The 478116-nt window shown below is 43.8% G+C and overlaps 7 protein-coding genes across 17 annotated transcripts; 4 read left to right on the forward strand and 3 right to left on the reverse strand.

The window, feature by feature from the left end:
* Positions 1-27042: 27042 nt before the first annotated feature.
* LOC147111980 (mitochondrial ornithine transporter 1-like) lies at positions 27043-79269 on the forward strand. Of its 5 annotated transcripts, none has more exons than XM_085999424.1 (8): positions 27043-27350; positions 39548-39729; positions 55412-55537; positions 62270-62528; positions 66463-66603; positions 68984-69156; positions 74075-74233; positions 78556-79269. In XM_085999424.1, exons 3-8 carry the CDS (start codon positions 55468-55470, stop codon positions 78675-78677), a joined length of 924 nt encoding a protein of 307 aa, XP_085855550.1. In that variant the 5' UTR covers positions 27043-27350; positions 39548-39729; positions 55412-55467; the 3' UTR covers positions 78678-79269. The 5 variants fall into 5 exon arrangements, with proteins under 5 accessions (XP_085855550.1, XP_085855551.1, XP_085855553.1 ...); XM_085999425.1 differs by having other exon boundaries at positions 39551-39729; XM_085999427.1 differs by having other exon boundaries at positions 27043-27186; positions 39551-39729.
* A 942-nt stretch (positions 79270-80211) lies between these two features.
* tpte (transmembrane phosphatase with tensin homology) lies at positions 80212-191998 on the reverse strand. Of its 3 annotated transcripts, none has more exons than XM_085999419.1 (20): positions 191738-191998; positions 191402-191559; positions 160648-160739; positions 157729-157806; positions 149671-149718; positions 147122-147283; positions 145280-145399; positions 142051-142150; positions 138810-138873; positions 138378-138442; positions 113836-113896; positions 105681-105762; positions 105478-105566; positions 100492-100553; positions 97927-98007; positions 97348-97453; positions 89057-89154; positions 82275-82370; positions 82130-82189; positions 80212-80795 (listed from the first exon to the last, which is right to left on the reverse strand). In XM_085999419.1, the coding sequence occupies exons 2-20, from the start codon at positions 191501-191503 to the stop codon at positions 80775-80777; spliced, it is 1587 nt and encodes a 528-aa protein (XP_085855545.1). In that variant the 5' UTR covers positions 191504-191559; positions 191738-191998; the 3' UTR covers positions 80212-80774. The 3 variants fall into 3 exon arrangements, with proteins under 3 accessions (XP_085855545.1, XP_085855544.1, XP_085855546.1); XM_085999418.1 differs by having other exon boundaries at positions 82119-82189; positions 191738-191997; XM_085999420.1 differs by lacking the exon at positions 145280-145399 and having other exon boundaries at positions 82119-82189.
* Positions 191673-236736, forward strand: fgl1b (fibrinogen like 1B). 3 transcript variants are annotated; one of them, XM_085999422.1, is made up of 9 exons: positions 191673-191812; positions 215943-216071; positions 217570-217648; positions 220075-220279; positions 227576-227735; positions 228819-228916; positions 229046-229134; positions 229246-229436; positions 233213-236736. In XM_085999422.1, the coding sequence occupies exons 3-9, from the start codon at positions 217589-217591 to the stop codon at positions 233400-233402; spliced, it is 993 nt and encodes a 330-aa protein (XP_085855548.1). In that variant the 5' UTR covers positions 191673-191812; positions 215943-216071; positions 217570-217588; the 3' UTR covers positions 233403-236736. The 3 variants fall into 3 exon arrangements, with proteins under 3 accessions (XP_085855548.1, XP_085855547.1, XP_085855549.1); XM_085999421.1 differs by lacking the exon at positions 191673-191812 and adding an exon at positions 203481-203777; XM_085999423.1 differs by lacking the exons at positions 191673-191812; positions 215943-216071 and adding an exon at positions 203481-203777.
* A 1147-nt stretch (positions 236737-237883) lies between these two features.
* thsd1 (thrombospondin, type I, domain containing 1) lies at positions 237884-260216 on the reverse strand. The gene is made up of 5 exons (XM_085999417.1): positions 259968-260216; positions 257801-257977; positions 252459-253415; positions 247859-248017; positions 237884-240116 (listed from the first exon to the last, which is right to left on the reverse strand). Exons 2-5 carry the CDS (start codon positions 257868-257870, stop codon positions 238576-238578), a joined length of 2727 nt encoding a protein of 908 aa, XP_085855543.1. The 5' UTR covers positions 257871-257977; positions 259968-260216; the 3' UTR covers positions 237884-238575.
* Positions 260217-277886: 17670 nt separating this feature from the next.
* Positions 277887-378536, reverse strand: vps36 (vacuolar protein sorting 36 homolog). Of its 3 annotated transcripts, none has more exons than XM_085999432.1 (14): positions 378475-378536; positions 345209-345277; positions 343003-343073; positions 326299-326413; positions 318362-318451; positions 315073-315159; positions 304705-304737; positions 302898-302975; positions 291587-291721; positions 288021-288086; positions 287169-287233; positions 281022-281106; positions 280348-280424; positions 277887-280261 (listed from the first exon to the last, which is right to left on the reverse strand). In XM_085999432.1, exons 1-14 carry the CDS (start codon positions 378502-378504, stop codon positions 280168-280170), a joined length of 1095 nt encoding a protein of 364 aa, XP_085855558.1. In that variant the 5' UTR covers positions 378505-378536; the 3' UTR covers positions 277887-280167. The 3 variants fall into 3 exon arrangements, with proteins under 3 accessions (XP_085855558.1, XP_085855557.1, XP_085855559.1); XM_085999431.1 differs by lacking the exon at positions 378475-378536 and adding an exon at positions 356335-356602; XM_085999433.1 differs by lacking the exons at positions 288021-288086; positions 378475-378536 and adding an exon at positions 356335-356610.
* A 240-nt stretch (positions 378537-378776) lies between these two features.
* Positions 378777-393423, forward strand: LOC147111985 (cytoskeleton-associated protein 2-like). The gene is made up of 9 exons (XM_085999430.1): positions 378777-378978; positions 379486-379576; positions 382546-382612; positions 383770-384719; positions 385294-385492; positions 386130-386300; positions 389929-390001; positions 391278-391836; positions 392123-393423. The coding sequence occupies exons 1-9, from the start codon at positions 378918-378920 to the stop codon at positions 392364-392366; spliced, it is 2415 nt and encodes an 804-aa protein (XP_085855556.1). The 5' UTR covers positions 378777-378917; the 3' UTR covers positions 392367-393423.
* A 15424-nt stretch (positions 393424-408847) lies between these two features.
* On the forward strand, positions 408848-454918 carry nek3 (NIMA related kinase 3). The gene is made up of 16 exons (XM_085999434.1): positions 408848-408936; positions 414955-415085; positions 416109-416202; positions 423653-423750; positions 425889-425972; positions 427789-427856; positions 428005-428091; positions 429299-429353; positions 430097-430297; positions 430487-430565; positions 430681-430739; positions 432563-432674; positions 435480-435635; positions 435739-435873; positions 446424-446544; positions 452195-454918. The coding sequence occupies exons 2-16, from the start codon at positions 414969-414971 to the stop codon at positions 452262-452264; spliced, it is 1536 nt and encodes a 511-aa protein (XP_085855560.1). The 5' UTR covers positions 408848-408936; positions 414955-414968; the 3' UTR covers positions 452265-454918.
* The last annotated feature ends 23198 nt before the right edge of the window (positions 454919-478116 follow it).

Raw genomic sequence — 478116 nt, forward strand, 5'->3', positions numbered from 1 at the left:
TTATGCACATGATGACCATTCTGTGGCTGATGACATCTGTCCCCATATGAGTGACTGCTGTATGCCATGTGGCTGTATGAGATGTAATCCTGTCACCAGGTTGCTGAGATGTTCCCCTCTCTCTGTCTCCCACCTCCAGCTGCTCGGCCACTCCTGAGACTTTCAACGCAGCCTCCTCTGCTGTTGTGAGGGTGGCAAATGATGGAGGCCCACCTCCAGTTCATTCCCTCTCCCTCTTATTGTGGGCTCTCTTCTGCAAGGAGTGAAAGAGAAGGTTGAGTGAGAGTGATGGAATGAGTGTAAGGAATGGATGAGTTACATCTTTCGAGGGAGACGATGATGGATTGGGGTGGCAATGCCAAATGGGCTCCTTGTGTGATTGCATTAGGATGAGTGTGAGGGGTGGCTAGTAAGATGGGGATGTGATGATGTCAATAGAGAGGGATGAGTGGACGTGCAAGGTAAGTTGGTGTGAGTAAGGAAGTGCAGGAGTAGGGTTGGGAAGGCAGAGTGATGGGGATGTGATGAGTGGGGCTTTGTACTCACCTTTCTTGATCTAATGAGATCGATGAAATGTTTGCGGCACAGCACCCAGGTCCTCCTGAACACATCCCTGCTGTTGACCTCCTCTGCAATTTGGAGCCAGGCTCTTTTTGTCTCCTGGGGAGTTTTTTTCCGCACATTGGAAGGGAAGAGGACCTCGCTGCGTGCTCTGACTCCCTCCACAATGATATGGAGGGAGTAATCGGAGAACCTGGGTGCAGCCCTCTACCTCTGTGCAGCCATCTCTCCAACTGTTTGGAGCAATGAAAACCTCTTGTGTGCTGCCTGCACACTCCTAGATGAACCTTCAAATGCAATGTGGCCATGGCCCCTTTAAGTATACCGGCTGAAAACGTGTCATGGATGGCGTCATCAGACCTGCACCATTTTAATTGGGCCGGTAACACGCAGGGCGGGCTTAATAGGGCCCATTATCAAAAAGTCATTTTCTGCAGCGGGATGGAAGCAGCAATGGGATCACGACCCGCCACGCCGACCACTCGCACCCGACCCACCCAGCTACAGGAAATTCCGACCTATGTTTCTAAGCATAGTTCCCAACTGCCACACTAAACTTAAGTTCAGTCACCTGGTTTGCAGAATGTTCAGAAGGTCTGTTGGACACTTTGGAAACCTACTTGATCTTAATTTAAATGTTTAGAAGTAGAGATTCTCTTCCTCACTCTCAAAACATTTAAATGTTCCACTTTTGGGGAGACAGCATTGTGCATGCATATATCCAGAGATGTGCAGGGCTCGCTCTCAAATGCAGCACTTAAAGTTCCAGTCAGGCTAGTTTTGTGTTAGTGTGATGCAATTTCATTTTCATGTGGATTCTGCAAATGCAAAGTCAGAGCCTGGCCTTAGCCTGGAGCAAATTAAAGAGGCCTGCCTGCCTGGAATCTCAACTGCAAGCTGAGGTGTAAATGCACCCTTAATCAGTTAAGCTCATTCTTCAAAAGATTAATTTTCTTCTTTGATTTTTCTAATATTGATGTAATTAATTTATATTATTTTATGGTCTGTTTTCTATACCCATCTGCTTGCTTTAACTAATTTAATTTTCCCCCACTGCCCTTTTTATCATTTCAGCAAGGACATTGTGAGTTAGGTAAAGGTGTAGATGTGCAAAAACAGCACAGACTGGTAGCCCCTTCAATATTCCATCCCATTTTTTAATGGCCTGACGAGCATGAACTCTGAAAAACAAGATTTTAAAATAAGTTTACTAATGGTGCATTCACTCCCCACAGATTTAGTGTCAGTATAAAGTCAGGACACATTGCAGCAACTCTAAACTTGGAATATAAATTGAGTGTGATGAACCAAACTGACTCCAAAGCAAATTGGAATCAGACTACCTCTTCCACAGACTCTCACTCCATTTTGATCCAGGTTGAGCCCTCTTCTTTCGTATGGTAGTAGCAAAGCAAATCCGATGTCAATGTCTAAGTCAGATATCCAGGTCAAAGCTTCCGGTGTAACAGCGTGGATATCTTGTAGGCTGCCTGCGAATTTCCTCTGAGGGACGTGCTCAATGATGTGCTGATCAGGAGCTCCACAGTCACATGATGGGGATGCTTTAACCTTCCATCTATGGAGAAGGTGGCAGCATTTACCATGACCGGTTCTAAGGCTGTTGATGGTTGTCCACTGATTGTGGGGAAGGTTTGATCCTTCAGGTTGTACTGTGGGGTCCTCTATAAGGATTTCGTATGTCGCAGTTCTTCAAAGCATTTCGCCATCGGTCATCAAGGCTGAGGGGAGATCGATGAAGGGCTTCAGCGATGGTCCAAAATGGCCTTCTAGATTTGAGACGGGTTGGTGGTAGGTTGTTTAGGTCGGCCTGGATGGGCATGTCTTTGCTGGTGTAGTGATTGAGCCCTGACACTGGATTCAGGCTGTATTTACGTTATAACTGCAGCATCAGTGCAAAGCAAATTTGCTTCGCTCCTAAATGCAACAGGTAAAGTTCCAGCTGTAGTTCAAATGCACCCTAAATCATTTACGTTTTTATTAATGCCAACACTCAAATGGTTAATTGGAAAACAAGATCAACAAAACAGTAATGTTTCACTGTCCTCTGGTAATCGCTTTGCAATAGATACACTACCTCAAACAATCTCTTCTCTTAGGTTTGATTATCAGTTTGTTTGCACATCTTTCAATTTTAAACAGATATTAACAGCTGTAAAATGTGGTAAAAATAACATGTTTTTCTCTTAAGTTTATCAAAGTAATTGCCTCTGACTGATTAAGTAACCTTGTAGTGCACAGCTGCTTATACATATTTTATTTGGCTTAAAATAATAAAGACAATGAATACCATAGATTCATAAAAAGCAAAGAATAACCTTAACTGAACAAATACATTTAGAACGATAGCAAAATACTGCAGATGCTGGAAATCCGAAATAACAACAGAAAATGCTGGAAAAACTCAGCAGGCCAGGTAACATCCGTGGAGAGAAATTAGAGTGACGTTTCGGGTCTAACCCTTTTTCAAACTGGAAAGGAGATAAAATAGATCGAAGGCAGGGCTGCGATAGAACAAAAGAAGTAAAGGAAGTAAAAGAGACATTAAGAGGTATTCAAAACCAGGCGAGATGGTAATAAGACAGTGGAGACAAAAGACAGCAAGACGACATTTAGAATATCATTTTTAATATTTATAATTTAAATCTGCTCCTTTCAATGGTTAATGGCCAGTTTGTCCTTTCATGGAATTATCTGAGTGAGCTAGACAACCACAAATAACACTTCCAAAAGGTTAGACTTCCTGCCTAAGCAAGCAAAAATATTCCAGGAGACCAATGTATAATTCAGCCCAATATGTTGCATTGTTATTGTCATAATAGAACTGGAATTATAGTGCTCCATAAAGTATTTGGTAATTTATGCTCCAAGCTGACTCCAACCTACCTACGTCAACTTTATCTCACCACAGGACCTCTGACTTTAACTTTGGACTCCCTCCTATTGTGTCCTCTCTATTCCCCGTTTATTACAAGGACATATCTGTCCTAATCTTGCTATGTAACCACACCTATGTAACTTGAGTTTCTCTGTGTCCATTTGCATGTGCATTTTGGCTGCCGCTCCGGACCCGATCCCATCACTTCTATTTCCCCTTTATTCTTCCCTATTTTTCTTCTTTTCTCTTTACCCCTCCTAGGCCCCTCTCTCCTGTTGCCATGCCTCATTTCATTTCTCCCTCTCCGGTACTCTGCCCTCCCAAATCTCTACCCCCACCCTTCTGCACGCCTTGACCTTCCTACTCACCTGCCGCCATTCAAGGCTTGATTCCCTCTTAGGTAAGCCTATAACTTCCCTCTGTGCCTCTCTTGGCATCTTCTGAATGTCCAATCAAGGCACTTGCCCCTGCCTTCTTATGAGCAGCAACTCCAACTGCCCCAAAATGGGGGCTAATCCTGCCAATCTCCTTCCTGTCCCATTTACCCCTCCCAATGCTGAGTCCTCCCCTGTGGACTCTGGCAACGGAGCAGCTATCACCTCCCCTCTCTGCATCTTCCTCCAGAAGATCGTTCACTTGTGAACGAGGCCCTTGCCATCCATGAGTTTATTGTGGATGATTGCATCGACATCATGGCCTTGACGATAACTTGGGTGACAGTTGATGACACTTTTCCCCTTAATGAAGCCTCCCCTCCTGGCTATACTTTCCACCGCTTGCCATGTTCAAGCTGCCGCGGTGGCAATGTGGCTCTTATCACCAAATCACACCTTTGTCTGCTCCTCTACTCCTCTGGCACTTTCTCCTCCTTTGAGCATCTCACCTTGTTCCACCACTCCTGTCTCTCATTTAAAATCTTCATTATCTACTGCCCAGTCAGGTACCACGGCAGATTTCTCACTGAGATATCGTCACTACTTTCCCCCCTCAGCCTCTGCACCGAGTGAGTTCTCATCCTCGGTGATTTCAACCTCCATCTCAACTCATCTTGCTTTCTCTCCTCTGAGTTCACTGCCCTCCTATCCTCCCTTAATCTCTCCTTCCTATAAACTCCCCAACCCATATTCACAGCCACACCCTCAACCTTGTCATTTCACATGGCCTCTTTAGTCCCATCGTGTCAATCACAGATAAGGCCATCTCTAATTACTTCCTTGTATCGCTCTCCACCCACATCCCCCTTCCACCTCCCAAACTCACTTCCTTCTGTGTCCGCCCCTGGAATAAACTCTTCCCCCAATTCACTTACAACTGCACTTTCAAATTCCCAACTGCCTAGCCTTTGGCCCTCCATTCACCACGACATTTCTGCAGCTACCAATCTGCTCAATTACACCCTCACCTCCAACTTTGATGCCTTTGTCCCCATTAAAACCATTACACTCTCACACTGGTCGTTCCCACTGGTATGGCCCTCATCTCCGCTTTCTTAAGTCCAAGGGATGCAGACTTGAATGTTTATAGTGGACAACTGGTTTAACCATTCATTGCCTGATCTGATTGGACCACATAAAGCACTATCAGGTCCTGCTCTCCTATGCCAAAACTGTGCACTATTCCAGAATCATCCTTGAATGCAAAGATAACCCCCAGCTTCTTTTCTCAACTACAAACTGTCTTCTTAAACCCCTCTCCCCTGCCTGCTCCACTCTCATCTCCAACAACAAGTGTGAGGAGCTCATGGACTTCTTTGTCACTAAGATTAAGACTATCCGTTCAGCTGCCTCTGCCACTTACCTCCCTTCCCCTAGCCCACCGGGCCCAACTTCCCCTAAGGTTCCCCCATGCCCTAGCCCTGAAATCGCATCTTTCTCTAATTTCTCCCCATCTCCCTTCATGCCCTCTCCAAGCTCATCTTGCCCATGAGACCCACCTCCTGCTCCCTCGATCCTATTCCTACCAAACTGTTGACCACCCATCTTCCCTTCCTGGCCCCCATGTTTGCTGATATTGTTAACAGTTCCCTCTCCTCAGGTACTGTGCCACTCCCCTTCAAATGTGCCATCATCACCCCTCTCCTAAAAAAAAACACCCTTGACCCCTCTGTCCTTGCAAACTACTGCCCCATCTCCAACCTCCCTTTCTTCTCCAAAGTCGTTGAACGTGTTGTCGCCTCCCAAAATCCGTGCCCACCTTTGTAACGATCAATAACGTGTCATTCTATAGTGGACACTAGGTGGAGCCATAGAGCTGTATATAGCTGTATGTATAAGACTACACTACCCATGAGGCACTAGGCTACCCACAAGGCAGCAGTCAAGATGGAAGCCTCCACAGATACAGTACCTAGTCCACATGTGCTCAATAAAGTAACTAGCAAAAGCTAGCTGTGTTCATAATAAGAATGTTTAGTTATTAATGAACATAACATGGTACCAGGGTGGTGAAGATCTGCTGAAAATTGTGAAAAGCAACATGGAGAATTTGAAGCCACCAGAGCGTTTGAATCTCGAGGGAAATGTCGACTACAATTGGTGGATTTTTAAACAACAATTCGAACTCTACATTGCAGCCATCGAATTCGGTACGAAGCCAGATGCAAGGAAGATAGCGTTGCTGCTTACGGTTGCAGGCCCACAGGCGATAGAGGTATTTAATACATTTGTATTTAATCCAGTGGAGAACAGAGAAAAATTAGAAGATGTGCTAAAAAAATTTGATGTACATTGCTCTCCCAAAAAGAATGAGACCTATGAAAGATACATCTTCCGTTCTCGGACACAGCAACAAAATGAGACTTTTGATAGCTTTATAACTGATCTGAAACTGAAAGCACAGACATGTAGTTTCTCTGAGCTCAAAGCATCCATGATTCGTGACCAGATTGTGTTTGGTATTCATGATAAAAAAGTCAGGGAACGTCTGTTGAGAGAAACCGAACTAAATTTGGAAAATGCGGTGAAAATATGCCAAGCCAGCGAGCTAGCTCGAAAGCACGCGAAGACTTTCAGTGAAATCAATAATGATGCGAATGTAATGAGTGATAATGCTGTTGTCGGTGCTGTGTCCTACAAGGGGAAGAAATGTGGGCAGAACAGAAATGAAAAGCAATCGGAGGATGACATTTTTAATTGTAAGCGCTGTGGTTACAAACACCAGTTAAGACAATGCCCAGCGTTTGGAAAAATGTGCACAAAGTGTAATGGAAAAAATCACTTTGCCAAACAATGCTTTTCAAAAGTAAAAATGATGAAAGGGCAATGAGTTAATGTGATTGAGGACACTGATTTAAGTGAGACATTTTTTGTAGGAATGGTGTCATGTGAGGATATCAAAAAAGATACAGAAAATGTGCAGCCCTCAGAAATAGACAATGCTGAACATAAAGTTAATGCAGTAAAAGAGGACAAATGGATGATCCCACTGCAGATAAATGGAGCATTAGTTACATTGAAACTGGACACTGGGGCAAAAGCAAACTTAATCAGTATGAGTGACATTAACAATATGAAAGAAAAGCCCAAAGTACAGAAATAGTCAGTACTACTGAAGGACTATAATGGACAGAAAATAGATAGCTTAGGTGTATGCAGACTTAAAGTGACAGTCAAAGACAAAGTGCATCATCTCATGTTTTCTGTTGTGGCTGAAAGACTTGATTCGATACTAGGTGACAAAGCTTGTGAAGACTTAGAACTGGTCAAGAGAGTCTACTGTATAAACTGTGCCATAAGCAGACCAGATGACTCAGGTGATGAAGCAGAGAGCCCATCAAGGATGAAAAGGCCAAAGGGTATCCATGTCTTCAAAAAGCCTAGTTTCTCCAAGAAGAAAGAAAAAGACTTTAAGGTCAAAGAGAAGCCAAAGGAAGAAAAGCACAAAGAGGAAAAACACAAGGAGAAAAAGTCCAAAGATATAACCGCAGCAGATGTTGTTAAGCAGTGGAAAGAGAAAAAGAAAAAGAAGAAGCCTGCACCAGAGCAGGAAGCAGTTCCGGTGGATACTCCTTCTTCCCTCAGCCCAATCTTTGGTGTTCCATTAGCCGAGGCTGCTGAGAGGACTATGCTGTATGATGGGATCCAGCTGCCAGCAGTTTTTCGAGAGTGCATTGACTACATTGAGAGTTATGGCATGAAGAGTGAAGGAAACACTGAAACCCTCTCCAAGTAAAGATCGCAAGGAGACCTCGATCTATACAAGAGCAGATTGTTGACAATGCCGCAACTGCATCTTGTCATTCACCGCCAGAACAATCTCATGAAGACACATCAGACTTACCCGTGTTGAGAAGATCCACACGTGAAGTAAAAGAGCCTGATAGACTTAATCTTTGAGTACAATGTAAAGCTTTGAAAATGTGTTGACTGTTTTGAAAATGTTTATGTTTATAGAGCACTAACAAAAGTGTTACTGATATTATCTTTATTGTTTTCTTGAAAGTTGATTGATATTGATTTTGTTAAACCTCAAAGAAAGGGGATGTAACGATCAATAACATGTCATTCTATAGTGGACACTAGGTGGAGCCGTATATAGCTGTATGTATAAGACTACACTACCCATGAGGCACTAGGCTACCCACAAGGCAGCAGTCAAGATGGAAGCCTCCACAGATACAGTACCTAGTCCACATGTGCTCAATAAAGTAACTAGCAAAAGCTAGCTGTGTTCATAATAAGAATGTTTAGTTATTAATGAACATAACACTTTCCCGCAACTCCAAGTTTGAATCCCTCCAATTAGGTTTCTGTCCTTTCCACAGTACTGGCTCTTATCAAAGTCACAAGTGAGATCCTACGTGACTGGCCATGGTAAACTATCCCTCCTCATCCTGCTCTTCCTGTCTGCAGCCTTTGACACGGTTGACTACATCATCCTGCTCCAACACCTCTCCACCATCGTCCAGCTGGGTGGAACTGCCCTCGCCTGGTTCCATTCTTATCAAGCCAGAAGTAGCCAGAGAATCACCTGCAATGGCTTCTCTTCCTGCTCACGCACCATTACCTCTGTAGTCCCCCAAGGATCTATCCTTGTTCCCCTCCGATTTCTCATATCCATGTTGTTCCTTGGCGAAATCATCCGAAAACGCGACGCCAGGTTCCACATTTGCACTGATGACACCCAGCTCTACCTCACCACTACCTCTCTCGACCACTCCACTGTTTCTGATTTTCACATTGCTTGTCCGACGTCCGTTACCGGATAAGCAGAAATTTCCTCCAACTAAATATTGGGATAACTGAAGCCATTGTCTTTGGTCCCCAGCATGAACTCCGTTCCCGAGCCACCAACTCCGTCCCTCTCCCTGGCAACTGTCTGAGGCTGAACCAGACTGTTTGCAACCTTGGTGTCGTATTTGACCGAGATGAGCTTCCCACCACATATCCGCTCCATCACCAAGACCGCCTATTTCCACCTTCGTAACATCACCCGACTCCACCCCTGCCTCAGCTCATCTGCTGCTAAAACCCTCATCCATGCCTTTGTTACCTCTAGACTTATCTATTCCAATGCATTCCTGACCGGCCTCCCATCCTCCACCCTCCATAAACTTGAGCTCACCGGAAACTCTGCTGCCTGCATCCTAAATAACACCAAGTCCCGTTCACTCATCACCCCTGTGCTCGCTGACCTACTTTGGCTCCCAGTCCCACAATGCCTCGATTTTAAAATTCACATCCTTGTTTTCAAATCCCTCCATGGCCTCGCCCCTCCCTATCTCTGTAACCTCCTCCAGCCCCACAACCCTCCAAGATCTCTGCGCTCCTCCAATTCTGACCTCATGCGCATCCCCAATTTCAATCGCTCCACCATTGGCAGTCGTGCCTTCAGCTGCCTGGGCCCTAAGCTCTGGAATTCCCTCCCTGAACCTTTCTGCCTCTCTACCTCTCTCTCCTCCTTTAAGATACTCTTTAAAACTTAGCTGTTGATCATCTGTCCTAATATTTTCTTACATGGCTTGGTGCCAAATTTTGTCTGATAACGCTGCTGTGAAGCACCTTGGGACATTGTACTATGTTAAAGGCACTATACAAATGTAAGTTGTTGTTGTTTAAGTGTAATAGGAACATATTTGTACATTTAAGTGAATAGAAACATGAAAGTGATAGAAAAATAGCACTTTTCCAGAGTGTATTATATATTTAAAATACAACTTCAAACATTAGTTTCCAGTGCTATGTCTGACTGCATTTTCTAAAGATAGTGCCAAGAAAAGACAATCTACTGAGCCCCATATTGAGCCGTACAGACCAGGAACTCCCAGGTTGAGTAATTGATGTATGCTGTTAGCTGATCTTAGCTGGTACGGCTTCACAATTTGCAATGATACTTGCTCTGGGCTTGGAAGGGAAAAATTGAGTCTGGATTTGTATTCCTTGCTGAAAACTGCAGGTATGTAGATTGCAGGTCAGGGCATGGTGAGGTTTGGTTTCGATATCTTCTCACAATCAAATAGCCTCTGGCACTGAGGCCAATTTTAACTCACTCTGCCCGGTGTAAACCAGCCGGTAGTGGACTCAAAATTGCAGCGCTGCCCTTACTGCCCCTTTTACACTCTCGAACTACCTGCCACTGCCGAAGAGTTAATGAAGATGGTGCTGCTGCTAGCGTTGAGGGATCGGTGACCAGGGGAGTAGGGAGGGTGGAGGGTGGGGGGACAGATTGGAGGCTGCGGATTGGGGGTTAGGGGAAGAGAGATCAGAGGCCAAGGGGAGAGATCAGAGGCTCTGGGGTGGGTGGGGGGGGGGGAGAGAAAGATCAGATCCTGTGGGGGGGGGGGGGGGGTGGGTGCAGAGATGTGGGGGTGGGAGGGAGGGAAGAGTGGGGCGGTTGCGCGTTCTTTACATGTGAAGTCAGGAGGAGCGTGCTTGCTCCTTCCGGCCCCACATTCAGGTAAATATATTTCAAAAACTTACCTTGAGGTCCCAAGGTCTGCTTATCCTGAGTGCAGCCCATGCTTGCGCCAGATGCTGCCAATATTGCGGATATTTGCATATGCAAAGGGCCTAATGGCAGTTTCAGGCATAGGCACTGCTCAACAATTTTTTTTGTCCTTTCCCAATATGACGGGTGACTCACTTCTGATTAGAGATGTGTGCGCGCTTTTTGCCGTCCACATTGGGGGCTCAGTAGGCCCATTAGCGCCTGAATAACGGGGCTGCGGGCTAAATTTTTAGACCCAAGTCATCAGATGCTAAGGTCAGACTAATTCTGCAACCTTCCAGGAACTCCTGGGATTGTCCGGTTTCTGACTCCACTAGGATCTTATTAGCTATGGAAAACTGATTGATTGGCCAGAGATATGCTGGCATGAGCTAGTGCTTTCCGAAGTGGAATCGTAGAAATTTATGGCGCAGGAGGCCATTCGGCCCGTTGTGTCTGTGCCGGCCGAAAAAGAGCTATGCGGCCTAATCCCACTTTCCTTAACCAGAAAATAATGATGTAATAGGTAACCAGGCACATTTGGATTAACCGGCAAATAAGCATATGGAGGAGTCGAGTAAATTGTGGCAAGAGAAATGAGAAGGCCAATAGATTTGTAGAACTCAAATTCACATGTACACTTTCCTGGATTGAAAGTTTCCAATATTTTGGGTCAGTCTTTACGAAGGAAGACACAAAAAACCTCCCTGGGATATCGGGAAAAATAGGGACATTGGCAAAGGAGGAACTGACGCAAATCAATATCTCTAAGGATATGGTGTTAAGGAAGCTAAAGGGATTGAAGGTGGACAAATCCCCAGGGCCTGATAACATGCATCCTAGGGTACTGAAGGAGGTGGCCCTAGAGATAGCGGATGCACTAAGGATGATTTTTCAGAATTCATTAGACTCGGGAACAGTGCCGATGGATTGGAGGGTAGCTAACGTTACCCCACTATTCAAAAAGGGGGGTAGGGAAAAAGCAGGTAATTACAGACCTGTAAGCCTTACATCAGTTGTGGGCAAAATGCTGGAGTCCATCATTAAGGATGAAATAGCGGAGCACTTAGCAAATGGGGACAGGATAGGACAGAGTCAACATGGATTTACAAAGGGTAAATCGTGCTTGACTAATCTATTGGAATTTTTTGAGGGAGTAACTGGTAGAATAGATGGGGGAGAGCCAGTAGATGTGGTGTACCTGGACTTCCAAAAGGCCTTCGATAAGGTCCCACATAAAAGATTAGCATGGAAAATTGAGGCTCATGGGATAAAGGGGAAAGTTTTGGCGTGGATAGGGAACTGGCTGTCAGATAGAAAACAGAGAGTTGGAATAAACGGCTCATTTTCTGAATGGCAGGCAGTAACAAGTGGGGTACCACAGGGATCTGTCCTGGGCCCCCAGCTGTTCACAATTTACATTAATGACCTGGATCAGGGAGTCGGATGCAGCACTTCCAAATTTGCAGACGACACTAAACTAGGAGGTGGGGTGGGCTCAGAGGAAGAGACCAGGAAGCTCCAGAGCGATTTGGACAGACTGGGCGATTGGGCGGATAAATGGCAGATGCACTATAATGTGGACAAGTGCGAAGTTATCCACCTTGGGTGCAGGAACGGGAGGGCAAATTATTATTTAAATGGCAATAGATTGGGAGAGGGGGAAGTACAGAGAGACCTGGGTGTTCTTGTACACCAGTCACTGAAGGCGAGCATGCAGGTGCAACAGGCGGTCAAGAAGGCAAACGGTATGCTGGCCTTCATAGCAAAAGGGTTAGAATACAGGAACAGGGATACCTTGCTGCAGCTGTACAGGGCACTGGTGAGACCACACCTCGAGTACTGTGTACAGTTTTGGTCGCCTCATCTGAGGAAGGATGTTCTTGCCATGGAGGGGGTGCAGCGGCGATTCACCAGGCTGATACCAGGAATGGCGGGAATGACCTATGAGGAGAGACTATGTAGTTTAGGGATGTACACACTGGAGTTTAGAAGATTGAGAGGGGACCTCATAGAAGTGTATAAAATTCTGACAGGTCTAGACAGACTGGATGCAGAAGGAATGTTTCCCTTGGCGGGTGAGAACAGAACTAGAGGACATAATTTAAGGATAAGGGCTAAACCATTTAGGACAGAGATGAGGGGGAATTTCTTCACTCAGAGAGTGGTGAACCTGTGGAACTCATTGCCACAGAGGGCAGTGTACGCCAGCTCATTAAATATGTTTAAGAGGGAATTAGATATATTTCTACGGGCAAAAGGGGTTAAGGGTTACGGAGAGAAGGCGGGGACGGGATACTGAATTAAAGGATCAGCCATGATCTCATTAAATGGCGGAGCAGGCACGAAGGGCCGAATGGCCTACTCCTGCTCCTATCTTCTATGTATCTATGTATTAGGAAAAACATCAAATAGAACACAATAGCAAAATACAGCGGATGCTGGAAATCCGAAATAACAACAGAAAATACTGGAAAAACTCAGCAGGCCAGGCAACATCCGTGGAGAGAGAAAAGGAGTCAACGTTTCAGGTCGAAGACCCTTCGTCAGGACTGAGAAAAAAGCAGGAAATGAAACAGATTAAGAAGCAAGTTTGGGGGCTGGGAAATGGGGGAGGGGATGAAAGAACAAAAGGGAAGGTCTGGGAGGGGTGAGGAGACATTAAGAGATATTCAAGGCGAGACGAAATGGTAATAGGACAAGTAAAGAGACAAAGGATGGCTCTAGATGAAGTGTGAAATGCGCTGGCAGAGTGAAAGACAGCTGCCATGTGGGAGAGAGAAAAAAAGGAAAAGGCACAAACCAAAAGTGTGGATAAAAAATATAATAGGGGCTGAGGTTATGATCTGAAATTGTTGAACTCGATATTGAGTCCGGAAGGCTGTAAAGTGCCTAATCAGAAGATGGGGTGCTGTTCCTTGAGCTTACGCTTGAGCTTCCGTGGAACAATGCAGGAGGCCAAGGACGGTGAGGTCTGAGTGGGAATGGAACAGTGAATTGAAATGACAGGCTCGGGGTCACCCTTATGGACTGAGCGGAGGTGTTCCGCAAAACGGTCACCCAATCTGCATTTGGTCTCCCCAATGTAGAGGAGACCACATCGTGAGCAGCGGATGCAGTATACTAGATTGCAAGAAGTACAAGTAAATTGCTGTTTCACCTGGAAGGGGTGTTTGGGGCCCTGGACAGTGGGAAGAGGGGAGGTATAAGTGTGGGTGTTGCATCTCCTGCGCTTGCACGGGAAGGTGCCGGGCGAAGGGGAAGGGGTGCTGGGGGTGATAGAAGAGTGGACTAGGGTGTCTCGGAGGGAGCGGTCCCTACGGAATGCTGAAAGCGGGGGGGAGGGGAAGATGCGTTTGGTGGTGGTATTAAGTTGGAGGTGGTGGAAATGGCGGAGGATGATCCGTTGAATGTGGAGGCTGGTGGGGTGAAGGGTGAGGACAAGGGGAACCCTATCGTGGTTCCGGGAGGGAGGGGCAGGGGTGAGGGCAGATGTGCGGGAGATAGAACGGACACGGTCGAGGGCTGTGCCAACCACGGTAGAGGGAAATCCTCGGTTGAGGAAAAAGGAAGACACGTCGGAAGCACTGGTGTGGAAGGTGGCATCGTCGGAGCAGATACGGCGGAGATGGAGAAACTGGGAGAATGGAATAGAGTCCTTACAGGAGGCGGGATGGGAGGAAGTGTAGTTCAGGTAGCTGTGGGAGTCACTGGGCTTGTAGTGAATGTTAGTCAATAACCTATCCTCAGAGATGGAGTCGGAGAAGTCGAGGAAGGGAAGGGAAGAGTCGGAGATGGACCAAGTGAAGGTGAGGGAAGGGTGGAAATTGGAGGCAAAGTGAATGAAATTGTCTAGTTCAGGGCGAGAGCAGGAAACGGCACCGATACAGTCATCAATGTACCGGAAAAAGAGGTGAGGGAGGGGACCCGAGTAGGACTGGAACAAAGAGTGTTGAACATGTTCCACGAAAAGGCAGGCATAGCTAGGACCCATGCGGGTACCCATAGCAACACCTTTAATTTGGAGGAAATGAGTGGAGTCAAAGGAGAAGTTGTTCAATGTGAGAACAAGTTCAGCCAGGCGGAGGAGGGTGGTGGTGGATGGGAACTGGTTGGGCCTCTGTTCAAGGAAGAAGCAGAGCACCCTCAGGCAATCCTGGTGGGGGATGGAGGTGTAGAGGGATTGTACGTCCATGGTGAAAAGGAGGCGGTTGGGGCCAGGAAGCTGGAAACTGTTAAAGTTGCGGAGGGCATCAGAAGAGTCACGGATGTAGGTGGGAAGAGATTGGACAAGAGGACGAAAGATAGAGTCGAGATAGGAAGAGATAAGTTCCGTGGGGCAAGAACAGGCTGATACGATGGGTCTACCAGGGCAGTCCTGTTTGTAGATCTTGGGAAGGAGGTAGAAGCGGGCTGTGTGGGGTTGGGGAGCTATGAGGTTGGCGGCCGTGGGGGGAAGATCTCCAGAGGAGATGAGGTCAGTGACAGTCTTGGAAACGGTGGTTTGATGTTCAGTAGTGGGGTCATGGTCCAGGTGAAGGTAGGAGGAGGTGTCAGAGAGTTGGCGTTCAGCTTTCGCTAGGTACAGGTCGGTTCGCCAAACAACTACAGCACTGTAGGAATTGACGAATTCCTAACTAATAACTGAGTTCAACTCGAGATCAATCAAACAGGTCTTTAATGTAAGACTAAACGAGTTCAAACAGTTTGATGAGATCGATACAGGAGAGCCACGAAAACAGGTCTTAACAAGATGGAGATTCCACGAGGACTCTTGTGCAGTCACGTGGTTTGCGACGTGATTTCATCGCGTTTGCCCGCGTTTTCCTGCGCTCTTAAAGGGGCCACACCCCGTGCATACAAACACTATATACAAAACAAAGTAATGTCTAACACAATGGTACAGGCTTAGGCTGGTGTTAGAACATCGTTAAAGGGGATTATGTACAGTTGCCCAGAGTCATTCAGTGGCTCCGCCACATGCGCCCCCCCAGAATTCGCTTTAACGGACAAAGTCAAACGGTGAGGGGGTCTGATGAGCCTGTCGGAACGACTCCCGTACTCCTGAGGCGGAGGCTGCTGGGCGGCTGGCGGGCGGTTGCGCTCGGTCTGCCATAACGGCGATGGGTGGCCGACCTCGTCTCGGCAGTTGTGCTGTCTCGACGGGGCGGTCAAGGTCCAGATGTGCCGGCTTTAATCGATCGACTGAAATGTGGTCCGGTTTACCACCGACATCTACCTTGAAGGTTTTGTCCCCTGCCTCCAACACGCGGAAGGGACCAGTATATGGGGCCTTGAATGGATCCCTATGAGCATCGTGGCGAATAAAGACGTATTCTGCTTTGTGAAGCTCCATTGGAACGTGCGAACTCTGCAGCCCGTGGTGCGAAGTGGGCACCGGCGCGAAACATCTGGCCGCCTCTTGGTGACTAGTAAGCTGGTCAGACGCGGACCAAGGCTTCGTCGATTCTGGTAGGAAATCCCCTGGGACTCGCAGCGGTTGACCGTACACCAGCTCCGCGGATGAAGAGTGAAGGTCTTCTTTGGGGGCCGTGCGAAGGCCCAACAGGACCCACGGTAGCTTGTCTGCCCATCCAGCATCCTGGAGGCTGGCCCTCAGGGCGGCTTTCAGTGACCGGTGGAAATGTTCACAGAGACCATTCGCCTGTGGGTGGTAGGCTGTGGTGCGGTGTAATTTGACACCAAGTCCTTGGGCCACTGCATTCCAGAGTTCAGAGGAAAACTGTGGTCCCCTGTCTGAAGAAATATCAGCGGGCACTCCGAAACGGGTGACCCAGGTGGAAATGAACGCCCTGGCCATGTCCGCCGAGGTAGTGGATGATAGGGGAACCGCCTCTGGCCATCTGGTGGTGTGATCAACCATGGTCAGGATGTGTGAAAAACCATGGGAGGGTGGGAGTGGACCCACCAGGTCCACATTGACATGGTCAAACCGTCGCTCCGGTACTGTGAAGGTGGCCAACGGAGCTTTGATGTGACGCTGTACTTTGGCTTTTTGGCAGACCACGCAGGTGTTGGTCCAGTCGTGGACATCCTTGTGCATGCTGTGCCATACGAATTTCACTGACATCAGCTTCTGAGAGGCCTTCATTCCTGGGTGTGACAACCCATGTATGGCGTTGAACACTTTGCGGCGCCAGACGGCCGGTACGACAGGGCGAGGGTCCCGTATGGAGACGTCACACAAGAGCGTGGTACCTGCCGCATGGAACTTGACGTCGGCCAACTGGAGGCCAGTGATGGTGGTTCTGTAGGCCTGGATTTCTGGGTCCAAGGCTTGATCCGCTGCCATGAGGGCGTACTCGATGCCTAAATGAACCGTATTGACGGTTGCGCGGGAGAGGCAGTCGGCCACCAGGTTGTCCTTACCGGCCATGTGCTGTATATCCGTGGTGAACTCGGATATGTAGGTCAGTTGACGTTGCTGTCGGGATGACCACGGTTCGGCGGTCTTGGCCATGGCGAAGGTGAGCGGCTTATGGTCCACGAAGGCGGTGAAGGGACGTCCTTCCAGGAGGAAGCGAAAATGGCGGATGGCCAGAAAAAGAGTGAGCAACTCCCAGTCGAACGTGCTATACGCTCTCTCGTTCCGCCGTAGTTGACGGCTGAAGAACGCCAACGGCTGCCACGTTCCATTCACCCACTGCTCTTGCACGGCGCCGATTGCGTAGTCTGATGCGTCGGTGGTGAGGGCGATGGTGGCTTCTGGCAGCGGGTGCGCCAGCATAGTCGCATTGGCCAAGGCGCTTTTGGTGTCGGCGAACGCCCGGGCCATGTCAACCGTCCAGTCTACCGTATCTTTGCCAGTCTTGCCCTTGAGGGCCTCGTACAGGGGCTGCATGAGTAGTGCTGCCTTAGGCACGAAACGGTGGTAAAAGTTTACCATGCCTAGGAATTCCTGCAGGGCCTTAATGGTTTGCGGGCATGGAAAGGACGTCACCGCCTCTACCTTCGCTTGTAAAGGAACCGCTCCCTCCGAAGTGATGCGATGCCCCAGGAAATCAATTTGTTGCAGGCCAAACTGACACTTGGCCGGGTTGATAATCAGGCCGTGTTGGCTGAGACGTCGAAAAAGGGTGCGAAGGTGACAGATGTGTTCTTCTTTAGTGCGACTGGCAATGAGAATATCGTCCAGGTAGATGAAGAGGAACTTGAGGTCCCGCAGCACGGAGTCCATCAGGCATTGGAAAGCCTGGGCGGCGTTCTTTAACCCAAATGGCATTCTTAAAAACTCGAAGGCCGAATGGGGTGATGACTGCAGTCTTCTGGACGTCTTGGGGATGAACGGGGACCTGGTGGTAGCCCCGGACGAGGTCGACCTTCGAGAAGACAGTGTTCCCTGCCAAATGGGCGGAGAAATCCTGGATGTGGGGGATCGGGTACCGATCAGGAGTGGTGGCGTCGATAGTCGCCGCATGGCCGCCATCCACCGCCAGGCTTCGGGACGATGTGGAGGGGTGAAGACCAGGGACTATTCGACCGGCGAATAATCCCATACCATTCCATGGTCGCGAACTCCGCTTTTGCGACCACCAGCTTGCCAGGTTCCAGGCGCCGGACCCACGCGTAGACCGGGGGGCCGTTGGTGGTGATGTGGTGTTCCACGCCATGTTTCGTGGCTGTGGAGGAGAACGTGGGTCTTGTCAGGTCGGGGAATTCGCCGAGCAGGCAAGCGAACTCATCTGGAGCCAGTGTAGAAGTGCCTTACTTCTTAGCTCTGGGTAATGACTCAATACACACTTGGATTCGTCAGACGGACAGGCCTTTTATTTTCTCTTGCAAGGGGAATCAGCACCTCTACTCAAGGGGTGAGGCTACTATTCCAATGATACAGCGTAAGCGTTCCATATTTATACAGTGTAACAAACAAGTTAGATTGACATTCCTTTGTTCCTCAATCAGGATACATTTTAGATTAATCATTAGGTCTTATGACATATTGACAGAAGGATCCTGGACACATAAGTCAACGGTTAAGATATAACAGGATATGAATCGTGTAACCGGAGGTCCTCCTTAATCTTAATCATGTATCTGGAGACTAGGTCTAACAAGTTATTAGGTCACTGGGTACTTCAACCGGAACCCATTGTTTCATTTCTACATTCTCATTAGGTGGGCAGACATCTGTTCTTGGCTGTAATCTAAGTACGTGCAATAGCTCTAGTTACACATCGACTCTTGACCGGTGTCAAGTCTGAAAACTTTTACCCAGCAAGCACCTGAAATTAACCCCTTATAATATGTAGATTTCCTCATTCCCCCCTTTTGTCCTTTCTAAGGACAATCTATTTCGCTAAGTTTAAGAAATTCTACATCAAAGGTCTCATCCTTAATATCCTCATATTCAGACATCATTGGTACTGGAGGAGTTGATGTTAATAAGGAAAGGACTTTTGTACACAATAATTTTAAACAACCAATCAATAAACTAATTAAAATTATTATCATCACAATTGCGATTAAGGCTTCCAAAATTTGCTTTCCTAGTGCTCCTCCCCATCCTGAAATCCAATCCCACATGGACCACGGTTCAGGTTGACATAGTTTCTCTACAGCCTCCTTTATGTGGTTTACCAGGTTGGTGATATTTTCTGAGCTATCTGGGATATAGGTGCAACATTCAGTTTTTATGATTGCACGTGTGCCCCCTTCTTTTGCCAACAAATAGTCCAGAGCCATGCGGTTTTGTAAAGCAACAGTGCGCAAAGCCACCATTTCTGCGTTTACATCACTAAGAGCATCAGCAGTATCATTGGCTATTTGTTCCAACACTGCTGCCATGTTTATAGATTCTCTTGCTAACTTCCCTGTTCCATACCAGGGAAATGCTATAGCAAAGAACCTTTCAGTTTCTGTAATGGCTCGTTTTACTCGTGTCCCAGGGTGGCTATCCAAAGATGAAATATGATGTATATAGGGCACTACATATCCCAAATAACATGACCCAGTCCAATTTTGTGGTAACCAAGGGTATGCTCTATGCCCACAGATGAAATAGGTGTTATTATAGGCTTCAAATTTGTTCCATATCTGGTGCATCATTCCTATTCCTTGTTCTCCTTTCCAGATTTTTTTTTACTAGTCAAATTTTGTACTGTGGACAGGTTCCACCATCCCCAATAGGGCCATTCGACTGCGCCCGGTGGTTTAGTAGTAGTTTTAGTCAAAGTGTAGTTACATTTGCACTTACTCCATCTATCTTCTTCTACTACCTTATCCTGCCTAATCCTAAGACTCAGGGGTTGATACGGGGGTACCTGCATAGTGTGATCCTGAAGCTGAACCTTCATAGTCTCGTTATAGCATATAATATAAAAGAAATCACTGTTTAAAAGTACACATTCTTCTATGCATGGTTTGCCCTTCAGGGGATCTGATAAATCAATATGGCAGTTTCAATTATTGTTGACAAAAAGAACAGTCTTGTTAAAGTCCAAATCCAGTTCATCTTGGCAGTGTATTGTCTTTAACTGATGCCTTCTTACAATGGGACGCATGTATCCATGTTGGTCGCTCCTTTACTTTCACAGCGGTGTTTGTGGTCAGGAGTACTTGGAAGGGTCCCTCAAATCTGGGTTGAAGGCCATTTTTTCGCTTGAAGATTTTTATGTAGACGTTATCTCCTGGCTCGAAAGTATGGCACTTTCTTTCAGCGGGATCGACCTGGGCTTCCTTCACCTGTTGATGGAAACTAGAAATGCATTTGGTTAGTGCAATGCAATAACTCAACATATCTGCCTCCATTTTATGAATGTCCATTTGTTTAGCTGTTAAAGGTGCCGAAAAGGGCAATCTTTGTGGTCTTCCCATGATGATCTCGTGAGACGACAATCCTGTAGTTCTGTTGGTAGCAGACCGCATAGTCATTAAAGCTATGGGCAACAAATCAACCCATTTAAGTCCAGTTTTTTTACACAGTTTGGCAAGCTTATTTTTCAGCATCCCGTTGTATCTTTCCACTAGTCCAGCCGACTGTGGATGATAACTACAATGGAGGTGCTGGTTAATCTGTAAGGCTTTGCATAGTTCCTTAATCACTGTTCCCGTAAAATGGGACCCATTGTCACTTGACAGTTTTGCTGGTATCCCAAAGCGAGGTACAATGTCCTTCAATAAACATTTAGCAACAGTAGTGGCGTCACTCTTTCTACAAGGAAACGCTTCAATCCATCTTGAAAACATATCAACAATAACTAATACATATTTAAAGCTCATACACACAGGTAGTTCAATAAAATCCATTTGCAAGTGTACAAAAGGACCCATGGGGTTTGGGTGGGATGCGGGCTGTACCTTCTTTATTTTCCCTGCATTCATGGTCTGGCAGATAGTACAATTTTCACATATTTGTTTTGCCAACTTTGAGATTCCTGGTGCATACCAGGTCTTGAGGATACAGTCCGCCATCCCCCCTTTGCCCGCATGGGTGAATTTATGAACACATCGGGCAATTGGTGATAGTAATGATTTGGGTGCCACCATGCAGCCGTCATGATGAACCCATAAGCCGTCAGTGTTTTTAAAACAATGATTAACAACCCATTCCTTTACTTCATCAGAACTGGCCCTATCTTGATGGGTCAGCACATCATCTAAGGACGGGGGCTGCGGTATCTCTGGCTTTTCCCTAACAGGGAAGGCTGAAACTTGTTGTTCAGTACTTGATATAGCTACTGACTTAGCAGCGCTATCTGCAGCAGCGTTTCCAAGCGCAACCTTGTCCAAATGCCCCGTGTGCGCTTGGCACTTAATAATTGCAATCTGTTTATGTCTCTGAATAGCTAGTAAAAGATTTTGCATTCCTTGTGCATTTTTAATCTAGGTTCCCGAGGAAGTCAGGTAACCGCGAATTTTCCAAATTTGTCATGCTCATGTCTGGTTATTTCTGAATAGTTCAATATCCATTGTCTACAATAGCCAGTCATTCCTAGAAAATGCTTCATTTCTCTTTTAGTTTTTGGCAACGATATGCTGCAAACGACCTTTATTCTATCCGGCGTTAACTCCCTGTTTTAACAATGATTCCATCACTGGCTCAATTCCTTTTTCTGCTTTCTTTGACAATGGATACTGTGACCTTTTGGGTAATGGTGCAGCTGGATTAATTGTAACTTTATAGGGCTGTGCAGTCTAATAGTTAGGAGGTATTTTAAATTTAAAAACGGCTGATAATCTTGTCCTGTTTTGTCATAGCAGGCCGTGCAGTGCAATTTTGAATGCCATTTCCCTAGTTTCAGGGATTCCTGGTATTGTTTTATGGAGCTTGTAACGAATCCCCACGCTCCTAACAGACTGACAAGTTTGGGACTCAAACTTGGGTCGGCAATTTCCCATGCGTAAAGAACAGGGTGTTTTATTTCTGTTACTGGGTACGCATATGCCTTATCTACTTGGATTTCTACCGTTACTCCTGATGGGGAGCAAATGATTGTAGCATTCATTTTGCACAGCAAGTCTCTTCCACATAAATTCATAGAGACATCTCCTGATAACAGAAAGGAGTGTTCTTCCTCAAATTCTTCTACTTTTACTGTGAGGGGATTCGATTGATTCAAGCGTTGTAGTATTCCAGCCAATCCAGCTATCGGGGTCTTTTTCCCATTAATAGGCATTCCTTCAGAATATCCTTTCCCTAACACCGAAAAGGTTGCTCCTGTATCTACTAAAATGACATAGGTCTCCCAGCTATTTGCATTTTAATTTCAGGTTCGCTGCGTGAATTTAAAGAAACAATGGGCATTTGGTGGTCTGTGGCGCCTGGGGCTGCTGGTGTCAGTCAGTAATTCTGATCTCTATTTCTCCTAAATCCCTGTCCGTTTGTAGGGTAACCTCCTGACTGGTCCGAAAAAGGGTTATGGACAGTGAAATTAGGACCTTTATTCTCTAACGGAGGTCCATTATTGGAGGTTTGGTTCTGACGATTTTTCGCAGGGCATTGGTTTGCCCAATGTCCGGGTTGTCCGCAATTATAACAATTACCAGATCGTCCATACCCTCTTACTCTACCGCGTCTTCCTCTATATTCCCCTCAATTCATCCTTCTATAGTTACCTTGTTATCCTACCATAATAGAGGAGAAAGGTATTTCTTCGGGGTAATCTTTTTTTTTCTGACTCAACAAACATAGAGGCAGTCTTTTTATCTGGCTGTTCTCTATTTCTCTCTTGTCCGTTAAACATTCCTCGAGGCAAGTAATTCTTTCTATGTTAAATGAACCATCTGAGGGAAAGGGTCTAGTCTTATTTACAGTCCATTTGGACCAATTTGGTAGGTGATCAATGGATAATTGACCACAGTTCTTTAACATAAAGGCTGCTGGCGTGCCTTTCTCGGGTGGCTTACTGGTGCTAGCACCCATTTCAGCAGCTTAAATGGTTCACTTAAAACAATCTAAACTCCTGTGACAATCCGTGATCTGCATTGTACGCCCCTACAGATCAGATTAATAAACTATCAAAATTACAGTCACATCCAATCTTCTTGGTCTTTACTTCAAATCAGTGTCACAAAGTCCTTGACCATTTGTCACTCCGAGTGCCTTTAGAGTTTCGGCACCTACTTTATGGTCCCGGCCTTCACGTGGGGCATTTGCCCTCTTAATAACCGGCCTGAGGCTAGGCGACTGAAACTCAGCACTTCCCGACTGAATTTAGTCAACTGACTGCAACAAGGTTTTTTTTAAATATTTACAACACATTAAGACATATCCTTATGCTTTAAAACTCGAGGGTTCTCAACCCTCGTGGAAGGTATTTCTAACTGGGGAAAATACTGAATCCACAATAGCTTAGTGGATCATGTAAAAGACATCACTATTTTCTCAACCATACATTCCGCCGCAGGACTCACTTCCCCGGCTTGGGTCTTTTCCAACCCCTTCTGCATTTTTTTTTCCCAGCTTAAATATTTTAGTTAAAACATACAACAATTTCGTAACACTCTATGATCTGCGTGGGACGCCTCTACAGATCAGACATGACTAAACATTAATACATATAACAATAAACAATAAACAATACACTTGTTAAACAACAACCAAAGTGTTACTAAATCCCCAACCTATGCAGCCTTACTGGACGAAGTTGATTGATAATAACAAGTAGTTAAATACTCACTCTCATAAACATTAATCATTGACACTGTGTTTCAGACAATCGCCCACTCTTCTTCCCTCTACCTTACTCCCTTTAGCCAAATTTTTTAGCAAAAAGGGCCTTCAATTTGTCCCAACTAACTTCACCCACTCTCTCTCCTTCTACCCTACTCCCTTTATGGAACCTTGCTAGTTCAATTTCCAGTAAATCGCAAGCTCCTTAGTTAATCAAATTCCTGACTTAACCTTCTCTCTCTGGTACCTTTATACAGTCCTTTTCTGCACGATCCTGTTCGCGGGGCGTTAGCGCCTCATGGCTGATCCTCTGTTCCGTTTCTGAAAGGGAAGCAGTCACAACGGCAGTTTAACCTCTGAACCTTGTGAGTCAATTACCCGATGGCAGTACTGTCCAATGGAATAAACAGACTATGCGCAGCTATGCTTCTGGCAGGGAAAGTCCCAAAAATGTGGCAAAACACCACCTTCGGCCGATGGGATTTTCCCAACCGAGCAACATACTCGGCGTCTGTTAACTCACCAATTGGTACAGCAAGCCATCTCGGTGGAACCTCCAAATTGTAGAAGTGCCTTACTTCTTAGCTCTGGGTAATGACTCAATACACACTTGGATTCGTCAGACGGACAGGCCTTTTATTTTCTCTTGCAAGGGGAATCAGCACCTCTACTCAAGGGGTGAGGCTACTATTCCAATGATACAGCGTAAGCGTTCCATATTTATACAGTGTAACAAACAAGTTAGATTGACATTCCTTTGTTCCTCAATCAGGATACATTTTAGATTAATCATTAGGTCTTATGACATATTGACAGAAGGATCCTGGACACATAAGTCAACGGTTAAGATATAACAGGATATGAATCGTGTAACCGGAGGTCCTCCTTAATCTTAATCATGTATCTGGAGACTAGGTCTAACAAGTTATTAGGTCACTGGGTACTTCAACCGGAACCCATTGTTTCATTTCTACATTCTCATTAGGTGGGCAGACATCTGTTCTTGGCTGTAATCTAAGTACGTGCAATAGCTCTAGTTACACATCGACTCTTGACCGGTGTCAAGTCTGAAAACTTTTACCCAGCAAGCACCTGAAATTAACCCCTTATAATATGTAGATTTCCTCGGCCAGAAAAGCACAGGCGACGGTGCGCGACGTAGTGTTACTGCGGTAACAAGGGATAGAATGAAAAGTTGCCACGTTGATCAACCGCCGGTTCCTCACGTCAACCAGGAGGCTGTTGGTGCACAAGAAATCCGCGCTGAGAATGGGTTGCGAAACCTTGGCCGTCACAAACTCCCAGTAAAAACATTGGCCCCCGAAACACAACTGCACCCGCCATCTGCCGAAGGTCCGAATTGCTCCGCCATTGGCCGCTTCAAGGGCGAGGCCGTGAATCCCGGTCTGCACATCGAGGGCGGACGCGGGTAATATGCTGCACTGCGCCCCGGTGTCGCACAGAAAATTACAACGGGAGAGAGTATCGGTGATAAACAGCAACTTGCCTGCGTTGCCGATCGCCATCGCAGCCGCGGGGCGCCCGTTAGACCCGTTCCTCGGTGGTCGTAGTTGTTTTTTTGGGGGGAAGTTGCAGGGAGGGCGGCAACGTCTCGCTTTCGTGCCGAACTGCGCGTGGTAGAAACACAGCCCAGCAAGCTGACGAGCTGGGGCGGCATCTGTGGGGGATGGGCGCCTCATGGCGGCGCAGTACTGCTGAGTAACCGCGAAAATTTTGTACGCCTCTGCCGCGAGTGCTGCGCAGTCCTCAACTTCGGATCTGGCCAGGGCGGCTTGCACCTGTTCCAGTAGCTGGCTGAGGAATATTTCATGGACTAGGAAGCATTCCAGTTCGGAGCCAAGGAGTGTGAGCATTTGGCTCATTAACTCCGAAGGCTTGGAATCCCCGAGCCCGGGCATAGCGAGCAATCAACGGGCGCGCTCTGCTTTAGTGAGCCCGAAAACTTGCAGCAACCGCGCCTTGAGGGTTTCATACTTGCGCTCCGTTGGAGGGCTCTCGAGGAGGCTGACGATCCGCGAGGCGGGAGAGCTGTCGATGCGGAGACCACATAGAGATATTTGGTTTGATCCGCAGCGATGCCCCTCAGGGCGAATTGGGCCTCGACCTGAATGAACCACGAGGTCGCTTGCTGCTCCCAGAACTGCGGTAGCTTCAGCGAAAACGGGGTCACCAATGTAGGAATTGACGAATTCCTAACTAATAACTGAGGTCGACTCAGGAGATCAATCAAACAGGTCTTTAATGTAAGACTAAACGAGTTCAAACAGTTTGATGAGATCGATACAGGAGAGCCACGAAAACAGGTCTTAACAAGATGGAGATTCCACGAGGACTCTTGTGCAGTAACGTGGTTTGCGACGTGACGTCATCGCGTTTTCCCGCGCTCTTAAAGGGGTCACGCCCCGTGCATACAAAAACTATACACAAAACAAAGTAATGTCTAACACAATGGTACAGGCTTAGGCTGGTGTTAGAACATCATTAAAGGGGATTATGTACAGTTGCCCAGTCATTCAGTGGCTCCGCCACAGCACCACCCTTGTCAGCAGGTTTAATGACAAAATGTCAGGGTTGGATCTGAGAGAATGGAGAATAGAACAGATGTTTTGTACCATGTCCAATCACCAAGCTAGACAAGTGCCCCCTCTGTGCTTTTGTGAAAAAGATGGCAATTATGGTCGGTCCCTATATTAATATTATTATTATCTTAACACGCAAACAGCAGTTTCCCAATTCTTTGCAATTGAAGGCTGGTGATAGGCTGGTTACCGAGGAACCGCCTCCTCAGCTAGGTGACAGCGAGTGACCTTGGCAAAACATGTTCTGGGTACACACTCTTTTCACTTCAATTCTTAAATTAAATCTAAGCAAAAAGAAAATAAATAAATAACCAGAAGCAAAGACTTCTAAAGCAGCTCGAAGGAGACATATCTGTAAGTGGAGTCCTATCATCTTCGACCCATTCATTTATTTTATTTACAAAAAGCAATATAACCCAGAGCTTGACGCTGATCGTCTATAATTATCTCGCTTCCTTAAGGTTACATGAGCCCGGCGTGGAATCTCAGCCTGGACAACTTCCCGGCCTCACGCCAGGCCATTTCCCATTGATAAATCACAAACCCTCTCAATTCGTTGTGCGGCCACAATAGTGCACCTTTTTTTAAGTTCTAAAAGGCTTATAAATGCACCACCACGTGCTCTTCCCGAAATTTGCAAAGGCGGTCGAATTTGAGATTAATACACCAAATAATCTGTTCAACCAAAAAATAGGCATTTTTTTTCTCAAAAAAACCCCGTAAAATGCAACTTCGTTTTTTATTGCATTTATAAAGTGCAATTCATCCTAGATCAACCATACAATTTTAGCACTATTTTCATTCTTCTTGTGCAACTGATATGAGGGTGGGTGAGGGGGGCATCAGCCTAATTATTGGTCCCAGAGGCAGCCGACACCCAGTCTCTCTGAACCCTGAAAATGTTTTGTTTTAATTTATTTGACGGTGTGTGATGTCAGCACGGAGGGGGTGGGAGAAGAGCCGGAAGTTTGCAGACAGAGCGTTGCTCTGATGCAACCTTTGGGATTTTTTCATGGAGTTGGTGGACGTTCCGACAAAAAAAATAGGAGCAAGTAGAGCGGAGCGGAGGGGAGGTCAGTGACGGGTTGCTGCTGCTGCAGTAGTTATTGGAACAAAGGGCATTCTGTCTATGTGAGCTGGACACGTGTGTGTGAATCAGCGCCTTCTCCTCGGAGCTGACTGGCTGCAGAAATGATGTTCTGACGGCTGCATTGCCAGAGGGTCCAAGAAAGTGGTGGTAATGATTTTCTGTTGCAAATTATTTCTTTTCTAAATGGTTGCCCACTTATTTTTAAACGTGAACTTTCATACTCATTACTTGCAGTGGAATCTGTAATTTGAGCTGTGGACGTTGTAAAATGTGTGATCTGTTGCCAAACTGTAGGGGGGTAAATACTAAAATTATTAAAGGAGTGCTGGTATCACTTCATTTCTTGGAAAGAATAAGTGCTTTGGGATGTTAAGGGTGCTATAAAATGCAAGTTGTTTCTGAAGTTTTAATTTTAATTTTTGAAAACAGTTTAACCTCTGCTAATTTGAACACAAAGCAAACTTGTGTTGTAGTGCAAACTTTTGTCATGTACTTTTTGGGAGTTTGATTTATTTTGCTAAGCTAAGAACCTATCTTTGAAGTATGTAATAGTTTGCTCCTCTTCCACACTATCAAAGCACAGAGGGCAGTTAGCCTGGAACACCAGCACTTACAAGTAACCAGTGGAAGATGCACAGGAGTAGCCCAGGATGACTTTGCCTTTGATTTTAATTCTGGAGGAAGGCGGCCCAGACACTCGCTGTCATTGTCTTCTGGTTGCTGCCTTATTCTCCTTGCCTCTACATGTTGCTGTTCCTCCTCCTCCTCCTCCATATGGAGGCATTCTGAGTATATTTTGGGGTGACGGGTAGAAAAATGTAGGGGTGGAGTGAAACTAGCACTGTAGTGGGGGTGGGGGTGGTGGTATGGGATCCAAGTGCCAGTTTCAATGAGTTTGGGGACTCTTCAAAGCTTTCTCACTCCTTGCTTTTGCCTGAATCAGGTGCTTGGGGGGAGCAGCTGTGCCTGCAGAGACAGAGACTGTCCACAGTAAACTAGGCAAATTTAATGGGCAAAATGACAGAGGATCAGTGGGAGGTGTTCCAAAAATAATTTAATGTGATACAGAGCCAGTGTATACCCCTGAGGGGCAAGAGATCTACTTGCCCAAAAAAACAGCCATGGATGACTACAGAGGTAAGAGATAACATCAAACTCAAAGAAAAAGCAGACAAAAATGCAAAAAATAGCACAGATCCTGGCGAATGGGAAAGATACAAAGAACAGCAAAGGCTGACAAAACTGATAGTAAGAACTACAATAAAGGAAGTATGAAAAGAAACTTGCAAGGGATATTAATAAACACAAAACATTTTTACAATTATATTAGGAAAAAGAGGGTAGTCAGTATCAATATTGGCCCATTGAAAACTGATAACGGTGAGATTGTCAATGATAAGGAAATGGCGGACATGTTGAATAATTACTTTGCGTCAGTATTTACAGTAGAGGAAGAGGCTAGCATGCCGCAAATCCCAAGGAAACTAATATTGAATCAGGGACAGGGCCTCAACAGAATTATCGTAAGCAAAATAACTAATGAAGAAAATAATGGCACTAAAGTGTGACAAATTCCTAGGACCAGGTGGTTTCCATCCCAGGATTTTAAAGGAAGTAGGTGAGCACATTGCAGATGCCCTAACTATAATCTTTCAAAGTTCGCTTGATTCAGAAACCGTTCCTTTAGATTGGAAAATTGCGCACGTCACTCCGCTATTTAAGAATGGTGAGAGGGAAACCAGGGAATTTTAGACCAGTTAGCCTAACATCTGTTGTTGGCAAATTACTAGAGTCTATAATTAAGGAGAGGGTGATTGAACACCTTGAAAATTTTCAGCTGATTTGGCAGGGGCTTGGGCACAATGATGTAGCATTAGAAAGGAGAAACAAGGTGCACAAAGGATTGGGAGAGACAGAGAACACCAGAGTAAGAAATAGTATGGTATTAGGTGGGGTCAGACTAAGAGAATACACAAAGGTCTAAGATAGGTTTACAGTGCATGTGTGTGAATGCACAAAGTGTGGTAAATAAGGTTGGTGAGCTGCAGGTGCAAATAGACATGGGAATATTGAGACCTGGCTCAAAAAAGGGAAGGATTGGGTACTAAATATACCTGGATAGAAGGTGTTCAGCAAAGATAGGGAAGGAAAGAAAGGAGGTGGGGTGGCAGCATTGATTTAAGGAGAATGTTAGAGTGCTGGAGAGAGAGGATGTCCTGGAGGGGTCAAGGACAGAATCTATTTGGTTAGAGTTGAGAAACAATAGAGGTGCCATTACATGACTAGGTGTATTCTACAGGCTGCCAACTAGTGGGAAGGATACAGAGGAGCAAATTTGCAGGAGAATTACAGAGAGGTGTAAGAACTATAGAGTAGAGATGAGGGGGTTGACATATGAGGAAAGGTTGAGTAGGTTGGGACTCTACTCATTGGCGTTCAGAAGAATGAGAGGCGATCTTATCGAAACATATAAGATTGTGAGGGGGCTTGATCGGGTGGATGCGGGGAGGATGTTTCCACTGATGGGTGAGACTAGAACTAGGGGGCATAATCTAAGAATAAGGGGCTGCCCTTTCAAAACTGAGATGAGGAGAAACTTCTTCACTCAGAGGGTAGTAAATCTATGGAATTTGCTACCCCAGGGAGCTGTGGAAGCTGCAACATTAAATAAATTTAAAATGGAGATAGACAGTTTCCTAGCAGATAAGGGAATTGGGGGTTACGGGGAGAGGGCAGGGAAGTGGACGTGAGTCTAGATTCGGATCAGCCATGATCCTATGGGGCTGTATGGCCTACTCCTGCTCCTACTTCTTATGTTCTTATTAGTATGGGGGACTTCAACTATCCTACTGTAGACTGGGATAGTAATAGTGTAAAGGACAGAGAGGGGGAAGAATTTCTGAAGTGTGTTCAGGAGAACTTTCTTGATCAGTATGTTTCCGGCCCAACGAGGAAGGTGGCATTGCTGGATCTGGTTCTGGGGAATGAGGTGGGTCAAGTAGAGCAAGTGTCAGTAGAGGAACATTTAGGAAACAGTGATCACAGTATCATAAGGTTTAGCAAAAGCAAAATACTGCAATGCTGGAAATTGAAATAAAAACAGAAAATGCTGGGAATACTCAGGTCAGGCAGCATCTGTGGAGAGAGAAACAGAGTTAACGGTTCAGGTCGATGATCCTTCTTCGTCAGAACAGATCATAAGGTTTAGACTAGCTATGGAAAAGGACAGGGAGCAATCTAGAGTAAAAATACTTAATTGGAGGAAAGCCAATTTCAGTGGGTTGAGAATGGATCTGGCCCGGGTAAATTGGAATCAAAGATTGGCAGGCAAAACTGTAATCGAACAATGGGCTGCCTTTAAAGAGGAGATAGTTCTGGTACAGTCGAGATACATTCCCACGAGGGAGAAAGGTAGGGCAACCAAAGCCAGAGTTCCCTGGATGACAAAAGATAGAGTAAGATGAAGCAGAAAAAGGGGGCGTATGACAGATGTCAGGTTGAGAATACACGTGGGTACCAGGCTGAATATAGAAAGTTCAGAGGGGAAGTGAAAAAGGAAATAAGAGGGGCAAAGAGAGAGTATGAGAATAGATTGGCAGCTAACATAAAAGGGAATCCAAAAATCTTCTATAGGTATATAAATAGTAAATGGGTAGTAAGAAGAGGGGTGGAGCCAGTTAGGGACCAAAATGGAGACATACGCATGGAGGCAGAGGGCATGGCTGCGGTACTAAATGAGTACTTTGCATCTGTCTTCACCAAGGAAGGAGATGCTGCCAAAGTCATGGTGAAAAAGGAGGTAGTTGAGATACTGGATGGGATAAAAATTGATGAGGCACTAGAATTGCTGGCTGTAAAGTAGATTAGTCACCAGGACCGGATGGGATGCATCCTAGGATGCTGAGGGAAGCAAAGGTGGAAATTGCAGAGGTACTGGCCATAATCTTCCAATCCTCCTTTAGATATGGGTGTCCTCTTTTGGTTAGAACCACTTAACTGTAAATTAAATAGAATTTAAAATAAAACGAATCAAATTAAAATTACATTGCCCGGGGTGATGATGCACTCCAGTCCCCGTGGCGCCCACTGGTCTCGGAAGGCCTCAAGTGTGCCAGCGGACACCGTGTGCTCCATCTCCAGGGCCACCCGTGCACGAACATAGCCGCGGAAGAGAGGCAGGCAATCGGGCCGGACGACCCCCTCGACTGCCCGCTGCCTGGACCTGTTAATGGCCACTTTGGCCAGGCCCAGGAGCAGTCCTACGAGGAGGTCCTCCGACCCGCCCACTCCCCTCCGCACTGGGTTTAGATATGGGGGTGGTGCCAGAGGACTGGAGAATTGCAAATGTTACACCCTTGTTCAAAAAAAAGGGTGTAAAGATAAACCCAGCAACTACAGGCCAGTCAGTTTAACCTCGGTAGCGGGGAAGCTTTTAGAAACGATAATCCGGGACACATTTAACAGGCACTTGGACAAGTATGGATTAATTAAGGAAAGCCAGCACGGATTTGTTAAAGGCAAATCGTGTTCAACAAACTTGATTGAGTTTTTTGATGAGGTTGATAAAGGCAATGGGTTGATGTGTGGTGTACATGGACTTCCAAAAGGTGTTTGATAAAGTGCCAGCAAAGTTGAAGCCCATGGAATAAAGGGGACAGTGGCAGCATGGATACAGAATTGGCTAAGTGACAGGAAACAGAGAGGAGTGGTGAATGGTTGGTTGTTTTTTCAGACTGAGGAGAGGCAATATAAACTAAAAGGGTACAATTCTAAAGGGGGTGCTTTTTTCGGACTGAAGAAAGGCAATATAAACTAAAGGGTACAATATAAAGTGGGTGCATGAACAGAGAGACCTGGGGGTATATGTGCACAAATCGTTGAAGGTGGCAGGGCAGGTTGAGAAAGCAGTTTAAAAAAAAACATACGGGCTCCTGGGCTTCATAAATAGAGGCATAGAGTACAAAAGCAAAGAAGTTATGATGAACCTTTATAAAACACTGGTTTAACCTCAACTGGAGTATTGTGTCCAATTCTGGGCACCGCACTTTAGGAAGGATGTGAAGGCCTTCGAGAGGGTGCAGAAAAGATTTACGAGAATGGTTCCAGGGATGAGGGACTTCAGTTATGTGGATAGACTGGAGACGCTGGGGTTGTTCTCCTTGGAGCAGAGAAGGTTGAGAGGAGATTTGATAGAGGTGTTCAAAATCATGAGTGGTCTAGCCAGAGTAGATAGAGAGAAACTGTTCCCATTGGCGGAAGGGTCGAGAACCACAGGACACAGATTTAAGGTGATTGGCAGAAGAACCAAAGGCGACATGAAAAAACATTTTACGCAGCGAGTGGTTTGGATCTGGAATGCACTGCCTGAAAGTGTGGTGGAGGCAGATTCAATCGTGGCTTTCAAAATGAAATTGGCTAAGTACCTGAAGGAAAAAAAATTGCACGACTACAGGGAAAGGGCGGGGAAGTGGGACTAGCTGAAGTGCTCTTGTAGAGAGCCGGCACGGGCTCGACAGGCTGAATGGCCTCCTTCTGTGCTGTAACTATTCTATGATTCTGTGATTCAGAGCGAGTCAGCATGGATTTGTAAAAGGTAGGTCATGCCTGACGAACCTGATTGAATTTTTTGAAGAGGTGACTAAAGTAATGGACAGGTGAATGGCTATGGATGTTATTTATATGGACTTCCAGAAGGCATTTGATAAAGTCCCTCATAAAAGGCTTGTTAGCTAAGGTTGAAGCCTATGGAATTGAAGGCAAATTATTGACCTGGTTAGGAAATTGGCTGAGCGGCAGGAGACAGAGAGCAGGGATAATGCGCAGGTACTCTTAATTGGCAGAATGTGACTAGTGGTGTCCCGCAGGGATCTGTGTTGGGGCGCCAACTATTTACTATTTATTAACGACTTAGATGATGGGATAGAAAGCCACATACCCAAACTTACTGATGTCTCAAAGATAGGCGGCAGTGTAGATGAAAGCATAAAATTACAAAGGGATATTGATAGATTAAGTGAATGGGCAAAACTGTGGCAAATGGATTTCAATGCAGGCAAATATGAAGTCATCCACTTTGGACCTAAAAAGGATAGAACAGAGTACTTTCTAAATGGTGAAAAGCTAAAAACAGTGGATGGCCGAAGAGACTTGGGGGTCCAGGTACATAGATCATTAAAATGTCATGAACAGGTACAGAAAATAATCGAAAAGGCTAATGGAATGCTGGCCTTTTTATCTAGAGGACTAGAGTACAAGGGGTTAGAAGTTATGCTGCAGCTGTACAAAGCCCTGGTTCGACCACACCTGGAGTACTGTGAGCAGTTCTGGGCACCACACCTTAGGAAGGATATATTGGCCTTGGAGGGAATGCGGCATAGGTTTACCAGACTGATACCCGGACTTCAAGGGTTAGGTTACGAGGAGCGATTACACAAATTAGGATTGTATTCCCTGGAATTTAGAAGGTTAAGGGGTGAGCTGATTGACGTTCAAGATATTAAGGGGAACAGATAGTGTAGATAGAGGGAAACTATTTCCACCGGTTGGGGATTCTAGGACTAGGGGGCATAGTCTGAAAATTAGAGCCAGACCTTTCAGGAGTGAAATTAGGAAACACTTCTAAACACAAAGGCCTAGAAATTCAGTGGGCTGCGCCACCAGTTAGCGCCCAAAGAGGGCACTCAGTGGCTTTAGCGCCACCGGCCACACCTCCCGCGATATTTAGCGGGGCGCTAATGGCGGCGTTAGCCTGTAGCGCTGCGCCGCCACCGATGACGTCATCGGTGTGCGCAGCGCCCCGCTCCCGCCCCGCTCCCGCCCCGAAGACCATATTTGGTCGCGCCCGCCTCTTTAACGCCGGTCGCAAATCGCGACCGGTTCACAGGGCCTACCTGTGGCGGTAGTGGCGCTAGTTAAGGTGGAGGTGCGGGGCGGCCGCCTGCCAGCACCTCCGTCCCCGGCCTCCTAAACCGCCCCCCCCCCCGGGGCATTGCCGGCTGTTTCCCGAGAGCCCAGCACTTCTCCTTGGTGCCGGGCTCGTTTGCCGGCACTCGCGCTGTTGCAGGCACCTCCCCCTTAACAGTGGGAGGAAGGCCTGTAGTACCGCAGCCTGCCATGCCGCAGCGTGTGGCGCTGCGGCCCTTAGCGCGCCGATGTTCAGGGTGAGCGCCCCAAGCGGGGCGCGGGGAGCCTCGAGTAGCGGCCCGCTTCCGTTTGGGGCGCAGAAACTGAATATCGGGATGGCGCAAGTGGCTCCGCACGCAGCGGTAATTCCGGCACCCAGGCGAGCTTGGCGCCCCAAACGGCGCCCAACTGAATTTTTAGCCCAAAGGGTGGTAGAAGTTTGGAACTCTCTTCCACAAACTGCAGTTGATGCGAGATCAATTGTTAAATTTAACTCTGAAATTGATAGATTTTTGTTAACCAAAGGTATTAAGGAACATGGGCCAAAGGCGGGTATATAGAGTTAGGTCACCGATCAACCTATGATGGTTTTGCTGGTACTGGTTGATAGAGGAGTGTTGAACACCACCAACAATGCAGCGCTCTCTCTATTGCACTGAAGTATGAACTAAGATAAAGACCTGAAGTTCCTCGCTTATAAAAAAAAATATGAAGGAAACTCATTTTAGTGCAGTCAGCAGCTTGTTCCATTAATGTGCTAGCCATTATTTTCCCCTTTATCTTTATCTTTATGGCAGTTTGACAATTTGCCCGCCCATCTGGTGGCAGTGTTCAACACTCCTCTATCAACCAGTACCAGCAAAACCGATAATCTGGTAATTTTCTCATTTACTATTTGGGGCCTTGCTGTGTGCAAACTGGGTGCTGTGTTTGCCTGCAGTGCAACAGTCACTATACTTCAAAAGTAATGAATTAGCTGTGAAGTGCTGTAGGATATCCTAAGGATATGATGGACACTATATAAATGTAAATCTATCTTTTATAGCTGCAGAGTTTGTTTTCCTGAAATGGAGAGCACACTCTTCCCCACTAAGACTGTTGTCCCATGTGTGGTGATTCCACCATGGACTTCACTCTGCCGCCACTACCTGTGATCTCCCACTTTAAAGAATATACTAAATTCCTTCCTATACTTCCCTGGGAAAGAAATCAAGCAGTGCTATTAATATTTTTATTACCCTCGATCCGCTTTCTCAATGGAACCCTGGTTGCTCCTTTCATTGAGGTGTTGCAAGGTATGCTGGGAAGAAACTTCAATCTGTTGGAATTTCTTTCACGAATTCAATGCTATTATAGATTGACATTGTAAACTGTGGCACATGGGGATTCTTCTGACAACTAAGAAGTGGCCCTCAAAGCCTCGTTGGAAAAGTGTAATATCCCCATCGACACCTAGGAATCCCTGGCCCAAGACCGCACAAAGTGGAGGAGAAGCATCCGAGAAGGTGCCGAACACCTCGAGTCTCTTTGCCGGGAGCAAGCGCAGGCAGCGCAAGGAGCGCACGTCAACCCAAGCACCCCACCCACCCGCCCCTTCAACCACCGTCTGCCCCCTCTGTGACGGAGACTGTAGGTCCCGCATTGGACTCATCAGTCACCTGCAAACTCATTTTTAATGTGGAAGCAAGTCATCCTCGGTTCCGAGGGACTGCCTAAGAAGATGATGATGAAGTGGCTAGGCTGCCAGCAATGTTTTTAATTGTGATATGCGAGTGTAATTTGGAGTTGCATTAATGAATCTGAAATATAGCTTCCGTGCTATCATGAGCTGCAAGCTAACCACTTTTACAAGGCATGATAGTGGGTAAACAGAGTATCCTCACGGTTTAACTATTAAGAGTTTAAACAAAAGGTGCTGTAGGGAGTCTTGTGCTAAGCAACAAAGGTTACCTAGCAACCACCCTGCAATCAAGAGCAGGGCTCAATAACTGATTAGGATGGTCCCAGCATTCACAGTCAAGACAACAAACACATGTTGCGGAGATGTGCAAGAAGCCAGAATTGGAGGAGCGCAGAGATCTCGGAGGGTTGTAGGCACTGTTGCCTTTAAGCTGCGCAGTTCTCTGGACCTCCCGCGCAGCTGGCTCACTGGATTTTCAATAGAAACAAACACGCATGTGCACCCAAAAAAATATTAACAGGAACATTGGTTGTAGGGTTGGAGGAGGTTACTGAGAGGGAGTGACGAGGCCATGGAGGGATTTGAAAACCAAGTTGAGAATTTTAAAATTGAGGTGTAGCTGGACTGGGTGCCTATGTAGGTCAGCGAGCACAGGGGTGATGGATGAACGGATACGGGCAGCAGAGTTTTGGATAAGCTCAAGTTATGTAGGATGGGAGGCCAGTCAGGACAGTATTGGAATAGTCAAGTCTAGAGGTAACAAAGGCATGGATGAAGTTGGAGGTTGAAATCGCTGAGGATGAGAAGTCGTTCGGTGCTGAGGGAAGAAAGCAGTGAAGATATCTCAATGAGAAATTTGGCATGGTATTTGGGTGGGCAGTAGAGAACGAGCATTTTAAATGAGGGGTGGTGGTGGTGGTGGAACAAGGCGAGATGCTCAGAGGAGTAGGGGGACAGACCAAGGTGTGATTTGGCGATAAGCGCCACACCGCCACCGTGGCAGTTTGGGCAGGGCAAGTGGTGGAAGGTAGAGCCAGGAGGGGAGGTTTCATTAAGGGAGAAGGTGTCATCACCCCTCAACCAGGTTTCTGTCAACGCCATGATGTTGATGCAATCTTCCCCATTAAGCTCATGGATTGCAAGGGCCTTGTTCACAAGTGAACGGACATTCTGGAGGGAATTGCAGAAGGGCGGTGATAGCTGATCCACTGGAAGAGTCCACACGGTCAGCATTGGGAGGGGCGATGGGAGGGGCGAGTGGGTCGGGAAGGAAGGTTGTAAAGATTATCCCCCGGCGGGCAGGAAGGTCGGCGAGCGTGGGGGCAGTGCTTTGCTGCTCCATAAGGAGGAAGCAACAAGTGCCACGCTTGGGCCCTTCGGAGGATGTCGAGAGGCACGGAGGGAGTCAAGCCTGGGACAGCAGCAGGTGAGTCGGAAGGCCGAGGGGTGCTGAAGGGTTGGAGTAGGGATTTGGGTGGACAGAGTACCCAAGAGGGGAGAAATGAAAGGAGGCACGATGACAGATGAGAGAGTGGTCTAGGAAGGGTAAAGTGGAGGTGGAAAAAAAGGGGAAATAGAGTGATGGGTTTGGAGCGGCAGCCGAAACACGTGCACAATTGGACACGGAAACTCAAGTTACATAGCAAGATTAGGATAGATATGTCCTGGAAATTTCTTTACTCCAAGAGTGGTTAAAATGTGGAATCTGCTACCACATGGCGTGGTTGAGACGAATAGCATAGATACATTTAAGGGGAAGCTAGACAAGTACATAAGGGAAAAAGGAATAGAATAATAGATTGATAGGGTTAGATGGAGTAGGGTTGGAGGAGGCTCGTGTGGTGCACCGGCAAATACCAGTTGGGCCTGTACATGTAATGTCTCCTTTTGCTTGGGGCTACTGAGGCAAGTTGCTATCACCCCACTGACTGAAATGAATACTCGCCCCGCCCGTAGCGAGTACACAAGCCCCCTTACTACAAGTTCTGGACGATGAGGATTACTGAGGACAGATTGGAACACGGACAGTATTTTCGGGCTCACCCGTACAGTGTTTATTAAGGTTGACCAAACCACTCCACTCGCATACAGTACGAGCGGTGTGAACACAACAGTACAGTTTAAAACAGTACAACCCTGACTTGTCCAACAAGCCCCTGCCGTGCTGACTTACCACGGCCTAAAAACACCCTCTCGTGAACTAAACTATCACAGGACCCTTCCAATGCTAAACCCCCTCTGGTTTGGTAGGAACATACAGGCACCCCCTCACGCAGCTAAGTGATCTTGTGGGTGTGTAGGCTTGGCAATGCTCACCTAGATTGCCCTTGATCTTGCTTGCAGCTTCCTCCCGTACGTCTCGGTTACCTGGGTCCGTACCGGCCTTGCGGCATGCGAGTCCCAGTCTGAGTCGAAGTCTGTCTCGGTTGGAAGAGCAAAGCTCAGCTCCTCTTGACGTTCCATTGTGGGGAGGGCAGGAGAGAGAGAGAGAGAGCTATCCAAAACAGCTCTCTGATATACCCCTCCAATACACAGACCGCTGTCTGTGGTTTTAATGGACACATGGCCTCAGGGAAATGGTTTCCAGGCCTCCTCCCATGTTTTGATGGTTTAGATCTCGTTTCGATCTCCCAGCCGATTTAACTTGACGAGCTCATCTTCTTTAGAAACAATGTCGCCAGCCTCGTTATTCATGACTTGGGAGTGGGCCTCTCGGGCCATTGTTCCTAAGGACAGTTCGTTACCATATGAATGCAACCTGGTTACGTCAGCCACCTTCAGCTTGAGTGTTTTTGCACAGCTTACCCCCCACCCCCCAAACAGCCTGTCCAGTTTTTAATAAGGGTATATGTTCATAATCTAAAAATCCATGGAGTCTGTGCTGACTGCTACACAGGTATTGAAGCCGAGACCTACTTGCGTTAAATTGCTCACCACCACACCAGCTAATCTATTTACTCAGTAAACCTTGGGCGTCCTCTTACCACCACCACCAGTACTACAATATATTTTTTAAAATATCTGTATCCACAGACATTAGAAACATACATAGAAACATAGAAGATAGGAGCAGGAGTAGGCCATTCGGCCCTTCGAGCCTGCTCCGCCATTCAACGAGATCATGGCTGATCATCCAAACCCTAGCACCCGGTCCCTACACCGACAGCCATCCCACCCAAGCCGTAACCCCGTAACCCCACGTATTTAATCCCCCCTAACACTAAGGGCCAATTTTTATCATGGCCAATCAACCTAACCCGCACATCTTTGGACTGTGGGAGGAAACCGGAGCACCTGGAGGAAACCCACGCAAACACGGGGAGAATGTGCAAACTCCACACAGACAGTCACCCGAGGCCGGATTTGAACCCGGGTCCCTGGCGCTGTGAGGCAACAGTGCTAACCACTATGCCACCGTGCTGCCCAAAAATAATAGTTCTATAACACTGATGAAATTTCTAAGAGCCATCTGTATGAACCGCCACCACACTAGGTATGAAAAATACTGAAATAGATGAGCATGAAAGAATAAAAGTCAGTTGTGTCACTGGCCCGAAATTTCTTTAATCATAACATTTTAAAAAAGCATATACCAGCAGAATTCAGCGTAAACGGGCACAAGGAAATGGCACAACTTCTAATACTAATAGCTTAAAAAAAAATTGGAAGTTCTAATCCAAAGCTTTGGAGGAATACTGAAAGATCCTTTTGAAGCCATTTCACCCATATGCTTCCTTGTATTTATTTTCCTTTTTTTCAGCAGGATAATATAAGATTTGGGAGCAAAGCTGGACGCTAAAATAGCAACCACGCCCACAGCTACGGTGTGTTTACCAGGAGAGTTTCTTAAACTGAAATATAAATTATCCTTGCACACAAGATGAACATTATTTGAAATTATTTGGAAGTTGTCAAGCTGGAGTGCAACCACAAAGCTCACAGGTATAGAAATCCAATGTAACTGAGTACATAAGGCTATTACCGACCCTAAATGGCATTTCAAAACTGTCTTTTAAAATAATCTTCAAAGGATAAGGTGGTGATGTTCTTAGCCAAACAGAAGGGTCACTGACCTGAAACGTTAACTCTGTTTCTCTCTCCATGGAAGCTGCCTGGCCTGCTGAGTGTTTCCAGCATTTTCTGTTGTTATTTCAGATTTCCAGTATCCGCAGTATTTTGCTATTGTATTAGTGCATGTTAAGCATTGCACAAGTGTAAGGACACAAATAGACATTGTTGCATGGGTCCAAAGCACTTCATCATGTTGTTGGGAAGAGTGGCACTAAATGCCATCATAACAGCTGAACAAGTACAAAGACTTAAAATAATATCAAATGCTGAGTTATGTAATATGCAAGACTAGACTGAAGGTTCTCCAGTGACTGCAATTGAGCACAGAAAACTCAGGATTAATGCAAATACTGTATAAGAAATCTTAACTCTGAGTTAGCTTTAACAATAAGAGTATTCCTGTAAACGTAGAATAAAGCAAGTACGCTAGAAAGAACAAACTTGCATTCATATAGCGCCTTTCATGAGCTTGGGACGTCCTGAAGAGTTTTACAGCCTATGAAGTGCTTTTGCAGTGTAGTCACTGTTGTAATCTAATGTAGGGAAATGCAGCTTCCTCTTCTTCTTGGGCAGTCCCTCAGAACCGAGGATAACTTGCTTCCACATTAAAAATGAGTTCACAGGTAACTGATTAGTCCAATGCGGGACCTACAGTCTCTGTCACAGGTGGGGCAGACGGTGGTTGAAGGGGCGGGTGGGTGGGGTGCTTGGGTTGACGTGCGCTGCCTGCGCTTGGCTTCCGCTTGCTCCCGGCGAAGAGACTCAGTGTTCGGCGCCTTCCCGGATGCTTCTCCTCCACTTTGTGCAGTCTTGGGCCAGGGATTCCCAGGTGTCGGTGGGAGGAGGCTTTGAGGGTGTCCTTGAAACGTTTCCTCTGCCCACCTGGGGCTCTCTTGCCGTGCCGGAGCTCCGAGTAGAGCGCTTATTTTGGGAGTCATGTATCGGGCATGCGGACAATGTGACCCGTCCATCGGAGCTGATTGAGCGTGGTCAGAACTTCGATGCTGGGGATGTTGGCCTGAGCAAGAACACTGACGTTGGTGCGCCTATCCTGCCAATAGATTGGCAGGATCTTCCGGAGGCAGCGTTGGTGGTACCTCTCCAGTGCTTTGAGGTGCCTGCTGTACATGGTCCATGTCTCTGAGGCATACAGCAGGGCGGGTATCACTGCTGCCCTGTAGACCATGAGCTTAGTGCCGGGTTTGAGGTCCTGGTCTTCAAACACTCTCTTCCTCAGGCGACCGAAGGCTGCACTGGCCCACTGATGGCGGTGTTGGACTTCGTCGTCTGCCCTTGTTGACAGTGGGCTCCCGAGGTATGGAAAGTGGTCCATGTTGTTCAAGGCCTTGTCGTGGATTTTGATAATCGGGGGGCAGCACTGTGTGGTGGGAGCAGGTTGGCAGAGGACCTTTGTCTTACGGATGTTTAGTGTAAGGCCCATGCTCTCGTACACTTCGGTGAAGGTGTTGACAATGGTTTAGCGTTCGACCTCCGAGTGAGCGCAGACGCAAGCATCGTCTGCATACTGTAATTCGACGACAGAGGATGGGACGACCTTGGATCTGGACTGGAGGTGACGGAGGTTGAACAGTTTCCCGTTTGTTCTGTAAATTAGCTCCACTCCAGTGGGGAGCTTGCTGAGGGTGAGATGGAGCATTGCAGCAAGGAAGATCGAGAAGAGCTTTGGTGCGATGACGCAGCCTTGCTTGACCCCGGTTCGTACGTGAATTGGGTCTGTGGTGGAACCGTTGGTCAGGATCACGGCTTGCATGTCGTCGTGAAGGAGGCGGAGGATAGTGACAAACTTTTGAGGGCAGCCAAATTTGAGGAGGACACTCCATAATCCCTCACGGTTGACAGTGTCGAAGGCCTTTGTAAGATCAAAGAAGGCCATGTACAGTGGTTGGTGCTGTTCCCTGCATTTCTCTTGTAATTGACGTGCGGTGAAGATCATGTCCATTGTGCCCCTTAGTGGGCGGAATCCGCATTACGACTCTGGGAGGAGCTCTTTGGCCACTGGGAGGAGCTCTTTGGCCACTGGGAGAAGGCGATTGAGGCAGCAGCCAATTTGTGAACAGCAATGAGATAATGACTGGATAATCTGTTTCTAGTGATGTTGGTTGCATGATGGAAATATTGGCCAGGACACGGAGAATTCCCTCTGCTCATCTTCTACATCCACCTGAAAAAGCAGCCAGGACTTCTGTTTAACGTCTCATCCAAAAGATGGCACATAGGAACATAAGGACAGGAGTAGGCCATTCAGCCCCTCAAGCCTGTTCTGCAATTCAATGGGATCATGGCTGATCTGCAACCTAACTCCATATATCCGCCTTTGGCCCATATCCCTTAATACATAGATACATAGAAGATAGGAGCAGGAGTAGGCCATTCGGCCCTTCGTGCCTGCTCCGCCATTCGATGAGATCATGGCTGATCCTTTAATTCAGTATCCCGTCCCCGCCTTCTCTCCGTAACCCTTAACCCCTTTTGCCCGTAGAAATATATCTAATTCCCTCTTAAATATATTTAATGAGCTGGCGTACACTGCCCTCTGTGGCAATGAGTTCCACAGGTTCACCACTCTCTGAGTGAAGAAATTCCCCCTCATCTCTGTCCTAAATGGTTTAGCCCTTATCCTTAAATTATGTCCTCTAGTTCTGTTCTCACCCGCCAAGGGAAACATTCCTTCTGCATCCAGTCTGTCTAGACCTGTCAGAATTTTATACACTTCTATGAGGTCCCCTCTCAATCTTCTAAACTCCAGTGTGTACATCCCTAAACTACATAGTCTCTCCTCATAGGTCATTCCCGCCATTCCTGGTATCAGCCTGGTGAATCGCCGCTGCACCCCCTCCATGGCAAGAACATCCTTCCTCAGATGAGGCGACCAAAACTGTACACAGTACTCGAGGTGTGGTCTCACCAGTGCCCTGTACAGCTGCAGCAAGGTATCCCTGTTCCTGTATTCTAACCCTTTTGCTATGAAGGCCAGCATACCGTTTGCCTTCTTGACCGCCTGTTGCACCTGCATGCTCGCCTTCAGTGACTGGTGTACAAGAACACCCAGGTCTCTCTGTACTTCCCCCTCTCCCAATCTATTGCCATTTAAATAATAATTTGCCCTCCCGTTCCTGCACCCAAGGTGGATAACTTCGCACTTGTCCACATTATAGTGCATCTGCCATTTATCCGCCCAATCGCCCAGTCTGTCCAAATCGCTCTGGAGCTTCCTGGTCTCTTCCTCTGAGCCCACCCCCCCTCCTAGTTTAGTGTCGTCTGCAAATTTGGAAATGCTGCATCCGACTCCCTGATCCAGGTCATTAATGTAAATTGTGAACAGCTGGGGGCCCAGGACAGATCCCTGTGGTACCCCACTTGTTACTGCCTGCCATTCAGAAAATGAGCCGTTTATTCCAACTCTCTGTTTTCTATCTGACAGCCAGTTCCCTATCCACGCCAAAACTTTCCCCTTTATCCCATGAGCCTCAATTTTCCATGCTAATCTTTTATGTGGGACCTTATCGAAGGCCTTTTGGAAGTCCAGGTACACCACATCTACTGGCTCTCCCCCATCTATTCTACCAGTTACTCCCTCAAAAAATTCCAATAGATTAGTCAAGCACGATTTACCCTTTGTAAATCCATGTTGACTCTGTCCTATCCTGTCCCCATTTGCTAAGTGCTCCGCTATTTCATCCTTAATGATGGACTCCAGCATTTTGCCCACAACTGATGTAAGGCTTACAGGTCTGTAATTACCTGCTTTTTCCCTACCCCCCTTTTTGAATAGTGGGGTAACGTTAGCTACCCTCCAATCCATCGGCACTGTTCCCGAGTCTAATGAATTCTGAAAAATCATCGTTAGTGCATCCGCTATCTCTAGGGCCACCTCCTTCAGTACCCTAGGATGCATGTTATCAGGCCCTGGGGATTTGTCCACCTTCAATCCCTTTAGCTTCCTTAACACCATATCCTTAGAGATATTGATTTGCGTCAGTTCCTCCTTTGCCAATGTCCCTATTTTTCCCGATATCCCAGGGAGGTTTTTTGTGTCTTCCTTCGTAAAGACTGACCCAAAGTATGCATTTAGTTGATCTGCCATTTCCTTATTTCCCATTATATATTCCCCCGTATCTGACTGCAATGGACCAACTTTGGTTTTCACCAGTCTTTTCCTTTTGATATATTTATAAAAGCTTTTGGAGTTAGTTTTTATATTTTCCGCCAGCTTGTTTTCGTAAGCTATTTTGCCCCTCTTGATCATGCCCTTTGCCCTCCTTTGCTCTATCTTAAACTGTTCCCAATCTTCCGCTCTGGCGCTTTTTTTGGCTATTTTATACGCCCTATCTTTGGATTTTATGCTGTCTCTAATTTCCCCTGTTATCCACGGTTGAGTCACCTTTTTAGATTTCCTTTTATGCCAGATTGGTATAAACAATTTTTGCAATTTTGTCATTCTATCTTTAAATGTTTGCCATTGTTTATCTACCTCCAGTCCTCCCAGGAACGTTGTCCAATCAGACCTACTCAGTTCCCGTCTCATGGCATCATAATTCCCCTTGTTTAAATTCAGGACCTTAGTCTCTGAGTCAATTTCTTCGCTCTCCATTTCGAGTGAGAAATCGATCATGTTATGATCGCTCTGACCCAAGGGTCCCCGTACAACAAGATTACTGATTAGTCCCTTCTCATTGCACAGTACCCAGTCCAATATAGCCTGTTCCCGAGTTGGTTCCTCGACATATTGATCCAGATAACCATCCCTTAAACACTCAAGGAATTCCTCCTCCTCATTATTTTTACTGATTAGGCTAGTCCAATCTATATGTAAGTTAAAGTCACCTATGATGACAGCTGTGCTCTTATTGCACGCTTCTCTAATTTCCCTCGTGATGCCCTCCCTAACCTCTATTTTACTATTTGGAGGCCTATATACCACTCCTATTAATGTTTTTCGCCCCTCGCTATTTCTTAGCTCCACCCATATAGATTCTGTATTAACTGAGTTAATATCCTTCTTTTCAATTGCATTTATCCCCTCTTTTACTAGCAATGCTACCCCTCCTCCCTTTCTTTTTTGTCGATCCTTCCTAAATACTGAATACCCCTGTATGTTAAGCTCCCAGCCCTGCTCACCCTGCAACCATGTTTCCGTAATCCCAATTAGATCATAATTATTAACCTCTATTTCCACAGCTAATTCATCTACCTTGTTCCTGATGCTTCTCGCATTAAGGTATAAAACCCTCAGGCTTTTTTTATGCTCACATTTTTTATGAATTAGTTTGGCCCTTTGTTTTTTGTTCCTCACCCTTTTACCATTTATTTCTGTCTGCCTTTCACTTTCCTCTATTTCACTACATAGGTTTCTAGCCCCCTGCCATACTAGTTTAAATGCTCCCGAACTGCTTTATCAAAAATTACCCCGAGAACATCAGTTCCATCTCTGCACAGGTGTAGACCGTCCCTTTTGTATAGGTCACACCTACCACAAAACTGGTTCCAATGCCTCAAAAATTTAAAACCCTCCCTCTTACACCACTGCTCAAGCCACGTATTTAGCCTAACTATCCTGTTCTCTGTACTCTTACTAGCACGTGGCACTGGTAGTAATCCAGAGATTACTACCTTCGAGGTCCTACTTTTTAGCTTGGCTCCTAACTCCCTAAATTCTACTTGTAGGACCTCTTCCCTTTTTTTAGCTACGTCGTTGGTACCAACATGTATCACGACAACTGGCTGTTCCCCCTCCCCCTCCAGAATGTTCTGCACCCGCGCCGAGACATCCTTGACCCTTGCACCAGGGAGGCAACATACCATCCTGGAGTCTCGGTCGCGACCACAGAAACCCCTATCTATTCCCCTTACAATCGAATCCCCTATTACTATAGCCCTGCCACTCTTTTTCCCTCCCTTCTTTGCAACAGAGCCAGTCATGGTGCCATGAGCCTGGCTGCTGGTGCCTTCCCCCGATGCGTCACCCCCCCCGACAACAGTACCTAAGACGGTGAACCTGTTGCTAAGGGAGACAACCCCAGGGGATTTCTGCACTACCTTCCTGCCCTTGCTCTGCCTTTTGGTCACCCATGTACTGTCTACGCTGGCCTTAACCTGCGGTGTGACCAACTCACTAAATGTGCTATCCACACCCCTCTCAGAATCGTGGATGCTCCAAAGTGAGTCCATCTGCAGCTCAAGGGCCGTCATGCGGTCCCACATGAGCTGCAGCTGGACACACTTCCCGCACACATAGTCGTCAGGGACACAGGAAGCGTCCCTGATTTCCCACATGTTACAGGAGGAGCATGACACAGGTCCGAGCTCTACTGCCATGACTTAACCCTTATATTACTTTTTAATACCTTTGGTTAACAAAAAGCTTTCAATCTCCGATTTACAATTAACAATTGATCCAGCATCAATTGTCGTTGTGGAAGAGAGTTCCAAACTTTTACCACCCTTTGTGTGTAGAAGTGTTTCCTAATTTCACTCCCTGAAAGGTCTGGCTCGCATTTTTAGACTATACCCCCTAGTCCTAGAATCCCCAACCAGCGGAAATAGTTTCTCTCTATCTACCCTATCTGTTCTCCTTAATATCTTGAAAACTTCGATCAAATCACCCCTTAGCCTTCTAAATTCTAGGGAATACAACCCTAATTTGTGTAATCTCTCCTCGTAACGTAACCCTTGAAGTCCAGGTATCATTCTGGTAAACCTACGCTGCACTCCCTCCAAGGCCAATATATCCTTCCTAATGTGTGATGTCCAGAACTGCTCACAGTACTCCAGGTGCGGTCTAACCAGGGTTTTATATAGCGGTGGCATAACTTCTACCCTCTTGTATTCTAGTCCTCTAGATATAAAGGCCAGCATTCCATTAGCCTTTTAAATTATTTTCTGTACCTGATCATGACATTTTAATGATCGATGTACCTGGGACCTCTGACAGTGCAGCACTCCCTCAGTACGACACTGGAGTGTCAACCTAGAATATGTGCTCAAGTCTCTTGAGCAGGACTTGAACCCACAATCTTCTGACTCCTAGACAAGAGTGCAACCACTGAGCCAAGGCTGACACCTTATCGTCATGGAGGCTCCAAGCAATCACCAGAGTAATCTCATCATGCCTCCAAAGGAAATAAATTCAATTTCCTTTAATGTACATTTGTCTCATTGCCCACTAAACCAATATTTCAATGGACATGAAATATAATCTGGTGAATCAAAAAGGAAGTCAATGTAAGTTCATAGAAAATTAAATCTAGATAAATCCCACTGGAAGTAAATTTATGCTAAATGATTGCTCATTACTCTGGTTCCTCTTGTCAGCAGCATAGAAAACGTAGCAAGGACATTTTCAATGTCCGCTTTGCAAGCAGATTCGCAAAGGTTTCTTCATTTTCAACTCCACACCGGTGAGCTGTGCCTAGTATTTTGGGCATATATTTACAGCCGTTCAAAACAGGCATAAATGCATGAAACTCGCGTTCCCATGTCTTCTGAATGGGGGCCAGTTAATAATAATAAGAGGGTTTTGGTGGAGGTTCACTGAATTGGTGAAAAGGACCGAGGAAATTCAGGTGTATCGTACAAATGAATTTCCTCCACCATTTACACTGAAAATGAACTTAACTTTCTACTTCTGCTGGTTATCCAGAAACTCTGATTTCATATACAGGAAACTTTGTGCTATCCGGCACCGACGGGACCGAGCTGTTGCCGTTCCCTCAAAACTGCCGGACACTCCAGCGCTAATGTTGAAAGATACAGAAGCTTCTGAGCTCCGTATCTGTCAACAAACCCTGTTGCTTAGCAACAGCTGCTAAACAGTCCAAGTGTCTCTGTAGCTTAGCAACAGCTTCAGCAGACCTTGCAGAGCTTGACTGTTGAGGGAAAAAAACCTAACGAAAACAGCACCTGATTTTTGCCGGTGGCTCGAGCATTCCGGACAGTTAGCCTCCGGATAACACACAGTTTCCTGTAGAAACATTGAAACATAGAAGATAGGAGCAGGAGTAGGCCATTCGGCCCCTCGAGCCTGTTCCGCCATTCAATGCGATCATGGCTGATCATCCAAATTCAGTACCCTGTCCCTGCTTTCTCCCCATACCCCTTGATCCCTTTAGCCGTAAGAAATATATCCAACTCCTTCTTGAATATATTTAATGAATTGGCCTCTACTGCCTTCTGTGGTAGAGAATTCCACAGGTTTACCACTCTCTGGGTGAAGAAATTCCTCCCCATCTCAGTCCTAAATGGCCTACCCCCTTATCCTTAGACTGTGACCCCTGGTTCTGGACTCCCCGACCATTGGGAACATCCTTCCTGCACCTAGTCTGTCCAGTCCTGTCAGAATTTTATAAGTTTCAATGAGATCCCCTCTCATTCTTCTAAACTCCAGCGAGTATAAGCCCAATCGACCCAATCTCTCCTCATGCGTCATTCCTGCCATCCCAGGTATCAGCCTGGTGAATCTTCGCTGAACTCCTTCCATGGCAAGAACATCCTTCCTCAGATAAGGCAACCAAAACTGCACACAATACTCAAGGTGTGGTCTCACCAAGGCCCTGTACAACTGCAGCAAGACATCCTTGTTCCTGTACTTAAACCCTCTCGCTACGAAGGCCAAAATACCATTCGCTTTCTTAACCGCCTGCTGCACCTGCATGCTTACCTTCAGCGACTGGTGCACAAGGACACCCAGGTCTCGTTGCACTTCCCCTTCTCCCAATCTATTGCCATTCAGATAATAATCTGCCTTCCTGTTTTTGCCACCAAAGTGGATAACCTTGCATTTATCCACGTTATACTGCATCTGCCATGCTTCTGCCCAATCACCCAACCTGCCCAAATCATCCTGGAGTTTCTCGGCATCATCCTGGAGTTTCTCGGCATCCTCCTCACAGCACACACGCCCACCCAGCTTTGTGTCGTCTGCAAACTTGGAGATATTACATCTAGTTCCCTCATCCAGATCATTACTATATATTGTGACTAGCTGGGGTCCTAGCACCGATCCCTGCGGTACCCCACTAGTCACTGCCTGCCACTCAGAAAAAGACCCGTTTATTCCAACTCTTAGCTTTCTGTCTGCCAACCAGTTCTCTATCCAAGTCAATACCTTGCCCCCAATCCCATGTGCCTTAACTTTACACGCTAATCTCTTATGCGGGACCAATCCATGGGTACTGTTCCAGATTCCATCGAATGTTGGAAGATGATCAGCAATGCATCTACTATTTCTAGGGCCACTTCCTTAAGTACCCTAGGATGTAGATTATCAGGCCCTGGGGATTTATCGGCCTTCAATACCGTCAATTTCCCTAACACCATTTCTCTACAAATACTGATTTCTTTCAGTTCCTCCCTTTCATCGGACCCTATGTTCCCTGACATCTCTGGGAGGTTATTTGTGTCCTCCTTTGTGAAGACAGAACCAAAGTATGTATTTAATTGGTCAGCCATTTCTTTGTTCTCCATTATAAATTCCCCTGATTCTGACTGCAAGGGACCTACGCTTGACTTCACCAATCCTTTTCTCTTCACATATATATAAAAGCTTTTACAATCAGTTTTTATGTTCTCTGCAAGCTTACTCTCATATTCTATTTTCCCCTTTGTCCTCCTTTGAATCCTAAACTGCTCCCAATCCTCAGGTTTACTGCTTTTTCTGGCCAATTTATATGTCCTTTCCTTGGATCTTATGCTATCCCTAATTTCCCTTGTTAGCCACGGTTGAGTCACCTTTTTTTTATTTTTATGCCAAACTGGGATGAACAAATTCTGCAGTTCATCCATGCGATCTTTGAATGTTTGCCATTGCCTATCCACCGTCAACCCTTTGTGTGACATTCCCCAATCAATCCTACCCAACTCGCGCCTCAGACCATTGTAGTTTCCTTTATTTAAATTGAGGACCCTAGTCTCTGAGTCAACTACTTCATTCTCCATCTTAATGAAGAATTCGATCATATTATGATCGCTCCGACCCAAGGGGCCTTGTACAACAAGATTGCTAATTACAGGAAACTTTGTGCTATCCGGCACCGACGGGACCGAGCTGCTGCTGTTCCCTCAAAACTGCCGTACACTCCAGAGCTAATGTTGAAACATACGGAGATTTTCTCCGTATGAATCAACAAACCTGTTGCTTAGCAACAGCCTCTAAACAGTCGGCAAGCATCTCTGTAGCGTCTCTAGCTGAAGCTGTTGCTTAGCTACAGACGTTGCAGAGCTTGACTGTTCAAAAAAAGCAAAGAAAAGAAACGAAAAGAATAAAAAACGGCTCCTGATTTTTGCCGGTGGCTCGAGCTTGCCGGAGGGTTCGCCTCCGGATAACACAAAGTTTCCTGTATTCCTTTCTCATTACATAATACCCAATCTAAGATGGCCTGATCTCTTGTTGGTTCCTCGACATATTTGTCCAGGAAACCATCCCGTAAACACTCCAGGAATTCCTCCTCCACAGTATTGTTACTAATTTGGTTAGCCCAATCTATATGTAGATTAAAGTCACCCATGATGACTGCTGTGCCCTTATTGCACGCTTCTCTAATTTCTCTCTTAATGCCATCCCCGACCTCCACATTACTGTTTGGAGGTCTATATACCACTCCCACTAATGTTTTCTGCCCCTTGGTATTTCTCAGTTCTATCCATACAGATTCCACATCATCAGAGCTAATATCCTTCCTTACAATTGTGTTAATCCCTTCTTTAACCAGCAATGCTACCCCACCTCCCTTTCCTTTTTGCCTATCTTTCCTGAATATTGAATACCCCTGGATGTTGAGTTCCCAGCCTTGGCCACCCTGGAGCCATGTTTCTGTAATCCCAATCAAATCATATTCGTTTACCTCTGTGCAGCTAATTCATCCACCTTATTACGAGTGCTCAACTGACAGTGTCAGCCATGGCGCAGTTGGTAGCACTCTCCTCCTGAGTCAGAAGGTTGTGGGTTCAAGTCCCACTCCAGATACTTGAGCACATAAAAAATCCAGGCTGGCACTCCAGTGCAGTACTGAGGGGGTGCTGCACTGTCGGAGGTACCGTCTTTCGGATGAGATGTTAAACCGAGGCCCCATCTGCTCTTTCAGGTGGACGTAAAAGATCCCAAGGCATTATTTGGAAGAAGTGCAGGGGAGTTATCCCCGGTGTCCTGGCCAATATTTATCCCTCAATCAGCATCACATTGTCATTATCACATTGTTGGTTGTAGGACCTTGCTGTGCGCAAATTGGCTGCCGTGTTTCCTACATTACAACAGTGACTACACTTCAAAAGTACTTCATTGGCTGTAAGGCGCTTTGGGACATCCTGAGGCCGTGAAAGGTGCTATATAAATGCAACTTTTCTTTTTTCTAAAGCTCATGGTTCCCTTGTTCTTGAGAACATATTACTAGTCTGCTGGAGAATGTTCCACAATGTAGCATCTATAGTTAGAGCTAAAAAAAATTCACAATTCTTTATATCTAATGTACTGATCCTGGTCTTCTAGGCTTGCAGTAGCTATACATGTTAGCTGCAACCTTCCTGTGAAACCTTGCATGCCATTTGCTAGCACTGACCTGAATTATCCCTACTGCATCTCAAGTATATCCACCATCTTATAGAAAGATTACTTGGGAAGAGTTATTACTAAGATTACAACAACAATTTGTATTTATATAGCACCTTTAACGTAATAAAACGTCCCAAGGTGCTTCACAGGAGTGTTATCAAAAAAAGTTTTTTGACACCGAGCCATATAAAGAGATGCTGGGGCAGATGACCAAAAGCTTGGTGGAAGAGGTAGGTTTTAAGGAGAGTCTTAAAGGAGGAAAGAGAAGTGAACAGAACAGAACAGAAACCCCACAGTGCAGATAGAGGCCATTTCGGCCCATCGAGCCTGCACCGACACATATCCCACCCAATCCCTGTAACCCCTACACCAACACATATCCCCATTTAATCCCCCTAACACTAAGGGTCAATTTATCATAGCCAATCAACCTAACCCGCACATCTTTGGACTGTGGGAGGAAACCGGAGCACCCGGAGGAAACCCACGCAAACACTGGGAGAATGTGCAAACTCCACACAGACAGTCGCCCGAGGCCGGATTCGAACCCGGGTCTCTGGCGCTGTGAGGCAACAGTGCTAACCACTATGCCACCGTGTAGCCATGGAGAGGCACAGAGATTTAGGGAGGGAATTCCAGAGCTTAAGACCTAGGCAGCTGAAGGCACAACCGCCAATGGTGGAGCATTTAAAATTGAGGATGTTCAAAAGGCTAGAATAGGTGCAGCACAGAGGTCTAGGGGATTATAGAGTTGGAGGAGATCAGAGATGTGGAGGGACGAGGCCATGGAGGGATTTGAAAACAAGGATGTGAATTTTAAAATCAAGGCGTTGCTTAACTGGGAGCCAATGTAAGTCAGCAAGCACAAGGGAGGTGCGTGAGCGGGACTTGGTGCAAGTTAGCACACGGGCGGCAGAGTTTTGGATGACCTCAAGTTTCTGGAGAGTGGAACTAGGGAGGCCGGCCAAGATTGCGTTGGAATAGTCAAGTCTAGAGGTGATCAAGGCGTGGATGAGGGTTTCGGCAGCAGATATGGTAATGTTGGAGACGAGCAATATTATGAAGGTGGAAATGGGCGGTCTTAGTGATAGAACGGATATGATGTAGGAAATATATTAAACTTGATAAAAGTGGACAGTCTTCCTTTAGTGAAAGTAAACCCCATGTAACATACCTCCCAACCTCCTTTTCTGAAGTGGTGAATGCTAACTCACCCATATTTCTGGGCTGCTGATGTAACATTAGTTCCCAGTACTTTATCTGCTTTTGTAAATATCTGTGAACATAGTTGCACAGAAAAACAGATCAAAGTCCTTTTTGTTTAGTTTCAATTATAAATGTTGTTAAATTCTTTAAAGAATACACATCACCGGCAATATACAAATTTTGAAAAATCAAACGGTTACAAAGGATGATCCATTTTAAAGGGGAACTTGTGTAAGCACAAGTACTAAGAATGGTAAGTATGCATCCCTAGATAAATCCTGAATAACTGGCTTAAATATTACCTTTTACAGGCTCTTATCATGCTGTCCTCATTCATGTATTCAGTACAATGGACATGAGGTGACCTAGGTCAAGGGCAGTGCATCTACTTTGAAACATTGTCGTCAACAGAATTGATCTGTTTAGATACTAGCCGTGGGTTGCAGCTGTGTATTTGTTGTAGCAAGTACTTGAAAGAAACTGAAAACAGCATGTGATAATGTAAATGCAATAAGTCTGAATTTATGCTACAAAACATTTTAAATATACTGCCAACGAAATCGGGCGGGAAAGTGGAGTTGAGGTCGATGATCAGCCATGATCTTATTGAATGGTGGAGCAGGCTCGAGGGGCCGTATGGCCTACTCCTGCTTATGAAACCAATTTTAATGGAAATTTTAACATGCTGATTCTCCCTCCTTGATACATTAATGACACACTGGCCCAGAAATTCGGGCCGGAGGCTTCCCGCGGGTGCAAGCCTCCGACCTGCACTTACCTAGCGCGCCGGCCGTTGAGCTGTGGGCCCACGTGGGATTCCGATACTGAGCCTGCCCCAACTGCTGGCGCGCAGTGTTTGCGTATCCCAGGGGCGCAGTTAGTTCGATGCGTCCCCTGGGATCACGTGGGCCATGGAGAGCCAATGGTAGCAGGGAATGAGCTGTCAAAACTATAAATACTATAAGCCCCAAAACATCACTAAAACTTCAAATAAATTTTTAAAAACATCACATTTTTAAAATAACTATAAACTACATAAAATAACTATTTTAAACAATAATTTAAATTTTTGAAAAAATTAATTACATTTTCTAACGGGGCTAAAAATAAACTTACCTTTCTTAAAATATTTAAAAATAATAAACCTGTGGAAAAAATGTTTTAATTTTAATTAAGTCACCACTTACCTTGTTAAAAACAGGCCTTGTGCCTGTTTTTTATATGAGTAACTCCTGGAGACTTACATTTTTTTTCCAGGTTTCTCCGGGAGGGTAAGTTCCATGCGCACGCGCTGCCTCTCTGGCGCACGCGTTCGACCTGTGAACCCCTTCCTTTAAGGGAACGGAAGTTCCGGTTTCCCGCGCATGCGCAGTGCATGCACGAAACCGGCACTTCCGTTGGGCCTACGGGTGAGTACCCCGTGCGTACTCACCTGTGGAGACCCGAATTTCTGGGCCACTAACTTTAGTTAGGTGGATGTATCTTCCACCTTGTGTATATAATGGCCCATAATTTGCGGTCAGCAAAAGTGTTCGTCGCTGGCCCCGAAGTAAGCTTCGCACAAAGATCTCGCAATTTCTGTGTCGAGGAGTTTGGGTTTTCCGACGCGTAGTTCAACTCAACGGAGTGTAGTGGGGATCCCCTAGTGCGAGCTGCTGTGACATCAACAAGCTTTCTAAGCAACCAATCAAAACGCAGAATTCTCACAGACGGCAAACAAGGAAGTGAGTAAGCTCTTAAAATTCTAACTTTTAAAAATCTTAGAGCAAAACAAAGATTGGGGCTCTCGATTGGGGGAAAGGCGAACCTGAAATACAGATGAACAAACTTAAAAAAAAAAATTTTTCTTTTTTTAAAGTTTTAATTTTTATTAAAATGGATAAATTTGACACTGCACAAAATTTTAAAACATTTTTTCAGGGAGTTAACCTTTGTTTAGCAGTCAATACGCTGTTAAAACCCCAGTTACACCTAATCTCTTTGTGTCTAACTGTTAGTGGTGAATTTAACAGCGTAATTACTGCAGAAAAACCAAAGTTTTCATCAGTTTCCCTGATTTGAGAGATTGCACTGATTGCCGGCTCGGGGGAGGGTGGGGGGCGGTGGGGCACACAGCGCGTCCTGTGGCGAGCAGTGAATGACAGACCGCAACTTCAGGATATCCCCGTGCACATGCGCCAAATCCCGAAGTTGTGGTCAGTTTCAAAGGAATGATGGGGAACGCCGCCAGTTCACCGTCATCCGGACCGCAAATTCCGGGCCAATGTAATAGCCTAGACAACTTCTGCACCTTACAGGAATCCTGGCCTTCACTGTTTCATAGCACGAGAGAGCCTTTGAAGAACCCTACATACATTGTTGGAGGCAATTATCCAATGTAATAAGATGAATAGCAAATTATCACTTACATTTTGTTCGGAAGGTGGAAATAATCACTAACTACTGTTGACCAAGTTGGGCTCAAATCCTGTGAATCGACCAAGGAAATTCTAGCTTATCCTAAGCTTGTGCGTACCAAACTAGCCGACAGAACTATACCCCATCTCCCATTTTATAGCCTTTACATTTTATTCAGTAAATGTCTTTAGGTACACGTGTTTTTGTTTCTGTGGTTGATGCCTGAAAAAGTTCCTGTGGCGAAGGTTGGGTTGCACCGTGTCAATGTGACCCCTGAACAGGAAAGCAAACAGGCTGTTGGCTTATTGTGCTGTTACTTCAAACAGTCGTCCATGACGAGCTTCATGATCATTTCCACTTTCTTATTTGTCTTTTCTTTTTCCCTAGAACATCACCCTTGGCTTTATTGAGTGAATAAACCATTTACTAGATCAAAGACCAACATGTCTCTGGAAAAGAAAGGACTGCAGCCGGCTGTGCAAGGTGCTATCGATCTCACTGCAGGGGCTACAGGTAATGGAGCATTTTGTCACTTTAAAAAAAACCACACGCAGGTATATTTTGTTTCCTACAACAGTGACTACACTTCAGAAGTACTTAATTGGCTGTACAGCAATTTGGGAAGTCCAGTGGTTGTAAAAGGTGCTACATAAATGCAGGTCTTTCTCCTAGTTTAGATACTGGCCGTGGAACCTTCTGTTAGACTTTACCAATGTTGTTCTTTAAAAGAGACACATCTGTAGCCGCTTCTGCTTTTCCTCCCCATCTTGGAGACGGGGTCGGGGGTGAGGTTGGGTGGGGGCGGGTGTCGGGGAATTATCTTGCCTCTGCTCAACACCTCTCCACAGCAACAAAGCACATGGCGGATCATAGCCACAAACCCACGTCCTCCCACTCCATGATTCCTGCATATTGTGCTGCGCATAATTTATGCAATTATTTTACTTTTTTTGAGAGTGACGCTAGGAACATTTTAAAAATGTTTTTTTTTCTCTTTTTCTGGGCTGCTGGTGCCAAGCACCTGCGAGTTTGGATGAGGGTTGAGAGCAGTCCATGCAATTACTTTTTCTCCCAAATGTTTTCCCCTCTGCTTGTTAGGAAGCCCCTTCTGACACCAACATGGTTCAAACAGGAACTCAATGGTGTGGGGGATCAAGCCAGTTGCGGATTATCAACAACATCTATCGAAGCACAACTGTTCAGTTGTGGAAAGACAACAGCAGAGATTTCTTGTCTGTTTTGTCCTACAGTTCATTAACAGACCACTAGGTTTCCACAAAAAACAGGACAAATCCAATCTGGCCAATTATCGCCCCGGCAGTCTACTCTCAATCATCAGCAAAGTGATGGAGGTGTCATCGACAGTGCTATCAAGCAGCACTTACTCACCAATAACCTGCTCACCGATGCTCAGTTTGGGTACCACCAGGAACAATTGGCTCCCGACCTCATTACAGCCTTGGTCCAAACATGGACAAAAGAGCTGAATTTGTCCAGAGGTGAGGTGACAGTGACTGCCCTTGACATCAAGGCAGTATTTGACAGAGTGTGGCATCAAGGAGCCCCAGTAAAACTGAAATCAATAGGAATCGGTTGGGGGGAGAGGCGGTGGGGGAAAACTCTTCACTGGCTGGAGTCATACCTAGCACAAAGGAAGGTGGATGTTGGGAGGCCAATCATCTCAGCCCCAGGATATCGCTGCAGGAGTTCCTCAGGGCAGTGTCCTAGGCCCAACCATCTTCAGCTGCTTCATCAATTACCTTCTCTCCATCATAAGGTCAGAAGTGGTGATGTTTGCTGATGATTGCACAGTGTTCAGTTCCATTCGCAACTCCTCAGATAATGAAGCTGTCCGTGCCCGCATGCAGCAAGACCTGGACGACATTCGGGCTTGGGCTGATAAGTGGCAAGTAACATTCGCGCCACACAAGTGCCAGGCAATGACTATCTGCAACAAGAGAGAGTCTAACCACCGCCCCTTGACATTCAATATTACCATTGCCGAATCCCCCGCCATCAACCAAAAACTTAACTGGACCAGCCACATAGATACTGTGGCTACAACAGCACGTCAGAGGCTGGGTATTCTGTGGCCAGTGCTCACCTTCTGACTCCCCAGACCCTTTCCACCATCTACAAGGCACAAGTCAGGGGTGTAATGGAATACTCTCCACTTGCCTGGATAAGTGCAACTTTAACAACACGAGAAGCTCAACACCATCCAGGACAAAGCAGCCTGTTTGATTGGCACCCTATCTACGAATTTAAACATTCACTCCCTCCACCACCGGCGCACTGTGGCTGCAGTGTGTACCATCTACAAGATGCACTGCAGCAACTCGCCAAGGCTTCTCTGACAGCACCTCCCAAACCCGCGACCTCTACTACCTAGAAGGACGAGGGCAGCAGGCGCATGGGAACACCACCACCTCCAAGTTCCCCTCCAAATCACACATCATCCTGACTTGGAAGTATATCGCCGATCCTTCATCGTCGCTGGGTCAAAATCCTGGAACTCCCTACCTAACAGCACTGTTGGGAGTACCTTCACCACACGGACTGCAGCAGTTCAAGAAGGAGGCTCACCATCACCTTCTCAAGGGCAATTAGGGATGGGCAATAAATGCTGGCCTTGCCAGCGACGCCTACATCACATGGGATACAGAGGGGAGCTGAAAGAGGGGGTGATGTGCTGCCAATTATAGAGAAAAAAACAAGTCAGCTTGGTAGACAGGGCAAATATACAAGGGCAAGGCTGGATGGCATCTATTTTAATGCAAGGAGTCTTGCAAATAAGGTGGATGAACTGAAGGTGTTGATAAACACATGGGAGTATGATATTGTTGCTATCATGGAGACATGGTTGAGGGAGGGGCAAGACTGGCAGCTCAATATTCCGGGGTACAGAATCTTCAGGCGAGACGGGGGGGGGGTATAAGAGGAGGGGGTGTAGCAATATTAATTAAGGAGTCAATTACTGCAGTAAGGAGGGATGACATATTAGCAGGTTCCTCTAATGAGGCCATATGGGTGGAGCTTAAAAACAAGAAGGGGGCAAGCACTTTGCTGGGAGTGTACTATAGGCCTCCAAACAGTCAGGGGGAGATAGAGGAACAGATATGTAGGCAAATCTCAGAGAAATGTGCAAATAATAGGGTAATAATAATGGGGGATTTCAACTTCCCCAATATTAACTGGGATAGTCAGAGTGTGAAAGGCACAGAGGGTGTAGAATTCTTAAAGTGCATCCAGGAGAGCTTTTTGAGCCAGCATGTAGAAGGTCCTACAAGAGAGGGGGCGGTACTGGACCTAATTCTAGGGAATGTGGCCGGCCAAGTGGAAGAAGTGCTAGTAGGTGAGCACTTTGGTGACAGTGACCATAATATGGTGAGATTTAAGGTGGCCATGGAAAAGGACAGGGATGGGCCGGAAATAAAGGTTCTAAATTGGGGGAAGGCCGATTTTAATAGGATAAGGCAGGATCTGGCCAAAATGGACTGGGATCAGCTACTGGTAGGAAAATCCGCATCGGAGCAATGGGAGGCTTTCAGAAGGGAGATTGAGATCATACAATGGCAACATGTTCCCGTAAAGGTCAAGGGTGGTTCCAAAAACCACAGGGAACCGTGGATGTCAGGGGATATACGAGAATGGATTAGAAAAAAAAGGAGGGCTTTTGGCAGATACAAAAGGCTAAAGACGGAGGAAGCCCTAGAGGAGTACAAAAAGTGCAGGGGGATACTTAAAAAAGAAATTAGGAGATCAAGGAGGGGCCATGAAATAACACTGGCGAGCAAAATAAAGGAAAATCCTAAGATGTTTTATAAGTATATTAAGGGTAAGAGGATAACTAGGAAAAAAATAGGGCCCATTAGGGACAAAAGTGGCAATCTGTGTGTGGAGCCGGAAGATGTAGGAGGGGTTCTAAATGAATTTTTTGCATCTGTTTTCACTATGGAGAGGGACGATGTAGACATAGAAATAGGGCGGGGGGACTGTGATATGCTCGAACACATTAACATCGAGAGGGAGGAGGTATTGGCGGTTTTAGCAGGCCTAAAAATGGATAAATCCCCAGGCCCGGACGAAATGTATCCCAGGCTGCTGTGTGAGGCAAAGGAAGAGATTGCGGGGGCTCTAACACACATATTCAGAACCTCTCTGGCCACAGGGGATGTGCCAGAGGACTGGAGAACCGCTAATGTAGTTCCATTATTCAAGAAGGGGAGTAGGGAAAAACCGGGGAACTACAGGCCAGTGAGCCTAACATCAGTGGTGGGAAAATTATTGGAAAAAATTCTGAGGGACAAAATCAGTCTCCACTTGGAGAGGCAAGGATTAATCAGGGATAGTCAACATGGCTTTGTCAAGGGAAGATCATGTCTGACTAATTTGATTGAATTTTTTGAGGGGGTGACTAGGTGTGTGGATGAGGGTAACGCAGTGGATGTGGTATACATGGATTTCAGTAAGGCCTTCGAAAAAATCCCGCACAGGAGACTGGTCAAGAAGGTAAGAGCCCATGGAATCCAGGGTGCCTTGGCACGTTGGATACAAAACTGGCTTAGTGGCAGAAGGCAGAGAGTGATGGTCGAAGGTTGTTTTTGTGACTGGAAGCCTGTGGCCAGTGGGGTACCACAGGGATCGGTGCTGGGTCCCTTGCTGTTTGTGGTCTATATTAATGACTTGGATATGAATGTAAAAGGTATGATCAGTAAGTTCGCGGATGATACAAAAATTGGTAGGGTGGTAAATAGCAAGGAGGGTAGTCTCAGTCTGCAGGACGATATCGATGGGTTGGTCAGATGGGCGGAACAGTGGCAAATGGAATTTAACCCGGAAAAGTGCGAGGTGATGCACTTTGGGGGGACTAACAAGGCAAGGGAATACACAATGAATGGTAAGACCCTAGGCAAGACAGAGGGTCAGAAGGATCTGGGTGTGCAAGTACACAGATCCCTGAAGGCGGCGGAACAGGTGGATAAGGTGGTAAAAAAGGCATATCGGATACTTGCCTTCATTAGCCGAGGCATAGAATATAAGAGCAAGGAGGTTATGATGGAGCTGTATAAAACACTGGTTATGCCACAGCTGGAATACTGTGTGCAGTTCTGGTCGCCACACTACAGGAAGGATGTGATAGCTTTGGAGAGGGTGCAGAGGAGATTCACCAGGATGCTACCAGGGCTGGAACGCTTCAGCTATGAAGAGAGACTGGGCAGATTGGGTTTGTTTTCCTTGGAGCAGAGGAGGCTGAGGGGGGACATGATTGAGGTGTACAAAATTATGAGGGGCATAGATAGGATGGATACTAAGGAGCTTTTTCCCTTAGTAGAAGGGTCAATAACTAGGGGGCACAGATTCAAGGTAAAGGGCGGGAGGTTTAGAGGGGATTTGAGAGAGAACTTTTTCACCCAGAGGGTGGTTGGAGTCTGGAACTCACTGCCCGGAAGGGTTGTGGAGGCTGGAACCCTCACAACATTCAAGACGCATTTGGATGAGCACTTGAAATGCCATAGCATACAAGGCTACGGACCAAATGCTGGAATATGGGATTAGATTAGACAGGGCGTGATGGCCGGCGCGGACACGATGGGCCGAAGGGCCTCTATCCGTGCTGTATAACTCTATGACATGAACGAATTTTTACAAAAAGGTGCTAATTTTGAGTGGTACTGGGTACAAGCTACAAAATGTACTTTTGAATCATCACCTCCAAGTTGGCAGTGATAGAATCTCTTTCCTCCCACAGTTTTCCTACTTCTTGACAATCTTCAGGCCTTTAAAACCCAGGCTTGATGTCACATAATCATTATTCCTGATTTACATCATTTTCTGCTTTATTAGGTACATCGGAACAGGAGTAGGTCAATCAGTCCCTCGAGCTTCTTCCGCCATAGATCATGGCTGTTGTGTACTTCAATTCCATTTACCAGTCTTTGCTCCCCATCCCTTTGTACCCTACACCTAAACCACAACTGAAGCATAACTTCACTTTTGTATTTCAACTGCCTTGAGATAAAGGCCAACAATCCATTAACCTCTTTGATTACTTTTTGTACCTGTGCACTTATTTTCAGCCTTCTGGTATTACGCACAATATTTAAAAAAAAGAAATGTACTAGCTGGAAACTGAAGCTGCTATTACACTTGCATTGCCACACCCATGAACAAGGAGCATCAATGGCGCTACCCGACTTGCATTTGGAAGGTTGTGCTTATCCTGTTGCTGTGGCACTCCAATGTCCTCTGAAATGAGGATTGTCCTTGTGCACGCACAGGTGCAGGCATACAGTGACGATATTGGAGGAAAGCATATGCGATGTATGACATATTTTCATCCTAACTATACATCACTCGCTGGTCTTGGGAGATTGGACTCCTGCCGATTTCTTGGCACTGCAGTGTCACGATATGCATCTGTTTCAGGGGCATGTGATTGCTCCAGTTGTTCTACTGCAGCTGGCAGAGTGTTGCTCGTACATCAGATCACCTGGAGATAGTTGGGGTGCACTGATCTTGTATTTGGCAGCGTTATATAATCCATTTGGAACAAATTCAGTGCAAATTCTATAATATATACCATAAAATGCGCACACAAACTAAAGGTGACCCAAACTACAGGAAACTTTGGTTTATCCGGAGGTTATATGTCCGGAATACTCGATTTAACGGCAAAAATCAGGAGCCGTTTTCTATAAGTTTTTTTAGTTCTCGTTGCTTTTTTTTCCCCCAGTCAGGCACTGCAAGGTCTGTAGCTATAGCAACAGCTTCAGCTAGAGACGCTTGCAGCTGCAGCCGACTGTTTAGAAGCTGTTGCTAAGCAACAGTGTTTGTTGTCAGATACGGAGATGAAAACCTCCCGTATGCTTCAACATTAACTTTGTATGTCCGGCAGTTTTGATAGATCGGCAACAGCTTGGTCCCGTCTGTGCCGGATATCACAAAGTTTCCTGTAGTAATTTGGCTTTTAACAATTCACTAACTGGATTTGGCCCACTTGCATTTCAGTTATACACTTTTTTTCCTCCTACCATTAGGAACCATGTTTGCGATCCCATATTAATTATTAATTAAGCTCCCTGCTAAAAGCTTTCCAACCATTATATTTGTGGGCTGGTGTCTGCAGTTAAAGTCAAAAGATGTGGCTGTTTGATGAGGAAAATGAATGGAATGGAACAGTGTAACAATAGATTCCCAAATATTGAGGTTGTTTATTAAGTTTATGCACATTGTGATTTGCAGGTGGAGTTGCTTGTGTTTATACGGGGCAACCCTTCGATACTGTAAAAGTGAAGATGCAGACCTTTCCTCACATGTACAGAAATGTGGTGGACTGTGTTTTTAAGACATATAAAGAACGTGGCGTTCGGGGATTCTACCAAGGCACCACTCCTGCCCTAATGGCTCACATATCAGAGAATGCTGTGCTGTTCCTGTCCTATGGGTTTTGCCAAAGAGTGGTGAGAAATCTGTCTGGATTGGACAGCAAAGCTGACCTCAGGTGATTGCTATGTAATTAATATTGGAATTCTGTCGCTTGATGACTAGCAGCTCAGTCTTGTGTTTAATGAATTATTACTGGATTTTAGACTGGGAATTTACTTAAAATCCAAACCAGACTCTAGCAAATCGGAAGAGAAAACTGATGCCTGAGAATGAGTAAATAATGAATAAGGGGTACATGGGAGGAAATACAAAGTGATAAAATGAGGTGATGTGGTTTCCGCACTGCATAATGGAGTAACTGGATATAGGTTTGATTCTACTATTCAACTGAGTTTCCAGGCTCCCCTTTGTCATTGTGATGAGCCACTGAGAAGAGCTAGGTTCCTCCCCACGGCAAAAAAAGAGAAATTGGAGGGCAAGAGTTCACTCACTGAAGGCAGTCCAAAGCAGTAGGCTGGAGAGCAATTTGCCCACTCGCCCTCTCGACTGCAGGTGTTGTAAGGCCCTAGCAGACATAGAAACATAGAAGATAGGAGCAGGAGTAGGCCATTCGGCCCCTCAAGCCTGCTCCGCCATTCAATGCGATCATGGCTGATCATCTAAATTCAGTACCCTGTCCCTGCTTTCTCCCCATACCCCTTGATCCCCTTAGCCTTAAGAAGTATATCTAACTCCTTTAGACCAGAAGGGTTACAGACCCTCAAATAAAATTGAAATAAATCCAGCCAAAATTCCAGTTGAGGGCTTCAAATATTAACATATAAGCAAAACACCCAGTAGTTCTATCATCTGAACCCAAAAATTCTATTACAGTTGTGAAGAATAAGAGGTTTTATTTTTAGTCAGATGTAGTGTCAATTTTGAGTTTTTCTGGTATTGTTGCATACATTATGTCTACAACATCAGTTAGCTAATGGCAACTTCTAGAATGCCCCTTGTCGGTGCAGAATGACATCCACACTGAAGGGTGGATGATTCATGTGACCTGATCACTTCAAACTCGAGCACTTGAAAATCAGATAGGTTAAAAATAATCCTCACGTACAAATCGGCATATATTAGTCCGGAACTTGCGGTCCTGATGAGGGCGAACTGGCAGCGTTCACCGTCATTTCGCCTTTGAAACTGACCGCAATTTCAGGATTTAGCGCCTGTGCAGCCTAATGCAGAAATCCTGAAGTTGCGGACTGTCATTCACTGCTCCACCACAGGTTGCGCTGTGGACCGCCCACCCCCACCCCCACCCCCACCCAGAGCCAGCAATCAGTGAAATCCATGATATAGGAACAGGAGGAGGCCATTTAGCCCCTCGAGCCTGTTCCGCCAATCATTGAAATCATGGCTGATCTGCGACCTAACTCCGTATACCCACCTTTGCCCCAAATCCCTTAATACCTTTTGGTTAACAAAAATCTATCAATCTCAGATTTAAAATTAACAATTGATCTAGCATTAATTGCCGTTTGCGTAAGAGAGTTCCAAACTTCTACCGTGTGTAGAAGTGTTTCCTAATTTCACTCCTGAAAGGTCTGGCTCTAATTTTTAGACTATGCCCCCTAGTCCTAGAATCCCCAAGCAGCGTAAATAGTTTCTCTCTATCTACCCTATCTGTTCCCCTTAATATCTTGGATCAAATCACCCCATAACCTTCTAAATTCCAGGGAATACAACCCTAGTTTGTTTAATCTCTCCTTGTAATTTAACCCTTGAAGTCCGGGTATCATTCTGGTAAACCTACACTGGACTCCCTCCAAGGCCAATATATCCTTCCTAAGGTGTGGTACCCAGAACTGCTCACAGTACTCCAGGTGTGGTTAAACCAGGGTTTTGTATAGCTGCAGCATAACTTCTAACCCCTTGTACTCTAGTCCTCTAGATATAAAGGCCAGCATTCCATTAGCCTTTTTGATTATTTTCTGTACCTGTTCATTAGCTTTTAATGATCTATGTACCTGGGCCCCCAAGTCTCTTTGGACCTCCACTGTTTATAGCTTTTCACCATTTAGAAAGTACCCTGTTCTTTTTAGGTCCAAAGTGGATGACCTCCCATTTGCCTACATTGAAATCCATTTGCCACAGTTTTGTCCATTCACTTAATCTATCAATATCTCTTTGTAATTTTATGCTTTCATCTACAATGCCGCCTATCTTTGTCATCGGCAAATTTCGATATGTGGCTTTCTATCCCATCATCTAGGTCATTAATAAATACAGTGAATAGTTGAGGCCCCAACACAGATCCTTGCGGGAAACCATTAGTCATATCCTGCCAATTGGAGTACCTGACGAAAACTTCCCCTTTATCAAACAAATATCACTGTTGGAAACCCCATAAAGCATTAGACCCATTCAAATGAGGTGTAACTGGGTTTTTAAAGGCGATCTGAGTAATAACTACTGATAAACAACTGTTCTTGCCCTGAAAAACTAATTTTATATTGGTGGAATGTCCAATTTCTCCATTAAGTTTAAAAATTATTAGATTTTAAAAATTTTTAAAAATTGTTTTTTTTTAAAGTTTGTTCATGGTATTTCAGCTTCTCCCATAACCCAATGTGCACGTCCCAATCTTTTATTTCCCTCTCTGTAATTTTTTTAAAAAGTGATTGATTGATTATCGGTGCTTTCTGTTTCCTGGTTCCCTGTCTGAGAATTCTGCAATGTGATTGGCTGCTTAGACAGCTTGTTGACATCACAGCAGCTCGCACTTGGGGATTCCCACTATACTACATTGATTTCAACCACTTTGGAAAAGCCGAACTTCTCACCCACAGAGATGGCGAGATCTTTGTGGGAAGCTTACTTCGGGGGCCAGTGGCTAACGTCTTTACTTCGCTGCTGACTGCAAATTACGGGTCATTAGCTAAAGAACTTCCTGCTAATGTACTACAAATTATTTCTTGATAAACTTGCATTTGTGGTGTTTTTTTTTCTTCCGTTCAGTATGAAGTCTTGTCTGTGAGCTCTGCCACTCGCACCAGCATGAAAGTGCAACCAATTAAACATAACCATTGAATAAAATCAATCTAGAGGCCTCATAATTACTCCCAGGTATCCATTATTCTAGATTTTAATTTGTTGATTTAATACTCGTGTCCAAAAGACATCCTTGCTATCGATATTTAAGTTCATGTATATTTTGAGATGGCAGAAATATTATCTTGACAGTGTATAATGACATATCTTTGCAAATTCCCCAAAGTATTTCTAACAGAATCTGTGTAAAACATGATGTGTTATTGTATAGTTCAGTCTCAATCAAGTAATAGCAGCTGTCCTTCATTCTGCCAGGGCCATTCACACTTCATCTAGAGCCATCCTTTGTTCCTTGAATATCTCTTAATGTCTCTTAATCTCTCCTGCTTTCTATCCTATCACTGACCTTCCCTTTTGTTCTTTCATCCCCCCCCCCTTTTCCCAGCCCCCACTTGCTTTAAAATCTATCCCTTTTCCTGCTTTTTTTTCCCCGTTCTGACGAAGGGTCTGCGAACTGAAACGTTAACTCCGTTTCTCTCTCCACGGATGCTGCCTGACCTGCTGAGTTTTCCCAGCGTTTTCTGTTATTTCGGATTTCCAGCATCCGCAGTATTTTGCTATCGTCGAAGTAATAACTGTTAATAGTTTAAGAAAATATATTTTCATATGTTCTTATAAGTAGATGTCAGCAGTATCGTCATGTTGTGTAGGAGTATTCCATTAGTAAAGGTTTTCTGAAATTGAGTGATGGTCTTTGTTACAGCCTTTCAGACTTAAATGGAGAAAATAAGAATATTGGCCATCTGTGAAATAACAGTTAAAGATGAAGGGGGGAGGCTTCTGGATAAGTAAATTGTATGATTGTACATGGTTGGCAGAGTTTGCATTCCAAAAGCATCCCCTCTGAGGGGTGGGGGGGGAAACACTGGAGCCCTGCACTTGTCCAACTGTTGAAGACATTTTCTGACCATCTGCCCCATATCCTTTCACTATTCGTATATCTGCCATTTCAGTGATATACAGAAAGCAGCTGCTGGCTCATTTGCATCAGTGTTTGCCTCATTGGCCATCTGCCCCACAGAGCTGGTCAAATGTCGCCTCCAAGCAATGCATGAAATGAAATCCTCAGGAAAGCTAGCAAAAGAACATCCCAGGTACGTCCGTTTTCTTAATCTATCGCATTTTTAGAAAGGTTATTTCACTCTTAAAGTACAGTCACATGTGGGAAGTCCTGTCTTTTATATCTAGATTAACGTTGCACTAGAGAGCACGTGTCTCCACTTCCCGCCCCCTCAAAGTGAGTGAGTGGGGCAAATGTATCTTTGTTTGTTTGTTCATGCCATTATCTAACGGCTGTTGTAGCTTTGTATTCCATAGCGTACATAAGAAAACCCAACTTAGATTTAGATTGAGAGGGAGTTCATGTCACAGATTTTATTTAAATTTTCAGATGGGTGTGGTATGTGTTGAGGCTGCAACATGATGTACCTTGGAGTGATAGGATAGGGATATGTGTCCATTAGTCACCCAACAGTAAGCTGATGATTTCAGTGACACTATCGTATGAGCTGTGGGGTGTAGGTCAGGCTTCAGAAGAGCACCAGAAAGAGGTGGAAAATTAATGAGTGCGTGCAGCTTAGCCTCTCCTCCTTCTAGTGAGTGGCTAGAGAATAGCACTGGCAGAACCCAGGGAGCAGGTTACCTGCTTGCCCTATTGTTTGGGCATGGTGCATGGTGTAGCAAGATGAAAGACATGGAGAGGGGGGGAAAAAACTACCAGAAATTATAAATGAGAAGAAATTGGCTCCTTTCCAGCATTTTCTCCACGTAGCAAGTGAGAAGATTTTTTTTTCTTACGGGCTGAGGAAAGACACCAAGTAGAAACCTGACCCTTTTCCCCATAGTGAGAAGTCCATTTGAGTCACCTCATTCTGTTTGGTTACAAAGCAATGTTTGCAGATGTTAACCTGCATAAAGTTTTAGCAGTGGAATGGTTCATTGCACAAGGAGACCTAAAGAGGGTGGGGAGAGAGAGAGAGAAATATTTTTCTTTGTGTAGTCTCCTGTTGGGATTCTTATGCTCAAATCTAAGTTGGGTTTTTCCCTTCTATAAAGTATATTTTATTCAGTAATATGAAACCTGCATTGGGTGCAGATAGTGCAGGGGCGATTTACCAAATCGTGCTCCAGGCAGGGAGCCATACCCACTGAAGGTGCGTATCAGGAAATCGTAGGACGCTTGCTCACTGATTTCCATCCATTAATTTTAATGGAATAAAATCGGCCCTTGCATGCCAACAGCACACCACTACAAGCTGGTTGCAAGGCAAAATGAAAATGTTTAAGAATGGCCTGCCCTGTATATTGAATACTCTCATTAGTAACACAATGCAACACAGCTGGATTGTGGATGTTGATTTCTCCCCCCCCCCCCCCCCCCCCCCCCCCCGTGAACTTCTTAATTAAACCAAGAGGGGTTGGTGAGGAACTCTGCAGGTATACTTGTGTGTACCAATGTAGCACACCCATGCTGTGGTCAAATGCTAACATTGAGCAGCTATCTTGCATTGCTGTCTGCTCGCAGTGGAATTGATGACTCCACACCATAGATTGAGAAGAAAGAGTTTGCTTCAGAGATTAACACTTAGTAAGGAGTGTATCTTTTTTTTTGGACTGTAACTAGTTGTGTACATTCCTGCTGTTTCTCCACAGGGACACTTTTATGGTTAAAAACATGTTTTTATGTGAAATGTCCAAAAGGAATGCATGATATATGAACTTATGTTTAATTAGACACCAAAGCAGTAAGAATTCCTATGATCACTATGCTTAGTGACACGTTTTTAAGGTTTCATTAGAAGTTGCAAATGGAGAAAATCTTCAGAAATAAATTTATGATCTTGCTACAGAAGAATTCTCACCCCCAGATTCTGTATAGAAGTCTGTACAGCATGGTTTTCTTTTTAAGTTGTTGCAGGTTTTGGTAAGTCAGTCTCTCAAAATACTGACTTAGAGATGTGAGCCAACCTATTAAAAATGCTCAGACACATGTCAATGGGCTAGCGATCTTGAAACTTGGCACCTTTTCATAGAGTTGCCATTACCAAACACTAATTTCATTAGAAAAAGGAGAATTAGCTTTGCATGTAGTGAATTTTGGAACTTTTTGTCAGTACTATTGATTTTCCATAGTGCTCTACCATGGGCTGATGAGAAATGAGATTGAGTTGGGACTCCGTCAGAAAAAGGTAGCAAATGAAATGCTACAAGAGGGGAAGGCACATATGGGGGTGCGCTGATCTTCCTTCTCAGAAACTTGCTTAAGAGGGAGGTCTGGGAGCAGGCTGCCTATTCATTGAAAAGTAGTGCAGGTGCCGGAGGGGAATTAAAACACTTTCATTATACATAGATTTTGCTGTGTGACATTCTTCAATAAAACTGTGTACAAATGCTGCTGTAGGTGTTGGTGACAGGACACTATCAACTGTAATCTGGATAGTAATTTCAATTTGTGCACCTTTTTCTCCTTTTTAGTACAGTTTGGGCAGTGATCAAGCATGTTCTGAAAACTGATGGCCCGAGTGGCTTGTACCAAGGCCTGTCGAGCACTTTAATGAGGGAAATGCCTGGCTACTTCTTTTTCTTTGGTGGCTATGAATTCAGCCGCAGCCTTTTTACTGGTGCAGGCCAGTCCAAAGATGACCTAGGTAAGTACCTGAAGCAAATGGGAGATGGTGTTTATTACAACAGAATGGAATTGAAAGCTAGAAGCAGATTGAAACCAAACGGTAGCTGTTCTTGACTGCGTTCGCTTGTTGAAACAGGAATTTCAAAGTGACCAATTCACAAAAGTAGTAAGTCATTATTCTGAAACCAAAAGGCTGAAATCAAAATTTTAACATGATCATACCAATTAGTTTCTAGTATTGAGTCTGATGGTTCATAAATTTGGAAGGAGGAGCATCATTCTTCATTTGCATCCATTGTAGGATAAGTCCACCTCCTCAATCATGAAAATTTCAAGGGGGAATATCCTTTTTTGAGCTTTCTTGGAAGAGGTGACTTGGATGGTGTGTCCATTTACTGGACTTGACTGTTTTAGAATCAGATAGAGTCCTAGTGACCCAGAAATAGGCTAGTTCTAATCCTTCAAAAATCAAGAACCTTTTTTTTTGTGGGACCAATTTGGTTTATCAATAATTGAGGGGGTGGGGTGGAGGGGACATGTTCTTACATTCTCTACAATAAACACTCTTGGATCAGGTACTGGTTTCAGAGGTGATGACCTCGCCTCAACATTTAGTGAGAGCACAAACTGCAACAGCCACCTCCCTGATACATCCTCACAGTACAAACAGATTTCCTTTTTTTTCAGATGAGGGGTGTTCCAAAGTTTGTCCTGTTGGTGGAATATTCCAACAGGAAGCTCCCATGTTTTTGTTCCAGGACTGTAGAGGCCAATATCCTTGGCAAGTGCTTCGTCTCATAGATTTACCAGTTCCTGTATGTATTCCCTCCATTTCCACTCCTTTCCAGAATCCTGCAGAAAGTATAGGCAGATAAATCTCAAATATTCAAATAACAGATTTTAAGAGTCTAGAAAACCAAGCTGTTGGATATTACGAAAATGTGTATGGTCTAACTACCCCACACCTTGTACAAACTCGCAAACCTAGAAAATTAGCGGGAGCTGACACTGGTCCCAAAAACCTGACCATTTAAAGCTGGCCTTGATTATAAGCCTATGACACATGAAAACAAGTTATAAAGCGGTTATGAATCCTTAAGCTGCAGCTATTCCCAACATTCCTTCGCTTGAATTGAAGAAAAGTATATGAAAGCTTGAAGGAGGGAATTGAAATGTTTACGGTATAAAATTGGTTCACCCTGGAAATTAATTTTTTTCATTAAAAATAATGCACTTTTATACTTCATGATTAAAGTAACACTTGGATTTTCAGCAATCATTTTTCCAAAAGTTACCTACAGTCACCCCATTCAACCACTTCTCTTCCCCTCCCCAGAAAAACTGTTCCTCATTTAACTCTTTACTCTGTCAGAGACACACTTCCTCCACCTTTCCCTGTTTATACTGATTATGTTCATCCTCTTCCTCCTTCAATTCAACCTGGTATTCTTGCACTTCTCACCCACCCACTCCTTCACCCTGTTCAAGCTGACACTCTTCCTCCTCTCCCATCCAGTTCATGCTAGCACTCTTCCTCATCTGCCCTAATTTGTGCAAGTACTCCTTCCCCACTCCCTCGGTTAATGCTGGCACTCCTTACCCCACCTGAAAAGCACTGCTCCCAGTTTCTGCCCTCTTCATTGTCATCCATTTTCCCACCTCCTGCTTCTGTCAGAGTGCTGTTGCTAATAAAAATTATCCTGGCTGCTGCATACTGTAGTCGGGAACTTCTTTTCTTGCACGATTTCCTGCCGACAGTCTGCGGCAGTTGGAATAGTTTTCATAACCAACAGGACTCCCGAAGCAGTGCTGAGGGGAAAGGGCTGAATTTTGTCAGCAAATATGGATGTGGACTGAAGCCCCAAAATGCTGATTGTTGGCACGAATGCTTATATTTCAACTGGAGAGTTGAAAATCTCAGCCATGTGATTAGCAATTGAGCCTAGCTGTTGAATTATAAAGGCCTTCTACTTAAGTAGTAGAGGTCTTAATGGCCTTAAAGTATTCACAAAGCCTAAAAATTCAAAATTGAAGGAATTTGTTCTTTAATATTTGGATTAAAAAGCACATTGGGGTACATCTTGACTTTAGCATAAAATGGATGATAGCAAATCAGCAGCCCATTTTACATCTCTCTCCCAATTTGAAGTCAAATAAGTCAAGATCTACCCCACTGATCCTACCAAGCTCCTGAGTTTTCTTGATTCTTTCCTGATCCCTAAAGGTGGAAAAGTAGAAAGACAATAGTAATCCAACCTTGCAACTAACCGTTTTAATCCAAATGATTTGGATTCATAGATGACTTGTCCATGGTCCCCACAGTCTTATTATGTAGAGCTCTTAATGGGTTTTTTTTGTATTCATTATCTTTATAACCCTACATCCTTTTATTTATCCATTTTTAAAAGGGCCATTTAATTGACATAGCATTACTTTTTGGGAAGAGGTGATTGGGAAATTCTAATCTTAAGTCTTGCTCAAGATTTTTTTTATAAACTCATGCTCTCTAGTACCCTGTCTGAACAAATATGATGCAAATCTGGAAAATGTAGATTTATATAGGCTATTTAAACAGGCTGAAAATCATCCGGGGTTGGGGGGGGGGGGGGGGGGGGGTGGGGATGGGGGTGACATCCCAGTGTAAGTGCCAGCATGTGTCTGCCAGGAACCTCCACTGCTGACCACAGTAGACTTTCTGTCTCAGGTGAGTTTCCCTATTTCATGATGCTGGCAGGCACCTGCTTGTCCTCAGACACTGCAAAACTCAATGTAAGGTGCCTCACTTTCCTTCCCCCCCCACCCCCCCCAAAAAAAAAACCTGCAGTTGCTGGCTCATTTTGCATTTACATTTTAAAAATTCCTTACCTATTTTAGTTTGGGGATCCAGGCCATCATCCTGATCTAGACCCGGAGGTGCGGCCCACATATTGCATTTGTCAGCTTGGTACACCTGATCCCATGAGGCTTACCATTGCCTGGTCCTTGAGCGGGCTGGGGATCCAGGAACTCTTGCAGTTGGGAGTCCCCCACCCCCAAATTTGCCCCCTTCTCTGCTGGCAGGTGGAGCCTCTATCCCATACAAAACCTCATGGAATCCCTGACATTAGGCTGGGCTAGTGTAGCCCAGGATTTCTATCTGCACAGTCATTTCTCCAATGAATACAAAGTTCTCGATGGTGAGTCTTTTTGTAGGCTGTGTCCAAAGAACATCCTGGGACCGTCCTAAACTTTGTACACCTAGTATTTTTTTTCTTGAAGATAGGCTGCCCAAAATTGCCTAATTCTAAAAGTTTGTGAAGGCCAAAAGTAGTCTTCTACTTTCCCCTTCTGCAGGGCACCATGACAATACACCCCTACTTTTAAATGGGTGGGGGCTGAAAAATAATCCCAACAGACTCCCTTTAACAGCAACTGAATGTTGAACATGGTACATCAGTTAGATATTTGGCCTCAAATTTTCTCACTTAGAAAACATCATCTTTGCTGCATTACTAACCTAATAATCAGCTCCTGCCACCATTTTGAAATGGGGTGGGGGGGGTGGAGTCAATTAATATAGAATAGTAGTGCTTTGTAAAAGAAAGATACTAATTACCTCCTTTTGTAGGGTTGTCTTCAATCTTCAAATGGAAGCACCATATCAATCTTAACCAATTTAGAAAAAAACATTGTGTGTGTATATTATATATTCTACCATTTTCACATTTTGTGTGTGAGTATTTCATGCCTTCAACTGGGAAAATATACTAACTACTGGGGAAGTGCCCTTTACACAGTACATGGGGGCAGGCTAGATGGGTGGCTTCCCACCATAATTTCAAGCAACAATCTGTAAAGGATGGCGGTTGTTGGTGATGGCTTGGCTTGCTCAAGCTGCACCTATAAAATGCTCTCTCCGTTAACTAACTCTGGGGTTCTTGCCCTTTTACCATTCTTCTTTCTGAAGTAGAATTTTTATTCTCACTGAATATCCCCCATCACAAATTTTTTCTTGTGTATTTTCACTGGTTACAAATTTTCAGTCAAGACAGCAAGTGAGGGAAACTGTGGACTCCAGCAGTGTCTGGACACCAATGCTATTGCCTGAAGTATATACAAGGCATGTCTTTCCAAAGGTAGACAGCAGAGAGCTTGGATTGCACCTAACTGTGGCCAGCTGCAAACTGCTGCAGTGCATCAGCGGTATGGGAAACAAGTTGTCGAGGACTAGCTGCTGATGGGATTAAAAAGTTGTAGTAACCCAAGTAAAAGAATACCTTGAATCAAATCACACTTGTCAATGGCTTAAATTATTGAAGGGAATGAAGAGCAGGAAAACATTGAAGGACCTGTACTGCTCTCATAACTTTCTGAATGTTGCAATGGTTATAAAGTAATGGCTCACTTGTGCATTATGATCAAACACCCTCAGGCTTTGCTATTGTTTAGATTAGAAAAATGTGGGACATCTTCAGGATCAGGGAATGGAGAAAAAAACTACTTCTGATTTCTACCATTATGGAAGGGAGTAGTTTTTTAAGAATTAATTTGTGGGATGTAGGTTTCGCTGGCAAGGGCAGCATTTATTGCCCATTCCTAGTTGTTGAGAAAATGATGGTGGGCCACCTTCTATGGCTTATCCTGTCCTTCCTATGGAGAAGTGCCTTGCCACACTCTGTAGTTAGCTCTATGGACCAGGTCCAAGATAGAGCAGTTGGTGTACAAAGATGTGTACAATTTTGTAACATTCCATTCTACTAAAATGGATCCATTTGGCGTAGTTTTTTAAATCTTTTCTCAATTTAATTTTCTCTCGGCTTTCAAATGTCTATCTTTACATATTACTAATTTGTGTAAAAATGATACGAGGGTAATCCGTATAGCTGAATACATGAAGTGGATGAAGACTTGTTCTGGTTAGTGCTATGAGTTAACCACCTGTAATTCTATTTGGAAAGGTCCTATTCCCTTGATGGTGAGTGGTGGTTTTGGAGGTGCCTGCTTGTGGATTGCTGTTTATCCAATCGACTGTGTGAAATCTCGTATACAGGTCCTCTCAATGGCAGGCCAGCAGGCTGGTTTCTTTAGCACTTTCCGAAAAATTCTTAGGAAAGAAGGTAAGACTGGTCTTATTAGTACAAATAATGTGAGGTTAATGGTATTTCCCCCCTACCCCCAAGCTGTTTTATGACTTGCAATAGTTATTGTATCAGTCACAACAGATATGGGTGGCTAAATGTTTCCTGTTTATGGGCCACTTGCTTATTGTGCAAAATAGTTAATTATAAAAACATTTTCTACAGTTGGGAATCTGCTTAGAATGGCTCAAGATTTTGTGCCCTTTTCACAGTTTTGATGATTTGGTACTCTTCTCTCCTTTCAATTTCACGTGGGGACACAGTCACTTCAAGGCAGAAGTAGTAACAATATTGGGCAGGAAACAGCAGGGAGTGTAAACAGCTATGGAGGTGCTCCATGCATGGGACCTGGTCTAGGCCACACTGGCTGCAGCTGACACTAGACCCATAGGGACAGTTGATCTAGCCAGGTTCTAATCTGTGCAAAACCAGTCTCTTACCCCTACAACCTCCTTGGTTAGTTGGATGCAACTATTCTAGCTTGAACTTTACATTTTGGTTGTCTTAAGATTACTTTGTGCATAAGTATTCAATGACTCCAATCATTAAGCTTTTCACCCATTGATATTGCATTATATGGAGTTGAGTGGATGCATTGCTAGTTTCTTCCCTCCTTTCTCTGGCTTTTCAAAAAAAACTAAATTTCAGGGGTGGAGGTTTGAAAGAGTGTACCACATGGTAGGATGAGTAAAGTGCAATATATCTGCATACCAGAATGAAGAGTTTGCCGAGGATCCAGAGTAGCTGCCGAAGGAAACTGTTGTGGTAAATAGTATGTGGTCCACAGCACTATTGGGAGGCTGGTGTGTGTGAGTTGGAGGTGAAAAAGGCATGTTGCCTCTGGTGGGGAGGATGGCAAAAGTAGACAAGACCATTGGGAGGAGGGTAAGTGGTTGTAATATGGAAACCAATTGTTGGGCAGACTAAGGAATTAGGAAAGCTAAAATGTCTCAGCTAATATTCTTCGGAGTACTACCAAGCTTTGGTCGCCGGGGGGGTGCAGAGAGAAATAGAAAAACCTATTCTTGGAGCTTGGCTGGGGAGTCTAGAACCAGGGGGGTCACAGTCTCAGAATAAGGGGTCGGCAATTTAGGACTGAGATGAGGAGACATTTCTTTACTGAGGGTGGTGAATCTTTGGAATTCTCTACCCCAGAGGGCTGTGGAGGCTCAGTCGTTGGGTATATTCAAGACAGAGATCGATAGATTTTTGAATATTAAAGGAATCAAGGGATATGGGGATCGTGCAAGAAAGTGGAGATGAGGTAGAAGATCAGCCATGATCTTATTGAATGGCGGAGCAGGCTCGACAGGCCTACTCCTACTTATGTTATCTTTAAGCAGATGAGGTGGCCTTTATAGTGAAGAAAAATGAGGCAAGGGTACCAAGTGAAAATACAATAGTCAGGATTAGAAAGTCTAAATGAATACATATGCATTCAGAATAAAAATAGGGGAAGAGGTGGTGGTGACTTGAGTTATGGCAAACTGGAGGAGAACTCAAGAGCAGCAGAATCTCCCCAGCAAGTCACCACCAGGAAACTAGAAGCACACATTCATATTGGAAGGTATGATTTCACAACTTTGACAAATTTGGCATAAGCCAGAACAGGATTAGGAACTAAATAGTCTTGGCTATGAAGTTTAGAAGTGATAGAAACCAGAGAGAAGAATGTAGCATTAGAAGCAATAGGATTGGATAGTGTTTAGGTTAAATTGCTACATTGAACAGAGCTCTGTAATGGTAGGGTGTCCATTATAGATCACCAAATAGTGAGGGAAGAGAGTTGCAGAGAATTGAGAAATTTGTAGAAATACTTAATAATGAATAACTTATGGTCCTAAGTTCAACTGGGATGACCTGGGAGGTCAAAATGGGAAGAGTGCACAGGATACCTTAAAGGCTGTAAAAATGTTACAGGTCTAACAAAGTTCTAGATCTGGTTCTAAAGAAATGAACAGACAAGAAGGGACCTTGAAGGAGCAGTGGTAACAATAAGCTTAAATTACAGTAAAGAGGAAAGACAAAAGTATTAGACAGATAATGTTAAAAGGATGAAAAAGAATTGCTCAAAAAAAGTTACCCCGATAAATGGAAGCTAGACAGGGTACAGACTAATCATTCCAACTTGGAGTAAAGGGTTTGCATCAAAGTCTAAATTCCCAGATCAATATAAAGATATTGGGCCAGAGACTGACTAGAATAAGGTGTTATAAATGCTGTTCTAAGCATATCAAAATCAAGAGGATAAATAGAGGGTTGGTTAACAAAGACAAAGATTGTAATAAGAGACTATTTCAGCTCTTCATAAAATGTGGGTGAAGGAAGGACTGCAACAGTACCAACATATGATGATGAGATAGTGGAACAAAGAAAATGGTATTAAAAAGGGTTAGTGGACTTTAAATTGGATTACTGTGGAAAATGTGATGAAAGGAGGTACAAATGAGAATTCCACAAAATTGAAGGTAGGAGTAAATGGCAAGATTTAGCCTTGGTGATGAATATTGGAACCTTATTGCCCATAGCCAAAGTGTTTTGAACAAAAGGCAGAGAGAGATCAATTTGCTAATACCAAACTAGAAGCCATAACAAATTCCAGAATGTAGGACTCCAAAAAGACAGGTTAGTGAATTCAGCTACACAAGACAGTGAGTACACAATCAAGGTGGTAAATGATTAATCTGTACAAGACATAGGTTAAACCACAGTTGGAGTATAGTGTGCAATTTTGGGTATTGACAGAGTCATGGAGAAGGTACAAATGTAGATTCACTAGGTAAAGGCTATGCTTACTGGAGCAGTGAAGGTTGTTTGGTGGGGGGGAAAGAAAGAGGTGTGGCAGAGAAGGAAAGGATCTAGAATTATTCAAAAATTGTAAATGTTCACAATCAGTAACTAGTGTGTAAATTTTAGGATTAGGACTAGAAGCATAAACTGGAAGGTTGAGAAGTTTCACGAGTCATCAGGGTATACAAGTGGCAAAGTGTGCAGAGAAGTAGGACAATTCTGATGTGGAATCAGCAGTTGCACAGATAGAAGTAAGTGCAGAAGGACATCATGATTCTACTGCCTTGCCAAGCAAGATCCTAGATTAGAATTGTATACATTATGATAATGTAGTAAATTGCCATTGTTATAGCCTTTAAGTCAAGAACATTGATGTACTCAGTTAAATTGAGCTGGATTAGCAGAGAAATGAAATGGCTGTCTGCAAGGGTTGGTGCAAACTTGATTATACATCTGTATTAAGATGCTGCTAAATGTTTTTAAATCAGTACTATCAAGACCATAAATGCTTCAGGAGCATAGTTAGTAACTTCACCGAGCTAAACTCCAGTCCAAAAATCAGATGATGCTTTAGATAGGCCTGCAGCTTTTAATAAATGCTGTCTACCCTATTCATATCAAAACAAATTCTTGAATCTGGTATAATACTTCAAGTGCTGGGATAGTGTTTCATGTTGGAGTAGATCAGTCAAGATCAAGTGCTATGCTTTAGAAAATGCTGATTAAAAGGGACTAATTCTTGAAACATGTATCCTTAGGACCAAGTAGTTGCTGGATCAACACCTAACAGATGATCTAGCCATTTATTTCATTGCTGTTTGTGAGAGCTTGCTGTGTACAAATTGGCTGCTTTGTTTCCTACATTTGAAAGGCACTATGTAAGTGGCAGTCTTAAGATTTCAGTTATTCCAACATAAGTACAGGTAGACTATCCTTTATCCGAAAACCTCGGGACCAGCCGTGTTTCGGTTTTCGGAAAATTTCGGATTTCGGAAGGTATTTTATAAGACTGGGAAATTTGTCGGGGGTGGGTCAGCGGGGGTCAGGGTCGTGCGCACGACTTACGCTGACCCTCTGCTCAGCGTAAGTCGTGCGCACGACTTACGCTGAACGAAAAAACCTTCGGTTTTTAGAGGGTTTCGGTTTTCGGAAGTTCGGATAAAAGGTAGTCTACCTGTATTGAACACATTTTCCCCTGTTTGCTAGGCACTTCAGCATAAATGGAAATTATTAAATGGAAACCTCAAGAATCCATGCTTACAATTTAATGATTCAAGTTGTGACTTTACATTTTCAAAAACAAATGATTTTAAATATTGTGTATAGTAAAAGGAGAAGTTGGGAAAACAAAATTTCTAATTCAAAAGTTAAGTGAAAAGCTAAACACTATGGGGCAACAACTTGTTGCACTTTCAACAGTACAGATCTCCACCTAAATTATATGCGTCAGCATTGAAATGGTCCTAAAGTTTCATTTTTCCATTGTAATGTGTATTTTTCTTTACCCTCAGGTTTTAAAGCAATATATTCTGGATTAACACCAACAATGATACGTGCATTTCCTGCCAATGGTGCATTATTTTTGGCCTACGAACTGAGTAGAAGAGAGATGATGAAACACATGAGTGACTGAAGTGTATTCTTGGAACGATTGAGGCCTTACCCGTGGAAGTTCAATTGTGCTGTATTCTGAAAGTGTCAAATTTTAGGACCGATTTGGAATTTAAAACTGGATATCTGGTACTGTACTTGGAAGTGGCAGTGCATAAAGTAGGTACATAATGTAGGAAATTCTTTGTAGTGAGTGGTTCTTTCAAAAGCAGCTAAAATGGATGTAATTTAACTAAAGCAATATCATAATTGTTGTCAAGATTGTGATGTTTTGTAAAGATTAATAAAGTGTTCTCAATTTCCAAGAGAAATAAGTCAAAGCCTTTTTGCTTGTTTACAAGTCCTAGGTTGTGAACTCAAACCTAATCAAGGGGGCAGGAGAGAAAGGACAGTAGTAGCTTAGCTCAAGGTATTTCTGGAGTTCCACTACCACAAATCAAGCTGGAAGAGCAACAATGCTAACTTTCTTTTTATGAAAAGGGATGTAAAGAGTGGAGTAATGAGAGGAAGTTACTTTGCCTATTTCGGTGCGCTTGGCCAGCTCGTAGAAGCTGCCTTTCTTCCCTGCCCCCATTTTCAAAATGAATGCTATTAAAGCAGAAGGATCTACATGCTATTGGTGCCTTTGTTTACTTTATATTTAAACTAGTTGCATTCAGGACACTGCACACCCTTGCTATCCACACCACATTTAAAGTATTACCACATCGCAGAGCGGGGCTCCAATGACACTAGCAGTCCAGTTTTCTCTGGATGTTGTGTACTATTGGAGAAGGCATCAGGTGCAAATTGGTGTTTCTACTGCAAAGCTCTAATTTGTGTAGTTATGGCAAGCAAGATGCCCAATACAGTTTGGCATTGAAAAGCACAACTACGTCACTTCATTTCAAAAAAAGTGCACATACCTATTATACTTGTCCTACTTCCCAAATGTTGCATCTACTTATATGTAGGAAAAGAGCAGGAACTGGATCCTTTTACCCTTCTGTAAACATTACCAAGTTATAGTATCACAAGTCAATTCTATTAACAGGAAAACATGTCAAACACACTATTTTCTACTGGTAACAATGGCTAGGAGGAATCCCAAAATAGGAAATCAGTATTTTGCTATTTATTGAAGAAATTTTCAAGAACTCTACATATAAATGGATTCAGTGATAGATGCATTTGATAACTGCTGACATTTAATAATTGAACAAACATTACTAAACATGTAGTTCAAGTATGGGTGGTAGTGTTTAAATTTCATATCAAACATGAAATGTGTACAAGTTCCATTGGAAGTGATCTAGGTTTGAGGTTTTGTAACATACAGAAAAGCCACTTCATTTTAAGCAGATATAAACAGATCACTCAAGTATTAATAGGATAATTACATTAATGCCTGTGCTGTGTGTGGCTGGAGTCTTTCACCTGAAGAAAACAGTATCTAGGTGTTTCAGTGGCACAATTCAATACTGCACAACTATGGTTAAATACATTATCAGGCTACTGAAGTATCACTGAAAGGACAAATCATTGCAACAGATCATAGTGTTTCAAAGATCAGGGGGCAGGGTGGAAATTGTGTTTTATTAACCTTGTTGTAACATTGCTGATCACTCATGTTCCTTCTGGGAGAAAAAAATGCTACTGAACAGGTAAAAATCAGTTTTTACAAAAGTAAAAAAATAGCCAAGTCTAATCCAGTCCTGGGAAAACTGATAATCACCTCCTTTCTGATGAGGTAAATACAACACTGGCAACTCTTTAAAAAGGAACAATGGGCTGGAAAGGGGTTGAGGTGAAGAGGAGGGTGGTCTGCAGAACCAGAACAATGACTATTTGACCATTTCCAACAGTTTTTTCTTTAGTTACAAAAGTCTGAAGTTTTTAACATGAATATCTTGCAGCAAGTAGAAGTTCCCACAATATTTCCCCCCCCCCCCCCCCATTGAAGGCAGTACCAGACTCCCAATACAATATTTACATAACAAACTGCCTGGAATCATTCTATACCCATTCTGTTCCTGAGGTGGTACTAGATTAACTGGAATCAGGATCATCAAAATTCACCTCCACTGCAAATTTTTCACTGTAAATTTTCCAGGTTTTTGGCTTGTGTGGGTTGTCAAGTTCATCCCGAGACAAGTAGAGCCTAGACAAAAGTTTTAAAAAAAACATTTAAAGGGAAAAATAACTGATTATGTAGCAGTTATGTCAAAGCTACCTGGAGAACTTACAAAAATGTGAGTAGAAAGTACTTTGCAGTCAATTCTGTCGTAACTGGCTGCAGAGTAGATCCAGTACAGATCAACTCCAGGGTTTAATTCCTGTCTCACTTCATCTTATGCTTTTTGGGACTATATTAGGCACCTTTTTTTTGATGTGTTCACACTTTGAAATGCAATCCAGAAATAATCAATTCTGTTAGCAATTCATCTTTCAAATTTCACTTATCACATTTCCATAGCATTGTCTCAATTGATTTGTCCAAAGATGTGTTTAAATTTGCAAAAAGGAACCTATAGTTTTACAAATTCCCCATCTGCAAAGTTTTAAGACAGGCAAAAAAAAAAGCTAATGTACTTCAATTTTAAATATACCGTAATCTTATTTCATTCAAACCAATAGCAACTACCTACCAAAGTCAACACCACAGAACAGAATACTGCACACCTGTATCATGGTCATTTTCATAATGTTACCTCGGATCGATACTGTAATGCTACACAAGTCTCCAACACGTGAAATTTGGATGGGAATATTGTGGCAGCAGTGGCCTAGAGCTTGGTTTGATCTCTCTGGTATGAGAGGGGGCAGATTATGAAGGCAGTATTACCACAACAATAGAGCATTTGCAACCCTTCTTCAAAGAATTTTTTAAATTTTTTTATTCATTGATGGGATGTGGGCGTCGCTGGCTGGCTAGGCCTGCATTTAGTGCCCATCCCTAATTGCCCTCGAGAAGATGGTGGTGAGCCACCTTCTTGGACCGCTGTAGTCCATATGGTGTAGGTACATGTGCCAAGATGCCAATGTAGTTCAATTTCCTCATTCTTCTCCTTTCCCCCCCCGTTGGAAGATACCAGATCCAGTTGGCCAGCATACCTAGATCAAGTTGTTAATTAATATTGAATAGTGCTAGAATTTTATTGGTAATCCAGAACTTTCAGGTCTTCCTGAAGACCAGTGAGAAAAGACTCCTGCCATCTTTTAACTAGTAGCAGTAGAGAGAGAGAGAGAGAGCGCGAGCTGTTGAGTGCAAGTGCAAGTGCAAATCTGAACAGCATAATCATCGGTAAGGAGTTTACCAGATTTCAGGCTTGATGTTTTAAAGAAGTTTCAGAAATGATAAACGGGATGCACCATTAACCACTACACATTCGACCCATTGAGAAGCAGTGGTTAACTTCCGTCTCTCCTGCCCTCTTCAACTTATCCTTAAAACTATTCTTAACCAACTATAATTCGACTGTACCTATTATTTACAATGAAAGATGTGTTGAACCAAAAGTAGAATGGACAGTCGTCATAACCTTTAGGAAGGCCCTGGATTGGAGAAAGAAGAAAAAGGTTTTGTAAGTCTTTTTAAAGTGTTTACTCTTCTAAGATTTAAAAAAATAAACAAACTTACCCCACTAGACTCAAATCTGACTTTAACATCACCGCTCACTTCAGGACCATTCTCCAAGCTAATTATAGCAGAGTTACTCCCAGCATCAAAGAACAGCTGTACCAAAAAAAAAATGTATATGGGTATCTGGAAAAGCTAGTCACTGAAATGTGTTCATAACAGAGGTGATGCAATACAAATGGTGCTAAACACTGAAAAGTGAAATTACAATTTGGGATAGTTGGCTTTCTTCATGTAAAACCTGCAGTAGAAGTTTAATAAAGCTTCATCATATGGCATAGAACAGGGTTAAGAGATGAACAAGAGGCACAGAAATAATGTCGCAGTTAGGGAGGGAGTATATTACACACAAATTAGAGAGAGACAGGAATCAGTGATGGATGAACATGAGAAACAATTTAGTTTAACTGAAGAAAAACTGCTGGAGGGGAAACATGAAAAGCTATTTGATTCATTAAACTGTTGAATACTTCAGCAGGTGGTCCATGCGTAAATGGCATTTCAACCCTTTCTCTGTGGTTTCAATGCATCTTCCACCAAGTTACAACAGCCATTCGGGAAAACCCCTGCAGAAATTCAATACCAAAGATGGCATGTGACGCACACTACACGTAGTAAGTCAGACCAACCATGCCTCCCACATGCAGTGGAACAAGAGAAGCCTACTCCCTCCTCCCACTTCAACAGAGGGAACTCTTCTCACCCCTACTTTTTTTTCCCCTCTCTTCCTCCATACTTGTGTCACCCCTCAACCAGACCCCCAAGGTGGGTCTCTTGAAAATAGGTATTTCTGCCTGCTCATCCCAATCCTGCAACAGCCCCTTTCTCCCATTTATTTTTCTCATTCCCTGGGCTATAGTGCTGCTGAAATAAACATGGTCCTGCACATTCTACTGTGACCTTTAGGGTTTTTGACTTCCCTCAGCTTCTTGTTGCTTTCCTCATTTTCATCTGACCTCCCCTTTTCCATTTCCTGCAACAGTTGCATATTATATACTGCTATTTTGGACACGAGTGGTAAAGGAGCTCTCAATAGCTCTGGTCAATCTCCCCCCCCCCCCCCCAAATAAAAGCTACCTTCATCCCCAATCAGCATATGAAGAGCTGGTGCTCAAGATGAGAAACATCATTGAGAAACTGAACATTTCTCTCTTCGCCCCTTCCTCTCACCACCCCCCCCCTCCACCCTCACCCCACCACACACACTCTGCTTCAATGTGCCCTAATCCCAGCATCAGGAAAATATCCCTACAACCCACAGTTACTTTTTTTTTGTAGTTTCTGAATGAGAATACCAATTCAAATTATGGGACTTTTAGATTTATGGACCTTAGAATTATTTTGAAACAGAACAAAATAAACGTTGGACTCTACACTACACTACCCCACAGCTTGGATCCCTGAACTGAAAGGACAGTCCCCAAAATCCTCATTTAAATTAAATACAATATGTTGCAGATTAGGATATTTATTCATTGAATAATTTTCCCCTTTTGCTCTTAATTTTAGGGTAAACCCCATTCCCTCTCTGCTGTGGGATAGGATAGGGTATCAACTGCATTTAGCCCTTTACCAATACTACGCTCATCTGGCTAGGATGTGCACACATGTAGCTTAATGACATTGCTTCCAGTTTTCCCCTGTAGCAAAGCATCGCAGGATTCAAATTCATAAATTCTATACATCTTTGTGTGAATTTGTAAAGTGGCCGAGGCACTGGAATGCCCACGTTGGAAGCCATGGCTGCCATAATTGTCAATAGTTCCTTTGTCTTAGCTTAAGCAGGTAAAGCACTACAGTATATACACACCTATTGGTAGCATGGTACAGGCAAAGCATAATGTACATATTTTTGTGAGCATTGTATGTTAAATGACAAATTTAAGTTGGTCCTGTTTAAAAGGGATTGTTTAGGGTAATGAAGCAGATACAGATGCATAAACTGTCTAGGGCCTCAATCCAAGTCAAGTCTCGTTTGGCCAGGTTTAATGCTGGTTAAAATAGATCCTTTTCCCCACTGTAGGAAGTAATTCAAAGTGATCAGTGTTGATTAATTGAAGGATACTTTATCTTCCCTTATAATGGCTTGGACATCAAGACACAAGCAGGCTGACGGTCAATGTTCTTCAGTTTCTTATTTTGCTGTGCCACTAAGAATTAGGGGCTTATGGAAGTTCTTTTCTCAAAACTTTTCAATCACAGATTTATGTTCAAAAGTTACTGAGAGAACAAAGATTTCAGAGGTTTTATTGTTATGAAGCATTGGTGTTAAGTATGTGTTTGTCATGTTTGTCATGTTCATACAGACCCCAGCATCTGCAATATTTGACCCCTTGTGACCCCACCTCATTGTTCTTTGATGTAATGTTTCCCTGACTGACCTGTTTGGACACCATTCACACCTTTGACTGCTGTGATTATCTCTCTGCCGAGGTGCGATAAATGGCAGTTGGAAAGGTTACCTGTAAACATCTGACATGATTCTCTGACTATATAAGCTGTGTCTTTATGCATTTCTCCACTTCACCTGAAGAAGGAGCAGCGCTGCGAAAGCTTGTGATTTCAAATAAAGCTGTTGGACTATAACCTGGTGTTGTGTGATTCCTTATGTTTATTTGAGGTTTCTAACAGTCATCTGATGATTCGTTCTTTTAATAAACACGATGAGACCATATAACTCAGGCTGAAAACTATCAGTGTGATGTTCCACCAGAACTACTTAGCTCCATACTTTGTCACAGTCTTGATCCAGGCATGGACACAAGAGCTGAATGTCAGAGCAGAGGCAAGAGTAGCTACCCTGAATATTAAGAGCCCTAGCAAAACTTGGTTAATGGGGGGTCAAAGCAAAAACCCTTCAGTGTTTGGAGTCATATCTGAAACTCAGGAAGATAGTGGTGATTATCAGAGGCCAAATTAGATTAGGAAAGGAAGTAGGTGAGCACATTCCAAAGGCCCTAACTATAATCTTACAAAGTTCTCTCGTTCCTTTAGCTTGGAAAATTGTGCATGTCACTCCGCTATTTAAAAATGGAGAGGGGCAAACCAGGAAATTAGACCAGTTAGCCGAACATCTGTTGTCAGGAAATTACTAGAGTCTATAATTAGAAACATAGAAGATAGGAGCAGGAGTAGGCCATTCGGCCCTTCGAGCCTGCTCCGCCATTCAACGAGATCATGGCTGATCATCCAAACCCTAGCACCCGGTCCCTACACCGACAGCCATCCCACCCAAGCCCTAGCCCTGTAACCCCGCGTATTTAATCCCCCCTAACACTAAGGGTCAATTTTTTTATCATGGCCAATCAACCTAACCCGCACATCTTTGGACTGTGGGAGGAAACCCACGCAAACACGGGGAGAATGTGCAAACTCCACACAGATAGTCACCTGAGGCCGGATTTGAACCCGGGTCCCTGGCGCTGTGAGGCAACAGTGCTAACCACTATGCCACCGTGCTGCCCTTTGTCACAGCCTTGATCCAGGCATGGACACAAGAGCTGAATGTCAGAGCAGAGGCAAGAGTAGCTACCCTGAATATTAAGACAAAGTAGGGATAGGGTGACTGAACACCTCAAATTTTCAGCTGATCAGAGAAAGCCAAGTTGGATTTGTGAAAGGTAGGTCATGCCTGACAAACCTGATTGACCGAAGTAGTGGACAGGGGAATATCTATGGATGTTATTTATATGGAAGTAATGGCCAGGGGAATATCTATGGATGTTATTTATATGGACTTCCATAAGGCATTAGATAAAGTCCCACATGAGACTATTAACTCTGGTAGAAGCCCACGGAATTGAGGGCAAATTATTGACTTGGTTAGGAAATTGGCTGAGCGGCAGGAGACAGGCAGTACGGATAATGGGCAGGTGCTCAAATTGGCAGGAAGTGACAAGTGGTGTCCTGCAGGGATCGGTGTTGGGGCCTCAACTAGTCACAGTATTTATTAACTACTTAGATGATGGCATAGAAAGTCATATATCCAAATTTGCCGATGACACAAAGATAGGCGGCATTGTAGATGAAAGCATAAAATTACAAAGGGATTTTGATAGATTAAGTGAATTGGCAAAACTGTAGCAAATGGATTTCAATGTAAGCAAATGTGAGGTCATCTACTTTGGACCTATAAAGGATAGAACAGGGTACTTTCTAAATGGTGAAAAGCTAAAAAGTGGATGTCCAAAGAGACTTGGGGGTCCAGGTACATAGATCATTAAAAATGTCATGAACAGTACAGAAAATAATCAAAAAGGCTAATGGAATGCTGGCCTTTATATCTAGAGGACTAGAATACAAGGGGTTAGAAGTTATGCTGCAGCTGTACAAAGCCTTGGTTAGACCACACCTGGAGTACTGTGAGCAGTTCTGGGCACCACACCTTAGAAAGGATATACTGGCCTTGGAAGCAGTACAGCACAGGTTTACCAAAATGATAACTTAACCCTTGAGGTCTGGTTAAGAGAAGAGATTACACAAATATCAGGGTTGTATTCCCTAGAATTTAGAAGGTTAAGGGGTGATCTGATCGAAGTTTTCAAGATATTAAGGGGAACAGATAGGGTAGATAGAGAGAATCTATTTTTGCTGGATGGGGATTCTAGGACTAGGGGGCATAGTCTAAAAATTAAAGCCAGACCTTTCAGGAGTGAAATTGGAAAACACTTTTACACACAAAAGGTGGTAGAAGTTTGGAACACTCTTCCCACAAATGGCAATTGATGCTAGATCAATTGTTAATTTTAAATCCAAAATTGATATGGGCCAAAAGTGGGTATTTTGATTTAGGTCACAGATCAGCAGGATCTCACTGAATGGTGGAACAGGCATGAGGGGCTCAATGGCCTACATTCCTATAGCAGGATAGCATTGCAGGAGTTCTTCAAGGGAGCGTGTTCAGCCCAACAACCATTGTCAGCTGCTTTATGAATGACCATCCCTCCATCATAAGACCGGAAGTGAGGGGTATTTGGTGAATATTCTACAGTGTGCAACTCTCTTTGCAACTCTAATAATACAGTAGTTTATGCCAACCTACAACAGGACTGCAGCACCACCCAAGCTTGAGCAACATGTGGGAAGTAATAATCATCTCCAATAAGAAAAGTCCCAACCACCTTCCCGGACCTTTAATGGCACCAGCATTGCCAAGTCTCCCATCAACATCCTGGAGGGAGGCCACCATTTATCAGAAGCTTAACTGGACCAGCCACATCAACACCAAGTGGCCACAACAGTGAGGCAGAGACTGGATAGTGAGAGAAGAGTGGCTCACTATCTGACCCCCTCAAAGCATCTCCAGCATCTACAAGGCTCAAGTCAGGAGTGTGATGCAATAGTTACCAATCGCCTAGATGGGTGCAGCTGCAACAACACTCAGCACAATCTAGGACAGAGCAGCTTGCTTGATCAGAACCTTACCACTGTGGCTGCAGTATATACTGCAGTAACTAACCACTCATCAAGCTTATAATATGTAGTACTGTGCCCAGTTTTGGTCCCCCACATTGTGGGTGATATAGTGGTCTTGGAAAAGGTCCAGAGGAGAGCTACAAGAATGATTCCTAGCTTAAAGAACCTCAGCTACCCATAAGCTCAAAGACCTTGGTCTATTTACTTTGGAGCAGTGTCGACTTAGAGGTGACCTGATAGAGGTCAACAAAATAATTAAAGGGCTGGATAGCATCCCTATTGATAGATTATTCCAGTTTAACAGATTGGGAAAGACCAGAGGACACAAGTTTAAACTAAGAGTAGGAATAGACTGGATGTTAGGCGGTTCTTCTTTTCCCAGAGAATCGAGAGCCCCTGGAATGCGTTGCTGGCTGGTATGGTAGGTGCTGACTCTCTGTTCACCTTCAAGAGGGAGCTGGACCGGTTCTTGACTGGGGCACAGATTCCATCACATAGAAGGTAAGTGACTTTATAGGGAACACTTGGTCCATGTGATCTCCTGGACTGGTTTCAATCACCCGAGGGGAATTTTACAGAGTATTTTTTACCTTATTAGCCCTGGGTTTTTTCCCTTTTAAGCCTCTCCCAGGAGATTACACAGCTGCAGGGGTGGGTGTGAGGGGAGAGGGAAGAAGTGTCTAACCATGATGGTCTGGCCATCATGTTGTGGGGTAGGCTTGAAAGCCCAACTGATCTTTTCCTGCCCGTCAATTTTGTATGTGATGGCAATAGCACCTACCAACCTCATGACCTCTACCACCAAGAAGCACAAGAGCAGCCCTGTTGGAACGCCATCTCCAAGTCACACACCATCCCCTCCTGGACATATGCCACCATTCCTTCATTGCTATTGGGTCTTAATCTTGGAATTCCCTACCCAAGACCACCATGGAGCACCATCAACGCAAGGACTGCAGTGGTTCAAAAGGGCAGCCCACTACCACCTTCTCAGGATGTGGGTGGAGCTGGCAAAGTCAGTTTTGCCAATCCCTAGTGCCCCGAACAAAAAAAATTGTGGGCTTGCCAATGGAAGCTAACTCCACGTTGAACACAAGAGAAAGTAGTGGGAAGACATCCAAATTGTACCACCATAATTTTCCCAATTTACACTGGTTGTCATGTTCAGTATATTAGATCAAATTTATGAGCACAAATGCAAGACAAACATTTATGGTAAAGTCGAACTAACGGGTGCTTTAATTCAACTTGAACTCCTCTGGCAAGAAACAAGATAAAACATTTTAATGTAATAAATGTGCTACTTGGAATGCAACCAATACCATTAACAAACTTTCCTGATTTTTGCTAGTTACTGTATGCATTACCTTACAGTTTTCTTGTGTTGCACAAACACACTGAAATACGAGCACCTTCTTCACAATAATTTCAACTTTCAGGTCACTGCCATTGTTTCTACCAACTCCTGCATGGAACAAAGTCAACAGATTATTAATTTGGAAGAATCCATATATAAATGTTAATTGTTTCAGGTTTGATAATTCTCTCAATGAAAACGGTCGTGCATAATTACATATTAAATTTGAGATTATTTGCACTACTGGTTTATAAAATCTTATAGCCATCTGTAGAAGGAAAATAAAAACTCTCGAAAGAACATTAAAGCTAGGAGACCCAATTAACCTCCAAAAGAGTATTCAGTATTTCTGACAATTATTTCAGCATCCAGATTGCCAAAATACAAACTTGCTCAATCTGTGCAAATTTAATAATTATGAAAATTTGAAAGACGTGAATTGGGGCCACAGTTGTGCCCCACTGGTGGTTCCAAGCACCAACTACCTAAAGGCTAATTGACCAAAATGAAGTTACTTGTGAATTTGTAGATCAGAAAATGAAGGAATATTAAACGGCCATTTGGCCACCCAGCACAATGCATTGGAAGAGAGTTGAGATAATGAGTTTGCCACTCTTATTCTACCAAGTCGTATATCACTACTGAATAGATTTGACATTTGACCAGCTCGCTACTTGAAGTGCCCAAAATTCCCACTCTCATGGAATATTAAGACTATTAATATTTCAGTGCAGCACCGAGGCCCGGTGGACCCAAAAGATCCCATGACACTATTTTGAAGAGGAGGAGCAGGATAGTTATCGCCAGTGTCCTGGCCAATATTTATCCCTCTGCCATCATTAAATAAGCAGATTATCTGGTCATCACTACACTGCTGTTTATGGGAGCTTGCTGTGTGATCAGCTGCTGCCTTTTCTATATTACACCAGTGACTACACTTCAAAAGTACTTCATTGGCTGTAAAGTGCTTCGGGATGTCCCAAGGTAGCAAAAGGCACTATAAATACAAGTCTTTCTTTTCTTTTATTAGAATCGTTTGAATTTCAAATACTTAGATTTTAAATGGTTCAAATGATGCCTACAAGGCAGCAAGATAATCTGCATAATTACAAGATCTGCTGCCTTTACCCAATATTGCAGAACTAAGTCAACCAGCAAAGAGATACAGCAAATAAAAACCTGTAGATAACACCCACCCCCACCACTCCTTCTGAATGTTTCAAAGCACTTCATAACCAATGGATTACTTTTTGAAGTTTAGTCATTTGTTACATAAGCAACCACTGCAGCCAATTTGCACACAAGTCCCACAAACAACAAATGAGATATATGGGCAGTTATTCAATTTTGATGCCGTTGGTTAAGGATAAATGTTGGCAAGGACGCTGGGAGAACTCCTGGCTCTTTTTCAGAGACTGCACTATATGAATCTTTTAAATCTACTGGAACAGAAAAACAAGTTCTCAGTTGAACATCTCATCCAGAAGACAATACAGCACTCCCTCAATGCGACATTGAAGCTTCAACAAAAATGTGTGTTCAAGTCCTGGGTTGTAGCTTGAACTCAGCCTTTTGACTAAGACAGGAAAGCTACCACTGAGGCAAACACCCCATAATCAAGATGTACTTGCTACACAAGGAAAGATGGGATAGCGCCATCCATTGGAGAAGATGAAGAGAAGGGCAACAGGAATGATCCTAAATGTAAAAGGGATGAGCAAAGAAGAAAGGTGAAAGAAGCTTAAACTATGGATTATATTCTGTGCAGTATCAGAAGTCAGAATTTTACATTCAGCACTTGCATTTATATGGCACCTCGTGACATCTCCTAAGTGTCCCTAAGCACTCCACATACGACAAGTGACTTTGAAAGTGCAGTCTGTTTTGTAGGTGAATGCGGCAACCATTTTGCACACGCAAGGTCCCCCAATTAGTTTATTTGTTTTATATTAAAAAGCACCGAGGCCCGACCAGTTCCAGGGAGCAGTGAGGCTTACCAACTCAGCAGCGGGGAGAGAGGTAAAAAGTAATCAGAGTGTGACGTCACCAGGGAGCAGTTAAGTGATTGGTTGGTGAGTACTTCTCTTTTTTAAACTTTAACTCTGTGGTTTATAGTTGCTAAGGTCTTTTCTGGTGTAGTGGGGACTGTTGGTAAACCATACAAGCGCCTTAGAGTTTCTCTTTAATTGGTGATAGTGAATTAATTTAAATTAATTAAAGGGTAAGTCATGCCAGGAGAGCCTAGCCCTGTGTTATGCTCCTCTTGCTCTATGTGGGAATTCAGGGACACTGCCGGTGTCCCTGATGACCACGTGTGCCAGAAATGCATCCAGCTGCGGCTACTAGCAGACCGCATTGCGGCGCTGGAGCTGCGGATGGATGGGCTTTGGAGCATTCACGATGCTGAGAGATTCGTGGATAACACGTTTGATGAGGTGGTCACACCGCAGGTAAGGGCTGCACAGGCAGAAGGGAAATGGGTGACCATCAGGCAGAGCAGTAGAGGCAGGCAAGTAGTGCAGGGGACCCCTGTGGCCATCCCCCTCAAACAGGTATACCGATTTGGATACTGTTGAGGGGGATGACTTACCAGAGAAAGGCAGCAGCAGCCAACTTCCCAGCACATGGGGTGCTTCTGCTGCTCAGGAAGGGAGGAAAAAGAGTGGGAGAGCAATAGTGGTAGGGGATTCTATCGTAAGGGGAACAGATAGGTGTTTCTGTGGCCGTAGACGTGACTCCAGGATGGTTTGTTGCCTCCCTGGTGCCAGGGTCAAGGATGTCACTGAACGGCTGCAGGACATTCTGAAGGGGGAGGGTGAACAGTCCGAGGTCGTGGTTCACATTGGGACCAATGACATGGGTAGGAAGAGGGATGAGGGCCTGCAGCAAGAATTTAGGGAGCTAGGTAGCAGATTAAAGAGCAGGACCTCAAAAGGTTGTAATCTCTGGATTACTCACGGTGCCACGTGCTAGTGAGTATAGGAATAGGAGGATAGAGCAGATGAATGCGTGGCTAAAGAGTTGGTGCAGGAGGGAGGGCTTTAGTTTCCTGGATCACTGGGCCTGCTTCTGGGGAAGGTGGGACTTGTACAAGTCGGACGGGTTGCACCTGAACCAGAGCGGGACAAATATCCTTGCGGGGAGGTTTGCTAGCACTGTTCTGGGGGTTGGGGGGGGGGGGGGGGGGGGGGTTTAAAACTAAAATGGCAGGGGGTTGGGAACCTGAGCAGGGAGACAGAGGAAAGGGAAACAGGGATAAAAGCAAAAGATAGGAAGGAGAAAAACAAAAGTGGCAGCCAGAGAAATCAACGGTTTAATTCAAACGTGGCCACAGTAAATAATAATTCTAATAGGTCTAAGAGCATTAAAAAAACAAGCCTGAAGGCTTTGGGGGAGAAATTGGTTGAGTAGCGCCACCTGTTAGCGCCTAAAGAGGCAGTCAGTGGCTGTAGCGCCACTGGCTGCGTCTCCCGCGATATTCAGTAGGGGCGCTAATGGTGGCGTTAGGCTTTTGCGCTGCACCGCCACCGATGAAGTCATCGGTGTGCGCAGCGCCCCATTCGTGTCCCGTTCGCGATATTTGGTAGCGAACGCCGCAGTTGCACCACTCGCTACCCGCGCCCGGTTCACGGGGCCTTACTGTGCCGGCAGCAGCGCAAGTTAAGGTGGAGGTGCAGGGCGGCTGCTTTTTTGGCAGCCGCCTGCCAGCACCTCCGTCCCCGGCCTCCTAGCCGCCCCCTCCCCCGCGGCATTGCCGGCTGTTTCCTGAGAGCCCGGTACTTCTCCTTGGTGCCGGGCTCATTTGCCGGCACTCGATCGGGGATCGCGCTGTTGCAGGCACCTCCCCCTTAACAGTGGGAGGAAGGCCTGCAGTACCGCAGCGTGCCGTGCCGCAGCATGTGGCGCTGCGGCACGTTGCGCTGCGATAATCAGTTTCAGCGCCCTAAGAGGGACGCGGAGCGCCTCGAGCCTCGCCCCGTGTCCCTCGAGCGGCACTGAAACTGAATTACTCCGATCGCTGCGCTAAATCCTGTGCTCAGGCGACTTTTGTGCCACTTTGGCGCCCCAACCCAATTTCTAGGCCTTTGTGTCTTAATGCGAGGAGCATTTGTAATAAGGTGGACGAATTGGCTGCGCAAATAGAGGTAAATGAATATGATTTGGTTGGGATTACGGAAACGTGGCTCAAGGATGGCCAAGACTGGGAACTCAACATCCAGGGGTATTCAATATTCAGGAAAGATAGGCAAAAAGGAAAGGGAGGTGGGGTAGCATTACTGGTTAAAGAAGGGATTAATACAAATGTAATGAAGGATATTAGCTCTGATGATGTGGAATCTGTATGGGTAGAACTGAGAAATACCAAGGGGAAAAAAAATTAGTGGGAGTGATATATAGACCTCCCAACAGTAAGGCGGAGGTTGGGGGATGGCATGAAAAGGGAAATTAAAGAAGCGTGCAATAAGGGCACAGCAGTCATCAGGGGTGACTTTAATCTACATATAGATTGGGCCAACCAAATTAGTAACAATACTGTGGAGGAGGAATTCCTGGAGTGTTTACGGGATGGTTTCCTGGACCAATATGTCGAGGAACCAACCAGAGAGCAGGCCACCTTAGACTGGATATTATGTAACGAGAAAGGATTAATTAGCAATCTTGTTGTACGAAGCCCCTTGGGTCGGAGCGATCATAATATGATCGAATTCTTCATTAAGATGGAGAATGAAGTAGTTGACTCAGAGACTAGGGTCCTCAATTTAAATAAAGGAAACTACGATGGTCTGAGGCACGAGTTGGGTAGGATTGATTGGGGAATGGCACTCAAAGGGTTGACGGTAGATAGGCAATGGCAAACATTCAAAGACCGAATGGATGAACTACAGAATTTGTTCATCCCAGTTTGGCATAAAAATAAAACAAAAAAGGTGACTCAACCGTGGCTAACAAGGGAAATTAGGGATAGCATAAGATCCAAGGAGGCGACATATAAATTGGCCAGAAAAAGCAATAATCCTGAGGATTGGGAGCAGTTTAGGATTCAACAAAGGAGGACAAAGGGATTAATTAAGAAAGGGAAAATAGAATATGAGAGTAAGCTATCAGGGAACATAAAAACTGACTGTAAAAGCTTTTATAGATATGTGAAGAGAAAAAGATTGGTGAAGTCAAGCGTAGGTCCCCTGCAGTCAGAATCAGGGGAATTTATAATGGGGAACAAAGAAATGGCAGACCAACTAAATTCATACTTTGGTTCTGTCTTCACAAAGGAGGACACAAATAACCTCCCAGAGATGCCGGGGAACATAGGGCCTGATGAAAGGGTGGAACTGAAAGAAATCAGTATTTGTAGGGAAATGGTGTTAGGAAAATTGATGGGACTGAAGGCCGATAAATCCCCAGGGCCTGATAATCTACATCTCAGGGTACTTAAGGAAGTGGCCCTAGAAATAGACTCTGGAACAGTACCCATGGATTGGAGGGTAGCTAATGTTACCCCACTATTCAAAAAAGGTGGTAGAGAAAAAGCGGGGAATTATAGACCGGTAAGCCTGACATCGGTAGTGGGGAAAATGCTAGAATCTATTATAAAAGATGTAATAGCAGAGCACTTGGTAAGCAGTGACAGGATCAGACAAAGTCAACATGGATTTACAAAAGGTAAATCATGCTTGACTAATCTACTGGAATTTTTTGAGGATGTAACTGGTAAAATAGATAAGGGAGAACCAGTGGATGTGGTGTATTTGGACTTTCAGAAGGCTTTCGATAAGGTCCCACATAAGAGATTAGCGTGCAAAATTAAGGCACATGGGATTGGGGGCAAGGTATTGACTTGGATAGAGAACTGGTTGGCAGACAGAAAGCAAAGAGTTGGAATAAACGGGTCGTTTTCCGAGTGGCAGGCAGTGACTAGTGGGGTACCGCAAGGATCGGTCCTAGGACCCCAGCTGTTCACAATATATATTAATGATCTGGACGAGGGAATTGGATGTAATATCTCCAAATTTGCAGATGACACAAAGCTGGGTAGGAGGGTAAGCTGTGAGGAGGATGTCGTGAAACTCCAGTATGATTTGGACAGGTTGGGTGATTCGGCAGAAACATGGCAAATGCACTATAATGTGGATAAATGTGAGGTTATCCACTTTGGTGGCAAAAACAGGAAGGCAGATTATTATTTGAATGGCAATAGATTGGGAGAAGGGGAAGTGCAAAGAGACCTGGGTGTTCTTGTGCACCAGTCGCTGAAGGTAAGCATGTAGGTGCAGCAGGCGGTTAAGAAGGCAAATGGTATGTTGGCCTTCGTAGCAAGAGGGTTCAAGTACAGGAACAAGGATGTCTTGCTACAGTTGTACAGGGCCTTGGTGAGACCACACCTTGAGTATTGTGTGCAGTTTTGGTCGCCTTACCTGAGGAAGGACGTTCTTGCCATGGAAGGAGTGCAGCGAGGATTCACCAGGCTGATACCTGGGATGGCAGGAATGACGTATGAGGAGAGGTTGTGTCGATTGGGCTTATACTCACTGGAGTTTAGAAGATTGAGAGGGGATCTCATCTAAACCTATAAAATTCTGTCAGGCCTGGACAGACTAGATGCAGGAAGGATGTTTGAGATGGCCGGGGAGTCCAGAACCAGGGGTCATAGTCTAAGGATAAGGGGTAAGCCATTTAGGACTGAAATGAGGAGGAATTTCTTCACCCAGAGAGTGGTGAACCTGTGGAATTCTCTGCCACAGAGGGCGGTGGAGGCCAGTTCATTAAATATATTCAAAAAAAGTTGGATATATTTCTTAAGGCTAAAGGGATCAAGGGATATGGGGAGAAGGCAGGGACAGGGTACTGAATTTGGATGATCAGCCATGATCTCATTGAATGGCGGAGCAGGCTCGAAGGGCCGAATGGCCTACTCCTGCTCCTATCTTCTATGTTTCTATATTCTCTAGTTACTGGGAGAACAACTTCAAATGGTGCCCATGGCAATAGTTTGATGTCGCATCCAAAGATCAGCATCTTCAACAAGGCAGTACTCCATCATGAGCTACAAGGAAGACTGGTGTAAACAATTATGTCATTATCTGTGTTTGGGGTTAAAGCCTAGTTTTAGGGTATCCCTATATCTATTATTCTTGATAACTAAATACTATGATGTGTAATGTTAAATAGCTTTAAATTTAGATTTTTTTTTAAATCAGCTTTTTTTCCCCTGAAATAATCATCTGTGCTGGTTGATTCATTTGAGAATGCGACAGTAAGCTAATTTAATACTTTTTAATTACATAAAGTTTCATGTGAAGCTCTGCTCGAGACATTAGATAGTTTGAATATTGATGTTCACAGCAATAGATTTTTTTTACAACTTAAATTGGGATTAGCAAGTCTCTGGGTCCTACTGTATTAAACTCGAATTTTGTACTATTTGTGTCTTCTTTTTTATGAAGACGTTTAGACTACGGTGTTAGGTGTCTCAGCCGTGGTTCAGTTGGTAGTACACTCACCTCGGAGTCAGAAGATTGTGGGTTCAGGTCTCACTCCTTCAGCACAAAAGTTTAGGCTGACACTCCAGTGCAGTGCTGAGGGAGTGCTGCACTGTTGGAGGTGCCGTCTTTCGGATGAGACATTAAACAGAGGCTCCGTCTGGTCTCTCAGTTGGACTTACAAGATTCCGTGGCACTATTTCGAAGAGGAGCAGGGGCGTTCTCCCCTGTGTCTTTGCCAATATTTATCCCTCAATCACCAAAACAGATTATCTGGTCATGATCTCATTGTTCTGGGAGCTTGCTGCGCGCAAATTGGCTGCCGCGTTTCCTACATTACAAGAGTGACTGAATTTCAAAAGCACTTAATTGGCTGTAAAGTGCTTTGGGACATCCGGCGGTTGTGAAAGGTGCTATATAAATGCAAGTCTTTCTTTTACTGGAGACATGACAAGTGTCAGCTCAAGGGGTTCTCAAATTGATCAGCAGGCGCAGGTCATTTTTGTTCTGCCCAAAAAAAGTGCTCAGATTTAAAAAAAAAAAAAAAAAAAATTTTTTTTTTTTTATATAAAGTGTTCAGATAAAGCACTTAATAAAAGTACCATAACCTTGCACACAGCAGAGTTTAGTTACATATAAAGGATACAGAATATCCAAAAATTGTGCCTTAACTCTATCCATAGGCAATGTTTAAATAACAGAGTGCCTAGATCATGTGCTCAAGTTCTGAGCCCATAACTTGTGTTTTAGAGGCAAGGATGCGATTAACCAAGCCCAGTAAAAAGTTCTGCTAAACAAAAGTTTATGGGATAAATTAGCTCACCATGAATCGAATAGATTCTAATGCTTTTCATTTTTAGTTTCTTCTGTGGTGGGGGTTGCCGTTTGTACTCGTTTTTCATTACTTCATAATAGCCAACATATCTACTCTGTAAGGCAAGATAAAAAGCATTTCAAATTCTACTCAGATGCATTGTTTATAACAACTTGCTGAACAGTACAATTCCCCCTATTTTGTAAAGAAAAACATTGCTCACGGAACAAGCAGCAGATTTAAGAGGCCACATTAGAGTAATGTGTCCATACATACAACAGTACAGCAATTAAAGCATTCCACAAATCAGGGCTTCACAAATTTCAGTAACTTAATGTAGATGAATCTAAACTTGGTTATAACCACCCTGAACATTCAATATTGAGAATACATGGGAAGATGCAGTTAACTGCAACTCTGGTATGTAAATTAATATATAGCTATCAGGAGAAAGGCTTTTTTGTGGCGGTTAGTTTATAAAACTCAACTAAATGTAAAAATTCCAGACATTTTAGTGCATTAGGCATCGAGTAACACCCATTCTGTCCAAAACAAATGGTTGGTACAAGTCTAATCATTTAATATTACCTGGGAGGGAGTTTCCACTCCTTGAAATTTTGAGCTGACACTGGTGTCCGTTCTCCTTTCTCCAAAGTAGTCTAAACTTTCCTATCAGGAGAAAAAGACAAAAATATTACTATTTGATTCCAGTTCTTTAATACAATTACAGCTCAGATACCAAGCTCAAAATCAATTTTTTACATCAATATTCAATCTATTTAAATAAAGCGACACCTTAACCTCTGGGGGCGATTTTTGCCAGCCCTGGGGAGGTGGGACTGCCAGGAAAATGGCAGAATCTGGGGCGGGTACCCATCCCGCCTCTGTGCCATCTTCCCAGGAGGCGGGTACCCGACCCGCGCCGGTCCAGTCTCCGAGGCGGGAAGGGGATTAGTGTCAATTAACTGCCTGTTAACAGGCAGTTTTTTTTGGATAATCCCTATTTTGAGCCCTGTAGTGCGGGCTTCCCGACGGTTCCGAACCTCGCCAGGGTCAGCGAGGTGGGCAGTCGGTCTGCGGGGGTCGGAGGGGCCGAGATGTCCAGTGTGCAGGTGAGTGATGGGTGCATGTGTGCAGAGGTAAGTGTGTGAGGTGTGTGTATATAGGGGTCGATTTTCCTGAAGCTGTCGGGAAGGCGGCAGGACTACAACTTTCGGGTTTTAGACCCGCCTACTTCGACGTCCGGCCAATCCGCACAATTTTCCCTTGATTGACCTTGTTGAGCCCGCCCAGCGGGCTCAGCAGGCCAATTAAGGGCCACCCGGCAACAGGTGACGTCAGTCTGCAATTTCATCTGTCAAGAGTTCGTGACAGATGAAATATCAGTGTTTCATAGCTGTTTGAAGCTGTGAAACTGATAGTCTGAGTTCTAACATGAGTCCTTCTGCACAGACTCAGTTAGAACTCTCAGCAGCACTCAAAGCTGAAGGCTGTCACTTTTCACAGATCGCAGCCGTTCAGCTTTAAGTGCCGGCTGAGTGGTGGGCACCCGACGGCTACAGGAAGAAAGGCTGTTAAGGTAAGTACAGGTAAGTAAAAGTTCTTTACACACTTTAGACACACCAAACACACTTACCTTTGCACTCATGCACCCATCACTCACCTGAGCACCGACATCGCGACCCCGCCAACTCCTTCAACCCGCCTGCTCTAACCTGGCGTGGTTTGGAGCCATCGGGAATCCCACACGAAACCCCTCAAAATAGGGATTAGGCTAAAAACTGCCCATTAACAGGCAGTTAATTGGCACTAATCCCTTCCCGCCTGGTTTCGGCGGGTCCCAGTGCGGGGCGGGTACCCGCCGCCCCTGAAATTTGCGTGGGGCGGGGTGGTGTCGGGACCCCCGAATTCAGGATTCCCCCCCCCCCCCCAACACACGCCTGAAACCCCGCCTGACGGCGCCAGGAAAAATCGACCCCATAGTGTTTTATTGGCTCAGAAATTCGGGTCTCCACTGCGCATGCGCAGGAAACTGGCACTTCCATTCCTCTGAAAGCAGGGGTTCAGAGGTCGAACGCGTGCGCGGGGGAGGCTGCGCGTGCGCATCAAACTTAGGTGTGTTTTTTTATTTTTTTATATGCAGGTTTTTCCATGAGGGTAAGTCTGCAGAATTTAGAAATGTAAAAAGCAGGCATAAGGCCTGCTTTTTACAAGGTAGGTGAATTAATTAAAATTAAAACATTTTTTCCACAGGTTTATTATTTTTAAATACTTTAAAGCAAGGTAAGTTTATTTTTAGCCCCATTAGAATATAAAATTATTTTTTTCAAAAATTTAAATTATTGTTTAAAAGTTATTTCATGTATAGTTTATTTAAAAAATGTGATTAAAAATTTTTTTTTTGAAGGTTTAGTGCTATTTTGGGGCCGTAGTATTTATAAGTCTTGACAGCACTTCCTGTCAAGACTTATGAATGGAGCATTCCCTGCTCCGATTGGCTCCCCATGTCCCACGTGATCCCAGGGAACGCATCGAACTAACTGCGCCCCTGGGATACGCAAGCACTGCGCGCCGGCAGCTGGGCCAGGCCCCGGATTGGAATTCCACGGGGCCCTACAGCTCAACGGCCGGCGCGCAAGGTAAGTGCAGATCGGGGGCTTGCACCCGTGGAAAGCCCCCGACCCGAATTTCTGGGCCATTAAGTTTTACTTACCTTTACTTCTTCCTGCAGGCTTCCTCCCTTCAGGTCTTGGGAGTCCCTCAGCTCACCGGCACAGAAAGCAGAATGGCCGCTGAACTGTCAAAAGCTGCAGCCTTCTGCTTTCTTCTCAGGAAGGCTTTCTAATTGAGTCTTGAGTAAAGACACAACGTAGAAGACAGATTGTCAGTGTTTGACAGCTTCACAGAGCTGTCAAACGATGACATTTCATCTGTCAAAAGCTCGACAGATGAAACATCACTCGCTGACGTCACCTGTAACCTGCTGGGCAGGCTTAACAAGGTCAATCAAGGAAAAATAGCGTGGGTTGGCCACAAGTCAATGGAGGCGGGACTAAAACCTGACACGTGGGAGTCCTGCCTCCAAAAGCTCCCCATTGAGAAAATCCAGCCCAATGTTTCACATAAAACTCTGCAAAATCAAAGTCAGTTTACCTTTGCATTCTCAAATTGATCACTGTCAATCAGCCAGGTACAGACCATTGTTCCAGTTCTGCCTAAAAAAAAAGCTCAGATAAATCCAAAGTTTAAAGGTAACCTTACATACAGTAGAATTGAGAGAACAATGGATATGGGGATACCCCAAAACTGTACCATAACCCCAACTACAGATAAACCTGCAGTTTTCCCCACACCAGTTATTCTTATGACAGAGGGAGAATGCCAGTTAGAACCACCCAAAAATCGAGACAGCCTAACCCTTTAACCTAGAGTGTTAGTGGATTAACTTGACCCAAATACAAACTAAAGGCTCCAAGATCATGCGTTAATCAACTGTCCTTTCCCACCAACACCCCCCCCACCCAACACCCCAGTTCCTACAAGTTACAGCCCTGTAACCAAAAAGCCATGGGAGTATTATTTGTTGTGGTTTTTTTTTGCCAAAACAGCCATCACAATGGTCCAGCAGCCATTAATGTGTCCAGATTAATGTTTTGATGTTTTGTAATCATTGCAAGGTTATGGCCCAGAGCCACAAGATCTTGAAAACCTAGATCAAAAAGATCCCAATAGTCATTCACACAGATATTAATTTCCAGAGTGCTCAGTGTTACATTTTAAATTTCCAATGACTAACGTGGAACAACGGGAGCAGTTTTGCACTCCCAGCAGAGGTGCGTGCTCATAGGGAGCGCAAATTCCAGGCAGGACGATGACCGTGTAAACCCAATTCTCCAATGCAAGTATGATTCCTTGCTGGGAATGCAGAATTACCCCATATAATCTCCCTTTCCAATGAGTGGCCACAGTATTCAGACCCTTAACCTGGAGTGTTTATTCAGCACAGTTATCACCAGATGGACAGAAATTAGTGGAGGGAGGTTTGTATTCTCACATAGTCACATATTAATACATAAAAGGTAGCCAATTACGTAGGAATATAAAGTTACAGAAGGGATACTCAAATCGTCCTTTTTCTAGCCTTAATTACACAAAGTCCTCGATGCTCACTTGTGTTTCAAAACAGGATTAGGAAGCTTTCTAGGTCAACGATCCCATGTCAGAAGTCAGCGTTAGGTGGTGACTGCATAATACAGGGCAATTTGCTCAACTGCTACATAATTTTTTCCCTCTAAATTTTGATCTCTAAATTTCTAACCCTCTTGTATAGATACAAGAACTTTCCTTCATTAAACTCCCCCCACCCCCCACAAAATGCCTATAAAAAGTCTCAAGAGGAGGTGGGTATTGGAGTGCCAATACATATAATAATGGACTTTAGATGCTATTATTCTTTAGTGTTTTACAAGCTAAGGTTCAAAAAGGAGACACATTTTAATTGAGAGTGTTAAATTTTAGTGAAACTGTAATAACTCCTATGGTCTCCTCATTCTCTCATGTCCTCCTCCCTCTCCCCAAGTATTGTAGTGAATTGTGTGTGACTATCTAGCCCATGTTTTGTTTCCTGTACCTAGTCTCTCTCTAGGAATTCTTGTGCTGTAAACTTACTTTTGGCTTTGCTCCTCCGATAGTTAAATTCAGTTTAGGAATCAATATCCATCAAAGGTCACTGAACACTTGTGAGCCAGAACTTCAGTATTATACAGCATTCAACTTTGAGGCCATTGATAAATCATTAATGTATAATAAACAAATATTTTACTTCACTACACACGGTTTAACTATGTGCATTTAATACTACTACTAGTGGCATTAGATTCTCCTTTTTGGAAATTTACCTCAATCCATGACCAGTTGGGTAGAAATGATCAAGTCAAGATTTTGATTTAAAGGCCTGTTATTTGTTGAAACAACAAAACACATCAGTTTTGAAATTTTCATAATGATTCAAATTCACAAAAAATGTGCTGAAAGTAGATGTTACCTGGTCTTTTCAAATTTTGAAGAGGTCAAGGGAAGTTCTATAAAGTCCTGCATCTAACACACTTGTCACAATGGAGTCATGCCCAGTGTAATGCCTAGAATTACTTTTCAGGCCTCCCCTCAGTTTCTTTAAGTGACACTGCAGGTAAGTTTTTCCTCTCTTTTGCCAGGTTCTAACTAACCTATTTGACTTGCTTTATTTTTCCTTCAATCAGCCATCTCCACAGGCCTCGCTGTCCTTCCCATTAAAAGGACCTTGGGTCATGTCATTCAATCACCCTCCTGTCCTTGATATATTATTTGGCACCCGTTTGGATTGTCACCCACCCTGCTCCCACCTCAAGCCAATGTAGCTGCTGACCCACCTGCAAGTTAGATCTCCGGTCGTAGGCCTTCCCTAACCATTCCAAGGCTACCCATCATCCTTTCTTCCTTCTACCCATAAGCTTCTCATTGCAATACAGCACGAAACGGTCAGTCTAGATTATGTACTCAAATTTCTGAAGTGCAGCTTAAGCCCAAGACCTTCTGACATTACACACAAGTAATGTGTGTCACCGAGTCCCTACAATCCAGAGTGCACCTGGATTGGCCAAGGTCTCTAGTTAAACAATAGCATGACCCACAGATTACGACAGAACCCTTGTTTCATGTACAAACAGAAGGTCATAGGTTCAAACCCCACTTCAGGAGACTTGCACACATAATCTAGACTGACACTTCCCGGAGTGTCTGTGGAGTCCTCTTTTAGACGAGATGTAAAATCGAGGTCCCATCTGCCCTCAGGTGGGTGTAAACCATTCGAAAAGGAGCACTGCTGTTTGTGGAACCTTGCTGTGCCAAATTGGCTGCTGTCTGTCTACATTACAACAGTGACAGCACTTCAAAAATACTTAATTGGCCATGAAGCACTTTGGGACATCCGGAGGACATGAAAGGCACCAGATACATTCAACAGTTCTGACAAAGGGTCAACGACCTGAAACGTTAACTCGGTCTCTCTCCACAGATGCTGCCTGACCTGCTGAGTATCTCCCGCAGTTTCTGTTTTTGTTTGATAAAATTCAAGTACTTTCCTTCCCCACTATGGTAATCTTTCTTCTTTAATGAAAGGCAAACTGAAAAGCACTTTGAGAGATGGGGCACAATTGTAAACCACTGAAATCCATCAGTTTCCCACCACTCCTCGTCCCTTGCAAAATAAAATTAATGCAATGCTACAGACACCTTTGGGCAAAAAGCCCACTTTCAGTTAACTAAACCCGAGCTAAATGGCCCCATCTATTCTGCTGCAGGCTGCCCGGGCTGGTTGGGGAGGGAATTGAATTGTCCAAGGGCGAGCTTCCATGGGAAAATTAGAATTTTCATATTTAAAAAAAGTGATTCATTCTCAGTGTGTGCTTTTGTATTTCATTAGTGATCTAAAAAAGGAAAAACAAAATGGCATTTGGATTTTTAACTGACCAAACCAGACCATTTCCCCTGAAAGCGACCCCCCCCCATATTCAAGCTCCACAACCCCAGTTCAGAGACTCTATCGCCACTAAATCCAGTTCACAGACACTCCCCCACCTCTTCAGGGATTCCCTCAATCTACAATCCTCCCATTTCATACTAACTGTTGTCCACCCCCCCACCCCAATTCAATCTGGCACTCTTCTCCCCCAATCCAAAACAAGTGGCATTACTTTCTACAATTCATTCAAACTGGCACTCCATCAATTAATGCTGGCACTTTCCTTCCTCTCTCACCCCAAAGCACTGCTATCGATCCCCCCACCTTTTCTCTCCCAATCTTATGAGTATTGTGCGAAAAAAAACCTTGCATTTATATAGTGCCTTTCATAAACTCAGGATGTTCCAAAGCCCTTTACAGCCAAATAAGTACTTTTGAAGAGTCGTCAAATAGAAGTCATTCTGGCTGCTGCAGACTAAACATGAATTCCTATTTCCACCTCAGTTTGTAGTGGCCAGAATCACCTCAATTTACAGCATCTTTCAAGGAATGATGCACAGGGTAGAGGGCCCCAGTCTATTTATTAGCAAAATGTTGACAGGTGAAACAGACTCCCAAAATGCTGCCCATTTGCAAATGCACCAAAAAACACCCCCCCCCCCCATCCCTTTTCAATAAAAGATACAAAATAGTAAATATTAGAGAACTTCCACAGAAATTCACCCCCATCTCTCCAGGATGCAGAGTGATGGAACTCCATTCATGTTAATTAGATCTGGCCATTTAGGAGCGAGATCAGGAAGTACAATTTTCACAGACAGTGGAAATCTCAGCCAAAAAGGGTCTGGATGCTGGATCAATTGAATTTTTTTAAATTTTATTTAAAAAAAAAAAAAATTTTTTAAAGACCGAGATTGATAAATTCTCATTCAACAATTTCAGACCATAACTTCTACCCCTATTTTTCCCACATGGCAGCTGATGATGATTCTGCCATTCCCATTTACACTTCATCTAGACTCATCTTTTGTTTCTTTACTTGTCCCATTACCATCTCCTTTTGCCTTGCATCAACATCCCTTTTGTCTTTTAATCTCTCCTGCCTTCCACCCTATCACAGACCTTCCCTTTTGCTTTCCTTCCCTTCCCATGCACTTGCTTAAAATCTGTTACATCTCTAAGTTTTTCCCCAGTTCTGACAAAAGGTCATCGACCTGAAACGTTAACCGTTTCTCCACAGATGCTGCCTGACCTGCTGAGTATTTCCAGCATTTTCTGTTCTTGTTTCATCTTCTCCATAACATCAATTACAGATCATATGCTCTCAAAAGCAGCCCTATTAATTCAATAGGTGCAATATTTCAGATCAGCCTGGGAGCAGATCTGGAGATCTTCCAGAAGATCTGAAGAAAGCAACTGGAGACCAAATGAGATCTTCTTTGACTGGATTAAAACAGCAATTATTGGATTCCCCCCAACCCAGATATAAAAGGAAGGGCATTGTGCAGAAAGCAGTCTCCCTAGATCTTATTTCCCCTTTAATAAGGAGATTAATCCATTAACTTTTGAATTTGATAACCTATAAAAGGGTCTGAATTATATGTGTAAAAATGTCAACTATTAAACCAAAAGTCTCCTACCTTTACCACCTTTGCAATGAATTGCTATAACATTTTTCTCATCAGCTGCCATCCAATCCCGAACATTAGCTGTAAATTTCAGCATGTCCCTGATGTATAAAACGTTAAAACTTTTAAAACTCATACCTGACAGCAATGCAAGGTTGTTAAAGCTTTCTTTAAAAACAAAAACTTTCACTTTAAATAGACAAAGAAACACTTACTCCAGAGCAGGCACATTGTGGTCATCAATGAAAACTCTTTCCACTCTGTAATGGAAGTATCTGGGGTTGTAACCCTTTTCACCTACCACAGAAACAGAAGCTCTTAAAAATCAGATATTGAAAAAATCATTAAATGAATAAGCCGGCATTAATCCACTACTATAGGTGGGCAATTGAACTTTTAGAAGTCACTCGGCAAATTTTATTCTCCTTAATTTCTTGTTGCACTCTTGTGGTGCAAAAACCAATATATTAAGTTGAGGAGTATCATTTCTCACCACCACATCTCTTGAATACAATTATTCCTGGGCTTTAAGAGATAAGAACAAATGTAGGAGCAGTTATTCAAGATGACACCTAACTTTTAATGTTCATTTTTAAAAGAATTTGTTCTAAAAAAAAACTATGCTGGGTCTTGAGCAAAGTGACTGGAAAAATTGCAAAAGTGCCTTCAAGAACTAGAGCAAAAAAAAACCTGGGGAAATACAGGAGGAGGAGGAATATTTACTGCCAGCAAGCAATGGTGTTGGAAGAACACTGCAGTCACTTAAATCATCTGCAGCATGCATGACACAAGTAACCCATTTAAAATACCTGGAATTACCAGCTGTGATTGTCTGCTCCTTTGTAAATGGCAACTGTGTGAACAATAGCACAAACACAATTTTGCAGCACAAACCACGTCAAGAAATACGGGTTAGCGAACTAGAACTCACAAATCATGTCAGGAAACAAAGGTTAGTGAACTGGAATTCAATAGGAGGTGGCCAGTTTCCCCCCCCCCCCCAAATAACACTACTCATGCTCTGGCAACTTTAGTGATGCCAATGCTGGGGTATGGTAGCATAGTGGTTATGTTAGTATTAATACTATTAATATAGATACTAATAATCCAGTAGGCCTGGACTAAGGAGTTCAAATCCCACCATGGTAGCAGGGAATTTAAAATCAGTTAATTAAATAAATTTGGAATAAAAAACTAGTGTCAATAACGGTGACCATGAAACCCATCTAGTTCACCAATGTCCTTTAGGGAAGGAAATCTGCCGTCCTTACCCAGTCTGGTCTATAGGTGACTCCAGACCCACAGCAATGTGGTTGACTCTTAATTGACCTCGGAAATGGCCCAGCAAACCACTCAGTTGTACAAGGGCAATAACTGCTGGCCTTGGCAGCGACACCGACATCCCATGAATGAATAAAAATAAAATTCAATTTTTCCATTTTATTTGTACCTGCAAGAGTGGTTTATTAGAAGCTATGCAGAGCGTGACGACAGCAGAGCTGTTCTACTGCAAGTTATTCAAAACATTACTTGCATCTTCTTTAAATTTTGGATGGTCAAGGAGTTTAAAAGTGGACTTCAGTCTGCAGACTCTTTGGGGGGGAAGCTAGGGGGTAGCAGTAGTAGGAAGATTTGCGGTTGCTAAAACCCATGTAGCCTTTGGCGGACTAAAATTAGTAGCCTCTTAAGAGGGTGGGGGTATTTGAACTAAAAACTCCAGAAAGTTTCCTAACTGATGGTAGGAACAGTTGAATTTCCAAATGTAAATGCAAGTTTTCAGACGGAGGAAGTAGGCAAAGTCAACATTTGTAATGAAAGACCCATCAGGAGACATCTTAAAAAAGGGAGTTATTGGCCCAGAAATTCAGGTCCCAACGTGTGAGTACGCACGGGGTACTCACCCGTAGGCCCAATGAAAGTGCCGGTTTCGTGCATGCATGGGAAACCGGCACTTCTGTTCCCCTGAAAGAAGGGGTTCAGAGGTGGAACGCGTGCGCCGGAGAGGCAGCGCGTGCACATCGAATGTACGTTTTTTTTTTTTGCAGCTTTCTCCGGGGCCTGCTTTTAACAAGTGGTGAATTAATTAAAATTAAAACATTTTTTCCCCACAGGTTTATTATTTTTAAATACTTTAAAAGAAAGGTAAGTTTATTTTTAGCCCCGTTAGAAAATGTGATTAATTTTTTCAAAAATTTAAATTATTGTTTAAAATAGTTATTTCATGTAATTTATAGTTATTTTAAAAATGTGATTTAAAATTTTTTTTTTGAAGATTTAGTGATGTATTGGGGCTTATAGTATTTATAGGTTTGACAGCTCTTCCTGTCAAACTTATGAATGAAGCATTTCCTGCTACCATTGGCTCTCCATGGCCCACGTGATCCCAAGGGACGCATCGAACTAACTGCGCCCCTGGGATACGCAAGCACTGCGTGCCGGCAGTTGGAGGAGGCCCAGGATCGCAATCCCACAGCTCAACGGCCGGCGCGCTAGGTAAGTGCAGGTTGGGGGCTTGCACCTGCGGGAAGCCCCCGACCCGAATTTCTGGGCCATTGTCTAAAGGTTAACACCTGGGATATGAAAATCTTCTTCTGGTTTAAAAAGGTGCTGCCAGAATGATTCAGCTTTAATTCAGTGTTCAAGTTCAGGGTCCAGTTAGGAACTTTTCAGTTGCTGTAATTGACACATGCCTCCTACAGAATCACCGCCACCCACCCCCCCCCCAACAAAACTTCAGGAAGTCTGCCGTCTGTGTCCTTTAGAAATCTCGCAGTTTATCAGACAGAAATATATTGCAAAAAGTTTTGAACCCTAGTGGATTGATTCAATCTTTATTGTTTCATAAGTATTTGCATCAGTATCGTGCTGCAATTGTGTCTGTAGAGTTAGAAATATGGTTATTAATTTTCAGTCTGAACGTCAAGATCTGACAGCATGGCATGTTCTACATTACAGAGGGGGCAGGGTACACGGTTGGTCGCACATGCAACTACCAGTGCAAAATATAAAAGAACAGTTTTTAATCCTGTGGCACACTATTCCAATTCACAGAATCCAGAAGAGTGTATAGTCGAGGGGTAGAAGTCAGCTTATCTGCATTTTACTGTAAACACAGAGCTGGGACAACTCATCATAACACAGACAACAAGAACACTTGACAATGTAAATAAAAGTAAAAGAAAGTAAAGACAAATAAAAAAGGGGCAGGAAAAATGCTGGGAAAGGATAAGAAAATGCAGTGACACAGGGACAAAGTTAAACTATGTTATAGTGTCCATGAGTTTTAGTGTAATTTTGTTTACCGTGCTCTCTTATTTGTGATCAAACCAAAAGGCTGATTACACTTAAACATTTCATCCCAACAACACGAAGCAGTCCTGCATTAACCCTTCACGTGCTATAGATCTCAAAATCAGTATTAAATCAGCTCACTGTTCCACTGATGTGGGCGACAGTGTCAAGGCCACATTTATTGCCCAATTCTAGTTGCCCCAAGATTATAGTGGGCCTTCTCCCTGAACCACCGCAGTCCTTGTGCTCATGGTGCTCCCATAATGGTGATAGGTCGGAAGTTCCAAGGTATTAACCTAGGTGACAATGAAAGAATGCTGAAATGTCTAAATCAGGATGATGTGTGACTGGAGGGAAACTTACAGGTGATGTTGCCACAACATTACGGCTTGTCCTCCTCAGTGGTAGAGGTCGCAAGGGAGGAGGGTGCTATCAAAGTAAACTTGGGGAGTTGCTGCAGTGCATCCTGTAGATTATACATACAAAAGCCACAGTGCAGGAAGAGTGGATATTAACCCAATGGCAAGGGTGCTGATCAAGTGAACTACTTTGTCCTGGATGACATCAAGCTTCAAGTGTCGTCGAGGCTGCACCCCATTAAGAGGGGAGCATTCCATCACACTCTTGAATTGAGCCCTTGTATATGGTGGGTATGGTCCTCTCAGAGCAGATTTATTGAACATTCAGCCAGTGTCCATATGGTTGGTCCAGTTAAGATTCTGGTCAGCGGTGACCCCTTAAGATATTGATGGTGCTTTTGAAGGCCAAGGGGCAATGGCTGGGCTCTCTCTTGTTCGAGATGTTTGTTACCTGGCACTTGCAGCATGAATGTTGCCTGCCACTTCCAGGTCCAAATGTCAACCAGGTCCTGCTGCAGGCCGAAAAACTGCTCATTATCAGTTGTGAATAGAATGGAGCACTGTGGAAATGCCAGGAAACAGTCCCACTCCTGAACTTCTGGAGGGATGAAGCAGCTAAAGATGGATGGACCAATGAACTCCTGTAGTGACTTCCTGGGTTTGCAATGGCAGGCTTCCGATAACCACAATCATCTTTGTTGTGTATGTAACCTGTTCCACCTTAAGAGATGTACTACTTTCTCAGGCTGCTGTAGACGTAATACCGGGGGTGAACACACCAGTATATAAGCACTGTGCAGTAATCTTGTATTCAGAATAGTCCCTACCTCCAACCAGTAAAGACCTGTTCTTGATTGTTATTAATTAGTCTGTGTCTTAATTAACTAGATAACTCACAGATTTAACAATCTTTTATTGCATCAGCTATGATTCCAGACACTGGAGACTTTTCCCTTTGCCCCCACGGATCTTAAATTGTGCTAGGGCTACTTGGTGCCATACTTGGACAAATGCTATATTGATGTTGAGGCAGCTACTTCCACCTTCACGCTGGCATGCAACTCTCCTGTCCATGTCTGGATCGAGGCTGTGAAGAAGTCTGGAGGAGAGTGGTTCTGGTGAAACTGTGGTGAGCACCAAGCAGGTTATTGGCAAATAGGTGGATGACTGGCACTTTACTGATAATTGGGAGGAGATCGATAGAGTGGTCATTGGCCACGTTAGATTTGCACTGCTCTTGGACAATCACCACTTTGTCTTTTTCATCCTCAGCTGTTCATGTCATCCTGGGCTTCCAAAGTTGGACCTGGTCAAATTACAACACTAAGTTTTAAAGATCCCAATGGCAAGATCTGATTTTTTCCAATGGAAATCAGCCCTACAACAACGAACACTTAAGCAGGATCTATCTGGAGCAACCGGGATATAACGATGGATTCAAGTAGAGGTTGATTGAAATGATGAACCTTTTGTAATGCAAATCCCGTTGCCAGATACGATGGCCCACTACCTGCAACAGGCGTAAGGGGGTAACGTGCGTGAAAATGGAGAGCAAGAGATCCTGTGTTTCTAAATCAGTGAGGCTCTGGACCATAAAGGAAATCGCAAACCACAATCTGCAAAGAACTCTGCTTAGCAAAGGGCACTGTTGCAACCACGTGGGCCAACAGAAGATGAAACGCCGATCCAGAGAAAATGAATCCGCACTGCGACAAATGAAGCTCTTGATGAAGCAGTGTATCGCTGGTTTGAAACAGCCAGGGCGCAACATTCCAGTGTTGGGCAGATATGAAGCAATCTACACTATAGTTTTTTGTGTTTACATTTTTCTGATGCAGAAAATTGCCAAACCCTACTATCGTGAACACCATCAGACGATCATTTCTGCTGATCCCAAAGGGTTTTGTTAGTGAAGTTTGATTATACATTGTTTTGGACTGCATGAAGTTCCAGAGCAAGGTTAGACAAGCATGTAACAAAAGGCAGAGTGGTTTTAATGGGGGATTTTAACTTTCATATAGTTTGGGATAAGCAGACTAGCACCGGTCAGAAAGGTAGTGACTTTGTTGAGTGTGTCCAGGATAGTTATCTACAACAATATGTCCTAGAGGCAACAAGGGGGAAAGCCATATAGATTTAGTAATGAGCAATGAGCCAGATTTCGTTAACAGCCTAACTGTGCATGACCATTTATCCAATAACGATCAAAACATGTTAGAGTTCAACGTAGTGTTTGAAAGAGATTCTAGATTTGGGCAAGACCGACTTCCACAGAGACTGTCCATAGTAAACTGAGCAAATCTGTTAATGGGTAAAACGACAGAAGATCAGCGGGAGATGTTCAAAACATAATTTAAGGTGATACAGAACCAGTTCATAACCCTAAGGGGCAAGATCTCTACTTGCCCAAAAAAAGCCATGGACGATTAAAGAGGTAAGGGGCAGCATAAAACAAAGAAAAAACATACAAAAATGCAAAAAAATACCTCAGATGCTGGCAAATGGGAAAGATACAAAGAACAGCAAAGGGTCACAAAACAGATAGCAAGAGCTACAAAAAGAGTGTATGAAAGGAAACTTGCAAGGGATATCAAAATCAAAGAATTTTTACAATTATATTAGGAAAAAGAGGGTAGTCAGGAGCAATGTTGGCCCATTAAAAACTGAAAGCAGTGATATTGTCAATGATAATAAGGAAATGGCGGACATGTTGAATAATTAATTTGCGTTAGTATTTACAGTAAAGGAAGAGCAGAGCATGCCAGAAATCCCAAGGAAACTAAATCAGAGAAAGGGACTCAATAAAATTAATGCAAGTAAAATAACAGTAATGAAGAAAATAATGGCACTAAAGAGTGACAAATCCCCAGGACCAGATGGTTTCCATCCCAGGGTTTTAAATGAAGTAGATGAGCACATTTCAGGTGCCCTAACTCTAATCTTCCAAAGTTCTCTCGATTCAGGAACCGTTCCTTTAGATTGGAAAATTGCGCATGTCACTCCGCTATTTAAGAATGGTGAGAGGGGTTAACCAGGGAACTATAGACCAGTTAGCTTAACATCTGTTGTCGAGAAATTGCTAGAGTCTATAATTAAGGATAGGGTGACTGAACACCTCAAAAATTTCAGTTGATCAGAGAGAGCCAGCATGGATTTGTGAAAGGTAGGTCATGCCTGACAAACCTGATTGAAATTTTTTGAGGAGGTGACTGAAGTAGTGGACAGGGGAATGTCTATGGATGTTATTTATATGAATTACCAGAAGGCATTTAATAAAGTCCCACATAAGAGACTATTATCTAAGGTAGAAGCCCACAGAATTGAGGGCAAATTATTGACCTGGTTAGGAAATTGGCTGTGCGGCAGGAGACAGGCAGTAAGGATAATGGGTAGGTAATCAAATTGACAGGAGGTGACTAGTGGTGTCCCGCAGGGATCTTTGTTGGGGCCTCAACTGTTCACAGTATTTATTAATGACTTAGATGATGGCATAGAAAGTCATATAACCATATTTGCCGATGACACAAGATAGGCGGCATTGCAGATGAAAGCATAAAATTACAAAGTGATCGACAGATTAAGTGAATGAGCAAAATTGTGCAAATGGAGGTCATCCACTTTGGACCTAAAAAATAGGGTACTTTCTAAATGGTGAAAAGCTAAAAAGAGTGGTGTTTAAAAGAGACTTGGTTCATTAAAATGTCATGAACAGGTACAGAAAATAATTTTAAAAGGTTAATGGAATGCTGGCCTTTATACCTGGAGGACTAGAATACAAGTAGTTATGCTGCAGCTGTACAAAGCCCGGATTAGACCGCACCTGGAGTACTGTGAGCAGTTCTGGGCATCACACCTTAAGAAGGATATATTACACAAATTAGGATTGTATTCCCTTGAATTTAGAAGGTTAAGGGGTGATCTGACTGAAGTTTTCAAGATATTAAGGGGAACAGATAGGATTGAGAGAGAGAAACTATTTCCGCTGGTTGTGGATTCTAGAACTAGGGGGCAGACACAGACACAGACAGTTTGGAACAGTCTTCCACAAACAGCAGTTGATGCTAGACCAATTATTAATTTTAAATCAGAGATAGATAGATTTTTGTTAACCAAAGGTTAAATCTCATTGATTGGCAGAACATGCTCAAGGGGTTTAATGATCCTATGTTTTTCCTGGAGCCAGCCACACAAGACTATTTCATTATTGGGGAAATTTTGCTGCCAATATTGTTTTTTTGCAATAAACAGTCAAGTTCCTCCTAAATAATTTTTGTGGCTTAATTGTCCCAGAAGACATTAGAAGTGATTAGCAAGCTAATGCTTAACAAGAAGCATAAAGACTTATTATCTTCACAAATCGGTTTGGTAGAAAGAGCCATGTACCTTTTGTCATGTGTAAAGATAAAGTGCATTATTAGGTCACTTTTGCATGACATTTATGAAAGAGGGGTTAAATTAGCATCTCCAACTATTACACCCCATTAGATCAGCATTTTGTCCAACCTTATCCAGGCCAGTCTGCTGACAAACTGTGCTGTGAACACATGCTTACTTAAGAGGAAACGATGTCCAAGTCAAATAGTTTTTTCCACTTAATATATGGAGTTTACATTCCTCCTATTTGTTGGACCTGGATTCAAAATTCTTACAAAAAAAATCAACATTTTCATTATGTATTAAACTTCCAATTTTCAAAAAGCCCCTAAAAGACCATACTTACTGCAAAGGTTATAGACTTTATAGTGATCTTTGTGCTTGGTGTCAAAAAATCTTGCAACTTCCTGTGAATACATTTTAGATTAGTGACTCCTCAATTAAAGCAAATATCTACAATACTTTTGCGTCTGCTCTGAAACTTATTTTAAGTAACATTTTGCTATTGGCATCAGTAAGGAACATATGGCCGTGTCACAGTATATACATAGAATAAGAGTTTCAATACTATATAAAATTATATACATATTGCATCATGATACAATAAGAAGTCCCCAATGAAATGTCACAATACCTAGTTTTGGGGGTTTCTCATCAAGGGGTATGGGGAGAGAGGGGGAATATGGTATTGAGATAGAGGATCAGCCATCGAAGGGCCGAATGGCCTACTCCTATTTTTCTATGTTTCATTCTTTCAAAGCATTGTATCTAATGCCTACAACTTTAATAGCCAGCCAATTATACAAAAGTGGAGAATGTGATACTATTACAATGGTGGCCACATCATTTCCTTCAAGGCTTCAGTTTAACGTCCCTTTATAACAGCACTTCTAACAATGCAGCACAGTACTGCACTGAAGTGTCAGCCAAGATGATGCGCTCAAATCATGGGGTGGGGCTTGAATCTGCTGGAGAAAAGTGCGCTACCGCAGAACCACGGTAGTGAAAAATAAAAACCCTGACCACAATACATACAAAATGAGTGCTCCAGATCAGAGAGCATGAAAGGAGGGAATCATATGTGGAGGGTACAGCACCATTATAAAAAGAACACGAGGAAAGGCCTTTCAGCCCACTTCATCTAGAAGATTTTTTTTGGATTGAGGGGGGGGGGGGGGGGGGGCGATAGAAAACCAAGATTTAAAAAAAAGTCAGTATCTGCTGATCCTCTGCTTCAAAAAGGAAATTAAGTTCCTTACATTACTGCCTTGAAAGAAAAAAAAAATCAATTAGTGCTACAGATATCCGTTTTCAATCCATTTGCTCACAGATATCAACCCAGCTCTCTAAAATAAAAAAGGTATTAAATGACCCTGAATCAAACTCACTTCTCAGGGGTCTAATCACAAGCCAACGCTTCCAGTCAAGCCTAAACCTCACTTTTTAAAAAATATATAAACTTCAACTTTCGCTCGAGCCCCCTCAATTATTTCTCCAGGAAAAATATTTAGTTACTTGATTCGTGCTTCATATGAGGAAGACCATGTTGAACTTTAATTAGCCAATATATTCTTTGTTCAACCTCCATATTATGGCAAACTAGTCCAATTAAAAAAAAATGTAAGTGAACACTTAAGGGAGCTTGGAACACAGCGATCGTTATCCCACAGAGCACTCATTTTAAGCAGTCAGATTAAGACAATATGCAGCCTTTCATAATCTTCATTTTCAATGTAGTCAAAATGGAGGAGAGTCAAGAGGAACCCATGGCATACGTTCCCTTGAGGTGCACTTTGTAGGTGTAGAGGTGAAACTCCTGGCTAAACAGCAGCACAAAAAATCCCAATTCATTTACTTACATACATGGTAATATAATTATCTCAACTTCTTTTGGTTTAACAAAAATAACTAGATTGGGGACTATCCTTGGTTTAAGCCAAGGCCCTACAAAATTCTCTTTGGAGGGACCACAAGAGCAGGCAATAAAGTAGACATTTTATAATCCTGTAAAATAGAAAATTTCAAACAAAAACTAGGGGTAATTTCCCCAAGGACATACTGGCAGCAGGGAACCATGCTCGCGTATACTTGGACAGGGCAGAACGGAGACAAAATGGTAAGTTTTCCAAGCATCACGTACCATTTTGTCTCCGTTCTGCCTATCCAAGTATCACATACAATATGGTGGGTCAATATCAAAGCAGGAGCCTCATTGGACGTGCCGAGACAAAAAAACAAGTTGTAGCTTAAAGACTGATCACACAAAAGCACAAACTCAAACAAGGCAGAGCTAAACAGGGCCCAAGTCCCAGCTAGGGACAATGGGATAAGTGAAAAGAGCAATGTGTGGAAAATGGAGCTTGAAGTCACCAATATTCTTCCACTGAGCTATTGCCAATGGAGGGTGGCAAGTTTCAAATCAATAGTTGACATGTTCAACAATGATAGGGAACGTAGAATTGTGTGTCCAAGCTATATATGCTGAACAATTTTGTGAAGTTGTTATTTGTTGTCGTCATTTCTCTGCATCTACCAGCAGTATGAGGATTAGAGAGAAACCTACAAAAGGCTGAATAAACTAGTTGTCATTTTGAAGGCAAGCATACAAAACACAAAAATGTGAACATATTCCTGTGCTAAATAAGCTTTAAGCACTGGTGTCAACAAAGGGAGGCGGAAAAATCCTAGACGTGCAAATCCAGAATAAGGACTTATATATCCATGAGCTGGGTATAAAGCACTGCAAGGGCGTAAAGTCAAAATTGTGCCCATCTCTCCTCTCCAGGCATCCTTCATTTAAGCAATAACCTATTCATTTATACAAAAGGCTGAATAAATTGTTTAATTGTGTATTTCAGGAAGAAATACTGGACATTTCAAGTAAGTCAGACAGAACACACTTTAGCCATTGGTTTCTTCATATACTGTACTTTACAACATCATTTGCACTTTAAAAATTGCTTGGGTGCTGGGTTTTCCTCCCCCTATCCATTTCCCTCCCAACAGGGGAAAAAACATGCACCATTTCTTAGCTGACGAGACGACCACTGAACCATCAAAACTGTTTAGCAGAAAGGACACCATATGGAGAGGGACAAGTGAGTTTGTTAATTTCAGAACTATTTCAGTAAGTTTTTAAAAAAGAGATTTTTTTTCCGTTTGATGGATCAGTAAAAAAAATGATAAGTCTCCTTTAACAATCCAAATTCCCAATTTCAGGTCTTGAGATGCACAAGCATCACATTCATGATGGAAGCATTCCATCTTTTACATAATGTATGCAACACACAAGCCAATGCCACACCCGATTTATGGCACAATACACGCACAGAATGTTATATATTTTTTGCAAAATGTTCTTGCGTTGTGGGCAATGCTTTCAAAGCCACATTTATTGCCCAGCCCTAGTTGCCCAGAGAAGGTGACATTGGCCTTTGCTGAACTGCTGCTATCCTTGTGATAGTATTAGGTAGGTAATTCCAGGAATTTGACCAATGATGATGAAGGAACAGCAATACATGTACAAGCCAGGATGGTGTGCAACTTGGAAGGGAACTTGCAGGTGGTTGTGTTCCCACGACATTGCTGCTCATCCTTCTTGGTGGCAAAGGTCACAGGGCTGGGAGGGGGTGCCAAAGTAAACTTGGCAAGTTGCTGCAGTGCATCTTGTAGATAGTATGTATTGCTGCCACAGTGGAGAATAGAGCTCAGTAGCATGGGCACCAAATAGACTGCTTTGTCCTGAATGGTGACAAGCTTTCAGGAAAAGCTGGCAGAGAGGCATGACTGCAAGGAGTCAAGAAGTGAGCCACTTGGCAGAGTACCCAGCCTCTGCCATGTTCTGGTAACCAGTGTCGATGTGACTGGTCCAGTTAAGCTTCTAGCCAACGGTGACACTAAGGATATTACCATAGAAGGTCAGGGGAGGTGTTTTGGAAGTTTTCATTTTGGAGATGGTCATTGCCTGGCTCATATCTGACAAATGTGTTACCTACCACTTATCAGCCCAAGTCTGGATTTGTTCATGACCCGTGTATGGTGGCACGAGTTGCCTGTTTTTGGAGTTGTGAATAGAGCCAAATATGAAAATTGAGTGCAAACAGGCCCATTCCCGATCTCATGATAGAGGGAAGATCATTGATGAAGCAGGTGAAGATGTTTGGGTCAAGAATGCTGCCTTGAAGCACTCATGTTCTGAGGCCACAATGATTGGGCTACAACAACCACAACCTAACTTCAATGGGATGCGAAAGGATCTAGCCAGGGTAAAATGGAACCAAAGACTGACAAGACAAACTGTAACGGAATAATCGGTGATCTTTAAGGAGGGGATGTCCCAAGTACAGGCTAGGTACATTCCAATAAGAGGGAAGGGTAAGGGAACCAAAGCAAGGGCTCCTTGGATGATGAGGGAGATAGAGAAGATGATGAAACAAAAAAAAGGGTGTATGAGGCATGTCAGATGAATTCTTCAAGGGAGAACCAGACGAAATACAATAAATTGAGGGGGGAAATTAAATTGAAAATAAGATTGGCAAAGAGCGAATATGAGAGTAGAATGGCAGTTAACATAAAAGGGAACCCAAAAATCTTCTACCGGCATGTAAACAGTAAGCGGGTAGTAAGAGGTGGGGTGGGGCCTATTAGGGACAAAGATGGTGTTATATGCTTGCGCAGGGCAAGGCTAGAATACTCAATGAATACTTTGTATCGGTGTTTACTAATGAGGTGGATGCTGACAAAATAAAATTGGCAGAAGTGGAAAAGGTAGAAGCAATGGAAGGGGTGAAAATTGATAGATAGGATGTACTAAAAAGGCTGTATATGCTTAGAGTGGATAAGTCGCCTGGTCCAGATGGCTTGCATCTCAGGTTGCCAATAGAATTGGGGGAAGAGATAGCGGAAGGGCTTGCCATAATTTTCCAATCTTCCCTAGATGCAGGGGAGGTGCCTGAGGATTGGAAAGTGGCAAATGTGACACCATTTTTCAAGAAAGGATGCAAGGACAATCCTAGTAACTACAAGCCGGTCAGCTTAACATCAGTGGTGGGTAAAGTTTTAGAAACAATAATCAAGGAATATATTAACAGTCACTTGGAGAGGTTTAAGCTAATTAAGGAGAGCCAACACAGATTTGTAAAAGGCAGATCGTGTTTGGCTAATCTAATTGAATTTTTTGACTAAGTAACAGGGACGATTGATGAAGGGAATGCAATGGATGTTGTCTACATGGATTTTCGGAAGGCGTTTGACAAAGTACCACATAGAAGGCTGGTTAACAAAATTGAGGCTCATGGAATAGGTGGGTCAGTGGCAGCTTGGATAAGGAATTGGCTTAAAGGACAGAAAACAGTGAGTTGGGTCAGTGCTGGGGTATATATATAAATTTGCCGATGACACCAAACTTGGGGGTGTGGCAAACAGTAAGGAGGATACCAATCGACTGCAACAGGACATAGAAAGGCTAGCAGAATGGGCAGACAAGTGGCAGATGGAATTTAATAGAGAAGTGTGAGGTGATGCATTTTGGCAGAAGGAACAGAGAGGCAATATACACTTAATGGCACAGTTTTAAAGAGTGTGCAGGGACAGAGGGACCTGGGAGTTAATATACATAGGTCCCTGAAAGTGGCAGGGCATATTTCTCAAATTTCTGTCCACGGATGTTGCCTGACCTGCTGAGTTTTTCCAGCATTTTCTGTTGTTATTTCGGATTTCCAACATCCGCAGTATTTTGCTATCATATTGAGAGAGTGGTTGGCAAAGCATATGGGATCTTGGGCTTCATAAATAGAGGTATTGAGTATAAAAGTAGAGAAGTTATGCTGAACCTTTATAAATCGCTGGGTAGGCCACAACTGGAGTATTGCGTCCAGTTCTGGTCACCACACTTTAGGAAGGATGTGAAGGCCCTTGAGAGGGTGCAGAGGAGATTTACCAGAATGGTTCTGGGAATGGGGGAATCTTAGCTACAAGGACAAGTTGGAGAAGCTGGATTTGTTTTCATTAGAGCAAAGGATGTTATGGGGTGATTTGATAGAGGTGTACAAGATTATGACGGGTTTGGATAGGCTAGACGGGGAAAGGCTGTTCCTGTAATGTATATACCTTTAAGGGGGGAACTATCTTTTACAGCTCATGTATACTGCAGTACCGGCAGTGACCACACCTGTATATAGCACTGAGTAGTAATCTGTACAGATCAGTTCCAGTGTGAGCCACGTTTAGTAAACACCTGTTGTACCGTTCTCCTGCAAGTTCGAACCTACCTGCAACTCTGCATCACTTCCCAGGAATTCGTTCCTGGAGATCAGTGGATTGGAGGTCAAGGCCAGAGACTCGGGCGTCGACCACGGGCAACAGCCCAGTCATCCAGCAGAGACGCGAGAATTGTGGGGGAGGCTGTCGCGAGCCAGGCTTGGCTTTCAAGTCGAGGTGGTCCAGCGAAACGGGCTGGCAACAGGTAGTGCGCAGACCCTTCCCGGACAGCGGCGGGCTAGAGCTCGACCGAGTGGCACAGCAAAGGGCCGAGCAGCGTCGACGGGGGAGAGGGCAGAGCGCACAGCCGGTGTTCAGGGTCCGAGCAGCGTCACAGAGAGACAGAGAGACAGAGGCACAGAAACCCGCGAGGCGCCGCCATTGCCACGAGGACCTCCGAGAGCGGCGTTGGCAGCAGCGCAGGAGAAGCGCGCGAAACCTACAGGGCGCCGCCATTGCCACGAGAACCGCCGGGAGCGGCATCGGCAGCAGCGGGAGAGGAAGGAAAGCACGGGAGACGCCATTTTAAGCCATTGGGAGACACCATTTTAAACCACACCCAAAATGCCAAAGAGTGGCAGTATCACCACATTTGACGATGAAGTCGAAGATTGGACTACATATGTCAAACGAATAGAGGTATGCTGCAAAGCAAATGAGGTGTCAGATGACAAGAAAGCGTCGGTAATGTTAAATTTAATGGGTGCAAAGATGTATGGTTTATGACGAAATCTAGTAACCCCAACGAAGCCAATGGAAAAGAGTTTTGAAGACATAGTAACGATACTACAGGAACATTTAAACCCCACACCACTGCTGATAGTAGAAAGATTCAAGTTTCACAAACGGAACCAGCATAAGGATGAAAGCAATGCTGATTATTTAACAGAACTGCGCAAACTATCGAAACACTGCCAGTTTGGAGCGGGACTGGCAGATACCTTAAGGGACAAGTTTGTGTGTGGGCTTCAAAGTGAAGGAACCCAGAAACGGCTTTTATCTGAAAAGGACCTTACGCTGGAAAAGGCTTTCAGCATTGCGGTATCATATGAAGCAGCAGCACGGGGCGCTGCAGAGATACAACAGAGACCGCAAGAATATGGCACAAACGAAATGTCATAAGGAACAGAGAAGTGCTATCGCTGCGGCAGAACAACACACGACCAGAATGATTGCTGGTTCAAAGACAAAGTGTGCAGACAGTGTGGAAAAGTACGACACATAGCACGAGTCTGCAGGTCGGGAAAGAAAACCAGCAATAAGAAACCTACTAAAGGAAAGTACAAGAAGGTACATAAGATGACGGAGAATAGTTCAGACGAACAAAAGAGTGATAACAACTCCGAAAGCATGGAACTGAGTTGCCTGAAACTACATGTGATCACAACGGAGGATCACTGAACCATTTGGGTCACTCTCAAGATAGCAGGAGTCCAGGTAAAGATGGAATTGGACACAGGATCAGCCCTAACAGTCATAAACCGACGGGACTACGAGCGGCTATTCTCACACATACCCTTGAGACACAAAAATTATTTTGAAGACGTACACGGGGCAAAAAGTCTACCCCAAAGGAAAAATAAGGGTGACCGTTATATATAACGGTAAGGAAACACCAAAACTAGACCTGTATGTATTGCAAGATGGAGGACCACCATTACTGGGACGTGAATGGATCTGGAAAATACAACTGGTTTGGCATTCCATACAGGCACTGACTGTGGCTGACAAAAAGGATGACGACGTCACACCTGGGCGACTGTCAAAGATCCTGACACGAAAGAAGTGTTCCAGCAAGGACTCGGAACACAAAGGCATGACAGCGATGATTAAAATTGAAGAAAACGCAAGCCCAAATTTTTTTTTAAGGCCAGACCGGTACCTTAGGCGATCCGCCCAGCCGTCAAAGCAGAGCTGGAGAGTCTGGAACATTCAGGTGTACTGTCCAAGGTAGACTGGAGCGAGTGGGCTACACCCATCGTCCCGGTGATGCAAAGGTCGTTGAGCAGCACGCCTGGGGAACCAAGGAAGGTTCACATCTGTGGGGACTTTAAGGTAACAGTGAACCCGGTCCTTCACACCGTACAATATCCACTTCCGCAGATTGAAGATATTTTCGCCTCACTATCTGGAGGGGAACGCTTCACTAAGATTGATCTGGCCCAGGCGTATCTGCAAATGGAGGTAGAAGAAGCATCAAAAAAATACCTCACAATCAACACCCATAAAGGTCTCTACCAATACAACTGGCTGGTATTCGGGGTAGCATCAGCTCCGGCTATTTGGCAGAGGGCGATGGAACAAGTCCTGCAAGGGATCCCAGGGACCCAGTGTTATTTGGACGACATCCTGGTCACGGGCGAAAATGACAATGATCACCTTGCTAACCTGGAGCAGGTGCTCACTAGATTGCAGGAATATGGGCTCGGAGCTAACCGCCCCAAATGCGAGTTTTTTAGAAAACAGATCTCGTATTGTGGCCACGTTATCGAGAAAGAGGGGTTACATAAGTCCCCAGAGAAGACTGAGGCAGTAGACAAGGCTCCAGCACCGGAAAATATGTGTCACAACGGAGGTCGTTCCTCGGGCTGGTAAACTACTACCATAAGTTCTTGCCAAATTTGTCTACAATACTACACCCACTGAACACCCTGCTGCAAACTGGGGTGCCATAGAAGTGGAGTGACGAATGTAGACGAGCTTTCCGGAAGAGCAAAACACTAATCACATCGAAAGAGGTATTGGCCCATTACAACCCAGCATTACCAATTCGGTTGGCATGTGATGCGTCACCCTACGGCATTGGAGCGGTGCTGTCGCACAAATTCTCAGACGGCTCAGAGAGGCCAATAGCCTTTGCGTCACGATCACTAACCTCAGCCGAGCGTAACTACGCCCAGATTGACAGGGAGGCCCTCAGCCTAGTGTGGGGAGTGAAAAAGTTCAATCACTATCTGCACGGGCAGAAATTCACCTTGCTGACTGATCACCAGCCTCTTGTCTCCATTTTTAATCCAAAGAAGGGCGTTCCAGTGATGACTGCGCAACGACTACAAAGATGGTCACTTTTTCTAGGGGCGCACTACTATGAGATTGAATATAAGGGCACGAAACAGCATGGAAATGCTGATGGGCTATCACGCCTGCCACTGCCTACTGCGGAGGAAGCACCAGCAGTGGATCCTGTCGAAATATTCCATTCGACTATAGTTGAATACCTACCGGTAACGAACGCTTGTATCGAAAAGGAAACCCGAAATGACCCGACACTGTCTCGGGTATATGATTTGACGGTGAAGGGATGGCCAGCACATGGCGACTCACTGTTGCCAGCATTCTCGACAAGGAGAGAACAGCTGTCAGTGTGCCGGGGGACCTTGATGTGTGGATCCCGAGTGGTAATTCCACCCAAGTTAAGGGATAGAGTGCTCAATGAGCTTCATGAGGGTCATCTGGGAGGGGTAAAAATGAAAAGCCTAGCCAGGGCTTGTGTGGTGGCCGGGAATCGATAAACAAATCGAGGACCTGACCAAGAGCTGCTCAGGATGCCAGAAAGTCCAAAATGCACCACCACAGGCCCCTCTACACCCATGGGAGTGGCCCTCATCTCCATGGCAACGGGTGCATATTGATTTTGCTGGTCCATTCATGGACTCAATGTTTTTAATAGCCGTGGATGCGCACTCAAAATGGCCCGAGGTCATCAAAATGTCCTCCACCACCACGGAGAAAACTATTGCAGTCCTACGGACCATTTTTGCCAGGAATGGCTCGCCAGAACAGATTTGCTCTGACAACGGACCACAGTTTGTGTCCGAAGTGTTCCGGAGGTTCTTGAAAAAGAATGGGGTAAGACATTACACATCCGCCCCGTATCATCTAGCCACAAATGGATTGGCTGAGAGGTTCGTACAAACCTTTAAGGCGGCAATAAAGGCTATGTACAATGACAACATTCCGCTGCAGCACAAGGTGGACAATTTCCTGTTCGCCTACCGGAATGTGACACGTGCAGTCACCAACCAGGCCCCAGCAATGATGTTCTTTAACCGAAGGTTAAGATCTCGTCTGGATTTGCTCAGACCAAACGTACGAAGAGAGGTTGAGAGAAAGCAATTCCAGCACATCCATGAGAAGCCAACAAGGAGCTTCAATGTAGGGCAACCAGTCTTGGCCCGTGACTACCGAACAGAAAAATGGCAGCCAGGAACGATATGCACACGGCAGGGCCCACTAATGTACACAGTGGACGTTGGGGAAGAGCATCGTGAGACGCCATGCTGACCAGATTCTAGAGTCACAGGAACAAGTCAACCCCATGCCTCGCCCATACGTACCTGGTGATGAACCCGACGTACAAGTCGCATCTACCCCAGAAACAGTAGCATCAGAAGCTGATGAACCAACCGACGACAGGGGGCCAGAATCGCCTCCGCACCAAGAGCAAGACACTCGGGAAAGGCGCTATCCAGAAAGGATCAGGAAGCCTCCCCAAAGACTGAATTTATAAATAGACTATTTTCAGCTAATGTTGCATGTTAAAAGTGTTAATTGTAATTAGCTTGATATTTAATTGTTAAATGAGTGTTATGGTACTGTTAATCTAAAAAGGGGAGGAATTGTCATGTATATACCTTTAAGGGGGGGAACTATTTTTTACAGCTCATGTATACTGCAGTACCGGCAGTGACCACACCTGTATATAGCACTGAGTAGTAATCTGTACAGATCAGTTCCAGTGTGAGCCACGTTTAGTAAACACCTGTTGTACCGTTCTCCTGCAGTCTGTGTCTTATTATACACAGACACAACAGTTCCCACTAGTTGATGGTACAAGGAATAGGGGACACAGATTTAAGGTTTTGGGCAAGAGATACAGGGGAGATGTGAGGAAAAACTTTTTTTTACGCAGCGAGTGGTGAGGACCTGGAACTCGCTGCCGACAAAAGTGGTGGAAGCGGAGACACTCAATGTTTTCAACGGGAGACTGGATAGGCACTTGAGGGAAATAAACTTGCAGGGCTACGGGGATAGAGCAGGGAAATGGGACTGACTGGATTGCTTCAGAGAGCCGGCACGGACTCGATGGGCCGAATGACCTCCTTCTGCGCCGTTATGACTCTTTGGTGGAAAAGTTTGGTTGCTTTGCATCTCCCGTTAGCACCCCAAGAGGGCGCTAATGGGGTGCAAAGCAACTAGCGCCCGGGCGCAGCAATGTTTGCGCCGCTCGTGAAATTGACCAGACATTTTGCGGCGGCACTAAACACTACTGCCACGATCTCCTGCGCCCGCAGATCGTGACATCAGTCGAGCGTGCAACGCCCCAGACCAAATATTAAGTGGCGCCCCCTGTCTTACCACCTGCCGCTAGCAACGACAGGTTGAGGGGAGCGTTTTGCAGTCGGGAACGGACTGGGGGAGCGTTATTTAAAGGCGACCGCTTCCTGCCTTCTTTTGTCGGCGACATTTTTGCACCACGCAGTGAGAGAGAGCGAGCGAGCACGAGAGAGCGAGCCTGACTTCTGGAGAGATTCAATGCTGCGTGAAGGAGTTTTGGGTACCGAGCAGCACGTCGCAGGTTAATTTTGATTTGACCTTCCTTGCATCGATTTAGAAGAGAAGAGACTGTGGGGGCTGCTCTCAGAGCTCTTTCCCTGGGCGCCTCCATTGTTCTTTCCAGCAGATTTGATGTACAGGTCTCTCCAAGCCGAGATTCAAGGCTGCAATGAGCAGGGTGTGGATGGAGAGCAAGATCGACCCTCCCTTTTAAGAACTGGCCAGCGCCAGTGTGTCTGTGTTCCATTGCTGACTGACATCACATGAGCTTTGCCAGCGCTCTGAGGTAGCACCTCGCTCCTCGGCGTTAGCGCCAAGAGAGGTGTGTAGCGCCTGCTTTAGCGCTCCAATCACCTCCAGGGGAGATAGAAGCCAAGTTTGCAGTCGGAGGTGATAATTAGCGCCTGGTCGATAATTGCACCCCAAAAGGGGCGACACCTAATTTCTCCCCCTTTGACTCTATGACAACCATTTTCCTGTGCATTCAGCAGGGCTCCAATAAACAGAGGGTTTGGCCCGCCAGATATCCTCAGTTTTGCTAGGGCACTTTAGTATTATACTCAGTCAAATGCTGCCTTGATGTCAAGGGCAGCTATTCTCACACCTTTTCTCTCGTATTCAGCTCGTGTCCACATCTAGATGAATTCTGTGATGAGGTCAGGAGCCAAATGGTTCTGGTAGAAATGAACTGAGCATTGTCAAGCAGGTCATTGATGAGCAGGATGGCACTATGGATTACTTCTGCCATCTATTTGCTGATGATTGGGAAGAGGCTGGGTTAGATTTGTCCAGCTTTGAGTGTAGGACACACCTGGGCAATTTGCATCACTTGTCAGGTAGGTGCCAATGTCTTCGTTGTACGGGAGTTGAGCTTTGGATATAGCATTAACACTAACTAGTCAGAAAAAAATGGATGAGCACAATGCCATGAGTGAATTTGTCCATGCCCCACTTCAGTTCATCCAATTTGCCTTAATGATTTTGAAAGTAAGTGCAGCAGCAAAAGCCATGCCATCAACCTAACTCGAAAATATCGTCTAAACAACAAAAAGTTAAATACGATAGCAAAATACTGCGGATGCTGGAAATCCGAAATAACAACAGAAGACGCTGGAAGAACTCAGCAGGCCAGGCAACATCCGTGGAGAGAGAAACAGAGTCAACGCTTCAGGTCGAAACCCTTCTACAGAACTGAGAAAAAATGGCAGGAAATGAAACAGATTAAAAGGCAGTTTGGGGGCTGGGAAATGGGGGAGGGGATGAAAGAAGAGACATTAAGAGATATTCAAGGTGAGACGAGATGGTAATAGGACAGGTAAAGAAACAGACAGCGGCTCTAGATGAAGTGTGAAATGCGCTGGCAGAGTGAGAGACAGCTGCCATGTGGGAGAGAGAGAGAAAAGGAAAAGGCACAAACCAAAAGTGTGGATAAAAAAAATGAAAATATAATAGGGGCCGAGGTTATGATCGGAAATTGTTGAACTCGATATGGAGTCCGGAAGGCTGTAAAGTGCCTAATCGGAAGAGGAGGTGCTGTTCCTCGAGCTAGAAGGGTTTCGACCTGAAACGTTGACTCTCTCTCTCTCCACGGATGTTGCCTGGCCTGCTGAGTTTTTCCAGCGCCTTCTGTTGTTATTAAAAATTTAAATAGGCTGATTTAAAATGTTTGTTGAAGATTGAAAATGTTTGTTGAATCACCGGTTCTTAAGCAACCAGAAGCGGTCATCTCATTTATGTTTTACGGCTTAGTTGAGCAGAAGCCGTCACCTGTGTTGGCAGACCTGGACTGTGTTACCTCTGCCAACCACGAAGCAGTTGTTACACAAGATAGTATGGCATTAAAATAGCACGGCCTTGCATGGCAAGACCTTAGTGGAAACTAGCAGCAGCTGCCTGCATACTTCTACCTGCAAAGCTAAAATGACAACCTAGATTTGCTCTGCATTGCACATGCAGATCATCTTATGCCACAGCTTTTTGGAAATGGTTGTAAAAAAAAAACTATCGGTTGGCAAATAGCTTCACTCTCCTCATACAACTGGGGCAGAGTCTCAATAATGGTCTTAAATAAAATCAATAAAAGCAAATCCCAAGTTTGTTGAGTAGTTATCAATTTTTTTTTTTTTTTTTTTTTTAATAAATTGAAGCATTTTCTGAATTTACCCACTTTTTGGGGGGTCTAATTTCTCCCCTGCTAATTTTCACCCACTGTGTTTTCTCTTGGGGGCATGCTTTAGCAGGAGATTTTAAAAATAAAAGGCAAGCATTGGTCAACAATCCCTACACATTAGGAGACAAGAAAACTTTGGTAGGTCACTAAAAAAAGCAATTTTGTTTTTTTTTTAAAAAAAGGTAGGTTTTCTGGAAAATTCTTAATTAGACCAGTTCAAACAAAATCAAGAGACTGTGGCGTACCGATCACAGAAAGGACACAATCCGCTTTTCGGTCCGTAGACTATAAATCAGGCGTCATGCCTTTAAGAAGGATCACACCTTTAAGAAACTCGATCTGCAACATAGTTAAGCCCAGAGCGGGGGAGGAGCAGTCTAAGCTGTGGACTGATGAAAGACAGTCGGACTTGGTGTAGTCTCGGACGCCATTTTTGTGTTCAACATGTGGTCTCAACAATTAAACCTTTTCTGTTGAACCTCTCAGAGTTCAGTATATTTTGTTAGGAGTACGTAGACTCCTACATTGGTGACCCCGACGCTCAGGACGACTCCTAAGCGTAACCATGGCTGACACAAACGCAGTTTCTGTGAAGCTGCCGGAGTTCTGGGAGAACCTAGCCATCGCCTGGTTCCTTCAAGCTGAATCGCAATTCCGACTCCGCGGCATCACCGCCGACGCAACGACGTACGACTACCTCCTCGCCTCCCTGGGCAGCTCCACAATCACGAAAGTCTGGACAATACTACAAAACCCTTCGGAGGAAGGCAAGTACGCACATCTCAAGGCCGCGCTCCTTAAAAAATTCACAGCCTCCCAATTAGTGCGCAACTGCCACCTCCTCGACCTCCCGGGCCTCGGTGACTCCACGCCGTCAGACTTGCCCTCACACATGCTTGCTCTGACCGACGAGAAACCGCCCGGCTCCCTCTTCCGCACGCTCTTTATCCGCCAACTACCCCCCAGCATCGGCCCGGCGATCGTGGCGTCCAGCCTCACGGACCTCGAGGACCTGGCCGACAAAGCCGATAAGCTCCTGTCCGCCGGCTCCAACCACGCCGTTACCCCCGACCGGGCCTCCGCAGCGTCGGCGCACGCTCCACCCTCTATCGCGCGGCCACACAGCTCGGCCACGAGGCCCCCACGCCCTCCGACCCAGGGCTACTGCTACTTCCATACCCGGTTCGGCACACGGGCACACCGCTGCAGCCATCCCTGCACGTTTCCAACCGCCCCCACACCGGCCTACACGATGGCCGTGGGGCAAGCAGGCGCGCTGCTGTATGTTACGGACAGCGCCTCCGGACGCCGTTTCCTATGCGACACGGGCGCGCAGCATCATCTCTGCGTCCGCCCTCGAGATCCAGCGAGGCGGCCGCGGCCCTGCGCTGGCTGCCGCCAACAGCACCGACATCCGGACATACGGCACCCGCACCGTCACCATCGACCTCGCAGGCCGCTGCTACCACTGGGAGTTTATCACCGCCAAGGTGCTCTCCCCGCTCCTCGGTGCGGATTTCCTGTGCGCCCACGGCCTGTTGGTCGACATGCCTCGGCGTCGCCTCGTGGGCATGAACACCATGTCACCTATCCCGGGCGCCATGGCCCCCCCCCCCCCGCCGAAATGGCATAGCAGTGCTGCGCCCGCTCAACGGACGACTACTCAGCACTCCTGGCTTAGTTCCCAGCCCTCACCAACCCGACCTTCTCCGCAAAAGTTGCTAAGCACGGGGTAGAACACTTCATCCCCACCACAGGCCCACCGGTGTATGCCCACGCCCGCAGGCTGGACCCGGCCAAGCTGGAGATCGCGCGGGCCGAGTTCGCCACAATGGAACAGCTCGGCATCATCCGCCGCTCCAACAGCCCCTGGGCCTCCCCACTCCACATCGTCACCAAACCCGACGGGGGATGGCGCCCCTGCGGGGACTACCGGCGCCTAAACAACGCCACCACGCCGGATCGGTACCCCATACCGCACATTCAAGACTTCTCGGCTAGTCTGGCCGGCCGCTCAGTCTTCTCCAAAGTCGACCTGGTGCGCGGTTACCATCAGGTGCCAGTCCACCCCACGGACGTCCCCAAGACGGTCATAATCACCCCTTTTGGGCTATTCGAGTTCCTCCGAATGCCCTTCGGCCTCAAAAACGCGGCCCAGGCCTTCCAGCGGCTCATGGACTCGGTCCTCCGGGACCTGATGTTCCTCTTTGTCTACCTGGATGACATCCTGGTAGCTAGTTCCTCCAAGCAGGAACACATCGAGCACCTCCGCACCCTGTTCCAGCGGCTCAGTGAGCATGGGCTCATCATCAGCCCAGCCAAGTGCCAATTCGGCCTCAGCAGGATCGAATTCCTCGGCCACCACATCACGCAGGATGGAGCCATTCCCCTGCCCGCCAAGGTGCAAGCCGTCCAGCAGTTCCCCCGGCCTACCACCATCAAAGGCCTCCAGGCGTTCTTGGGGATGATCAACTTTTACAACCGCTTCATTCCCGGCGCGGCCTCCCTCATGCGGCCCCTATACGAATCCCTCCGGGGTAAGAAAGACAGAATGGCGATCGAGTGGTCGGCGGACATGTTGACCGCTTTCGACTCGACCAAAAAGGCGCTCGTCGATGCCACCATACTCGCTCACCCACAGCCCAACGCCAGGGTGGCCCTCACCACGGACGCCTCCGACCACGCGGTCGGCGCCATGTACAAACAGTGGGTCGACGGGGCCTGGCAACCGCTGACCTTTTTCAGCCGCCAACTGCGCCCCCCGGAGGCCAAATACAGCGCCTTTGACCGCGAGCTCCTCACACTGTACCTGGCAGTCCGCCATTTTAGATTTCTTCTGGAGGGCCGCCCCTTCACCGCGTTTGTCGACCATAAACCCCCGACATTCGCGATGGCAAAATCTGCGGACCCGTGGTCAGCCAGGCAACAACGCCAGCTCGCCGTGGTGTCCGAATTCACCACGGACATCCGGCACGTCTCCGGTCGAGACAACGTGGTGGCCGACTGCCTATCCCGCCCCGCCGTCCACGGTGCCCACCTGGCAGTGGACTATGCTCAACTGGCAGCGGAGCAACGCACCGACCCCGATCTGCTCTCCGCGCCCACAACCCTCCTAGGGCTGCGGCTGACCGACGTCGCCTGCGGCCCGTCCGCCGTCACAGTCAAATGCGACACCTCCTTGGTGCAACCCTGCCCCGTAGTCCCGGCGAAAACGGGTGTTCGACATCGTCCACGGCCTCTCACACCCCAGCACCCGCGCATCCATTAGACTGGTGGCCAACCGATTTGTCTGGCGCAGCCTGCGCAAAGATGTGCGCGTCTGGTCCAGATCCTGCATAGCTTGCCAGCGTGCCAAAATCCACCAGCACGTCAAAGCCCCACTCGAGGAGTTCACCGTGCCAGAAAGAAGGTTTGACCACGTCCACATCAACCTCGTCGGCCCCCTGCCGCCATCACAAGGTCACACGCACCTGCTGACAATCGTGGACTGTACCATCCGCTGGCCCGAGGCCATTCCACTGACGTCCACCACCACCGCCGCCATCGCGAGGGCGTTCATCGGGACCTGGGTCGCTCGGTTCAGCGTCCCCTCCGACATGACGTCGGATAAAGGCCCGCAGTTCACCTCTGATCTGTGGGCCGCCATCGCCCGAAACCTCGGGGTGGCCGTTCACCGCACCCCGGCTTACCACCCCCAAGCCAACGGACTGTGCGAGCGATTCCACAGGTCCATGAAGGCGTCCCTCCGCGCCAGCCTCGAGGACGAGGCTTGGATCGACCGCCTCCCGTGGGTGCTACTTGGCCTACGCTCCGCGGTCAAGGAAGGCCTGCAAGCCTCACCGACGGAACTCGTGTACGGCCAGCCGCTGCGTGTACCCGGAGAGTTCCTGCCCACCGCCACGACCCCCTGGTCGGCTGACCAGCAACGCCGCGCTTTCGCCAACCGAGCACAACAGTTCGCTCCGGTACCCACCGGCCGGCACGGCGAACCAGCAACCCGCGTACCACCTAGCCTGCACATGGCCAAATTTGTTTTCGTGCACCATGACGCCCACCGAGGACCTGTACGGCCCCCATACAACGGACCCTACAAGGTACTCCAGATGGGGAACAAGTTCTTCCTCCTCCAAGTGGGCGGCAGAACTGACAAGGTGTCGGTCGACCGGCTCAAGCTGGCGCACCTAGAGCCCGGCGAACCCGTTCAAGTGGGCCAACCCCCACCGCGGGGCAGACCGCCGAAGAGCCCGACGCGTCCCGCTCCAGACACCAACCGCCAAGAGCCGTTCTGGCCGTGCCATCAAGCCGCCACGCCGGTTCGTACACTCCCTACTAGCGGATTCTGGGGGGAGCTGTGTGGCGTACCGATCACAGAAAGGACACAATCCGCTTTTCGGTCCGTAGACACTAAATCAGGCGTCATGCCTTTAAGAAGGATCACACCTTTAAGAAACTCGATCTGCAACATAGTTAAGCCCAGAGCGGGGGAGGAGCCGTCTAAGCTGTGGACTGATGAAAGACAGTCGGACTGGTGGAGTCTCCGACGCCATTTTTGTGTTCAACATGTGGTCTCAACAATTAAACCTTTTCTGTTGAACCTCTCAGAGTTCAGTATATTTTGTTAGGAGTACGTAGACTCCTACAAGACCCTATTTGAGCCAGACTGGATTAAACACTCAAATCTTCAAGTATGGCATTTCTCAACCTTCGGCTAGAGATCCAAAACCCCAAATCCAAATTTCAGTCCTGGGAAAACAGACTTAATCATTGGGATTAAAATTTGATCCTGGACAGTTCCTCAACTACACAAGTCCTTAAAATATGTGCATTCCAGACAAGAAAGAAACAAAAATTTGAAAGCAAAGGCAAAATAAGTGGAGCAGAAAGAGGTAAAAATTGCACAACATGCCTCAGAACCAAAATGCACAGTGCCAAGGAGTGGTCAGATTTTACACCATGCTACTAATTTTCCAATCCCTGATGAGGTCAGGCAACGCCAAGGGCGAGGAGAGGGGAGATTGGGGCAGAAGGAGGTGTATTTATTTCTGGTTGATTCAGAGCGTAGCAGCTGCCAACTCCCCTATCCATTGATAGGAAAGGAAACAAGCTTAATGGACTACCTTCAAGGAGTTTTTTTTTTTCCCTTCAATAAAAAAGGGAAAAGCTACCTGACTTGTCGACACAAGGTAAACCCTACATCATGAATTATCCCAGCTTTTCTCCATCATAGTTGCATAATTAGCTAGCAAAAAAGAGTTAAGTTTTCATTTCAAATTTTATGGGGAAACTTCAGGAATTTGGGAATTTGAAAGTTAATGTAGGAGATCATGTATGTGACCTATAGTTGGATATTAAACCATCTAAATGAAAGGTCTCACCATTATTAAATTCAAGTGCACCACCTAGTGATCAAAGTAGATGAGCAGCAGCTAAAATCTAACTTCTTGAAAAGACCACCATGTACAAGTATAACTTACTTTGGTAATGACCACTGCGCAGATTAAATTAAAATCGGTGGAACAATTATAACCGACTTCATAATCCCTTCAGTTCAGGATTTTGCCCAGCAAATGTATTTAGAAATACAAATGCCACCTTTCGACTACAGTTTGGCTGAAAAGATCTGTTCAAAGATTATGGGGCATAACAGATGAGTTTATGTAAAAATTTTGAAAACGAATTTTTTTTTGTACATTTCCTTTATCTTTCAAATCCCTTTCAAGTAGTCCCATCAGATATGACCAGCATAGGTTTTGTTTAGACAGCAACCTCACTCCCTGCCAGCCGTGTTTCAAAATACAAAATTGCTTTGTGTACGTTTCTTCACTAATTTTTTCATAAACATAGACTGTACCAACTTATGCTCAATGAATGGCACAATTTAGATCAGAAGGATTTGCGGGGGGGGGGGGGGGGGGAAGGGGGGGAGGGGAGGTACAAGAAGAGAAACCAGAAATAAATAAAAAAGTCAGCAGTTAAGGGGAAAGCAAGATGCTGAATCGCACGAATGTGGTCAAATTAGCACATGTCTGGGGTGGGGAATTTTTTTTTTTTTCTTCCCTTTTTCTCCCCCCCCCCAAAACTCCTTCCCTAACCCCCCCTCCCTCCCCATCCCATTCATAACCAGACAAGCTAATTTAAAATGCCCAATATCAGAGCTCTCCAATCTGTTCTCGGTTTGCTGCTGCAAACCAGTGTAAACCAGCCTCACCCAGGTCATTATTTTCTCTCATTCTCCCTCTCCCACCCACCCCACAACTTTCCCTAGCCTGAATCAGACCTTGATCATAAGTATTGAGGAATGGAAAGGTAAATCTCTCCTCTGGCTTAATTTTTTTTAAAGACAGCTGGCAACTGCAAAGTTTAAAAAAATAAAATGAATTCTACATTACTGGAAACCATATTACACTGTAATGATACTCGCATCAGGAAGAGTTTTGCCTTTAGCAAAATATAAACGTACTCCAATTTCAGATAAATATACAGTGGAACCTGGAGAGATGGATGATTTATTAAAATTGAAGAAAAAAGAAAACAATGTGGAAGGAAGGGAAAACAGGGCAAGTAGAATTGTTTTAATTATTTTTATATTTAATAGTGCCATTATTCAAATAGTTTTATTACTGCGCTATTGGAATGCTTTGAAAATATATGCTAGCCACAAATTGATTTTGTTGGGTGGGGGGGCGACTTTCCCAGGGATCCTGGCATTCACAGAAGTGGCTGGTTTAAATGCTATCAGGCTCTCTCTGGCTCCACTAACCTTGTGTCAACATCAATCTGGGAACCACACAAGTCCAGAATTGGCTTAAAAACCAGCTAAAATATTACTAAAAAGCCTCTGGTTCCAATCAGGTAGACTGATTTGACATAGTTGGGTTAGGGGAGCATCTAATTGGCACCAGAATCCCAACCAATACGATAATCTCCTTTCCCTACACCAATGAGTTGAGTCCGTTTCAATCAAAAAGGTCAACATCATCATCATCACAGTCACAGTCACTTCAATTTAAACAGCGCGTTTCTATTGAAATCACTGTCCCAAAAAAGTGCAAGATTTCTGTACGTGGGAGTGGTATGTTTTAATTCCTGTAGATCGCAACTATTTTTTTGCAAATCACCACAAAACATTGGCACCCATTAAGCAATGAATACAAGGAATTGTGGTCCAGGGTTGAAACCACCCGAGCACCAACATGCCTTGGCTTAATTTTTCTCTATTGCATTCACATATAGAAACTACATGCAGTGCAATTAAAATATTAGCCTTTTTTCCCCCCACATGGATCAGCATCTGCACAAATTTCTATAGTTGATCAGTCAGCTGCACATCTTCTTTTGTGGATCAAACAACATACTTTTGAGAACAGGTTTTCTTCACTGCTATTAGGGCAAGTAACAATTTAGATCAGACTACAAAAGTATAAGCCACTTTTTCCCCCAGTGCCAACGAATACAATATATAATCAAAGCAACCACTGTACCCGAAATAACAACAGAAAATGCTGGAAAAACTCAGGCCAGGCAACATCCGTGGAGAGAAAATAGAGTCAACGTTTCAGGTGAAAACCCTTTGTCAAGACTAAAGAAGCACAGGAAATGAAATAGATTAAGAGGCCAGGCTGGGAGAAAACAAAAGAGGAGACATAGAGGTATTCAAAACGAGATGGTGATAGGACTAGTGGAGACAAAAGACGGCTCTAGATTAGGTGTGAAATGTTCTGGCAGAATGGGAGATAGCTACCATGTGGGAGAGAGGAAAAAAAAGAGGGGGGTGAGGGCTAAATCAAAGGTGTGGATAAAAAATATAAGTAAAAATGTAATAGGGGCCAAGGTTATGATCTGAAATTGTTGAACTCGATATTGAGTCCAGAAAGCTGTAAAGTGCCTAATCAGAAGATGAGGTGCTGTTACTCGAGTTTACAGTGAGCTTCCGTGGAACAATACAAGAGGCCAAGGACGGTGAGGTCAGAGTGGGAATGGGGTGGTGAATTAAAATGACAGGCGACCGGAAGCTCGGGGTCACCATTATGGACTGAACGGAGGTGTTCCGCAAAGCGGTCACCCAATCTGCATTTGGTCTCCCCAATGTAGAGGAGACCACATCGTGAGCAGCGAATACAGTATACTAGATTGCAAGAAGTACAAGTAAATCGCTGTTTCACCTGGAAGGGGTGTGTCTATTTCATTTCCTGTGCTTCTTTAGTCTTGACAAAGGGTTTTCACCAAAAACGGACTTTATTTTCTCTCCACGGATGTTGCCTGGCCTGCTGAGTTTTTCCAGCATTTTCTGTTGTTATTTCGGATTTCCAGCATCTGCAGTATTTTGCTATTGTACCACTGTACCCCTTGTGTCTTAACTTTCCGAACCACATTAGGCCCCATTCTTTTTACATTTTTTAATTTTAGTCAAGGCCTCAAGTCAGTCACTTTCATCATTAATAATCCTGCCATCACACAAGAGCTCTAACTGCCAGGCTCTCAACCTACAAGTCACACATGTAGGTGAATGAGTATGGAAGCACGTATGCACATACAAGCAGGCAAAGGATAGTTTTCGGTCAATTATTACTATTATGGAAAATTGCATGACTCAAAAATGCAATGGATGGGCACAGACCTGTTTTGATCCCAAAGTGCATGTCCTGGGAGGTCAAAATTTTGCAAGATATAAACTTGTGTAGAAACTAAACAGGTCAGCAGGTAAAGAACACAGTATTTCACTTTCACTGGTAAAACAACAAATTCTCCCAAGTCCTTTAACTCAATTGCCCATAATATGGGCAATTATCTCGGTGGAGTTCCAGCAAATCACCGAGACACAGATGTAAACAAAAGCAAGTGAACTGAAGATAAAAACCTGCAATAGCCTGATCCAGGCACCCCAGATCAAAAGCAAGCCTTGAACAGGCATCGGTCTGGCTGAAACCCAAAGCACTTTCAACAGCAAGTCGGTATTAAATTGTTCATCACTGGAGTGGAAGTAGAAAATTAGATGGAATCTAATCTGCCCCACCTTTCCTAACTTTATGCATCAGCAAGCCATCCCACAGCATTAAATGTCACACACAGGAGAGAATTTGTGTGTCATTATGTAATGCCAAGACAACTTTGCATATCTGCTCTACCTACAGGCTCTCAATAAAAAGGAATCTGATCAGAAATAGCCAGGACTTCCATTTGAAAAATCCCAATGCTATGAAAATATACAGTAGAAATATTTTACAAATGCAACAGGACAGAGCCCCTATCTTACAGTTTGTCATGGGGAGGAAAAAGAACAAAAAGTATAATTAAGCAAGTTTCCAAAATGCCCATCTAGTCCTAGTCTGCTGGCTTTTACAAAAACCCATCCTTTCTCCATAAAGCATTAAATCATCTCAGTCCACAACTATATCTTTATAAATCTCCTTTCCAATTCCCAACCATATGTTTATCCAAGAAACTAACTTGCATTTATATAGCGCCTTTAACATCCTCCAGGTGTCCCAGAGTGCTTCAGACAATGAAGTACCTTTGAAGTGTGGTCACTGTTGTAATGTAGGGAAACAATTTACACAGAAAGCAATGAGATGATCTATTATCAGTGGCATTAGTTGAAGGGTAATGTTGGCCAAGACACGGAGAGCTTCCTTGTTCTTCTGCCATGGGATCTTTTAAGTCCATGCGAGAGAGTCAGCCTAGATTGTGCGCTCAAGTGCTGGAGTGGGGCTTGAACCCATTATCTTGACTGAAGAGGAGGGGGAAAGAGTGCCAACGCTGAGCCAAAGGTGACACCTAGCTCTTTCAAAGGAATCAATTGGCACAGCATAAAATGCCTTTGCTGGCAACCTTTTCTAAATATCTACTACAGTACTCAGATTCCAAGTGTAGAAGGTAAGAAGTGTCGCTGGCGGTTTTGCTGGAAATTTATTCTAAGTTAGTAACTTTTCAACTCATAATTGAACACCTTGGAGATGAATTTTAGTTTTTGGATACATTTTCCCCCATCAGCATTGGGGAATGGAACACTTATTAGCACCTGGTGTCAGCATCAAGTACTCCAAATCAGGTATAGCTCACTAGATGCACAGTAAACATTCCCTCTACACTGCCCCAAGCTTAGAACAGCGCTACTGCATACATGGAACATTTTTTCACTTCAACCATGTTATAGCAGCAAGACTGTCAATATAGTGCCAAATTGAAAAGGTTTTGTGGTAGGTAACTGGGCTCAAACTACCCAAACCATTTTATATAGATATATTAGCTAATCAAATACTAGCACCTTTGCTAATGGAAATCCTTTTATTGTGTACACCTTTGGCATTTCTTATGCATTATAGGCATATTAAAATCCATTTACTGTCCCTGGTCCAATTGAACAATAGATTCAAATCGCAGAATTCTCTTTCTCCCTCATTTTTCCTGTGGCCACCATATTGATCAGCAAATTTTAAAATCACTCTCCTCCAAATAGTTCATGAATAGTACAAACAGCAAGGAATCCAGAAAATACATCTCTAATTTGATTTGAGCTTCAGTGACAAGTTAGGACAGACACGAGAGCATTATCCCTCAGATAACTTGTATATTTCACCATGATCAGGTGATGAAACAATGTGCACAAAAACCTACTTTCACCCCCCTACATATAACGGGAACTAGCCCAGCCATATTGGCACATCAATTCTTAAGACACTGGCCCACACAGGTGCCCTTTAGAACATTTAATATGGCAAAATTGTTGGCACCACCCAATTAAGAATCATGATAGGTGAATAGCAAGAGGAAAAGAGAAGATAGCTGAGACAGCCAAGCAAAACTGATGGTTAAATATCTCAATTTAGAAATTTATACTATGGTAAATCATACGTTCAAAGCAGCCAGAAATGTATCATTTTTAAATTAGGCCTCGTGTACTGTACCTCAATTGGATTTCTGTAGAGCGACTGCTTCCCAGAGGATGGGAATGACATGGCAATGACCCGATCTGTAAACAGCACACAAGAGCAATATTAGACAGTTAATAACCTCAGATGAATAATCCTCACAAGTCACCACCATGGTTATAGCACACGGGATTGCTAACATTGTTCCAGAGATGTGGGAGGGGGTTAACACTCAAACTCCACATCATTACTAACTTCAGCTGTGTCACTGTGGGGAGGCTAGGCTCTTCCCAACCAGAAGATGAAGGGAGATTCATCCCTGGATTGCACTTACACATCACAGCTGGTTTCAGACCAACACAGAAGCCTGGAGAAAAGCTGACTGCTCCCTTAACTACAGATGCAGAGTGGAAACTAAAAAGGTTCTTTTAAAAGAAGTAAATGTTTATTAGCAGGACATCTACAAACCAGTAATGTAAGTAAGGTCCAAGTCAAATCCATCCTTTTGATAGCGCCTTTTGTTTTCAGATACCTGTAAATAAAGTAGAGAGGTTATCAATCCTCTATTAGCACAGTATTCTAATAAATGCCATTACACTTAGCTCTACAAAAAAGGAGCACAGAAAATACAATGTTCTGATGAAGGGTCTACATCTGAAATGTTAACTTGTCTATTCTCTCCACAGATTCTAACTGACCCACTGAGTGTTTCCAGCATTTTGCTTACTGTTATATAGGAAATTGTGCACAAATGTGCACAGTCTTCTGAATTCCCATAAAGGCAAATAGCCTCAAGTTTGTTACTGGGAGGAGTGCAAAAGCAGCAGAGAAACAAAATATAAAAGATATAGGGAAAGAGCAGGAACTGGATGGACAGTACGCTGCTCCAGTTGAAGAGCCAACATCAACACAGATGTAACAAGCCAAATAATCTTCTGTGCAGTGACTTCACTGATTTCATTAGATCACAATTTGCCACTTGATGAAGTCCCAGGCAACAACTCATTTAACACCCTACTGAGGTCAATGGGAATTGGGGGGGGGGGGGGAAACTCTCCACTGGTTGGAGTCATACCTAGCAAAAGGAATAGGGTTGTGGTTGTTGGAGGCCAATGGACAACATTCAGGCTTGGGCTGATAAGTGGCAGGTAACATTTGCGCCACCAAGTGCCAGGCAATGACCATCTCCAACAAGAGAAAGTCTAACCACCGCCCCTTGACATTCAACATCATTACCATCGTCAAATCCCCCACCATCAACATTCTGGGTGTTACCACTGATCAGCTATATAAATACTGTGGCTACAAGAACAGCTCAGAGGCTGAGCATTCTGCAGCGAGTGACCTACCTCCTGACTTCCTAAAGCCTTTCCACCATCTACAAGGCACAAGTCAGGAGTGTGATGGAATACGCTCCATTTGCCTGGATGAGTGCAGCTCCAACAACACTCAAGAAGCTCGACTCCATCCAGGACAAAGCAGCCCGCTTGATTGGCATCCCATCCACCACCTTATATATTTACTCCCTCCACCACCAGAGCACTGTGGCTGCAGTGTGCACCATCTACAAGATGCACTGCAGCAACTCGCCAAGGCTTCTTCGACAGCACCTCCCAGACCCGCGTTCTCTACCGCCTAGAAGGATAAGGGCAAGGGCAGCATGGGAAGTGGGAACCTTCAAGTTCCCCTCCAAGTCACACACACACACACCATCCTGACTTGGAAATATATTGCCATTCCTTCATTATCGCTGGTTCAAAATCCTGGAACTCACTCCCTAACAGCACTACAAGAGCACCTTCACCACACAGAATGCAGCAGTTCAAGGTGGCGGCTCACAACCACCTTCCCAAGGGCAATTAGGGATGGGTAATAAATGTTGGCCTTGCCAGCAACGCCCACATTCCATGAACAAATGTTAAAAAAAACCATTAGGGATTAATATCCCCAATAACCCCACTGAACCTTTCTACCAAGAAAACTGCTCCAAACCATGACTAACAAAGCAGAACCTTCACAATACATAGTTCACCTCTTATCTTTTCTCCTAAGTCAAGATCTCAAGACCAGTCTATTCCATGCCAGTACCCTACTTATGAAAAATTTAACATTGTGCACCTCATTCTTCCCTCCTCACAATCTTTGCTTTTGGCTTCCCACAATCAAGCATCAGGCTTTATCCAGGCTTCCTAAAAAGTTTCCCTAAAATGTCAACACATGAATGATGACCTCAATAGCAAGTCCTTTCATACAATTCCTTGCAGGTCTGTTCTTTATTGCTACATAGTTTCCCCAGAGGGTTTACGCCTCTGCTGATGTCTTCATTCAGTATGCCAATACAGAAAGGTACTGCAAACACTACTTGATCTGGATGTAACAAGTGAACCTTTAATTTGCTTGTTTATTTTGTAATTTATTCTGGGTAATTGAATGGTGGCAGTTGAATTAGAGAATGGGTTATCTTAAAATAAGGGAAATTCTGGAAGGACTAAACGGTCAGTTAAGTTAGGACTGGACTTCTGAGTTTAGACAGAAGTAGGAGCTCTTTAGTAAAAAGTACTGTTGCAGAAATGTTTGATGAAGAAGGAAAGATGAAATATTTTTAATTTTAACAAAGAAACTCACTAAAACTAGCCCTCTAGCCTGATGGCTAATTTCAATAATTGTAGTTGAAGTCAATTCAGTAGTAAATAAATGATTGGGATTTTAAAAACATCGACCAACTTCTGTGCAAGAAGGGGAAAGGAACACACAGCAACACAGAACCAGCTAGATCCACACACACACTTTATTGGAACCAGCCAGAAATAGTGGAAAGTCAAAGTAACAAATCCCCATCACACAAACACTCCACCCTCAAAACAGTAGGATTATGTACTACAATATGCAGTTTGTTGTATGAACAGACTACTGAAGGTCACAGCTTGATACAATTTGTCTTCCAGGGCTTCTACTCTGCAGCACTGAGAATTTATTTCCCCAATTGTCTAGACCAATTGAAGGGCTATCTTCCCACCAAACAAGTCCAGGGAGGGAACCAAACAAACATTGCATCTCCAATGCTGTGGACAGGACAGGTTAGAAGAGTAACAATTAAATGCAATAAACAAAAAAAAGCTACCTACTTTCATCGCCCACTGCCACTGAAACCCTCTTCGGGCCTAAATCACCTGTCGTTGATTACTCCGATGCTCTCCTGGTCAGCCCCCATCCTCCACTCCATAAATTTCAGTTCATCCAAAACTCTGCAGATTGTATTCTGTCCTGCACCAAATGCCACTTGCTCATGGTCTTGCTGACCTACAGCAGCTTATGCCTCGTTCTGTAATCTTTACATTCACCATTTAAGAATTTATTCTTCAGTTTCAATTTAGTTTTATAAAATAGTGGAATCTTGTTCGTTGGCATGACATTCAGATTAGCTGAGGTGTGTCGCTGCCTAAAAACTTAATTGTTTCATTGCACCACTTACAGATCATAAATGTGCATAATTTCTGATCCAATTGTCAAAATTAAGACAAACCAGCATTTTCCAAGAAATGCTTTCGCAAATTGGATGTTGCAACCACACTACAGCACTGTTCACAGTCCAGATAGGGAGCTAACCTATTGGCAGAAGTTTTGGCATATGATTCTTAAACTGACTTCCAGAAAATTGCACTGGTGTGACTCTCCTGTTATTTAAGAGAAAAACTTGGGACAAACTCACCATTCTTCTTGTGGCCTTTTCAAGATGTTTTTTCTGTGAGGCAAGCCTGAAAATTCTAACCAAGATGACAACTCGAAGCACTCGAAAGACAGTCACCACCCTGAGGAACAAAGTTTATTAGTGGAATTATCCAGTCTTTAGAAATCTAAACCTCCCTTCTGCAATAAAAGTATGTGAATCATCAGAAAATAATATTTCTGGTGTCCTTTACTACAAAACATACAAGTTTAAAGCAAGATTGTCTAAACACCATCCACATTTTTTTTGCTGTACAATTTAAGGATTTCCCATACCTTGCATAAATGCACTTAAGTGACCAAGTTCCTTGCAATTGGTTGCAGGTGGTCAATTTATCAAATGCCACATTCTCAGCTGCCATCACTGAATTACATGGCAATATCAGTACTCCTTGGAAAATAAGTGTCTAAATGGGGTAGAGGATCAGAGGGTACAGATACACAAATCAAAATCAATTAAAAGTAGCGATGCAGGTTAATAAGGCCATATAAAAAGCAAACAAAGCACTGGGGTTCATTTCAAGAGAGAGAGAATTGAAAAAGCAGAGAAGATATGTTAAACTTGAATAGAACCTTGGTGTATCAAACCTTGGTTAGACCACACTTGGAGTACTGTGAACAGTTCTGGTCCCCATATTATAAAAAAGGATAGAGGCACTGGAGAAAGTGCAAAAAAGATTTACGAGCATGATACCAGAACTGAGAGGTTAAACCTGGAAAGACTGAACAGGCTGGGGCTCTTTTTGCTAAAAAAAGAGAAAACTGAGGGGTAACCAGAGAGAGGTCTTTAATATTAAGAAAGGGTAGAAGATTAATAGAAGAGGTTTCCACTTGTGTGGGGGGGGGGGGGAGACCAGAACTAGGGGGACATAAATGCAATAGGAAATTCAGGAGAAACTTCTTTATCCAGAGAGTGGTTAGAATGTAACTCACTACCACAGGGAGTAGTTGAAGCAACTAGCATAGATGCATTTAAGGGGAAGCTAGATAAACACATTAGGAAGAAACAAATAGAGGGATATGTCGATGGAGTTAGATGAAGGAGGGTGGAAGGAGGCTCGTGTGGAGCATAAACTGGCTGTAACACTTGCTCTGGTTTTCACCCATCTAATCTGGAGAATTGGCTGGTCGACACATTATTCTCCCCTAATTATATAGATGAGATCAGGAACTTGAGGTCAGGGAAAATTCAAAGCGGTGCTCCACCAGTCCATATAGCAGCAAGCTGATGCTCTCATTCACCATGGGTGGAACTTTTAAACTATTAGGAATGCATTTCAGGAACAATTCCTTTGCCATTAAACGGCTTCACAAACATTTTCTCATCTTGAAAGCTTTCCACTCCCTAGTGCATGATTTCAATATCTTGCATAGTCAGCCCATTACTAGTGGCCTTTCCTTGCTTTTTAAAAAAAAATGGCTCAGTTGATAGCACTCAGCACTCATCTCAGAAGGTCATGTACTCAAATTGCACTCCACCATTTAGCTTTAACCTAGGCTGGCACTCCAGAGTGAAGTATCGAAGGAACACTCCATTGTCAGAAGTGTTGCCTTAGAACTGATACATTAAACCAAGGCCTCACCTGTGTTTCTACGATTCAGGCAGGTTTTTAAAGATGGCAGACACTATTTCAGAATCCAGCCAAATACTCGTCCTCCAAATAGCACAAGAAAGATTAATTGGTCATTTGTCTCACAACTTTGTTGGATCTTGCTGATAAAAAAAAAATGGCTGCCACATTTGCCCACACAACAGACCCTGCACTGTTAAGTAATTTGAAAGACACTATATAAATGCAAAGACCAAGTGTTAAAGTCGGTCTTCTTCCTACCAGTCACATGACCAGCAAACTTCACAGGAAATATTAGAGGCACGCAAACATCTTAAACAGTGGTATCACAAGTGGACAATGACATTTTGGACTCCTTGTGAACACTTCTAACTTGCTTCAAACATCATCCTCCTTTGAGACTTCACTCTGGAGTGCCAGCCTAGATTAAGTCTAAATGCTGGAGTGCAGTTTGAGCACATGACCTTCTGAGGTGAGTGCTATCAACTGAGCCAATTTTTTTTTTATTTTTATTTTTTTAAAAAGCATCATGTTTGAAACATACAAAATTCTTACTGGGCTTGACAGGGTAGATGCAGGGAGGATGTTTCCCCTGGCTGAGGAGTCTAGAACCAGGGGTCACAGTCTCAGAATAAAAGGGTCAGCCATTTAGGACTGAGGTGAGGAGAAATGTCTTCACTCAGAGGGTGGTGAATCTTTGGAGGTCTCTACCCGAGGGCTGTGAGTATATTCAGTTGTCGAGTATATTCAAGGCAGAGATCGATAGATTTTTAAATATTAAGGGAATCAAGGGATATGGGGATAGTGCGGGAAGGTGGAGTTGAGGTAGAAGATCAGCCATAATCTTATTGAATGGCAGGGCAGTCACGAAGGGCCAAATGGCCTACTCCTGCTTCCATTTCTTATGTTCTTATGACCTCCAATTTCTGTTTTGTCAGCAGAGTTCAAATATCTGAATAGGTCAAATACACTGGCATAGTAGTTCTGGCATAGTAGTTCTAAGTTTAGTAAGCAAGATGAAAGATTGAACATTAAAAAGGCTTTTGCTCCCTGTCATAAATCTCATCATCGAGAAACTACCTATGAAATAACACTGGATGGCCAGCTGGTGGCGCCGTCCAAGGAGTATAAATACTCAGGCGTTGGCCCCAGCTTGCCAGGGATATTTTGTAAAGACAAGAGAGCTAGTGGATACAACTAGACTTCCATGTTCTGAAATAAGTTGATTAAAGCCTTGCTTTGCATAGTGAGTTTTATTACATCACTCCCCTTCCTCTCCACCATCCATTTGTTCATTTTTTAATTTTCCAGTTTGTAACAGTTAAGTACTGATATCATTGGGGAGTGGCATCAGCCTGTCGTTAGAGTTCAAAAGTGAAAAGAAACAGAACTAACAAATATTGAAGCATCCATAGATGATTCCGCTGCTTTAATCAAGTTATTAGTTCCAAATCAGTTCCCATTTAGATCAATGCTTTTTATTTAAAGCTATGTGATTTAAAAAATTAAAAACCTACTAACTAAAATGTACAAAACATATTTTCTTTAAAATTCTGCAATGTTTTTAATTAGTTGTGCATCTGTATTAAGTTGATTTATAAAATCTTTTGATTTTATGAATTTTAATATACATCACTATACCTGGGAATGAGAGTTGCTCCACTCAAATCAGAGAAGGCATACACCATTGTAATAACCTGGGTAACAACCACAATAACTGCATCCAAAACATTAAGCTTGGAACGAAAATATACACGGAACCTGCAACATACAGATTGAATATGTAAATCATAGTTGAAGTTCTATATTTGTAAATTTCAATTTCATGGTTGGCGTAGTTTTCATTGCAGTTTATGTAGCTTACAGTGTAATATATAAAATGGTGATTCCTTTGTCCCTTTGCTAGCCCCTTCGAAAGCTGACTTAGGATATCAGTTTGGATCCATTTCTGTTATTTAAAGTAAAATAGAAAATGTATATTCTAGGACGTAATGATTTTGACTTGTTTACAGAGTTAGTGATTGGAGGACAATTGGGTTACTACCATGCAAATGGTCAGTTAAATCATAGAATGTGGAATACTATACTATGTGGAGATGAAGCATGCTTAAATCATCATAGGAAAGTTATAGAACAGGTCTTTACTCACTATAACTGCACAAGCACAACGCTATTTCCCGCCCATGCTGTACAAGAACCATAGCTTCAGATCAGCCTTCAGTTCATCAATAAAGAAAGTCGCAGATGCGGCCTCCTCTACATTGGGGAGACCAAATGCAGAGTGAGAGATCGCTTTGCTGAACACCTTCGTTCAGTCTGCAAGCGTGAGCTTCCAGTCGCTTGTCACTTTAATTCTCCATCCCACTCCGACCTCTCTGTCCTCAGCCTCCTACACTGCTCCAATGAAGCTCAATGCAAGCTTGAGGAACAGCACCTCATCTTTTGATTAGGCACTTTACAGCCTTGTGGCCTCAATGAATTCAACAACTTTAGATCATAACCACCACTTGTCTTGGAGAGAAAATGCTGGTAATGGTCCGGCTGTAGCCATTTATGCTTCTTCTGGACCCATCCTTTGATTCTTTATTGTCCCATTACCAGCCCCTTTTGCCTTGCATCATCATCCTTTTTGTCATTTGATCACTCCTGCCCCACCACAAACCTTCCCTTTTGAGCTTTCCTGCCCACCCCTTTCCATGGCGCCATACTTGCTTAAACTGTTAAATCTCTAACTTCTCCCAATTCTGATGAAACCATCATCAACCTGAAACATTAACTGTTTCTCTCTCCACAGATGCTGCCTGACCTGCTGAGAGTTTTCAGCATTTTGTGTTTTTATTTAAGTTGCAGACTTCAAGCTTACACAGCGAAAAGTAGCTTGTACTCCAAATCACTTTAAACAAATGAAAATCCCACTGAAGGTGCCTGTACCTGAAATTTCTTGGAAGATGGGCAATATTTGAGACACAACTTTGCTGGACGTTAGTATGGTGAAGATTGCTCTATATTCTCAAAATAGAATCCAAGGGACTTTGGTTATTGGGCTACAAGGGGAATTGGTTTTTACTTTACCCAACAGCCACTGGAAAACCAGTTTACAATGAATCACACTCCACCTTCATCTAGCAATACATTCCTTTAGCAAGAGATCAACAATTGCCTAGAATTATGTAGGCCCTTCATGCTATCTGCAATAAGATGGAAATGCTGGGAAGGACATGCAGCGAAATCTACATTTGTTGGAGGGATGCAGCAGCTCTATAAAAAATGTTAGGCATGTAATTCTTTTAGAAATGGATTTTGTCCAATAGCATTGGGGAATAGGAGATTTATTTCAAATAGTTGCAAGTTTTTTCCCCTCTCTCTTAATCCCAACATTTGGACACAAGAGGATTGCTCTCATTCTTACTGCAAATTTAGCAAATCATCTAAAAACAAGATTAAACATTAAAATACCAATCTAAATTAAAAAAAACTCCTTACCCTTCAACAAAGATTCGAAGGAGAACGTCAATAGCGAAGAAGAAGGATATAGCCAATGATACTCCTACAATTCCATGCTTAAAGGGCCTACTTTTATTTGCAGTTGACAAGTCCACAATTACAAGAACAACATCAACAATTATAAGTACGATACCAAAAATCCTGCAACAGAAGAAAAATAAAATATGAATTGGTCAGGTTCCAATTTTCTTACCAGAAAGATTTGTAGATGCTACCACAAGCAGGGAAATGGAATTAAAGTAGATCGCTCCTGCTGAAGAGCGAACGCTAGCTGAAGGTACAGTGGGCCAGATGGCCTCCTTCTGTGCTTCAATTTCTATGATTCTATAAATTAAATCAATAATTTGTTTTCCATAAATTATTCAGCCAAACTTCATACATGCGGCACTTATCCGGTTCTAATGTCTACCGTTAAAAAGTAACTTAAATTTTCATTTAATGGATGGAGCATTTAGGGATTGACTGCCCATGACTGAATGCTATTAATGCCTCATCATGTAAGCAGGGTCTCTACTCTGCTTGTGATTTTTGTTCCCAGCCCTGCTTAAAAAAAACACTAGCATAACACTTCCAGAGATAAAATGGACTCTTCACAGCAGGTTGCTGTACTATTTCGTCCTCTAGTTCAAGGAAATTATTTACAACTAGATGCAAATAAGGACATTTAATACTGCATTGCACTGAAAAAACAGTACACAATTTTTGAAGTCCATAATAAAGGGACTAATGTATTGCACAATAAGGGAGCAATGTATTGTACACCAAATGGAATATATTTGAAGCGCCATATAAAGATGGGGGGTTGGGGGAGGCGGAAAGAGAGATTAGTTTAGTATGCAATCACAGTCATGTCAGTTTTATAGTGTATGCATTTGGATAGTAGCCAGGTATAATACCGCACTTCAATCATTTCTAATGCCATATGATTAGCTTCATACCGACAGTGAAACTCTAGACTTCATGAACTAATTATGTACAACAGTTTCTCTACAATTTGGCTGCTGGAGTCACTATTTAAAAAAAATTTTTTTTTTTTTTAAAGATTAACTAGTTACAGCAAGCCTAGAGTAAATTTTCATTTTCAACAGTAGAGATTGATTTTACAATCTGTGGAAATTGACATGCACAAAGAAAATATTTGTATCCATTTACTCTGCACTCTACATGACAAAAACACCCCATCCCCAAATGATGTCCTAACTTCAAGCAAAAATTCACTGATATCGTATACCACATGTTAATTTCCCCCACCCCCTCCAAAAAAGGTTTCCTATCCTCCCCCCGGTCATTGTCCCTCAGCCAAAGTCAAAATTTGCTCATGATTAGCAAGTTGATACATTGGCAAATAAGCCCAATAGGATTGGATGAACAAAACATTCCCACCCACCAAACCCCCCCTCCCCCAACCCCAACCACCCTCAGTTAGAGCATTTTGTTAAAAATATGCTTTCTTCCACTTGGAATATCTCCCATTCACCCGCTGCTGAAATCCTCACCTGTGCCTTGGTTACCTGCAGATTCCAATTCTCTCCAGGCCGGCCTCCCATCTTCCACCCTCCGTAAATTTGAGCTCCTCCAAAACTCAGGTGCTTGTATCCTAACTCGCAACAAGTCCCATTCACCCATCACCCCTGTGCTCGCAGACCTATACTGGCTCCCGGTCCGACAACGTCTCAATTTTAAAATACTCCTCCTGGTATTCAAATCCCTCCATGACCTCACCCCTGCCTATTTCTGTAACCTCCTCCAGCCCTACAACTCCCCCTCCAAGATCTCTGTGCTCCTCCAATTATGGCCTCTTGCGCATCCTCAATTTTTATCGCTTCACCATTGGCACCATGCCTTCAGCCGCTTAGGCCCAAAGGTCTGGAATTTCCTCCCTAAACCTCTACCTCCTCCTTAAGATGTTCCTTAAAACCTAACTCTTTGACCAAGCTTTTGATCACCTGTCCCAATAGCTCCATGTGGCTCGGTGTAAATTATTTTCTGATAACGCTCCAGTGAAGCGCCTTGGGTGCTATATAAATGCAAGTTGTTGTTGAAAAAGCACCAAAAATTAGGTGAACATCATCCCATCTGGCAGCCAGACTTGGTACTTGATTGTCTGACTGTTCTGAAGGTGAAGTGCACTACAACATTACTGTACTTCACTTCTTTGTATTTTAGAGTAATTGTCACAAATGGAGGGGGAAGTTCCATATCATCTGTCATCTTAAAAATGAGAAGCATCTAGCTTAAAAGTGACAAACTGTAAAAATACAATTGATTCAGCACTGCAAGGCACATACAGTAATGTCAAACCAGTGGAGGAAGGAACTTCAATACATGGTGATTCTAAACAAATTATAATGCCATGGTTTGTGTCAAATTGAAGGTTTTAACTGTAAATCACTTCTATAGTAACAAGGTCAGCTATATACAAACTGGGCTCTTTAAAATAAAATTATAGAGGCCTGTTTTAAAGAAGGGCAAACATGCACACAGGTACATTTCAGAACACATTACAAAATGAGAGATGGCCTACTTACCGGAACCAGAAGGACATTACATAAGGTGCAATTATTTTCTTGACCTGACTGCAACAAAAAATACAAATAATGTATCACATTAACATATATAAATATATACATTTGAGTTGCAGTTTCTATAGTAGGAGCTGTTGCAGAATAATAATTTTCAGATAGTCAACTTCCCTACACACATTAAATGGGATATTTAGAATCATAGAATCAGAAATTTATGGCACAGAAGGAGGCCATTCAGCCCACTGTGCCCCCGACAGCTGAAAAAGAGCTATCCAGCCTAATCCCACTTTCCAGCTCTTGGTCCATAACCTTGTAGGTTACGGCGCTTCAAGTGCATATCCAAGTACTTTTTAAATGTGGTGAGGGTTTCTGTCTCTACCACCCTTTCAGGCAGTGAGTTCCAGACCCCCAACCACCCTCTGGGTTCTCCTCAACTCTGATCTAATCTTTCTACCAATTACTTTAAATCTATGCCCCCTGGTTATTGACCTCTCTGCAAAGGAAAATAGGTCCTTCCTATCCACTCTACCTAGGCCCCTCAATTTTATACACCTCAATTAAATCTCCCCTCAGCCTCCTCTGTTCCAAAGAAAACAAACCCAGCCTATCCAATCTTTCCTCATAGCTAAAATTCTCCAGTCCTGGCAACATCCTCAAATCTCATCTGTACCCTCTCTAGTGCAATCACATCCTTCCTGTAATGTGGAGAGCAGAATTGTACACAGTACTCTAGCCGAGGCCTAACTAGTGTTTCACAGTTCTAGCATAACCTTCCTACTCTCATTTATTCCTCAGCTAGTAAAGGAAAGTATGCCTTCTTAGCCACCTTATCTACCTGTCCTGCCACCTTCAGGGATCTGTGGACATACACTTCAAGGTCCCCATGTTCCTCTACACCTCAGTAGCCTACCATTTGTGTATTCCCTTGCCTTGTTAGCCATCCCCAAATGCATTACCTCACGCTTCTCTGGATTGAATTCCATTTGCCACTATTCTGCCCACATCCTTAAAGTACCAGCATTGTATAGTTAAGGCACATGGGATTGGGGGCAAGGTATTGACTTGGATAGAGAACTGGTTGGCAGACAGAAAGCAAAGAGTTGGAATAAATGGATCTTTTTCCGAGTGGCAGGCAGTGACTAGTGGGGTACCGCAGGGATCGGTCCTTGGACCCCAGCTATTCACAATATATTAATGATCTAGACAAGGGAACTAGATGTAATATCTCCAAGTTTGCAGACGACACAAAGCTGGGTGGGCGTGTGTGCGTGTGCTGCGAGGAGGATGCCAAGAAACTCCAGGATGATTTGGACAGTTTGGGTGATTGGGCAGAAGCATGGCAGATGTAATATAACGTGGATAAATGCGAGGTTATCCACTTTGGTGGCAAAAACAGGAAGGCAGATTATTATCCGAATGGCAATAGATTGGGAGAAGGGGAAGTGCAACGAGACCTGGGTGTCCTTGTGCACCAGTCGCTGAAGGTAAACCTGCAGATGCAGCAGGCGGTTAAGAAGGCAAATGGTATGTTGGCCTTCGTAGCAAGAGGGTTTGAGTACAGGAACAAAGAGGTCTTGCTGCAGTTGTACAGGGCCTTGGTGAGACCACATTTCAATTTCAATTTTTATTTGTCACATAACCAAATACAACAAGTGAAATCCAGTCAGTGAAATGCTTTTTTCTTAACGAGCCGAGCGCACCAAGCAACAAAGGACACTTAGCTGCCTGGTACGCACGGAGCCCACAAGGACGGCAACCATCTTCATCGGCACCATCACAATAGGGTCTGCTCTCGCCTCGCTCCGCCTTTCCCGCACTCCTGCCCGACAATCTTCAGCCGCCGTGGTACCGACGTCCTGGAGGCTGCTTCTCCCTGGCTCTCCTTCCACCCGGTCTGACCTCCGAGTCTCCCGCGGTGTCCGACCTTCCAGGGCCTGCTTTTCCCCACCCTCGGTCCGCTGGCCGCCTCCCCTCCTACCGGTTCGACCTCCGAGCCTCCCAACACATCTTGAGTATTGTGTGCAGTTGAGTATTGTGTGCAGTTTTGGTCGCCTTATCTGAGGAAGGATGTTCTTGCCATGGAAAGAGTGCAGCGAAGATTCACCAGGCTGATACCTGGGATGGCAGGAATGACGTATGAGGAGAGATTGGGTCGTCTGGGTTTATACTCGCTGGAGTTTAGAAGAATGAGAGGGGATCTCATTGAAACTTATAAAATTCTAACAGGACTGGACAGACTAGATGCAGGAAGGATGTTCCCGATGGTCAGGGAGTCCAGAACCAGTGGTCACAGTCTAAGGATAAGGGGTAAGCCATTTAGGACAGAGATGAGGAGGAATTTCTTCACCCAGAGAGTGGTGAACCTGTGGAATTCTCTACCACAGAAGGCAGTAGAGGCCAATTCATTAAATATATTCAAGAAGGAGTTGGATATATTTCTTAAGGCTAAAGGGATATGGGGAGAAGGCAGGGACAGGGTACTGAATTTGGATGATCAGCCATGATCTCATTTGAATGGTGGAGCAGGCTCGAGGGGCCGAATGGCCTACTCCTGCTCCTATCTTCTATGTTTCTATGTATAGGCAAGCACATTTCTGCTATTCCAGTAGAATATATGTAAATTACCAGATATTACTAAATTTTAATCCTAACTTATCCATGTGCATGCCAAGTATATTATAAAATACTCATTTTTAACAATACTCCCGAATCGCTCTTTCCTTAGCCCTAAACAAAAAACATTACCCACACTCCCATTAAATAGACTATATACTTAGGTTAAAATTGAGAACTTGACATCTCAGTATACTTTAGATACATTCAGACTGCGAACACCACCATTTGCCAGTCTTTGCCGCCTGATCAACAAAGTTGCATTACACATACATGCCAACAATCAGCTTTTTAGTCAACATTTTAACTTGGGTATCAACATATTACATGCATTCACCCCCACCCACCCTCAACCTGATGCAGACAAATTCAAATCTCAATCAGCTTGATTGGATGGTGGAACTGAAGGCTGTTAGAAACAATGTTACTTTCGTCCACTGTTAGTTACAACAAACTGGAGGCAGAAGGTATCCAGATGAGCTGATGGTTTTGGGCACATTTGTGCTCATTTAGTAACTGGCCCATAAATCTATAATTACACGCCTTGTCAAATTGAAGGCTTTAACTATAAATTATTTCTGTGGAATCAAAAGTCAACTTTTACTAATAACTTGAGTAACCACCAGGGAAGCCGGATTTAATGTTTGTTCAAGTATAACAAGCAAGCTGTTAAAATGCAGCTTTAAAAAAAAAGCTTAGAAGAACATGCTCAACAGTTGTCTTATGTGCAGACATATTTTCAACAACAGTTGTGAAAGATGATGGGGTGGTGCACAGAGGTGAATCCAGCTTTGAACAGTACTGCATGGTCACGATCTCATTCAAACATTACGGTTTCTTGCCTTTAAGGCAGATTGGTGATATTAACCATGTATTGGGATATATATATTGTTCAACTTCTATGTGCAGTTATTTTTGAAAATTGAAATGGGTCAGCATTTTTGAATGCTTACACGCTGAAGCAGGTTTGTGGGTTGGACGGTAAATATGTTGATATTACAAACTTTCATTATGATGTTGGAAAAGTCAAGTGGATGGAAAATTGCCTAGTGACAGAAGTCAATAACTCTAAAACCACACAAGAAATTAAGATAATGTAAAACCAACATTTCCCTTTCTAAGTATTTGTATAGCGCAAGTGTCCTGCCTCTAGTTTAATAATAAATATACAGAAGGGCCAGATATATAAAATCAGCACCAGATATATAGCTGTCCCGCTACATGACAAGTTGTGACTGGGTAATATCTTGTTTGGGGATATTGAGCGTTAGAGATTGAGGTAGCTCAGTACTTTGTTTAAAAATACTCCAATTCTGTTTACATAATAAAAGCAAACTTCAAACAACACTGTCTATTGAAGCAAACTGTACAGACAACTTTATAGCAGGTATGTTTTTGCTAAGGAAGTAAAATACATTCAGAATATTTGCTCATATGAATCTCAAAATTAGACTCAAAGGAAAAACACTTGTTAAAATTTTAAAAATCTCTGCAGGAACTATGAGAAACATGAATTTCTTGGTTAGATTATCAAAATTGATAACATATACTAAAGCAAAATCATAATCTATTCTATATACTAGCATATACCATGTTGGCTCCTGAAGTAGTTGTAAAAGCTCACTCATTAAACCCATGTGTACCCTCAACTTTAAAAAAAACATGAATTAAAGTCTTTAACCTAGGAGTAATATGAAGTTTTTAAATCCCAGTCTTAAAAGCTTTTTGTTAATGTATTTATTTTTAACAGTGAGTTCAATCTACAAAATACTTGGGCCCACTGCTTTTCAAGATGCTCATTATACAGGTAGTTTAGAGTCTGTCCCTCAACCATGGAAAATGGAAGAGTAGTTAGAAGACGCTTCTAAAATGGTTATATTTTTTAAATGAACCGTCCGGTAAGAAATTTGTATAAAAATGAGTTAATGCAGTAGAACGGTTGGAACAAAATAGTGAAAAAAATAAGGGAGGTGTGAATAATTACAGATTTCAGATCACTGCCAAGACCGGTATTTATTGTCCATCACTAATTTATTGCCCAGTTTGACTGAGGGCAGTGAATAATCAACCATGTTGGTGCAAGACTGGAGTCACATATAGGCCAGACTGGGCAAGGACAGCAGGTTTCCTGCTCTAAAGAATATCAGCGAATCAATTGGGTTTTTATGACAATCAGACAACTTCATGGTCACTTCCCCTGTAACCCCCACTTCCAGTTTTTAAAAAAATCCAAAGTCAAATTTTCTCTCATGTTCTTTGGATTTTTAGTCTTCTGGACTACTAGTCCAGTAACATAACCACTGCTACCATACCCTGATATTGAGGAAGGAGAGATCATTGGTATTTTATCTTCATCTTGCACAAGTGTTCCAGAGGACACAAGCTTAATTCTTCACGAGGTTACCTTTAAAGTAATAACTTAAGGAAAATAATGCACAGGACTGGAAAAGATCACAGTCCATCTCAGTTCTTAGACTTGGAGAATAGATGCATTGAATTGTGGCTCAACGTCTTCAAAAAAATTTAACTTGATCAAATCCCAAGGGTTATGGACCTAGGAGAGCAAAAATAAACAAGGCCAGACAAGTTGGAGGCACTTGAATGCAATTTTCTTGTTCCCTTTTAAAAGATATTACCACTAGCCAATGTCCAGTGTCATTGCTAACTGGGAGTCAAGATGAAATGTAGTCTTCAAGTAAAGTGGAGTTAGAAGCTAGGGAATAATTGGACCAGAGATAATTTAGTCTTTATTTTAAACTCATACATATGATGATACTTTTTTTTGTTGTTTTTTTTAAAGTTTCCATTATATATTCCCATGTTCACATTTATAATGGAAAATGCCTATGTAAACTTGTAGTCACATCATCCCACCAGTTGTGGCACTGCAGTTCCAACAGAGGGAGGGTATAATCACAGCATGACAAGTTTACATAGGAATAGGTAATGAAAACTGCCTATGGTTGCATATAAATAGAAAAGATCGATAGGAAGTACATGCAGATGCCAGATTTTTAGTATATAAATGTTCCACTTCTTCCATAGACTGAGAGTCAAAGTCAAATTCTAAGATGGGCACACTGATTAAGTGACTAGACAGCTAGTCACTGATCTTGGGCAGGCAAATCAGGTGACTGGACCAAGGCAAGGGCTACACTGTTCCATTTCAGGCCCCTTTTTTTAGTAACCACAAAAAAGCACTCTGGCAGAGCAATACCAATTCCTTGGATCAAAATCAGCATTGGAAGATTTAATGGTGGGGCCCATTATATCAAGCACATACACCAGTACCTACAAAACAGCACTAATCTTAGACATCCTTTGATCGTGTTTGCACAACTGTGTAGAAACAGGAGTCTTCAGTGCTCACAATACCCAATGCAATGATCGTGATCTCGTCGAGAATCTGAAGTAGGAATAGTGTAAGATATGGTACTCAACTAGCAACCCAGAGATTGAGTTGAAATCCTACTATGATGTGGAATTAAATAAATCTGAATGTGCGAGTTAGCACCAGAGTGACCATGAAAGCTGCCACGATTATAAAAACTCAACTGGTTCACTGCAGAGAATGAAACTGCCACCATCTACCTTAGCTGAATAGTTGACTCTTGACACCCTCTGAAGTGGCCAGCATGTCACATACTAACAATTGCTGCAGGATGGGCAATAAATGTAACCTTACCAGCACTGCCCACATCCACAGAACAAATTAATAAAGAAATGAATTTTTTAAAAAAGGGCAATTAATTGGTGATGGGTGCCCCCAATCAAAGGATTTGTGGGGGGGGGGGGGGGAAGGAAATTGGGTTGTGCCCTCTTTGGGGCGCTAACTTTGCCTGGGCACTACTTTTAGCGCCCCCACGCCCAAAATTGAATAGTAGCGCCCCAAGCGCATCGGCACGTAGCGCCACGGTATAGCAGGCCTCCCCTCCCCTCATTAAAGGGGAGGGGCCTAGCACAGTGCACACTGGGGTCCTGCTGGACCACCGGGGAGCGGGGTGCCGGCAAAAGAGCCCGGCACTTAAGAGGAGTGCCAGGCTCACCGATCGCAGCAGTCAGCCCACAAGAGGCGGCGAGGGGGGCAGGCGGCCCAAAAAAAAATGGCCACCCGGCACCTGCCTTTTAATTTGCACCACCCTGACCCCGTTGGACATAGCGTCCGACAGTAGGTCATGAGGCGCGAGCCAAAATTGCGGCTGGGGCACTGTCCACAACAATGACGTTATCGCCGAGGCGCAGCACCGCGGGGCGCTACCGCCGCCTCTAATCTCCTGCTGAATTTCACAGGTGGTGTTAGCGGCACCGCGTCCAGGCACTTTGCACCCCCCGGGAGCGCAAACGGGAGGTGTATTTCCCGCCCCCCCCCCCCGCCGATGCAAAGTGGTGTCTGCTCCAGCAGCTAGAAGTGTTATATGATGGCTAGGTATAGCAACAAATACTCATACATGCAGGGCTTGGCTCTCTGCATGAAGGGGCAAGCAAATGTTGCCAAAGCTCCACACGACACCTGGCAGAACCATTTGTCGCATCTGTCCATGCCATAGCCAGGAGGGCTGCAGCAATGCACTCACATTTTATGGTGAGCTGCACAACTCCCCATGCCACACAGGGGTTCTTGGTATCTATGGTCCATCTAGTGAGGGCTCAAACCCATGCTCTTTATGGGTCAGCCGTGGCTCAGTGGTAACACTCTCACCTCAGAGTCAGAAGGTTGTAGTTCAAGTGCCACTCCAGAGTGTCGAGCACAAATTCTACTATGACACTCCAGTGCAGTACTGTGGAGATCTCAGATGAGACATTAAACTGAGGCCCCGTCTGTACTCTCAGGAGGATGTGAATGATTCCATGGCACTATTTTGAAGAGCAGAGGAGTTCTCTCCAGTGACCTGGCCAATATTTATCTCTCAACCAACATCACCGCATGGTTATTTGGGGCTGCTGTATTTCCTACATTATAACAGTGACCACAGCCAATCAAGTAGTTTTTGAAGCGTAAAGCACGCGCACAGAGTGCGATGCAGCACTTTCAGTCACAATCCAGAAAGAGAAGTTTAAAAAAAGTTAATACACAAAGATAGCCAGATCATATTCATAGTAATCCACTTCATACAAGTCTATTACCTCATCAGCAATGTTTCTAAATGTTAAACATGCAAAAACAAGTGTTAATTCACCATCTATGGCTTTGTTGTTCTTCCCGCCAGAATGCTTAGTCATCCACTTCCCCCATCAGTTTCTTCCCACTACATACATTGGAAAACATATTCTTTGCTTTAAATGCAAGAAATTGTCTGTTTTTGCATTAATTACACAGCCTTTTTCAGCCTCCTTCAATGGACAAAAAGTTAACTGAAAGTACAGTACTAAGACCACTAGCAGCTAGAGAGTATTAAAAAAGCTAACAATAAAAACACTAATCGTAGTACAATTAAAATACACACTTACTTGTACCAGGTGTCTGGTCCAACACATTCCATTTTTCCATCATCTATTTGCACTTTGGCTTCCATGTCATCACTGAAACTGCAGAAGAGTAAAATCAGTACTCCAAGAGTTGGTACAGCCGTTTACAGTGTAATAAATACTGCTACAATTAATGGCTACACCAATCTCAAAAGTATGTGGCCTGGGTAAAATTTGTGGTTGAGATACGGTGCGCTAAGCCATAAATTGTGATTCTCTTTGGACACACATTTACAAACACAAGGCTTTACATTGTATACAAAACAGTCAGGATTTTTTTTTTTTTTTTTTTTTTAATAAAAAGGCACGTGGTATCTTTGTTCACAATGGACTTTACTAGCAATCTTGTTCTGCATGAAAATCAAAAGGGAAGCAGACTGCAAAAAGCTTTAATACATCTATTTTAAAAATATTTAGCAGACTAAACAGAAAAAAATAACCCTAGGTAATACAAGTACTTAAGGGCTTCACACAATTATGGATTTTCTTTACAAGCCAACGCCAAGCAGACTTGTTTCGACACAAAGATCTGTAACTAAAGCTAACTGGAATGCATGATACTTGCAATATTAAACAGCACATTCAGTACACTCTAAAACCAATCCATTTTAAATGAGGGGGAAAAAAAGCACTCGAGCTGAATTCCTTATTCACAGCACAACAACTAATCTCAAAAGGATCTGAATTACCATCTCACCTTTTTAAGTTTCTTGGTCACAATAGATTGTTGTATCGCTCAAGTCATCAAATCTAAGCAAGACTAGGTGTACAATAAACAAAGAGGGGTTGGACTTAGTTTGGGGAAAAACACTAATCAGGTGTCTTTTGTTGTTCATAAAAACTGGGCAGCATGTCCAGTTTTTACAGAATGAGCTTGTATCTCTTGATAGAGAATGATGGGAGGATAAAGTTCCCCACTCTTAGCGTCACCTCAAGTGTGGGCAGGCGACCACCTCCTCAAAAACATAACTTGCCAAAGCCACTTCAAGCCATCCACTAGGAGGTGAGCAAGTGCAACCCAGGGCAATTTACTTTTGCTTGGCAAATCCTCCCTTGCCAGTCTTAACTGGGCTGCAACTCTATTACTAGAGACATGGGGAAAGGAAGAGAGTCAGATTTCATTCTGCACTATGAAAAGGATTCAGGAACAGCAGTAGAGGTAAAATAATTTTAGCAACAATTCCAAGGTAAGCAATAACTGTTACCAGTCAACTCTGGTTTCATATATTCACTAAATTAAGTTTAACTACAGCCACTCACATCAGGCATGAGTAGAACTGGATCAACTTTTTGTTTGGCAAAGAGTAGATGAATAAATTTCAGATTAGGAAGACATGAAAAGCACCGAGAAGGCTGAAACTGGGCAACTCCACAAGCTGAATGGCATCATCATGGAAGCAGTTTATCATATTTGCAGCCATCCACATGGGTGAGAAATTAATGCTGCTATTAGGCAAATCACACAGAGATGTGCTTTGTACCTGAAGATTGCTACATTTTAAGTAGAGAGAGAGTATTTTAGCCAAACATTGTGCAGAGTTATTTTTATTAAACTACGGGGAGCTACTCAAATGGACGTTAGGTGTTTTGTCCCTCACTTTCCCTGCTCCTCCCATTACTTCAGCTTTACAGACAAATCCACTAAACTATTCAACAAGTAATTTATTAGTCACTTTTCCTTCTTTCCCCATCCAGACACCTTTCTTGAATCATCCCTCACCTACCAAACCTAGCAATGATGCAGCAACATAGACAAAAGCTGCAAGACATAGATTTAATCCTGGTTACTGGAATTGCAATATGACCCATGGGAGGGACAGAAGAGGCTGGGGGTGGGTGGAAGGAGCAAAGCATGAGCATGCCAGATGATATTAAAATTTTGATTTTCATCACTGCAAACAGCAGAAGGAAGCTAGTTTCAGGAAAGCACCTAGCTAGTTACCTTCCACTCTACAATATTTTTTGAAAGAGCAAACTATGCTAATGTTTGGGTACAATACATCCTGTAAACACTATCGCTCTGACAATCTCAGATTTTATTGAAAGCCAAATACAACGAGTCTATAGATCAACAGTCCACAATTAATACAAATTGAAGGATGCACTGCATAAATACAATTTATAAAAAAAGGGACTGGAAGCAATAGAAGGCAGTACATCCAGTATTACAATGAAAGGTCTCTTGCACCAGCAAATTGCCATTTCAAAAGTTCCAGATTTCAGCTAAGCAGAGAAAGAAATCAAAACAAAATTCAGAGAGTTGAAGAAGCTTTTCCACATGGAACCTTTTCAAAAGCCCTCTAAGAGACCAAATAAGCTACATCAGAGAAACAGAACTAGGTGATGCAATAACCATTTCAATAAAAAAAATGAACTTGTATTTTTTTTTTTTTTTTAAATACAGCACAAATAGTTTAAATTAATACTGAGACACGGACACAATGGACATTGACATTCAAACCTATAAAAAGATGCACTGGAGCACCAACACTCTACACGACTTGGTTTAAATTTTTGCCTCTCGGAAGCCAAGACTCGGATTGACTAATTTACCTGTGAAATCTGTCAGAGGTCCCAAAATTTCTATCTTGGTCAATGAGGTTTGGTAACATATTTACAGTAGTCATTAGCCATCTGAAAACAATAGCCATAGGCCTCAAGTTTTCACTGGCAAATTGAATAAAATAATTGTGCTTTATGTTAAATGCACTCATTTAAACAGCATTTTCTGTTGTTATTTCAGATTTCCAGCATCCGCAGTATTTTGCTATTGTGTCATTTATTTAGTCATATAGGCAAATTGATAATCGTTTCAGGTGTGGGAAAGAAAAAAAAAATCTCTATCCATCTTCAAGCTTCCTTAAATGAAAAAAAAAGAAAAGTTATGAAGCATTTACTCACACATCAACATCAACATCGAATCCAGGGCTGTATCTGACAGATGACATGTTGCCATCATGGGTCCCCAGTTTGTTGTTTTCACAATCAACACCCTGAGCATAAAAATAGTAGAGATTAAGAAAAACCAGTACATTTAAAAAAAAATCAGAAAATGACAGAAATACAATGCAGGCCCGTCAAGGACAGGTTAACATTTTATTTTGAGATGCTTCATCAGATCAGACTATTCTTCCCTCCCCCAGGCTTGCTGATGGACCAGTTGTGTATATCCACATTTCTATTTTTTTTTTTTTTTTTACTTAAAAAGAATTCCAGAATCTGAAGTAACAGCAGAGAGTTATTAAAACATAATTCATTCAACATTCAATTTTTGTACCAAGACTTCAGATCTAGGATATGTAACCAGCTTTAAATACAATCTATAGAAAGCAATAGCATAGGTTTTTCTAGTTAAGGCTAGCTATATATAAAAAACAATCCCGCATGTACATTGGAGCAGAATTGCTAGGTGAAAAATTAAATGCATCTGAAGTGGACTGATGGGGCGGTCAGTTCCCCTCCTTCCCTCCCAACCACCACATGTATAGCATGGAGGCTACAAGCCATAAATCAAGTCTTACATAGTAAAATTAAAACAGAAGCAAGAGTCAACTGCAGATTTCACTAGTTTATAGAACTTTACTTAACTGTCGAACTAATAAAATGTGGAAATTCTGTTCATTTCTGTAGTATGATGCTTTACAAACAAACATTCATGTAGAGGTGAAGCTTATACATGAAGTTATGTATTCATGGAATATATTTGTACATTTGCAGTGTGGAATTTGAAAGAGCACCTATGCTAATGACAGCTTCAAATTGTACATTACTATGTATAAGTCAGAATCATGCACCTGTATACCAAACTCTAGGTGGATTTAGGTTATTTGGAATCTAGGTGTTGTCGACAGTGCTATCAAGCAGCACATAGTCACCAATGCTCAGTTTGGGTTCCGCCACAACCATTCGACTCCAGACCTCATTGCAGCCTTGGTCAAACCATGGACAAGAGAGCTGAATTCTATAGGTGAGGCAAGAATGACTGCCCTTGACATCAAAGCAGCATGGAGCCCTAATCAAATTGGGAATCAGGGGAAAACTCTCCACTGGCTGGAGTCATGCCTAGCACAAAAGAAGATGGTTGTGGTTGTTGGAGGTCATTCATCTAAGCCTCAGGATAGCACTGCCAGAGTTCCTCAGGGCAGTGTCCTAGGCCCAACCATCTTCAGTTGCTTCATCAGTGACCTTCCCTCCATCATAAGGTCAGAAATGGGAATGTTCATTGATGAGTGCAGTGTTCAGTTCCATTTGCAACTCCTCAATGAAGCAGTCCATGCCCACATGCAGCAGGACCTAGACAACAGTCAGGCTTGGGCTGATAAGTGGCAGGTAACATTCATGCCACACAAGTGCCAGGCAATGGCCATCTCCAACAAGAGAAAGTCAAACCACCTCCCCTTGACATTCAATAGCATTACCATCAGCAAATCCCCCACGATCAACATCCTGGGGGTCACTATTGACAAGAAATTAACTGGACCAGCCACAACTATTGTGGCTACAAGATCAAGTCAGAGCAAGTGACTCCCCAAAGCCTTTCCACCATCTACAAGGCACAAGTCAGGAGTATGATGGAATACTCTCCACTTGCCTGGATCAGTGCAGCTCCAACAACACTCGATACCATCCAGGAAAAAGCAGCCCGCTTGATTAGCACCCCATCCACCACCTTAAACATTCACTCCCTTCACCTCTGGTGCACTGTGGCTGCAGTGTGTACCATTTACAAGACGCAGTGCATCAACTCATCAAGGCTTCTTCAACAGCACCTCCCAAACCCACGACCTCTACCACCTAGAAGGATAAGGGCAGCAGGCGCATGGGAACACCACCACCTCCAAGTTACACACCATTCTGACTTCGAAATATATTGGCATTCCTTTATCGTCACTGGGTCAAAAATCCTAGAACTCAAACAAACAGCACCATGGGAGTAACTTCACATAACTGACTGCAGTGGTTCAAAAAGGCAGCTCACCACCTTCTCCAGGGCAATTAGGGATGGGCAATAAATGCTGGCCTTGCCAGCGACACCTACGTCCCAGGAATGAATTTAAAAAAATTTAAATGACATTTACCATTTTTCAAGCATTAATTCCACTTTATGGTAAATCAGAGGGAATACCAGTACCCTTGAAAAAGAGTTCACACACAATTTTCTGGGCAGTTCACCTTTAGCTGTTCCAGAAAAGTCAGTTCAATTATTTACTCCAGTAAGGAAAAACCAGCACCTTGTATTTATATAGCATCTTTAATATAGGGGAAAAAATCCCAAGGGGCTTTAGAAGTAAGGACACCTTGCAAAAATAGTAGATATTAGAGGAGTGACCAAAAGTTTGGTCAGAGACAGGTTTTAGAGGAGGGTCTTAAAAAAAAAGTACAAAGTGTAAGTTTTGCAAAATTCAGGCAGTCCCCCCCCCCAAAAATTATTTAATTAAAAAAGAGACCCTTTGGACTGATTTTAAAACCAGGGCACCCAAAATGGCTGCGGTAAACCTCGTGACCAGGCCGAATGCAATTTTAAAACAAAGGTTTTGCAAAGTAAGCAGGTCAAGGAGTTCAAGTTTTAAACTAATCAAGGATTTTGTAAAGACTGATGAAATGGACAAAAGACTAACATTCCAGTCCTCAAGTGGGAATGGGCTCCATCAAGCCATTAGGCTCTCTGCATTTTAAATCGGGAACCGCTCACCAGAGACATTAAGCCTGAATGGGAGCAATTCACAACTTATCTTTAACAACAGCCAGGGTTTCGAGGCTACTTTAGACATAACGACTATCACTCTACAGGTCATTTTTATAAACGTTTTTAAACATTTAAACGAGCTCACCCAAATCATACAAAGGACTGAACTGATTTGCCGAGCAGATAAGGGCTACCGAGAGGAGTATAAATATAGCCTCTCAGGAAGCCATGCTCTCTCTCTCCTCGCCTCCCGCGCCCTGCTTGCCAGCACCCCAGGAAGAGGACCTACGAAGAAGAGCCCATACCGAGAGGTGAGATATCCTGCCAGAGACGGTTTTATTACTGGGGCATTTTCACCTGGACGGTACCCTGCGCAGCATTGAAACCACGTGGCATCAAAAGGCAGCAGGGCAAAGAAGCAAGATTCTCGTCTGTTTAAATGACTCGGACCGGTGAGCATGGAATTCTGACCCCTCATAAGATAGCCTAGCGAGGTTTTAGAGGGTGGGAGTTAAGGGGATTGCTAAAATTGTCATTTAGTCATTTTCCCTCGATGTGCCGTTTCTCCTCCCCTGTTAAGTGTAAGTGTACTGCAGTTATATCATCCTTTTGTATAGTAGTGTTATCTTATTTTCTCTGTTAATAAATGTTGGTTTTCTTTGTACCAAACCACGGGTCTGCTCGTTTGTCTATATCGCTATCGGCCAATAAGTCCGGGGATCAGAACTAAGGGGTGAGCGATCCGAACCGCACCGCTCAGAGATAAGGCAGCCGGAGACATAACCGACTGGCCAAAGCAAGTAGCAAAAACCCCCTTACAAAAGGTAGAGTGGTTAAGGAAAGGAATCAGAGTGGGGCGCCCAGGCAGCAGAAGGCACAGCCGCTAATAGAGCAGCAAAGGGAACTGGGAGGAAAAGAGATACACGAGTCAGAGGAACAGGGAGGTTTTTTTGGGGCAGAGCGGGGGGGGGGGGGGGTAAAGATTAGATTGTAGCACTGGAGGAGGCTAGAGATAGAGAGGTGCAAGGGCATGGAGTTACTTAAACAAGAATTTTAAATCTGAGGTATTGGAAGGCTAGGAGCCAGTTACCAGTCAGACAAGAACAGGGATGTTGAGTGAGCAGAACTGTAGGATATGATAGAGACAGCAGAGTTTCAGATGAGCTGAGGTTTATCAAGGATGGAGGATGGGAGATCAGCAAGGATACGACTGGCAAGTCTGCTAGCGGCAAAGGCATGAATGATAGTTTCAGAAGTAGATGGGTTGAGGTATGGGTTCAGGCAGGTGATGTTACCAAAGTGGAAAAAGACAACCGTTGTGACAGTTAGAAGCTAGAAACTCAGCTTCTGAGCTTCAAGACAGATGCCAAGGATGCGAAGTCTGGTTCAGCCCGAGATAGTGGCCAGGATGGGGGTGTAATCGGTGGCAGGGGTATGGTGTTTATAGCAGGGATTGAAGATGGTGGCTTCAGTCTTAGACGCTTAGCTGGAGAAAATTGCGGCCTATCCAAGACTAGATGTCAGACAAGCACCAGACTTGTACTTGGCACTCACCACCACCAGAGAACCTAACCACTTCCCCATGATATTCCATGGCTTAACCATTGCCAAATGCCCCATCAACATCCTGGGGTGTGGGGGGGAATGTCACCATTGGCCAGAAACTCAATTGGACCAACCACAAATGCCACAGCTACTAGGAGCAGGTCAGAGGCTGGGTAGTCTATGCCGAGTGGCTCACCTCCCAACTCCCCAAAACCTCAACACCTGCAAACAAGGCACAAGTCAGGAGTATAATGGAATACCCTCCACTTGCCTGGATGGGTGAAAGCACAAAAGGCAGTGGAGGGTGTTGAGAGAGGTGGTAGAGATGTAAAGCTAGGCACCATCACCTTAAATGTGGATGCTGCCCTCCCACCCCTATATCTGCAGATGATGTGATCTAGGTGAGGAAGAGGAGGGGCCATGATTAAAGGTGATGGTGCAGTGTTAGGGAGAGAAACCATTGCTAGAGAAGTTCTGACCATGATCAAATTGGCAAGAGTACAACCAAGAACAGTTCCACGGAGCTGGACAATGGAGGAGAGGTGCTGGAGGAGGATGGTGTGGTTGACAGTCAAAGGCTGCAGAAAGGACAAGGAGGAATAATGTACCAGTCATCAGGGGCAGAATCTGGGCTGGAGAGGTTTTGAATAGAAAGTCGCGAGAGAGATGATCACAGATATGGGATACAACATCATGTTCAAAGGACTGGAGCAGAAAGATAGTTGAAGATGGGACAATAGTTTGCCGGGGTTGAGGGTGTTTATTTTTTTGAAAAGGTGATTATAGCAGTTTTTGAAAGGGAGGGGGAACCATTTACAATATCAGCTAGCATGGTGGGCAGAAAGGGAATTTGGGTTGTTAGCAGTTTTGTGGGATTGGAGTCAAGGGTGCAGGAAGTGGGTCTCGGATGAGAGAAGGTCAGAGATGGGAGAGAAACTGGAAACACGAGGGTTCAGGATGTGAAATTGAGGGAGGTTTGGCTTGCTGGGAAATTGGGAAGCAGCAGAGGCATTTGAACATATAGGGCAGGAGTTTCCGCTCGGGTGTATTGGTTTTTGCAGAGTAATTCGGCGAAAAAAAAATCGGCCAAACCAGCACAAAAAATCATGGAATTTTGAGCGCAAATCGAGTTTCTGCAATCTTTTGCACTAGTTTAAAAAAAATCAATCTAAAAGCCAGCTCCGCCCACAAAACTGGCCACGCCCCCAATCGAATTAATCACCATCACGAGTTTCCACCAATTGCGCCCGTTTGCGGGCTTGCAAGGAGGCTCTTAAAATGAAGCGGTTTTTGTTGTATAGGCACCTTGTAAAAGCTTTTTTAAAAAAAATTATTTACTTGAGAAACTAATTACTGTACACCAATGTAACTAGTAAATGGTTCTGTATAGATATATATATATTTTTTTAAGTCATTCAGTTATTTAAAAAGTTACTCGCAGGTGGTGGACTAGGCACTGATTAAAAATGCTTATTTTTTGTGATAACCCCATTTTCAGCTATATTAATAAAACTGCACCAGGTTACCACTCAAATATATCAAGAAATAGTTTTTAATGCAATTTTTAAAAAAAATTACATTCTAAAATGCTGCCCTATTGCGCTGGTTCGTGGGAGATTATGTTCGGCAATATGCAATGAGTTTCAGCGGAAACCTGAACAAAAAAGCACTTCTGAAAATTAGCGCAATTGGCGCACAGATCGCCAATTGCACTCAAAGCAAAAACTCTTGGCACCTCTATCTTGGTGACTAGAAGTCCATAAGTTGTGAGGGGCTTAAGGAAATGGTTAGCAGTGGAGCAAAGAAGCCAGGGGGTATCTTTACTCCCAGGACGATCAGAGTAATGGGCAGTTTTGGCAGAGTACAGCTTCGTGCACCAGATTTGTGGCAAGGGAGATGATAATTCATTTGAGATAACCCTGGTTGGTGACAGAGATCTCAGGACTGGAGAAGATGAGGCGGCAACTATAGGTATGGGCGGTAGAGATTGGAGAAGGGTGATACCGTGTTAGTACTGGAGGACAGAGAAGCCCAAGAGTGTTTAGGAGTAGGTTGAAGTCACCGGGGATGAGAAGATATTCAGTACAGAGGACATGTTCACAAAAAGCATTTGCTGTGCTTGGAAGGATAGTACATGACAAGGATTCTGACGAAGAGGTTGGGGGGGGGGGGGGGGGGAGCAGGGTTGGGAAGCAGAACAAGGTATTTGAAGGTGGCATCAGGAGTTGGGGGTGAGGAGAGGCAAAAAGATGCAACTTAGTGATGACAGCTACACTACCAGAAATTTGGATAGGGCAAGTGGTGGAAGGTATAGCCACATATGGTTCAATCAGTGCGGGTCACCAAATAAAACGACACTAATATACTGCATTTGCAAGATGATCACTTCATTGGGTTCAAAGGTTAACTGGGTTGGTGCAATATGGTTGGAAAAGAAAGGAACAAGAATACAATTTAAAATGCACCCAGCTTGCACTCACAGCCTGAACACACTCCAGAAGTCAAAAGATGCTGTCACTACACAGAGACTGGGGGGGGGGGGGGGGGGGTCCGTTTTCAGCAGCACGTTGTGGAAGTGTAAATAAAATGGCCAACGAACTGGCTAACAAAATGGCTTTGCATTAGGAATGAATTGCATTTCGGAAAGGGAGCAGAGGAACTTCAGCTTCGCAAAATGCAAGCATAGCAAAATTGGCAGTTTGCAAACTCAATAAGAAGGAAGAGGGACACCTGCTCTTTGACCTGTGGTTTAGTATTAAAGAACAATAAAGGTCACGAGGGCTTGACTGCTAGATAGAAGATTGAATCATTGCAGGATATGGTTAACTAGCTATTGTACGGCATCCGATCGCGATTCGGCACCTCAGAAAGGCATACGCTGTGGTTAGATAAGACAGGAATCTATGATTCAGATGGTTGGACTAAGTAGAGATAAGAAGTGGAATTGAAAGAATAGGCTTTGTTTAATGTAAGTTGTTTTTTGAGAAATTAGTGTTGCTAAACCAATGATGTAATATCTGATGTGCCTCAATTATTCCGAGACTCGAAGTTAGCAGAACAAAAGTAAGGCTTTTATTAACTCAGAACATAACACGTAAAATAGAGAGATGTCTACCTTCAGGAGGCTGCTGCCCGACTGAAGTTAGATTACAAAGGAGCCAGGTATGGGCGGAGCCCTGCACACAACCAGTTCCAGCACATTCCAATACATAATACATGAGGACTGGGGGAGGGGAAAAGACACAGAAAGCAGGCAGTTACAAGACACAGAAAACAGGCAGTGATGAATGGAATATATTTCATCACATTCACCCCTTCTATAGATTTAGTCTGTTCGGGGGTTTGATAGTCCTCTGCGACCGACGTGGCTGTTGTGGTGCCGCGGGTGTCCCCGGTAGCCTCCTGGGTCTCTGCCGGGGGTGCCGCCGGGGTTGTTGAAGGGGTAGTTGGTGGGGGTGCCGTTGGTCGATGTTCTTCCGGGGGTGATGAAAGAATAGTGGGTGGGTAAGGGTTGCTGTGATCGTCGTCGCTGCTATTGCCGTGGTTGTTGTCAATGCCGGCTGGGGCGACGTCTTTTATGGACACGGTGTCCTCCCTTCCGTCGGCGTGCCGGACATATGCGTATTGGGGGTTGGCGTGGAGTAGGTGTACTGGCTCCACGAGAGGGTCCGTCTTGTGGCCCCTCACATGCCTTCGCACGAGTACCGGACCTGGGGTGGAGAGCCATGACGGCATGGATACGCCTGAGGTGGATTTCCGAGGAAAGACAAACATTCGTTCATGAGGCGTGGCATTAGTGGCCGTACACAATAGCGACCGTATCGAATGGAGCACATCCGAGAGGACTTCCTGCCAGCGGGAGATAGGGAGGCCCTTGGTCCTTAGAGCTAGAGTGACTGCTTTCCACACTGTCCCGTTCTCTCGCTCCACCTGGCCGTTACCCCGGGGGTTGTAGCTGGTGGTACGGCTCGTGGCGATCCCCTTGGACAGCATGTACTGGCGTAGCTCTTCACTCATGAAGGACGCCCCCCTATCCGTGTGGATATAGCTCGGCATACCGAACAGGCAGAACAGGCTGTTGAGGCATTTAATGACCGTGGCGCTGGTCATGTCTGGGCAGGGGAAGGCGAATGGGAAACGGGAGTATTCGTCCACAATGTTCAGGAAGTAAACATTGCGGTCGACGGACGGGAGGGGGCCCTTGAAATCTAAGCTGAGCCGCTCGAAGGGCCGTGTAGCTTTGATTAAGTGGGCTCTATCTGGGCGGTAGAACCGAGGCTTGCACTCAGCGCAAGTGCGGCAGTTCCTGGTCAGAGACCAAACTTCCTCAATCGAGTAGGGTAAGTTACGGGACTTTATGAAGTGGAACAGCCGCGTGACCCCTGGGTGGCAGAGGTCGTTGTGGAGGGTCTGTAGCCGATCCTCGGTGGCGCTGGCACACATCCCTCGTGAGAGGGCGTCGGGATTCGTTAAGGGCCCCTGGCCGGTAAATGATGTCGTACTCGAAAGTGGAGAGCTCGATCCGCCACCTAAGAATCTTATCATTTTTAATCTTCCCCCTCTGTTTATTGTTGAACATAAACGCTACCGACCGCTGGTCGGTAAGTAGGGTGAAGCGTTTGCCGGCTAGGTAGTGGCGCACTGCCTCCACGATGGCTTGGGCCTCCTTTTCCACGGAGGAGTGTCTGATCTCGGGGCCTTGGAGGGTCCTCGAGAAGAAAGCTACGGGCCGCCCCGCCTGGTTGAGGGTGGCCGCCAAGGCGAAGTCGGACGCATCACTTTCCACTTGAAATGGAGTGTTCTCGTCCACTGCCTGTAGCGTGGCCCGCTCAATATCCTGCTTAATGCTTTTGAAGGCGGCGTGGGCCTCAGCAGAGAGCGGAAAAGAGGATGCTTTCAAGAGGGGGCGGGCTTTGTCGGAGTAGTTGGGGACCCATTGGGAATAGTAAGAAAATAACCCCAGGCACCTTTTCAGGGCTTTGGGAGTGTTGGGCAGGGGCAGCTCCCGTAGGGGGCGCAATCGGTCGGGGTCTGGTCCGATTTCCCCATTCTCCACCACGCTGCCCAGTATGCAGAGGCGCGTGGTGTTGAAAACGCACTGGTCCTCGTTATAGGTGAGGTTGAGTTTTTGTGCGGTTTTCAGGAACCTCTCGAGGTTCGAGTCGTGATCCTGCTGGTTGTGACCGCAGATGGTGACGTTGTCGAGGTAGGGGAAGGTTGCCTGCAAGTGGTGGTCATCGACCATGCGATCCATCTCCCTCTGAAAGACCGAGACCCCATTCGTCACCCCAAAGGGGACTCTGAGGAATTGGTAGAGGCGTCCGTTCGCCTCGAAGGCGGTGTACGGGCGGTCCTCTGGTCTGATAGGGAGCTGGTGGTACGCTGACTTGAGGTCGATGGTGGAGAACACCCGGTATTGGGCGATTTGGTTCACCATTTCTGATATGCGGGGTAGCGGGTAGGCGTCTAGTAGGGTGTACCTGTTGATCGTTTGACTATAGTCGATCACCATCCGTTTCTTCTCGCTACCCCTTACCACTACCACTTGGGCGCGCCACGGGCTGTTGCTGTGTTCAATAATGCGCTCTTTCAGGAGCCTGTCTACCTCGGTTGCGATAAACCGCCTGTCCTCCCAGCTGTACCTCCTGCTTTTGGTCGCTATTGGCCGGCAGTTAGGGGTAAGGTTCGCGAATAGCGAAGGCGGCTTTACCTTCAGGGTAGCCAGACCGCACACTGAGGGGCGGCTGGGACCCACCGTACTTGAGCGTGATGCTTTGGTGGTTGCACTGGAAATCCAAACCCAAGATCACGCTCGCACATAGATTCTTCATGATTAATACTTTAAAATTATCATACACAGTTCCGTTAATGCACAATTGTACCGTGCAGTAACCCAGAATGGTCGATGTCTGGGTTTTATCGGCCATAGAGATGGTACCCTGAGCAGGGACCATCTTTAGGGAGAGTTGTTGTGCCAGTTCAGGGTGGATAAAACTCTCCGTGCTTCCACTGTCAATTAAGCATTTAACCTGGCACCCATTTACCTCGATGTCCACCATTGATTTGGATAGCGGATGCGGCCTGGTCTGGTCCACTGTGACCGATGCCACTGTAGGGCCCTGATCGAGACAAGATGGCGTCCAAGATGGCCGCTCCCACGGCGCACACGGGTTTTCCGGCGGTTGGTTTTCCGGCGGGGTTCCCTCTGCACACCTTCCCGAAGTGCCCCTTCTTACCGCACTTAAAGCAGGTGGTGCCTTTCGCCGGGCACAGGTTTCTGGTGTGCTTTGGCTGCCCGCAGAAGTAGCAGTTGGGTCCTTGACGCGTCGCGGCTGTCGTAGGGCTTCTGGGGGGAGAGCTGGGCCCCGCCGGTGTCGGGCTGCCGGGCGGGGAAGATGCCTTCCAAGATGGCGGCGCCCTCGGCGCACACGTGGCGGCGTGGGCGGCGCGGGCTGAAGAGTAGGCGTCTGAGTTTCTCTGGGCCATCTCCAGGGACCGCACGGTGTCCGCAGCCTGTTTCAGGTCCAACTCCGTTTTTTCCAGCAGTCTTTGCCGGATGTGAGTGGAGCGGAGGCCTGTGATAAAGGCATCGCGAACAAGCTCGTCGGTGTACACTGCGGCTTTTACATCTCGGCACTTACAGTCCTTGCCAAGCTTTTTCAGGATGCTTAGGAACTCCTCCACCGATTCCCCAGGTCGCTGTGCGCGAGTAGCGAGTAGATGCCTAGCATACACCTCATTCGTAGGCTGCTGGTAATGCGCCTTTAAGGTGTTGCAGGCGGCCAGGTACGTATCGGCGTCTTGGATGAGGGGGTAAACCCGGTGGCTTACCCAATTCCGTAGCATTCCGAGTCTCATCTTCGCAGTGTCCGTAGCGTCTTTGACGGCTGCGGAATTGTCCAGGAAGAATTCCATGCAGTCAAACCAGTGTCCGAAGCGTGCTGATGCGTCCGGAGCATGTTGATCCAAATCCAAACGTTCGGGTTTCAGGAGTTGATCCATAGTGTTGAAAATTGAGTTAATAAAATTGATGTGCCTCAATTATTCCGAGACTCGAAATTAGCAGAACAAAAGTAAGGCTTTTATTAACTCCGAACATAACACGTAAAATAGAGAGATGTCTACCTTCAGGAGGCTGCTGCCCGACTGAAGTTAGATTACAAAGGAGCCAGGTATGGGCGGAGCCCTGCACACAACCAGTTCCAGCACATTCCAATACATAATACATGAGGACTGGGGGAGGGGAAAAGACACAGAAAGCAGGCAGTTACAAGACACAGAAAACAGGCAGTGATGAATGGAATATATTTCATCACAATATCCACATATTATCTGGAACTTGTTTACTCCAATATAAATATGAGCCTCTTGTAAGCATTCGTTGGAGTTGTAAGTATCAACCTTTGATTGTACTGCTCTCCCCTTGTACTGCTCGCCCCCTTGTGACAAGTAAAAAAAAAAGTATGGTTTCCCAGTTACTGTGTGTCTGAGTCTTGCTCGAACTTCGACAGTATTTCTTGGAGGTCCCACCGAGATCGCTTACTACTCGACGGGGAGCGGACGCCAAGATTGTGACGTTCCGGGGAACGGTCCCTGACTGGCCAGGGAGTGTCTCTTGAACACTCAAAACTATTGAGTCCCGCTCGTCGACAAGTGTACTGCGATCCGTGAGTAGACTCAGTTCAGGGTTCGGTTGACTTTAAGTAATCATTTTCTCTTTTATCAACTACAGTAAAGAGAGGATCGGTTCTCGGAAAGTCGGACCCTGAAAATACTGGCAGAGAGTAAGAGATACCGGTAAGGGTTAAGACTGTCCGGACAGCAGAAGGTTAAGACTACTACCAAAGAAGGAGTAGCATAGTTGTAGGAAAACTGGTGGGTTGGACTCCTAAACTGGTTGGTGGGTTAAAATCCCTAAAAGTGGATGTGTAACGGGTTGAAGTCCCGATAGTGGGAAAACCGATGGGTTGGAATCCCAAATAGAAGGGAATGTGTGATGGGTTAAAGTCCCGGTAGGAAGAATAGGTTAAGGTCCGCGCAGTGTAATAAATTGCTACTATAAGTACTTAAATTCGTGTTTATTGTTCGTGGTGGTCTCTCGGTTTCGAGCCTCGTCACAGCCAATCAACTGAGCCCAAACAGACAAGGACAGTGTTAAATCTCTAACGCCTAGCCTCAGGCCGGTTATTAAGAGGACAAATGCCCCACGTGAAGGCCAGGACCACGAAGTAGGCGCCAAGACCCTGAGACACTCTGAGCGGCAAAGGTTGGAGATTCTGTGACACTGGTTCGATGTTGATAAAGACCACTAGGATTGTCTCAATGTTTGTTAATTGTTATGTCTAATTTTGTCAATTCTCATAATATTGATGAAGTGTTGCGACAACTGTTCGGATTGTTAATTATAATCCTCATATTGTGGTGTATAATTTTATGCTACAGAATCAAAGTATTAATTGTTAAGAAAGTAAGAAAGACAACAGACCCCGATTAAAGTACCCCTGTTAACAATTACGTAGAGGGAAATGGGTAGTCAATCAAGTAAGACGCCAGAAAAAGGCACTCCAGCCTGTTTTATGTTGAAAAATTGTCAGTCTTCCATCGACCATATGGAAAATTGGACTAAAAATAAAATAAGACCCTTTCCGCCAGATGGATCCTTTAATTTAGATAGGATTACTTGTCTTGAAGAGTGTCTTGATAGAGATCCAGGTAGAAGGGGAAAGAAGAAAGTTAATTGGTCAGCAAGAAAAAGGGTGGTAAAGTAAATGTTGGTCCCTTAGAGGATGAGACCGGGAAATTAATGGTGGGAAATATGGAGATGGCAAAAACACTGAATGAATATTTTATATCAGTCTTTACAGTAGAAGACACTAAGAATATCCCAACACTGGACAAACAGGGGGCTAAAGGGGGGGGGGGGGGGGGGGAGGGAGGAGAGGAGCTAAACACGATCAAAATCACTAAGGAAGTGGTACTCGGTAAAATAATGGGACTCAAGGTGGATAAATCACCTGGACCTAATGGCTTACATCCTAGGATCTTGAGGGAAGTGGCGGTAGGGATTGTGGATGCATTGGTAATAATTTTCCAAAACTCCCTGGACTCGGCAATGGTCCCGGCAGACTGGAAAACTGCTAATGTAACACCCTTATTTAAAAAGGGCAGTAGACAGAAGGCTAGAAACTATAGACCGGTTAGCCTAACATCTGTGGTAGGTAAAATTTTGGAGTCCATTATTAAGGAGACAGTAACAGGACATTTGGATAATCATAATTTAATAGGACAAAGTCAGCATGGTTTTATGAAGGGGAAGTCATGTTTGACAAATTTGTTGGAGTTCTTTGAGGAAGTAACATATAGGGTGGATAAAGGGGAACCAGTGGACGTAGTGTATTTAGACTTCCAAAAGGCATTTGACAAGGTGCCACACAAAAGATTATTGCTGAAGATAAAAAATCACAGGATTGGGGGTAATATTCTGGCATGGATAGAGGATTGGCTATCTAACAGAAGGCAGAGAGTTGGGATAAATGGTTCATTCTCAGACTGGCAATCAGTAACTAGTGGTGTTCCGCAGGGGTCAGTGCTGGGTCCCCAACTCTTTACAATCTATATTAACGATTTGGAGGAGGGGACCGAGTGTAACATATCAAAGTTTGCAGATGATACTAAGATGGGAGGGAAAGTAGTGAGTGAGGAGGACATAAAAAACCTGCAAGGGGACATAGACAGGCTAAGTAAGTGGGCAGAGATTTGGCAGATGGAATACAATACTGGAAAGTGTGAGGTTATGCACTTTGGCAGGAAAAATCGTAGAGCAAGTTATTATCTTAATGGCAAGAAACTGGAAAGTATTGAAGTACAAAGGGATCTGGGGGTCCTGGTGCACGAAACTCAAAAGGTTAGTATGCAGGTGCAGCAAGTGATTAAGAAGGCCAATGAAGTGTTGGCTTTCATTGCTAGGGGGATAGAATATAAAAATAGGGAGGTATTGCTTCAGTTGTACAAGGTATTGGTGAGACCGCACCTGGAATGCTGCGTACAGTTTTGGTGTCCATACTTAAGAAAGGACATACTTGCTCTCGAGTCAGTACAAAGGTGGTTCACTCGGTTAATCCCGGGGATGAGGGGATGGACATATGAGGAGAGGTTGAGTAGATTGGGACTCTACTCATTGGAGTTCAGAAGAATGAGAGGCGATCTTATTGAAACATAAGATTGTGAAGGGGTTGGATCGGGTGGATGCGGGGAAGATGTTCCCGATGATGGGTGAAACTAGAACTAGGGGGCATAGTCTTAGAATAAGGGGCTGCTCTTTCAAAACTGAGATGAGGAGGAACTACTTCACTCAGAGGGTGGTAGGTCCATGGAATATGCTGCCCCAAAAAGCTGTAGAAGCTACATTATTACATAAATTTAAAACAGAAATAGACAGTTTCCTAGAAGTAAAGGGAATTAAGGGTTACGGGGAGCGGGCAGGAATTTGGACAGGAGTCTAGGTTCGGATCGGTCATGGCCCTGTGGGTAGCGGAGCGGGCCCAGGGGCCGTGTAGCCTGATCCTGCTCCTATTTCGTGTGTCTAATTCTGTTAGATTCAGGAAATGGTTCTGTGATAGTGGATTGGCGGTTAGGATCAGATCAGCCATGATCTTATTGATTGGCGGAGCAGGCTCGAGGGGCCGATTGGCCTACTCCTGCTCCTATTTCTTATGTTCTTATGTTCATTCGGCGATTGGAAAAGGGAAGCCGAAAAGGAGAAAACAGTTAAGTACTGAGGCTAGTGAAAGAGGGAACCAGATGCTTTTGGAGTGGCCCACGATTATGGACAAATTTGGAAACTACGTGGATACCTTACATCCTCTGGTTCAGCTATTAAAAACCATGTAGAAGTAGAAAACCTCTTAAAAGCAATTCAGAGACCTAAACAATTGGCAATTATTAAATGTCAAGCTCATACGGGAGGCCGGGATGAGCTGTCACTTGGAAATGAAAAGGCAGATCATGCAGCAAAAAGAGCTGCTTTGTCCCTCACTGGTCCTCAGGTATCGATGTTACCTTTAAAACCAGCTCCTCCACAGAAGGAATTAAACCCCACTCTAGATGACGTGGTGGCCTCTCAGTTTCAGGCCACTGCCGATGAGACAAAAGAATGGGTGTCCAAAAATTGTTTCCAGAACCCGGATGGATTGTGGGTTCATCGGGATGGTAGAGTAGTTTCACCCATGCGGGCAAAGGGGGGATGGCAGATTATATTTTAAAATCCTGGTACGCCCCAGGTATTTCGGCCATTGCAAAAAGTATTTGCGAAAATTGTGTTACCTGTCAGACTATGAATCCGGGTAAGACAGAGAAAGTACAGTCTGCCTCCCATCCAAACCCCACGGGTCCTTTCGTGCATTTACAGATGGATTTTATAGAACTACCAGCATGTATGGGATTTAAATATGTATTAGTCATTGTAGATATGTTTTCAAGATGGATTGAAGCTTTTCCGTGCAAAAAGAATGATGCTGTTACTGTAGCTAAATGCTTGTTGAAAGATATTGTACCTTGCTTCAGGATACCGGTTCAATTATCAAGCGACAACGGATCCCATTTTACAGGAACTGTAATCAAAGAACGATGTAAAGCTCTACAGATTAACCAGCACTTCCATTACAGTTACCACCCCCAATCAGCAGGATTGGTGGAAAGATATAATGGAGTGCTGAAAAACAAACTCGCAAAACTCAGTGAAGAAACAGGACTTAAATGGGTTGAACTACTGCCTTTAGCATTGATGACGATGCGATCCGCAACCAACAGGACTACAGGACTGTCACCACACGAAATCGTCATGGGAAGGCCAGAGACTACCTTTCTCAGCACCCTTCACGGCCAAGCAAATGGACATTCACGAGATGGAAGAAAATATGCTGAACTACTGCATTGCACTAACAAAATGTATTTCTAGTTTCCACCAACAGGTGAAGGAGGCCCAGGTTGAACCTGCAGATGGACGTTGCCACAACCTCGAGCCAGGAGACAACGTCTACGTAAAGATCTTCAAAAGAAAGAACGGCCTGGAACTTCGCTTCGAAGGACCGTTCCAAATCCTCCTTACCACCAACACAGCCGGAAAGGTAAAAGAAAGGCCTACATGGATACACGCGTCACACTGTAAGAAGGCTCCGACTCCAGACGAAGAACCCGGGAGGAAATAACGAAAAAAAACAAAGAGAAAGTTGCTGGATATGTTCACAAGGACCAGTAAATGCCGATGAGGGACTTCCTTTGAATGTGATCCCATTTTCACTGGAAGAAACCATTTCATGGCTCTTATCGTTAAATAAAACAAGTGTCGAAAGCTATTGTAGCAACTCCCGAATCAGGTGACCCAGTAATTACAACTCGATGCCAATGGGAAGAAATGGGGTATAACTTAAATAAGTTTAGAGAATGGTATGTCCCCAGTTATGATCGAACACACAACCCTCCAGCCCTCGTAATTGATAAAATTGTAACTGGGAAGGTGTGGCTAGACTTCGCCTTAGGAAAAATCACAACCATCAATAAAACTAGGGGTTGTAACCTTACTATTCACATATGGAACAACCCCCACATATGGAATAACCCCCAGGCCAACAACCTAAATGTTCCACTGAAAAACGGTTCTGAAGGATCTGTAAATATCACTGTATACACCAGAGGGTTTGAAGTTTGCCTAGTAAAATCACGGGTTTGGCGGGGTGGAGTCAAATCACGGGTTACCATCTGCGCAAGTGCAGATAGATCCCAAAACCCAACACGGGGAGCATACAACAGCACGTATTTCATATGTGGTAACCGGGCTTATCCTTGGCTGCCACAGGAATGGGATAGCATGTGTTTCCTGGGATATGTTCAACCAAGCATGTTCCATGTCAGAAATCTAGATGAGGCAAGAAGGAAAGTCAGGCAAAGAGTAAAACGGGAAATACCCATATGGGACAAGGTATTGAGCCTCTTTGTGCCCCAATATGGAATACACCGAACAATAAGGGAAACTGAGGTAATGAACCAACTACTAGAGAAGGTAGCCAATGATACTGCTAAAGCCAACCAGTTGCTAACCGACGAAAAGGTGGCCATTAGGACAGTTGCCTTGCAGAACAGAATGGCACTTGACTACTTACTAGCAGAACAAGGAGGGACATGCGCTATAATAGGACCTACATGTTGCACTTATATCCCTGATAACTCAGAAGAGATATACAGTCTTGTAGACAAGATAAGAGAAAGTGGAAAGAGAGCACGTGAGAATCAGGGATGGGGAGACTATTTTGGCAATTGGGCCATGGGGAGTTGGTGGGATTGGCTGGTCAATGGACTAATTTGGCTAGTGGTAATAATAATTAGTATCTTCCTAATTCTGGCTGTGCTTAAATGCTGTTGTAATAACATGGGTCAAATGTTAACCAAGCTAGGGCCTGCAAAGCTGATGGTCCAGATGGAAATCAAGAGTCCAGAAGAGGAGGAAATAGAACGATTGAACAAAATTGAGGTTTAAATTTAAAGATTTGTCCTTGAGAAGGACAAAGGGGGGAAATGTGGAAGTGTAAATAAAATGGCCAATGAACTGGTTAACAAAATGGCTTCGCATAAGGAATGAATTGCATTTCGGAAAGGGAGCAGAGGAACTTCAGCTTCGCAAAATGCAAGCATAGCAAAATTGGCAGTTTGCAAACTCAATAAGAAGGAAGAGGGACACCTGCTCTTTGACCTGTGGTTTAGTATTAAAGAACAATAAAGGTCACGAGGGCTTGACTGCTAGATAGAAGATTGAATCATTGCAGGATATGGTTAACTAGCTATTGTACGGCATCCGATCGCGATTCAGCACCTCAGAAAGGCATACGCTGTGGTAAGATAAGACAGGAATCTATGATTTAGATGGTTGGACTAAGTAGAGATAAGAAGTGGAATTGAAAGAATAGGCTTTGTTTAATGTAAGCTGTTTTTTGAGAAATTAGTGTTGCTAAACCAATGATGTAATATCCACATATTATCTGGAACTTGTTTACTCCAATGTATAAATATGAGCCTCTTGTAAGCATTCGTTGGAGTTGTAAGTAAGTATCAACCTTTGATTGTACTGCTCTCCCCTTGTGACAAGTAAAAAAAAAAAGTATGGTTTGCCAGTTACTGTGTGTCTGAGTCTTGCTCAAACTTCGACAACATTCAGGCGCTAAAGATCCAAAGTGGCCAAGTTGGGGCCTTGAGCTGAAACACTGGTTTAGCCCATGTTTAACGCAAGATGCCAGCTTGGTAAAGGAGTTGAAGGCTGCGCTAGGAACGGCCGCCCAGAGGCTCATTAAGGGGCTGATTACTAGCATGACATTTTGGTGGCTAGTGCTTGTCCTAACACCCTCTCCTAACAGCGACTAGCTGTTTGGGAGTAAACATGGCACTGATGTGGATTTTAAGCACTTCTTAAAAAGGGACACTCACCATTTCATGTTCACTTGTTGATAGAGCCGAGAAGAGGACATCAAACACACCGGAAGACTGTCTAGGACACTTTGTCAAGACTTCAAACACTCTAGCAACATTTATTCTGGAAATTCTCTGGAGGCCTTCACCTAAGAAAAAAGTGCTGAGCTACTCCACCTTACAGAAGTCACCAGGAGAAAGGGAGTGCTTGACATTGGGCATCTTGCTAGGGGTCCCCCTCGGTGTGTAGGAGGAATGGGAGGAGGACACTTGGTCAGGCAGAGCAGCACCAGCTGCTGCAGGAGGGGGACAGGAGGCGTCCTTCCCCCCACCCCTGCAGGTACAGTACATTCCTCCTCCGGACCTCCTCCACCAGGACCTCCAGTGCCGCGTCAGGGAACCTGTGCGCCCTCTTCCTCAGTCCGAGCCATCCTGCAATGTGCCAGTGTGCCAGCCAGCACACTCCACGCCTTCAGTGGACGTGGGTGCGAGGAGCCCACATATACTGCTCCACGAAAATGGCATCTAATCAGCTCTGGAGCTCTAAACTTGCAGATGTCTGGACAAGTCCAAATTACAGTAATCAGCTATTAGAACCAAAATGGCTTTCAAACAGGCTAGTCTTATTCGCACAGCACCCATTTAGCACCTTTTTTCCACCCTTTGGCCAAAATAACCCCCTTGTTCGCTCAGATGCTGATTAAGCACTCAAGGGAGAATGAGAAAATGCACAACTGCAAAAGTACAGAGGAACAGGTAAGGCATTACAGTAAGTCACACTAAAACTACACCCTACACTAGAGTGGTGCAAAACAATTTGCCACACAGTAAATTACCAAAACAGGGAGATGCCAAGCAACAGCCAGTATCTTCCCCACAACAGCAAGAGGGGAGCACCCAATATTAAGCACTATCCCAGCAGTGGATGGACTGTGACACAGGGAGAACATATACCCTCTTTACCAAAATGGATCATATTCTTTAAATTAATGGAAAAAAACTCAGCTATAACATGTACTATACAGAAATGAACATTTAATATAGAAGAAAAATCACTTGTACATTGGTTTAAAGCAATTTATGTAGCATTTTCCTCCGAGCCTTATGCCAGAACAAGTTTAACATTAAACATTACTTTAAAAAAAAAAAATCACAAGATAATTTCTTGGCACAAGGCACTGATCAGTAGTAACAAGGTGCAACAACATTCCATGGCTGGAAGGCACAGCAGGGAACAGTAGCACAGTGGTAATGTTACTGGACTAGTAATCCAGAGGCCTGGACTAATAATTCAGCTAATTAAATAAATCTGGAATAAAAAAAGCTAGCATCAGTAATGATGATGACCATGAAACTATCGGGTTGTCGTAAAAACCCATCTGGTTCACCAATGTCATTTCGGGAAGAAAATCTGCCATCCTTACCTGGTCTGGCCTATAGGTGACTCCAGACCCACAGCAATGTGGTTCACTCTGAAATGGCCTAGCAAGCCACTCAGGGGCAATTAGGGATGAGCAATAAATGCTAGCCTTGCCAGCGACACCCACATCCCGTGAATGAATTTTTAAAAATGATTCTATTGGTGTCACATTGGCATATTAGTGTGCTGTGGTAGGATATGAGTTAGCATCCACAGAACAATGTTCAATTTTTATCACCTAGCCAGAGGGAAGCAAAAGAATATCATTTTTTTTTTAAGTAACATGTTAATGCATCTCAAGAGCTGCAAAAGAAACAGTGTACTGGATTTTTTTTAAATTCTCTTTTTAATTCCCATTATTTTCCCACAGATCCATTAACTTCATGTGTCCAGCTACAACCTATGCCTTCAGCAAATATTCACATGCACACTGCCTACACTTTTCTTGTATTGTTTAAAATGCATACTGGACTTAAGAAAAAACAACAGATCATAAAATCAGCAGCTGTAAGACATTAGTTACAAAGATCAAATATGCAAAGGATTTTCATAATCTTATCCAATTTTAAGTGTTTGCAGCAATCACGAGGTTTTTGCCAATATCCAAATCCCAGCCAAAACCACAGATTTCATAATCTTAAAACTCATTAAAAGCATAGACTCACAGAACTTGTCATTGTTATGCCAGTGGGAAGGTCTCTAGCTGAAGTATTATAAGTTGGCCTTGTGACTGGATCAGAGTTTTAACAGGACAAAGGTTGGGAATGAAAAACCTTGTAGCACACTTTTATAAACCAGCCCCGTTTCTCCAAAGGATTGCAGACCTAGCAGTTTTCCAAACTTCCGCACCAAATCTCTAGCATCTGCCCAGTCATGATTTTAGCTGACTGCCTCCCTACACAGCAAGAATTTCCATCGCTTCTGAAGAGGGGGCGGGGGGGAACCCACGATTAAGTATGCAGGACAGCATTGTTTTTCCAAGATAGTTTCAAGTTTTTCAACTTGATGAAAGAGCTGTTTTTATTATCCATTTTTCAGTTAGTGGATTACTTGCATGAAATGTTTCAGAATTCATCTAGGTTTTCCAGTGCAATGTTTAACTAACATCTGTCATAGTTTGCTGAGCAGCATTTCCTCATCAGAAACAGCTGCATAAGCTTTTAAAAGCCCTTTCCATCATCAACTCTGTATTGTCAGTTACAAATGTAACTGTGGATAGGCGGAGACAGGGGCAGAGATAGGCAGTCTTTATTATGGAGAAGAAATGGGTTGGAAGCTCAGCTCAGGATCAAACAGGATGCTGAGATTGTGAACACTTTTTCCTTCTAACTAATTCAATTTTATACCCTCGCCCTATCTTCTCCAATAGTGTCTGGTGTGCTACCTTGTAAAATCAGCATCAATCCCCACCACCAGCACACTCTTGTTGCAATATGTACTATCTACAGGATACACTGCAACAACTGACCAAGCTGCACCAACTCACTGAACTACTTCAACAGCTCCTACCAATGCTGTGACATCTAACAACAAGGACAAGAGCAGCAATACCGTGGGAATACCATCACCTCAAAGCACAAATCATCCTGACATGGACATGCATCTCTGGGTTAAAATGCCTACCGAATAGGACAAGGACTGCAGCAGTTCAAGGCGGCAACCAGCCCACCGCCTTCGCAGGACAACTAGGAATGAACAATAAATGCATCCTCACCAGCATCTCACACATCCCAAGATCACATTTTTAAAAACCCGCTCCAATTTGAGAGATTACTGGCGCATGGCCAGATAGTGGGATAAAGTCACTGCAATCAAAATTAAGGTGTTGCCACTTAATTAACAATTTTATGTATTTGACTATTCTCTTGGTTCGCTTGGCAAACAGGGCACCAGACCAAATGTTAATAAATCATACATATAGCTGATGAAGGTAGATGGAAAATTTCCAAGACAGAATTAACATCGCAAGTTTTTTTCTCAGTTATATTTTCATTATGTTGTGCACAAGTTGAATAATGAAGTAAGATTTAAAAATGAGGGTAACAGGGCACGTTTAGTAGAACGCAATTGCGCAGCAAAATGTTTAAAGATGAAATGTACTAATTACTCGTATGTTTAATTGCAGAAATGACCATACCAGTTTAGAGAGATGAAACTTACAAAAAGAGACACTGACATAACCCTTTTCTGGAAAAACGAAACTTAGTCGTGGTCAAGAGAGAGAGGGTCTCGTTTCTCAGAAATCACATGACCTGATGACTCATTTCCAAGAAATCAGAGGGTCCACAGGCCCATACAGTGAAAAGTGAAACTTATGTTATAGGCTACCTTGTAGAAGTTAGACACACCTAGTTAGTGATTAATGTATAGACTTTTAAATCGATTGGACCTCTGGAGTAGGAGGTCTCGGAATATGTGTATAACTGTGTAAACCTCAAGAGATTCGGTGGAGTTGGAGCCTTGTGTTGGGACGCAAGAGCCATAGCTCCCCAGGCCTGAATAAACCGTTTTTACTTCAATTATTGGGTCTGTCTTTCTTACAACAAGCCAGTGTTGTCGACTTTGTATATCACTCAGTCCACACTTTGGGGGCTTACATCAATTGGCGACGAGGATGGGATACGCATTCTGAACCAGACTCTCGGACAGCGTTAACCTAAGACGGGTGAGTATGTTTTAATTACCACCTGTAAAATTAGGGGTTAATCGCTGGCGAGACATTGAGTCAGAATCGACGTATAAAAGAACTATAAAAAGAAAGACACCTTTAATTGAAGGCGGTTAAAAAGTAAACTGCAGTAGGGGTAGGGGCAGGTAGTTCCCTACCAACCTTTGGGGCAGGTAGTTCCCTAAGGACCGTGAGGCGGGAAAACCTCGGTAGGGGCAGGTAGTTCCCTACCAACCTTTGGGGCAGGTAGTTCCCCAAGGACCGTGAGGCGGGAAAACCTCAGTAGGGGCAGGTAGTTCCCTAAGGACCGTGAGGTGGTGAGACCTCAGTTAGGGGCAGGTAGTTCCCTAAAATCCGTGAGACGGCGAAATCTCAACAATTGAATGAATGGGTGCACCGTGGTGAGTGAGTGAATGAGATAAAACCCTACGGTCATAAAGAGGTTAGAACGGACAAGGGTGAGGTCTGTCCCCAGCACCTAGCCTGAGCCTGAATTAAGAGGACAGTAGTCCCACGTGACGGCCAGGATCAAGTAGGACGCCGGGAGCTACAGACCCCACAGTATCAAAACCTCGGGACTAAAGGGTTGGTGTGTGTCTAACGAAACGAAGTGACTAACAGAAAGCAAGAAACTAACTAAGGTGACGCTATAGGGGCGAACAACGTAGCGTACAAACCTAATTCACCAATACCGTGAATTAAGCATTAAACATAGCAGTTAGTTATGACTAAGAGGGTGGAAGAAGAATCCTCAAGGGACCTGGATTCTATAACCCAACTCCTGGAAAATAAAAAGAAACAGTGCAGAGAGCCAAAGGCTTGGTGGGGAGGAGCTAAAGATAAAGAGGCAACAGATAATGTAAGGAATTGAAACAGAAGAGAGAGATAAAGAAGGAAAAAGATCTAATTTGCAGGCGAACCAATTTGAAACCCCAGCAAGGAAAAAAAACAAACAGGGATTTGGAAACTAGGGAAAGCTGTTGAGTCACAGATTTAAAAAAGGAAAAGATAAACTTAAAGCTTTACCAACATGGAAGTTATTAGCATCTGTACCAAGACAAGTAAAACACGAGATTTGCTGAATGAAAGGAACCTTAGACATATGCTGGAATTCCAGTTTGTATAAAAATGCGTGAGTGTGGCTGTTTTCCTGATTAGGAATGTTTAAGAGGATACAATATTCCTTTGTCTGAAAATCTGTCCGTTAAGAAAAAGAAATGTCTGCTGTGTGTTGTAGCTCCACCCACTTCTCTGTGTTAAAGTAAAAGCATTTAACCCCTTTGTCTTGTCTGGGATTTTGGAAGTTTAAGAATGTGCAAATAAGATTGTGCTCTCAGAATGAAAAAAAAAACCTATTACAATTTGAGTTAAGCTGAAGTGTAAAAACTGAGGAGCAACAAAAAGTTTGTTTAATGAAAGATTAAGTTTCAGTCCAAGATCTAACCTTGGAGTTATGAGGTAAATTAACCTATTAAAACCAGACTTTCATTGTGGCCACAGTGAAATTCTGGTTGATGTAAATTGGTGTAGTCCAAATTGAATAAGATAACTCAACTCCGCAAGAATATCCGATAGTGGTAGGTCCCTCTACAATATTTAATTGACTATGGTACTGGAAGCCTTATAGAAGGCGGGACTAGAGTTAAACCTTAGAAAGGTATAGGTAGGGAAGGATGAAGTAGTCTACCTAGGATACATAGTGACACAAGGGAAGAGACAAATGCCCAAAAACAGATGGGAGGGGCATTAGGACTGGCTGCGTGCTTTGATTGCTCGCAAGCTTCTAGGGATGGCAGCAGGAAGGGACCGCGCCAGAGAGGGGAGGGGGATCCGAGGATGTTTGTTGATGCATTGGTAGGGGGCCGACAGTGCAAAATGTTAATAGACACAGGAGCCACAATCTCATTGACAGACTTACCCTTACCCCAAACGAAACTTTCAGTTAGTATAGCAGGAATCGGTGGACGAAGAATCAGGGCTTATAAGAGCGAAACAGTCTTACTAGAAATTGGCTGTATAATAATACCTACACAGTTGTGGGTATGCGAAAACACCGAAGGAACAATTCTAGGGATAGATATACTGCGAGAAGTAGGAGCTTTAGTCGACCCTAAAGCGAATGAAGTGTACTGGCCCCCAGATTATAAGTCAAACAAACAGGCAGGCCCGGGAAACAAAGTAGAAATGGCCCAGCCTATACAGGATTTGATCAAAGGGGGGTAGCCAAAGGAAAATGTGTAAACCTATATAGATAGTCGGAATGCCTTTGGGGTGGTGTCTGATTACATGATAGCGGGAGTAGGCAGGGATATATGACACCAGGAGAAGACCCGCAAGAGACAAGAATATAATCAAAGAATTAGTAGGAACCTCTCTCCTACCCAAAGAGTCCGTAATAATAAACTAAAGCACACAAGAGGGTGGGCAGCTAAACGATCAACTGAGAGAGGGAATCTGACCAATGAAGCCCAAATGTTCATGTTGAATCAAAGTGTGAAACCACAACTGTCTCTCAGTCAGGGATGTTTTTTGGGTTGCGTGGAGTGACGCAATAATGTTTAGCTCCACCTTCAAAAGCCTGCGAAGGAGTTAACCCTTTCCACTGACAGCTGTTTGAGTTCACCAAGCAACAACTTCAGTATTACTGAATAGAATTTAAAGATATTGGACATTATTAAATTTAAGTTTCTTAATGTTAAGCTGATATTTCCCCACAGTGATAGAAGGAAAATTAGGATTTGATAAATGGAAGTTATCTTATAAACTAATTGCAGCACCGTCTCAAACGGCCGGGAGACTGCTGGGGAGGCTGTCCTGTTACCCAAAGATAAATCTGGACAGATAGTTAGAGACATGAGGCCAAAGACCAACAGATTATACGGGATCGAGAACAGGATACACGGGACGACCAGAAGGAGGTCTTAGCAATAGATAGCAAAGTGATAGCAGAAATAATACCAGCCAAACCAGGGCTAGCACCCAGATGGTCAGGACCTTATGAAGTATTAATGAATAATGACACGTGCTCATGTAGATGGGTCTGGAACGGGTAAAGGAAGGTGGAAACACTGGACTCAGTTAAAAATATATAAGAAAGACAATGAGTAAACCAGAGATGGTGCCCTTTTTGACAGAGTGAGGAGTATACTAGAAGATATAAAGAATGGGAAGGGGAGTTACTACATATATCAATGATAGGGCTGTGTATGATGATAATAGGCTGTGTATGATGATATTATATGCCATAGTTTGCATCTTCAGGTATGTCTGGGGACAGAGCCACAGAACAAGAAATGAACCAGATGTACAGCATTTTGAACTGATAAAATGTATAAGAGCAGAATAATTCTAACTGGCTGGTGACGACCAGCCCCCTTTTTGTAATTACAGGAACATTGGACGTCCGGAATGAGATGGAGCGTCCTCGCCTTGATTCTAGGGATAAATATAAGTATTGCCATTATCGAGGGGGATTAGTAATAAGGAGAACACAGGATGAGGTGTATTTTAGTGTAGCACATAGAGTTACTAAGCTTGCCATTAATATGAGTACTTTTGAGATACAAAACAAACCTGGAACTCCCTGTGGGTAAAACAATTAGAGGATCCACAGGAGAAAAAAATCTATCTTACAAAGATGTAAGAAACGGGGAGTATTGGAAACGACCGGAGCAGGGTATGCGGCCGGGTTAGCAACAGTTAATAGCTTGGACATAGAAGGAGTAAACGAAGGAGTAGAAGAATTACAAGCAAAAATAGAGAAGTTACTAAAACAAGCTACTGGAAATAGCCAGCAATTGACACTGGCAGGGAAACCAAACAATAATGCAATTGTCGGGGGTGGAAGAGATAGTAGCCCCCCCATGCAGAAACAATCAATACAATTATTGATAGACTTAATAATGCTTCTCGCCACACCGATAAGGAACTAATATGTGCCACGTAGGGCTCATGGCTATTGTCGAATGCTCAGCATAACATGAGGCAAATAAATAATGAACAGATCCCTGATTGGATTACTAATAAGGATCTGGAACCTTGGATTGACACAAATAAAAGCCTATGTAAGGAATGTAAAATGGGACAAGTACACCGGGCAGGTGATTGTCTGACCCCATGGACTAAGATGATTGGCTTTGTACTGGCCATCCCACAATTCCCAGAAGGGGGACAACCCCGATACGATGTGATTAATATAGGAGAAGTACAAAGGGAAAGTGGGTTAAATATCATGATGTCCCTACCAAGGTGTTTTGGGAAAGGGATGAAGATAATAAACAGAAGAATGAAACCTAAAGGGGGGTGGTAGTGGACGGGTGCCACCACAAGGGAAGGACATGGGTGTGCACACAACCCCCCCCCACCGAGGGAGACACATCCGAGTACGGATTTACGAAAATTACCAATTGCACCCTCGAGGTTCACCCAAGGGGATACACTGGACCTGGGTAGCATCAAGGAACAATGGGACCTGTTGTGTCACCACAATTGAACAGAAATATGAATATCAAGATATGGCTTATACCATTCCCCAACCAAACCGTTGTTTTGGTCTAAAGATACCTACACAGATAGGAAAACCTGGTCATTTGATAATATGGGACTTACTAAAAAGGGTTGAAACTTATGTCATACCAGAGCCCAAGGCAATTCCTAAGTTAGAGGAAGCTTGGCAGAAGTTACGGCAGGAAACGAAGGAAATTTTAAAGTACTATCATAAAATAGAAGAAGGCTTAAAGGAGCAACAAAGACATTAGTACAACATTAGAGGAAACTCACCCACTTCCTCATATTTTGATAATTGGGGACCAGGATGGTCGGGGACTGTGGGCGCCTCGGTGGTACAAGGCATAATGATATTCCTCTTGATTGTTATTCTGATATATTGTGTATTTTTATTTCTCCAGTGCCTTTGTGCCAGAATGAGTAAGGCCGAAAGTGGTGCGGTGAAAGAAGTAGAGCCTGAGGGGCAGGTAGCGATGTTAAGAATGGACAACTCCCCCGCCTCTCCAAGGCAAATGGTGTAAGACGCGATGGGAAGCCCTGAAATTATATGGGATTAATTGGGCATGGTAATTAAAGACCGGGCCGGCCAACCGTAAGATGGAGGTGGCAGAAGGAGGGTGGTGAATGAGGACTGGTGTGTGATGACAGTCTCGAATTGGCACGTCACACACCCCACGTGGGAATGAGGGACAGGCTTGAGCAGAAAAGCCTCAACCATTAATGCAGGGTCTAAGGGGCCCCGGGAATGGTTACACCAGAAGGAGTGCATAAAGGAAAGACCACCCTAAAGGAAAGCCCACCGTAGAGGAAAGACCACCATACCACAGAGGGGGGAAGTCAGCCTCCAAATTGATAGGATATATACATGTATAACCTAGGCTGGTAGAAGGCCAGGGAGTGCACGCTCTGGCAGACACCAGGCAGTGGAAATACATGTTGACCTGTTTTGGAACAATTGTCCAAAAGGTCAAAAGGAGGGACTGAAGTAAGATTTAAAAATGAGCGTAACAGGGCATGTTTAGTAGAACGCAATTGCGCAGCAAAATGTTTAAAGATGAAATGTACTAATTACTCGTATGTTTAATTGCAGAAATGACCATACCAGTTTAGAGAGATGAAACTTACAAAAAGAGACACTGACATAACCCTTTTCTGGAAAAACGAAACTTAGTCGTGGTCAAGAGAGAGAGGGTCTCGCTTCTCAGAAATCACATGACCTGATGACTCATTTCCAAGAAATCAGAGGGGCCACAGGCCCCTGCAGTGAAAAGTGAAACTTATGTTATTGGTTACCTTGTAGAAGTTAGACACACCTAGTTAGTGATTAATGTATAGACTTTTAAATCGATTGGACCTCTGGAGTAGGAGGTCTCGGAATATGTGTATAACTGTGTAAACCTCAAGAGATTCGGTGGAGTTGGAGCCTTGTGTTGGGACGCAAGAGCCATAGCTCCCCAGGCCTGAATAAACCGTTTTTACTTCAATTATTGGGTCTGTCTTTCTTACAACAAGCTGGTGTAGTCGACTTTGTATATCACTCAGTCCACACTTTGGGGGCTTACATCAAATAATCCAGAAGTTAGTGGAAAATGCATTTGAAGGCATCTTGGAGGTTCTGAAGGGATAATTCAGATTGGAGAGAGAAAGAGGAAAATTGGAGCCATAAAAAGGAGGAAAAGATGTGGGAATCAGTTGGGATTTTACGACAACTTGACAGCTTCATGATAATTTTTGCTGATATATACACATGAAAATAACGGGCAGGAAAAGGCCAGCTGGCCCATCAAGCCCGCCCCACATTCATGATGGCTGGAGCATCATAACCAGACAGTTCCTACCGACCGCCTCCTGGGAGAGGCAACAACAAACAACACCAGGACCAAGAAAGGGAAAAGAAAACTCTGGAAAATTCCTCTATGACCCCCTTAGCTGATCAAAACCAGCCCAGAAGATCACATTGAACATTAACTGTTAATCTACTTACTTTCTTATGATTCAATCTCGGCCCTAACCAAGAACCAATCCAGCTCCCTCTGAAAGCTATGCAGAACCGGCACGTATCACACCAGCTGGCAACACATTTCAGAAGTTCACCACTCTCTGGGAAATGATGAACTGCCTAACATCTAGCCTATTCCTACTTTCACGTGGTTTATCAGATTAATTTCTAGATTTTTTTTGATTTTTTTTTTTTTTTTTTTAAACTGCCATGGTTGGATTTGAACTCAATTGGTTTAATAGTCCAGTAACATAACCATTACACTACTGTACCCATTCTTTATTTGAAGAGGAATTCACATTGGAATGTAGAGCAATACTGGATCCTAAACAAAGTGAAATTTGTCACACAGAGGAAGGTGGAAATTGGCTAGCACCTTATGACTTTTTGTAGTTATAGCTCTCAGGCCAGGTAAAAATATCAACTTAAAAACATCACAACAATTAATAATGGCAGAGAACATATCAAAAGCTGTAATCTACTCTCAATCTGCATATAATTGCATGAACTACTGCAAGTGCACTATTGTCATTGGAGGTCATTTAAACCCAGTACTATAATCAATTCCAGTTGTTTTTAAACTCAACAATGATCTAGAATTAATATGGTGAAGAGCAAGAGTGCATAAAGCATATATAGTACAATGGTGTCTAGAAAATAAGCAACTTCCATTTAACTCAAGTGCTGAAGGTGCAAGTAACAAAAAGTAATTTCTGCCACTTCTGTACGCATTAGTCCTCATTGATCTACTTTAAACCTTTGGTACAAACACTTTCTTACTATGGACTTATACACAAAGTTCTGTATACATTTTAAACCACAGTCTGTAGCTGAAATATGATTGTAAGAGATTTTACTTATTTCCAAGAAATTTTATGGTTTGCAGAGGTAACTACATATTAAATATGATCAGTTGAAGCCTTTTTCTTGTTATTAAGCACAGGCCAATTAGTAATGGCAGTTAGAGTGTTATTCTTCTTTCTCCTGCCCCCTCCCATTAATATGTTGCACAATACAAAATGACCAATACATTTGGTACCCATGCAATGCTATTGGGGAGGAGCAAACAGAGGGAAAACTTTTGTTGCCATTATTATCACTCATGGGAAGGCATAATCCACCATTCTTAAAACGGTCACATATATGGTTCTTTTTTGATTAAAAACGACACAGATTTTTAAAGGGTAGCAACTGGTCATATTTAGTTATTGGGACTTTACAACACTGTTCAATGTTTTTAAAAAAGTAACACTTTATTCCTCAGTGATATGTATATTGGTGTAAAAAGCATTTCCCCGTGATAAAACGCCACCTGTTTATCTTTTTGTGTTTCTCTCCTCCCTTCAATTTATCCATGAAGACAAGGACGATTCTTACCTTCCAACTAGCCCACAACATTTTCAGCCGTGCGATGTTGCCTTTCTGTTTGTAATCCTCTTCCATTTTAGTGGATTTGCCGGTATTGCTAACCCCCTCCATAATCAGGCAGCATTCCTTGGACTCTATGGAAACGGTTCCTTTTAAAGAGAGTTGTCCTGAGGTCCCACGTGAACATAGACGAGAGCAGTCAATTAACGGTGCAAATAGGAAAGCAAAGTGAAAAACTAACCGCAATGAGAGTGGATAAAATCACTACTTTGTAGAGTCCTAGACAAAAAATCCTTGTTACATTCACACCGATCATAAAAATGAAAACAGCAAGAAACTACTCACCAACAATGGTCTTACCTCCACAGAACCTGTTCACAGGAACGGCTTGAAAACTATTGAATAACACACGGTGGAAAGGTGACGCATTAGAAATAAACTTTAGTATTACAGCTTAGAATTTTGTGGGGAAAATGCTTAAATAGGGGATAATAGACTTCTCAGATAGAAGGAGCTACCAAATTCAAACTAACAAACCAAACTTGGTTTATTGAAGAGAGCCGCAGTGTCAGAACACACAGCTCGGCGGGCGGGGAGGCAAGTGAATTATGGAAGCCCCACACTATTGGTTTATTTTTCAATAACTCAAAGCCCTATTATTTACTTTGTTTATAGGACGTTTTTGTAAAACTGTTTTGAATTAAAATACTACTAGCTGTACATGTCCGCGGATATTTTCAGTGTAACCTGTGGCACTTTTTTTCCTTGAATAGAGTTTGATAACAAAAATCCGTTCATTTCTTTAATTTGAAGGTTATTCGTTTTCAAAAATTGCAATAAACCGAGCAATTAATAAGAATTAACAATAAGAGACAAAATTCAATAATTAAGTAATGAAACAATGCCATGACTACTAGTAATGCTAGTATTCACATTGTAACTACAACAACAAAAACTCCTTGCATCGTACAAGATACAATCAGCTACAAGAATCTATGCAACTTTTGACATTGTTGTTTTTCACTATTTTCTTGAAACAGTTTTGCACTTGGTTATGGATGAATGTGAAACTCAATTGTGGGAGTCAGTCGAGAACATATCTGTTTTATATGCTGAAGAATAGAACAAAGATGGAATTGAATGTAGCCAATTGAGTGAAAATGAATGGGCTTGAGGTTTGGGTACTTCTCACATGTCACAATTCTCCAAAGTTAAAATATTCCTTTTTTTTTTAAAAAGAGTTGGCTTCAATCTGTTACCTTTATGCAATTCAATGGGACTTACAGCAATCTATCTCAGCACTGAGTGAGTAGACCAGACATCTTACATGAGCCCATTTCAACCCTAAATCTTTTGTTGAACCAAACTATCTGGAAGACCTAGGAGAAGGGTTATGTAATGCTTGTAGTGCTGTGGGTCTTCTGCTGTATTATCATTTTCACAAATCTTAATCGTGGATGGGAAGTGCATCAACTCATCTCTCTGTAACTGGATCTAAAATAGCTTAAGCTGATTTATAAAGGCAGACACACTTTGCATAAGTCAGGCAACAGCTCATCTTTTCCGGAAATCCCAGATTTAATTTGTCCAGATGCACGACATGCCTGCTAAAAGGACAAATTCAGAAACCCACTAATGGCCTGTCAATTCAAGGTACCCTTTGCCCTAGCCTTCCATGACTATTTGTGGAGGATTGAGTAATTCCAAAAAATGAGGAATCATGTTTTTCTAGAAAGCCAGTTCATTGTACAGTGAAGCAATGAGATTTGCAAAGAGATTTTTGTCACTGAGTTCTTCAACCATATTTTTGAATTACCTCTGATTCAGTATATGGATTTTAACATAGATCTTAATGTTTAAAACAATCTTCATGCCATGATTCAAATTCAGGTGCTTTGACACCAGCTTTTTAAAAATTCATTCTCGGGATGGCATCACCGGCAAAGCTGGCATTTATTGTCCATCCCTCATTGCCCTAGTGGTGGTGGGCCGCCTTCTTGAACTGCTGCAATCCGTGTACTGAAGGTGCTCCCACAATGCTATTCGGTAGGCAGTTCCACAATTTTGCCTCAGCAATGATGAAGTAATTGTGATATATGTCCAAGTCAAGATGGTGTGTGATTTGTAGGAACACTTGAACACTTGGAGATGATGGTGTTCCCATGCACCTGCTGCACTTGTCCTTCTAGGTGGTGGTGGTTGTGGGTTTAAGAGGTGCTGCCGAAGAAACCTTAGCGAGTTGCTTCATTGCATCCTGCAGATAATACACACTGCAGCCATGGTATGCCAATGGTGGATGTTTAGGCTAGTGGATGAGATGCTAATCAAGCTGACTGCTTTGTCCTGGATGGTGTCGAGCTTCTTGAGCATTGTTGCAGCTGCATTCATCCAGGCAAGTGGAGAGCATTCCATTGCACTCCTGACTTGTGCCTTGTAGGTGGTGGAGAGGTTTTGGAGAGTCAGGAGATGAGCCACTCGCTACAGGATACCCAGCCTCTGACCTGCTGTAGGAGCCACTGCATTTATGTGGCTGGTCCAGTTTTTGGTCAATGGTAACCCCCAGGATGTTGATAGTGGGGGACCCGGCAACAATAATACCATTGAACGTCAAGATGAGCTGATTGGGCTCTCTCTCGTTGGAGATGGTCATTGCCTGGCACTTTTGTGGCCTGAATGTTACTTGGCACTTATTAGCCTAAGCCTGGATGTTGTCCAAATAGTGCTGCATACAGGCATTGATTGCTTCACTATCTGAGGAATACAATTTGAACTGAACACTGTGCAGTCATCGGCAAGCAGCCAGACTTCTGACCTTATGATGGAGCGAAGGTCATTGAGGAAGCAGCTGAAGATAGCAGGTTTGACAATCCACCTGATTTTACTCTCCATTGACTTAATTTAGCCCGATCCCGCCTGCTTCCTGCCAGGCAGGTTAAATTAAAATTACCCCTGGGATCTTTGAAAAGTGTATATTGAGTTTTCCAGGAATGTTGGTTTTGTCACCTGTAGAGTTAAAAGTGGACTTAATGGAAGAACTGAGAAGTTACTTTGAAAGCTATTAGAAGAGAGATTGTGAATTTCTCTGATTTGGAAGATTTTAATGGAGGTTGCATTTGCAAGTATTTCTGTGTTTAAAATTTTAACTTTTAATATTTATTACAAAATATTCATTATGATTAAGTGGTTGTAAATTAAGTTACTTTAATCAGTAATCCAGTAAATTCCTGGTCTGTGTAGCATTATACACCTTTTTGAAGAAAATTTGTTATATTTGTGCAAAATTATATTAAATCAAGTAATCAACTTACTGCGCAATTGTTAGCTTTTGGGAAGCTAGCAAATAGATTTTTGAGGAAGAAAACAATACTAAAAACTTTAAGACTGTAACAATTAACTAAATTAATAAACATGGTTTGCTTTTTTTTTACTGGTGGAAGAGGCCTGGGAGCATATTACTGTCTGCACTCTCCATTGGAAAATTAATTGGATGGGACTGAGACAAAGCTGTAGTACTCCTTGATAATTCCTCATTAGGACCTCAACTGGCTCATAGCCACAGTGATGGCTTGCATTACCTCTTGGTCCTAATGGGGAATGCAAACTGACAGAAACAACATTGTTGATGCATTCATGGCCTAGTTTCAGAATAAAATTCATGTTGTCACCAGATGTAAAGCTGCACAATTGTAAACAGCTAATTGTGATTGTGTTTTTATATTTTGTGAATTTTCCAACCTAATTTAGTTGTGGGTCTAGGCTTTGGCACTGTACAGAGGGCATTTAATTGCATGCATATTCATGACTACCCCCTCGACCTTGCCACCTCTCATGACCTTCTCATCTCTCGTGGCCTTACTACTCCCATCATGTCAATCACAGATAAGGCCATCTCTGACCACTTCCTCGTATCACTCTCCACCCAGATCCTGCTTCCCCCCCGCCAACCCTCCTTCCTTCTGTGTCTGCCCCTGGAAAAAACTCTCCCCCAACTCTCTTACAACAGCACTTATGAAATCACAACTGTCCAGCCTTTGGCCCTCCATTCACCACAAAATTTCTGCAGCTACCAATCTGCAGTAGATAGGGTTTTAAAACTAAATAGTGGGGGGAGAGGGTTCAGGTGAAGGGGAATTTAGAAAGTCAAAGAGAAAGGAGAAGGCAATAGTGCAGGGTAGCGATAGGGGTAATGAGAACCAGAGCGTGACAGGAAGAGACAGAGTGTACAAACTTAAGAATGCACCAGCAAATAGAGTCAGAGTAGAGAAAAATGGTAAAAAGACAAAATTAAAGGCTCTTTATCTGAATGCATGCAGCATTCATAACAAGATAGATGAGTTGATGGCACAAATAGAAATAAATGGGTATGATCTGATTGCCATTACAGAGATGTGGTTGCAAGGTGACCAAGGCTGGCAACTGAATATTCAAGGGTATTTGACATTTCGGAAGGATAGGCGGAAAGGAAAAGGAGGTGAGGTAGCTCTGTTAATAAAGGATGAGATCAGTGCAGTGGTGAGAAATGATATTTGCTCAGAAGATCAAGATGTAGAATCAGTTTGGGTGGAGATAAGAAATAGTATGGGAAAGGAGTCACTGGTGGGAGTAGTCTATAGGCTCCCTAACAGTAGCTACACTGTAGGACAGAGTATAAATCAAGAAATAATGGGGGCTTGTAAGAAAGGTACTGCAATAATCATGGGTGATTTTAATCTTCATATAGATTGGACAAATCAAATGGGCAAGTGTAGCCTTGAGGATGAGTTCATAGAATGCATTTGGGATGGTTTCTTAGAACAATACATTGTGGAACCAACCAGGGAGCAGGCTATTTTAGATCTGGTAATGTGTAATGAGACAGGATTAATTAATGATCTCATTGTAAAGGATCCTCTAGGGAAGAGTGATCATAGCATGATTGAATTTCAAATTCAGTTTGAGGGTGAAAAACTTGGGTCTGAAACTAGTGTCCTAAACTTAAATAAAGGCAATTACAAAGGTATGAAGACAGAATTGGCTAAAGTGGACTGGGAAAATAGATTAAAGGGTAAGACGGTAGATAAGCAGTGGCAGACATTTAAGGAGATATTTCATAACTCTCAGCAAAGGTTTATTCCAGTGAGAAAGAAAGACTATGAGAAGAATGCACCATCCGCAGCTAACTAAGGAAGTTAAGGAATTTATCAAATTGAAGGACAAGGCATACAATGTTGCAAAGATTAGTGGTAGGCCAGAGGATTGGGAAATTTTTAGAAACCAGCAAAGGATGACTAAAAAAATTATAAAGAGGGAGAAGATAATGAGAGTAAACTAGCAAAAAATATAAAAACGGACAGTAAGAGCTTCTACAGGTATATAAAAAGGACGAGAGTAGCTAAAGTAAACGTTGGTCCCTTAGAGGATGAGACTGGGGAATTAATAATGGGAAACAGGGAAATGGCAGAGACTTTGAACAAATATTTTGGATCAGCCTTCATGGTAGAAGACACTAAAAGCATCCCAATAATAATTGATAATCAAGGGGCTATAGGGAGGGAGGAACTTTAAACAATCACTATCACTAGAGAAAAAGTACGAGGCAAACTAATGGGACTAAAAGCTGACAAGTCCCCTGGACCTGATGGCTTGCATCCTAGGGTTTTAAAAGAAGTGGCTGCAGAGATAGTGGATGCGTTGGTTGTAATCTACCAAAACTCCCTGGATTCTGGAGAGGTCCCAGTGGATTGGAAAACCGCAAATGTAACTCCCCTATTCAAGAAAGGAGGGAGACAGAAAGCAGGAAACTTATGGCCAGTTAGCCTAACATCTGTCATTGGGAAAATGCTGGAATCCATTATTAAGGAAGTAATAGCAGGACATTTAGGAACTCATAATACAATCAAGCAGATTCAACATGGTTTTATGAAAGGGAAATCGTGTTTAACAAATTTACTAGAGACCTTTGAGAATGTAACGAGCAGGGTGGATAAAGGGGAACCAGTAGATGTAGTGTATTTGGATTTCCAGAAGGCATTCGATAAAGTGCTGCATAAAAAGTTACTGCACAAGATAAGAGCTCACGGTGTTGGGGGTAATAATTTGCTGACGATACAAAGATAGGTGGGAAAGCAAGTTGTGAGGAGTATACAAAGAGTCTACAAAGGGATATAGATAGGTTAAGTGAGTGGGCAAAAACTTGGCAGATGGAGTAAAATGTGGAAAATGTATGGGTAGAACTAAGAAATATCAAGGGGCAGAAAATGTTATTGGAATGGTATATAGACCTCCAAACAGTAATACGGAGGTTGGGGATGGCATTAAAAGGGAAATTAGAGAAGCATGCAGTAAGGGCACAGCAGTCATCATGGGTGACTTTAATTTACATATAGATTGGGCTAACCAAATTAGTAAAAATACGGTGGAGGAGGAATTCCTAGAATGTTTACGGGATGGTTTTCTGGAACAATATGTCGAGAAACCAACCAGAGATCAGGCCATCTTAGACTGGGTATTATGTAATGAGAGAGGATTAATTAGCGATCTTGTTATACGAGGCCCCTTTGGTCAGAGCGATCATAATATGATAGAATTCTTCATTAGGATGGAGAGTGAAGTAGTTGACTCGGAGACGAGGGTCCTGAATTTAAATAAAGGAAACTATGATGGTATGAGGCGCGAATTGGGTAGGATTGATTGGGGAATGTCACTCAAAGGGTTGACGGTGGATAGGCAATGGCAAACATTCAAAGACTGCATGGATGAACTACAGAAGTTGTTCATCCCAGTTTGGGATAAGAATAAAACAAAAAGGGTGACTCAACCGTGGCTAACAAGGGAAATTAGGGATAGCATAAGATCCAAGGAGAGGGCATATAAATTGGCCAGAAAAAGCAGTAACCCTGAGGATTGGGAGCAGTTTAGGATTCAACAAAGGACAAAGGGATTAATTAAGAAGGGGAAAATAGAATATGAAAGTAAGCTTTCAGGGAACATAAAAACTGACTGTAAGAGCTTTTATAGATATGTGAAGAGAAAAGGATTAGTGAAATCAAGTGTAGGTCCCTTGCAGTCAGAAGCAGGGGAAGTTATAATGGGGAACAAAGAAATGGCAGACCAATTAAATACATATTTTGGTTCTGTCTTCACAAAGGAGGACACAAATAACCTCCCAGAGATGTTGGAGAACATAGGGCCTGATGAGAGGGAGGAACTGAAAGAAATCAGTATTTGTAGGGAAATGGTGTTAGGGAAATTGAAGGCCGATAAATCCCCAGGGCCTGATAATCTACATCCTAGGGTACTTAAGGAGGTGGCCCTAGAAATAGTAGATGCATTGCTGATCATCTTCCAAAATTAGCTGGAATCTGGAACTGTACCCATGGATTGGAGGGTAGCTAATGTTACCCCACTATTCAAAAAGGGTGGTAGAGAGAAAGCGGGGAATTACAGACGGGTAAGCCTGACATCGGTAGTGGGGAAAATGCTAGAGTCCATTATAAAGGATGTAATAGCTGAGCACTTGGAAAACAGTGACAGGATTGGACAAAGTCAACATGGATTTACAAAAGGTAAATCGTGCTTGACTAATCTACTGGAATTTTTTGAGGATGTAACTGGGAAAATAGATAAGGGAGAACCAGTAGATGTGGTGTATTTGGACTTTCAAAAGGCTTTCGATAAGGTCCCGCATAAGAGATTAGCATGTAAAGTTAAGGCACATGGGATTGGGGGCAAGGTATTGACTTGGATAGAGAACTGGTTGGCGGACAGAAAGCAGAGAGTAGGAATTAACAGGTCTTTTTCCGAGTGGCAGGCAGTGACTAGTGGGGTACCGCAGGGATCGGTCCTTGGACCCCAGCTATTCACAATATACATTAATGATCTAGATAAGGGAACTAGATGTAATATCTCCAAGTTTGCAGACGACACAAAGCTAGGTGGGCGTGTGTGCTGCGAGGAGGATACCGAGAAACTCCAGGATGATTTGGACAGGTTGGGTGATTGGGCAGAAGTGTGGCAGATGCAATATAACGTGGATAAATGCGAGGTTATCCACTTTGGTGTCAAAAACAGAAAGGCAGACTATTATCTGAATGGCAATAGATTGGGAGAAGGAGAAGTGCAACGAGACCTGGGTGTCCTTGTGCACCAGTCGCTGAAGGTAAGCATGCAGGTGCAGCAGGCGGTGAAGAAGGCAAATGGTATGTTGGCCTTCATAGTGAAAGGGTTTGAGTACAGGAGCAAGGATGTCCTGCTGCAGCTGTACAGGGCCTTGGTGAGACCACACCTTGAGTACTGTGTGCAGTTTTGGTCGCCTTATCTGAGGAAGGATGTTCTTGCCATGGAAGGAGTTCAGCGAAGATTCACAAGGCTGATCCCTGGGATGGCAGGAATGACGTATGAGGAGAGATTGGGTTGATTGGGCTTATACTCGCTGGAGTTTAGAAGAATGAGAGGGGATCTCATTGAAACGTATAAAATTCTGACAGGTCTGGACAAACTAGATGCAGGTAGAATGTTCCCGATGGTCAGAGAGTCCAGAACCAGGGGTCATAGTCTAAGGATAAGGGGTAAGCCATTTAGGACAGAGATGAGGAAGAATTTCTTCACCCAGAGAGTGGTGAACCTGTGGAATTCTTTACCACAGAAGGCGGTTGAGGCCAAGTCTTTAAATATATTCAACAAGGAGTTAGATATATTTCTTAGAGCTAAAGGTATCAAGGGATATGGGGAGAAGGCAGGTATGGGGTACTGAATTTGGATGATCAGCCATGATCTCATCGAATGGCGGAGCAGGCTCGAGAGGCCGAATGGCCTACTCCTGCTCCTATCTTCTATGTTTCTATATCCCCTTTGGTAGGAAGAATAAAAAAGCAAAATATTATTTAAATGGAGAGAGACTACAGAATGCTGCAATACAGAGGGATCTGGGTGCCCTCGTACATGAAACACAAAAAGTTAGCATGCAGGTACAGCTAGTAATTAGGAAGGCAAATGGAACATTGGCCTTTATTGCAAGGAGGATGGAGTATAAAAGTAGGGAAGTCTTGCTACAACTGTACAGGGCATTGGTGAGACCACACCTGGAGTACTGCATACAGTTTTGGTCTCCTTAATTAAGGAAGGGTATACTTGCATTGGAGGCAGTTCAGAGAAGGTTCACTAGGTTGATTCCTGAGTTGAAGTGGTTGTCTTATGAGACAAGGTTGAGCAGGTTGGGCCTATACTCAGTGGAGTTTAGAAGAATCAGAGGTGATCTTATTGAAACATATAAAATTCTGATGGGGCTTGACAGGGTAGATGCAGGGAGGATGTTTCCCCTCGTGGGGGAATCTAGAACTAGGGGGCATAGTTTCAGAATAAGGGGTCGCCCATTTAAAATGGAGATCAGGTGGAATTTCTTCTCTGAGGGTTGTGAATCTTGGGAATTCTCTACCCCAGAGAGCTGTGGAGGCGGAGTCACTGAATATATTCAAGGCAGAGATAGACAGATTTTTGAAAAACAGGGGAATCAAAGGTTATGGGGAGCGGGCAGGAAAGTGGAGTTGAGACCAAGATCAGATCAGCCATGATCTTATTGAATGACCTAACAGACTTGAGGGGCCAAATAGCCTACTCCTGCTCCTATTTCTTATGTTCTTATGCTCAACCACACCCTCACTACCACCTTTGATGCCCTAGTCCCTATTAAAACAATTACTCTCTCTCACCCTGGCCGTTCCCCCCTGGTACGGCCCTCACCTTCGCCCCCTTAAGTCCAAGGGACGCAGAGTTGAATGGATATGGTGGACAATCGGTTTAGCTATTCACCGCCAGATCTGGCTGAACCACATAAAGCATCATCAGGTCCTGCTCTCGTCCACCAAATTTTCTTACTATTCCAGAATCATTCTGGAATGCAAAGATAAACCTCAGCTTTTATTCTCTACTGCTAACTGTCTTCTTAAACCCCTCTCCCCTGTCTTCTCCACCCTCACCTCTGACAACAAGTGTGAGGAGCTCATGGACTTCTTTGTCTCTAAGATTGAGACCATCCATTCATCTGCCTCTGCCACATCCCTTCCTTCCCCTAGCCCATCGGGCCAAACTTCCTCTAATGTTCCCCCTTGCCCTAGCCATGAAATCGCAGTTTCTCTCCGATCTCCCCTCATGACCTCTCTGCGCTCATCTTGTCCATGAGACCCACTTCTTGCTCCCTCGACCCTATTCCCACCAAACTGCTGACCATCCAACTTCCTTTCTGGCTCCCACGTTAGCGGATATTGTTAACGGTTCTCTCTCCTCAGGCACTGTCCCCCTCGCTCTCAAATCTGCCATCATCATCCCTCTCCTCAAAAAACCAACCCTTGACCCCTCCGTCATTGCAAACTACCGCCCCATCTCCAATCCCCCTTTCCTCTCCAAAGTCCTTGAACGTGTTGTCGCCTCCCAAATCCGTGCCCATCTTTCCCGCAACTCCATGTTTGAATCCCTCCAATCAGGTTTCTGCCCCTGCCACAGTAGCGAAACGGCTCTCATCAAAGTCACAAATGACATCCTTTGTGACTGTGACAAAGGTAAACTATCCCTCCTCGTCCTTCTTGACTTGTCTGCAGCCTTTGAAACGATTGACCACTCCAACCTCCTCCAACGCCTCTCCGCCATTGTCCAGCTGGGCGGGACTGCACTCGTCTGGTTCCATTCTTATCTATCTAATCGTAACCAGACAATCGCCTGCAATGGCTTCTCTTCCCGCTCCCACATCATTACCTCTGGTGTCCCCCAAGGATCTATCCTTGGACCCCTCCTATTTCTCATCTACATGCTGCCTCTTGGCGACATCATCCGAAAACACAGCGTTAGTTTCCACTGTACGCTGATGACACCCAGCTCTACCTCACTACCTCTTCTCTTGACCCCTCCACGGTCTCTAAATTGTCAGACTGCTTGTCTAGTTCCGGATGAGCAGAAATTTTCTCCAATTAAATATTGGGAAGATCAAAGCCATTGTTTTCAGTCCCCGCCACAAACTCCTTTCCCTGGCCTTTGACTCCATCCCTCTCCCTAACATCTGTCTGAGGCTGAATCACACTGTTCACAACCTTGGTGTCATATTTGACCCTGAAATGAGCTTCCGACCACATATCCATGGCATAACTAAAGCCACCTATTTCCACCTCCATAATGTCGCCTATCTCTGCCCTTGCCTCAGCTCATCTGCTGCTGAACCCTCATCCATGCCCTTGTTACCTCTAGACTTGACTATTCCAATGCACTCCTGGCTGGCCTCCCATATGCCACCCTACGTAAACTTGAGGTCATCCAAAACTCGGCTGCCTGTGTCCTAACTCGCACCAAGTCCCGTTCACCCATCACCCCTGTGCTCGCTGACCTACATTGGCTCCTAGTTAAGCAACGCCTCGATTTCAAAATTCTCATCCTTGTTTTCAAATCCTTCCATGGCCTCGCCCCTCCCTATCTCTGTATTCTCCTCCAGCCCCACAACCCCCCCGAGATATCTGCGTTCCTCTAATTCTGCCCTCTTGAGCATCCCTGATTATAATCACTCAATCATTGGTGGCCATGCCTTTTGTTGCCTAGGCCCTAAGCTATGGAATTCCCTCCCTAAATCTCTACCCCTCTTTCCTCCTTTAAGACACTCCTTAAAATCTACCTCTTTGACCAAGCTTTTGGTCATCTGCCCTAATTTATCCTTATATGGCTCGGTGTCAATTTTTTTGTCTTAAATACTCTTGTGAAGCACCTTGGGACGTTTTACTACGTTAAAGGCGCTATATAAATATAAGTTGTTGTTACATAAAGGACCATGTTGCAATGCATTTTCACTCTTGCCTATTGGCTACGTACCAGTTGGCCTCACGTTAACCAATAAATGTGTTATTTCAATTGACTCTAAACTGACCATTAGGGACAGAAGTCTAATCATTTATCCCAGCTGTTGAGGCCACTTAGTGCTGCTTTGAACTTTAATAACATGGAAGAAATTACAAATTTTACAATATGTGCTGTTTTTGGCCATTCCTTTCAAATGACTAAATGGATACTGAGCCAAATTTTAGTCATCATTTTATTGATATGCACCATTCTCAGTTTAAAATGTGTATGTATAGGACTGATGAAGTTGTGCATCTGTGAACATGAATTTATGCACAAGAGATGAAAATATGCCTTCACTTGTCAAAATATTGCAAATGGAGAGAGTTTTGTCACTGGCATAATATGCAGAAGATCTCCATTACTGGAAAGTGAAGAAATAACTTACTCCAGGGACTTTAATATAAACCATCTGGTTTCTTGCACACAGTAATATCAACAACTTTAGTGCCATTCTTATTCATTCAAATCTTCAAGTACAGACAACACCTCGTGAATATCTTATGCAATTGGTTGAGATATTGCTATAGTTCAGGTGAGTTTTGTTATTTGTCTTATTTGTCACTGCACAAATTGTTATGAATCAAGCTAAGCTTTAAATGATGCCATATGTATGAAGTGCACACTCATTTCTTTTCTAATTCATTGTCTGCTTTTCCATTATTTCTTTACATTTCAGTGCCATAGCTATTGCAAAACATTATGATCTAACTTTTAATGTATCAAGAATCATTTTCAGCAAGGTAGTAAATCTGTTAAATAGTATAGTTACAGTCAAAGTAAACAATAGCTACATGTTGTTTGTAATAAAATAACATCACTAAATTCAGTACAGTTTAGGAGTTCAAGCTACTGCAGAAGTTGCAGTTCAACAAACGAATAGCGATGTGTCTTGCACTCCCGTGCTTTTAAATAGATCATCTATAAAGTGGCATCTGAATGTGGTTGTGAAAACAGCTGTCAAATTAGGTTGAGAATAAAATAATTTGCTTTTTGTCTTTTTTTAATCGTGTGCTTTTCATAGGAAAGTATGTTTTACAGCCAAATAACTGTGCCTTCTGTGATGCCAGCTCAGATATTCTAGATGATTTATAGATATCAGGAGTAAGTGGTCTTGTCTCCCCAAAACCCCTGTCAACATTGGCAAGGCAGTATTTATTGCCCACCCATAGTCGTCCTGAGGGCATTAAAAATCAACCACATAATTTGGAACTGGAGTCATATGTAGGACAGACCAGGTAAGGGTGACAGATTCCCTTCCCTGAAGGATTACTGAATAAGTTAGATTTTTACAACAATCTGGCAGCTTTCATGGCTATTTTTGGTGCGAGCTCACAAATCACCAGGTTTATTGAATTAAATTTAAAGAATTCTCCCTGACAAATGCTCCTGGATACCAGGATAACTGACACAATGATCACAGAACTATGGACATTTTCCAATGCTCCTAGAACTCTTCTCTGCAGTACTTCCAGGCTCCAGGACTCCCTTCAAAATGTTGCTAAACCTCAAGACCCCACCCCAGTCAGTCAGATCCCAAGGTTGCCTGCAATGCTGATAAATCTGTCCCTAATAAAACTACTTGGCATAACATCTTTGTTATTATAAAACTTTTGACGCACCATTAGCAACATCATACTATTAAATCAGTGAACCTACATAATGTTATTTTAGAACTAACACTACTTTAGTGCCAAAACATTGTCACAGGAATTCTGTTTTTCCTTTTCTGTATCTATTGTTCTTGCATGTGCATGTACAAATGTCAAAATATGAGACATAACACTATATTTACTAATTATATTAGTTTTAAGAATTAATTGTCATATTTTACATTGATACTTTTTTGCATATATGAAGAACCAAGGTCATGATAGATAGAAAATATTTTTTTAAAACCCAGAAATCACAAGGTTTCAATTGCAATAACGTGAATTATTTGAACAGCCGGAATGTCTTTCTGATTTTGGATACTGTGTAGTTTAGAGAAGAATAAAAACAGATTCTTTTGTGGGTGCCAACTCCACTCATAATAGGTGTTTACACTGAAACCAGCCTCAAGAATTTTTGTAATAGGTGTAATGAGACCACTATTCTGCTATTATAGTTACAGCTCCATGTAACTAAATCCTTTTCTTTTCTGCATAAACACAAAACAGGCCAAAGCAAGGAATTTTAACAGAGACTAGAGTTCTCAAAGAACATAAAAACATAAGAAATAGGAGCAGGAGTAAGCAATTTGGCCCCTTGAACCTGCTCTGCCATTCAATAAGATCATGGCTGATCTTCGACCTCATCTCCACTTTCCTGCACTATCCCCACATCCCTTGATTCACATAATATCCAAAAATCTATCGATCTCTGTCTTGAATATACTCAACGACTGAGCCTCCACAGCCCTCTGGGGTAGAGAATTCCAAAGATTCACCACCCTCTGAGTGAAGAAATTTCTCCTCATCTCAGTCCTAAATGGCCGATCCCTTATTCTGAGACTGTGACCCCTGGTTCCAGAATCCCCAGCCAGGGGAAACACCCTCTCTGCATCTACCCTGTAAAGCCCTGTAAGAATTTTGTATGTTTTAGTGAGATCACCTCTCATTCTTCTAAACTCTAGAGAATATAGGCCTAGTCTACTCAATCTCTCCTCATAGGACAATACCCCCATCCCAGGAATCAGTCTGGTGAGCCTTTGTTGCACTCCCTCTAAGGCAAGTATATCCTTCATTAGGTAAGGAGACCAAAACTGTACACAATACTCCAGGTGTGGTCTCACCAGGGCCCTATACAATTGCAGTAAGACGTCTTTACTCTTATACGCAAATCCTCTTGTAATAAAAGCCAACATAACATTTGCTTTCCTAATTGCTTGTTGTACCTGCATGTTCACTTTCAGTGATTCATGTACAAGGAAACCCAGGCCCCTCTGAACACCAACATTTCCCAATCTCTCATCATTTAAAAAATATTCTGCTCTTCTATTTTTCCTACCAAAGTGGATAACCTCACATTTCTCCACATTATATTCCATTTGCCATGTTCACTTAGCTTGTCTATATCCCCTTGAAGCCTCTTTGCATCCTCCTTACAACTTACATTCCCACCCAGCTTTGTATTATCAGCAAATTTGGATATATTACATTAGGTCCCCTCATTCAATATGTGAATAGTTGAGGCCCAAGCACTGATCCTTGTGGTACCCCACTAGTTACAGCCCGCCAACCCAAAAATGGCCCGTTTATTCCTACTCTCTGTTTTCTGTCCGTTAACCAATCCTCAATCCATGCTAGTATATTACCCTCAATCCTAAGAGCCCTAATTTTGTTTAATAACCTCTTGTGTGGCACCTTATTGAATGCCTTCTGAAAATCCAAATACACCACATCCACTGGTTCCCCTTATCTATTCTGCTAGTTACAACCTCAAAAAACTCTAACAGATTCATCAAACACGATTTCCCTTTCATAAATCCATGTTGACTCTGCCCCATTCTTATAATTATTTTCTAAGTGCTCTGTTACTACGTCCTTAAAATAGATTCTAGCATTTTCCCTTCTATTGATGTCAGGCTAACTGGTCTTTAGTTCCCCGTTTTCTCTCTCCCTCCTTTCTTAAATAGTGGGGTTACATTTGCCACCTTCCAATCCACGGGAACCATTCTAGAATCTACAGAATTTTGGAAAATGACAACCAATGACATCCACTATCTCTATAGCCAACCCTAGTCAAAACCCTAGGAAGTAGACCATCATGTCCAGGGGATTTATTGGCTTTCAGCCCCATTAATTTCTCCAGAACTATTTTTTTACTAATACTAATTTCTTTCAGTTCCTCATTCTCGCTAGACCTTTGGTTCGCCACTATTTCCAGGAAGTTTTTTGCGTCTTCTTCCGTGAAGACAGACACAAAGGCTGCAATTTTCTTGATCGATGCGGCTTGGGAGCGGGTCAGGTGGCTTCCGGGTTCCAGTCCCACCCTCAACTACATCCGGCCCACTCTACGGGCTTGCCAGCCAATTAAGATGAAGCCGGCCAGATGACATCATTTGATGATGCATCATCTGCCGGTTTTCTTTTGACAGCTGATTTCTCAGTGTTTGACAGCATTGAGGTGCTACAAACACTGACAATGACTGTACAAAGATGAGCTCTTGCATCCAGGCTCTCCAGTGACTCCCTCCTTAGGCTAGAACAGATGGCAGCTGCAGGTGAGGTTACAGAAGCGATCTGTCACTGGGTAGAGAGGTTCTCCCAATGAGGTGGGACTAGACATACAATTCAAAACTTGCTACCTACAGAAAAGCCTAAATGCATTAAAAATGAATTTGCCAACATTTTCTTACCTCTGAAACTCAGCAGTGCACCATTGGATCCTTCACACCACTTCTGCAGCTGTCATCAATGCAGAAACATTACAGCAGACTCACAACACGCCACATTTAACTGGCGTGGTGTCTGGACGTCGGGAAGCCCAAAGTAGAAGTGTCAAAATTGAAAAAGAGCCTGTTAACTGCCTGTTAACCTTTAAGTGGTTAAGTGGCTATAATCCTCTTCCCACCGCGAGGTGTCGGTTCCATGCGCAAATCGGGGACCCGACACTTGGGAAGATTGATTGTAGGCAGGTTGACAGCGGGTTTCCTGCCCGCTGTCAATCTTTGCAATTTTGCCGGAGGTCCTGCCTCCAAACCCGCCCCCTGAGTGCCGGCAAAATTCCGGCCAAAGTATGTGTTTAATTTCTCTGCCATTTCCTTATTCCCCATTATAATTTCTCCTATCTCAGCCTGTAAGGGACCCATATTTACTTTCACTCATTTTTTCTTTTTTACATACCTATAAAAGCTTTTACAGTCTGTTTTTATGTCTCTCGCTAGTTTACTCTCATTCTATTTTCCCTTTCTTTATCAATTTCTTGGTCCTCCTTTGCTGAATTCTAAAATCCTCCCACTCCTCAGGCTTACTATTCTTTTTGGCAACATTATAAGCCGCTTCCTTTGATCTAATACTACCTTTAACTTCTCTTGTTAGCCACAGTTGGACCACTTTTCCTGTGGGTTTTTGTGTCTTAAAGGAATGTATATTTTTGTAAATTATGTATTAATTCTTTAAATGCTAGCCATTGCTTCTCTACTGTTATACCTTTTAATGTAGTTTCCCAATCTACCTCAGCCAACTCACCCCTCATTCCTACATAGTTTGCTTTGTTTTGAATTAAGACCCTAGTTTTAGATTTAACTAAATCACTTTAAAATTCAATATAAAATTCTATCATATTATGGTCACTCTGCCCCAAAGGCCCCTTTACTACAAGGTTATTAATTAACCCTTTCTCGTTGCACAATACTAGATCTAAAATAGCCAGTTCCACAATTGGTTCCTCAACATACTGATCTAGAAAACTATCTTGCATACATTCCATGAATTCGTCCTCCACACTATTACTGCAAATTTGGTTTGCCCAGTCTATATGTAGATTAAAGTCCCCCATGATTACTGTATTACCCTTGTTACATGCATCTCTAATTTCCTGATTTATACTTTGCTCTACATTACAATTACTATTTGGGGACCCATAAACAACTCCCACCAATGTTATCTGCTCCTTGCTGTTTCTTAGCTCCACCCAAACTGATTCTACTTCTTGATTTTTGGAGCTAAGATCCTTTCTCGCTACTGTCTTTATCCCATCCTTTATTATCAGGGCTACCCCTCCTCCTTTTCCATTTTGCCTATCTCTTCTAAAAGTTAAGTATCCTGGAATATTTAGTTCCCAACCTTGGCCACATTGCAACCACGTCTCCGTAATGGCTATTAGATCAAACCTATTCATTTCTATCTGCGCTATTAATTCATCTATATTGTTGTGAATGCTTTGCACATTCAGATATAATGGGCTGGATTTTCATTGGGCCGTGGAGTCCGGATTGGAGGCGTGTGGGGGTTTAAAATCCCAAAATCGGGGGTCCCGACCCCATCCCGCCCCCAACCCGCCTCCATGCCAGTTTCAAAGGAGGCAGGTACCCGCCCCGCACTGGGACCCACCTCCCCGAGGCGGGAAGGGGATTAGTGCCAATTAACTGCCTGTTAACAGGTAGTTAACAGGCAGTTTTTAGCCTAATCCCTATTTTCATTGTTGAAATGTGGGATTCCCGACGGCTCCAAACCACGCCAAGTTAGCGAGGCGGGCCGTCGGGATGAAGGGCTTGGAGGGGTCGAGATGTCCGGTGTTCAGGTGAGTGATGGGTGCATGAGTGCAGAGGTAAGTGTGTTTGGTCTGTGTAAAGTGTTTAAAGAAGTTCTACTAACCTTTACTTACCTTTACAGCCATCCTTCCTTCAGGTCTCGGGAGTCCCTCATTTCACCGGCATAGAAACATAGAAGATAGGTGCAGGAGTAGGCCATTTGGCCCCTCGAGCCTGCTCTGCCATTCAATGCGATCATGGCTGATCATCCAAGTTCAGTACCCGGTCCCTGCTTTCTCCCCATACCCCTTGATCCCTTTAGCCTTAAGAAATATATCCAACTCCTTCTTGAATATATTTAATGAATTGGCTTCTACTGCCTTCTGTGGTAGAGAATTCCACAGGTTCACCACTCTCTGGGTGAAGAAATGCCTCCTCATTTCTGTCCTAAAAGGCCTACCCCTTATCCTTAGACTGTGACCCCTGGTTCTGGATTCCCCGACCATCAGGAACATCCTCCCTGCATCTAGTCTGTCCAGTCCTGTCAGAATTTTATAAGTTTCAATGAGATCCCCTCTCATTCTTCTAAACTCCAGTGAGTACAAGCCCAATCGACCCAGTCTCTCCTCATATGTCATTCCTGCCATCCCAGGTATCAGCCTGGTGAATCTTCTCTGAACTCCTTCCATGGCAAGAATATCCTTCCTCAGATAAGGCGACCAAAACTGCACACAATACTCAAGATGTGGTCTCACCAAGGCCCTGTACAACTGCAGCAAGACATCCTTGTTCCTGTACTCAAACCCTCTCGCTATGAAGGCCAACATACCATTTGCCTTCTTAACCGCCTGCTGCACCTGCATGCTTACCTTCAGCGACTGGTGCACAAGGACACCCAGGTCTTGTTGCACTTCCCCTTCTCCCAATCAATTGCCATTCAGATAATAATCTGCCTTTCTGTTTTTGACACCAAAGTGGATAACCTTACATTTATCCACGTTATATTGCATCTGCCATGTCTCTGCCCAATCACCCAACCTGTCCAAATCATCCTGGGGTTTCTCGGTACCCTCCTCACAGCACACACGCCCACCCAGCTTTGTGTCGTCTGCAAATTTGGAGATATCACATCTAGTTCCCTTGTCTAGATCATTAATATATATTGTGAATAGCTGAGGTCCAAGGACCGATCTCTGCGGTACCCCACTAGTCACTGCCTGCCACTCTGAAAAAGACCCGTTTATTCCAACTCTTTGCTTTCTATCTGCCAACCAGTTCTCTATCCAAGTCAATACCTTGCCCCCAATCCCATGTGCCTTAACTTTACACGCTAATCTCTTATGTGGGACCTTATCGAAAGCCTTCTGAAAGTCCAAATACACCACATCCACTGGTTCTCCCTTATGTATTTTACTAGTTACACCTCAAAAAATTCCAGTAGATTAGTCAAGCACGATTTACCTTTTGTAAATCCATGTTGACTTTGCCTGATCCTGTCACTGTTTTCCAAGTGCTCTGCTATTATATCTTTTATAATGGACTCTAGCATTTTCCCCACTACCGATGTCAGGCTTACCGGTCTGTAATTCGCCATTTTCTCTCTACCACCTTTTTTGAATAGTGGGGTAACATTAGCTACCCTCCAATCCATGGGTACTGTTCCAGATTCCATCGAATGTTGGAAGATGATCAGCAATGCATCTACTATTTCTAGGGCCACTTCCTTAAGTACCCTAGGATGTAGATTATCAGGCGCTGGGGATTTATCGGCCTTCAATCCCGTCAATTTCCCTAACACCATTCCCCTACAAATACTGATTTCTTTCAGTTTCTCCCTTTCATCAGACCCTATGTTCCCCAACATTTCTGGGAGGTTATTTGTGTCCTCCTTTGTGAAGACAGAACCAAAATATGTATTTAATTGGTCTGCCATTTCTTTGTTCCCCATTATAAATTCCCCTGATTCTGACTTCACCAATCTTTTTCTCTTCACATATCTATAAAAGCTTTTACAGTCAGTTTTTATGTTCCCTGCAAGCTTACTCTCATATTCTATTTTCCCTTTCTTAATTAATCCCTTTGTCCTCCTTTGTTGAATCCTAAACTGCTCCCAATCCTCTGGATTACTGCTTTTTCTGGCCAATTTATATGTGATCTCCTTGGATCTTATGCTATCCCTAATTTCTCTCGTTAGCCATGGTTGAGACACCTTTTTTGTTTTATTTTTATGCCAAACTGGGATAAACAAATTCTGCAGTTCATCCATGCGGTCTTTGAATGTTTGCCATTGCCTATCCACCGTTAACCCTTTGAATGACATTCCCCAGTCAATCCTACCCAATTCGCACCTGAGACCATCGTAGTTTCCTTTATTTAAATTCAGGACCCTAGTCTCTGAGTCAACTACTTCATTCTCCATCTTAATGAAGCAGAATGGCCGCCAGCTGTCAAAATCTGCAGCCTCTGCTTTCTGTTCTGGGGAAGATCTCTAAATCATCCTGAGAGGAAGGAATTAACCTGGAGTACAGATTGTCAGAGTTTGACAGCTTCAAACAGCTGTGAAACACTGATATTTCATCTGTCAAAAGGTCTTGACAAATGAAATTTCAATCTGTGATGTCACCTGTTGCCGGGTTGCCCTTAATTGGCCTGTTGAGCCCGCTGGGCGGGCTCAACAAGGTCAATCAAGTCTAAATCGTGTAGGTTGGCTAGAACTCGATGGAGGCGGGACTACAACCCCAAAAGTTGTAGTCCCAACTCCTCATTGAAAATCCAGCCCAATGCCTTTAGCTTTGAGTTATTTCTATTTTTCCCTGATGTCACCTTAGTCTCTGATGCCTTATTACCTTTGTTACTCTCTCTGTTCCTTCCTGAACCACTCTGCTTATTTTTACCCAAAACTCTACTCTGCTCTAGAGCCTTGACATTTCTCTCACTGCTTTTAAATTTACTCTCCTGAATCCTCCCACACCCCTCCCTTTCATTAATTTAAAGCTCTGTCTACTGCCCTAGTTACTCGGTTCGCCAGGACACTGGTCCCAGCCCGGTTTAAGTGGAGCCCGTCCCAATGGAACAGCTCCCTCTTTTCCCGAGTACTGTTGCCAGTGACCCATGAACTGAAACCCCTTCCTCCCAAACCACTCTTTGAGTCACGCATTTAAACCTCTAATCTGTTTGTCCCTGTGGCTATTTGCGCGTGGCTCAGGTAACAATCCAGAAATTATTACCTTTGAGGTTCTGCTTTTTAATTTGGATCCTAGCTCCTCAAACGCCCTCAGCAGAACCTCATTCCTAGTTCTACCTACGTTGTTGGTTCCTACGTGGACCACGACAACTGGATTCTCCCCCTCCCCTCCAAGTTCTTCTCCAGCCGCGAGGAGATGTCTTTAAACCTGGCACCGAGCAGACAACACAACCTTCAGAACTCTTGGTCGCGGCTACAGAGAACAACTACATTCTCTTTCACTCCCCCCACTTGAATGACCTCCTGCACCATGGTGCCATGGTCAGCTTGCTCATCCATCCTGCAGGCTTTTCCTTCATCCACACAAGCAGCAGGAACCCCATACCTGTTGGACAAGGGCAAAGGCTGAGGCTCCTCCAGAACTGCACCTGGGGTCCCCTTACCTGCCTAAGTTGCAGTCATGCCCTCCTGCCCCTGACCACTAACCAGACCTGCACCTCAGACTCCAGCTCAAAAACTCTGAGCTGAAGTTCCTCAAGATGCAGGCACTTACTGCAAACGTGGTTGTCCGGGATCACAATGCTCTCCACAAACTCCCACATGCTGCAGTTGCAGCACATCACCTGCACTGCCATCCCTTTTTGACCTTGTTTTATTTAATTTAAATTAATTACATTTGTAATTAGGTTACTTAGTTTACAGTGTAGTTTCTTGACTACTTACTTGATCTAGATTAAGTTATGGGTACGGAAATTAAATATCTACCTGTAACACACAGAACTACAATTAGGGTAGGCAAAAAGCAACAACTCCTTCTCCGAATTCCCGCTTTTTCCAAATTCCCAAATAAAACACTCTGTTTAAGTGCACTCCATTTTAATCCCACTCCGTGCAGATCCCGGCATTTTTAAAAATCAGGAGGAAAGCCACCCCACCTTTCCTATATTTTCCAGAGCTGAGTGTTAAACAAATGGTACCATGGTGCTAAAGTGCAGCAAAAACTAGGTTATGACATTAATTAAATTCTTTGGTTTCTTAGGAGCGTAGGAATTGCGAGACGAAAAAGGGCCAAGGCCTATCTAGTTCACCTTCTATCCTGGTAGTTGCACGATACAATAAGTGAAAATAACTAAAATTATTTTTGTGCTACCAACACCAAAGGATATTTTTTAGGATTACATTAGTAATGTTAATTGTGATGATCAGAAAATAAAGACCATTTGTCCTTACACAGCTAAATACTGACCAAAAAGATATATAGATCTAGTGGATCTCTCATGATATTGCTCAATGGGTAATCTGGAGCACAGTTAAGATGCAAACCTAGTCTATCCCTTTAAGGCCGCTGCTGAAGTCATTCAGAATGCAGTTGTAACTGCTTGTAAATTTCAGACTCCAGGTCAATGACAGGCTTTTTTCTTTTTAAGATTGTTATGTATCTGTAACAAAGTGTAACATCTGAAGTGGATGCACACTGGATGCAAAACATATAGAAACATAGAAGATAGGAGCAGGAGTAGGCCATTCGGCCCCTCGAGCCTGTTCCGCCATTTAATGAGATCATGGCTGATCTTCCAAATTCAGTACCCTGCCCCTGCTTTCTCCCCATACCCCTTGATCCCTTTAGCCTTAAGAAATATATCTAACTCCTTCTTGAATATATATAAAACCTTCTGTATATCCTAGTGATTCTCCTATGGTGTTGCTCAGAGTAATTCAGATGGCACGATATTTTTAAGCACAGAAGCGTTATACTACATATTACGCAATGTATTATTTTGCTGCCACGGTAAAGCTTTGGCCTTCCGTCATGTTTCAGGGTTTCTAGCTTTCTCCACGGAAGGAGTTTGTTATCATTTACATTAAGACATTATTTTTTAATTCAATTTAACTCAAAGGGTTAAATTCAGAGAGCAGAAATGTACTGGGGGTTTGTATTAGAGCTGGATAAACTCGTCTGTGAACTGGTGCCTCCTCTGTAGCCAGTTGAACCAGGTGGATTTTTACAACAGATTTCATGGTCAATTTATGGTGCTAGCAAACAAATTGCCAGATTTGTTGGCCCGGCATTTGCGCTGGGTAATGACAGCGAACGAACAACATTCGCCGTTATTACTCCTTTGAAACTGACCGCAACTTCAGGATTTAGCGCATGTACATCCTCATGTGGAAATCCTGAGGTTGTGGTCAGTCATTCACTGCTCCAACATTGGCTGCACTGTGCCCAACCCCTGCCCCACCCACCGCCCCGCCACATAGCCGGCAATCAGTGTAATCGGTGAAACTGACAAAAACAATGGCCCAGAAATTCGGGTCTCCACAGGTGAGTACGCATGGGGTACTCACCCGTAAGCCCAAAGGAAGTGCCGGTTTCCTGCATGCACTGCGCATGCGCAGGAAACCGGCACTTCCGTTCCCCTGAAAGCAGGGGTTAAGAGGTCGAATGCGTGCGCAGGAGAGGCTGCGCGTGTGCATCGAACTTACGTTTTTTTTGCAGGTTTTCCCGGGAGGGTAAGTCTCCAGAAGTTACACATTTAAAAAGCGGGCGTAAAGCCTGCTTTTTACAAGGTAAGTGGTGAATTAATTAAAATTAAAACATTTTTTCCACAGGTTTATTATTTTTAAATACTTTAAAGCAAGGTAAGTTTATTTTTAGCCCCGTTAGAAAATAAAATTATTTTTTTCAAAAATTTAAATTATTGTTTAAAATAGTTATTTCATGTAATTTATAGTTTATTTTAAAAATGTGATGTTTTTTTAAAATTTATTTGAAGATTTAGTGATGTTTTGGGGCCCGTAGTATTTATAAGTTTTGACAGCTCTTCCCTACTCCGATTGGCTCCCCATGGCCCACGTGATCCATGGGGACGCATCGAACTAACTGCGCCCCTGGGACACGCAAGCACTGCGCGCCAGCAGCTGGAGCAGGCCCAGGATCGGAATTCCACGGGGGCCCACAGCACAACGGCCGGCGCGCAAGATAAGTGCAGGTCGGGGGCTTACACCTGCGGGAAGCCCCCGACCCGAATTTCTGGGCCATTGGCTTTTCTGCAGCAATATCGTTGTTAAATACCCCATTAAAAGTTAGACCTTGTTGGATTAGGTGTAACTGGTGGTTTTAACAATATATTGACTGCTAAACAAACATTATGGCCCTGAAAAACTAATTTTAATTTTGCGGAGTGTTAAATTTCTCCATTTTAATAAAAATTACAATTACAATATTAATTTCAGGTTTACCTTTTCCCCATGTGAGAGCCCAATCTTTGTTTTGCTCTCTATAACATTTTTAAAAAGTCAAAATAAAAAGCACTTTTTTCCTTCCTGTTTTCCTGACTCAGAATTCTGCATTGTGATTGGCTGCTTAGACAGCTTGTTGACGCCACAGCAGTTCACGCTATGGAATTCCCACTACACTGCACTGATCGCAACTGAACGTAGAAAAAGCTGAACTTCACGCTACAGAGATCGTGAGTCCGCTGACCGCAACTTACGTGCCATTGCTTTCAGTTTCACAACTTGCCACGGTGGGATTTGAACTGACGACCTCTGGATTGCCAGTTCAGTCCAGTTTCCATCTATTTATGGGATATCCCAAAATGTTCTACTTGAGCCATCTACTTCGCTTGATGTTCTAGTAAAGTACGGCAAGTTAATGGCCCAGATTTTGCGGTCGGTATAGCGGCATACCTCCTTTGAAATCTACAGAAAGTTCAGGATTTCCGCATGCGCTTGCATGAAATCCGGAACTTGTGGCCTGCAACGTACGAGAAAGCAATCGTTGGTGCAGAGTTGGGCTATTTGCCCACCGATTGCACACGGAAGTCTTACGGTTGATGCAAGCAGTCACAGGACCTGTTTGCATCAGTGTAAGGGGATCTCTAAGCCATTAATTAAACATTTTGATATCCTAAATTATGCACATACACTGTATGAAATGAGTTTATGCAAATATTGGCCCGGATTACAGTTTTAATGATGTATAAAATTATCAAAAAATTTAATTTTTAGTGAGGTTGGTGGAATGAAGGTAATAATTAATAAAATTCCAATTGTGTTAAATTGTATAATTATTAGATTTTGGGATTCCATTGCATCTCATTAGGGGATTCCCATCGTAAATGATTGAAATGCAATTGTGCTTTGTGATTGGAGGACAAGGCCCACGTGATCCCAGGTACGCTTCTGCACTGCCTGGGATCCGTGGGCCATTACGCGGCCCTCCACCTCATTGCGTCAGACTGCAAGTTTTCGCAGCCTTGCCGCCAGAAGGTAAGTTTGTAATTGGTTCACGGGTCGTGATAGGTATACCTCCGACTGCAATTTCTAGCCCAATGTCACAAGACATAGGTGCAGTGGCAGGATATGGGCTAGAAGCACAACTCCCATAAGCCACACCACCAATGAGACACATTGGTCTCAATTATGTCATTGGACCACAACATTTATATGTAGAGAAGGACCCTGTTGGGTCCGGGCACGTGTCCTTGCCCCTGCTCAGGCGGGCAGGTTAAAATCGCAGATGTTGCAAACATGGCAGCATTCGAACAGGTAAGAAGTAGGGCGATTTTTAACTGCCCTCCCGCCAGGTTTCTGCTGAGCGAGTGGGTTAAAATCGACCCTATTGAGTGGAGTTTAGCTGCCCCTCCATAGAGGCAGCTAAGCTCAACTCAATAGTGTAGATTTTCAACTTGCCGCCCGGGTGTAAATCTGACATTGCGGATAGGTCACTTATTATAGAAACTGCTCAATTTTTCCTTCGATTCAAATCAATGGAAAGGATAATTTGACAGCTCCTATAACGCGCGGCCGATTCCCAACACCAGTTTTACGCTTGGGTAGCAAGTTGAAAACGTACCCCAATGTGTCTCGTCAGAGGGAGAAAGATGTGGAAAATTAGAGGGCAAGTCACGCCACGATCCATTTGTGACCCCAATGCATTTTAAGATTAAAATATATTTTTTGTAGGTAGCCAACATTGGATGCCATGGTGCTACTGGTCTTTCTACTTTTCTTGGATCAAAGTTTAGCAGCTCACAGAGGTTCGGTATGTGTGTCCAACTACAATATATTATCTTTTCAAAACATGTCTGCTTTCTTTCATTTTTCTGAAAGGAATTTTAAGTTGCAACTGAATTAGTGTCATGTCATTTTTCTTTTAAACAATCATTCTCAGTATGTGGGCGTCGCTGGCAAGGCCACCATTTATTGCCCATCCTTAGTTGCCCATGGTGGTGGGCCTTCTTCTTGAACTGTTGCAGTCCATGTGGTGGAGTTAATCCCATAATGCTGTTAGGTAGGGAGTTTCAGAATTTTGACCCAGTGACGATGAAGGAACGGCAATATTTTTAAGTCTAGGTGGTGTGTGACTAGGAGGGAACTTGGAGGTGGTGGTGTTCCCATTCTCCTGCTGCCCTTGTACAGGGCCTTGGTGAGACCACACCTGGAGTACTGTGCACAGTTTTGGTCTCCTTATCTAAGGAAGGATATACTTGCCTTGGAGGCAGTGCAGTGAAGATTCACTAGATTGATTCCTGGGATGAAAGGGCTGTCCTATGATGAGAGATTGTGTAGAATGAGCCTATACTCTGGAATTTAGAAGAATGAGAGGTGATCTCATTGAAACATACAAGATTCTGAAAGGGATTGACAGGGTAGATACTGAGAGGTTGTTTCCCCTGGCCGGAGTGTCTAGAACTAGGGGGTATAGTCTCAGGATAAGGGGTAGGCTATTTAAGATTGAGATGAGGAGGAATTTCTTCACTCAGAGGGTTGTGAATCTTTGGAATTCTGTGCCCCAGAGGGCTGTGAATGTTGAGTCTTTGAGTATATTCAAGGCTGAGATAGATAGATTTTTGGACTCTAGGGGAATCAAGGGATACGGAGATGGAGCAGGAAAGTGGAGTTGAGGTCGATGATCAGCCATGATCTTATTAAATGGCAGAGCAGGCTCAAGGGGCCATATGGCCTACTCCTGCTCTTATTTCTTATGTTCTTGCCCTTCTAGCTGGTGGAGGTCATGGGTTTGAGAGGTTCTGTCAAAGAAGCCTTGCCAAGTTGCTGCATGCATCCTATAGGTAGTACAAACTGCAGCTATCGTGCGCCAGTGGTGGAGGGAGTGGGTGTTTGAGGTGGTGGATGGGCTGCCGATCAAGCAAACTGCTTTGTCCTGGATGGTGTTGAGTTTCTTGAGTGTTTTTGGAGCTGCACTCATCCAGACAAATGGAGAGTATTCATCACACTCCTGACTTGTGCCTTGTAGGTGGTGGAGAGACTTGGATGGTCTGTCTTGGGTCTTGTGGCTATAGTTGTACCTTTGGAATGCTGGCAGGGTAGACATCAGATGACTGTGGATGTTGGGTAGTTTTAGCAAGAAGCATTTGCCATTTTCTTGTCATGCCTACCTTTATGTATTTGGTGGAGAGTCAATGACCGTGCCTTGTGGTAAGTTTCCATTGGTGCTTGGCAATCCTGTGTTGTAGGTGCTTCCCCTTTAAGGTAAAGATCTCGAGAGATCTTGTAATGGTTGCTGCATTCAGGAGATGAAGAGAACAGCCCAAGTCTGCAGCAGTTTCAGTGGTCAGAGAGATACTGTTTGGATCCTGCTGACCACCATGAGGAGAGAGAGGAGGAATCTTCATCTCTTGTTTCTCCAGTGGTAAGTAGAGGGCTTGGACCTGGAGGGCAGCGTGTTTGGTGGGGGGCGGGGGGAACGTAATGTCTGATTCCAATGATGGTTGCTGTGGTTCCATTGGGAATGATTCCCGCCGCAATAAGGGGCCCAACTGTGTTTTAAAGTTCCTACCAGCAGATCAACTGGGGCAGTCCAGGCTGATCCTGAGGCTTCACTTGTAATGTTATATTGTTTTCCCACTCGAGGATGCCTACCAGGAGCCTGTGGCCATGTTCTGTTGGGGCATGGACCTGGGCCCATGTTTCTATCCTGAATCTGAGAGTGGGAGGAAGGAGGACACTGACTTCTGGGTCTCAATTTCCTTATTGGACCTGGAGCACTTATTTTCTCCGGGTTGGGGGTTTGTGCCCATGTTTCACAGGCCTACTAGTATTTTACTGGTTTGCTGTTTTATTTTCTTGGTGCTGGAGTGTACTTTGTCAGCAGCTGGAAGGAGTTATATAGAATTTTACAGCACAGAAACAGGCCATTCGGCCCAGCAGATCTAAGCCGGTGATTATGCTCCACATGAGTCTCCTCCCACCTTGCATCATCTCACCCTATCAACATATCCTTCTATTCCTTTCTCCCTCATGTACCTATCCCGCTTCCAATTAAGTTCTCCTCTCAAACTGCAGCTCTCCTCGTAACACCTGTCGAAATCTCTCAATTTACTTTTTAACCTACATTTAGACCACATCATAAAATAACAGCTGCAACAATAGCTCCCCAGGCATGAGATAAGTATTGCCAGTGTGTTACTGAAATTTGCTCCAGGTTTATATTTTTCTTTTGAACAGGACAATGAAATATGCATGATCGAAGTCGCCAAACTTCGACACCAGTTACAACATTTGCAGAATCAGTTCCTGCTTAGAGCTTGGCGGCTGAAGGATATAAAGGAATATAATATCTACTGGATAAAGGAAAATACTGAAACAGAAAAGAATGAGCAAGAAACTGCATTACATCCCATTACTGCAAATCTGTCTGCGTATCACCATGGTAAATATTTGAAACTAATAGGTAAATAGGCTCGATATAACAGATGAAAGGACCAATTTTCTAAATGTCAGCCATTAGGGCCTTTAATGGAGGAACTGTACATTTAATGTGAACAATTTTTGAACATTAGGTCAACTGCAGGCTCCTCTGAGTACCATTGTGATGCCTGCTGCTCGTGAAGTTTAGCAAGCCAATCAGTCCAGATCTATGTTTGTTACATTTTGGTAGCTTAGCAGCAAGAATTGAGTGCCTTAATCACTGTATGAAACAGGTCCTATTTTAGCCACAAGTTTAGATAGCCTGTTCAGAAGCTTCATTGCTTAGGCTTAGAAGTCATCTGTTTTACCAGCACTGAAGTGTCAATCATTATGGAGGATGTACTTGGGATGATGGCAGCAACGTTTAGCTAAGTGGTGAATCACTACTGGCCCCAATACACATGCTAGAAAACAATTCTTGGTGGACGTCACCAACAGGGTCGATGTTCTGTCCAGTACCCAGAGGATCGGGCAAGGAGTCAGAAAATGTGGTGATGTGAAATAAGCAAAGCAGAAACCAGCCTTCAACAGGACCACAGGTGAAGTCCTCATAGTATCATACATGTATCACTCATGCAAAGCACATGGTAAATGACTTTAAATCACCATCTTTTGTGACATAGGGCAACAGCAAAATCAGGTAATAGGAGCAGCTGCCGGTGTAACAAAAGACGAAAGGCAAACAATCATTATGCACTAGTCTATGTAATGGCTCCTGTAAGTGGAAGATTGGGGTCTATGTGTGCACCTGGTATCAGGCAGAGATGAGTATTGTTTCACACCTTGGTGCTGGAGATTGCCCTAATTGAAGTGGGTCACAATTAGATTATCCTAACCTCTCGGCTGGTACCGGCATTTAGAATCCTTCCTCCTCCTTTGCACAGGACTGATGTTACTTTCATTCTGTTTAAAATAAGACCTCCTCTCAATGGCAATACCAAAGTTATGCAGCATGATTACAATGTTTCTGTGCACTTTGATTCGCTTTTACTGTAAGGTGATTCTCCACCTTCTCCATCTGTCCAAGCACTGGAATCACAGCTTGGCAACATCAGTGAACTGCTCAATGACTTAACCGGTCTTATTTTGCTCCTGGTTACGTCTATGTACTTTGTGTAGCTATGATTGTGTAATGGAGTCATGAACCATAACCCAAATCTCCCAAAAAAACAGCCTTTAGTCAGTCACATCATATTGAAATACCACAGCCAGAAAGAATTAGGTGCTGATTCCAGGTACTGTGCATTCACATGCAAGATTCTTCATTGTGGATCACCGAATTACATAGAAATTACAACACAGAAACACCTTGTTAAATCAAACCAGTCCATGTTGGTGTTTAGCCACCTCACGAACAGTAGTTCCAATACCGTGTGTCCACTCTGTTTCCATATGCCTTTATTCCCCTTTCCCTCAACTACCTATCTATCTTATTTTTAAAATATTGACAATGGGCCTGAATTTGCGGTCGGTAGCGAAGCTAAGGATCATGCTGCCGACATCGCAAGTAAATCCACACCTACCTCGTGCGATCCTCCCTGCAAGAACCTCCTTTAAAACGCTGCAGCGTACTCCCCCACGGAGCCCACCGTTGAGTGAATGCAAACCTGGGATCACGTGGGGCGGTGGTTCGTTTACTTCCTGATTTGGATGCCAAGCCAGCCCGTGGGTATGTCGGGGGAGGGGGAGGCAAGCAGGAGGTGGGCGAGCACGCGCCGATAGCGACCCACAATGTTAATGTGGAGGCAGGGGAGCACTCCTGTTCCTCCTGGTTCCATACTAAGGTAAGCTAAAAAAAAAATCCATACCTGACGGTCCTTTCTTTTTAAGGACTGCAGGTTAGGCCGATGCAGAGTCTGAAAAACTAGTCGGAGTTTGCACAACCTAAAAAAGGGCCCCAACAAATTTAGTCGCAGTCTGAACGGACGCACAAATCAGGCAAGGGCCGTCCCACTGCTCAATTTGTCATCGTTGCGCCTGCTCTACGTCTGTAAAACGGGTGCAACAATGTTGAATTTAGGCCCCCTTTTATCTCCAATTGAGTGCAGTTAATGACACCCAAGACTTTAGAGAAGTTAGCACTGGCATAGAGTGATGCAATCTCTCCCCCTGTTCTATATTTCTGTGGAAATGGATGAGTCTGTGAGTGACTCCAGCACATCAGTCACATCTTGATTCCATGTGAACATGTACTTTGCCGAATGCCCACTAGATTTCCAGCACATGAATGGAATCAGCCAGTGGTGAAAATACTTCAGGTCAGCTACGGCCATCACAGATATAGGTGGAGCAGTTCCAGACACCGACAACACTTTTCAGTCGTCTGCAACTTTTTGGCAAACTTCAGTGATTGTCCATCCTCCTGTAACAAAGCTTCTCCATTAGTTTCAGATTTGACATTCTAGCCTTGTAGACCCTTTCCCTATATATGCAGTATAATACAAGAGTAGGTCCTTGTGTTTCCAAATGTCCTGTTCCACACTCTCTGATGTGCCTCAATAATCCCGAGACTCGATGTTAGCAAAACAAAACAAGGCTTTTATTAACTTAGAAGATAACACGCAGTGGAGAGAGGTATCTTCCCTGGAGGTCTGCAGTACTGGCTGTGAGGCCAGACTGAGCTGGCTTACATAGAGGCCAGGTATGGGCGGAGCCCTACACACAACACATTCCATACATTCCAATACACAATACAATGGTGAGGAGAAACCTGAAACCAACCATAGTCACAGGCAATACAATGGTAAGGGGGGAACCTGAAACCAACCACAGTCACAGGCAGTGATGAATGGAATATTTCATCACATTCACCCCTTCTATAGATTTAGTCTGTTCGGGGGTTTGGTAGTCCTCTGCGACCGACGTGGCTGTTGTGGTGTCGCGGGTGTCGGCTGGGTGTCCCCAGTGGCCTCCTGGGTCTCTGCCGGGGGTGCCGCCAGGGTTGTTGAAGGGGTAGTTGGTGGGGGTGCCGTTGGTCGATGTTCTTCCGGGGGTGATGAAAGAGTAGTGGGTGGGTAAGAGTTGCTGTGGTCGTTGTTGCTGCTATTGCCGTGGTTGTTGTCGTTACCGGCTGGGGCGACGTCTTTTATTGACACGGTGTCCTCCCTTCCGTCGGCGTGCCGGACATACGCGTATTGGGGGTTGGCGTGGAGTAGGTGCACTGGCTCCACGAGAGGGTCCGTCTTATGGCCCCTCACATGCCTTCGCACGAATACCGGACCCGGGGTGGAGAGCCATGACGGCATGGATACGCCTGAGGTGGATTTCCGGGGGAAGCTAAACATTCATTCATGAGGCGTGGCATTAGTGGCAGTACACAATAGCGACCGTATCGAATGGAGCACATCTGAGAGGACTTCCTGCCAGCGGGAGATAGGGAGGCCCTTGGTCCTTAGAGCTAGAGTGACTGCTTTCCATACTGTCCCGTTCTCTCGCTCCACTTGACCGTTACCCCGGGGGTTGTAGCTGGTGGTACGGCTCGTGGCGATACCCCTGGACAGCATGTACTGGCGTAGCTCTTCACTCATGAAGGACGCCCCCCTATCCGTGTGGATGTAGCTCGGCATACCGAACAGGCAGAACAGGCTGTTGAGGCATTTAATGACCGTGGCGCTGGTCATGTCTGGGCAGGGGAAGGCGAATGGGAACCGGGAGTATTCGTCCACAATGTTCAGGAAGTAAACATTGCGGTCGACGGACGGGAGGGGGCCCTTGAAATCTAAGCTGAGCCGCTCAAAGGGCCGTGTAGCTTTGATTAAGTGGGCTCTATCAGGGTGGTAGAACCGAGGCTTGCACTCAGCGCAAGTGCGGCAGTTCCTGGTCAGAGACCGAACTTCCTCAATCGAGTAGGGTAAGTTGCGGGACTTTATGAAGTGGAACAGCCGCGTGACCCCTGGGTGGCAGAGGTCGTTGTGGAGGGTCTGTAGCCGATCCCCGGTGGCGCTGGCACACATCCCTCGTGAGAGGGCATCTGGGGATTCGTTAAGGGCCCCTGGCCGGTAAATGATGTCGTACTCGAAGGTGGAGAGCTCGATCCGCCACCTAAGAATCTTATCATTTTTGATCTTCCCCCTCTGTTTATTATTGAACATAAACGCTACCGACCGCTGGTCGGTAAGTAGGGTGAAGCGTTTGCCGGCTAGGTAGTGGCGCCAGTGGCGCACTGCCTCCACGATGGCTTGGGCCTCCTTTTCCACGGAGGAGTGTCTGATCTCGGGCCCTTGGAGGGTCCTCGAGAAGAAAGCTACGGGCCGCCCCGCCTGGTTGAGGGTGGCCGCCAAGGCAAAGTCAGACGCATCACTTTCCACTTGAAATGGAGTGTTCTCGTCCACTGCCTGTAGCGTGGCCCGCTCAATATCCTGCTTAATGCTTTTGAAGGCGGCATGGGCCTCAGCAGAGAGCGGAAAAGAGGATGCTTTCAAGAGGGGGCGGGCTTTGTCGGAGTAGTTGGGGACCCATTGGGAATAATAAGAAAATAACCCCAGGCACCTTTTCAGGGCTTTGGGAGTGTTGGGCAGGGGCAGCTCCCGTAGGGGGCGCAATCGGTCGGGGTCTGGTCCGATTTCCCCATTCTCCACCACGCTGCCTAGTATGCAGAGGCGCGTGGTGTTGAAAATGCACTTGTCCTCGTTGTAGGTGAGGTTGAGTTTTTGTGCGGTTTTCAGGAACCTCTCGAGGTTCGAGTCGTGATCCTGCTGGTTGTGACCGCAGATGGTGACGTTGTCGAGGTAGGGGAAGGTTGCCTGCAAGTGGTGGTCATCGACCATGCGATCCATCTCCCTCTGGAAGACCGAGACCCCATTCGTCACCCCAAAGGGGACTCTGAGGAATTGGTAGAGGCGTCCGTTCGCCTCGAAGGCGGTGTACGGGCGGTCCTCTGGTCTGATAGGGAGCTGGTGGTACGCTGACTTGAGGTCGATGGTGGAGAACACCCGGTATTGGGCGATTTGGTTCACCATTTCTGATATGCGGGGTAGCGGGTAGGCGTCTAGTTGGGTGTACCTGTTGATCGTTTGGCTATAGTCGATCACCATCCGTTTCTTCTCGCTACCCCTTACCACCACCACTTGGGCGCGCCACGGGCTATTGCTGCATTCAATAATGCGCTCTTTCAGGAGCCTGTCTACCTCGGTTGCGATAAACCGCCTGTCCTCCCAGCTGTACCTCCTGCTTTTGGTCGCTATTGGCCGGCAGTTAGGGGTAAGGTTCGCGAATAGCGAAGGCGGCTTTACCTTCAGGGTAGCCAGGCCGCACACTGTGAGGGGCGGCTGGGACCCACCGTACTTGAGCGTGATGCTTTGGTGGTTGCACTGGAAATCCAGGCCCAAGATCACGCTCGCGCATAGATTCTTCATGATTAATACTTTAAAATTATCGTATACAGTCCCGTTAACGGACAATTGTACCGTGCAGTAACCCAGAATGGTCGATGTCTGGGTTTTATCAGCCATAGAGATGGTACCCCGAGTAGGGACCACCTTTAGGGAGAGTTGTCGTGCCAGTTCCGGGTGGATAAAACTCTCCGTGCTTCCACTGTCAATTAACATTTAACCCCGCACCCGTTTACCTCGATGTCCACCATTGATTTGGATAGCGGGTGGGGCCTGGTCTGGTCCACTGTGACCGATGCCACTGTAGGGCCCTGATCGAGACAAGATGGCGTCCGCGCTGTCTGCTCACAAGATGGCGGACCCCACGAGGTCGGGCAAGATGGCGTCCAAGATGGCCGCTCCCACGGCGCACACGCGGCGGTGGCGGGTTTTGGTTTTCCAGCGGGGTTCCCTCTGCACACCTTCCCAAAGTGCCCCTTCTTACCGCACTTAAAGCAGGTGGTGCTTTTCGCCGGGCACAGGTTTCTGGCGTGCTTTGGCTGCCCGCAGAAGTAGCAGTTGGGTCCCCGACGCGTCGCGGCTGTCGTAGGGCTTCTGGGGGGAGAGCGGGGCCCCGACGGTGTCGGGCTGCCGGGCGGGGAAGATGCCTTCCAAGATGGCGGCGCCCTTGGTGCACATGTGGCGGCGTGGACGGCGCGGGCTGAAGAGTAGGCGTCCGAGTTTCTCTGGGCCACATCCAGGGATCGCGCGGTGTCCGCAGCCTGTTTCAGGTCCAATCCCGTTTTTTCTAGCAGTCTTTGCCGGATGTAAGTGGAGCTGAGGCCTGTGATAAAGGCATCGCGAACAAGCTCGTCGGTGTACACTGCGGCTTTTACATCTCGGCACTTGCAGTCTTTGCCAAGCATTTTCAGGGTGCCTAGGAACTCCTCCACCGATTCCCCAGGTCGCTGTGCGCGAGTGGCGAGCAGATGCCTAGCATACACCTCATTCGTAGGCTGCTGGTAATGCGCCTTTAAGATGTCGCAGGCGGCCAGGTACGTGTCGGCGTCTTGGATGAGGGGGTAAACCCGGTGGCTTACCCAATTCCGCAGAATTCCGAGTTTCATACTCGCAGCGTCCGTAGCGTCTTTGACGGCTGCGGAATTGTCCAGGAAGAATTCCATACACATAAACCAGTGTCCGAAGCGTGCTGATGCGTCTGGAGCATGCTGATCCAAATCCAAACGTTCGGGTTTCAGGAGTTGATCCATTGTGTTGAAAAATAAGTTAATAAAATTGATGTGCCTCAATAATCCCGAGACTCGATGTTAGCGAAACAAAACAAGGCTTTTATTAACTTAGAAGATAACAGGCAGTGGAGAGAGGTATCTTCCCTGGAGGTCTGCAGTACTGGCTGTGAGGCCAGACTGAGCTGGCTTACATAGAGGCCAGGTATGGGCGGAGCCCTACACACAACACATTCCATACATTCCAATACACAATACAATGGTGAGGAGAAACCTGAAACCAACCACAGTCACAGGCAATACAATGGTAAGGGGGGAACCTGAAACCAACCACAGTCACAGGCAGTGATGAATGGAATATTTCATCACACTCTCTTCATCAAATAGTTTGGTGGGAACCATGATTTGAACAGAAGCCATGCTGTTATCCTCTTGCTTAATTTGTTGTGTTACTCCCGTGCGCTGAGCTGAACTTATGTCTGCCCTCTCACCTGACAGCATGGACACGAATTCACATGCAGAAAATGTGGTGAAAAGCTGCAACCTATTGCTCCAGGGGATGATACGTTGTAGCACCAGAGGGCCTACCTCGTGACCTTCAGAAAACTTTGTTTTGAAACATGTCTTGAAACAAATGTTGGCTTCTTAATTTCTGCTTTTACGTGAATTAATTATACTAATGATAAGTTCCACTTTGTGCAGATTGTTCTGAGATTTACAACAGCGGCGAGACCACAAGTGGGTATTACAGAATTAAGCCAAAATCTATTGCTGGGCCATTTCTTGCATACTGTGATATGTCAGATGGCGGTGGATGGACAGTTATTCAACGTCGCAGTAACGGAAAAGTGAATTTTAACAGGTAAATGAACTGGATTAATGTCAAACCATACCACAGTGAGACCTTGCCAGTCACCCTTCAATCACTCTACTTCCTTTCCTTTTATTTCAGAATTTCTCGCATTCCCAGTTTTACTTTTATCGCTCTATCTTCTTTCTCTTATTACCAACTCTCCTATTTTTAACAAGAACTGCACATTTGTTATAAATTGCTCGCTAGTGGGCAGTTTAAAGAAATGTCCACATCTTACACATGTCCCTAGTTTTAAAGTGCTGCTAACTGTATTCCGAATGGCACCTAAAACACAATATAATTATGGAAGTGGTCCATCCAGTACACAGTAACCCCTTTGGTTACTGCCCGCTTCCTTCCTACTCATTAACACATTGCAAAATAAAAAGCAGCGTCTTTTTTGGATTCCATTTATAGGGACTTTCCACACTATACTCCAACCCCAAACCCCACTCTTTTTATTAACTTACCAGTGGCAACATCCAATTTGCACTGCTGAATACCATTTTATTTTCACATGACAGTGCACTTGTGCACTTAACATTGGCGTTTGTCTCAATACAGGTTAGCTGCAAATAAAGTCTTGTCCTAGTTTTGATATTGCATCCTTAGTGCTACACTGGCAGTAAAATGTCCCTACCTAGTCAATAAACCGTATCTTTTACTAAGTCGTGCTGCCTAACTTAAAAGCTATTTTTTTAGCAGCTCCTCTTTTATGTTGAATTGGCATTCAGGGTTTTAAACAACTCACATGGGTTCATCAAAGCAATTTTGCACTCTCATTTTGAAGTGAGGACTCTATAATTCATGTCCCATTAACTCTAATTGTAGAATTAAGATTTGGTAACTGCAGGATACTATTTACATCATGGCATCCAAATATTATTAATGTTGTAATTACCAAGCAGATCTTCAGCATCAAGGAATTACTGTTTGATTGATGAATTAATAATTGTACCCGTGGGTCATAGAAAGAAGCAAAACTGTGAGAATAACTAATGTCTGAAAATGACGAGTCATAAAACTGCAATGGACTGAAATAAAGAGAAAACTAATAGATTTTGTTCTTAATGCAATTTATACTTTCTTCAGAGGCTGGGATGACTATAAATCAGGCTTTGGATTATTTCAAGGGAGGAAAGATGAATATTGGCTTGGAAATGAAAATATACACCAAATTCTGGCTGCAGGTAAGAGTATATTCAACTTTGGACTGTTGAACCAGTCCTAATTGTGCCACAATTAATGTAAAGGAAATAATGCAGCTTGAATTAATTATCACAAAATAGACATTTTGGCTCGTAATAATTTCCTTGCAGGGAAGTATATGATAAAGATAGACCTCACTGATTGGAATGGAGAAAGGAAGCATGCTACGTATGAAAAATTTAGCATCTCAGATGAAAAGGTGAGAAAAGTTGAAACTTGTTATAGATATTGATTTATTTCTCAATTGTATTGCCAATTAAATTATCATATAGTGACAGCATATACATATGTTTTTGTTACTTTAAACCAGGATAAATACAGGCTAACCTTTGGAATCTATGGTGGGGATGCAGGGGATGCATTGTCTGGTGGCTTGATCCCACAGGTACAGTGGTCAGCTTCTCACAATGGGATGCAATTCAGCACTTCAGACCAGGATAATGACAGATACCTGCAGGGGAGTTGCGCTCAAGAAAATAAATGTGGTTGGTGGTTTAACAGGTATAGAGTTAGTTATTTTTGCAATACTGTGTGTGAACGTATGTATACACGTTCTTTGCTAGAAACAATAAATGTGGTTGGAAAATATAACGGGCCATAATTTGCTGTCAAAATAACGGAGAGGCTAATGCTGCTCACCGTTATTTATGCGCAAATGCTACAGCAACTTCAGGCAAGGGCAGATGCGCGGTTACATAGAAACATAGAAAATAGGAGCAGGAGTAGGCCATTCGGCCCCTCGAGCCTGTTCCGCCATTTAATGAGATCATGGCTGATCATCCAAATTCAGTATCCGGTCCCTGCCTTCTCCCTATATCCCTTGATCCCTTTAGCCTCAAGAAATATATCTAAGTCCTTCTTGAATATATTTAATGAATTGGCCTCTACTGCCTTCTGTGGTAGAGAATTCCACAGGTTCACCACTCTCTGGGTGAAGAAATTCCTCCTCATCTCAGTCCTAAATGGCTTACCCCTTATCCTTAGACTGTGACCCCTGGTTCTGGACTCCCCCGCCATCAGGAACATCCTTCCTGCATCTAGTCTGTCTAGTCCTGTTAGAATTTTATAAGTTTCAATGAGGTTAAACGCGGAAATCCAAAAGTTGTTGTACGAGATGCGCTGCTCCATCGTTAGCTTTGGAAACAGCATCTCGTTGTCTGCCTCACCACTGAAATGCATTGAGGGGTGTAAAGTTGCTGTACTTGCGTGGTAGATACGAACTAAACACCTCACAGAAAGTTAAGTCTTGTCCATTCCAGTCTAAGTACCCTTTTAACAATGTGATAAGTGTTAATTACTGCCAGTCAACCTCTCTGAAAGAAAGAAAAAAGACTTGTATTTATATAGCGCCTTTCACGACCACCAGACATCCCAAAGCGCTTTACAGCCAATGAAGTACTTTTTGAAGTGTAGTCACTGCTGTAATAGTTAATTTTCAGTTCCTACATTACAAGTGTGGAGTCTCATTCCTTCAGGTTTTAATTGTTGTTGGAGATTCAAAAAATGTAAAAATGTTTAAAAAATGTAAATGTTTTACTTTTCCTTTCTGTCTCTTTCTTTTTTCTCTCTCTTAATCCAAACTTTCTTTCATGCTCTGTACCTGATTTGACATTGAATTCACCCACTTTAATTTACACTTTCTTCTCAGTCTGTTAATTTCAAACTCTTTCAATCTGATTGGTTAAGGAGATACACAATTGCTTGCCCTGTTCACTCAGGTCTCAGGTGCCCGGTTTCCCTCGCTGTGACGTTATCAGCTCGCACTTTCAGCAACTTGACATGCAAATTTTTTTTAATCCTAAATGTGCAAGGGCAAGTGTAACTAACGGCAGATGCCGTGAGATACCCTGCCACAGCATATTATGGCACAATGTTCTTTTTGTTCATTGACCATATCAAACAGTCTCAAGTTAGATTTGACAGATCATGTATAATGGAAAACACTTTCGACATTATACTGTCCAAGTACCTGAAACTCAATACAGCACCAATGTAACGTTTCCATTTTCTACACCCTCTGTCCTGTTACTAGGGTCATCCAGTGACTGCTGCTGGAATTGCACAGGCGTGGTCGTTAGGTTGCAATGTCCCATAGAATTATAGAATCTTATAGCACAGAAAGAGGCCATTCAGCCCTTCACACCAGTACCCGCTCTCTGCAAGAGCTAGTCCCAATCCCCTGCCCTTTTCCCATACCTTTATATTTAGGTTTTTAAAAAATATTTATCCACTTCCCTTTTAAAAAACAATTACAAAATTCTGCTTTCACTACTGTTTTTGGTAAGGCACTCCATGTTCTAACAACAGTCTGTGTAAAAAAAATAATGCCCACATACAGTTGGGATAAAGTGAATTTCTCTCTGCATTAGACATGCTGCAGCTCTCGATCTGGGGCTCAAGGAGCATATGAAGCTCCACCTAGTGGTGAAGATGTACAGCTGCAGGCATGACTGGGTTACAGCATGATGATGATGCCCAAATAAGCAGTGCACAACATTCACAACAAATTTAATGTAAATAGTATTTAACCTACGCTGCTATTTCTCTGTATTTAAGTCAACAACATCTCAAGTCAATTATTCTTTGTAGGCAGAACCAGTAATGATGAAACATTGTCATCATAACTTCAGAATTTGTAGAGGACAAACGGGATCAGAATTGCTTTATCTCCTTATCACTGAAAGGCAAAGAAATCTGTTTTTAAAAATAACTTCATGGAAGAACCATCTGTCTATAGTTACCATTGAACTAACTTAAATGATAAATTAATGATTCAGACATAAACTTTTATTGAAAAACTATCTGACTTCTGTTCCAGCGAAGTTCATTCGAGACCAGTTCCATGTGGAACCACAAGCCTATAAGGAGCTTATAATAGGAATGAGCTAAATACAAAATTTGAAGTTTACACTTCCTTTTCTTATTTTTGTTGATTTTTAAAAACATTTAATTTTATTTAACCTGGAAACTGTGGGACACGATCTGCTAAATTTTGGAACAAGGGTTTGAATTCATCCCAAGCGGAAGTGATGAAAGCTTTCTTTCTCTATGGGATGCAAGAGTCTTAAACAAAATGTGTTTGGCCAGTCTCAATCTAGTTCCTAATGTGCACAGCCCAGTAGCTCAAAGATGTTCATATTTCAACATTTGACACCAAATTGACTGACTCACTCAAAGTGATCATTGATATGTTGAAGAGAAATGCGACACTCATGCAGAAAAAGCTGTTGCTGTGAAGTTGGACGTAAAGCGTATTGTTGGGGAAGCATAGTATCAAGTATCTAATTTATACTCAAACTGAGCAAAAAGTGCTTAATTCTGAAACTGGGTGAGAAAAGTAGATATAGTTTCCCACCACAGATATCTCTTTTTCTCTCTCTCTCTCTCTCTCTCTCTCGCACACACCAATTTCAGAAAAATATATTCTGTTGTGTACAAGAATTAAACAAAAATTGTTTCCAGATTAATATGTAGTAGCCCTGAACACTGAAGGAGGGGGAAGTAGCTCGAATTCTAGATTTTAAAATAGCAACAGAATTTTTAAAGAAATATTTTTAAAGGAAAGTGAAAAATTCAGTTTATTTTCCTCTGAGAACTTAACTTGTTTATATAACTAAATGTTACTACAGTTATACAGGGCCTTGGTGAGACCACACCTGGAGTACTGTGTGCAGTTTTGGTCTCCTTACCTAAGAAAGGATATACTTGCCATAGATGGAGTGCAGCAAAGGTTCACCAGACTGGTTCCTGGGATGGCAGGACTGTCGTATGAGGAGAGATTGGGTCGACTAGGCCTGTATTCACTAGAGTTTAGAAGAATGAGAGGGGATCTCATTGAAACGTATAAAATTCTGACAGGGCTAGACAGACTGGATACAGGGAGGATGTTTCCCCTGGCTGGAGGCTCTAGAACGAGGGGTCACAGTCTCAGGATACGGGGTAGGACATTTAAGACTGAGATGAGGAGAAATGTCTTCACTCAGAGGGTGGTGAACCTGTGGAATTCTCTACCACAGATGGCTGTGGAGGCCAAGTCACTGAATATATTTAAGAAGGAGATAGATAGATTTCTAGACACAAAAGACATCAAGGGGTATGGGGAGAGAGCGGGAATATGGTATTGAGATAGAGGATCAGCCATGATATTGAATGGCGGAGCAGGCTTGAAGGGCCGAATGGCCTACTCCTGCTCCTATTTTTCTATGTGTTACATACTGCTTTTGTGGTAACAAGCTTTTTTAAAATCCATCTCTTTCACTTTTAAACAAAAAACAAAGGTGCCATACAGTCAACCTTAACGGAAAATACTATCGACACGGCAACTACACTGCAAAGTACGATAATGGGATTCTCTGGTACACCTGGAAAGGATGGTGGTACTCTCTGAAATTCACAGCCATGAAAGTCAGACCACTCTACTTCTTTGTAAGTGTTGGAAGTGGAGATTATGACAACAAAATTGGGTAGTATTTGCTTGAGAAGGAACTGGATCTTTAATATCATATGCCAGGTTACTTTGCCTGAATAGGAGAAAGCTATTATGGAGTCGAACCTTTGTATTTTGCTAACTGTCGCAATGTTAAACAGGACATGGCTAACTTTTCGTAATTTTTGTGACAATAAATTACTTTGTAATTTTGAAGACAAAATGGCACCCTGTGTCAATCCATGTTTTAATTAGTGCAATGACCATTCTGCAAATAACATACAGATAGGATAAAAAGAGAGGGGGTCGGGGAGAAATTCAACTTACGGACACCCATTTTGCACCTTTGATGCCTAAGGCCCACCTGATGCGTTATTCAGGAGGGCCTGTAAGTGGATGAGCAGCCTGGCTACCTGAAACAGGCGTAAGGCTGCTTATAGGTGAAAAATGAGGCCCTACACTGGTTAAAGGAACTGCCGCAAGCCACTCAAAATAAATGGCCACAGAAGTTCTTAACTTTTATTTTTGTGGACCGAGGAGAAGCAGGAGTGGCTTCTCCTGGACCCCTCCCCAAAAAAAAACTCAGGCCCGTTGCCGATGCATTTCAGGCTCCACTCCCAACATTGTCTTATCCCACCTACCATCCAGCTCCGCATGAGAACTGGCCGATTTCCCGTCTTCCCCCAACCTACGATCTGTTTTGCGCTTGCAGTTCGCTGCCGACATTTAAATGAAGCCCAAAGCTGGATTTGGCTCGGGCCTCAGACCGGCATGGACCAGCCATTACGTAGACGACTTTGTGCCCATTTTGGGTGCAAGTCCAATTTCTCAGCCAGGGGTCTTGAGTGAGGTCCTGAAACTAATATCAGGCATATATTATCTTCCTGCATCAAATGTGACATTTAAATCAATATTGAACACTTGTCTATTGTTGTATCATTAAGCAAACATTCAAGTAAATCTTTATGGTTTAGAGCATATTTTTGATACTGTGTTCAGTTAAGCTCTTTAACTGAAAATAACATTTACATCTAATTGCCACATATAGGAAGCTTTAAAACATTGTAATTCAGGAAGTTGCTTTGAAATCTATGTGAATGCACTCGATCAGAGAAATAGGAATTGACTGATCATTTGGAAATGCAAAACTTATCATCTTGAGGTTACCTGATTGAAAATGCTTTATACAATAAGTATAACAATAAGATGCCAGTTTGAAATGATCAAAAGTCTTGCTATATAACATTGTTTAAGTATGAAAAATTCACTTTTCTCTCAAAGAATGTAGGAATTTAAAATTCTTTCCATCCATGTGTAATGCCTAACGGATGTTAACTTTTAGACTGCCAGAAGATCAAGATAAATTCCAGTCTCTCAGGGTTGGCTATTTTTCAGCTTGCATGCTGTGATGCTGAAATGAATGCTAATATTATTTTAATAAAGCTGTATACATGTTAGAAGATTTACTGCAATATTAATCCTATATAATTAAAATAAACAGTTTAAATAAGGAAACGTATGGACACGTATTTTTGTTCATCCTGTATTTTCCCCATTCTCTCTCCTTCCCATTCTTTCTTCCACTGTAGCATTGCCAGCTAATATTAGATCTATTGCATGTAATTAATAAATCATACCATATTTCCCAAAGGGCTAAAACCCAACCATAAAAGGGCATTATTTCAACAGAGCCACCATATAAGCCATTTTACAAATATTACCATCTCTGTGTTTAAAATGTAGTTTAAATGGTATCAATATATTAATAAAAATCTGTGCTGAATCAACCTATAAATGTATATTGTGAAGTTATAAGAATGTATAGTTATACTCCTTACAAAAAAAACTCAATCCTTTTGCTTATAGTGACTGTTTTCCATCCTGTGTATCTTGTATGTTTGCAATCAATTCCAGTACAGGACATACACAGGAAGATGCAGTTTTGATCAATGAAGGCTTGGGTAATACGGTTTAAGGAAGATGTACAACCAGTTTTCTTTCTAGTGTTCTTTCCCCCTCTGCTTTTCACCCTGTATGTCTCCTCCCCTGAAGATGGTGGACTGGCTAGTACAAAAAAGTGATTGAACCTGGGACCTTTATGGTCTATGTGTGGCTCAGTAGGCCACTGGGAGAGCTCTTAATTCTCTTTAAATCCTTTATTTCTCTGTTCTTTTAAGTCCTTCTCTGCCATGCACCATTCCAGGTCCAATATGGCAGACAGGTGATCTTTCATCAATCACCTACCAACATTGGTCAGTAACTGCCTTCTGGAAGATATGCAAGAGTGGCCTACAGTGGCTTGCCTTCTGATTTTTTCCCCCCTCCATTTTAACTTGCCTCCATTTGGCATCACCCCTCCAACAACCTGACTGACTGAAAGCTCTTTCTGCAGAAACCCATTTCTAATCCATGCTGCTTTGTGTCAATGAACCATCTTGCTGTGCCATCAGCCCACCTTATATAATCTGACACGGCTAAAGCCGCATCGCCCAGATGAAATAATGTTCACCAAAAATTTGATTTGACAATTATTTGTGTTCAGAGCTGTTTGTATATGTTTTCTCCAAAATCAGAATGCTGTAGAGGCCATCTTATTGACGAGTGCCACAGACCCATATTCTGTGCTGCTTGCTCCAGAGCCTACGATAGATGGGAAATACCAACATAGAATCCAGTTCAGCACCACTTGTAAACAAAATTTCAATCTTTGCTTTAAAAAAGTGGGGGGAAATCTCCAAAGGGATTGCTTTAGATGGAGTTTTTAATGAAATAACATTTTATTATAAATGCTACAGGATTCCATCATCATTTAAGAAGTTCTCTAAGTATTAAAAATAATGAACTCAAGTTGATTTTGAAGATGTACAATTTTAAAAATGACATGAATTGATTGACCTACACCCGTTCTGTCCAAATACATGAAGCCTAACTTTACATTGGTATTCACAGACTGGGAGTTAATTGCAGAGACAAACGTGTTTATAATTCAGCTACCTGTCAACTCATTAAAAAAACTTCTGGTCTTATCCATCCCTCTGGTGTGAAGTTATATTTTTACATTTGATGTTTAAGTAAAATATCATTACATTTTAAAATGTATGTCTTCAAAACTGACATAATAATATTTATAAATATTTTTCAGGGATCATTATTTCAAAAAGTAATCATGACATTTTTTTAAAAGGTGACCTCCAAATTGTGGGATTATGCAGCTTTAAATTGTTTTGGTTTTCGAAACATTTATTTCAATTTTTTCATAGAACAACAGAATGCGGTATAATGTATGAAACTACAGAGCTAAGCAAAATACTGCACATATTCTCCATGTTAATACACCAAGGTCAAATAAAGGATGACTAATTTAACCAGGATAAATAGTGTCTGTCCATTTTGTTGTCATACTAAACACACAAGCAGTAGGTCTGTTAGTTCCATAACAAAGTCGGTGTATTAAACAGTGCTGTCTGATCCCTTTTGGGAAAGGAGAGAAGTTAATTGGCGTATAAAGGGGAGGACAAAGGGGGAAAAAGTTGAGTGCAGTCAATAAGATTTAAAAAGTCTCCATCATAAATTTAAGCTAAAGGGGTAATAAACTGATGGCACGCCTGGAACAATCCTCCAAAAATTGGGATGGTTCCTTCAGGTATTTCTCCTGATGGAGTAAATGTGCAAACTGGCAACAACCTGGGGAACCTCGCAAGTTCCTGTTTGTAGAGCTGTCTGGTGCCACATAACTAGGAGAAACCATCTGGTGGTACAAGACCTATGCATTGTTGCATGAGTTTGCTGATAATCTTAATGTACAATAGTGAGTGTCTGTGCCTAATACGTTACCGGTAATTGATTTGATTTGCTTTGAGAATCACAACCGAGTATTACTCAGCCAGCTCCAGAAGAAATGTAGCCGTTTGTTAATTCCCCCACCTCCCAGCCAACAACAACAACTTGCATTTATATAGTGAATCTAACGTAAGCAACATTGCAAGGTGCTGCACAAATGGAAATAGACAGAGAAACAGACACTGAGCCATGGAAGGAAATATTAGGAAGTGCGACTGAAAGCCTGGTCAAAAAGAAGAGGTTTGAGAAGACTTTTAAAGGAGATGAGGGAAGTAGAGAAGCAAAAGGCTTTGGGAGGGGGGGTGGAGAGTTCCTGAGAGCAGGTCCAAGACAATTAAAGGATCTACAGTAAGGAAAAGAGAGGGGGAATGTACAAAAAACTAAAGTCAGAGTACCAAAAGGCGTAACAATTTTGAGGTATAGTTGGAGATCAATTATTAAAATAGGTATGTTATAGAATATTTAACTATTCCTCACAGAACCTATTGGAGGTATGCACCCAAGTGTGTCACCATAAAGATGTCCTCCAACTCCTCATCCAGATTGTATTCAGTACTCCTACTGCACACCAGGTGGACTGAGGTTATTGATTTGTAGATTTAGGATTTGATTTAAGATTCAGAGAACAGAGCCCTAACAAAGCATGTCTTTTGTGTCTAATAATGTCATTGGAAATCACAGCTTTAAAAGTATCACATTTATTTGAGAACTTTGCAGCTTAGAATTCATTTCTTTAAATGAAGGTCACCGTGTAGAAACACAACTGTATATTTAAAACCTATAAACATGTACATAGACCACCGATGTGCACATATGCACAGAAATTCAACAAACACCTTGCGCATCAATAAGGTTATTTGAATATGTAAACACTGTGCTTAGACATTAATATCAGTAGCACACGTGGTTGAGTATATCCTCAGTAGGTTAACAGTCCATCCTCCAATTGTTTTCAGGAAAGTTTTTTTTTAAATACAGCGCAAAATTTTCATGGGCCTACCTGGCTTGGCTCTGAACTCGATGTGGAAATAAGCCCACTTGTCCAAAAAGATTTTCCCTAAAATTTAGCTCCCTTCGTTGTTATGCTGCATCAAAAAACTGAGATTGGATTGTAACCCCCTACAGAACTCAAAGTTGGGGAAGGTATGGTCAACATAATGGGCGGACAGAAAAGAAATGGTGGCTTCTTGCCTCTGGAACCATCCTCATTCTGAAGAGAAAATGTGATTCGTAGCCACAAACCTATGGAAAATGCCTCCTCACTGTTAGCAAAATAATTTCACTTTTACAAGCAGTAGTAATAGGTGCACTTGGATTAAGACATGATGAACAATTATTTTACACGGACGTGAAAGGTTTATTTTTTCAAGCTTCTCAGATCACCAGCTTTTCATTGCTTAAAGTACTCGTGTCCTCTTCGTCCTCTTTCACATGTGAACTAAAATGGGCAGGCATATCAATTATCCGCTGCTCTGAAGCAGTTAACTCAAAACCAGAATTGTCATACAGAAGAAAGTTTGGATCCGAAGGGAAACTTTGACACCGATCTTGCCTGTACTGATGGCGAGGTAATGGATTGCTCCTTGGGTACCTCCAATTAGATTGTTTCTCAGAGTTGGGATCACTGACTTTAGGAGTTAATTTATATCGGTTAGTTGGTGTGCTCGACCTTCTTTTGCCTGTATAGGTTTCTAAGTTATTAACAACACCATTTGTTATCGGCTGATCACTTGCCAGCTCAGCTTTACCAGTTCGAGCTCCAGTTTGACTACTTTTCATATGATATTTTGAGGTCTCTGATGTGAATGTGCTGCAATTCCGGACATGAGGCTTTGCTGAGCTAGCATTATTAAATCTGGACTGCGCTGCAGTCTTGTCACCAGTGGATCTGTCAGTTACAGTTGCTGCCCTACAAATAGTTCTGGAGTGTGATAGGGATGGAAGCTTCTGTGTACAAGTGGACATACTTCTTTCCCTGTAGAACTTACCGGTTTTGCATTCATTGAAGCTAGACGTTCTCCTAAAATTAGGATTCCTGCCATATCCTCTTTCATACATTTCTACCTCCGTTAACCTTTCGCAATGCTTGAGCTTTCCTGGCCTAATTGGAAGTGTTTTATTGTTTCCTTCACAGATAGGTACAGTGCTGTTTATTTGTGGCGTTTGGCACGATAGGAAAAAGTCACTAAATTGTTCTGGAAATGGTGCAATCATAAAATCCATTCTATGATTTGCTTTTTCTGTTTGTTTGTAGTAAATCGATTTTTGATCCAAAAATGGAGATTTAATACGAAATCTGTTCATGTTACCTTCCGCATTGTTTTCCTTGTCCAAAGAGGGCGCTGTAACAGTGCTGGATTCAGCATGATCTACTTCTGTAGTCTGGGCTCCTCCTTCATTAACGACTGTGTCATCTAATGGGTGCTGTGTTACATGATACACTTGAGTTGCTTCCGTTATCCCTTTCTTTTTCATTTCTTTCAATTGTTGATGTGCCAAACGGTATCCAAATATGGGAGGGATCACTTTCTGGGTGCTTTGCGGTCCTAGGTTTTCCTCAGTTAGCGTGTCCTGATTTGGAACGAAATGCTGGCTCCTCCTGAAAGTTAAAGGGATACTCATACCATCTTCTACATGAAGCGGGGGCACATTGTCAGCTAAAATGTCACGTTGGTGACTTAGGTCGCAGAAGTTCCTTTCGCCCTCAGGGGTTTTCCTGAAGTTGTGTGGAGGTACTGAACCCTGTCTCGCTGCAGTATTGCAATTCTGTGCCTTACATGATAGTTTAGTCCGTATAGTGATAGCAATGGTGGCAACGATTATCACCAAACAGAGAGAAATTCCTGTGATCATCACTATATTGCCTGTTTTATATGCTTCATTTTGAACTGTTCCAGGAGCTCCAGATTTCTGTTCTGTAACATGAAAGAAATTGAACACTTAAGTAAAAATAGCACTTTTTAAGAACACAGGAACAGGAGTAGGCTATTCAGCCCCCTCAAGCCCGTTCCGCCATTCAATTAGATCATGGCTGACAACTCCATATACCCGCCTTGGTTCCGTAACCCCTAATACCCTTACCTAACAAAAATCTATCAATCTCAGTATTGACATTTTCAACTGACCTGGCCTCGACAGCTTTTTGTGGGTAAGTGTTTCAGATTTCCACTACCCTTTGTGTGAAGAAATGCTTCCTGACATCTCCCCTGTACGGCCTAGCTCTCATTTTAAGGTTATGCCCCCTTGCTCTGGACTCCACAACCAAAGAAAATGGTTTCTCTCAATCTACCCTATCAACTCAGTTAAGCATCTGAAACAACTCAATTAGATAATCCCTTAATCTTCTGTACTCGAGGGAATACAAACCTACTTAATGAGTCTGTGGCAGGATTTGATGCGATTGCCTATCTTGACTAAAAAAGAAGTAATTAAAATCAAAAGATTTTCAGACAGTGTAGCTGAATGTGTTACCAAATATGCTGAGCACATGAAGTCAAATTGAGATTTAATAGAGGTTTAATAATTATGTGGGGTTTGATAGTGTAAATAGGGGGAAACTATTTCCACTGGCAGGGGTGTCAGTAGCCAGAGGACACACATTTAAGATGAACCAGGGGGGAGATGAAAAATGTTACGCAGCGAGTTGTTATGATTTGGAATGCACTGCCTGAAAGGGTGGTGGAAGCAGGTTCAATAGTAACTTTTAAAAGGGAATTGGACATATAATTGAGAAGGAAAGAATTGCAGGGCTATGGGGAAAGAGCAGGGGAGTGTGACTACAGGAAACTCTTTGGTATCCAGCACTGACGGGACCGGCGTGTTGCCGGTTGATCAAAAATTCCGGATGACGGAGAGGGTTATCTACCGAGGCTATTTTTAACAAAGAAAAATAAAAAAAATCAAGAAATGTGCAGTATACAGTAATTGGGTACTGTTAAGTCTGTGTGTCCCAGTTACGCTTATTATAAATCACTGGACACAGACCACAAGAATAACTTTTAACAGGTCTTTACTATTCGGAGGTCAGGGCTGAACTGCCCAGCAAATCCCTACACAACGTTTATATACCGGTGTGGTCAACACCGGTATTACAGTATACAGCAGCCAAGAGAAAGTAGTACATCTCTTAAGGTAGTTCTCTTAAGGTGGAACAGGTTACATACACCACAATCCTCCCTTTTTAGCTTAACAGTTATATCCCCATTTAACATAACATAACATATAGATATATATATATACAACTTCATGCAAAACAGTTCAAAGATTCAGTCTCTGAGGAGGCCTCCTGATTCGAGTTGGATAACGCCTTTCAGGGGTCTCTGATTCTCGTTGCTGGGGTGACTCATCTAGTTGATCTCTTATGGATTGGACATCATCCTCAGGTACATTCACTTCTGAGGTAGATGCTTCAGGTTCACTAACTTCTTCCACGGTTGTCTCTGCCGTAACCCTGGGTTCGACCCTTGTTCGCGATTCTACCAGTTGGTCAGCATGACGCCGTATTACATTTTCACCAATATCTACCGTGTACATCAGGGGTCCTTGTCTGGCCCGAATTGTTCCAGATTGCCATTTCTCGTTTTTATAGTCCCGGGCTAACACTGGTTGTCCTATTTCGAAACTCCGAGTGGTCTTGTTATTTATATGCTGGAACTGTTTGTTTTCAACTTCCCTCCGCACATTTGGTTTTAACAAGTCCAACCTGGACCGCAACCTCCTGTTATAGAACATCATGGCAGGACTTTGGTTTGTCACTGCATGAGTGGCGTTTCGATATGCCAGTAGGAATTTGTCCACCTTGTGTTGTAGTGGAATCTGATCTTCGCTCATGGCCTTTATTGCTTTTTTGAACGTTTGTACAAATCTCTCGGCCAACCCATTTGTAGCCGGATGATATGGGGCAGAGGTATAATGTTTCACCCCATTCTTCTTCATGAATTTCTGGAATTCTTCTGACACGAACTGCGGTCTGAACATATTTGTTCTGGCAATCCATTTCTTGCAAATATCGTTCTTAGCACCGCGATCGTCTTTTCCGAGGTAGTGGTAGTCATCTTAATCACTTCTGGCCATTTAGAATGTGCGTCCACCGCAATTAAAAACATGGAGTCCATGAATGGACCAGCAAAGTCAATATGTACACGTTGCCATGGGTTTGAAGGCCATTCCCATGGATGCAGCGGTGCAATCGGAGGTGCATTTTGCACTTTTTGGCACCCTGAGCAGCTTTTCGTCAGATCCTCTATCTGTTGGTCGATACCCGGCCACCACACATAAGCCCTAGCAAGGCTTTTCATCTTGACTCCCCCCAGATGACCTTCATGCAGTTCCTTTAGAACTCTCTTAACTTAGGAGGAATAATCACCCTTGTTCCATACATCAATGTTCCTTGACAGACGGACAGCTGTTCTCGTCTTGCTGAGAATGCCGGTAACAGTGGATCACCATGTGCTGGCCATCCCTTCACTGTCACTTCGTAGACCCGGGACAGTGTTGGGTCGTTCCTGGTTTCTCTTTCAATACTTGCATTGGTGACTGGTAAACATTCGATGATGGTCGAGTGAAATAACTCAACAGGGTCAACCGTCGGTGCCTCCTCCTCTGTAGGTAGTGGCAGGCGCGACAGCCCATCAGCATTACCATGCTGCTTTGTACCTTTGAATTCGATCTGATATTGATGTGTCCCTAGGAAATGGGACCATCTCTGGAGTCTCTGTGCTGTCATCACCGAAACACCCTTTTTAGGGTTAAAAATGGATACCAACGGCTGGTGGTCTGTCAGAAGCATAAACTTTTGGCCCTGCAGGTAATGATTAAACTTCTTTACTCCCCACACAAGGCTGAGAGCCTCCCTATCTATCTGAGCATAGTTGCGCTCAGCGGAGGTCAATGATCTGGATGCGAACGCGACTGGCCTCTCCAGGCCATTTGGCAACTTGTGTGAGAGTACTGCCCCAATACCATATGGAGAAGCATCACAAGCCAAACGAATAGCAGCGTTGGGTTGAAGTGAGCCAACACTTCCTCTGAGGTGATCAATGCCTTGCTTTTGCGAAAGGCCCTCTTACAGTCCTCGCTCCACTTCCATGGTACTCCCTTCTGCAAAAGAGCGTTCAGCGAGTGCAGCACCGTGGATAAATTTGGCAGAAACTTATGGTAATAGTTAATCAACCCTAGGAACGACCTCAACTGGGATACATTATCCGGAGCGGGAGCCTTCACAACAGCTTCGATCTTGTCAGGAGACTTATGAAGCCCCTCCTGGTCAATGACATGACCACAGTACGAGATCCGCTTCTGAAAGAACTCACATTTCTGGCGATTAACTCGAAGTCCATATTCTTTCAATCTGGTGAGCACCAGTTCCAAATTTGCAAGGTGTTCCTCGTCATCATCTCCTGTAATCAGAATATCGTCCAGGTAACATTGTGTGCCTGGAATTCCCTGTAATACCTGCTCCATGGCCCTCTGCCAAATTGCTGGAGCCGATGCCACTCCAAAAACCAGTCTATTATACCGGTACAAGCCTCTATGCGTGTTGATCGTGAGATACTGGCGTGACTCTTCCTCAACTTCCATCTGTAAGTACGCCTGCGCCAGGTCTATCTTGGTGAAGTGTTTCCCGCCAGACAACGAAGCGAAGATATCCTCAATCCGCGGAAGCGGATACTGCACCGTGTGAAGCACCGGATTAACAGTGATCTTGAAATCTCCACAGATGCGAACCTTCCCCGGTTCCCCCGGCTTGTTGCTCGATGAACGCTTCATGACGGGAACAATGGGCGTGGCCCACTCACTCCAGTCTACCTTAGACAGTACTCCTGAACGTTCTAGCCCTTCCAGCTCAGCTTCCACAGCAGGTCGTATCGCATAACGTACCGGTCTGGCTTTGAAAAATTTCGGGTTTGCATGTTCTTCAACCTTGATGTTTGCCGTAATTCCTTTCAGTGTTCCCAGTCCCTGTTGGAACACCTCTTTAGCATCGTCCAATATTCTGGACAATCGTTTAGGTTTGACATCTTTTTTACCGGAATCTACCGTTAGTGCTTTTAAGGAATGCCAGTCCATATTTATTTTCCTAATCCACTCCCGTCCCAGTAGTGGTGGACCTCCCTCAGGTAGCACATATAAGTCCATTCCTCGGCTTTCTTTGCCCTTGTGGACCACCTTTACCTCTATCTTCCCGATGGAGTATACTCTTTGCCCCGTGTATGTTTTCAATACAATCTCCGTATCCCGTAGGGGAATATGTGGGAATAACCTTTTGTAATCTTGCTTATTCATGACCGTCAATGCCGATCCAGTGTCCAATTCCATCTTCACTTGGACTCCTGCTATCTGAAGTGTGACCCAGATTGTTTGGAGGTCTGCTTCATTACCAACATTGTGTACTCTTAGACTACCCAGTTCATTACTGCTGGAGTCTGAATTTGACTTCTGTTCATTCGAACTGTTCTCTGTCACCTTGTGTACCTTTCTGTACTTTTCCTGCGGTGACTTTTTGTTGCTGGTCTTCTTTCCTGACCGGCATACTTTAGCTATGTGACCAAGCCTGCCACATTTTCTGCATTCCTGATTTTTGAACCAGCACTGGTTCTGATCGTGCGTTGTCTTTCCACAACGATAACATTTTACTGTACCCAAGACCATTTGATTGGTGCTGAGTTCCGGTGACCGTAGCTGCATTTCCACAGTGCCTCTCGCTGCGGCTTCGTGCGATGCTGCAATAGTGACAGCTTTATCAAGCGTAAGATCATTCTCCTCAAGCAGTCGCTTTTGTGTTCCTTTTAACAATCCACACACAAATTTATCTCTCAGCGCATCTGCTAGTCCTGTTCCAAACTGACAGTACTTTGATAGCTTACGCAATTCAATTAAAAATTCAGCGTTGCTTTCGTCTTTCAGCTGCGTTCTTCTGTAAAATTTAAATCGTTCCGCTATCATCAGCGGCATGGGGTTTAAATGATTTTTCAGGACAGTAACAATATTCGCGAAAGTCTGATCCGCCGGTTTATCTGGTGATAGAAGGTGCTTCAATAGCCCGTATGTCTTCGCACCCATTGAGCTTAATAAGGTTAGTGCTTTCTCATCATCTGGTACCTTATTTGCTTTACAATAAACTTCCATGTGTTCTACATACGTGGTCCAATCTTCGATATCGCTATCAAAGGTATCAATGTTCCCATGTTTAGGCATCCTTGCAAGTTTTTAAATTTTTCTTTTTCTCAAAATGGCGGCTTCCCGCGCTTGTCTTCTTCCCCCGCCTACTAAAATGGCGGCTTTCCGCGCTTGGCGGTCTTTCCCGCGCTCGCCTTCTTCCCCCGCCGACTACAATGGCGGATTCCCGCGTTTGCCTTCTTCCCCCGCTGGCTGCAATGGCGATTGCCGTGCTGCTGCCGTTCTCGCCTCTGTTGCAGCCCGGCCCTTTTCACTGGCCGTGGTCGAGTTCTCCGCCCTTTTTCCTCCGTTTTCCCTCTCCCACTCCACAGTCAACGCGGCCGACTTTCTGCTCGTGTCGCTGATCGGCTTACCCACCACCGTGGTAGAAGGGATGATCACTGCCTGTCGCTGATGGAGGGCTTCGTGGTCAGAATTTTTCTTTTTAACCCGGGTTCTCGATGCCTCCCGTGCGATGGTGCTCAGCAGGATGATGAGGGCGGATGCCTCTTCTCGACGCCCGTTCTGAGGACGAAGCTGCCTTGGATGTAAAACTGCCGCAGGGTAAGATCGGACTCGTCGCCACTGTTAAGTCTGTGTGTCCCAGTTACGCTTATTATAAATCACTGGACACAGACCACAAGAATAACTTTTAACAGGTCTTTACTATTCGGAGGTCAGGGCTGAACTGCCCAGCAAATCCCTACACAACGTTTATATACCGGTGTGGTCACCACCGGTATTACAGTATACAGCAGCCAAGAGAAAGTAGTACATCTCTTAAGGTAGTTCTCTTAAGGTGGAACAGGTTACATACACCACAGGTACTCACCTACAGAATGTTGTGTTAAATGGATGGTGGAAGATGCTTGATTGAGGGTAATGCAATGCAATGATTACCAGCAGCGTGGGAGACACACAGTACCCCTGTAAAATGGCGGATCAGAAGAGACTACCGGCAGTGCGAGAGAGTCAGACTCCTGTTATTGAGGTGTTCCGACTTCCGACAGCGCCAAGAAGCCGAGTAGTGGCAGTTTGGAGAACTACCCCCACTGACTAACTCGGCCACCGCGGGAGACTCGGACTCGGACTCGGCAACATTTCCGGTTATTGAGGTGTTGTTTTCGGAGCGAGAATTTTTCCGGTCAATAGAGAATTCTGGATATTTAGGTGCCGTTTAAACGAGAGTTTCCTGTAATTGGTTAGCTCTTTCAAAGAGCTGGCACAAGCACGATGGGCCCCATAGCCTCCTTCTGTGATGTATGATTCTATGATTCTACTCCTATTCAAGTAGTTTATTCCTTTTTATTATTTTCAGTTTTTTTTCCTTTGAATTTTCTCCCCCTCCTTTCCTGAACATGCTAGCTTATACAGGGGCACAATTAATTTAGTGCCACTCTCCAGTACCTCATCAAGCAGGTAGCTTGCAATGTGGAAAATAGCGGCCATGTTTTCCTACATAATACAACCACTGCACTTAAAAGTAATTCATTATTACAAGAGACTTGAGCACAAAAATCTCGGCTGACACTCCAGTGCAGTTCTGAGGGAGTGCTGCACTGTCGGAGGTGCTGTCTTTCAGATGAGACATTAAACCGAGGCCCCGTCTGCCCTCTCAGGTGGACATAAAAGATCCCATGGCACTATTTCAAAGAAGACCAGGGGAGTTATCCCCAGTGTCCTGGCCAATATTAATCCCTCAATCAACATAACAAAACTAGATTATCTGGTCATTATCACATTGCTGTTTGTAAGAGCTTGCTATGCGCAAATTGGCAGCCGCGTTTCCTACACTACAACAGGGACTACACTTCAAAAAGTACTTCATTGGCTGTAAAGCACTTTGGGACATCTGGTGGTTGTGAAAGGCACTATATAAATGCAAGTCTTTCTTTTATTTATTCTATGTGAAGTGCTTTGAGATGTTTGAGTGATGTGATAAAGAACTATATAAGCGGGAGTACTACTTTCGACCCACGAAAGCTCTCTATTTATCTTCAAAGTCAATTTAAAAACCACTCACCGAAATCAATTATAAAGCTCATTCTTTCCATGGCCAAATAGCACTGTAAGCAAACTAGAGCAACCTTTGCACCTGTCATTTTAAACTTAGCCACTGTACTTTTATATTCCATCGTTAGATCCAACTTCTGTCCACAATACCATCTGTTTCCACGAGTAATCCCATGATTGGTTTATCTCCCTTTCCTTTTCATTAGTTCAATATCCCTTCGTTCTATAGCTCTTACCTTGGTCTCTAAAAAAACAATGAATTTGCAACTCTATTAACATTATCAGCCTGCATAGTTCATTGCTCATGTTTATCAGTATTGAGTCCCCTATTACTGTAGCGCATTGAACAGTAACCTGCTCTTCCATCACCTCTACCATTCTATAAATACAATGCATGTAAACAAACAAGAAAAAGAGATAAGGCAAACGTTCGACAGTGATGAATATTTTCTGAGGTGGAACATTTACATTTAATGGATTTACTTACCTGTGCAATCCACAAGTGAACAGTGAGAAACTTCTTTCTCTTCCCCACTACAGCCAATTGCCCCTGAGACGGATGCAACACATTGTCGGTACCTTTCACGCACTCCGTCACCACAAGTGACGCTGCATGGACTCCAAGACAGCCAAACACTCCCTCTTTCTACAGACAGCAAAACATATTGTTATTTTACTTTTCTCTTTGTACATATTAAAATGAACATGCTTTGTCTATTGACACTGAATGTTGTCTTTGTATCCTCCTACCTAATATTTCTTGAAAATACTCATGGTTGAACAAGTCACTAGATATAATACTGCAACAGTTATTGATTGAATAATTATGTTTTTTTTTATTCGTTCATGGGATGTGGGCGTCGCTGGCAAGGCCAGCATTTATTGCCCATCCCTAGTTGTCCTTGAGAAGGTGGTGATGAGCCGCCTTCTTGAACCACTGCAGTCCGTGTAGTGAAGGTAGTCCCACAGTGCTGTTAGGGAGGGAGTTCCAGGATTTTGACCCAGCGATGATGAAAGATCGGCGATATACTTCTAAGTCAGGATGGTGTGTGACTTGGAGGGGAACTTGGAGGTGGTGGTGTTCCCATGTGTCTGCTGCCCTTGTCCTTCTAGGTGGAAGAGGTCGCGGGTTTGGGAGGTGCTGCCGAAGAAGCCTTGGCGAGTTGCTGCAGTGCATCTTGTAGATGGTACTCACTGCAGCCATAGTGCGCCAGTGGTGGAGGGAGTGAATGTTTAAGGTGGTGGATGGGGTGCCAAGCAAGTGGGTTGCTTTGTCCTGGATGGTGTCGAGCTTCTTGAGTGTTGTTGGTTACTTTATGTGTTATGCTATACCACAGGATTAACAAAAAACTTTTATGTAACCCCCTCTTTCCCAAAAGGCTCAGCGGGTAAATGCACCATATGCAGACGGTACGAGGTTCAATCCCTGATCACAGGTTTGTGCTGAGTTAATTGATATCAAGCTGAGCAACAATGGGAGTGTGCTTCAGACTTAGGTTAAAGAGATGGAAAATTAGCCAGGGTTCTTCTTCCTGGTGCAGTGACCCCTGCTCAAAGTACATATGCATGGATAGTGAGTGACAACAGGACTGGCCTCCTGTGATCAAATAGCACTCACTGCTCACACTCACACATGAAAAATAGTCATTTGAATGAGGGATTCAAACTGTATCCAAAAACAATTGAGAGAATAAAGAGAGAAAATCAGGAGGAAGAAAAAAACCAGTCATGGTATGTTTTCAAGTTTTCTCAATGACTAGACCCGCTTATCCAGCGAGTAGATGTGTTATAGAGACCAGGAAAGTCCAAGGTTTCCTTCTCAATCTGTGCTGAGTTCAACACAACTAGAGGTGCTGCACTAGGCTTCAGTGCCTCTGGGTTAGGGAAGGTAAAACTAGCCAGGGCTTGTGCCCCTGATTACTATCCAATAGCCCTGCTGGAATGGGATGTGTGTGTTTGTGTGTGTGTGCGTGCGTGTGCGAGTGTCTATGTGGATATTGGCTGAGGCAGGATTGAGTCTGGCTGAGTTGCTGCTGCAGTTGAATAGTCTGCCAACACTTACTGTCAACGTTCATGCAAGAATACTGGCAACTTAGGTAAGGTACTGGAGTGTGATCCCACCTGTGGAACTGTATCCCAGTTACTGTAATACCTTCAGGAGAGGAGTGGGGAGAGAATTGGTGAGAAGTAATGAAAAAAGAGGTACACTTATAATGTCATCAAGGGTATTGGTAAAGGCAGGTCACAAAACTATTTTTTTTTAAAGTACAGAGCAGTACTAGTAGGAAACCTGAAACACCAGAAGACAAACATTGAAAAGGTTACTTTTTAAAGCAACACAGTACTGTGATAAAAATGGACTGTTGTAATAAATAGCTACATGACCAACAGTTGAAACGTGCTGTGTTCCACATTTATATGTGGGTTAGACTACACTTTGGGGACTGGTGCTGTGTCAATGTCTGCCACAATTGAGTTTAAAAAGAGGAAGTGTAAGTAGTGTGGACTGCATGGATTGATACAAACTAAACCAGCACCATGTAATGTTTCTGCGTAAGTGCTGCGTGAAGGTGATTTCAGTATAATCATAATGCATTGTGTAATGACAAGTACATGCCAAAACCTTGCATGAAGCATTATGGGGTGGCCTGCACATGTACATTTTGTCTCAAATTAGTATTCCCATGTCACACGCTATTCCCTCACAAATCCAGTGCACTGGGTGGCTGTACCCCGACCTCCGCCAATACTGCTGTTGAACTGGTTGCTCAGAGGGACAGACGAACAGCCTGGGGTGACCTGCCTTCCAGTTTCCCCTCCTTAGTTCTGGGAAAGTGCCACATCTCTGCTTATTACCTTTACCTGACATCCCTGTTGAGATCTAAATCTCACCGTCCGGTGAATCATCAGTGGCTGGCACAGCATCTTGGTAAGCTAATAAACTGTACCAATGGGATGGCAGGAAGTGGGTCCTTCAACTCTTTCTTTCATTCATTGATTAGTTGACAGCAACTATTCTTTAAGCCAGTTAATTATTATTGACATCCATTAAGAACGGGACAGTAGGCAGAATAATCAATGGTGACAAGTGTACTAACACAACTGCATTTTCCACAACTTCAGCATGAATGAAGTTAAAAGAAAAATATTGCATAATTGCAACATAATAATCTGTTAATACTGGATGCTGGTAACATGATAAAATCAATAATAACTGTGTGGAATTTAACAACATAACATCACTTAGGGTTTGAACAATGCAACTGCAGCATAACCTAGAAATTACTGCTGGCAATATTAACAGGTAAATGAGTTTGCATAACATTTTTATTGCCTGCTATTTTAAAGCAAGCCTCTGCTAAAATAGCACACAAAGAAATGTCACACCAATGCGTCATGTGTTCATCCACTAATATCACCAACAATAATATCCAGGTGTAAACTGCAACAGCATTAGGAAAGTCGAGTCAGAGTGGGCGCTACAATTGACTCAGCATTGTAGGTTAGGAAGTGGAAAAATCATCAGGATCCCACTTCTGCCATTATCCAGCTGAGAGGTTTATGTTTGTGGGATGTTGGGTGATGACTGGATCCTCCTTGGCTGTGATGTCAACTAACCTGCTGACACTCACTGTGCAACCTTACACATGAAGAATGGGCACACAGGCGAAGTACTGGAGGACCCATGGAACTGCAGTAAGAATCGGCGCCACCGGGGGAAAAAGAAAATTAACAGAGAGAAGTGTAGCTACATATTTCTTTGAATTCTGATCAATACTTCTTTCTGTCCCTTTAAACTCATTGTTTGTAAAGAACATTGCTTCAACTGCAATTCATGGATTACAAAGAAAAAGCTGATCATTACTGCATCCTTCAAAGTTTTGTTAATATTGGTATGTGTGTTGCCCATTATTTCTGGAGATATTACAGCTTTGAAACACTTGAAATGGAGAATCAATTCCTAACTCATGAGATATATATATGTATATATATGCAATGGCCCGGAACTTGCAGTAGTAATAACGGCAAGGCTGTCAACGCTCGCCGTTATTACTGGGTAAACCTGACAGCAACTTCTGGTGCCTGCACGTGTGCTGTCAGAGGTACCCTGCTCCTCCACAGAGTGTGCTGTTCCGGTCCTTGCAGATACAATCAAAACAGAAATCACTGATTTGGCGAGAAGTTATACTATTTGCCCACTATTCTCGCTGTAAGGACCAATGAAAAAGTTAAGCCTTGTTCAATCAGGAGTAACTGACTTTGCTGCTGATTACTGCTGAACAACCCCTTTGGCCCTGAATTTTTTTTTTCACAAGTGTAGCGTCTCACTCCCTCAGAAAAACATTTAAAAATTGCAGATTTAAAAAAAGTATTTTTTAAAGTTTGTGTTCTGATATTTAAGTTTCTACCATAATCCCATGTGTATATCACAATCTTTATTTCCCTTTCTGTACAATGATTGAAAAGTGATTTATATTCCCTGCTTTTAACTTCCTGTTTTGCCATATGTGAGAATTCTTCAATCTGATTGGCTGATCAGCCTGGCTGGCCACAGATCCCCTGTAGAAGGCACCAAAATCAAACTGACTTCGGAATAGAGGAAGTCTCCACTCTGGAGCCCTGTAAATCTTTGTGGGTAGCTTTTTTCGAGGTCAACAGCGAGTGCCATTCCTTTTCCGCTGACCGCAAAATCCAGGACAATGTAACTATTCTTGGGACGACAAACTATTTCAAACATTAACTTTGATTGAAGTACATCAACATGGTATTTTTTGTTTGAAATAGGTACAGGGGTATTTCAACATTAATACTCTACACTTATCTCTTGGATAGTCACGGACCAGTTATTAATCCAATGTAGGAAATTATATGGTGGTTCAAGGAATTGATAAATATAATTTTCTTACTTGTATACGCAATCTATTAATTTTATGTAAAGTATTAAACATTTATCACTGTGCAGTATGTTCTCATATCCTGGCAACAGTCGTAGTTTCTTGGAGAGAGAAAAAAAACTTTTTTTTTAATTAAGTGGGTCAATAAAGTAACAGAAAGAGAAATCCGGAAGTACTCGGAGTAATACGAACCTGCGTGTCTCTGAAGCGTGACACAATTTACAGCTTTGGTGGAAGTGTGGCTGTGATTCAGAATGCTAACATACTCGAAGCAGTAGTTATTTTTCCCAGTGTCAAACACAGAGCAGTTGAATTCGGTCTTGTTATCCCTGGGGCGCAGCCACTTTTCAGCTACAAAACCATCTCTTCTGAAGGGAGCGCCTTTCCGAATTTTATACACAGAAATCTTGCCTTGTACACGGGCGCAAGGTGGTGTCACTATCCGAACCTCTGCAGACGATTCACATGTAGCCGCTTTCAAATGATCAACAAGCAGTTTATACCCAACGATTTGAGCAAACACCAGCGGTCCTTTTGAGGAGATCACTGAATTGGTACACGGGGATCTCAGCGAAATCTTTATGAACGCGTCTTGGCTGAAATCATTGCAATCAAACACCACCCACTGGGAATTGGACAGCTCAATTTCTTTATTTATCGTTTTCTTTAACACTTTGTCGGTGTTATAAGTTCCAAGTTCATTAAAATCAATCCTTGTAACATCCAGAAATAACGACAACCTATTTACTTTCCAGGGGCATAAATACTCGTGAGTAAATACTTGGATCTGGAAGTTGCTCTGTGAATCAGGTTTCCTTTCCACTTCAGTGTGAAAGACTGGCCATTCGACGTGCAATAAGTCAGTTGTCCACTGGATGGTGCCGTTGCTTGTGAAATCTGCGACTCTAAACTCAAAGTTGCCAGCGTAATTGAAATGAAAGCACTCAAACTCCACAGAGCCCTGGGATCGGTTTCCAGGGATCAGTTTTACGGCGATAGTTTGGTTTCTCCTCACGTCTACCAGTGACACAGTTAAATTTTGTGCGCTTGCGTTGTTCAGTCCTTTGAAGTCAACATGAACGGTCTGGTTGCTCAGAGCCACATGCCAAGGTTGTCTTGAAAGTCGATATTTGACTTCGGCAAAAACAGCTACAATAAAAGAGAGGATATTACATTTAGATTTATTTCACAAGATGTTTGCGCTTACGGGCCAATTATACAGCCAGCTTGCAAGTGAAGTGGTTTTGGATGTACATTAGTCAGAAAGGCAGTTCAACAGCACTGAGATGGTTTTTGCATTGCATTCCACTTTAGGGGTTGTCACACCATGTTCTTGGCACTGGCCAGGGCAAAGGGGGTTCAAAGGGGAAATTTTAGGAAAGGTTCGGCACAGAGTGGGAAGCTTATTCAAGGACCTTGGAGACGAAGGAGAGGTCAGATATAGGTCAGTAGTTGTAAAGGATGGAGGGAATGAGGTTGGTTTTGTGAGGAGGGAGGTGATGACACTGCTGAAGCAAAGAGAGCCATTTATATCAGCAAGCATTGGGGCAAGGAGAGGTCATTGAGTGTTCAGGAGAGGATTGAGGGAACAGGGTGTCATGGAAAAGACGAGCCTGGTGAGAGCTGTGTGTGAAAGGGGAGAATTGATAGAGCAATAAAGGGGAGGCTTGAAATAGGGCAGAAATTGGAGGGGACAGGAGAGAAGAAGATGGCAGCTGAGGTAACTGTGTGGAAGGTCTCAATTGTAGGGACGAGGAAGTCTATAAACTCCTTGCGCTTAACATTGGAGGTGAGGATGGAGGGTATGGGTAATGGATCAAAGAAGGCAGTTTGTCGCTGAGAAGTCTAGGATTCTCCGTATGCACCAAGATGATCCTAACATAGTAGAGCTGGCCATGAAGAGGAAGATGTAGCTCCTTTAGGTGCTCAGTCCGGATCTGGTGGTGGATGATGAGGCATGATGTGAAACAGGGCAGTGTAACAGAGGGACTGGTGGGAGTTAGGGAGATTGAGGGACTTCGAGGGGATGAAGATGTCAGTCAGAGTTAAGAGAGCTGTTGAGAAACCACAAGCAGAAGCAGGAGCGGCAAAGAAGAAGGAATGTGGAATTGGAGAGGATACTCATGAGAGATCTGGAATTAAGTTCTTTCCAGGAGCAGTGAGCGAGGATAGTGAATGGCAAGATGGGCAGGGGGACAGAGAGAGAGAGAAGGCATTGATTGAAGATGACCTTATCACTGGTAGAGACCCCAGAAGCCTCACATGATAGCAAGGTCAAGGGGGTGGGCGAGGTTGTGAGTGGAGGAGGTTACATGCAAGATAAAGTTGAGTGAAGACTAAAGGGCAGAGAAGTCAAATGAGAGGGAGGGGTAACCGATTTGAGGTGAAGGGTGAAGTCATCAAGAGTGATCTGTTTTATGAGCAGATGCTTTCCTATTTTCAGTTACAGCCAAAAGGAAAATTGTGACCACTTGAACTCTACCCCATAATGAAAATGAAAAAGTTATATTTGCGACATACCCCACATTGTGATTTACTTGTACAGTCTCATAACTATGATTTCAATACTCCAAATTGTGAAATTCTTTGAAATACTGTACCTGTATATTACTTCCCACCATATAAAATATATCTCTTATGGTATCTTTGTACAGTCTACAGTATATAAAAATCAACTAACTAACTGCATGGAATAAATGACAGATTAACACTTGGTTAATACAAACTGATTTTATACATGACTAAATAATATGTATGATGTGGAGATGCCGTGTTGGACTGGGGTGGACAATTGTGAGAAGTCACACAACACCAGGTTATAGTCCAATAGCTTTATTTGAAATCACAAGCTTTCGGAGCGCTGCTCCTTCGTCACTTCACCTGACGAAGGAGCAGCGCTCCGAAAGCTTGTGATTTCAAATAAAGCTGTTGGACTATAACCTGGTGTTGTGTGACTTCTCACAATAAATAATATGTAATTATGACCATGAAGCTTGTTCTATGGAAATCAAATACATCACTGAGTAAGCCAGTACAGGCAGTTGTGTATACACATTTGATTCAAGTTTAGTAATTGTGAAATAACAACAGAAAATGCTGGAAAAACTCAGCAGGTCAGGCAACATCCGTGGAGAGAAATTTGAGTTGACGTTTCGGGTCGAACCCTTCTTCAAAACTGGAAAGAAAATAGATCGAAGGCAGGACTGCGATCGGACAAAAGAAGTGAACAAGGTTGAAGAGTCAAACGGAGATCCCGTCGAAGAGAAGAGCAGAACTTCTTCAAGGTAGGCATTCCTAGAAGAGGTGTGGCAGTGAACCAAACACTAGTACGATCCTGATTTTGGAAACTATAACAGCAACATACAAGACATTTCAAGGTACTCTAAAAAGGAGTATTATGGGTAACAAACTCTGAATCGAGGGAGAGAGGTGACTGAAAGCTAGGTTGTAAAGGTAGGTATTGGGGAGAATTCTAAAGTAGGACAGAGAAGAGGAGGAATTAGGGAAGGAGTTCCAGATAGGAAGACCAAGGTGACTGAAAGCACTGCCACCAATGATGGGGCAAAGGAAAGGGGAGATACACAAGAGAACTGGTGTTGTGGGGACCAACAGGTGCGAGCAGAGAATTATGGCTGGAGGAGGTTACAGAGGTAAGGAAGTGCAAAGCCATGGAGAGAGAGATCTGACGATGAAAACAAGGAATTTAAATGTAATATACTGCTGGATGATAAGGCAGTGTAGGTCAGTGAGGATGGGGCAGTGGGTGAGCAGAGCTTAGTGCAGGACAGGAAAAATTGTGGTTGTATTTTGGGCAAGGTGGAGTTTGTGGAGTGTGGACAATAGAAGATCAGTGAAGATAATATTGGAGTAATTGAAATAACAACAGAAAATGCTGGAAAAACTCAGCAGGCCAGGCAATATCCGTGGAGAGAAAATAGAGTCGACGTTTCAGGTAAACCCTTTGTCAAGACTAAAGAAGTGGAGAGAAAATAGAGTCAACTTTTCGGATTTCCAGCATCTGCAGTATTTTGCTATTGTTGGAGTAATTGAGTCTGGAGGTGACAAAAGCACCAATCAGGGTTCTGGCACTGACACACTCTAATCTATTGCACCATTAGTATCCTATATTAGCCATTTTATTAGTGGAAAGGTTGCAGTGCAGGTGTAGGGGGAGAGTTACAATGAGGTTACAGTGCTCACATCTGAAGCACTAAGAATCTGATTTCTCTGAAATGCACTTTTAAAAAAAATGGAAGTTTAGAAATCCAAAATCTTACTCTGAATTTGACTTTTACTATCAAATGTGAAATCTTTAGAATGTCATAGTGATATATTTCAGACAGAAGATCGTTGGTCCGTTGAGCAAACCTGTCCGATTATTCCTTTATTTCATGAGACTTTGCTAGATTATTTTCATTTAATGACCAGGAGTCCCGGAAAATTGTCCATTTCCTTTTCAAAAGCCCTTAAAGTATTCTGTTCAACCAGCTGGTAATATTCACTTCTAATATTTATTAAAATATTTTTTTTAATGATTTGTAATTCCAATTTTAATTTTACCTTCTTAAAAGGACCAAAACTTTAATTACAAGGTCCAAAAGTGCGTCATCCATAAAGTATTTAAGAACTATGTCCTTGTTGATCTTAAATTGGGGTTGCTGCAATAAGATATTTACTTTGTGTTCATTTGCTTTTAACTTGAAACCAATTATGCGTCTATGAGATTAGCCTACAGCGCATGAGAATGTATGGGATTTCCTTCATTCACGCTGTATTTTATACTTTGTAGAAGTTGTCCATAATAAAACAGCTGTTGGAATAACTAAACAATAGTTCCTAACTGTTAGTCACACAACAGGTGCAATATTTTGGCTACCTGCATACATTGCAGTACAGTGGGAATTAAAATCGCTAATTTCCTAAGGCAACATTCTAGCCTTGCTCGAATATCGTTGCAGCCACATTGCTTCAACTTCTTTGTATACTGTTGAACAGGAAAGCTGTGAGTGCACTAGAGAGGGTACAGAGGAGATTTACCAGGATGTTGCCAGGACTGGAGAATTTTAACTATGAGGAGAGATTGGATAGGCAGGGTTTGTTTTCTTTGGAACAGAGGAGGCTGAGGGGAGACTTAATTGAGGTGTATAAAATTACGAGGGGCCTAGATACAGTGGATAGGAAGGACCTATTCCCCTTAGCAGAGAGGTCAATAACCAGGGGGCATAGATTTAAAGTAATTGGTCGGAGGTTTAGAGGGGATTTGAGGAGAACTTTTTTCACCCAGAGGGTGGTGGGGGTCTGGAACTCACTGCCTGAAAGGGTGGTAGAAGCAGAAACCCTCATCGCATTTAAAAAGTACTGGGATATGCACTTGAAGTGCCGTAACCTGCAAGGCTAGGAATCAAGAGCTGGAAAGTGGGATTGGGTCGAATGACCTCCAACTGTGCTGAAAGTGTCTATGATTCTATGATAGTGACACTGTTCATCGAACGCGGATATTCCTGTTATCCTTGCTTGGATCTTGTTGCACTCACCATATCCACACAGTGCCAACACCAGCACGTGTGTAAAACCTGGGAGACTTCGGGTCAGAGGCTGTTTCATTCCGAACACGGGTGTGTGAACTTGGCTTCTCCTCACTCTTCATGTCTTTCCTCATACTCAAAGCCTCATGATTATTGCAATGCTATCCGTTCCACACAAACACAACCCTGAGGAAATCACAACCGGACAAAATGCATAACTTAAACGAAATCGAGTTAAACAAAGCATAAGAACTAAATACAACTGAATAGAAGTGTAAATAAGCAACAGAAATTTAATATAAGCTACTTCAAAGATGCTGCCAATCTCTCACGAAATGATCGATAAAATCAGGACTTCCTATTGAAGGTTGTGCCAATCATTCAGTTTATCAAACAAATTCTGGAAGGCGCTATTTATAATTCGGTATCTTTCAAAAATTCGGACCCATTTTGTCATTTGGACCGTACTTCCAACTGGCACCGACTGTTTGGGCCTCTGTGTCTGACTCTCCGGCTCCGGGTCTCTATCTCTAGTCTCTCTGTGTCTGACTCTCCGGCTCCGGGTCTCTCTCTATCTCTAGTCTCTCTGTGTCTGACTCTCCGGCTCCGGGTCTCTCTCTATCTCCAGTCTCTCTGTGCCTGACTCTCCGGCTCCGGCTCTCTCTCTATCTCTAGTCTCTCTGTGTCTGACTCTCCGGCTCCGGGTCTCTCTCTATCTCTAGTCTCTCTGTGCCTGACTCTCCGGCTCCGGCTCTCTCTCTATCTCTAGTCTCTCTGTGCCTGACTCTCCGGCTCCGGGTCTCTCTCTATCTCTAGTCTCTCTGTGTCTGACTCTCCGGCTCCGGGTCTCTATCTCTAGTCTCTCTGTGCCTGACTCTCCGGCTCCGGGTCTCTCTCTATCTCTAGTCTCTCTGTGCCTGACTCTCCGGCTCCGGGTCTCTCTCTATCTCTAGTCTCTCTGTGCCTGACTCTCCGGCTCCGGGTCTCTCTCTATCTCTAGTCTCTCTGTGTCTGACTCTCCGGCTCCGGGTCTCTATCTCTAGTCTCTCTGTGCCTGACTCTCCGGCTCCGGGTCTCTCTCTATCTCTAGTCTCTCTGTGCCTGACTCTCCGGCTCCGGGTCTCTCTCTATCTCTAGTCTCTCTGTGCCTGACTCTCCGGCTCCGGGTCTCTCTCTATCTCTAGTCTCTCTGTGTCTGACTCTCCGGCTCCGGGTCTCTATCTCTAGTCTCTCTGTGTCTGACTCTCCGGCTCCGGGTCTCTCTCTATCTTTAGTCTCTCTGTGTCTGACTCTCCGGCTCCGGGTCTCTCTCTATCTCTAGTCTCTCTGTGCCTGACTCTCCGGCTCCGGGTCTCTCTCTATCTCTAGTCTCTCTGTGCCTGACTCTCCGGCTCCGGCTCCGGCTCTCTCTCTATCTCTAGTCTCTCTGTGTCTGACTCACCGGCTCCGGCTCTCTCTCTATCTCTAGTCTCTCTGTGTCTGACTCACCGGCTCCGGGTCTCTCTCTATCTCTAGTCTCTCTGTGCCTGACTCTCCGGCTCCGGGTCTCTCTCTATCTCTAGTCTCTCTGTGTCTGACTCTCCGGCTCCGGGTCTCTCTCTATCTCTAGTCTCTCTGTGTCTGGCTCTCCGGCTCCGGGTCTCTCTCTCTCTGTCTGACAGTTTGGGTCTGGGTCTCTCTGGGTCTCTCTCTCTCTCTATCTGACAGTCTGGCTCTGGGTCTCTCTCTCTGTCTGACTCTCCGGCTCTGGGTCTCTCTCTCTCTGTCTGACAGTTTGGGTCTGGGTCTCTCTCTCTCTCTATCTGACAGTCTGGCTCTGGGTCTCTCTCTGGGTCTCTCTCTCTCTCTATCTGACAGTCTGGCTCTGGGTCTCTCTCTGGGTCTCTCTCTCTGTCTGACTCTCCGGCTCTGGGTCTCTCTCTCTCTCTATCTGACAGTCTGGCTGGGTCTCTCTCTCTGTCTGACTCTCCGGCTCTGGGTCTCTCTCTCTCTCTATCTGACAGTCTGGCTGGGTCTCTCTCTCTGTCTGACTCTCCGGCTCTGGGTCTCTCTCTCTCTCTATCTGACAGTCTGGCTCTGGGTCTCTCTCTGGGTCTCTCTCTCTGTCTGACTCTCCGGCTCTGGGTCTCTCTCACTTCTGTTTGCTGGCCTGTTCCGCGCTCTCAGCCCCTCTTACCCCGGTGTGATCAGACCGGTGCAGCCTGCCAGTTGTTCAGCCGGGGAATCTGCTTCTTGTTTAAAGCGGGTGGTGGGCGGTGCTCGGATTCGCTTTGCTGCTCTTCCGTTCTCCAGTGAATGGAATAGGGGAGGGATGGTGATCCTGGAACATTCACACTGGTCAGTAAGGGCTGTCTGCTGGCACGGAAACCACCAGCATTTGAAACATCTTCTGTTTCTGAATGACAAATATTACATTCCGCTAGATAAAAAAATAAAATCATGATAAGAGAACGAAAGTAGGAGCGAAGTGAAAAGACAATAAAGACACAGATAATAGTTGGAAATGAGCAAATTTGGGAATCCGTGGACCGAACCCCCGCATTTGAATCCAAGCTTTATATTCACGGCCCGCGATTCCTTTATATACACCATATATATATATATATGTAATTCACGTTCAAGATTTTTCTTCAAGTCATTTGTTTTACCATGTGTTGGTTTTGCTCCTATATATAGATCACAGAATCATTTCATTTACAATCTGATTTCCGATAGTTACATGTGACAGCCGTTTCTTCTTTAATTCTTGTTGTTTTTTGTCCAAAGCAAACATAAACGTTTTTCACATGTCTCAAGTGTGAAATCCAGCCACCCTGAATATTGTATAAGAGATAGAACAGAGGTGTTCTGTTTGACTGCCACAAATTGTGCGACTGCGCTACACGCCGTCCAATGCGTTCAATGTGACCGGGATTTAACCCTCACGCATTTTGTACCGTCAGAGGAGATGCAGAGAGGTTTAGGCCAGGGATTCCCGAGCTTTGGGCACTGAAGACCCGGCCACCAATGGTGGGGTGAAGAAAGTGGAGGATACACAAGAGGTCAAAGCTGGAGGAATGCAGAGTTCTCAGAGGGTTGTAGGGCTGGAGGAGGTCACAGCTATAGAGAAGAATGAGGACAGGGAGTAAGACAGGAGGAAGGGAGTTTTATTTGAGGTGTTGGGGGACCAGGAGCCAATGTGGTTCAGAGAGCGAATGGGTGAAAGAACTTGCATTTATATAGTGCCTTTCACAACCTCAGGACGTCCCAAAATGCTTCACAGCCAATGAAGTAATTTTGAATTAACAACAGAAAATGCTGGAAACACTCAGCAGGCCAGGCAGCATCCGTGGAGAGAGAAACAGAGTTAACGTTTCAGGTCTGGGACCCTTCGTCAGAACTGGTAAAAGTTGGAGATGGAACAGGTTTTAAGCAGGTGCAGAGGCAGGGAAAGGGGGGGCGGTGAGGGGAGGAAGGAACTAAAGGGACGGTCTGTGCTAGATTTGAAGGCAGGAGAGATTAAATGTTGCAAATGGGGATGGTAGAATCATCAACAGCTGCCGCCTGAAAAAATGGGGGATTATAGTCTGAAATTGTTGAACTCAATGTCGAGTCCAGAAGGCTGTAAAGTGCCTAATCGAAAGATGAGGTGCTGTTCCTCGAGTTTATGTTGAGCTTCATTGGAATAGTGTAAGAGGCCGAGGACAGAGAGGTCAGAGTGGGAGTGGAGCGGAGAATTAAAGTGACAAGCGACCGGAAGCTCGGGGTCCCCCTTACGGACTGAACGGAGGTGTTCCGCAAAGCAGTCACCCAATTTGCATTTGGTCTCCCCAATGTAGAGGAGACTGCATCGTGAGCAGCGAATACAGTATACAATAAGTAATTTTGAAGTGCAGTCACTGTTCTAATGTAGGAAAATACAGCAGCCAATTTGCACTCAAGTTCTCACAATCAGCAATGTGATAATGACCAGATAATCTGTTTTAGTGATGTTGGTTGAGGGATAAATATTGGCCAGGACACCAGGAGAACTCCCCTGCTCTTCTTTGAATAGTGCCATGGGATCTTTTACGTCCACCTGAGAGTTTAACAACTCATCCCAAAGATGGCACCTTTTGAATGGGACTTGCTGTGAGAAAGGATACGGGCAGCAGAGTTTTGGATGAGCTGAAGTTTATGGCGGGTGAAGGATGGGAGAGCATTGGGACAGTCGAGTCTGGAAGTTATAAAGGCATGGATGAATGTTTTCGGCAGCAAGTGGGCTGAGGCAGGGGCAGAGACAGGCAATATTACGAAGGTGGAAGCAGGCACTCTTTGTAATGGAGCGGCTATGGGGTTGGAAGCTCAGCTCAGGGTCAAATAGGATGCTGAGGTTGCAAAGAGTCAGCTTGAACTTGAGACAGTGACCAGGAGGGGGCTGGAATTGGTGGCGAGGGTATGGAGTATGCCATCGTCTTTGCTCCTCCCATTGTTTAACTGGATGAACTTCCAGCTCACGCAGGACATAGCGGAATGGTGGAGGTGGATACTCTCTGTGTACGTGTGGAACCTGATGCCATGTCTGCAGATGATGTCAAGAGACAGCATGTAGATTAGGAAGAGGAGGGCCCGGGATAGATCCCTGGGAGACTCCAGAGGTAGCAGTGTGGGGGCAGGAGGAGGAACCATTGCTGGAGATGCTCTGGCTATGATTGTATAAGTAAGCAGATCCACTCAGCTGGACAACAGAGAGGCGTTGAAGGGAGGTTGTTGTTCAACCGTATCAAAGACTCCAGAGAGGATGAGAAGGATGAGGAGGGATGCTACACCACACTCACAGCCACAGAGGATGTCATTTGTGATGTTGATTATGGCTGTTTCAGTGCTATGGCAAGGACAAAAACCTGATTGGAGAGGTTCAAACATAGAGTTGCATAAAAGATGGTCATGGATTGGGGAGGAGACATCACTTTCAAGGACTTTGGAGAAGAAAGGGAGGTTGGAGATGGGGTGGTAGTTTGTAAGACAAAGTGGACAAAGGTGGGATTTTAGAGGAGGGTGGTTTTGAAAGGGAGGGGGTCTGTATCCAAGCAGAGAGAATCATTTGCAATGTCAGCTAGCATGGAATTAGGCAGGGAAGTTGGATGGCAAGCAGCTTAGTGGGAATGGGGTTGAGAGAGCAGGAGGTGGGTCCCATGGACATGATGTGCTCAGAGAGAGCATAGGGGAGATAGGAGAGAAGGTAGAGAAAGTCGTGGATTCAGGGCTGAGGCAAGTGAGAGCTTTGGAGGAAGTTTGGCTTGGTTGGCCTGATTGGCAAGGGGAAGGGAGAGATGCCACAGAGGCAGGTCTCAATCTTAGTGACAAAGAAGTCCATGAGCTCCCAGCACTTGTTGGAGGGGAGTGTGGAGGGGGCAGTCCAAAGGAGATAATTGGTAGTAGAGAAACAAAGCCAGGGTCTACCTCTCCATTCCAGGATGATCCTGGAGTAGTGAGTGATGATTGTAGATTTTCTCTGGCCACCTTTTCTCCTTCCAGTCAGAGTACTAAGAAGTACATTGTTTTCACGGAGACATTGTTAACTAGTTTGTTTTGAGTCAGAGGAAGTTATTTTTAATAATTCCTCAACCACAGTTTTGTATAATAAAAATAGACTGCATTTTCAATGGACAAAATGTTTTAACAACAGAGTTTTGGATTGGTAGCAAGAAATTCAAATCTTTTAATCACAGCCTCCATTCCCCTGCGAATTATGCAGTTCTTGGCACACGGCAAGAACAGCAGTTTTGACAGAATAACAAGGACTTAAAATCAGAGTTAGAAAATGTACATAGCTTCCCCAATACTTCAGTGGGTAATTGCCGCTTTGACAAAATACAGGTGCCCATGAATCATTCCTCAACATAGGTCACTACCTTCAGGAGAGGGATAAAAAGGGGAGACTTAGAGGGGGAAAGAAGTATTCTCAGGGAACTGGAGGCTGCAATTAAAATGTCTGAATTTCTTGTTAGCAGTCCAAAGTTATTATTAAAACACTTGGTATATGAAACATCTAGCACAGTTATTATACAAAGCTGTGGTTAAGGAATAATTATTTCCTCTAATTTAAAACAAAGTAAGTAACAATGTTCAGTAAAAATAATAACACTTTTTTATACCGTACTGGGAGGAGAAAAGCCAGCCAACCCAGACCAGGATTCTCAAAACCCTACTCAAAGAATTAGCTGCTCCCCGCTTGCCTATTTCAGTGGTCCCTGTCAACTGGTGTTGTCCTATCCCAGTGGACAGGAGTAAACATTGTCTATTCCCACAAGGATATAGTCAGAGTTTGATAACTAGTCCAATATCCTTACTGCCAATTTGTCACAGTAATCAGAGAGAATAAGTAGCTGCTACAACATCTCAAACACAGCTACCATGTGATTGTCAATCTGGTTTAGGCCCTTGACTTGTTGATTCTCTCAATCACACAGCCCTGAAATGGAGTGATTTTCTTAATGCATAGCACAGTCAGCCATAGAGCTCTGGAGCCTTCAATATGGTATCGTATTCCGGCTTCTGAGAAACAGACTTTTTTTTATTTTTTTTATTCGTTCCTGTGATGTGGGCATCGCTAGCAAAGGCAGCATTTATTGCCTATCCCTAACTGCCCTTGAGAAGATGGTGGTGAGCGGCCTTCTTGAACTGCTGCAGTCCGTGTGGTGAAGCTGTTAGGGAGGGAGTTCCAGGATTTTGGCCCAGCGATGAAGGAATGGAGATACATTTCCAAGTCAGGATGGTGTGTGACTTGGAGGGGAATTTGGAGGTGCTGGTGTTCCCATGCGCCTGCTGCCCTTCTCCTTCTAGGTGGCAGAGGTCGCAGGTTTGAGAAGTGCTGTCAAAGGGATATCTAATGAAAATGCTGGATATGTGACTTCCTCAGAGAATGCAAATATCAGGGCATGATAAATGGTCTTGTTATAACAGCTATGCAGGAATCTATCACAGAGGCAGGTTTACCCTTGCTGCTGTTTTAAAAAAAAATCAATTGCTTGTGGATGTTTCCAAAAGTGAAGTTACACTCTTTGGGCTGGATTTTGCCAGCCCTAGGGAGGCAGGACTGCCAGGAAAATGGCACAATTTGGGGCTGGGTGCCCACCCTACTTAGTGCCACTTATCTGCCTATTAACAGGTAGTTAACAGGCAGATAAGAAGATTATCCCCATTTTGCCCACACAAGTGCAGGCTTCCTGAAGGCTGCGAACCCCGCCAGGGTCACCGAGGCGAATAGTGGGTCTGTGGGGGTTGGAGGGGTGCAAAAGTGCACTGTGAAGGTAAGTGATGGGTGCAAGTGTGGAGAGGCGAGTATGTGAGGTAAGTGTAAAGTGTTAAAAAAATATTACTTACCTTTGTTTCTTCCTGCAGGCTTCAATCGGTGGGTATACGGAGAGTCTTGCATCTCCGCGGCAGAGATGATAGATGGCTGTTGCATTCTCCAATGCAACAACCATTTAATTTCTGCAAAAGAAAGAGGTTTGATGAGTTCTTGTATTCAAGAACTCATCAAACTACAGAGAACGTCAGTGTTTGACAGCTTCACAGATGAAAGGTCATATGTTGGCATTAAACAGGAAATTAGAGACACATGCAATAAGGGCACAGCAGTTATCATGGGTGACTTTAATCTACATATAGATTGGGCTAACCAAATTAGTAACAATACTGTGGAGGAGGAATTCCTAGAGTGTATACGGGATGGTTTCCTGGACCAATATGTCGAGGAACCAACTAGAGATCAAGCCATCTTAGACTGGGTATTATGTAATTAGAAAGGATTAATTAGCAATCTTGTTGTGCGAGGCCCCTTGGGTCGGAGCGATCATAATATGATAGAATTCTTCATTAAGATGGAGAGTGAAGTGGTTGACTCAGAGACTAGGGTCCTGAATTTAAATAAAGGAAACGACGATGGTATGAGGCACGAGTTGGCTAGGATGGATTGGGGAACGTTACCTAAAGGGTTGACAGTGGATAGGCAATGGCAAACATCTAAAGATCGCATGGATGAACTACAGAAGTTGTTCATCCCTGTTTGGCATAAAAATAAAACAAAAATGGTGACTCAACCGTGGCTAACAAGGGAAATTAGGGATACCATAAGATCCAAGGAGAGGTCATATAATTTGGCCAAAAAAATCAGCAATCCTGAGGATTGGGAGCAGTTTAGGATTCAGCAAAGGAGGACAAACGGATTAATTAAGAGGGGGAAAATAGAATATGAGAGTAAGCTTGCAGGGAATATAAAAACTGACTGTAAAAGCTTCTATAGATATGTGAAGAGAAAAAGATTGGTGAAGTCAAGCATAGGTCCCCTGCAGTCAGGATCAGGGGAATTTATAATGGGGAACAAAGAAATGGCAAACCAATTAAATACATACTTTGGTTCTGTCTTCACAAAGGAGGACACAAATAACCTCCCAGAGATGTCGGGGAACATAGGGTCTAATGAGAGGGAGGAATTGAGTAAAATCAGTATTTGTAGGGAAATGGTGTTAGGGAAATTGATGAGATTGAAGGCCGATAAATCCCCAGGGCCTGATAATCTACATCCTAGGGTACTTAATGAAGTGGCCCCAGAAATAGTAGATGCATTGCTGGTCATCTTCCAAAATTCTATAGACTCTGGAACAGTTCCCATGGATTGGAGGATAGCTAATGCAACCCCACTATTTAAAAAAGGTGGTAGAGAGGAAACAGGGAATTATAGACCGGTAAGCCTGACATCGGTAGTGGGGAAAATGCTAGAGTCCATTATAAAAGATGTAATAGCAGAGCACTTGGAAAACAGTGACAGGATCGGACAAAGTCAACATGGATTTACAAAAGGTAAATTATGCTTGACTAATCTACTGGAATTTTTGGAGGATGTAACTGGTAGAATAGATAACGGAGAACCAATGGATGTGGTGTATTTGGACTTTCAGAAGGCTTTCGATAAGGTCCCACATGAGATTAGCGTGCAAAGTTAAAGCACATGGGATTGGGGTAAGGTACTGTCTTGGATAGAGAACTGGTTGGCAGACAGGAAGCAAAGAGTTGGAATAAACGGCTCTTTTTCCGAGAGGCAGGCAGTGACTAGTGGGGTACCGCAGGGATCGGTGCTAGGTCCCCAGCTATTCATAATATATATAAATGATCTAGACGAGGGAACTAGATGTAATATCTCCAAGTTTGCAGACGACACAAAGCTGGGTGGGCGTGTGTGCTGTGAGGAGGATGCCGAGAAACTCCAGTATGATTTGGACAGGTTGAGTGATTGGACAGATGCATGGCAGATGCAGTATAATGTGGATAAATGCGAGGTTATCCACTTCGGTGGCAAAATCAGGAAGACAAATTATCTGAACGGCAATAGATTGGGAAAATGGGATGTGCAACGAGACCTGGGTGTCCTTGTGCACCAGTCGCTGAAGGCAAGCATGCAGGTGCAGCAGGCGCTTAAGAAGGCAAATGGTATGTTGGCCTTCATAGCCAGGGGATTCGAGTACAGGAGCAAGGATGTCCTGCTGCAGTTGTACAGGGCCTTGGTGAGACCACACCTTGAGTATTGTGTGCAGTTTTGGTCTTATTATCTGAGGATGTTCTTGCCGTGGAGAAAGTGCAGCGAAGATTCGCCAGAATGATACCTCGGATGGCAGGAACGACGTATGAGGAGAGATTGGGTCGATTAGGCTTATATTCGCTGGAGTTTAGAAGAATGAGAGGGGATCTCATTGAAACTTATAAAATTCTAACAGGACTAGACAGACTAGATGCAGAAAGGATGGTCCCGATGGCGGGGGAGTCCAGAACCAGGGGTCACAGTCTAAGGATAAGGGGTAAGCCATTTAGGACAAAGATGAGGAGGAATTTCTTCACCCAGAGAGTGGTGAACCTGTGGAATTCTCTACCACACAAGGCAGTTGAGGCCAACTTATTAAATATATTCAAGAAGGAGTTAGATATATTTCTTAAGGCTAAAGGGATCAAGGGATATGGGGAGAAGGCAGGGACAGGGTACTGAATTTGGATGATCAGCCATGATCTCATTGAATGGCGGAACAGGCTCGAGGGGCCGAATGGCCTACTCCTGCTCCTATCTTCTATGTTTCTATGTTCTCTGTAACCGGCTTTCCCTTAATTGGCCTGCTAAGCCCGCTAGGCGGGCTTAACATGGTCAATCAAGGGAAAATAGTGTGGGTTGGCCAGAAGTTGATGGAGGCGGGACTGAAACCCGACAAGTGGGAGTCCCGCCTCCAAAAACTCCCCATTGGCAAAATCCAGCCCTTTGTTGTTCTTGCCACCTAATTGCTCAGGAGGTGTTTGGTTTCTGCTCTGTGCTTAGAGCAGTGACTTGTTTCAGAAGTGATCTCAGTTGTGCAGTCACCATGACGGTCACTGTCGGTTGGATCTTGGAGGAAGTTGCGCCGCTGGTAAGTGTTTTACTTAAAGTAGGTAAATTTTATTTATTTCATAAGTGATAGCTGTCATTTTATTTTTGTTATTAGTTCAATAACATTTATCTCTGGACAGAAACAGGGCTGGGGGGAAAGAGGGAGGGATAACATTTTTGTCTTCAATAATTTTACAAAAAAGTATACTTAAGTTAAAAGTGATATATTATCACTTTATACACAACCACTGTTTCGCGATTATTAGCAAAGACAGGAATTTCATCCCTCAGATATCAAGCAACACGTGTAAAAATGTAATTTATAAAAATCTAATAGCAGAGGCCACTTGCTGAAAAGGTTCAAGAGATTATATATCTTCCCCACTCCTCACAATTGTAGACTGTGGTTAAGAATCTGATTCCAATTTTAGCAACCAATAGGAATTCTTAAAATGAGTTATACTTTATACTTTCAGGCAGTTCATTGTAATAAATTGTTGGGTTGCTGAAGAAAGTATTTCTTCTTATTTCTGTCTTCACCACAGAAAAATGGTAAAATGATTAACATGCTTCCTTGTGCTTCAGATCTCTCCAGACACAACACATTTCGGGGCTTGTTGAGAATATCATTTGCAAAACAAAATTGTACATTTGACTTTTCTTTAAAATACATAACCATAGAAACTTATATATCACAATGATGGATATTGTATTAAAGTAAGGATTTTCTATGCTTTCCAGATTTTAAATTGTACCTAAGTAATGGAAACTTTTACTTTTTATTAAAGGATTAAACCCCTCCTTTTTTTGAATTAATTTTTCCCAGAACCTCAGTCTCTCCAGCCCATACAAGGAGCTCAGTGACGACTGCCTCTATTCCCCCACAAGGCTGAATACAAACCTCCTCCTGGCACCACCCAACATAAACATGGTTGGGATTAGGGCCTTAATTGTGCAGGGATCACAGGCATAAACCACCATTCTACGGGATTGAGAGCTGAAATGCCATGGCAGTGTGAAGGTAAATTGAAAAAGTCTCCAATTAAAAAAAAATCCGTTTGTGGGATGTGGGCATCGCTGGCAAGACCAGCATTTATTGCCCATTCCTAGTTACCCTTGAGATGGTGGTGGTGAGCCGCCTTCTTAAACTGCTGCAGTCCGTGTGGTGAAGGTACTCCTGCTGTGGTGTCGGTACCTTTCTACCTAGACACAATTTAGGACTCAGAGATTCAAACATGAAGTGCTTTATTGGAAGGAAAGGAAGTTCTGGAAAGTTCCGAACAAAGAGAGCTAAATTTAACAGAGAACACCCAACCATTTATCTCCTGTGACAGCGCCACCACAGGTGGGACGAGAACACACAATAGAACACACAATACATAACATTTCCTCCCCTCTTAAATGGAAGGTCCACATTATTCCTCAACAGGTAAGTTACTTTCAATGCACTCAACAAACCTAGGGTAGAGGTAGACTGCCTCAAACCCTGACTTTACCCTGGGGTTTATTCTGCCCCAGTCTTGTGGGTAAGTCACTAAGCCTACAGATCCAAGCGTCTTGGAGGCCGCCGCTCTCTGACAGGATACCAGCGGTCATCGCTGGCTTCCACAGCAGTAGGCATTGACACAGGCCTGGATGGAGAAGGTGCCTGTGTCAGTCGAAAGTCAGGAGTTTGCACAGAAGTCTCTATGACTTCCTGTGTTGGAGAAGAGCACTGTGGCAAAGGATGCTGGTTTGCGGTATCATCCGGAAACAGTTCAGGCCAACCAGCCGTTCGAGCCTCTGTGGCTATCTCTGCTCCTAGCAACAGTTGATCTGTCGGTCTTCTCCAGACGACGTCCTCAGCAGTCTCAACCGTGTAAGACACACGGCCCGTCTGCGCGATCACCGTAGCAGGAACCCATTTCGGTCCAGTGTTGTAGTTTCGAGCTAGGACATGCTCTCCAGGGTGAAACCGTCTCTCCTTGGCTCTTTTCTCTCTCTTTTCAACTCGAGCTTGTTGTTGACAATGGACAACCTGTTCTGCCCTTGGAGGTTTGAGTAAGTCAAAACTTGTCCGCAACTGCCTCTTCATCATGAGCGAAGCAGGGGAAGTTTTGGTTGTGGCATGCGGCTCATTCCTGTAGGACAACAGGAAGCTGTTCAGACGTTGGTGGATTGAGCCCTGACCTTGCGATGCCTTCAAGGCGTGCTTCAAAGTTTGCACAAACCTTTCTGCCTGGCCGTTAGTAGAGGGATGATAGGGCGCAGACCTGATGTGTTGGACACCATTCACATGCAGGAAGGTTGCAAACTTCTGTGATACAAATTGTGGACCGTTGTCACTTACGAGTTGTTCCGGTGAGCCATAACGGCTGAACATCTCATGAAGTTTCTCAATTGTTTTCTCTGCCGTGGTAGACCTCATCACAGCGACCTCTGGCCACTTGCTACGAGCGTCCACAACCACCATAAACATCTTCTCTTTGAAAGGACCGGCGAAGTCCACATGTACTCGCTGCCACACTTCTGTAGGCCAATCCCAGGGGTGTAGGGTTGCCAGCTGTGGAACATTCCGGACCCTTTGACATGGGGAACATGTTTTGGCTTTCTCCTCAATATTCCCATCGAGACCTGGCCACCAGAAGTAGCTTCTTGCCATTTCCTTCATCCGAACCATCCCACTGTGGCCTGTATGAAGTTGTTGCAGTATAGGTTCCCTCAGAGGTGGCGGAATGATGACACGGCGTCCCCAAAGAAGACAACCTGCCTGGACGGAGAGCTCATTTCTTTTTGAAACGTAAGGTTTCAAACTAGGAGAATCTCCTATAGCTCTCCCTCGAATGACATCGTCCATTACCTCAGACAGGACTGGATCGTTGCGGGTGTACCTTCGCACCTGAACTGCAGTGACAGGTGCTCCCTCCACTTGTCTAAAGTAGAAGATGTCTATCTGATGAGGCTCTGGGGGAGTAACAGGCAAGGGTAGCTTCGAGAGACCATCTGCGTTGCCGTGCAAGTCTGATTTGCGATATTTGATGTCGTATGTATGTCCTGACAACAGTAAAGCCCACCTTTGCATCATGCTTGCAGCGAGAGACGAATTCCGGTGTGGGGCCCGAAGATTGAAGTCAATGGACGGTGGTCCATCAGGAGTGTGAACCTTCTCCCAAACAGGTACTGATGAAATTTTCGAATTCCAAAAACGATTCCCAAGGCCTCGCGCTCGATCTGCGCATAGTTACTCTCGGCCTTGTTCAAGGTGCGTGATGCGAAGGCGATAGGTTTCTCATCACCCGAAGGCATGATGTGGGATATGACTGCTCCCACACCATATGGTGATGCATCACATGCTAGCTGCACGGGTAGCTTTGGGTCGAAGTGTGTCAGGACCTCCGATTTCAGCAATGCTTTCTTTGCTTGGGCGAAAGCTTCGTTGCACAGTTCAGTCCATTTCCATGTTTTGCCTTGACATAGCAACTGATGTAACGGCTTCAGCAATGTTGCTAAGTCTGGAATAAACTTCCCATAGTAGTTAAGTAACCCCAGAAATGAACGTAACTGGCTCACATTCTGGGGTGCTGGGGCCTCCACGATCGCCTTGACCTTCGACGGCGCCTTATGCAGGCCAGTAGCGTCAATCACATGCCCCAGGTACTCAACTGAAGACTGAAAGAATTCACATTTGTCTTTACGAACTGAGTCCGTACTCTTTCAGTCGTTGTAGTGTCACATCCAAGTTCAGAAGATGATCCTCCTCATTTGTCCCAGTGACAAGGATGTCGTCCAGGTAGCACTGGACTCCTGGCAGTCCACTCAAAATCTGATCCATTGTCCTTTGGAATAGAGCAGGGGCCGACGTAATTCCAAACGGAAGGCGGCAGTACCTGTATAACCCCTTGTGTGTCACAATTGTCAGCAGCTCCTTTGATTTGTCATCGACATGCATTTGTAGATAAGCCTGGCATAAGTCTATTTTGCTGAACTTTCGCCCTCCGGCCAGGCCCGTAAAAAGATCATCAATGAGGGGAAGAGGGTACTGTTCCGCAGACAGCACCGGGTTAATAGTCACTTTAAAATCCCTGCAGATTCGAACAGATCCATCCTTTTTCAGGACAGGAACAATGGGTGTGGCCCATTTGCTCACGCTCACAGGCTCCAGGACTCCATTCTCGACTAAGGCCTCCAAGTTAGCCTCAACTTTTGGCCTAATTGCATAGGGTACAGGTCGGGCTTTGTGAAACTTCGGCTTGCTGTCAGGTTTAATGTCCAGTCTCACGCTGATCTTTTTCATGCTCCCAAGTTCCCCATTGAAGAGTTCTGCATGTTTGTTTAACACTGCAGTCAGACCTGACTCCCCTTTTGACATCATGCGGACTGCAGGCCAGTCCAGCGTGATTTTCTCTAGCCACGCACGTCCCAGTAGCGATGGGTAATTTCCCTTTACCACATATAGTGGCAGTTTTGCAGTCTGTCCGTTCAATTTAACTGTCACCTCAATGACGCCTCTCATGGCCACAGGTTCGCCGGTATACGTCTTTAGCACAATGTTTGTTGGCTGAAGGGTAAGATGCTTTAGCATTTTGTTGTAGACAGTGTCTGAAACAAGGGACACAGCCGCGCCTGTGTCCACCTCCATCCGCACTGATTGTCCCTCCATCAGTGGTGACACCCAGTAGCCATTTGAACCACCTGCAACCATCAGTATATGCACCTCTTCCTCCTCAGAGGTGTCGCTCCCCTCTGTTTTGCTTGTTCTATCATACTGCACTGAATGAACACTCTTTTTCCTCTCTTGTCCAAATACAGACATTTTGCTTCCATGCTTCCCAGCTCTGTCTGTTCTTTTTTTTAACCTCTACAGGCGCGTTCAATGTGACCCTTTTTGCCACAATTTCGGCATTCCAGCTCCGTACACCAGCAGTCATTAGCGTGATGGCCTGTTTTCCCACAACGGTAACATGTGCCGTTCCATGCACCTTTAAGCTCAGACGACACCTTGTGAACTCTCCCTGTTGAACTCAACTGGTGAGCCTCCTTTTCCGCCATCTCCATGGAGACACTAACTTCAATGGCCTTTTCAAGAGTAAGGTTGTCCTTAGTAAGAAGGCGCTTCTGTGTGGCTGCATTTTGCAGACCACACACAAGTCTGTCTCTAATGGTGTCATTCAGCACCTCCTTGAACTGGCAGTGTTCCGACAACCTTTTTAAAGCAGCAATAAACATCATCACTGATTCCCCCTCCTCTTGATTCCGTTTATGAAATCTAAATCTCTCAGCAATAACCAGAGGTTTTGGTGAAAAATGTGCTCCAAGAATTTCCACTAGTTGCTTATATGTTTTAGTTCCTGGCTTATCTGGTTGCACGAGGCTGCGAAGTAAATTGAATGTCTTCGGCCCGATTACACTCAAAAAGGTAGGCACGACCTTTTCATTTGCCACCGCATTCGCCAATACAAAATAGTCAAAACGTTCTGTATAAGCGCTCCATTGCTCCACATTTTCATCAAAATTACCGATGTGTCCTAATATAGTAGCCATCTCACGTTTCAAATTAAATTTTCTGTTTACTCACTGCACCCGTAACGTACGCAGATTCATCCGCTCCTCGTTGCCACTTGTTGTGGTGTCGGTACCTTTCTACCTAGACACAATTTAGGACTCAGAACTCAGATTCAAACATGAAGTGCTTTATTGGAAGGAAAGGAAGTTCTGGAAAGTTCCAAACAAAGAGAGCTAAACTTAACAGAGAACACCCAACCATTTATCTCCTGTGACAGCGCCACCACAGGTGGGAGGAGAACACACAATAGAACACACAATACATAACTCTCAGTGTTGTTAGGTAGGGAGTTCCAGGATTTTGACCCAGCGATGATGAAGGATCGGCGCTATACCTCTAAGTCAGGATGGCGTGTGACTTGGAGGGGAACTTGGAGGTGGTGGTGTTCCCATGCGTTTGCTGCCCTTGTCCTTCTAGGTGGTAGAGGTCGCGGGTTTGGGAGGTGCTGCCGAAGAAGCCTTGGATAGTTGCTGCAGTGCATCTTGTAGATGGTACATACTGCAGCCACGGTACGCCAATGGTGAAGGGAGTGAATGGTGTGCCAATCAAGCCGGCTGCTTTGTCCTGGATGGTGTCGAGCTTATCGAGCGTTGTTGGAGCTGCACTCATCCAGGCAAGTGGAGAGTATTCCATCACACTCCTTACTTGTGCCTTGTAGATGGTGGAAAGGCTTGAGACGAGACACTTGCTGCAGAATACCTAACCTCTGACCTGCTCTTGTTGCCACAGTATTTATGTGGCTAGTCCAGTTAAGTTTCTGGTCAATGGCGACCCCCAGGATGTTGATGGTGGGGGATTCGGCGATGTTAATACCATTGACTGTCAAGGGGAGGTGGTTAGTCTCTCGCTTGTTGGAGATAGTCTTTGTCTGGCACTTCTGTGTCACAAATGTTACCTATCGCGTATCAGCCCAAGCCTGAATGTCATCCAGGTTTTGTTGCATGCAGGCATGGACTGCTTCATATATATTCAATATAATGTCTTTTTTAAACTCATCTTTTCAAAAAAAATGTTTAAATGATAGTGGCAGAAAGACAGACTTGCATTTATATAGTGGCTTTCACGACCTCGGATGTCCCAAAGTGCTTTATAGTCAATACTTTTTGAAGTGTAGTCACTGTTGTAATGTAGGAAACGCGGCAGCTAATTTGCGCACAGCAAGCTCCCACAAAGAGCAAATGTGATGACAGATAATCTGTTTTTAGTGATGTTGGTTGAGGGATAGATATTGGCAGGGACACCAGGGAGAACTCCCCTGCTCTTCTTCAAAATAGTGCCATGGGATCTTTAACATCCACCTGAGGGGGGAGACGGGGCTGCGGTTTAATGCATCATCCAAAACACGGCACCTCTGACAGTGCAGCACTCTTTCAGTGATGCACTGGAGTGCCAGCCTAGATTTTGTGCTCAAGTCTCTGGAGTGGGACTTGAACCCACAACCTTCTGACTCAGAGGCAAGAGAGTGCTACCAGTGAGCCAACACGAACACTGAAAATGCTGATCTATATATAAATATTAGAAAAAATAGAATTTATCTGCTGTAACATAAGACCATAAACAAATTTTAGTGGACTGACCATCCCTCAATCCTGACAATAAATACTTTGTGAATTTGAGACATCCAATTACACACTATTTTCATAACTCTGGAAGCATTTTGGTACATCTTGTTTATAGTGGTGGGTAATCTTGATTATTTTACAGTGGTCCCAGGGAGAGAAGTAGCATTTAGACAATCTGATGAATGGAGGGGGATGGAGAGAGAACAATTTATAGTTAACAAAGAGTGCTGGGGTGTATAGCTAGAACAGTTAAATACAAAATTAGAAATATGATACTTACCTTGATAAGGCCACATCTCGAATAGTGTGTCCAGTTTTAGTCCCCTCACATTGTGGGGGATATCGAGGGTCTAGTAAAGGTCCAGAGGAGGGCTACCAGAAAGATGCTTCATCCTAGAACTCCAGTTAATAGGGTAGGTTCAGGGAACTGGGGCTTTTTCCACTGAAGATGCATAGACTGTGAGGAGATATGATTGAAGTCTTTAAATGATGAAGAGAATCGATTCTGTTCAGGTGGATAAGTTAACTGAGCATAGACAGGGAGGAGACAGGCATCAATACAAAATGCAAGAAACAGAATTAGGTTAAAGGGCAGGATGTACTTCTTTTCCAAGTCAATGACATCTCGAATAGATTGTCAGAATGTACAGTGAGTGTGGATTTGCTACAGGCCTTGTAAAGGAAGTTGGATGAGTTCCTTCAAGTTTTCGGGAGTAGGCATGATAACTGTGACAAGCAGTATCAGTTGCTGCAGTCTCCAGGAGCTTGTTTGATTGCATTTGGGGAATGGAAAGGAATTTTCCACAGTCTGTTTCCTAACTTGGCCTGAGAATTTTTCCACTGGTTTTCTGCCTCTCATGGCATGATTTGGGGAGGAGTTGGGTTGATGGTGTGTGAAGGTTGCACTATGTCTTGGTGGAACAGGCTTGATGAACCAGTTGGTCTATTCCTGTCCTTTTTCATATGTTCTCAGTTTATACTTGCCCTTAGGACTTTTAACCTCTGTTCCCAAACACACATTTGTCCAGCTTTTTCAAAACATTTAATTAGCACAACACTAATTGCTTTTATCTGTATATCCACTATTTTGTGTGTGGATGGGGTCTAATATTGTCGCACTTGAGGCTTGTTAATTTTGAATCTGTTTTCACTAGTTTCTCACTCATAATCCAGGTCAACGAGTCTGTTTACAGCTCCATCACCTAGGCCCCTCAGCACAAGTTCGATGTGCTCCAGAATTCATTTAAAGATACAATTAGACTCTACAAGATGTCCACAGATGGACACTACCATCAATCAGCACAGAACCCTCAACACCATGGGGGAAAAATTCGGTTGCTTTGTGCCTCCTGTTAGCACCCTAGGGCGCTAATGGGGCGCAAAGCAACTAGCGACCAGGCGCGGCGATGTTTGCGCCACTCGCGAAATTGACCAGACATTTTGCGGCAGCGCTAAACACTACCGCCACGATCTCCTGCGCCTGCAGATCATGACGTCAGTCGAGCGTGCAACGTCCCGGACCGGATATTGAGTGCCGCCCCGTCTTACTGCCTGCCGCTAGCAACGACAGGTTGAGGGGAGCGTTTTGCAGTCGGGAAGGGACTGGGGGAGCACTATTTAAAGGCAACCGCTTCCTGCCTTTTTTTGTTGGCGACATTTTTGCACCACACATTCTGAGAGAGACACACACTTCTGGAGAGATTCAACGCTGTGTGAAGGAGTTTTGGGTACTGAGCAGCACTTTGCAGGTTCATTTTGATTTGACCTTCCTTGCAACGATTTAGAAGACTGTGGGGGCTGCACTCTGAGATCTTTCCCTGGGCCTCTCCATTGTCCTTTCCAGCAGATTTGATGTACAGGTCTCTCCAGGCCGAGATTCAAGGCTGCAATGAGCAGGGTGTGGATGGAGAGCAAGATCGACCCTCTTTAAGAACTGGCCGGCGCCAGTGTGTCTGTGTTCCATTGCTGACTGACATCACGAGCTTCGCCAGCGCTCTGGGGTAGCGCCTCGCTCCTCAGCGTTAGCGCCGTAAGAGAGGTGTGTAGCACCTGATTTAGCGCTCCAATAACTTCCAGGGACGATAGAAGCCAAGTTTGCAGTCAGAGGCGATAATTAGCGCCAGGCGCTAAACTTTGCGCCCGGCCGATAATTGCGCCCCAAACGGGGTGATACTGAATTTGTCCCCCCAGACATTCTAGTTACAAAATTAAGCTCCGTTTTTGTAGACACATTTGAAAATGACAACTTTATTCTGCCGAGAACTTTTTGTTTCTCTTCCGTTCCTTAATACAAACACTCCCCCTATAAAAGTACCAATGCAGGGCGATTTAATGGCTGTAAACTGTGACTACTACTTAAAATAAAGTTGCAAATAAGATAAAAAAATAGCTGCCTATACCCCTAAATTTGATGACATGCACTAGTGTGAAAGATGCATATAGTACTGGTTAATTGTGTAGGTCTTTCATTTGGTTATCGATGTAATTTTCGGGCGGGCTGAGCACTGTTCTTTAATGCTTTAGACTATGATCCATCAAGATAACTTTTCAGACAGTCAGGGATCTCCCAGACAGACATGAGTTTAAAAGAAACGCAGAATTAACACACACATGAAAACAGAGGTAAATACAAATCTTTATTTTATGGATCTAAAAACTCTCCCCCCATAACCCCCCCAGAAAAGTTCTCAAACAGTTTTAAACATATGCTGCCAATTTTACACATTTTCCATCGCAGCATAGACCTCTAATAAATGTTTACAACTGAACTGTTGCATCCAAATTGATTTGCAATTGCTGCACATGCCATTTATTTTTTCCACAATAAATACAATGCATCACAGTAAAATAGGAGTGTTAGAGGACATATTTTGCACAACAGGTTCAAATTTATGGGTTTGCACTGCCATAGGGGAGCCTCATCTGATGGGAGCACGCATCAGAATTTCTAGCTAGTACTGCCCACCGACCATTTGGTTGGAAAATCATGGGCAGTGTGGCCCCAAATTTCCATTCTGCGCCGTAAGCAGGTGAGACTCCTTGCCGACAGCACCGACTCATAAAATTACCTCTAATAAGTAGGGTTGTCCAAACTTTTCAAATGCGACCTGGGTATGTGCCACGGAAACTCGGCGGCCATCTATAAAGTTTAAACCCATGTCCCATTAATTAGTATATATCTCAAGTTGCTAACATGAACAGATCTTGGTGTTCTGATACACAAATGAGTGCTAAAAACAGCTCCTTTCAAACCTCCAGGCCTACAAAATTGGAACAGGACAAACTAGCAAATAAGAAAAGGGATTGAATTGCCCAGGCTTTGAGGACCAATTGCCAGTGCTCGGTGGGGGCCACATGTGACCATAGAGCTGCAAGTTAAACATGCTTGCCCTAGCGTATCATGGATAGTGTAATATTCCTACTGTAATGACATTATCCATTTGACATAATTTATCTACTGATCCTACAGAACCCCAACTTAGTTAGCCTCACCCACATGTATGACATTCACGGCTTAAATAATCATTGGCCTATCTCCATTCGCCTTTTTGAATGTTATCCCTATTCATCAGTATATTACAGAAACAATACCAATCCAAAAGTCACTAATCAGGTGAAGCTAATAACAGAAAATCAGGCACCAAACAGTTACAAATTAGAGCTACAGGAGTGTCCATGTCATATAGAGGTAGTAACTGGCCAATTTTAAAAATAACAAAAAAACGACATCTTGTTCCCATGTGCTTGTCATACCATTTTCCATCCTCTAAAATCCATAATACAGTACTCTGCCTGTTTGAAAGCTTATTCACACATTGCAGAGTGACGACTAAATACTTTTTTTTCTATTGCGCAAAGTCTTAACAATGGCATTAAGACAGGATTTTTGAGAGAAGGGAAATTCAACAGATCCTTTGCTGGATCTAGACTTCTCTTTCACTCAATCCTGGCTATGTTTTACTTCTGTATCTGTTGCCCTTTCTTCTTTCGTCCCCTCCCTATCCCTAATGTTTTGGTTTGATTTAAGCATATCGCTTCCATTTCCTTTTTGTCTAGGTCTTCCCCTTCCTTTGATTAAAAGTCTCTCAAACATTTCTCCCACAGCCTCCCAACTGATTCTGCTACCTCTGAGGTTTTCTTTCTGACTACTTCTTGACCTGCCCTTTATATTTGTCCTACCCCATGAAGAAAAACAAAGATGAAAGCAGGGCAAAAGAAAATGCAACAAAAAGGGAAATAAATCAAAAAAGGCAGTGTAACAAACAAAGAACAGACAAGGAAAACTATAAATGGAGCAAGTCACAATTAAATATGGGGGAAAACACTAACCTGAAAGAACGTGAAAGCAGAAAAGGCAAAATAGTGTGTTGACAATGGCGAGAACATAAAAATTCAAAAAATGTCAGAGATGAATTTTGATATATCAAAATTAAAACAACCCTCGACATTGGTTACTGGGAACTTGATTTAAGGACCTCCCTTATTATAAAAGCACAATAAAAAAAACCTTTACATGCAGGGAGTTAAGAATTCAAACTTGTGGAAGTCTTACACTAAGATTTAATTTAGTCTGACTTCATCAGCTTTGCTTCATCGGGTTTGACTCCAGAAGTAAACCAGTTGCACAATGCTACAAAATAAAACTGGTGCAACTCAAAGAAAAAGTATAGCTCGGACCAGGGCAATTGCTTATGCCCTGAACATACATACAAAGTAGAGTCCTGTACGTCATTTAATTATCACTGGCTGTACCTTTCTATGGCACGCTGGCTTTGAAGCGTCTGAATTTAAATGTGCGACATTCTGAAGTGCAAGCTCATCTAGTAATTCTGCGATACGCCGACGCACAGCTCAGTCACTGGGCTCCGAGGAAAATACAGCACAGATTGTCACAGGTGAATATTCAGTCTTGTGTCAGAAACAAATTTGGGTAAAATCGCAGGCTTTCAACAGAGTCATCACGACACAGGTGGCCAAATTTCTCTGCTAGTAGTAGTCTGGGTTTAAAAAAAAAGTGAAAAGGCAAGTGTGTAATAACGTTTGATAAAATGCTCAAACGTACAATTCTGTAATAATTATTTACCTTTCTTTGGCCAGGAGTACTGAAATGCCCACGAGTTTAGCATACTCTTCAGAACTAAGGAAACCTTTCTCTGACACCTGTGTGCAGAAATAAAAAGAAGAAAAATATCCTATCATTTGTTAGACAGCTAGTTAGCTGAGCAGTATAAAAAGAGGTATGCTCTGGTGGTGTATTAATGTGCTGTGCATACAGTAGGGACAGTTCTCTATACAAGAAGTTTCTGATTTTGACCATGGCAATAGGGAAGAATATCCAAAGACACCAGATATATCCCTCTAGGGAGGAAAAAATAAAGACAAGTTGCCTTAGGCTTTTCCTGCAACCTCTAAATAGACGGTTAATTGGGAGCAGCTTGCATGCTTGTCTCCCTAGATGGGGACAGGTATGTAGAATGGAATGGAAGGGTTATAGCATGTTAAAATATGCTTCATAAACCTGGTGCTCTTTAAACATTTTATACTTTGTGATTTGCACCACTTTTTCATGCCTTTTTTAAATATAAAAATGACACATTACTGTGTTTGCTTATACGGTGTCATTCACGTAATTAGGCTGGGTGCCATGTCATGGTTTCGTTCTTGATAGATCGCTGCCCCTACCGAATATCCTGTAGCTGACTATTTAAACCATAGGTCGTTTAAACATTAGTGATTATTAAAAGGAAAATTCCTTACAGTCTCCAGCGCTGAAGCAATCATTTCATCTTCATTGTGCGACTGTAGCTGAACTACCATCACTCCACTATCAAAAATACGCAATCTGCGGGAAAAATAAATTAGTTTTATTAATTGAAAAAGAGACCTTTAAAGTTAGCAAAGCTTACAAATAATCACTATAAAATCTGCTGTATCCGCCACACATTCATATATGGTTTCATGTCCTATATTATATAGGGGAGTAATTAATGGGCAGTGTACTCTTGATGTACTTGGGTTCCATGCAGCCCTCACCCAAGTCACCACGCTTCATGTGTGAGCCTCGACAGTGTCAGCAGCCTATTCTACTGTGAAGGTCACTTTCAATAAACGTCCAGATATGTTACTGGATAATGACCAGGAGCAGGAACTCATATTTTGTCCCGCCACCTCCCCCCACCCCAATCCCTTTGGCATTGAGACCAAATTGCTATTCTGGCTTAACAAAGACCAGACATCAAAGCTGGGCTTGTGGTCTCTATGGTTTATGCATGCACCATATGATACATTTACCCACTTCACTATCGGAGTGCTCCATCACAAAGCATTTTATTGCTATATACTATTGTTAAACAAAAGTTGTAAACAGTTGAGTACTGAATTTACAATCATATGATTATTTTTTTTCATTCTCAGGATGTGGGCAACACTGACATGTATTACCCATCCTTAGTTCCCTTTATTGCATTAAGAGTCAACCATTTAGTGTGGGACTGGAGTCACGTGTAGAGTTGGCAGGTTCTCTTCCCATAATCACTACATCCAGTGTGCAACTATATTTGTTAGCAGCGTTAAAAATGAGGCGACAAAAACAATTACAGTACTAACAGATCTTTACATATTGGCCCAGAAATTCGGGTCCCAACGCGTGAGTACGGATGGAGTACTCACGCGTGGACCCGATGGAAGTGCCGGTTTCTTGCATGCACTACGCATGCGCGGGAAACCGGCATTTCCGATCCTCTGAACCAAGGGGTTCAGAGGTCGAACGCGTGCACGCAGGAGTCTGCACGTGCGCGTTGAACTTTTTTTTTTTTTTTTTTAAAACAGGTTTGCCTGTGCGTGAAGGCCTCTACTTTTTGCACATCTAAAAACCAGGCGTAAGGACTTCATTTTAAAAGGTAAGTGGTCAATTAATTAAAATTAGAGCATTTTTTCCACAGGTTTATTATTTTTAAATACTTTACAGTAAGGTGAGTGTATTTTTAGCCCCGATTTTTTATAAAATTATTTTTTTCAAAAATTTAAATTATTGTTTAAAATAATTATTTAATGTTATTTATAGTTGATTTAAATAGTGAGATTTTTTTTCAAATTTATTTTAAGGTTAAGCACTGTTTTGGGCGCCTGGAGTTTTCATGAGTTTGACAGTTCTTTCTGTCAAACTCATGAATGGACTTTTCCCTCCTCCGATTGGTTGCCCAGTGCTCACGTGATCCCAGCCGACGCATCGCACTAAGTACGCCGCTGGATCACGCAAGCACAGCGCGCCGGGAGCTGGACCGGGCCACAGACAGGAAATCCACGCAGGCCCAGGCCTCAACTGCCGGCACGCTAGGTAAGTGTAGGTCGGGGGCTTGCACCCGCGGGAAGCCCCCGACACGAATTTCTGGGCCATTAACTTAAAAAGAAACATGCAAAAGCTGACCAATCGTTTAAAAAACTGACAATTCGGAAAGAGTCCTGAATATCGGCTCATAATCTGTAGTTACACTGGAAGTGCAGTGGGGACAACAGGCTTATTGTAGCCTAAGCTGCAGAAGTAACCAACATTCTAGCACTGCCGAGTGGAAGACTGTGGCAAAAACTGCTGGAATTTGCCCTAATTTCTTGGGGTGAAATCAGCTAGTTATTTAATCTGATTGTTTATATGGTCGTCAGTGGCGCGGAAGCATAATTCTCTCCCTACCACCAATTCAGAGTCCTTCTCTTCCCACGTCCTCCATTTCACACTGACACGCCACCATTCTCTCAAGTTTATTCTCTTCCTCTCCGCTTTAACTCACACAGGCTTTGCTTTCATTATTAATCATTGGATGCGGGTGTCACTGGAAAGGCCAGCATTTATTGCCCATCCCCAGTTGCCCTTAACTGCTCTCTGAAGTGGCCCAGTTATCCATTCAGTTAAGTGTCGACCACTTTGGTGTAGGACCAGGTAAGGACAGCAAGTTTCCTTCGGGTTTTTAAGACAATCCGATAGATTCATGGTCACTTTTATTGGTAAGATTTTATTTCCAAATTTACATGTTTTTTTTTTTTTTAAACTGAATTTAAATTCTCAAACTGAAATGGTGGGATTATGAACTCGCTTTCTCTAGATTATTAGTCCAGGCCTCTGGATTACTAGTCATATAACCACTACACTATCGTACCCATTGTTAATCTTGGGACTCTTCTCCCGCTCATCCATATTTCAAACTGGCATAATTCTCCCCTTTCATGCTGGAACTTTTCACTCCTCTCCTCTCAGTTTTGGGTTGCATTCTTCCCCTTGCCTCTTAGTGCCACACTGGGGGTCTACCTACTGCTGCTCTGAAGGATGGAATGCTGTAGTGGACAGGAATTTTCCCAGTATTTTGCAAAATCTCACAAAACCGTCGTGAGAATTCCCACCCACAGCAACCGGACATCAGAGTGGAAGTATTACTGAGGAGCGGCGCGTGGGACTGCACTCATTTGCACTTCCCAGGAGATTAAAATGTGTACATGAATGTACACTGCATGTGCCTGACTAAGCCCCCACATTAAAAGCCATTTCATATAGCTCCCTGTGCAGTTTTAAAAAGTGGCTTAACATTAGACAGGATTTATACTGCTGTGGGTGTGAACTCAAAGTGGTGTCAGACAACCTTTTGCAAGGGGTCTCACACCACTTAGGGTTATCGGGTATCAGATTGAGGCTTGATGTCCAAATTATACTGCCATTTCTTGCATTAATATGCACCCAATCTGCCTTTAGGGCAAAAGTGTCCTCTGAGTTTAATAACAAATACCAAAGTGATCTAAAAGTGCAGCCTCAGATTTAAGTTGTGATTTTTCTTAGTGTGTTCAGTTCTCTCCTGGTTCTTTTTAAAAATTTGGCCTACCTTTTCATTCAATAGCCTGCTAAAAATTAGGCAATGAGCAAATCAAATAAAGTTGTAAAATATTCTGCTGTTTAAGTTGGTATTCGTTCAAGGTGCTACATTTTATAATATAGCTTTTAGAAATTTTTGTGGCTGTACAGAAATGGTTCAAGAAGAAAAGCAGAACTTCAGATTGAAGGAACGGAAGGAGGTGAAGGTGCTTGGCAAACAGTAGAAAGAGGTCATTGATAATCATGTTATTTACCATTGTTCTGTTTGTTGCTGCTCTTTTGCTTCAGCAGATAACTGGGAGTCTGTCAAATAAGCGCCGATCTCATGGAGGTGAATGAGACTAGGATGCACCAGCCGAGTGCTCATTGAGAAGACGGGATTATTGTTTTCAAATTTCCAAGTTGCCTCCTACTTGCAAATTTCCGATACTACGGCATCATTGCTTTGGCTAGTGTATTATGGGGCAATTTTAGCAAATGCTGCCAAGTAGACAGCAAAATCAAAACATTGAACTTCGAGCTTGACGCGATGCTGAGCTCTTCTTCCATTGGCTTCACCTCCACGCCCATTTCTTTGGCCAGGAGTCTTCCCTGAACAGTGGGCCCTTTCTCCAGTCTTCAGAATTCTCGTTCTATCTGGACCACTCCCTCTAGCCTCTTATCCTCTCTTGACCTTTTCATTGGGAACTGCCGGCGTGACATCGACTGTCTCATTTTCTCTACTCCCCTCACTCACTCTAACCTACCACCCTATGAACCTGCAACAACTCCGTTCTTTCAGGTCCAACCCTAACATTGTCATTAAGCATGCTGACAAGGGTGGCGCTGTTGTCGTTTGGTGAACTGACCTCTCTACCTTGCAGAGGCTGAACACTAACTCTGACACCTCCTCCTACTTCCCCCATACCACTACCCCACCACTGAACATCAAGTCATTGTTTCCCAGACCGTCACTGCCTTCATCTCCTCTGGAGATCTTCCCCCCCCCCCCCGCCCCGCCGACTGCCTCCAATCTCATAGTTCCCCAACCCCACACAGCCTGCTTCTAATTCCTTCGCAAGATCCACAACCAGGACTATCCTGGTAGGCCAATCGTTTCAGCCTGTTTTTGCCCCATGGAACTTAATTCTTCCTATCTCGACTATTTTTTCTCCCCTTGTCCAGTGTCTTTCAACCTACAGCCGCGACTCTTCCGATGCCCTCTGCCACTTTAACAGTTTCAAGTTTCCTGGCCCTAACCACCTCCTTTTCACCATGGACGTCCAGTCCCTTTACATCTCCATCCCCCACCAGTACAGCCCGAGGGCCCGCCGCTTCTTCCTTGAACGGAGGCCGAACCAGTCCCCATCCACCACCACCCTCCTCCGCCTGGCTGGACTTGTCCTTACATTGAACAACTTTTCCTTTGACTCCACTCACTTCCTCCAAATAAAAGGTGTCACTAAGGGAACCCAAATGGGTCCCAGCTATGCTTGCCTTTTTGTGGGATACGTGGAACATCCTTTGTTCCAGTCCTACTCAGGATCCCTCCCTCAGCTCTTTTTCCGGTACATTGATGGCTGTATCGGTGCCACTTCCTGCTCTCGTCCCGAACTGAAAGATGTCATAACTTTGCTTCTAGTTTCCACCCCTCCCTCGCCTTCACATGGTCCATCTCTGACTTTTCCCTTCCTTGACTTCTCTATCTCGATTTCTGGGGATAGGCTGTCAAACAATATCTAGTATAAGCCCACTGACTCCCACAGCTACCTTGATTACACTTCCTCCTGCCCCGCTTCCTATAAGGACTCTATTCCATTCTCCCAGTTTCCCTGTCTCCGTCGCATCAGTTCTGATGATGCCACCTTCCACAACAGTGCTTCTGATATTTCTTCCTTTTTCCTCAACCGATGATTGTCCTCCACTGTGGTTGACAAGGCCCTCGACCGTGTATGTCCTATTTCCTGCACTTCTGCCTTCACCCCTTTCCCTCCCAGATTTATAATAAGTATTTGCCACAATTAATCATTTTCTAGCATTGAGGAAATATCTCAATGATCCATAGTACAACCCATATTTTCTGAACAGAATGATTATCTTGTTTCAATTTTTTTTTAAATTTGTTCCTGGGATGTGGGCATCGCTGGCAAGGCCAGCATTTATTGCCCATCCCCAATTGCCGTTGAGAAGGTGGTGGTGAGCCGCCTTCTTGAACCGCTGCAGTCCGTGCGGTGAAGGTACTCCCACAGTGCTGTTAGGGAGGGAGTTCCAGGATTTTGACCCAGCAACGATGAAGGAACGGCGATATATTTCCAAGTCAGGATGGTGTGTAACTTGGAGGGGAACTCGCAGGTGATGGTGTTCCCATGCACCTGCTGCCCTTGTCCTTCTAGGTGGTAGAGGTCGCGGGTTTGGGAGGCGCTGTCAAAGAAGCCTTGGCGAGTTGCTGCAGTGCATCTTGTAGATGGTACACACTGCAGCCACGGTGCGCTGGTGGCGGAGGGAGTGAATGTTTAAGATGGTGGTTGGGGTGCCAATCAAGCGGGCTGCTTTGTCTTGGATGTTATTGAGCTTCTTGAGTGTTGTTGGAGCTGCACTCATCCAGGCAAGTGGAGAGTATTCCATCACACTCCTGACTTGTGCCTTGTAGATGGTGGAAAGGCTTTGGGGAGTCAGATGCGGAGACACTCTCCGCAGAATACCCAGCGCCTCTGACCTGCTCTTGTAGCCACAGTATTTATGTGGCTGGTCCAGTTAAGTTTCTGGCCAATGGTGACCTCCAGGGTGTTGATGGTGGGGGATTCAGCGATGGTTTAAAAAGAAATGCGCCCACTGAATTCATCTGTTGAACATACAGTCCCACTTCAAGGTAATACTGCTTTCATTGGTGCCGCGATATAAAACAGAGTATGCAAAATATATATGCGAGAAACTAAGTTGATCTAACGCAGGATATGTGGAGTCATAAAGCTCAATCTAAAATTGGAAAATAAATATCCCTCCCGATGACATTATGACATATTATGCACATGTATGTGAGAAACTGGTATAAATCTTATATGTCTACTTGCCTCATTGGTAGCTTCAGTGCCTCAAACATTTTGCAAGCATTCACTAAATCTTCTGGTGAGAGAAGCTAATGGAAACAAAACATAATAATTAGAATATTTTTTGTAAAGGAGTTGTTACAAATAGCAAAGGCTGTTAAAAATAAAAGTGGAAAAAATTTTCTTGCATTACATTTAAAAAAAAAAGTAGACAGCAAAATTAAAACACTGACAAGTGTGAAACACTGAATTTTGAGCTCACAAAATAGTAATTGATATTTGAACATTTACATTTGGCACACTCTAGATACCTAGTTCAACTAGTTTTCCAATTTAAAGCACCCATGCACCAGTCCACCCTGACTTCCTCCAGATGGTGTATTCCCAATAATGTCAGAAGAGATACCTTGTAAAGGTGAGGCATCTTGTTGACTGGAGGAAGGGAAACTATGGGTGGAACTTGCAACTTCAGCAGGGATGCAAAACTGGCTACAATGGAAAAGAAATCGGGCGGGGTGCAGAACGGGTGGCCTCTCTGATACCATCAGTTTTACGCCCTGTTGAACTTGAAAGTTCCACTCCATGTCTTTCACCATTTAAGCACACTGCTGGCTGACCAAGAACAAGAAATGTGGAGAGAAGTGGAAGTGTATGTTAATGGCCTGCCCTCAGTCATTTGCCACACTTCCCAGTCCCATAACTGTCCTTTAATCAGCTTCAGAGTGAAGTCTGCAATCAATCTGTCCTGAATATTAATACTCGTGTCCAAAAGCTAATGCCAGTTTTAGCCTGTTCCACTTTACACCTCGAAGCTAAATTTGATCTGTTTTACATCTATGTGAACACGAGAAAGCTATTCACACATTGTGCCATTACCTCCATTCCTCGAGCTCGGTTTGTCAAGCAATAGACCTCTGTCAGTGCCATCATTCCACCTTGTTCCTGTCAAAGTTTAAGTGATTTAAAAATCTTTTCATGCAAAATAGAAGTTGTGCACATTTTTCTTATGACAAAGTGATAATGCAAAATGCCTCCAGTTTTCCTGTTAATGTAACGTTCATCAAATTAAAAGGCTGCTTTGGCATGTTTAAAACATAGTTTCTTTTAACAGGAACACTTTAAGTTCACAAAATTAAATTTCATCATACTAGTGGATGTTCCATGGCAGTCACAGTAATTAGGAGGAAATGCTACTTACTGGAGGAGTAGCATTATACTGTGTAACTCACAATTTATTTTTCTGCTACTAAGACGGAACTGTGTGTAACCTTACCGATCGTTTTAAGGCTCGAGGTCAAATTGCTGCAAACAGGCAAATCCTCGAATAAATGAGAGGGTAATTGTTTCTCGGTAGATTGGTAGTATTTATAAATCCCTGGCTCCACTCCAAGGTTAGAAAAACTAACAGGAAATAACTGGGGCTCTTTTCTTTTTAATGTATTACAAAGGCAAACATTTTAAAAATAAATACGAGGCTCTGAAGTGTGACATCTGTATGCTATACACAAGACATCTAGGCCTGGACTTTCCGCCCGCCCCCATTGAATTTTTGGAAGAGTTAAGGTGACACGAGGGCAGAAAAGTGCTCAGGGACATGCCGTACATATACAGATGGGCTTATGTCAATGAGATGGAATATTACATGGCAGTCTTTTAAGTACAGCAACACTGCACCATTAAAACACAATGCATTATTTTGTGTCTCTCTCTCGGATGGCTAGAAAGCCTAATTGATGTTAATTAAACACTGGGTGAATTCATATGCAGGATTAGTTATCAGCTTGGAGACATTATGGCTGCAGTATTTTCAATTGCTATAGTTTATCTGTATGTTCCAAATGACTGCTTTTATCTCTTTATACTGTTTCCAAGTGCAACACAGAAGCTTGCTTTAGACATCTGAATCGCTATGAACCATCTGAAGCATGAAAGTCAGAAATTGTGTATATTAGTAAAACATTTTCAATTACCACTTTTAAGTTTGTATAATTTGTTTTGAAAATATCTCTGAAATACCTCAGGACTTTTTTCTGTATCAAAAGGCACTATAACTGCAACTTGTTGTAGTGCAGTGTTGTCCAATAGAAATTGCCGACTAGCCACAGATATGGCTATGGCGACACATGCATTAATTTTAGTAAAAGATGCTGTACTCATTACTCATGCAATACAGGTCAATGTACTTCCAGTGTGTATATTTACTTAACAAACACCTACCACTATTCAGTAACCAAGGAAATAAAGCACTCGCAATGATCAAAAAACACTCTGCTTTTCTTACTAGTTTACCAACAAACCCACAAAAAGGTTAAAGTACGCATGCATACGCTGTGCAAATGATTATTGTGAGCATATGCTCAACAAGTGTCTATTACTCATTTTTTATTTACTAATCAGAAATGCAATTAGCAACATCTGGATTTCCAATTAGCCACATATGGCTAGTGGCTAACGTAATAGACCACACTGTAGTAATGGACCTCCCATACCATTGTTTATGTGGAGTTGGAGAATAGCCTTTTTCATAACAACACTGTCATGCTATGTATCATCGTCAGTGTCACTTATTTATGTTGACTGAATAAATCAAATTGCATTACAGGTTATTAATCCCTTATCCGAAACCCTTGGGGCCAGATGTGTTTCGGAATTTGGAATTTTTCGGATTTCAGAACGGTAGGGGTATCTGCAGCTCTGACATTTTCACAGTGAAATTAAACTCAAAATCACAAAATAACAAAAAATATCAGAGCAGCAGACGCACGTGTGACTGGTAGCAGCGCTGAGACACAACTGACGCCTCACACCTGCGTGGGTCAAGCATCGGCTGCTTCGGGTCATGTTTGGCGCCACTCGGGTCATGTCGTGCACACGGGTGACGCTCCACGAAAAAACTTTCGGTTTTCAGAGCTTTTCGAATAAGGGATTGTGGACCTGTATCACATTGTATTCTGGTGAAATTCCAGAACACTTCACTTTTCCATGGAAATTGTAAATCCATCACTTTGATTTTTTTATATGTTGCTTTAATACAGATTTCAATTTTTATCACTTACCTTTTCTAAAGCCCAGGATACGCAGGAAAATGGTAGGCAAGATGTAGCATCTTGGAAGTAAGCATGTGTTTGTTAAGCAACACTGTTGAGGTGGCAAAGGGTGGGATTTAGGAGCATTAGGGTGGGGCCTGGGTTTTTGTAGAAGTGGGGTGGCTTAGGATTGGTCGTATTGATGTGGGGATGCTCGAACTGGTGGGGTGGGGTTGGTACGATATACAGATTCTGCAGAATTGTATGGGGAGTTTAGGGGAGGTACTGGAGTTTGTGTGCTCTGTGGGTGCGGCAGTACTGGGGGCTGGAAGGATTGTGGGATCTGGCAGTACTGAGGGCGGGGGAAGCTACAAGGACCCTAGGGTTTAGCGTGGTGCATCCGTCAGGTATAATTAGCTGGGGTCCCAGAACTTGGAAATACTGAGATGGTCCTGGGATCTGGGAGTATTGACAAGGAACTCTTGGTAAGTGGAGGTGGTCCCAGGGTCTGAAAGTACTCCAGAGAAGTGTTGAGCTGAGAAGCCTGTTTTTTGTTTTTTGAAGCACTTAATGTGCTTATATAAAATTATACGTGTGTGTATAAACATACAAACCAGACTGTTTGCAACTTTGGCGTCTTATTTGACCGTGTGCTGAGCTTCCAACCTCATATCCTCTCCGTTAGAAAGACCTAGTCCTACTTCAGCCCAACTGCTGCTGAAACACTCATCCAAACTTGTGTTGCTTAACTATTACAATCCTCTTCTGACCTTCCCGCATCTTCCACCCTACATATACCTGAACTCATCAAAACTCTGCTGCTCGTGTCCTAGGTTGCGTCAAGTCCTGTTCACCCGTCACCCCTATGCTTGCTGACCTACACTGGCTCCCGGTCCACCAAAACCTCGATTTTAAAAGGATCATCCTTGTGTTGAAATCGCTCCATGGCCTCGCCCCTCTCTGTAACCTCCTCCAACCCTGCAACCCTCTGAGAACTCTGGCCTCTTGTTCATCCCCCACTTCCTTCACCCCAGCATGACAGTCGTGCCTTCAGCTGTCTGGGCCCAAAGCTCTGAAATTTCCTCCCTAAACTTCTCCACCTCTCTCTCCTCCTTTAAGACGTTCCTTAAATGCTACTCCTTTGACCAAGTTTTTAGTCACCCATCCTAATAGCTTCTTATTTGGCTTGGTGTCAATTTTATGTTTGATAAACACTCTTTGGGACGTTTTTACATTAAAGACACTATATAAATGCAAGTTGTCCTTCTAATATAGTTATGTGCCTAGTTTACAATTGTGAACGACTACATTTTTAGTTTAGTCCAAGCCCACAATACTTTCATTTGAAATTCAGGTATCACTATATAGAATATTGATCATGGGGCTGAGAAAAAGCAACTAAGGAGAATCATTTACCTCTAATGGTGCTTGCAACATTCCTGCCAGCTGTTTAGCCAACTGCATATGGTAATGTGTTCCAGATCCATGCGTTTCTCTGGTAACTGGATTAGCTATACCCATGCTCAGCAAATAGGACTTGAAACGAATAGTCTGTGCAACAGAGAATACATGTCTTTTAGTTTCACAACATATAAAAAATACATTATTTTTAATCCGATGTTTCACATAACATAACTGGATGAAATCAGCAGATGGATAAAACTCCATAAAAGTTTTTAAAAGTATATATTTCGGGGAAAAAACTATGGGGTTCAGCTGGCATAAGAAACAGTGGAAATCTGAGCTAGCAAGCTACTGGTTCATGCCAGCCTAGATTTATTAATCTAGCAATTCTCACACACAGTTGAATTTTGACTATGAAATAGGACATTTAATTTTTAGCCAGAGACCTGATAATCACGAAATTCAAACAAACCAAACCACATCATCTTGCAAGAATGAAGTACAACTACACTGCAAGGTAACTGTTGTCTGTGGAGATCAGCAAGCCAGGATTGAATAGTAAAGAAGTGAGAATAGGTGAGTATTTTTGAGTTTTGCACAATTACTTTAGAGAGTAATGAAGTATATATGCAAAAAATTCACTTCAAAAACTAGATTGGTGAGATGGAGTTCATAATAGGGTAAATTACACATGATACATGGAAAAAGCAAGCCTGCTGGGCCAAATGCCTTTTCTTGCATATTTTCTTATTTATGAAGGAATCTATTTTACATGCGGCATCAGCAGCGGCGGGAGGCGGAGAGGAGCGGCAGAGCGACTACAAAAGGCCCCAGAGGCTCAGGTAGGCCTCAGTGCGGCATCGGCAGCGGAGAGGAGCGGCAGAGCGACTACAAAAGGCTCCAGAGGCTCAGGTAGGCCTCAGTGCGGCATCAGCAGCGGCGGGAGGCGGAGAGGAGCGGCAGAGCGACTACAAAAGGCTCCAGAGGCTCAGGTAGGTCTCACAAATCTCCAATCTCAGGCAAGGAGAGGTGTAAAAAGTATTCAAGGTGTGACGTCACCACAAAACAGGTAGGTGATTGGTTGGAGTATTTCTCTCGTTTTAAAACTTTAAGTCTGTGGTTTATAGTTTTTAAGGTTGCTGTGGTGTACCAGGGATAGTTTGTAAACCAGGGCCCTTAAATATATTTAACTGTAGTGAAATTGGTGGGATTCATTTAATTTTAATTAGTTAAAGGGTAAGTGCGAGTCATCAAAGAGTGCTGTGAGTTTGGGTAAGAGTGAGAATTCTTTAATTGTTATTTCTCTAAATCATTCTTGATAAGATTACTTTAAGCAGTTTAAGTAAAGGGGAAAAGTTAAATATTTGGGATTCTGTTGGTTTAAGAAGAGTAAAACAAGGTTACACTGCAGTAGGAGTAAATTGGCACAGCAGGCAGTGGAAACCAGTTTTCTAACCAATCAGCAGGGGTGACTCATTTGGCTGTAAACAAACAAACAGTATAAAAAGACCAGTCCTAGTGCGAGCAAGCACTGAGTGCGAGTCATCAAAGAGTGCCGTGAGTTAGGGTAAGTGGGGTGTTAGGTGCTCTTTTCAAACTTTAACTCTGTGGGTTGTAGTTAATAAGGAGTGTCTGGTGCAGAGTGACTGTTGGTAAACCATTTAACTGGTGTAACTAGAGGGATTGATTTAATTTAAATCCAATTAATTAAAGGGGATACTAGCGTCTAAAATCGGGCAGAGGGTGTCCATAACTAACAATAAAAAATTTAATTAATTACATAGAATGGAGCAGGTGATGTGTTACTGTTGCGAGATGTGGGAGCCGGTGAACCCCATTGAGGCTCACGGTGATTACGTCTGTGACAAGTGTCTGCTGCTACAGGAACTCCAGCTCCGTGTTGATGAGCTGGAGCCTGAGCTTCAGACACTGTGACACATCAGGGAGGGGGAGAAGGACCTGGACTCTGTATCAGGAGGTGGTCACACCTATGAAGTTAAATAATTCAGATGTAGCCCATGGTCAGGGACAGGACGGTGTGACTACGAGTGAGGCAGGTACGGGGATCCAGGAGGTAGAGCTGGAGGAGCCGCAGCCCTTGCTCTTGACCAACAGGTTCGAGGTTCTTACTCCCGGTGGGGACAGGAGCAGGGACTGCAGGGAGGATGAGCAACCTGGCCACAGCACCGTGGAACAGGGGGCCATTCAAGAGGGGGGAGTAAATAGAAATGTTGTAGTGGTAGTGAATAGTATTATTAGGGGGAAAAAACAGGACCTCAAAGGTAGTAATCTCAGGATTGCTACCAGTGCCACGTGCTAGTCAGAGTAGAAATAGAAGGATACTTCAGATGAATACGTGGCTAGAGGAATGGTGCCAGGGGGAGGGATTCAAGTTCCTGGGACATTGGAACCGGTTCTGGGTGAGGTGGGACCAGTTCAAACCAGACGGTTTGCACCTGGGCAGGGCTGGAACCAATGTCCTAGGGGGAGTGTTTGCTAGAGCTGTGGGGGAGGGTTTAAACTAAAATGGCAGGGGGTTGGGAACCTGAGCAGGGAGACAGAGGAAAGGGAAACAAGGATAAAAGCAAAAGATAGGAAGGAGAAAAAAAGTGTCAGTCACAGAAATCAACGGTTTAAATCAAACATGGCCACAGTAAATAATAATTCTAATAGGTCTAAGAGCATTAAAAAAACAAGCCTGAAGGCTTTGTGTCTTAATGCGAGGAGCATTTGTAATAAGGTGGATGAATTGGCTGCGCAAATAGAAGTAAACAAATACGATTTGGTTGGGATTACGGAAACGTGGCTCAAGGAAAGCCAGGACTGGGAACTCAACATCCAGGGGTATTCGATATTCAGGAAAGATAGGCAAAAAGGAAAGGGAGGTGGGGTAGCATTACTGGTTAAAGAAGGGATTAACACAATTGTAATGAAGGATATTAGCTCTGATGAGGTGGAATCTGTATGGATAGAATTGAGAAATACTAAGGGGAAAAAAACGTTAGTGGGAGTGGTTTATAGACCTCCAAACAGTAAGGCGGAGGTTGGGGATGGCATTAAAAGAGAAACTAAAGAAGCGTGCAATAAGGGCACAGCAGTCATCATGGGTGACTTTAATCTACATATAGATTGGGCCAACCAAATGAGTAACAATACTGTGGAGGAGGAATTCCTGGAGTGTTTACGGGATGGTTTCCTGGACCAATATGTCGAGGAACCAACCAGAGATCAGGCCATCTTAGACTGGGTATTATGTAACGAGAAAGGATTAATTAGCAATCTTGTTGTAAGAGGCCCCTTGGGTCGGAGCGATCATAATATGATCAAATTCTTCATTAAGATGGAGAATGAAGTAGTTGACTCGGAGACTAGGGTCCTCAATTTAAATAAAGGAAACTACGATGGTCTGAGGAGCGAGTTGGGTAGGATTGATTGGGGAATGGCACTCAAAGGGTTGACGGTGGATAGGCAATGGCAAACATTCAAACACCGAATGGATGAACTACAGAATTTGTTCATCCCAGTTTGGCATAAAAATAAAAAAAAGGTGACCCAACCGTGGCTAATAAGGGAAATTAGGGATAGCATAAGGTCCAAGGAGAGGGCATATAAATTGGCCAGAAAAAGCAATAATCCTGAGGATTGGGAGCAGTTTAGGATTCAACAGAGGACAAAGGGATTAATTAAGAAAGGGAAAATAGAATATGAGAGTAAGCTTGCAGAGAACATAAAAACTGACTGTAAAAGCTTTTATAGATATGTGAAGAGAAAAAGATTGGTGAAGTCAAGCATAGGTCCCTTGCAGTCAGAATCGGGGGAATTTATAATGGGGAACAAAGAAATGGCAGACCAACTAAATACATATTTTGGTTCTGTCTTCACAAAGGAGGACACAAATAACCTCCGAGATGCCGGGGAACATAGGGTCTGATGAAAGGGTGGAACTGAAAGAAATCAGTATTTGTAGGGAAATGGTGTTAGGAAAATTGATGGGACTGAAGGCCGATAAATCCCCAGGGCCTGATAATCTACATCCCAGGGTACTTAAGGAAGTGGCCCTAGAAATAGTAGATGCATTGCTGGTCATCTTCCAGAACTCGATAGACTCTGGAACGGTACCCATGGATTGGCGGGTAGCTAATGTTAACCCACTATTCAAAAAAGGTGGTAGAGAAAAGGCGGGGAATTATAGACCGATAAGCTTGACATCGGTAGTGGGGAAAATGCTAGAGTCCATTATAAAAGATGTAATAGCAGAGCACTTGGAAAGCAGTGACTGGATCGGACAAAGTCAACATGGATTTACAAAAGGTAAATCATGCTTGACTAATCTACTGGAATTTTTTGAGGATGTAACTGGTAAAATAGATAAGGGAGAACCAGTGGATGTGGTGTATTTGGACTTTCAGAAGGCTTTCGATAAGGTCCCGCATAAGAGATTAGCGTGCAAAATTAAGGCACATGGGATTGGGGGCAAGGTATTGACTTGGATAAAGAACTGGTTGGTGGACAGAAAGCAAAGAGTTGGAATAAACGGGTCGTTTTCTGAGTGGCAGGCAGTGACTAGTGGGGTACCGCAAGGATCGGTCCTAGGACCCCAGCTGTTCACAATATATATTAATGATCTGGACGAGGGAATTGGATGTAATATCTCCAAATTTGCAGACGACACAAAGCTGGGTGGGAGGGTATGCTGTGAGGAGGATGTCGTGAAACTCCAGCACGATTTGGACAGGTTGGGTGATTGGGCAGAAACATGGCAAATGCACTATAATGTGGATAAATGTGAGGTTATCCACTTTGGTGGCAAAAACAGGAAGGCAGATGATTATTTGAATGGTAATAGATTGGGAGAAGGGGAAGTGCAAAGAGACCTGGGTGTTCTTGTGCACCAGTCGCTGAAGGTAAGCATGCAGGTGCAGCAGGCGGTTAAGAAGGCAAATGGTATGTTGGCCTTCGTAGCAAGAGGGTTCGAGTATAAGAACAAGGATGTCTTGCTGCAGTTGTACAGGGCCTTGGTGAGACCGCACCTTGAGTATTGTGTGCAGTTTTGGTCGCCTTACCTGAGGAAGGACGTTCTTGCCATGGAAGGAGTGCAGCGAAGATTCACCAGGCTGATACCTGGGATGGCAGGAATGACGTATGAGGAGAGATTGTGTCGATTGGGCTTATACTCACTGGAGTTTAGAAGATTGAGAGGTGATCTCATCGAAACCTATAAAATTCTGTCAGGCCTTGACAGACTAGATGCAGGAAGGATGTTTCTGATGGCCGGGGAGTCCAGAACCAGGGGTCATAGTCTAAGGGTAAGGGGTAAGCCATTTAGGACTGAAATAAGGAGGAATTTCTTCACCCAGAGAGTGGGGAACCTGTGGAATTCTCTGCCACAGAGGGCGGTGGAGGCCAGTTCATTAAGTATATTCAAGAAAGGGTTGGATATATTTCTTAAGGCTAAAGGGATCAAGGGATATGGGGAGAAGGCAGGGACCGGGTACTGAATTTGGATGATCAGCCATGATCTCATTGAAGGGCGGAGCAGGCTCGAAGGGCCGAATGGCCTACACCTGCTCATATCTTCTATGTTTCTATGACAGAGTTCTCTGCAGCCGAGAGCGAGAGTCCCGAAGGCTGTGTTGCCTACCCGGTGCCAGGGTTAAGGACATCTCCTCTGGGCTGGAAAGAAACTTGCAGTGGGAGGGGGTGGATCCAGTTGTCGTGGTCCATGTTGGTACAAACGACGTAGATAGGACTAGGAAGCCGGTTCTGTTAAAGGAGTATGAGCAGCTAGGGGTCAAATTAAAAAACAGAACCTCAAGGGTAATAATCTCTGGATTATTGCCTGAGCCACGAGCGAATTTGGCTAGGACAAATAAAATTAGAGAGTTAAATGCGTGGCTCAAAGACTGCTGTGGGAGAAATGGGTTCTGCTTCCTGGGACACTGGCACCAGTACTGGGGCAGGAGGGAGCTGTTCCGTTGGGACGGGCTTCACTTGGCCAGTGCTGGGACTAGAGTCCTGGCGGATCATATAACTAGGGCTGTAGAGAGGGCTTTAAACTAACTAGTGGGGGGGAGGTTCCTAGAGAGCAAATAATAAAAATGACAACAGAGAAGGTCATAGACTTAGGTAGCAGTGGGGGAATTAAAAACCAGAGCGTGTCAGGAAGGGGCAGAAGGTATGCAGTAAAAGGTAAAGTCATAAAAAGGGCAAAAGCAGGAACTAAGTGTCACAAAACATATTTGAAAGTTCTCTATCTGAATGCACGTAGCATTCGTAACAAAATAGACGAGTTAATGGCACAAATAACTACATATGGGTATGATCTTGTGGCCATTACAGAAACATGGCTGCAGGGTGACAATGCCTGGGAATTAAACATACCAGGTTATTTAACGATCAGGAAGGAAGGGGAGGTGGGGTGGCTATGTTAATAAAGGAAGGAATCACTGTAATACAGAGAAATGATATTGGGTCAAAAGATCAGGATAATGAAACAGTTTGGGTGGAGGTAAGGAATAATAAGGGGAAAAAAACACTAGTGGGCGTAGTCTATAGGCCTCCGAACAGTTGCAACTCTGTTGGACGGAGTATCAATCAGGAAATAGTTGAGGCTGGTAATAAGGGAGCATCTATAATTATGGGGGATTTTAACTATCATATTAATTGGACAAATCAAATTGGGCAGGGCTGCCTTGAGGATGAGTTCATTGAGTGTATTAGGGATGGGTTTCTTGAGCAGTATGTAACTGAACCGACCAGGGGGCAAGCAACCTTAGAGCTGGTCCTGTGTAACGAGACAGGATTAATTAAAAATGTCCTAGTAAAGGATCCCCTTGGAATGAGTGACCATAACATGGTTGAATTCCATATTCAATTAGAGGGTGAGAAGGTTGGATCTCAAACAAGCGTGCTAAGCTTGAATAATGGAGGCTATGAAGGTATGAGAGCGGAATTGAGTAGAGTGGATTGGGAAAATAGATTAAAGGGTAAGACGATACATGATCAGTGGTGTACATTTAAGGAGTTATTTTACAACTTCCAAAAAATATATATTCCACTGAGAAAAGGGTGTAAAAGAAAAGACAGCCATCCGTGGCTAAGTAAAGAAATTAAGGATAGTATTCGACTAAAAACAAGGGCATATAAGGTAGCCAAATCTAGTGGGAGGATAGAGGGTTGGGAAAACTTTAAAAGACAGCAAAAAATAACAAAAAGATTGATTAAGAAAGGGAAGATAGATTATGAAAGTAAATGAGCAAAAAATATAAAAACAGATAGTAAGAGTTTTTATAGTTATATAAAAAGAAAAAGGGTGGCTAAAGTAAATGTTGGTCCCTTAGAGGATGAGACTGGGAAATTAATGGTGGGTAATATGGAGATGGCAAAAACACTGAATGAATATTTTGTATCAGTCTTTACAGTACAAGACACTAAGAATATCCCAACACTGGACAAACAGGGGGCTATAGGGGGGGAGGAGCTAAACACGATCAAAATCACTAAGGAAGTGGTATTCGGTAAAATAATGGGACTCAAGGCGGATAAATCACCTGGACCTGATGGCTTACATCCTAGGGTCTTGAGGGAAGTGGCGGTAGGGATTGTGGATGCATTGGTAATAATTTTCCAAAACTCCCTGGACTCAGCAAAGGTCCCGGCAGACTGGAAAACTGCTAATGTAACGCCCTTATTTAAAAAGGGCAGTAGACAGAAGGCTGGAAACTATAGACCGGTTAGCCTAACATCTGTGGTAGGTAAAATATTGGAGTCCATTATTAAGGAGACAGTAAACAGGACATTTGGATAATCATAATTTACTAGGACAAAGTCAGCATGGTTTTATGAAGGGGAAGTCATGTTTGACAAATTTGTTGGAGTTCTTTGAGGAAGTAACATATAGGGTGGATAAAGGGGAACCAGTGGACGTAGTGTATTTAGACTTCCAAAAGGCATTTGACAAGGTGCCACACAAAAGATTATTGCTTAAGATAAAAAATCACGGGATTGGGGGTAATATTCTGGCATGGATAGAGGATTGGCTATCTAACAGAAGGCAGAGAGTTGGGATAAATGGTTCATTCTCGGACTGGCAATCAGTAACTAGTGGTGTTCCGCAGGGGTCAGTGCTGGGTCCCCAACTCTTTACAATCTATATTAACGATTTGGAGGAGGGGACCGAGTGTAACATATCAAAGTTTGCAGATGATACTAAGATGGGAGGGAAAGTAGTGAGTGAAGAGGACATAAAAAACCTGCAAGGGGACATAGACAGGCTAAGTAAGTGGGCAGAGATTTGGCAGATGGAATACAATACTGGAAAGTGTGAGGTTATGCACTTTGGCAGGAAAAATCGTAGAGCAAGTTATTATCTTAATGGCAAGAAACTGGAAAGTACTGAAGTACCAAGGGATCTGGGGGTCCTGGTGCACGAAACTCAAAAGGTTAGTATGCAGGTGCAGCAAGTGATTAAGAAGGCCAATGGAATGTTGGCTTTCATTGCTAGGGGGATAGAATATAAAAATAGGGAGGTATTGCTTCAGTTGTACAAGGTATTGGTGAGACCGCACCTGGAATACTGCATACAGTTTTGGCGTCCATACTTAAGAAAGGACATACTTGCTCTCGAGTCAGTACAAAGAAGGTTCACTCGGTTAATCCCGGGGATGAGGGGATGGACATATGAGGAGAGGTTGAGTAGATTGGGACTCTACTCATTGGAGTTCAGAAGAATGAGAGGCGATCTTATTGAAACATATAAGATTGGGAAGGGGTTGGATCGGGTGGATGCGGGGAGGATGTTTCCGATGGTGGGTGAAACTAGAACTAGGGGGCACAGGCTTAGAATAAGGGGCTGCTCTTTCAAAACTGAGATGAGGAGGAACTACTTCACTCAGAGGGTGGTCGGTCCATGGAATATGCTGCCCCAAAAAGCTGTAGAAGCTACATCATTTCATAAATTTAAAACAGAAATAGACAGTTTCCTAGAAGTAAAGGGAATTAAGGGTTACGGGGAGCAGGCAGGAATTTGGACATGAGTCTAGGTTCGGATCGGTCATGGCCCTGTGGTTAGCGGAGCGGGCCCAGGGGCCGTGTAGCCTGATCCTGCTCCTATTTCGTGTGTCTAATTCTGTTAGATTCAGGAGATGGTTCTGTGATAGTAGATTGGCGGTTAGGATCAGATCAGCCATGATCTTATTGAATGGCGGAGCAGGCTCGAGGGGCCGAATGGCCTACTCCTGCTCCTATTTCTTATGTTCTTATGTAAAATATACACTAAAAGGAAAATAGATTTTCTTCTATTTATTTCATCCGCCTGTAATTTTCATTTGCCTGTAAATATCGTGCTGATTTAAGTGAGAAAAATGGCCGGAACCTCTAAGAATGGTGATTCACCGATCCACTTTTAAGGCTTAAACCTGAACTTCTTTTAATCACTATCCAGAATGGTCAAGATAATGTTAAACCAACATTTAGCAATAAATAGTCATTAATTTCCCAAACCCCTTCTCTTTTTAAAGTCCTGCTGTTCTGTGTTCTTTTTCAAGATCATTTCCCCATGCTTGTTTTAAAGCCCCGCTCCTTGGATGATTGAGCCATCCACCTTCCGCATGCTGCTCCCTATGCAGCAGCTGCAATGCTCTAGGATGTAGAGTAAAAAGAAAACTGTTGCAGAGGCAAAAGGGGAAAAGAGGAAAAGGAAAAGTAAGGGAAGGAAAAAACTAAGGAAGGAGAGACGCAAGTAAGGGAAGAGAGACAAAAGTGAGTGCGGAGAGTGAGATGAAAGTGAGGAAGAAAATAAGAAACAAGTGAAAGTGCAGAGATCAAGAGAAACAAAAGAGAAGGACAGTAAGGGAAAAAGCAAAGGAGAAGTATGAGACAGCAGTAGAGGAGAGAGAGAGAGAGCTAACTGTGAAGAAGGGAGACAGAAACAAAAGTGAAGGAAGAGAGGGGAAAAAGAAGTAATGGAGGATAGCAACTGAAATAAAAGTGAAGGAGAGACTTTTTTTGTGAGCTTACCACTACCAATAACTAGAGGGGTATCAACGACTGAGTGTGGTTTTGGTGGCCTCCAGCCCAGAAAAGTTTGAAAACCACTGAATCAAATAGTTGTAAAAATTTGTTAAAAATGACAATTGGTTTGAACAAGTCTTAAGTGAAAGCATGTGGGCAGGTACCTGGCTTCCCTATGATTACTTTGTTGCTGGCTGTGCCTATGCCCCCAGCTGAAAATGTGGCCAGGAAAACTGGTCCTGGGCCCCTGTAATTCAGTGCTGGGTTTTTCTTTCTGCCCTAGCAGAAAATAGCCTTGCTTCAACTTAACACCCCTGGTAAATCCAATACCAGCTGAATCTTAGTCACCTCTTCAAGCACCAACCACAATGACATCTTGCATACCAACAAGAATAACTAACACGATTACACAATTTCACAAAGACTAAATCAACAAGATCCAAGCAAGATGAGCAGAAAAAATACATTTAGCACTTTGGCTGATTTGCTTAGAACAGAAATGCAAAACTACATTTCTCCCAAAATGTAAAAGTCAGCTCCTGTTATAGCACATTTGAGGGCACTGCTAAAGTTGTTATGCTCATCAGAGACAAGTCCAATGATGATTGTTAACACATTAATGCAGGACCAAAGGAAAAGGTATGTGATTATCAGAGGTTGATGATAAAAGCTGATTTCTCTGAGAGAAATATAGTCCGGCCCTTCTATTCGAGCTAAATTATTTTTCCTGCTTTTTTTTGCTTGGGTCTTTGTTGACCGAGTAGATTATATCACCAAAAGAAGCACCTGCAATTATTTCTTGGCTGGGCTATTGGATTGGCAACTTAAACAAAGTTTCTGTTTTATCCAATCATGTCTAATGCATAATATTTCATCCTGGACTTGAACACACAATCTAGACTGACACTTTAGAACAGTGCTGAAGGAATGCTGCATTGTTAGCGTTGTTGTCCTTCAGACGAGATATTAAAGCAAAGTCCCATCTCCCTGTTCCAGTTGTTTAAGTGGACGTTAAAGATCCCATGGCATTTTGGAAGAAGAGTAGGGAGTATTTCCCTGGTGCCTTGGCCAACATTCCTCCCTCAACCAACAGCACATAAAGCAAATTCAATTGCCAGTCTTTGCATTGCGGTTTGTGGGATCTTGCTGCGTGCAATATGGCTGCCTACATAACAGCGATCACTATATTTCAAAGTTAATTGATTGTCTGTGAAGAGATTTATGACGTTCCTGAGCAACTTGAAAGATGCTATACAAATATTCCTTTTGAGGTCAACTAAAATTCTAAAAATTTGCAAGACAAATTTCTTACCTCGTCCTCAGAAATTTCACCTTGCTTGTCTTTGATTTTATTTGCTATTAATTTTGACAAGTCAACCATCTCTTTGGCCTAAAAAACAGCAACATACACTTAGATCACTTAGTCCATTTTGAATACATTCTATAATTCATTAGTCAGATAAAAAGACTTACATTAGTAAAGTTTAAAGCATTGACCATCATGAATTAGCGGTAACATGAGCTGTACGAGATGATCATTTGCCATTATAATGACCACCAACAGGCTTTCATTTCAAACCACCCATCAACAATTACCAGTATGCGCTGCTGTGATCCACATCTAAGCCACTTCTCTGAACAAAGGGAATGTGCAGCCTCATTATGATTGCTTGTACTGGTGTCTTGTTGTTTATAGTTTCTTGACAGGTTTTTTTTAAGGTGTTCTTTTTGGTAATTTCTCATGAGGGTATAACATTCTTTTAGATGCCCCCCTCACTCCTCCCTCTCAAGCCACACACCACTTGCAGTCAAGAAAGAGCTCACTCCTCCCTCTCAAGCCACACACCACTTGCAGTCAAGAAAGAGAGACAGAGATCGCGAGATTTTTGAATATTAAGGGAATCAAGGGATATGGGGATAGTGCCGGAAAGTGGAGATGAGGTAGAAGATCAGCCATGATCTTATTGAATGTCGGAGCAGGCTCGAAGGGCCAAATGACCTACTCCTGCTCCTATTTCTTATGTTCTTATAAGAAAATGAGTGGACAACCAACAAAGCCTTGGGGAATGCTGTTCTCAGGAGCCATGCTAGAGTTGCCCATGTGTAACTATCCCTCTAAATGTTCTTGTCCTCTATGGGGAGAACCCTGGACTCACCAGGAGCGTTGTGACCAAGAACTCATCACAACAGGGTAAATCAAACTTAGATATCCAATTTCTACAGCACATGTAGGTGATGCTGCAATGTGTTTCTATTTTTTATACCTTTACTTTGTGTTTGAATTTTTTTTTTTTATAAAAAGAGGAATAACATATACACACACCCACCCGTTTATTTGCTACAGGTGCCATGCACCATTCGACAAGAAAGAGGTCAGATGGGTGATCTAATCCCAGGCCTCTACCCATCAATTTAAAAAAAAAATCTGATTAGATCTCTGAAGTGCCTTGGGATGTTTTTCTACATTAAAAGGCACTATAAAAATGCAATCAGTTGTTGTTATTGTCTATCTCCTGCACTGCCTATGACGGTGACTTCAATTTATATTCTGACGAGGTGATAAGATCAGCTAGTAGTTAAGGAGTTGGGAGTTTCAGTAGGAGGAGGATAAATTCACAGCTGCTTATCTGGGCAGAATTTAGAAAGTATGGAAAGACAAACAACTTAAAACTGAATGCGAAGGTGATAAAGGTAACAACAGAGAGGCTGCAATGACAGAGTGAGCCTTGCAGTGGCCTGTGCTCTCATCGTGAGAAAGGATGGTGATTAAGATAATCTCTAGGTCGGTGGCTAGCCACTGCCTCTGCCTGCTGCTCAGCTGAGAGAATTGCAAGAATAGATGCAGAGATTTAGAAGCATTTCATAGTATTTGTTGAGGGAGATTTCTGATTTTTGACAGGATGGTTACTTCAGTACATGTTCTAAAATTAAAGTGAAATATTTGCTTCTTCACATAGAGGTCCAAAATAATAGTTTCCATTTGTATATGTTATCTTTGCTTGCATTAAATATGGAGGAACCACTTATCAGCTTATTCATCAAATACCAGTTATTTAAATCATCTCATGTAACGTACAATATCATTACAAGCTGATTAGGAGGAGTTGGTGGAAGCTTACCTTTTTCATTAGTTTACTGAGGTCTTCAAAGGCCTGGAAATCAAAGGAAAAATTAGGCTTACAATTACAATGTGGCATACAGCAATAATCAGAATTATAAAAACACATGACTATTTTGTCATAATTGAGTGTACAAAACTTAAAAGACAACATATCTGAAATTAAAATGCTAATACAGAGCCAAGAGAATGTTGAACTAGATAGCCAAAACAGTAGAATACAAGTCAGAGGAAGTAGGGATCAAACTATACAGTGCTTGGGTCAGACCCTACCTTCAGTATCGTGACCAGTTCTGGTTGCTGAGAAACAAGGGAGACATTCAAATGCTGGAAACTACAGAGAAAAGCCACGAGGCTGATCCCAGCATTAAGGGTCTGAGTTATGAAAAAAGACTGGAGAGACGTGGGCTTTTCAGACTGGAAACAAGGCATCCTGGGGGTGATCGTATAGAGGGATACAAGATAGTAAATGACATGGTAAAGGTTAATTTGGAATTCTACTTTAAATTAAATGGTGAGAGTAGGACAATGGGGCACAGGTTTAAAGTAGGAAAGGATAACTTTGTAACTAATCTCAGTAGGCTCTTCACATAGAGAGTGATCAATACTTGAAATAGATATCTGGGCAGTGATGGTGCCAAACGCCTTGGAATCAATTATGAAACAACTCGAAGCAATAATGGGGGAAGTGTAGGGTTGTTCTGGATGGATGACTTAAATGGGCCAAATGGCCTTCCCCATCTGTAAGTATCGTGTGATCATGTGCTAATGGCATCATTTGTCAGTTCCTAAATTGCAGGAAATTATTTAGTGAAATTTGGAAGCAGGGCAAACATCTGCTTTCCACCTCATTGTATCAAAAATGCGGAGACGTTGGGACTAAAATGACTTTTTACATGCTTGATTGGTGGTGAATTTTGCAGCATATTTGCATATCATTGGTTTTCAAATTGAGCACAAAAAAAGTGATAAAAGATAAGATGAATATCAATATAAGATCGTCACCAAGAAATCCAATAGGGAATTCAGATGAAACGTCTTTACCCAGGGAGTGGCGAGAATGTGGAACTCGCTACCACAGGGAGCGGTTGAAGCGAATAGTATAGATGCATTTATGAGGAAGTTAGATAAGCATATGAGGGAGGAGGGAGTAGAGGGTTATGCTGATAGAGTTAGATGAGGAAAGACGGGAGGAGGCTCGAGTGGCACATAAACACCAGCATGGACTGGTTGGGACGAATGGCCTGTTTCAGTGCTGTATCTTCCATGTAATTCTATGTAAGGCTGCATAATCACATGGTGAATAATTTAAGATTTAAAGGAAAAATATGGACATTTTCAATTACATTGTGGAATTCATTCCACCAATGTATTTTGTGTTCTAAATTTAACACCTAGTCAGCAAAAACAAAGCACAATATTTGGAGGGAAACTGTGTCTTTCATTATGCTTCCCTAGCAGGAAGAACTTACAATTGGAGCTACTATGGACCAAAGAACTAATATTCACAACTATATTACAAAAATAAACATAAGCACCTTCAATTCAGGGGGAAGTTTGGCACTGATGAAAAGTAAAGTTTGTAAGTGTGAAGTTTTTGAATAAGGACAGCTAATATCAACTGTATTAGCAAACATTAGCTACCATTTGGAATGCGAAAAAACCCAACTACATCTTTCCACAGAAACAAGGAGCTTGTTCCAACAGGTTTCAGACGGAATTCTCCCCAAGGTATCACTGTCTCTATTACTGCTACTTGAGAGGATTTACGTCCAATTAAGTACTTTTGAAGTGTCGTCACTGTTGTAATGTAGGGAAATGCAGCAGCCAATGTACGTACAGTGAGGTCCCACAAACAGCAATGAGAAAAATGACCAGATAATCTATCTTAGTGATGTTGGTTGAAGGATACACGTTGGTCGAAGGATACACGTTGGTCAGGAAACTGAAAGTACACCCCTGCTCTTCTTTGAATAGCACCATGGGATCTTTTATGTCAACCGGAGAGGGCAGACAGGGCCTCGGTTTAACATGTCATCCGAAAGTCAGCAGTTCTAACAGTGCAGCACTCCTTCAGTACTACACTGAAATGTCCGCCTAGATTATGTGCAGCAGTCTCTGGAGTTTGGTTTGAACCCACAACATTCTGACTCAAAGACGAGTGTGCTACCACTGCACCATAAGATTGATCATGTGGCTTATGCTGGGAATCTCTATTTGGCTTCTCTATCCATGAATGTCAATCATAAAAATATTTTAGCTGTACTCTAGAAATACCAATTCTTCTCACCCATGATTGCTGAAGGAGGCTTGCAGGGCACAAACTATGAAAGCAAGGAACAACGTCACTCAATGAAGGTGATTTTAACAGCCGTCCCCCCCCATTTGTGTCAGGATGTGAGTGGCCTTAAAAAGGACTACCTAATAAAAGGCCAAGAAATTTTTCTGAAGAGCTTTGTTGGGCCTGGAAGAGTAAGGAGGAAAAATTGAGTCGCGCCCCCTTTGGGGCGCTGACTTCACCGGGGCACTACTTTTAGCGCCGTCTCCTAATGCCTGTTTTCAGTGGGTGGTGCAGCTGCCTCACTGACTTTGCAATAGCTTTGAGCAGAAGTTCAAAACTCCACCCCTCCCCCCACAAAGTCCTGGCTAGGAAAAGATCTTTCTTCTCCAATTGTTAGATAATTTTACCTCTCTCACTTTACAAATTAATATACATTTTAAAACTTGCATGGTGGTAGGTGTTGCCCAAAAATTTATTTTGGACTGCAGGAAATCATACACTGAACTAACGAAGTGAGACGAGAGAAGCCTCATTTTTTACTTCTCACATAATGGATTACATAGATAGCACAGCAGGCCGGTGGCACAGTGAAAAATAAACAACCCAACCTCTGTGATCCTAATGGTACAAAGGAATTGATTTTTCATGGGTTACAATGAAAAGGCATGGAAAACAAGTGCCTTTTTCCCCACTGGCCTTTGAACGAGGCCCATAATCATGGTATGCGCAAAAGTAACATGGGGAGAGCAGCTGGGTCAGTGATCTCCTGGAGCGCCTCAGCTGGAAATGCTTAAGATGATGATATTACCAAAGTGGCAATGAAAAGAGCTGAATTAATGCACAGTTGAATCTAAAGCATCTGGGTTAGCAACTGTATACTCACTAATCTTAGGTCACCTTCCTCAAAGTTGGATTCAGTAACTCCACCTATTCAGTTTCTGAAGTGCTCATCAGCAATCATTATTGGAACATAGGAACAGGGGTAGGCTGTTTAGCCCCTCAAGCCTGTTCTGCCATTCAATGAGATCATGGCTGATCGGCGACCTAACTCCATATAGCGCATTTCATAAACAAAAATAATCCCTGCCCCTCACCCTGAAAAATCAAAAAAAGCACAATGACATTAATTATAATTCGTTGTGAACTGTTTCTGTTTACAGTACTCACAATGACAGTGGGTGGAATTTCATCTATTTTCAAAAAATTAAAACCAATCCAGTTTTAACTGAATTGAAGTAAAAATATTACAAATTCACAAACATGGCTGGCTTCCGAATTGGGTACATTCCGCTTGCACATCAGGATCAAATGTAGAGTACTGAGAACATCTGTTGTAGTTTTAGAGAGGCTATGGAGCCACACTGCAGCTGATCTTAACCCTTAAGTAAAGAATTACAATTAAACCTCATGATTCCAATTTCTGAAATATTAATTTCTTATCCGCAACTTGCAGGCCAGTGTCAGCCTTGAGTTCAAGATCTCAGCTGCAGCGTGTCTACAAAATCTATTAGAATCTCTTATTTCTGACAGAGTATGCCTCGTTGCAATAATTTTCAAATGTAAGTTTCAATGTAGCAACATGTATAATGGAGCTCAGCTGAGACAATGAATCAACAGGGGGCTGGTGGATTTATGGGAAGCTGGGGGGTTCAAAATGACTGACCTGCTTACCTGAAAGTTTTGGCATGCAGTTGCCTTAGAAGAGTTAAGAATGCTTATAATGGGTATGGTATCATAGTGGTTATGTTACTGGACTAGTAATCCAGAGGTCTGGACGAATGATCCGGAGACATGAGTTCAAATCCCACCACGGCAGCTAGGGAATTTAAATCCAGTTAATTAAATAAAAATCTGGAATAAAAAAGCTAGTAATGAAAATATTGTCGTAAAAACACATCTGATTCCCTAATGTCCATTAGGGAAGGAAATCTGCCGTCCTTAACTGGTCTGGCCTATATGTGACTCCAGACCCACAGCAATGTGGTCGACTCTAAATGGCCTAGCAAGCCACTCAGTTGTGCCAAACCACTACATGGACTGCAGCGGTTCAAGAAGGCGGTTCACCGTCACCTTCTCGAGGGCAATTAGGGTTGGGCAATAAAATGCTGGCCTTGCCAGCGATGCCCAAATCCCATGAACGAATAAAAAAAAAATTATTGGCTTGAGACCAAGTAGTCAACATCCTGGACAGCAGGGTAAAATTAGCATACATAACTTTAATTTTAAATCAGCATCTCAAAACAAATGGTAACTAAGCAGGGTGGTGGACTTGCAAAGCCTGACTGTTTAAAGGTGCTTTTGTATTATAAAAGTGCAGGTGACATCAAACACGCAGTCCTCCTGCCACCGGCTACATGTGGAAATATAACCTCTCCAACTTACCTTGATCTGGCACCAAGGGAGACCTATTTTTTCCATAGGTCTTGTGAACTACTACTGACAGATTCAGCAGTCAGTAGCAAATGGAAAAGTAAATGGGGGAGAGTGGTTCAGAGAGGCTAGTTTGTTTTTTATTCGTTCCTGGGATGTGGGTGTCACTGGCAAGGCCAGCACTTATTGCCCATCCCTAATTTGGCTTGAGACGGTGGTGGTGAGCTGCTTGAACTGCTGCAGTCCTTGTGGTGAAGGTACTCCCACAGTGCTGTTAGGAAGGGAGTGCCAGGATTTTGACCCAGCAACGATGAAGGAACGGCGATATATTTCCAAGTCAGGATGGTGTGTGACTTGGAGGGGAACTTGGAGGTGATGGTGTTCCCATGCGCCTGGTGTCCTTCTAGGTGGTAGAGGTCGCGGGTTTAGGAGGTGCTGCCGAAGAAGCCTTAGCTAGTATAGCACAGCCCTGCTGAAACTTGCAGTGCAGACAAAATGTAACTGGACGTTCTCGGCAACCTGCTTTTTGGGAATTCCTTCTTAAGTCTATTCTGGCAGTGCAAATAAGCAATCAAATTTTTTAAAAATCTGACTATTTACTGAAGACAATTGTAGAGCTTCATCTTTTAAATTGCAAGGTACAAATAATATGTCGTCACTTATCCATATAAATCATCTGAGAACCAATTACTCCTAGTTATTTACACTGAAAAAAATCAGTGCTTAATAAAAGAAAAAGACTTGCATTTATATAGCACCTTTCATGACCTCAGCACGTCCCAAAGAGCTTTACAGCCAATTAAGTACTTTTTGAAGTGTAGTCACTGTTGTAATGTAGGAAACGCGGCAGCCAATTTGCCGCAGCAAGCTCCCACAAACAGCAATGTAATAATGACCAGATAATCAGTTTTTGTTATGTTGATTGAGGGATATATATTGGCCAGGACACCGGAGAGAACCCAGTTCTTCTTCGAAATAGTACCATGGGATCTTTTACATCCAGCTGAGAGCGCAGACGGGGCCTCAGTTTAACGTCTCATCCGAAAGATGGCACCTCCGACAATGCAGCACTCCCTCAGCACTGCACTGGCGTGTTAGCCTAGATTTTTGTGTTCAAGTCTCTGGAGTGGGACTTGAACCCACAACCTTCTGTCTCAGAGGCGAGAGTGCTACCCACTGAGTCACGGCCAACACTCCAAATAATTCTATATCACAGTAATATTTTAAAAATATATACCTATGGTCACAAGCCATAAGGTTTCCCCTATTTTTAAGTGGTGTGGCTAAATAGACGCAATTCTAAATCCATATTGAGCTCTTGAGTGTAAACATATTCTGATCTAAAGTAATGCAAATAAAAATACTAAAATTTCTTCGGGATGATAAGCTGAATGGCCTGTGGAAAGTTCCAGGACTAATTTTTTTTTTTTTTTGAAAACAGCCAGTAGAATAGTCTACTTAGCATTGTTTCTCCAATGATGGAATTGTGCAGAGACTCTCTGGGAACAAAAGGGAATGGGCACACACCTAACAGGAACTTCCTGTGATAAACAGAACTGAACTGCAGGATTCTTATCAGGGACAAACAGCGCTGGCAGGAAACCTTTACTAGAACCTGGGGTCACTAACTATGATATCATTCATCTGTAAAATCAAAATAATTTGTCATATCCAAAGGACTTAAAAAGAAATTCGGAGAACATTATTTTTTGTCGTGAAGTTTTGCTTTTTTGGGGGGGGTTTTTAAGGAGAGCGGCGGGGGAAAGGAGATTACATGGTACTTTAACCCAATATATAGTGAGATATTTATTGATTTTTTTTCTGAATTCAACCTTATGATGGTTTCAGCATTGCATGAATTATATGCACTCCTGAAACATATATAATGAGTTTATAGCACTTTAAAACCAAAAAGAAAAGAACCAAACACTACCAGTGAAGTTAAAAACCAGATTTCGTTTTGTTCAAATTGAATTACAGAAATATGGGTTAAGCTTTTAATGTGACAGTGCATGGTCCGCATTGTAATCTGCCTTTTTCTCTGCAGGCTTGTGTAACCCAAGCACTGAATGTTAAGAGTTACCTGACTCTTCAATCATGAAAATAAGAGGTTACATTACCTGTGTATGGTAAATATAATTTTTTTAAATAAATTATAAAAGTGTAGCACTCCGCTACTAAGCAATTCCTTTTCTGTAAGTAAGACCTACAATTATGACTGACTGTAATGGTTTCTACAATTTCTGTCAGACGTCTTAAAGATTTTGGCATCTCTTAATATATAAAAAAAAATGGAATCCACTCTTCAGCAAGTCCCACATTTCTTTTACAGTTATCTTTCCGTGCACGTTATTCTCAATTTTCAGATCCACTTGGCCTTCAGAGCTCTGCCGCTTAAAGGGCAGAAATTTGGCCTGCTCCTAGTGACCACTGTAGCCACCTGCCAGGAGTTGGTAGGTACCAGTAGGCTTGACCCTCACTTGAGACTTTCTCCCCTCTCTGAGGGAAATACCACAGCCTTCTTTTAGTGCAGATTGGGAACAACTTACTCTATAGCAGTTAGCATTAGTGCCGACACTCAAAAGTCACTTTACTATTATGTTTCGAGCCCCAGATTCACCTGTAGCACTGCCTTAATATTCAGAGAATCGCCCTAGTTGATAGATACAGTGTTGGTATGCTAATTTCTGTAATATAGTATAATGGGGGCTTGTAAGAAAGGTACTGCAATAATCATGGGTGATTTTAATCATCATATAGATTGGACAAATCAAATTGGCAAGGGTAGCCTTGAGGGCGAGTTCATAGAGTGTATTCGGGATGGTTTCTTAGAGTAATACGTTGAGGAACCAACCAGGAAGCAGGCTATTTTAGATCTGGTAATGTGTAATGAGACAGGATTAATGAATGATCTCATAGTAAAGGATCCCCTAGGAAAGAGTGATCATAGCATGGTAGAATTTCAAATTCAGTTTGAGGGTGAGAAACTTGGGTCTGAAACTGGTGTCCTAAACTTAAATAAAGGCAATTACAAGGGTATGAGGACAGAGTTGGCTAAAGTGGACTGGGAAAATAGATTAAAGGGTAAGGTGGTAGATCAGCAGTGGCAGACATTTAAGGAGATATTTCATAAATCTCAGCAAAGGTATATTCCAGTGAGAAAGAAAGGCTCTACGAGAAGGATGCACCATCCGTGGCTAACTAAGGAAGTTAAGGATGGTATCAAATTGAAAGAAAAGGCATACAATTTTGCAAAGATTAGTGGTAGGCCAGAGGATTGGGAAATTTTTAGAAACCAGCAAAGGATGACTAAAAAAATTATAAAGAGAGAGAAGATAGAGTATGAGAGTAAATTAGCAAATAATATAAAAACAGACAGTAAGAGCTTCTACAGGTATATAAAAAGGAAGAGAGTAGCTAAAGTAAACGTTGGTCCCTTAGAGGATGAGACTGGGGAATTAATAATGGGAAACAGGGAAATGGCAAAGACTCTAAACAATTATTTTGGATCGGTCTTCATGGTAGAAGACACTAAAAACATCCCAATAACAGATAATCAAGGGGCTATAGGGAGGGAGGAACTTAAAACAATTTCTATCACTAGAGAAAAAGTACTAGGCAAACTAATGGGGCTAAAGGCTGACAAATCCCCTGGACCTGATGGCCTGAATCCTAGGGTCTTAAAAGAAGTGGCTGCAGAGATAGTGGATGCGTTGGTTGTAATCTACCAAAATTCTCTGGATTCTGAAGAGGTCCCAGCAGATTGGAAAGCCGCAAATGTAACGCCACTATTTAAGAAAGGAGGGAGACAGAAAGCAGGAAACTATAGGCCAGTTAGCCTAACATTGGTCATTGGGAAAATGCTGGAATCCATTATTAAGGTGGTAATAGCAGGACATTTAGAAAATCATAAGACAAGCAAGCAGAGTCAACAGGGTTTTATGAAAGGGAAATCGTGTTTGACAAATTTGCTAGAGTTCTTTGAGGATGTAACACACAGGGTGGATAAAGGGGAACTAGTAGATGTAGTGTATTTGGATTTCCAGAAGGCATTCGATAAGGTGCCACATAAAAGATTACTGCACAAGATAAGAGCGCATGGGGTTGGGGGTAATATATTGGCATGGATAGGGGATTGGTTAACTAACAGAAAATAGAGAGTCGGGATAAATGGGTCATTTTCCGGTTGGCAATCAGTAACTAATGGGGTGCCACAGGGATCAGTGCTGGGGTCTCAAGTATTTACAATCTATATTAATGACTTGGATGAAGGGACCGAGTGTACTGTAGCCAAATTTGCTGATAATACAAAGATAGGTGGGTTAGCAAGTTGTGAGGAGGACACAAAGGGATATAGATAGGTTAAGTGAGTGGGCAAAAATTTGGTAGATGGAGTATAATGTGGGAAAATGTGAGGTTATCCACTTTGGAAGGAAGAATGAAAAAGCAGATTATTATTTAAATGGAGTGAGACTACAAAATGCTGTGGTACAAAGAGATCTGGGGGTCCTGGTACATGAAACACAAAAAGTTAGCATGCAGGTACAGCAAGTAATTAGGAAGGCTAATGGAATGTTGGCCTTTATTGCAAGGGGTATGGAGTATAAAAGTAGGGAGGTTTTGATGCAACTTTACAGGGCGCTGGTGAGACCGCACCTGGAGTACTGCGTACAGTTTTGTTCTCCATACTTAAGGAAGGATTGCATTGGAGGCAGTGCAGAGAAGGTTTACTAGGTTGATTCCTGGGATGAAGGGATTGACGTATGAAGAAAGGTTGAGCAGGTTGGGCCTATGCTCATTGGAGTTTAGAAGACCGAGAGGTGAGCTTATTGAAACATATAAGATTCTGAGGGGGATTGACAGGGTGGATGCGGAGAGGATGTTTCCCCTAGTGGGGGAATCTAGAACTAGGGGGCATAGTTTCAGAATAAGGGGTCACCCATTTAAGACGGAGATGAGGAGGAATTTCTTCTCTCAGAGGGTCGTGAATCTTTGGAATTCTCTACCCCAGAGAGCTGTGGAGGCGGAGTCATTGAATATATTCAAGGCGGAGATTGACAGACATTTGAACTACAAGGGAGTCAAGGGGTACGGGGAGAGAGCGGGAAAGTGCCATGATCTTATTGAATGGCGGAGCAGGCTCGAGGGGCCGATTGGCCTACTGCTCCTGTTTCTTATGTTCTTATGGTGATAAACCAGAAATTATATTTCTTTCCATAAAATGTTTTTAGGAATATAATCTTTGCAAACCTTTGTCAATTCCTTAAAGACAACCTACATAGTGCAGCAAGTACCTTCTTATGAATGCATAATATCACTGTTGTGTTGCTAGTAGCCTTAGTGTCACGTGGAGACATCCGGAAGAGATACACCAATTGCTACGTCTTTGGGATAGAAACAACTGTATCTTAATTTTATTGTCTTCAGCACTGTACTATAGTGTAATATCCAAATCAGGGAAGCACAAACTAAGTTTGCAACAAATTTATCTTAGGCATTTTTATAATATGCATAAAACAAACAAGGTGCAAACATTAAAGAAAAGTTTACTCATATAAATGACATTTCCTTCCTAAATACTAACTACCTAACTTGGTTTTTCAGGGTGAAACACTCTCGGAGATCTGTTACAACACAGCACTCACACCAGCATTTCACAGGAAATGGTCTCAGCGGATCCAGACGGATGGCTGGCCTTGAACATTTAGAATGACTTACTTCAGAGATGTTTTTGTCGGTCTCCTTTCGTTTTTCCTCCAGCTTCCTTTCAATACCCACAATTCCTGCAGCCCTCACTTTTCCTGCCTGTAGAAATAGGAAACTCTTATTAATTTCACACCAAAAGTGGTACATCGTCTATTCAAAGTTTTTGTTCTCTTGCAAATGCAAATACTTCCTACTAAATGTGATTGTTAAAAGCTCCCACAGGAAATGAACTTTGAAGGGAAGTCAGTTATTTTTTACCAGCAGCAGTTGAGACCTCAATCTGGCTGTTATGTCTTTTTTGTCCCTTCTTAAAATGTAATCATCTTTCCCTCTGCTGCACACCATTCCCTGACTGGGACAGATGTCAGGCAACCTGCTCCTCAACCGCTAGCAACATTGCTCATGTGTCAGTGACCCTAGGTGATTATTCCTGCCTGAAGGAAGTACAAAATCCATGCTTTGCATTTTCCTTCATTGGCATAATTGAAATTAAGAACTCATTCTGAGTGAGAAATTAGAGTCAAACCATATCTCTATCACTCCATTATACAGCACAGAAGGGGCCGATCGTGCCTGTGCTCGCTCACTGAAAGAGCTACCAATTAGTCCCACTCCCCTGTTCTTTCCCCACAGCTCTGCAAATTTTTCCTTTTGAAGTATATATCCGCTTCCTGCAGCAATGCTCATACAAAGTCTGATGATATTCCATTTTATAAGTACAGAACCATTATTCAAAGTAATGTACAATGCAGTATTTATTTTTGTTCATTCATGGGATGTGGGAGTCGCTGGCAAAGCCAGCATTTATTGCCCATCCCTAGTTGCCCTTGAGAAGGTGGTGGTGAGCTGCCTTCTTGAACCGCTGCAGTCCATGTGGTGAGGGTACTCCCAGTGTTGTTAGGTAGGGAGTTCCAGGATTTTGATCCAGCGACAACAACAACTTGTATTTATATAGCACCTTTAACATAGTAAAACGTCCCAAGGTGCTTCACAGCGACGATGAAGGAACGGCGATATACTTCCCAGTCAGGATGGTGTGTGACTTGGAGGCGAACTTGGAGGTGGTGGTGATGGTGGTGCGCCTGCTGCCTTTGTCCTTCTAGATGGTAGAGGTCACGGGTTTGGGAGGTGCTGCCGAAGAAGCCTTGGCGAGTTGCTGCAGTGCATCTTGTAGATGGTACACACTGCAGCCACGGTACGCTGGTGATGGAGGGAGTAAATGTTTAAGGTGGTGGATGGGATGCCAATCAAGCAAGCTGCTTTGTCCTGAATGGTGTCGAGCTTCTTGAGTGTTGTTGGAGCTGCACTCATCCAGGCAAGTGGAGAGTATTCCATCACACTCCTGACTTGTGCCTTGGAAGGCACAAGATGGCGGAAAGGCTTTGGGAGGGCAGACACTTGCCGCAGAATACCCAGCCTCTGACCTTCTCTTGTTGCCACAGTATTTATGTGGCTGGTCCTAAAGTGAAGCTTCATGCTTTTAATGCCACAAAGTCTTTACAGAGAGTTGTGAGGCTGTAGAATTCACTTCCACGGTTAGTGGTTGAGGTAGAAATTATATCAACATTCAAGATTAGATTGGATAGGTGGATGAAGGAAAAGGGGTTGAAGGGATACGGGAACAGGGTGGGTAAATGTGATCAGAACTATCTGCTCACGTGGAGGGTAAATGCCGACATAGGAACAGGAGGAGGCCATTTAGCCCCTCGAGCCTGTTCCGCCATTCAATGAGATCATGGCTGATCTGCGACCTAACTCCACATATCAGTCTTTGCCCCATATCCCTTAATACCTCTGGTTAACAGAAAGCTATCAATTTCTGATTTAAAATTAACAATTGATCTAGCATCAATTGCCGTTTGCAGAAGAGTGTTCCAAACTTCTACCACCCTTTGTGTGTAGAAGTGTTTCCTAATTTCACTCCTGAAAGGACTGGCTCTAATTTTTAGACTATGCCCCCTAGTCCTCGACTCCCCAACCAGCAGAAATAGGTTCTCTATCTGTTCCCCTTAATATCTTGAAAACTTCGATCAAATCATCCCTTAATCATCTAAATTCTAGGGAATACAACCCTAATTTGTGTAATCTCGTCTCCTAATTTAACCCTTGGGAGTCCAGGTATCAGTCTGGTAAACCTATGTTGCACTCCAAGGCCAATATATCCTTCCTAAGGTGTGGTGCCCAGACATGCACTGATTGTGTCGAATGGCCTGAACCATTAAATATTCTTTTAGAACATAGATAATAAATGTAGTTGACTGCATTTATAATAAAAAAATTTATATATGAAACAGATATGCACATTTATCCATGTACAAATGTTCATGTAAAAATAGATTATGTATGCGAATTAATGTCAATTGTGTACTTACTAAAATCTTAAAAGTCCTCTCTCTTACAGCTTTAAGGGCCCTAATTGAAATAAGACTGGGCAGTTTCAACCAGGTTGCTAGTGGGTGTATCTAAGTGGGTCATTTCACCCATCATTATTAACTGCCCAAGCCTAGTATAAACATCAAAACAGCTATGCTGTTTAAACTGTCTTTAACTATTAATGAAGTACTGGTAAACATTTAAAAAAATAGTTTTGTAGTTCTTTTCCGCCAGTCCAGTTTCAATTATTTTACAACCCTGCTCCACACAACCTCTACAGTTCAAAATCAAGAGTGTGCGGTGGGAAAGTAGGTGGCCACTGTGTTTTCTCACTTTTGGGAACATAGATCAAAGCTAGCCCAGAGAGATGGGACAAAGGTTCTTTCTCTTCCAGATGCAAGAGCTCTAATTGCAATGACCCAGTTCCTAATGGATGTGACTACACAGAACTGAAGTATTTGTAATTATCAATTTGACTGAAAAGAGGCTACAAGAATGACTCATGTTGAAACAGAGGTCATCTGAGGTTGAAATCAAGCCACACTATCAAAACAGGGTATACAGAGTTTTAACACTGCATCTAACCAAATTTATGCTATACCTGGGAACAGTTTCATCCTGATAATCGACACAAAAAGTGCAATATGGACCAACACTTGCCAGTTCAATAAGCAATCCCCCCACCTCCCGGGCTTCCTCTCCTTCCCGACCACCACCCCTCACCCCAACAACCATCCTTCCATTTTTAAAAAATCTGCCACATAAAAAGTGCAAAGAAGCAGGTAGCACAAATGGGTAATGGGTGCAGTGCTGTAGGGGAATACGAGACTACTGGTGGATGCAGGTAGATCACTTCTCATACATTTAGTAGTGAACTTTTTGAATGATCACAATAAATCATGGAAGGGACTTTCACATTAATACCTACTTGCGATCTACTGGTTGGCTGCATCGGCTGAGATACTGAAATACGCTCCCATCGCTTCTGAGACAATTCTTCTGATAGGCGCCTGTAAAACTTTAACAACAATGTTAAACACTGATCATAGTAGTTCATAACCAATACCTCGCTAATGCTCATATATCCAATAGCAATCATAAAATTAGCAGTTTTCAATTTGAACTATTAAAACACAATTGCAACAACTTGCATTTATATAGCGCCTTTAACATAGTAAAAGGACCCAAGGCGCTTAAATTTCAATGCATTTGGAGGTTTGAATATACCTTACAAAGCCGTTTAGCAATATTAACTGCATACATACCAGGTGATCCCCAGTATTAGGCAATCTCACCATGCACCACAACTGATTGTACTTATGCTGGAAAATGCCCGTGTGTGGATGCTGGGTGATAGCAGGATTGGGCTTGGCTGTGATTTTCTCCATGGTTAAACAGCCTTCCAACACTCACTCTTTCAGCTCACACACACACAAAGTGGCAACATGGGTGGAGCGAAGCTACCAGTTAACTGTACTCCAGCAAGAATCAGCACCTTCAGGATGGGATGCCAGAAAGGGAGAAAATTGTGGAGTAAAATATTAATCATATATACACAGTTTCATTGATCCCACAGCCTGATATAAAACTAACTTTCTTCTTGAAAGCTTTTGAAAATCACGAGCTTATCTACCATTGTCCAGCATCCTGCGCAGACCAGCTGGCTCCTGTGTTCACGGACATTTTTAACATCTCATTGCAGCAGTCTGTTGTACCAGTGTGCTTCAAGGAGACAACCATTTTGCCGTTACCTAAGAAGACCAAGGTAACAGGCCTCAATGACTATCGTCCCGTGGCTCTAACATCCATAGCCATGAGGTGCCTGGAAAAGCTGGTCATGACACACATAAGCAGCATCATATCCGATTCCTTGGACCCGTTCCAGTTCGCATATAGGGCGAACAGGTCTGTAGACGATGCCATCTCCCTAACACTACACACTGCTTTGGAACACCTAGACAGGAGGGACACTTACGTCAGACTGTTGTTCATTGACTACAGTTCTGCTTTTAATACTATTATTCCCTCCAAGCTGGTCCTGAAACTGAGGGACCTAGGCCTGGGCACCCCCATCTGCAATTGGATTCTGGATTTCCTGACTGGTAGGCCTCAAGTGGTGAAAATAGGGAACAACACCTCATCCACTCTGCTTCTCAACACCGGAGCGCCACAAGGCTGCTGCCTCAGTCCTTGGCTGTACTCTCTGTTTACACATGACTGTACAGCCATACACAGCAATAACCGGATTGTCAAGTTTGCCGACGACACCACAGTAATTGGCTTGATAAGCAACGATGACGAGACGGAGTACAGAGATGAGATAGTCCAGTTGATGAGATGGTGCAATGACAACAACCTTGCCCTGAATGTTGGCAAAACTAAGGAGCTCATCGTGGACTTCAGAAGCCACCGAGGGAACCATCGCCCCATCAGCATAGACGGGACACCAGTGGAAGTCGTCAGTTGCTTCCGATTCCTGGGGCTGCAGATCTCTGATGACCTGGCCTGGAACCATAATACTGAGGCTATGCTGAAGAAGGCACACCAGCGCCTTTACCCTCTACGGTGCCTGAGGAAATGCGGCATAAGCACACAGTGGCTTGTGAACTTTTACTGCGGCACCATAGAGAGTGTCTTGACGAGTGGTGTCAATGTGTGGTATGGCAACACCACTGCACAGAACAAGAAAGCCATCCAGAGAGTTGTGAATACGGCAGAAAAGATCATCGGGTGCGCACTTCCGTCCATCGAGGAGATCTTCCAGGCCAGGTGCCGGAACAAGGCCCGCTCCATCATCCAGGACTCCAATCACCCTGGGCACAAACTGTTCTCCCTCCTGCGGTCCGGACGTCGGTACCGCAGCATCCGAACCAGGACCAGCAGGTTTAAGAACAGTTTCTATCCACAGGCAATGCGCCTACTGAACTGCTAATCGCACTGCCCCATATATTATAGTTATATGTTTATGTAAATATATATATTATACTTATATTACCATATATTTATCATATTACATTACTATTATTTCCAGTGGTGATTGAGGCTTTTTTGCACTATTTATCATATCCTGCAACTTGGACTGTTATTGCTATACTTTTTGCTTATTTGCTTATTGTTTTTATTTATACTTGTTTTTATTTTTTGCTTTTATATTATATGCTTGTATTGTGGGAGTGAGTGGGGAGTAAGCATTCCATTGTACTAGTTACATATGGCAATAAAATGATCTTGAATCTTGAATCATCAGTTTGAACCTTGAACTGAATAGGTTTTAAACAGAGGCCTGGCTGTCCAATAGATTTTAATTTCCAATATTAACTTCAAACTGGGACAGAAAACAATTTCACGTTACTTGTTTTAATGGCCCGTATTTTGCTGCCTCTATGGGTGTGTACGCGCCCGCAAGGGCCGTGCAGGTTCTGGGTTTTCATGCGCAAAGCGCGAAAACCCAGATCTTGCGATTTGTCAAGCATCTTCTTCACAGATCGAACGCATTCCCGGGAAAAGGGCATCTGCGGGCGGAGAGTTGGGCTATTTGCCCAACTTCTGTCCAGCGAATGCCCATGAAATTCTTACACCTGGTAAAAGCAGGCGCAAGGCCTGCTTTTACCAGCATAAGAGTTTAAATGATTATAAAAATAATTTTTTTCAATCGTTTAAACATTAAAACACCTGTAAAATAAGGAAAGGATATTTTTAGCCCCTTTAAACATTTAAATTTACTTATCAAAAAATTAAATTTTTGTTTTAAATATTTCATTAAATGGCATTTTAATTAATTTTGAAATATGCAATTTTTATTTATTTGATGTGTATATGCATTTTTTGGGGTATTCCCATTCATACTTATGGGAATTCTGTACATACAGAACCCCGATAAGTATGAATGGGGTTTCCCTTCTTTCACTCGCTGGGCTAGCCCACGTGATCCCAGGGGCGATGGCGGACCGTATGCGCCCCAGGGTACGTGGGCCTCTGCCCGCATGTACCCGGAGAGGCCCAGAAGCGCGAGTCGCCGTGGATCCCGAGGCCCCGGGTAGGTGCGGATCTTCTTTGCGGATCGGAGGCATTTCCCTGCGGGAAGCCTCCGGCCGCAAATTCAGGGCCAATATTTTTCACACAGGTGTCTACCATTACTGTGCTGGGCTGGTGTTGTTTTAGAAGAGCAGTATAGGGTAACAAAAAATCTGTCAAAAATAAGAAAATGGAAACGTACGATTTTTAGGATTATCAAGGGATATGAGCAAAGGTGCAGTAAATAGAGTTGAAGTACAGATCGGCCATGATCGAATACAATGACAGAACTGGCTCGAGGGGCTGAATGGCCTACTCCAGTTACTATGTTTCTCTTATCTGCTTTCAATTTTAAATCATTACATAAGGTTCGATTTTAACCCTGTCGTCCAGCAGCAAACGTATGGTATGGGGAAGGGGGACTCAAATGGCTCAGATCGATGCTACAAGGCCATTTTTTAACTATAAAATTCAGGAGGCAGCAAGGGACCACATGAGAAAGCAGGACTTGGCAGCAGTCAGCGGAGAGGCCAGGAAAATCCACGCTAAGTATTCAAGTTCAACTTTTCTAGGAATTTTTTGTGAGCCAGGAGGAGCAGGAGTGTTCCCCGAGGCCTGCAAGGGTTCCATGGGGCTCCCCAGCCTCTGCCTTGCTCTGAGCTCTGACATTGCCTGTGGATCCCCGCAAGGCCCCCAACACTAACATCATGCTGGGGACCATTCCCTTGGGTCCCCAGCATCCTCAGGCTCCCGCCCGCCAGCCCTGACGTCACTTCCTCTAGTTTTGGGCAGGAGACGGTGTTGCACTATTTAAATGAGGCCCAGAAGTTAAAATGGCCTGGACCTCCCTCCTTCCACGCGCACCCAGAGTTAAAATCAACCCTTTAATCTCGGTTTGATCCTTCCAGTCTCAATTTGGTTCCTGTGAGGGCAAGATCAGAAATGATCACTTGTGGAATGGCATGCCTATGTATTGAAAGTGAAAGGCAAATCCATCATCACTTCTGCTGGGCACGGAGAATGAGATTTTGGACATGTGATGATCATTACAATATACTTGCAGCTCAACATCACAATTAGAAAAAAATATGCTGCAAAACTTCAGTGATTACAAGGTTTCATTTCAACAGCAAAGACTAAGTTAGCTAAAATTAAACAGTGCTGCTCCTATAATGAACAAGAACTTCCTTTAACCACAGCTAATGAACACTGTTCCTAATGTTGCACGAATACAGATTCTTAATGTACATTAGATAACATGTCTACTCCACAATTAGCTTTAAACACTCCGCTGTCACAGGAAGATTAGAGCAGAGAGGCTCCCTGCACTTAACAAATAGTCTTGTCAAACAGTGGTTTACATTGCTGTGCCAGTTTTGAGAGAGTTGTGCTACACTGCCACTCTCCCCCCACATATTTCTAATGCCTGGCGCTCGAGGCAGCGAGTCTGATGATAGTTCACAAGACCCTTAAAAATGTGTTTTCTGTTGCCACTGGAACAACACAGTGTTAAGTGGGATTCATTTCTAGAGGAATAGAATACAAAAGCTGGGAGGTAATGTTCAATTTATATAGAACCTTGGTTAGACTATGCTTGGAGTACTGTGCGCAGTTCTGAACATAAGAAACGGTAGTCCAATCGGCCGCTCGAGCCTGCTCCGCCAATCAAGAAGATCATGGCTGATCCAATCTTGGCCGATCCAATCTTGGCCTCAACATCACTTTCCCGCTCTCTCCCCGTACCCCTTGACTCCCCTGTAGTTCAAATGTCTGTCAATCTCCGCCTTGAATATATTCAATGACTCCGCCTCCTGGGGTAGAGAATTCCCAAGATTCACGACCCTCAGAGAAGAAATTCCTCCTCATCTCCGTCTTAAATGGGTGACCCCTTATTCTGAAACTATGCCTAGTTCTAGATACCCCCACTAGGGGAAACATCCTCTCAGCATCCACCCTGTCAATCCCCCTCAGCATCTTACATGTTTCAATAAGATCACCTCTCATTCTTCTAAACTCCAGTGAGTATAGGCCCAACCTGCTCAACCTTTCGACATACATCAACCCCTTCATCCCAGGAATCAACCGAGTGAACCTTCTCTGCACTGCCTCCAATGCAGGTTTATCCTTCCTTAAATATGGAGACCAAAACTGTACGCAGTACTCCAGGTGTGGTCTCACCAGCGCCCTGTAAAGTTGCATCAAAACTTCCCCACTTTTATACTCCATCCCTTTTGCAATAAAGGCCAACATTCCATTAGCCTTCCTAATTACTTGCTGTACCTGCATGCTAACTTTTTGTGTTTCATGTACTAGGTCCCTTCATCCAAGTCTGGTCTCCAAACTACAAAAAAAGATACTGAAGCACCAAAGAGGGTGCAGAGAAGATTTACTGGGCTGTTACCAGAATTGAGAGGATGTAACTATCAGGAAAGATTAAGCAGGCTGGCAGTCTTTTCCCTGGAAAAAGAGAATACGAAGAGGAAAACTGAGAGATATCTTTAAAATTATGAAGGGGTTCGATAGAAGAGCAGCGAGGTTATGCTTGAACTGTATAAAACACTAGTTAGGCCACAGCTAGAATACTGCGTGCAGTTCTGGTCACCACATTACAGGAAAGATGTGATTGTACTAGAGGGGGTACAGAGGAGATTTACAAGGATGTTGCCAGGACTGGAGAATTCTAGCTATGAGGAGAGATTGGATAGGCTGGGGTTGCTTTCTTTAGAACAGAGGAGGCTGAGGGGAGACTTAATTGAGGTATATAAAATTACAAGGGGTCTAGATACAGTGGATAGGAAGGACCTATTTTCCTTAGCAGAGAGGGCAATAAACAGAGGGCATAGATTTAAAGTAATTGGCAGAAGGATTAGAGGGGAGTTGAGGAGAACTTTTTTCATCCAGAGGGTGGTGGAGATCTGGAACTCACTGCCTGAAAGTGTGGTAGAGGCAGAAACCCTCACCGCATTTAAAAAGTACTTGGATAAGCACTTGAAGTGCCGTAACCTACAAGGATATGGCCCAAGAGCTGGAAAGTGGGATTAGGCTGGCACAGAAACAATGGGCTGAATGGCCTCTTTCTGTGTCATAAATTTCTATGATAGTGTGGGGAGAAACTGTTTCCACTTGTGGGCGAGTCCAAGATAACCACGAACAGATCAAATAAAGAATTTAGGTGGGATTTCTTTACATAGAGTGATGTGAATATGCAACTCGCTGCCATATGGAGTGGTTGAAGAAAATAGCACTGATACATTTAAGAGGAGTTTGATACATACAAGAGGAGTTTGATACATACATGAGGGAGAAGAGTAATGAAGGATAGGAGACTCATGTCTAGAACTATTGAGGGGGTTGAGGTGTAGTAATATTAAAGGGGCATATCTGGTAGGATAGAAGGGAAAAGGGGTGTAGTGGATTAAAGGGGCTGAGAGAAATTATTCTGGCTTCCCTCAGTGATAAACTAACAAATGTTAGTTCATTAAAACACAGCATATTTCAACTGTACTGGCCGAATGTATGTGGGAAAATATAGTACAAGTGCAGTAAGCCTGATTGAGAGCAAGGGGGTGAGGTGGAGGATGACAGTGAGGTGTCAGTTTTGACCTTTGGGAAGCTGGGGATGAGAAAGAAGCCTGAATGGGATATAGGGGGCAAGAAATGAAAAATACTAGAAGGCAGTTTCCTCGCAGCCAGCCAAGAATTGGCTACTAGTTTCAGGGAAATCAAGGTCGTGTCAGGCAAGTGGGATGTTTGGACCCAAGTGAGTCGTTTAGAAATTTAAAAAGATGGTTATAAATTCAGCTAGCTTAAAAAGGGAATACATGTAAGTAAACAGAGAGCAGTAGAAGAAAATGGGAGAATGAGCCAGCTGAAAAACACGGGGCCAATAGATGCAGTTGAAAAATGAAAGCCAGGGAGGCAGCAATTGAGAAATGCAAGCCAAGGAAACATAACTGAAAAACGCGAGCCAGGTAGTCACCAATAGAAAAAACATGAGCAACAGGAGGCAGTTAGGAGGATCAAGGCTGGGAGTTAGTCATGTGGGATCAATAGGTTAATAAGAGGCGTAGAAGAAATATGGCTATACAGTAGGTTATGTGTTACAGAAGTGTTAGTGTGACATAAACGTGCTACATGATGTAAGTGTTAAAGTTAGAGGAAGTGCACAGTATAGGCAAGGTTTTTATACGATATATTAAAAAATGCCTTAAATCCTGTTTGGATATGTGGGTGGACTGCTAGCTAAATACCACCATTACCAAATGAGGTTCTTAGGTGTGCTGATTAAGGAAAAGTAACTAAATTTAAGTGACAATACTTCCAAACTGGAAACAAGCACACTTTCTGATGGATTTCAGAATCTTACTCTTAAACTAAACTAGCCCTTAAGACTATTAACCATTTGAGCACTTTGACATTTTTGTGATCTTCACTTCGTAGGGTCAGATAGGCAAACTGGTTTTATGTATAATTTTTAACAATATTGTGAAAAAGGAACAGAGAAATTTACAAATCACAAACCTGAGAGATATTTTTTCTCCCCCACTTTACCGCACAACCATTCCTTCCATGGAAACAACAATTCAGCCTCTCACAATGCTGGTGTGTAACTTGTTCTTTCTGGGAATCACCAATACAGTCTGACAACCCAACAGAGATTTAGAATTTGCAATGGATGCCAATCATCATGTCTATGAAACTGAACCCTACCATCCAGTGACTGCCTGGTCACTAACCACAGAATATATTTTTATGTAATTGATGAAACCCTCTTTGAAGCATTAACAAATACAAAATGAAAAATCAGTGAATTGCTTTACACAACATTTTAACAGTCGCTATTATAGTTACCTCAATCTGTCCATGTTCCTTGAAAGACAGTTTAATGTAAGAGTACTTGCTACTCTGATACGGGCCAGGTTCTTTGTTGGGAGGAACTGGTTGAAGATGAACTACTATTTTGGCACTGGAAACAAAATAAAAGGGGTTGATTTTTAGACATTCACATGGCCAAGTACAAAGAGCAGTGCTATAAATGTACATGCTATACAGACAACAGATGTTCTCAATGACATCTCTTCATCCAAATGTAGCCAGAAAATTACACAATTCAATTAGGGGCTAAAGCACATATTCCCCAATTATGATTCCACAGTCTCTACTGGTTGTCTCTTTTTAAAAAAAAAAAAAAATGCTCAATGATGTTGGGCATTTCTCCAGACAGAAGAAAAAAAAGAGACTGCATGCCATGTAACAAGCAGTTACAAGGCGATAATGAAAGAGTGGTCGAAGTATGTTATTTGCCCACTCTCCTCGGCATGGATCGGATGCAACATAAAAAGGGGTATGGTGTGAGGAAAACTGCTAATAACCATTAATAAAAAGGAGAAAAATAAGAGCTGAAATAGAGCTGAGAATTCTTCTGCTTGCAATATTGCCCAGGTGGCACCATAAGGATATTACAAGAAGTACACAAATCCCACAAAGCCGTTAGTTAAATAAAATTAAAACACAATGAATATTGCAACTCAGTTTCTGTGGAACTGCAACATTCAAAAAAAATACACAAAGCATAAAAGTTTACAGCACAGAAGGAGGTCATTCAACCAATCCTATCTGTGCTGGTTCTTGGCTAGATTAACTACTTACATTTATATAGCGCCTTTAACGTAGTAAAACATCCCAAGCCGCTACACAGGAGTGTTATCAAACAAAATTTGACACCGAGCCACATAAGGAGATATTAGGGCAGATGACCAAAAGCTTGGTCAAAGAGGTAGGTTTTAAAGAGTGTCTTAAAGGAGGAGAGAGAGGCAGAGAGTTCCAGAGCTTAGGGCCTACCCAGCTGAAGACACAGCCGCCAATGGTGGAGCAATGAAAATCTGGGGTGTGCAAGAGGCCAAAATTGGAGGAGTGCAGATATTTCGGAGGGTTCTCGGGCTGAAGGAGGTTACAGTGATAAGAAGGGGTGAGGCCATGGAGGGATTTGAAAACAAGGATGAGAATTTTAAAATCGAGATGTTGCTCAACCGGGAGCCAATGTAGGGTTGATGGGTGAACGGGACTTGGTGCAAGTTAGGACACACGCAAGGGATATGGGGATCAGGCGGGAAAGTGGAGTTGAGGTCGAAGATCAGCCATGATCTTATTGAATGGCGGAGTAGGCTCGAGGGGCCGTATGGACTACTCCTGCTCCTATTTCTTATGTTCTTATGATACGGGCAGCAGAATTTTGGATGAGCTGAAGTTTATGGAGGGTGGAAGATGGGAGGCCGCCCAGGAGAGCATTGGAATAGTCCAGTCTAGAGGTGACAAAGGCCTACATGAGGGTTTCAGCAGCAGGTGAGCTGAGGCAGAGCAGGGTCGGGTGATGTTACGGAGGTGGAAGTAGATGGTCTTAGTGATGGTGCAGATACATGGGTTGGAAGCTTAACCCGGGGTCAAATACAACACCCAGGTTGCAAACAATCTGGTTCACCCTCAGACAGTTACCAGGAAGAGCGATGGAGTCGGTGGCTAGGGAACGGAGTTTGTGGCGGGGACTGAAGACAATGGCTTCGGTCTTCCCAGTATTTAGTTGGAGGAAATTTCTGCTCATCCAGTACTGGATGTTGGACAAGCAGTCTGACAATTTAGAGATAGTGGCGGGTTCAAGAGAGGTGGTGGTGAGGTAGAGGTGGGTGCCATCAGCGTACATGTGGAAACTGACACTGTGTTTTCAGATGATGTCGCCGAGGGGCAGCATGTAGATGAGAAATAGAAGGGGACCAAGGATAGATCCTTGGAGGACACCTGAGGAAATGGTGCGGGAGCAGGAAGAGAAGCAATTGCAGGTGATTCTCTGGCAAGTCCTAGTGTCACATTTTAAATGTACCAAATAAAAGCCTTATATTATTATTTTTTTTTTTTATAAACACAAATATTGAAAACCTATTTAATATTTTAATATTTAATGTGCTCTTTATTTAGGGTGATGTGAAACATAGTTATTGATGTTACACTTATTGTTTTTAAAATACTGGAAAGATAAGGGTGGTGTGTCCACAAACCTCTCACATCTGACTCTGCTGGAAATGATTAACTATCACAATTCCAGACCTGAACAACAAACCTGACCACCTGCTGTACTGTCAAGTTGTATTGCTATGTTTTATCAATTTCCCCTCAACTCGCCCTCCTTTTCCGGATAGTCATCATTAATCTAGGAAAGCCAAAAGATCAACTGCCAAAAGATTGCAGGCCCTTCCCAGAAGAATAATAAACTAAACTCATTAATTACTGTAAAACCTTTGTTAAAGCACACGCTTCCTAGCAAAACAAAAGCTTCAGTTCTTTCTACTGCCAAGAGAAACACACCACACTATCCTTTTAAGTATGAAAATTATATAAACATAGAATCTCTTGGAACAAATATTACCCAAGTTTCTATTCCAAATTTGAAATAATGTCTCTCTGAAAATAAGACGGCCTTTTTTCTGTTTTTGATTTCAATCCTCCTCTCGTTTCACTATGAAACTCATGAGTTTCCATTTTTTTTAATGGGGCCTTTGAGGCTAGATATAGTCAAATTACTTCAGATATAGTTAAAGGCCACAGTGATTCCACAGAACTAACTGGCAATTAGCAGAAACAAGAAACAGACCATACATGCAGTACAATAATACCACATTTCTGAGAGTATATTTTCCATACAATCACATCATGCAAATCCGTAGAGTGTAGGGAGCTCCAGAAAGTTAATCTTCAATTTGTAGACAAAAGCTTGAACTCAAGAAAAATCTTACTAAGGATGAATTACAGCAATAACGAGGATGAGCTTTCAAATAAATAAATCACTCCATACATAACTTGCGGTCAGCAGCAATGGCCACAGATCTCGAAGAAAGCTGCCCACAGAGATTGCAGGATCTCTGTGGCGAAAACTTTAGGTTTCTCGACGTGTAATTGATTGTAGCGCTGTCAATAGGGGATTCCTAGTGAGCTGCAGCTGTGACATCATCAAGCTGCCGAATTGAAGAATTCTCACAGACAGCAAACCAGGAAATGAAAAGCACTGATTATCTGCACTTTTTTTAAAATGTTAGAGTGAAATAAGGATTGGGACAGACACATGGTATTTCAGTTTCTACCTTAATCCCATGAACAAACTTTTTAAAAACTTGTTTATTTTTTTTTTAAATCTAGTAATTTTTTATCATAATGGAGAAATTTGGCATTCCACAAATATAAAAATTAGATTTTCATGGCCAGAATGGTTGTTTAGCAGTCAATACACTGTTAAAACCCCAGTTACACCTATTCCAACAAGGCTCAACATTTAATGGGGTATTTAACAGTGATATTAGCGCGGAAAAGCTCAAGTTTTCGTCAGTTCCACTGACTGGCGGCTATGGGGGGGGGGGGGGCGGTACAGCACAGCCTGTGTTGGAGCAGTGAATGACTGACCGCAGCTTCAGGATTTCAGTGTTTATCTGCACACGCGCTAAATCCTGAAGTTACAGTCAGTTCCAGAGGGCTAATAATGGCAAATGCTGACAGTTTGCCGTCATTACCCACTGCAAAATCCAGGCCATTGTAATTCACTTTGCCTATCTTTTTCCATTTAAGAGTAACTTATGTTTTATTTCTCTAACCAACATATTTTGTACAAATAATTTCCATTTCCTACCCGCCCCCCCACCCTGCCATTTCAAACTTAAACTCTCTTTTTAGGTCCTCACCCTATCACCTTTCAATCCTCTCCCCGCCCGACAGGGCCCTTTGTGGCCTGTGATTCCATAATCACAGAATTTCTGTCCTGTTGTCTCTGCTGCTTTTTGTCTTGGTTTTCCCCATTATAATTGTATTAGAACCAATGTCTGGTGTACTACTATCAACTGCTCTGTGTCTAAATGGTGTCAATTGATACTTATCTTCTAATATTGATAGATTTGCATCTTATTAACTGCAATGCATTTCACACTTTACTGGCTTCAACTGCAGGCAATTATGTACACGGATTATGTAATTCAACTGATCTCAAATGGATATTGCAACTGGCATTAATACCAATTTTTAAATGGGTAACTATCAGCCTAACAATAACACGGATTGGAAAGTTTAGCAGGTGAAGTGCGGAAAGTGTAAAATACATGGGGGTTAATGAGCTACAATTTAATTGGATTAGAAGATTGCTGTCCGACACCATTCAGACTCAAAACACCAGCTACTGGTACATCAAATACTGGTTACCTGCCATTCAACACCTAGCTGTCTCATCTGGTTAGCTGTTTTACCTGGTTTTTCACCTAAATATTAAGTGGCAGCCATTACTGTAAACAGCTAAGCATTACATAGGGGCTCAAAGACTTAGCACAGTAAACAACTTTCAGATAGTTTGAAATTGCCCAATTTTCTAAACAAAAGCCACCAGTTTAGTATAATTTTATACAGTATTTATAAAATAACTGCAGTGAGATTGAGAATGTCACTCCATTATTTAAGAGTAGGAGAGATAAACCAGGAAATTATAAGCCTATTAGTCGAACGTCAGTTGTGGGGAAGTTACTAGAATCTGTTATTAGGGAGAGAGTAACTGAGTATTTGGACAAATATGAACTGATCAGAGAGAGCCAGCATGGATTTGTAAAAGGTGAGTCATGTCTAACGAACCTAGTTGAACTTTTTGAGGTGGTAACGGACGTGGTAGATAAGGGAGTGCCTATGGATGTTATTTTATATGGACTTCCAGAAGACATTCAACAAGGTTCCACATAAGAGACTGTTAACAGAAATGAGAGTGCATGGAATTGGAGGCTTGGATAGGGAATTGGTTAGGAGATAGGAGACAAAGTAGGGAGAATGGGTATGTACTCCAATTGGCAGAATGTGACTAGTGGTGTCCCGCAGGGATCTGTCCTGGGGCCTCAGCTTGTCACTATATTTATAAATGACTTGGATGAAGGAATAGAGAGCCGTATATCTAAGTTTGCTGATGGCACTAAGTTAGGTGGCACAGTAAATAGTGTAGATGGAAGCTGAAAGTTGCAATGGGTCATGAATAGATTAAGTGAGTGAGCAAAACTGTGACAAATGGAGTTCAATGTAGCAAAGTGTGAAGTCATCCACTTTGGACCCAAGAGAGATAGATCAGAGTATTTTCTAAATGGCGAGAAGCTAGGAACGGTGGATGAGCAGAGAGATTTAGGGATCTACGTACAGAAATAATGAAAAGTTAGCAGACAGGTACAAAAAATAATTAAAACGCTAATGGAATGTTGGCCTTTATCTCAAGAGGACTGGAATACAAAGGGATGGAAGCGATGTTCCAGCTGGAGAGCGCTCTGGTTAGACCCCGTCTGCAGCAGTGCATTCAGTTCTGGGCACTGCACCTCAGGAAGGCTATCTTGGCAGGGAGGGGGTGCAGCACAGATTCACCATTATACCAAGGCTAAAAGGGTTAAATTATGGCAGGTTCCATAGACTAGTCTTGTATTCTCTTAAATATAGAAGATTAAGAGGTGATCTAATTGAAGTCTTTAAGATGATCAAAGGAGTTGATAGAATAGATAGTGAGAAACTATTTCCTCTGGTGGGAGGGTCTAGAACAAGGGGGCATGACCTTAAAATCAGAGCTCGGCCGTTCCGGGGAGATGTCAGAAAGCACTTCATCTCACACATAGTAGTAGAAATCGGGAACTTGCTCCCAAAAAGTTGTTGAGGCTAGGTCAATTGAAAATTTCAAAACTGAGATTGATAGATTTTTGGGGTATGAAGGGTTACAGAGCCAAGGCGGGTAAATGGAGTTAAGAAACAGATCAGCCATGATCTAGTTGAATGGTGGAACAGGCTTGAGGGGCTGAATGGCCTTCTCCTGTTCCTGTGTTTCCTATACAGAAAGAGACAGAGATGAGGAGTTGGGAAAACATAGGTAAACATAGAAACATAGAGATAGGAACAGGAGTAGGCCATTCGGCCCTTCGAGCCTGCTCCGCCATTCAATGAGATCATGGCTGATCTTCGTCTGAGATCATAGCTGATCTTATCAGTTCAGTACCCCGTCCCCGCCTTTTCTCCGTAACCCTTAATCCCCTTAGCCTTCAGAAATATATCCAATTCTCTCTTGAAAATATTTATTGAATTAGCCTTCACAGCCCTCTGTGGCAGGGAATTCCACAGGCTCACCACTCTTTGAGTGAAGAAATTCTTCCTCATCTCTGTTTTAAATGATTTGCCCGCTATTTTTAGACTGTGGCCCCTGGTTCTGTGCTCCCCTGCCATTGGAAACATTCTCTCTGAATTCAGCCTGTCCAGGCCTGCCATAATTTTATATGTTTCGATGAGATCCCCTCTCAATCTTCTAAACTCCAGTGAGTACAAGCCCAAACTATTCAATCTCTCCTCGTAGGTCATTCCCGCCATTCCAGGTATCAGCCTGGTGAATCGCCGCTGCACTCTTTCCATGGCAAGAACATCCTTCCGCAGATGGGGCGACCAAAACTGTACACAATACTCCAGATGCGGTCTCACCAGCACCTTGTACAGCTGTAGTAAGGTATCCCTATTCCTATACTCGAACCCCCTTGATATGAAGGCCAACATACCAAAGAAATGAATAACCAATTGCAACATGGGATTCAAGAGATGAGTGGAAAGATACATTTACATTTCACCTGTAAGCAATAATGGCTACTATCGACACCACAAACTGCCGGCTCAAAGTGGAGAGGATCTCCAAGAAGATCGCGCATATCGACACAGACATCAAGTTTCTACAGAGATGCAAGAAAGCAGACAAGATCCCGAAAGGACTACAGATCACGAACCCACTCAAGTCGACCTACAACACAGACTACGCTGAGAGACTCTGCCGTCGTATCTCTCGCACACTCCTCAACCATCTCATACACCAGCTCTACAGCAGACGCCGCAACCTCGAAACTGAGATAGAGTCCATATTCTCAGCCTGTGCTCAGGACACAGCAGACCAGCTACGAGGCACCGCCAAACAGACGAGGCAACGGAACTACACTGCCTACATGCACATCAAAAACAGGAAGCTTGAGAAACTCGGCATCACCACCAGCAGCACCCAAGCCTCCCCCGGTACCACAGTTGAAACCACAGGGAAGTCCATCGTCAACTTGTCCGACCGCACCCTTCAACCAGACGAAATTGAAGTTCTCAGCCGAGGGCTCAATTTCTGCCCCACCACCAAAATGGACCCCATCGGTCTCGCGGCAGACACAGAGGAATTCATCAGGAGAATAAGGCTCCGGGAATTCTTCAACAAATCCCAATATGTCAGCAGCGAACCCAATGAGACAACCAATGATCCGGAACAGCAAACAGAGGGATCTGCAGTGCAGCAACCGAAGAAGAAAGAGTCAAATTGGACCCCTCCGGAGGGTCGCTGCCCTAAGCTTGACATGTATGCTCAAGCTGTCAGGAGATGCATCAATGCCAGATTCATCAGCCGCACTCATAAGACAGTCCAGAATGTCACCCGAGCACAACACCGTCATCAAACCAGCAGACAAAGGAGGAGCCATCGTCATACAGAACAGAACGGACTATTGCAAAGAAGCATACCGACAACTGGACAACCAGGAACACTACAGACAGTTACCCGCAGACCTGACCAAGAACACACCCGCCAACTCAACAGACTGATCAAGACCTTCAATCCAGACCTTCAAAGCATCCTACGCGCTCTCATCCCACATACTCCCTGCGTGGGAGACTTCTACTGCCTCCCAAAGATACACAAAGCCAACACACCCGGACGTCCTATCGTATCAGGCAACGGAACCCTGTGTGAGAACCTCTCTGGATACGTCGAGGGCATCCTGAAACCCATCGTACAGGGAACCCCCAGCTTCTGTCGCGACACTACAGATTTCTTACAGAAACTCAGCACCCACGGACCAATTGAACCAGGAACACTCCTCGCCACGATGGACGTCTCGGCACTCTACACCAGTATCCCCCACGATAACGGCATCGCTGCGACAACCTCAGTACTCAACACCAACAGCCGCCAATCTCCAGACACCATCCTACAACTCATCTGCTTCATCCTTGACCACAATGTCTTCACCTTCGACAACCAGTTCTTCACCCAAACACACGGAACAGCCATAGGGACCAAATTCGCACCCCAATATGCCAACATCTTCATGCACAAGTTCGAGCAAGACTTCTTCGCTGCACAGGACCTCCAACCAACGCTATACACCAGATACATAGACGACATTTTCTTCCTATGGACCCACGGCAAAGAATCACTGAAAAGACTACACGATAACATCAACAAGTTCCATCTCACCATCAAACTCACTATGGACTACTCCTCAGAATCGGTTTCATTCTTGGACACACGAATCTCCATCAAAGACGGACACCTCAGCACTTCACTCTACCGCAAGCCCAAGGACAACCTCAGGATGTTCCACTTCTCCAGCTTCCACCCTAATCACGTTAAAGAAGCCATCCCCTATGGACAAACCCTGTGAATACACAGGATCTGCTCAGATGAGGAGGAACGCGATGGACACCTACAGACGCTGAAAGACGCCCTCGTAAGAACGGGATATGACGCTCGACTCGTCGATCGACAGTTCCAACGGGCCACAGCAAAAAATCGCATAGACCTCCTCAGATGACAAACACGGGACACAACCAAGAGTACCCTTCGTCGTCCAGTACTTCCCCGGAGCGGAGAAACTACGCCATGTTCTTCGCAGCCTTCAACATGTCATCGATGACGACGAACACCTCACTAAGGCCATCCCCACACCTTCACTACTCGCCTTCAAACAGCCGCCTAACCTCAAACAGACCATCGTTCGCAGCAAATTACCCAGCTTTCAGGAGAACAGCGACCACGACACCACACAACCCTGCCACGGCAACCTCTGCAAGACATGCCAGATCATCAACACAGATACCATCATCACACGTGAGGACACCACCCACCAGGTACATGGTACATACTCATGTGACTCGGCCAACGTTGTCTACCTCATACGTTGCAGGAAAGGATGCCCCGGAGCATGGTACATCGGCGAGACCATGCAGACACTGCGACAACGGATGAACGGACACCGCGCAACAATCCCCAGTCGGGGAACACTTCAGCAGTCAAGGACATTCAGCCTCCGATCTTCGGGTAAGCATTCTCCAAGGCGGCCTTCGAGAAACACGACAACGCAAAATCGTTGAGCAGAAACTGATAGCCAAGTTCCGCACTCATGAGGACGGCCTCAACCGCGATCTTGGGTTCATGTCATAAAAACACAAGAACATTATAAATAGGAGTAGGAGTAGGCCAATCGGCCCCTCGAGCCTGCTCCGCCATTCAATAAGATCATGGCTGATCTGATCCTAACCGCCAATCACGCTACATGTAACCCCACCTGACGTAGGGTCACCCAGACTCGAGTCGTCGTTGGCTTGTTCTCTCTACACAGATGCGGCCGGACCTGCTGTGATTTCCAGCAACAAAAAAAAAGTTTTTTTTGTCTGTTTTTTGTTTTTCATACAGACCCCAGCATCTGCAACATTTGACCCCTTGTGACCCCACCTCATTGTTCTTTGATGTAATGTTTTCCTGACTAACCTGTTTGGACACCATTCACACCTTTGATCGCTGTGATTATCTCTCTGCCGAGGTGTGATAAATGGCAGTTAGAAAGATTACCTGTAATCATCTGGCATTATCCTCTGACTATATAAGCTGTGTCTTTATGCATCTCTCCACTTCACCTGATGAAGGAGCAGCGCTCCGAAAGCTTGTGATTTCAAATAAAACTGTTGGACTATAACCTGGTGTTGTGTGACTTCTTACATAATAAGTTGAAGTAGTTGTATTAAAAATTAATTGGCCTATTTTTCAGTGGGTGTTCTTCATATGCCAATTGTAAATTATTCATGTTGACTGCATCTGCTTTCAGGCCTAATATTACTTGACTGTATATTTTCACAGTCACTATCCTCTATGAGGATATGGTACAGCGTTCCGAAGACCACTAGTGTGCAATGGGCTGAATGGCCTACTACTGTTCCTAAATTCCCAAACCAACAACAACTTGTATTTATATAGCGCCTTTAATGTAGTTAAAGTCTCAAGGTGCTTCACAGGTGCGGAATCAGACAGAAATTGGCACCGAACCAAAGTAGAAGACATTAGGACAGGTGACCAAACATTTAGCCAAAGAGGTAGGTTTTACACAGCATCTTAAAGCAGGAGAGGTGAGAGAGACGAAGAGGTTTGGGGAGGACTTAGGGCCTAGATGGCTGAAGGCAGACGTCAATGGTGGGGAGAAGGAAATTGGGAGTTGCACAAGAGGCCAGAGTTGGAGGAACACCGAGTTCTTGAAGCGTTGTGGGACTGGACAAGGTTACGGAGGTAGGCAAGGCCATTGAGGGATCTGAATACCAGGATAATAATTTTAAAATTGAATCTATTCCCATGCTGCACAATTTCTTGGACTTGCTGAAGAAATTAGCATTGAAATTAGCAAAAACTCATTACCCGGCATATCCCTCACTCTACCATTACCACCAAGCCAGGGGACCAACCCTGGTTCAATAAGGAGTGTAGAATAGCATGCCGGGAGCAGCACCAGGCGTACCTAAAAATGAGGTGCCAACCTGGGGAAGCTGCAACACAGGACTACATGCATGCTAAAAAGCGGAAGCAGCATGCTATAGACAGGGCTAAGCAATCGCACAATCAACAGATCAGATCAAAGCTCTGCAGTCCTGCCGCTTCAAGTCGTGAATGGTGGTGGACCATTAAACAACTAACGGGAGGAGGAGGCTGCATGAATATCCCCATCCTCAATGATGGTGGAGCCCAGCACGAGTGCAAAAGACAAGAGTGAAGCATTTGCAACCATCTTCAGCCAGAAGTGCCGAGTGGCTGATCCATATCGGCCTACTCCCGAGGTCGCCACCATCACAGAAGCCATTCTTCAGCCAATTCGATTCACTCCACGTAATATCAAGAAACGGCTGAGCGCACTGGATACAGCAGAGGCTATGGGTCCCGACAACATCCCGGTTATCGTGCTGAAGACTTGTGCTCCAGAACAAGCCACGCCTCTAGCCAAGTTGTTCCAGTACAGCTACAACACTGGCATCTATCCAACAATGTGGAAAACTGCCCAGGTATGTCCTGTCCACAAAAAGCAGGACAAATCCAGCCCGGCCAATTACCGTTCCATCAGTCTACTCTCAATCATCAGCAAAGAAATGGAAGGTGTCACCGACAGTGCTATCAAGCGGCACTTACTCACCAATAACCTGCTCACTGATGCCCAATTTGGGTTCCGCCAAGACCACTCAGCTCCCGACCTCATTACAGCCTTGGTCCAAACATGGGCAAAGAAGCTGAATTCCAGAGGTGAGGTGAGAGTGACTGCCCTTGACATCAAAGCAGCATTTGACCGAGTGTCTCAGAGCAGCTGCAGAACATTTTGGAAGGGGAGGGTGAACAGCCAGCGGTCATGGTGCATATAGGTACCAACGATATAGGTAAAAAATGGGATGAGGTCCTAAAAGCTGAATATAGGGAGTTAGGAGGTAAATTTAAAAAATAGGACCTCAAAAAGGTAGTAATCTCAGGATTGCTACCAGTGCCACGTGCTAGTCAGAGTAGAAATAGAAGGATATTTCAGATGAATACGTGGCTAGAGGAATGGTGCAAGGGGGAGGGATTCAAATTCCTGGAACATTGGAACCGGTTCTGGGGGAGGTGGGACCAGTACAAACCGGATGGTTTGCACCTGGGCAGGACCGGGACCGATGTCCTAGGGGGAGTGTTTGCTAGTGCTCTGGGGGAGGGTTTAAACTAAAATGGCGGGGGGTTGGGAACATGAGCAGCGAGACAGAGGAAAGGGAAACAAGGACAGAAGCAAAAGACAGTAAGGAGAAAAACAAAAGTGGCAGTCAGAGAAATCAAGGGTTTAAATCAAACATGGCCACAGTAAATAATAATTCTAAAAGGTGTAAGAGTGTTAAAAAAACAAGCCCGAAGGCCTTGTGTCTTAATGCGAGGAGCATTCGTAATAAGGTGGATGAATTAGCTGCGCAAATAGAGGTAAACGGATATGATATGATTGGGATTACGGAAACATGGCTCCAGGGTGACCAAGGCTGGGAACTCAACATCCAGGGGTATTCAATATTCAGGAAAGATAGGCAAAAAGGAAAAGGAGGTGGGGTAGCATTGCTGGTTAAAGAGGGGATTAACACAATTGAAAGGAAGGATATTAGCTCTGATGATGTGGAATCTGTATGGGTAGAACTGAGAAATACCAAGGGGCAGAAAACGTTAGTGGGAGTGGTATACAGACCTCCAAACAGTAATGCGGAGGTTGGGGATGGCATTAAACGGAAAATTAGAGACACGTGCAATAAGGGCACAGCAGTTATCATGGGTGACTTTAATCTACATATAGATTGGGCTAACCAAATTAGTAACAATACTGTGGAGGAGGAATTCCTGGAGTGTATACGGGATGGTTTCCTGGACCAATATGTCGAGGAACCAACTAGAGATCAGGCCATCTTAGACTGGGTATTATGTAATGAGAAAGGATTAATTAGCAATCTTGTTGTGCGAGGCCCCTTGGGTCGGAGCGATCATAATATGATAGAATTCTTCATTAAGATGGAGAGTGAAGTAGTTGACCCAGAGACTAGGGTCCTGAATTTAAATAAAGGAAACTACGATGGTATGAGGCACGAGTTGGGTAGGATTGATTGGGGAATGTTACTCAAAGGGTCGACGGTGAATAGGCAATGGCAAACATTCAAAGATCGCATGGATGAACTACAGAATTTGTTCATCCCTGTTTGGCATAAAAATAAAACAAAAAAGGTGACTCAACTGTGGCTAACAAGGGAAATTACGGATAACATAAGATCCAAGGAGAGGACATATAAATTGGCCAGAAAAAGCAGTAAACCTGAGGATTGGGAGCAGTTTAGGATTCAGCAAAGGAGGGCAAACGGATTAATTAAGAGGGTGAAAATAGAGTATGAGAGTAAGCTTTCAGGGAACATAAAAACTGACTGTAAAAGCTTTTATAGATATGTGAAGAGAAAAAGATTGGTGAAGTCAAGCGTAGGTCCCTTGCAGTCAGAATCAGGGGAATTTATAATGGGGAACAAAGAAATGGCAGACCAATTAAATACATACTTTGGTTCTGTCTTCACAAAGGAGGACACAAATAACCTCCCAGAAATGTCAGGGAACATAGGGTCTAATGCGAGAGAGGAACTGAAAGAAATCAGTATTTGTAGGGAAATGGTGTTAGGGAAATTGACAGGATTGAAGGCCGATAAATCCCCAGGGCCTGATAATCTACATCCTAGGGTACTTAAGGAAGTGGCCCTAGAAATAGTAGATGTATTGCTGGTCATCTTCCAAAATAGATAGACTCTGGAACAGTTTCCATGGATTGGAGGGTAGCTAATGTTACCCCACTATTCAAAAAAGGTGGTAGAGAGAAAACGGGGAATTCTAGACCGGTAAGTCTGACATCGGTAGCGGGAAAAATGCTGGAGTCCATTATTATAAAAGATGTAATAGCAGAGCACTTGGAAAACAGTGACAGGATTGGACAAAGTCAACATGGATTTACAAAAGGTAAATCGTGCTTGACTAATCTACTGGAATTTTTTGAGGATGTAACTGGTAGAATAGATAAGGGAGAACCAGTGGATGTGGTGTATTTGGACTTTCAGAAGGCTTTCGATAAGGTCCCGCATAAGAGATTAGCGTGTAAAGTTAAGGCACATGGGATTGGGGGCAAGGTACTGACTTGGATAAAGAACTGGTTAGCAGACAGGAAGCAAAGAGTTGGAATAAACAGCTCTTTTTCCGAGTGGCAGACAGTGACTACTGGGGTACCACAGGGATCGTTCCTAGGACCCCAGCTATTCACGATATATATAAATGATCTAGACAAGGGAACTAGATGTAATATCTCCAAGTTTGCAGATGACACAAAGCTGGGTGGGCGTGTGTGCTGTGAGGAGGATGCCGAGAAACTCCAGTATGATTTGGATAGGTTGGGTGATTGGGCAGAAGCATGGCAGATGCAGTATAATGTGGATAAATGCGAGGTTATCCACTTTGCTGGCAAAAACAGGAAGGCAGATTATTATCTGAATGGCAATAGATTGGGAGAAGGGGAAGTGCAACAAGACCTGGGTGTCCTTGTGCACCAGTCGCTGAAGGCAAGCATGCAGGTGCAGCAGGCGGTTAAGGCGGCAAATGGTATGTTGGCCTTCATAGCGAGAGGGTTCGAGTACAAGAACAAGGATGTCTTGCTGCAGTTGTACAGGGCCTTGGTGAGACCCCACCTTGAGTATTGTGTGCAGTTTTGGTCGCCTTATCCGAGGAAAGATGTTCTTGCCATGGAGGGAGTGCAGCGAAGATTCACCAGACTGACACCTGGGATGGCAGGAATGACGTATGAGGAGAGATTGGGTTGATTGGGCTTATACTCGCTGGAGTTTAGAAGAATGAGAGGGGATCTCATTGAAACTTATAAAATTCTAACAGGACTAGACAGACTAGATGCAGGAAAGATGTTCCCGATGGCCGGGGAGTCCAGAACCAGGGGGTCACAGTCTAAGGATAAGGGGTAAGCCATTTACAACAGAGATGAGGAGGAATTTCTTCACCCAGAGAGTGGTGAACCTGTGGAATTATCTACCACAGAAGGCAATTCATTAAATATATTCAAGAAGGAGTTAGATATATTTCTTAAGGCTAAAGGGATCAAGGGATGTGGGGAGAAGGCAGGGACAGGGTACTGAATTTGGATGATCAGCCATGATCTCATTGACTGGCGGAGCAGGCTCGAGGGGCCGAATGGCCTACTCCTGCTCCTATCTTCTATGTTTCTATCAAGGAGCCCTAGTAAAACTGAAATCAATAGGAATCGGGGGAAAACACTCCACTGGCTGGAGTCATACCTAGCACAAAGGAAGATAGTTGTGGTGATTGAAGGTCAATCATCACAGCCCCAGGACATCGCTGCAGGAGTTCCTCAGGGCAGTGTCCTAGGCCCAACCATCTTCAGCTGCTTCATTAATGACCTTCCCTCCAACATAAGGTCAGAAATGGGGATGTTTGCTGATGACTGCACAGTGTTCAGCGCCATTCACGACTCCTCAGATAATGAAGTAGTCCATGCCAGCATGCAACAAGACCTGGACAACGTTCAGCTTTGGGCTGATGAGTGGCAGGTAACATTCACGCCACAAGTGCCAGGCAATGACTATCTCCAACAAGCGAGAGTCTAACCACCTCCCCTTGACATTCAATGGCATTACCATCGCTGAATCCTCCACCATCAACATCCTGGGGGTCACCATTGACCAGAAACTTAACTGGACCAGCCACATAAATACTGTGGCAACAAGAGCAGGTCAGAGGCTAGGTATTCTGTGGCGAGTGTCTCACCTCCTGACTCCCCAAAGCCTTTCCACCATCTACAAGAGACAAGTAAGGAGTGTGATGGAATACTCTCCACTTGCCTGGATGAGTGCAGCTGCAACAACACTCAAGAAGCTCGACACCATACAGGACAAAGCAGCCCATTTGATTGGCACCCCATCCATCACCTTAAACATTCACTCCTTCCACCACCAGCGTACTGTGGCTGCAGTGTGTACCATCGTCAAGATGCACTGCAGCAACTCGCCAAGGCTTCTTCGGCAGCACCTCCCAAACCCGCGACCTCTTCCACCTAGAAGGACAAGGGCAGCAGGCGCATGGGAACACCACCACCTCCAAGTTTCCCTCCAAGTCATACACCATCCTGACTTAGAAGTATATCGCCGATCTTTCATCATCACTGGGTCAAAATCCTGGAACTCCCTACCTAACAGCACTGTGGGAGTACCATCACCACATGGACTGCAGCGGTTCAAGGCGGCGGCTCACCACCATCTTCACAAGGGCAACTAGGGATGGGCAATAAATGCTAGCCTTACCAGCGACGCCCAAGTCCCATAAGCGAATAAAAAAAAAACTGCAGAATTTTAGATGGCCTGCCACATCATGTTCAATTCTCCATCCAATAATGCACTGATGAATTGTTCCCAGGCTAAATATACTGGCTGCTATGTGAAAACCCAGTGCAATTTACTCAGCATTCTCCCCATTAATCCCCCACGCCACACCCCCTCCCAGCACCCAACACCTCCATCCCATCCAGCTGACATCGGAACTCCCTGTATCCCACCATTCTATGGCACACTAGGTTACAGCATTAACGTGCTGTACAATTACTGGGCATGAAATTTTGCCTTCTGATCATTTTGCTGGGGGCAGGAAAGTCTGGGATTTCCTGTTTTATACGAAAGCTGACTTTTTCCAGTAAAATTATCAATCCGAGGAATTTCACCCCCACAATTTAGAAAAAATTACATCATCAAATAAATAAAATCAGTGGTTCTTTGGATTTGAACATCAGTTTTACAGGACCATGGGAAAGGATATAGAAGGTAGATTGACAGAAGTTTCTGAAGTATTTGATTGTAAAGCCTGACCTTTTTCCTATTCCAGCTGCCTGTTCTTCAAAGAAGATAATCTGCGACAAAGGTAAAGTGACGCAGCAATCCTGCGGTAATAACAAAAGGAAAGTAGTTTAGTGGTGAAATCCCATCAGCATTTTCAATTTGAACAGTGCAACTTGCAAATAACAACTTATTTTCAGTGTTTTGATTTAGTAAAGATTAAAGTATAGAATGATGCAACAAAATGCTAAAAATAACACACTGCTCGCCGACAATGTGACAAAGATAAACCCATACAAAAAGAATTACTACTGAATTACCTTCATTATTTTTCAAAAATGACTACTGAAAAGAATGAAGGATGATTGTTTTTTGATGTTGTGTCTATAATTTTCAATATGCCCACGTGTGGTCTCATTTTATTAACGATGAGATCTCATCATTTTTGAATTTCAATCCACTTATCATGATTACTGCAACTTAGAATAAAAATAAAATAATTCTAGATTTTACGTTTAACTGTAACATCCCTGGAATAACAAACACTTATTACAAAGTTCTTTCTTTCAAATTGCTTCCCCCACACTGTCTGAGCTACAGTTTGATAAACTAGAAAGTAAACAGAGCGAGACACCAAAAAAAAAAATTCAGATGTGTTTTCAGTTTTGTTTGGTTTTTCTTAATAAATTTATTGTAGTTTCTCAGGCTATCTATCCTTCCTACACGCTTGTTCTCAGACAATCCTGACAGGAGACCAGCAAGATGGACTACTGAAATATGACTGGGGTTAAAATAGTCCCTCCCATAGACCAAGGGTCTCTCACTATTCAGTGTTGTGGCAACCCATGTGAAATCAGCAACTCACTTACTGGTCGGCAGGGTGGGAAAGGCAAGAGATGCACAATCATGCCAGCTGAGGCTGAACTTGGACCATAATCCCCCCAGTCCACAATACCTGATTTTCTTAAACTACAAAACTTGGATTCATTAAAATGATCTTTTTTTACATTAATGGAAAAAAAGTGTTATGAATAAAACACTTCATGATCCTCCGTATGAAATTATAAATATTTTCGCTAATACTCGGGCCAAGTAACTAATCACGAGTAGTGATGGTCAGCTGATTTGGTGATGTCCCTTTTCACTGGGAGATGAGATCAGTGGAAATACAACTTCTGTTTCTAGTTATTATTCTGTACAAGTGTTGCAAATCTTATGGCAGTTCCTTATTGTAATGGGTACTCCAGACCTCTGCTGCACAAAAGTGTCACCCTATCCCCTTCCACATGAACGTTCAGCTGTACAGACTGGCTAAATCTTGCGTCAAATTGGTAAAATTTGAAATATATATATACATGTTTCAAACGGCATCCTCCTCCAACGCCTCTCCTCCGTTGTCCAGCTGGGTGGTTCTGCCCTCACCTGGTTCCATTCCTATCTATCCAGTCGTAGCCAGAGAATCTTCCCACTCCTGCACCATTACCTCTGGAGTCCCCCAAGGATCTATCCTTGGTCCCCTCCATTTCTCATCAAAATGCTGCCCCTCGACGACATTATCTGAAAACGTCAGGTTCCCCATGTATGCTGATGACACCCAGCCCTACCTCACTACCACCTCTCTTGACCCCTCCACTGTCTTGATTTATAAATACAAGATGTTGTTGTTGTTGTCTGACATTCAGTCCTGGATGAGCGGAAATTTCCTCTAAGTAAATACTGGGAAGACCAAAGCCACCGTCTTCCCAACATTTACTTAGAGGAATGTAAAATTCTCATCCTTGCTTTCAAATCCCTCCATGGCTTCGCCCCCTCCCTATCTCTGTAACCTTCTCCAGCCCTACAACCGTCCAAAATTCTGGCCTCTTGCGCATCCCTGATTTTAATCACTCCACCATTGGCGGCCGCGCCAACAGCTGCCTGGGCCCTCAGCTCTGGAATTCCCTCCCCAAGACTCACACCTCTCTCCTCCTTTAAGACATTCCTTAAAACCAAACTCTTTGACCAAGTTTTTGGTCATGTGTTCTAATATCCCCTTGTGTGGCTCAGCGTCAAATTTTGTCTGATAACGCTCCTGTGAAGCGCCTTGGGGCGTTTTACTATGTTAAAGGCGATATATAAATGCAAGTTGTTATTGGTGTGCAATCTTTTCAAAAGTCAAACACGTTATTTTAGCAAAGTATTGGCAGTAGTAATCTTTTTAACTTCACAATGCAATTGAACCTATTTTCAAGAAACTTACATGTATTTTTTGGTCTCTCCAAAGTAATCTGTGCGTGCTAAGAAGCAGAGTCCCCGAGTCAAATTTTGTCTGCAATAAAAAAATTATTACATTTAATGGAATTGACATCAACAGATGCATTTTCCACAACATTAGTAGATCACCCATGGCAGTTTTATATGAACTGAGGGGTTATGCATAGTAGTATTACCAGGGACATTGGTAATATTACTTTAGAATCTGGCAATATTGGGATAAACATAGATGATAGGAGCAGGAGTAGGCCATTCGGCCCCTCGAGCCTGCTCCGCCATTCAATGAGATCATGGCTGATCATCCAAACTCAGTACCCTGTCCCTGCCTTCTCCCCATATCCCTTGATCCCTTTAGCCTTAAGAAATATATCTAACTCCTTCTTCAATATATTTAATGAATTTGCCTCAACTGCCTTCTGTGGCGGAGCAGCGCGGCAGAGCGACTACAAGAGGCCCCAGAGGCTCAGGTAGGCCTCAGTGCGGCATCGGCAGCGGGTGGAGGCGGAGCAGCGCGGCAGAGCGACTACAAGAGGCCCCAGAAGCTCAGGTAGGCCTCAGTGCGGCATCGGCAGCGGGTGGAGGAGGAGCAGCGCGGCAGAGCGACTACAAGAGGCCCCAGAGGCTCAGGTAGGCCTCAGTGCGGCATCGGCAGCGGGTGGAGGCGGAGCAGCGCGACTACAAGAGGCCCCACAGGCTCAGGTAGGCCTCAGTGCGGCACCGGCAGCGGGTGGAGGCGGAGAAGTGCGGCAGAGCGACTACAAGAGGCCCCAGAGGCTCAGGTAGGCATACCAATCTCCAATCTCAGGCAAGGAGAGAGGTAAAAAGTATTCAAGGTGTGACGTCACCACAAAACAGGTAGGTGATTGGTTGGAGTATTTCTCTCGTTTTAAAACTTTAAGTTTGTGGTTTATAGTTTTTAAGGTTGCTGTGGTGTACCAAGGCCTTTCTGGTGCAGAGTGACTGTTGGTAAACCATTTAACTGGTGTAACTAGAGGGATTGATTTAATTTAAATCCAATTAATTAAAGGGGATACTAGCATCTAAAATCGGGCAGAGGGTGTCCATAACTAACAATAAAAAATTTAATTAATTACATAGAATGGAGCAGGTGATGTGTTACTGTTGCGAGATGTGGGAGCCAGTGAACCCCATTGAGGCTCATGGTGATTACGTCTGTAACAAGTGTCTGCTGCTACAGGAACTCCAGCTCCGTGTTGATGAGCTGGAGTCTGAGCTTCAGGCACTGCGACACATCAGGGAGGGGGAGAAGTACCTGGACTCTGTGTATCAGGAGGTGGTCACACCTATGAAGTTAAGTAATTCAGATGTAGCCCATGGTCAGGGACAGGACGGTGTGACTACGAGTGAGACAGGTACGGGGATCCAGGAGGTAGAGCTGGAGGAGCCGCAGCCCTTGCTCTTGACCAACAGGTTCGAGGTTCTTACTCCCTGTGGGGACAGGAGCAGGGACTGCAGGGAGGATGAGCAACCTGGCCACAACACTGTGGAACGGGGGGCCATTCAAGAGGAGGGAGTAAATAGAAATGTTGTAGTGGTAGGGGATAGTATTATTAGGGGGATAGAGTTCTCTGCAGCCGAGAGCGAGAGTCCCGAAGGCTGTGTTGCCTACCCGGTGCCAGGGTTAAGGACATCTCCTCTGGGCTGGAAAAAAACTTGCAGTGGGAGGGGGTGGATCCAGTTGTCGTGGTCCATGTTGGTACAAACGACGTAGATAGGACTAGGGAGCCGGTTCTGTTAAAGGAGTATGAGCAGCTAGGGGTCAAATTAAAAAACAGAACCTCAAGGGTAATAATCTCTGATTACCTGAGCAACGAGCGAATTTGGCTAGGACAAATAAAATTAGAGAGTTAAATGCGTGGCTCAAAGACTGGTGTGGAAGAAATGGGTTTTGCTTCCTGGGACACTGGCACCAGTACTGGGGCAGGAGGGAGCTGTTCCGTTGGGACGGGCTTCACTTGGCTAGTGCTGGGACTAGAGTCCTGGCGGATCATATAACTAGGGCTGTAGAGAGGGCTTTAAACTAACTAGTGGGGGGGAGGTTCCTAGAGAGCAAATAATAAAAATGACAACAGAGAAGGTCATAGACTTAGGTAGCAGTGGGGAAATTAAAAACCAGAGCATGTCAGGAAGGGGCAGAAGGTATGGAGTAAAAGGTAAAGTAATAAAAAGGGCAAAAGCAGGAACTAAGTGTCACAAAACATATTTGAAAGTTTTCTATCTGAATGCACATAGCATTCGTAACAAAATAGACAAGTTAATGGCACAAATAACTACATATGGGTATTATCTTGTGGCCATTACAGAAACATGGCTGCAGGGTGACAATGCCTGGGAATTAAACATACCAGGTTATTTAACAATCAGGAAGGACAGGCAGGAAGGAAGGGGAGGTGGGGTGGCTATGTTAATAAAGGAAGGAATCACTGTAATACAGAGAAATGATATTGGGTCAAAAGATCAGGATAATGAAACAGTTTGGGTGGAGGTAAGGAATAATAAGGGGAAAAAAACACTAGTGGGCGTAGTCTATAGGCCTCCGAACAGTTGCAACTCTGTTGGACGGAGTATCAATCAGGAAATAGTTGAGGCTTGTAATAAGGGAGCATCTATAATTATGGGGGATTTTAACTATCATATTAATTGGACAAATCAAATTGGGCAGGGCTGCCTTGAGGATGAGTTCATTGAGTGTATTAGGGATGGGTTTCTTGAGCAGTATGTAACTGAACCGACCAGGGGGCAAGCAACCTTAGATCTGGTCCTGTGTAACGAGACAGGATTAATTAAAAATGTCCTAGTAAAGGATCCCCTTGGAATGAGTGACCATAACATGGTTGAATTCCATATTCAATTAGAGGGTGAGAAGGTTGGATCTCAAACAAGCGTGCTAAGCTTGAATAAAGGAGGCTATGAAGGTATGAGAGCGGAATTGAGTAGAGTGGATTGGGAAAATAGATTAAAGGGTAAGACGATACATGATCAGTGGTGTACATTTAAGGAGTTATTTTACAACTTCCAAAAAATATATATTCCACTGAGAAAAGGGTGTAAAAGAAAAGACAGCCATCCATGGCTAAGTAAAGAAATTAAGGATAGTATTCGACTAAAAACAAGGGCATATAAGGTAGCCAAATCTAGTGGGAGGATTGAGGGTTGGGAAAACTTTAAAAGACAGCAAAAAATAACAAAAAGATTGATTAAGAAAGGGAAGATAGATTATGAAAGTAAATGAGCAAAAAATATAAAAACAGATAGTAAGAGTTTTTATAGTTATATAAAAAGAAAAAGGGTGGCTAAAGTAAATGTTGGTCCCTTAGAGGATGAGACTGGGAAATTAATGGTGGGTAATATGGAGATGGCAAAAACACTGAATGAATATTTTGTATCAGTCTTTACAGTAGAAGACACTAAGAATATCCCAACACTGGACAAACAGGGGGCTATAGGGGGGGCAGGAGCTAAACACGATCAAAATCACTAAGGAAGTGGTACTCGGTAAAATAATGGGACTCAAGGCGGATAAATCACCTGGACCTGATGGCTTACATCCTAGGGTCTTGAGGGAAGTGGCGGTAGGGATTGTGGATGCATTGGTAATAATTTTCCAAAACTCCCTGGACTCAGCAAAGGTCGCGGCAGACTGGAAAACTGCTAATGTAACGCCCTTATTTAAAAAGGGCAGTAGACAGAAGGCTGGAAACTATAGACCGGTTAGCCTAACATCTGTGGTAGGTAAAATATTGGAGTCCATTATTAAGGAGACAGTAAACAGGACATTTGGATAATCATAATTTACTAGGACAAAGTCAGCATGGTTTTATGAAGGGGAAGTCATGTTTGACAAATTTGTTGGAGTTCTTTGAGGAAGTAACATATAGGGTGGATAAAGGGGAACCAGTGGACGTAGTGTATTTAGACTTCCAAAAGGCATTTGACAAGGTGCCACACAAAAGATTATTGCTTAAGATAAAAAATCACAGGATTGGGGGTAATATTCTGGCATGGATAGAGGATTGGCTATCTAACAGAAGGCAGAGAGTTGGGATAAATGGTTCATTCTCGGACTGGCAATCAGTAACTAGTGGTGTTCCACAGGGGTCAGTGCTGGGTCCCCAACTCTTTACAATCTATATTAACGATTTGGAGGAGGGGACCGAGTGTAACATATCAAAGTTTGCAGATGATACTAAGATGGGAGGGAAAGTAGTGAGTGAGGAGGACATAAAAAACCTGCAAGGGGACATAGACAGGCTAAGTAAGTGGGCAGAGATTTGGCAGATGGAATACAATACTGGAAAGTGTGAGGTTATGCACTTTGGCAGGAAAAATCGTAGAGCAAGTTATTATCTTAATGGCAAGAAACTGGAAAGTACTGAAGTACAAAGGGATCTGGGGGTCCTGGTGCACGAAACTCAAAAGGTTAGTATGCAGGTGCAGCAAGTGATTAAGAAGGCCAATGGAATGTTGGCTTTCATTGCTAGGGGGATAGAATATAAAAATAGGGAGGTATTGCTTCAGTTGTACAAGGTATTGGTGAGACCGCACCTGGAATACTGCATACAGTTTTGGTGTCCATACTTAAGAAAAGACATACTCGCTCTCGAGTCAGTACAAAGAAGGTTCACTCGGTTAATCCCGGGGATGAGGGGATGGACATATGAGGAGAGGTTGAGTAGATTGGGACTCTACTCATTGGAGTTCAGAAGAATGAGAGGCGATCTTATTGAAACATATAAGATTGTGAAGGGGTTGGATCGGGTGGATGCGGGGAGAATGTTCCCGATGATGGGTGAAACTAGAACTAGGGGGCATAGTCTTAGAATAAGGGGCTGCTCTTTCAAAACTGAGATGAGGAGGAACTACTTCACTCAGAGGGTGGTAGGTCCATGAAATATGCTGCCCCAAAAAGCTGTAGAAGCTACATCATTTCATAAATTTAAAACAGAAATAGACAGTTTCCTAGAAGTAAAGGGAATAAAGGGTTATGGGGAGCGGGCAGGAATTTGGACATGAGTCTAGGTTCGGATCGGTCATGGCCCTGTGGGTAGCAGAGCGGGCCCAGGGGCCGTGTAGCCTGATCCTGCTTCTGCTCCTATTTCGTGTGTCTAATTCTGTTAGATTCAGGAGATGGTTCTGTGATAGTAGATTGGCGGTTAGGATCAGATCAGCCATGATCTTATTGAATGGCGGAGCAGGCTCGAGGGGCCGATTGGCCTACTCCTGCTCCTATTTCTTATGTTCTTATGTAGAGAATTCCACAGGTTCACCACTCTCTGGGTGAAGAAATTCCTCCTAATTTCTGTCCTAAATGGCTTACCCCTTATCCTTAGACTGTGACCCCTGGTTCTGGACTCCCCAACCATCAGGAACAACCTTCCTGCATCTAGTCTGTCTAGTCCTGTTAGAATTTTATAAGTTTCAATGAGATCCCCTCTCATTCTTCTAAACTCCAGCAAGTATAAGCTCAATCAACCCGATCTCTCCTCATACGTCATTCCTGCCATCCCAGGTATCAGTCTGGTACATCTTCGCTGCACTCCCTCCATGGCAAGAACATCGTTCCTCAGATAAGGCGACCAAAACTGCACACAATACTCAAGGTGTGGTCTCACCAAGGCCCTGTACAACTGCAGCAAGACATCCTTGTTCCTGTACTCGAATCCTCTCGCTACGAAGGCCAACATACCATTTGCCTTCTTAACCGCCTGCTGCACCTGCATGCTTACCTTCAGCGACTGGTGCACAAGGACATCCAGGTCTCGTTGCACTTCCCCTTCTCCCAATCTATTGCCATTCAGATAATAACCTGCCTTCCTGTTTTTGCCACCAAAGTGGATAACCTCGCATTTATCCACATTATACTGCATCTGCCATACATCTGCCCAATCACCCAGCCTGTCCAAATCATACTGGAGTTTCTCGACATCCTCCTCACAGCACACACGCCCACCCAGCTTTGTGTCGTCTGCAAACTTGGAGATATTACATCTAGTTCCCTCGTCGAGATCATTAATATATATTGTGAATAGCTGGGGTCCTAGGACCAATCCCTGCGGTACCCCACTAGTCATTGCCTGCCACTAGGAAAAAGAGCCGTTTATTCCAACTCTTTGCTTCCTGTCTGCCAACCAGTTCTCTATCCAAATCAGTACCTTGCCCCCAATCCCATGTGCTTTAACTTTACACGCTAATCTCCTATGCAGTACCTTATCAAAAGCCTTCTGAAAGTCCAAATACACCACATCCACTGGTTCCCCCTTAACTATTCTACCAGTTACATCCTCAAAAAATTCCAGTAGATTAGTCAAGCACAATTTACCTTTTGTAAATCCATGTTGACTTTGTCCGATCCTGTCACTGTTTTCCAAGTGCTCTGCTGTTACATCTTTTATAATGAACTCTAGCATTTTCCCCACTACCGATGTCAGGCTTACCGGTCTATAATTCCCCATTTTCTCTCTACCACCTTTTTTGAATAGTGGAGTAACATTAGCTACCCTCCAATCCATGGGAACTGTTCCAGAGTCTATCGAATTTTGGAAGATGACCAGCAATGCATCTACTATTTCTAGGGCCACTTCCTTAAATACCCTAGCATGTAGATTATCAGGCCCTGGGGATTTATCAGCCTTCAATCCCATCAATTTCCTTAACACCATTTCCCTACAAATACTGATTTCATTCAGTTCCTCCCTCTCGTTAGACTCTATGTTCCCCGACATCTCTGGGAGGTTATTTGTGTCCTCCTTTGTGAAGACAGAACCAAAGTATGTATTTAATTGGTCTGCTATTTCTTTGGTCCCCATTATAAATTCCCCTGATTCTGACTGCAAGGGACCTACGCTTGACTTCACCAATCTTTTTCTCTTCACATATCTTTCGAAGCTTTTACAGTCAGTTTTTATGTTCCCTGCAAGCTTACTCTCATATTCTATTTTTCCCCTCTTAATTAATCCCTTGGGGTCTTGCAAAACTTTTGATGGGCTCTCAGGGCCTGGGGGCAATGGGAGGAGGGATTCCAAACTAAATGTTTCAAAAATCATATAGACTCGAAGGGTCCAGAAGAGATTTTTAACTGAATAAATTCAATCAAAAGTGATGACTGACTAAAGATATATCAATCCTCTATACACAATCTCAGTTTTCCTTTTCAACCAGCAACATAAACCCACTAACAGCTGTTTTTATTCTCATTGCTGTCTCTCATGTGATAACATCAATTCCTGTTCACACATTCTTCTGCTGTTGTTCTGAGTTCATAACAGAAAAGCACAATTGTAATATATTTATATAAATGCATCACTTGCCTTAAATAAAAGCTTTGAAAATTCTGGGTTTTTTTTTTACAAAGTCTTTTGGAAAAAGCAAAGAAACTCTCAAATCCTCACAGGATGGAGGAATATACCCTTCCATCCTTCAAATTCTGTTGATGTGCAGACTTCACTATGAAAACTTCTGCAAACTGCACTTGTTCAGAATGCACAGATGTGACTGAAAGCTCTCCCTCAACTGTTGTGGGGCAAAAAATCCAGTCAAAGCCTGGGCTTTTGACAGACTGAGGCCAAAATGATGGTATTAAAAGAGATAAAAATCAATTCAGTAGATAAATTAAACCACGTTATTGTGAAATAGATACTTTTGAAATTTTTAATTTTGTTTAAACTCTTATTTTGGAAATAGAAATTTCAGGTAATGAAATGGCAGGCCAAAATATTCATAGAGGTTGACAATTCTGTTCAACGGTGCTACCTGGTGGCCAGAACATGGAACAGTCATAGGCTGTCACATTAATGGGAAAATGCATCATATCATAGGGCAGGCATCACTAGATCTAGATACAATTAATATTGAAAAATCCATAGGCAAGGTTCACAGTACTTTTAAATTAAAAGATGACAGGACATGCATTTTTAATAATATATTGAAAATGAAAACACTCTTTAGGGCAGGAAATCCTTAAGATAACAGGCTTGTGCTTTATTTTGCAATTTTTTAAACAACTTTTAATGTGGGCTTATTTAAAAGTTGAACAGCTAAAAAAAGCATGACTCCCACCTCATCTGGGGAGGTGCCAAGCACAGGCTTAGTACTTTTCCGCAGGGATGGAGAAAACACATATCCATGATAGCTGCCACCCATGAATGCTCTTACACACCTCCAGGTACCTGGTTACTACAGCATATTCAGAGATCAAAGAGCAAGCTACTTTTCACAACTTCTCAAGCAGAAAATGGTGTTTGGTGAGGGGAGGTAAAAAGAGAAGAAATATATGCTTCCAGGGCAGAGGTTGTCCTTGGAGAGAAAGACTTTATTTTGTACTATATCAAGGCTGCACCCAGAGGTGCAAAGCCTGGGAGGGTATGCAGTATCTCCCTACTGCATTACAACAGCAACTGGAGATAAGGGCTCTATCCAGTTATCTATTTTAAAATAACTTTATTATTTTGTTTCCTTTATTTTTAAACTTTCTGGGGGGATAGGCTCTCCTGTCCTAGATGTTCAAATAAACAGCAAAATTTAAAGTGTGTAGCCACGCCTCATATATCTCTGAAAAGAGAGACCTCCATAACAAAATACAATGGGTTTTCTTACTTCTCACAAATGCTTTAAGTGCCCATAAAGACAAAATCAGCTAAGGGAGATTTTATACTGACCTTAGAGGAGTGTTTAAAAAAAAAATCTTTCTGCCAACAAATCCTGGAGGCTCACGGAGTTCCTGCTGGCTACATGAGACCATTGCCCTTGAACCAGTCTTATTTACTCGCTGCTGGCTTGGATGGGGCAACCCCATTGCTGGCCCGTAAAGACAGGCTGCGCACTCGCTCTTCCCACCGACAGAACATGTTTTATCGGATATTTTTATTTTAAAAGCTAGGGAGAGTGACACTGCGCTCCCAAACTTACTTCTGAAGAGCGCCGTCGGTCTCCCCGAGAATCGACGGCAGAGGTGAAACACAAGTGCTGAGCTGCCGTGACGAACTGGCTACTGGTACACGTGCGTCAGCAATTAGTGACGTTACGGCACACAAAATGCACACGTCATCATGCACGTGCCCATGTCCCATCAAGGGTGGGCGTGCCTAGGTTGCACTGCCACCATTGCCTTTACATAAGAAATAGGAGGAGTAGTAGACCATTTGGCCCTTCAAGCCTGCCCTGCCATTCAATAAGATCATGGCTGATCTTCTACCTCAACTCCACTTTCCTGCACTATCCCCATATCCCTTAATATTCAAAAATATTAGAGAATTCCAAAGATCCACCACCCTCTGAGTGAAGAAATTTCTCCTCATCTCAGTCCTAAATGGCCGACCCCTTATTCTGAGACTGTGACCCCTGGTTCTAGACTCCCCAGCCAGGGGAAACATCCTCCCTGCAACTACCCTGTCAAGCCCCGTAAGAATTTTGTATGTTTCAATGAGATCACCTCTCATTCTTCTAAACTCGAGAGAATATAGACCTAGTCTACTCAATCCCTCCTCATAGGACAATCCCCCCATCCCAGGAACCAGTCTGGTGAACCTTTGTTGCACTCCCTCTATGACAAGTATATCCTTCCTTAGGTAAGGAGACCAAAACTGTAAACAATACTCCAGGTGTGGTCTCACCAGGGCCCTATATAATTGCAGTAAGACGCCTTTGCTCTTATACTCAAATCCTCTTGTAATAAAGGCCAACATACCATTTGCTTTCCGTACCTGCATGTTAACTTTCAGTGATTCGTGTACAAGACACAGACAGATGGGCTACGGGAAAACAGTCCGTCCTGGCCACAGATCTAACTGAATCTGGCAGTTTTAGCCTCATCTGGTCGTGGGCTGCAGGAGCCAATGGCCCAAGAACTATGGCCCATATTTTCCGGTATCTACAGGTGTGTGCGCGGGTGCCCAGAACCATCCCCGGCTATTTGCCCAACCACTGCCCAGCGAATGCCCCTTCAAGTATTTAAACATTAAAACACCTGCAAAATATGTTAAGTTTATTTTTAGCCCATTTAAAATTTAAATTTAAATTTTTGTTTTAAATGTTTAATTAAACTTTTTTTATTTATTTGATATGTAAATGTGTTTTTATGGGATCAGTACGTACGGAATCCCCATAAGCATGAATGGGGATCCCATAAAAACACATTTCATTGGTTGGGCCGGCCCACGTGATCCCAGGGGCGCTTGCGAACCGCCTGCACCCCGGCATATGTGGGTCTCTACACATGTCTACGCATAGTGGCCCAGGAGCGCAAGTCTCCGTGGATCCTGAGGCAGAAGGTAGGCGCGGATCGGAGGCATTTCCCCATGGGAAGCCTCTGACCGCAAATTCAGGCCCACTGAGTATAAAAGCATATTTTAATCTGATGCCAGCGACAGCACTGCCACATTTTCACCAAACATGGCAGTTAGGAAACATGGCAAATGCCATGGTAATGACCCCTTTAAATGGCAAAACATACAGATTTAATTAAATGTTTTGTGAAATGTTTTTATTACATTTCATCCATGCAAGAATCAGACTGTCCTTGAAGCTGCTTACAATGTCAGTCATAGCTCAGTGGGTATCTCTCTCTCTCGCCTCTGTGTCAGAAGGTTGTGGGTTCAAGTTCCAGTCCAGAGACTTGAGCACAAAAATCTAGACTAACACTTCAGTGCAGTACCGAGTCAGTGCTGCATTGTTCGAGGTGCTGTCTTTTGGATAAGACGTTAAACCGTCTGCCCTCTCAAGTGGTCGTAAAAGATCCCAAGGCACTATTTCAAAGAAGAGCAGGGGAGTTATCCCCGGTGTCCTGACCAATATTTATCCCTCAATCACCATAACAAATACAGATGATCTGGTCATTATCACATTGCTGTTTGTGGGAGCTTGCTGTGCGCATTACAACAGTGACTACACTTCAGAAGTACATTGGCTGTAAAGCGCTTGTGAAAGGCGCTATATCAATGCAAGTGCTTTCTTTTCTTGTTTTCATCTCCCTCAAACCCAGCTCAGCTCCAGGTTCACCGATGATGAGGTTCTGAGGCTGATGGTTTCAAGGACCGGGCCTAACTCTGCCTGGGGCTCGCGTACTCTCGCGGCCCGGCCCAGTCCCGCTCACTTTACCTTTTCGTCGCCGTCGTACAGCCGGACTCCGCGCTGCTGTATCACCAGAGTCTCATTAATCTCCAGCAAGCCGCTCGCCCACACCAACCGGTCCATCGCCGACCAGTCCACCCAGGCCCGGCTCACTTCCTGCACCGGCAGCGCCCCCGCTACCACCACCTGCTGGAGGGTGCGCCTCACTGCAACAACACCACCACTGGCTGCAAGGTCATTGCAACAGAAGCACCATCATTTGCACATCACTGCTCCTGGAAGTGTCAGAACTGCAACACTGCCTTAACTTGACCCACAGCATTTCTTAGAGTTTTACAGCACAGAAAAAGGCCCACCCTATGTGGATGTTTAGAGCCAGGGGAGTTATCCCCGGTGTTCTGGCCAATATTTATCCCTCAATCAACATCACAAAAACAGATTACTGGTCATTATCACATTGCTCTTTGTGGGAGATCAGCAATTGGCTGCCACATTTCTTATATTACAACAGTGACTACACTTCAAAATTACTTTATTGGCTGTAAAGTGCTTTAGGACAGCCTGGGGTCATGAAATGTGCTATATAAATGCAAGTCTTTTTCTTTATGCATGTTTAAAATACAGAAAACTGTTATTGTGATATTACAGCAGAGGGTGTTTCAGTCTCAATTATGTCTTAATGGCAGGGGCACTGCTGCATTGCAAGCACAGCACAGGTGTACTGACAGTAAGCATATGAAATGCTGAAGCTATATAAACCGTTGTTAGAGCATTGGGATAGATTTTCATCCTTACCACCTGGTCATTATGCATCGTCTCAATGGAACATAGAGAGGAAAGTCTTGCAGGGAGGATCGCAGGTCCCTTGCAGAACCCGCCAAATTTTCCTTCCATTTAAATGAATGGAGCAAAATCAGGTGTGTTCTGTTAATGGTGTGTGATCCTCCTGACATGATTCTGTGCTCTGTATTCCATTCAGGCTGTAGAGACCATGTACAGCAGGCACCTCAAAGCACTGGAGAGGTGCCACCAACGCTGCCTCCGCAAGATCCTGCAAATCCATTGGCAGGATAGGCGCACCAATGTCCGTGTTCTCGCACAGGCCAACATCCCCAGCATCAAAGCTTTGACCACGCTCAATCAGCTCCGATGGACGGGTCACATTGTCCGCATGCCCGATACGAGACTCCCAAAACAAGCGCTCTACTTGGAGCTCCGGCACGGCAAGAGAGCCCCAGGCGGGCAGAGGAAACGCTTCAAGGACACCCTCAAAGCCTCCTTGAAAAAGTGTAACATCCCCACCGTCACCTGGGAATCCCTGGCCCAAGACCGCACAAAGTGGAGGAGAAGCATCCGGGAAGGCGCAGAACGCCTCGAGTCTCTTCGCCGGGAGCAAGCGGAAGCCAAGCGCAGGCAGCGCAAGGAGCGCACGTCAACCCAAGCACCCCACCCACCCGCCCCTTCAACCACCATCTGCCCCACCTGTGACAGAGACTGTAGGTCCTGCATTGGACTCATCAGTCACCTGCGAACTCATTTTTAATGTGGAAGCAAGTCATCCTCGGTTCCGAGGGACTGCCTAAGAAGAGAGAGAGACTGGAATCTAACCAGTCGTGTTTTTATTTATATTCATTCATGGGATATGGGCATTTATTGCCCATTCCTATTTGCCCTTGAGAAGATGGTGGTGAGCTGCCTTCCTGAACCGCTGCAGTCCGTGTGGTGAAGGTACTCCCACAGTGCTGTTAGGGAGTTCCAGGATTTTGACCCAGCGAAGATGAAGGAATGACAAAATATTTCCAAGTTAGGATGGTGTGTGACTTTTAGGGGAATTTGGTGTTCCCATGCACCTAGAAACATGACATAATTGAATGGTTACAACACAGAAGGAAGCCATTCAGCCCATCGAGCCCATGCCTGCTCTCTGCAAAATCACTTCAGCTCATCCCACGCCTCCGCCCTTTCCCCGTAGCCCTGGAAATCTTTTTCCTTCAGATACTTATCCAATTCCCTTTTGAAAATCACGATTGAGTCTGCCTCCACCACCCTTGCAGGCAGTGCATTCCAGATCCTAACCACTCGCTGCATAAAAAAGTTTTTCCTCATATCACCTTTGGTTCTTTTGCCAATCACCTTAAATCTGTGTCCTCTGGTTCTCGACTCTTCCATCAATAGGAACAGTTTCTCTCTGTCTACTCTGTCTAGACCCCTCATGATTTTGAACACCACTATCAAATCTCCTTTCAACCTTCGCTGCTCAAAGAAGAACAACCCCAGCTGGTCTAGTCTATCCACGTAACTGAAGCCCCTCATCCCTGGAATCATTCTCGACTTTCGCGGGCTTTCTTTCAGAGGCCAGTGTCGGGAGGAGCAGGGAGCGGTGGTACAGTGAGTATTTAAACTCACTTTCGCGGGCTTTCTTTCAGAGGCCAGTGTCAGGAGGCGCAGAGAGCAGTGGTGCAGTGAGTATTTAAACTCACTTTCGCGGGCTTTCTTTCAGAGGCCAGTGTCGGGAGGAGCAGAGAGCGGCGGTACAGTGAGTATTTAAACTCACTTTAGCGGGCTTTCTTTCAGAGGCTTACCAATCTCACAGACAGGCGGCTGCGTTCCGGAGCCACGTCACGATTCAAAAAGTGACGCAGGCAAGAGGAAGCAGCTGATTGGGTGAGTACGGCCAGGTGAGTATTTATACTACTCTATAGTTTGACAGTTAAGATTAATAGTTTATAAAATTTAGAAGGTCTTAATTTTTGTGGTTATAGTTTCTAAGGTCTCTGTTGTGTATCGGGGAGTGCTAGTAACCAAGGGCCCTTGAGTATATCATTTAATTGTAGTGTAATTAGTGGTATTGATTTGATTTAATTTAATTTAAATTAATTAAAGGGTAAGTCATGGCAGGACAGCTCGTCCCCGTGACATGCTCCTCCTGCGCTATGTGGGAAATCAGGGACACTTCCTGTGTCCCTGACGACCGTGTGTGTGGGAAGTGTATCCAGCTGCAGCTACTGACAGACCGCATTGCGGCGCTGGAACTGCGAATGGATACATACTGGAGCATTCACGATGCTGAGGACATCGTGGATAGCACGTTTAGGGAGTTGGTCACACCGCAGGTAAAGGCTGCACAGGCAGGAAGGGAATGGGTGACCACCAGGCAGAATAGTAGGCGCAGGCAGGTAGTGCAGGGGTCCCCTGTGGCCAACCGCCACCCCCCCCCCCCCCTCAAACAGATATACCACTTTGGATATTGTTGAGGGAGATGGCTTATCGGGGGAAGGCAGCAGCAGCCAACTTCCTGGCACCATGAGTGGTTCTGCTGCACAGGACAGGAGGAAAAAGAGTGGGAGAGCTATAGTGATAGGAGATTCTATTGTAAGGGGAATAGATAGGCGTTTCTGCGGCCGCAAATGAGACTCCAGGATGGTATGTTGCCTCCCTGGTGCAAGGGTCAAGGATGTCTCGGGGCGGCTGCAGGGCATTCTGGAGGGGGAGGGTGAACAACCAGTTGTCGTGGTGCATATAGGCAAAAAACGGGATGAGGTCCTAAAAGCTGAATATAGGGAGTTAGGAGGTAAATTAAAAAATCTCAGGACTGCTACCAGTGCCACGTGCTAGTCAGAGTAGAAAGAGAAGGCTATTTCAGATGAATACGTGGCTAGAGGAATGTTGCAAGGAGGAGGGATTCAAATTCCTGGGACATTGGAACCGGTTCTGGGGGAGGTGGGACCAGTACAAACTGGACGGTTTGCACCTGGGTGGGACCGGGACTGATGTCCTAGTGGTAGTGTTTGCTAGTGCTTTTGGGAAAGGTTTAAACTAAAATGGCAGGGGTTTGGGAACCTCTGCAGGGAGACAGAGGAAAGGGAAGCACTAATAGAAACAAAAGACAGGAAGGAGAAAAGCAAAAGTGGAAGGCAGAGAAATCAAGGGTGTAAATCAAACAGGGCTACAGTAAATAATAATTCTAAAAGGACTAAGAGTGTTAAAAAAACAAGCCTGAAGGCTTTGTGTCTTAATGCGAGGAGCATTCGTAATAAGGTGGATGAATTAGCTGTGCCAATAGATGTAAACAGATATGATGTAATTGGAATTACGGAGACATGGCTCCAGGGTGACCAAGGCTGGTAATTCAACATCCAGGGGTATTCAATATTCAGGAAGGACAGGCAAAAGAGAAAAGTAGGTGGGTAGCATTGCTGGTTAAAGAGATTAACACAATAGTAAGGAAGGATATTAGCTCTGATGATGTGGAATCTGTATGGGTAGAGCTGAGAAATACCAAAGGGCAGAAAACGTTAGTGGGTGTTGTATACAGACCCCCAAACAGTAATGCTGAATTTGGGGATGGCATTAAACGGGAAATTAGAGATGCGTGCAATAAGGGCACAGCAGTTATCATGGGTGACTTTAATCTACATATAGATTGGGATAACCAAATTAGTAACAATACTGTGGAGGAGGAATTCCTAGAGTGTATACAGGATGGCTTCCTGGACCAATATGTCGAGGAACCAACTAGCGCTCAGGCCATCTTAGACTGGGTATTATGTAATGAGAAAAGATTAATTAGCAATGTTGTTGTGCGAGGCCCCTTGGGGAGGAGCGATCATAATATGATCGAATTCTTCATTAAGATGGAGAGTGAAGTAGTTGACTCAGAGACTAGGGTCCTGAATTTAAATAAAGGAAATTACGATGGTATGAGGTATGAGTTTGCTAGGATGGATTGGGGAATATTACTTAAAGGGTTAACAGTGGATAGGCAATGGCAAACATTTAAAGATCGCATGGATGAACTACAGAAGTTGTTCGTTCATGTTTGGCATAAAAATAAAACAAAAAAGGTGACTCAACCATGGCTAACAAGGGAAATTAGGGATAGGAGAGGACGTATAAATTGGCCAGAAAAAGCAGCAAACCTGAGGATTGAGAGCAGTTTAGGGTTCAGCAAAGGAGGACAAAGGGATTAATTAAGAGGGGGAACATAGAATATGAGAGTAAGCATTCAGAGAACATAAAAACTGACTGTAAAAGCTCCTATAGATATGTGAAGAGAAAAAGATTGGTGAAGTCAAGCATAGGTCCCTTGCAGTTAGAATCAGGGAAATATATAATGGGGAACAAAGAAATGACAAACCAATTAAATACATACTTTGGTTCTGTCTTCACAAAGGAGGACACAAATAACCTCCCAGAGATGTCGGGGAACATAGGGTCTAATGAGAGGGAGGAATTGAGTAAAATCAGTATTTGTAGGGAAATGGTGTTAGGGAAATTGATGAGATTGAAGGCCGATAAATCCCCAGGGCCTGATAATCTACATCCCAGGGTACTTAAGGAAGTGGCCCTAGAACTAGTAGATGCATTGCTGGTCATCTTCTAACATTCTATAGTCTCTGGAACAGTTCCAATGGATTGGAGGATAGCTAATGTAACCCCACTATTTAAGAAGGGTGGCAGAGAGAAAACGGGGAATTATAGACCGGTAAGCCTGACATCGGTAGTGGGGAAAATGCTAGAGTCCATTATAAAAGATGTAATAGCAGAGCACTTGGAAAACAGTGACAGGATCGGACAAAGTCAACATGGATTTACAAAAGGTAAATCATGCTTGACTAACTTACTGGAATTTTTTGAGGATGTAACTGGTAGAATAGATAAGGGAGAACCAGTGGATGTGATGTATTTGGACTTTCAGAAGGCTTTCGATAAGGTCCCGCATAAGAGATTAGCGTGTAAAGTTAAAGCACATGGGATTGTGGGTAAGGTACTGTCTTAGATAGAGAACTGGTTGGCAGACAGGAAGCAAAGAATTGGAATAAATGAGTCTTTTCCCGAGTGGCAGGCAGTGACAATGGGGTACTGCAGGGATCGGTGCTAGGACCCCAGCTATTCACAATATATATAAATGATCTAGACGAATGAACTAGATGTACTATCTCCAAGTTTGCAGACAACACAAAGCTGGGTGGGCGTGTGTGCTGTGAGGAGGATGCAGAGAAACTCCAGTACGATTTGGACAGGTTGGGTGATTATACTGCATTTGCTATGCATCTGCCCAATGTGGATAAATGCGAGGTTATCCACTTCAGTGGCGAAAACAGGAAGACAGATTATTATCTGAACGGCAATAGATTGTGAAAACGGGAAGTGCAATGAGACCTGGGTGTCCTTGTGCACTAGTCGCTGAAGGTAAGCATGCAGGTGCAGCAGGTGCTTAAGAAGGCAAATGGTATGTTGGCCTTCATAGCGAGAGGATTTGAGTACAGGAGCAAGGAAGTCTTGCTGCAGTTGTACAGGGCCTTGGTGAGACCACACCTTGAGTATTGTGTGCAGCTTTGGTCGCCTTATCTGAGGAAGGATGTTCTTGCCATGGAGAGAGTGCAACGAAGATTCACCAGACTGATACCTGGGATGGCAGGAATGACGTATGAGGAGAGATTGGGTCGATTAGGCTTATATTCGCTAGAGTTTAGAAGAATGAGAGGGGATCTCATTGAAACTTATAAAATTCTAACAGGACTAGACAGACTAGATGCAGAAAGGATGTTCCCGATGGTGGGGGAGTCCAGAACCAGGGGTCACAGTCTAAGGATAAGGGGTAAGCCATTTAGGACTGAGATGAGGAGGAATTTCTTCATCCAGAGAGCGGTGAACCTGTGGAATTCTCTGCCACAGGGCAGTTGAGGCCAATTCATTAAATATAGTCAAGAAGGAGTTGGATATATTTCTTGAGGCTAAAGGGATCAAGGGATATGGGGAGAAAGGGTACTGAATTTGGATGATCAGCCATGATCTCATTAAATGGCGGAGCGGATTTGAGGGGCCAAATGGCCTACTCCTGCTCCTAGCTTCTGTTTCTCCCCCTGATTTACTGCCGGACGCTATGTCCGACGGAGTCAGGGGGTCCTACCTGCGGCCGGGGCGACGCAAATTAATGAGGAGGTGCCAGGGGGCCATTTTTGTTGCTGGACGCCTGCCAGCACCTGCCCCCTCTGCCGTCTCCAGCCTCCTCTGCAACACCCGCACCCGCCCCCCCCCGTGGGGTGCCGGCTGCGCTCCTAGAGCCTGGCACTTCTCGAGTGCCGGGCTCTTTTGCCGGCACTCCAATCCCTGGTGGCCAAGTTGGGCCCCTCCCCTTTAATAAGGGGAGGAAGGCCTGCAGTACTGCGGCACGATGTGCCGCGATATTCACTCGCAGCGCCCCAAGAGGGAGGCAGGGCGCTTCCAGTAGCGCCCCGCCTCCCCCTTGGGGCGCTACCGGTGAATTTTGGCCACGGAGGTGCTAATTTTTTTGAGGCGCTAAAAGTTAGTGCCCCAAAGGGGGCGCGACCCAATTTTCCCCCCCAGGAGTCTAAAAAGATGGTTAAACATAAAGATAGAGGAAATCCTATTGAAATGAGTTAAACTGTCTGTACAGCAATGCACACAGTGTCCGTAATAAAACAGGGGAGCTGGAGGCAATCATGCGTTGCGAGGAACCAGACATAGTAGGGATTACTGAGACATGGCTACAGAAAAATCAGGACTGGGAATTAAATATTGCAGGGTATAACATATTTAGAAAAGACAGGAAGGGAAAAAGGGGAGGTGGAGTAGCTGTACTTATTAGGGATAACATAATGGCAGCAGAAAAAAGTGACGCAGATATCAGCAAGACAAAAATAGAACCCATATGGATAGAGGTAAAAGATAATGGCCCAGAAATTCGGGTCTCCACGGGTGAGTACGCACGGGGCACTCACCCGTAAGCCCAATGGAAGTGCCGGTTTCCTGCATGCACTGTGCATGCGCAGGAAACCGGCACTTCCGTTCCCCTGAACGAAGGGGTTAAGAGGTGGAATGTGTGCGCAGGAGAGGCTGCGTGTGCGCATCAAACTTAGGTTTTTTTTTTTAACAGGTTTTCCCGGGAGGGTAAGTCTGCAGAATTTACACATATAAAAAGCAGGCGTAAGGCCTGCTTTTTACAAGGTAAGTGGTGAATTAATTAAAATTAAAACATTTTTTCCACATTTTTTCCAACATGCTTTAAAGAAAGGTAAGTTTATTTTTAGCCCCGTTAGAAAATAAAATTATTTTTTTCAAAAATGTAAATTATTGTTTAAAATAGTTATTTCATGTAATTTATAGTTTATTTTAAAAATGTGATTTTTAAAAAATTTATTTGAAGATTTAGTGATGTTTTGGGGCCCGTAGTATTTCTAAGTTTTGACAGCTCTTCCTGTCAAACTTATGAATGGAGCATTCCCTGCTCCGATTGGCTCCCCATGGCCCACGTGATCCCAGGGGACGCATCGAACTAACTGCGCCCCTGGGATACGCAAGCACTGCGCGCCAGTAACTGGAGCAGGCCCCGGATCGGAATTCCATAGCACAATAGCCGGCGCGCTAGGTAAGTGCAGGTCGGGGGCTTGCACCTGCGTGAAGCCCCCGACCCGAATTTCTGGGCCAATAAAGGATTAATCACACTAATAGGCGTAGTCTACAGACAACCTAATAGTGGAAGGGAGGTGGAGGAAGAAATATGCAGACAAATTAGGGAAATGAGGAAAAAGCATAGAATAATGAAGGGGGATTTCAATTACCCCGATAGTAATTGGACAGAAGAGGTAGGTAAAGGGGATAAGGGAATGGAGTTCCTACGATGTGTACAGGACAGCTTTCTAACCCAATTTGTAAAAAGCCCAACGCAGGAGGATTCGCTATTGGATCTAGTAATGGGGAATGAACCAGAGCAGATAAGAGAGTAAAAGTGGGGGAACATATAGGCAATAGTGACCATAATATAATACGCTCTAAGATGATAATTGATAAAGACATAAGTATGATGAAAACCAGGTTAATAGATTGGAGAAAAGCTGATTTTGAGGGGCTGAGAATAGAACTTGGGGGAAGAAAAGGGCAACAATATTGGCAAACAACGATGTAGAACAGCAATGGGAAACATATAAAACGGTGTTCAACAGAGTGCAGGAAAATTATATTCCGCTAAAAGGAAAGAACAAACTAAACAATAATGAGACTCCATGGATGAATAAAGCCATAAGGGAACAATTGACGGTAAGGAAAGAGGCATACATTAAGTACACAGACAGCAGAGGAGTGCATGGTAAGAGAGAATACCAAAAGATTAGGAGAGAAGTAAAAATAAACAATTAGAGAGGCAAATTAAATTATGAAATTAAATTATCAAGGAACATAAAACAAAATAGTAAAATATTTTATAGACACATCAATTAAAAAAAGGTTGGGATAGGAATATGTAAGGATTACGGGGGCTTCTTTTAAACTGGTTTAAAGCAATTTTCCTGGTCTTGCAGCCTTTGCCTGCACATCAGACCAATTCCAATAAAACCAATTTTAAAACAGCGGTTTCTAATCGCTACCCCTCCTTTAGTTCTGAGTGGAGGAACTTATAATTAATGATATTAAAACGGAACACGTGGTTTGGATGAGAGAAAAAAATCAAGCTTTATTAACTAAAAGAAACTATAATCACAATATCAAACTATCCCACACGAACACAGTAAAATTGTAAAACTATATATCAAGGGGGTACACACGGCAAAAACGAGGGATACAATGGCTACAATGTATTTAAACAATCTTAGCAATTCCCTTAAATCACCATCCCCCCTTAACTCCTGCTAGGTTGCCTTGTGTGGAGTCAGAAACTCTGCCGACATGTGGTCCAGCGAAGAGAGAGAGAGAGAGAGAGAGAGAGAGAGAGAGAGAGCTCACCTATCGTCCCAGGAAGTCAAGAGAGTCAAGCGTCAAGAGAGCGAGCTGGCTGCTCAGCCCTTTTTTTATACCTGGTGAGCCCCTCACATCCTGCCTTGCAAGGGCTGTGTGCAAAATTAACCCCAAAGCTGTGATAGGCTAACTCAAAGTGGTTAGATTGAGTTAATGTGATTTTCAGAGCTCCCTGTGCTGAAACAAAAGGGAGATACATCTGCTCTATTGTCCAGTACTGGGTGATTTAAAATCCTTTCAAATGTTAACGCTTCCCATTTAAGATACAAAAAGTCTCTTCTGCAGTTTAGGTGTCCTTTGGATCCACTCGACATACAAACAAATGCTAATAGCATTCAATTGCTTTGTAAACAAAGCATTGTCCTTGTCTTCGGCCATGTGGTGACAGCCATTTTATCCCTGGAAATTTAAAAAGCACATTGCCCAGGGATACTTTAATCAAAAAAACATGAATCTTCAGAACTGTAAATTATTGCGAATTCTTACAAATAGGGCCATTAAAGGATAGACTGGATAATACCACAGGTAACGATGGAGGGAGGGCAGAAATATTAAATAATTATTAAATTTCGCTTCAGTATTTACCAGGGAGATAGAACAGGTGGACATGACATTGGATGATGAGATTAGTAATGAGATAAGGGCATTTCAAATAAAAAAGGGGATATATTAAATAAACTAATCAAACTCAAAGAGAATAAAACCCCTGGTCTGGATGGAATGCTTCCACGCATTTTAAAAGAATCTAGGGAAGTGCTAGCAGAGGCATTACTACGCATGTTTAATAATTAGTTGGAAAAAGGTGTAGTGCCAGAGGACTGGCGGTTAGCTAACATAATACCGATATTTAAAAAGGAGGATAAAACATGTCCAGGTAATTATAGACAAGTCAGCTTAACATCGGTGGTAGGAAAAATAATGGAATTCCTACTAAAGGAGAAAATAGAAGAACATCTAGAAACCAAAAGTATAATAATGAATAGTCAGCATGGATTTCAAAAGGGAAAGTCTTGCTTGACCAACCTTATTGAATTTTTTGAAGAGGTAACAGAGAGAGTAGACAATGGAAATGCAGTAGATGTAATTTATCTGGATTTTCAAAAGGCCTTCAATAAGGTACCCCATAATAGACTGATGAACAAGGTCAGAGAATGCGGAGTCAGGGGATAAGTAGAAGAATGGATTTCTGGCTGGCTTCACGACCAGATAATCTGTTTTTGTTATGTTGGTTGAGGGATAAATATTGGCCTCAGTCACCTGAGAACTCATTTTTAGTGTGGAAGCAAGTCATCCTCAGTTCCGAGGGACTGCCCAAGAAGAAAAGAAATATTGGCCAGGACACCGGGGATAACTCCCCTACTCTTCTTCGAAATAGTGCCATGGGATCTTTGACGTCCACCTGAGAAAGCAGACGGGCCTCGGTTTAATGTCTGATCCAAAAGACGACACCTCTAATAGTGCAGCACTTCCTCAGCACTGCACTGGAGTGTCAGCCTAGCTTTATGTGCTCAAGTCCCTGGACTTGAACCTACAACCTTCTGACTCAGAGTCGACTCAGTGTTACCCACTGAGCCACAACTGACACCAGCTGTAGAAGAAGAGGATAGCATGCCAGAAATCCCAAGGAAACTAATACTGAATCGGGGACAGGGACACAATAAAATTAACATAAGTAAAATAACAGTAATGAAGAAAATAAAGAAAATAGTGACAAATCCCCAGGACCAGATGGTTTCCATCCCAGGGTGTTAAAGGAAGTAGGTGAGCACATTGCAGGTGCCCTAACTATAATCTTCGAAAGTTCTCTAGATTCAGGAATCGTTCCCTTAGATTGGAAAATTGCGTTTGTCACTCCGCTATTTAAGAATGCCAAGAGGGGAATCCAGGGAATTATAGACCAGTTAGCCTAACATCTGTTGTCGGGAAATTGCTAGAGTCTATAATTAAGGATAGGGTGACTGAACACCTCAAAAATTTTCAGTTGATCAGAGAGAGAAAGCATGGATTTGTGAAAGGTAGATTATGCCTGACAAACCTGATTTAATTTTTTGAAGAGGTGACTGAAGTAGTGGACAGGGGAATGTCTATGGATGTTATTTATATGGGCTTCCAGAAGGCATTTCATAAAGTACCACATAAGAGATTATTAACTAAGGTAGAAGCCCACGGAATTGAGGGCTAATTATTGACCTGATTAGGAAATTGGCTGAGCGACAGGAGACAGGCAGTAGGGATAATGGATAGGTACTCAAGTTGGCAGGATGTGACTAGTGGTGTCCCGCGGGGATCTGTTTTGGGGCCTCAACTATTCACAGTATTTATTAACGATTTAGATGATGGCATAGAAAGTCATATATCCAAATTTGCCGATGACACAAAGATAGGTGGCATTGTAGGCAGTGTAGACGAAAGCATAAAATTACAAAGGGATATCGATAGATTAAGTGAATGGGCAAAGCTGTGGCAAATGGATTTCAATGTAGGCAAATGTGAGGTCATCCACTTTGGACCTAAAAAGGATAGAACAGGTTATTTTCTAAATGGTGAAAAGCTAAAAACAGTGGAGGTCCAAAGAGACTTGGGGGCCCAGGTACATCGATCATTAAAATGTCATGAACAGGTACAGAAAATAATCAAAAAGGCTAATGGAATGCTGGCCTTTCTATCTAGAGGACTAGAGTACAAGGGGGTAGAAGTTATGCTGCAGCTGTACAAAGCCCTGGTTAGACCACACCTGGAGTACTGTGAGCAGTTCTGGGCACCACACCTTAGGAAGGATATAATGGCCTTGGAGGGGGTGCAGCGTAGGTTTACCAGAATGATACCCGGACTTCAAGGGTTCAGTTACGAGGAGAGATTACACAAACTAGGGTTGTATTCCCTAGAATTTAGAAGGTTAAGGGGTAATCTGATCAAAGTTTTCAAGATACTAAGGGGAACAGATAGGGTAGATAGAGAGAAACTATTGCCACTGGTTGGGAATTCTAGGACTAGGGGGCATAGTTTAAAAATTAGTACCAGACCTTTCAGAAGTGAAATTAGGAAACACTTCTACACACAAAGGGTGGTAGAAGTTTGGAACTCTCTTCTGCAAACGGCAATTGATGCTAGATCAATTGTTAATTTTAAATCTGAGATTGGTAGCTTTTTGTTAACCAATGGTATTAAGGGATATGGGCCAAAGGCGGGTATATAGAGTTAGGTTGCAGATCAGCCAAGATCTCATTGAATGGCGGAACAGGCTCAAGGGACTGAATGGCCTACTCCTGTTCCTATGTGGAATGCCCTATCAGAAACTCTGATATGGACAGGGGAATGAGACTAAGCGGTAATTCATTCAGAGAGCATGTATTTTTGAAGGGAGTAGAGTGGAGATGTACCCACTCAGGGAAAGGAAAGGTCCTCACATTTATACTGATCAATATAACACACTAGAGACATGTGGTTTAATTTCCTCTATGCCACTGTTTTAGCACTTAGATAACATATTTGCATTAACGTCCTCTCTGAACTATTTCAATTTAGTCATTAATCTGTTTATTACAGATGACTGTATTCAAATAGCAGAGGCAAGAATTTAGCATTACTATGTTAATAACTGCTCAAAATAACAGACATTTAAACCCTAAAGTCTCATGTTTTATATGGATGATGAGTATTGTCTTCAAGTCCATTCTACACTGCTTTATGATGCCACTTGTTCACTGATTATTTTCAGTCATGTTTCCACACAAGCATCATAAATATTAGAGACATTAGATGGGTGGTGTAAGATTTGGATCACAGGTCACACACAGATCAGGCAAAGGGTCTTAGGAGTCATAGGTCACTTTATTAAGGAGCTGCAGTTCAAATATAATCAAACTGGAACGTCAGGACCCTCATGGACAACCCCAACAGTGACAGACCGGAACGCCGTACTGCTATCGTTGCCCGGGAGCTCAGATGTTTCGACATTGACATCGCCGTCCTAAGTGAGACCCGGCGGGCAGGGAACGGCCAGCTCAAGGAGCAAGGCGGTGGCTACACCTTCTTCTGGAAAGGCAAACCTGAAGAACGCCGCCTCCATGGGGTAGGCTTCGCCATAAAAAATGAACTAGTTGGGCGTATCAGAGACTCCCCATGCGGTATAAATGAGCGCCTCATGATTCTTCGGCTCACCCTAGCCCGGAACCAGTGTACTATGGTCATCAGTGCGTACGCCCCAACACTGGAAGCCACAGTCAAGACCAAAGAGAAATTCTACTTCAGCCTCGAACAATCCCTGTCCTGAGTCCCAAAGGGTGACAAGCTGATCCTCCTTGGCGACTTTAATGCCAGAGTTGGAAAGGACACACACCTCTGGGGAGGTGTAATCGGCAGAGAGGGGATAGGGAAAGCCAACTCCAACGGTACCCTCCTCCTGACGAAATGCTTAGAACATGGCCTTGTCACAACCAACACCTTGTTCCAGCAGAGAGACAAGTACAAGGCTTCATGGCAGCACCCTCGCTCCAAGCATTGGCATCTGCTGGACTACGTCATTGTCCAAGCGAGGGACCGCAAGGACATCCGCATCACCCGCGCCATAACAGGAGCTGACGACTGCTGGACAGACCACCACCTAATCTGCTCTGTCATCTCCATCAATGTAGCCCCAAAACAGCGGCGGCAACAGAAACAATGCCGCAGGAAAATCAATGCTGGAGCACTCAAAGACCCCGCTAAGAAAGCCCTATTCAGCCTGTGCCTCACAAACAACCTGACGACTCCCAGTGATGCAGACACACAGAGTGTCCACAACGCCTGGTCTGCACTCAAGGCCTCCATAATCAGTCACTCGACCAGAAAACATCAAGACTGGTTCAACGAGAACGACCAGGAGATCCAGGAGCTAATAAGCCGCAAACACAAGGCATTCCTGATCTGGAAACAGCAACACAACTCGAGAGCAAGAAAGCAGCTCTACAGACGCCTGAAGGCTGAGATCCAACAAAAAACTCATGACATCGTGAATAGCACGTTTAGGGAGTTGGACACACCACAGGTAGAGGTTGGACAGGAAGAAAGGGAACGGGTGACCAACAGGCAGAGTACTAGGCGCAGGCAGGTAGTGCAGGGATCCCCTGTGGCCATCCCCCTCTACAACAGATACACCACCTTGAGTGCTGTTGGGGGGAATGGCTTATCAGAGGAAGGCAGCAGCAGCCAACTTCCTGGCACCAGGGGTGGCTCTGCTGCACAGAATGGGAGGAAAAAGAGTGGTAGAGCTATAGTAATAGGGGATTCAATTGTAAGGGGAATAGATAGGCGTTTCTGCGGCCGCAAACGAGACTCCAGGATGGTGTGTTGCCTCCCTGGTGCAAGGGTCAAGGATGTCTCCGAGCGGCTGCAGAACATCTTGGAAGGGGAGGGTGAACAGCCAGTTGTCGTGGTGCATATAGGCACCAACGATGTAGGTAAAAAGCGGGATGAGGTCCTAAAAGCGGAATATAGGGAGTTAGGAGGTAAATTTAAAAACAGGACCTCAAAGGTAGTAATCTCAGGATTGCTACCAGTGCCACGTGCTAGTCAGAGTAGAAATAGAAGGATACTTCAGATGAATACGTGGCTAGAGGAATGGTGCCAGGGGGAGGGATTCAAGTTCCTGGGTCATTGGAACCGGTTCTGGGGGAGGTGGGACCAGTTCAAACCGGACGGTCTGCACCTGGGCAGGGCTGGAACCGATGTCCTAGGGGTTTTGTTTGCTAGTGCTGTGGGGGAGGGTTTAAACTAAAATGGAAGGGGGTTGGGAACCTGAGCAGGGAGACAGAGGAAAGGGAAACAAGGATAAAAGCAAAAGATAGGAAGGAGAAAAACAAAAGTGGCAGCCAGAGAAATCAACGGTTTAAATCAAACATGGCCACAGTAAATAATAATTCTAATAGGTCTAAGAGCATTAAAAAAACAAGCCTGAAGGCTTTGTGTCTTAATGCGAGGAGCATTTGTAATAAGGTGGATGAATTGGCTGCGCAAATAGAGGTAAACGAATATGATTTGGTTGGGATTACGGAAACGTGGCTCAAGGATGGCCAAGACTGGGAACTCAACATCCAGGGGTATTCGATATTCAGGAAAGATAGGCAAAAAGGAAAGGGAGGTGGGGTAGCATTACTGGTTAAAGAAGGGATTAACACAATTGTAATGAAGGATATTAGCTCTGATGATGTGGAATCTGTATGGGTAGAATTGAGAAATACTAAAGGGGAAAAAAACATTAGTGGGAGTGGTATATAGACCTCCCAACAGTAAGGCGGAGGTTGGGGATGGCATTAAAAGGGAAATTAAAGAAGCATGCAATAAGGGCACAGCAGTCATCATGGGTGACTTTAATCTACATATAGATTGGGCTAACCAAATTGGTAACAATACTGTGGAGGAGGAATTCTTGGAGTGTTTACGGGATGGTTTCCTGGACCAATATGTCGAGGAACCAACCAGAGAGCAGGCCACCTTAGACTGGGTATTATGTAACGAGAAAGGATTAATTAGCAATCTTGTTGTACGAGGCCCCTTGGGTCGGAGCGATCATAATATGATCGAATTCTTCATTAAGATGGAGAATGAAGTAGTTGACTCAGAAACAAGGGTCCTCAATTTAAATAAAGGAAACTACGATGGTCTGAGGAGCGAGTTGGGTAGGATTGATTGGGGAATGGCACTCAAAGGGTTGACGGTGGATAGGCAATGGCAAACATTCAAAGACCGAATGGATGAACTACAGAAGTTGTTTATCCCAGTTTGGCATAAAAATAAAACAAAAAAGGTGACTCAACCGTGGCTAACAAGGGAAATTAGGGATAGCATAAGATCCAAGGAGAGGACATACAAATTGGCCAGAAAAAGCAATAATCCTGAGGATTGGGAGCAGTTCAGGATTCAACAAAGGAGGACAAAGGAATTAATTAAGAAAGGGAAAATAGAATATGAGAGTAAGCTTGTAGGGAACATAAAAACTGACTGTAAAAGCTTTTATAGATATGTGAAGAGAAAAAGATTGGTGAAGTCAAGCGTAGGTCCCTTGCAGTCAGAATCGGGGGAATTTATAATGGGGAACAAAGAAATGGCAGACCAACTAAATACATATTTTGGTTCTGTCTTCACAAAGGAGGACACAAATAACCTCCCAGAAATACCGGGGAACATAGGGTCTGATGAAAGGGTGGAACTGAAAGAAATCAGTATTTGTTGGGAAATGGTGTTAGGAAAATTGATGGGACTGAAGGCCGATAAATCCCCAGGGCCTGATAATCTACATCCCAGGGTACTTAAAGAAGTGGCCCTAGAAATAGTAGATGCATTGCTGGTCATCTTCCAGAACTCGATAGACTCTGGAACAGTACCCATGGATTGGAGGGTAGCTAATGTTACCCCACTATTCAAAAAAGGTGGCAGAGAAAAAGCGGGGAATTATAGACCAGTAAGCCTGACATCGGTAGTGGGGAAAATGCTAGAGTCCATTATAAAAGATGTAATAGCAGAGCACTTGGAAAGCAGTGACAGGATCGGACAAAGTCAACATGGATTTACAAAATGTAAATCATGCTTGACTAATCTACTGGAATTTTTTGAGGATGTAACTGGTAAAATAGATAAGGGAGAACCAGTGGATGTGGTGTATTTGGACTTTCAGAAGGCTTTCGATAAGGTCCTGCATAAGAGATTAGCGTGCAAAATTAAGGCACATGGGATTGGGGGCAAGGTATTGACTTGGATAGAGAACTGGTTGGCGGACAGAAAGCGAAGAGTTGGAATAAACGGGTCGTTTTCCAAGTGGCAGGCAGTGACTAGTGGGGTACCGCAAGGATCGGTCCTAGGACCCCAGCTGTTCACAATATATATTAATGATCTGGATGAGGGAATTGGATGTAATATCTCCAAATTTGCAGACGACACAAAGCTGGGTGGGAGGGAATGCTGCGAGGAGGATGTCATGAAACTCCAGTACGATTTGGACAGGTTAGGTGATTGGGCAGAAACATGGCAAATGCACTATAATGTGGATAAATGTGAGGTTATCCACTTTGGTGGCAAAAACAGGTAGGCACATTATTATTTGAATGGCAATAGATTGGGAGAAGGGGAAGTGCAAACAGACCTGGGTGTTCTTGTGCACCAGTCGCTGAAGGTAAGCATGCAGGTGCAGCAGGCGGTTAAGAAGGCAAATGGTATGTTGGCCTTCGTAGCAAGAGGGTTCGAGTACAGGAACAAGGATGTCTTGCTACAGTTGTACAGGGCCTTGGTGAGACCACACCTTGTGTATTGTGTGCAGTTTTGGTCGCCTTATCTGAGGAAGGACGTTCTTGCCATGGAAGGAGTGTAGCGAAGATTCACCAGGCTGATACCTGGGGTGGCAGGAATGACGTATGAGGAGAGATTGTGTCGATTGGGCTTTTACTCACTGGAGTTTAGAAGATTGAGAGAGGATCTCATCGAAACCTATAAAATTCTGTCAGGCCTAGACAGACTAGATGCTGGAAGGATGTTCCCGATGGTCGGGGAGTCCAGAACCAGGGGTCATAGTCTAAGATAAGGGGTAGGACATTTAGGACTGAAATGAGGAGGAATTTCTTCACCCAGAGAGTGGTGAACCTGTGGAATTCTCTGCCACAGAGGGCGGTGGAGGCCAGTTCATTAAATATATTCAAGAAAGAGTTGGATATATTTCTTAAGGCTAAAGGGATCAAGGGATATGGGGAGAAGGCAGGGACAGGGTACTGAATTTGAATGAGCAGGCTCGAAGGGCCGAATGGCCTACTCCTGCTCCTATCTTCTATGTTTCTATGACCTAAAGAACAGGTGGTGGGTGGAGAAAGCGCAGGAGATCCAGCAGCTAGCCGACAACCACGACGTGCGTGGATTCTTTAGCGCAGTCAAGACCGCCTATGGCCCAAGCACCAAAGGTCCTACCCCACTGCGGGCCAAGTACGGAGAGGTACTCATCGAGGACAGGGAGGCAGTCAGTGCCTGCTGGAAGGAGCACTTCGAAGATCTCCTTAACGGAGACTCTGTCTTCGATGCGAGTGTCCTCAACTCCATCCCGCAGCATGCTACCCGCCACCATCTCAGCACAACCCCAGCTCGGCATGAGGTTGAAAAGGCCATCCGACAACTGAAGAACAACAAGGCCTCAGGAGCAGATGGAATCCCTGCCGAGGCGCTAAAGCATGGCAGAGAAGCACTACTGGCACGAATTCATGAACTAATTTCTCTTATCTGGAAGGAGGAGAGCATGCCAAGAGAATGTAATTGTGGCCATCTTCAAGAAAGGTGACAAGTCCGATTGCGGTAATTAGAGGAGTTTCCCTGCTGTCTGCCACAGGGAACGTCATCGCAAGAATCCTCCTCAATCGCCTTCTCCCAGTGGCTGAAGAGCTCCTCCCAGAGTCGCAAAGCGGATTCCGCCCACTAAGGGGCACAATGGACATGATCTTCACCGCGCACCAATTACAAGAGAAATGCAGGGACCAGCACCAACTGCTGTACATGGCCATCTTTGACCTCACAAAGGCATTCGACACTGTCAACCGTGAGGGATTATGGAGTGTCCTCCTCAAATTCAGCTGCCCTTAAAAGTTTGTCACCATCCTCCGCCTGCTTCACGACGACATGCAAGCCGTGATCCTGACCATCGGTTCCACCACAGACCCAATTCATGTATGGACCGGGGTCAAGCAAGGCTGTGTCATCGCACCAACACTCTTCTCGATCTTTCTTGCGGCAATGTTCAATCTCACCCTCAGTAAGCTCCCCGCTGGAGTGGAGCTAATTTACAGAAACAGGAAACTGTTCAACCTCCATCGCCTCCAGTCCAAGGTTGTCCCTTCCTGTCGTCGAATTACAGTATGCAGACGACGCTTGCATCTGCGCACACTCGGAGGTCGAACTCCAAACCATCGTTAACACCTTCACCGAAGCGTACGAGAGCATGGGCCGTACACTAAACATTCGTAAGACAAAGGTCCTCTACCAACCTGCCTCCGCCACACAGTACTGCCCCCCGATTATCAAAATCCATGACAAGGCCTTGGACAACGTGGACCACTTTCCATACCTTGGGAGCCTACTGTCAACAAGGGCAGACGTCGATGAAGTCCAACACTGCCTTCAGTGTGCTAGTGCAGCCTTCGGTCGCCTGAGAAAGAGTGTGTTTGAAGACCAGGACCTCAAGCCCGGCACCAAGCTCATGGTCTACAGAGCAGTAGTAATACCCGCCCTCCTGTATGCCTCAGGGACATGGACCATGTACAGCAGACACCTCAAAGCACTGGAGAGGTACCACCAACGCTGCCTCCGCAAGATCCTGCAAATCCATTGGCAGGATAGGCGCACCAACGTGTTCTCGCTCAGGCCAACATCCCCAGCATCGAAGCTTTGACCACGCTCGATCAGCTCCGATGGACTGGTCACATCGTCCGCATGCCCGATACGAGACTCCCAAAACAAGTGCTCTACTCGGAGCTTCAACACGGCAACAGAGCCCCAGGTGGGCAGAGGAAACACTTCAAGGACACCCTCAAAGCCTCCTTGAAAAAGTGCAACATCCCCACCGACACCTGGGAATTCCTGGCCCAAGACCACACAAAGTGGAGGAGAAGCATCCGGAAAGGCGCCAAACACCTCTTCGCCAGGAGCTAGCGGAAGCCAAGCGCAAACAGCGGAAGGAGCGCACGTCAACCCAAGCACCCCACCCGCCCCTTCAACCACCGTCTGCCCCACCTGTCACAGAGACTGTAGGTCCCGCATTGGACTCATCAGTCACCCGAGAACTCATTTTTAATGTGGAAGCAAGTCATCTTCGGTTCTGAGGAACTGCCTAAGAAGAGGATTATTTTTAGTCAGGTTTCCACACAAGCATCATAAATATTAGAGACATTAGATGGGTGGTGCAAGATTTGGATCACAGGTCACACACACATTACCCAAAGGGTCTTAGGAGTCATAGGTCACTTTATTAAGGAGCTGCAGTTCAAATATAATCAAATACAACACGCAATCAGGATAGACATAGTAGACATATAACCCGTAACTGATGAGAATGATTTACCGGCCTCGGTATGGACGGGCGGGTGGACAGACGGGGGTTGAGGCAGAACAGTGGACTCAGATGCCTGCAGCCTGCGGCAGTGGTCTCTTCCTCTTTGATCGTCTCCCAAGGCTGGTGGAGGTGTTAGGCCGAAGCTAACATGCATCCACCCTGGGGAAGCCCTTCCCCTCTTTGCCTATTTTTCCCTTTTGGCTGCCCGTTTATATCTTATTTCGGGGGGGGGGGGGGGAGCCGGTGGATACCTCGCGTCAATTATTTGTTACCCATTCAATCGTCCAATTACAGGGGAATAGATACCTTCGGCAAACCCCGCCTGTCTCCATGAGATCATCCCTCCGCTTATCTCTTGTTTGGACCTCTGGTTACCTTCTCTTACCACGCTCAGTTATGCCGACATGAAGGTCTGTTTCTGCGTTATGCCCTTGTAAACGACCTCAGCTCTTTGTGCAACTCCTTATCTGACATGATTGGAATTCTTCTGTGTCATCAGCTTATCCTGGCTGCTGAGCTAGGCAAAACCATTTCTTTTATAAAACCATTACTTACTTTACAATTCACAATTTCTTACAATTCATGATTTTTTACAGTGGGTTTGAATTACAAAGCAGAAATGCAATTGAGGGGCTCAAAGGTCATAACGAATTAACGGTTTGTTCAGTTTTTTGATCTCTAAGTTTGAATTGCTGCCATCTAGTGCTTATTTACAGAATACAGAATTTTAAAAACTATTTTCTGGCTGCTGGCCTATCTACCACCCTCCATAAACTTGAGCTCATCTGCTGCCCACATCCTGACCAATGTTCCCTCTAATTTTTTTTGGGGGGGATACGCAGCCGTTTTAAACAGGCTGCGCGTCCCATTCCAATTTCCCTGCATGCACGGTTTTTCCATTTAAAAGCCGGCGAGCCGGCTGCGCGGGACCTCCAAACCACCGCGCAGCTAAACGGGAACATTGACTAATCGGCACCAAGTTCTGCTCAGATCAGCCCTCTGCTTACTGACCTGCATCAACTCCTGGTCTACAGAAACTATCATTTTAAAACGTTTTTTTCGACTCCCTTCATGCCCTTACCCCATCCTATCTCTGTAACCTCATCTAGCCCTACAACCCTCCAAGAACTCTGTCACCTCAAAATTGGCCTCCTACTCTCCCACTCCCTTCACCCCACCATGGCAGCCCTGCCTTCACCCTTTCAGGCCCGAAGCTCTGGAATTCCCTCCCTACACCTCCCCAGCTCTCTCTCCTTAGATCAAGCTTTTAGTCACCTATCCTAATATCTCCTGCTTTGGCTCAGTGTCAACTTTTGGCTTTTTAAGCTCCTGTAGAGCACCTTGGAACTTTTTCTTACGTTAAAGGTTCTCTGTATAAACATTTTCATCCAGAGCGCGCCTGCGCACCATCGGCCGCATGCCCACCTGATCTGCGCATGCTCACAAACCGCCGGCCTTGATCCTCTTTTTTTGAACCCATAAATTTAGACAAATAAAAACTGTAAATAAACTATAAAACTGTAAATAAGCCGGCCTTGATCCTCTTTTTTTGAACCCATAAATTTAGACAAATAAAAACTGTAAATAAACGATAAAACTGTAAATAAGCCGGCCTTGATGATGCGGCGAGGTCGCGGGGCGATCTGATTGGCTCTGCCGTCCCCTGTACACGCTCAAACTGACCAATCAGCTGCAGCGAGCGAAAATCAAACGGAAGACGTTGGATCCCGGGAAGAGCAGCAAACGGCAGAGCTCGACTGACACTGATTGAGAGATACGGATTTCTGCATAAAACGGTGACATGGCAACAGCTGCCAGCACTCGGACCGTGGAGCAGCCTTTGCAATTAATGTCTTATGAAGGTACTCGGGGCGGGTGCTTGTTCACCGGGTTAGTTACAAGCTGCCCTGGTGCTTGTCTGAGGCGACGCTAGATTGGAATGAGCTTCACGATAGTTTTTAAACTGGTGTGGTTCATGTGCTAACGATTCATAATTAGAAATGTGTTTTCGAGGTATTTTACTAATGGTGGCCTGACTGCTTCCTTTCTCAAATAACAACAGAAAATGTTGGAAATACTCAGCAGGCCAGGCAGCAGAGAAACAGGGTTAACGTTTCAGGTCTGGGACCCTTCATCAGAACTGGAAAAAGCTGGCAATGTAACGGATATTAAGCAGGTGCAGAGACAGGGGGGTTTAGGAGGAGAGGAAGGAATTGAAAGAACATGCTGTGAAAATGTTGCAAATGGAAATGGCAAAATCCTACTGCATGAAAAATGGGGGCAGGATTATTATCTGAAATTGTTGAACTCTATGTTGAGTATGCTTCTTTTCTCTTCCCGCCCCCCCCCCCCCCCCTCCCCCCTCCCAGATCAAAGGCGCCAGAAGTTAGAAGACTATATACTGAGAAGGAAATACGCCAACAGCGTGGCAGTCCAAGCTAGGAGCCGGCTGGAGAGCAGGTGGTGAATTTATTTATAAAAGGCGAGCTGTTGATGGAGTCGCAGTCACGCTCCTCTTCTTACACAGAGGTTGCCTCCCGAAACCCCTCTCGGGCGCCGGTGCCTCAACTTGAGCCATCGCCGGGAAATCCCTTCGGTGCCTTTTCATTCTGCGCGGAGGGGTTTCCTGTACGGGCTGCTCTTGCACACCCTCCATTTTGCCATCCTCGTGTGCTGTCCGGACACGCCTTGGCGCACCATTTTGCAATCTGATGGAGGGCTCTCTACGCGGGAATCCTCCCTTGTTCTGTCAGGGACTTGGCCTCGAGGGTGTTGCGCGGAGCAGTCCCGTGCAATATGGTTTTAAATAGATTCACGGACTCCCAGGCGGCCTGGAGGAGTCCATGTTTCATGTTTACTCAGAATGTGAAAGGTTGCAGCCCCTCTTTCATTACTTGAAGGGGCTGCTCCTCGACTTTTGGCTGCACTTCAGTCCCACGCTCTTGATCTATGGTCACCCGGTGTGGAGGGGAGCGGGCAGGTTGGAGGACCTCCTCGTGGGACTGCTCCTGGGCCTGGCTAAAAAAGCCATTAATTGGTCCAGGCAGCGGCCGGTCGAGGGGGTTGTTCAGCCCGATTGCCTGCCTCTCTCCCGCGGCCATGTTCGCTCACGGGTGGCCCTGGAGATGGAGCACGCAGTGTCCGCCGGCACGCTTGAGTACTTCCGCGACCGGTGGGCGCCGCGGGGACTGGCGTGCGTTATCAACTCGGAGAACCAAATTTTAATTTGATTTGTTAAGTTTCATTTAAGGTTTTGTTAATTTACAGATAATTTGTTTATGTACTTATCAAAAAAGAGTACAGAGGTTGCCCCCCGAAACCCCCCTCGGGTGCCGGTGCCTCAACTTGAGCCATCTCCGGGAAATCCTTTCCGTGCCTTTTCATTCTGCGCGGAGGGGTTTCCTGTACGGGCTGCTCTTGCACACCCTCCATTTTGCCATTCTCGTGCGCTGTCCGGACACGCCTTGGCGCACCATTTTGCAAGCTGATGGAGGGCTCTCTACGCGGGAGTCCTCCCTTTATCTATTGGGGACTTGGCCTGGAGGGTGTTGCATGGAGCAGTCCCACGCAATATAGTTTTAAATAGGTTCTCGGGCCGCCTGCCTTTTCTGCCTGGAGGAGTCCGTGTTCCATGTATATGTCGAATGTGAGAGGTTGCAGCCTCTATTCCATTATTTGAAGGGGCTGCTTCTCGATTTTTGGCTGCACTTCAGTCCCATGCTCCTGATCTTTGGTCACCTGGTGCGGAGGGGAGTGGGCAGATCGGGTGACCTCCTCGTAGGCTGCTCCTGGGACTGGCCAAAGTGGCCATCAACTAGTCCACGCAGTGGGCGGTCAAGGGGGTCGCTCGGCCCGACTGCCTGCCTCTATATTCCGCGGCCATGTTCACGCCCGGGTGGCCCTGGCGATGGAGCACGCGGTGTCTGCCGGTACGCTCGAGGCTTTCCGCGACCGGTGGGCACCGGAGGGATTGGAGTACATCATCACTGCTGGCAACCAAATTTTAATTTAACTTAAGTTTCCTTTTAATGTATTTTTGTTAATTTGCAGTTTTTGTTTGTACCCAAAAGAGTACCCAGAGGTTGCACACTTCAAAATGCTGTTTCAAGGAGGTGTGCCGGCTGGGTCTGCCCTGCAGTATAAAGCGTGGTCCGCTCTGTGAAACGGCAAGCAGTAACTGCGACGGTTGAGGTCTAATTGTAGTACCGGGACTTCACATAAACAAACAGGCATTCCTGAACTTTATTTCAAGGTCACTCCGTATTTTAATTGTGGGAATGACTGAGTGTCAGGGATCCGAAGCTATCATTTTGGAGCTTGAAAATGCAATGTGTAAAGGATTCATTAGTAAACTTGTTTCTGTAGAAGTAATGGGAGGGGGAGGGGGTCGGGGTGACTTCAAGTTTGCTCCCCACCCATTTTTGTTGGAATGGACCTTTCCTAAGCCTTTTCAGTCTTCTCCCACTTTATTTTTTCCAACTGTACTAAAATGCCTGTCTATCCTTGGTCTTAAATTCTGATTAAGCATATACATCTGAAACATCATAATCTGCCCTTTCTCTTTATAGATACTGACTGACCTGTGTATTTCTAGCACTTTTTTTCCCCCTGAGTTTCAACATTTACCATTTTCCTTTTCTATAATGTTTGGATAAACAACCATTTCAGTTGCTGTATTCAGCAACTGATGCCTACCCTTTTTTGGTTTTAATGGAGTTACTACTTTTTATATCTTTAGTGGGTGTGATTTGTTAGAAATAGTGGAGGTGTTCGGTTTAAAGGGATTGCATAGAAATTACTATATGGAAACAGGCTGGTCGGTCCAACTAGTATATGTTGATGTTTATCTGCTACACAAGTAGTGGTCCTAAGCCCAAGTGCCTGCCCTGTTTCCATGTCCCTTTATGCCCCTTTCTTTCAGCTACTTCTCTAAACTATTTTTAAGTGTTTATATTTTTTTTAAATTCTGCCAGTTTTTGGTCCTAAATTTCTTGGATTTAATCATATATATGGGGTGGAAATAATTTATTTGCATTTATGATTTGACCAACATCTGTATACTTGCTGATTTGTTCCATTCGTTGACCTCACAAGTAGATGTGGCCCACTGACGGATAATACTGATAACACCTGGTTCACCTTGACTATGAACACCAGTTTGTAACTGGCAGTTTTATAACTTCTCCCTCTCCTCATTTGAGGTTGTAGTACTGTATGATGTGTTGTCATTGTGATGTCATAAGTGACAATATCATTTTATAAAAAAAATACATTTCCCCTAAAAGTATTTATTTAAAAAAAAAAAAAAAAAATGTTTTTGAATGCTAATGTAGCAAATACATTTTTTTAAACAAGTTGATTTAAAGGGGACAAGTCATGTCTACAAATGCCTTTCTTGTTATACTGATCATTTTTTTATTTATTTGAAGGGACTACCTGAAAGACAAGACAAACTTTGAGAAAGTTCAGGCTTCTAAATGGCAGAAGGAAGCAACGGTGGGTACTGGAAGCAAAAATGTAGAATACCTCCTTTTTTTAACTAATTATGTTGCATCTTTAGAAGGGAGAGATTGATATGTTCATAAGGTAACACAAATTGAGGCACAAAACTGGAAGCTAGGGTTTTTAAAAAAAATTAAAAAAAAATCTTATTTATGGGTCAGTCCAGAAGAAACTGAATAAATTAAGCAAAAACATGGGTTATATTTGCCTGAGCAAACAGATGGGACTTCGGTTTAATGACTCACCAGAAATATGTACTTCCAACACTCCCTCAGTACTGTATTGGAGTAGCAGCCTAGATCATGTGCTGAAGGGCATAATGGGGCTTGGATTTACAACAGATTGTTTGGTGCATTGTCATACACATTTTTCAACTTTTGACATTGTTAGCAATATTAGTTTGTAAGATACGTTTGAAATCTATCAACAGCGTTTTGGCCTTTATGCTTTACTTAGCACTTATGTAAACAGAACTTGATCTGAAGAATGCAAAGTATTCAGAACAAATTTAGGTTTCAGTGGCCTGTCAGCAGTCCTACAGAACATTATCTAAATGCTCTATCTAGGAAACTCCAACCTTGGATGGAGCGTGTTAATTTTACTGTTCTGAGGTTTTGATATAAAAAAATGCATTCCATCAAATGGTCACGAGAATGTATGTAAGGATTTCCATGCCCATAAACTTGCTTCCTTGCAATACATGTAAGGATTTCCATGCCCATAAACTTGCTTCCTTGCAATACAAAGTAGCAAACCACACAGGTAACACAATTTGAGAAAGGTAACCCGAATTGAAGCTAGACTTTATATAAAAAAAAAGAAAAGTTTATTCATAGGTCAGTCCAAAAGAAACTGAATAAATTAAACAAAATCATGGGTTACAGCACTTTCCATTCACATCTTGGACATGTTTCAATTGAGGTCAAAATAATTGGCTATCTCTACGTATTTGATGTCTTTTTCACCTGCTTCAACTGGGGAAGCACAAAAGCATTGGCTTGAGGTGCTTCCTCCTAGGGAGTATCCCATCTGTCCAGTGAATGGATCTGGGACAGGTCTGTGCCTCTGGCAATGATGGATATGTAGAGGAGGGTTAGGGAAATTGCAAATTAAATTGAAATGGTAATATTTTCTCCTGATTTATCTTTTAGGTATGTGAAGGGGAAAAAACTGAGTCAAAAAAATCTATTCAAAATAGAACCATATCCCAATCCTCTACTCGATCTGAATCAACTTTATTGAAGCAAAGAGCAAAGCCATCCCTAAAGAATACCAATTCAGCTACTCTTGAAACCAAAATGTCTGCTGAGCAAATCACTCAACCTAAGAAACTGCCATCGTTTGGCCAAGGGAACAATTCAAAAGTAGAACAAAAATCAAAAGGAAATACCAAAGTACCTGCCCAACAAGCTGTTGAATCGGTGAAACTGCAATTTGACCAAAAGAACAATTCGGATGTGGAAGCAAAAGGAAAGAGTCAACCAAAAGTGCAGAATGTCACGCTCAGCCAGTCCTTTCTCTCAGTCAAAAATGAGCAGGCTAAACTAATGATTGCTGAAAAGAGTAATAAACTAAAGCCTACGAATTCTACTTTTAAGAAACCTGTGCTGGGCTCATTTCGTGGTAAGATTGTAGAATCCAAAATCCAGTCCTTTCGATCAAGTTCTCAGCAAACCGAGAAGCTGGAGAAAGCTGATCTACTGACGAGTGCCTCTGTTACAGAGATGCAGAGTAAAGAATCTAGAGGCACGTTGCACAAGCCTAGACCAAAAGGAGTAGAAAATGTGCGTCCTGTCAAGAGGATCTTAAATTTGACATCCCATAGTAAACGAAAGAGTTTAACTACAGTTACTGGTCGCAGTATTCCAAATAGCCAGAAACCATCTGCAACTGAGGTACTAAATATAAAAATAGATTTTAAACAGTCTGACAATGGTGACACTGCAATTGTAGCAACTCAAACGATCAGTGCAAAGAAAACTGCTGTACCATTCCAAAACCCCTCCAAAGGTGTACCTGCAAAACTCCCAGGATGGAAAATTTCAAAAGTCGGTGGCAACCATAAACTCGCGAAACACACAGCATCTACGGCAGTAAAAAGGTTAATTTTTTCATTCTAGGCATGCAAAATCTGGTAATCTTGGTCCCACTGCTATAACTGATGCCCTGAAGCATTGGAACTGGAGGTGAAAGCTTTTGCTAATGTATTCAGACAATTCTCAAAAGTTGAACTAAGTAGTGACCTATATCATAGATTCTGGAAACTATCATTAAAAAAAAAAAACTGGGCACAATGTTTTGATAGCTTGGATGAAGAGTTGCTATGGCAAATGTGGTCATAGCAACTCTTGCCACCCCTTGCGATTTTTCCAATGTTCAATTGAAACAGAAATTACTGGTCACTTATCAAAGGAAACCTTTACTTTTTGGATTTCAGCATTTTTTTTCCTGAAAGTATTGAAATATTTAACAAGCATTACAAACCATGTTATTCATGCAGTGAAGAAAAATATTTAGAATTTTTTTTTAATGGTTTTGGTAAATATCCGATTTTTTTTTTTTTTCATTAACGAAAGAGGTCAAGTGATCTGTGTTAAAACTTGCAGTGCCAAAGGCTTATGATGGCTGCATTTATATATATTTTATTTGTTTAACATCGTTGTGTTCTACTTCAGGACAAAATTAACAACACCATTGATGACATCAAAGGGAAAGCTGGTAAAAAGACTATCAATGACACCCTTGCAGCGAAAGAAAGTTGTGGAAGAACCGGTGAAATCGCTTTGGACAACCATTGTTGAAGAGGAAAACCAGTGTGAACTTGTGAACAAAATCAACCAGTCTCTTTCTGAGTGCCTGAAACGGATTAATGAGGTAAACTGCATTTTAATCCAGAACCTCTGACTGGAAAAAACTAAACAATTGATTAGTATGGCTTGTGAGAATGGGAACAACATAACTGAAGACTTGACGAAGATTACATAGGAAAGTATAGACTGAGATAATTAAAGACACCACAAAATACAAAGGTTCATGTGCTGCTGGAAATAGTCACCCAAGAGAAGCAATTGGCCAGAAAAGGCTGATTTTGTTCAGCTGACAATGTTACTATAATGCATTTGGTGGTAGCCATCTGGGACATATTGATCCCTGAACACGTCATTCCAGTATACTAGTGATTTTACTCCCTGCCCCGGTCCACTTCTGAGGAACTCTGAATTGCTTTTCAGTAACTGTTCTGGGTCTCAGATTAATATCATAATTGCAATGGACAACATTAAGGTGTTGCCATTGAAATATCTGGGATCCATTTCCCCTTTGACTTCAAAGCCTTTAATTTTAAGATTTTAGATAATTCAGGGAGTTTGGTTGCTGTTCAGTCTTATTGTAGAAAGTTCTTTAAAGTATATCTCCGAGGAAACTGGAGTGTGTATGTGTACTTTGTGGGCTGGCCAATCCACAAACTGAATGTATAAGTGGATATTTCAGATCTGGATTTTTATCTCCTCAGGGTTGCCCAAGTGAAGCTGTTTTGCAGACTCTTCAGGCTTTCCTTGTGAGTGTTCCAAAGGCTAAGAAGTTTGCAAGGTATTGGATCTGTCTCGCACAACTTGAACAGCGCAAAGGATCTATCCATGATGTCATGACTGTTTATGAACAAGCCATTCGGATGGGGGCACAGGTATTGATGACTTTGGCTGCCTTTTTTATCTTATTCCTCTTCATTTCTATTATGGTTTTCAGAAATAGAACATTTTGGCTTCACTCTTTAATTTGATGCCCTTGAGTGAGACCCAAGTTATGACCTCTATCTTACCAGTGGGGGAAAAACTTAGTTTCTCCAACATTTGTGTATTCTACTGTGTATGTACAGTACTAGTCTTTTTTGCTGCTATGTCGTAAACCTCACTCCTTATTCCTGTACCACGCTGTTTAGATCTGTGTGCTGTGACCAAAAAAAAGCATTTTTGTTTAGTCTTGGCTTGATTGCAATTCCCTTTAGCTTGATTATACGTCTTAAAACAGCTGCAGTCAAAATCACGTGCTCAGCTTAACACAATAAACTCTTGCAAGTATTTCAGATGTCTCCAAAGAGCTGTCGTTTGAAGGGAAAGAGTCAAACCACATTCAAACAAAAACCGCTCGGTTGCATGTCGAGCTGGCAGTTCCTTTTTGAACTGAGTTGGCAACTTTTAAAGCCAACACACCCCAGCAACCGTTTGAGGCATATTTAAAATGAACTATTGAAGTGAGTTGGTTTGAACTCTGAGCACAATTAGGCTAACCAGAAAAGAGTACAGTCTACTTTCAGTCATTCTTTCCACTTTAAAAAAAAAAAAAAAAATTATAAAAAAATAGAACTGTGCAATGTAAATAATGCTGCAAATTGAAATTTGTGCTAAAAAAAAAAAAAAAATTTAAAATTCAAATTGTGACTTTGAATTAATACTGTCACAATTCATTTATTTTGTAGATAGTACAATTTATTTTTGTCCAAGGAGTTGATTAGCGTAAACTACTGAAATATATTCAGTTGTATTTGCTTGAGTAAATTCACACACCTCACCCTCTCTCCCTCCCTCCCCGGGTTTCATTCTGGTAAACCTACACTGCACTCCCTCCAAGACCAATGTATCCTTGCTAAGGTGTGGTGCCCAGAACTGCTCACAGTACTCCAGGTGTGGTCTAACCAGGGTTTTGTATAGCTGCAGCATAACTTCTACCCCCTTGTATTCTAGTCCTCTAGATATAAAGGCCAGCATCCCATTAGCCCCTTTGATTACTTTCTGTACCTGTTCGTGTCATTTTTAATGATCTATGTACTTGAATCCCCATTTATACAGTACCTTGTTCTATCCTTTTTTAGGTCCAAAGTGGATGACCGCACATTTGCTTACATTGAAATCCATTTGCCACAGTTTTGCCCATTCACTTAAAATTACAAAAGGGATATTGATAGATTATGCTTTCATCTACACTGCCCACAATGCCGCCTGTCTGTGTCTTCAGCAAATTTGGATATATGACTTTCTATGCCATCATTTAAGTCGTTAATAAATATTGTGAATAGTTGAGGCCCTAACACGGATCCCTGCGGGACACTACTAGTCACCTCCTGCCAACTTGCGTACCTACCCATTATCCCTACTCTGTCTCCTATCGCTCAGCCAATTTCCTAACCAGGTCAATAATATACCCTCAATTCCATGGGCTTCTACCTTCGATAACAGTCTCTTATGTGGGACTTTATCAAATGCCTTCTGGAAGTCCATATAAATAACATCCATAGACATTCCCTTGTCCACTACTTTAGTCACCCCTTCAAAAAATTCAATCAGGTTTGTCAGCATGACTGACCTTTCACAAATCCATGCTGGCTCTCTCTCTCTGATCAACTGAAAAATTTCAAGGTGTTCAGTCACCCTGTCCTTAATTATAGACTCTAGCAATTTGCTGACAACGGCTGTTAGGCTAACTGGTCTATAATTCCCTGGATTCCCCTCTTGGCATTCTTAATTAGCAGAGTGACATGTGCAACTTTCCAATCTAAAGGAACAGTTTCTCAATCTAGAGAACTTTGAAAGATTATAGTTAGGGCACCTGCAATGTGCTCACCTACTTCATTTAAAACCCTGGGATGGAAACCATCTGGTCCTGTGGATTTGTCACTCTTTAGTGCCATTATTTTTTATTTGTTCATTTTATTGCGTACCTGTCCCCGATTCAATATTAGTTTCCTTGGGATTTCTGACTGTAAAGACTGACGCAAAGTAATTATTCAACATGTCTGCCATTTCCTTATCATTGACAACATTGCTGCTTTCAGTTTTTAAGGGGCCAACATTGTTCCTGACTACCATCTTTTTCTTAATGTAATTGTAAAAATTCTTCATATTGATTTTGATATAACTTGCAAGTTTCATTTCACACTCCCTTTTTGTAGCTCTTACTATCTGTTTTGTGACCCTTTGCTGTTCTTTGTATCTTTCCCATTCGCCAGGATCTGTGCTATTTTTTTTGTATGCTTTTTCTTTGTTTTATGCTGTCCCTTACCACTAGTTGTCCATGGCTTTTTTTTGGCAAGTAGAACTCTTGTCCTTCAAGGGTATAAACTGGTTCTGTATCACATATTAAATTCTTTTTAAACATGTCCCACTGATAATCTGTTGTTTTACCCATTAACAGATTTGCCCAGTTTACTGTGGACGGACTGTCTGTTTCATCCTGTTGAAGTTGGCCTTGCCCAAATCTAGAATCTTGGTAGCTGTTTTGCATTTCTCCCTTTCAAATGCTACGTTGAACTCAATCATGTTATGATTGCTATTGGATAAATGTTCACGCACAGTTAGGTTGTTAACTGAATCTGGCTCATTACTAAATCTAATATGGCTTGCCCCCTTGTTGCCTCTAGGACATATTGTTGTAGAAAACTATCCCGGACACGCACAAGAAATTCACTACCTTTCTGACAGGTGCTAGTCTGCTTATCCCAATCTATATGAAAGTTAAAATCCCCCATTAAAACCACTCTGTCTTTGCTACATGCTTGTTTAATCTCTACATTTATACAATCTGCTACATGCTTGTTTAATCTCTACATTTATACAATCTAACACTTCACAGCTACTACCAGGGGCCTATACACATCTCTCACTACAGTCTTCAATCCTTTCCTATTTCTTAATTCTACTCAAAGTCTCCACTGCCTGCTTGCCTCTCTTTATATCTGCCGCTGAAACCCTCATCCATGCCTTTGTTACCTCTAGACTTGACTATTCCAACGGACTCCTGGCTGCTCTCCTACATTCTACCCTACGTAAAGTTGAGGTCATCCAAAACTCTGGTGGCCGTGTCCTAACTTGCACCAAGTCCCATTCACCCATTACCCCTGTGCTCACTGACCGACATTGGCTCCCGGTTAAGCAACTCCTTGGTTTATTTAAAAAATTAAAAAATAAAAATTCTCATCCTTGTTTTCAAATCCCTCCATTGCCTCGCTCCTCTAATTCTACCCTCTTGAGCATCCCTGATTATAATTGCTCAACCATTGGTGGCCATGCCTTCTGTTACCTAGGCCCTGACCTCTCTACCTCTTTCCTTTTTAAGATGCTCCTTAAAACCTACCTCTTTGACCAAGCTTTTGGTCATCTGCCTTAATTTTTTCTGTGGCTCGGTGTCTTTTTTTGTTTTATAATACTCCTGTGAAGCGCCTTGGGACGTTTGACTACGTTAACGGCGTATATAAATAAAAGTTATTGTTACTACTTTTTTGTAATAGTTCAGTTTTCTTTTTATGTTTTGTTTTTCAGCCTGCAGAAGAATTGCGTAATACACTTGCTGATATTTTGAGAAACACCAAGACTCCCAAGAAACCACATGATGGTGAGTTGGTACCTTGCCTGAATGCCCATTCTGGACCGTGAGTGTTAATGGACAGTTAGACAAGAGCCAATTGTGCTCTTTCCACTTCCCCCCCCCCCCCCCCCCCCTCCCCTCCTGATTCTTGTGCATGTACATTTTCCACCAGGGGCCATGAGATGGGGTTCAGGGGTGGGGAATTTTTAACCCCCCAACCTGGATGCACTGAGCGTTATTGTTGTTCCTCACTACTACTCTGGCTGTGAACAGCTAGTTTCTGGCCTCTAGGATTTAGTACAACACAACTGGATGCATTTGTCCACTGAGCCATCCAGAGGAACCAGCAACTGATGATTTGCTATAAGTTGTTATACATTTCTGTGGAGATGTGTTATGTCAACTTGGCTCTCCAATCAGATGTCTATAGTGTTGGACTCCTCTTTCACTTTTGAGTATTCTATGCAAACACTACTATAATGCTTCTAATCCAGTTTATATCCTCCCACCTGAGAGATTGGTTTGACATCTGCAAAATTAATTTTGTTTTTGCTTTTTTTTTCCCCCCAAAAGATGCATTTCTATTATAAGAATTCATTTGAAGAATCTTTATTTTACCTGGAAGTAGGTGACTGACTCATTTTCCTTAAAGTTAATCATTGAGTGCCAGCATCCTCTCTTCCTTATTTTTGTTTTTCCACTTTTTGAAGACTCTTTCTAGGGATGCATTTTAAACTGAATTCCCAAAGAAAGCTTTGAATTCCCTGGCTTGCATCATCCCTCATGATTTGAGCATTGACTGAAAATAACATTGTTGATGGAGTATAGCAGACCTTTTCAGGTACTGTGGGACTCCTCAATTGAATGAAATTCTGATTACGGTAATAACTATTCTGGGGATTGCAAAAATAATTGTTATAACATGTTTTTTCTAGGATTTCCATTTTAACTTAAATTTTGTCTCAATTTACGATGGATTTACGTTTCTATAGCTCCTTTCATGACCTCCGGAGGTCCCCAAGCGCTCGACAGCCAATGAAGTACTTTTGAAGTTTAATCACTGTTGTGATTGAAGCGGTGAATGGGTTAACTTTGTTTGAGAGGAGTCCAGTAATAATGAATTCAGTTCCCTCTGCTTCACAAAGGCAGGAATTAGGGGAAAAAGTTTATTCAAAACTATGCTTGGTTTTTAAAAAAAACTTTGAAACACTTTCATAGAACTATGCAAAGGACAGAGCTCAAGAGTCTCGGCACAACATTATTACAAGTTTTGTAATTAATGATGTACCTCTTGTCTCTATAGCAAAAAACAAAACTGAAGATGATGGAGCACAGCAAGATCCAAAGCTGGAAATGTATTGCATGACTGAACAGAAAGTTCCTGAGCAACAAGTGGACCTTGCAGATAATGAACAGAAGCCTTCTATAGAGGAAAATGTGTACTGCACAAATGATAAACGGGACCGCCCTCCAGAGGGGCAAGAAATGTGTACTGCTACAACTGATGAACAGAGTGTTTCCAGAGAGGCCGAAAGAGATCCCTTGGCTAGTGAACAGCAGGTTTTCTCTGATGGAGTGGACCTCCCAGCGGATGAACAGCCATTTTCTGCAAAGCAAGAAGTGGAGCCCACAACAGAACTGCACCCTCCTTCTGTGGAGCACGGGGCAGATGAAGTTGATGGTAAAGAGGGCTATGAGGTGGAAACCAAAGAAAATTATGTTGAAGAGATTGAGATGATGATTAAAGATATTAAAATTGAAGCTATGAAGACCCCTATGAAGAAAATAACGACACCAAATAAAGTAGAAAATAGAGGATCATCCGTTAAGTATAATGTGAGAGCAACACCTACTTTGAAAAGGTAAGCGACTTCTCGATTTTTAGCTTTTAAAAAAAAAAATTGCAATATGGGAAGTAAAGTTTGTGCATCTTTTTTCTTTTGGAAATAATTCAAGGGAATACTTGGCAAGGCTCTGCAGGAAGGTTGTGTTTGAATCGGTTCAGCTCTGCTAAATACCTGCAATTTAGCTTTTTACTGTCATTTTTATGATGGTTACTTACACTGGATTGGATATTTTAAGATCATGTTGACTTTGCAACTGATTTAATACTGTTCAACTTAACCAATTAAATCCTCTCTCCCACAGTGCTATGAATACAGCGCCACTGGAAAAGAGCAACTCTGGGATCAAAGATGTGAAGTTTCTGACTCCTGTAAGGCGCTCTCGACGCATTCAACAAGGGTCTTTCCAGTTACCAGCGATGCTGCAGGACCATGATCCCTGTGTTTCCTCCTTGGAGGATCTGAAAAAGTTGGGAGAAGGGTCTACTGCCTACGTGTTCAGGATGAATAGTGCACTGCAAGAATGTGAAAACACTTCAATTGAATGATATGGGTTTTTTGCTAACTTTTTTTTAATTAAATGCACCTTCTGTTCCAAAGCACCATTATAGTCAAAATACAGTGCACTCTGCTTCTACATAGTTGTTTCCCTACTACTTGTATACACTAAAGGAGGGTTCTTTAGTGTACTATAGTACAACAAAGAGCTAATAAAAATGATGCATGATTTATGGGGAGCATGAGTGTTGATGGCTCAAAGTATTACTTCTAACGCCACAGGAGAGCTGAATTTAGATCGGGTTGCATTGGACCATATATACTCATACATTTATGAACTAACATCTCTCTAATTCTATGGCTATTCCTACCTTCTAGCTGAAGAACCCTGACAATCAACCTTTGCTTCAATTTTTTTTTTTTTTTTAAATCACTATCTCCTTTATTTAAATGGCTGGCTATATTTGCAGTAGTGACCTCCTTTTCCCACCCCACCCCCCAAAAATACAAAGCATAGGCAGATTTGAGTGCTTAATTCTTTAAATACCAACATTTGATTTCATCTGTAATCTCAAACAAAAAATATGGGTGTTTTCACAATACAAAGCAACCTATGGTCACAAGCTATTGCACAGGAGACTGGGGGGTGGAGGCAATTTTTATATAATCTGAAAGTCCCTAGCAGACATGAGTACGTAATGAAACTTAATTTAGGAGGATTTTTTTAATAATTTATCTCAGTCCTGGTGTTGAGCTGGAGTGAACACTAAGAAAAAAGTTATTCTCAGACTAATGCAACAATCTCTTGTAAAATTTTAGTGGGGAATCACTTTTTTTGGTATAATTTTTTAACATAATTTTTGCCTCTGCTTGTTGTGGTATAATGAAATATCTTTTCATGTTACTAAAACAAAGCTTTTCTATATATACTGTTTTATACTCATCCCAAGCTTCTGGGGTAATAATCCAAATCCATTTTTACCCTTTAAAAATGTTGCTTTTGGCTTCGAATAATGGATATCACTCTTGAATCTTCTATCCGATTCTTGTATTTGTTTTATCTTGTCAATGTTTTGTACTTGTCTTCATTAAATGGTCATTCTGTTACTCCCTTGGCTGAAGAATTTTCTTTGAGTATTGCTTCTAGACATTTAACTGGTGTTTCAACCAAACAGTGGAGTGCTTGGAATAAATGGACCTCTTCCCTTTTTTTTTTTTTCCCCCACCCCCCCAAAAAAAAACCAAATTAAATATCCATTTGGGCCAGAGTAAATACGCCACAGATGGGTCATATACAGAGTCAATGTTTCCCCTTGTGGATTTCAACCCATTTTATAATCGGCTCTGGAAGGTGAGATTCATTCCTTCCCTGTGGGCCCCCCCCCCGGGTCACATTCTGCTGCAGCGGGAGATCACCAGGACCAGTTTCTCCTATTAATATAGTCTCTGGATTTCTCCTGTTATGTAGGCTAGGTCACACTCTGGCTAATTGGGTTTTCTATTGTGGAGACAAAAATATGCTGCAGGGGAACTCCATAGCCTAGAGGACCAGTTCTATTAGTTTGCACTAGTTTTGGGGCTGTATAGTAGAGTCTTGGAGATTGTTGGTTCTGGAAAGAGCTGTGAGGTGATGTGAAATTTGCCAACCAAGAATAACCAACAACTGGACTTTGCAACTGCTTATCTGATGGAGTAATGATACATCCCATCTCCTGAATCCACATGCAGTGATTCTCCCTCTTCCCCCACCCCCAAACTGGAAAATTGCATACATGTGGAGGGTTTGGCATGTTCCAATATCTTCACTGAGATGTAGGCTGTTCCTAGGGTTAGTGATCCTAGGATGTTTTTTGGGGTGGATCTTCAGATGACAGGAGGCTGGTAGGATGGCATCCACTTGCACCTCTAAGGTTTTATGGGGAGACCTTGTTACAAGAAATTCTATGCTGCTGCATCACTCAGTGTTCAAAGTTTGACAGAGCCTAGCTGCTTTCCTACTTCCCTCTTCAATGTGTTTAAGGAATTGAAGTGCAACTATTGGTAGGGGAAATATGAAGTATGCTGGTGCTGGTTATCCTCATCAATCTGATTTGCACATTGGGAACAGAAACCTGTTCCTAGATAATTGTAAATATGCCCATGTGAAGGGGTAGGCTTGTGATATCTTGGGCTAGGATCAATGCACTTGCCTTGTTTTGGAGTGGTTTGACTTTAGCAGATTGCAAATAGCACAGAACCATATTATTTTGTTGCTGGTTCAGTTTTCTTTAAACGAACAATCCAGCAGCTATTTTAGCTGGGATCCAGTTCCACAATTGGTGGAAGAGAGTAGGTTCTTATCTTTAGTCTTGATTTGAAGGTTGTTGACTTCTTTTGTGTATTTGTCTGTGAAATAGCTTACTTGCTTCTATAAGTATGACTCAGCAAATTAAATAACTGGTTTTTGTCTCCTTTCAGTCTTTGCCCTAGTGAAAAGAAACTCAATTCTGTGACTCCCTAATTCTGTAATGATTCAATATTAAGAGGACTAGTTGGGGACACAAAGAACTTAGTGGGGAGAAGGTGCATTTTAAGTTCTCTTGTGTGGTATGTTTGATTAGAAATACTAGTATATTTTGATTGTGTACTTGTTTTGTACCATGATTTGTTTCCATACAATAGACTTAAGTAGATTTCTTCTATTCTAAAAGATTTTCTTACTCTGGTAAAATTGCATGGCTTTATTGCTTGTGCTTGAGTAGACTGTTTTACACCCCTTAATTTACTTTTTTATAATGAGATGTCTTGATGAGCAATGTCCATGTCAGTGAATGGAACTCTCTTGGTATCCAGTATCAATGGGCCGGATTTTGTGATAATAATGGTGAGGCTATAAGCGCTAACCATTATAACTGAGTAAATGGGACAGCAACGTTCAGTGTCCACATATGCGCAGTTAAAGGCGGAAATCCAGAAGTTGCTGTCAGAGATGCGGGTGCGTTGCTGCAGTCCACGTCGATAGACTCCGCTCTGAAATCAATGCAAAGTTGTGGGCTTGGGGTACTTGCCCACAAGTTCCTCACTAAAGATGGCAGAAAAAGGAGTAAGTAAATTTAACAGCGGGATAAGTGATAATTACTGCCGAACAACCTCTGGCCTTAAATTTTATTTTACAAGCGTGGAGTCTCATTCCCTCAAGTTCATTTTTTAACTTTTTCCTGTTTGTCTCATCTCTCTCAATTCCATCTGCCTCTCCCAATCTTTATTTTGCTTTCTGTACTTGATTTAAATCTAATTTATACTTCCTGGTTTAGACTCTGGTTGAATGCTCACAAATGCCCTGTAGAGGGTGCTGCACTGGATCAGACACCACATTAGAGAAAGTCTCCGCTCTAAAGCCTGCAAAAACTTTGTGGGCAACTGTCAGCAAGGTGAACTGAGCACCGTTCCTTCACCGCTGACCACAAAATTCAGGCCAATATCAAGTATGTCAGATGTAGATTAAAGCTTCCTGTATTTCATCTGCAAGTGATTGCTTATTTTCAGAATCATTTCATGTGGAAACATGGTTAGACTATTATGGGGTAGAATTTCCTTTGGGGTTCTCCCCATCTCCCGCTATAAGATTGGTGGAAATGACAGAGAAATTACCCTTTCCGCCATTTCTCTGGGTTTTCTGACTATCTCTTGCTGAAATTATGGCGGGATATTGAGGCCAGAATTTTGCTGGCACTTGGGGTGGGTTTGGAGGCAGGACATGTGGCAAAATCGCAAAGATTGACAGGGGGTCGGAAACCCGCTGTCATCCTGCCTCCAAACAATCTTCCCAGGTGTCAGGTTCCCCGATTTGCACATGGACTCGACACCTCGTGGTGGGAAGAGGATTATAGGCACTTAGCTGTTTGTTAACAGGTTGTTGACAGGCAGTTGAGAGGCTTTTTGCTATTTTGACAAGTCTACTTTGGGCTTCCCAACATCCAGACACCACAACAGGTAAGTGTGGCGTGTTGCGAGTCTGCTGTAATGTTTCTTCTTTGATGACTGCTGCAGATGTGGTGTGAAGGATCCAATGGTGCACTGGTGAGTTTGAGGTAAGAAAATGTTGGGAAATTCACTGTATTTAGACTTTTCTGTAGGTGACAAGTTTGGAATTGTTTGTGTAGTCCCACCTCATTGGGAGAACCTCTCACCAGTGACAGATCGCTTCTGTAACCTCACCTGCAGCTGCCATCTGTTCTAGCCTAAGGAGGGAGTCACTGGAGAGTCTGGGTGCAAGGGCTCACTTTTGTACAGTGATTGTCAGTGTTTGCAGCACCTCAATGCTGTCAAAACACTGAAAAAAATCAGCTGTCAAAAAAAAATTGTGCATGGCCCCTTTAAGAAAACCGGCAGACGACGCGTCATCAACTGACATCATCTGACACTGGCTTTCTCTTAATTGGCCGGCGAGCCCGCAGGGTGGGCTTAACGAGGCCAATTGACACAAAATCGCATCTATGCGTCGGACGTCGTTGGGGGCAGGATTGGAACCCGAAAGGCAGCTGTCCCACCCCCAAGCTGCAGCGAGAGGTAAAATCGCGGCCTGAGAGTACCCCAGAGGAACCTCTACACTTTTACATGCTCATAGCTAATAACCAATTGGTGACTATCATTCTGAGGGGTAGGGGAGAAGAAGATGTACGTGGTGTCACTTTGGGGTTGAGTTAGCTTTAAGATGACATGCCTCGCAATGGGAGATTGGAACCTAATTGTTCCTCTGACCAGCTCAGTCATTCAATATCTGAAGCAGGCAAGTCGATACTGCTTTTGATTAACCAGCCAATCTGGCTTATTGATAAACTTGCAACAGAGGCTGAGATTCTTCCCATGTGGCTTGAGATAACTCTACAAACCAGTGCCCTAGTGAGCAGGGTGGTCTAGCTGTAAGATTTGAAATTTTCAGTAATTAATCACGCAAGAAAATAGGGTTAATAAGACAGTTTATTGACCAAAAGAAGCTTGTACAGAAAAAACCTCGTGATCAGTTTCTGGGACCATTTGATTTCTGTTACTGCAAGCCAGACAGGCTTGTGGATTGAGGACAGTAAGCCCGCGAAAGCCAGTATCGGGAAACCGAAACTCAGGGAACTGGGCATACATATTAATTAGATTCTAAGTACAGGGCAGTTTTGGGTAACAGGATGAGACCCATCAAGAAATGGGTGGACAATTGAATGAACACTTAAACGGTTTTCCTTTGTACAGTAAATGGGTTTAACAGCCATCAAGGGCAATCTCCAGACCGATCAATATATGAACCGAGTTACGGTGACAAAGTAAAAGACATTATCGGCCCAGGAAGGCCAGTTAAGCTATCACCGGCTCCCGTTACAAAGACAAAGCGCCCCTGCAGAGATTTCTGCCTGCCAAAAATATTACAAAGACTGGACTATGATTTGGCGGGAGATAAGACTGTCCCAAAAGGGTATAACTGGATTGAAAAGTCCATCAGGACGGAACGCTTCACTTCACGATTCACTTCAGGACGGTTATGCGCTTCGCTTCGGAACTGCTACGACTCTTCGGTTAAGGCAGCACTTCGGTTTCGGAACGTGGTCGGTGTTCGGCCAGGCAAGGCTCAGCCACGACGGGAAGACGACGAGGGTGGCCCGGGTACTTTTGTCGGGAGATTATTGATGACCCAGGCCGAAGAAGAAGACACCCTCGGAAGGATAATTATGACTGCATAAAGAAAGCTTTTTGGGACCAGCGTCCCGCCCCGAGGAAGACCATCGGGAGATCGACGACCCAGGCCGGAGAAGAAGACACTCGGGGCCTAGCACTCCAGTGCCTCAACATCCCATTCGGTAACGGACCTCCCATGTGCAATTCTACAACATCACATCGGTAGCAGAGTCTCCATGTGCATCCAGTTCTTCGGCAGCCTTTCAGTAAAGGTAACACAGGTTTAACGGATTTTCATCCATCAAGGCTGTATCTGCTGCTTCATCGCGTAAGAAAAACAAGCTGCACCAGAAGTTTCCAAATCCACGTGACGACGGAAAGCTGTGCCAAAAAGGCTACGAACCCCCTTTTCGCGAATCTGAAAGTGGTGAGCATGATCCCGAGTTCCTCAAGTCGAAACTTAGTTTAGGTCTAGGGGAGGGGGTTAAGGGTAATCGTAATGTGTTTCCCCTTTTACAATGTGCCGTGTGTTTCCCATTTCCATAGAGTTAAGTTTATAGGTATGTGCATGCTTGTAGTTACTTTAATCTGTGCTTATGACATGTATTTTATAATGCTGCAAACTGTTTAATAATAAAAGCATCCATTTCGTGCTATTCAACCTCGTCTATTGAGTTTTCTCTGCACTACAGTCCCCTGCACCTAAGTCCAAGGTCTAGAACCATAGGGAAGAGTGGGTCGAACCACTCAAGGGTAATTATTGCACGAAGCCTGGTAGGAGACCAGAACGAGCAAGAGAAACCCCCTACATGGTCTAGCTGGACAAACAGTGTCAAGTATACCAGTGCATGGTTTTACATAGTAATACAGGTAGACTATCCTTAATCCGAAAACCTTGACCAGCTGTGTTTCGGTTTTCGGAATTTTCGGATTTCAGAAAGTTTTCTGACAACAAACACTGTACAGCTTGTAAACACTCGAGCCCTGCCTTGGAAGCATCTCTGAAGCTGTTGCTAAGCTAGAGACTCTATCCACAGCCTGACTGTTTAAAAAAAATGCTAGGGGAAGAAAAAAAACCTAACAAAACAGCTGCTGATTTCTGCCGTTAGATCGAGGTTTCCGGCTCCCCCTGCTCCATATCTGAATTCCTTGACTTAGCGGGGGTCTGGGGCTCGACTGCCGCCGCCAGTTGTGGGAAAGCCGGATATCGGCTGACTCCTATACTAAGCTGGCCCGCAAATCAGGTCGGTGTGGGGGGGAGGGGGAGGGGGGGGGGGGGGAAGAAAAGACTATCGGATGGGTTGCTGCAGCTATCGGACGGGCCGCTGTATTGTTGGGTTCACTCTCCCGGTACCTCCTTCACACTACCCAGGAGGGAACTCTGTGACTCTCTGCCCTGCTCACAGGGAAAGGCAGAGCTCCCAGACCACTCCTGTCATGTTTGGCACCACTCTGGTCATGTCGTGCGCACGACTTACGCTCAACGAAAAAACTCCGTTTTTAGAGGTTTTCGGTTTTTGGAAGTGTGGATAAAGGATAGTCTACCTGTAGCAATGTTTTGTGAAGAAGAATACCACCAAACCACCCATCAGTTTCCTTACTATGATTCTGGAACTAATTGCCTAGTATCCCATTTTTAATAGCAATTCATCCAATCCCTTTTTAAAGCCTGCCATGGCTTTCCGTTCCGTAAATCTATTGCCCTTTTTTCTTAAAAAGAAAAGTTGCTTACATTTCCTATTTTCTTTTAACACCCTTAACTTTAAACTGTGTCCCTAGTTCTTGAATGCTGCACTGACCAAAACTTTCCTGAACTCTCATTCTCCATAACTCTGAAAATCTTATCAAGTGTCTTTTTGCTCATCCCAGGCAGGCATTATTTTGTCATCGGCCACCCCTCTAAGTTCAGGAATCAGTCTCATAGGTCACTCTAATGATTCTAATCCTTCTTGTTAAATGGAAACCAAACGTGAACACCGTATTCCTGATGCATCCTCACTAGAGGCAATTTCAACATCATCTCCTTAGACATATAAAACATCCTTAGCTATACCTCATGACTGAGGGTGCCAGTCAGTTCCTTCTGTAACCTCTAGATGGCACCTTCACTTGTTTGTTTTCCAGCCTTTTGTTAATTGTTCCTAGCTTCCTGTGTTAATGCTTAACGGCCTGTTAGCTGTTCATGGGTTGCACCTGGTTTTCTTGGTATATAAGTTCTATGGTTGTTTCACTCCTTGCTCAGTCCTAACCGGGTAACCGGGGGGACTAGCCGGCACTCTGTGGCTCCTGGCTTTAACTAGCTGGGTGCCATGGTTCTCTCGAGTTCTGTATTTAAGATGTAACTAACTTTGTGTTTTTGTTGTTCTTAGTCTTGATAAGGTCTGGACTGGCGTGTTGCCATGCTGGCGCTTGTCTTGAGCTCTTGAGAAGCCTGTTACCCCTGCGGCAGCCCCTCGTGATAGCTTGTCTCGAGTCACGTCTCGGCAAGCTGGTTGCGCTTGTGGTAAGCTTATCCCAGCTCAGTATGGACAAGTATGATGCCTCATGGAAGCTGTCCTGAGTTCCTATTCTTGACTAGTCGTTTTGTAACTTGTCTCGAGTTCTATGTATATTGTTCTTGTCTCGAGTTCTATGTATGATCTGGTGTTTCTGTCTCGAGTTCTTACGTATGCTGTTGTGTTTTCTTGTATGAATCTAGTTATGTGTGAATCTAGTTAAGTAATGAATAAAGTACTGTTCCTTAAGATTGTATACCTGCCTTTAGCCTGGTTTCTGCACTTGGGTCCAGAACCTACCATGCCCGGCGAGCACGGCCCCGTACTTACACGGCCCCGTGGCTCCCCAACCCTGACAATGACATTTTATTTGCTTTCTTTACTGCCTGTAAATTCTAAATGAATAGTTTTAATGATCTGTCCATCAAAACCCCTAGCTGTCTTTCCTGCTGTTCACCACTAGCATTTACCAATTGAGCTTGGATAAGGAATTGGCTTAAGTAGAAGCAATGGAAGGGGTGATAATTGATAGACAGGATGTACTAGAAAGGCTGGGTATGCTTGGAGTGGATAAGTCGCCTAGTCCAGATGGCTTGCATCCCAGGTTCACAGACACAGAAACCCCACAGTGCAGATAGAGGCCATTTCGGCCCATCGAGCCTGCACCAACACATATCCCACCCGATCCCCGTAACCCCTACACCAACACATATCCCACCCTATCCCCGTAACCCCACGTATTTAATCCCCCTAACACTAAGGGTCAATTTATCATAGCCAATCAACCTAACCCGCACATCTTTGGACTGTGGGAGGAAACCGGAGCACCCGGAGGAAACCCACGCAAACACAGGGAGAATGTGCAAACTCCACACACAGTCACCCGAGGCCAGCTTCGAACCCGGGTCCTTGGCGCTGTGAGGCAACAGTGCTAACCACTATGCCACCGTGCTGCCAGGTTGATAAGGGAATTGGGGGAGGAGATAGCAGAAGGGCTTGCCATAATCTTCCAATCTTCCCTCGATGCGGGTGAGGTGCCTGAGGATTGGAAAGTGGCAAATGTGACACCATTTTTCAAGAAAGGGTGCAAGGACAATCCTAGTAACTACAGGCCGGTCAGTTTAACATCAGTGGTGGGTAAAGTTTTAGAAACCATAATCAAGGAAAAAATTAACAGGCACTTGGAGAGGTTTAAGCTAATTAAGGAGAACCAACATGGATTTGTAAAAGGCAGATCGTGTTTGACTAATCTAATTGAATTTTTTGATGAAGTAACAGAGGATTGACGAAGGGAATGCAATGGATGTTGTGTATATGGATTTTAGGAAGGCGTTTGACAAAGTACCATATAGAAGGCTGGTTAATAAAATTGATGCTCATGGAATAGGTGGGTCAGTGGCAGCTTGGATAAGGAATTGGCTCAAGGACAGAAAACAGCGAGTTGTGGTAAGTGGCTGTTTTTTCAGACTGGAGGATGGTAGACAGTGGTGTTCCCCAAGGGTCAGTGCTGGGGCCACTGCATTTTTTGATATATATATATATATATATATAACCTGGATATTGAAATACAAAGTAGAATTTCTAAATTTGCTGATGACACCAAACTTGGAGGCGTGGCAAACAGTGATGATACCAATCGACTGCAGCACGACATAGAAAGGCTAGCAGAATGGGCAGATGGAATTTAATACAGAGAAATGTGAGGTGATGCATTCTGGCAGAAGGAACAGGGAGAGGCAATATACACTTAATGGCACAGTTTTAAAGAGTGTGCAGGGACAGAGGGACCTGGGAGTTAATGTGCATAGGTCCCTGAAGGTGGCGGGACATATTGAGAGAGTAGTTAGCAAATCATATGGGATCTTGGGCTTCATAAATAGAGGTACCGAGTACAAAAGTAGAGAAGTTATGCTGAACCTTTATCAAGTGCTGGTTAGGCCACAACTGGAGTATTGCATCCAGTTCTGGTCACCACACTTTAGGAAGGATGTGAAGGCACTTCAGAGGGTGCAGAGGAGATTTACCGGAATGGTCCCGGGGATGGGGGATCTTAGCTACAAGGACAGGTTGGAGAAGTTGAATTTGTTTTCATTAGAGCAAAGGAGGTTGAGGGGTGATTTGATAGAGGTGTACAAGATTATGACGGGTTTGGATAGGCTAGACGGGGAAAGGCTGTTCCCACTAGTTGATGGTACAAGGACTAAAGGTTACAGATTTAAGGTTTTGAGCAAGAGATACAGGAGGGACGTGAGGAAAAACTTTTTTATGCAGCGAGTAGTGAGGACCTGGAACTCGCTGCCGACGGAAGTGGTGGAAGTGGAGACACTCAATGTTTTCAAGGGGAGACTGGATAGGCACTTGAGGGAAATAAACTTGCAGGGCTACGGGGATAGTGCGGGGGAATGGGATTGACTGGATTGCTCTAGGGAGAGCCGGCACAGACTCAATGGGCCGAATGGCCTCCTTCTGTGCCGTTATGACTCGGATAATCCACATTCTCACTTCTATCTAATCTCATAATTTTGCACTGCCATGTGGAACCTTATCAAAAGCCTTGCTAAAGTTCATATACACTACATCAAACGCACTACCCTCATCTGCCCTCCTTGTTACCTCCTCAAAAAATTCAATCAAATTTGTCAGACACGACCTTCCCTTAACAAATCCATGCTGATTATCCTTGATTAATCTGTTTTTCTAAATGAAGATTTATCCTGTCCTTCAGAATTCTTTCACACTAATTTTATCCCAGTTAATATTAGGGTAGTTGAAATCCCCTATTATTACTGCCCTATAGTTTTTGCACTTCTTAATTTATCTACATATTCTACATATTTGTTCTTCTATCTCCCTCTCACTGTTTGGGGGTCTGTAGTACACTCCCAGCAGTGTGATCGCCCCTTTTCTGTTTTTTAATTTGACCCATATGGCCTCGTTTGATGATCCCTCCAACATATCATCCCTCCTCACAACTGTAATAGTTTCTTTAATCAATACTGCGACCCCCCCCTCCCTATCCCGTCTGAAAATCCTGTAACCAGGAATGTTGAGCTGCCATACCTGCCCCTCTTTCAGCCACGTCTCTGTAATAGCTATAATATCATAATCCCAAGTATCTACCTGTGCCCTCAGCTCATCTGCCTTGTTCGCTATACTCCTTGCATTGAAGTATATACCATTTAGTACAGGCAAACCTCCTTGTTGACTACTATCTAGCCCTTGATTTCTCTGTCTTTCCAATTTACTTTCTACGTTTTTGTTTTCCAATTCCAGTTTTTCTTCCCTCCCTATTGACTCTATACTTAATTCCCATCCCCCTGCCAAGCTAGTTTAAACCCTCCCCAACAGCACTAGCAAACCCTCCCGCGAGGATATTGGTCCCATTCCCGTTGAGGTGCAAACCGTCTGGCTTGTAGAGGTCCCACTTCCCCCAGAAACAGTTCCAATTCCTCAGGAATCTAAAGCCCTCCCTCCTACACCATCTCTCCAGCCACACATTTATCTGCTCTATCTTCCTATTTCTGTACTCACTAGCACGTGGCACTGGTAGTAATCCAGAGATTACTACCTTTTTGCGGTCCTGCTTTTTAACCACTTTCCTAGCTCCCTAAACTCTGCCTGCAGGACCTCATCCCTCTTCCTACCTATGTCATTGGTACCGATATGGACCGTGACCTCTGGCTATTCACCCTCACCTCTGCCTCCCCTCCTCTCCCCCCCCCCCCCCCCTCTCAGAATGCCCTGCAGCCGTTCAGTGACATCCTTGACCCTGGAACCAGGGAGGCAACATACCATTCTGGAGTCACGTCTGCGGCCACAGGAACGCCTGTCTGCTCCCCTAACTATTGAATCTCCTACCACTATTGCTCTCCCTCTCCTCTTCCCCCCCTGCCTGTGCAGCTGAGCCTTCCATGATGCTGTGGACTTGGCTCTGGCTGCACTCCCTAGAGGAACCATCGCCCTCACCAGTACTCAGCACCGAATACTGTTTGGTGAGCAAGATGGGCTCAGGGGACTCCTGCACTACCTGCCTGGTCCTCCTCTTCTGTCTGACGGTCACCCATTCCCTCTCTGCCTGCACATTCTTAAGCTGCGGGGTGACCACCTCCCGAAACATGCTATCCACGTAGCTCTCGGCCTCGCGGATGCACAGCAGTGACTGCAGCCGCCGCTCAAGCTCCGTAACCTGGTGCTCGAGCTGCTGTAGCTGGCGACACTTCCCGCACATGTGGTCGTCCAGACCACGGGAGGTGTCCAGGACTGCCCACATGGCACAGGATGTGCATTCCACGGGTGTGAGCTGCGCTGCCATACCTCTAATTAACAGACTTATTTACTAACCTAGCTGCGATAAACTTAAAACTTTAAGAAAGCCAAGGAAAAACACTTACCAGATACTCACCAATCAGCTCCCTCTTTTTGAACGTGTAGTTTTTAATCCTGGCTCTTAATTTAAACCAATGCCTAAGATAAAGAGAGAAATACTGACCGACCAATCACTTCCCTGTTTTCCTGTGACGTCACTCCTTGTTTTTGTTGTCCGGTCCATTGCCTCCGCTCTCGAGCCTCGCTCTACCGCACTCTTGATATCCTCAGGCTCTGCTCTCGCTCCCTCTCGGGTCCGCTGCCTCCATTCTGTTGCATTAATCTGACATTTGAAAGGTGTTCTTTATAATGGATAACGTCTTTAAGAAAAAGAATTTGCCAAACTGCAATATGAAATGATGCAGTAATGTGTTGTATGTTCATACTATGACTTTGGAAAATCTTTTAATTTGTTTACAAACTCTTCCATTAAGACAATGGCTCCTGAACATGTGTACACAACACAATTCCCATAAAGTATTAAAAAAAAGCTACAAATTAAATGTCTTGTACGGGCAGCACGGTGGCATAGTGGTTAGCACCGTTGCCTCACAGCGCCAGAGAACCGGGTTCGAATCCGGCCTCGGGCGACTGTCTGTGTGGAGTTTGCACATTCTCCCCGTGTTTGCGTGGGTTTTCTCCGGGTGCTCCGGTTTCCTCCCACAGTCCAAAGATGTGCGGGTTAGGTTGATTGGCAATGATAAATTGACCCTTAGTGTTAGGGGGATTAAATACATGGGGTTACAGGGATAGGGTGGGATATGTGTTGGTGTAGGGGTTACGGGGATCAGGTGGGATATGTGTCGGTGCAGGCTCGATGGGCCGAAATGGCCTCTATCTGCACTGTGGGGTTTCTGTGATTCTGTGAATAGTTTCAAATAATGTGTAGAAAGAACTGCTCTAAAATCTTAATTCAGTATAGATGTTACAAAATTAGAGTTGGATGATTCTAATTCAGTTTCTAGAATGTAATTGTGTGGAAAAAGTGTGGCGATGGTGGAGGTAGCTGTGACATCACAAGTTTCTATTGTAGGAGAGCTGGCTCGAGGTTAAAAAATAACCCACAGTTATATTAAAATCAAAGATACAGGAAAACAGACTAAAGCTTTATACTCATAGAAAAAATAGGAGCAGGAGTTTGCCATTCGGCCCCTCGAGCCTGCTCTGCCATTCAATGAGATCATGGCTGATCATCCAAATTCAATACCCTGTCCCTGCCTTCTCTCCATATCCCTTGATCCCTTTAGCCTTAAGAAATATATCTAACTCCTTCTTGAATATATTTAATGAATTGGCCTCAACTGCCTTTTGTGGTAGAGAATTCCACAGGTTCACCACTCTCTGGGTGAAGAAATTCCTCCTCATCTCTGTCCTAAATGGCTTACCCCTTATCTTTAGACTGTGACCCCTGGTTCTGGACACCCCCCGCCATCGGGAACATCCTTCCTGCATCTAGTCTGTCTAGTCCTGTTAGAATTTTATAAGTTTCAATGAGATCCCCTCTCGTTCTTCTAAACTCCAGCGTGTATAAGCCCAATCGACCCAATCTCTCCTCATACGTCATTCCTGCCATCCCAGGTATCAGCCTGGTGAATCTTCGCTGCACTCCCTCCATGGCAAGAACATCCTTCCTCAGATAAGGTGACCAAAACTGCACACAATTCTCAAGGTGTGGTCTCACCAAGGCCCTGTACAACTGCAGCAAGACATCCTTGTTCCTGTACTCGAACCCTCTCGCTATGAAGGCCAACATATCATTTGCCTTCTTAACCACCTGCTGCACCTGCATGCTTACCTTCAGCGACTGGTGCACAAGGACACCCAGCTCTCGTTGCACTTCCCCTTCTCCCAATCTATTGCCATTCAAATAATAATCTACCTTCCTGTTTTTGACACCAAAGTGGATAACCTTGCATTTATCCACGCTATATTGCATCTGCCATGCTTCTGCCCAATCACCCAACCTGTCCAAATCATACTGGAGTTTCTCAGCATCCTCCTCATAGCACACACGCCCACCCAGCTTTGTATCGTCTGCAAACTTGGAGATATTACATCTAGTTCCCTCGTATAGATCATTAATATATATTGTGAATAGCTGGGGTCCTAGGACCGATCCCTGCAGTACCCCACTAGTCACTGCCTGCCACTCGGAAAAAGACACGTTTATTCCAACTCTTTGCTTTCTGTCTGCCAACCAGTTCTCTATCCAAGTCAATACCTTGCCCCCAATCCCATGTGCCTTAACTTTACATGCTAATCTCTTATGCGGGACCTTATCGAAAGCCTTCTGAAAATCCAAATACACCACATCCACTGGTTCTCCCTTATCTATTTTACCAGTTACATCCTCAAAAAATTCCAGTAGATTAGTCAAGCACGATTTACCTTTTGTAAATCCATGTTGACTTTGTCCGATCCTGTCACTGTTTTCCAAGTGCTCTGCTATTACATCTTTTATAATGGACTCTAGCATTTTCCCCACTACCGATGTCAGGCTTACCAGTCTATAATTACCTGTTTTCTCTCTACCACCTTTTTTGAATAGTGGGGTAACATTAGCTACCCTCCAATCCATGGGAACTGTTCCAGAGTCTATAGAATTTTGGAAGATGACCAGCAATGCATCTACTATTTCTAGGGCCACTTCCTTAAATACCCTAGCATGTAGATTATCAGGCCCTGGGGATTTATCGGCCTTCAATCCCATCAATTTCCTTAACACCATTTCCCTACAAATACTGATTTCATTCAGTTCCTCCCTCAATTTCAGTTTCAATTTTATTTGTCACATAACCAAATACAACAAGTGAAATCCAGTCAGTGAAATGCTTTTTTCTTAACGAGCCGATGTTCTCATTAGACCCTATGTTCCCCGACATCTCTGGGAGGTTATTTGTGTCCTCACTCCCATAATGGGCCAAATGTTGCTGTAGCAGGGCCTGTAACACCGTCTGCTGATAGTTAGACTTGCCCTTGGACCTTTAGGTTTTAAAATTTTTGGTGTGGCAAGATGCTGAAAATGCGAGCTAATGATGTTGCAGTGAGTGGAACCGAGCATCTGGGACCTGAGTGGACAAGGCAAGTAACTATCTTATTAACCAACCAGATTGAAGGATGGTGAAATAAACACAAGGACTGAGAAGGAAACGTAAATTAGAGTGGATGAATTCAATGTTAAATCAGGTACAGAAAGAGAAATAAAGGGAGGGATAGAGACCGAAAGGAAAGGTTTTAAATTTAAATTTTACATTTTTAAAATCTCCAACATTTAAAACCTGAAGGAATGAGACTTCACACTTGTAGCAGATAATTTTCAGTTGGCAGTAATTAACACTTAACACATTGTTAAAAAAATACTTAGACTGGAATTAAGCACGGTGGCATAGTGGTTAGCACTGTTGCCTCACAGCGCCAGGGACCCGGGTTCAAATCTGGCCTCGGGTGACTGTCTGTTTGGAGTTTGCACATTCTCCCCGTGTTTGCGTGGGTTTCCTTCGGGTGCTCCGGTTTCCTCCCACAGTCCAAAGATGTGCGGGTTAGGTTGATTGGCCATGATAAAAAATTGGCCCTTAGTGTTAGGGGGGATTAAATACGTGGGGTTACGGGGATAGGGCTTGGGTGGGATGGCTGTCGGTGTAGGGACCGAGTGCTAGGGTTTGGATGATCAGCCATGATCTCGTTGAATGGCGGAGCAGGCTCGAAGGGCCGAATGGCCTACTCCTATCTTCTATGTTTCTATGTTTAACTTTCTATGGCGAGTTTCGTTCGTCTCTACCGCGTAAATACATCAACTTCACGCCTTTCAATGGTGAGCCAGACAGCGAGATGCCGTTTTCACAAAACGGTGCAGCAGCGCAACTCAGACAGCAACTTCTGGATATTTGAGTTTTGCAGTGCATCTGTCCCTCGCCTGAAGTTGCTGTACCATTTGCGCATAAATAACAGGGGAGTGCCATTAGCCTCACCGTTAGTTTGACGGGAAGATCTGGGCCATTGTGTCAGTGAACAAACACACAACCCCCCCCTAACATGTGATAATGGTAACGCCCGCAGTGCCCTCGGTTGCGTGTTATTTCCGGATCATGTAAAACTTGGGATGTGGCTTACGAGTGGAGTAAGAGTGGTTTGAATTTTATATATATTTAACTGACTGGATAGTTTAATGTACTTACTCTTGAACCGGAGTAGCATTGAGATTAGGAGCCGGGTTTTGAATTGAGGCGCTTTGTTCCATTGTGTCAGACTGTCGGCAGGACTATAACCAGGAATTCCCGACACCCCGCAACTCCTCCCGAGATATGTTTCCACCCCGGATAAGCTGGAAACAAATGGAGGGGGGGGATCCAAAAGACTAGTTTTTAACATTGGCCGATTTCCATCTTGTTAATTCCAGCGGTGGTTATTTCGGAGAGCTTGTCCGACGTGATTACCATTGTTATCATTCATCTTTTCATCACTAATTTATCAAAATAGTAGTTTATATCGTCTCCTTAACAAAAATAATTATCCTACTGTATATCTTCCACTATTGAAGACTGAGTGGATTACAATGTAAAACCTGAATACTGGGTATAATGCTATGCTAGTCACCCACTGTCAACCATCACTACTGAGCGGTAACAAAGTATTGCCTTTGTTTGCTATCGAGTGATTCATTCTAACCGGGACTAGAGACTGATGGTAGTGCGATCACCGTGACAAATCTCAACATTCTGTACCTTGCTGCTGCCCTGGTTTTGCAAATTGTAATGACAAGTCCCGAAGGGGTTAAAATGCTGCTTTATCTAAGCGATAACCACCCCGCCCTAATTCTAGCACTGCTTTAAATAAAGAGTCCAAGGTTTAAAATGTACAACTCGCCCTGGGGAACAGCGGCCTTGAAGGGTACGCCTACTTTTCCACCATAGATAGCTGGATTTTAATATATGCACACGGCTGCTTCCTGTATTATTATTATTCTTAGGCAGTTCCTCGGAACCGAGGATGACGTGCTTCCACACTAAAAATGAGTTCTCCGGTGACTGATGAGTCCACTGCTGGACCTACAGTCTCTGTCACAGGTGGGGCAGACGGTGGTTGAAGGGGTGGGTGGGTGGGGTGCTTGGGTTAACGTGCACTCTTTCCGTTGTTTGTGCTTGGCTTCCACTTGCTCCCGGCGAAGAGACTCGGTGTTCGGTGCCTCCCCGGATGCTTCTCCTCCACTTTTTGCGGTCTTGGGCCAGGGATTCCCAGGTGTCAGTGGGGATGTTGCACTTTTTCAAGGAGGTTTTGAGGGTGTCTTTGAAGCGTTTCCTCTGCCCACCTGGGGCTCCCATGCTGTGTCGGAGCTCCGAGTAGAGCGCTTATTTTGGGAGTCATGTATTGGGCATGCGGACGATGTGGCCCGTCTATCGGAGCTGATCGAGCGTGGTCAAAGCTTCGATGCTGAGGATGTTGGCCTGAGCAAGAACACTGACGTTGGTGCGCCTATCCTGCCAATGAATTTGCAGGATTTTGCGGAGGCAGCATTGGTGGTACCTCTCCAGTGTTTTGAGGTGCCTGTTGTACATGGTCCATGTCTCTGAAGCATACAGGAGGGCGGGTATCACTGCTGCTCTGTAGACCATGAGATTGGTGCTGGGTTTGAGGTCCTGGTCTTCAAATACTCCCTCAGACGACGGAAGGCTGCACTGGCGCACACTGAAGGCGGTGTTGGACTTCATCATCGACGTCTACCCTTGTTGACAGTAGGCTCCCGAGGTATGGAAAGTGGTCCACGTTGTCCAAGCCTTGTCATGGATTTTGATAATCGGGTAGCAGTACTGTGTGGCGGGGGCAGTTTGGTAGAGGACCTTTGTCTTACGGATGTTTAGTGTAAGGCCCATGCTCTCGTACGCTTCGGTGAAGGTGTTGACGATGGTTTGGAGTTCACCTTAGAGTGTGCGCAGATGCAAGCGTTGTCTGCATACTGTAATTTGATGACAGCGGATGGGACGACTTTGGATCTGGACTGGAGGTGACAGAGGTTGAACAGTTTCCCGTTTGTTCTGTAGATTAGCTCCACTCCACTGAGGGTGAGATGGAGCATTGCAGCCAGGAAGAGCGAGAAGAGCATTGGTGCAATGACACAGCCGTGCTTGACCCCGATCCGTACGTGAATTGGGTATGTGGTGGATCCGTTGGTCAGGATCATGGCTTGCATGTCGTCGTGAAGCTTGCGGAGGATGGTGACAAACTTTTGAGGGCAGCCGAATTTGAGGAGGACACTCCATAATCTCACATAGTTGATGGTGTCGAAGGCCTTTGTGAGGTCAAAGAAGGCCATGTACAGCGGTTGGTGCTGTCCCCTGCATTTCTCTTGTAGTTGATGCGCGGTGAAGATCATGTCCATTGTGCCCCTTAGTGGGCAGAATCCGCATTGCGCCTCTGGGAGGAGCTCTTCAGCCACTGGGAGAAGGCGATTGAGGAGGATTCTTGCGATGACTTTCCCTGTGGCAGACAGCAGGGAGACTCCTCTGTAATTACCGCAATCGGACTTGTCACCTTTCTTGAAGATGGTCACGATTACGACGTTTCTGAGATCCCCTGGCATACTCTCCTCATTCCAAATAAGAGAAATTAGTTCGTGTATTCACGCCAGTAGTGCTTCTCCGCCATGTTTTAGCGCCTCGGTGTGGATTCCATCTGCTCCTGAGGCCTTGTTGTTCTTCAGTTGTCGGATGGCCTTTTCAACCTCATGCTGAGCTGGGGTTGTGCTGAGGTGGTGGCGGGTAGCATGCTACGGGATGGAGTTGAGGACATTCGCTTCGAAGACAGAGTCTCGGTGAAGGAGATCTTTGAAGTGCTCCTTCCAGCGGGCACTGACAGCCTCTCTGTCCTTGATGAGTAACTCTCCGTTCTTGGCCCGCAGTGGGGTATTACCTTTGGTGCTTGGGCCGTAGATGGTCTTGACTGTGCTATAGAATCTAAGCGATAACCACTCCCAACACCCCCCCCCGCCCTAATTCCAGCACTGCTTTAAATAAAGAGTCCAAGATTTAAAATGTACAACTTGCCCTGATTGAGGAACAGCGGCCTTAAAGGGTACGCCTACTTTCCACTATAGATAGCTGGATTTTAATATATGCACATGGCTGCTTCCTGTATTAAAACTTTAATAAAGCCCAAAATATCATAAGTCAACAGAGATTGTTGCTGTTAGTATAGTAGTACTGTACTAAATTTTCAGAACAAGATTGATTTGCAAGGGATTCCGGGTTACACAGGTATCAACACAACTTCATTTTTTTTCCCCAAGGGAAGAAAAGCTGTGCTCACTAAAGAGGGGGGTAGGGGAGAAGGACATCCATAATATATCAACTCTAGATGGAGCAGGGTTAATGGGTTCAATGACCCTTTCTCCTGCTAGACTTTGGCCCGGAATTTATGGTCAGCGGTGAAGCAAAGGCATTTGCTGCTAGCCCCGAAGAAAGCTGCCCACAGTGATCTCGCAACCTTTGTGGCGAGAAGTTTGCCTTTTTCGATGCGTAAGTCAGAGCAGTGTAGAATAGTGGGTAATCCCTAGTGCGAGCTGCTGTGACGACAACAAGCTGTCTAAGCAATGCAGAATTCTCACAAACAGGAAACCAGGAAGTGAAGAAGTTGCTTTTATTCAGACTTTTAAAAAAATATTACAGAGAACATAACAAAGATTGGGGCTCTCGCATGGGGAAAAGGTAAACCTGACATAAATATGATCAAACTTTAAAAAAAAACAGACAATTTTTAAGAAACTTAAAAAAAAAAATAATTTTCATGATTATGGAGAAATTTGACACTCCACAAAATTAAAATGAGTTTTTCAGGGCCATAACTTTTGTTCAGCAGTCAATACGCTGTTAACGCCCCAGGAAGGCCTAACTTTTAATGGTGTATTTAACAGTGATATTACCACGGAAAAGTCCCAAGTTTTCATCAGTTTCACTGATTACACTGATTGCCGGCGATGGGGGAGGCACACCACAGCTAGTGTCGGAGCAGTGAGTGATTGACCGAAACTTCAGGATTTCCGCATTTAGATGCGCATGCGCTACATCCTGAGGTTGTGGTCAGTTTCAAAGGGGTAATAACAGCGACCGCAAATTCCAGGCCTGTACGTTCTCATGCTTGTGACTGGGAATGGAAAAATGCAAATTAATTCTATCTGTTCTTGTAAACAAAGGATTTGCATTTATACAGTGTCTCCAAGATGTCCCAAAGTGGTTTATAACCAAGTACTTTTGTTTTGAAGTTCAGTAATTGTTGTTATATTGGCAAATGTGGCAGCCCATTTTGCATTACAAGGTCCCACATCTGAGTAAATGACCCAGATAATCTGCTTTTGGTGACATTGGTTGAGGGAGGATGGTTGGCCAAGACACCAGGAGAACATTCTCTGCTTCTGTGCACAGTGCTATCAGATCTTTTACACTCACCAGAGCAGGCAGACAGGGCTTTGCTACCATTTCATGCAAAAGACAGCACTTCCTGCAGTGCAGTGTTACCGCCGAATTGGAGCCTGAACGGACCCAGTGATATACAGGGTCGACGTATACCCAACTTCGACTTATAGAGCAATAAACTCAGACTACTGCGGACTTTGCTGGAATGTGCGAGTACACTTTTATTTACAGAGCGCTCTGGGAGAAGTGCTATACACCCCCTTGGTGCAATCGCCAGCTTCTCAGCTTTACAATACCAGCCGCGCTGCTTTTATACAATTTAAAAACAGGAAAGATACCATATTACATTAATTCCTTGGCCAATCTGGTACTTTAGCATCCTTTAACTTTGGCCAATCCGATACCTTAGCAACCCTTAATCACATTCTGTCAAAAACAAGTTGATTATATTATTATACCGTTAGCAAACAACTTAATTGTATTACTGTTCTGTACAAGTGACATCACACGTTTGGTGTAAGCAGATCAAGTCAGCTGGCTGTTATGCCAGTGTCTGCAAAATGTCAATGAATGTCAAGTATTTCAGCAGGCACTACGGTGCCATTTTAAAATTTCCTCCAACAGCAGTACCCCCTTGGCACTGCACTGAAATGTCAACCTAGATTATGTGCTTAAATCTATAGTGGGGTTTACAATGTTTTTCTAGCTCAACATATTAAATATTCTTAAGGCAGTTGTCTTCTGTTAAATTTGGCTCATGATGGATTTGTGTAACTTCAAAACTCTTCTGCCAAAATTAAGTTTAAAGCTTTGTGTAAACTAAAGGGAACAAAGCAGAGGAAATACATAAATCCCAGATTATGCCATGTACACATTATAAATACTGTCACTCAAAATAAAAAATCAGATTGCTTGCACCAATAATTCAAAGCCTCTGAACTCTGACTGCCATACAAAAACAGTGAGTAAATCGGTGTCAGTGTATTCACTTACATGCTGGTAAGTAATAAATTTATCATTGGTGTTCAGATTGACTCTCTAGTTTTCTTCAAGTACTAGTTCACTATTCTAGACATTATAAATGTGATAATGCAGGCAAAAAAAAATACAAGCACGTATCATTTGTTACTTGTAATTAGGGAGATCAAAGCCTCCCCCATCCTGCCATTCTCTGGTCACAGAATGACAGGGTGTATGCCAGTGTAAAATCCACAGGACTGAGTGTTCGTACAGGAGTGGGTTTATGTAACAAGGCCTCATGGCCAACACATCACAACCCCCTTATCACTAGATTCACTGGACAAAAGCGATTTATTTATGTGCAGCAAGGCATAAATCAAAATCAGACAAGTTCTAAAAGCAATAATAACTTCTGCTGCTTGTTTGCTTAGTACTCATTGGGTGTTTTGCTACATTAAAAAACCCACTGGTTTCAAACTGCCTGCTGCAGCAAAAGAACAGGATGTCAAAAAATCAAGAGTTCATGCTGGCTCTACTCGCTATTAAAATATTATAAATATTTAATTCAAAGCCAGAGAGAGGGGAAAAATAGTTAGATCCATTTTGGCCAATTTACTGGAATTCCACTGCAAGACAAATGTTTGGCACTTATTTTTCCTCACACATGCAATGCTTTTTAACATAGTCTAACATATTGGAATGACTTCTAAAGGTTGTAGTAAAGCAGTGCAAAATGTTACACTGATTAACACAAAAATGCAATTGTTTTCCAGGCAAATGATTCCTGATGGACACTTACACAGTATTAAAGGTAATTGGGGAAGGTTCATTTGGCAGAGCTCTTTTGGTACAAGCCCACAATGACAATCAGCAATATGTGATGAAGGAAATTCATCTTTCAAAGGTAAATGTGATGTGAGCATGTTTTTAACTTTATTTCATTGGGATATTTGTTTAAGTTCCCTCTTTATATTTTTATCCCCTTCATTCATCTCAAGGGAGGGATACCATTGACTCTACTCAAAGTTCCCACTCAACACTGCTTGGATTGAGAACTAAATGGAATGGGACTTGAAACTGCATGGGTCGTTTGTGGCACTGAACATTTTTAGAGATGGCAGTCATCACCCTTGCTTTGCCTGTAGGGGTTTTAAAAAGTATTTATTATATTTTCTCCCTGTGTTGTGCACCAGTTAAGAGTGGGTAGATAATTTCCTATGTCCATGCTGTTCTAGGTTGAACCACAAGAACACCGCGTGTTGACTCTCCCAATGAGTTCCCCTTACTGCTAGTCTTCTGTGGAGAACAATCTGGCCTCCACATAGCAAGTTCCATTTACCTTTTGCATCTTCGGACATCCCAAAGTGCTAATAGCCAATGAGTTACTTTTTTAAGTTTAGCTATTGTTGTTACGTAGGAATATATGGCAACCAAGTTTCATACAGCAATGAGATGGTGTAGGTTGAGGAAAAAATGTTGGCCAGAACATTGGAGAGAAGTCCATTGATCATCTTTGAAAAGTGCCATGGGATCTTTTATGTCCACCTGAACAGGCAGCCATGACTCGGTTTAATGTCTCATCTGAAAAACGGTAACGCTGATGATGCAGAAGCCCAGATTATGTGCTCAAACCTTGCATTGGGGTTTGAACTCATGACCTTCCAGCTCAGTAGTCAGAGGCAAAAATACTGTACTAGCAATGAGTCACATTAGGTAGAGGATACACACCCACTGGTTATGGCATATGATATAACTACATGGTGCATATCAGTGTGGCTTATGATGTAGTTGTACCAAAGACAAAACTATCTGTTATAAAGCTTTATCAATCCATATATTTTTCCAAAGATCAGAGTTGTTAGTGACCTTGGATATTGTGTTCAAAGCAAGAAAAGTTTGCCATCTCCTTTTTATCTTATTTGTTTAGAACCCCGCTGGACTACAAAGATCAAGGAGGGAAGCTATACTGCTTGCCAAAATGAAGCACCCCAACATTGTTGCATTTACAGACTCATTTGAAGGTGAGTAAATCGTGAAATTAATTGATTTATCTTTTCCTGTTCCTTTTTTGGCCAACGTTCTCCTCTGTCTACATTCTAGTGTTCCTGCTGCTTCTCGCCATCTTCCGAAGGAATTGACTTACATAGTTAAATAGTATTTACAGCACAGAAACAGGCCATTTGGCCCAACAGGTCCATGTCGGTGTTTATGCTCTACATGAGCCTCCTTCCACCCTTCTTCACCTAACCCTATCAACATATAAAAGTTAGCATGCAGGCACAGCAAGTAATTAGGCAGGCAAGGTATTGGTGAGACTGCACCTGGAATACTGCGTACAGTTTTGGTGTCCATACTTAAGAAAGGACATACTTGCTCTCGAGTCAGTACAAAGAAGGTTCACTCGGTTAATCCCGGGGATGAGGGGATGGACATATGAGGAGAGGTTGAGTAGATTGGGACTCTACTCATTGGAGTTCAGAAGAATGAGAGGCGATCTTATTGAAACATATAAGATTGTGAAGGGGTTGGATCGGGTGGATGCGGGGAAGATGTTCCCGATGATGGGTGAAACTAGAACGAGGGGGCATAGTCTTAGAATAAGGGGCTGCTCTTTCAAAACTGAGATGAGGAGGAACTACTTTACTCAGAGGGTGGTAGCTCCATGGAATATGCTGCCCCCAAAAAGCTGTAGAAGCTACATCATTACATAAATTTAAAACAGAAATAGACAGTTTCCTAGAAGTAAAGGGAATTAAGGGTTACGGGGAGCGGGCAGGAATTTGGACATGAGTCTAGGTTCGGATCGGTCATGGCCCTGTGGGTAGCGGAGCGGGCCCAGGGGCCGTGTAGCCTGATCCTGCTCCTATTTCGTGTGTCTAATTCTGTTAGATTCAGGAGATGGTTCTGTGATAGTGGATTGGCGGTTAGGATCAGATCAGCCATGATCTTATTGAATGGCGGAGCAGGCTCGAGGGGCCGATTGGCCTACTCCTGCTCCTATTTCTTATGTTCTTATGTTCAAATGGAATGTTGGCCTTTATTGCAAGGGGGATGGAGTATAAAAGTAGGAAAGTCCTGCTACAACTGTACAGGGTATTGGTGAGACCACACCTGGAGTACTGCATACAGTTTTGGTCTCCTTATTTTAGGAGGGATATACTTGCATTGGAGACAGTTCAGAGAAGGTTCACTAGGTTGATTCCTGAGATGAAGGGGTTATCTTATGAAGAAAGGTTGAGCAGGTTGGGCCTATACTCATTGGAGTTTAGAAGAATGAGAGGTGATCTTATTGAAACATATAAAATGCTGAGGGGGCTCGACAAGGTAGATGCAGAGAGGATGTTTCCCCTCATGGGGGAATCTAGAACTAGGGGGTATAGTTTCAGAATAAGGGGCCGCCCATTTAAAATGGAGATGAGGAGGAATTTCTTCTCTCAGAAGGTCGTGAATCTGTGGAATTCTCTACCCCAGAGAGCTGTGGAGGTTGGGTCATTGAATATATTTAAGGTGGAGATAGACAGATTTTTGAACGATAAGGGAGTCAAGGGTTATGGGGAGCGGGCAGGGAAGTGGAGTTGAGGCCAAGATCAGATCAGCCATGATACTGAATGGCAGAGCAGGCTCGAGGGGCCAATTGGCCTACTCCTGCTCCTATTTCTTATGTTCTTATATCCTACTATTCCTTTCTCTGTCATATGTTTATCTAGCTCCCCCTTAAATGTATCTCTGCTCTTCGCCTCAACCACTCCCTTGTGGTAGCAAGTTCCACATTCTAACCACTCTCTGGGTAAAGAAGTTTCTCCTGACTTCCCTATTGGATTTATTAGTGACTATCTTGCATTTATGGACGCTAGTTTTGGTCTCACCCTTCCATAATCTTAAAGACCTCTATCAGGTCACCCCTCAGTCTTCTCTTTTCTCTTTCTTTTTCCCAGCCTGTTCAATCTTTCCTGATAGCTATAACCTTTCTGTTCTGGTATCATGCCAGTAAATCTGTTTTGCACCTTCTCCAGCAGCTCTATGTCCTTTTTATAGTATGCAGACGAGGACTTCTTGCTGAGGTAGTTTTAAGGTGCTGGTTGTACTCTAATACTTCGCTTTAATGGCCATTCTTTATGTGTGAGCCTAGACAGCAACTGTATGCTGTTTGGCCAAGCGGCCATCATAAACAGATCCAATCCTGTTCTCACCCCCAAATTTTAATAAGGATAACTGAATAACGATGAGAATCCTGTCAATTTTCCCCTTTCTAACCTGGAGCACTGAGGCTGGTTACAGCAGTACTAATGCTACTCTGGCTGAGATCAGCAAACTCAGCACAGAACAGGATTGAACCTACCACGTACCTTATGTGTGACGCAGGTACTCACTGCCTTAGCCCTTTGAACCAACAGGAATAAACATCTAACACATGGATCAGTATGTATCTTACAACAGTAACACAGTTATTAGCCTGGATCATCCTATCTTAACCAACTGCTATTCAGGGGCAGGGGCAGAAGAAAGGCAGAAGTCCAGCGCCATCGGAAATATGCACACTTTGTGGGTGATTTTGTCAATGGGGAGCTTTTGGAGGCGGGACTCCCACTTGTCAGGTTTCAGTCCCGCCTCCCAACAACTTCTGGCCAACCCACACTATTTTCCCTTGATTGACCTTGTTAAGCCCGCCCAGTGGGCTCAGCAGGCCAATTAAGGGAAAGCCGGTTGCAGAGAACGTCAACGTATGACGTTTCATCTGTCAAAAATCTTTGACAGATGAATTATCATCGTTTGACAGCTCTGTGAAGCTGTCAAACAGTGACATTCTCTGCAGTTTGATGAGGTCTTGAAATCAAGACCTCGTAAAACGTCTTTCTTTTGCAGAAATGAGATGGTTGCCGCATTGGAGAATGCAACGGCCATCTGTCATCTCTATCGTGGAGGTCCGAGACTCTCCGCATACACACTGACTGAAGCCTGCAGGGGGAAACACTTTTACTAACACTTTGCACTTAACTCAGATACTCACCTCTACACTCTTGCACCCATCACTTACCTTCACAGCACACTTTTGCACCCCCCTTGACCCATGCAGACCCCCTACTCGCCTTGCTGACCTGGCAGGTTTCGGAGCCTTCGGGAAGCCCGCACTTGTGAGGGCGAAAAGGGGATAACCCTATTTTCTGCCTGTTAATAATATGCTTTAATCCCTTCCCGCCTCCAAGGAGACGGGACCCGGCACGGGACGGCTAACCCCTCCAGGGAAGATGGCATGGAGGCGGGTTGGGCACCCGCCCCCAGATTCTGCCATTTTCCTGGCAGTCGCGCCTCCCCAGGGCTGGCAAAATCGCCCCCTTAGTGTCCTGATGCAGTTTCCAGTGAGCAGAACCCGTGTATGTCTTGCTTTCAGTGGCATTGCTTGAAAGGAGGCATGCCATGGTGATCCAGAGGCAGTGATGCCTGATTGGCTGCCCCTGGTAAAATTTCACTGACTATTTGTGCAGGCCCTGGCACACCTTCCAGTAATTACCATGGGGAACCATCTTCTCAGGGTCTGCTTCAGAAAAGACGTTGGTGCAGAGTTGTGCCATAGCTGCCAGGCCACCTACAGATACCATGGCCGGAATTTTCTCAAGGAGGCAGGTTGGGGGCGGGACGCCCAGGAGGCCGGGTTTCCTGCAGGCACTGCCGACTTTAACACAGGGCCTGATTGGAATGCGAGGCCTCGAATTCCTGCCCGTAGCCAGCCAGGAGTCGGGGATTGGGAGGGAGGGTCGGCCAGGGATTGCGGGGCGGGTGGGGTTGGTCATGGATCGGCAAGGGGGAAGAGAGGATTGTAGCCAGCCTCCTCATCATCATTGGGGGGGGGGGGGGGGCCTGGGATCCGACAGGGGGGGAGAGAGGATCATGGCCGGCCTCATCATCTTTTGGGGGGGGGGTGGTGGGAGGAAGGCCTGGGCGGGGGGAGTCCTGGGAATGTGATCGGAGGCATCGTCGGGGCGGGGGGGGGGGGGGGGGAGGTCTCTGATCGCGGGGGGTGGGTTAGGTAGGGACCCTGGATCCAGGAAGTAGGTATAAAGCCACTTACCTCCTGGATGCAGCAATCCCCGCCTCTGTTTAACTGCCGAGTTTCACGAGTTGTATGCTCGTATGCTACATTTGCCCAATCTGCAGGGGAAATCTCTCCACTGGCTGGAGTCATACCTAGCACAAAGGAAGATGGTTGTGGTGATTGAAGGTCAATCATCACAGCCCCAGGACATCGTTGCAGGAGTTCCTCAGGGTAGTGTCCTAGGCCCAATGATCTTCAGCTGCTTCATCAATGACCTTCCCTCCATCATAAGTGATGTAAGCCCCCAAAGTGCGGACTAAGTGATATACAAAGTCGACGTCACTGGCTTGTTGAAAGAAAGACAGACCACTAATTGAAGTAAAAAACGGTTTACTCAGGCCTGAGGAGAGCCTTCAGATCACGTCTGAACCCAACTCTAACAAGCCTCTCAAAGTCCACACAGTTATACAAAAATTAAGGCCTGCCCTAGAGGCGGGGATAAGCTTATTAGCATATACAGAGTTATAGCTAAATTGTAATTATAAAACCGTGACATTCCATCTTTCCAGTCGCTTACAAATCTCACATTTCATTATCAGTTGGTCCCGTCACTTTCTTGTGACCCTGGGCCTCATCTTTATTACTTTACAATCATCCATTTGCCGTGGTCAGATGGTTCGGTCTTTTTAAATGTTTTCTTACGATAGCAGTTCTTTTCAAAGCGGGCAACCCGCAGACATTCTGTCTCCCTTTGGGGGTCAATTCTGCAGAGCAAAAACACTTTAGTCAACCTCAGTATTGTTAGATCTGTGATTCTGAGAGTATGATGTTTTTCAATAACTACACGGATGCTGTAACTTAACAATCAACAGGTGTTTACTGGAGTAGGGTAGTCTCAAGACTGGGGGTACAGAGGCATGCTCAAGGCTTATATACAGGTGTGGTCACTGCCGGTACTACAGTATACAGGAGCTGTAAAAGTAGTTCTCTCTTAAAGATACATACACTACAAGTATCTTTTGAAGAATGGAACCCTGTTGTGAATTACGATTAATAGACTCTTAAGTGTATAGGTGTCGATTCACTTGGCCGAACATACACATCTCTCTCAATCTTTCCAGGAGTTGTTTTGACAGTTTTAATCTCTCAGCATTTGACCCTTAATCCTGTTTAAAACTTAACTGGGTTTATACAATTTTTACAGATCTCTATTGTTCAACTTAGAGTATGAATTAACCCATTCCCTCCACCTTGTATATTGATGTTGCAAGTGAATTCTGGTTTGTCTTGCCCTGTTATCCAATTTTTAATATCTTACTTCAGTAAGGTCAGAAGTTGAGATGTTCACTGATGACTGCACAGTGTTCAGCGCCATTCACAACTCCTCAGATAATGAAGCACTCCATGCCCGCCTGCAGCAAGACCTGGACGATGTTCAGGCTTGGGCTGATAAATGGCAGGTAACATTCACACCACACAAGTGCCAGGCAATGACTATCTCCAACAAGCGAGAGTCTAACCACCGCCCCTTGACATTCAATGGCATTACCATCACCGAATCCCCCACCATCAACATCCTGGGGATCACCATTGACCAGAAACTTAACTGGACCAGCCACATAAATACTGTGGCCACAAGAGCAGGTCAGAGGCTGGGAATTCTGTGGCGAGTGTCTCACCTCCTGACTCCCCAAAGCCTTTCCACCATCTACAAGGCACAAGTCAGGAGTGTGCTGGAATACTCTCCACTTGCCTGAATGAGTGCAGCTCCAACAATACTCAAGAAGCTTGATACCATCCAAGACAAAAGCAGCCAGCTTGATTGGCACCCCATCCACCACCTTAAACATTCACTCCCTCCACCACCGGTGCACCGTGGCTGCAGTGTGTACCATCTACAAGATGCACTGCAGCAACTCGCCAAGGCATCTTCGACAGCACCTTCTAATCCTGCAACCTCTACCACCTAGAAGGACAAGGGCAGCAGGCACATGGGAACACCACCACCTGCAAGTTCCCACCAGGTCACACACCATCCTGACTTGGAAATATATCGCAGATCCTTCATCATCGCTGGGTCAAAATCCTGGAACACCCTCCCCAACAGCACTGTGGGAGTACCTTCACCACACGGACTGCAGTGGTTCAAGAAGGCAGTTCACCACCACCTTCTCAAAGGCAATTAGGAACGGGCAATAAATGCTGGCCTTGCCAGCGACGCCCACATCCCAGGAACAAATTTTAAAAAATCTGCACCTGAAGCCACGCTATTGAGCTGACAGGACAATTAGTTGCAAATAGTACAATTCCAATTGCAGTTGTCTGAAACCATTCTGGCATGAATTATCCCAATGATGGAACATTTATCGCTCATGTCAAATATAATGAAGGATGCGAATAAAACGGAGGAAAAAAAGAAAATAAATTACAATAATTTAAAATCTTAAAGTATTAATGTTTTGAAAGGTGGTTGAGATGGCTTATTTTATTTTTGAATGCTGACTTGAACACATTTTGTAATTATAGTAATGTGCATTATAAAAGTAAAACAAAAGGGCGCTCTGAGTAAGTGAGTGCTATTTCCAGAGAGTTTCCTTTTTCCTAAATATATTTGTGCTATATTGCTCTGCGTCAACTGGAGGACTGTTTCTCTTTACGTTTCCTTTTTTGTTGGTATCTTTTGTTAATCTCTTTACTTTCACAATTCTGTATTTGGTTTTCCATTTCTCTCATGCTGTGAAGACCCTTGCCTGAGTCGTGTTGCGGTGAATAGGTTCCAATAATGATTCTTTTGAAGCAGTGATCATCTGTATTTATATACATGATACCTGAACTGAGAGGGTACAATGATCAGGAAAGACTGAAACAGCTGGGACTCATTTCTCCAGTAAAGAGAAGACTGAGAGGTGACCTGACAGGCCTTTAAAATTATGAAAGGGTTTGATAGGGTAGACGTGGAGAAGATGTTTCCACTTGTTTGGAAGTCCATAATAACTAGAGACAATAAATATAAGATAGTCACTGATAAATCCAATAAAGAATTCATGAGAGACTTCTTTACTCAGAGAGTGGTGAGAATATGGAATTCGCTACCACATGGAGTGGTTGAGGCGAATAGCATAGATGCATTTAAGGGGAAGCTAGATAAGTACATGAGGTAGAAAGGAATAGAAGGATATGTTGATAAGGTTAGATGAAGTAGGGTGGGAGGTGGCTCGTGTGGAACATAAACACTGGCATAGACCTGTTGGGCCGAATGGCCTGTTTCTGTGCTGTCATTTCTATGTATTTTGTAATTTTTGCTGAAATACTGCTAAATTTGTACCAAATAAAATCCCGTAATTGTAAATTGTTGCTTCAGATACTATTTCATTTAGGATTCCACTGTCCTATCCATCATATACACATTTAATGTTATGGTATTTTTTTTCTATATGCAGCTGATGGGCATCTCTATATAGTGATGGAATATTGTGATGGTGGCGATCTGACGCAAAAACTTCTGCAGCGAAAGGAAACATTATTTCCAGAAGAAACGGTATACATTCTCTTGTTAAAAGCTGTAATGTAACAACCCCGATCTCAGGCGAGCAGAATTCACCGGTGTGAATTGTTTTGTGTCTAATTCCAGCTATCCTTGTGGGCTGTCTGGTAATGGGTGCCCTTTAGATGAAACCACAGGAAACCGAGTCTGGAGGGCGGGGAGAACACCCCCTCCTCATTTAAATGTCCGTGTCTCGGCTGCAGCTTCTGTGGGTGTCGGCTGTATTCTGGCTTCAGGTGCAACCCCAGGATCTAGGGTTGTGTAAAGGTGTCCGAGACCTGGCATCATGGGCCTCCACCCCTTTCTCCCCAACCATTGCACCTCAAATCTGCATCCCTGGGCATTGATACTAGGAACATCAGCCACTATATCTATATTATATATGTCATTGACCAGCTATTGTAATTTTTTTTTACAAATGCAAAACAATTTTAAAGTGCTGGGTGCTTCTAACCTCTAGCCTGAAACCGATAAGCACATTCCAATCTGCAAAGTTTCTTGGCTGAACAATTGAGCTCTGCATAACCTGAAATTTCTATTTACTTAATTAACGATTAGATTTTGTGACCTTAAGGGGACATACACCTTATACACTGTGCATTATGTGATATAGCACTCCTGTCCTCCTGAGAACAGCACATCATCCAACTTGCATAAGTAACATCACAAGAGATCCATAAGTAATATAATAAAAAAACAGTGGGCCAGAAATTCGGGTCGGAGGTTTCCCGCGGGCACAAGCCCCCGACCTGTATTTACATAGCGCGCCGGCCGTTGTGCTGTGGGCCCGCGTGGGATTCCGATCCTGGGCCCCCTCCAGCTGCCGGTGTGCAGTGCTCGTGTATCCCAGGGGCGCAGTTAGTTCGCAGCGTCCCCTGGAATCATGTGGGCCATGGGGAGCCAATCGGAGCAGGGAATCTCCATTCATAGATTTGACAGGAGACCTGTCAAATCTATGAATAGAGATCGGCCCCAAAACCTAAGTAAAACTTCAATTTTTTTTTTTTTAATCACATTTTAAAAATAACTATAAATTACATAAATTAACTATTTTAAACAAAAATTTAAATTTTTGGGGGAAAAAATTAAAGTTTTTAACGGGGCTAATAATAAACTTACCTTTCTTTAAAGTATTTTAAAATGATAAATCTGTGGAAAAAATGTTTAAATTTTACTTAATTAACCTCTTACCTTGTTAAAAGCAGGCCTTGCGCCTGCTTTTTCCACGCACAGTTGCTAGGGACTTACCTGCACAGAGAAACCTGTATTTAAAAAAAAAAAAAAAAAAAAAAAAAAAAAAAATTGGAAGTTCCAGGTCTACGCGCTGCCTCTCCGGCGCACGCGTTTGACCTCCGAACCCCTTCCTTCAAGGGAACGGAAGTTTCGATTTCCAGTGCATGCGCAGTACATACACAAAACCGGCACTTGCGTTGGCCTTATGGGTGAGTACACAGCGCGTACTCACCCGTGGGGACCCGAATTTCTGGCCCAGTATGTCTATCACACTTCAAGCGTTATACTGTAACTTTCTGCATCAGGCTGTGTTCAAAATCTCGCAACAATTGAAAGTACCACAATTGACACGGTGTTTTAACCACTCACACTTTTTTAAATAAAAGAGAAAGAAAGCCAAGGTGCAGCCTGAAGAGCAAAAGAACCGTCCACTCTCTCACTATTTAACAACAATTACCTTAAAGAGGACAAAGCTTCACCTTAGTAACCAAATGTTAGATTACATTGTGCATTGTATGGTATAATATTCCTGTGCTTATAAAACAGTGCATCATCCAACTGTTCACCAGCACACCATGAGAGAGTCACTAAATGAACATTGTGTGCATTTTGTCCATCACAGTTCAGATATATGTGGCATAAAAATATTTAGCTCTCTGTTTTCACTCTTTTACATAGAAAAAAAAATGCTTCAATTGGAGTAAATGGACAGTAAAATTAACCTGAACAGTCAGTACAGTTTTATGATGGATAGGATAAATTATAAACAGCTAAAAAAAAAAATGACTTCTAAAATAGTAACTTTCACAGAATGTATAGCACATTTTTCATGACGCTATAGCCTAACTGCACTGTTAAATGTACAACAGTGGAATGATTTGTTTAATGTTTTTTAACAGGTGCTGAACCTATTTGTACAAATCTGTCTCGGAATGAAGCACATACATGACAAACGAGTTCTGCACAGAGATATCAAATCCAAAGCAAGTATTCCTTTTTTAAATAAACTGAACAGAGAATGTTAGACTTTATTAAATAATAATAGCATAATAGCTGATTGATTTCTGGCTAATCTAATGGGACACAGAGCTAGATTTTTGAATTTTAGATTTGTGATGCAAATTCTGTGTTTCAAAATGTGAAACTAGAAATGGCTGGCAGTGTTAGTTAACTAGTTTGTATAATTCTCCTCTGTCGACTATCTTAATGGCAGTGTTAGCCCACTTTAGGTAACTGGATTATTGACTCCATTAAAATAGCAGACAGAATTAATTAATCAGCATTCACCAACAGTAATTTCTAGCTTCTGATGTGAATAAAGTATTGTGTCGATTTTGTTCTGCATTATTAGTGTCTTCAAACAAGATCTGATGGTTTTGTGGAAGTCAGAATGATGCTTAAAATTATGGGAATAAATTTAAATGGATATTACACCCCTCAGCAGCTCAGTGTTTAAATGCACCACTCCCTGTTCTACCAAGCCACATGAGCCAGAAAGGTCGCAGGTTTGACCCCCGGTCTGTGCTAAGCTAGCTAACCTCACCTGAGCTGGGAGTAGGGTTGCTGTTCTATGCTACCCTGCCACTGACCACTGGCCAGCTTATTCTTGTAAATTTGTGCAGTTGCCCATGTTGTTTTTTGAGCTGTGCTGTGCTCTCATTAGCCCTGTCGCAGAACACTCATTACAGGACGATTATCTTATTGCGGTGTCATGTATGTGCTGATGATGATTCACAAATTATCTATATATTAATAAGCTTGTTGGTAATATAGTAACATTATAATGTGTCTCTACTGTTGCTGATTCATCCCCACTAACACATAACACCATGCACCAGTCAGATCATTGGGAAAAAAATTCAACCCATTTTCAAACTGTAATAGTTCACCAGATCTTCATTCCGTTAATCCTCCACCTCTTGGATTTTGCCCACTCTACCTGGCCTTTGTTCTGTTCCCAGGCCTGGGTTCAGCCTCTGCTCATCCAGGCTCACCCTGAGTACTGCAGCTCCTCCTGTGCATCATTTCCCCCCCCCCACCCCAAATTCTGTCCCTGTCTGTCCCCCAGTGCAGCAGTCTGCTCCTTGCTCAGCCTGGTCTGACCAAGTGCATGCAGACAGCCTCTCCGCTCCGGCCCATCTCTGAAGATATGTGTAGAGTAAACAATGTGTGGCCATTTAAACAGGTGTCAGCTTGGATCTGCTGGTAGTACTGTTGCCTTCAAGTCAGAATATTGTGCGTTTGAGTTCCACACCGGGACTTGGAGCACATCATTTCGATTCCCATTGTAGTGCAGTACTGAGGTAGTGCTGCATTATTAGAGGTGCTGCCCTTCAGATGAGACATTAAACTGAGATTTTGTCTGCCTGAATAGGCGGACACTAAAGACCCCGTGGCACTATTTAAAAAAAGAGTTGTGTGTGTGTGTGTCCTGGCCAACATTCATTTCTCAACCAATACCAGCAAAGAAACAGTGATGTCATGCTTTCTTTCATTACATGTTCGTGAGCCCCATATATGTCATCGCAACCAGATTACAACTGTTTAGTTTTGTTCCCAGAATATGTTTCTCTAACTAATGTGCATCACAGCAATTGTACTGCAAATTGATCATGTGGATCTATGCATTTTGAAAGTTGAAGAACAGGTACTCTCACTACGCAAAGGAGAACACCAAATTCAATGAATTAGTGGTACGTGTAATAAGGTGCAAGTTAGCAGATAACTCATGGAATTTGATAATGTGTTGGTACACAATGTGCATACTATTCACCTTTGTTGTCTGATTTTAAAATACAGAACATATTCCTCACTAAAAATGGAGTGATCAAACTGGGAGACTTTGGATCTGCACATCTGCTGAACAGGTAAGATTATTAGTGAACCCATGGCTGTCATTAAGTTGATGCGTTTGAGCATAAATTTGTTTTTGAAAAACCCTAACAATGTAATAATTGCACAGCCAGCTATGTATGATCTGATATGCCCAATGTAATATTTCTTTCCTGTCTACAGTCCCATGGCTTTTGCTCACACCTATGTAGGAACACCGTACTATGTATCTCCAGAAATTTGGGAGAATAAACCTTACAATAACAAAAGGTACGAACTTAAATGCATAAGCGGTGATAGACTGGTAATGGATGCTGTATGGAGGGAATGTCACACTTCCTGCATCGGGATAGATTTTATTTTTTAAATTCCAACTGTTAACCAGCAAGAGATAGGTACAAGTATCCAGATTAATTCATTTATTTTCATAAAGATTTTTTTGCTATTGACAAGTACATATACTGACTGGGGTTTTCTGCTTTTGTACTTGTCAGCCTGCAGTTTTAGGCCCATCGCTTTAATGGGTGGAATAACACAGGACAGGTAAGCACAGAAGCAGAAAACCCCAACCACTACATCTTTCAGTGCATGGGGTTATACAGCAAACAAATTACATCATTTGGATCCTGCTTAACAATTAGAGACAATTCTGGAGACGGTTATTGCACTTGCCTTTCACCTTGGGGACATGAGCTCAAATATTATTGTTAGTTTTGGGAGATCGTAGGGAAATCAGACTGTGTAAAACCAGCCTCCAAGAGTGGCCTAAATTCAGCTCCGGCAAGGATATCTTGCTGTGCTAAGATTTCTATTTCTACTTTTGTTTCTACATAACCACCATTAATTTGTTACTCAGTACAGTAATAGCTATATTGTTGTGCAAGGTGATGAATATGTTTACATCTTATAGAATGAAAAGTGGCTGCATTTGGCTTGTTATTGAGGCAGTATTCTGTTTAACCAGATAGAAATAACTGCATTAAATCACTATCTTTTACTGCATCGTATCCACACCAGGAGCCTTGACGATGAGCTGATTAGCCAGTGACTCTTGCTGGAAAGTGCATGTGTGGATGGTGAGTAAGGGCAGGCTTGTTCTTGGCTGAGATACCCACTATGAACAAAGAGCCTAACGACACTCATTATTTAGGCCTCCTCTTGAGTGAAGTGCTGAATAGTTGCTGGTAGCTGTACCCCAACAAGAACCAGCAGCTTCAGGGGAAAAAAAGGGAGAAGGTACTTAAAGCACACACACTCACTTACAGCATCTTCCTTATAAACAGCTACTGTATAGAAGATTGATAGTTTTTTGTAGATAAGAATGTGCCACTCAAACCAGTGAAAGCATAAATAAGCAGTGCTGTCTGCTTTTTACCCAGCACAAGAAGTTCATGCATTTATTTTTATTTGATTGTAATTCAATGATAGTAGAATTTGTAACAGAGTATAATCGAATCTACCTTTTGTACTTTTCCAGTGATATTTGGGCCTTGGGATGTGTCTTGTATGAACTCTGCACTCTACGGCATCCTGTAAGTAACAGTTTTCTTTCGAACAATTGGTACTGCCCGCTGCAAGAAGTAAAAGGGGTAGCTGGTAAAGGTTAAAAAGAATCAGAAACATCTTCAAATTTAATTCTGTGGGGATGACTTTTCAATACAGAATCTCAGGAGATGAGAGGGGTAGAAAAGGAGACCGAGAGAGAGAGGGGTAGAAAAGGTATATCACCGAGCCAAATAGATACTGCTTTAAAAAAAATTACTTGTATTTATACAGCGCCTATTTATGTCCGTGTCTCAAAATGCTCAATTGAATGAACTACAGGAAACTTTCTGGTATCCGGCACGGACGGGACCGACCTGGTGCCAGTCCATCAACAATGCCGGATAACCGAACGCTATAGTAAAAGATACAGAGCTCAGAGCTCCGTATAAAGCAACAAACCCAGCTTCAAAACAATCGGCACAAGTTGCAAGCGTCTCTGTAGCATAGCAACAGCTTCAGCTACACGCTTGCACAGCCACAAATGGAGTAAAAAAAGTAACTAAAAGTAAAAAAAAGTTATCTGAACCGACTCCTGAATTTTGCCAGTGGATAGAGCGTTCCAGTTATTTAGTGGCCAGTTAATCGAAAGTTTCCTGTACTCTTGAAGTTCAGTGCATGTTATGTTTTTGAATTATGTTGTGAAACAGTAAATATCTCATATATATACATATATATAGATATATATGTATATGTGCAAATTAAAACTATTTTAACTGTTCTATTTTACCAGTTCCAGTCCAATAGTTGGAAGAATCTCATCCTGAAAATCTGCAAAGGGTCCTACACTCCAATCCCAAGACATTACTCCTATGAACTGCAATATACCATAAAACAAATGTTCAAAAGAAATCCAAAGGATCGCCCCTCTGTCAGTACCATTCTTGCTAGGCATTGCTTTGCAAAGCTTATTAGCAAGTTTTTATCGCCTGAGGTGAGAAGAGATACAGTGCTGTTTTTTGGATGAGGGGTAATTCCTGAAATGTCTTGCTCTTTCAGACACTGACTGACCTGTACATTTTCAGCATTTTGGGATTTATTTACAATTTCCATCCTTTGCTTTTTTTTCTTTTTTTTATCTCATTAGCTCTTGTTTTGTCTTATGTTCAACCTGTTTTTCCAGATGGTGAAGAAGGAGTTTTGTGAAGCAACGACCAAAAAGAAGAAAACAGCGCAAGCTAAACACAGGACAGTGCAGAAAGGTATTGAGGCATTTCAGGCAATAATAATTATTGGGAGACTATGCTGTACAATATTCTAATGAACAAGTTGTGAAATTAATCCATGTACAAGTCAGCATATTTCAATCCATTTCAGCCAGTGTACCGAGTAAATATGAAGAAGTGCCCTCCAGCGCAGGCGGAAGTGAATGCATGGTTTGTATGAACACTTGGTAAATATGCTCAAATGTACCAGAACATGCAAGGTACATCTTGCATATAAATGTTAAAACCGCAGATATAAAGAACTTTGTTGTGGCCATGATTCCCTCTGCTAAGTATTCTAAAGTGATTCCTGCTAGAAAGTGTGGGTTTGTGCCAGGTATGGGGAGGATTTATGCCCCCATTCCTCCCCAAATTCAAACTGCCTCTTGATGATCACTGTCCAGATTTGCACATCAAGAATGGCCATTTGGTTGAAGTACTGGAGGGATGATTCCAGCATTTGCAAAGAGATGGGGAGAAATTTTGGGAGTGAGGCAAACTATGAAAAAAGAAATCTACATTGTCTTTGTACTACATTAGTCTTGTGAGCTCAGTTGAGACCTGGGGGTGGGGGGAGGGGGGAGGAAATTGGGTATAGTTAGCGTCCCTACCCCGTAAATTCAGTAATGGTGCCCCAAGAAGAAGGTGGGGCGCTACTGGAAGTGGGGCACTACTTCTCAATGTCGCGGCGTGGCGTGGCGCAGCAGCACGTAGCACCGCATCATTGCAGGCCTCCTCCTCTGATTAAAGGCGAGTGGCCTAGTGCTGCATGTACCGAGGCCCTGCCGGACCACCAGGGAGCGGGGTGCTGTGGAAACAGCCCGGCACACGATCGCAGCCAGCACCCCGCATACAAATGTGAAAGGGGGCAGCTGCTGGCAGTCGGCCAAAATAAAAATGGCCGCTCAACACCCGCCCTTTAAATTGCGCTACCACCCGCTAACGCTGCTGCAAAACCGCCGCTGATCCTGTCGCACATATCACCCGGCGATAGGTCAGGGGGCGCAAGGGAAGCTTGCGGCTGGGGCGCAAACAGGGCACTGCGCACGGTGATGACGTCATCATCGCCAGCGGAGCGGGGTGCTACCGGCTACTGTCGCCGCTAACCTCATGCTGAATTTCGCAGGAGGCGTTAGCGGCGCTGCGCCCGGGCGCTATGGTATGGGCGCTAATGAGAGGCGCAAAGCAGCCCAATTTCTAGCCCTTTTAGTTGTATAAAAAGTTGGGACTATAGCATTTGGTATCATAAACCGTTGACTAACAGATCTTCCTGTGTCATGCAATACTTTCGGGCACTCAGTGATCAACTCCATTCTCCAATTTCTCTGTTCAGGTGTGGTTACTCTTCACACCACTGGTATCAATCCGATTCCTCCAAATGGATTAACTTGTCTCATGCCATTACTATAAGTGCCACCATGACTTAGAAACACTAAACACTCAGTATTGCTCCATTCATAAGGGCAGGACTATATTATCCTAGTCAGTGTTACTGTGGTTTCCTGTAAAACTTGGAGAACCACTGCAGCAAACCAGGCTGCCCATTATGTGCAATTTGCATTGCCTCAAGGCACACCCTTTGATCTACTTACCACTGTGAGTCTACTGGAATAAAGTGAAGGTAGGATTCACACTGGTAAGTGGAGGGGGGAAAGCTTTGCTATGTATGTTATAATGTCATGACATGCTTCAGATTCTGGCATATGATGCCAAGTCTAATTGTCATACCAGGACAATGCTGCTGAAATATCTGAGGTGGGTTTCACTAGAGGTGATTTGTGTGTGTGGATACACTGCAAATTAGGTGCTAGATATGTACTGATATCAGCATCAGTTTGGTGCCCAATTTGTAATGTTGCAACAGCACTACCTCACTCCAGTACTTCAGGTCCAAAGGAACAATTGATTTCTTAATTATTTTACCCCTTTTTTTGTGTTTCTGCTTGATATTTTTCCCGTTCCTTTTTTGTGTGATGTGATACAACATTTTTAAGAAAACGGCAGCGGCATCTCCAGATGTTAGAAAGTGGAACTCGGCAGAAGGAAAAAATGTTGCCAAGAGTCTAGCTCAAAAAACATTGGAAGAAACAGCTTCTCAAATGGAAGGTAAAATAACTACAAAGCTTTTACTGTTACTGTACTTATCCTATTGATGCTAACCCTGACATTTATACGTTGCATTAATTTGATGTAACTCGTAAAGTTCTTTTTATGATCGAAAGCAGTCTAATCTACATGATATAATTGGTTTGAAAACCTGTCAGCCTTCCTTTCCTGGTGCTGATATTACTGTCCCATGTTGTGACTTTTACAATGCTAGAAATGTAATTCTATTGAATTCTTGTACATATCTGATCAGAGGCAAGCTAAACGGATAGTGTGCAAATATGCAGGTTGGTTAACACTAGGGGTATTTATGCAGTCCTTTCTCCCAAATGGATGGCATTAGAATCCATGACAGAATAAAATTGGGTCGGAGCGATCATAATATGATCGAATTCTTCATTAAGATGGAGAATGAAGTAGTTGACTCAGAGACTAGGGTCCTCAATTTAAATAAAGGAAACTACGATGGTCTGAGGAGCGAGTTGGGTAGGATTGATTGGGGAATGGCACTCAAAGGGTTGACGGTGGATAGGCAATGGCAAACATTCAAAGACCGAATGGATGAGCTACAGAATTTGTTCATCCCAGTTTGGCATAAAAATAAAACAAAAAAGGTGACTCAACCGTGGCTAACAAGGGAAATTAGGGATAGCATAAGATCCAAGGAGACGACATATAAATTGGCCAGAGAAAGCAATAATCCTGAGGATTGGGAGCAGTTTAGGATTCAACAAAGGAGGACAAAGGGATTAATTAAGAAAGGGAAAATAGAATATGAGAGTAAGCTAGCACGGAACATAAAAACTGACTGTAAAAACTTTTATAGATATGTGAAGAGAAAAAGATTGGTGAAGTCAAGCGTAGGTCCCTTGCAGTCAGAATCAGGGGAATTTATAATGGGAAACAAAGAAATGGCAGACCAACTAAATTCATACTTTGGTTCTGTCTTCACAAAGGAGGACACAAATGACCTCCCAGAGATGCCGGGGAACATAGGGCCTGATGAAAGGGTGGAACTGAAAGAAATCAGTATTTGTAGGGAAATGGTGTTAGGAAAATTGATGGGACTGAAGACCGATAAATCCCCAGGGCCTGATAATCTACATCGCAGGGTACCTAAGGAAGTGGCCCTAGAAATAGTAGATGCAAGAGGGTTTGAGTACAGGAACAAGGATGTCTTGCTGGTCATCTTCCAGAACTCGAAAGACTCTGGAACAGTACCCATGGATTGGAGGGTAGCTAATGTTACCCCACTATTCAAAAAAGGTGGTAGAGAAAAAGCGGGGAATTATAGACCGGTAAGCCTGACATCGATAGTGGGGAAAATGCTAGAATCTATTATAAAAGATGTAATAGCAGAGCACTTGGTAAGCAGTGACAGGATCGGACAAAGTCAACATGGATTTACAAAAGGTAAATCATGCTTGACTAACCTACTGGAATTTTTTGAGGATGTAACTGGTAAAATAGATAAGGGAGAACCAGTGGATGTGGTGTATTTGGACTTTCAGAAGGCTTTCGATAAGGTCCCACATAAGAGATTAGCATGCAAAATTAAGGCACATGGGATTGGGGGCAAGGTATTGACTTGGATAGAGAACTGGTTGGCGGACAGAAAGCAAAGAGTTGGAATAAACGGGTCGTTTTCCGAGTGGCAGGCAGTGACTAGTGGGGTACCGCAAGGATCGGTCCTAGGACCCCAGCTGTTCACAATATATATTAATGATCTGGACGAGGGAATTGGATGTAATATCTCCAAATTTGCAGACGACACAAAGCTGGGTGGGAGGGTAAGCTGTGAGGAGGATGTTGTGAAACTCCAGTACGATTTGGACAGATTGGGTGATTGGGCAGAAACATGGCAAATGCACTATAATGTGGATAAATGTGAGGTTATCCACTTTGGTGGCAAAAACAGGAAGGCAGATTCTTATTTGAATGGCAATAGATTGGGAGAAGGGGAAGTGCAAAGAGACCTGGGTGTTCTTGTGCACCAGTCGCTGAAGGTAAGCATGCAGGTGCAGCAGGCGGTTAAGAAGGCAAATGGTATGTTGGCCTTCGTAGCAAGAGGGTTTGAGTACAGGAACAAGGATGTCTTGCTACAGTTGTACAGGGCCTTGGTGAGACCGCACCTTGAGTATTGTGTGCAGTTTTGGTCGCCTTACCTGAGGAAGGACGTTCTTGCCATGGAAGGAGTGTAGTGAAGATTCACCAGGCTGATACCTGGGATGGCAGGAATGACGTATGAGGAGTGATTGTGTCGATTGGGCTTATACTCACTGGAGTTTACAAGATTGAGGGGATCTCATCGAAACCTATAAAATTCTGTCAGGCCTGGACAGACTAGATGGAGGAAGGATGTTTATGATGGCCGGGGAGTCCAGACCAGGGGTCATAGTCTAAGGATAAGGGGTAAGCCATTTAGGACTGAAATGAGGAGGAATTTCTTCACCCAGAGAGTGGTGAACCTGTGGAATTCTCTGCCACAGAGGGCGGTGGAGGCCAGTTCATTAAATATATTCAAAAAAGAGTTGGATATATTTCTTAAGGCTAAAGGGATCAAGGGATATGGGGATAAGGCAGGGACAGGGTACTGAATTTGGATGATCAGCCATGATCTCATTGAATGGCGGAGCAGGCTCGAAGGGCCGAATGGCCTACTCCTGCTCCTATCTTCTATGTTTCTATGTTTACATGGTTTGTATAATTAGCAAGCCCGATGCACTGAAGGATCTTTTTTCATTCTGTCCTTGTGTGTGTTCTCCTGTTACAAGTTGTTAGCCTGTTTATTTATTTCATTAATAGTAACACCAAAGGGGGACCATGTGATAATCCAAAGTGGCAAAGCCTCTAATGTGCTCACTCGAAAGCAATGGAATGAATTCCCCCCAGATACAGTGTTAAATATACTTGAAAATGCGCAACTGACATCCAACATGGCTGTTGAGGACGTCGGCAGCGGTAACTTTTATTCTCTCTGTCTTGAACATTTTGTAAAGTGATTTATTTTTTTGAAGGCAAGCTCTGATTTATGTAGTGATGCTGACATGTTGATATTTATTAGGTAATCGTGTGACAATTTATCCGAAAAATAATCCTCGAAAACAGTGGAGCCAAGGCCCTCCTGAAGCAGTACTGAATTTCCTAAAGAACGTTAACTCAAGCTTGGCTTTTAAGACCTACACAATAGATAAAGGAGGTAAGAATTTGGTTTCAAAATTTATAATTAAAAAAATTCTTTTCAGTGAACTTTTCTAACTGCTTTGATCGGTCCTCTGGTAAGATTATTGTTACCATAAATGCATTTATAAATACATTTATGTTAGTATCTTTGCAGTTTCTGTAATTGTTCTGCTTTCTCAGTGGTCAATAAATCCTTACTAAATCTGATTGATTATTGTAACTCCATATGCCACTATCTGCATTCCTCCAAAAAGCAGCCACCATGATAGTTCCCTATCCACCTGGCCATATATTTCTGAAAATCGGACTAATAAACTTAATCTTAAAAACAAATTTACAATATTACCCCTTCACCCATCGCATCTTGCAATTGCTCCAACAACCTTTCTCATTCATCCCCACCCCCATCACACGTGTTCTGATACCCTGCTGGGGTACCTTGCCTTGATTCCAGTACACTTGCTCCACAAGAAGACAACACCAGATGTGGCCACACACCAATACTCTTTGGTCTACCCTGCAGGGTCCTGATGTGAGAAATAGGGGCAGATGTGCAGCAGTTTAATGATAGCATTACATTATTCTGCTGCACATATACACCTTGGGGGGAGTGCTCCCCCCAGGCTCCTCAAGCGGTCCTTGGGTCTCCCCAGCCCTGGCCTTACCTCTTCCTCTTGCCGCTGTCATTGGCTGTCAAATCCCTTGCTAACTTTCTGTTGAGAACCATTCCCTTGGGTCCCTGGTGTCCCGACCTGATGTAGACACTTTCAGGTATGAGGTCTTTGACAGATGCGAAACGGCGGATGATATTGAGGCCCTGGATAAGGTTCAGAGGACGACTGCTTGATTGACACCTAGTTCAGGGACCCTCAATTACCAGGATAGGCTTAGAGAGCTGGGGCATTTTACGGACTTCAAGGAGATTTGATTGAAGTCTTTAAAATAATGAAAGGATTAAACTTGGCTCATGTGGATGGGCGATTCGAGCCAGATAGGGGGCACAAGTTTAAGTTATGTAAACATAGAACTAGGTTAGATGTTAGGAGGTACTTCTTTTTGCAATAATCAACCTCCAGAGCAAGTTCCCGGCAGGTGCAGTGAGTGCAGATTAACTGCAAGTATTCAAAAGGGAAGTGGATGTGTTTTTGAGTGTGGCCAGCATAGCTGCATATAGAAGGTAGGTCGGTATTAGAGGACACATCTCCCAGTCACGCTGGACTCCGGGAACTTGTTTGACCAACTTTGGGGGGACGGAGAGGAATTTCCCAGAGTTTTCTTCCTACATTAGCCTAAGGGGTGGGGTATTGCGAATGGTGTGTAGAAGCTATACCACGACAGTATAGGACAGGAATGATGGTCTTTTCACTCCTTTATTTTCACGTGTTTTTAATTAATGCGTGCTAAATGCAAGAGTTTAAAAATATATATAGATAGGTTTATGCTGCTTTGTGTTATCCGAGTCAGAAATTAGACTTGCATGGTATTCAAGTTCTCTTCTTTCTTTTAAAAAAAAAAGCCCGTATAATGTAGCACCTTAAATGATGGTATAAAATGCAATCTAGTAAATATTTAAATATTGCAATAATCCAAGTAGTTTGGTACAGTTATGACCATTATTCTGAGACCAATGGCGTGTACTGCATATGTGAAAAATATAGCAGCTTGTACATCACTGCAAAGTAAACATTTTATAGTGCTATAATGTGTGAGGTCACAATGACCTGGAATTTGCGGTTGTAATGACAGCGAAATTGTCAGTGTTCGCCGTCATTACTGTGTAAAACTGACAGCAACTTCTGGAGTCTGCACGTGCGCATTTAAACATGGGAATTCTGAAGTTGCTGTCAGTGATACCCTGCACAGGGTGCACTGTTGCAGGCCTTGCAGATGGAAATCTTAGAAATTGAAGTGACGCGAACTTCAGCTTTTTAACGCTCTATTCATGCTGTAAAAATCCCTTAAAAAAGTTAAGCCTTGTTGAATGAATTATAACTTTTTTTAACAGCATACTAAGTCATAGGCCAGAATTTTACCAGTGCGGAGAGGACGGGATCGGAGGAGGGTCAGCTGTGAAATTTGAAATGATTGACAGCGGGTAAGGACCCCGCTGTCAACCCGCCTTGTCTCAGGTGCCGGGTCTGTCAGCGCTGAACAGGCCCGACACCAAGCGGCGGGGGAGTCAATTTAGATCATTAGCTAGATTGTTAAGAGGCAATTAAGTATTATTTTAAGCTTACCTTTAGATTTTTAGAGTTCGCCAACGGCTTCCCCGCTGCTCGCGGACCACGTCGGGTAAGGAGGGTCGGGTGTTGTGTCAGCATCGGATGAGTTACTAACTTGACAGCTTCAAATGGTCTATAAAAGCTCCCATTTCATAGGTGTCACTTTCCAAGCTCGGAGGTTGTTATTTACTGCATTTGGAAGACAGATTGAGCTTTATGCAGGTTGCAAGTGTTTGGAGCAAACTCTCTATCCAGTGTCACCTCATTGGAACAACCTCTCTCACCATTGACAGATTGCTTCTGTCATCTCAACTTCAGCTGCCATCTATTACAGCAGCATCGGTGCCCTTGAAAAAATCTCACCTTGGTCCTCAGAATCCCACCACGATCAGCCCCAACACCAGCATCACCGGGCACACCAGGCGCAACAACAACAACAACAACACCAGCCTTCTCTGCAATCCCCTGATGCTGCACAGGACGAAGAGGGCATCAGCACCCGACCACATTGCTGCCCAGGACGCCAGGGATGGCCTCACCATGACCAGATTTACCTCACTTGACGCTGCATACACTGGCTGCCACACGATACGCCAGGTTGGCACCACCCCAGACCAACACCATAAAGCACCCCTACAATGCCCAAGCCATTCCTTTCACTCACACTATTGAGGGGGGCGGGGGTACCGTTACGCCTCACCATTCACTGCAACTCACTAAGCCACTTCCAAAGGTGCACATAAATCTGTCCAAGAACACAAAGTGTTGAAAATAAAGATTTCAATGTTTGACAGCACATTAACAGAAACCTCACATGATCATTGGCTAAAACACCCAAGTGCCTACCCTTGTGTGTTGCTAGTTGGTATGATTGGACTAGGATAATGGTCAGTGTGAGGGGTGGCTAGTGAGATGGGGAAGTGATAATATAGATAGAGAGGGATGGGTGGAGGTGCAAGGTAAGGTGGTGTGAGTAAGGATGTGCAGGAGTAGGGTAGGGAAGGCAGAGTGATGGGGATGTGATGGGTGGCACAGCAGGATGAGGTTGAGTGTGGCTTTACAGTAACGTTTTGTGATCTACTGAGATCATTGAAAGGTTTGCGCCACTGTAGCCTGGTCCTCCTGACGAAATCCCTGCTTGTGTCCTCCTGTGCAATGTGCAACCGGGCTGCATTGGTGTCCTGGGGAAGTCTCTTCCACCCATTGGAAGGGAAGAGAACCTTCCAGCATGCTGTGACTCCCTCCATAAGCATATGGAGGCATTCATGGAAGAGCCTTGGTGCAGCCGTGCACCTCTGTGCAGTGTTTGCAGCACCTCAATGCTGTAGGACACTGACAGCACAAATGTCAAAGTAAATTTGCGCATGGTCCCTTTAAGGAAACCGGCTGATAACGCATCATCAAATGACGTCATCAGACCCGCTTCCTTTTAATTGGCTGGGAACCTCGCTGGGCGGGCTTAACAAGCCCAATCAGGGCAAAATCACTTCAACAGAGCGGGATGGAGCAGGCAGCGGGCTGGGACCGCGCTACCGACTCCGGCCGCCTTGGTAGGCAAAATAACAGCCACAATTACTGCTGAATAATATCTCTGGCCCTGAAAAGCTAATTTTATATTTGTAGAATGTCAAATTTCTCCATTATGATAAAAATTCCTAGATTTTTAAAAATAATAAAAATAATTCTTTTTGAAGTTTGTTTATGATATTTCAGCTTCTACCTTAATCCCATGTGTATGTCTCAATCTTTATTTTGCTCTCTGTAAAATGATTAAAAAGTGAAGGATAATCAATGCTTTTTACTTCCTGGTTTACTGTCTTGTGATTGGCTGCTTAACCTGCTTGATTACATCACTGTTGCTGGACGCTGGAGATCCCCTATAGATGACCCCAGAATGAAATTAATGTCGGGAATGGTGAAATCCATGCCACAGAGATCATTAGATCTTTGTGGGCAGCTTTCTTCGAGGTCAGCGGCGAGCACCGTCACACTGCCGCTGGCCACAAAATCCGGGACCATTATTAGAGAAGGATAAAGCACATAGATGGATCCATTTATGTGCTTTCTCCACCAGGTGGAGCAAGCAGCTTTTATTGACAATACATTTTCAACATATCATCTATCTATATAATTATAATAACCTGCAATATATCCACAGAGCTCAGAATATCTTGTATGGTTCATGTTTAAGATTCATTGAAAAGCAACAAATAGAGAAAGCCGTATTTCAAATCCTTTTCACAGGAAAAAAGAACCACCATGTTGCTGAAAGAAAATTAAAATTCCTGATATCATGTTGAGTCCCGGCCATTATAAATCCCTAAAAATAACATTTATAACAAAATAAATAGAAAACCATTCGGGGGAAAAAAAGTAATAAAACCTATCTATCCCCTTTGTGAATGCCTTCAACCATTTTCTTTTGTGCAGGCTGCCTCGCTCGCAGGGCTTCAGGCATGCCATCTCCTCTGCTCCTATCACAAGCTTGGATCCTTACCTGGGCCTTGTATCATCATGTTTTTTGTGCTTCCAGAGATATACAGCCTGAGAGCTTTGCGCCACTCGGTGCTGCTTATTTGCTTGTCAGTAGAACAAGCATGTTTGTTTGTGATCACCCGCCACCTGCCTGTTTTTGTCTGTGCATATGCAACCTCATAGCTCAGTGCTGCTCTTTTGTTCCCCTCCGTGACGGTCACAATCTTTTCCAGGCCTCCGCACCTGCTCACTGCTGGCCAAGTGGCACCTCTGCTGACGACTCCCAAATCCGCAACTTGCCACTCGAGGGAAAAAAGACAAAGCAAATTCAAAACGTTTAAAAAGAAAAAGGAAGAACGGCATAGAGAATAAAACACGCAGAAATTGTTACAGACTGATGAAAACATAGAGCGGTTCACATACAGGAGAGAGAAGATGATAGAAGAATAGCAGAAGGAAGCAGATAGAAAGAGTGAGAAAAACTCGAATAGAGACAACAGCAAGAGAAAGGGCCTCAGATTTTCACCATATAAGGGATACGGAGCTCGGGCGGGAAAGTGGAGTTGCGGTGGATGATCGGCCATGATCTTATTGAATGGCGGAGCAGGCTCGAGGGGCTGTCTGGCCGACTCCTGCTCTTACTTTTTATGTTCTTAATAATGATTTTGATGAAAAAATAGAGAGTTGTATATCCAAGTTTGCAAATTACAATAAGTTAGGAGACACAGTACGTTGTGTGGACGGGACATAGACCGACTAAGTGAGTGGGAAAATGTGATGTCATCCACTTTGGATCTGATCTTAATGGTGGGAGACTGTGAGCAGCCGAGGAGCAAGGGGATTTAGGTGTCCATGTACCCAAAACACTCAAAGCTAGTGTGGAGGTACAAAAAGTAATCCGAAAGGCTAATAGAATGTTAGCCTTTATCTCAAGGGGTTGGAATACCAAAGTGAGGAAGTGATCATTCAGTTGTACAGAGCCTTGGTCAGACCACATCTGGAGCACTGCGTTCAGCACCGAATCTCAGGAAAGATATATTAGCCTCGAAGGGAATACAGCGCAGATTCACCAGAATGATACCATGGCTTAGAGGATTAAATTATGAGGATAGGTTGCATAAACTTGGCTTGTATTCCCTTGAGATTAGAAGATTGAGGGATAGGTTGCATAAACTTGGCTTGTATTCCCTTGAGATTAGAAGATTGAGGGATGATCTAATTAAGCTGTTTAAAATGATTAAGGGATTCGATAGGATAGATACAGAGAAACTCTTTCCTCTGGTGGTAGAATCCAGAACAAGGGGGCATAACCTTAAAATTAGAGCTAGGCCGTTCAGGGGTGATATCAGGAAGCATTTCTTCACACAAAGGGAAGTGGAAATCTGGAACTCCCCAAAAAAGCTGTGGATGCCGAGTCAATTGAAATTTTCAAGACTAAGATTGATTATATTTTTGTTATACAAGAGTATCAAGGGAAATAGAACAAAGGCATATAATTCGAGTTAAGGTAGCGATCAGCCATGACCTAATTGAATGGCGGAACAGGCTTGAGGGGCTGAATGGCCGCCTCCTATTCTTGTGTTTCCTATACAGAAAGAGACAGAAGGAGATGAGGAGTTGGGCAAACATAGACAACGAAATGAATAACATCTTGGAGCGTGGGATTCAACAGACCATTAGAGGGGTGGAAAGATGCATGTAATCTTTCTTTTCATCTGTAAGCAATATGAGGAGATGAACTAGTTGTATTAAAAATTAATTGGCCTATTTTTCGGTGGGTGTTCTTCATATGCCAGTTGTAAATTATTCATGTTGACAGACGCATCTGTTTTCAGGCCTAATATTATTTGACTGTATATTTTCAGTCACTATCCTCTATGAGGATGTGGTACAGAGTTCCAAAGATCACTAGTATGCAATGGTAATTTTTGTTTAATGTTCTGGCCAGCTAAAACTCTTCCACTAGAGCAGAAATGAAGGTGGATTGATTCAATGTATTCTTTAATGTTGGATCTAATGCATATTATTCAAGAAGCAATATTTCATTTCGTCACTGTAGCAGTTACGTTCCTTGAAGGTAACATTCTATACATTATACACAATGGGCCGGATTTTGCGACTCCTACGGGTGCATACGCGTCCAAAGGGGCCGCGCAAGTGCCGGGTTTAGGCACGCGAAGCGCATGCGCTGAAAACTGGCACTTGTAATCTGTCAAGAACTCTCTTGACAGATCATCCGCCCGCCCAAGATAAATGCCTCTGCGGGTGGAGAGTTACGCTTTTTGCACAACTTCCGCCCGCTGAATGACTGCTTTTACCAGCTTAAGGCCTAGAAATTAGGTTTGCCTCCGCCAGGGCTTTTGCGCCCGAAATTTTGCGCCCGCGATAATTGCCGCTGCGCCCGCCAAAAATTCAGCTGCCCCGCGCCCAGACGGCTGCGGGCGCTAATGGAGGGTTTCAGCGCCTCGCTATGGGCGCTGAATGCAGGTTTGCAGCGCTAATCCCCCGCTGCGGCACCCGATGCGGTGCGGCAGGCTGGGGTACTGCAGGCCTCCTCCTTCTGTTAAGGAGGAGCTGCCTGCAGCCGACCGCTGACCGGTCGATTCGCCCGACAAATGAGCCCGGCACCTCGGAGAAGTGCCGGGCTCGCGGGCCACACACATCAGTGCCGCGGGGGGGTGGTGGAGGAGTCCGGGGAGGGAGGTGCGGGCAGGCGGCCGCCGGGAAAGCGGCCGGCCGCCGCTCCACCTTAATGCGCCGGTGCTACGTGCTGCAACATCCCGTTGAACAATCGTTGGTTGCGGCTGCCACGGGCGAGGCGGCCGCAACTGAATTTGGGCGTCCGGCCGCATTACCACGGCAACCGGGACGCTGCGCACACCGATGACGTCATCGGTGCCGGCGCAGCGCTACCGGCGAACGCCGATGGTAGGGCCCAACGCAATTTCGATCGCGGCTATAATTCCGGCGCAAGGCCCTCTAACGCCTCTAATTGGGCGCTAACCCCACCGAATTTCTAGGCCTAAGAGTTTTAAAAAATAGAATAATGAAATTTGATAACTCAATTGTAAATTAAAAATACTCTTCAAAAAGGTAAATTTATTTTTAGCCCCCTAAAAACCTTTAATTTTTGTTTAAAATATTTAATTAAATGACATTTTAATTCATTTTAAATATGTAATTAAAAAAAATTAATGTGTTGGTGTATTTTTTAGGTGATCCCCAGTCATACTTTTGACAGTTCTGTATGTACAGAACTATCAAAAGTATGAATGGGGATTCCCTTCTTCCATTGGTTAGGCCAGCCCACGTGATCCCAGGAGCGCCTACGAGCCGCTTGCGCCCCTGGGATAGGTGGGGCTCTGCCCACGCATACCCGGAGAGGCCCAGGAGTGCAAGCCGCCATTCTTCCCGGGCCACCAGGTAAATTCGTAGACATTTTGCTGGTCTGGGGCGTCCGCCTGTGGGAAGCCTCCGATTGCAAATGTTGGCCCATTATGAACTTGTCAACATATTCCAGCAAAACAATTTCTTTCCACAGCAAAGCCATCAATAAACACTTTATTTATTCAGTATGGCTCTGTGGTATTTTTTTTAAAATTAAAGCGAGGTTAAGACGCACTGGGGCAGAGTGTAGGAGCTTTACTCAGCATCTAATCTATGCTGTACCTAAGCCAGATGTGCTTGTTGCTGACACTTTTCTAAAATTGTTCTGTTCCCCAACACTGGTATCAATCATTTTGATGAGCACAAAAATCTATCCAGGACATTTTTGGAAAAGAAACAAAAGCAACAATATGGGTAGAAAATAAATGGCAATGCTGGAAATATGAAACCAAAGCAAAATGCTGTAAATACGGGTTTACAGGTTTGGGTTTCGGGTGTGGGTGGAACTGCTTTACCAATGACTTTTCTATTTTGGCAATGCAACTTTAAGATCAGCGTTTACATGCAATTTTACAGAACTTGTGCTCTGGGTGCTGCTGCATGGTTGTGTGAATTGAACTATTGGGAGTTGTATTTACTATTTGATGAGGATTTTTTTTTTGGTGTTTTCCAGGAAACTGGAAAATAAAACCCCTCTGCTGGTTGTAAAATGAATCTTGTGTTCAGTTTACATCTGACTACAGTTTTTTTTGTGCATGATATGACCTACTGCATTTAACTTGTTAAAATATGGCAGCACAATGCATTAATTCAATTCAATTCAATTCAATTCAATTTTTTTGTCATATATGCAACAGACGTGTGTACTGCACAATGAAATGTTGATTTTTATGAGTCCTCCCAACATTGGAATTTAAAAGAGAGTACATCTGTGTTGTACATTGGAATGTACATGCCCCCCAAAAAATTGCAGTCCATATAACCAGTCGCAAGGTTTAAAAAAAAATGCACTGCTCTATTGCTCGCAGACACAATTGCTTTTTATGTCGGACATTTCTCCAGTTCCTTCAAATTTGTTGACACTACCTGCCTTTCCTGCCTCTCTGGGCAGCCTGTACCATATATTCCATGTAAAGCAGTTAAATCTAAATGGTCTATTATTTGCTCAGAGCTGAATATGTATGTGTCCCCTTATTGTAGTTTGTCATTATGTCAAATTTCTTATTGGGGCTCAATTTATGTATATCTATGTACCTCTTATGCGAGAATGAAGCTTTTTCTTCCAGTGGAAACATTCCCAATTTCTATAGCCTCTCCTTGTAGCTCAGAAGCCAAATCCAAGTTATCAATTTAGTTCTCTCTAACACTAGGATATCCTCACCATGTCCAGAACTGTACACAGTACTCCAGGTAGGACTGGAGCAGTGCTTTGCGCAAGTTATTTTCTCTTCCTGGATTCTTGTGCCCTATCTCTCAGGCTATGCAACCTCTGTGAATGATTTGGTTTGTAGGATGTGGCAATATTGTTAAGCACTTAAAAAATTAAAAAATTAAAAAAAATAAAAAACATTTTTTTTTAAAAAATGTACAAAACACAAAACTTGTCAAATGCTAGATCATAGTGCTATGTTCACAACATTTATATCAAACAATGGGTAATGAATAGGGTTATCATCCACTATCGGCAACGAGAAACAAAACTTTTTCTTAATTATTGTAATATGAAGGTCAAGGGCCAAAGGCCATAGTGCAGGATATCACTGTGACTGAAAAGAGTGTGATAAAAGATGAGGTTAATCAATAGGCAGTGGCTATATGATGTTCTACTTGAGTTTTAAAAGCCGGTAGATTATAGGTGGAAGGGAAGAATGAGGGAGATAAACATTCCATAATTTTGTGATCATATACAAAGAATGTAGAATCATAGGATCATAGAAGTTTATGGCACAAAAGGAGGCCATTCGGCCCATCGTGCCTGTGCCAGAGTAGAGTCGGAAACTGTGTGATAAGGCTTAACTTTAATACAGGGAAGAGGAGGAAAAGAGTGTATAATGGCACGATGTATTATTGCTGAGGAGAAATGAAAGGAAATTCCTGAGTAGAATCAATTTAAAATGGAGAAAGATAAGAAACATAGGGGGTGAAATTCGACTTTGGCGGTAGTCAATGGAGAAGAAAATCGGGCAGGGTATAAAACAGGCTGTTGATTCGCTATCACCCATTTTGCGCTACCATCAAAGACAAATTTCACCCCCATAGTGACAGGGAGGGGTTAGACGTGAGCCAAAGATTATTAGGCTGCAAGTTGGTTGTGCAAATTTGTAGTGGCAAATTAAATCATGTGTTTAGTTTCCCCGTTCTTGGTCTGTGTAGATAGCCATCTTCTGTTTATTAAATATTTGCAATAGCTTGGAAATTGATCTTCTGCTGTTACCGTTTAGTTTTGAAGCTATATAACTGACTGCCCTTTCCTTAACATCAGGAACCTATCTAATTGGCCCACTATCAGCTGCCATTGGAAAGGCTGATGACGTTGATGGTGAAATGGAAACAATTGAGTTGGATTCGGAGAGATTGGAACCCAGATCCGATGATGAAGACACGTAAGTTCAAAAGTTATTCGGACAAATAGCACATCAAACTTTTCGGCCATTTACACAGGCAGCACACTTAGAGGAGACTAGTGCTGGTGGAGGGGCAGGAGTAGGCCATACGGCCCCTCGAGCCTGCTCCGCCATTCAATAAGATCATGGCTGATCATCAACCTCAACTCCACTTTCCCGCCCGATCTCCATATCCCTTGATTCCCCTAGAGTCCAAAAATCTATCTATCTCAGCCTTGAATATACTCAAAGACTCAGCACCCACAGCCCTCTGGGGCAGAGAATTCCAAAGATTCACCACCCTTTGAGTGAAGAAATTTCTCCTCATCTCAGTCTTAAATGGCCTACCCCTTATCCTGAGACTATGCCCCCAAGTTCTAGACATTCTAGCCAGGGGAAACAACCTCTCAGCATCTACCCTGTCAATTCCCTTCAGAATCTAGTATGTTTCAATGAGATCACCCCTCATTCTTCTAAACCCCAGAGAGTATAGGCCCATTCTACATAATCTCTCATCATAGGACAGCCCTCTCATCCCAGGAATCAATCTAGTGAACCTTTGTTGCACCGCCTCCAAGGCAAGTATACCCTTCCTTAAATAAGGAGACCAAAACTGTGCACAGTACTCCAGGTGTGGTCTCACCAACGCCCTGTACAATTGTAGCAAGACTTCCTTACTCTTATACTCCAACCCCCTTGCAATAAAGGCCAACATACCATTTGCCTTCCTTATTGCTTGCTGTACCTGCATGTTAGCTTTCTGTGTTTCTTGCACGAGGACACCAAAATCTCTCTGAACACCAACATTTAATAGTTTCTCACCATTTAAAAAATATTCTGTTTTTCTATTCTACCTACCAAAGTGAATGACCTCACATTCCTCTCTATTATACCCCATCTGCCACCTTACTGCCCACTCACAGTCTATCTATATCCCTTTACAGACTCTTTGCTTTCTCCTCACAGTTTACTGTCCCACCTAGCTTTGTATCGTCAGCAAACTTGGATACATTACACTTGGTCCCTTCATCTAGATCATTAATATAGATTGTAAACAGCTGAGACCCCAACACTGATCCTTGCAGCACCCCACTAGTTACAGCCTGCCAACCTGAAAAAGACCCATTTATTCCTACTCTCTGTTTTCTGTCCATTAACCAATCCTCTATCCATGCTAGTATATTATGCACAACCTCATGAGTCCTTATCTTGTGTAACAACCTTTTAGGTGGCACCTTATCGAATGCCTTTTGGAAATCCAAATATACTACATTCACTGGTTCCCCTTTATCTACCCTGCTAGTTACACCCTCAAAAAACTCTAATAAATTTGTCAAGCACAATTTTCCTTTCATAAAACCATGTTGACTCTGCCTAATCATGTTATGATTTTCTAAGTGCCCTGATACCACTTCCTTAATGATGGATTCCAGCATTTTCCCGATGACTGATGTCAGGCTAACTGGCCTGTAGTTCCTTGTTTTCTCTCTCCCTCCTTTCTTGAATAGCGGGGTTCCATTTGCTACCTTCTAATCCGCTGGGACCGTTCTAGAATCTAGGGAATTTTGGAAGATCACAACCAATGCATCCACTATCCCTGCAGCCACCTCTTTTAGAGCCCTAGGATATAGGCCGTCAGGTTCAGGGGATTTGTTGGTATTTAGTCCCATTAGTTTCTCTGGTACTTTTTCTCTACTTATATTAATTACGTTAAGTTCCCCACCCTCATTAGACCCTTGGTGCCCCACCATTTTTGGTATGCTTTTTGTATCTTCTACTGTGAAGACAGATACAAAATATTTGTTCAACGTTTCTGCCATTTCCTTATTCCCCATAATAATTTCTCCTGTCTCAGCCTCTAAGGGACCAACGTTTACTTTTGCTATTCTCTTCCTTTTTGCATACTTGTAGAAGCTCTTACAATCTGTTTTTATATTTCTTGCTAGTTTTCTCTCATTCTATTTTTTCCCTTTTTATCAATTTTTTGGTCATCCTTTGCTGGTTTCTGAAACTCTCCCAATCCTCAGGCTTACTACTATTCTTCGCAACATTATAAGCTTCTTCTTTCAATCTAATGCTATCCACGGATGGATCACTTTTCCCGTGGAGTTTTTGCTTCTCAATGGAATGTATTTTTGTTGAGAATTATGAAATACTTCTTTAAATGCTAGCCACTACTTATCTACCACCATACCTTTTAATCTATTTTTCAAATCTACCTTATCCAACTCACCCCTCATACCTATATAATTGGCTTTATTTAAGTTTAAGACTCTAGTTTCGGACTTAGGCAAGTCACTCTCAAACTTAGCGTGAGATTCTATCGTATTATGATCACTCTGCCCCAGAGGCTCCTTTTCTGTGAGATTGCTAATTAACCCTGTCTCATTACACAGTGCAAGATTTAAAATAGCCTGTTCCCTGTTTGGTTCCATGATGTATTGTTCTAGGAAACTGTCCCGAATGCATTCCATGAACTCGTCCTGCAGACTACCTTTGTCAATTTGATTTATCCAGTCTATATGAAGATTAAAGTCCCCCATGATTATTGTTACAAGCTCCTATTATTTCTTGATTAATATTCTGTTGAACGGTATAACTACTGTGAGCGGGCCTATATACTACTCCCACCAGGGTTTTCTGCCTCTTGTTATTCCTTATCTCCACCCGTACTGATTCTATTTCCTTTTCTTCCGAGCCGAGATCCTTTCTCTCTACTGTCCTTATGTCATTGTTTATTATCATGGCTACCCCCCCCCCCCCCTTTTCCATTCTGCCTGTCTTTTTGAATATTTAGTTCCCAACTTTAGTCACCTTGCAACCACGTCTCTGTAATGGCTATTAGATCAAACCTATTTATCTCTATTTGTGCCACTAGTTTGTCTATCTTCTTACAAAGGTTTTGTGCATTCAGATAAAGAGCCTTTAATTTTAAATTTTTACTATTATTCCTTGCCTTGACCTTATTCTCTGCTGCACTGCTACCGTTAAACTCTCTGTCCCTTCCTATCACACTCTGCTTATTTTTACCCAAATCTCTACACTGCTCTATTGCCTTGACCTTTCTCCTTAGATTTCTAAATTTCCCCTCGCCTGACTCCCCCCCTTTTTTTAATTTAAAGCCCTTTTTTAGTTTAAAGCCCTATCTACAGCCCTAGTTATTCGATTCACCAGGACGCCCGTCCCAATGGAACAGCTCCCTCTTTCCCCAATGCTGGTGCCAGTGCCCCATGAATTGAAACCCCTTCTTCCCACACCACTCTTTGAGCCATGCATTTAACTCTCTGATCTGCTTGACCCTATGCCAATTTGCGCGTGGCTCAGGTAGTAATCCAGAGATTATTACCCTTGAGGTTCTGCTTATTAATCTAGCTCCTCAAACTCCCTCAGCAGAGCCTCATTTTTATTTCTAACTATGCCATTGGTTCCTACATGAACCATGACAACTGGATCCTCCCCCTCCCACTCCAAGTTCTTCTCCAGCCGGGAGAAGATGTCCTTAACCCTGGCACCGGGCAGGCAACAGAGCCTTCGGGACTCTCTTTTGCAGCTGCAGAGAACAGTATCTGTCTCCCCGACTATACTGTTCCCTACCACTACCACATTCCTTCCTTCTCCCCCTACTTGGATGGCCCCCTGTACCACAGTGCCGTGGTCTTCTTGCCCATCCTCCCTGCAGTCCTTTTCCTCATCCATACAGGTAGCAAGTACCTCGTACCTGTTGGACAAGGTCAAGGGCTGAGGCTCCTCTATCACTACATCCTGGGTCTCCATAACCTGTCTGACTCGCAGTCACACCCTCCTACCCTGACCACTGACAAACTCTAAAGTACTACTTAACCTAAAGAGTGTGACTGCCTCCAGGAAAAAGTGTCCAGGTAACTCTTCCCCCCCCCCCCCCCCCCCCTGATGCATCGCAATGTCTGCAGCTCGTACTCCAGCTCAACAACTCTGAGCCGAAGTTCCTCGAGCTGCAGACACTTACCGCAGATGTGGTTGCTCGGGATTGCGATGCTCTCCACGATCTCCCACATGCTGCAGTTATGACACACCACCTGCCCTGCCATCTCTAACCTTGTTTTATTTATTAACTAATTAGTCAAAGCTTTTATTCAATCAATATTTTAGTTTTATTGTTTGATTATTTTAGCTATGTTTGTTATTAATTTAATAAGTACTAGCAAGTTACAGTTTCTCAGCTCTTAATTTAACCCCTTCCCTAACTTAGAGAGCAAAAAAAAGTTGTAATACTCACCAACCAATCACCTACCTGCTCTCCTGTGACGTCACTCCTTGATTTCTTTTGTTGTTGTTGTTTTTGAATCAGAGCCCTGCCGCTGCTTTAATTCAGGTCTGCTCTCGGGCCGCTCTTTATCCTCTCGCCACTGCCGCTGCTTTAATTCAGGTCCGCTCTCGGGCCGCTCTTTATCCTCTCGCCACTGCCGCTGCTTTAATTCAGGTCCGCTCTCGGGCCGCTCTTTATCCTCTCACCGCTGCCGCTGCTTTAATTCAGGTCCGCTCTCGGGCCGCTCTTTATCCTCTCGCCACTGCCGCTGCTTTAATTCAGGTCCGCTCTCGGGCCGCTCTTTATCCTCTCAACACTGCCGCTGCTTTGTACCTCATGGCACAGCGGACAGAGGCACTTGCATCTCCTCACTGAAAAACGTTTGCTGCGTGAGAGGTTTGTTAGTGGGGGGCCTCTTATAATGTGGAGCAGGATACAGACCTATTTATGTTGTAGCACCAGAGTTCAAATTCAAGACTGAAAAAGATACTGACTGCCAACCCCCTCACCATAATGATTTTTAAAACAAATCAGCTGATGGTTTGATACAGAAATCTATCACTATACTTAAGAGACTCCAAACTAAGCTATTGAAAAATCAACATGGTGAGAGTTTCTGTTGGCTTGGTTTGAATACACACTCTAACCCCTGACCAACTTATTCTAGTCCAGAGATCTTAGATCACAAGATAATAACAGATGAGAAGGCCATTCGGCCCATCTTAATTCATCTATCCAGAACGACTCAAATGTCCTCCCAATCCAGGAATTGCAGCATCCAATTGTCCCAGTTGTTCTGTAATTTCTAAGCTGCCTCTCTCGATTCCACAGGTCCTTCTAGGTTGGCATCATTTGCAAATCTGACCAATTGCATTGAGTTTCTTAATCCATGCTGTTCATATAAATTAGAAACAGTCCCAATACCAAACAGTGGGCCACCCTACTTAATACTTCCCCTCCCCCATCCACCCGACATGATTCCACTAACATGTACCTGTTGTTTCCTATTTTTCAGCCAGTTTCATATCCATTCCCAAGTAGGTTGGAAAGACCCAAGGGCTAGGGACCTTGGAGCATGTGCATGGGTATTGTTGCAACTTGCCTAAGCCTGTGTACCTTAGTAACCTAGGACACTGTTAAGTTTCCCACTGCTTGATCAACCAGGATTACCCTACCCATGAAGGCATTGGCATGCAGGGTTATCTGGAGCTAACTGGGAAGTATCCCAGCTCCCATTGACGGGTCTATCTCTCCAGGTCTCATTATGATCCAGGCTGGAGTAAAATAGACATTGAGATGCCGCATTTTGTTGTTTTGCTGCTGTTGAAATGGTTGCTGAATGTCTATTTGTTTTAACTGTTACAGAGACTTTGAAGAAGCAGATGAGCCGGATTGGGTGGATGAATTGAAGAAGCTGCTGGAAAATAATCTTTAATGTACTATTCTAACTGAACAATTGAAATGCTGAAAATGAAGAATTTTTTCTTTTGACTGCTTTTAGTCATCAAATTTACATTGCTTGCCAGAAGCCTGGTTGAAATCCCTCAAGAAAACTCGGGGAAAAGAAGCAGAGATTTTCTTTTAAGTTCTCATCTACTGTTAACAAAAGTTGCTGTAATTTAAAAGAAATATATTTATATCCCTGCTGAATTTTAAAACAAATTGATGTGTGTGATTATACTGAAACTATACCCAATTTAGCAGCTGTGATATACCTTGAGCTCTATCCTATCTACATTGAACAACCTCTGAAAAACTGCAGTGGAAAGTTTAACAACTGACAAAGACAAAAGTTGACGATATAAAAACTCCACTCCTAACCTGCAATAATTCCTACTCGCCTATCAGCCCTTTCGTTTGCCCTCCCTCCATTGGCTTCTCATCTCTCAGTTTGTCCTCATCTACAAATCCCTCCAAGGACCTGCTCATCCCCCAGCCCTACATGCTTCTCTCACCTTCTGGTCTTCCGACTCGGGTCTACTCTTTATTTAGCACCCTTCCTTTGGTCTACTATAGGTGGCAGCGCCTTCAGACATCTTTGCTTCCACATCTGCATTCTCTGCCTCAACCCACTCATCTTGCTACAGCTCTCCTCAACTTCAAAAGCCTTCTTAAAATCTTTTGATTACCTCCGTATTCCTACTTAGGTCTGATCCCCAACTGTGTAGTGCCTTGGGACATTTTGCTACATGTTTAAGGTTTAAATTCAGCTCAGAAGATGGTCTCGCAATGATGAAAAATTACAGTTGGTGGATTAGAATGCTACTCTACACCTGGAACTGGGCATTTTTTCTCTGTGTAGACATGGGAAAATGACATTGCAGTTCTTGCTCTTTCTCAATATTTATGTTTTAAGCAGACTCTGTGTTCTACAACTTGAAACCTTCATCACTGTTGTGCCCAGGTTTAGTGATTAACTTATGGTCACAGTATATCAATCATTGGAGAATCCATGAATGTGTACCGTGCTTTCCCTATTGCATCCAGTTTGTTGGAAAATAATACATTATTGGAGGAATGCATACAGACTAAATTACTTTGACAGATTTATTTTACAAGTTCACTAAAATACTTAATCACCATTACAAACAATGGTGGATTCTGTCCCTAGGGGATTAACCTACCCCTTCTAGAATGTGTTTCTTAGAGTCTGATAAACAATAGGATTTTTGGATGAAATGGTTAGGTTTATCTTTTGGTAGACTTTCCAAATGCAATGTTTTTTGTGGTCATATAAATTCTAATTCACCCACAGAACTTACTTATCTTGAGCTCTGGCAAGAGATGCATCAGAGCTGTGATTATGCCACAGGACATCTTTCATATCACAACTATTTCCTTGACATAAACAGACAGACTGAGATTTCAACAGATCTCAACAACAACAACTTGTATTTATATAACGCCTTTAACATAGTAGAGCATCCCAAGGCATTTCACAGGAGTGTTATAAAACAAAATTTGACACCGAGCTACATAAGGAGATATTAGGGCAGATGACCAAAAGCTTGGTCAAAGAGGTAGGTTTTAAGGAGCGTCTTAAAGGAGGAAAGAGAGGTAGAGAAGTGGAGAGATTTAGAGAGCGAATTCCAGAGCTTAGAGCCTTGGCAGCTGGAGGCACGGCCACCAATGGTGGAGCAATAAAATCAGGGATGTTCAAGAGGCCAGAATTAGAGGAGCGCAGAGATCTTGGAGGGTTGTGGGGCTGGAGGAGATTACAGAGATAGTGCGGGCTAAAGCCATGGAGGGATTTGAAAACGAGGATGAGAATTTTAAAATCTCGCACCTTAGGGGTAATTTTAACTTTTATCGCCAGGTGAAAAAAAGGCAATCGTGAATCACACCCTGCTGAATTTTCCTTTAAATTGGCTTTCCCTGCATACTTCCTTCTGTGAAAGTGTAGGGCTCGTCAAAAGCCAATCTAATTTCTACTATCCAATGGCATAGCACATAACAGCTAATCTACAATAACAGCAAACCATCCTTGTTGAGAATAGACATGGAAAGAGATAAAATTAGAATGCAAATCACCAGTACCAGTGGTAGAGATTTAGAAAGGTTGCCTGGTTTCTTCTTTTGGAAAGAAGATAAATCCATCATTTAGCCATTTTTCCCCAGCTAGTGATACATTAAGTGACTACTCAGCCGTGTTAGCTGTTCAGTGGACTGTGTTGAAAATTTCTTGTGGGATTAAGTATAGGGTTACTTGCGGTTAGTGTAACTGGTGGTGCAGATTTCTTGCTACTTGTGTGTCAAATATTATTCTGATTTGTGAAGACTGTTTGACCGTAGGTATTTATTTCAATAGGCAGTTAGTCAATATGGGGGGGATGGGTCACCTCTAGAAGCCTGAAGAAATATAAGTGATAAAATCTATCACAAATTCTGTAAGAAGAATAGAAAGGAACTTGTCTAGTTACTTTTGATTAGACTCTTCTCCAGATTCCTGGTACTGTATTGAACTGTTTAATATCTTGCTCTTACTGCTTGTAATTTTTTGGATGTCCCGAAGACATAAATGCTAGTTTGTTATCCCTTTGCTTCCTGTAACTAATTCTGTTTGTGAATAAACCTGTTTATATAAAAAAAGGGTTTATGTTTTGTCTAAAAAAAATGGCTCTAAATTAGCCAATTAGAACCCCCCAAAACTCAAGACTGGCCTGGTGGCATCATGGACATAATCAGGCCAAAAAAAGAAGGGCTGCTGACAGGTGTGGACTCATTGGTCCCTAGAATTGTACACTGGACAGGTAAATGTGTAAAGGTTACTTCAGCAGTTTCATTGAAAATTCTTTTGAATAAAGTCTTCATTTATTCCCAAAATATTCTTTGGAAAAATGTTACTTAACCAAAATGGGCATTAAAATTTGCTGGTTTTATGGTGCCTCATTACATCCTCGTGCAGTAAAGGTGTAAAATGCCTTTTTTTTTTTTAGAAGTAGGTGCAGGAGTAGGCCATACGGCCCCTCGGGCCTGCTCCGCCATTCAATAGGATCATGACTGATCCGAACCTAGACTCACGTCCACTTTCCTGCCCTCTCCCCGTAACCCCTAATTCCCTTATCTGCTAGGAAACTGTCTATCTCCGTTTTAAATTTATTTAATGTTGCAGCTTCCACAGCCCTCTGGGGTAGCAAATTCCATAGATTTACTACCCTCTGAGTGAAGAAGTTTCTCCTCATCTCAGTTTTGAAAGGGCAGCCCCTTATTCTAAGATTATGCCCCCTAGTTCTAGTCTCACCCATCAGTGGAAACATCCTCACCGCATCCACCCGATCAATCCCCCTCACCATCTTATATGTTTCGATAAGATCGCCTCTCATTCTTCTGAACTCCAATGAGTAGAGGCCCAACCTACTCAACCTTTCCTCATACGTCAACCCCCTCATCTCCGGAATCAACCGAGTGAACCTTCTCTGAACCGCCTCAAGAGCAAGTATATCTTTTCTTAAATATGGAAACCAAAACTGCACGCAGTATTCCAGGTGTGGCCTCACCAATACCCTGTATAACTGCAGCAAGACTTCCCTGTTTTTATACTCTATCCCCCTTGCAATAAAAGCCAAGATTCCATTGGCCTTCCTGATCACCTGCTGCACCTGCATACTAACTTTTTGTGTTTCATGCACCAGGACCCCCAGATAGATCCCTTTGTACTGTAGCACTTTGCAGTTTCTCTCCATTTAGATAATAACTTGCTCTTTGATTTTTTTCTGCCAAAGTGCAAAACCTCACACTTTCCAATATTATATTCCATCTGCCAAATCTCTGCCCACTCACTTAGCCTGTCTATGTCCTTTTGCAGGTTTTTATGTCCTCTTCACTCACTGCTTTCCCTCCCATCTTTGTATCGTTGGCAAACTTGGATATGTTGCACTCGGTCCCTTCCTCCAAATCATTAATGTAGATTGTAAAGAGTTGGGGTCCCAGCACTGACCCCTGTGGAATACCACGAGTTACTGATTGCCAGCCTGAGAATGAACCATTTATCCCAACTCTTTGTTTTCTGTTAGAAAGCCAATCTTCCACCCATGCCAGTATATTACCCCCAATCCTGTGATTTTTTTATCTTGATCAGTAATCTTTTGTGTGGCACCTTGTCAAATGCCTTTTGGAAGTCCAAATACACTACATCCATTGGTTCCCCTTTATCCACCCTGTATGTTACGTCCTCAAAGAATTCGAGCAAATTTGTCAAACATGACTTCCCCTTCATAAAACCATGCTGACTCTGTCCTATTAAATTATGTTTATCCAAATGCTCTGTTACTGTTTCCTTAATAATGGACTCCAACATTTTACCAACCACAGATGTTAGGCTAACTGGTCTATAGTTTCCAGCTTTTTGTCTACTTCCCTTCTTAAATAAGAGTGTTACATTAGCAGTTTTCCAATCTGCTGGGACCTTTCCTGAGTCCAGGGAGTTTTGGAAAATTACCACCAATGCATCCACAATCCCTACCGCTACTTCTCTCAAGACCCTAGGATTTAGGCCATCAGGTCCGGGGGATTTATCCGCTTTAAGTCCCGTTATTTTACCGAGTACCACCTCCTTAGTGATTTTAATTGTGTTTAGCTCCTCCCCCCCATTGCCCCCTGTTTATCCAGTGTTGGGATATTTTTAGTGTCCTCTACTGTAAAGGGTATGGGTTCACATAATCTGTAATATACCTTTTTAAAAATTACCCAAACGTGTTGATGGCCTTACACAAAACACTTCCACAAACACATCTTTTTTGTTGTGGAGTAATATCAAATCACTCAACACAAATCCGAGATCGAGAGTCCAAACAGCCTTTATTCGCACCAGTGAGGCAGCCACCGGTGGGGAGACAGCCTGCTTCCGCCTTAGCCAAGCTTCTCCGAATTGTTACAGCAGTTAGTAGATATTTATACATACAGTTTGATGTGCTATACATTGTTCCCGCCTACCTTCTAGAATGTTTTGCGTTATAACATCATTTAGCTCTTATCAGCATTTGTTTACTGGCCCTTTGTCCTGGTCCCAAGAATTGTTGACATCGTGTCTGTTTCCTGATCATCTTACTGTCCTTGGGATATTGTTAGGCCATCTAGTTTCTAGGGTAGTTACACATCTTGAGCATACCCTTTACCTTGCAATTGGGCCAGAACTTCGGGTCCCCACGGGTGAGTACGCGCTGGGTACTCACGCGTAGGCCCAACGAAAGTGCCAGTTTCGTGCATGCGCGGGACACCGGAACTTCCGTTCCCTTAAAGGAAGGGGTTCACAGGTCGAACGTGTGCGCCAGAGAGGCAGCGCGTGCGCATCGAACTTCTGGTTTTTTTGCAGGTTTGTCCAGGAGGGTAAGTCTCCAGCAGCTACGCTTTTTTAAAAAGCAGTCGCAAGGCCTGCTTTTAACAAGGTAAGTGGTGAATTAAGTAAAATTAAAACATTTTTTCCACAGGTTTATTATTTTTAAATGCTTTCAAGAAAGGTAAGTTTATTTTTAGTCCCGTTAGAAACTGTGATTAATTTTTTCAAAAATTTAATTTATTGTTTAAAATAGTTTTTATGTAATTTATAGTTATTTTAAAAATGTGACTAAAAAAAAATTATTTGAAGTTTTTGTTATGTTTTGGAGCTGAACTCTATTCATAAATTTGACAGGTCTTCCTGTCAAATCTATGAATAGAGATTCCCTGCTACGATTGGCTCACCATGGCCCATGTGATCCCAGGGGACGCTTCGAACTAATTGCGCCCCTGGGATACACAAGCTCTGCACACCGGCAGTTGGAGCAGGCCCAGGATCGGAATCCCACGTGGGCCCACAGCACAACGGCCGGCGTGCTAGGTAAGTGCAGGTCAGAGGCTTGCACCCGCGGGAAGCCTCCAACCCGAATTTCTGGGCCATTAGCTCTTTCACTCAACTTAATTTCTTGCAGCATTTGCAATTTTTGTCCTTGATTATATCTTGTAGCCAGCCCAGTCACACGATTATATGAGGTAACGCTATGCCTTTCCTGACCATTTTTTGTATAGAACCAAATCCCCATCATGCACCACCACTCTACACTAGCTTTTATACATCTACTTTCCCCCTTTCACTCTCCCTTTTTGGCCCTTGGCCACGCTGGCCCAAGGTGGCCATACGGGTACTTACAACTGATACTGATTCTCAAGTGCCCCATTTTCCGCCTTTTTTATGGCTCTTACTAGTCTCTCTACCCTTTGCTTTCTACATTTGCGACAGCAGTTCAAGAACGGGTATATCATGACTATCACTTGTAGGCATACCAGTATATGTGATATTATTCTTATCCAAGGGTGGACCTGCACATTTAGGCCCCAAATCCAGATTGTTCCATACCATGGAACTTTTATTGAGCACATGTGGACTACGTACAGTATCTGTAGAGGCTTCCATCTTGACTGCTGCCTTGTGGGCAGCCTAGTGCCTCATGGGTAATGTAGTCTTAATATACATACAGCTATATACAACTCTACGGCTCCACCTAGTGTCCACTATAGAATGACATGTTATTGATCATTACATCCCCCTTTCTTTGAGGTTTAACAAAATCAATATCAATCAACTTTCAAGAAAACAATAAAAATAATATCAGTAACACTTTTGTTAGTGCTCTATAAACATAAACATTTTCAAAACAGTCAACACATTTTCAAAGCTTTACATTGTACTCAAAGATTAAGTCTATCAGGCTCTTTTACTTCACGTGTGGATCTTCTCAACACGGGTAAGTCTGATGTGTCTTCATGAGATTGTTCTGGCGGTGAATGACAAGATGCAGTTGCGGCATTGTCATCAATCTGCTCTTGTATAGATCGAGGTCTCCTTGCGATCTTTGCTTGGAGAGGGTTTCAGTGTTTCCTTCACTCTTCATGCCATAACTCTCAATGTAGTCAATGCACTCTCAAAACTGCCGGCAGCTGGATCCCATCATATAGCATAGTCCTCTCAGCAGCCTCGGCTAATGGAACACCAAAGATTGGCCTGAGGGAAGAAGGAGTATCCATCGGAACTGCTTCCTGCTCTGGTGCAGGCTTCTTCTTTTTCTTTTTCTCTTTCCACTGCTTAACAACATCTGCTGCGGTTATATCTTTGGACTTTTTCTCCTTGTGTTTTTCCTCTTTGTGCTTTTCTTCCTTTGGCTTCTCTTTGACCTTAAAGTCTTTTTCTTTCTTCTTGGAGAAACTAGGCTTTTTGAAGACACGGATACCCTTTGGCCTTTTCGTCCTTGATGGGCTCTCTGCTTCATCACCTGAGTCATCTGGTCTGCTTATGGCACAGTTTATACGGTAGACTCTCTTGACCAGTTCTAAGTCTTCACAAGCTTTGTCACCTAGTACCGAATCAAGTCTTTCAGCCACAACAGAAAATATGAGATGATGCACTTTGTCTTTGACTGTCACTTTAAGTCTGCATACACCTAAGCTATCTATTTTCTGTCCATTATAGCTCTTCAGTAGTACTGACTTTTTCTGTATTTTGGGCTTTTCTTTCATATTTTTTATGTCACTCATACTGATTAAGTTTGCTTTTGCCCCAGTGTCCAGTTTCAATGTAACTAATGCTCCATTTATCTGCAGTGGGATCATCCATTTGTCCACTTTTACTGCATTGACTTTATGATCAGCATTGTCCATTTCTGAGGGCTGCACATTTTCTGTATCTTTTTTGATATTGTCACATGACACCATTCCTACAAAAAATGTCTCACTTAAATCAGTGTCCTCAATCACATTAACTTGTTGCCCTTTCGTTGTTTTTACTTTTGAAAAGCATTGTTTGGCAAAGTGATTCTTTCCATTACACTTTGTGCACATTTTTTCAAATGCTGGGCATTGTCTTAACTGGTGTTTGTAACCACAGCATTTACAATTAAAAATTTCATCCTCCGATTGCTTTTCATTTCTGTTCTGCCCACGTTTCTTCCCCTTGTAGGACACAGCACCAACAGCAGCATTATCACTCATTACAATTGCATCATTATTGATTTCACTGAAAGTCTTCGCATGCTTCCGAGCTAGCTCGCTGGCTTGGCATATTTTCACCGCATTTTCCAAATTTAGTTCGGTTTCTCTCAACAGACGTTCCCTGACTTTTTTATCATGAATACCAAACACAATCTGGTCACGAATCATGGATGCTTTGAGCTCAGAGAAATTACATGTCTGTGCTTTCAGTTTCAGATCAGTTATAAAGCTATCAAAAGTCTCATTTTGCTGCTGTGTCCGAGAACAGAAGATGTATCTTTCATAGGTCTCATTCTTTTTGGGAGAGCAATGTGCATCAAATTTCTGTAGCACATCGTCTAATTTTCCTCTGTTCTCCTCTGGATGAAATACAAATGTATTAAATACCTCTATCGCCTGTGGGCCTGCAACCGTAAGCAGCAACGCTATTTTTCTTGCGTCTGGCTTCGTACCGAATCCGAAGGCAGCAATGTAGAGTTCGAATTGTTGTTTAAAAATCCGCCAATTGTAGTCGACATTTCCTTCGAGATTCAAACGCTCTGGTGGCTTCAAATTCTCCATGTCGCTTTTCACAATTTTTTAGCAGATATTTACAACTCTTGTTATCCTGGTACCATCTTATGTTCATTAATAAATAGACATTCTTATTATGAACACAGCTAGCTTTTGCTAGACACTTTTATTGAGCACATGTGGACTAGGTACAGTATCTGTAGAGGCTTCCATCTTGACTGCTGCCTTGTGGGCAGCCTAGTGCCTCATGGTTAATGTAGTCTTAATATACATACAGCTATATACAGCTCTACGGCTCCACCTAGTGTCCACTATAGAATGACATGTTATTGATCATTACAACCAGTATATGTGATATTATTCTTATCCAAGGGTGGACCTGTACATTTAGGCCCCAAATCCAGATTGTTCCATACCATGGAGCGTTGTCCAAGTTTCTGATCTCCCTCTCAGTTTTCTTGATTTCCCACTGTAAGTTGTGGTACTGCTTAACCATATTGTCTAGTTTGTGGTTAATCTCAGTTACGTGCTCTGGGAGTTCTGGGATTTTAGGTCCTTCAGGTATTATGTAATTTCACAATTCCCCTTTAATGTTTTCCGTGGCATTAAGGGATATTTGTGGGGTCTCATATATTGCCACTAAATGCTGGTGCCCAATTGTCATGGGAGTTCAGGGGTAGAAGCAGAAGCTTGCATTGTAGATTGGGCACACGAGAGGTCCATAACTACTGTTTCTCATTTGTGGTCACACAGTATTCCCCTCTATCCCGGTATGCAACACGAGTTGGCTCGTATCGGGCCTGTGTGATTTCTACAGTACAATTTGTAGTCTTATTGAATCCACATCGTGCCTGTTCTCCAGTCCCTACTGGGTGCGGGCACATTACTGTGTTTTCATATTCTTTGCATCCTGTCAGAGATATCCCTACCAGTATTTCTCCTACGCCGGGCGTTGGTTCCTTTTTTTGTGGCATAGCTATGAGTTGGGTAATACCTTACAAGGGCCTTTCCCTGATTCACCCTGTGGAAATGGAAGCTATGTAAGAAAACTGAAATAAAGTGAAGGAATCACCATGTGTAAGGGATAATGGATAAATAATGCAGAGGTTCAGGAATGTTCTAAACAGAGGACTCATAGGTAACCTCGTCAGACACGAGTGAGGTCACTACAGACGTCAGTTAAATGAAGTAAGACGTAAACTAATCAAGGAGATGAGACAGGATGTGGAATAGGGTAAACTAATCATCAGGATGCAGCGACAGTAACAAATGTGTAACCAAAGAGATGGGACAGATAATAGGATAGTATAAACCAGGAGGAAAAACCCCAGATAGAGACCTAGGAGCAACACTCGACAGCAGGGTCCTGGGGACAGAAACCCTACGTAGAGGTTTGGACAGAGACTGATCACCTCGGAACAAATCGGATCAATATAAGTTGTGAGTCTTATATTTTGGAATTGTACTTTAAATAATGAACAGTGTTTGTTAAGCATTTATTAAAGATAAATCTTTGTACAGTACATGAAATCTGTTGCCTGTGTGTTTGTTCAGACCAAACTTACATTTGAACCCTAAAAGGAAAATTGCGAACCTATTTGTTCGATCTTTCGAACATCTAGCGAACTCTGAGCAGCAACCCCTATATTTTCTACTTGGTGCAGGGGATAGGATGCTTGGTCGTTGGTATCATCATAACCAACCCGAGGTATTGTGGGAGGTTAGTTATACAGTTTGTGTCCGTAGGATATACACGGATCAGGCCTCGCAATTGACCTGCCGTCATGTTGCCTGAGCTACTGGCCAAGTCTTTCAATTTCTTGTTGCTTATCCAGCTGGGGCCCTCCCCCTGATGTAGCTGGTTCATGTTGGCACGGACTTGGCCTGTTATCCATGACCCATAAACGTGACACAACATTTCCGCCTTAGTTTGCCCTTCATTATACTCAATGGCATTTATTAGACGGTTAGTGGTTTTTGTGTGGGCTTCTAGGATATGGGTAATTCCCAATAGGGTTTCCACCATGTGGGTCCCTAGCTGACTCTTGTTGAGCCTCAGTGTTTGTCTGCTTCAATACCTGTTTCAGTTTTTCACTCAGACTTTCGAGTTCCCTATCTACTGCCTCGATGTCTAAGGCATTAAATAGTGATGTCCCTGTGTTAAATACTGCTCCCACATCTCCTAGCACACTTCTTTTCCTTCTAACCCTCCTTCTCTGCATTCCCGATGCCTAGGTAGCTTGGTCTATAACATTTTGTATCAGGTTTTTATACAACTGCTGGGCTTGTGGGCTACACCATGCTGGCAGATATATTGTTGACAAATTCAATACCACTGGTACAAGCTCATGGCGTGCGTTATATAATATTCTGCCATTGTCCACTAATACCAGTCCCCCTTTTGGTGCTGGGGATGCCTCTGGACATTCCAGGGGTTTTGGCGTGGTGGTGGCAGTGGTTTGTAATGTCGTGGTTTTGTTGTAGATGATGCTTTAGGCGCTGGGGTAGTTGTTGTGTTTAGCTTGCAGACCTTCCACCAGGGATTTTCTCCTGCTCCACCCCTGCAGGGTGTCTGCTCATTTTCAGGTTTTTCGGGTGGAGCCAGCACTAGTGTGGTATCACCCTTCTTCCAGCGAACCACTGGCATTCGGTCTCGTTCCAGCCCTCGAGGCAGACCACTTCCCCTCTGTGCAGGGAATGCACATTGGTGTTTGGTGTACGAGCGTCCCGTTGTTACTCCAGCGCATGCCCGTGCTTCCCTCTGTGTTGCCGGTTAATGTTAAAGCTACAGCAAATATCAGTAGTAACTCCATAGTGGTGGTTTATCTGTGGGAAGATAATGTGGTCTTGGTCGTCACCAAGAGTTACTGGCCATCTATTAAAGCAGTTTCTTATGCACTATATTTTTGAAGCTGGGACCAGTGTTTCCCCCGTCCTTTACCATTCATATCCACACACGCACACATATCACTGGTCATTATCACTTCATAGGGTCCTGTCCACCGCGGGGCAAACACTGGTTGCCCTGGCAGTGCCTGGACCATTATGGAGTCCCCCACCTTCGGTAGAGGTTCTGTCAGCTTGGCTGATTTGTTCTCCTGGTCTCTAATGGCCTGCTGTTCCCTCACCTCCTTCCGCAAGGCCTTGAGCTGTTCGTCTAGAATTTTAACATAGGTTTTAATTTGATCCCTGACTGGCCCTAACTCTGCGATTCCTGTAAAGAGTCCTTCGGGCGGGCGCATGGCGTGTCCGGTCATTAGTTCGTATGGGGTCAGGCCAGTTGTCCGGTTTTCAGAATGGCTTGGTGAGCGGGGCTTAACCCTTCCTTAAACATTTTTAGAAAGGCTATATTGTCTCGGGTAAGGGCTGCCACTATTCCTGAATGTGCTTGGAAGCTCTGGAGTTTCCTTTCCCCATATTCACTAGCCGATTCTCCTTTGTTCTGTGTTACCCCCATTATTTCCCAAAGCAAACTCAATTGCTACTTGGCCCTAAACAGACAATACAACATAGCTGATTACCTGACCATGGTAAAGGATAACAAACTGAGAAGAACCTTGACAAGGTACAGACTTAGCGAACATAGCCTAGCGATCGAAAAAGGCAGACACAGGCAGACCAGGCTGCCAAGAGAAGACAGGATATGCTCTCATTGCAGTCAGGGAGTAGTTGAGACAGAGATGCACTTCCTCACAGCCTGTGGAAAATATCAGGGCATCAGGGAGAATTTCTACCAAAAATTCTCACAAATATGCCCTGAATTCAGAAATCTGAATGACAACCAAAAACTCCCATTCCTACTGGGGGAGGAGAGAAGCTGTGTAACACTGGCGGCACACTATGTTACAGCTTGCCATGAACAGAGGGACAACCAGTAAACTAAGACAAGAGTATATATAAACAAGGCGAATGTATATTTATAAACTCAGGGATATACCTGTTTATACACTGTATGAATAGAACTGCGTTTATGTGTTCAACCATAAATGTATTTTGATGCTTTGGCAACATAAGATGTACCTTATCATGCCAATAAAGCGATTTGAATTGTGAATTATTCCCCAGTTTATAGATCGGTCGTCGTCGTTAGCTGCCATTACCGGCGCTGTCGGTGTCGTCGCACTTGCGCATTTTTCCTTTTTCTGGGTTGTTATGAATTCATTAGCTCTCTTACTTAATTCGCAATACGATCGGGTTATTATTATCCCTGCCTTCTCTTTGTTTTTCTTTTCACCTTCCCAGCATTCTTTTTGTTTGGCGGGGACAGCGTTCGGATCCCAATTACTTGCTAGCATTCTGGCTATCATTTTCTTACTCTTTTTTGGCCACATATTCCGTCAGGGACCCTTTTGGTCCCCAATCCATCTCGCTATTCCCATGGTTATTTGTTCTCAGCGGGATCTTCCCTTTTTTTCCTTTCCAAGACTCTTCCCGAGTGAGACAGATACTTGCAACAAGCTTTTATAGATATGTGAAGAGAAAAAGATTGGTGAAGTCAAGCGTAGGTCCCTTGCAGTCAGAATCAGGGGAATTTATAATGGGGAACAAAGAAATGGCAGACCAATTAAATACATATTTTGGTTCTGTCTTCACAAAGGAGGACACAAATAACCTCCCAGAAATGTCGGGGAACATAGGGTCTGATGAAAGGGTTGAACTGAGAGAAATCAGTATTTGTAGGAAATGGTGTTAGGGAAATTGATGGGATTGAAGGCCGATAAATCCCCAGGGCCTGATAATCTACATCCTAGGGTACTTAAGGAAGTGGCCCTAGAAATAGTAGATGCATTGCTGATCATCTTCCAACATTCAATGGAATCTGGAACAGTACCCATGGATTGGAGGGTAGCTAATGTTACCCCACGATTCAAAAAAGGTGGTAGAGAGAAAACGGGGAATTACAGACCGGTAAGCCTGACATCGGTAGTGGGGAAAATGCTAGAGTCCATTATAAAAGATGTAATAGCAGAGCACTTGGAAAACAGTGACAGGATCGGACAAAGTCAACATGGATTTACAAAAGGTAAATCGTGCTTGACTAATCTACTGGAATTTTTTGAGAATGTAACTAGTAAAATAGATAAGGGAGAACCAGTGGATGTGGTGTATTTGGACTTTCAGAAGGCTTTCGATAAGGTCCCACATAAGAGATTAGCATGTAAAGTTAAGGTACATGGGATTGGGGGCAAGGTATTGACTTGGATAGAGAACTGGTTGGCAGATAGAAAGCAAAGAGTTGGAATAAACGGGTCTTTTTCTGAGTGTCAGGCAGTGACTAGTGGGATACCGCAGGGATTGGTCCTTGGACCCCAGCTATTCACAATATATATTAATGATCTAGACAAGGGAACTAGATGTAATATCTCCAAATTTGCAGACGACACAAAGCTGGGTGGGCATGTGTGCTGTGAGGAGGATGCCGAGAAACTACAGGATGATTTGGACAGGTTGGGTGATTGGGCAGAAGCATGGCAGATACAATATAACGTGGATAAATGTGAGGTTATCCACTTTGGTGTCAAAAACAGGAAGGCAGATTATTATCTGAATGGCAATAGATTGGGAGAAGGGGAAGTGCAACGAGACCTGGGTGTCCTTGTGCACCAGTCGCTGAAGGTAAGCATGCAGGTGCAGCAGGCGGTTAAGGCGGCAAATGGTATGTTGGCCTTCATAGCGAGAGGGTTTGAGTGCAGGAACAAGGATGTCTTGCTACAGTTGTACAGGGCCTTGGTGAGACCACACCTTGAGTATTGTGTGCAGTTTTGGTCGCCTTATCTGAGAAAGGATATTCTTGCCATGGAAGGAGTTCAGCGAAGATTCACCAGGCTGATACCTGGGATGGTAGGAATGACATATGAGGAGAGATTGGGTCGATTGGGCTTGTACTCGCTGGAGTTTAGAAGAATGAGAGGGGATCTCATTGAAACTTATAAAATTCTGGCAGGACTGGACAGACTAGATGCAGGGAGGATGTTCCCGATGGTCGGGGAATCCAGAACCAGGGGTCACAGTCTAAGGATAAGGGGTAGGCCTTTTAGGACAGAAATGAAGAGGAATTTCTTCACCCAGAGAGTGGTGAACCTGTGGAATTCTCTACCACAGAAGGCAGTAGAGGCCAATTCATTAAATATATTCAAGAAGGAGTTGGATATATTTCTTAAGGCTAAAGGGATCAAGGGGTATGGGGAGAAAGCAGGGACCGGGTACTGAACTTGGATGATCAGCCATGATCGCATTGAATGGCGGAGCAGGCTCGAGGGGCCGAATGGCCTACTCCTGCTCCTATCTTCTATGTTTCTATGTTTCTACACCAACTCGCAGCATTACGCTATGTTACCAATTCAATCTAGATAACACAGTATTAGTAAGAATCGTTTCACCTGGGGTTGTTATCCGTAGGCTGTGTAGAGTCTCGTTCAGACCTGCAGATTCGGATCTCTCGGGCAGCTGACATGTGGCAGACTTCTACTTTGTCCTAACTATGTGTGGTAAATTTTAAACATACTCACGCGGTTGACATGCTTCCATCTGCCGGTATCTGCCGTCCGCTGCCAGATCCTGCTGACTACGCCAATTGTTGTGGAGTAATTTTAAATCACTCAACACAAGTCCGAGATCGAGAGTCCAAACAGCCTTTATTCGCACTGGTGGGGCGGCCACTGGTGGGGAGACAGCCTGCTTCCGCCTTCGTCAAGCTTCTCCGAGTTGTTACAGCAGTTAATAAATATTTATACATACAGTTTGATGCGCTATACATTGTTCCCATCTACCTTCTAGAATGTTCTGCATTATAACATCATTTAGCTCTTATCAGCATTTGTTTACTGGCCCTTTGTCCTGGTCCCAAGAATTGTTGATATCGTGTCTGCTTCCTGATCATCTTGCTGTCCTTGGGATATTGTTAGGCCATCTAGTTTCTAGGGTAGTTACACATCTTGAGCATACCCTTTACCTTGCAATATTAGCTCTTTCACTCAACTTAATTTCTTGCAGCATTTGCAATTCTTGTCCTTGATTATATCTTGTAGCCAGCCCAGTCACGCGATTATGTGAGGTAACACTATACACTGCCTTTCTTGACCATATTTTGTATAGAACCAAATCCCCATCATGCACCACCACTCTACACCAGCTTTTATACATCTTCTTTCCCCCTTTCATACATTACCAGCTTTTATTTTCTTGGGTATCTATAAGGGTTTTTTCCCTGCAAAATATAATAACTTTAGCAGGTATTTAAATATAGTTCCCTAAATTAAAAACTCAGCCAGCCTCAATTTACTATAAATTCAAGTGTTTCCACCTACATCAGTGAATATGCATGTTGCCGCTTTGGGTAATGAACGGTGGTCATCACACAGGACATATGAATGCAATAACCACATTTTTGACTACTTACACATTCTGACCTGAAACCAACAGCGAATTGTTTAGCCGCAGAATGTATTGCTTGGGAAATAACAGCCAATGGGTGCATGCATGCTGGACTTTGCAGTCCTTCTGCATTATTCAGCGGGGTTGTTGTTCTTGCATTGAGAGAGTGGTTAGAATGTGGAACTCGCTACCACAAGGAGTAGTTGAGGTGACTAGCCTAGATGCATTTCAGGGGCAGATAGATAAAAACATGACTGAGAAAGGAATAGAAGGATATGTTAATAGGCCACATCTTGAGTATTGTATGCAGTTTTGGTCGCCTTATCTGAGGAAGGATGTTCTTGCCATGGAAGGAGTGCAGCGAAGATTCACCAGACTGATACCTGGGATGGCAGGAATGACGTATGAGGAGAGATTGGGTCGATTGGGCTTGTACTCACTGGAGTTTAGAAGAATGAGAGGGGATCTCATCAAAACTTATAAAATTCTAACAGGACTAGACAGACTAGATGCTGGAAGGCTGTTCCCGATGGTTGGGGAGTCCAGAACCGGGGGTCACAGTCTAAGGATAAGGGGTAAGCCATTTAGGACAGAGATGAGGAGGAATTTCTTCAGCCAGAGAGTGGTGAACCTGTGGAATTCTCTGCCAAAGAAGGCAGTAGAGGCCAATTCATTAAATATATTCAAGAAGGAGTTGGATATATTTCTTAAGGCTAAAGGGATCAAGGGATATGGAGAGAAGGCAGGAACAGGGTACTGAGTTTGGATGATCAGCCATGATCTCATTGAATGGCGGAGCAGGCTCGAGGGGCCGAATGGCCTACTCCTGCTCCTTCTTCTATGTTTCTAAGTTTCTAGATGAAGAAGGGTGGGAGGAGGCTCATGTGGAGCATAAACACCAACATAGACCTGTTGTGCCGCACAACCTGTTTCTGTGCTGTAAATATAATGGCTCGGAATTTGCGATGAGAATAATGGTGAGGCTATCAGCGCTCATCATTATAATGGAAGAAATCTGACAGCAACTTCTGGTGTACGCACATGCGCAGTTAAAAGCAGAAATCCAGAAGTTGCTGTCGGAGATACCCTGCTCCTCTACAGGGTGTGCTGTTGCAGTCCTCACCGATAGACTCAGCATTGAAACGACTGCAATGGTGTGAACTTGCTGTACTTGCCCACTAAAAACAGCGGAAATACTTAGGGCTGGTGTATTCAGGAGTAAGTGAGTTTTTAATGGCATGATGAGTGATAATTACTAATAAACAACCTCTCTGGCTCTGAAAATGTGTGGTGTCTCATCCCCTCAGAAGATAATTAGTATTGGAGATTTAAAAAACTTAAAATTAAAATATTTAAAAAAAACTTTTTCAGTCTGTTTCTTTTATCTCTCTCCCTTAATCCCATCTGTATTTCCCAATCTTTATTTTGCTTTCTGTACATCACTTAAATCTAATTTATATTTCCTGCTTTATACTTCCTGGTTTGAACTTTCCGTGTCTCAGTGAGGATACTTCAATCTGATTGGTTGAAGAGCCTTGTTGTTGCATTCCCTGTTCACAGACACCACAGAACCTCTGCAGAGTGCGCCACACTGGAAATCTGCACTGATAAGCCTGCAAAAAGCCTGTGGGCAGCTGTCAGTGAGGGGAACGGTGAGCGCCGTTCCTTCACCACTGAGAGCAAAGTCCAGGCTATGCAATGAATTCAAGAGCAAGGTTGCAGTCATGCTGGACTGTGTAGTCATTCTGCATTAAACAGCGGGGTTGCACTGACTTTCTCATTGTATGGGATCCTCTGGGGAAGAGTGATCACAGTGTCAGCTGTGGCTCAGTTGGTAGCACTCTCGCCTCTGAGTCAGAAGGTTGTGGGTTCAAGTCCCTCTCCAGAGACTTGAACACAAAAATCTAGGTGGACACTCCAGTGCAGTACTGAGGGAGTGCTGCACTGTTGGAAGTGCCGTCTTTCGGATGGGACATTAAACCAAGGCCCTGTCTGCTCACTCAAGTGGACATAAAAGATCCCATGGCACGATTTTGAAGAAGAGCAGGGGAGTTATCCTTGGTGTCCTGGCCAATATTTATTCCTCAATCAACATCACTAAAAACAGATTATCTGGTCATTATCACATCATTGTTTGTGGGAGCTTGCTGTGCACAAATTGGCTGCCGTGTTTTCTACATTACAACAGTGACTGCACTTCAAAAGTACATAATTTACTGTAAAGCGCTTTGAGACATCCAGTGGTCATGAATATATAAATGCAAGTTTTTCTTTATGATAGAATTTCACACTGAATTTAAGAGAGACGTACTCAGAGTCTTAAAGTTAAATAAAGCTAATTACATAGGTATGAGAGGCACGTTGGCTAATGTAGATTGGGAAATTAGATTAAAAGGTATGACAGTAGAAAAGCAATGGCAAACATTTAAAGAAATATTTCATAATTCTCAATGAATATACATTCCATTGAGAAATAAAAACTCCACGGGAAAAGTGATCCATTCATGGCTAACTAAAGAGGTTAAGGATAGTATTAGATTAAAAGAGACTTAAAATGTTGCCAAGGAGAGTAGTAAGCCTGAGGATTGGGAGAGTTTTAGAAACCAGCAAAGGATAACAAAAAAAAAATTATAAAGCGGGAGAAAATAAAATATAAGAGTAAACTAGCAAGGAATATAAAAACAGATTGTAAGAGATTCCACAAGTATGTAAAAAGGAAGAGAGTAGCAAAAGTAACTGTGGGTTCCTTAGAGGCTTCAGACAGGAGAAATTAAAATAGGGAAAAAGGAAATGGCAGAGAGGTTAAACAAATATTTTGTATCTGTCTTCACAAAAAACATACCAGAAATAGTGGGGAGCCAAGGGTCTAATGAGAGTGAGGAACTTAAAGTAATTAATATTAGCAAAAAAAGGTACAGGAAACTCTCGTTTAAATGGCACCTAAATATCTGGAATTCTCTATTAACCGGCAAAATTCATACTCCGAAAACACCTCAATAACCGGAAATGTTGCCGAGTCCGAGTCCGAGTCCGAGTCTCCCGCGGTGGCTGAGTTAGTCAGTGTGGGTAGTTCTCCAAACTGCCACTGCTCGGCTTCTTGGCACTGTCAGAAGTCCGAACACCTCAATAACAGGAGTCTGACTCTTTGTTTGTTAAAAATAGCCTTGGTAGATAACCCTCTCCGTCATCCGCAATTTTTAATCAACCGGCACCATCCCGATCCCGTCGGTGCCGGATACCAGAGAGTTTCCTGTACTGGGGAAAATTAATTGGACTAAAAGCCAACAAATCCTCTGGGTCTGATGGGCTACATCCTGGGGCTGCAGAGATAGTGGATGCAATGGTTGTGATCTTCTGAAATTCCCTAGATTCTGGAACGGTCCCAGTGGATTGGAAGGTAGCAAATGTAACCCTGCTATTCAAGAAAGGAGGGAGAGAGTAAACAGGGAACCGAAGACCAGTTAGCCTGACATCAGTTGTCGGGAAAATGCTGGAAAACATTATTAAGGAAGTCATAACAGGGCACTTAGAAAATCATACTATGATTAGGCAGAGTCAACTTGGTTTTATGAAAGAGAAATCGTGTGTGACAAATCTATTAGAGTTTTATGAGGATATAACTAGCAGGGTAGATAAAGAGGAACCAGTGGATTTAGTATATATGGATTTTCAAAAGGCATTCTATAAAGGTGCCACACGAAAGGTTGTTGCACAAGACAAGGACTCATGGGGTTGGGTGTAATACATTAGCATAAATAGAGGATTAGTTAAAGAACAAAAAACAGAGTAGGAATAAACGGGTCATTTTCAGGTTGGCAGGCTGTTACTAGTCGGGTGCCACAAGGAGCAGTGCTTCTTCTTATCATGTCCACGGACAGTCTATACATAGCCCAGCCAGAACTGGACACATTTTTGCGCCTTGTTGTTGGATTCGGCAAGATCTGCAACAGTGCAGGGTTCCTCTAACGATGGGCATTGCAGGAGATGTTGCATAGTCTGTGCCTCAGTTTCACATTCACAAGTTGTCGGGCTGGTTGAATGTCCCCATTTGTTTAGTGACACCTTTGAGCAACCTACACCGGTCCTAAGTCTGTTAAGGCACTTCCAGATTGCCCAGTTGCAATTAGCTCCTGGGGGAAGGCTTTCATCAGGTAAAATTTCCATCGCTGGGGGTTGTTCAAGACTGGCAAGCCGGTCTTTCCACAAGGCGATGCGGGCTTCAGATGAGGTTGATTGTAATGGAACAACACTGTTCATGAAGCTCTTCCTTGACTTTAGGCGGCTGGGTGTAGGTGTATGACAATGCAGAGGGTGCCTCTCATCTGATGTTTGACGGAGTCGCTCTTTCTTGCTGGCTGCCGTTCTTCTCATATCAGGGGGAGCGATACCCGCCAGGATATATAGGCTGTTGGTGTTTGTTGGTTTTAAGCAACCTGTGATAAATTGGCAGCTTGCATTCAGAAGGGCATCCATCTTCTTGGCATGAGTAGACCTTTCTCGTGCAGGGCAGGCGTATTCGGCAGTGGAATAGCAAAGAGCAAGTGCACTGGTTCGCAATGTTTTCGGGCTTGCTCCCCATCTTGTGTTAGTGAGCTTATTCAGGATGTTGTTTCGTGCGCTCACTTTTGCCTTTGTCTTCTCGATGTGGTTCTTGAAGGTGAGGCATCGGTCAAGAGTGACTCCTAAGTAGATAGGGTGCTCGCAATGCGTCAGTGTTGCTCCACACCAGGTTACTTTCAACTGGTGTTTGGCTTCACGGTTTCTGAGGTGGAATGCACAAACTTGCGCCGTTGATGGGTTTGCGCGAAGGTGGTTTTCTTCATAGTAGGATTTTAGTCCCTCCAAGGCCTCAGAAAGCGTTTTCTCCACGGTGTTAAAATCAGTGCTTTGGGCAGTGACACATAAGTCATCAGCATATATAAAACGGCATGTGACACCGTCTATAGGTTGATCATTCATGTAGATGTTGTACAGCAGCGGTGCAAGCACGCTTCCCTGAGGAAGACCATTCTTCTGAATACGCCACCTACTGCGCTTCCCACCTAGTTCAACATAGAACCGGCGATTCTGAAGCATGCTTTCTAACAGCTCTGTTAAGTGAATGTCTTTTGTCATCTCTAGAATCTTGCAGAGGAGACGTCTATGGTTCACTGTATCGTATGCTGCTGACAGGTCTACAAAAACAGCACCTGTTACCATCCATTGCTCAAAACCAGCTTCAATGTGTTGTGTGAGGTTGAGCAGTTGGCTTGTTGTTGATTTGCCGGGGCGGAAACCTGCTTGCTCTGGAATGATCTTCTCATCTACAGTTGGTGCTATCCTACTGAGTATCAGGCGTTCAAACAGCTTATAGGTGTGGCAAAGCAGTGAAATTGGCCGAAAACTCTTAGGATCTGAGGGATCTTTTCCAGGCTTTAATAGTGCTATTACATGTGCCTTCTGCCAGATATTAGGTAGCTTGTGTGTTGCCAGACAGTGGTTGAACAATTGTAGGAGCCACTTCTTTGCTTGCTGTCCAAAATGCTTTATCTGCTCTGTTGCTATGTTGTCAAGACCAATTGCTTTCCTGTGTTTTAGACTAGATGTACCAGTTTCCAGCTCTTCCATGGCGAATGGTCTAGTGAAGCCAGGATCATCGCTGTACTTCTTCCTATCTAGGAGCAGTGCTGGGCCTCCGTTATTTACGATCTATATTAATGACTTAGATGAAGGGACCGAGTGTAATGTATCCAAGTTTGCTGATGAGAGGTAGGAAAGTAAACTGTGAGGAGGACATAAAAGGGCTGGATTTTGTGAATGGAGACAAGTTGGAGGCGGGACTGCTGCTTGTCGGGTCTCAGTCCCGCCTCCATCAGCTTCTGGCCAACCAGCGGGATTTTCCCCTGATTGACCTTGTTAAGCCCGCCTTGCGGGCTCAGCAAGCCAATTAGGGGGAAGTCACTGACAGAGCACGTCAACGTCTGATGTGTCATCTGTCATGACTTCTTGAAAGAAGCTCTGTGAAGCTGTCAAACACTGACATTCTGTGTAGTTTGATGAGGCTTTGTGTTCAGGACTCATCAAACCTACAAGGAAGATGTCGGGACTCCCGATCCAGAGCAGATGAAGGCTGTGGGCAGAAACAAAGGTAAGTGAACATTTTTTAACACTTAACACTCACCTTACATACTTACCACTCCACACTTGCACCCATCATTCATCTCTACATCTCACTTTCAGACCCCTCCAACCTCCGCAGACCTCGTTCTCGACTCCACCACCCTGGCGAGGTTCTCCGAGGTTGGGAAACCTGCAGTTGAAAATGTAAAATGGGACTAATCCTTTTTTCTGCCTGCTAACTACCTGTTAACAGGCAGTTAAAGGATTTAATCCCTTTCCCGCCTCGAGGAGACGGGACCCGGGTCAGGACTGCTTCCTGCCTCCTGGCAAAAGGGCACGGAGGCGGGATGGGGGCGGGTTTGCCAGTCGCCCCCACTTTCTGCAACTTTACCGGCAGTCCTGCCTCCATACCCGCCTCCTCGGGGCTGGCAAAATCCAGCCCACAGAGTCTGCAAAGGGATATATATCAGATAAGTGAGTGGGCAAGAAGGTGGCAGGTGGAGTATAATGTGGGGAAATGTGAGGTTATTCACTTTGGTAGGAAGAATAAAAAAACAGAATATTCTTTAAATGGTGAGAAACTATTAAATGTTGGTGTTCAGAGGGATTTGGGTGTCCTTGTACAGGAAACACAGAAAGTTAACATGCAGGTACAGCAAGCAATTAGGAAGGCAAATGGTATGTTGGCTTTTATTGCAAGTGGGTTGGAGTACAAGAATAAGGAAGTCTTACTGTAATTGTACAGGGCGTTGGTGAGACCACTCTGTACCTGATGGTCTACATCAGTACAATTTTGTACAGTTTTGGGCTCTGGACTTAAGGAAGGATATACTTGCCTTAGAGGGGGTGCAACGAAGGTTCACTAGATTGATTCCTGGGATGAGAGGGTGTTCTATGAGGACGATTGAGTAGAATGGGTCTATACTCTCTGGAGTTTAGAGGATCTCATTGAAACGTGTAAAATTCTTATAGAGAACTTGACAGGGTAAATGCTAAGAGACTGTTTCCCCTGGCTGGAGAGTCTAGAACTAGGGCTCATGGTCTCAGGATAAGGGGTCAGCCATTTAGGACTGAGATGAGGAGAAATTTCTTCACTCAGAAGGTGGTGAATCTTTGGAATTCTCTACCCCAGAGGGCTGTGGATGCTCAGTTGTTGAGTATATTCAAGTCAGAGATCGAAAGATTTTTGGACTCTAGGGAAATCAAGGGATATAAGGATCAGGTGGGAAAGTGGAGTTGAGGTTGAAGTTCAGCCATGATCTTATTTAACGGCAGAGCAGGCTTGAGAGGACATATGACCTACTGCTGCTCATACTTCTTACGTTCTTAAGTTCTCTACTCTTCTGTTTCCAATGGCTGAAGGGTCGATAATGAGAGTGCGCAGATTTAACGTGATTGGCAAAAGAACCAGAGGGAAAAAAAATGTACGTAGGTATTGCCAGCCCCACTGCCTCATATATTGGCCCAGAACTTGGTGTCGGGGGCTTGCCGCGCGTGCAAGCCCCCGATGTGCGCTCACCCTGCGCGCCGACATCTGAAACCTGGCCCGCAGTGGATTTCCTTTCAGTGGCCAGGTTCTGATGTCGGCGCGCTGTGCTAACCTGACCCAGCGGCGTAGTTAGTGCGATGTGCCGGCTGGGATCAGGTGAACACTGTTCAGCCAATCAGGGGAGGGGAAACTTCATTCATAAGTTTGAGAGTAAGAACTGTCAAACTCATGAGAAGTACTGCACCCCAAAACACTACTTAAACTTTAAATAACATTTAAAAAAACATCCCAATCATTAAATTAAGTATAAATAAGTTTTAAAAAATTTAAACAATAATTTTTTATTTAAAAAAAAAAAAATTTTTAATAAAAAGGGTCTAAAACTAAACTTACCTTATTGTAGAGTCTTTAAAATAATAAACCTGTGGAAACAAAAATTCTAAATTGCACTAAAACACCACTTACCTGTAAAAATAAATACTTACGTGTGCTTTTTACAAGCGTAAAGACCGGAGGCCTTTAGACATGCGCAAATCCCCCAAAACAGAGAAAATCCAAGACGCACGCGCTGCCCCCTACAGCGCACGTGCTAGCCTCTTCAACTCTTGGGTGAGAGGAGAGGAAATGCCGGTTTTCAGCGCATGCGGAAAACCGGCATTTCCTCCGGCCAGACGCGTGAGTACCCCTTCCGTACTCACGCGTTTGGGGAGGAATTTCTGCCCCATCAAGAGACAATCTCTTAAAAATCATGAGATTTGGTATAGAAATCACGAGTTGTCCAACCTGTCGCTGTCCTTTGCTGTTGGACAGGAAGCGCATTTTGTGATCTTTGCTCCCAGACAGGAAGCGCATTTGGCCGTCACTAACTGATTACTGACGTACGAACATAAGAAATAGGAGCAGGAGTAGGTGGATCGGTGGCCCCGCTGTTGCATCACTCGCAGGCTGGCCTCGCTCTGCTTTTGACCTTTACTCTTTCTGGAACATAACCTCCTCCAGCCCTACAACCCTCCGGGATCTCTGCACTCCTCCAATTCGGGCCTCTTGTGCATCCCCGATTTTAATTGCTCCACCATTGGTGGCCATGCCTTCAGCTGCTTGGGCCCTAAGCTTTGGAATTCCCTCCCTAAACCTCTCCGCCTCTCTCTCCTCCTTTAAGATGCTCCTTAAAACCTCCCTCTTTGTTCGAGCTTTTGGTCACCTGCCGTAATATCTCCTTATGCAGCTCGGGGTCAAATTTTGTTTGATAATCGCTCCTGTGAAACACCTTGGGATGTTTTACTACTTTAAAGGTGCTATATAAATGCAAGTTGTTGTTGTTACTGTTATCAACTTCTGGCCAATTAATTTCCTTCTTTGAGATAACATAACCTGTAAGCCAGTGTTCAACACTCTTCAATGTACCAGTGTAATTAAACCACAACAGGAAAGATTGAAATTAGGTGCTAAAATGGCTGTTAATTTATTGGAACGTTGTTTGTGTTACAAGCAAAAACAAAATATAAACCCATATAGCAGCAATGGCTACAATTCAACTGCATTTGTAGAATTTTGCAGTCATGGGCTATTAGCAAGTTCGGCACATTCTTTAGTTAAACTTCACTCTAAGTTTCAGCATCTTGTACGGATGATGTCATGGAGTCATTACGGCACAGAAGGAGGCCATTTGGCCCATCGAGTCCATGCCGGCTCTCTGTAGAGCAATCCAGTCAGTCCCATTCCCCAGCTTTATCTCCATAGCTCTGCAAGTTTATTTCCCTCAAGTGCCTATCGAGTCTCCCCTTGAAAACATTGAGTGTCTCCGCTTTTTTTTCCTCTAAGGGGGAGGGGGGGTGTTAAAGTTTCTTACCTGGTCTGCTGTGAGATCCTGAGAGGCGCGAGAATGTGTTGCATTGTGATTCTTTCTTGGCTACAATGAATCAAATGTGAAAATGTAGCAAAATCAAAAAATGAGGCAGAAGAAAGCCACGGAAGGAGGAGATACACCGAAGCACATGATCGCGAACATCTGTAGCACTCTTTGCACACAATGCGAGAAGCCTCTTTCAACAACTTTTTTTGTCTTGGAGAATTTGTTTTGATTTTCTTTTCCCTCTCTCGCGAAGTTGTTGTGAAGGCTATGATGATCCCTCCCAGCAACTTGTTCAGCTCTTTATTGTTATGATCGGCGAGCCGCAGGTGGCGGGGGATTATCCTGGTCTTGTTGTCGCGGGCCACATTCCCCGCCAGCTCCAGGATCTCGGCGATCCAGTACTCGAGAACAGCGGCCAGGTAGATGGGGGCTCCGACCCCGACACGCTCAGCACAGTGACCCTTACACAGTAGCCTGTGAATGAGACTGCAGGAAGCTGGA

Source organism: Somniosus microcephalus, chromosome 10 (genome assembly GCF_052327205.1).
Source record: "Somniosus microcephalus isolate GS21.2 chromosome 10, FLI_Smic_1.0, whole genome shotgun sequence".
NCBI lineage: Eukaryota > Metazoa > Chordata > Chondrichthyes > Squaliformes > Somniosidae > Somniosus > Somniosus microcephalus.

Coding starts and splice junctions, on each gene's coding strand:
- LOC147111980 (XM_085999424.1), top strand. CDS start 55,468: ATGTCTCTGGAAAAGAAAGGACTGCAGCCGGCTGTGCAAGGTGCTATC. Junction 69,157..74,074: donor CCAGTCCAAAGATGACCTAG/GTAAGTACCTGA, acceptor CTATTTGGAAAG/GTCCTATTCCCTTGATGGTG. Junction 74,234..78,555: donor AAAAATTCTTAGGAAAGAAG/GTAAGACTGGTC, acceptor CTTTACCCTCAG/GTTTTAAAGCAATATATTCT.
- tpte (XM_085999418.1), bottom strand. CDS start 191,503: ATGGAGGGGGTTAGCAATACCGGCAAATCCACTAAAATGGAAGAGGAT. Junction 147,284..149,670: donor GTAATGTCCTTCTGGTTCCG/GTAAGTAGGCCA, acceptor CTTCTGTTGCAG/GATTTTTGGTATCGTACTTA. Junction 105,567..105,680: donor CACAATGTGCCTGCTCTGGA/GTAAGTGTTTCT, acceptor TTTATACATCAG/GGACATGCTGAAATTTACAG.
- fgl1b (XM_085999422.1), top strand. CDS start 217,589: ATGGTGCTACTGGTCTTTCTACTTTTCTTGGATCAAAGTTTAGCAGCT. Junction 227,736..228,818: donor GGAAAAGTGAATTTTAACAG/GTAAATGAACTG, acceptor TACTTTCTTCAG/AGGCTGGGATGACTATAAAT. Junction 229,437..233,212: donor TGTGGTTGGTGGTTTAACAG/GTATAGAGTTAG, acceptor CAAAAAACAAAG/GTGCCATACAGTCAACCTTA.
- thsd1 (XM_085999417.1), bottom strand. CDS start 257,870: ATGAAACAGCCTCTGACCCGAAGTCTCCCAGGTTTTACACACGTGCTG. Junction 253,416..257,800: donor GTTGGCACTGTGTGGATATG/GTGAGTGCAACA, acceptor CTTTTATTGTAG/CTGTTTTTGCCGAAGTCAAA. Junction 240,117..247,858: donor TTCACTTGTGGATTGCACAG/GTAAGTAAATCC, acceptor TTCATGTTACAG/AACAGAAATCTGGAGCTCCT.
- vps36 (XM_085999431.1), bottom strand. CDS start 356,430: ATGGACCGGTTGGTGTGGGCGAGCGGCTTGCTGGAGATTAATGAGACT. Junction 315,160..318,361: donor AGCCAACCAGTAGATCGCAA/GTAGGTATTAAT, acceptor CTATTTCTACAG/GCAGGAAAAGTGAGGGCTGC. Junction 281,107..287,168: donor GCACTGAAGCTACCAATGAG/GCAAGTAGACAT, acceptor TTTTTCCCGCAG/ATTGCGTATTTTTGATAGTG.
- LOC147111985 (XM_085999430.1), top strand. CDS start 378,918: ATGGCAACAGCTGCCAGCACTCGGACCGTGGAGCAGCCTTTGCAATTA. Junction 379,577..382,545: donor AGGAGCCGGCTGGAGAGCAG/GTGGTGAATTTA, acceptor ATTTATTTGAAG/GGACTACCTGAAAGACAAGA. Junction 382,613..383,769: donor AATGGCAGAAGGAAGCAACG/GTGGGTACTGGA, acceptor TTTATCTTTTAG/GTATGTGAAGGGGAAAAAAC.
- nek3 (XM_085999434.1), top strand. CDS start 414,969: ATGGACACTTACACAGTATTAAAGGTAATTGGGGAAGGTTCATTTGGC. Junction 415,086..416,108: donor AGGAAATTCATCTTTCAAAG/GTAAATGTGATG, acceptor TTATTTGTTTAG/AACCCCGCTGGACTACAAAG. Junction 425,973..427,788: donor ACAGAGATATCAAATCCAAA/GCAAGTATTCCT, acceptor TTTAAAATACAG/AACATATTCCTCACTAAAAA.